The 522787-nt window shown below is 50.7% G+C and overlaps 82 protein-coding genes and 2 non-coding genes across 147 annotated transcripts in view; 42 read left to right on the top strand and 42 right to left on the bottom strand.

Moving 5' to 3' along the window:
* Positions 1–28633, top strand: part of LOC128751680 (meiosis inhibitor protein 1) — a 44433-nt gene extending 15800 nt beyond the window's left edge. For 5 of the 10 annotated variants that reach the window (XM_053852897.1, XM_053852896.1, XM_053852899.1 and 2 more), the window contains exons 9-31: positions 730–844; positions 1353–1472; positions 3249–3348; positions 5422–5556; positions 6033–6147; positions 7176–7243; positions 7509–7647; positions 7933–8044; positions 9192–9252; positions 9767–9864; positions 12184–12358; positions 14483–14633; positions 15936–16307; positions 16585–16765; positions 18815–18925; positions 19873–19983; positions 21415–21560; positions 21658–21742; positions 22948–23123; positions 25454–25535; positions 25607–25737; positions 25868–25999; positions 27958–28633. In XM_053852897.1, the coding sequence (XP_053708872.1) occupies positions 730–844; positions 1353–1472; positions 3249–3348; positions 5422–5556; positions 6033–6147; positions 7176–7243; positions 7509–7647; positions 7933–8044; positions 9192–9252; positions 9767–9864; positions 12184–12358; positions 14483–14633; positions 15936–16307; positions 16585–16765; positions 18815–18925; positions 19873–19983; positions 21415–21560; positions 21658–21742; positions 22948–23123; positions 25454–25535; positions 25607–25737; positions 25868–25999; positions 27958–28143 (3102 nt within the window). In that variant the 3' untranslated portion in view covers positions 28144–28633. The remainder of the gene's footprint in view (positions 1–729; positions 845–1352; positions 1473–3248; positions 3349–5421; positions 5557–6032; positions 6148–7175; positions 7244–7508; positions 7648–7932; positions 8045–9191; positions 9253–9766; positions 9865–12183; positions 12359–14482; positions 14634–15935; positions 16308–16584; positions 16766–18814; positions 18926–19872; positions 19984–21414; positions 21561–21657; positions 21743–22947; positions 23124–25453; positions 25536–25606; positions 25738–25867; positions 26000–27957) is intronic. The other 5 variants (XM_053852903.1, XM_053852900.1, XM_053852902.1 and 2 more) reach the window with 5 other exon arrangements.
* A 137-nt stretch (positions 28634–28770) lies between these two features.
* On the top strand, positions 28771–32547 carry LOC128751691 (coiled-coil domain-containing protein 134-like). The gene is made up of 7 exons (XM_053852926.1): positions 28771–29025; positions 31106–31225; positions 31333–31454; positions 31870–31954; positions 32013–32194; positions 32262–32333; positions 32399–32547. Exons 2-7 carry the CDS (start codon positions 31129–31131, stop codon positions 32522–32524), a joined length of 684 nt encoding a protein of 227 aa, XP_053708901.1. The 5' UTR covers positions 28771–29025; positions 31106–31128; the 3' UTR covers positions 32525–32547.
* A 466-nt stretch (positions 32548–33013) lies between these two features.
* On the top strand, positions 33014–37957 carry LOC128750514 (uncharacterized). The gene is made up of 4 exons (XM_053850694.1): positions 33014–33161; positions 33910–35019; positions 35342–35499; positions 36142–37957. Exons 2-4 carry the CDS (start codon positions 33921–33923, stop codon positions 37732–37734), a joined length of 2850 nt encoding a protein of 949 aa, XP_053706669.1. The 5' UTR covers positions 33014–33161; positions 33910–33920; the 3' UTR covers positions 37735–37957.
* A 518-nt stretch (positions 37958–38475) lies between these two features.
* On the top strand, positions 38476–47596 carry srebf2 (sterol regulatory element binding transcription factor 2). 2 transcript variants are annotated; one of them, XM_053852907.1, is made up of 20 exons: positions 38476–38793; positions 40482–40834; positions 40900–41086; positions 41146–41297; positions 41378–41530; positions 41595–41867; positions 42033–42147; positions 42211–42362; positions 42494–42698; positions 42770–42945; positions 43027–43276; positions 44000–44169; positions 44234–44405; positions 44479–44590; positions 44756–44865; positions 45164–45296; positions 45374–45545; positions 45770–45946; positions 46027–46138; positions 46207–47596. In XM_053852907.1, exons 1-20 carry the CDS (start codon positions 38703–38705, stop codon positions 46422–46424), a joined length of 3483 nt encoding a protein of 1160 aa, XP_053708882.1. In that variant the 5' UTR covers positions 38476–38702; the 3' UTR covers positions 46425–47596. The 2 variants fall into 2 exon arrangements, with proteins under 2 accessions (XP_053708882.1, XP_053708881.1); XM_053852906.1 differs by having other exon boundaries at positions 42033–42362.
* An 894-nt stretch (positions 47597–48490) lies between these two features.
* On the top strand, positions 48491–50076 carry nol12 (nucleolar protein 12). The gene is made up of 6 exons (XM_053852927.1): positions 48491–48660; positions 48827–48932; positions 49000–49048; positions 49118–49257; positions 49331–49425; positions 49772–50076. Exons 1-6 carry the CDS (start codon positions 48551–48553, stop codon positions 49947–49949), a joined length of 678 nt encoding a protein of 225 aa, XP_053708902.1. The 5' UTR covers positions 48491–48550; the 3' UTR covers positions 49950–50076.
* Positions 50077–51479: 1403 nt separating this feature from the next.
* On the top strand, positions 51480–56369 carry LOC128750513 (serine/arginine repetitive matrix protein 2). The gene is made up of 9 exons (XM_053850693.1): positions 51480–51508; positions 51553–51685; positions 51940–52170; positions 52799–52926; positions 53391–53575; positions 53849–55841; positions 55914–56031; positions 56214–56273; positions 56349–56369. The coding sequence occupies exons 1-9, from the start codon at positions 51480–51482 to the stop codon at positions 56367–56369; spliced, it is 2898 nt and encodes a 965-aa protein (XP_053706668.1).
* Positions 56370–57395: 1026 nt separating this feature from the next.
* Positions 57396–64232, top strand: triobpb (TRIO and F-actin binding protein b). The gene is made up of 13 exons (XM_053852917.1): positions 57396–57723; positions 59596–59652; positions 59981–60049; positions 60113–60202; positions 60301–60410; positions 60486–60864; positions 61712–61940; positions 62279–62390; positions 62605–62764; positions 62826–62927; positions 63046–63132; positions 63436–63613; positions 63680–64232. Exons 1-12 carry the CDS (start codon positions 57718–57720, stop codon positions 63595–63597), a joined length of 1563 nt encoding a protein of 520 aa, XP_053708892.1. The 5' UTR covers positions 57396–57717; the 3' UTR covers positions 63598–63613; positions 63680–64232.
* Positions 64233–64603: 371 nt separating this feature from the next.
* ndufa6 (NADH:ubiquinone oxidoreductase subunit A6) lies at positions 64604–65748 on the top strand. The gene is made up of 3 exons (XM_053852929.1): positions 64604–64791; positions 65281–65396; positions 65548–65748. The coding sequence occupies exons 1-3, from the start codon at positions 64653–64655 to the stop codon at positions 65677–65679; spliced, it is 387 nt and encodes a 128-aa protein (XP_053708904.1). The 5' UTR covers positions 64604–64652; the 3' UTR covers positions 65680–65748.
* A 771-nt stretch (positions 65749–66519) lies between these two features.
* LOC128751698 (U12 minor spliceosomal RNA) lies at positions 66520–66670 on the bottom strand. Its single transcript, XR_008413275.1, has one exon. It is a non-coding gene; the product is annotated as a U12 minor spliceosomal RNA (small nuclear RNA).
* Positions 66671–67004: 334 nt separating this feature from the next.
* On the top strand, positions 67005–70906 carry poldip3 (polymerase (DNA-directed), delta interacting protein 3). The gene is made up of 10 exons (XM_053852921.1): positions 67005–67211; positions 67773–67873; positions 68198–68622; positions 68699–68740; positions 68817–68891; positions 69190–69405; positions 69517–69594; positions 69671–69800; positions 69992–70058; positions 70293–70906. Exons 1-10 carry the CDS (start codon positions 67144–67146, stop codon positions 70507–70509), a joined length of 1419 nt encoding a protein of 472 aa, XP_053708896.1. The 5' UTR covers positions 67005–67143; the 3' UTR covers positions 70510–70906.
* A 615-nt stretch (positions 70907–71521) lies between these two features.
* On the top strand, positions 71522–77134 carry fam234b (family with sequence similarity 234 member B). The gene is made up of 13 exons (XM_053852083.1): positions 71522–71610; positions 72305–72793; positions 73966–74079; positions 74149–74316; positions 74408–74526; positions 74675–74825; positions 74899–75040; positions 75401–75595; positions 75661–75739; positions 75802–75969; positions 76030–76141; positions 76239–76462; positions 76623–77134. The coding sequence occupies exons 1-13, from the start codon at positions 71574–71576 to the stop codon at positions 76623–76625; spliced, it is 2001 nt and encodes a 666-aa protein (XP_053708058.1). The 5' UTR covers positions 71522–71573; the 3' UTR covers positions 76626–77134.
* Positions 77135–77202: 68 nt separating this feature from the next.
* LOC128751211 (essential MCU regulator, mitochondrial-like) lies at positions 77203–77599 on the top strand. The gene is made up of 2 exons (XM_053852088.1): positions 77203–77346; positions 77433–77599. Exons 1-2 carry the CDS (start codon positions 77203–77205, stop codon positions 77568–77570), a joined length of 282 nt encoding a protein of 93 aa, XP_053708063.1. The 3' UTR covers positions 77571–77599.
* Positions 77600–78078: 479 nt separating this feature from the next.
* Positions 78079–80244, top strand: rrp7a (ribosomal RNA processing 7 homolog A). Its single transcript, XM_053852086.1, has 8 exons — positions 78079–78194; positions 78378–78680; positions 78840–78982; positions 79066–79191; positions 79256–79379; positions 79539–79636; positions 79748–79955; positions 80091–80244. The coding sequence occupies exons 2-8, from the start codon at positions 78548–78550 to the stop codon at positions 80174–80176; spliced, it is 918 nt and encodes a 305-aa protein (XP_053708061.1). The 5' UTR covers positions 78079–78194; positions 78378–78547; the 3' UTR covers positions 80177–80244.
* Positions 80245–80465: 221 nt separating this feature from the next.
* Positions 80466–82683, bottom strand: LOC128750512 (zona pellucida sperm-binding protein 4-like). The gene is made up of 11 exons (XM_053850692.1): positions 82519–82683; positions 82268–82388; positions 82067–82201; positions 81833–82005; positions 81665–81744; positions 81461–81594; positions 81211–81394; positions 81006–81150; positions 80876–80945; positions 80681–80812; positions 80466–80611 (listed from the first exon to the last, which is right to left on the bottom strand). The coding sequence occupies exons 1-11, from the start codon at positions 82681–82683 to the stop codon at positions 80466–80468; spliced, it is 1485 nt and encodes a 494-aa protein (XP_053706667.1).
* A 989-nt stretch (positions 82684–83672) lies between these two features.
* Positions 83673–87664, top strand: wbp2nl (WBP2 N-terminal like). Its single transcript, XM_053852848.1, has 8 exons — positions 83673–83826; positions 84900–85008; positions 85079–85214; positions 85286–85378; positions 85688–85873; positions 86086–86199; positions 86523–86599; positions 87037–87664. The coding sequence occupies exons 1-8, from the start codon at positions 83768–83770 to the stop codon at positions 87091–87093; spliced, it is 831 nt and encodes a 276-aa protein (XP_053708823.1). The 5' UTR covers positions 83673–83767; the 3' UTR covers positions 87094–87664.
* A 609-nt stretch (positions 87665–88273) lies between these two features.
* Positions 88274–92575, bottom strand: LOC128751656 (heme-binding protein 1-like). Its single transcript, XM_053852849.1, has 4 exons — positions 92332–92575; positions 89961–90099; positions 89701–89881; positions 88274–89631 (listed from the first exon to the last, which is right to left on the bottom strand). The coding sequence occupies exons 1-4, from the start codon at positions 92407–92409 to the stop codon at positions 89454–89456; spliced, it is 576 nt and encodes a 191-aa protein (XP_053708824.1). The 5' UTR covers positions 92410–92575; the 3' UTR covers positions 88274–89453.
* Positions 92576–93098: 523 nt separating this feature from the next.
* On the bottom strand, positions 93099–95240 carry fmc1 (formation of mitochondrial complex V assembly factor 1 homolog). The gene is made up of 2 exons (XM_053852850.1): positions 95081–95240; positions 93099–93476 (listed from the first exon to the last, which is right to left on the bottom strand). The coding sequence occupies exons 1-2, from the start codon at positions 95207–95209 to the stop codon at positions 93273–93275; spliced, it is 333 nt and encodes a 110-aa protein (XP_053708825.1). The 5' UTR covers positions 95210–95240; the 3' UTR covers positions 93099–93272.
* Positions 95241–95502: 262 nt separating this feature from the next.
* On the top strand, positions 95503–157519 carry grin2ba (glutamate receptor, ionotropic, N-methyl D-aspartate 2B, genome duplicate a). The gene is made up of 19 exons (XM_053852847.1): positions 95503–95827; positions 97687–98377; positions 98891–99167; positions 103547–103685; positions 104062–104169; positions 118432–119031; positions 128718–128861; positions 128941–129211; positions 133253–133445; positions 137575–137689; positions 139010–139218; positions 139286–139457; positions 141409–141562; positions 141750–141875; positions 144052–144281; positions 144349–144509; positions 144663–144850; positions 146530–146768; positions 149796–157519. The coding sequence occupies exons 5-19, from the start codon at positions 104143–104145 to the stop codon at positions 152049–152051; spliced, it is 5085 nt and encodes a 1694-aa protein (XP_053708822.1). The 5' UTR covers positions 95503–95827; positions 97687–98377; positions 98891–99167; positions 103547–103685; positions 104062–104142; the 3' UTR covers positions 152052–157519.
* Positions 157520–162749: 5230 nt separating this feature from the next.
* tcf20 (transcription factor 20) lies at positions 162750–174966 on the top strand. 3 transcript variants are annotated; one of them, XM_053852068.1, is made up of 7 exons: positions 162750–163153; positions 163602–163731; positions 164988–172548; positions 172610–172703; positions 172786–172835; positions 172958–173040; positions 173948–174966. In XM_053852068.1, the coding sequence occupies exons 3-6, from the start codon at positions 165820–165822 to the stop codon at positions 173015–173017; spliced, it is 6933 nt and encodes a 2310-aa protein (XP_053708043.1). In that variant the 5' UTR covers positions 162750–163153; positions 163602–163731; positions 164988–165819; the 3' UTR covers positions 173018–173040; positions 173948–174966. The 3 variants fall into 3 exon arrangements, with proteins under 3 accessions (XP_053708043.1, XP_053708041.1, XP_053708042.1); XM_053852066.1 differs by having other exon boundaries at positions 172786–172849; positions 173948–174965; XM_053852067.1 differs by lacking the exon at positions 163602–163731 and having other exon boundaries at positions 172786–172849; positions 173948–174965.
* A 786-nt stretch (positions 174967–175752) lies between these two features.
* Positions 175753–180211, top strand: LOC128751572 (germ cell-specific gene 1-like protein). 2 transcript variants are annotated; one of them, XM_053852684.1, is made up of 7 exons: positions 175753–175859; positions 176046–176350; positions 177277–177324; positions 177647–177811; positions 178039–178150; positions 178235–178361; positions 178497–180211. In XM_053852684.1, the coding sequence occupies exons 2-7, from the start codon at positions 176056–176058 to the stop codon at positions 178653–178655; spliced, it is 906 nt and encodes a 301-aa protein (XP_053708659.1). In that variant the 5' UTR covers positions 175753–175859; positions 176046–176055; the 3' UTR covers positions 178656–180211. The 2 variants fall into 2 exon arrangements, with proteins under 2 accessions (XP_053708659.1, XP_053708658.1); XM_053852683.1 differs by having other exon boundaries at positions 178235–180211.
* On the bottom strand, positions 178799–183380 carry LOC128751574 (epithelial membrane protein 2-like). Its single transcript, XM_053852685.1, has 5 exons — positions 183300–183380; positions 181176–181262; positions 180303–180405; positions 179984–180124; positions 178799–179914 (listed from the first exon to the last, which is right to left on the bottom strand). Exons 2-5 carry the CDS (start codon positions 181251–181253, stop codon positions 179754–179756), a joined length of 483 nt encoding a protein of 160 aa, XP_053708660.1. The 5' UTR covers positions 181254–181262; positions 183300–183380; the 3' UTR covers positions 178799–179753.
* An 8964-nt stretch (positions 183381–192344) lies between these two features.
* Positions 192345–194973, bottom strand: zgc:65811 (uncharacterized protein LOC393524 homolog). Of its 2 annotated transcripts, none has more exons than XM_053852077.1 (8): positions 194717–194973; positions 194235–194340; positions 193981–194078; positions 193832–193906; positions 193666–193767; positions 193501–193593; positions 193211–193294; positions 192345–192989 (listed from the first exon to the last, which is right to left on the bottom strand). In XM_053852077.1, the coding sequence occupies exons 1-8, from the start codon at positions 194780–194782 to the stop codon at positions 192792–192794; spliced, it is 822 nt and encodes a 273-aa protein (XP_053708052.1). In that variant the 5' UTR covers positions 194783–194973; the 3' UTR covers positions 192345–192791. The 2 variants fall into 2 exon arrangements, with proteins under 2 accessions (XP_053708052.1, XP_053708053.1); XM_053852078.1 differs by having other exon boundaries at positions 192345–192575.
* A 1516-nt stretch (positions 194974–196489) lies between these two features.
* On the top strand, positions 196490–219426 carry LOC128750762 (RNA binding protein fox-1 homolog 2-like). Of its 4 annotated transcripts, XM_053851237.1 has the most exons (13): positions 196491–197324; positions 205327–205377; positions 210194–210385; positions 210458–210628; positions 210862–210915; positions 211020–211112; positions 214788–214875; positions 215044–215100; positions 215173–215326; positions 215916–215958; positions 217455–217558; positions 217630–217705; positions 217787–219417. In XM_053851237.1, exons 1-13 carry the CDS (start codon positions 197073–197075, stop codon positions 217829–217831), a joined length of 1380 nt encoding a protein of 459 aa, XP_053707212.1. In that variant the 5' UTR covers positions 196491–197072; the 3' UTR covers positions 217832–219417. The 4 variants fall into 4 exon arrangements, 3 of the variants coding, with proteins under 3 accessions (XP_053707211.1, XP_053707212.1, XP_053707213.1); XM_053851236.1 differs by having other exon boundaries at positions 196490–197324; positions 217630–219421; XR_008413198.1 differs by lacking the exon at positions 215916–215958 and having other exon boundaries at positions 217787–219421.
* Positions 219427–220419: 993 nt separating this feature from the next.
* On the bottom strand, positions 220420–223811 carry LOC128751537 (retinoic acid-induced protein 3). 4 transcript variants are annotated; one of them, XM_053852622.1, is made up of 5 exons: positions 223381–223804; positions 223209–223278; positions 221448–222580; positions 221336–221391; positions 220420–221252 (listed from the first exon to the last, which is right to left on the bottom strand). In XM_053852622.1, the coding sequence occupies exons 3-5, from the start codon at positions 222553–222555 to the stop codon at positions 221163–221165; spliced, it is 1254 nt and encodes a 417-aa protein (XP_053708597.1). In that variant the 5' UTR covers positions 222556–222580; positions 223209–223278; positions 223381–223804; the 3' UTR covers positions 220420–221162. The 4 variants fall into 4 exon arrangements, with proteins under 4 accessions (XP_053708597.1, XP_053708599.1, XP_053708596.1 ...); XM_053852624.1 differs by having other exon boundaries at positions 221332–221391; positions 223209–223811; XM_053852621.1 differs by having other exon boundaries at positions 223209–223804.
* Positions 223812–225404: 1593 nt separating this feature from the next.
* On the bottom strand, positions 225405–227066 carry LOC128751538 (retinal cone rhodopsin-sensitive cGMP 3',5'-cyclic phosphodiesterase subunit gamma-like). The gene is made up of 3 exons (XM_053852626.1): positions 226900–227066; positions 226151–226305; positions 225405–226093 (listed from the first exon to the last, which is right to left on the bottom strand). The coding sequence occupies exons 2-3, from the start codon at positions 226291–226293 to the stop codon at positions 225976–225978; spliced, it is 261 nt and encodes an 86-aa protein (XP_053708601.1). The 5' UTR covers positions 226294–226305; positions 226900–227066; the 3' UTR covers positions 225405–225975.
* Positions 227067–236653: 9587 nt separating this feature from the next.
* On the top strand, positions 236654–238578 carry mgp (matrix Gla protein). Its single transcript, XM_053851507.1, has 5 exons — positions 236654–236724; positions 237361–237436; positions 237522–237551; positions 238129–238234; positions 238295–238578. The coding sequence occupies exons 2-5, from the start codon at positions 237376–237378 to the stop codon at positions 238449–238451; spliced, it is 354 nt and encodes a 117-aa protein (XP_053707482.1). The 5' UTR covers positions 236654–236724; positions 237361–237375; the 3' UTR covers positions 238452–238578.
* Positions 238579–238930: 352 nt separating this feature from the next.
* Positions 238931–241384, top strand: LOC128750887 (pleckstrin homology domain-containing family F member 2-like). The gene is made up of 3 exons (XM_053851505.1): positions 238931–238990; positions 239180–240115; positions 240248–241384. Exons 2-3 carry the CDS (start codon positions 239872–239874, stop codon positions 240904–240906), a joined length of 903 nt encoding a protein of 300 aa, XP_053707480.1. The 5' UTR covers positions 238931–238990; positions 239180–239871; the 3' UTR covers positions 240907–241384.
* A 136-nt stretch (positions 241385–241520) lies between these two features.
* Positions 241521–245376, top strand: LOC128750885 (WW domain-binding protein 11). 2 transcript variants are annotated; one of them, XM_053851501.1, is made up of 12 exons: positions 241521–241683; positions 242143–242228; positions 242307–242338; positions 242428–242521; positions 242586–242782; positions 242848–242981; positions 243055–243215; positions 243281–243484; positions 243699–243824; positions 243895–244167; positions 244228–244416; positions 244489–245376. In XM_053851501.1, the coding sequence occupies exons 2-12, from the start codon at positions 242165–242167 to the stop codon at positions 245124–245126; spliced, it is 2112 nt and encodes a 703-aa protein (XP_053707476.1). In that variant the 5' UTR covers positions 241521–241683; positions 242143–242164; the 3' UTR covers positions 245127–245376. The 2 variants fall into 2 exon arrangements, with proteins under 2 accessions (XP_053707476.1, XP_053707477.1); XM_053851502.1 differs by having other exon boundaries at positions 243058–243215; positions 244489–245375.
* Positions 245377–245788: 412 nt separating this feature from the next.
* ddx47 (DEAD (Asp-Glu-Ala-Asp) box polypeptide 47) lies at positions 245789–249545 on the top strand. Its single transcript, XM_053851504.1, has 12 exons — positions 245789–245937; positions 246105–246198; positions 246309–246497; positions 246563–246634; positions 246699–246817; positions 246893–246964; positions 247176–247292; positions 247358–247504; positions 247579–247716; positions 247789–247859; positions 247961–248090; positions 248625–249545. Exons 1-12 carry the CDS (start codon positions 245809–245811, stop codon positions 248817–248819), a joined length of 1473 nt encoding a protein of 490 aa, XP_053707479.1. The 5' UTR covers positions 245789–245808; the 3' UTR covers positions 248820–249545.
* Positions 249546–249786: 241 nt separating this feature from the next.
* Positions 249787–265203, top strand: LOC128750884 (myosin-10-like). The gene is made up of 38 exons (XM_053851500.1): positions 249787–249942; positions 250911–251287; positions 252361–252517; positions 255131–255158; positions 255703–255805; positions 256593–256685; positions 256825–256888; positions 256960–257058; positions 257132–257275; positions 257335–257430; positions 257494–257612; positions 257682–257834; positions 257971–258144; positions 258211–258384; positions 259105–259219; positions 259287–259480; positions 259542–259663; positions 259951–260020; positions 260086–260246; positions 260308–260416; positions 260553–260684; positions 260749–260955; positions 261016–261277; positions 261343–261514; positions 261581–261793; positions 261865–262009; positions 262068–262379; positions 262446–262598; positions 262666–262914; positions 262988–263200; positions 263261–263635; positions 263700–263828; positions 263886–263974; positions 264057–264180; positions 264238–264446; positions 264520–264628; positions 264687–264859; positions 264931–265203. The coding sequence occupies exons 2-38, from the start codon at positions 250943–250945 to the stop codon at positions 265067–265069; spliced, it is 5925 nt and encodes a 1974-aa protein (XP_053707475.1). The 5' UTR covers positions 249787–249942; positions 250911–250942; the 3' UTR covers positions 265070–265203.
* A 34-nt stretch (positions 265204–265237) lies between these two features.
* On the top strand, positions 265238–275949 carry LOC128750888 (serotonin N-acetyltransferase-like). The gene is made up of 4 exons (XM_053851506.1): positions 265238–265381; positions 265493–265784; positions 265861–266015; positions 267939–275949. The coding sequence occupies exons 2-4, from the start codon at positions 265592–265594 to the stop codon at positions 268305–268307; spliced, it is 717 nt and encodes a 238-aa protein (XP_053707481.1). The 5' UTR covers positions 265238–265381; positions 265493–265591; the 3' UTR covers positions 268308–275949.
* evplb (envoplakin b) lies at positions 267193–281452 on the bottom strand. Of its 2 annotated transcripts, XM_053851499.1 has the most exons (24): positions 281276–281452; positions 280811–280990; positions 280449–280690; positions 278480–278579; positions 278230–278384; positions 278036–278159; positions 277805–277936; positions 277697–277738; positions 276979–277140; positions 276794–276901; positions 276540–276635; positions 276368–276475; positions 276163–276309; positions 275941–276095; positions 275365–275462; positions 275096–275268; positions 274850–275028; positions 274639–274777; positions 274372–274565; positions 274153–274303; positions 273937–274020; positions 272606–272731; positions 272451–272543; positions 267193–272368 (listed from the first exon to the last, which is right to left on the bottom strand). In XM_053851499.1, exons 3-24 carry the CDS (start codon positions 280481–280483, stop codon positions 268871–268873), a joined length of 6099 nt encoding a protein of 2032 aa, XP_053707474.1. In that variant the 5' UTR covers positions 280484–280690; positions 280811–280990; positions 281276–281452; the 3' UTR covers positions 267193–268870. The 2 variants fall into 2 exon arrangements, with proteins under 2 accessions (XP_053707474.1, XP_053707473.1); XM_053851498.1 differs by having other exon boundaries at positions 280811–281452.
* A 1675-nt stretch (positions 281453–283127) lies between these two features.
* On the bottom strand, positions 283128–288376 carry LOC128750604 (probable ATP-dependent RNA helicase DDX5). Of its 2 annotated transcripts, none has more exons than XM_053850893.1 (13): positions 288093–288367; positions 287382–287550; positions 287212–287308; positions 287008–287141; positions 286717–286782; positions 286350–286491; positions 286126–286286; positions 285870–286042; positions 285692–285802; positions 285566–285627; positions 285444–285503; positions 284098–284319; positions 283128–283831 (listed from the first exon to the last, which is right to left on the bottom strand). In XM_053850893.1, exons 1-13 carry the CDS (start codon positions 288143–288145, stop codon positions 283431–283433), a joined length of 1851 nt encoding a protein of 616 aa, XP_053706868.1. In that variant the 5' UTR covers positions 288146–288367; the 3' UTR covers positions 283128–283430. The 2 variants fall into 2 exon arrangements, with proteins under 2 accessions (XP_053706868.1, XP_053706869.1); XM_053850894.1 differs by having other exon boundaries at positions 283651–283831; positions 284085–284319; positions 288093–288376.
* Positions 288377–288750: 374 nt separating this feature from the next.
* Positions 288751–307254, bottom strand: LOC128750603 (E3 ubiquitin-protein ligase SMURF2). Of its 2 annotated transcripts, XM_053850892.1 has the most exons (19): positions 306855–307254; positions 296995–297033; positions 296807–296915; positions 296180–296313; positions 295647–295712; positions 295439–295523; positions 295293–295376; positions 295006–295220; positions 294834–294918; positions 294544–294702; positions 294418–294465; positions 293980–294181; positions 293811–293914; positions 293636–293750; positions 293063–293241; positions 291768–292026; positions 291474–291675; positions 291183–291258; positions 288755–291115 (listed from the first exon to the last, which is right to left on the bottom strand). In XM_053850892.1, the coding sequence occupies exons 1-19, from the start codon at positions 306904–306906 to the stop codon at positions 291016–291018; spliced, it is 2313 nt and encodes a 770-aa protein (XP_053706867.1). In that variant the 5' UTR covers positions 306907–307254; the 3' UTR covers positions 288755–291015. The 2 variants fall into 2 exon arrangements, with proteins under 2 accessions (XP_053706866.1, XP_053706867.1); XM_053850891.1 differs by having other exon boundaries at positions 288751–291115; positions 295006–295376.
* Positions 307255–307902: 648 nt separating this feature from the next.
* Positions 307903–310765, bottom strand: kpna2 (karyopherin alpha 2 (RAG cohort 1, importin alpha 1)). Of its 2 annotated transcripts, none has more exons than XM_053850721.1 (11): positions 310714–310765; positions 310457–310558; positions 310246–310386; positions 310035–310123; positions 309695–309963; positions 309527–309621; positions 309037–309300; positions 308742–308975; positions 308399–308581; positions 308158–308307; positions 307903–308088 (listed from the first exon to the last, which is right to left on the bottom strand). In XM_053850721.1, exons 2-11 carry the CDS (start codon positions 310511–310513, stop codon positions 307999–308001), a joined length of 1572 nt encoding a protein of 523 aa, XP_053706696.1. In that variant the 5' UTR covers positions 310514–310558; positions 310714–310765; the 3' UTR covers positions 307903–307998. The 2 variants fall into 2 exon arrangements, with proteins under 2 accessions (XP_053706696.1, XP_053706697.1); XM_053850722.1 differs by having other exon boundaries at positions 310718–310740.
* A 531-nt stretch (positions 310766–311296) lies between these two features.
* LOC128750528 (nucleosome-remodeling factor subunit BPTF-like) lies at positions 311297–326655 on the bottom strand. 3 transcript variants are annotated; one of them, XM_053850711.1, is made up of 31 exons: positions 325928–326655; positions 324279–325101; positions 323433–323653; positions 322911–323081; positions 322706–322840; positions 322483–322635; positions 322349–322419; positions 321682–322031; positions 321480–321611; positions 321284–321413; positions 321080–321215; positions 320806–321021; positions 319568–320741; positions 319344–319468; positions 319154–319282; positions 318940–319090; positions 318759–318879; positions 318455–318692; positions 318257–318387; positions 318108–318189; positions 317875–318035; positions 316857–317799; positions 315514–316703; positions 314703–314782; positions 314410–314635; positions 313865–314343; positions 313558–313731; positions 313306–313498; positions 313073–313157; positions 312809–312995; positions 311297–312425 (listed from the first exon to the last, which is right to left on the bottom strand). In XM_053850711.1, the coding sequence occupies exons 1-31, from the start codon at positions 326430–326432 to the stop codon at positions 312410–312412; spliced, it is 8928 nt and encodes a 2975-aa protein (XP_053706686.1). In that variant the 5' UTR covers positions 326433–326655; the 3' UTR covers positions 311297–312409. The 3 variants fall into 3 exon arrangements, with proteins under 3 accessions (XP_053706686.1, XP_053706684.1, XP_053706685.1); XM_053850709.1 differs by having other exon boundaries at positions 311297–311714; XM_053850710.1 differs by having other exon boundaries at positions 311297–311714; positions 322349–322416.
* A 452-nt stretch (positions 326656–327107) lies between these two features.
* Positions 327108–327189, top strand: trnas-aga (transfer RNA serine (anticodon AGA)). The gene has a single exon. It is a non-coding gene; the product is annotated as a tRNA-Ser (tRNA).
* A 600-nt stretch (positions 327190–327789) lies between these two features.
* hoatz (HOATZ cilia and flagella associated protein) lies at positions 327790–328365 on the top strand. The gene has a single exon (XM_053850738.1). The coding sequence runs from the start codon at positions 327909–327911 to the stop codon at positions 328335–328337; it is 429 nt and encodes a 142-aa protein (XP_053706713.1). The 5' UTR covers positions 327790–327908; the 3' UTR covers positions 328338–328365.
* Positions 328366–329449: 1084 nt separating this feature from the next.
* On the bottom strand, positions 329450–332422 carry gsg1l (gsg1-like). The gene is made up of 5 exons (XM_053850732.1): positions 332018–332422; positions 330746–330793; positions 330449–330601; positions 330025–330136; positions 329450–329952 (listed from the first exon to the last, which is right to left on the bottom strand). The coding sequence occupies exons 1-5, from the start codon at positions 332304–332306 to the stop codon at positions 329619–329621; spliced, it is 936 nt and encodes a 311-aa protein (XP_053706707.1). The 5' UTR covers positions 332307–332422; the 3' UTR covers positions 329450–329618.
* A 1805-nt stretch (positions 332423–334227) lies between these two features.
* si:ch211-76l23.4 (uncharacterized) lies at positions 334228–336978 on the bottom strand. 2 transcript variants are annotated; one of them, XM_053850737.1, is made up of 5 exons: positions 336643–336978; positions 335605–335731; positions 335241–335370; positions 334682–334916; positions 334228–334498 (listed from the first exon to the last, which is right to left on the bottom strand). In XM_053850737.1, the coding sequence occupies exons 2-4, from the start codon at positions 335720–335722 to the stop codon at positions 334700–334702; spliced, it is 465 nt and encodes a 154-aa protein (XP_053706712.1). In that variant the 5' UTR covers positions 335723–335731; positions 336643–336978; the 3' UTR covers positions 334228–334498; positions 334682–334699. The 2 variants fall into 2 exon arrangements, with proteins under 2 accessions (XP_053706712.1, XP_053706711.1); XM_053850736.1 differs by having other exon boundaries at positions 334228–334916.
* Positions 336979–337239: 261 nt separating this feature from the next.
* On the top strand, positions 337240–349589 carry flr (fleer). 2 transcript variants are annotated; one of them, XM_053850718.1, is made up of 19 exons: positions 337240–337417; positions 337746–337811; positions 338065–338274; positions 338370–338426; positions 338483–338618; positions 338713–338817; positions 338880–339008; positions 339098–339147; positions 339418–339570; positions 339637–339702; positions 339772–339825; positions 339891–339956; positions 340182–340258; positions 340319–340526; positions 340775–340846; positions 340906–341009; positions 341082–341160; positions 341240–341369; positions 349370–349589. In XM_053850718.1, the coding sequence occupies exons 1-19, from the start codon at positions 337370–337372 to the stop codon at positions 349504–349506; spliced, it is 1947 nt and encodes a 648-aa protein (XP_053706693.1). In that variant the 5' UTR covers positions 337240–337369; the 3' UTR covers positions 349507–349589. The 2 variants fall into 2 exon arrangements, with proteins under 2 accessions (XP_053706693.1, XP_053706694.1); XM_053850719.1 differs by lacking the exon at positions 341240–341369.
* LOC128750529 (trichohyalin-like) lies at positions 341715–349017 on the bottom strand. Its single transcript, XM_053850712.1, has one exon. The coding sequence runs from the start codon at positions 349005–349007 to the stop codon at positions 341715–341717; it is 7293 nt and encodes a 2430-aa protein (XP_053706687.1). The 5' UTR covers positions 349008–349017.
* Positions 349590–349686: 97 nt separating the features above from the next.
* Positions 349687–352108, bottom strand: c19h16orf89 (chromosome 19 C16orf89 homolog). Of its 3 annotated transcripts, none has more exons than XM_053850728.1 (9): positions 352071–352108; positions 351443–351710; positions 350965–351117; positions 350750–350900; positions 350456–350573; positions 350227–350389; positions 350053–350157; positions 349893–349982; positions 349687–349832 (listed from the first exon to the last, which is right to left on the bottom strand). In XM_053850728.1, exons 1-9 carry the CDS (start codon positions 352074–352076, stop codon positions 349729–349731), a joined length of 1158 nt encoding a protein of 385 aa, XP_053706703.1. In that variant the 5' UTR covers positions 352077–352108; the 3' UTR covers positions 349687–349728. The 3 variants fall into 3 exon arrangements, with proteins under 3 accessions (XP_053706703.1, XP_053706704.1, XP_053706705.1); XM_053850729.1 differs by having other exon boundaries at positions 350266–350389; XM_053850730.1 differs by having other exon boundaries at positions 351443–351743; positions 352071–352095.
* alg1 (ALG1 chitobiosyldiphosphodolichol beta-mannosyltransferase) lies at positions 349749–355642 on the top strand. Of its 2 annotated transcripts, XM_053850725.1 has the most exons (15): positions 349749–351341; positions 351420–351845; positions 352773–352960; positions 353030–353107; positions 353175–353278; positions 353347–353495; positions 353572–353661; positions 353747–353860; positions 353922–354040; positions 354115–354153; positions 354233–354292; positions 354353–354463; positions 354697–354811; positions 354873–354948; positions 355018–355642. In XM_053850725.1, exons 2-15 carry the CDS (start codon positions 351769–351771, stop codon positions 355147–355149), a joined length of 1452 nt encoding a protein of 483 aa, XP_053706700.1. In that variant the 5' UTR covers positions 349749–351341; positions 351420–351768; the 3' UTR covers positions 355150–355642. The 2 variants fall into 2 exon arrangements, with proteins under 2 accessions (XP_053706700.1, XP_053706698.1); XM_053850723.1 differs by having other exon boundaries at positions 351420–352960.
* eef2kmt (eukaryotic elongation factor 2 lysine methyltransferase) lies at positions 354047–357303 on the bottom strand. Its single transcript, XM_053850731.1, has 8 exons — positions 357168–357303; positions 356864–356926; positions 356719–356799; positions 356546–356656; positions 356353–356486; positions 356047–356291; positions 355802–355945; positions 354047–355621 (listed from the first exon to the last, which is right to left on the bottom strand). Exons 1-8 carry the CDS (start codon positions 357288–357290, stop codon positions 355470–355472), a joined length of 1053 nt encoding a protein of 350 aa, XP_053706706.1. The 5' UTR covers positions 357291–357303; the 3' UTR covers positions 354047–355469.
* A 614-nt stretch (positions 357304–357917) lies between these two features.
* Positions 357918–361951, top strand: pigq (phosphatidylinositol glycan anchor biosynthesis, class Q). The gene is made up of 13 exons (XM_053850720.1): positions 357918–358067; positions 358528–358694; positions 358849–359035; positions 359402–359547; positions 359616–359812; positions 359881–360012; positions 360087–360207; positions 360278–360404; positions 360541–360694; positions 360761–360953; positions 361023–361137; positions 361362–361423; positions 361482–361951. Exons 2-13 carry the CDS (start codon positions 358542–358544, stop codon positions 361632–361634), a joined length of 1740 nt encoding a protein of 579 aa, XP_053706695.1. The 5' UTR covers positions 357918–358067; positions 358528–358541; the 3' UTR covers positions 361635–361951.
* A 1665-nt stretch (positions 361952–363616) lies between these two features.
* rab40c (RAB40c, member RAS oncogene family) lies at positions 363617–365566 on the top strand. The gene is made up of 6 exons (XM_053850733.1): positions 363617–363770; positions 363856–363916; positions 363978–364038; positions 364109–364186; positions 364247–364469; positions 364541–365566. The coding sequence occupies exons 1-6, from the start codon at positions 363629–363631 to the stop codon at positions 364810–364812; spliced, it is 837 nt and encodes a 278-aa protein (XP_053706708.1). The 5' UTR covers positions 363617–363628; the 3' UTR covers positions 364813–365566.
* Positions 365567–366844: 1278 nt separating this feature from the next.
* On the top strand, positions 366845–374453 carry LOC128750531 (xylosyltransferase 1-like). Of its 2 annotated transcripts, none has more exons than XM_053850716.1 (11): positions 366845–367199; positions 369168–369672; positions 370245–370417; positions 370482–370684; positions 370878–370958; positions 371032–371248; positions 371523–371699; positions 372065–372330; positions 372865–373060; positions 373155–373491; positions 373635–374453. In XM_053850716.1, exons 1-11 carry the CDS (start codon positions 366927–366929, stop codon positions 373955–373957), a joined length of 2751 nt encoding a protein of 916 aa, XP_053706691.1. In that variant the 5' UTR covers positions 366845–366926; the 3' UTR covers positions 373958–374453. The 2 variants fall into 2 exon arrangements, with proteins under 2 accessions (XP_053706691.1, XP_053706689.1); XM_053850714.1 differs by having other exon boundaries at positions 372062–372330.
* A 14-nt stretch (positions 374454–374467) lies between these two features.
* kat8 (K(lysine) acetyltransferase 8) lies at positions 374468–377148 on the bottom strand. The gene is made up of 11 exons (XM_053850726.1): positions 376757–377148; positions 376328–376402; positions 376087–376265; positions 375970–376023; positions 375738–375902; positions 375580–375669; positions 375375–375515; positions 375194–375287; positions 374928–375078; positions 374716–374870; positions 374468–374651 (listed from the first exon to the last, which is right to left on the bottom strand). Exons 1-11 carry the CDS (start codon positions 377067–377069, stop codon positions 374587–374589), a joined length of 1482 nt encoding a protein of 493 aa, XP_053706701.1. The 5' UTR covers positions 377070–377148; the 3' UTR covers positions 374468–374586.
* A 344-nt stretch (positions 377149–377492) lies between these two features.
* rnf25 (ring finger protein 25) lies at positions 377493–380578 on the bottom strand. Its single transcript, XM_053850727.1, has 10 exons — positions 380342–380578; positions 379759–379830; positions 379599–379695; positions 379431–379498; positions 379290–379359; positions 379154–379225; positions 378785–378931; positions 378634–378723; positions 378437–378574; positions 377493–378240 (listed from the first exon to the last, which is right to left on the bottom strand). Exons 1-10 carry the CDS (start codon positions 380449–380451, stop codon positions 377644–377646), a joined length of 1461 nt encoding a protein of 486 aa, XP_053706702.1. The 5' UTR covers positions 380452–380578; the 3' UTR covers positions 377493–377643.
* Positions 380545–385469, bottom strand: anapc2 (anaphase promoting complex subunit 2). The gene is made up of 14 exons (XM_053850717.1): positions 385263–385469; positions 384931–385180; positions 384377–384698; positions 384182–384314; positions 383939–384119; positions 383273–383392; positions 383085–383202; positions 382830–383008; positions 382624–382765; positions 382482–382557; positions 381481–381684; positions 381279–381411; positions 380926–381203; positions 380545–380845 (listed from the first exon to the last, which is right to left on the bottom strand). Exons 1-14 carry the CDS (start codon positions 385407–385409, stop codon positions 380636–380638), a joined length of 2493 nt encoding a protein of 830 aa, XP_053706692.1. The 5' UTR covers positions 385410–385469; the 3' UTR covers positions 380545–380635.
* Positions 385470–385690: 221 nt separating this feature from the next.
* Positions 385691–388441, bottom strand: si:dkey-16l2.16 (ras-related protein Rab-35). The gene is made up of 7 exons (XM_053850734.1): positions 388266–388441; positions 386866–387174; positions 386685–386735; positions 386487–386610; positions 386275–386399; positions 386085–386209; positions 385691–385967 (listed from the first exon to the last, which is right to left on the bottom strand). Exons 2-7 carry the CDS (start codon positions 386918–386920, stop codon positions 385821–385823), a joined length of 627 nt encoding a protein of 208 aa, XP_053706709.1. The 5' UTR covers positions 386921–387174; positions 388266–388441; the 3' UTR covers positions 385691–385820.
* Positions 388442–388984: 543 nt separating this feature from the next.
* Positions 388985–396934, bottom strand: srrm2 (serine/arginine repetitive matrix 2). Its single transcript, XM_053850713.1, has 14 exons — positions 396590–396934; positions 395541–395792; positions 395253–395348; positions 395003–395188; positions 393704–393799; positions 393508–393573; positions 393411–393434; positions 393164–393262; positions 392681–392810; positions 390942–392608; positions 389778–390671; positions 389462–389518; positions 389300–389401; positions 388985–389224 (listed from the first exon to the last, which is right to left on the bottom strand). Exons 2-14 carry the CDS (start codon positions 395786–395788, stop codon positions 389176–389178), a joined length of 3714 nt encoding a protein of 1237 aa, XP_053706688.1. The 5' UTR covers positions 395789–395792; positions 396590–396934; the 3' UTR covers positions 388985–389175.
* Positions 396935–399359: 2425 nt separating this feature from the next.
* zgc:100868 (uncharacterized protein LOC554458 homolog) lies at positions 399360–402935 on the top strand. Its single transcript, XM_053852094.1, has 10 exons — positions 399360–399434; positions 400154–400174; positions 400255–400417; positions 400492–400760; positions 400868–401013; positions 401082–401352; positions 401414–401585; positions 401700–401953; positions 402015–402115; positions 402310–402935. Exons 1-10 carry the CDS (start codon positions 399389–399391, stop codon positions 402616–402618), a joined length of 1752 nt encoding a protein of 583 aa, XP_053708069.1. The 5' UTR covers positions 399360–399388; the 3' UTR covers positions 402619–402935.
* Positions 402936–402983: 48 nt separating this feature from the next.
* Positions 402984–406758, bottom strand: mfsd11 (major facilitator superfamily domain containing 11). Of its 2 annotated transcripts, none has more exons than XM_053852096.1 (15): positions 406529–406758; positions 405948–406095; positions 405830–405885; positions 405643–405750; positions 405488–405567; positions 405174–405270; positions 405042–405100; positions 404734–404887; positions 404580–404623; positions 404445–404510; positions 404228–404353; positions 403992–404166; positions 403750–403885; positions 403511–403684; positions 402984–403306 (listed from the first exon to the last, which is right to left on the bottom strand). In XM_053852096.1, the coding sequence occupies exons 2-14, from the start codon at positions 406041–406043 to the stop codon at positions 403523–403525; spliced, it is 1359 nt and encodes a 452-aa protein (XP_053708071.1). In that variant the 5' UTR covers positions 406044–406095; positions 406529–406758; the 3' UTR covers positions 402984–403306; positions 403511–403522. The 2 variants fall into 2 exon arrangements, with proteins under 2 accessions (XP_053708071.1, XP_053708070.1); XM_053852095.1 differs by having other exon boundaries at positions 402984–403438; positions 406529–406752.
* A 1359-nt stretch (positions 406759–408117) lies between these two features.
* LOC128751218 (eukaryotic translation initiation factor 1b) lies at positions 408118–409688 on the top strand. Its single transcript, XM_053852097.1, has 4 exons — positions 408118–408296; positions 408847–409010; positions 409072–409173; positions 409256–409688. The coding sequence occupies exons 1-4, from the start codon at positions 408266–408268 to the stop codon at positions 409298–409300; spliced, it is 342 nt and encodes a 113-aa protein (XP_053708072.1). The 5' UTR covers positions 408118–408265; the 3' UTR covers positions 409301–409688.
* Positions 409689–410274: 586 nt separating this feature from the next.
* On the top strand, positions 410275–411386 carry si:ch211-198p11.6 (uncharacterized). 2 transcript variants are annotated; one of them, XM_053852591.1, is made up of 6 exons: positions 410275–410376; positions 410438–410539; positions 410623–410658; positions 410827–410937; positions 410998–411129; positions 411203–411386. In XM_053852591.1, the coding sequence occupies exons 3-6, from the start codon at positions 410653–410655 to the stop codon at positions 411287–411289; spliced, it is 336 nt and encodes a 111-aa protein (XP_053708566.1). In that variant the 5' UTR covers positions 410275–410376; positions 410438–410539; positions 410623–410652; the 3' UTR covers positions 411290–411386. The 2 variants fall into 2 exon arrangements, with proteins under 2 accessions (XP_053708566.1, XP_053708567.1); XM_053852592.1 differs by lacking the exon at positions 410275–410376 and having other exon boundaries at positions 410394–410539.
* Positions 411387–411916: 530 nt separating this feature from the next.
* Positions 411917–416459, top strand: LOC128751662 (glutamine-rich protein 2). 7 transcript variants are annotated; one of them, XM_053852859.1, is made up of 14 exons: positions 411917–412339; positions 413360–413764; positions 413835–413885; positions 413961–414258; positions 414329–414408; positions 414545–414607; positions 414679–414843; positions 414894–415012; positions 415090–415155; positions 415235–415336; positions 415399–415528; positions 415586–415697; positions 415764–415835; positions 416130–416459. In XM_053852859.1, the coding sequence occupies exons 1-14, from the start codon at positions 412079–412081 to the stop codon at positions 416180–416182; spliced, it is 1977 nt and encodes a 658-aa protein (XP_053708834.1). In that variant the 5' UTR covers positions 411917–412078; the 3' UTR covers positions 416183–416459. The 7 variants fall into 7 exon arrangements, 6 of the variants coding, with proteins under 6 accessions (XP_053708834.1, XP_053708833.1, XP_053708832.1 ...); XM_053852858.1 differs by having other exon boundaries at positions 415923–416459; XM_053852857.1 differs by having other exon boundaries at positions 415887–416459.
* On the bottom strand, positions 415845–418060 carry ubald2 (UBA-like domain containing 2). 2 transcript variants are annotated; one of them, XM_053852861.1, is made up of 3 exons: positions 417828–418060; positions 416943–416996; positions 415845–416838 (listed from the first exon to the last, which is right to left on the bottom strand). In XM_053852861.1, exons 1-3 carry the CDS (start codon positions 417945–417947, stop codon positions 416500–416502), a joined length of 513 nt encoding a protein of 170 aa, XP_053708836.1. In that variant the 5' UTR covers positions 417948–418060; the 3' UTR covers positions 415845–416499. The 2 variants fall into 2 exon arrangements, with proteins under 2 accessions (XP_053708836.1, XP_053708837.1); XM_053852862.1 differs by having other exon boundaries at positions 416014–416835.
* A 3258-nt stretch (positions 418061–421318) lies between these two features.
* foxj1a (forkhead box J1a) lies at positions 421319–424218 on the bottom strand. Its single transcript, XM_053852316.1, has 4 exons — positions 424168–424218; positions 423946–424027; positions 423334–423869; positions 421319–422413 (listed from the first exon to the last, which is right to left on the bottom strand). Exons 3-4 carry the CDS (start codon positions 423862–423864, stop codon positions 421574–421576), a joined length of 1371 nt encoding a protein of 456 aa, XP_053708291.1. The 5' UTR covers positions 423865–423869; positions 423946–424027; positions 424168–424218; the 3' UTR covers positions 421319–421573.
* Positions 424219–424736: 518 nt separating this feature from the next.
* On the top strand, positions 424737–430548 carry amdhd2 (amidohydrolase domain containing 2). Its single transcript, XM_053851872.1, has 12 exons — positions 424737–424879; positions 425679–425772; positions 425839–425975; positions 426051–426190; positions 426250–426304; positions 426361–426573; positions 426645–426733; positions 426797–426941; positions 427003–427110; positions 427177–427245; positions 427308–427406; positions 428367–430548. Exons 2-12 carry the CDS (start codon positions 425696–425698, stop codon positions 428438–428440), a joined length of 1206 nt encoding a protein of 401 aa, XP_053707847.1. The 5' UTR covers positions 424737–424879; positions 425679–425695; the 3' UTR covers positions 428441–430548.
* tlcd3ba (TLC domain containing 3Ba) lies at positions 427992–430046 on the bottom strand. 2 transcript variants are annotated; one of them, XM_053851874.1, is made up of 6 exons: positions 429924–430046; positions 429664–429747; positions 429392–429602; positions 429233–429328; positions 429064–429173; positions 427992–429003 (listed from the first exon to the last, which is right to left on the bottom strand). In XM_053851874.1, exons 1-6 carry the CDS (start codon positions 430040–430042, stop codon positions 428802–428804), a joined length of 822 nt encoding a protein of 273 aa, XP_053707849.1. In that variant the 5' UTR covers positions 430043–430046; the 3' UTR covers positions 427992–428801. The 2 variants fall into 2 exon arrangements, with proteins under 2 accessions (XP_053707849.1, XP_053707848.1); XM_053851873.1 differs by having other exon boundaries at positions 429233–429602.
* Positions 430205–435020, bottom strand: nlk1 (nemo-like kinase, type 1). The gene is made up of 11 exons (XM_053851869.1): positions 433685–435020; positions 433451–433580; positions 433324–433379; positions 433122–433228; positions 432975–433060; positions 432702–432911; positions 432523–432624; positions 432331–432417; positions 432066–432264; positions 431910–432003; positions 430205–431828 (listed from the first exon to the last, which is right to left on the bottom strand). The coding sequence occupies exons 1-11, from the start codon at positions 433990–433992 to the stop codon at positions 431780–431782; spliced, it is 1428 nt and encodes a 475-aa protein (XP_053707844.1). The 5' UTR covers positions 433993–435020; the 3' UTR covers positions 430205–431779.
* Positions 435021–435165: 145 nt separating this feature from the next.
* LOC128751083 (myc-associated zinc finger protein) lies at positions 435166–438530 on the bottom strand. Of its 2 annotated transcripts, none has more exons than XM_053851871.1 (8): positions 437927–438530; positions 437384–437531; positions 436920–437284; positions 436589–436845; positions 436457–436520; positions 436213–436384; positions 435769–436141; positions 435166–435699 (listed from the first exon to the last, which is right to left on the bottom strand). In XM_053851871.1, exons 1-7 carry the CDS (start codon positions 437957–437959, stop codon positions 435828–435830), a joined length of 1353 nt encoding a protein of 450 aa, XP_053707846.1. In that variant the 5' UTR covers positions 437960–438530; the 3' UTR covers positions 435166–435699; positions 435769–435827. The 2 variants fall into 2 exon arrangements, with proteins under 2 accessions (XP_053707846.1, XP_053707845.1); XM_053851870.1 differs by having other exon boundaries at positions 435176–435699; positions 436589–436854; positions 437927–438525.
* A 680-nt stretch (positions 438531–439210) lies between these two features.
* Positions 439211–441090, bottom strand: cdipt (CDP-diacylglycerol--inositol 3-phosphatidyltransferase (phosphatidylinositol synthase)). Its single transcript, XM_053852167.1, has 6 exons — positions 440909–441090; positions 440469–440603; positions 440245–440398; positions 440098–440179; positions 439937–440018; positions 439211–439875 (listed from the first exon to the last, which is right to left on the bottom strand). The coding sequence occupies exons 1-6, from the start codon at positions 440946–440948 to the stop codon at positions 439733–439735; spliced, it is 636 nt and encodes a 211-aa protein (XP_053708142.1). The 5' UTR covers positions 440949–441090; the 3' UTR covers positions 439211–439732.
* A 276-nt stretch (positions 441091–441366) lies between these two features.
* On the bottom strand, positions 441367–449211 carry taok2a (TAO kinase 2a). 2 transcript variants are annotated; one of them, XM_053852423.1, is made up of 20 exons: positions 448785–449211; positions 447280–447420; positions 447139–447210; positions 446954–447055; positions 446828–446873; positions 446650–446746; positions 446469–446582; positions 446311–446402; positions 446133–446226; positions 445984–446065; positions 445740–445910; positions 445474–445680; positions 445280–445408; positions 444975–445211; positions 444769–444897; positions 444493–444696; positions 444183–444422; positions 443892–444113; positions 443614–443796; positions 441367–443541 (listed from the first exon to the last, which is right to left on the bottom strand). In XM_053852423.1, exons 2-20 carry the CDS (start codon positions 447409–447411, stop codon positions 442699–442701), a joined length of 3396 nt encoding a protein of 1131 aa, XP_053708398.1. In that variant the 5' UTR covers positions 447412–447420; positions 448785–449211; the 3' UTR covers positions 441367–442698. The 2 variants fall into 2 exon arrangements, with proteins under 2 accessions (XP_053708398.1, XP_053708399.1); XM_053852424.1 differs by having other exon boundaries at positions 443901–444113.
* A 339-nt stretch (positions 449212–449550) lies between these two features.
* jmjd8 (jumonji domain containing 8) lies at positions 449551–452564 on the bottom strand. The gene is made up of 10 exons (XM_053850691.1): positions 452534–452564; positions 451160–451319; positions 450999–451085; positions 450888–450936; positions 450726–450822; positions 450439–450507; positions 450242–450361; positions 450051–450118; positions 449845–449979; positions 449551–449736 (listed from the first exon to the last, which is right to left on the bottom strand). The coding sequence occupies exons 1-10, from the start codon at positions 452562–452564 to the stop codon at positions 449656–449658; spliced, it is 897 nt and encodes a 298-aa protein (XP_053706666.1). The 3' UTR covers positions 449551–449655.
* LOC128750956 (trypsin I-P1-like) lies at positions 452417–454931 on the bottom strand. Its single transcript, XM_053851633.1, has 6 exons — positions 454823–454931; positions 453736–453756; positions 453488–453665; positions 453139–453407; positions 452929–453068; positions 452417–452847 (listed from the first exon to the last, which is right to left on the bottom strand). The coding sequence occupies exons 1-6, from the start codon at positions 454914–454916 to the stop codon at positions 452578–452580; spliced, it is 972 nt and encodes a 323-aa protein (XP_053707608.1). The 5' UTR covers positions 454917–454931; the 3' UTR covers positions 452417–452577.
* A 1176-nt stretch (positions 454932–456107) lies between these two features.
* sh2b1 (SH2B adaptor protein 1) lies at positions 456108–461857 on the top strand. Of its 2 annotated transcripts, XM_053851569.1 has the most exons (10): positions 456109–456304; positions 456965–458869; positions 458943–459044; positions 459118–459209; positions 459291–459373; positions 459430–459585; positions 459665–459876; positions 459945–460119; positions 460204–460294; positions 460441–460609. In XM_053851569.1, the coding sequence occupies exons 2-10, from the start codon at positions 457217–457219 to the stop codon at positions 460460–460462; spliced, it is 2586 nt and encodes an 861-aa protein (XP_053707544.1). In that variant the 5' UTR covers positions 456109–456304; positions 456965–457216; the 3' UTR covers positions 460463–460609. The 2 variants fall into 2 exon arrangements, with proteins under 2 accessions (XP_053707543.1, XP_053707544.1); XM_053851568.1 differs by lacking the exon at positions 460204–460294 and having other exon boundaries at positions 456108–456304; positions 460441–461857.
* On the bottom strand, positions 461450–463803 carry lat (linker for activation of T cells). Its single transcript, XM_053851638.1, has 12 exons — positions 463377–463803; positions 463263–463299; positions 463161–463189; positions 463044–463083; positions 462903–462952; positions 462375–462398; positions 462247–462307; positions 462119–462183; positions 462026–462058; positions 461926–461958; positions 461706–461767; positions 461450–461644 (listed from the first exon to the last, which is right to left on the bottom strand). Exons 1-12 carry the CDS (start codon positions 463594–463596, stop codon positions 461624–461626), a joined length of 675 nt encoding a protein of 224 aa, XP_053707613.1. The 5' UTR covers positions 463597–463803; the 3' UTR covers positions 461450–461623.
* Positions 463804–464206: 403 nt separating this feature from the next.
* On the bottom strand, positions 464207–467748 carry spns1 (SPNS lysolipid transporter 1, lysophospholipid). Of its 2 annotated transcripts, none has more exons than XM_053851598.1 (13): positions 467535–467748; positions 466753–466968; positions 466572–466637; positions 466367–466503; positions 466146–466297; positions 466011–466077; positions 465797–465939; positions 465583–465735; positions 465328–465517; positions 465188–465253; positions 464927–465025; positions 464696–464864; positions 464207–464627 (listed from the first exon to the last, which is right to left on the bottom strand). In XM_053851598.1, exons 2-13 carry the CDS (start codon positions 466955–466957, stop codon positions 464560–464562), a joined length of 1515 nt encoding a protein of 504 aa, XP_053707573.1. In that variant the 5' UTR covers positions 466958–466968; positions 467535–467748; the 3' UTR covers positions 464207–464559. The 2 variants fall into 2 exon arrangements, with proteins under 2 accessions (XP_053707573.1, XP_053707574.1); XM_053851599.1 differs by lacking the exon at positions 467535–467748 and adding an exon at positions 467231–467376.
* An 879-nt stretch (positions 467749–468627) lies between these two features.
* On the bottom strand, positions 468628–471155 carry nfatc2ip (nuclear factor of activated T cells 2 interacting protein). 2 transcript variants are annotated; one of them, XM_053851631.1, is made up of 9 exons: positions 470995–471155; positions 470486–470575; positions 470360–470420; positions 470138–470249; positions 470001–470078; positions 469706–469931; positions 469494–469638; positions 469186–469313; positions 468628–469119 (listed from the first exon to the last, which is right to left on the bottom strand). In XM_053851631.1, the coding sequence occupies exons 1-9, from the start codon at positions 471004–471006 to the stop codon at positions 468958–468960; spliced, it is 1014 nt and encodes a 337-aa protein (XP_053707606.1). In that variant the 5' UTR covers positions 471007–471155; the 3' UTR covers positions 468628–468957. The 2 variants fall into 2 exon arrangements, with proteins under 2 accessions (XP_053707606.1, XP_053707607.1); XM_053851632.1 differs by lacking the exon at positions 470995–471155 and adding an exon at positions 470641–470988.
* Positions 471156–471457: 302 nt separating this feature from the next.
* sgf29 (SAGA complex associated factor 29) lies at positions 471458–474359 on the bottom strand. 4 transcript variants are annotated; one of them, XM_053851630.1, is made up of 11 exons: positions 473727–474025; positions 473290–473352; positions 473148–473215; positions 473004–473079; positions 472860–472932; positions 472725–472789; positions 472525–472654; positions 472240–472386; positions 472139–472174; positions 471867–472029; positions 471458–471791 (listed from the first exon to the last, which is right to left on the bottom strand). In XM_053851630.1, the coding sequence occupies exons 3-11, from the start codon at positions 473211–473213 to the stop codon at positions 471675–471677; spliced, it is 873 nt and encodes a 290-aa protein (XP_053707605.1). In that variant the 5' UTR covers positions 473214–473215; positions 473290–473352; positions 473727–474025; the 3' UTR covers positions 471458–471674. The 4 variants fall into 4 exon arrangements, with proteins under 4 accessions (XP_053707605.1, XP_053707602.1, XP_053707601.1 ...); XM_053851627.1 differs by lacking the exons at positions 473290–473352; positions 473727–474025 and adding an exon at positions 474160–474359; XM_053851626.1 differs by lacking the exons at positions 473290–473352; positions 473727–474025 and adding an exon at positions 474127–474356.
* nupr1b (nuclear protein 1b) lies at positions 473840–475277 on the top strand. Of its 2 annotated transcripts, XM_053851652.1 has the most exons (3): positions 473850–474585; positions 474647–474783; positions 475082–475277. In XM_053851652.1, the coding sequence occupies exons 1-2, from the start codon at positions 474489–474491 to the stop codon at positions 474772–474774; spliced, it is 225 nt and encodes a 74-aa protein (XP_053707627.1). In that variant the 5' UTR covers positions 473850–474488; the 3' UTR covers positions 474775–474783; positions 475082–475277. The 2 variants fall into 2 exon arrangements, with proteins under 2 accessions (XP_053707628.1, XP_053707627.1); XM_053851653.1 differs by having other exon boundaries at positions 473840–474585; positions 474647–475277.
* Positions 475063–480361, bottom strand: LOC128750950 (zinc finger protein 70-like). The gene is made up of 2 exons (XM_053851620.1): positions 477264–480361; positions 475063–476853 (listed from the first exon to the last, which is right to left on the bottom strand). The coding sequence occupies exons 1-2, from the start codon at positions 477448–477450 to the stop codon at positions 475850–475852; spliced, it is 1191 nt and encodes a 396-aa protein (XP_053707595.1). The 5' UTR covers positions 477451–480361; the 3' UTR covers positions 475063–475849.
* On the top strand, positions 477787–480481 carry LOC128750962 (proline-rich transmembrane protein 2). Its single transcript, XM_053851641.1, has 6 exons — positions 477787–478034; positions 478195–478286; positions 478634–478879; positions 478950–479221; positions 479293–479425; positions 479489–480481. Exons 3-6 carry the CDS (start codon positions 478729–478731, stop codon positions 479506–479508), a joined length of 576 nt encoding a protein of 191 aa, XP_053707616.1. The 5' UTR covers positions 477787–478034; positions 478195–478286; positions 478634–478728; the 3' UTR covers positions 479509–480481.
* A 30-nt stretch (positions 480482–480511) lies between these two features.
* Positions 480512–486319, bottom strand: mvp (major vault protein). Its single transcript, XM_053851572.1, has 17 exons — positions 486171–486319; positions 485171–485327; positions 484864–485059; positions 484674–484797; positions 484478–484609; positions 484319–484413; positions 484016–484252; positions 483832–483951; positions 483164–483373; positions 482867–483102; positions 482605–482802; positions 481759–481903; positions 481486–481697; positions 481306–481422; positions 481101–481227; positions 480838–481026; positions 480512–480757 (listed from the first exon to the last, which is right to left on the bottom strand). Exons 2-17 carry the CDS (start codon positions 485317–485319, stop codon positions 480638–480640), a joined length of 2607 nt encoding a protein of 868 aa, XP_053707547.1. The 5' UTR covers positions 485320–485327; positions 486171–486319; the 3' UTR covers positions 480512–480637.
* Positions 486320–486461: 142 nt separating this feature from the next.
* On the bottom strand, positions 486462–495899 carry LOC128750919 (caskin-2-like). 6 transcript variants are annotated; one of them, XM_053851560.1, is made up of 20 exons: positions 495625–495898; positions 494598–494754; positions 493092–493143; positions 492644–492741; positions 492436–492581; positions 492128–492354; positions 491846–492063; positions 491672–491766; positions 491487–491601; positions 491196–491360; positions 490900–490983; positions 490157–490281; positions 490052–490097; positions 489890–489987; positions 489691–489801; positions 489505–489606; positions 489304–489442; positions 487727–489235; positions 487396–487627; positions 486462–487338 (listed from the first exon to the last, which is right to left on the bottom strand). In XM_053851560.1, exons 2-20 carry the CDS (start codon positions 494689–494691, stop codon positions 487245–487247), a joined length of 3750 nt encoding a protein of 1249 aa, XP_053707535.1. In that variant the 5' UTR covers positions 494692–494754; positions 495625–495898; the 3' UTR covers positions 486462–487244. The 6 variants fall into 6 exon arrangements, with proteins under 6 accessions (XP_053707535.1, XP_053707532.1, XP_053707531.1 ...); XM_053851557.1 differs by having other exon boundaries at positions 487396–489235; positions 494598–494751; positions 495625–495899; XM_053851556.1 differs by having other exon boundaries at positions 487396–489235.
* Positions 495900–496207: 308 nt separating this feature from the next.
* Positions 496208–500776, bottom strand: si:ch73-366l1.5 (FILIA-N KH-like domain-containing protein). Of its 5 annotated transcripts, XM_053851593.1 has the most exons (5): positions 500548–500776; positions 498458–499655; positions 498113–498206; positions 497810–497875; positions 496208–496457 (listed from the first exon to the last, which is right to left on the bottom strand). In XM_053851593.1, exons 1-4 carry the CDS (start codon positions 500707–500709, stop codon positions 497842–497844), a joined length of 1488 nt encoding a protein of 495 aa, XP_053707568.1. In that variant the 5' UTR covers positions 500710–500776; the 3' UTR covers positions 496208–496457; positions 497810–497841. The 5 variants fall into 5 exon arrangements, with proteins under 5 accessions (XP_053707568.1, XP_053707566.1, XP_053707567.1 ...); XM_053851591.1 differs by having other exon boundaries at positions 496208–498078; positions 498111–498206; XM_053851592.1 differs by having other exon boundaries at positions 496208–497875.
* Positions 500777–501139: 363 nt separating this feature from the next.
* Positions 501140–506724, bottom strand: jmjd6 (jumonji domain containing 6, arginine demethylase and lysine hydroxylase). 3 transcript variants are annotated; one of them, XM_053851615.1, is made up of 6 exons: positions 506617–506724; positions 503060–503448; positions 502356–502642; positions 501822–501957; positions 501609–501747; positions 501140–501548 (listed from the first exon to the last, which is right to left on the bottom strand). In XM_053851615.1, the coding sequence occupies exons 2-6, from the start codon at positions 503416–503418 to the stop codon at positions 501417–501419; spliced, it is 1053 nt and encodes a 350-aa protein (XP_053707590.1). In that variant the 5' UTR covers positions 503419–503448; positions 506617–506724; the 3' UTR covers positions 501140–501416. The 3 variants fall into 3 exon arrangements, with proteins under 3 accessions (XP_053707590.1, XP_053707589.1, XP_053707588.1); XM_053851614.1 differs by lacking the exon at positions 506617–506724 and adding an exon at positions 504208–504306; XM_053851613.1 differs by lacking the exon at positions 506617–506724 and adding an exon at positions 503902–504293.
* Positions 504437–505804, top strand: mettl23 (methyltransferase like 23). Its single transcript, XM_053851639.1, has 5 exons — positions 504437–504629; positions 504746–504850; positions 504919–505156; positions 505232–505316; positions 505411–505804. The coding sequence occupies exons 1-5, from the start codon at positions 504549–504551 to the stop codon at positions 505568–505570; spliced, it is 669 nt and encodes a 222-aa protein (XP_053707614.1). The 5' UTR covers positions 504437–504548; the 3' UTR covers positions 505571–505804.
* On the top strand, positions 505980–510965 carry casc3 (casc3 exon junction complex subunit). The gene is made up of 12 exons (XM_053851578.1): positions 505980–506171; positions 506892–506916; positions 506992–507047; positions 507113–507373; positions 507903–508051; positions 508111–508284; positions 508344–509170; positions 509371–509544; positions 509674–509772; positions 509851–510020; positions 510100–510297; positions 510369–510965. Exons 1-11 carry the CDS (start codon positions 505986–505988, stop codon positions 510244–510246), a joined length of 2268 nt encoding a protein of 755 aa, XP_053707553.1. The 5' UTR covers positions 505980–505985; the 3' UTR covers positions 510247–510297; positions 510369–510965.
* A 363-nt stretch (positions 510966–511328) lies between these two features.
* Positions 511329–518277, top strand: rapgefl1 (Rap guanine nucleotide exchange factor (GEF)-like 1). Its single transcript, XM_053851583.1, has 15 exons — positions 511329–511945; positions 512362–512612; positions 513652–513730; positions 514102–514258; positions 514334–514431; positions 514600–514712; positions 514780–514947; positions 515016–515113; positions 515178–515300; positions 515379–515557; positions 515616–515757; positions 515842–515929; positions 516225–516289; positions 516627–516681; positions 516757–518277. The coding sequence occupies exons 1-15, from the start codon at positions 511740–511742 to the stop codon at positions 516882–516884; spliced, it is 1950 nt and encodes a 649-aa protein (XP_053707558.1). The 5' UTR covers positions 511329–511739; the 3' UTR covers positions 516885–518277.
* Positions 518278–519251: 974 nt separating this feature from the next.
* Positions 519252–520531, top strand: LOC128750966 (nucleoside diphosphate kinase A-like). The gene is made up of 5 exons (XM_053851647.1): positions 519252–519318; positions 519819–519943; positions 520009–520110; positions 520180–520292; positions 520355–520531. The coding sequence occupies exons 2-5, from the start codon at positions 519827–519829 to the stop codon at positions 520470–520472; spliced, it is 450 nt and encodes a 149-aa protein (XP_053707622.1). The 5' UTR covers positions 519252–519318; positions 519819–519826; the 3' UTR covers positions 520473–520531.
* The last annotated feature ends 2256 nt before the right edge of the window (positions 520532–522787 follow it).

Genomic DNA, 522787 nt, shown 5'->3' with positions numbered 1-522787 from the left:
AAGTTGCATGTGAAGTTGATTGCTTTTGGTGATGGTGATTAAATATTCAATATATTGAGCCAAACCTTAAACTCATAATGAGGGTGTACATGTATATTATCTTTTACCTAGTGGATATTTTTGTCTTGTAAACTTGGCAGAGACTTCAGTGGTTTTGCAGTTAATGATGTGTAGAAAGGCACATTCACTGCCTGCAGTGCTTTACGGTTTTTGGCTGTTTTTCCAACTTTTGTTAAATGTTAAATTCACATTCAACATGTGTGATTGCGCTTTCCGTTTCAGTACTCTGCAGCTCTTTGGAAAAAGGAGGGCGAGATAACCTTCCTTCATTTAAACTGTGCTGCACTGACTATATTGTTTTTCTTTTGTTAGCTGTTAATTGTTTTACTGCCAAAAATGCTTAATAGAAATCCCTCTGAAGGTTTTATGCTGTGGTGTAGCTTCTGCTGACAAAAGCCACAACACTTCACCTTCGTCCTTGCAGTGTCAGTATAATGCTTGCCGACTCTTACTGCTGACATACTGTGTCACGATGGTACACTTACTACTGCTATCGGGCATAAACTGCGCACTGCAGCCGAGTGACAGAAATATTGCTTTCTTCACAGCCACTTGGGCACAAGTGATCATCTAAGCCTTCAGTAAACACTCTGTAAACCACCATCATTGGTTCAATACTGCGACATCTGTCTTTTCAGTGGCAGGATTATCATAAAATATGGTTTTCAGGTGCTGCTGAGTACGGATGGTGCTCTGCAGCTGACCAGTGCTAAGAGCATTGCTTCCGTGTTGGCTCACTCTCCAAGTCAGTACAGCGCTGCCTTTATCAAGGCTGACATACCAGGTGAGGCCTTATATTTAGAATGTGTTTGTGCTTTAAACTGTATGACACTATATCATTCATAAAACACACTGTATCGCAGAGTAAAATTGTAATGAATAAGAGAAAAAAATATGTACAGAAGGCATAGCTTTATATTTTTTGCATCGCTTTATATTTTTTGTTTTACCATTTCCTGCCTTAGTAATGTTCTATATAATCTACTGAACATATATAATCTTGGGGGACAAAGTCCAAATGTTAACTTGGCTTCTAGAATGGCTAGAGGATAACATTATTCATTCATAGTAAAAAGGAAATCACGACTCTGTGTTTGTTTCAGTGGGCAATTTGGTGTGCTTTTGGATTGTGGGAGGAAATTTATCCATGCGCTAACTTCACTCTGAAAGAATCCAAAATCAAAGGTTGCCACATGCTAGACTCAAATTGAATGTTGCACTTTCATCCAGTCAACCTTTTCATGCAGTTGTTCTGTTTACATTGAACTCCTATTTTCTTTGCTCTATTTCAGAGTTATTGTTTGATCATCTTGTCTGTACAACGAACGAGGTGCTTTTATGGACCTTGTACAGCTGTTTGGTCCTGCTGATTGAGGAGCCTCTGTTCTTCTCCTCATGCATCTTGGTCTACGGTAAGCCAAAACAAAGAGAGTAACAATGCTAATATATGCGATACAGAAACTACACCTCAGAGTTTTTCTCGGTAATTATTCTGTGTTATGTTACGGGAACAGTCACTGTTTGAAAATTGTATTATTTCAAGATTGAATAGCAATGTCTTGCGTCCCCAGGGATAATAAAATGAAGACCCAAGTTGCTACAGTATATTTTGATTAGCATAATAATGTTTTAGAGTCAGACGTTTCAGTGTGAACCTTGTTAAGCTGAAGAGGCATGACAGCTTCCCTCTCAGACATGCTCTGTGGATTCAGGTCTCGTCTAATATTCATTCCAACTAACTTTTAACCAGCAAGTCTGATGTCTATGTTGTCAGTGAACCTGAAACATGAGATCTGTTCGTCCTTGTGACACCTTGTTTTCCTTCTTTAAATTTGATCGTCATTTACATGGTGATGTGTCAGGTTTGTTTCAGGTTTGTTTCAGTCACTGCCTGGTGGGAATAATGATCACGTGATATTTGTTTAACAGACTTCCTGTCCCTTGTGTGGGCAAACAGCTGGGCATCTCTAACACCACCTTGATTTAAGTCCCTCAGTGTGCCCAAAACTTTATACGTAGGTCTGAAAAGCAGTTTTGGCAATAAAATCCAAAACTGTAATCATTTTAGAAGGGTCTCTGAAATGTTACTTTAATGTAATTCCAAATTGCGATGCTGCATAAATTCTATGCGTGATCCCACAGGGCTGTGGAGGCTGTGGCTTTTCTTCTCTTTTATATCTCACTGCTGAATTTATTTCTATCTGGTGATCATATTTACATTAAGCAGATGAAGGGAGGCTCTCTCCTCCACACTCTTTTATCATCAAGATTAGCACCCTTACCCTGATGCAGCCTCTTGTAAGTCGAGCATCACCATGCCGATTTAGCATCATGAGTAAAGATATTGCTTCCAGCTCGTAAGTGCATTGAGATTTGTGTTTACTCACTGCTCTCATTATTCACCAGTTAAACCAGGTCATATTGGATTTCTGTGGTACAAATTTTCAAAGATTCTTGGACTATTTAAATGGATGAGACCATCTTTATATTGTGTGAAAGACCGTTAAGCTTTTAAAACTGTTAAAACCTTGAGTGTGTCATCAGTCATGAGTCATTTATCTCTGCATCTTAAGTGAGGAAAGAATGGAGAGTTATAAAGGTGTTGTTTCACTTAGATTAATTTCCCTCTTTTTGCAAATAGCTTTTCAGGTTTCAAGATACTTTATAGCTGGATAAAAAAAAAAATTATGAGGCTGCTGCCATGTTAATATTCAAGGTCAAGTCTGTCGCCTGGTGAAACTTCTCACACTCCCCTCTAGCACAGAGAAGGTGATTGTGGCATATTCACACTGTTTCTTGTTTCACTTTCTCACACTTCAAATTATTAACTGCTAGTTTTCCATTTCCGCAGACTAAAAATGGCCTTGTTGCTAACACAATAGCAGCATTGAGACATGAAATGTGGGGGTACCAGGAGGAGACTCATTCCCCTGATGTTGCCCTAAAAACTCAGTAAACGCACTTCTTTTAGACGCTGTGCATGTCTCTGCAGTTGGGATTACTCTCTTGCGTCAGTGTTCTGCTCCCTGTCAGACGGGAAGGTGCGCATGAAATGAATTCTGAGGTTGTGGATCTTTCACTGAGACAGGTCCATGTGTTTTCACTCTCTGTGAAGGTGAGAAACACACCAAAACCCAATTACTTTTCTTAAACCTTGGTGTGTGCTGTCCAATCTTTCTTAATCTCAGGTATGGAGAATATAGTCCGCAGTTTGAAAGAAGCGCTTCGCATGACCAATTTGGAGGCTGCAAAACAAGGTCTGCTGCTCCTTACGTTTATATTGGAAAGGTGAGATCCGAACGGTTAATATTTTCAACTTGTTTTAATGAAGTTAATACGAGATTAGAGAAGACTTTATTTATCTGGTCCACAGATATTCACACAGCCAGACCGTGAAAGTCAATGACGCGCTACATATACCTTCACTTTCCTGTGAAGGTTACATGCTGTCACAGACTCTTATTGCTGGTGACAAGGGATCATCACAAGTGTTCAGCACTGATCCTCTGAAGTTCCTCAGTTGCGAGGGGCGGTCCCAACACTCACTATCAAGGACTATAGCTGGAAACTCAGCTATAGCTAATTCCTTTTTGTGAACCTCATTTTCTTTGTAGTGTTGCGGGATAAATCTTTCAAACCTCCAGGGCTGAGCCGCTATCTGCACTTACCATGGCGTCGTCTTTAGTTTGTGAAGAAGTAAAGATCATATCACGCTATTATTATTTTTATGGTTTTCTAGGGACTTTCATCATAACTATTGCGTAATAATGTGCTTTGTGGAACAAAATTATTTCACAGACTCATCATTTTCTTCTTCTTCTCCTGCTTATCTGGGACCGGTCACAGTGGCAGCAGTCTGAGCAGGGATGCTCAGACTTCCCTGTCCCCACTCACCTCCTCCAGCTCTTCTGGGGGGACCACGAAATGTTACTAGGCCATCTGAGAGACATAGTGCCTCCAACATGTCCTGGGACTTACCCAGGGCCTCTTCCCAGTGGGGCATGTCTGAAACAGATGCCCGAGCCACCTCAGCTGACTCCTCTTGATATGGAGGAGCAGCGTCTCTACTTTGAGCTCCTCCCGTGTGACTGAGCTCCTCACCCTATCTCTGAGGGAGCATCCAGCCACCAGACTGGCAGACTCTCTGGGAGTCAGTGCTGTCGCTGTGCTGATCTGCTCCAGACTCATTCATTTAGGGATGTTTTATCATATAGCTCACCGCTTTCGTTAATGTGGCTAGTGAAGGACAGCTGTTCTGAACCAAAAGGACAAAAAAGAAAGTAGAAATTAGAGGACTAAAATGATAATTCTGAGAGCTGTAAAACACACCAAAAGAACTAAAGGTCAGACTGCCCTCAGAGCAGTTCATAGTTTGGAAAGGTTTAGCAACTTGGGAGATCTTTGTCCCACACCTCATTTGCTTGCGCACCTGCTCCTTTTCAAAATGAACATTCACCCTGACTTACACCTATTTTCAAGTATTTTGGGGAAGCAATTTCACATGTCAAATATGTGTTACTCATGAGTAACTGATGCACTCTATAAATCTTGGAGACTAAAAACATTTTTTATTTGAACACAACAAACAGCCAAGATTTAAACAAAATGAGCTTTGACAGAACTCCTCCGGCGAATTGCTACACGCAATTGTGATCCATTTAATATTTTGTGCAATTAAACAAATACAAAACATAGCCATGACGTGGATGCACAACAGGGTTATTCTCTAAATTGCTCTCTGCACAACCGCCTGCTGCTTGAGTTGCCAAAGTGACAACATAAAAGATGATCCTCATGAAAGCCTGATTGTAAATGTTGAACTGGGAGGTTTAATTGGCTCTGACTGAAATGTCTGTCTGGCATATATCATGCATCAGTAAAACCCTGGCACTTTCGCTTGGCTGGCATCATTTTAATGGAGCCCCTCACCTCAAAGAGCCCATTACACAAAGGGAATGGGAGATATGCCGTAACTCTTGAAGAATAAATGATGTCAGTAATTCTGTCTGGAACCATGAAAAAGATAACCGCAACACTGCTCTGTAAAAACACCAGAGTGTGTTTGGGATCAGTGTTTAAGATTTTGTGTGTTGCTCTGTGTGTTTAAATGTTATTTACCAAGTCAGACGAGGCTTCTGTTGTGGCAACACTGGACAGTCTGTCTGATGCTGCAGAGATGAGCGACAAACTCAGATGATATTTATATTACTCATAGGTCAACAAGATTTGCAACTCAGCAGGTCAACGCTGCTGGTACTGCCGCAGGAAGCTGACTGAGGGGGGCCAAATTCATCCTGTAGTCACGCACACTTTTGTTTTATTCCTCTCTTCTGAAGTTCGTGTGTGAATATGTTCATATAGGCAGCCAGCCAATGTGCGGCTATTCCCATACAGACCAGGGTTTGCTGCAGTCACAGAGGCTCTGGTCTGTGGAGTTTCCTCGTCCTGTCAGCTGGTTGCCACACAAGCTGCAAGTGCTGCTTCCGCCCTCTTCAGGTGAACTCATATAAGCATAGACAACAGTGAATTTACCTGATTGAAACATGAGTGCAGATATTTCGTGAGGATTTGCCAACATTTTGACTTTGTTGAAATCAAAATCTTTACTTGGTCAACAATCAAGGATCATGTGACCCTCTTCACTATATTTTTATCTTTGATTTGCGAGAATATACTGCAACAAATTGGTCTGTTTAGAGTACTTTTAAATCATTGGGGTTACTCCTTGGAGTTTTTTTTATCTTTTAAAGGTCCCTGAAAGTGTTCATTTGAGCCTTTTATGCAAGCAGAAAAGAATGTATTCGGATTGGTTGTAAAGAAATTGAAATGCACTTCATTAAAACCTGTTTTAAATCAATTAACCCAGCAATAACAGTGCACATTATTCTTCACAATAATTCAATACACTCTGCATTTAAACTAATCTTGTGGTAATGAGTTTCTCTCACGTGTTTCCTATTCAATCTTTTCAGACTGAACCACCAGTGCAGACCAGTGCAGTACAAAGAGATCCAAAGTCTGGTTGAAGCCATAACCAGCTGGTTCTCCTCCCTCCACCTGCCACTTTCCCCTGACGACCAACAATCTGTGAGTTAGTCCTGCTTTATAGTAAAATGTCTCGAGTTCAGAGAGCTCTTGTTTCTGTGCTCTTATCATCTTTGTTTTCTGAGCTCTCTCTGCTCTGATAGATATGTTCAGTCAAAGGGATTTTTTTATTCGTCTTGCTGTCAATCAGTGCTTGACGGTGATGCAATGCTTGGTTAATGTGAATGAAACAAGTGTGCAAGAGCGAAGCACCTTTAAACTCAACCCAACAGAGATAATCTAACATTAGCAGGGGGTTCTGCTGTGTTTGTCTCATCTTAATAGTATGTCTTAGCGGGTGCATGTTCCCCAGGGTCACCAAAGGCCTAAAAATAGATTTAAAACCGAGGCAATAGGCTATCAATTGTGTCTTGTTGGAGGAAGCTGGTTAAACCAGTTCCGCTCGTTGAACAACCGCTTATTTTCTCTCACATCGTATTTGCTGTCCTGCCATCCAAATGGTGGAATAAGCTTCCCATCATGTGGATGATTATGTCTACTTCAGAAGAAGAATGGAGCCTAGTGGGCATAAAACTGAGAGGAAGTGACTCTGACACGTGGCTCTTTCATTCCTTAATTAAGTTAAATGTTTCCTGACATGCTTATATTTCTCTTCTTATCAGCAGTGCCTCCTCTTGCTGCTTCTCACCGGTAAAGTACAATTTAGCATGAGTCAGTGGACACTTTCCTGCAGTGTGTGTGTGTAGGATAAGCACCGAAGATTTTTTAATTGATTTGTGAGACAAACCATCACTAGTGATGAAGGTGGAGAGAGGAGGAGGATTATGGCCTCATACCACCACTTTAAAATGTTTACCGTAACTTCTAAGAGAGCAAGGGGAATTGGAATCAAAATGTTCTACTTGCTTATCTTTGCGCTCCTGCTTCTTTGTTTTCTCTTTGACTCTTCAGAGATCCTCTTGGATCCTGAGCATTAGACGAGGTGATTGTTTCTTTTGATGTCGAATGACCAGAAAAAAACACCATCAGCTCAACTGACTCGCTTCATCACATTTCTATGTCACCCACAGATGAGTCTGAAGATGTTCCAGCCCAGCAGCCTGCTCCAGGCAATGGTCTGTTTTCAGGCGGCCTGCAGGTCAGCACATGTTGTCAGCGAATCTGAGATGAGGGGTGACATTTTCTAGCATTGCATGAGATTTTGTAGACATAGATGAGTAACGTAACAAAATTGTCATCTCACTAGAATGACAGTCTTGGAAGGCTTTGAAGATGCCATGGAATATCCTGGGATCGCTTGATAACCTGTGCAAGCAGGACCTGATGACATTGCTGATGGGGTCCTTTTTAGAATTCTAACTTTGGTTCAAGGTCAAATGATGGAGTGTTTGTGTGTCATCTAGGTTGGCTGAAGAGTGTGCATCAGAGCCTGTCCTGAGAGAAAACGTGTTCACACCCCCGTCTAAAAGCTGCAACACTCTGGAGTCTCTGTGTCAGAGTCTGCTGAACTGCTGTGACACCGTCTGGATACCCACTGTCCTTGTGAGTGCAGGTCACAGTCGTCTCCATGTCCTAACCTTTCCACTGACTCCCTCTATGCCCAGAAGTAGGACACATTGATTACGAGGCTCCATCAGCAGCTCCTTCAAATGACTCTTTTAATACCCAGCAACACAGCTGCTGTACAGACCTAATCATAATCGTTAATTTGTGGTCACACCAGTGTGACGCCTGTCAGTCACTGTCTTCTTATGCGATAGACGTAGCGTCAGAATCTTTAAGAGCCACTTCGGTCTTCTAATGTCCGTCTGGTGTTTGTTTGTGCAGAGGATTTGTGGACACCAACCACATCCTCAGGTTTTGGAGTATTTCTACGCCATCCTCTCCTCACAGTTCACACTGTTTCCATCTCAGATGCCAGCATTCGCAAATAAGATGGGTAAGTATTTTAGCACCAGACAGTTGCTTGTTTTTGGTCTCAAGTAATTTCTAAACATCCAAAATTTGGATAAAATGCATTTATTGATTCAGAAGAATAAAAACCTCTTTCTGAGCGACAGTTCTGCCAAAATAAACTCATAAATGAAATACAGGGAAAATGAACATCGCATTTTTGTGTCTTGTAATACAGTCATATAAATTAGTGAGAAGTATTTTTGTGATGAAGTTCTGTTTAACTGAATTGTGAAATGCATCAAAGAGGATGTATGGAGCTGCCTGTTATCTGGTTTCTATGTGAATAGTATTTAATTTGGTTAGTTTTTTTAATGCATGGCCAAACTGTGATTGAACACATTTGAAACATTAGTTTCAGTACTTCCATTTAGAGGTAGACCAGGTGTGGTGATTACAGTTCAACTCTGGCTCAGGAATATCTCTAGATTCTCTGAGAGAACTACTGAAGCAAAATGGGTGTTTGGAAATCAAACTGCTTCCAGCAAAACTCCTGAATATTTGAAAATGTCTGAACAAATCAGGCCTGGTTTTCCCGTACGAGCAGCCCCACACTGAATGCGTTTCTCTCGAGCCATTAATGTTTCAACAATGAAATAAGCAACCCTTTCATTTTTAATTATGAAGAAAATGTCTTTTTCAGATCCCTCAAGCCTTTCTCTCTCTGTGGCATTTTCATATTCACAAACCCAGCGTCCATGTTTGAAATCATGCCAGGAACAAAAACTATAGACGACACCTGTCATTGTAGCTACAGGAGAGAACTGAGTTCCGTTCCAGCATTCATCGCTAGTTCTGATGATGGTGGATTTACTCAGGAGAATCGTATCTGTACATTCAGCTCCATCACTTTGTGATTTAAGTCTGACCCTTTGAGGTATTCTAATAACAGTGACAGTATACATTCTATTTACACAATCCTGTTTCACGGCTTTATTTGTAAAACCTATGAACAGTTAATAATCTAATAGCTAAAAATTACTCTAGCGCTGCTTTTATCCATAAATTACGCTACATAGACTGTTCATTTGTGTTGCTGCATGTTTATGTCAACATACTGTATATGAATAATGTTGATGTGTCATTTCTGTTCACCTCCACACGTCCTTCTTTCTCTCTGCTCTGCTTGCCAGCGTCATCTGATTTCTACAGGATGGCTCTGGAACACAAAGCACTTCTGTGTGTGGGAAACGGGTACAGTGAAAGAGACACACTCACACACACACACATCTACCTTTAAAAACCATCCACTTTTGTCCTTGTTCCTAACATGCTGAATTATTTTCATAAATTTCATAAATTTCAGTGAGAGCCAAAATCTGTAATAAATCATTTTATGCTGCTTTTCAGTTGAATCTATGTAAAGAAAAACACATTTCTCTTAAATACTTATAAATTCTTCTTATTTGCAGTATTGAATTTCACTTCTCAGTAGATCAACATTTGTGTTACACTTTAAAGGTTGCATGTGGCTTGTGTTTTTTCTCATCACCACAGCCATTTCCAGCTGCACTGAAACAAACCTAATGTTGCATGTGTGGTCTGTTGTTGATGAAATTGTGTCACAAAATCCTCTCTGCATAATTTTGTTGTGTAAATATGCCCTTTGGTTGTGGTCTCCAGTTTCCCCTGCCTTCTATTTGTTGTCTTAATGGTCATCCTCCTCTGACTCATAGGCGTTATGTCTTCTTCTCTGCAATTCTTCCAGGAACTCAGATTTGAACACCGCCTGCTGTGGTTTTCTACAGAAGCTCAGCATGTGTCTACTCTTGCAGTCCGACTACGCTTCTGGCAGTTACCAGCACGGTTAGTCAGCTCGCCACACAGAGACACAGAAGATGTTCCAAAAGAAGAGCTGTCAGTCAGTCCACTGACTGTTTATTATGCGATCAGTGTCATTCTGTTTTCTGAATCCAACATCAAAGAAAATGTCATAGCAGTCATTGAATCAATAATTTAGTTGTAAAATAGTGAGATTTAGAGTTAGGTAGAAGTGCTAGCGCAACAACAAAAATATAGTTGAACACATTAAACTGCCACTTGCTGCCTCAGTTAATTACTCACTTCTTGTTCAGAGACCAGTAACAGACAAACGACAGCAGGATTAAAGTACAGGTATTTCCTCTGAAGTCTGGACGTAAGGCCATCCATTCTTTGCTCCCTCTATTTCAAAGTTGCGTTGTGTTGAGAACGGAATAGTGATTTGTTACTCTTACACATTAAGCATATGTGAGCTGAGGTCCTCGTCTTCTAAAGTTGAGGGAATCTGTGGGACATGTTGATATCTTCAGTGCTTGTGTCCCCACACTGAGTATCACATTTAAAACGGCATGCAGCACCACCGAACATGAGCTCCTTCTGCTACAGCTGGAGGTTCTTCGATGATAAACACGCTGACTGTTCCTGTGACCTTGTGTTGGAGATAAACACTGTTTTCTTTCTTTCGGGATGAAAGAGCTAAATCCATTCATCTTGCACATCAGAACAAACTGACAACAAAGACAGCATCACATTGGAATGTCAAATGAAGCAGAAAGCTTATTTAGCTTGAAATGAATATGTATAGCTGTTTGTCTGTATTTGGTTTATCGATGAATCAAGGCTCACTATGGTGCTTTCATGTGATGTTTTGGCGTGTGATTTTCCTTTAGGTCAGAATATAAACAAAGCCTCTGTTGCTGGCTTATGGAGCATTCCATAGGGTTCCAGAGATGAATTGGATATACTGCATATATGTGACTTAATTCGAAGATGAAATTAGGATTGCTTTCATTTCTGTTGTCTTGGAAAAGTACCTTGAATTCCCATGTGTAACAGATTTTGCAGCTCACGCATGAGGCACACTGCGGTCGTCCACCCCAGGCATCTGTAGCCGATTGTAGGGGAAATATAATGAGTGCATGACATGCAGCATTCCCTCCTTCCATGCTGTAGGGCTTATCCCTGCACCTCACCCTGGCTATGTCCAAGTAACTGACTAGTTGCTCCGGGCCTGACTTGTGCTTTCTCATGCTACATTTTGTGAACTGCTTGTTTCTTAGTTTAGTTTCTTTTTTTGAAGGCTGGAGCTGCCTCCAATCACCATGGAGATTTTGCTTTAAAGTTGCTACCCACCAAGCTCCACGTCTCCCAGCCCGGCGCTATGGACTGTTAAAATCTAAAATCATTTATTTTCATGTATCACTTTCCCCTCGTTGTCACTTCAACCTGTGCCATTTCCAACATCAACCATCATCTCCCAGCAAGTATTTTGTGAGCACTAAACGTATGCTAGTTAAATCGTATCACCATCTTCAGATCCCTTCGACATAAATCATGGGTTTGACATTCAGAATTTTCTTCTGATTCCATTGACCCAAAGGTGCAGGATCTCTTGCAAATGACATAAATAACATCACACATTCTGCATGTAAATGTTTTAAGCCCCATCTTATTCATAACCTTTTCATTCTCTGTTGGAGCTGTTCACATCTCGGATTGTTTCATGCAATCTATTTTTGCCCGACCTCCCTGTAGACCTTGGATTTGCAGCTCAGGCTGAGCCATGCATCAATGACCATTATCCCTGTCTGCCATCATTTTCTTTTTCAATACACAGCCTCAACTCCAAAAGGGTCCCCCTGATACACTGTGTATGTTTCTATGCTTGCTACACAATGTACGCCTATTTTTGTGCCGTCTCCCAGCCCAAGGACGCTTTAATTGCAAGACTTTCTTTTTCACCTGATGGATGTCTTCCAGCACTCGCCATGATTCTGTGTCAGCAATGATATGTTGTCATTTTTATAAGCTGCAGCTGTAATATATGTCCTCTCTATCTTGTTCATCTTAATTAAACAAGACATTTATTGATGTTTCAGGGCCCATGACTTGTAAACAAACAACCTACTGAGTTTTTTTTCCTGCTTGTCTACAGACCATTTCAATCAATGCAAGCCACATTGTTTCATTCTGTAACATATTTACCCCTGAACCTCACCATTTGATATGCAGTTCCGTTACAGATCACCGCTGTTGTTGGACGGGTAATGACTTATGTGGTTATTGATGAGTCCAGTATTTGATGATAAACACATGCTGGATGCGAAACAGATCTAATTTTGATTTTGTGTCTGACCTCCATAGAAGTAGAGGAGGTGGAATATATTCTCCAAAACAACCTTCCCTATCTGTGTTGCCACCTGTCAGACTGGCCCTCACTCATGTCTGAGGCTCCAGGACTGTTCGACAGCAGAGATCCCAGAGCCACTCAGTCCTGCCTGGTGCTGCTGCTCCATCTGGCTCTGCAGACCGGAAACAGGTGATGTAGCCTTAGATCCCCATTCCACCTTCCCTGATGCTGGGAATCAGCTGTGATTGTTCTGTCCCATATATTCACATTCCAAGATGCATTTTTTTATCTTACCATAGAGCGCAAAATGTTTTGATTTTGGACAGCAGCAGCCTTTTAGCATGTGTTTAGATTAGTTGGCGAAATTGCAGATGAGGAGAAGCAGAAGTGCAAAGACTGGTTTTTGATGACTCGCACTGTTTAGAGGTTTAAATGATAGATGAAGTGGCAGAAAAATGAATTGGCTGGAGAATGTTGCAGATAAATTATTAACTGAGAATTCAAAGTAAACTGAGGTTTCTGCCATCTTTTTTTTTGGAAATTACAATGGGATAATAATAAAGGATGAATGGGAACAGGATAATGCTGAGACCAGAGAAAAAGTCAGAAGTAAATGTACATAGTCCATCATCTTTGTCTGCCCCTACAGGGAGAAGCCAAAGAAAGTAATAGCCTGAACATTAGTTTGATCCACAAAGTGCTCCCTGTGTTTTCCCACAACACAGTTTACTTAAATGTCAAGGTGCAACACACACTGCGGCTTAGTGGACATTGGCAGCATTCATTTAAAATGTCAGCAAATTCTTTTGGAACACTATGATCCACTTTTGTTCTTGGTAGGAGGTTAGAGGACCAGGTAAAAATGTCATGACATCTAGTGTTTTTCATTACATTCAAGACTCAGGCTAAAGTACAAATCAATAGACAATTATTTCTTTTGACTGTCCCCAGATTGTTGGAACATAGAACAGATTAGCAATATGTCAGTGGTGTGTTTAATTTCCTGCTCTCAGGAATGGCAATTATACTCTTTAAATTGGTGTATGTTCAAGTATCAGCTTTGTCTTTCATTAACACACAGGTTTGCTTCCAGAGGTTTTATGGGAATTGGACCTGAGACACCATTTGTCGCAATGAGTGTAGACTCAAACTTGAGCCCATGATGAGAACCAAAGCCAAATAGCAAGCGCATCAGTCGCTGTTTTGGTCTGACATAGTTTGTGTGACCATGAGATAAGTTGGCTTCATTATTGAAGCCAATCGCATACAATTATATACTGTCATTGTACAATATATGTAATTGTCTGTTTTGTAACATACAATTAAATATTTAGATTTAATTGTATGTTACAATACATACAATTACAAACTGATTGAACAGCAGATGTTATCATTTCTGCCCCTCCCTCTTTTCCTTAGTTTGCAGAACAGTCGTGTGTAAGCTTGTGTCTGTGGGAGGTCCTTTATGTTGTGTGTTGTGGTCAGTCAATGACTTCTAATCTTTGAAGTCTCCTTTCTGGATCAAATACATCCTTTGTCACTGAGTTCCACATTTTCACTCCCACCATTGCACTGTGCATTTGTCTCAGTGAAGTTCCCTCTTCATCTCCACTCCTAAATCAAACATAATTAACCACAATTAAAATGCTGTCTTCTGCCAGATCAGGGATTCATTGTTATCTCCTGAAGTTGGTTTTGCAGTTCCCGAGAGTTCCCTTCTTTCCCTCTCAGCCGCTCTGATTCTTCCTCCGTGAATATTTTATCATCACAAAGATACATTGGCCTCTTCGCAAAGTTTAATCTGTTGCTGTGCGGAACATTGGCTGTGTCTGACCCCCAGGGGATGTGGATGAAAGGCTCTTCTCGCCACTGTGCGGTCTCATCAAGATAAATGGAAGCTGTGGCCAGATATTTACATAGTGGAAGAGGCTGCTGGGAAAAGAAAAGTGAAAGTCTGCGTGTGTCCGAGCGTCCAATATGTTTTTCTGTGTTTCTTTGAGAAATATAAGCAAGGTCCTATAAGGACCAGACCTCTTCAATTGCACCACGCTGCAGGAAACCTGACAACCAGCCTTTTTACTATGCTTACAAGAGCAATGAAGAAAAAACATCCAGGCTGAACACAATAAATTGAACAGAGAACAACGCAGGATTACAATACATAGTGTGTATATGCATTTGATGTGTGTCTTGTTATTAATTTTTTGTGAGAGTCTGGTTTTTATTTTGGTATCTTAATTATACCTTGCAGTTTTCCAGTATGTATTGAAGTCATTTTGTCATCTGATGATTGTGTTCTTGTGTGTTGACCAGGCTCCTCCCAGATCAGACCACATTTACGTGCGTGGTCTGTTTGCTGCAGTCTGTGCAGGGAGAGGGCGACTGTAGTCTAACAACCCCAGTGCTCCGCTCTGCCCTCTACCTGCTGGCTGTGACTCAGGAGAATAGCAGCGACCTGGATACAGTTAAGTAAAAAGTACTTGAGCATATTTTTCAAACAGATAACAGCGACTAGAATTAAATATTTTTAAGATTGTGATGTAAATGGCCCCTGCACCACCATATACACAGTTTGAAGTGTGGGAAAGGATTACGTTTGAAGAAGGCATGGCAATTAGCACCGCCTTTCCTAGTATAAGTGAGTGTCAGTCATGCATCGTTTTTTTTAAACTATTTATCAAGCTTAATAAAAGAAGAAGTATAAATATTACATTTTGAAAATATATCACAACTTTCATCCTTAAGAGAGACAGGTAAAATTGGTATATTTCCTCCATAACTTCGGTCTAACATCTTATATTCGGTGTGTCAACCTTCAACCAGTTCTTGGACATGGCATTTTTAGCTGCGAGTATCGAGATTTTAAACTAGTATTAATCACTTTTTTGCAGATTTGACGGCATGGAAAAACATCTTTGAGAACATGAGACCCAATTATCCTTTCTGTTGATGACATCGTCCCGGCATGACTTCACTTTAATATATGTCCAAAAATATATGAGAGTTGCTGTTGTGTGACCAACAATGCTGGGGAGAATCAGCTCAAATCTTTCTGGACCTGTTGTGCACATTGAAAACTGTTCTCTCTCAGCTATAGTGATTTTTAACTGCTGTTCCCATTTGGATTTAACAAACAATGCGTTAGCCAGGCAGCCTTCTTATAATTCACGATAAGTGCATGCAGCTTCATTGTTGCTTTTCACTTAAATAATTTGAAGTCATCTTTATCGCTTTGGGAAATTTGTTTGCTCTCAGTCCAGCTTTCATTACTGCATTAAAGTATTGCCTTTTCAGTTTCAGTCACACTTGAAAATTGCACATAAATTACCGTTGTGGCTGAAATTCAATTTGGCAGTTTAAATTCATATTTAACCTTACAAAGGTTACAATGAAACACACTTGGAAGAAAACTAAGTAGAGCATTAACATGCAGGCTGTAACATTCTCACTCCTGACTCAAATCCATAATGTGCAATAAATTATTCAGCAGCAAGGAATGTTAATTAAAACTTCCCTGCACACAGAACAAATAGTCTCCAGTGAAAGTCTCTGTAGTTGCAAGAACAGACAACTTTGCGCTGCAAGCTCTTTACAGTATTTTTATTCAGGGTGGTAAAAATAAGCAAGCCTGTCACGGAGGTGCCCCGCTGTGACTGAGTGTGCCTTCTCCATGGTGCTCATAATTTGTCTCTTGTTTGTGCCTTGAAGAAAGATTTTCTCCGAATTGGTAACATTTAAACATGTTTTCCTGTTCTCTCGTCTCCAGGCCGCTTTGAACTGCATCGACAAGATGCTGTCGTCCTGCCAATGTCTCTCCTCCCTCTACATTCACCATGCCGCACTCCTCCACTTCATCTGCCGCTACCCAAGCCTGGCGGAGAAATTCGGGCCTGTGGTGTTTGAACTGTGGTTGGCTAAGCAGGCGGATTACACTGATGCAGGGCCCGATGTGGTGAGAGGGCTATTGATCCTCCTTGGGATTCGAGTTTTCTCCGTGATATTTGCAAGCCTTACAAATCAAATATTTTTTAATATCTGTGCGCAGAGCGATAAAACTGACATTTCCGCAGAGAAGAGCCAGCATGTGGAGCTTCTGCTTCTGCTGGAGAAGTATCCAGTTGCCGTGTTAATTCTGCTGGTGAGAGGCACAATCCTTAGGTTTTCATGCTGAAAATAAAATGTGTGATATCATAGTTCATGGGTTTAGAAGATATTGAACGGCTGACAGGTATATCTAACAAAGTGCTTGTGGTGTGAGTCATAGGTGCATGTGAAAAAGACGATTGATTTTCCTTACACCTGTGTTCAAAAAAACTGCTTCACCTGAAACGTCACACCACGGCTGATCAATTTATTTCAGGCAGATTGCTTCATTTGTCTTCATCCATGTGACTGCTTGTTCTGTGCGACAACAGAACATGGTTTGCACGAGAGAGGAGCTCCTGGCGAAGAGAGCCCTGGAGATACTGGAGGCTTTCTTACACAGTGAAAGAGATTACGAGGAAAACATGTGTACCATTCTCAAACCTTTGCTGCTGCAGGCACTGCAGAGGCTCAGCATAGAGACTGTGAGCATCCAACAGGGGAAAACTAAGGGTGAGCAAATAGCATCCCGCTCGTTCGCACCCATGCTGTCCAATCGAACTAGTGAGAGTTGTTGTGGTCTGTAATTATTGTTCATCCACAATCCAGTTAGGGCCTAGCAATTGTTCTTGTGTCAGATGCTTCACAAGATGAGCCACGAAATAATGGTTGGAGTGAAATGCATAGGAACCTTCGTACCATTAAGTGTGATGCCATTTGAGTGGCTGTAGTCAGGACCATGTGGAGACCAGAGCACACAGAGACCAAGACCATGACCTCACTAGATATAGGACAAACTATTACTTTGTACCAATGATAGTGTTTCAATTCTTTATTAATTTTGTAAAAATAACTACAGTTTCTCTTGGCCTCTGTCTACTCTGGTTCACCACTAGCTGTGCATGCTCATTTCAAACTATTTCTTGATGAAAAACTGTCCCGCTAGAGCCAGGAGGGAGACGTGGCGCACAAGAAAGCCCACGAGTGAATACATGCTGAGGTGCACTGACAGACTGGGACTGTGCTGGAATGCGTCTATATCAATAGGTAGAGACAGAGTTTGAGGAGGTGGGATGAAAGAGACTCAGAACACTGGATCAGATCACTGGTGAGGGTGTGCGAGTCTCAGAACTTGGTTGGCTGGAAGAGACGACTTGAGTTTTCTTGTCTTTTTGGTGAGGCTAAGCAGTGGTGGGTGAAGGTTGAATAAAGTGGTCGCAGCAGTGTGATGCCTGGATTCCATTCAGCTTGAAGAGACGTTTGACCAGAATCTGAATAAATGTGCAGTAAATAGGCCATTACTAAAATACATAATTGTTTAATGCCCAGCGGAGAGCTGATGAACAGACAGAGAGAAGTCCCTACCACCCTCAGCATCTGTCCTCCACAGCAGCTGCTGACACTCTAAATCACTTTGCAACGTCTGAGAGGCTCCGCTACTGTTGCCAAGGAGCAATTAGTGGCTGCAGGTCTGCTGCTGTAGTGGTGAAGCGTCCCTGGAGTGTAATCATGGAAATCTCTGTTCTCGTCTGTACGTCAGGCTGGCTGCTATTGATTATTTATTCTCAAAGGTTCCGTCTGCGGTCTAACGAGTGTTTTGAGCCGAAGATAGTTTGCAGCGCAGTCCAGTCAAATTGGACATTCATTTGAAATCTCTCTCTCTCTTCAGAACCATGTTTGTCACACTACTATTACAGCTAGAGGCGGACACCACTGATCTCCGAAGACAGATGTGAATAAATATTCCTCTTTTGGGTCTCTTAGCAGCTGGTATCTGTGTTGAGCCTGTTTCCGTTTCCTCAATGTAATAATCTCAAACCCTCTTCTGGAAATGGGGAGTGCATTTAGAGTTTCTTTTTTGTAGTCTCAATCTTGGGTTTTCGTGTCTGTCTGTGATGGTCGAGGAATGTTCCTTATAGCTGGATGTTAAATACTGTTTCCGGGTTAAAGATTTTTGTAATTTCCAGACGGTGTAATTTATCTTTTTTTTTATCTCTCAATGCCAAGATCCACAATTCCCAGCAATTTGTCAGGCTCTAGTTCAAGGCGACGGGCTCTGTCACACATGTCTTCATTGAAACAGATGACGTCACGGCTCAGGAAACTCTGTCCCCTCTGATTAAAGCATTAATCCACATGGCAACATCTGTCGACTCAGCTGTCTGCATGTAACAACCAAAATCTTTCACTCAATCAAATATCCGGGGAGTGTTTCCTCAACATGTGTCTAGCTGGCTTCTCAAATGGCTGTAGTAAAATGTGTGGATTCCACACCATAATTCTGTTCAAGTTCAACTCGCAATAATTTAGATTCAAATGCTTGTGACTCCTGTGCAGCCGCTTCCCAGGTTAAAAATGGTTTAACCATTTTGCTCAGTGCAATATTGATAAACAAATGAAGATAGAAGTGAAAGGCGATTTAAGATGCGGCTAGCTTCTATATTTTTAAGTAAATCCACAACCAGGCATGATGTTTGCATCGCTGGGAGGTAAGCGTCACAAAGAGAAGCTGACAGACGTTTGTCTCCTTTGCCTTAATTCACACGTCTTCTCTCTTTGCAGTGAATTCTCTCCCTCTTCTCCTCCGGTTTCTTTGTGTGACACAAGCCTGCGACACAACTTCCTCCTGCTCTAGCAATATGGACGATGTGAATTTCAAACTGCTCTACCTCGGTGAGAAAACCTCTCCTTGATCAGATGTTATCTCACCTGCTGAACCATTCCTGGTATAATTTACTGCCCCACATCACGATCACACATTTCTGACAGGTGCACAGAAATGAGTACGAAGAAGCTCAGCAGAACCTTCACACTACTCAGCACTCATTACTGCTGAGTCATTAGTAATCGTGTTCAAGTCTACGGTGGCAACTCTTCTTGAATCCCAATGAGTTCTTTTTGCCTAGTCAAGGTTAACAAAGAATGTTGTCTTGAGTTCAGTATCATATCATTCACATGTGGATTCCAGATGCTGTATTTTCCCAGTTACTTTTTTGACTGACTTTTAAAATGTCAATCTGGCCTTGGTCAAGCTATTTCTTCAGCAGGGGTTCTGAATCTTTCTCCAGGAGGTGCATGGAGAAACCCCAAGTGGTGCGCCATCACCAGCCCTTTTTCCCTGCTTGAGTATAATGTCCCTTTTTGAGCCCACTTCTTCCTTCATTCTTAAACCATTGAGAAGAAAACCATACCCTCTCATGCAATTTATATTGAATTGCATTGTCCAAAATGTTATTTCTGATGATAAAGCCCAGCAAGTGGGCTTGTTATTAAGTTTGAGATTTGATATATGAGCATATTTTTGTTACAATGGACACATTAAAGTTGATTATTTCAGTGATGACTGCCCTTTTTTTTCTGGCTTGAGCACCAGCCCCCCGAAATGCCTGCATGCGTGCCTGCTTTCTGCTAATTCTCTCTAACGTCTTTTTGATCGGCCGGTTGGAGTCTTGCAGTGATAAGCAATAAATGGAATGGGCCTTTTATCTGTCACATTGTGTTCTAAAGTCGGCCATGAGTAATGAATTTTGTGATTTAATCTGTTTGTGAGCACTTTGATATTTAGATAGAGCAGAGTGCCATCCATCTTAATTGTGTGTGTGTGTGTCCGTGTGTGTCAGTGAGCAGTATAGTCGGGAGGTTGAAGCCCACCGACACAGAGAGTCTGCTGCCCGGCATCAACTTCCTCTACTGCTGCCTGACAGTGTCTCCTGCATATTCCACAGACAGAAGTGAGACAGACCATCATGCCTCTCCGGCTCCCTCAGGATGTCTCTATCTTTGTCTGCGGCCTTTTCATTCAGTGTGTTGCGGAGCGTGACTTAAGCTCTGGGATTCTCTGCGTTTCTTAATCAGGAGTTGTTTATTTCCACACCGGCGACAGATGTTGAACATTGCTCAGGGAAAAAGGTCACCAGGTATGTTGGAGCATGAGCCAACAGGCTGTTGGACGGGTCCCTGGATAGCTTAGATCTCGACCCGTCAGCAGCTGCAGTGTTAAGATAAAGGTGGGCAGAAGGCGGTTGACGTCAAAGGTTGTGATAGACACAAACTCCATCACCTCCAGAATGGCCACCCACAAGCCGTGGCGTCGCCAGTGATTATTTGTCGCGTCACAATGAAGATAAGCAGCCACATTGCGAGAGCTCTACAGCGAGATCTGCACGTGAGCAGCATATTGAGCATCATCTCTGGCCAGATGTGCATCAGGCGACATGCCAATGTGAACAGATGCTATCAGAAGCAGCCCCTGACCGGGTCGCGTCCCTTCACAGGGCTGAATAAATCATCTGGTTATTTTGATGAATTTTGCACTCACTCGTCATGTCCCGAGTGGAAACAAGCTCGGCACTCTCTCTCTCTCTGCGATAGAGAATGGATGTGTTGAAGGACGTCTGATTAAGGGTAGGAAAGGAAGCGTTGGGCTGCATGAATCAATCACTCGTCCTTCACTCATCCCTTCTCCATCACAGCCTTGGATTTGGCAAATGGGCTGACTCATACGTAAGCGCTGCTCTGGTAGAGTCGATGAAGTGTCAGGGTTTATAGAATCAGGCAAAGGCGGCCTTGCACCAAACCTTGCCCGAGGCAATGACCTCTGTGTTCCACTGTGAAAAAACCTCCACACAAATTCACCTTTATTGGCTTGTCTTTCGCTGCACTGCGAATCAGTAGAACCCACTTAAATGCACATTTATTATCACAGTACAGGTCGAGAATGATTTTGTTTGGCTTTAATACAAGCCTTCTGCAGGGAATACTGAGGGAAAGAAAACTAATTACGTACCTTGCATTCGTCTGCTCCAGTGCAACTTGTAGCTGGACCTCAGGCGACAGAGTCTTTTATTGGATTGTAAAAGAGACAAGAATGTTTAACATTCAGTCGTTTCAGTGAGATGAACAGGTGCAAGGTTGCAGAGGAGCCACGGGGGGTTTTCGGAAACAACCAACTGTACTGATCCATTTACTGTCTCGGAACTCAATATTGCAGCGGTCGCCTTTTCTTCACCGCCATGTCTTCCCTTCTGGTTTTCTCAGAATTTCTTCCATCCTCTGGATTTATACCGATTATTCTATACTCTACTGGGACGGTTCCAGTAGGCGGTCTGGTTCAGTTATGCAGGTGAACTCAGAATTCTAGTAATGACTCTTGTCCTCCTCAGCTGTCTCCACACTGCTGTCCAACAGTGCTCTGATTGACCTGCTGCAGTCAGTCCTCTCCTTCCCTGCTCCTCCTTCAGCCCTGCTGACCTGCACCCACCTCCTCTTGGCCTCCCTCATCCCTTTGCAGCACCTTCACTGCGTTCAGGTAAACATCAGGCCTCAAGACGCAGAAACTTCAACATGTAGAACAGAAAGATTATCCTGAATCATCTTGCTTTATCCTCCTTTTTTCATTGTTTAAGGTCCAGAAGTGCATCAGCTGGAGTCTGGACTCAACTGTGCAGCAGATTCTTCTTCAGAAGAGAAACACAGACAATCTTCTCTTGGGTAACACACGTTGTCTTTTTCATCAACCTAAAAACAAAATCTTTCGTACAAGTGATCAGAAATGCCAGACTCACGCTGTTTTTTGAGATTTTTTTGAAAGAGAACTTTGACTGAATTAAATTAGTGTAATAAACCCAGCATTTAAACCCCCCTCTCTGAGAGCTGTTCAGCTGCAGTGGACATGTGCAGCACAAAGCCTATCCTTCCCTCGGTCGACCGTTCAAGCGCTCACAAAAGAAACAATCTGCTATTCAGTTTAAGTTCCAGCCCAAGGACACATTCACAACAGTCTGTGAGAGGACATAAACCTCGTGTCCACATTGAAAACTTGAAAATCTTTTGAAATAAGTTATAGAGAACTGGAGAGCAGTTGCTCCGAGGTCCTGAAGACAAGGACTGTTGTGTAATAGAAGAACAATGATTTGGAATACTAAAACTGTCCTGCATGCCAGTCATCATACCAGGCTCAGAGATGATTTGTAAATAGAGATGGGCGACTGACGAATGACTTGAAATGTGTTGTTAACTGTATTTTTAGCATCGCCCACACCTGTAGCAAGTATTTGCTTACCTTGGCAGCCATGAGGTACTGTTGATCAATCCACCTGTGTTGCGTTAAGTGTATGCTAAAATTAGCTTTGACCCATTCTTGGGTCTTTCATTACGGTAAGTGGTCCACTTGCTGCTGCAGCACTGAGACGGATCTTCCCTGCTGCTCCCGAGTCCATCTGCTGGATAAGTGGCACGTCAGGGTGGCTGTGATGTATTGGCTCCCACCTTCTGCCTTTCTATCTCATTTGCTCCCTGCTCATTTAGCCCTGTCTCCGCTTCTCTTCGTCCTGCTCCCGCTTCCTGTTTGTCCTCCATCTTCTATCAGCGACTGTCTCCTACTGCTCCGTCTCCACTGTCACCGCTAATTGAGTCTTTCCTCCATCAGAGGGGACAGAGTCTGGCTTTCGTGCAAGTTAAACTGGCAGCAGCTCGTGGTTTAAAACCTGACTGTTTTTTCACTCCCTCTGACCGGCTCATTACCGCCATCACCTCTGAGGTCTTTCTGTCTTATTGAGGTTTCTTTTCTCTGTATCAGTGTCGCCTTTGATTACCATCAAATATTCACTTTCCTGCACCAATCTCTTCAGTCCCACCTCCTTCACACCTATGCTCCCATCCAATTAACAAGTTTCTTGCCTGCTTTTGATCTGCAGTCAGCTGCTTGAGACTGCTGCAAGCTATCTTGGACGTCGACATGGTATCAACTGTGCTGGATGTCAGAGCCGACCCCAAGTCCGGACCCATGGAAGCAAAGGACCGTGCTTTGAGCCCGCTCACCTTCAAGAGGGCTCAGATGCTGTCCATTGCTCTCAATGATCTTCTACTGCAGGTATTCAGAGATTGGAATCACACGTCCTTGAGACAAAAAGTGCGGTAAAGACAAGAAAGAAAACCTCATTAACTTGAAGACAGCAAAATTGTAACCCGAAACAATGCTGTATGTTTTGTCTTTCTCAAACAAGGTTGCGAAGCAAATGAGATTCCCATTGATTTAGCAGTCAGTGAGTTCTCACTGCACACTCTCCGTCACCTGCAGATTTTTTTATCGGCTCATTACAGATGAAGTCAACACGTCTCCGACAAACGTTACTGGTTGTTATTGCTCCTGCGTTGTTGCAAAAACACTGAGGTATGAAATGTAACAGTGCAGTCGACCGTGTTGTCATTACTTCCTACTGAAGATACAAAGCAGTTAATCATCAGAGCAGTTACTAGCTGTTCGAACACGGATCAATGTGCAGTACTCGCTGTCAGCTTTTTCAACTTCTGCTTCTCAGCATGAGTATTGAAACGGCAGCATATATAACTGCCACAATTATTGCAAATCTACTGTCAATCGATGGACAAGAAGTATGAAGTGGCTCTGTAATGTGCAGCTGAGTTTGAAAAATCTTTTTATACGGCATAAAAACACAGTCAGACCTGTAGAGAGATGAGCGACACTTCCCTTCTCAACACTTCTTGACATTTAAAGCCAATTTAGGATTCTAATAGAGGAGAGAATCGTGATGTAAAACCAATTTCTCTCAGTGTTAGATTAGTCTTTCACTGCAGTGGGTGCCGGCTGGAGCCACCGCTGAACTGATTTTCATTAAACTTGTAGATTCTTTTCAGCTGCAGGTGAAATAATGTCAAATTACATTCACAATTTTTAATTAGCGTTCGCCTTGAAGCACACTTGAAAACTGTTGACGAGTGAAAACCCCCTCAGTTCCAAGAGGAAGTGATCAATTGTTTATAAATATGTAAGTGAAGTTTCATCGGGGTGTTATCAAGTGAAAGGAAGTTGTTGACCTCTAACCTTTAATGGTTTGCATGTGACCTCTGAGGCCATGGTTTTGTGCTGTGTGAGGACAAATCATGAATGCGTCATAAGACTGAGCACAATTGAAAAGAAAGTTGCTGCTGTAGCATGATAAAGCATGGGCAGTTTAGCTGATATTAGTCATACTAGTGGTGAATGGTTCAATAATGTTCAACTCTAAAATGTGATAAAACTTGTTGAGCGTTCAGAAGAAGAGTTTGAAAATGATGGAGTTCCTCTGAAACCTCGCCATTTTTGTTCCTCACTCCTCTCAATCATGATCCAACTCAGACCATCACTCCAGCTCAAGACACCAGATACCAGCATTAATCCACTTGCATGTTCATCATGATTCATTAAAATGTCTTATTTCACTTTCACTCGACACAAAATTGTTGTGTGGCATCAACTGGAAGCGAATCCCACCATTCATCAGTAAACGTTTGAAGTTGCTGTGTGCAAAATCCGCCGACATCTAGCGGTGTGTTTCTAAATTAATGAGCTCCCTCTTGGCCACTCGGCTTCTTTCCTCCAGTCCAGACAGCACATCCTCAAAACGGTGCTCCACCATTGAATCACGTCACCTAAAACTCGGTGAAGAAACGCCCTCATTATTTTAGCACTCAGATGAGTGCAAAACAAATGGCTTCTCGTGTACATATCTTTCTTTAAATCATATTTCAGCTCATGTTTATTTTATGAATTTCATTCCCAGCTATGTATGAATGCTCTTTCTTCTCCTCTCAGTTATTTCAGTGCTAATGGATAACAGAAGTTCTGATGATTGAAGTGCAGCTCCAGCTGTTGTTATGAGGCCTGAGTCCACTTTAAAATGCTCAAAGAGTTAGCCAGGCCAGGTGGACGAGCAAAGTTCAACCCTCATACTCAGGTTGGAGAAGAATAAATGGATGGAGAGAAGAAATGAGAGCGTGGGAGGAGACGACGTGAGGAGGGGTTAGGGTGAGAGGAGAGCAGGGAAGGAATAATAAGATGAAATGGGAGGTTAAAGGCAGAGCAGCGAACACAAGCAGAGAGGAGCATCACAGGGTGAAGCAAAGTTTAGAGAGGAGAAGAGCAACTGGGAGAAGGCAGTTTGAGAGCACTGAACCGTGACAACTTCATTCAGGTTTGGTTCTAGCCAGTTGAAGATGCTGGCCCAGGTCAACAGGTCGTTGAGTTAGTGATAAATAGAAAATTCCAAAAGTAAAGATAACAAAAATCATGGGTCATTTAAACATCAATATACTTTGATTCTGGAATGCATTTCTGCTGAATGTGTTTGCAAAGTATCGCGACCCCAACACGTGACTTGTGTTTTCTCTGCTGCATCGTGTTTTCTGTCTCCTCTTCTGTAGAAGCACGAGCCTGTGCTCAGAGCTGCAGTCAACTGCTTCAGCTCCCTCCTCAGCTTTCTGCAGCACAGGAGTTCCAGCGCAGGTACCCGTAAATGAAACGTGAATATGAAGATACATCACCAGCAGAGTGAGAGAAATCATTAAATTCACCAGCTTCATTTCATCGCATGTGTGCAGCGAGGTCTATCGTGTGTCAGCCGTGGAATAGATTCCTCCTCTACTGTCTGTTCAGCTCAGGACCGAGCTGCCAGCTGCACCCTGCCATTCTGCGACTCATCACACTTGTAAGATCACAAACACACACATGCCAGGCGAGAAACCAGATAAATCTCATTCGTTTTTCAGCTCCTGAAAAGTTGCAGAGCCTTCAACACATTCAGCCTCTGTGCATACTCTGTGTTGTTTTCTCGCCAGCTCCTGCAGCACGGCGGCACATTCGTGGTGCAGCAGCCCGACCTGCTGCAGGTGATGAACACAGCCGAGAGCCGAGGGGTGCAGGACCTCAGCCTGGACGCAGCAGAAGCTCTGACTCGCCTCCTCACACAGGTGCACACAATCTAGGGCGACTTTAAAGTTGCTGTCTCAAACATTTCTTGAATTATTGAGGCCGGTGGTTCATGTGCAGTTCAGCTGCAGTTAAGGGAATTGACAGCAGTTTTCTATCTGCTGTGATGAGCAGCAGGATGTGGAGGGACGACAGAGGAAGCTGCACTGAGCATCAGAGTTAAGTCAGAAGCACATGGTGCACGGCACTTCAGTTTAAAACACAAACAAAAAGTCCGTTCACTGGTTATATCAATGCATCAAAAGCTTGTTGTTCAGAAGCTTCTCAGTTGGAAGTGTTAGAAGATCTGGACTCCAACAGAGCATTTGGAACTAGATGTTGGTCTGAGGAATTAACTCGGCTTACTGTGTGACACTTCCCTCACGGGTCCTTTTGATCCAGCTCACTGGTGCTGCTGCTGCTCTGCTGTCTCTGCAAAGACCCTCAAGACTTCTCCACAGCGGCTGGATGAGTGCTTGGCAGGAGAAGCAATGTCAACAGCGATGACAGTTGTGGTGAACCCGGGACAAACCCGGCCACCAGCAGAACTCAGACCTCACCTATATACTACAGCGGTTTCAAGGACTCTCCACCTCACTGAAACAATGAGTTTAGAAATGACTGAAAATAAAAATTACTCTCAGCAAAAAAGAGCTTCCTCAGAAAACAAAAACAAAGGGGAAAGAGTTTAAAATTGGTTCTCTTTGCCGTGGTTTGGCTGCGCAGACACCCTCAAATTCACTTTTGTATTCAGATCATGGTTGAGAGTCAGAGTGGCAGCAGGAGACGAGGAAATATCCGTGTGTGATTGTGGATGTGGCTCACATTTGTGGCAGACTTTCCTTGTCATCTTGCTGCTGCACATGCACTTGAGAGTCTTGAATCAACGTCATTGTCTTGTGTTTGCTGTGCCATTGGCAGCACAGGCACAAACATCTCATGAAGGTTATTTGTTTCAAAGCTATTCAACTTGACTGCCATCTTCATTCCCTCTCTTCTGTCTCTGCCAAGATGTATAATTCAGTCTCAATAATCCAGCTGTGACGCTGCGACTTTCTAGTCTTCAGATGAGGCACGTATGGCTTCTATGTCTCTCCCTATTCCGGAGTTCAAGCTCTGTCACAGGCATCTTTCCACCTCCGTGACCACCAGCTTTCTAATAGTTCATGCCGGTGACTTCCTGTGCGTCGGAGTAACACGGGACGCAGCAGGACTCCGGCTTAGAGCTCATCCTCACGTCCTTAAAACATGGTCGACATTATCCATTCTGTGTGAACCTGCCACATTCCTTATCCGTGCTAATCTCCACCTGAGCACTTCAGAAAAGCACACAAGTAGCTTTTCATCAGACGCTATTGAGTTGGTCTCCCGCAGCCTCTCTGAGAATACCAATGGGGAGTCTCCGTAACGTTACTTCTGGGAACTAGCCCTCGTACATTAAGCTTAACAGCTGCTGCTTCTGATTCCAGTAAATATGGAGTTTTGTGCACCATGTCTTAGTGCACTTCCTGCTGCCACCTGTGTGAAAGCAGCACTGATGGCTACAGTCTTAAAATAGTCCTGCCGCTGTATGGTTTCCAACTCACCTCCTTCACTTCATTGTTGTCTTAGATAAGACAACAATGATCACCGTAAACCTTCATCACGTAATGTTGCCGTTGCCGGCATTGAGTTGCGTCTAAGTGTGATCAACACCAGGCAAAGCGTGGGGAAGAATAGCAAGCTTCATTGTTACTTGGAGGACGGGGAGCACTGCTGTCGGACGTGCCGCAGCCATAGCAACATCTTTTGTTGAAGGTCTCATGTGAATGGCTGCTGATGAGTGGAAGGCCATGACTAGATTGAGGTGAAACCAGTGTGAAAATCAGTCACACAACTAATGAGACACAAAAAAATAACAAACGCTTGAGTGGCTGTGACTGCCCTCTACTGTTAACTCGTCTTTTTGTCCTCCCTCCAGATACAGAGCAGCATGGTGAACCTTCCACCCACAGAGGTGCTGCGAGTGAAGAGTCTGTTGGAGACCCTCAGTTCAGTGCCACCCACCCAGAGACCCAGCTCCGCTCCGCTCAGCAGCATCCTGTATCCTGCATGTGCTGCAACACGCTCCAGACTGCAGCGATTGTGTTGCACTCCTGCCTCTTAAGTCTTGTTAATCCCTCCAAAGTTGGCAGATACATTTGATGAATCAGTCCATTTTAAGATTCCCCTCTCCTTCAGCATCAAGACACGGCTGACTTCTCTGCTCAGAAACAAACATCCATTAATATTTCTCCTTGACTCTGTTCCGTCAGTCGTGTTGGTGACGTCTTCATATGTCTCTCCGACTTCTCCCAATTGCTGTGATGAATCTGTTTATGAAGCTGTAAAGCAAGTTTTGCGGTTCCTTTAAACTGTTCATTTACAGTTTGATTTTCACTTGTTGCAAATAATTGCGTTTGAGCATTTCCCTTACGTAGCAAATGAAAACAATATTAAAAACCAGTATGAAGTAAGTAATGTAGTAAGTAATTGATTTATTATATATATTACAGCCCGCAGTCCACTTGTGTTTGTAAGCGAATGATCAGATACATGTCTGAAATATTTTGTCACAGAATGAAATAAAATAACTTTTGTTTTGTTTTTGAGCATAAGATGAGCAACGTGTTCACAGTTTCACCGTGGTGTGGTATACGTCGTCTTAACGACAAGATTTTTTTCCCCAAGTCTTTACAGAAGTAGGTGGAGTGAGCGAAACGGAACGCAGCTCTCCTCGCAGTGTCGCTCTCTAATTCCTCCGGGCAGAAACAACAGCCTCCGCGGCCGCTCGCTGTCATTCGTCCAGCTGGTGCGGTCGTGGCAGCGGCGGAGTGGAGCAGCGAGGAGCCACATGTACCCGAAGCTCACCAGTGTGGCGGTCATCCGAGGATTACCGGGGACTTACTCAATTTTCGCCGGACATCTTTAGCCGCACAAAAGCGGATCGAACCGAGAGGAAGCGAGCGTCAGATTGAGATCTAGATCCGCCGTTTGTTGCTTCAACCCGGTGAGTGTTCCGACAGTTTTGTGAGTCGGTGATGAATCGTTGTTTTTGTGGTGGAATGAGAACCAAACGAAATGTGGCTGCATTCTGGGGAATCGCCGTTGAGTCTGCGGGAGCGATGACGGGGCTGTTTCTGGTTTGTGGGAGTAATTAAGAACGACGGTTCCGATGACAGTCGGCATCACGCATGTCCGCTTCTCTTCATGTCAGAGCCGCCGGGAGATGTCAGTCCTAATAGCCACTTTGATTCCGCTCCCGGCTGCTCATGTGTCAAGTGTCGGAGTCCTCTGGTGAGACGTGCGTCACCAGCTCCAGCTTCTGTCAATCTCAGCGCGAGGAACCAAAGTTAACTTTCCTGAGCCTCTTCCACTGCTGACTCAGAGATCTGGGACATTCCTGGGCCAGAGTGGAGGCTTGTTGAAACTGCCTCCGAAACATTTGAAAGATGCTGGCTTCATCTGCATTTCACATAAATGTAATGATCCTCTGTAAAGGTCCTCCGAAGTCTTGATCCACCTGTGGGCGTCATGGTCTTATCTAGGGGTTTTCTCTCTGGGAGTCGCATCAGATTTTCCTCCTCCTTCTGCTTCATGTTCTCCTTCATGGTGAACCTTGTTGGTTGTCTCCCTCTTCATCCTTGGTCCAACACTCTTTCTTCTCGTGTCTGGATCGTGACCTCAGACTCCTAAGACGCTTGACCAACCTCATGCTGCACTCTTGCTGCTACTCTGACTTCACAGTCCACCCTGATTGCACTTTCTTCTTCACATCCCTCATGTTGCTCTGTGACCTTGAATACTTTCACAGTAAATCTTGTTTCTGAAGCTTTTAGTGTGTTGGGCAGGCTGGGACGCCACCCAGGAATATTTGCTGCTGGGATCATTCAAAAACCTTCCTCGTCTGGACATAAAGCGCTTCATATGGAAGTACCAGGCACGCACACACACACACACACCACACACACACACACACACACACACACACACACACACACACACACACACACACACACACCTGCTGGCAGGCAGTTATTGTCTCGCACTAGGAAGACAGGCATTTCCAGTCCTGTAATTGAGCGCCTCCTGTCACGGTCCACCAGAGAGAGCTCGGTGTGGCAGTGCCACTGGGCGGCTGACGTGGTTTCAGAACTTCTCAGTGCTGCTAACACCAGGCCACCAGGTGTGAGAGTGAGAAGCACCTCACCGACTCGGACCAGGGGTAATTGATGTGGTCTTTTCCTCCCCTCTGATTTCCTCCTGAATGAGATGCTCGATGAATATTCACCAGCCGACACTTTACCTTTCTGAATCAAGACTCACTTGTGGTGAAGACTGATCTCCTGCAGCGCCTCTCATTTCACTCGTGTGTGGAAGCAGAGATGGACGGTAGATTCACTTGTTGTCGGTCCTCTGAGGTCCCGCCTCCTCCCGGCAACAGCCTGATACAACCACCTTTGATTTCTGTGTCCATTTACACGCATGTGATTGGCTGCTCCCGGACTTCACCTGAAACACCTGCTGTACTTGTTGAGTACAGGAGGGAAACACTGTCCTCTGAAACAAGGTTGAAACCCTGATGATGGGTGTCACAGACCTTTTTTACAGGCGTCATACAGAAGCTGGGGGAGTGGCTGTGGTCTCCTCCTGTTTGCATGCAGAACTTCCTGGACCTTCTTCTGCTGACTCTCATTTCGGTCTTACACGACCATTCTGATGGCATCCTCCGATGATCAGTGGCTATTTTTAGCCCCAGTATTTGTCTTGCGCTGCATCCGCCCCTCCCCTCGCCAGCGTGTCTTCTGGGATGCATGATGTGGCCTGCAATATGCACGAGAAGAACTTTTCATGATGAGAGGACGGGTCAGAGGGAGACGGAGACCAGTGCCCCTGGGATCCGAACACCTCCAGACACTGTAACAGGAGGAGGTTGCTCCACAAAGGCCACTTCACGTCATCCACGTGCTCTTGAATCACCGCAGTGTTTCTGGGGAGCGGAGTCTCAGTGGAAGACATTTGTGAGACGAGTTGGTCGCGTGGATTCAAGTGTCTTTAACGGCTTGTGTGTTTGTTTGTTTTTTAAATAGCCCTCTGCTGCCTCCTACTGACCATGTGGTGTGTGTGCGCGCTGCTGCTGGCCCTCGGAACCGCAGGAATCGGCTCGTCGGACCCGGACCGGCTCAGACATGATTCCAACCTGGAGATCTGTATCCTTAAAATAAAAAATTCCCCATTGACTTCTGAATTCAAACCAACATTGACTGACTGAAACGTCGTGGCTCATGAGTTGTGCGTGTCCTTGACCTCCTGCCAGACAAGCGGCTGTTTGAGACGAAGAGGAAGGACCAGCTGAACGCTCTGAAGAACCTGGTGGAGCTGAACGACATCAACCAGCAGTACAAGATCATTGACATCATGCTGAAAGGGCTGTTCAAGGTCAGCGAGTGTCTGTGGAGGATTCTGATGCTCACATGAAGAAGGAGGAGGAGGGGAAGACGCAGTCAGATTTTTAAAAATGGATTGAGATAAAGAGGGGAAAAAGAGGACATTCGGGGAGAAACTTGAGAGGAAAGTGTCTGCGGTTTCTGTACTTCACTGACCGTGACACTGAATGAAGCACAGAAGAGCTCTTGTGTGTTCAGTTGTGAAACTTGTGCTATCAGCGGGTCAAAGGTCGCATGGAGGTCACTACCAGTTGCTTGATGCTGCGTGATGTGCGAGCGCGCCGACTCAGCATGTCTGAGCTGGTCTCGGATATGCTCAAGCTCAAGTATCCGCGCGCGGCTCTGTGAAATAAGAACAAAGGTGTGATGACCCAGAGGTAACCTTGTCCCTCCGCCTGCTCCTGAAGGTCCTGGACGACTCACGGCAGGTGCTGGTGGCCGCCAACATGCAGCCCGACGACCCGTTTCCCGTGGACGACAAAGTCAAAGAAGGTCCGGCTTGTTTGGCCGCAGTCACTTCTGAAGGTCTCACCTGCTTCTCTTGCCGCAGCCTTCTCTCATGTGGTGGAGAACACAGCCTTCTTCGGCGACGTGGCTCTTCGCTTCCCTCGCATCGTCCACCACTACTTTGACCGCAACTCGGATTGGGGGGGGCTGCTGCGCTGGGGGCTCCACTTCTGCAACCAGACGGGCGTCTTCACCGGCGGAGCTCACCAGCACGTCCTGACACTGGTGAGTGTGTGTGGGGTGCGGGGGGGATGCTGAGGTGACGCTGATCTCCTCCTCCATCCCTCCTCAGATGTCCCAGGAGCTCGGAATCACAGAGAAGTCTCCAGACTTCACCAACCCGTACCGCACCGAGCGAGACGACGTGAGTTTCCCCAGCAGCCATGTGAAGAAGATGAGCTACGTTGAGATGCTTATGGTCTTGTCCAGGTGCTGCACACCGCCGAGGCCTTCCAGAAGATCCTGAGGGAGGAGGAGAAGAGGAGGAGAAAGGAGGAGAAGAGGAAAGAGATCAGGAAAGGCCCGCGAATCTCCCGCTCACGGACCGAGCTGTAGCAGCCCGGCGCCACCAACCGAGGCGCTCTCGACCCGTTACTGGAAGACGGCGTGGGAATCATCTGCCGTCGTGGCCGGAGCTGGCTGGAGAACAGAACCACCCGCGGCCCTGCTGGAGGCCCAGTCTGTCCCCACTTCTCCACCAGGGGAGGAGAAATTTAAGGGGACCATGACCTTGAAACATTCTGCGATTATTTATGATGAATCAGAACCACAGTCCATTCACACGCCGGCACCAGGTGACCTCCTGAACTCTGACCCGCTCGCCTCAAGACTGGAGGCTTCATGTTGTGCTGATCAGCGGCATCTTCTCGTGAGGTGTGGACTGTTCCACGCTGACTTCTGTTCTCACAGACCCCATGTGTCCGCCGCACTGCGCCGCAGAATAAAGAGCCATTTTGATACCAAAGTGGTTTCCTTTGAAGTGGAAATGCTTCCCCTGGGTCACGTCTTCAACGCAACAACATTCATTTCCAGGAACATCACCTGAGGCAGAGGTGTGGTTCGACGTCACACACAGATATAAGGCGCGTGGTGAGAGTGAAAGTAGAAACAACTTTGCTCTTCATCCTGGTGCTTGGACCTGGACACTCCTGGACCTAAGGAACAAGGTGACCTCCTGGAAGACTCTGATTTGGTAAACAAACCTCTTTACTTCAGCAACAGATCAATTCCAGATTACATCCAGGGGTGAGACTGAAGTCATGTGAGTTAGCAAGCAGCTTCTTTGATCCATGCAACATTTTAGGAAGATCTAAAAAATACGTTAATGTAAAAGAAAAGTTTTCTGTTGCCGGTTTGACAGTCATGATGGGAGCAGGTTGGACATGACTTTAGGATTGTCACGTCTCTCTTCATCATGGTCTTTAGATTAGATGATCTGGGATGTCCATTATTTGTCCGGCAGTGGGGGAATATATGAGAAAAAACATTTTCCAGAGCCACACTGCGGGACATTAAACATTGTTATGACGGAAGTCAAGCAAAAGAAATTGTCGGTGTAACTTGAAATGCAAGGGTTTTTCCAGCCAACACCCAGTGGGATTCCCGATATCGATGTGCTCTTTCACTTTCATTCTTGAAAAATAACAACAGTGGAATGCTGCTCACAGAAACCTGAATGCTTCTCTGGTTCTTCTCTGTTTGTGCACTTCCTGTCGGGTGGACCGCCACACGTCAGCCTCCTCCACTCTCACAGATCCTCTCACTCCTCACCGCTTCTCGTCCTCCAGTGTCTCATCCATGAACCTCAGTGGTTCTTTTCTTCTTTCGCCCGCTACTTCCACTTCCAATATCTGTCTTCCACACATGTTCCCTGTCTCTCCTCTCCGCACGTCTGTGTCCTGCCTCCCTAAGGTTTGATCCAAATGAGGTTCCTGTTGCAGGTTTCTTGACGATGGCGCAGAAATCTGCAGACGAAGAGGCAACAGGAGTCCTCCGCCTGGTTCTGATGGGTATGACTGGAGCTGGCAAGAGTTCCTGTGGAAACACCATCCTGGGCGAGAAGAAGTTCAAAGCCTGCTTCAGCGGCAGCTCTGTCACCAGATGTTGCCAGCTGGAACGAGCTGAGCTGATGTTGGAGGAGAGCAGCGGCCAGAGGAAACGCACCGTTTCTGTGGTGGACGGTCCTGGGTTTGGAGATACAGACCTCACTGCAGAGAAGGTCCTGATCGAAATCTCCAAATGTGTGAGTCTGTCCTCTCCTGGTCCGCACGCTTTCCTCCTGGTGGTGCCAGTGGGCCGCTACACCGAGCACCAGAACCAGGCCGTCACTCAGATGGCCCAGATATTTGGAGAAGAAGCGATCCGTGACCACACGGTGGTGCTGTTCACCAGAGGGGATGAGCTGGAGGATTCTGACATCGAATCCTTCCTCAGACTGATGGCGCCTAATGCCCTCAGAGAGCTGGTTAGCCGGTGTGGAATGAGGTTCCACGTGTTCAATAATAAGGACACCAGAAGTTCTGAACAGGTCAGGGTGCTCCTGGAGAAGGTGGACCACATGGTGGAGCAGAGAGGGTTTTACACTAGCGTCATGTACCAGGCGGCTGAGGCTGCCATCAGGGAGGAGGAAGAGCGGCTGAAGAGGGAGGAGGAGGAGGAACAGCAAGGTGGCGCGCAGGCCGGACAGCCAGCAGCAGATGACAAGCAACAGTCGACTGCTGCAGGTGGTGGTGAAGCGTCACAGGGGAGGACGCCTCCCCGGTTACTGTTAGAGATCAGGAGGGAGGCGGCGCGCTCCCCCTTGGTGCAAGGCATAATCAGGTCCCTGGTCCTCGCAATCACCAAAGGCATCGTGGACGTGAACGACCTGGGGATTTTCGACCGCAGCAGGCCGTCCAGAACACGGGCCCCTCGGGCCGGCTCTGACTCGGTGGTGCGAGCGGGAGATCCGACTCTCCTGGACCCTGCAGTATCAGTCGAAGACTTACTGGCTCAGATGGCTCACATCGGCGTTCGCGGCGTCAATACCCTGGTGCAACGTCTGAACCGCCGTTGATGTCTGTATAAATTCACTAGCGCACTCTTTTGAAGGTCAGGGGTTCGATTCCCGCATACACTTGAAAATAATGTTGTTTTGAAATCAGAGGAGTGAAGGTTACTGTGTGATTGGGAGGTTTGCTGGAGCAAACTGATGCTGCTTGGTGGAGGCCTGTGTTCTCTGTATGTCACTTTATTATTCATGAATAAATGTCAAATAGAAGCCTACATTCTCTTCATCCAGCTAGGTCTGATATGCTTTGCTCAGCATGTGTGGAGGTGAACTAGTGAACCTTATTGAAACCAAGAGCTGTTTCATTTGGTCGAGCTTGGCAGGTGCAGAGCCCAGAAACCAGCAGCTCCCTGATCCAGGACATGAGGTCCCTTCTCTGCTGCTGGTTCATCCAACATCCACCAGTCTTGCCGTCTCTGTCAGAACCGCACTTCAGCTTGAGAAAAAAGAATCCCCGCGGTTCTTCAAGGAAGTTCTGAAAGTGCGACACACACACGTGTTCGCGTCTCTTCCTGGTGACGTCACCGGGCAGCCAGATGTTTCAAACGAAACCAAAACAACTCTGGGATTCAGCGCTGCCGTCGGTCCTCAGCTTCTCCCGCGCCTTTGGAAGCAAATGGAATAAAAACGACTTGAAGACACGAGTCTCACTGGACACACTGGACTCGACGCTCTGATTCGGTAAACAAACGAACTTGGTCTCGGTGCTTCTGCGGCTAATATGCTAATGCAAGTTCAGTTCAGCGTCTGCCTGCTTCATATGACGTTAAAAACGATAAAAGAAAGGCCACATTCGCGCTCTACAGGTCTCACATTCTGGCAAAGTGAATTCATGCAACGTAGCATGAAAGTTAGCTGTTAACCCGTTGGTTCATGTAGCATTTCAGCAATTAAAAAACAGGCCGTTAATGTTGGAAAAAGGGATTCTACTGTGGCGCATACAACGATGTGATAAACATGACTTTTTGGAAGTTTGGAATGTTGCTTCTCTTATGCTGTAATAATCATGTTAACAGAGAAAAGTTAGTGACGTCTTTTACTATCTCATTTCGCAGAGACTGTAATTCAGACTATAATTCTGAATCTTCCTGATGAGACAAGATGCCTTGGTTTTTTTTTCCAGATTTTTAAAATGGATCCGGTCAACATTCTGGAGGAGGCAGCTGAAGACGGAGCGGCAGCAGAACTCCGCCTGGTTCTGATCGGAATGACTGGAGCTGGCAAGAGTTCATCTGGAAACACCATCCTGGGCGAGAAGAAGTTCAAAGCCTGCTTAAGCGCCAGCTCTGTCACCAGATGTTGCCAGCTGGCACGAGCTGAGCTGATGTTGGAGGAGAGCAGCGGCCAGAGGAAACGCACCGTTTCTGTGGTGGACGGTCCTGGGTTTGGAGATACAGACCTCACTGCAGAGAAGGTCCAGATCGAAATCTCCAAATGTGTGAGTCTGTCCTCTCCTGGTCCGCACGCTTTCCTTCTGGTGGTGCCAGTGGGCCGCTACACCGAGCACCAGAACCAGGCCGTCACTCAGATGGCCCAGATATTTGGAGAAGAAGCGATCCGTGACCACACGGTGGTGCTGTTCACCAGAGGGGATGAGCTGGAGGACACCAGCATCGAATCCTTCCTCAGGCAGACAGCGCCTGACGCCCTCAGAGATCTGGTGAACCGCTGTGGAGGGAGGTTCCACGTGTTCAATAATAAAGATACCAGAAGTTCTGAGCAGGTCAGGGTGCTCCTGGAGAAGGTGGACCACATGGTGGGGCAGAAAGGGTTTTACACTAGCGCCATGTACCAGGCGGCTGAGGCTGCCATCAGGGAGGAGGAAGAGCGGCTGAAGAGGCTTCGACTTAAGAAGGAGCAGAAAGCACTTCGCAGGAGGGCCAGGAAACGAACCGCCGATGTGATCTCCATTGGAGATTCACAGCCGCTGCTGGGGACAGGAGGTGAACACGGTTCTCACCAGGAACGGTCTCAGCTCCGTAGCCAGGCGGCGCACTCCCCGACTGTGCTGGACAAAATCAAGGCCTTTGTCTCTGCTATAGCCACGGGCCTTGTGGTCGGGGCAGCGCTGGGGGCCCTCACCCCTCTGGCGGCTGCTGGCGGGGCCTACCTTGCAGGCACCACTGCTGGATGGGTTGCAGGGGCCGCCGTTGAAGCAGCTGTGGGAAGTCTAGTGGCAGTAGCGTCAGGGGAAACTGCTGTTCTGTGTGGGGCAGCAGTAGGTGGAGTTGTGGGGGGTGTGGTGGGGGTTGTTGGCGCTGATGCTGACAATCCAGGGAGGGGCGCATTGGAGACTGCGAAAACGGTTGGTGTCATCGGAGCAGCTGCTGTCGGGGTGGGTGCTGGTGTGGGCTGCGTGATGGGACTGGGGGCTCAGGTTGGTGCTCGAGCTGCAGCTGGTGCCTGCGTGCCTGTTGTCGGGGGACCCATCACCGCTACAGGAGTTAGATGTGCAGCCACTCAGTCTCCTGCGGGATCAGCCCAAGGACCCATGGGCCCTACAGCTCCCCCTGCTGGCCCCACAGTGCCTCCTGACTCCCATACGCCTCCGGCTAAATCCTGCCTGCAAAAAGTGGCTGACATCACTAAGAGCTGCCTGGAGTCTCTGCCCCGGTCGGTCAATGTCAAGGTGCAGGTGAAGAAAGAGAAGCCGCCAGAAGCTCCTGCGTCAGAGACCACCACATACGAGTTCTCCATGAACACCAAAGAGCAGTAATCCTGGCAGGATCACGCCCCAAAATCTTCATATACGATGCACACTTGAGATTGGGAATATTGCACTTCCTCATGCATTTGTTTTTCATTCGTACTGAAATATCACTCATAGTTTGGTAAAATGTGAATTTACTCCATGTATACTGTTATGTTGATCAGAAAGAATAAATAATAATAATTTCTCTGCAGTGCATCAGATTTCGTTCTGCTTGTGTAAATATGGAACTGACTTTTTTAAGAGTAGACCACGGACTGTTGCTTTATTTTTGTCAAGCTACAGGCCACACAGTGAGAACCTGCATGAAAGATGTACAGTGGAGTGAAGTTCGAATGGAAAAAGTCATTTTATTACATGGAACCAGTAAGTAGATCAGAGGCCTGTTTATAACGTGTGTTCAGCTCAAAAAATAATATCGACTTTGAAAACAAAACTAGGAACGTAATGTCAATTGTTTAAACATCGCTAAATCAAATGAATATATATTTCAATGAATCTCATTTTCCATCGGTCGAAAGACAACGTAAATCAAGCAGGAAGTGAAGTATTTGACAGTCACTTCCCGTGAAGCAGCTAGGGGGCGCGGTTTATTCAAATGACACACGAAACTGATGCTTGACGCGCGATCAGACCACGACGTATCCTGCTTTCTGATAGGAGGAGGCTGACTGGTCTCATGACAACATCGGGGCAATTTGGACCAATCAGAACGCCGTGTGGCTCCTCCTGTCTGTTTGTGAATGACGTAACGAGCGTAGGACAAGATGGCGACACATCAAGTCTTAATTGTCGTGAATGAGTTTTCCGGGCCAAATATCCGCCTCCCGTGAGGCTGCGCTTTGCGTCGAGCACAATAATACTGGTCTGGAACTGTTGGCGGTGGGAGGCGTCCCTGTAGGCACCAAAACAAGCCGTGACTCGCCAAGAATTTCTCCCTTGACAACCGGGGAGGTGAGCGCTTGAGTGACGGGATGGACGGTGGCGAGTACGTCTCCACCATGGAGAACATGGACCCCAGTTTAGCGGAATTAGGAGACGAATTCACCCTGGGAGACATCGACGGTGAGCAATTTGTGTTTTTTCTCTTTGGGAAGGTGAAATGAAAGGTCGCTCTTGGTGTAAGTCGACACCATCTCAACACGCACCTCATGTTCTCTGCTGACGTCTCCTCGAATAACAAGTGATGCTGTCGACATCCGAACGCACGAACCAACCCGCACTCAACGTGTCATTATTCCCGATGACAAAATAAACATTTGCTAAGTTTGTTGTCGCTTCACCTGGTTTAAGATCATGTTTGCGGGTCAAAAGCGTCCAATGGCAAGTAATGTTTACAAACTTAGCCTGGTTCAGCGATTTATTTCTGCTGATAAATGAAGATAAAGTTGCCCAATACACACCATACCTCTTAAAAAGGAATTAAAGTCATGCCTGAATTACATTTCCCATGAGGGGCTGTCAAGCCAAAAGAAAGAAGGGATGAAGATAAACAGCCTAATGTGAGAAAAGTGTGTTTGTTTCACTTCATTACTCCAGTTTGAGCTTAACGAAGATTTTTTTTTTTTTTGTTGATTTTACTATCTTTTAAAAATATTGTTGGGGTGGTCCTGTCACTTCAAGTCTATTGACTTGAAGTAGGAGTGTTAGTTATTCTAGATGATAAATAAATACCTCAAAACCTGTGCAACCTGGGGGTGGATGAACGTCAGACCCAAACCCAACTCTGCAATTGGCATTTCCTTTCTGGCCTCCCTCCCTCCCTCCTTCCACTCTTTGTGAGGTGTCCTGGGTCTGTCCGCGCAGACTGTTGGTCTATGCTTCCAGCTGCCATTTTAATACATAGCTATGACGCTTTGGGAACTCCTTCACCTTCACATTCACCTTCTTCTGCCGCTTATCCGGGGTCGGGTCGCGGAGGCAGCATTCGGAGCAGGGAAGCCCAAACTTCCCGGTCCGCACAAACCTCCTCCAGCTCCTCCCGGGGGATCCCGAGGCGTTCCCAATCCTAAATTGTTCTTGGTCAGGAATGAGGCATCAGTCAAGATGAGAACAACCCACTTTAATGTTCAACTTGGTCTGGTCGTGTAGTTGTTTTGTCGACAGTCAGTGCACAGATGTGGTGTGACGGTGCCACGCAAGTGTTCCAGGCTCTTACATTCTTCCTATTGTGCCCTAAGCCTCTGCGACCCTGTTACATAACCCATTATCCATGACCCCCTGTTCACACATGCTCTCATACCTCGGCACATGGTCCCCTCCCTGTTCAGAAGTGTTTTCAGAATTGAACAAAAGTTAGTGATCTTTTATTTTAAAGGGCATCAAATGAATCCTTTCATTTTGATTTCTACTAACAAAGAAGCACACTCACGGAGCCAACATGTGGGCGTCATGATCCTTGGGACTGCCTTTTCCATGTTTTATCAACTGAGTTCTGGTGCATTTCAAGGCCATTTCGCTGTGTGCCGTTTGTCACCTTATCTGTGACACATCGCAACATTTATGGTTTTTAAAGGACAGGTTTTACCACCTAGTAGCAGATGATTGTGGAGAGAAGGGATCAAAGTTTTATCAGTGCAGGTGCTTGAGTTAACACACATTAATTCAGACGTGTTTTTTACATGCAGAACCACAGTGGGTCATTTAATTGAACTTTTTTCCCAAAACATCCCAACAGTCTTTAATATTAAAAACAAACCATGAACATAGGTGTGGTGGGAAACGGGTCACTCACTCCCCCTGTGTTTCCTCAGAGATGCTGCAATTTGTCAGCAACCAGGTTGGAGATCTGCCAGACTTGTTCGACGATCAGATGAACCAGTCGGGCATCAACGGCGGGCCACGAGCCGCCAACCCAAACCCTCAGCCTCCCCTCGCTCCACAGACGCCGACCTCTGGGACCTACCAGAACACTGGCTTTCCTGCCAGCCAGACCCTCTCCCCTCAGTCCATGCCCCTCACCCCCCCGCTCACGCCTGCCCAGACGCCTTCTCCTCCTGCAGGACAGCAGCAGGTGACCCGCATCCCCCCTCTGCTGCAGCCCCGACCTCAGGTGGTCCAGGCCATCCAGCCTCACCCCCAGCAGACGTCTCAGGCCACCATCCAGGTGAGAGGGACAGCAAGTCCCGTTGACCTCCATCAAAATGCGAACGTTTCTCTCTGTGGTTGCAGATGCACAATCAGATTCCCATGCAGACGCAAAGCTTTCCAGTTCACACGCTGGTCCAGACCCACAACCAGACCCTTCCCATTCAGACACAGGCCGCACAGACTGTGATGATCGCCTCCAACGGGGGGCAGCAGCGCTTCATCCACAACCCGGTCATATGCCACCAGAGTCCCGCGCCCAGTTTCCAAGGTAACCAACGTTCTGCTTGTGTCGTCTGGGTTTCAAGCCGGCAACTCTTCTGCCCGCAGTCCTGCAACCACAGATGCAGAGCATCGTGACGTCACCGCAGCTGCAACCTGTGACCATTCAGCACCAGCGTGTTCTGACCCAAACTGGCCAAACCATCCAGACCCTCTCCACAGCGCCGACTGCAGTCCACACTGTGCAACAGCAGATGCCTGTCAGTATCACAACCTTTTGTGTCACATGATGTCTTCTGTTTCGTCTAGTCTAACTCGGTGTGTTGATGTTGCCCCTCAGGTTCTGGTCCAGCAGCCACAAATACTGAAGACAGATTCTCTGGTTCTGACAACACTGAAGCCAGATGGAACTCAGGTGTTGTCCACTATGCCGAGCCCCGCCGGCATCACCACACTGACCACACCCATCCAGAACACGGCACTGCAGGTTCCCGTAAGTGCTGACCAGTGAAAAATAACCAAACCGACCTGAAAAGTGACAGGGTTTCCATCTCCAGACGTTGATGAGCAGCAACATTCTCACCACGGTGCCTGTCGTAATGGGGGGCGGTAGTGACAAGCTTCCCATCAAACAGCTACAGACTGGCTCCGCCCACCCGTCTAACACACCGCGACAATGTGTGGAGCAGAGTCCGGTGATGGGTCCGGGAGGGGTGGTGAAGGAAGGCGAGAGGAGGACCACCCACAACATCATAGAAAAGCGCTACCGCTCCTCCATCAACGACAAGATCGTGGAGCTGAGAGACCTGGTGATGGGGAACGATGCCAAGGTCTGTTTTCCATCAGAAAAATAGATTATTTTCCTCACCATCTCTTCCTCTGTAACTCAGGACTTTCATTCCCTCACCTCCCATCAGCTGTCAATCTCAATGTTCTGTTCTTCTGAAGAACTGACGTGTGTATTTGTGGTGAAAAGCTTTAATTTCTCCCTTTAGATGCACAAGTCGGGGGTCCTGAGAAAGGCAATCGACTACATCAAGTACCTGCAACAGGTGAACCACAAACTGCGACAGGAGAACTTGGCCCTCAAGATGGGGAACCAGAAGAACAGTGAGTGGAAAGTTGGTCTGAAGCTGAAGTGCAAAACCAGCGCTGAGTCTCCGTGTTCCGCAGAACAAGTGTCGCTCTCTGACGACGTGGAGCTGAAACAGGAGAACCTGATGATGTCACCTCCACCGTCAGAGTCGGGTTCAGGATCACCTCACCAGTTCTCCCCGTACTGTGTAGATTCCGAGCCTGGAAGTCCTCTGTTGGAGCACGACCAGGTAGGAACTGAGTCAGCATGTTCTGCTTAAACATCAGTGGGCTCACCAAGGTCTTAACTTAGCCACGTGTTGAATTGGTGATGGCCTTTAGCGTGAATATATGACTCTGATAGGACTCTGATCTCCACCAGATGAAGGATGAACCGGACTCGCCCTCCTCGGTCGGCGTGATGGACGGATCTCGGCTGCTCCTCTGTATGCTGACCTTCTTCTGTCTGTCCCTGAACCCTCTGCCGGCGCTCCTGGGGTCTGAGCCCTCTGGGACCTCCAGTCTGCCCTCAGGACATGGACCTTCCAGGTCCCTTTTCTGGACTCCTGGTCACTCGCAGGACTTTGGTGAGAAGCCTTTTTTTATGAGCTTGAATCCAACTTCCACAATGTTTCCTTCATGGCTCTTTGATCCTCAGCGTCTTGGCTGCGCTGCCTGCTGCCATGGGTGATGGTGTGGGTGCTCAGTGGGGTGGGGGCGGTGTGGGGCTGTGTCAGGGTCCTGTATTTGTGGGAGCCTGTCACACCGCTTCACTCCCCGAAATCCGTGTCCTTCTGGAGGCACCGCAAGCAAGCGGACCTGCATCTGAAGCGCGTGAGTGCCAACGAAGACGAGAAACCTTACTGTGACCTTTGAACTCGGACTGTTGGTGACGGACCTGCTCTTCTGCTGCAGGGTGACTACTCTGCAGCCATGGTCAGTCTGGAGACCTGCCTGTCTGTCCTGACCAGAGCGCTGCCCCTAACACGACTGGACCTGGTCTGCTCGGTGACCTGGAATGTGATCCGCTACTGTCTGCATCGTCCCACTCCTCTGGGCTGGCTGGTCCAGCAGGTCAGAGGGAGGCACGAGGGCGACGAGGCTCGGACCAGCGCCAGGGATGCGGCCCTGGTTTACCACCGGCTGAGTCAGCTGCAGCTCACAGGTCAGGACACCGGCTTTCTCTCTTTGAATCACAGAGAGGTATATATTAATTTAATTTAATTTAATTTAATTTAATTTAATTTAATTTAATTTAATTTAATTTAATTTAATTTAATTTAAACAGTTTGCTCTCCAGACAACAGGGGACCTTTGTAAGTGCAGAAGTTCCTGCTCCACTGATCACACTGATGCACAAGACACGTGGCAGCTAGGATGAGAACAACAACAACAAACATGGAGGAATCATCCCTGAACAAAAGCAAACGACAAGCATGCAAGCTGTTTGCTTTGATTCAGGGCTGTTTTTTGCTACACAATGTCCAGGGTTTCCACTACTCTGAATGGACTTGAAATTCTAAAATAAAATAAATAAATAAGTTTAATAATAAACTTATTTATTTCAGTTTAAATAAGGAGATATAAAAACTTGAATGTAGCCACCATCGTGGTTTATTGTGCTATTGTCAAACTGATGCAAAATAAACAATATCTTGTTGTTTAAATGTATGTATTGGTCCATCATTTGATTCAGTAATATGCCAAATTCAGATTCAGTAATATACCAAATTGATTCAAATTGAAAAATGTGGCTTCTTGTGGCAAATATTCTATTTCTATATGCTATTAGTTGAGATTAATTCATCACACATTCCCTAATGAACTACATTCATTTTTTTAATCGAATCCCACCCCTGCTAACAACACGTCTGCTCTGACCTCGCAGGCAAACTGCCGCAGCGCAGCGACTGGTGGGCGCTGTCTCTGTCCCTCAGTGCCGTCAACCTCAGCGAGAGTGCCAAAGGGAAGATGGACCCGGCGCAGCTGGCCAGGATCTACATCACCGCAGCCACCGCGCTGCGCTCTGTGCTGGGGCACCACCTCACCTGCCTGCCGGTACCTTTCCTAAAACTTCTGTGGTCAGCTGGTGGCCACGCGGCTCACACGTGTTGTCGCTCAGGGCTACCTACTCAGCTGCGCCGAGAGCGCCGCCCTGCCGTCAGAGAGCAAGCAAAACCCTGACGGCGCCGACTGGCTCTTCACACCTCTGGGGCGGCAGTTCTTCCTCAGCTGCGATTGGTCGGTCAAGTGTGAGAACGTGGAAGGCGTGTTCACGTCTCCGAGAGAGTCAGGTACAACCTCCGCTCAGAGAGCCGCTTCACTTTGAAACGGCGTCACTCACGACGGCTCCGCCTCTGTCCTCAGCCGACCCCATCGCTCAGCTGCATCGGTGCTTCTGCAGGAAGCTGCTGGAGCGAGCCGTGCACACGCTCATCCAGCCCCAGAACCACGCAGGAGGTCGAAGGACGGATTCCGGGTGAGACTCAAGTCCAGTTCCTGTGGTGTGAAGAGCATGGTGTGTGACTGAGTGGAGGTTCTTCTCCCGCACATCACGTGTTTCCCAAACACCACCTGAAGGCGCTAACAGTGTGAGAAACTCCTGAGCTTCCTGTGTGCGTCTGACGCCTCGTCTGTCCTGCAGGGAGTTTTCCAGCGCCTTGGAGTTTCTCCAGCTGTTGAACAGCTGCACGGAGGACTCTCCTCTTCCTCCTCCTTCTTTTTCGACTCCTCCCAGTCATACCATCACACCAGGTAGGGGAGCGAACCCAGCAGAGCTCAGCCACGTGACTGAACATGTGATCGATCTCATCTGTTCTGAAGAGACGAAACTCAAGTTACTGACGCAGCTGTCTGGAGCTGTGTGGAGCGATAACCGCAGGAAATGAGCGACTGAAAGTGAAAGTGAACCTGGAGTGTTTTAAATGAGACGGTTTCGGTGTCAATAGCGTCACCCATCGCTCAGACTTAGAGCGCCCCCTCGTGGCCCTCAAAGCAAACAAGCGCCTTCTCGTTTTTGAACCGCTCCGCTTCCTGTTTTCTGCCCCCTCAGTTGGAGACCCAGTGTGTCGCTGGTGGGCTCTGTTCCTGAAGGCTGCCGTCTATTGGCTGCAGGGTGATGACCTCACCGTGAGGTCACTGTTGGCTGAAGCCGATCGCATGCCAAGAGCCCTGCACGCTCTGGAGTGAGTGGCCCCTCTGTGTCTGAAGGAGCCCGGCCGGAACGGGACTCGAACTGATGACCGTGGTCACTGTGTTGCAGTCACTCGCTGCCCAAAGCCGTGCTGCTGCTCTGCAAGGCCGTGCAGATGAGTCTGTGTCCTCTGAAGGGAGAAGGAGCCACGTCCTGCCTGTCTCATTGTGACCGCGCCAGCAGCTTCCTGCGCGCCGGCATCTCCGTGCCCGTGGCTCAGTCGGGGAACTGGCTCAACAAGGTAGAGTGAGCCGTGCATGAGCGCGAGACTTGGCCTGTCTCTGTGTGGGGGGTGGTGGGAGGTGGCTGTGGTGCATTGTAGTTGCATTGCATGATCCTGCAGACGACTGCAATGTGTCTGCAGCGCAGCACAGAGGCCTCTCCAGTCCAACACCCGCCACACAGCCGCCACACTGATGCGCCCAAACCCCCGCCTTTCTAAAGTGCTCCCCTCCTTCCTTGCAGGGCATGGAGCTGCTGGTCTGCGACCTGCTGCTGACTCTAAGGACCAGTCTGTGGCAGCGAGGGGGCAGCAGTAACGGGGAGCCCAGTCCCACGCCTGGATCCCAGCTAGCTGGGTTCCAGAGGGACCTGAGCGCTCTGAGGAAGCTGACGCAGTGCTACCGACAGGCGCAGCACAAGGTTCGCCACTTCCACTTGCATCGGAGGAGACGTGAAACTGCTGTGTTTGTTTGTGTTTGCTGAGAGTTGTGTGTGCGCAGGTGTTTCTCCACGAGACTACCGTGAGGCTGATGGCCGGAGCCAGTCCCACCAGAACCCACCAGCTGCTGGAGCACAACCTGCGGCGCCGGACCAACAGCTCGCACCCGGCCGGTGAGACTCGCACAGACATGCGGAGGCCGCGTTCCGCTCCGCTCCGCTCAACCTCTCTCCATCTACAGAGGGCGAGTGCGTACTGGGGGAGAGGGAGCGTGCTCACGCCATCCTTCTGGCCTGCCGCCACCTGCCCATGCCCCTGCTGACCCCGCCCGGGCACCGCGCCCGCCTGCTGGCCGAAGCCAAGCGCACCCTGGAGCGGGTGGGAGACCGGCGCTCGCTGCAGGACTGTCAGCAGATCCTACTGCGCCTGAGCGGCGGCACCACCATGGCTGCCTCCTGAACACACGCACACGCACACATGCACACACACACAAACGCACACAGGTTTAGCTTGCTCTGCTCACTGCTGGCGTTTAGGATGACTCAGCATTTTTAACCACCGCTGTCACTGACAACAAAACTTTAGAAAATAATCATATTTTTATCATGTATTGCAAATAGTTTTATTGTCCCAGCTCGTAATTCTCAAGTTATTTCGTGCTGCGTTCAGGGACTTCCCGAAATTCCACCTGTAACTGACCGTCAGCTTCGATTTTTCACTCTGTACTCGCAGTTATAATACAATGGCGCCCCCGTGCGGCCATGTGGCGGTACTGTGCAGTACAGTCGGAACCGTGAACAATGTCTTTCTTCGGGGTCCCAGTTGTCATGGAAACAGAACGCGAAATTTAATAGTAGTCGTTCCAAACAATTTCTAAAGGCATAAGAACAACTCTGATGTTTGAAAATTTTAATTATTTTCCACGAAAATTAGTGCCGGAGTTTGAGATGTGTCTGAATTATCTTTCCTGTTTGCTGGTGTTTGTCGCTCTCACTCCTGCATCATCGCTTATCCTCGCCTGGCTAACCCAGTGAAGGGACCCAAATTTGGACGTGTGGAGGCAAAGCCCTCAGTCAGAACTGCAGGAGATTCAAACAGTCAAAAGGTTCCGGTCTCGAGGTCCACGCTTCAGATTCTGACGTGGCTTTTTTCTCTAATCTACCTCAAACCACAGAGCGGCGCCGGGTCTGGACGGGCCGAGTTCAGAGGTCGCAGCAGAGCAGAGCATCTTGCATTCATCGCAATATCATTGTACATAAGTGTAAATAGGCAGATTGAGCTGAAAGAGGAAGTGACACGGCAGAGGAAGTCACACTCTCATGGTCAAAACATCTGCAGGCCCAGTCTGAGAATAGAGGCCCAGAATTCGTAGGAAAAAAGTAGTGCAATAAAATCAATCAAGTTGAATGAGTTCCATGAAACTTTACTGACTAAAGGACACAGAATTCCATCCTCCATGTTCCGAAAAAAAATGTGGGGGAAAATGTAATGTTTTCTTTTGTTTGTCGGCGTTAAAATATTTGTGAGAAAAAATAATTTCTGCACTTAAATTAAATTACATATTTAAGAAAGAAAAAAGCAGAGTAGTGTAAAGAAAATGTAAAAGTTAAAAATACATTTAAACACAAAAATACACAAAATCAGTTACAGCTTATCACGATTATACTTTTCAAATATCATGTAAATAGGAAATAGTTTTTGCAATATTTAGGTCAGAGCAGTCAGTTTTCAACTTTAAATATGTAAGAAGCATTGTTTATAACCGAATGTGTTTTGTTAAAATATGAATTCAAAGGCGGATCGAATGTTGAACAGAAAAAAGTCCCCCAAAACAGTCAAAACAGTTCACATGTTTCAAACGCTGCAGTGTGGAGCGAGCTTCCTGCTATCAGAGCTCTTGTTTCCGGCAGTCATGGAAGTCCTTGAATGTGTCGTGACTTTTGTATGCAAGAGAAATGTGTTTGTGTTGCTGTTTATTTGTAGCGCTTTTATTTAATTGTTGATTTCCACTCTACACGTTTTGTATTGTTTAGAGAAGCGACCAAGAGGAGCAGTGACATGTTTCGGAAGGAGACGGTCACATGGGCGGGGCTTAGGGGCATCTGCCGTTATTGTAGTGATGTTACATTTTTTTTGTTCTTCTGCCATTTGTGTCTTCGACTCAGAATTTCTCTGTTCGTGTTGGAGTTTTGTAATAAAACTGCTGTGGACTCTTCGCCTGTTGTTTTTTGTTGAATTCCTCTCCAGTCTATGTCACGTGACCCGGGATCTCGTCGTATATAACATTTTATTTTACGCCACACGAGGACGCTGTTTTGCATTGTCGCTGTACCTGTACTCCCACAGAGAAACGTAACATACTTCAAAATAAACAACCTGTGCACAAAAAAATTAATGAATAAGACCTACGCGTTTAAGTGTAAACCCTTTTTTTACTTTAAGTATTCTCAATATTTAATTCACGATCGTGTGCTTTTGAGAGGCGGAACTATGGCGCACCACCTCACGTTGTTTCCAGTCGGAGTTAGATTTTGAAGGTTCCGCCGGTAAACACAGGCACGCCTGTGAACTCACGTGTGAGTGAGATGAAAAACAACAAAAAGCAAAATAATGCGTCTAAGAATGGAAAGTTTAAACCCGGATCAAAGAGGCGAGAAAACAAATGCATCGTCTCCTTTGACGATAAAGACAGACAGTGAGTTTGGGAGTCTTAATCATCGCTGTTAGCATGCGTCTGTTAGCATTAGCCTCTATTTCAAGACTGTCTTACTTCAACCACGAGCTGCGTTGCCGTTTGTAAAAATGTTTTCCGCGCCGTTAAGCCGCTCCTTACGATGCCGATCCAACTTGTGTTCCTCCAGGGAATATCTCACAGGCTTCCACAAGAGGAAGGTGGAACGAAGGAAAGCAGCTGTGGCCGAACTTCAGAAGAAAATAAAAGAGGAGCAGAAGCGAGTGAGAGAAGAGGTGAGTGTGTGAGTGGCCGTGAAGATGAAGGAGAAGAAGCGAAGTTGACTTGGCCTTGCCACTGCAGAGGCATAAAGAATACATGAAGATGCTGAAGGAACGGAGAGAAGCTCTCGGTGAGTGTCGGCTGTTTGCTCCTGGTTGTTGTTGTTGTTGTTAGTGCTAATGTTGTTCATATCTCGCAGATGAAGCCGAGGACGATCTGGAAGACATGATCACCAGCAAAACAGAGTCTGTGCAGTTCGACCATCCGAATCACACCGTCACCGTGACGACCATCAGTGACCTGGACCTGAGCGGCGGACACCTGCTCGGCCCTGCTCAGGTGAAGCCGTGGAGCTAGTTTGGCAGTCCGACGTGTCAGAAACAAGAAGTCAAGTGCCAGCTTTTCTGCGCAGGTCGACAACAGTGGGGAAGATGAAGAGGAGAAGGGCGAGGGAGAGGAGGAGAAGTCAATGCCGAGGAAAACTGGGAAGCCCATCCTCAACAAGAAGTACGATTTTCATCTGCTCCCTGCTGCTCAGCCAAGTTGACTCGGTGACGCCAGCACCAGATAGATCTTGGCTCGAACCGGGTTCAGTGTACAGGCTGCCCAAACCTTTTCTGCAGCCGCAACTGAGGTGCAGCGAACCTCCTTCATCCTGCCCCCGTTGACTTGGAACCTGACCTCCAGGGGGAGCTGTGCACTCCTGTGCTGGGAAATTTAATGTGTTGTAACTGAAAACCACATGTAGATCTGGAGTGCAGGCAGGAAGCCCTTTGACCGGGTCCGTGGCCCGGCGGTCTCCTCGGACTGAGCCGGACCTCGGGGTGTGACGCTGTGTCTGTGTTGTGTGCAGGATCCAGTCTCTGACGGCGGCGCTCAACAGCTTCACCTCCAAGAGGAAGAGGAAGGGGAAGCAGGAAGGTCGTGGGACGGACAGGAACCCCACCGTCACCGAGTTTAAAAAAAGACCTCTGAAGACCAGCAAGAGGAGGCGGCGCCGGCAGACGGGCCGGACGCACTTTAAGGACTGAGACCAGACAGTTTCGCCACAAGCCAATGGAGTTTGAAGACTGTGGAGTTTGGCATTTTAGCTGGAATCATCTTTTGTACAGTTTGTATCCAAACATGACGAATAAAGACGAGCGTCGGGGACCTTTATTTGGCTGAGTTTGTCAGTGTCGAACGCTCGAATCCTCACCTGTCAAACAGTTCCAGACCGAGTCACATGTTCTTTATTAACTTCCTCCGACTTGTTTGAAATGGACATTTTACAAGGAAGGATGAGCGCAGCTACAGATTTCTATGGTGAAGTGTGAAGAATGCTGACTCAGCAGTTTGGCCTCCTGCGGCGAGCTCGCTGCTCGCCTGTCACTAGCGTCCGCTCAGCTCATACTGCTCCACTGCCGCGACTGAGCAGCGTTTCCTCAGGATGATGAACAGCAGCGTCGCGACGACCAGTAGCAGCAGAAACACGCTGACTCGACAGATGAGGATGATGGTTTGTTATAGTTCCAACCTGCGACACAGCAGCAACATCTGACCTCAGTGTGTCCAGGTTGTGCAATGTGTATATATGTGTCAGCGTTGCTGATAGTGGAACGCGGTGCATTCACTGACCTGGGAGTGTGTAGTCTGCCTCGATCTTCACTTCCTGTCCCTCAAAGAAGCGACAGGTGAACTTCCTGTGGTCGTCCCGCTGCAGCGTCACATTCAGGTGCGACACGCAGCCGTGTTGACTCACGCTCCAGGAGTTCAGACTGACACCCGGCGGCTGCGACATGGACACTAGCAACCCTCCATTGTGGAACCAGCTGCAGCTGGACGAAGACGTGCAGCCGGGAAGCAGAACATCGGCTCCATCTCTGGCGAAGTGACGCTTCTCGCCGCCTCCTCGGGAGAAAGAGAAAGGTCTCAGAGAGAGCCACTTCCCAAAATCCAACAGAGAAGTTGGTGACAGTGGGTTCCTTCTTTCGGTGGCGCAGCTGATCCCGTCGCTTCCTTCCGTATTCTGCAGAGCTGCGTGAAGACACTGATGATGTCATAGCATGGACAGAACTTCTGCTCCTGGGGACAAAGCTCGTCTCGGCCTGACCAAGTGTCTCGGTACCAGTTCGCTCTCCCTGCTTCTTGTTTCAGACGAATGACTAATTCCAAACTCACACTGGTTAAAGCAGGTCATCACTGAGACTCTCCTCTACGGTCTCATGGCTTCATTCTGCTGTGTGCGTGAGCTTGGCAGTTTCTTCCAGGAAACAGGGTAAACCCTGCTGCGGCTGACAGAAGTAACCATCACCATCCAGACTATATCTGAGGGCAAACATGGCCGCCACCACGCCGGGCCTCTGAGGCCCTCAGTGTCCTCGCAGCCCCGCCCTCACCTTGTTACTTATTTAGGGTCAGCTGAACCAGCGCATGGCAGCTGCCACCACCTTCATTTCGCTTTCTAAAGACGCTGACATCTGATCCAAGCCGATCCACGCCGACTCCAGTTGGGCCCGGTTGCCACGGCGCCGCAGAGCCAGCAGCAGGAGTGGAGCTGGAGCGTTGGAGCTGGAGAGACGATGTGGATGGCTGCCACTCCTGATATCAGGTGAGGAGAACACTTTTATCAGTCACTTCCTCGGCTGCTCACAGACCTGGGATCAGTTCGACACCTCGCTGTGCAGTTCTGAGTGGAGAGCTGATCCAGTTTGTAGGGATTCTGTTTCACACTCACCGCGGGACGCTCACTCACCGGTGTCTCCAACTGTTTCTTTACAAGTGTCAGGTGAGTCCAGTGTTTACTGATCAGACGTTTACCTGGCAACTGTCAACATCAGACACCCAAGAGATGTGTGTCCTTAACATGGATAGATAGATGGATAGATACATGGATGGATGGATGGATGGATGGATAGATAGATGGATAGATAGATAGATAGATAGATAGATAGATAGACATAAATTCTTGAACTTCTCACTCCCTTCTCCTTCCCAGGTATTTCATCATGCTGTAAGACCCTTGTCCCGTGTGATGGGCAGCTGGACACCCCTCTGCCCCACACTCTCAAAATGCCCCCCACTGGAGAGGAGCCCGTCTGCCCCAAGTTCCAGCCCAACATCTTCGACCCCTCCCGCTGCCACGACTGCCTGCGGCAGCGGCATCTGCACTCTGGCGGGGAGGCCACGCAGAAGCCTGCCACCCGGCCAGAGAAGGGCGTCCTGCTGACCCCGATCTCGTCTCAGACCGAGGACAGAGAGGCCAGCAGCAAGGTGAGAGCACACCACACCCACACCAGTGACAGCACCACCACAGTGATGGAGCGAAGCAAATACACAAACCCCACAGACAGAAAAACAATTTCGAAACCCCACAAATAATCCAGAGAACTGAATCCCACAACAAGACTGACAATACACTCTGCACAAACACAACACTAAATAAATACACAAACCCGAATGAAAACCCTGGAGAAGGAAACACAACACTCATGCCGGTAAAAGACACAACAGAAGAAAACCAAAACAATCAGAGCGCAAACAGAAACTCCAAAGAAAAAGCCCACATGGTGACGATCACAACACTCAAAGAAAACACAACACCCACTGAAACAAACCCAACACACATCACACACACGGACTTCAGGATTTATTTTAGTTGTGTGTCAGAACTCAGTTGCCCGTCTGAAACCGAGTGACACTACAAGTCAATGAATGATTGATGAGCAAAAGCCACCGGCGGCTCCAGTTTCAGAGGTGGCCGAACGGGCTAGCGAGGACCCACTGGAGAGCAGGGTGCTTCAGGATCAAGCTCGGTGGTTGTGTCCTCTGTTGCTGTGTTCAAATATTTCTGCAACCGTCATGGCCGCGTTGTGATTGGCTCGCCTTACCGTCCAATCAGGAGGACTGGGACGAGGCGTCGCAGGTGAGCAGTTGCCTGGCGGATGGCGCCGACGAGGGCAGCCGCTTGTGCATCCTGAGCCCGGACTGCGAGCTCTACATCTACGACGACAGCCAGAGCACTGACAGGTGAGGCGGGCATCTTCATAAGAGCAGAGTTATGTATAAGGAGACAACAAAACTGCAGTAATATGTTATGATGCGTCTGATAATTTGACTCTTAAACATCAGCTTAGTCCTATAATGTCATTCTATCTTTATTCATTAAACAGTGGAACAAAATCAACAGAAATTCATCTCAGTAAAATATTTAAAACACTTTGGAAAAGAAGTTTTAATAATTGCTCAAAATTCTGTTTTTATTTGAACATTTTCAACTGTGTTTTTTTAATTTAATTTTGCACCTTATAGTTAGACATTAGCTCCGAACTCTGCCTTGGGTCATCAACAGTTGTTGTTGCTACAACTGACATGCTAACATGCTGCTAACAGCTAGCATTACAGAGAGACATTTTTTAGGTTTGGGTCTCCCAGTAGAGACACACTGGTGTCAGAGCCAGGAAACAGATATTGTTATCTTCCTGCCATGCTAGCGGCCGCGACAACAGTGACTTCCAGGATTACAGCGGCTCAGTCAGCACAGAGGACGACTACCTTCCTGTCCGTCGTGGCTGCAGCAAACTCAGCATGACTCGACTGGACCCGCCTCCACATCGTCCGAACCCTTGTGCCTGGATGGAGGAGGCTCGGAGCAGAGACGACTTCACGAGACGTCCAGGTACACAAAGTCACGACACCTCAAGTTGTGAAGGATCTGCGCTCCGCTAGCTTGACACTCCAGTTAACTTCCTGCACTTGACCATATCAGATCCAGTTACAGGTGTGCTTTACCTGGCAGTGCTGTTTGATGTCAGCAGCTGAGGTGTCACAGCTATTATCAGTAATACAATATACTGTGGGTCGTGTCAGGGAGATCTGGAGTTTAGTGGCGACACCAGTGATATTGCTCCTTGTTGCTATTTCTGTCTCAAAGTTATATCCATCCTCGCAGGGTTCAAGGAAGACCGAGGCCATCGGGAAAGTGGTTACTTCTCCTTGGGGAGGGCGGCAGGCGGCCGTTCAGCTCAAGTAAGCGCGGACTCCACTCCCTATCGTCACCTTGAAAGGGGTCACCCACTTTTCAGGACCACAAACGTGGAGCCAAAAGACACTATACCATTCAGGAACCCTAATCTCGGTGTAGCATCTGAAAGGCAGATTCCAGAAGTGGCGAATGAAGACATCCCCGTGGAGATACCGCCACCGGATCCTTACGAGGTTGCTGTGGAAGTTGAAGCGCAAGTAGGCCCTCGCTCTCCAAGTCCGACTCCTTTTAAAATAGCCGAGTCGCTGGCCTCAAATACTCGGAAAGGCAGTTCACGTGTGAGGAGCAACGCTCCCAGTCACACTGCCGTCACGCCATCCGGACGCTTCGATTCCCCAAGACAAGGGTCCACGCTTCTATCTCGCTCCTCATCTCCCACTCGAAGTACATCGACGTTCAGGCACAGTGAGTTCCCCTCGTCCCTCACCCGGACATGCTTTGAGGGTCCAAGAGCTGCTCAGATGAAAGAGTCAAGGGCCAGAGGATCCTCACCAGATCCCACAGGGCGACGTCTTGACTCAGGCACTTTGCCCAGAAACTTCAAAGCTTTCGCTGGTTCGGTAAAATCCCAAACCAGTGCTGTTTCAGATTTTAGAAGTGCTTTGAAGAAACCAGAAGGAAGGGAGTCCTTAAATGTCCGAGGTCGTGACGGCAGCAGCTCCACTCATAGGCTCAGAACTCAGAACTGCATGTCACGAGGACAGAACGGTCGAACGTTGTCTCCGACGAGACGGAACGCTGACACCCTGCGTGAGAGTCACACAACCTCCCCGCCAAGAAGAACACACACCTCTCAATCGCTCCTTCGCAAATCCGAGTCGGTAACCTCTTTGAATGGACGAGGTCATCACGGACGTTGCGGTTCACCGATCCGGGAAGGCTACGACATAGAAAATCAAGCTCTGTTGCGTAACGCTAGAAACAAACTCGGTGAGGAAACTGATGAACTCGTCGTTTCTCAAATGGGCCGAGGTGCCGAAACACAGAACCATTCCATCCTTCGTAAGACTCAGTCGAGCACCGTGGGTAGCCCCCAAGGTGGGCACTATCATTCCCCATCTTTGGGCAGGAGAAACTTTGAAGCCTCAAGAAAGGCGGACCTTGGCGGCTCTGTGAAAGGCTGGAGTCGGAATTCCTCTCCAGCACCAAGAAGCTATGAAGCTCCCACTCAGTCAATGTTGCGTAAGTCAGAAGGTAGCACCTCGGCCAGGAGTCGGAGCGAGTTCGGTTCCCTGCCCTCACGGAGAGGCTATAGTTCTCTCGACAGATCCACATCAGCGAAGAGAGAAAGCAGCTTCTCACCTGTGAGAAAAAACCCCACCAGCCGCCACACTTCTCCGTCGAGGACAGGTTCCACTGACCCACCAGGCTACTCTGTGCTCAGGAATGCCACCAACGGGGAACCCAGTCGTTCCTGTAAAGGACGAAACAACTTCAATGACTCAAAATCTGAGGAGAACAGGACAAGGTCGTGGCGCCATTCGACGTCCTCCGTCAGGAGCTCGTCATTATCGCGTGCTGCTTCGCCAGCCCGACAGACACACAGCAATAGAGCAGATCCTGCTGCGGCTGGAATGTTGCAAAGTTCCGCCAGGGGTGTCAGAACCGGACTGCAATCTGGCTCCCAATCCCTGAACGACAAGCGCTTCTCAAACGCAACACCAAGGCCTTCATCTCCACCACTGATCTACATCGGGAGGTTCACCTCCTCTCAGAGTTCCCTGGATTCGCTGGAGTCCGGACAGACGTCGGCAGTGTCCATTGGGCGGACCCGGGAGGAGTACGTTGTTCTCGCAGATGTGCCAAAAGTGAAACTCATCCAACAGAGAGGGGAACACCACCCTGGGCGAGCGCAACACCAACCCACCCCTCGGCGACAGGAACTCTTCAAACCTGCCAGGTGGAACCTAGAAATCGTTTCTGAAGTCTGGATCTGGAGCGTGAGCGTAATGTTGTGTTTGTGTTGCCGCAGCCATTCCCTCACCAAGCTTCCCTCCCGAGAGTGGGACGAGGCTGCTGACACAGAGAGAGACTGGACCTACGCAGGAAGTGGGTTTCTGTCCCGGGCCCAGTCCACAGCGTCATTACAGGTAGAGAGCTTCGTGAAAATCTAAAGGTCAAGACTTCCTCTTCGCTTCATGCTAAACTGTTCGCTCTGAGTCCAACCTTAATGTACCAGGCTCGTCCAGTTCCAAAGTAAAAACATGCGGTTAGCTTTCAGCAGAATTCCCGCCGTCTGCTTCTCATGGTCTCCCTGATGTGTTTCATCCAGAGGTCTGGCAGTCCCACAGCAGAGGAGGGCAGGAGAGGTCGCGCTCAAACATCACAGCAGGTATGTGACGAGGCCGGCTGTGTGTTTGTGTTTGTAAAACTCCTCTATCTTGAATCAATATTGTCGCCACTTCAGAACAAGTTCCTGTCTGTCTAGTTGCCTCCCACGCTCCTTATCGTTCCGTTACATATTCACCTGGCTGCCCGCCCTGCTCTGGCAGGTGATCTCCTGCCGGGGGTTTTTATATTTGCATCGTCTGTCTGCAGACTTCACCCACAGCCTGCAGCCATTTCGTAACGCTGAGTTGTCGGCTGCGGTCTGTTGGGGCATGCGTCGAAATTCTTCAACAGAAACCACTCAGAGAGCATTTTAGGAGGGAGTGGAGTCTGGAGGAGCTCCAGATAGAAAACGGCAGTGGTGCGTTTTATTTTGGAGGTTCCTCCAGAGGCTGTGATTTCTGCTTCTCTTTGATTTCTGTGGTGTTTCGGAGACCAACAGTCGACTCCAGCGACTCCGTGTGACGCTGGTCGGAGTCAGGCTCCAGCCAACACCATCCCTAGCACTTAGTCTTTCGACCTTAACCCACTGTGTTCGTCCGGTTCCAACTGACCCCTCTGAAGTGGCACCCAATTTTGGGGTCACATTTTATTATTTTTGATTATTATCTGATCAGCATCTTCCATGACTTAATCAGCAAAGCAATCGACAGATGAGTCTTGTGCGTAGACAGTTTGGGTCATGGATGTGAAGGTTTGGAGGCTCATGCTGTAAATAATGACCTCAGGCCAATTCTGGATGTACTGGGAAAACTGGCGACAAGATTAGCAATGAGCGATTAATTGTACTGAAAAAACAACAACAACTATATCGTCAAGTATGCTACAGCTGACAACTGCTGAAGTTATTACTCATATGAGTCTAGAAACAAAACAGACGAGCCGACACAGTATAACACGAACTCAGTTGATAAAAGTTAGCATGCATGCAAAAGTGACAGACCAACCAAAAGACATGAAGTTCAACGTTTGAGTCAAAAATGTGTCTTATTTTATGAACCAATGAAGATAAAGTCCACATTTCTGCGTGAAGTTTCCCAAATATTTCACCTGATAATGTGCTTTAATGGACGGGGGCTGCGGTGGCTCCGCCCCTGGCTCCGCCCCTGCAGGTCCCCGGATGTCACTTCAGTTGTCGAGTTTGCTTTCTCACACGGTTCCGCCCAGGAAGTGTCTGGCGAGCTGCTTGAGTCCAGAAGATCGGTCAAAGTTTCACCAGCCTTTCATTCTTGACGCTATAAAGCGGTGGTTGTCGAGCTGGAGCGTGACGGAACTTTGTTGCGTCTGCAAATGGCGGGGTGGTTTCCGAGCGTCGGGGTTCCGAGATCCACTTAACCGAAACAACCCCTTGTGTGCGAATAATCTGCTCTGAAAAAAAAAAAAGAAGGCTTCGCTCGTATGACTTAACGGTTCTTTTTCTTTCCCGACCCAAACCGGATCCTGTCGTCATGACGGTGAGTTGCGTGTTTCAGTCTCCAACTGTCACTTTTGCTTCTTTTCACCTCAACAGTCGAATTCACGCCAAGTTAGTCCGGACGTGTTCGCAGTTCTAAGAGTAAAATCTCATTATTTCCAATGAAGCCAGCGCTGAACTCGCATGATGAAGTTCAATATTTACCGTTCACTGCGGTCCGAGCGTGATGTATAGGAATCGTTTGTGGTTCACTTTACACCCTGAAATCCAGCGTAACCTCGCAGATTCACTCATATCTGACTCTTCACCTGTTGCTGCTTTGTGGCTTGAGCTTTGGACCTGGGTTTCCGAGTCATTCCTGCGCCAGAGTGCGGGTGCGAACTCATGTTGTTCAGGCGCAGCTTGTTTACATCAGAAGGTAGTTTCACATCCCTCACCTTGCATTGTCAGCTGAGGTGGTTCAGGTGTCGACCCAGAGAGGCCACGACCTTGAGGTGGCCCAGGATGCAGTGGGGGAGCGGTTCCAGAACCTTGTGGAGATGTCGATCTGGAGAGGGTTGAGACTGAGCTCTGTCTCAGAACCGAGACCGCTCCTTGGTCATCATGGTCCGGTTACCTGGCAAGTCACGCGTGCCCCTCCGAGGCGGCGTGTTTGCACATGTGTGATGTCGAAGGGTGCACACCATTTCTTGACTTGGTCTTATGAGGAAGGAAGAATTCGACCGTGCTGCTACTTCTCCATCAAAGCGGCTTCAGGCGGCGGTCGTGCTTCGTGGGTCACAGAAGGCGGTTGTTGCTTGGTGTCTAGTTTTGTGGAACAAGTCTCTTTGCTCTCAACTCTGGGACTGTTGTCTCTGGGGGTCAGAGGTCATCCATCTGCAGCTGCGTCTCCATTGGTGGATAACAAAAACTTTTCATTTTAAAGGTCATGATGACTTAAAAAAATGTAGTAGTCATTCTTCGCAATTTTTTTTTGGACATATAATTATTTCTTCAGTTTTGCCTTCTCATTTTTGTTACATTAATAATTGATGTTGTGTAATGTTCTATGGATGAGGGTCAAATAAATGATGAAATAAATGCTGTTATAAAAGAATAGATAAATGCATGCTAATATTTGTTGTTGTATACCATACTTATTGATGAGTTATGCATGCATTTAAAAAACTATATATGTTTATTTCTATCTTTATTATGACCTATGTTTCTTTGGATTTCCACATTTGTTTACGTCCACATTTCTCCACTTGGTCTGAGGAAAAGTGAATATGTAGACTAAGTGTTGCGGTCCTTAACTGGTTGGGCTTCAGGTCCCAATAGATCCCGTCGTCTGGGGCCCTCTGAGGACATGGATCTGTGGGGTCAAAGGTCGAGGTGTAACTCTAGTGACACAGCAGCATTATGTCACGTTATATGCAGCATAAATCTTGTTTAAGTGTTGCTGTCCAGCTGCTGCGGCTGATGTTGATCACGTGTGCCTTGATCTTGAGGGTGTCAAAGGCAACACAGTCTAGGTAAGAGGATCTCGGCCTTGTCCAGGAATATGGCTCAGTAGAGACGACGCCAGCGGAACCTCGGCTGCAGCCGCTCACCTCTCTGTGGAGCTGATGACAGAAGCTTCACTGTGGAATGTGCTTGCTGCTCAGATAAGGAGAGCGAGTGGTCTAATCTTAATCTGGGATCATCTGGAGATGCCTGCAGCCTGTGACACGCTGATGGCAGCGAAACTGAACTTTAGATTTACGGCGAACTGCTCAAGTCGATGCTGTTTTCCGACCAGTGTCGGGTCGACAGGACGATCAGCGACTATTATATTATTTCGTGGTGAATCATATTGAAATGACCAAAAGGTCCCACCAAAAACCGTTGTCTGTGTGGAGCAGTGTCTCACCTTCTGCTGCCTCCTCCACAGCCCGACCTCCTCAACTTCAAGAAGGGATGGATGTCCAAGCTGCACGAGAGCGGCGAGGTGAGTCGCAGCCTGATTCCTTCTTTTATTTATCATCGCATTTAAGGCGTCAGTTTTGTTTCTTCATCCATGTTTTTTCTTATTTAGCAATTTCAATTTATTAGCTTTTATTAGCTATTTATAATTCTCCATCTTTTAATTTTGATTTATTTCTAAAAATGATTCTTTTCTCTTCGTTTTAATTTTTGTTCTTTCAAAATCGGTATTTTTTTTCTCAGTGAAGTGGATTTATTTATTAGTATTGTTTTATTGTCTATCTTTTAATGTTGATTTATGGATGAGTATTTCCATGAAGTGAATGATCCTGACTGTCTCCTGTGTTGCTCAGTGGACGAAGCACTGGTTTGTTCTGACTGATGCTGGACTCAAGTACTACCGCGACTCCAGCGCTGAGGAGGTGAGCTTCAGGTGTGTGACGTGAGCAGACGCAGGAACTGTGCTGCTCTGTTCTGTGCTGCAGAAGGACGACATTGATGGGGAGATTGACCTCAAGTCCTGCGTGAAAGTGTCCGAGTTTGACGTGGAGAAGAACTACGGCTTCCAGATTCAGGTGCTCCAGCTCTTTGTCCCCTGGCGGGCCACGCCCCAGCTCAGTTTCCAGTCGTCCTCCTTCTCTCCGACCCGCCTGACTCGGCTTTTGTCCCGCAGACTCGCGAGGCCGTGTTCACGCTGTCCGCCATGACGGCCGGAATCAGGAGGAACTGGATTGAGGTTCTGAAGAAGAGCATCCGGCCCAGCAGCTCCCCGGACCTGACTCAGTAATGGGACAGGAAACCACCCGGACCGGGGGCCAGAGCCGGCCTCACAGTCTCCCCTCTCACGTTCCTCTGCAGGCTCCCCGACAGCAGCAGCGACAAGGAGAACTCCCACACCCGCTTCCCGCTCTCGTCCCGCCGTCCGTCCTCCCGCCACGGTGACGCCCCACCGGAGCTCCTGACCTCGGTGGCTCCAGCTCAGCGCAGGTTCGACTACGTGGAGCTGTCGCCCGTGTCGGCGAGGGAGGCGAGCGAAGGCCAGGGCCGCGCGGACTCCACCAGCAGCCAGTGGGAGGCGGTGTTGTCCAGGAAGACCACGGGCAACAACCAGAGGCACAACGTGGAGGCGGAGATCGAGCAGAAGTGGGCGGAGTTTGAGCGCCTGCCTCTGAAGGAGATGAGCTCCATCCCGTCCGCGGGGCTGCGACCTTCAGCCGACGAGGCGCTGCAGAGGGAGGTAGTGCGTGGATTGATTTTTCTAATTTGCAAACGAACCAAGATGCAAATTAACTTTTCATCGCTGCGATGAAGTTTCCTCTTTCTGCCAACTCACTCCTCTTCCTCGTCTGCATCAGCGCGTTTGCAAACGTCCCTGTCACGTGAGCACAGAAACACAAAAGGCTGGGCTCTGTGGCTCCGTGGCCCCGCCGCCTCTCAGCCTCACTCATTTGGCCCCGAGTTTTGAGCCGTTTCTGCTGGTTTTTACTTCCCAGGGAGTTTGAACGACGAAACGCTGATGTAGAAGCTGCTTCTCTGTGTGACTGCTGTGTCGTGTGCCGTGCCTGTTGAAACTTGAGCAACACTTTAAAATCCATTGAGCCATGACATTAACATTTATTCCTGTTATTATTATTATTATTACTCTACTGTGACAAATATTGATTCATTTTAATTTCATTTTTGCATGAAATATTTATATATTGATCCTCTCAGGATATTTATTTCATTTTTAATGTTTTCTAAACTTGGATTTCAATTTTTTTTATTTATTTAGAATTGCATGTGTATGTTTTATTTTCATCACATTAAAATCAAGTTACACTATTTTATTTCATACTTAGTTTATAATATTTTTTTTATTTTATTCGTGTTGTTTTTGTTGTTCAGTAATTCAGCCAATATTAAACATATGTATTTTTTTTAAATTGTTTTCCCAGCTATATTTAAAAAAATATATATTTTTTTAATGATATTTAAAAAGAAATATTTGATATTTTGTTGACTGTGTCTTCAGCTTTGATTCTTTCAATGGAAGCGCTGACCCGAGTGTGTGTGAGCTTTACCTCCGTCCTCTCTCCACTCAGGTGGCGTCACTGAGGCGGCAGCTGGAGCAGCTGCAACCGGGGGGGAGGGAGGGAGGGGATCGAGGGGGCTGTGGTGCAGGCGCCCCCTGCGGCCGCAGCCTGGCGGCCGTGGAGCGGGCACACCGGCAGGCGCTGGAGGAGATGCAGAGGCAGCACGAGCGGCAGGTGACGGAGCTGCAGACGGAGAAGGAGCGGCTGCTGCTGCAGGAGGAGCAGGACACGGCTCGAGGTCAGGGGTCACGGGAGGGCGCCTCCTCGTCGGGGGGAATGTTGGCTGTGGTTGTTGGTAGTGCTGGTCCAAAATTGAAATCTTCCTCTAGTTTAGTTTCCCTCCATCCTCAGACTTTGTTTTCCACGTCCTTTATGCTGCTCAGCATCAGCCTGTCCCAATTTTACTCCCCTTTTCTAAAAAGTTGGACGTTTCTGATGGTGGAGGAGAGCTAGAGGGCGCTGCTAGCGGCGGCCGATGAAGCATGTCAGGGTTGGGGGAGGCTCCCCCGAGCTCCTGCTAAATTGGGGATCTGAAACCATGAGACTCTAACTGCCGTGTGTGTGTGTGTGTGTTAGTGATGGAGGCTCTGAAGAGGAAGCACCAGGAGGAGCTGGAGCGGGAGGTGGAGCGGGTGAAGCGGCTTGGCAGCGGCCTGCTGGACACGCACACGCTGGCGTCACAGCAACAGTGAGTCTCGCTGCTCGCTCGGGTTTCTTTGGGCCTCCTCGGGTCCCTGAAGCTGCCGGGGCTCCGTCACCATGACGACTGCTGGCTCTGCTCAGGCACTCCAGGAATGTGGAATAACTTGGCTGAGTCCGACTGACTGGACCTGGAAACCCTCTGAAGCTTTGATGTTTTCTGGGGTTGAGACAGTTCATTGGTGCATGTGTCCGCCCTGCAGGACGGAGGCTCGGGCCCTGCAGAGGGAGCTCTCTGGGCTGTCGGAGCGCTACTCGCAGAAGTGTATGGACTTGAACCGGGCGGAGCAGGACAGCGCCAAGCGAGAGTGGGAGATCGTCCGGAAGGAGCGAGAGCTGGAGCAGCTGAGGAGTGAGAACCAGGTGGGAGGTGTGGCCCCCGAACTCGGTGAAGGTCGCGACTCAGCGTGGTGAATCTTCACAGGACTTGAAGACCCGATTGAAAGAAGAGATCGGGCGGAGGCGATCGGCCGCCTCTGAACTGAGTCCAGAGAGCGACAGGGAAGGGGACACCTGTGAGCTGGAGGTTCGTCTGATGCTTTAACCCATGAGTCGGAGAGGCGCTCTCCAGACCAGGATGCCTCCTGTGACGCTGAAACATCTGGGCAGGTGTGACCTCATGCATGTTGCCTCCTGCTCCCCAGGTTCTTCTGCGGATGAAGGAAAGTGAGATCGAGTACTTGCACCGGGAGATCAGCTGCCTGAGGAACGAGCTGCAGTTCCTCAACAAGGTGAGCAGCAGGCGGATTTCAGAGAATGTTGATCCTCCAACAGCTCTGGAGTTTAGTGTTTTTGAGCTCCTGGAAAACTCCAAATCCCAGACGGGTGAGGTGAAAGTAGGTCGATGGGTTCATGTTTCTCCGTCTGAAGCAAACTTGCAGACAAAAGGACGTGTGGTTGGAATAACAGTGAGAAAACAGTCTGTTTAAGAGCCTCGTGGCTGTTGTGGAGATCACAAGTTGAGGGAGAACAACTTTCAACTTGGGTTGAAACTGTTCACATGAGAAGAGTGAGGTGTGTGTGTGTGTCCGCAGGAAAAGCGTCTGGCCTGCGAGCGCTACGCTGAGGTCCGCGAGGAGCTGAGCGGGATGAAGGGCCGGAATGAGCGGGAGATCCAGAGTTTGAAGGAGCACTTGAGACTGACCATGGAGGCCCTGCAGGAGGGGCAGAAGCTGGGCAACAGTTTGGATCACTGACACCAGGACCAACCAGGTTGGGCTCATGCTGGAGCCGCGCAGACGCACCTGGTGACTAACGTAACTGCTGTTTGCTCCGCAGCTGACTGAACCACGAGCCAGCGGACGTTCGTGCCTTACATTTCATTCTTCCGACGACGACGATGACGGCGGCGAGCTGTTTTCTCTACACTGGACCCCACACACACACACACACACGTGACGACAAAAACTGCACTATTTTTTCGAGTCTTAAAACTGGATTTTTACTTTTCGGCGACGCTGAAGCCTCCCGACGTTTACAGAGGAGCCGCCGCCTTCTCGGGTGTCGTCGTCACGGTGACGCCACGTTTTGGGATCTTTGTTTTAAATGTCATCATTTGTGTTTTATATGTAAAGACGTTTTTGCGTTATTCACAACACACCTGCAGCTTCCGGATCAAACGAGTGTTGACGCGCTTTTACCAGCTTGTAGTCGCCTTTTTTTATTTTTGTACCTTTCCTCATCACCAACGTGTCGCTGAGATGAGCCAACTTTTCTATTGAGCATTTGTATTGTGACGGAAGTCTTGGTCAAAAGAGCATATTTAATGTACCATAGAACCAGAATCGTAAATTATACACATCCTGCAGTCAATAAACGGAAGTGTCTTCTCGCTCCTTGTTCGTCATTCATTCATTTAATGTTCAGTCAATGTTGACTCCATACTTAAATTCCAATTTGCTTTACATCAATCTTAAAATCAAACAAGAACAAATTCTTCCTGCTGAAGAAGAGGCGCCCCTTGGAATTACGACCAGTAGGTGGCGCAATGGCGGAAATGACAACTAAACTAAACTAGTCACTTGGCTCCTTTTAGCAGGTGTTTTCATGTGTTGTTTTAATGTCGCCGATTATAATGTGACAAAGATAGTGGGTATACAGTGTAATTGGTACTTGAAGATGTCTAAAATAAATATATATAATAAAATGATATAAATAAACATATAACAATATATTTGTGTCCACTAGGTGGCGGTGCTGTTCGCTACCGCAGAATAAGAAAGGAACCGGCAGTGACGACACCGCAGCTGTCATGGCGTCCACAGCAGCGACCCGAGCCGCAGCTGGTGCTGCGAAAGTCGTCAAACCGATTTTTAGTCGAGATCTGGATGAAGCCAAGCGGCGGGTCCGGGAGCTTTACCGGGCCTGGTACCGAGAGATTCCGAATGCAGGTATGCGGGGCTGATCTGGCCGTCAGATGACGGGAAAAATCCGCGAGCGTCAAGGTCGCGTCTGTGGGAGCCAACGAGCCTGAAAAATAAATGAGGCAAACAGGAGCGCCGTTTCGGTGACGGGCAGATTAAGTATTCAACTTGGCATTGGATTATACTTCCTCATGAAAATATTGTGGTCGAAAAAAAAACAGAAACGAGATCGATGTTGTTGCTTAGGTGCTGATGTATTTGTTCATAATGTTTTATGATTCAGGACCTGAAAGATATTTTTCAATGCATCTCTTTATGAAAACAGCTTTGCTTTTTGAAAATGACACAATTTTTTCTAGTTTTACTTGGGTTCTGAGTTTCTAAATGGGTGTTATTGAATGGTCCAGATGCTCAGACTGGTGATTTTTACAGTGCTGCTTTTTAAAAGAAGAACTTGAGGAGATGCATTTTGAGTGATTTCGACTCGTTCAGCTCAGTGTTGTTGTCCCTCCTCAGTGACCATGTACCAGCTGGACATCAGTGCACAACAGGGCCGAGCCAAGGTGAGGGAGATGTTCAACAAGAACAAGCAGGTGACCGACCCGCGAGTCATCGACATGTTGGTCATCAAGGTGAGTGAGACTTGTAAAGATGCCAAGCTGAAAGAGCAAGTCCAACGGCCAAAGAATGATTCTTGCAAATCTATAAATTCAAGATGAAGCTTTGACATGTTTTATGATTTATTTGCCACAAACCTGATGAGCCAAAGCGCCTCTGCTGCAGGGCAAGATGGACCTGGAGGAGACGATCCACGTGTGGAAGCAGAAGACTCACCTCATGCGATACTTCTCGGAGACGCAGGAGGCGCAGCCCGCCGACTTCATGTCCAAGTTCTACCATGGCCATGACCCTTGACCTTTTGTTTGTATGATCCGCTTTTGTCTTGTGAGCAGGCTGTCTGTAAATACACTTGTAACAACTCCACACCCGAGTCTCCTCATGTAGGTTGATAGACACCAACTACTCAAGTCAACCATAGACTGTAAGAAAGAGAATCAAAGTGTATTCTGGTTCATAAAGGACGACAAATGAATAACAGACACTAAAGTTATCGATCTGACTGACTTCAGGTTGTGCTGCTCTTGGGTACTGTACCAATTTTGTGGCTCAACAGACAGCAGGCACTTTCACTCAGGGTGACTCCCTCACGTTTTTTTGTTTACATTTTGACCTCAAATCTCGAGCTACTCAGTTAAAATATCTATTTAACAAGGTGATAGAAACTAAGTCTGATGTAGTTATTATTTATATTTTATCGTTTGTTATATATAATGAATTAGTGGAGGGGTTGTTGTAGTTCCTTCCTCCCACATTAGGGGATGATGGATTTCCCCGACTGTTAAACAGGAGAACAGGAAAAAACGTCGTTTAAATCGCTGATCAGTGTGATCAACGGTCAATGCCCTGCTAGTATGGGTTCCACTCGGAGTTTCCTGGTGCTCTACTGCCCCCAGCTGGTGAGGGTTTGGTTCTACACCAACAACGGGGTTGCAATCGGTGTCGAGGTGATTTTATTTAGCGTCAGAACATGGACCTGACTGGGTGTAAAAGGTCACGTGGGGACGGGATAGGCGTCGGGACAGGACGATCGAAGACAGCCAGTGAGGTTGGTGACGCCTGTGGACATGGACGTGCGTGACGCTGGTCACTAGTCGAAGCTTGCACTGCTGGTTATGTTGAACAGGCAGAGGGTTCAGGGAAGATCCAGTCCCGCAAGGCATCTCGCAAAGTAGGCGAGTCACCTCAGCAGGCGGACCTGTCCCCTTTCAAAAATTCCTCTCGTATTGCACGAGGACACGGGCGTCACCCCGCATCGTTATTTTCCTTACTCATCAGTTTAAGGCATAACCAGCCAAACGCCGAGTGCGAGGCTTAGTCAATAGCGCCGTAAGTTTCAGTAACGGTGCTGCTACAGCGTTCTATTACCTAGCTATTATGCAGTCACAAATAGCTGGTATTAATAGTCACATTACACGCAAATCAACAAAATTGATGTGAATAAACGCGTTAGTTAGATGTTCTAAGTGCAACAGTCTTGAACTGCGGTGCAAAGGCTCATGGGTAGGTAGGTCAAAAGCGAAGCAATCGATGACAGATACTGTAATTCAAACTCAACTAGCTACAAATTTTACGCAAATTAATTCTATTTCCAAAATACGTGATTTGTTTGTTAAGTATTTCTTAGTGATGTAATACCCTCTTTTGGAAATAACAAAATATACCGTCGTTCGTCGCGTATCTGTTTTGGGCTCAGTCGGACACCGTAGCTTGACTGAAATAGTTCCCCCATGCGCATGCTCGTCGACGCAGAGAGAGAAAATGGCAGACGTTTCTTTGGATGAAGTGATACGACAACGCGGTATAAACCAAAAAGCACCCATTAAAAGGTGAGAAAAGTTGATTCAGATTTGTCTGTTTTGTTGGGTTTTAATATTCTACACATTTGCTCGAATAATTGTCGACGTAAACAGTTGTTGTTTGCTGTGCGGCTAAGGCTTGCTAGCATGAGCTCGTTGCTTCGGCTGTGTGTAAACGTTAGCTTCGTCTGTGGCCTTAACTCAGGGTTGTGTCTTCTGATTTACTCATGAGTTCAGCCTTGTGTACTTTGTTCCCTACAATAACTAATGTCATTTCAATGACGTTTTTAGATAACTTAAGAAAACATTTCCCTAGCTTCGGTTCTTCGACACTTTGAAATAAACTGAGTTTCACAACGATTTAACATGGACACCAACTTTGGCCTTCTCGCTTTGTCTTCACACTTATGGAAGAGGTTTACATGTGACAGAAAAACATTCGTGCTCCTGGCGGATGGCGTCAGCTGCTATTTTAGGCTCTTTGAAGTGTCCGATGTTGTTTTATTGTGTGTATTTTCCTTTAAATGTGCAATTGAACCAGCTAGGAGTCTTGGTCTGGTAATGGATAAGACATCTGTGTTTCCTCCACAGAACAATGTTTGGCCGTGGTGCTGGAGGTGCTGGCATGGGGTTTGATGCTCGCCAGAAAATCGGGCCTAATGATGTCCGTCAGAGACTTGGAGGAGGACCAGGTGAGTGATCTGTAAATACCTCTCAGGAGAGGAAGCGGTGGCCTCTGTTGAAAGGCTGACGTTTATTTACTTTGGCGAAAACCCAGGTTCACAGTCACCGTAACTGTAAACAAATAGGACTCTACTTTGTGTCCGATCTGGATTTCAGAGTTGAGCTCTTCAGCCTTCACTGCAGTGATACACCTGATGTTGAATATAGTGTACACTATATTCAACATCAGGTGTTTCACTCAGCGCTGTATTCCGATTGATAGTAATGCACAACCGGGAGACACAAACTGGGAAGTTGTTGTCAAACTTGAGTCCTCTTTCGGTGCATTTCAGGGTTCCCGGTGAAAGACGCCAGAGAGAAACTGGCCCAGAAAGATGCCCGTTTCAAGATCCGGGGGCGAGGAGGAGGAGGAGGAGGAGCAGCTGGGGGGGTTCAGGACGCACGGCAGATGATCAACTCGCGCAAACAGGGACTGAATGCGTTCACCATTCAGGTCCAGACAGGAGCTGCGGGCGCACGTCCACTCCAGAGTCACATGCCGATGCCGCCGATTCAGATACAGACCAGCAACTTCACCGGATTGAAAGCAAGACAGTTCACTCCTGGTGCTCCAGGACTGAGCTCAGCTGGACAGTTTACGAGCAACGGGAGCAAGATGGTGGACGCACGTGACCGACTGAGCCTGAAGCGGAGCATCGGGGCGGCTTCCATACAGACAAACGCAGTGCCACCTCTGAAAATCACCAAAACTATCCAGGTGAGGAGGGAGACTTGGCTTCTGTCCGATACATTCGCCGGCTCACTGAAGTCATGGATTTGTGTTTGCTTCCTAGCAACGTCCGGTCGGCGCAGCGGGAGGGCTGCACACCTCACAGGTCAGAGGCGTTTTCTTACCATCCGTGTTCAGTAAAACAAAATGGCGTTCGCTCAAACTATTCTTTTCTCACACAGCCTCTGTTGCACCAGTCTGAAGGTGTTCTGTCCAAACGGCTCAAGATCACCACCGGCAACTCACTGCAGCAACGGGTGAGAGGACGTCATGATCTGCTCCTCCGTTTAAGGGTCACAGGACTCATTTCATAGTCAATCCTGGGACAAACCTTGCTGCCGCTTTCTTTTCTACTTGTTTGTATGCGAGGAATCACACCAAGCAATATTGGACATTTACAAGTCAATGGCCAACAAACGTGGCAGCTAGTATGTTGGTGAACGTGGTGCACAGGGCTGTGCATCAGGGGGCGCCATTCACCTCTAATTCACTTCCTGTTTATGTTCTCCTCCTGATTGTTTCTGAAGATGTGACGGTGAATGTATCTCTCCACAGTCTGGACTCGCTGGCTCCACATTCAACATGTCTGCCCCCATCACCAAGGTGGTGAAGAACGATGCCTACACAGCCCCTGCTCCGCCCGTCCCGGTGGCTCCCACGCGGCCCAGCCCGGCAGCCAGCCGGCCCGCTGCTGCAGCCGCGCAGCCGGTGTCCCGTACTCTCCAGCAGAAGCAGGCGGACACCGGCAGGACTCCCCCAACTCCCCTTCAGGTGCTGCTCCTCGTTGTTCTTTTCCTCTTGCTTTGGCTTATTACCTTCTTAAGGAGGACCATGATTCACTTTCACATCACTGGTTCTGAAGAGTTGTGCTCTCATCCTCAGCCGGCCTTCAGTCCCCTGGAAGGAACCAAAATCACGGTGAACAACCTCCACCCCAGAGTCACAGAGGAGGACATCGTGGTGAGTAGACCTTCTTGCCGTCTCTTCCTACTGCTGTCGCCACTCTCGTCGCTGACCGTTCTATCTGGGCTCTCAGGAGCTCTTCTGCGTGTGCGGCGCCCTTAAGCGAGCTCGGCTGGTGAAGGTGGGCGTGGCCGAGGTAGTGTTCGTCCGCAAGGATGACGCAGTGAGCGCCTACAGGAAGTACAACAACCGCTGCCTGGACGGTGAGAGCGTCGTGCTTTTGCTTTCTTACACACTTTAACGTTACGTAGAAGACTCTGACTGGGTGTGACGCTCAGCTTGCTTCCTCTCTGTCAGACTCTAGTTACCTTCTCAGTGTCTGTCATTGTTGCGTGTACTATGAAGTCCTCGGTTCACGATGTCATTGACCACAGCTGCTGTCTTGGCTCCACAGGTCAGCCGATGAAGTGTAACCTCCACATTCAGGGAAACGTCATCACTTCGGATCAGCCCATCCTCCTGTGAGTCGCCGATTTCCTGCTACTAATACCTGCCTGTCAAAGCTGAACATGACCTTACTTTTGGAAATGAATGTGATGGCTGTAGCAACAGATGACTGAGCAAAAATCTTCCTCACGTTTTGCCGTCTGTCCCGCTATTTTTCACGAGTGGGTGTTATGTGCGTTTGTTTCTTTTCATAATCAACTGTCGCTCCAGACGATTCTGCTAAAGAAAAGACTTTGGTTTCCCCGCAGGAGACTCAGCGACACCCCGGGCAGCAGTGGCTCGAAGAAAGACGGGCTGCCCCCCTCCCTGTCTCGACCGGCCAGCCAGCGAGCCTCCTCCCAGCCGACGCCGGAGGTGGACCCGCAGACCATCCTCAAAGCCTTGTTCAAGTCCACTGCACAGTCCACCACCACCACCACCGAGCCCCCCAGCTCGCAGTCCACCGCCTTCCGCATCAAGATCTAGTCGAGTCACCTCTACACCTTTGATAAAGAGCAGCACCGTGTTTCTCAGCTGATCCCAGGTCAGTTCAAAAGAGTGACCAGCTATCCAGTTTTTGTTTTTTTTGTTTTTTCTGTCACTCAACTCTGGATTAATTTCAACGGTCCACAGTGCCGGTGCTGCTCCAACATCACGATTCAGATATTTTACCGAGACTATAACCGATGTTTGGTGTTGCAGAGGGATCCGGAGTTAAATTCCAGTGAAAAGTGACGTGGCCCGGTTGTCTGTCTGTTGATTTGGGTCTTTCGTATTTGTTTGTAAACTGATTTCTGTCGTCCGATGACTAGAGAACACAAATCTGTTAGTCACATTTCTCTCATTAAATATCTAGCTTTGTAAACGCCTCAGACTCCTTCCTTGCATGATCGACTGGCAGCAATCCCGCCGCTTCATATCGGTCTGTCCAATTTGATCCTATGGGGAAACTGGAGCATAAACACAGTCTTCAGAACGGCTCCTTGTACGGTGTGTTAAAACAAGATGTAGAATTTTAAAATGAGGAAAACAGAGCCACTGAAGATATTCAATCTATTTCCAGATAAATAAAATAAAACTTGAGGTGGTTTAATTTCTCATCTGCAAAAGGATGATGTATATTGAACATAAAGTATTTTGTGTACATAACAGGATATTTATATTAAGGCATTAGCGGCTGTCATGTTTTGTGGAAGTAAAATGACTATAAATTAGATAAAAATTATTTAAACAAAAGAACAATGTAATGGAAAATAATCAAACTGTCCAATTAAATATGAATATTATGGGGATTAATAACGGGTGACTGATTGGCAAAGCGTGTAAAGTGCTGTCTGGTTTTAAAGTGTTGCTCACCCGGACCTCGCAGCGAATTAAATACACATTCGCGGCTCCTGTTAACACGGAGAACTGCAGGAGACCAGGTAGCGATGCGACTCACAGCGCCCGAAGGCTGACTCCAACTCCCACGATGCACCGCGCAGGCGCAGCAGCGGGCTGGAGGCTTTGCTGCTCATCACTCAGTCAGTGAGCAACAACGTTCGACTGAAATGGCTGCAGCTCTGTCCCGCGCCCTCAAACTGCCTGGTAAGATGCTCCACACTCGGTCCTGCTCCGCACTTCCACACACTCGCTTGTCCTGATGTGGGCTCCGCGAGCTTCGCCGCTCCTGACGGTGGTCTCTGCACCGCGGTGTGTCGCAATTTATTTTGCTTTTCCGCACCTTGGTGTCGGCAGTGTGTTGTTTGTTGGCATCCACGCAGTCTCCTCCGCACATGATGACATTTATTAAATATAATGTTCGTGACGGTGTTGGGAGACGGAGCTTGTTTGTGCCCGTGGATGGTGAACGTTAGCAAGCCGCGAGCTAGCGCTGACACGAGCATCGTGACGTCACAGCGCACGATGTTTTCTGTTCGATTTTTCTCCCTGATAGCTTCATATACAACACAAGTTATTCATATGTATTTAGTCTGTAGCGTTTTAATGCACTGACTGTTTTGTGTAACGGCTCTATTTAAATAGTGTTGTCATTCCTCCTTTCCTTAAAAACGAAAATTTGAATGCCTTTTGCATTATAGTCATCCGACTGTAAATTCAGTATGAGCCTAGTACAGTGTGCAGACGCAGGTAAATACAAGATTATTTGCTGACAAACTGCCAAAATAGGTTGTTTGTCCACGTAAACAAGGCAATGACGCTCTCAGCGTTGGCTTCCATCGAGGTTGGATGGAGCTGCTGGGGTTATTGGGTCACGGTGCTGATGTGTCCGTGTGTGCAGGGAAGAAGGGCTCAGAGCTGGGCGAGTACGACCCTCTGACCCAGGCCGACAGCGAGGACGACAGTGAAGAAGACGACCTGGTGCTGAACTACCCCAGGAACGGCCTGGGTCGGGACCACTGCCACGGCTCCTCCAAGCCGAGAGGTGGCAGGTCTGGGCGGCACATCACAGCGGGGGACGACGCGCCAGACGAGGAGGACGAGTGGCGGGAGCAGCCACTGAGCAAGAGCGGGCAGGACGGGGACCAGGCCAAGCCCTGGGGCCCAGCAGGCGATGACGGAAGAGGTCCCCCATCGTCAGGTGGACCTGGGAGTTGCGAGGCCGAGGAGAAGCGGCTGAGGATCAAGACCGCCGTCCGGACGCTGTGTTTCGTGGTGCCGCTGGTGTGCGCCGGGGCGTTGGTGCTGCTCTGCGCTTTCCTGATTCCCTGCCGCAACGGAGGTCTGGCCAAGAGGTCGCAGTGGGAGCGAGCACTGGGAGAGGCAGGAGGTACTCTTCCCTTCTCTGACCCTTTCTCTTACCTTACAAAACGGAGAGGCGCCCCCGCTGTTCAGAACCAGCAGCTGGAGTCAGGCTTTTAGTGAGGATTTTGGCGTCCAAAACCCCGCCCCCAACCCCACCCCCTCCCAACACACCATGTCAACGACTAACAACTAACAACTTGCTTTGTCAAAAAACAAAGCTGTAAACATCTATTTGTACCACAATAACTTGATAAACAACAAAAAAAGCATCTGAGTCAAAACATTAACTGACATGAACTCAGTAACTGTTGCCACGCTAACACTTGGAGATACAGGGGTCCCCCGCCAAATGTTCCTCCTATTAGAAAGCAATGAGTTAGTGTCATGACTTACCACAAGAAATAAATATGGCCACCGCGATGGCCAAAATACGGTTGCGAAAGGTTCGAGAGTCTGCAATTTGGATCATAGTCGGCGAAATTACCAGGCGGAAACACAATTGAATGTAAACCAGTGAGATGACACTCGGAGTTGGGCATTTATATTTAGGGCGTCCTGCTGAGGAAACAGGGTGTCCGGTTTGGAGTGCTGGAGGGCCTCCATTTTTTCATGTTTAGCAGTTGAGACGCCCTCTAGCTAAAAGTCTGGCTGGAGTCTTGAGTTATGTTCAGTTGAATGTGATAAGAGTGAGAAGGCTCTGAGCTCAGACCCGTAGTGTTTCCTCTTCTTCAAACCCCAGCGACGGCGAGCAAATATTCATCTTCTGGTTGTTTATCTTGAAACATGTATATGAGGTCAGAAGAAGACAACAAGCACAAATATTTGAGCCACAGACAGTGGTTTGGTGACGGCCGCTGACGTGGATCTCAAGATCTCAGTTGAGACTCTGGTGAGCTGTGCTCTGGTTTAATCGCTGGTGTGCCATGTGCTGTTTACACGGCACGAACCTTATGATGACATCAAGGCGGGAACGTCTCCGTCTGTGAGGTGAAGGTTTAGCAAACGTGTCATTTCCAGCCTGACGTTGGTCGTCCAACATGTCAGTGCGTCTCCAACTTGAGCTCTCGGCTCCTCCGAGTCTGATTCTTGTGAGTTCCCTCTCACGACTGACTCCTCATGGTGGGGTTCAATGTTCTTCCTGATCTTCAGTGGCACCACAGGATTTCACACCTGTGTTAACCTCGTTTCAACACCCAGGTGTCACGCCACCTGCCCTGACTTTATGGGACATCGACGGAGACTCGGTGGACGACATCATTCTGGGAGTTACGGACTGGACCAACGGCTCTCATCTGCTTCCGGCCAACAAAAGTACTTGAGAAAACACACGTCACAGGAGCTTTCCTGCCGCCCTCTGAGCTCACATGTGTCCTGCCCCAGTCTACAGTGCGGTGGCGCTATCTTCCGCCCGCGGTCACATGCTGTGGCGGAAGACCATGAAGGAGACGGTGATGTACATCCAGTGTGGTCTGCAGCCGCCCTCCTCACAGCTGCCGGCCTGCCTGCTCATCGGGAAGTCCATCATCGTGGCCGTCAACGTCACCACAGGTGTGAGCCCGAGATCCGGCGCTGGACCAGATCACCTGGGGCGGTGGGGCGCTCTGAGAACCTGTGTCTGTGTGTTTCTTTGCTCCACCAGGGAAGACTTTGTGGTCTAACAAAGCTCTGAAGAACATTGAGTCTCAGGCGGTCTTGCTTCCAGACCTCCAGGGAGACCTGGTCCCGGATCTGCTGCTGGCCACGCTGCCCGAAGATGAGGTACGCTGTCGCTGTTAACCACAGCAGACATTCAGTGGAGTTGCTTGGATACCGCTCTCTGCTGACACCTTCAGGACACTTGTGTTATTGCTCCTTTTTGTCAACATGTTAACAGACGTTGTGGTCTATTTCTCTGGAATGATTTCAGACTCTGGACCTGTCTCTGACCCTGATCTCCGGACTGACTGGGGAAAAACTTGGCCAGTCGGTGCCGTTCAACCTGACGGGCCAGGGGAAGCTGATCGGCCCTCTGATCCACGAGACCCAGCAGGGGTCCTACTACGTCCTCTTCGGCCTCGGTACACTAAGCATGGTGGTGGGGGGATGAGGGGGGTCGCTGTACCGCCTCGTCACCGCCCCGTCTGTCCGCAGGTAACGTGGAGGCCGTGTCCCTGCGGGACGTCTACGCCCGCGCCACCGGAAGGCCGCCCGTCACTCCGCTCCTCCGGAGGAGGGATCCTGTATGGGAGGGACTGAAGAAAGCCAACTCGTCCTCCTTCATCCACATCTACAGGTGAGCAAGCAAGTGCTGGATCAGGTGACGGCGAACACTGCCGTCTTTGTGGCGGTTGTGTAGCTCTGTTGTATTCAGAGCCGTGAAGTTCCTCCTCACGAGGGGACAAAGCGCTGGTTCACACACGTGTGTTGTGACTCAGTGATTCCATAAAGCTGTTTTGAAGGCTCAGATGCTTGATGCACCAGTGTGTGTGTTCCAGACACCCAGTCAACATGAGCCTTTGTGAAGGCTGTTTTGCTTGTCAACATGTTTGATGTAGTGGATTATTTGAGTGATGTTAGTGGCGTAAACATGACGTCACTGCCGCAAACAGTCTGTGTGTGTTGAGTGTGTAACTTCACGAACGGTTCTGAACAGAGGCTCAGAGCGAGTGGACTTCCTGCTCCCCCTGGTGGCGGGCTTCGGTAACAACCACAACTGCTTGGACCAGCTGTCCAACCGCAACTCCTCCAGGAGCGACTGGGTTCTGGTCTACGGCTCCAGCAAACTCTCCCTGCTCAGGCAGCGAGACGTTCACAAGCAGTGGACCTTCATCTCGCCACCGCTCCACAGGTACCTGGGGGACACGTCCGAGCGGCTCTCCGGGTCAAACGTGTTCTCACGTTGTCTCCTCTCAGCCAGCCGGTCCCGGGTCACTTCAACGACGACGGCGTTCTGGACCTGTTCGTTCAGCACTCGGCTAACGGCGTCATGAAGGTGAGTCAGAGAAGAGAGAGGCTCCCGGTCGGACGTGTCACACAGGGCCACGTGTGTCTCAGGCTCTGGTCATCGACGGCGCCAACAGTCGGGTCCTGTGGTCCGAAGAGTTTGTGTGTCCTCGTCTAGTGATGGAACCCTCAGCTGTCTTCACCTCAGGCAGCCAGTCCGCCTTCCTCTTCTGGGCCGGCGACCCCATCAGAGCGCAGAGAAATGTGTCCAGGCCCACGGTGAGTCCAGCAGTGCTTCTCAGGTGTGACTTCACTGACCTCCGCCGTCTGATGCTCCAGGTGTCTCCTGCTGCAGCGCCGCTCATCAGGAAGCTCTTCCTGCTCCATCCTGCGTTTCCCACAATCCTCCTGGAGCTCAACAGCACCACAGACACGTCCGTCACCTCTGCAGGTGAGTCATGTCGCGTCCCCGACCAGCAGGAGGCACTGATTCGCCTGAAGACGAGGGGAGCTTCTCTGCCATCAGTCAAACTCCACGCTTGTTTCAGTGAGCTACCAGCCGAGTCAGAGTGACGCCACCTACATCAGCGTGTCGTCGCGGCCCACCACCGACTCCGAGTCCGGGACCCGGGTCATCAGGAGCATCGGCCTCAGAGCCGCGATTAGCAGGGCCCATCTGGTCCGGCTCGGGAACCAGGATAAGACCGGGCCGGACAAACCCGGAACCCTCGAGGTCACCAAGTTCTTCAGACGTCTCGCCTTCACACACCCAGTAAGGAGATGAAATCCCTGATCCTCATGTGGAGCGAGAGCTGATCCTCAGATGTGGAAACCTGAACCTGACCCACAGCCCCATATGTGTCACTACCTGTCTGTGTTCACATTTGTGGATTGCAATGTCTCAGCTCCACTAACAGTTTCTCTCACTTCAGTGAGGACCCGCTGCTGCCACCTGTGGGAGGTCCGCGCCACTGCACCCAGGACGTCGTTTTCGTCATCAAGAATCAAAAGCTGTTTTCGTTTTAGCTGCAAGCACGTGTTTACTTTTGGTGCAGAATCTTCTCTGGTACTGATTCGAACTGAAGTCTCCAGTTTGCACTTTAATGTTGTCCGTTCACGAACGAAGCACAAGGACACACAGAGTAGTCGCCATGAGGACAACAAGCTTGTTGCCTGATGTTTCTGTAAATATGTGAGGATGTACAGTATTTAATGTAAAATGCGTTTTAAATATCCACTCTGCTGTTTTGTCTGAAATACTGCTGTTTTTTTATGTGGAAATACATTCAGACAGGAGCCAGAAGAACTCGTTTTTCATGTCTTCGTGTTCATCAATAATTTGTCAGTTTTACTTTGTTTACTGATTTAATTGTGATACTGAAATTGTTAGCAACTTCTCAGACTGTTTTTTTTTTCACTCGAGGAGGCGTCAACATGTTCTTGACGTATTTCCAAAAACCGTCCTCCCGCGCTCTTCCACACGGTGGCGCGCTTTCTCCGCACTGCGTGATCATGGCGTCCGCCCTCGGTCGTCTGGCGCGACTCTCGGCTCTGTCCGCGCCGCTGCCCCGGTGCAGTAGGCTTGGGACGGCCGTGGTTCCCTGCCGCTCCGCCGTCTTCACTTCCTCTGGTGCGGTTCTGCCCAAACCCAAGAAGGTGAGTGCGACACGGACCCGTGACCACCGAGCCTGGGCTGAACTAATCGAGGTGTTTCTGCTGGTGGGACACCGGTGCCGGAGCAGACCCCCTTCGGTGTGATCCGGATCGGTCTGGTCGTGGTTCCGTTCTTGTATGTGGGAACTCAGATCAGCAAGAACTTTGCAGCGCTGCTGGAGGAGCACGACATCTTTGTTCCGGAGGACGATGACGACGACGACTGACGCGCCTGGTACCTGCCGCACCAGGTGAACCTGTCTCACTGTCAGTAGCTGCCCAGGTGAACTCCCTGTCTGTAGTAACCTATTGCCCGAATGAACCTGTCTCACTGTCACTAGCTACCTGCCAGTCAGGGAAACCTGTCTCACTGTCACTAGTTTCCTGCCACTCAGCTAAACCCTGTCTCACAGATCTGGTGAACCTGTCTCCGTGTCTGTAGTAACATATCATCCGAGTGAACCTGTCTCACTGTCACTCGTTACCTGCCAGCCAGGTAAACCTGTTTCAACGCTCAGGTGAACCTGTTACCTGTCGCCCAGGTGAACCTGTCCCAACGACACTCACTGTTCAGGTGAACCTGTCTCACTGTCACTAGTTTCCTGCCACTCAGCTAAACCCTGTCTCGCAGATCAGATGAACCTGTCTCCGTGTCTGTAGTAACATATCATCCGAGTGAACCTTTCTCACTCTCACTCGTTACCTGCCACCCTGTTGAAGCCTGTCTCACCGATCAGGTGAACCTGTCTCCCTGCCACCAGTCACTTGGTGCTCAAGTCATCCCGTCTTGGTGTGCCTGTCTCATTCTCCACAGTTGCCTGTCACAGGTGTACCTGTCTCTCTCTCAATAGGTACATGTCTCGCCAGTGAATATTAATTTTAGAAAATCGAATTTTCGTTAGATCGATAAGAAATGCTTCAGTAAAACGTTGACTATATGTAAGTTGTGATCGGAACACGCCTGTAATTGAGGTTTAACATCTGAAAATAGAAATTCACGCTCAACGGCGACTGACCGAGACCTTCCTCCGCAGACCAGCTCCTCCTGGCGAACCGCACCGACCCACGCGATCGTCGTCAGAGCAACGTGTTGAGGCACAGCTGCTGTGTTTGTGATTCAGTCTGTCAATAAAGTTTGTTGATACTCGAGTCCTGGTTGTGTCTCACGTTTTCAATTTAAGTGGCGCTTCTCAAATTTGGTGCAATGCTGCTCCAGACCAGGAGGTGGCGACATTGGACCAGCCGCCTCAGAATTAACCGAGAAGAAGAGGCAACAATCATGGCGCCGTCTAGACGCAAACATGCGGATTCTTGTGTTATTCCTGGTGGATTTACAGGTAATGCGATCGTAATCAAGTTACGCTTGTCGGGCTGTATTTGAAACACGCAAGAGAATTATTTCATTACAAAATTATAAAGATGTTCACTCATCCATTCGTCGGCTGACGAGTCGATCCGTCATCTGTTGATGTCTTCATTTTGTTGTCGTTTTTCAGTTTTATCGCTCAAGTTCGACTGTGACAGCGTCGCTCAACATAAACTCTTCGTTAAAGAGCACAAAGTTCGTGCAGAGAAGACTTCGCAGAGACCGTTGGACCGAACTTTATTTGTCCTTAACATTCCTCCGTACTGCCCCAAGGTACGAACGTGGTGTTGCCTATTCAAACCCCTGGAATGGAAACTTTAAATCAATCCTAGATAACTGATTTGTTTGTACTGCAGCATGTCATCAACGAATTGTTCGCACAGTTCGGTTGCGTTCAGTCAGTGGAGCTAATGGATCACCCGGGGTCACGACCTCTGCTGGACGCTAAACTCAGCAAATTCTTCAAACCAGCCCAGAAACAGGTCAGTCTGCTCTGCCTCGCTGTGGCCGTCTGATGTCGCACCTCATCGCTGGTTTCTCGTCCAGGGTTTTAAAGTCGGATACATCGTGTTTGAAAAGCCATCGAGTGTCTCTGCAGCCAAGTCACACCCACACAGTGTTCCTCTGCTGGTCAGCACGGAGGAGCGGCCCATCAGAACCGGACTAGAGAGTGAGTATCTCCAGTCCGCAGAGAATTTGGTTCTGTCTTAATCACCTGTGAGACGTTCTGATAGCTGGAGCTCCATATCAGGTTGTGACTGTAGATTAGAATGATGTAACAAATGGAGTCATGTGACCTCAAGCGTGATGGTCGACCTCTCCTCACCAGAGTGGATCCATCAGTACAACAGTGGCTTTGTTCAGCCAGACAAGCTGCAGGAGGTGGTGGACTCCTACATGAGAGATTACGACCAGAAGAAAGAGGAGGTGGGGAACTGCTCTGCTCCGACACGCGCAGCACCACTCATGTGGTCCGGCCCAGTCTGGTGGTGGGGTCGGGTCTCCTGCTGTGGTTCCACTTTCTTTGATCTCCTTCAGGAGGAACAGCAGAAGAAGAAGGAGGAAGAGCAGCAACAGGAGGATGAGGATGGCTGGGTGAAGGTGACACGAGGTCCCCGGGGTGCAAAGGCCCGCCCCCACAGTGAGGCAGCCAATAAAAGAACTCTGCAGAAAGAGATCAGGAAGAAGAAAAGGAAGGAGCTGATGAACTTCTACAGCTGGCAGCACAAGAACACGCAGAAAGAACGTGAGTGCCAACCAAATTCTCACCATACAACCTTGCTCTCTGAAGTGTTTGACAAAACCTGGGGTGCACTCATGAAGTGTCTTTGTTTTAGCCCCAAAACAGATTCCAGTGTCTCACATCTGTTTTCTCTTCCAGACATCGCTGAGCTGAGGAAGAAGTTTGAGGAAGACAAACAGAGGATTGCTCTGCTGAGAGCTCAGAGGAAGTTTAAACCCTATTAAAAGTGTCACATTTTCCTGTCATCATGCTGCTCACCTGAACAATTAAAGAAAACGAGTCCAGTTCTTAACTTTCTGTGATGTTCTTCTTCCCCATGGGAACCTTTCTATTTTATCCTCCTGCATTTGGAAACGTTTCCATTTGTCCTGTTCCCAGGATTCCCTTCAGAGTCAAGTTGCAGTTCCACCTCTCACTGACAGATGGCGCTTTACACAAGCGTCAGCTTCCTGAAGACGTGATTGAAGTGACCCTTGCCAGAAAATCGCCACTTATTTTGCATCTGTGAAAACTTTATTTACAATCCCCCCCGCCCTCCAGAGGGTCCGGCTGTGACCCCACCTTGCACCATCTAATCCGGGTCCAGAACACCAAGAGCATCATGATCAGCACCAAGACAGTCCCAACTGCAGAGACGGCGTAGAGCATCACCTGGAACACTGACGCACACAAGAGAACATCAGCAGCTGAGTGGAGCCGGCGGCGACTTCAGTGGCTGGTGGATTTACCGGAGTTCTGAGCGTGTGAGCAGGACTCCTGCTCCTGATCGTCCTGGGTCGGCAGCAGAGGTCCGAAGGAGACCCACTGGGTCAGGTTGGACTGAGACAAGGTCGCTCTCCTCCGTCGCTCACCATCAGCAGCTGAAGGGAAAGACCAGAGTCAGAGACACCAACACCACCACATGCAGTGTGTGAAGGACCGACAGACGATGGAGCAGTCCTGGGAGCAGTCCATGTCCTGGCTGCAGATCTGGACCCAGCAGTAGAAGAACATCTGTGGCAGGAACACACAAGTCAACCACGACATCGGGATCTGGCTAGACTCTGATCTGACCGTCTCTGCACGCGGGTGACCTCCTTCCGGGTCCAGAAAGGCAAACGTTTTCACGTCAAACCTGCGGACTTGTGAGTGGGAGGAGGTCTGGCCCAGGTGGTCCACCGGCACAGAGCTCCTCATGTCGTCCAAAGGGTTGGGACATCTGTGGAGCACAGCCGGACTAAGCCTCAACCTTCCGACTGGACCTCCAGCGGATTCTCACCCATCATAGAGCAGTGTCCAGATGGAGTGTCGGGACACCGGGTAGGCGAAACAGTTCCGCACGTGCAAGGACAGAGAGGGGTCCAGGGACGGCTGGGCGATCGAGACCTCCACATACGCCGGCTCACGCAGCGGCAGAGCCAGGGGGAGCTGGTCTTCAGGGTGGAAGGACGTGAACGTGGAATCTGGGGAGACAGAAGCAGGAACAGTGTCCCCCTCCTGCAGATCTGGTTTGAACGTCTCCCTCTCACCCGTGGCCAGTCTCATCTGCACCCGGATGTTCCCCAGAGCGACTGCTGGTGGGGGGTTGGTCACTGTCTGAAAGGACCGCAGGTCTGCTGCTCGCATCAGCTCCGTGGTCTCGTACTCGCACTGGACACGCACACTAGGGAGACGGTCAAGAACTGATATTATATGTCAGTCAACGATCAGAGGTCACTCGCTGCCCAGTTCACCTAAACGGAGTGTCTTCATAGTCGTTGTCACCCAGCTGCTCCTCCACCTCCACGCTATAGCTCACTACGTCCCCGCTCACCTGAGAGACCAGACTTCAGGCGACGCTTCACCACCAACCAATCGCAGAGCTTAACTGAACCCATGTGGTCCTGGGCTTCAGCGTTCACCTTCATCTGGACTCCGCAGTCCATGACTTGAACCTTAAAAACCGCCGTGTCAGCGGCTATGATCGCAGGGATGCAGTCGGGTTCATTCTTCACGCTGAGACTCTTGAGGTCCACAGGGGGTTGAGTCTCATCCGAACGGAGGGAGAACACAATGTGTCCGTCTGGGGAGCAGGCTGGACACAACACCGCCTGGGTCAGCCAACTCTGAGGAGTGGAGACGGGACTCGGACCTACCGTTGAGCCTGTAGTAGCACGAGGAGGAGTCCGAGTCGAAACAGCAGCCCAGTTTATTGCAGGAAGTGCTGGAGATCTGGGGGTGACCACATTCTAGTCTCAGGGCCTTTTGGATGGTGCACTCCCCAGAGGTGCCTGCAGCAGAACCCCCCCCCCTCAGATTAGAGCTACATGACCACAAACCTTCTCCACTTGACTCACGTATGGGTAGTGGTCTGGATCTCATTGTAGACCTCCGGGTGCGGGGGCAGCTGATGTTCACCCTGAACCAGCGAGAGTTGTCCTGGAGCTGCACCTGCAGGGGAACCACCACTTGGGATCCCTGAGGATCCAGACAAAAACACTTCCAACAGCGAGTCGAGCTATGGGTCCAACTCCTGCCTGGTCCTCAGACAGATGGAAACCAGCCTTGATGGAGTCAACTGGACCCGGTTCTGAGGTCTAATACTGACCTCCAAGTGTGCGTAGCAGCTGTCATAGGTGCTGTACAGCACCAGACTCTGGTTCTTCTGCGGGTCCAGTTTGACCCCGCACGACCCATCGGTCTGAGCAACCGGGACAACAGCGCCGCTGGAGTCTGAGGAGAAACCACGAGACCGACCGTCAAACAGGTTCATGGTTCTGGTGACTAATTTCTTGGAGTGTACTCTACAGTATAGTAGTGCACTCTGTAGTGTACTGTACAGCACATGGATCCTCTTCTCACCCCTGACATGAATGTTGCTTCTGACCTCAGGTCCAAACACTGCTCTGATCCTGCGTGAGGAGCAGGTGACCTTTGGCCGGACCAGCTGGAGCCTCTGCTCAGGTGGACCCTTTGGCTGCTCACACCAACACAGGCCAACTAAAATGAGAGGAATCAAACTTGTTTTGACTAAACAAACCATGCTAGGATTATTAATCTCAGGTACAGAGATCCACAATTCTTTCCACGTTGCATTGAGGCGCAGCTGAGTCTGATTAACTTAACAACGGATGCGTCGCTTCTGGGCTCATTAGAGACGTGGCACCAGCACCTGTGTGACTTGAAGAACCTTCTGCTGTTGCCGGATCAAACGCCCCTGTAGGACAACCGTCTCTTGATGAACCACTGCTTCCACTTCAGCAAAATAAAAGTATCATTTTATTGTCTACATCAAGACAACAAACTTAAAAAAATAGCTGGCTGCAAACCACAAATGAACTTTTAAATTTTTTTAAATGCAGAAAATGAAGTTGCAGGGGGCGTGGTCTCAGTGGGTTTGTTCGAATTGATCCATTTGTTCTGACTCTGTTGTAAGTAAACCCAAGTTGTGTCGCTACTATCCTTATCTTTTTAAACATACTGTCTGCTTAACGCTGAGCAGCGATTCAAACCAACAGACCACTTTTCTTCTTTTGAATTCTTGGATTTTTTATTCATTGATGTTCCATTTCTGCATTTATTTGTTTATTTCAGCATGTTTGTGTTGTTATTTTTGACCAAGTTGCTTTACAACTCCACATGACCTACATAACCAAACCGGCCGCGTTATTGAAGTAGTATGTTAATCAGAAATGCGTGATCCACCAGCGTCAGTCAACATGCACTGAGTCATGAGACGATCATCGGTTTGGAAGTCCAGAGATTTCTGTGCGCGTCGTGACGCAACCCTTCTGACGTCAGCCCCCACCAGTCAGTCAGACTTCAGACGGCAAGAAGCTAAACGCGTCTTTCTCGTCATGGCGCTGAACAAAAACCACTCTCAGAACGGAGGAGTCATCGTAAACAACGGAGAAAGGTATGCGCTCGTCGTATCTATTGACGTGAAGTCGTGTTATGTCCTCGTTTGAGGTATGTTTTGTTTTCATCGCACTTTCCAGTGCGTAGTTGCTATGCTAAGCTAGCTGCTACAAGTGGCCCAGAAACACTCGTCTTGTTTTGTCCGACCTAGTTCAGTTGTTATTCCGTGACAGAGGAAGATGCCTTCAACAAACGAACGTGTCACTGGCACTGACGAGCTACGTTTTGTTCGTTCGTTCTGGGTTAATTCCAGATGCTAACATGTAGCCGACTGTCAAAACAGGAAGGAGCTTCTGCTGCTGGATGTTGACATTTTGGAAAACGGAAATGTCGGCAGGTGTTACCGAAACGTTGAGACACCCTGTTTTCCAGTGTTGCCAAACATATACTTTAAACATTTGTGTCAATTGTCATATGTTAATCCGGGTTAATCCGAGAAATTAATAGACCCGATTATGACTTTACGGCGTTCTCTCAAATGATAAAGACTGAAATATTTAACTGTGGTCTGGGTGTAGATTATGAGGATTTCCACCTTATTTGAATCACTAATTTTGTATTTATTTTGTATTTGTATGTATTTTTACTTTTTTATGTCTCAGGTTCTTGCATACCTTTTATATATTTATATGTAACACAGCATTATGTCACAACCTCTCACTGATATTTTTAACCTCAAGCATATTATTTTGTGTTAATCTTTGTAATTTACTAACACAGAGAAGACACACAAATAGACGTCACCCAAGTCTTCTTGCATAAATTAGGGAATGCCATGTCAACACAACAACCTCAGGAAAGTGGAACATGAAAAACATGAAACAGTGACTAATAGGAAATAACAACTGTAATATCTTGCAAATAAATGATGATGCATGAAATTACAAATTGCATTATTATTGTAGCAGGTTGAAATTGCTGTTATAAATCTATGTAGTTTGCAAGTAATGTTAATGTTGCGGCCTGAATGTGAATTTGAATTCACAAATACATATTGTGTTCAACTTTAATCGGTTATAATAGCCCTGGTTGTGATTCGAATCATTTATTATTCTGATTTCCCCTCACCAGTATTTTGCGTGAGTGCAAGAATGTGGAACTCACCTTCAGCGACTTTGGCGCCAAGTGCGACCTGCTTAAAGGAACAAAGAAAGGAACGATTTACCTGACGCCCTACAGGGTAAGTCCGGACCCTGACTGCTCACCTTCAAAACCCCAGACATAATTCATTCATGTCTTCCCTTCTCCAGCTGGTGTTTGTGTCCAAAGACAAGGATCGTTTGGGCTCGGCCATGTTCCCCTACTACCTGATGAAGGGTTGCAGCATCGAGCAGCCGGTGTTTGCTGCCAATTATATCAAAGGCACGGTGACGGCTGAACATGGAGGTGAGAGCACTGGCACCTGTTTTATGTTGAGTGCTCTGTGGTGTTTACCTCAACCTGGTGTCTGTGGACAGGTGGCTGGGAGGGCCATGCTCATTTCAAGCTGTCGTTCATGAGCGGAGGAGCCATCGAGGTTGGACAGCATCTTTTCAAACTGGCCACAAATGGTTTGTGGATCATTATTACCATGCACGTTTATGAGATGGCAAAATATGGTGCTGAGCTTGATTTCAATATAAGCTTGTGCCAGTAGAACTGAGGAACTTGAATGCAGAATAGCTATCGAAGAGTAGATAGCATAACAGCGTAAATAGCTTACTTTACTTTTGAATGAGTTTCAAATGTCTGGCTGTTGCTCATGCAGATAAAATATGTTTACATTCTCACCAGTTAATTTGATTCATTTTTTTGGAGCGATGCTGCCACCTGCTGGTTCTTCATTCAATCCAAAGTAATGACGGTCATCTCTTGTTCAGCTTCTCGCTCTCCGGCCCCGAATGGCGCTCCTTCATATGGATATCCCGCTCCAGGAATGATGAACGGCTACGGCCCGCCTCCCCCTGGCTACCCTTACGGACCCTACCCTCCTCAGCAGAACGGATTCTACCCACCTCCCCCGGCAGCGGGCAACATGGGCTACCCTTACCCCACCACTGCTGCAGGTGAAAGCGCTGAACGCGTCCTCCACTGAATAAACAGTGACAGCATGGCTAGATGTTGAACGTGTGTGTATGCGCCGAGTGCTCGCAGCTGAGCATTTCTCCGCTGCAGTTACATCATCGATTTTTCCTCATGACGTAACACAGGATTATAATCTGATGAGAATAAATGTGAGATGATTGTCGTGACCCAAAACGTCTCTGTGCTCCTCCAGCTTACCCTCCTGCCTTCGACTACATGGCCCCTCCCCCCCCATACCCAGGGCCGCCTCAAAACTGGGCTTCACCCCCTCAGAACTGGACAGCAGCTGCAGCAGCGCCCCCTGCAGGTGTGTTTGTACAGCCTCGTTTCACTGCACCCGTCAGATTCCATCCATCCCAGTGAATCATTCCCCCTCCCCCCCGCCCACACCCCCCAAAAAAGTGTAGCCGTGGCGTGGATGCCTCATCTGCTGCTACGTGATCAAACATCCTCTATTCTGTCTCACACTTTTTGAGGGAAAGCTAATGAAGGAGGAGTTTGCTCCGGGATGTTTCTCCTTCGTCTCCTCGTGTTGGTCCTGACTCATGTTGTTACCTCATCCTGTGAGCAACATCTGCTCCTGACGCAACTCGTCACTGTCAAGATGCTAATCGTTCCAAGTTGTTTCAGGTAACGCCAAAGCAGCCGAGGCGGCGAGCAGCGCCTACTACGACCCCAGCAACCCGCACAACGTCTACATGCCCATGGTGAGCCTCACTTCTTGTCCCGTGTGTGACTTCCTGCACAGCCAGGAAACTGTCGCAGCGACGCTTTAATTCTCTTGTTTTAGATATGTTTCGTGATGCGCTCTCATGTTGAGTGATTCACTCTTCTGTTTAGTGATTCACATGTTTAGTGACTCCTTGTTGCGGTATACATTTTGGATTGATCTTGTCTTGTGTTCGTGTGGGGCGCCGCATGCGTCATGTTTATTCTTGAGTCATTCTGTAGGGTCGGTGGCTCGGTGTCCCTGAGCTGTGGTTTTTGAGGCTCAGTGTTGAGAAATTGGGACTCATTTTCCAGGGTGAAGGTCCTGGAGCAGACCTCAGTCACCCTGGTCTGAGTTCTGTGTAGAGCAGGAAGTCTGCAGCTATCTCTCCTTCTCCTGAGTCCTGACTCGAACACTTGTTCCCTTCTCCTGTAGGAGCGGCCCCCTCCTTATGCCCCGCACCCCGACACCCCGGACAAGAAGACCAACTGAGGTGGAAACTCCTCCAGCCAGAAGAAGACGGTATTGATCCCCCGAGGGATTGAAGTGATATATTTTCCATATTAATCATGTGTTAACCTCTTCGGAGGAGAGGACCACAAACTCTGTGGCTTCTTCCCCTGCTGTTGTGTTAGTTTAAAGAGGATCAGAATGTATTTTTAACACAGATGAGCTTTTCTAGTTGGAGACACTCCTGGACTCTTGCTGTAGTTTATATAAAAAGAGACCAACTCAACATCAGATCAACATTTCCAACCATCTCCACTGCCGTGTGCGTGCGTGCGTGCGTGTGTGCAATAGTCAGTTGTGGGCCACTGACCTGGGCGACTGACTTCTATTGTATTGATGTATGCAAACCCGGGTGAAACCAGAACTGAGCTCGAGGTGAAACTGGACCCGTGTTGCTCTGCTCCCCTGAAATCTCCTTGCTGGTTCTTCCCAGTTCCTGGTTGCTAGGAGTCCTTTGCACATGTGTGAGGGTGAAGTGAACTTCTCTGGATTCTGCATTCATGAGCGTTTCCTCTCTTTATGCTGAATTTGTCAATTAAAAATTCTAACTGTTGTATTTATTAATTCTTCGTCGTAAAATCAAACCCTCAACACTTAACGTCTCTACATTCTCTGCCAGTTTATTCTTACGCAGTGACAAAAGCTCTGCTTTGAGTCTCTGGCAAACATCAGAGGTCTTGTTCATGTGACTCGATGTGTTTCATTCAGTGTTCAGATGGAAACTCTGGCGGTGAAAATGACCTTTGAGCCGATGATCATCTTGTCACTACAGTGATCGAGTCGTATGACCTGTGCCTCCTGTAATTAAAAATCTTGATCGCGTACAAAACGCTGCATCATAACACGACGGAATAACTATAGAGAAATCCTGTATTAAATCTTAAATTAATCCTAGTTTCATGAGCAATATGTACGTACGATAAATCTGGTGATTATTGCCAGTATATTTCAATATCAAATAAAGAAATCTGTGAGTTATTAGTAATTAAAAAGGAAAAAAACAAAAAATATAAAACTGTTCTGAAAATGCGAAAATAAGACACAAACCTACTCAAAAACAGAATTCTTTTTTTTTCCTCTCTGGTCGAGGGTCACATGACTGTGAGGGTCAACAGAAGCCAATCGGTTTTCACTCAGTATTTCCAAACCATTTATTCTCATGTCACATGGCAGGTCACATGATCACAGTTCCGGGAGTTAACGAAGGTTCCACATCATGCAACTAAAAAAAAAAAAAAAAAGAAAAACGACACACATTCTTAACAACAGACCTACGACACAACTATTGTCACCAGGGGGCCACACACTCTCTTTCATGTTAGCCGTCAACAGAGGTTGTCTTCCTGCTACACAGGTGTCGCCCCCTGGAGGTGTGGGGTTCAGACTAGACCTACTTTATGGCTCGGTTCCTATGAAGTCCTCATGCAGGACGTGTGCTTGTTCCTGCTAAATAATTCGGACGAGATCATCTGAGCAAAAGTCCACATCAGGATAGATTAATATTGCAATATAAATATGTTGAAATAGTCACATTAATAACACCTCACTAATATTTAATGTTTTTTTTATGAAAATAAGTGCTTATTTCAGACGAGATATGAAAAATAAAAGTCATATTTTGATTAAGACTGTTGTGTTCAAGTATTTTTGAGCGTATCGAAGGAGAAAGTGGATTTGTGTGCGACTGAATGAAACCTGCCGATGGAGGTGTGATGTTAAAGGTTGAGCCAAGGATGGCGCGACAGTTTATAATGATCTAAGTTGACACTGTTGGTTAGTCTCTGTGGAGGTTCAACTTGGCCACGGACACAATCCATTCAGAGATGTCGATACACATTGAACTATTTCCTGGTGACTATGAGTGATTTTCTTGCGCGGTCAAAATGATGTCACACCTGCGATGTTCAACTCCACACTTCAGTCGTGTGTTGTCTTCTGAGTCCAACTCACTAGTTACTGGTTACGATGAAGTCATGGTGACGGATGCTACGATCATCTTCACGTTTGTCTTCACGTTAGATGGAGGGCACTGTATCGTCCCTTAGTAAGACAAAAAAAAGCCGCCCCATTGCGGGTGAGCTGCGTCCCAACTTCCCCGGCACGACGTTTGAATCTGCCTGGTGATATTTTGATTTAGTCCTTTGTGATGATTCTGATTAGCACAGTTAGCTTAGTGGCAGAACCGAGATCTTGCAATATCTTGTGCGTAAAAATGATAACAGAAACGCCGGAATGAAAGCTTCTGAAAATGACCTGTCCAGGATTGTTATTTCAACTGTGACTAGAGTCCACAAGTCAAAATGTCACCAGACGGGTCAAGCACTGTTGGAAGAACGCAGCGCCTATGGCTCCTCCTGCAGGAACCAGACCTCATTGCGCCGCCCGTAAGGCTTGAACGGTGCGTCGTAGCTACAGCAGAAGTACTGCTTGCGCTGGAAGGGCGCTGTTTCTCCCAGTGTGCGTGTCAAGCGCAAGGCCTCCGCCCGATACTCGCTCTCACCGGCGAACCCTCCGAAGTTCCTGAGAGCAGAGGAGGAGCGTTAGAGGGCACCAAGCAGGAGGAGGGACCGTCGGGGCCGGGCCACCTACAGGGCGTATACAGTCATGCCGGGTCGCTCCTCGATCCTGATGGCACTGTCAGTGGGAGGCGGGGGGCTCTGCTGGTAGAAGCTGGGCACCCTGATGGCCACCACCAAACGGCGGGAGAGCACGCCGTCGTTGCGTGGGTAGACGGTGATGATGATGGGTGCTGCGGTGCCCATGGCCTCACCTGGCAGGAAGGGAGTTTGAGAAACAGGTGCAACTCGGAGACTGTACCCGTGAGTCACATGACTTCCTGTCGCAGCTACCTGGCTCATTGCTGCCGCCGATGTACATGAGCAGCTTCCTCATCAGCTCGCCGGTGGCCTGGTCGAAGGTGCGACCTTCAGATGACACCACCGCAAACTTGGCCGCATCGTAGCGCCGTACCTCGAAGCTCACGCCGTCCTGGAGAGAAGCCCGAGATCAGGGGTCATGACCCTCCCTTCTGAGTCATTGCTGTGTGTGTGTTTGTGTGGGCGAGTGAAAGCTGAGCGCTTCCAGATAATGAGACGCTGCGGAAATATATTTCACCCTGATTTAAGATTCACTCAGCCTGCAGAGAATAATGGGCTGTGATGATGTAACACACTCATGAACACACACTCTGACACGGAGCTGCACATGTTGCAACATCAACGTGTGACTGAACACAGTAGCAACAAGGAGATGACCACAACTGCAACATGAGAGCAGAAACACACAGCCGCACGCTGCAGCATCACAAGCCCAACCTCGACAACCACATCATGGAATGAGAACAATGCTTTTCAGCCGCAGCACAACAATAAAACCAGGCGATAAGTGTGTTGCCGCGATGTCACCTGTGTGCGGGCAGAATGTTCCAGACTGGCTGAATTCATTTGAATCTCATCATAAGTATCTGCTGGCAGCGCCGTGACCTTTTGTCTCCCACAGAAGTTACAGTCAAAAATACCAACATGAACAAATGTGGGGTTAATTTAAGTCAGAATGTGCCCCCTGGTGGAGGGTGGACCACTCTGCCACCGCAAAACAAGTGGTGGCTAACGGAAACAAAGTAGTCGGTCAGAAACTGACATTTAAAAAGTAAGAAGTACTTCAGTGTGAGCCCTAGTGTGACATGCAGGTCACTTGTGTATTGTGTGTCAGTTTTAATTAAGAGTGTAGGGTGTCGCCCCAGCTGGCCCAGTTCTCCGGTGTCTGGCTCTGATTTCAATACCTCAGTTTTAAACACAGATTTCATGACTGGATACTCTGAAGAGCCTCTTAACCAGACTGTTTGCCTCAGAGACCGGACTCTGCCTGGTCCCAAGGAGCCACCTGGAGTGCAGTGATGGGTCTCCCAACAACAGGGTCTGACCCTTGCAGCGGCTCAGACCCGCATCAAGGGGGTACAAGCTGATCTTGGCAAGGCAGAAAAGGGAAATCCATTATCAACTATTGGAGACAATAGAACAATGTGGCAAAAGAGAGAGAGAAGAAAGAGAAAATCTTTGATGGTGGATTGACAGAAGAGGAGGATGGGATGTTACTGAGGAGTCACTCCTTGGAACAGCAGCAGAGGTGAAGACACAATCTGACAAGGACAGGAAGGATAGCCTTGTGTTGAAATCACAGAAAAGTGAGAATACAAGAGAAGAAGGTCTGCAGAAGCCGGACCTCTGGTCTGGCCCTGGACCTCCGGCAGATGGAGCCTGACAGGGAACGTGTGATTTTAAATGAGGTGTCAGATCAGAGCTGTGTAATTCGCTCTGACGTTTGAGGCTGCGGGAGTGTCAACATCAGCGCGCAGCTCTTTTGAAAAAAAAAAAAAAAAAGCACTAGAGTCTGCCGAGGTCAGCGCTTATTTAAAACGTTAATTGTAACGCAGAGGGGGAGGACACGTGTGGGTCAGCGGTGACGGTCTCATTTCACCTCAGCTGGTCAGTGGATCCGAGCACGAACAAAATCTGAGCTCACGCACGGTTGACCAGCCTGCGTCTCCAGAACAGGGTCAGGTAGCCGGAGCCCCGAGGCTGGACACAAAAGCACAAAGAGCACCAGGCAGAGAGCAGGACAGGCGGCCTTAACCTGATTCTCTCCGTCCTCAGCGGTAACCACGTTACAGTTTCACCTCCGCTCTGAAAAACAAACTCACGGAGACGTTTAATCTCATTTGGAGGAGGAAACTCAATCAGGTGGACAGAGAGACGCGACCCCAGGCCCTACTGAGGGAGGCCGAGTCGCCCACAGGGGCTGAGACAAATGGGACGCAGAGTCATTTTCTGGCTCTCTGTCAGGGTCATGGGGGCCGATTGTCCATCCCAGCTACTGAGGGCGAGAGGCAGGGGACCGACGGAGAAAACATGGCATCAACCCCCCTTCCCTCAAAAGTCAACTGTAAATACACACCCGCTCTCACAAGACAAAGCAGTTATACAGTACTACACAGAGACACACGTGATGACATTGTACACACATGTACACAACACACGGTGTTGTACACTGACCTTTGTTAATATTCGGTCACACACCAGTGCACGCACAGCACATACATTAGATGCACACTCACACTTGTACCGTGACATGAAGTGATAATACACATAGACAACGCACACCTGGTTGGATTTTAGAGGCCTGAGACAGTGAGACAGGAGAGAGGAGGAAGACAGGTCTCACCTTGCTCTCAGTGCTCAAGAGTTTATATTCCGTCTCCTCTGTGTTCCCGAACAGAGAGTTCTTGATCATCCCAAACATGGCTGTCTCCTCTTGCTCTTATGTTGTGGATTCCGTGTAGACCAGCAGCTGGACCAGCTCAGCACCCGAGCCTCTTCACCCGACTCATACACCTGCAGACTCCCTCCAGATGTGTCCTCAGAGGCGAGCGGCTGCTGCTGTGCTCTGCTTCGCTCTGAGTCAAGACATCAGCTTTTGCTCCCTGACCGGTTGTCTCCTCCCCCCGCCTCCCCCTCACCTCCTCCCCTACTGCTCTCTTGTTTTGCCCTTTTCACCTCTGAACGTTGAATTCCCGCAGAAGTGGGACATCGAGTTGACAGCGAGCGCCTAGATCCTCACGGTCTGTTACCTCCTGGTCCACGTGAGACCAGCATCCAGGTTCCTGACTGCTCATACAGCCGGCGCCAAGTCCATCTGGCCCCAGAATCTGCGCGTCCTCTGGTCCCAGCAGCGTGTAGACCTGCAGATCTGGTCCACAAGTAGACCAGTTTATGGAATCATAGTCTAGCTCCGGAAGGTCTGGGGATGCTTCCCTCTGCGGTAGCTGAGGTGGTCATCGTAGGACTAGTTTCAATATAAGCTCGCTCTATAGCGCCCCTCTGTGGTTTTACTAAAGAGAAAAAACTCATGATCACACAGTGTGCCAGTCAGTAGAACCGGCGATGTACCTCATCCTTTTCAAATACAAGAATAATGATTGGACATCTGGAAATGAAACCAACAGCGGTGTCACGCCAGAAACACTTTATTGTCATCGCGGTGTCTCAAGTATTGAGGGAAACAAAAGTATCAAAAGCTAGTTCTGCAGTCACAAACGTCTTCCATCACACTTCCCGAACATCTTTCCTCCAGAAACAGTCCTCGCTCCCCTGTCCACCAGTCCTTCACTTCTCCCAGCCTTTACCCCCCGGCTGGGTCGGGAGGCGGAGCCCCACTAGAGCCGCCGCCTCCTCCTGGCTGCGCTCCCCTTTGCCGTGGTACAGGTCGTGCAGGAGCTGGTGGTTCCTGGTCGAGGCCAAGAGGCACAGGTATGTCTGTGAGGCGTGCAGCGCCTCCTGCTGGGCACGGCAGTACCTTTCACCCGTCACCTGTGAGAGACGTCCTTTTTAATGATGCATTTCTCTGCTTAATGATCACAACATTTTGAGTCTATTTTACTGCAACAAAGTTACACATTGTATACACTAGAACTCTCTTCCTTCATCTGTATCACCACCTCGAGAATGACTCACAAATGTCTCTCTTTTAAACTAAAATAAAATGAAAATTAAGCATTAACATTTACAATAAATATGTTTTCTCAGTTCACCACATTTATTAGTGTGATATTTTCCCACCTTTTTGTTCAATAAGTGACTGTATAGTTGAAGGCGTTTCTCTTGTGACATGTTAAAACTGTTTTCTCTGGACACATGAGGAAAACAACTGTTACATAAAACAGAGTTTCCCACCCAGATGCTCTCACGAGCAGCGAGATGGACAGTGGGCGTCGGGTCGAGTCCCTATAGCTGCTCACATATACGTTATCGGACCTCAGGCGGTTTCACCGGCCAAGACAAACGCGCAGTGACAAGTGAGCGTCGCTGCGAGGCGCGCTGCATCAGTGACTGCACATCATGTGACCAGAGCTGTGCACTCTGGAGCAGAAATAATGGAGCTCTGAGCCGATATGCTTAAAACGCTCACGCTTCACTGGTGCGGTAGCCTCCGTCGGGTTTGGGGGGGAAAGTGAAGAAAAATGAAGATGGAAGGTCTCGGAAGGTGACTCTGGGGAAGGTGAAATGTGGCGCACCTCAGGGAACTGATCTCCGTCCACTGAGTTTTTCATGAGCAGCTTTAAATTTCAACTGACTCATAAATAGCCTGAAGATTCAGTTTCTATAATGACAGTAAAACTCAAAATGGCTCTTGATTCTATAATATTTCAAGAGAAATCAAACATCCAGCTTCAGTTATTACAGGATGGAGCTGTCACATCCTAATTGTTGCCTAACATTCTTTAAACTAAAAGAGAAAGATTATCAACATTAATGCTTCATCTGACTTGATTTATTCAAACAGAAAATGACCATTGTGTGACTTGATTTTTATCACAAGTTTATCCACTCACATTTGAACTGAGGTCAGGTTCTCCATGTCGCGTTTCAGCTCAGGTTTGTGTCTGTACACGCAGCGACACCTACAGTCCGGAAACTACCAACACGTGTGGAAACCAAAACAAACTTTTCGACCTGGGAACCATTTTTGAGACACGCAGTTGGGGGTCGGTTATCCAAGGAGTTATTTAAGAATGGAAGGCCACACAACACGACAAACACGTCAACAAATCGCCAACCGAGCCACAGACTGTGACTCTGACTCGGTGATTAATCTGCAAAGCTATATTGTTGTTTACGTTTTAGCTGCAACAGTTGTCATGATTTCAGGGCAGCTATGTAAGATTACCTTAAGTGCGGATGCTAATGGAGCTAGCCACCCAGCACGGTGCCCTTGGCATCAGTCACCTTGCCGCCTATTAAAACACGACTGTCGTCTGACACTGTATCTTGTCGAACTACACATTTACATTGAATCTTGCTGAGCGGTTTAATTTCTGAATGAATGCTCACGATCGGAGTTAGCGCATGCCATGTGTCTGTTGTTAGCAACACCAGCTAATGTCAACAGAGAAGCTGTAGACCTGCAAACTCACCGCATTTTTCCGAAACTGGCTCATAACGTAACTGTAGGCCAGAGACTGTCTGTACTGCGGTCCATGGACGGCTCGCAATTCTTTGATAATTCCTCTGCAAACACGCAAAGCAGGCGACAACGTCGCCATCTCTGATCGATACCGTGGTTCACCTCAAGGTGGCGATGTGTCACATGTTTTATTGGACAACACTGATAACGTAAAGTTATTTTTCCATTTCAAAACATCGCATAATCATGGAAAAATAATGCTGATGTTCCAGAGAGGGATACGAAGCTGCGCTATGGCAGCAAACATGCTCATTTAAACAGATAAAAATAAGTAATAAAGCAACGTCAGGGTTGGTTGGAGACATCAAGTTTATTTAAAGTATTAAAATAATGTAATTAAAGTTAAATATAAATATAAATGTTCTATTTTTTGACTGAAAAAATTAAAGCTTTCGATGTCACCTGGCGGTCCTGCCGTGTGACGTCATCGGATTATCCGACGCTGCTTTTGATCCTTCAAACATTTTTGACTTCGAACTTAAGCTTGGTATAGACACCATATGCGGACGGGGGAGGTTGAACATAGTCAGAGTATTCTGAAAGTCCATTAGCAAAGAGTGTGAGATTGGTTAGCTGACGAAGTAGCAACTTTATGCTACAAACAGCGACACGCTGACTGGCGTTTGGTCCAGTCTCGTTTGGCCAAGACTTATCAGGTGGAAAACACCAGATGTGTGTTGCTGTTTCCAAGTCTCAGGTATGTGATTTTTTTCGTTTAAAGAGGAAAAATATGGTTTAATGTAGCGAATGTTGATTCATAGCTTGTAGGCAGAAGATGATTGACAGGCGACTTAATGTGTCGTGTTGGTTGAACAACACAAACAGTCTCTTTTCTGCCTGGAATATTCGTTCATGAAGCCCACCTGAACTGTGAACCAAGAAGTTCTGTGACATGGAAATGTTGCATTTGTGAACCCCATTGAGCGAAATATCCAAATGTGGATGGCAGGTGACAAGAGACTGATACTTTAATATGGCGGTGAACTAAAGACAATGTCAGGAAAGAATCCTGTTTTTAGTCGCACGGAAGAGAGAAAAAAAGCAAATAATCACATAGGTTTAAAGAAACACAAGTATGGGACCATATAAAAGAAAGAACTCCAGATTTTTTAAACATCATATTTACGTGTTAAAAATCGCAAAAGAAATCCTAGAGACTCCACACTGACATGCCATCACATGCCGCGCAATATTAGGCAATGGAATAAAACCAAACATTTATTTATTTTATTTTTTTTTGTAAACAACAGAGATGAGAATGATGTAAAGGCTTTAAAAATACAACACAAAAATACAAACTTCTGGACAATGAAAGGTTCATTTCAATGGGAAAAAAGCACAAAATTCCTTCAACAATAAAATACAATGTGAGAATACAATGACGTTTAAAAGAACTGAACATTAAAATGCATTTATAATTCCGTAAAATCTACAACACATCTGAATGACATTCAATTAAAATCTGTGGGTCGTTTGGTGTTGTCACCCTGATAAAGATAGGAATACAAAGTACGGGATGATTTGTCGATGCCAATTATTCTGTGAAAGAAGATTAAGTTGAATTTCACGTTTCATAGTCAAGAGCTCCAATGACCGACACAATAAACCTGTTTTATTCACCAGTTCAAAAGTGATTTCATGCTGGCTCAGTCAGCAGTCAAACACATCTGAGAGCTTAAAGAGTCAAGTCACAAAATAATCTTTATTCTAAGTGAGCGCAGTGCAGGGACTTTGGCTGACTGCTGTTATTTAATGAAACCTAAACGGTCTTTAATTAGAATCTGCTGTGAGTGAGTCGAGAAGCCAAGCGCTGCAGCGCCTGCACAGGCCGAGGCTAAGTGCCGAGCAGGAGCGACACTTAGTTGGAGTAGTTTCAGGTCAAACAATGTTTACAGAGACAACTGTCTAATGAGTGGTCCTGTAATTGATGGCTACATTGATCGGATCAGGACGCTGCATGTAGAGCCAAGACTTTTGAACATGATCCAACATCCAGTCGCAGCTTCCAGAAGAGACCACTGCAGGGTCCAGGTTGGCTGTTAATGTCTTTGCACCCATTCATGAGCAGAAGGCGCAAGTTGTATTCGACTGGTCAATCCTCATCATCATGGAAAACAGTACATCAATACAAATCTCAACATTAAGAACACAACAGAGTTTTTGAATAAAACAAAATATTCACTGAACAAACAAGTGCTTAATATTAAACATCAGTTAGTTAGTTAAAAATAACCGCAAAGCTTAATCAAAAGAAAACAACTTGCAGTTTAATAAATCTATAAATAAAAAATGTAATTTATTTCACATACACTACTCTGTAAACAACCCTCCTGTGATTGATGTGCGATATTGCTGTCCGTCCGGAATGATTGATGTGAGCGAGCCAAGGATGCTGGCCGCTGGGGGGCGCCACCCTCTCAGCAGCGCCGTGCCAGTGATGTTCCTGGACATGAGCGTTTCTCCTGACGCCCCCTCCTCTCCTGCTTCTCACACTCTGTCAATGAATACTAATGCAGCGAGTGGGCCCACCTCCTTTCCTCCCATCTTTGTGTGCAGGGGCGGGGGTGAGAGCGGGAGACGGTGACTGGGCTCAGTATCTCTCCTCATGAGGCAGCAGGAGCTGGACTGGCGTTGGCCCCCGGTGCCTCTCTCCATCCTCCCGCTGGGCAACGCTGCTGCAACAATGTCTCACCTGTGTGAGCGGCGGCAGACCTGAGAGGACGTCTGCGCTCCCTCTTCTGGATGGGAAGTGATTTTTGGGAGAAGAGACAGAAGACCGAAGGCAGGCGGGGAAGGGGACCCACTGGCGAGAGCCAAGCCCCCCTTCCACAGCGAGACCGGAGACGACGGAGGCCACTGGAGTATTTGCTTTTCTCTTTCGTTTTTTGTTCTTTTTTTTCCTCATCGCGCTGCTGGGGGGGGCGCTGCCGTGTCCCCTGCTGGCGCTGTCCCTCCTCTGTCTCCTCATCTACTTCGCCATCTACCTGCTCAACAATTTCTGCTGCTTGTGAGCCAGCCGACTCTCAGACTCCTGTTTTTGAACCCCTATTCATTCTCGTTTTTTATCCTGGCGCTGCCCACGCCGCCTCCTCCCTCCCCTCGCCGGTCCCCCCTCCACTCCGCTCACTGTCCACCAGCAACTTTGGCCACTTTTGAACCCCAAAATATTTGATTTGGTTTCCATCCCCCCCCCTCCCTTCTCCCTCTGCCATCCTATGCATCTCTGGGCGAGCCCTCGCTCTCATAGGTAGGTCTGTTGAGTGTTTGATGTTTGTCTGACGTCCCTTAAACACACCTTGAGTCAGACCCTCCTCTGGTCCCCGCCGCTTCATGACATCATCACCTCCATCCGATGACTTTTTGTCCCACCCCTCACCTCACCGTCGCCCCCGTTTGTTCCACAGTTTTCAGCTGTCAAGCGTCTGTCATGTGAGCTGATTGATGAAGAAGTGTTTAACTAACACTCCTGCGCCTGCCCTCCTTTCTCCTCTCTCTCACTCGTGTCGCTCGACTCCCACTCCTGCAAACACACTCACTACTCGCACAGAACTGTCACCTGCAGGATATTTCTCTCATCCTTTCCTTTTCTTGTCACTGTGAAGTTTGCTCAGAATCTCTTGATGTTTGGATGTGAGCTTAACAGATGTGTGTGTTTGTGTGCGCGCGTGTGTGTACAGATGCATAGAAAAGTGAAGCCACACAACTCATTTCCTGGTCCACCTCATGTTTCCTTCTATCTCCACTTTTGTTCCCCCTGAAGGAGATTAAACGCCTCTCCTGTTCAGAGGATGGAGCCCTTCGCCATCAGGACCTTCTGGATTTAGCTCTTTTCCTGTGGAATTACTCTTTCACTCCTGGAAGTTCGCTCCCATCGCTTTTTTCTTGCTTGTGATGGACGGAGCCGTCACTGAGGGTTTTCTGTCCCGCCGCTGAAGCTCAGCAGGATTTGGCTCTCACGTGGATTAAGGGCTCGTTCAGTCCATGTAACGCCGGCGATTCTGCCCAACTGGCTTGAGAAGGTTTTAACCGTCGAGCTGGTGAGTATGAGAACACACAGGCTCGCTGTTGTTGTGTCACTGCCTCAATCAATAATGTATGTTGTGTTCTTGCTGAAGGCAGAATGTGTTGTAGACTGAAGCGGTTTAGATCTCTGCGGGACATCTTTGGTTAGTTAGCTTCACCTGGAGACGCCTCAGCTGGCACTGGACCGGTGCTAGCAAAAGACCTGCTCTAATCTTCAAATGGGTTAGCAAAAATGTCACAAGATTTTTGAGTCAATTCAATATAGTCTTTTTACACACCAGATGAACTTGAGACACAGAATTGTGCTCCTGGGTCGCTGGCCGAGACAATGTTTCACACAAAGGGAAGAAGGAATAACAAAAAAAAAATCCAACAAAAACGAAGTTTCCTGAAACTGGAAAACATTAAATTTTCCACGTAAAAAATGCAATTACAAAACAATATCTTGCAAAGTAATAATAAAATAGAAAGAAAAGCGGTAACCTTAAAATTTCAATAAGTAAATGGAAAATAACGTCACAAACTATATCTCAAAATACTACTAAATACTCATAAAAATTTTAAAAGTGTGGATTTTAGAAACGGTAAAATAGCAAATAATGAAATGACATGAAAAATGCTTTCCTAATACTGCTCTTTCAAAATGGTAAAATAAAAAAAATGGGAAAAAGCTGATCATTCACTGAAAAAAAAAATGTAAATAGAACAAGTTGGGGGTGGTAATAAACTGGTTGGTCTCAAAGTAAAACCAACATGGAGTCAATCACGGAGCGGCGAGGGAGCTGCTGGCGTCAGTGAATGTATGCGCAGATCAATAAAGTAATCTACATGAGGAGACGCACTGCATTGCCCTTTTCTCAGTGCAATCATTTTAATCTGCTTTTATTCCAAAGAAACACTGCGAGCGGTGAGCGATTGATTAATATGGGATATAGTCTCACCCCTCACTCTCGCTCCTTCACATCAGGTGCGGTGGCCATTGACCCCTCTTCTCTCAGATGAGCTCGTATCAGCAGCACTTACAACGCTTGTCCATCACTGCTGTCCCTGACACGGCCTCCTTCTCACCCAAAAATTACCACTGAGGAATGAGCGGGGAGGAGGAGGGTGGGCTGAGCGGACTTGTCTGAATTTTTAATTTCATAATGCTTCTTAGGAAATGGTTTTGAATCAACAATGTAAATGAGGTTCTCAAGAAGGGACCAGGGGTGGAGAACATCAAGTGATTCAGGCTCCGGTTCAGGAGAAAATGAAAGCTTCCTCCTCCATGTGTATCGCTGCCAGTAAATTGTTTTACTGTGTTCTTCTATTTATCCATCTATCTGTTGGATATACTCTTGATATTACGCTGGTGTTATTTAGGCCCTTTATTTTCTAGCTGTTTGTGGATGCTTTAAAGCTCTCTAGGAGGTAGCTATGGTGGGAGATGCTGATGAAGCTGCTCTGCCTCTGACCAAAGTCAACTGGCTGAACTGGCCAACCTAAATTCAGGACCTTGGACAGCACCTCTGAAAGACCGCATTATTGAACGCAGAAAACAATTAAATTTAACAATTAAGATGCTTCATTTTTCAAAAAAAAAACCCAACCCTTTTTCATCAAAAATATGGTGAGATAGGTACTTATAGAACAGACACAGCACAAAACAAAACAGGTGGAATGAACACGTGAAAACAGATACTTGCCTGGCACCGGATTATCGCTTGAAATTCTGAGGTCATTGTTAATGAAGTGTGTAAGAGATGTTGACCACGTGATGCCGATGAATTGAGGATGAGCTGGTGCTAATGTGTGCTAATGTAATAATGACGTTCCCATGTTGAATTCACGCTCCGTCACCTGCTCTTCCCAAACCTCACACGCCAAAATCTTGTCTGCACTTGGGCTGAGTTGAAGCTGCCGCAGGAGCACGAGTCGATGCAGTCGCCCGCCGCATAATTGACTGTCATTAAGAGACGATGATCCTCTGCCTGACAGAGGCGACGGACGCTGGTTATGTAACGGAACAAAGACCAGACTCTGATCCTGCTGGACTGTTGGAATCAATGGCCACTTGGACAAGAACCGATGTTCTTTCAGCTCCAGAACAAACTGAACTTGTAAACACTTCACAGAGCATGAAGTTTTGGAACTCCAGATTCTTCTCCGCCTTGTTCCCGGACTTCCCTTCGTAATTCTGACGGTGACTTCTTTTATACGTGGGTGGACTCTGGACTAACGATGATGCTGCAGAAGCCTTGAGGACGTTTTATCTTCACATTCACTTTATTCTGTTCATTATGCCCCTCACGAAAGTGTTTTTGCCTCCAACTTCTCCATCCATTAACGCTGCGGTTTCATTCTTGCACTCCGCCATCCCTCCTCTCCATACGCCATCACAGTTAAAGCTGGCTCTCTGTGTTCACAAGAAAGGCCCACTCCATGTTTTTCCCTGAACCTCAACTGAATGGTTGCGGAGATCACCCGACCATCCTTCCCACCCACGCACACTGGACTTGCTTGGCCAATCCATAACTACCTTATGGCTCTTCCTGCCATGAAGAGGTTCCTACCTAAAAGCAGTACATGTTTTTCAATTCTGTCGTTGCAATTATTACTTTGCAAAAGAGGGGATGCTGGGCAGGCCACTACTCCCCTTCCTCACACCATCCCTGTCATCTTCGCCTGGTTTCTTTGCCACCACAGCAACCTTCTTGCTGATGTTTCCCCCTGCAGACTCCTCCTCTGTCTACCTTCAGCCATATGCTTTGTAGCAGTTCAAGTTGCCTCACCTTGCACCTTTCATTCTCAAACCACCAGTAGCTCCAGGGCAGCCTGCAGACTGATCCCCACTCTTATCATGACCTTACCCTTGTGCGATGTTCTGAACAAAGCGGGTTCAGCAGGAGAGCATCGAACCTGTCAACTCTCATTATGGGACACTTGCAACAGTCCCCGCCCATACACAGTTCTGCTTGACACAACACAGTCGAGGGAAGATCTCAAAGGCCTTTGTCTCCCGGACTCTCAAGAACGACAGCAGCTTGATGGTGAACAAAAGATCAAAAGGACAAGAGAAGTTAACTGGTAAAATGTAATTTACTTTGGCTCTTGGAGCAGACTTCCACGTAGGAGGAGCGCTCCTTAAGGAAATCTTCAAAGACTACATTCAAACTTGTCAGGAGACGATCCTGCAGCGTGAGCTGGAATCCTAAACAGCCATTAGTGCCTGAGCAGGAAGTCTATGTGGGACAAGGAGACAAGTTTAAAAAGTGCATCTCGATTTTATTGGCAGCATGCTCAGTCGAAGCGAGCGAAATATGGGTCATGATCTGATATAAAGAGGCTGCTCCATAATTTATCCGCGCTGATTAGGAGGACCGTATTGACGCAGGAGCGGCCGGGGAGAGAGGCTTCTCACCGAGTCGACAAAACTCCAGCATACTTGTCGGTGATTGGGCTGCGATGCCAAAGACATTTTAAGGAACACGTGGCAGGTGCGCGGGCCTGGAGCTGCTCCGAGTGTGTGAGGCTGTATTAAAAATGAAGACCGCAATCTGTTGCCCCGCAGACACTTGTTTATAATTCATCGACACATTTCAATTAATCATTTATCCTTCTGAAGCATGAGCCGCGCTCTCGACTTCAATTCTGGAGAGGCAAGTCTCCGAGAGTGTTCTTGGTGTAGGCATCATTGGGATTATTAGACACCATTTATTATTCTTCTGATCTAGTCTATAGAGTGGTTGGGCGTTGTTGGGGATAAAGACAGAGACAATTTAAACAGCACGTTTGAAGAGCTTGTATAATTTATGAGGCTGGCTATAGCTGCGCCTCAGTTCAGACAGTTTTATTGCAAAACTGACTGGAGCTTTATTAAAGGACTTGGTGCTGGTGAGAATGTGTTTTCATCCGGACCCAGATGTTGATCTGCAGCACACTTGAGGGTTTAATAACGTCACATAGAGCCGTGTTTTAGGTCAGTGTGCTAGCGCAACATCCTGACAGTTTGTTGTAAAGGAGTGGCATCCGGTCTGGGCATGAACAATGGTTTGCCTCTGTCAAAGACTAGAACACCAACTTCTGAATGTTTTCGTTTTTATTTCTTGTCCAAGTGTGCGCTCCATACTTGGACACAAGATTCTACTATTTTTTTCCCCCCATTAAAAAAAGTGGTCATAGGAAGTCACAGTTGGACTGCTGGGACCCCAAGAACCACTGAATCTCAGGCGCCATTATCATACCGTTCTCTGGTGTTCCTCCAAGCTGGAGAACTTTGACAGCCTTGAACCACCTCGTCTACTCTCCTCCTCCACAGAACTGTCACTTTCGTTGACGGAATTAATACTTCTTCTACTGTACTTGTACTGTGTTCAATCATGGTTGTTGTTCTGACCCTCCACCTCCTCTGCAGATCCAAACTGGAAGACGTCTGTCAAACAATCCAACTCTTCTCCAGAGGAGCGACGGGGGGCAGACCTGAAGACGAGCCAATCACCCAGACACCCCCGCCGCACCCCCTTGACCCGTGGAGGATTTCACTGAACGCTGCTGTGAGTATCCGACACCGCTCTTAATCGACACGAGAGGTTTCTCAGGCGGATCGGAGATAAGTGTTCTCCTCTTCCTCAATCAGGAACAAAACAAAACCCACGAAGCTAATGAGGTGACTCGCTCCAGAGGTGCAGTTCATCACTGGAGTACGTTGTTCAGATTGAGTCAGCGCTCAGCGGAAACAATGACGCTGAGATTCTCTCTCTTGTCCTTCGCTGACTTAATTAGGTGTTTTAATTAATTAGATAATGACTTTGTGACACTGCGATTCAACTCAAGACACTTTTGAATTAATAATAGTGAAGCAGTCATCTGTACCGGCGTGAACGTTCACATTTGACCCATCTCATCTGCCTCACTGCTTGTGTTGGACAGTTGGGCCGCCCTCAGTCTGAGGCTATGAGAGGGGGAGAGGAGTCCCACCCTGCACCATCATGCTACTACTGAGATGTGGGGATGAGACTTTGGCTGGCAGAACACAAGGTAAGCTCGCACTCGGCTCACGTGTGTGTGTGATCTGGGTGATGGATGGTGAGGAACCTTGCGAGCATCTCCTCCCGTTCCGTCTGCTGCCGGCTCGGCTCGCGGGTCAGGATTGCGGTTCAAGGTGGAGCCTGCAGACAAACGCTTTAATCCTACCTTTTTAGCTCCGTCTGCGCTCTGATCGATGACGCGCTGCAGTGGACGGACACCCAGCCCGACCCATCGGCTCACAGAGCATTGATGAAGCGCTTAAAGCTTTGTTGACAGAGTTGTTGTTGCTGTGTGAGAAGGTGGAGGATGAAACGCTCTTTGTTACACTTTCATGTTCTCATTCATCGTCTTCATTATCTACCATAATTTCTGGAGCACAGACCGCACCGCTGAACCTGTGGCTTATAGACAGCAGCGGCTTATGTATGAACAAGACCTATTTTCCTTCTTAAATTTAGTGGGTGCGACTAATACTCCAGTGTGCGCTATAGTCCGGAAATTACGGTAATTATGACTATATATTTTTCAGCCAGGACTTTTTTCCCTCATTGGCAATGAAGTTATTGGCAGAAAGAACCGGATCAGAAATGAATGTATCAGATCCTCAGACGTGTGGAGGGAGGCCAGATGGTTTGGACATGTGGAGAGGAGAGTGTGTTGGAGCAGGAATGTTGGAGATGAAGAAGAGGAAGACATCCAATGAGGTTCGTGATGAATGAGAACATGAAGATGTGACCAGAGCGTGATCAGTGGGTTCAGACTTGCTGTGACAACACTAATGCAGATTTGCATACAAGGTTTTCACTATTATGATCATATCCATTTGCTTCTATAAATCATCATTTTAAAACGTTTCCTGTCTGCGTACTGAATCCAGCGGTGCTTCTGTCACCATGGTGGCAGGAGAACTGGACTCAACGACCCTATTGTTCTACTCTTGACATCAGTCTGTTGACTTCAGTCCAGGAATGTGCATATATGACTCTACAGTTACTGTCCACCAAATCTATGTCCTCTCTACTGCATTGAACTGTGCTGAACCTTGGAGTGATGTCATCATCACGCGACATATTTTCCTGGCTTCACTCCACTTTCTGTGGATAGAAACATCGTCGTTAGAATTTCTGTTTGGGACTACATCTGCAGCCTGGACTCACACCGACGCTGCCTAGTTATTGGCCATTCGTTTAAAGAGCATAGTATAAAGCAGGGGTTCTTAACCTTTTTGATCTCGGGGCCCACCTTTCCCAGAACAAATGGATCCGGTCCCATTCAATAGAACTGATTCATCACTCTTGATTTCATTTGTGATCAACAACCTTATTGAATCAACAAACCAAAACCTTGTGAAATGACATGAGACCATGTGATTTGGAAAAGTGAATACATTCTCGATTAATAAATGTAATAAACCATGTCTAAATATCATAAAATAAAAATTATATATTTTATTTAAACTCCAAGGAAGATATAAGTAAAGTGTAAATGAAAGTATCTCCATTAAATGCCCAAATTAATTTTCAAAACTGCTACAATTGGTGCTTTCATGAACAGTTTTTACTGTTGGGGGACAGCAGCAACACTTTATCATTTTTTCTTTTCAAGACCTCCATACTTCTTAACTATCAAAGATTTGCAGCTGTCAAGTCAATTCAGTGACACACTACTGCCACCATACGTGACTAATATATTAAAACTGAGCGTGTCACGACCCGCACGGCCCAAAGGTGTAAAACAAAAAAACTTTTAGCGACCCTCGTGCTGTTTTGACGTGTGTGTTTTCCACATCAGGTCTCAGCTGCTGCGCGGAAAATGAACGTGAAGTACTTTGGTCCATAATCATGTACCATTACAGAGAACTGTAGCTAGGGTGATAAGGATATGATATAAATATGGTGCTGTAAATAGTTTGTTGGAGAGTTTGAAGAAGTGGGGTTGACCTCTGGAGGAAGGTCGCTGGTCAGGATCATCAGTCTTGAAATGCACTTGTCCGGTGGCGAGAGCGTTGACCCCTGCTCCTCCTGCTCCTCCCACTTTTGTCATGAAAGAGCGTGTCGTGAGCAGAGTCCTCATCCGCGAGTGAAGCCCGTCCCGTCGGCAGGTAACGCTGACTGTGCACTCTTCCCACTATCGCCGACGTCACGCAACATTTGCATGTAATTGAATTAACGAGCTGCACAGCGCACATAGGAAATTAGCATTTCTCTGCTTCCTCTTACTCCAGTCTGGCGAGCGTCCTGCTCTCGCTGAGCGGCGGTGAAAACGAGGACATATTACTTTAATAATGCATCGTCTCAGGGGAGTTGTGTTGTTTCATTTTCAACTGCTTGTTCTTCCTCTTCGCGGAACTGGAGAACTGTGATTCATTCTCTTATTTGTTGTTGAGTTCACTAGAACGTTCCACAGAATCAGCCTCCACAACAGGAACGTGCTTCTAAATGAAGGTGTTTCTTCCTCATGCAGTCTTTTTTTTCTTTTGTCCGTCCGTCTTCTAATCCCTTTGAAGTCATTTTTATGCCAAAAGGATTAAAACACAAATAAAATAGTGTGTGGAGGTCACATGACATGAGATTTGGCGGCTGCCTGTTTCATCCCTTTACTGTCAGACTGCTGGTGATGAATTTTAATCACGTGTTCAATCTCGGTGTCGCTGATGTTCAATTATTTGCTGATTGAATGGGGCGCGCTCGCAGGAGGCGCCGTCCGTTTGTTAAGGCTGAGTATTGCAATTTAGCTGAAGCTCAACAGAGAGATGAGGTTTGTCTTGACCTGGAAGCACGGCAGCCCGTGTGTGCGTTTGTGTGTCATTGATTTGGTTGCGAAGCAGCCGATCAATAGAACTTGACTCCTCCTGGTCTTGAGTGGACAAGCTTCACATCGCTCGACTAGAAAATGGGATCATTATCTCCCAAACGCTCCTCAGTGGGCCGCTGACGTTCGCTCATCCTCGTTCTGCTGTGGTGGTTCGGGCTCTGGAACTGGAGGATGAAATGAAGGTGAAACTCAGACGTTTTTGAGTCTGGAGCTGAATCACAAAACGTGGCTCACTGACGGTGAAATCAGCCATTTTGAGACTTCAGTTCCTTCGACGTACTTGTGAGTCAGACAGTCCGACTTGAAGTTGGCAGTGGAATTTCCCGTCTCTGAAGTGTGAAGAACCTCCAGTGCACTGGAGAGGACACACACGGTTAGAAGCGCACAAAAGTGAGAAGCAACACAGTCAGAACACACACACAAACGGACGGTAAAACAGGTCAAGTCAAAAAGAACACGCACACAGTCAGTTGTGCGAACAGTCACATGCTCACACTGACTGTTGGAGACACACACAGGTGGTCGATAACAAACACACACCAGCAGTTAAAGAAACCCAAACATATTGGTTAGGATGCACATACACACAAAATGCACACAGTTGGACAATACTGTTGTGATGTTTGAAAATTTTGCTTTCAGCAATGAACTTTAAAGTGAGGTGACTTTTATTGTGTTAAGTTTGTGAGCTGTGAAACACAGAAATTTGGGGGCGGTTCCGCCTCAGAGGGGGAAGAGCGAGTCGTCCCCTCAAACATGCTGATGGCTCAGGGAAGACGACATGGCCGCTGACCCTCGATGGCCCCCACAGAGAACCACGGCGTCTCACTGCTCAAGTGTCATCACCGATGCCCATCAGAGGCCCAGCGGTGGGAGCCCCGCTGCCTCGTGCCGCCCTGGCCGCTGCTCTGTTAGCCGGCAGATAGCATTAAGAGTTATTGATTGGGTTGTGTTAAGGGGAAGGAGCCCACCAGGGGCTTAGTAGAATCACTCCCAACAGGCGGCTAATACCTCCCTGAGGGACTTCATCCACTCACTGGAGCTGATTAGTGGGACTCTGCAGAGAGGGACCAAACATGGAGAGAGAGTTGTTGAAGTGAGCAGGCGACCCGTTCAAGGTTTCCACTCTGGCGGGCTCGTGTCAAGTCACTTTCAACACGTTTGTGTGGCTGAAATCGGCTAGTTTTTTTTTTAAACAGACAAGCAAACAAAACAAAAGAAAAGCAAGAAAGAAATAATCTGCAGCTTAAAAACAGCAGAAGTTGGAAAGGAAAAAAAGTCCTGTTTGGAGACGTGTGTTTGTGTTGAGATTGTGTAAATAATCTTGCACAGTTTAGAGGCCGAGCTTTAATTCAAGTTTGGCCCAAGAAACTGCCACCTGGAATGATGAGACAATTAGAACCTGCTCGCTCTGCCAGACCTCGACGACACCCTCATTAACTGTGTGTGTGTCTGTCTGTGTGTGTGTGTGTGTGATTTGTCACCAGCACAGCTCTGCTTTTTTGAATGGACGGCAAAATCTTGGCCCGTGGCTCAGCTCACTTTGCCAGCTGTTCCAGTCAACGTCCTTTTCTTCTGCAGACTGAAGAGCTGAAAAGAATTTCTACATGAACCTCAAAGAAAATTTGCAAGCAAATACAATTATGAGGTTTAGCAGATTAGATGTACTAAAAATGAAAACGATATGGTAAAATAAAGGAATAAATAAAATATATGAAAATGTTAATTTAGGGGGAAAAAATAAGAAGAGGAAAAAATGGAAAAATTAAGATAAAAAATATAATAAAATTTGAATTCTGTAAATAATGTAAAAAATTAACAAAATAAAAATGATAAAACATAAACTAGGTAAAAAAAACCCACAGAAAATCTAATCATGTTTTGTAAAAGCAACAAAAGCCAAATAGGACACTGGCAAACAAAGATAAATTCTAAACTAAAATCTTGGGGAAAAGGAAAAAATAGGGGATATACAAAGTAAAAAAAATAATGCAAATTCAATCTGGGAAATGATTCCAAAAGGTCCAACATGGAACAGGAATGTTAAGCGTGGGAAAGTGAAAAGAGTGCGGCAGAAGAACATTATTTTCCAGGCTGCGACATTAATGTTGGATGAGGAGCTCATCCAAAAACACCACCGCATTTTAGTGACATCAAAGTCTCAGCAGGATGCCCGCTCTGGTTGTGGAGGACGAACCTCCACCCCATCATCGACGGAACATATTCTCGGACCATCTCTGCAGAAGTCCATTACTGGTTCCAGTCAGGTCCGGCGATTGCACTCGACGATGCGTTGCTGTGACCTGAGATGTCGCAGAGAAATGTATGAAAAAGACACTTTGATAGAAAATCAGTGCGAAAGGAAGACAGATGGCGGCGGAGATAATGGCTCCGTGGTAAAAAGGCCTCCTGGAAAACAGCCAGCGCTGCAAATTTAACCAGAGCTGATGGAATTTGCTTCTGTCTGACAGCGAAGCTAAGTTTATGTCAGCTCCTTCGTTTTAAATCACCGCCAGAACCGAATCCCTTGATACAAAGCGATTTTAATTAAAAACCTGCGTGTGAGAGTGAAGGGAGATAAATGTGGAGCAGAAAAAAATGGATGGAGGGCGCCGAAAGATGATGCAGAGGAACAGGAGGAACGGAAGAGAGGGAAGTGTTCGTGTGCATGCCTGCCACAATTCCTTATTCATGGGTTAGGTTTTGTTTTCACTAGTGTGGAGGTGTGTTATCACGAGTGCCTTGGTGTGTGTTTTCATGAGTCTGTCACTGTGTTTTCTCTAGCGTGTAGGTGTGTTTTCATGAGTGTGTAGGACTGTGCTTTCATGAATGTGTCAATGTGTTTTCATGAATGTGTCGATGTGTTTTTCAGAAGTGTGTGATTCCAGCTGTTTGAGTGTGTTTTTACTTGTGTGTACACGTGTTTTTTGAATGGTCTGTCCGTGTTAGTGTGCTTTCATGTGTGTGCTTTTCTTAGTCTGTTTTGATGTGTGGGTAATTTGCGTGTTGCAATTGCTTTTTATTTTGTGTTATTTTGTCGCACCTTTTGGCTCATATTTTGTGTCAAGCTATTCTGGCTCATATGCAAACAAATGTGGGTCTGTGTACAAGAGTGTGTGTTTATTCCAAGGCGCCGAAGTGCCCGAACCACTGTAAAAGTGTAGCGGTTGTCATCATGAAGCAACACTCATTCTCATTCAGAATTCTGGCTTGTGAGTAAAACATTGTGTTGGTCCTGCACTGATCCTGGACTGGTCATCGATCCTGAACCAGATTCTAAGATGGCGTCGGACACGTCTGCAGGGTTCATCCTGTGCACTGCTATATACTATGCTATATACTGCTGTGTCCACAGTCAGCAGTGCATCTTACATGCTGTTGTCAGCGCTCAGTAATTGAATAAGTGTTCAGAGAATCCTCCCTCTCAGATCTGTGGTCTGTTTTCGAGTCGACTTCGCAGCTGAAACTGTTGTTGTTGGTGTGAAATTACAAAATGTTTCCGACGCCGCAGATTGTCACGTGTTACATAACCGCCGGCGAACATAGTACTGGTGTTTCTCAGCTCTGGTGAAGAGGCGGCGGGTTCGATGCCGCAGGAGAAACAATGGCGGGACACACGCACAGAGAAATCACAGGCGTTTGTTACAGGCTTTACTCTTCCAACAGAGTCAGCTTGCCCCGGTGTGCCGCACAGATATTCCTGTTGTGTTGGCAAAACATGTTTTGAATTGTGTGAGGCATTGTGCCTTCGTTGTTGTGTAACTCTTGAGTGGCGTGTGCAGCTGTTTATGTTAGTGGTACTGTCATTGTGCCTGTGTGCGCACCTTGTTTAGCTGTGCTTGTGAGGACCAATTCTTGGAAACAAACCTAGTTTTTGAAGTTAAAACTAATTGGGTTTGGTTCATAGTTCTGGTTATTATTAGCCATTTGTTTTGGATAGGTTTAGGGTGAGAGACAGGAGAAAGCATTATTGCAATGAGAAACTTCACAATCTCCTCACAAGGATAAAAATACAAAGTTGTACGCATGTTTGAGTTGTGTATTTATTTTGGTGTGATTTTCATCACTACACTGCTAAAATGAGTTAGAAAAGATGAGTTACGATGCGCTTGGTGGAAGATACCAGTGGTTTGTTCTCCTCTCTGGAGGAGTCTGGGTGAATCAGGACATCACCACAGGCGCTGCACTCCACTTTTCTTCATTAAAACTAATCAGTCGCTGCTGATTGTGAGCTGCGCTAGCTGAATTAAAGACTTCACACACTCGCGCACCGGACCAGAGCGTGCACAGAATTGGACCAGTGGCTGACCTACGTGAGGCGGCGCAGCAGCTTAGCAGGGGCATAAATAAAGTCTGACGCCACTGGGGTCAACAAATGATATCACAGGAAACAGCCGAGAGGACGTCTGTTTGCTGCAACGCTCTTTTAATTATCAGCACGTCTCAAGTGCAGCGCTGCCGGCCGGCCTAGCTTTGAGAAGATGGTTGCTGTTGTGATGGTAACAGAGGAGTGCGCTAAACTGCTGCTGCTTCTGTCGTCCTCACAGAGCAGCAGGGAGCCAGGGACGGTCCTCAGTAGTACACGAACGCATCTAGCTTCAGTCCCAGTCACACACAGTGCTCGCAACAGCTCTTCTGGAGTTATTTTAGGATCAATATTGATCTCATGGGTTCTTCATCATTTCTTCATTCATTGTTTTGAGGTCAAATATTCAGATTAATAGAAAAAAAAAAACGAGGCACCGCAGAGCAGAACCAGAAGTAGTGACGAGGCAGCTTTGACTTCCACTTCATGACCCCGCCCCAGCACCTGATGTCATGAATACATTCATACGAGGAGCGCTTCCAGCGCTGCGACCTAAAAGCTCAGCGGTATATATTTCTTATTCATGGCTTCAGCGTGTCATGCTAGAACAACTGACACGATCCCGGCGAGGACGGAGAGTGATCCGAGTCCCAGCGGAGCCGCCATCGCTGACGTGACGAGGCCCGCTTCTCTTTACATCCCGGTGTGGAAGGCGCAAACAAACTCATGAATGATAATGGTCCTCTAATTGAAGCGCTTCTTTCCGCTGACTGCTGTGCTGCAAATGGAGTCCTCCGGGTCGTCATGGCAACAGCAGACAGAGATGCTGTGGAGGGCCACAGACCCCGACTGGATCTCTCTGGTTGCTCCCCCCCGAAACACACTCATGGTTCTCGGAACCATCCAGAGGGGTTAGTGGGAGGTCACTGGAGGTCAGCACCATGCTGGTCTCCGGTTCTGACCCGACACTCGTGCAGTTCGTGTGTTACATGTCAGAGTACCACTGGTGTGTAGTTTTTCTTTTGATTAGCAATGTGTATTTATATAAGTGTTTGCTGCTTTCTTTGGTGTTTTGTTCTGTTTTCATTAGTGTATTGTTGTGTATATTCAGAAGTATGTAGTTATGTGTTGCACTGAAGTACAGTTGTGTTCTTATTTATTTTTTACTTGTGTGCCTAAGCGTTTTGCTCCCCTTGCTTTCTACTACTTTATGCTACTGTGTGTGTAACTGCACTAACTGTTCTCTGCTGCACGACGGCATCCGCCTGTCTCACTGCCCGTCCGTCTTTCTGCTGGGATTAAATGTGGAAGATACTCTTAGATGTCATTATCCCTGTCGGGGCCCTCAGCTCCATCGTCATCATCCTCATCATCGCCACCCTCCACGGCGAGGGGAGTCTGAGGTGACAGGCTGAAAATTGTGATGCTTATGAGGAGAAATGGCTGCTAGCGCCACATTGACGTGAGGGCTGCGGCGCGGTGATGCAACAGCCCACCTGCAGCGCCTCGTCATGAACTGGGAGCAGATTACCTGATCTGATGATGGATGTGTAAAATTGGCAACACAATTGATGGAGTGAAATTAAAGCTTGGGTGGTGGGTCGGTGCGACTGTGTGAATTCTCCATCCATTCACAAGTCGTGTCTAACTTTTCACCGAGGTTGCGCACCTATAAAAAAATCATGATACAGTTGTGTATTTTATGGTGTTGGTTTCCGGATCTTTTCACTTGTGTTGAAAGGGGTTTGCGTCCCTCTGCCTGGATGTGATTCTCAGTCTTGTGTATCAGTTGTAGGCAGGCAGTTTACGATCGCATGAGGAAACCAGCATCATGATCTTGATCATGAGAGTGGTGTTGTTCTCGTTGGACCTCAAAGCTTCTGCATGTGTTATGAGTTCTTCTGGGGTTGAGAGAGACATGTATTCATGTGTCATGTGTGATCCATGTCTTCAGGAACATCTTAACAATCTGCCTATCAAGGAACAGGGCTAATTGCGATCTGAATGAATTAAATTACGTGTGTGTTGATGAATCAAAAAAAAAAAAAAAAATCAATAATGAAAAAGAAAGTGTCACGGTAGATGTGTCGAGGAATGTATCATGTGACGTGCTTTGTCTGTGAAAAGTGTATGACCAATACTTGGAGGTGCACTTGGTGATAGCCGCATTGAGGCGGATTTATGCTTCAAAGTCAGCTCTATTGCTGAAGTCCGATTCTGGCTCAGCAACGTCCACTCTATCGAATTCAGGGACTTGAAATATTCATGACATTTTCCACTCTGGTGACTGAGAGGTTCAGAGAGCCCAAAAGTTCGGAACCAAAATGAACTCTGTCGAACGGCCGCGCTGCATCAGCTTGGGCGAATTGTTGAGTCACCGTGACTAGGCTGTTGTGGTCGTCATGGTGGTGAACCGGATCAGCACCTGCTCGGCTGTTGTGGTCGACATAGTCCCGAGCCGGTCCTGATTCACTGTTCAGGATTTAAATCCCGAGCTGTCGCCGTTGCAGAATCTCCCCTCAGGAAACGGCTCCCCCCATTTTCACTCCCCATGTCAGCTCCACAAACACGTCTCGGCGCACATGCAGAAAACACTCGCACACCTACTAATCCGTAAAGCAGAATCCTGAAGCCAAAAATAACGGATGAGATGGAGGTGGACAGATTATTGTGGCGCTAATCTGCGAAAGCTGAAACACAATTACACTGATTACAGAGCGGTTCTGGCACACCGGTCAGCCCAGAACCCTCCTGCTCCAGCACCATCCTGACCTGGACCAGTCCAGTTTTGAGGAACTACGGAAATGAAACTTACCTGAGCTTCATCAAAGGGATCTTCATGTTTCTGTTTTCAAACGTGATATCAATCACCAGTTCTGTTCAGACTGCGACTTTTAATTGAAGCGGGATAGTGGGGCGTGGGGTCACGTCCCACCAACCCTGATGTACAGATTGATTTGGGACTCAGGCCAGAGCCTTTAAATCAACCACCTTCTGTCGAGCTGCAGCCATTTCTGAGCAATTTACTTTGAAACTTTGGAGTCCTGCCGTCATTAGTGTGGTTCAGTTAAAGGCTGAGCCGTCACACAGAGGCTGAGGACACTTGACCTCCGACCTCCGGCTTCCTCCACATCATCAGATATGACGTCTTTGTTTTGAGATCTTTCTTAAAACCTCTTTGTACAATGACTTTCTAGTGATGTCTTCATCAATCTGTGATACCTAGCTGGACTCTGATGGAACACCTGTCAGAAATAGAACCATATTTGACAGGAAAGGAAAGCATATCAGAAGTATTGTTGGAGCATGATATTTCATAAATGTTCTTGTCCTTATATGTCTTCAAGTTATCTTCTTCTCAAACTTTTGAATGATAGGTGATCCTCAGCTGTTGGAACAAGTGTGTCTCTGCACGTCACCAAGGACACACACACACACATTCTCAGACAGTGTAATTAAAGTGTGATGTGCAAAGGCGTAATCATAGACCACAGGAAGTGCCCCCCTCCAGCTTTCCTCTGCTGTAATTATCTTTTGCCGTCTAATTGCGCCGACTCCAGGTGACCAGTCATCAGCTGAGAAGTCTGAATCATATCATCGATGTGTCTCAGAGTGCCCCCCAGTGGAGTCAAGTATGTCATATTCCTTTTAGTGGTGGGACTTCAACGAGTTAATTACGATTAATTAATTACAACAAAAAACGTGCAAAAATATTTAAGCATTTAATCGTTTTAATTTAATTTAACTGAACAGTTTGCTCTCCAGACAACAGGGGACCTTTGTAAGTGCAGGAGTTCCTGCTCCACTGATCCCACTGATGCACAAGACACAGGCAGCTAGGATGAGAACAACAACAACAAACATGGAGGAATCATCCCTGAACCAAAGCAAACAACAAGCATGCAAGCTGTTTGCTTTGGTTCAGGGATGTTTTTCGCTACACACTGGCCTGGGTTTCCCCTACTCTTAATGTATTTGAAATTCTTAGAAAATTGAAATTCTTGGACAAATATTTTCAAGACATAGAAAGAGCTTCAGTTTAAATAAGGAGATATAAAAACTTGAATTTAGCCACCATCGTGGTTTATTGGGCTATTCTCAAACTGATGCAAAATAATCAATATTTTGTTGTTCAAATGTATGTATGGGTCCCTCATTTGATTCAGCAATATACCAAATTCATTCAAACTGAAAAATGTGACTTCTTGTGGCAAATTCTTATACCATTAAACTGCAATTAATTGAAATTAATTCATCACAAATTCTGTAATTAGATTTTTTTTTTTTATCGAATCCCACCCCTGTTTTTTTTTTTATATCAAAAACAGTGATCCTTCTGATCCACTTCCTACAAGCTTTTTCCTTTCCCCTCTTGATATTGCGTTAGCCAGCACAGCACATGCCGTTTCAGTGTTGCTGCAGTCTCCGTGTCTCACTGCTTCCCGGTCGATGCGGTTGCCATGGTGACGTTTGTGTTTCATCAGCTGTCAGCTCTGGTTGTGGGTCAGAGCGCGATGCCACCCGAGAGTTTACCCTTTAAACATGGCGGTGTCAGACGTCCCTGCGCGGCAGATCTTTGGTGTGGAGGATGTGCGCAGCGGAATATAGATTTACACATCTGCTTCCACACAACCATTGTGTAAAAGTGTCATGTGAGCAGCCATCGTCTAATCTCTTTTACAACATTTTACGTCAACAGTTTTGGTTGAACACTTGTCTCTGAAAACGTTTTTATTGATCTATCACAAAAGAATTGTGATATTGTGACTGTTTTTTCCATTCATAATAGTCCAAGTGACTCATGAGGCTGCATGTGCGCCACTGAAACATTCTGATGATGAATCTTCCTAACAAGTGGCCTGACCGGCTTGATGAGGAAGAGCGAGATGGAGAGGAAGCCAGAGCGAATGATTAGCATCCCTCAGTGAGTGGCGACTGGTGATGTGGGGGCCGCAGCTCCAGAACATCGTGTACAGACGCAGGTCCAAACACATAATCGCACACCTTCCACCTCCGCAGCCGGCTGCGCAGACAGCCTCATGAATATTCAGCGCGGCGCTCCATAATCACATTAGACCTCCTCTCTTTCAACGCCGGTGTCCTGCAGGTCTTTTTCAGGCAGCGGCGCCGTCCAGCTGATTCGAAGTCTGATCAGTATGCAGCGCTGTGACCTGCTCCGGTCCGGTCACGTCCCGAGGGGGGAGGAGGCAGAGGGCGAGGGGCTCGCTGTGCAAATGTGACTGAGAAACCTGTGTAATCGTCGCGTGGATCTATTGAGTCACATGATCCAATTCCTTTAATTCAGTCCCTCTGACTGTCAATCTGTAGCTGGGTTACACTCGAGTTTCACTTCTTTGTTATTCTATTCCTCGTGTTGAGGTCAAAGTGGAGGTAAAAGTTTGGTTGGCTTTCTGATACCTAGCAGATGATTTCTCGTGGATCCACAGTCTCAAGGTCTAATCCGTCCGAGTATCACGGGTGCATTGAATACTGTAGAACAGGTCAGCTGAGGAGAGCGGGGTCAGGTGGTGTCAGACGAACCTTCACACAAGACACCCTGTTTTGTATGAGACCCACTGGTGATCTTTTGAACTGGACAGCAGTTCACATCGTCTTCCTGCAAGTGTGTGTAGTGTTCACTCGTGGGATTCTAATTTGTGTGTTTGGACGCTGCAGCGACAAGTGGACGCCACCACTGCATTTACATGATCAATGCTGAACCTACGTGTGTGCAAATGTGTGTCCGTCACTACGTGTGTGTAGGCCTATTTTAATTGTTGCCATGGAAACAGAGTGCTGCCTGAGAAGTCCAGATTCAAAGAGGGCATCTCGCTCTGGCTCTTCATCTGAGCTGCTTCTCTTCTTCTTCCTCTCTTCACTTTCTTTCATGTGTATTGTGTCTCAGCGAGTCCTTTACATCTCCCTGTAATTTCCTCCCACTCTCCCCCCTCCCCTCGGCCCTCCCACCTCTCTATCTTCCTGGAGAGCTCTGCCTCTGACTATTAACACGGGGACCTGTAATTAGCGCTGACGAGCCTCCAGCGATTATCTTTGCAAAAGTCGTCCTGTCATCTCTGCATTTATCCCTTTGTCCCCCCCGTCACTCTCTGTCTTCCTCGTCTGCGACTCGTTGACTGGCAGCATCTCTTGTTTGGCTTCCCGCTGAAGTTTACACTCAATGAAAGAGTCGGTCGGCAACAGTCCCAGTTGCTTCGGGATCCTGCCCACAGACGCGGTCTCGGATCTCGTCCCGCTGACTGTCCTCCTACGTTTGAAGACTTGGAGGATGTGGAGCCCACGCGGCCCATGTTAACAAGCAAGTGTTGCTGCTGATAAACATTTTGACTCGTGGTAATGAAAGAGACGAGTCCTTCAGTTTGAAGTCACTCAGTGGAGCCACTGGGTGTGTGGCAGGAGCAGGTACAGACTGTGAATTAACCCATGAGTCATGAATCTGATGCTGCAGTGGCTCCACTTCAATGCTGTTTCTGAGTTTTACATGTGTAGTGATGTCCCTCTGATGGCCATCTGTTGCCCTACTGTCCCGGTTGGTGCTCTGTTAGCGCCCTGTTGTCACTCAGTCAGCCCGTTGCTGACCTTCTCTTATTCTTCTGTCGTCCCTCCTTGTCGTCTCTCTGTTGGCCCCTGTCGTCTCTCTTACCCCCCTGCGTCGCCCCTCTGTTTCTGTGTTTCTTCTGTCGCACCTCAGTTTGCCCACTGTTGGCTCTCTCTGTTGCCCCACTGTTGCCCTGCCGTTGGCCCTCTGTTGTTCCTCTCTTACCGCTGTGTCTTCTCTTCAAGAAGACGAACGTGGGAGAGACTTGTGTCTCATAATCGAGGAGTGAAACTGGGCCAGCGGGTGAGAAAGTCAACATAAGGGGGAGTCAAATCTCCTCCTGTCAATCACTTGCTCTCTCTCTTCAGGCAATTGTCAGGCATCTTCTTCTCCACGTTTTTTCCCTGCTGTGCTAGTCTTTGTCTCCCTCGGAAGGCTTTTGTGTGTAACCTGTGGGCACGACGGGTCCCACAATGCTGGTCTGCCCTGAGGTCAACATGGATGGGACTAGAACCCTTCATGTTTCCTTCTTCAAGTGTTTTCTCCAAGAGTCTGTTTTCATACCTATTTATTGACCCTTCCTCCTTTCCTCCAGGTACTTCTCTCACACTCCATCATGCCTGCAAGCGGCCGTCGCAGCTCCTCTACTTGCTGCAGGGGAGTCTTGGGGTGCTCCTCCCCATGGTCAGTCTCTCAGGACCAGAAGGTGACAGGTCCAGCTCCGGGCCGGCTCCTCACCTGCCTCTCGCTGCTCCTATTTCTGCTCCTCTTGCCGCCCGCCTGTCAGTCCCGCAGAGAGAAAGGCGGCGGTGGTGGTGGCACTGGCTCTCACTACATCCCCATCCCTCAGCTGCCGCCGCACCACTTGGCGCTCCCCAACCTCCTGCGAGGGCTCAGCATTGCAGTGGTCCTGGTGGGCAACTCTAGCGAGGTGGCCTTGGCCGGCGCCCGGGAGAGAGAAGAGTTCCTGCACACAGCACCGAATGTGGAGGTGCTGACCATGAACGAGACTGACCCCAAGAGCATCATCAAGAGCATCTGCGACCTGATGACCGACCACTGGCTGCAGGGGGTCGTGTTCGGGGACGACACTGACCAGGAGGCCATCGCCCAGATTCTTGACTTCATCTCCGCCCAGACCCACATCCCCATCCTGGGAGTCCGTGGTGGCTCCTCCATGATCATGGCCGCCAAGGTAGGACCACTGTTTATCGAGCAAAGACATGACACACTTGGGGTCACACACCCCATCCTTCTTCCATCTGCTCTCTCTCACACACACACACACACACTCAGGTCCACCGGAGCAGCAGCTTCTGAAAAGCCGGAATTATTCAAGCAAAAGTTAATTGATGTCTTAGCACATTCACAAGTGTTTTTGTGTGTGTCTTAATGTGCGTGTATGTGCATGCAAGTGTGCGCAAGAAGCTGCCAGAACCTGCTATGACAGCAGTCCATGTCATTTCCCTGGTTTCTGGACAGCACCGGGCTCTCCTGGTTCCCCTGTGTCTTGTTGTTTTCCTGCTGACAAAGATGAGCTGGGTGAGGTGTCTCTCTCTCTCTGGAGATTTGTCTCCTGGTGGGATCCGCATTCAACTTCAATCTAACAAGCAAACAGGAGGTTGTCTTCCTGTGAGTCAGAAGTCATCATTTTGTAAATGATGAGAAGATTTGAAGGTCAGCAGTTCAGTCAGAGTTACAGCGTTGTTGCCGAAGTCAAGTCCTTTGAGGCCTGAAGAGCCTTCTGAAGCCATCCTTCTCCATCAGTTCACTAATGATTACTCACGACACCTGCAGCTGCCTCGGTACGCCAACCAGAGAGTAAGTTAATGTCCGAATTTTAAATAAAATTACGAAAATATAGACAAACTATAGAATTATAATTACATTTTTACATGCATAATAGTTGGAAGAAAATTTAAAAACAAGAAAATCTGCGATAATATGAATCACAAATAATTGGTCACCTGAAAATGTTCCAGGCAATACGCTGATCACGGCCTGCAGCAGGCGTGTGACTCGCCCACGCGCTTGTGGTGTTGACTGACAGCTTCATCAGGGGGCTCAAGTGGAATTGTAACTCCCAAGTGTGATGGACCTGTCAGCACGAGCCCCTCCGCCCTCCTCCCCCTGTCCTGCACCTCGTGTGTGTGCTCCACTTCTGAGCCCCAAATTCACGTCCCATTTTCCCGCTGCTCTGGATTTGCCAGCCTGTTTGTGTTGATCTTCAGTTCACTCTCTAACTTCCGGGGTTTGTCCATGATAATGGGTTAACTAAAGGTCATTGGCCTCTCAGGATCTCAGCAAGCAAATGAAATGAAGTAAAGGCCAACGTATGGAAGATGAATGACTGAGGGAAAGTGTGATGGACACACAGTTTTTCTAGGTGAAGCTCGAGCAGTTTGGGGGTCACAGGCTTGTTTCATAACTGACCCTTGTTATCACTCTCGTTTCACCTGCACCTGACAGCAGGTGTGGAAACAACCACCTTGTTTGTTTGAGCTGACGTCTGGTCGGGAAATACAGCTGTGTTTGCAGAGGGTGGAGGGTGAGGGTGGGGAGCGAGGGACGCTGGGGTAAGACAAAGGGTTGGTTAAAACATTTCACTGTCGTTTTCACAGTAGTTCTGCAGTTATGAATGTGAACGAGTGGAGCAGAAACCCAAGGAATTCATCAACAAAATAAGATGGCTTACGGAACAACAATATTATTTTTGAACACAGACAAACGGAGCTCCTGGCCGGAGGTAATGAACACAGCAGCAGTTGAAGAAACACAATGACAGATAACTGAACACAACACAGTTAAACACTGCAACAAATGATACCTGCAACAACAGGTCACTGTATAAAACTGCAGGTAACTAAACGCGACAACAGATGCTAAAAATAGCGAATAAAAGAGAGGACTGAACACCTTTGCACACACATAGACTGGATGTGAAGGTGAACTGCGTGTCATCCACTTGGTTGAAGAATGATCCAGAGTTCTCGCGGCTGCTTCACAAACAGGAGCAGGAAGTAGCGCTCTCACCTCCCGCTGGATCGGTGCCAGGCGATAGTAGCACCTTCCTACTCGAGCTGCTCGCTGATCAGCGGGAAGATTTCACAACTCGCTGAACTTTTATCTCAGCAACAAAGATAAACGCCCCGAAAAAGAGGCACCCAAATTAGTAAATCTGAGCGCGATGAGATCTGGAAGATTTATGGGCCCCATGAGGGAAGCACACTGGTCCAGATGTGGCAGCAGATGCTCTCTCGTCGTCGCGCCGCTACCTTCGTCTAAAGTTTCCTGTAGCCGGTCCGTGATCATTTGGGCTTTGGCGAGAACTTTTTTGTTTCCTAAACATTAATCCTATAAGTATTTTCTCTTCTCATATTTGTATATTTTTTGTTATTTTTATTAAACTTTTTTCAATTTCTTCTTCTTTTTCCTTGTATTGGTTTTCTATATATTTTTTAAAATCAATTTATTCACTACCTTTTAAAAGCTGTATATTTCTGTAACAAAAACATTGTGGATGAAAGTCGACATAAGTCGCATCACCTGTGATGGGACGAGACACTGAAGCTGAAGTAATGGAAGCTGAGCTCTCTGGGTTCAGACTCGCATCTCGTCATCTGGATGGTCCTAATGAAGTGACGCCCTAAATTTTAATTCTTGTTTTCCAAACCTCTGCCGACAATGCTTCACAACTGATTTATCTTTCATCGTCTTATTTACTTCTCACGCTTCTGTCGGCTCGGATTCACCTCACAACTGGATTATGGGTTCGGGTCATCAGCGGGACAGGTGGAGCTGCAAGGGGCGGTCTTCAGCACGCAGGCAGCCATTTGTGTTCTCGAAGCTTCTGTATCCGTTTCAGCCAGACGACTGATGTCGGCCGCACATCAGTGTGCTGACAGTTATGGCAACGTTACGCACGTCAATGTAAGTGCCGGCGCCGCTGATGGATGATGTCACAGAGCGGGCAGAAATGCGCTCTGAGTCTCCGGGAGCTGCCGACCCCTGCTGACATTCTCCTTTTGCCGCAGTCAGCACTTTCCAGAAATTAATGTGCTGAAAGCCAATGAAGCGCTCAACAGAACATTTGAGAGTCCGAGTCACGTCAAGGCGCTGATTCATCGCCGGATTGCTTTTGTCTTCTGACCGGATCTTAATGACTATCGTCTTAATGAGTGACGAGTAAGAAAGGATTCAGTTCCGGATAATTTGAGTCATTCGTTTGAGTTTTGGGTCGTTTGGGTCACACATCGGTCACACATCGGGTTTGTTATGAAGTTGTGATGATGTTTGTGTCCACTAGTGGCTAGGCTTTCTGTTGAATTCAAGAGAATTGGCTTGACAGGAAGTTAGCCTGACTTGAGGAAGTTAATGTATCTGTCCACCAAGTCATCTGAGAAGAAGTGACTCACGGACTTGTCACTTAAAAAGTGTTTGTTTCAATTGTTGTCTCACTCAAAATACTACTAGTCTCGGTGCACTCTTGATCCTGTTGTCAGTCATGTGACCACTGACCACCGTTGGACAGTAGCCTGACCAGGCCACATGCAGTGGAGCGAGAACCTAACTATCCAGTGATGCCACCTCAGTGTGGAGGCGTGGCTCCATGAGCTCTTAAGTCCTTCCAAATATGCATTCTAAAAGTCCAATATGAGCTGGACTAAGGCAATAATTTGGTTTTTGGGGCCGTCGTGTAACCGTGGTCAGCCTTCGTCACATCAGGATGAAGCCTTCATCAACTCACAAGATTCCTGTCTGTGGCTTCAAGCCACAGAAATGTGAAGCCAGCTTCAGCGGTGGTATATGTTCCTGCTTGTGTGGGCTCAGATGAGGATGTGTGAGGGGAAAAGAGCAGCGCGTGGGCGGAGTATGTGTGTGTGTGTGTGTGTGTGTGTGCGTGTGCGTGTGTGTGTGTGTGTGTAAGCACAGTTTAGTGTTCAAATGTAAAAATGCCAGCGCTGTAGGTGAATGTTTTGTGTGCGTCAGTGTGTCTGTGCGAGTGTGTGTTTGAGTGGCGTTCTCTTTTTGTTTCCCACTAATGGCATCCTTAGCAGAGCTGTTACGATGGAAACCAACGTTGCCACGGAAACGCAGCTCCATCTCCTCAAACCGTTTCTCAGCTCGCGCTCGCTTTCTGTGTCTCTGGAGCGCAACGTTTCCAACCGTCCTTCTCCTCCGCTTCTGTCTCCCGTCGCTCCTCGCCGGTCCCCCCCAAACATGACAGCCGACACCTCAACAGAGGTGTTGTGCAGTGGGACGGACCCGTCTCTTTCTCAAGGATGGCACCTGAGAGAATGGCGGAGGGTGAGAGCAGTACTCAAGCGCGCCGTGCTTTAATGAGTCTGGTCTCTGGGCAGGACATCCCAGACCCCAAAAGTGATCCTTAAAATGAGCTGTGTCATTAGTCAATCTCAAATCTACTGAATATCCCAAGGTGGTGTAGATGAGGTCTTATGAAAGTCAATGACCACCTCTGTTTCATGATAAATAGCTGGAACATTTGCATAAAGGTATTTTTAATTATTCCATATATTTTTGTTACATTTCTATTTTCTTTTATTCTTTATGATGATTACAATTTTGACATGTTTAATGATTTATTTCTTATTTTATATTTCAGAATTCTAAGTTTCTTAGTTTTATATATAAATCTAAAGTGATTTCATTAGAATAAAACATGTTCAACAGATGCAATAAACTCTAGGCAATTTTTTTTTATGATTTGTTGTGGCATGGACATGTGACCTTCCTAGTTTTTGTTATACATGGTTTCCCCAGTGATGTCACACCTAGGCTGATACTTTGAGAGCGTCGGAGCGTCGCCTTGACTCCTTGGAAAACGCAGCATTCTTGCAGGTCATGTTATATTTTCCAATGGTCCTGCGAATGAACCCGAGTCAGCGCTCCTCTGGGGCTTGAACCCACATCCTTCTGCATTTGACATGAACAATGGAGGGTCAAGGATTGGCTGCCGTGGTACACTCCAGTAATTTCATATGAGAAAAGAAGAAAGGAGGTCAGAGAAGGAGGACTTGCATAAGCCAGCGGACATTAATCCAAAATAACATATAATGTCGCGCAAAGATTAAAGAACGTCGATAAAATGTTTGAATAATTAGGGTCGACGAGGAGGGACGGACGCGATAAAGAGAATAAAAGCAGGCGAAAGAGTTTGTTCCACTTATGGGAGGAATGTAAAATAGGCTGGAGAGAAGGAGGACGACGGATCGGAGGGAGAGATTGATTATGTTCCTCTAAGTGCTTCGGGCCATATTGGAACTGTCCTGTCTTCTGAGCCGCAGTTAGAATTAACATCGCGGGAGTGATGGAGTGAGGGGACGAGGAGAAGCAGGGCAGGGGGAGGGACGGGGGAGGGGTTGGCAAGGAGACGGAGTGAAGGTCTGGAGGGAGGACAGGGAGTTCAGAAGTAGGACGGAGAGAGAGAAAGGAAGTTACAGAACACAATCGAAAAATTCCCGGAAGCGCGCCCCCTATTGCTTCTGAGAGGGTTCTCAGCGCACACACGTGAAGAAGGAAGGTGCACAAGGAAACATTCAATATCTTCCTGTCTCGACGACTCTTCGCTCACACTTGACCGAGAGCTGTAAAATGTGATCCGATCAGTAATCAATGAAGTTGAATGACTCAAACTGCGTGTAAGACAGCAGAGCGTCGAGATGAAGGAGAGCAGAGGCGGAGGTGTGGATGGAGAGTAGATGAGGAAGAGGGGCCAAGTTGGAAGGAAGAGAACGATTGAGGACACGAGGTGAGGACAAGCAAGCGTGGGAACAGAGTGTGGTTGAAACAGAAGGAAGCAGAGAAGCTACTTCCACTGCTACGAATACTGTTGCTGCAAGTGTTCCACTGTGGACCTCTGCTGCTAACACTGTATGACTGATGTGATATTGTGCTGACACTCACGGTTCTTCAGAATGGTGGACCTGCCCTCCGACACGTGAGTGGCATTAGTCCGGCCGATGGAGCTGCTTTGTTAGTCTGATGAGGATCAGCTGATGTGGTGACAGTCGTCACCGCTTTGTGTTCACGTGTGGTCAAAGGAAGCTTTTGGAGGGGTTTTGGTGGAGGGGGACTTGAGTCCAGCATCCTCCACTTGTGTGAACTGTGTTTTTGTGTGTGCATTCTTTAGCACCCCTACAGGACTAGTCCAGTACTGAAGGACTCATCTGGTGTCAGATTTGTAGTTTTGGCTTCTGCTGCTGAGTGACCCACGTGTGTGCCACACTTTGAAGCTCCAATTTTCTCTCTCTGCTTTGAAAGAAACATATGAGCCCAGATTTGGATGATCCAAATTAAGGTCTTGAACTGGTCATGTGACTGGACCTGCATACACTGAAATTTGAGAATATATGTGTGTATGTGTGTGTTGTTCCACCTTTGACCTGCAGCATCACTCACCTGGTGCTGGGTTGACTCGAAGTACCTCTGAAGGCCAGCACGCTCGCACTCTCAAACTTGCTCACACGTGTTCAGCGGTGAGCTTTTGTCAGCTTTCTCTTCACTGTGGTGCCGGTGTGCCCTCCATTATTTCATGGCGGCAGTCTTTGACGTGTGAGGTGATGTTTCCAGCCCGTTGGCTCTGAGTGCCGTTTGGGATTATACATTTAGGGAGTCTTGGTCTGGGAGCAGGGGCGTTCTGGGGACATTCCCAAGCCAGATGAGAGAAGTGGCTGCACAAAGAGCCCAACACTGTTTGCAGTGGGCGTCATGGGTCCTTGTGAAGCTTTGATTATTTGAGTTCCAGATGCCAGAGCGAGCTTCTGCTCGGTGTCAGTCAGGTGTTGGGGGGAGGGTGGGGGCAGAGGGGTGAGGCTGCCAAAGCCGGCATTAGTGCCACAGATGGTGAGTGTGCGTTTGCAGGAATGTACACAGGTGTGTGTCCTCAGCTTTGTGTGTTTCCACCAGACGCTGCCACAAATGTGAGCAGCAGAATACATCCGTCAGTGAGGTGGGGGGAGGGAGGGCAGGAATGAACTTGTAGAACCGTATCCATCACTAGTTTGAGTCTGTGGTCTTGGATTCACCTGGTTTCGGGTCATGGTGGCAGCGCCCGGAGTTAGGCGAGTTCTCAGGCAATATGGCAGCTCTGTCATGATGCCTCCAGCTGGAGTTGTCCAGCGCCTGGGTCAGGTGGCACTTGGAGAGGTGCTGAGCAGACCAGCGGGTGGGTCCGAATATGTGGTCCAGAAAGAAAGGTCTGTCTGCTCCACAAATGAGTGGTGATGTTAGGAGCTGATGAAGGAACCGGTTTTCAGTACTCCACACAAGCCCACGTCACCTTATACATTACTTCCTGTTTCCTGTCCAGCAAATCTGATAATCTGATGGTTGTGGAGTGAGAGAGGATTGTCGGGGGGTGTGTGCACGTGAGCCAGGAGTGCACGTGCACATGGGTATCGGGATGAGTGCGAGCATGTGACGGCGTGTGTTTTGTGAAGGGTTGCTAGTTACACGCTGTGATGACTCTAATGGGATGTTGTTGTGGTTAAAAAGCCGTGGCAGCAGCGGAGGACGGCATCACGCAAGAACCGGTGGCGAACAGAGAGGAGCTCAGCCATGGTTGGTAGGATCTGTGTTGAAACATTCTCCTTTCATGTAGAAGACTCGGGACGGTTGAAACTCACGAGAGTGATCAGAGTGCCACGCTCAGCACGGGCAGACAGGAAGTACCGTCACTCACTTCCTGTGTCCCTCCATGTTGAAGCTCCAGCACAACACAAAGACTCAAATGTTTGAATGAAGACTCCAGTCTTTTTAATTAAAGTTCAGAAGGTGCTCAAAAATAAGGTCACTGTTAATTAGGCGACGCTGACAAACGTGCCGCGCTAATTAAGACGTGTTTGATTGAAGATACGTTCCTCGATAAGGACGCAGAGATAAGGAGGGGACGGGGGGTGACGGGGGAGTTTAATTGAGGAGGAGATAATAAGTCCATGTGAAGAGATGCTCGTCATCAGTGCGACGTTATCAGCAGGAACTCAGCACTTTCTCTGTGTGTTTGCGTGCACGCGCAGCCACGTGTTAACGTACTGTAGAGACCCGCACATAAACTCCTACCACGCCAAGCTTAAGTAAACACACACACGCGTTTGCCATGGTCACACTCGCCTCACACACTTCGCTACCAGACCTGAGCGATTCAGAACTCTGAAGTGAGCGATCAATGACCCTGACAGAGCATCATCTGCTGGGTTTTGTGACAGCCGCTTCACATCTCTTCAGACCTGGAATCTGATTCTGTGGAGAAGTCCCAAGCACAGCTTTGAACCCAATCAGATGCTTTTCTGAGTCCAATTAGCTCACTTGTGGTTCTGAGTGCAGCAGCTGCTGCTGAATGAAGCTCTTGCGCTCTTTGTGCTCGTGTTCCGGGGCACCAGCGTGTGTGTGACAAATAAGTTATTGACTACTGAGTCAGAGCGCTGATCCATCAGCGCAGGTGGACTCGAGGTTCTGGATCAGGCAGCGGGAGACTTGTGCAGTTGACGGTTCTCATGGGGTTTCTGGGGCGGCAATCTCACCAAAAAGTCTAGACTTCCTCTTCAGAATGCTTCTCAGACTCCTGTTCTTCCCACAGCTGCACAGTCATCTGTTTAGAGGGTCTCTAAAAATGCATTCTGAAAAATCACTGCAGCCTGACCTGAACCGACACGGAGACCCAAAAAACGACTGACAAATTCATCTAACAAAGCTTTAATCATGTGGTCACGTCCCCCCCGACACAGACACACACACACACACGTCTCTTTGCTCTGACAGCAGTCATCGTCTTCTGTGCACGAATAAACTGGCTCTGCTGTGTAAACGCCTGGCTGCCTGCCTGACACACACACACACACACACACACACACACACGCGCGCACAGTGACTCCTGGCTACCTGCCTCGTCCATGCAGGATCACAGCCGTCTGCCAGACTTTTCCTCGCTTCATCCTTTTGTCTCTTTATTGTCTTTTGCCGCTGTCGCTCCGCCGGGCCAACTCGTCTCTGTGTCTCACTCTTTCCTCTGTCTTTCACTCTGTTCTGTCTCTCTCTCGAGCCTGGGTTTCACACCCGTTTCTCTGTCTCACTCTCGTCTCGGTGTTTGTTCCTCTGTCTAACTCCTCTGTTCAACACTTCTTCCTCTGGTCTCTGATCTGTTCCCTCGTCTGTGGTTTAATCTTTAAATCTCCGTCTCCAGAGTCTTTCATCGTCGTATTCTGTGTATGTGTGTGTACAGCCACCAACTCCATTTTCTGACATCAAACAATAACTGAGTGAACATTGTTGGAACAGCAGCACAGTCGCTGACAGGTCGGACTTCCTCCTGAGCTGCTGCACTCCTCCTCAGGTTTGATGGTCCTCACGATTGGGTTCAGGGTTAAACAGAAGTGTGGCCCTCCTGCTTCTGACTCGCCTCTTCCCCCTGGAGCATGCATTTCTGGAAGTCTAATGAAAATGTGTCTCATCACTGAACCAGAGCGCCGGACACTGTATTAATGCTCTTTTGAAGAGGGGGAAGGAGGGGGGGTAAGAGGAAATGGGGGCCGGTGGGGGGAGCATGAGTCTGAAAATTCAATTATACCCAAGCCTGGCAGTAATTCCTCTGATATAAACTGGCTGAGAGAAGGATGTGGAGAAGAGAGGAGGAGGCAGAGGGGACCAAAACTGTGGTTCTGTCTGAAGCTCCTCCTCCTCCAGTGAGTGCGGTTTGGGTCAAGGTGTTACAGTTCAGACGTCATCAAATGACACATGCCTTCATTCATGGATTCATAGATGTTTTCTGCGATCGTTTCATTTCTTCACAGTTGATGTTCACGCCGCTGGCAAACCCAATGGATCCGTTCACGCTAACTCATGCTCGCTCCCGTTTCTCTGTTCCAGGATGACAACTCCATGTTCTTCCAGTTCGGCCCATCCATCGAGCAGCAGGCGTCTGTCATGCTCAACATCATGGAGGAGTACGACTGGTACATCTTCTCCATCGTCACCACCTACTACCCCGGCTACCAGGACTTTGTCACCAAGGTAACGCAGCCACATTCCTCTTCATCAGAATCTAACACTGCCTGTGAGCAAAGTGAGGTCACGACTGTTGATGTTTCAGATCCGGAGCACCATCGAGAACAGCTTCGTGGGCTGGGAGCTGGAGGAAGTCCTACTGCTGGACATGTCGGTGGACGATGGAGACTCGAAGATTCAGAACCAGCTGAAGAAGCTCCAGAGTCCGGTCATCCTCCTCTACTGCACGAAAGAAGAAGCCAACACCATCTTCGAAGTGGCACACTCTGTCGGGATCACCGGCTACGGCTACACGTGGATCGTTCCATCGCTGATCGCGGGTGACACGGACGTGGTCCCGGCCGAGTTCCCGACAGGTAGGTGATCTCTACACGCCTGCGGTGCATTCATGAGGTTCTTCAAATCTTTCGTTATAGTGATGGTATAGTCTGGAATGGTCTGGTTCCGTCAGCCCTGTGCAGATTCTTAAAAAAACCCGATCGATGACTCACCGGGTGGCGACAAATTATCTGAACTCCAGGAAAGTCTACCATACAGGAAGAAAAAAACGTCTGTAGGTGTTTTGACATCCAAAAAATTGAAAACAAATTAAAACCTGAAGTTTACAGATTAATACATTTAGTTTTGTGAAGTTTGGGTCAGACTTCCTCTCCTCCTTCACCAACAGCTGTTGCACCTCCCACGTACCAAACTTTCAGAATGAGTTTTCTAGCAGTGAATTGTCGTCAATATCTTGTAAGCGGCAACAACAGAGCGGATAACGGCGGCGATCTTAGCTGTCGCCAAAAGTGCTGAGGTGGCAAAACGTCTTTGGGATAGCACGGCCTGTTATGGTGCTCGTCAGTTTATCTCAGCCACGGTTTTTATCTCCCAAAGATGTTCGCTCATCGCTCGTCCTGAAGAGTCGGCGCAGCTTCGCAAAAGTTAATTAGCAGAACTGGAGATTACTCCGGTAAATTGTTCCCAAGGTGACTCAGCTTCACTGGGGCGAGTTTCGGGGCTGGAGGAACGTTGTGATGGGAGGGTCCTCCCGCTTTAACATGGAGATTTGGGTTGTCTGCGTTAGTGAGAACGTTCATATTCAGTGCTGCTTTGGGAAGTGTTTCATCAGCGCTGGCAAGCCAGCAGCAGCGGTTTGTTCCGACTGAGTCTGGCGTTGATGTTGAAGGCTGCTGGCTGATTCAGAAACGGCTTCTTGTTCATTCACACCCATGGTGTTGTCTCTGTCGACCAAGTCTTGTTAGTGTCGACTCACTTCCTGAAGTCCTGCAGACCAGAACTTTGTTCACTTTTGTTCTTGTCATTGGAGGCAAGTTTTTCTCCAAGAGCCTGACCTTTGTTGACTCTCCCACACTCGCCGCCGTCACCACTGGAGGTCATTGTAACCTTTGAAGGTCATGTCGGAGTGGCCATGTTGGTGTTCCACTCAACTCGCTCACGCAACCTGTCAGACCGGGCCTGTGCTACTGTGTCGGACCTGAGGGTGTGGGGTGTTAGAGAAAGGGCGGCGCACTGCGGGAATCAAACCTGCTGAGGTTGAGCCAGCAAACTTTCTTGGACTTGCGGTCGTATTTCCCAGGTTTGTTGTTGGACTCTTTTGATTTACGCCGATGGAACCAGACTGTCTCAGCACTTTCTGTGAAATGTTCATCGGATCCTCGCAGCACCGTAACTCACAGGTCCACCTCGACTGTGGTGTTTGATTTACTTCAGATGACTTTCCATCCCGGCATGTCTGTGTGTGGCGCCGCCATGGTCATGTCAGTGCGACAGTTCTACTCTATAAACTCTGATTTATCACCGCTCGTTTATGTAAATCACCATGTTGATGAATGTTGCCGTGACGATGAGGTGACCTGCTCATGTCTCGTCTGGATGATGACAAAGTAGCTGCAGTGATGATGGACACTCGCTCGAGTGGTCTCACACAAGACGACCACACTGATGACATCACAGACGGAGGAGACTCAGGATTGTGACCTCACTTCCTGTTTCTGACAAGTCTACATCTGTCTGCTGATGTAACACACACTCACTCACACTTAACTGTAAACACACTGCAATCATCAAACCACACTTCTCTCAACACACTTCCAGACACTTTTATCTACACAGTGTATCACTCACAAGTTTGCACTTTAACTGCACACCTAATGCATACTTTACTACACATTTAAAAAACGCTTAACTACACTCTTAACAATACACTCACTTTACTCTCTTCAAACACACTTAGCTATGCATATTTGGGGGTTGAGAGGTTGCTCCTCCACAAGTGACCAGCTGTGTCTGGTTCTGATCCTGGTTCTGATCCAAGTCTGTGGCCTTCTGACTCCTGGAAATGGACGATAACTGAAGTTTCTGTTCCAGTCCCATCAGACACTGGAGAGGTTCAGGGTCACTCGGCTCTCTGCAACTTTCCCTTCACAAGCGGTCCTCTCCTCACCCCCTCTGCCCCCACCCTCTCTGCTGTCAGCATCCGCCTGACAGGACATGTCCTCATGTCAGCGGCTGCTCCACCATGACACCAGTCAGAACAGACACATGGTCGGACATGTCGACGCTCTCGCTCGCTCTTGACTTTTTCATGTCTTGTGGCGAGAATGTGCAGCATGGTTCATCCTCTGCTGCACTCCGGCGCTTCGTGTTCTGTAGCTAGTCTCTCCGGACATGTCGGATGTCAAAACACAGGCGCATTCACCGACAGCGAGGCAGAACCTCACACCTGCAGGAACCAGTCTCAAGGGTTTGTGGGCGAGTCGGATGAGTTTGAGAGAAAAGCTTCACATCTCTTTTGATTTAGCTTCTGCACAACTCAATAAATAAATTATCATTAACCCTCAGTTTTGTTCAGCGTGACACTCACTTTTTTTACGGCTATGTCTTTTTTTTTCAGAATGGTGCTGTGCTGCTCTTTTCACATTTTTTCTCACGTTAATATTTGTTTTTTTCTGATACCTCTGATTTCCTCTCACAGTCTTGATGCCCTGTATTTGGGTGTTATTGTGCTCAACATTTGTCTCTGCTTGGCCGATCCCCTTCAGCTGAGATGGGTGACTAACAAAGTGGCTAGTTAGGTTTTGCTAGCTTGACAGTAGAGTCCATAGTGCGGGTGAAAAACAAGTAAAACCTGCAGCACAGATTGACTCTGCAAAACCGTGGACGTGAGCTTACTGAACTCTGATATCATTTTGATGCCCAAGGGTTGCAGGTTTGATTGACATGTTTTAGATACAAATTTAGATAAATTATTTGTGCGTGCTGAGTCAGCGCAGTCAGTATTCTCTCTTGGTACTATAAGCTTTACTTCCAATAGAATCCACGTCCTCCGCTGAACTCGTCCCGACACGACCGCTTATCCACCATCAAGTCCGGCGACGTGGATTCCCATTTCCCGGCTGAATTCCCGCAATCGTGAAAGTGTGCGGCTCATCTCTCATTCAGTGCCATAAATAAATGAGGGTGGCAAAGACTGTTGCCGCAGACCGACACGTGTGCGACGACAGTGAGACAGAAGGTGAAGCCAGTGAGAAAAGTCACTTATTTATGAATGGAGTGGCAGCTGGTCGCGGGGACTTTGGGCTGGTGTGGAGAAGTGTCTGAGCACCTCTTAATTTAGTAATGTCAAATGGATGTTTAACATTCTCCAATGGTCTGCTGTGGCTCATGTTTTATGTGGTGACGCTTTTTATAGTGAGTTTAAATAAATAGCTTTAATATGATATTTCTGACCTGTGTTTCTTCATCTTCACTACTCCCTGTTCGTTTATCAGCTGCTCACTGTTAGCATCATCACATCGCCGCGGCTCCTGGGGTCACAGGTCGTTCACCAACGCGTGTGTAAAAGCACCAACAACAAGCATGCTAATTAAGCTAATCGCTGGCGCGATTATGATAGATAAGCTGAAGCTTGACGCTGGTGTCTTCGCTTAATGATGACAATCGATCACGCGTCAATGTGATATCAATAACAAGCGTTAAATAGCAGCCGTGCTTGTTATCAAAATGTCAGACGGTCGTTAACAGAAAGTTATTTTGGTGATCAATCAAAGGAGCATTGAGAATTTGAATGAGGATTGAAGTGAGGCTGGGAAGAGGAGCTGATCCTCATCACTGCTGCTGCTCACTGAGGCGTGAACGTGGTCATCAGCAGCAGACAGACCCATGTTTGATGGCTCTGTCCTCCGGTGTCCTCCTGGATTCACTGTCTGTCCTCGTATTTATGAGCTTCTGTCTCCTTGAGAGAAGCTCCGGTCACCTGAGGTGGTAAATTAGGACGGACCGCCAAGGTCTTCAGGTGAGACAGTGATTGACAGCAGGTGCAGCAGATGGACAAACATGGCGGATCATCAGGTTCTGTCTCTCCTTTCCTCACGTCTCTTGTTGTCTCCTTCCAGGTCTTCTTTCTGTTTCCTACGACGAGTGGGACTACGGCCTGGACGCGCGAGTCCGTGACGGTGTGGCCATCATCACCAGAGCCACTTCCACCATGATGATGGACCGCGGACCCCACACCTTGCTGAAGTCCGAGTGCCACGGCGCCCCGGACAAGAAGACCCCCATCTCAGGCAACCCCAACGAAGTGCTCAGGTCAGGCCACTTGAAACCGTGCTTGCGCTTTCCCTGACACAAATGTACACACAAACGCACCCTTTCATCTTCATCACTGCCGTTGGACCCCTCAAACATACCCCCCTCCCTCCACCCCCAAAGCTGTTGGTCGCAGCGGCAGCTTGTTTGATCCGGTTGTGCAGCGTTTCGGTGTCGCTTTGCTCCACGCGCTCCCTAATTGGTCCCAGCGGCGGTTGAGTCAGTGAACACAAGCCTGTCGTGTTGCGCTCCGGTCCAAGTCACAGTCGACTACCGCCATCGCACCTCCTGTGTGTGCACGCGCGCGTTTGTTTGTGAGACCCCAAGTGTGTCGAGGGGATCAACACAAACTCGCTCGTTGATATGACCCAGATATGTACAGTAGCCCGACTCTTCTAACTAACTTCACTAACTCACGCTTGCTGAAGAGCCCCACAGGTCTGTCTTACATGTGCTAATGTTGCTTTCCAGTCAAGGACTCCCTGGTGCTTTGACTCACGGTGTCTTTGAGTCATATTTCTCAGTGAATCAGCCAGCACATGTCCTACATGTCGGGTAACCACACTGAATAGGAAGTGAGTCAGACTCTTGAGTCCGAGTGAGTCTTTCTAACTTCAGTACCAAGTGAATACATACACTCAAGCTTGGAACAAAATTACTTCCCCATCACAAGGGCCGGATGGCTGAAGCCATAAGGCTGAATGTGGCCCACAAGCTGCATGTAGAAAGCTGCTGTGTTCCCCTAGTGAGATCGCTGTGCTCTCCCTTTGGCTCGGTGATCAAGTCTGTCTGGTGTTTCTGGAACATTCTGTTCAGACTTCCCTCAGTGATTTGGGTATAAATAGACGCTCGCACAACATCAACCAGAGTTTTCGGTGTCTGTTCGCGCTCTGACGGCAGCAGACTCAGCGCTCCAGCTTTTGTTGTCCGATCGTCCTGCGATGTTTCTGCTGCTGCTGCTGTTGACAGCTCGTGGAGGTCTGGTCCTCCTGCTGCCAGTCGTCTCGCTGCTCCATAATCAACTTAGACGTGTTGTTGATTAGATCAGTCGCCGGCGCCGCTCAGATCCTTTGCCCTCGCCGCGTAGCATTTGTTTGGTTACAACCTTTGTCGTCTCGCGCTCAATCACCAGATTAGCATTTGGCCTAAAGTCCTCGTTCCAGAGCCTGACGAGCGGTTCATTGAGTGGTGTCCATGTTTCGGTGACGCTTGATGACATCATCCTGCACTACTAAAGTGAGCAATTTAATTCAAGGACATGGAGAGTGAAGGAGACTCAGAGGAAACTGTAAGATAAATAAGTGTTACTTAAAGGTGAACTTGCAATGGTAAAGGTTAGCTGTATATAGCATCATTGTGACATTGTCTGCTTTTATATTTATACGCTTTATGTTGAGCTCACAAACGTGTTTCTGTGACGCAGGAATGTGACAGAAATATAAAACATCCGTAAGCCCGTTTAAACTTGAGTTCAGAGGACGAGCTCGGCACAGAATCAGTAATGATTCGCTCCTTAGAGATTCAGCAAACGTGTGGCGCGGCCAGACGGAGCTGCGCAAAGGACCCGAGTGTTGAGAGGGAAGGGGAGACTAAACGAGCAATTGAGCGACGAAAAGATGAAACATGAACGCATCAAAGAGAACAATTGGGATCGAATAGATGAGTCCTGTCAGCTTTAGATGTCAGACACGATTGGTCCGGATGGTCAACCATCACAGGAGAGTCAAACAGATGATCTGAGTCAGAGCGATGAGTTTATTGACTTCAACGTGACGCCCATTAGCTGCCAGCAGTCAACAAATAAAACCCATTTAGCAGTTGATTATTCGCCACCTAATTCTGTTTGGATATCGCCAAGTTGCTCTTTCTTCCATAGACTTCAATGCAACGCAGTCGCAGCTCGACCTGATCCAAGATTGTTGGCATGCCCTTGGACAGGCAGCGCAGCCTTACAGTATGCATGTCTACAGTCAACACTGTTTTAGATCGTGTGGAGAGCTGAGTATCAGAAGGTTTCAGAGGACAACAAAAAAAATCACAACAATTGCACTGAATATTGAGACACGTCATTAGCTTCCTTCACATAGTCCAGAAGCTTTTCAAGACAGAGATGTTCAGCAGCGTGGAGGAGAGCGAGTGATGTGGCAAAAGAATGCAAAAACTGCTGAAAGACTTTCCGTTCCTCCGTTGAGACATTTTGGCAACTGTCGAAGGCAAGCTTTAATTGTCAAGTCATCCCTGACGATGAAATGAGTTAAATTCTCTGAAGAGGCGAGGAGACGCTGGGATGTCAAGAGTGTCAGGGCGTAGTGGCCGACACCTTGACCTCATGGAAGGTGTCCAAATGGTCCTGCACTAATGGCTGGTGCTTCAAAGCTCAGCGAGTGTGTGCAGAGTGTGTTATGCTGCAGGTTCTTTTCTGACCCTTTTACTCTGAGAGCATTTTCTGTCACTTAACCCATTTCCTCTTTGATAATGTCTTAAATATGTTTTTATGCTTCTCCTTCAACAGACTTATTTTAAAATATTTATTTTAATGTTGTATTCATTATTTAAGGTCTACTTTAAATAATAGAGGTCCAGATTTAAAGAACCACCGTGGAGAATGGAGCACTCTGTTTTTCTATTGTCACTGTTGCTCTTCTCTGGTGGCATCGACACAGCCCACTACATTACACACACACACACTCACACGTACATACACTCTCTGATAACACAAGTGCAGGCTGCTCTATACATCCAGATGCACATGACACCCTCACACCTCCCCCACATTCGTGTGTGTGTGTGTGTGTTTTGTGGGGGGGGTCACACTCGACCATATGCGACGTGTTCCGGTTCTTCCCCTCACTGGGTCGGCATACTCGACTCTGATTGCTGTATCTCATAAATAATTTACGTCTGGTTAATTTATTAAAACTGGCTGATCAATATTTCATCGCCTCGTTCCTTATTCACAGCTGAACAGGCGCTCAAACATAGCTGTGTGTGCGCGTGTGTGTTTGCCCTTTGACTTAATTAAGTGGAAAGGAAAAGTAGATCTCGTTTTATTGGCTCACTTTTCTCTGCGAGCCGCGCGGCTGCTCCCATGGAATTTGTGAGGAAACTGAATTCTGAGTCGTCCTCCGGCCACAAGGGGGCGATGTGGGTTCTTGAGACAGAGAAGTCAGGGCTGAGGTGAAGATTGGTGAAGGTTGATGGAGGAGCAACAAGTGAGACAACAACGCGAGTCCTACAAGTCCTGAGGGTCTGGATTTTCGTTGTCCCCTTTTCTCGCTGAGTCCCACCTGTACCCATCCCACCCCCTCAACCTCCCACCATCAGAGAGATTACCGTTTCCATAGTAACTCAGCAGAAGTCACACTGGTAGTGGTTGCCATGGCAACACTCATGCTTGTGTCTCTCACTGTTATCACCCGCCGGTCAGTGTTGTAAACGCTCACACACACAGATTAAAGAGGTGCAGCGCCGAGTCATTTCCTAAATGGCAGTTGATTTATGCAGAGACTGAGTCGCTCTGGTCGGACACTCCAGGCCGACGCAATTTGCTCATCATCAACGCTCAACACCCAAATGCAGCGCGGACGTCGGCGCAATGGCGGCGATTATATAAGTCAGTTTTATGTTAACAAGAAAGATCACGGCTCCAGAGGAGAAGACGTGATTCTTCTTCGACTGCTTCACTCTGTGGTGAGAATCATGTTGCCATGGAAACAGAGGCAGCAGATAATAAAACACTCCATTAAAGGTTAAGGAGCGGAGAGGTGCAGAGATGTTTTAAGTCTCCACCTGTGCAGAGGTGTTTTTACAGTAGTGCTCTGACAAACATCTGTTGGAGTCACGGTTTTCTTATTTTCATTGTTATTGTGTAATCTTGTCATCAAAATGATTATTAAACTGATCAGTAATAAATATAAAAAAATATATATAGTTATATATACATTTTAGAATATTTAAAAGAAAAATGTAACTTTAAAATTACATTAATTTAAAGATCCAAGATTTTTTTTCAAGATTCATTTTATAAAATGAGCCCTACAACCCCATAGACGTACAGCATGTGTTCCTACTGTTGTTTTTGCTTGACCAGTTCCTGGTTTGACTCTTGTCTCCTGTGCTCCCCCCGCAGGTACCTGATGAACGTGACCTTTGAGGGCCGAAACCTGTCGTTCAGTGAGGACGGGTACCAGATGCACCCCAAGCTGGTCATCATCCTGCTCAACAAGGACCGGCAGTGGGACCGGGTGAGTGTCCAGGAGGGGCTGAATGGGGCTAATTTATCGCCCGTCTTTAACCCTTGAGTCACGACTCATTTGATTCAGTTTGAATTTGTTTGTTAAAAGTGAAATGCCTGTGGGTGGTGCTGCACCAACTCATGATGAAGACTGGTGGAAAAGTTATATGTCGTATATTGCGTCAAGTCTGGGTGATTAGCAGGAAGTTGTTCTTTCTCTCACCAAACTTGACAGGAAATGAGTCGAACTCAGACCTGAGTGATGCCAGGGACCCCTCCTACAGTAGCCTGAGATTGTTGATCAAGTTCAACCTCCTCGAAGCACACTGCAGCAGTCACTGTCCTTATGAGTCAGCAAACAGGAAGTGATGACACTATGAATGCCCCGCAATATTGGCGCTAAAAGACTAGTCACTTGAGTCGCTGACTCACCAGGACTCAACTCTGTTTTGGAAAGTGGAGGACTCAGACAGGAACGTCTCCCGAACAGATGGGACGGGAGGAAGTGACCTGAGGTGACCCCTGAAGACGTGGCCACCTGCCCGACTCTCTTCTGTGCGTCTGTCTTTCTTTCTTCTGCATCTCTAATCTCTCTGGTGTCCTCTGATCAGAGAGCAAGGTGAATCGCTCCCCCTCCCCTCCCCCACCGCCCCCTCCGGCCCTCGCTCATGTTTAATTCTCTGTCGGTCTGAACCTCCCAGATCTTAATGAGTCCAGGACTCTGATCCTTGTGTGTCTGTGTGTTTCACTGTCAGTGTGTATGTTTGTGTTTGCCTGCCTGTGTGCGTGATGTCACCTGTGTGAATTTAGAATGAAAACACATTCTCAGTCGAGAAACAGGATTGAGGTTTTCAATCCGATCCGCTCCCTGCCACATCAGAACCAAATGTTTAGCAGGTCCTGGCCACGGCCACAGGTCGAACTCGGACACGTGTCCACTGCTGAATTGCCCTTGAGCCTCCTGATGGTTTCGTCCTCGTCCTCGAGTTTTCATCTTCCTTTGTGAGGCACACAGCGTTCTCGAGCCAGAGCGAACATGTGACCTCTCCGTGCGGTCTTGGTCCACAAGGACCTCACCTGGACCTAATCAGGATACTTAAGTGGAGAGAAGAATGAATGAAATATGAGTGTAGAGCTGAATATTTATCAGACGTCTGCTCTCGCCTCAATGCTGTCTCTCATCCTTCTCTACCTTAATCATGTTTTCGTCCTCTTTGTCTTGAAACGCGCTATTTTTTCCACAATGATTTTGGTTGATAAAGAAGGTTTGACGAAGATCTCAACCATCCTCCTGTGGTCTCACCTGGGCGTCCCCTTGTCTCCTCTACAGGTAGGAAAATGGGAGAACGGCTCCTTGTCCATGAAGTACCACGTGTGGCCGCGGTACGAGCTGTACGGTGGCGCTGCCACGCGCGAGGACGACCACCTGTCCATCGTCACGTTGGAGGAAGCGCCATTTGTCATCGTAGAAGATGTCGACCCTCTGAGCGGAACCTGCATGAGGAACACCGTGCCCTGCCGGAAACAGATCAAGTCCTTGTGAGACTTTGTCCAGAACCTTGTTGAGGTCTTCCGACGTGGGTTTGAAGGTGTTTTCTCTGTGCAGGAATCAGACAAAGGAGCCGGGCATCTACATCAAGCGCTGCTGTAAAGGCTTCTGCATCGACATCCTGAAGAAGATTGCCAAGTCGGTCAAGTTCACGTACGACTTGTACCTGGTCACCAACGGCAAGCACGGAAAGAAGATCAACGGCACGTGGAACGGCATGGTGGGAGAGGTGAGGAGCTCAATCCTCCTCCACGGCTGTAACTAGATGCCGCAGCAGAATTGATTGGGCTCGGTCACGGGGCCCCTGTGCAGGTAAAGGTGATGGAAAGATGAAAGGCGTGCGGATCAGGATCAGTTTCTCAGCCTTCAGGTTGTGATTCCAACGTTAATAACCTCCTAGACTTTCTGGGTCTGTCATGTGACCAACCGTGTTACCGTATGTGTCACGTCTGATTCACAGCATGTGCCTGAAAGTATCTGGAGCCATCAGATTTCCCATCATTTGCCGGTGCTCCGCCAGGCCTCAATGGAGGCAGGTCACTGGAATAATCGCTAATAACCGCAGCTAAAAGCAACGCAATGAACCAATGAATGTCTTCTCCTGAGTGAGGTGCAAGCACTGGTCCAGAGGAATCCTTCACTCAGGCGCAAGCAGATCACATGACGCCGGTCACAGTTAAGTGGCCATCAGAAGCGTCCGCCTGCAGGATCAGCTCCCTCTCTGGTTTTGTCTCAGTCGTCTGAATCCCAGTGAATAATGAGAATCTCTGCGCCCAGTTCAGGCGGAGGTTTGCAGTTAGGTCCCGACCTTGCTAAGGTTTTGCCATCCAGTTCCTTTGGACCGAGCCAGCATCAGACCTGAAATCACCAGATTTTTTGACGTCAGAGTCCACTCCATCACAACACGCTCGCTCACACAGGAACGAGGATCCTCGCTCGCTTGGCGACGCCCACACGGGTCACTTTCATAACTGCATCGTGGGCGTGGGCGAGCGAGTAAGCGAGGAGAGGAAGTGAGTTCAAACTCGTCCTCCTGGAAACCTTTATCAGCTGCTCACAAATGAGTTAAAAGAAGAGGTCTAGGGATGACCTCCGACTGGCTCGCCCCGGGTCGCGCTCCAGATCTCATCCAAACTTGTTTTGATATGAATTCTCTTTGAATGTTTTTTCCCTCATTTTGTCTTTTTTATGGGCGTTTTTCTTGATAGGATCATTGTTTTCCTTTGTTGCATCACATTCTTGACAGTCCTTTGTAAAACTTCTAACATAAAATACAAAGTAAAAAAAATCAATTAATTTTTTTCACTTATTTTTAAAAATTAGATTTTCTTTTTTTAAACGACTTATTTTGTAGAACTTTTTGTTTTTTTCGGCTTCACAGGTGACAACTACACTGTTGCTCAAACACCCATGCAGCTTTGACTCACACCCTTGTGGTTAACTCGGGGAGACAGCAGCTCCGTCCCACTTTGTCACGTCGCTGCAGGCTTCTGAAATTTGGGACTAAATATAATACCTGTGCCAAGGTGTGGGCTGTTGGGGGAGGGGGCGAATCACGAGGCGTCTATTTAAAACAGCTGACCCACTGTGGCAACCTATTTCTCTGCCTTCCTCTGGCCCCGCCGAGCATCACTGATGTCCAGAGTGAGTTGGCCTCTCGTATGCTCCCATTTCTCACTCCAGTTTTGGTCCCAATTGTTGTAAATCCTGACAAGTGACAACTCAACATCAGGACTACTGGACCACTGTCATCCTTTATTATCATTTTAACACATAGCCTTCGAAAAAATGCTCAAAACTTTCGACAGCAAACTGAAAGATTTGAAATAATGAAAGAAACTGTCTCATATGAATTAAAAAGTTGAAATGGGAACATCATAGTTTGGATAAAAAAAACAACTTAAACTAAAAAAAAAAAAAAAAAAAAAATTTAAATAAAAATTTCAACATTTTCAATCAGAAAAAAAATCATGGTTGAATTTGTAGGGAAATTATGAGAATATTTAATAAAACCTTTTTTAATCATCCCAAAAATATGTTTATGGCTGGGAAAAAATATATATATATATAAAAAAACTTACATGAAGGGCTCAACAATGAAAGAGAATTTTATGTTGGGGAAAAAAAACACTCAAAGTTGTTTTTCAGTCTTAAGATTTGGGTTGTCTCCTGTGCTGCAGGTGGTTCTGAAGAACGCTCACATGGCAGTCGGATCACTCACCATCAACGAGGAGAGGTCGGAGGTCATCGACTTCTCTGTTCCCTTCATCGAGACGGGCATCAGCGTCATGGTCTCCCGCAGCAACGGAACCGTTTCCCCGTCTGCTTTTCTGGGTAACAGCATCTCCTCACGGCCACATCTCTCTTGCGCCTCACTCCCCAGTCTGTCTCCCCTCTCACCTCTTCACTCCTTCACCGCTCCTCTCTTTCCTCTTTATTCACTTGTTCCTCCGTGACTCTACTTTTCAAACTTCCCTCGCTCATCTGTGTTTCCACCCCTCCTCCCTCGCTCGCCCTGCAGAGCCCTTCAGCGCGGACGTGTGGGTGATGATGTTCGTGATGCTGCTGCTGGTGTCAGCAGTGGCCGTGTTCATCTTCGAGTACTTCAGCCCGGTGGGCTACAACCGCTGTCTGGCTGACGGCAAAGGTGAGAGTTCATGGCGGGAGGAAGGGGGTGGGGGTGAGGATGCAAATGGTTGCAGACACTTTCTGGTGAGGTGGAAGCGTTCTGATCTTCCCACGCTGACACCGCTGCTCGCTGTCGCTGCTGATTCCATCACTTGTCTTCCCGAGCTAAACAGCGACAAGGTGGAAAAGACTCTGCGTGACACTGAGGCCATTTTGATGCTGACCGTGTTGCTCTGACTCGCCAGAGCCACAAAGGATATTTTACAAGGAAGAAAAAGTACAGCTACGTTGCTCATCTCATGCTGGACACACAAAGATCAGGTCCATGTGGCCTCTAACAGAACTCGTGTTCAAACAGCTGACCCTGACTTTTTAAGTTTTTTTCACCTAAAGAGAGAAGTACTACGACTCATCGACAACTCTTATGTAGTACAGGCTGAGGCCGAGTTCCAGTTGGCTGTCAATACACAGGAGTGGGATCACGCTCATGTGTTCGTCGGCTGAACACACTTGACAGGGTTGTCGGTTTTACTCTCAGAACAAGTTGAGAACCTCCACTCGGGGGCGTTGGTGGGGTACAGCCAAACCTGAGTCTCAATATTTAAAGAGTGACACGAGAAAGCTTTCATCCCGCTGGCTTCACCAGAAGTGATGACTAACGTTTTCTCCGACCGGCCGGCGATCGTTGCGACGTGGAAGCTTCTGTATGTCACCGTGTTTTATCTTCCACCTCTGATTTCTTCTGCGAACAACACTTTGGTCCTCCCACACGAGCCGGCCTGCGTCCTCGCTGACTCTCCTCCCCCTCCGACATCTCCTCTCTGATGTTGGACTCACATAAATCTGTGCATCTGACAGACACTTTAGCGCTGGATCTCCTCGGACCAAACACTCCTCTGCTTTAGAGCGTGTTCATAAATGCTCCCCAAGTCCTCTCACTGACCTCTGTCTCCCGACAACACTCATGCTACAACTACACAAACATGTTAGCTGTCCAGTCTTGTTTTGTCAAACTGCTGTTAGGATGGTTGCGTTTTTTTGTTCTACATTTTTTATAGTATATTTATTGTTTTTCAGATTGTAATTATTTTTACTTTGAATTATTCATTTTTTCTTTAACCTGAAGATTCTTTTTGCGTAAATTATGTTATTCTCTAGTATTTTTTTTCTGTGTATAGTAATATTGCTGCATACAGTTTGCTTTTTAATATTGTTCATATTTGTCTCTGAAAAGATAATTTAAATCTAATAATTTTCCAACTAAGCATTCAGAATTTTTATAATGTAGTTTTTATTTGCCAAAAGGAAGCTATGCAATGAAAAAGTTTTATTTGCCAACTTGGCCCTGAAGACCGTAACCATAGCAACACTCCACAGGCTCACTTGACAGTGAACAAGTCAACATCCTGTCCTAGCAAGTGGTTAGCTCTCTCGCATGATATCATGCTGTTGCTAACCTCCAGATGAGTCTCTGACTAAGCGAGAACATCAGGTCCACTCGAAGATTCACTGCTTTGGTTCCAGACTGGTAAACTGGACCTGAGATAACTCCTGGACCGCTCCCTCTGAACGCTACCATGATTTCATCAACTTTGTCCAGAACATGGCTGCAAAAGTGAACCTGTGAAACACAGCACACAGCCACGCTACGGTCCTGTCCGCTCTCACTCCCGCCCACCACTCAGTCTGTCTGTGGAGCCGTTGGCGCTCACCAAACTCACGTTGATTGGAAACTGGGTCACTGTGCTGAGTTTGACTTCTATTTCCAGATTGTTTCCTCGGCAACCGTCAGTCTCCTGGTGACGGACTTAAGATTAAACAAATTGTGGACCCAGAAGAGAACCAGCCGCCGACATCGGCATCATTCTCTTTTTCAGTCTGCTGAACTCTGTTTGATGATTGAAGCATGAGCTGCCACACACACAACCCTGGTTCATCTACAGTTCATTTAATTCCTCCAAATAAAAGTATTTCTGTTTTATAAAAGCGAATAGGAAGTTAAACAAAAAAAATAAAAAACAACAAACATATGGATATAGGATATAGGAATATGGGCGGTGTTCTTTAAGAGACTTTGCTGCTGACTTGGGGTCACCTGTCGACCCTGGCGGTCACAAATGGTCCAGGTCTGGTTCTCTAAATCTGCTCCTTCAGAGAGCCTTTTAAATGTCTGATTGTCCTCTGGTCTTCCACAGAACCTCACGGCCCGTCCTTCACAATCGGGAAGGCCATCTGGCTGCTGTGGGGCCTGGTCTTCAACAACTCTGTGCCCGTGCAGAACCCCAAAGGTACCACCAGTAAGATTATGGTGTCGGTGTGGGCCTTCTTCGCCGTCATCTTCCTCGCCTCCTACACTGCCAACCTGGCCGCCTTCATGATCCAGGAGGAGTACGTGGACCAGGTGTCCGGTCTCTCAGACAAGAAGGTCGGTACCTGATGGAGGTCGGAAGCCTTTCTTCTGGAGCTGTTTGACACTTTTCTTTCACCTCCAGTTCCAGAGTCCAAATGACTTCTCTCCTCCGTTCCGGTTTGGGACCGTCCCCAACGGCAGCACCGAGAGGAACATCAGGAACAACTACCCGGAGATGCACTCCTACATGACCAAGTTCCACCAGAGGAACGTCAACGAGGCTCTACAGAGCCTGAAGGCCGGGTGAGGTTTCAGCTTTTGTCAGCTCAAATTTAGATCTTTGAGAGTCTTTGGAGGAGGGGGTCATGTGTGCGAGTGAGCTACCCAGGAAGCAAATTAAACATAATAAAAACGTAGGCTAACCCCTCCCCCCTACACCCTCGTCCTTGTCTCCAGGAAGCTGGACGCGTTCATCTACGACGCCGCCGTGCTGAACTACATGGCGGGTAGAGACGAGGGCTGCAAGCTGGTGACCATTGGCAGCGGCTACATCTTCGCCACCACCGGCTACGGCATCGCCATCCAGAAGGAGTCGCTGTGGAAGAGGCACGTGGACCTCGCCATCCTGCAGCTCTTTGGAGACGGTAAGGCCTGAAACCTCGTCAGGTTCTGAGCGCCTAAGCTCCCAAGCATCATAAACTGATTTCAATGACTCGAAATTGCTGCATCTGAAATAATCGTTTAACAGAGAATATATTAAAACGTATTGTTACAAGCTGTTGAGAAAAGAATGGTTGAAGGAAACACGCCACATGACCTTCAGAAAGCAAGCTCGGCTGTCGCAACACCTATTTTTAGCAGGGAGCGGAGGTGCGACCCGCTCGCTGCTCTCTGATGGCTCGGCTTGTCTGTCTTGATTCTGGAACATTTGTGAGTCAGAGACCGAAGTGTGGAAGAGTTTGTGCTGTTGACTCCAACAAAACTCTTGTGAGTCACTAATGAGTGGAAATGTCACCAAGCAGAGTGTCGACTCTGTGATTCACCTGAGTGTGTGTGTCGGCTGTTTGGGCTCCTGCCAGTGTTTTGTCAGCATCATGAACTCGGCCCTTCAGGGCTGCTGAAGTCTGTCCCAGTTGGAGGTGCCAGCATAGCTCCTGGTGCGTGTGAGAGAATCTGGGTCAGTCTGCCTGATACCACAGTGTAAAAGAGAGATAAAGTCAAGTTGACTCACCTGGGTGGAGCTCACAAGTCGCTTAATTCCTGACGTCTGGTTCTGTTTGTGGAGCAGATGAGGACTCTGATGTCCTGTGTGTTTGTGTGTGTGCGTGTGCGTGTGCGTGTGCGTGCGTGTGTGTGTGCGTGTGCGTGTGTCTGTGTGTGGGATGTGGGTCGCAGAATCAGAACCAGCTTGTTCTCTTTCAGGCTTTCAAAGTCACTTTCAAACACTAGTCGTCTCTTTGTGGCCCAGAAACGTTCAGAGTCTTTATGCTGAGCACCGGGTCGTCCTGAGGTCATTGAGTTCTGAATAACAATGGAACTAAATTTGACATCTTCCAAAAAGCCTGCGAGTCCTTTTGATCAATCCTGGAGTCAACGAGTCCCACAAATCTGAGTGAGTCCCTAGGAAGATGAATGGAAGTGAAGGGCACTTGACTGGACCCAGTGTGTGCGTCTGTGCTTCTTACCAAGGTAGAGGCCTCAGTGGGCACTCGTGTGCGTGTCTCTGTGTGAAGTGCCTGAGCGAACATTTGCGTGTCGCTTTCCATCTCATCTCAGTTCTGAATCAAAGCCGACTACTGCTGGATGCCAGTGTCACGGAAACAATCAAACAAAGTTGCTGCATGTCAGAGCCACTGAACTGCAGGAGGAAGGACATTCAGACCCAGAGGAGGACCTGGAACTGGAGGTCCAAAGATCTGCTCCAGGACGATGACAGCGTTGAACCATCGCTCTTTTGCACTGATTCTGGACCTCTGAAGTTAAACTTGGGATCAGTCAGCCCAATCTCTGTGTATAGAGGAAGTGGAACTGGAAGTACTAAAGAGCTCACAGTGCCACCTTTTGTCCCGGAGAGACATTACTCAATAGTTGCCGTACTCACTGACTCTTGAGACCTGAAAGGCGGATGGTTCCACATGAACGTTTAAAGACAGTGTTGCTGCTTGGTGTGTGTGCTTGAGAGCCCAGTGTGGCAGGTCAGAGGATTGATTCTATCTTCCATATCTTTTCCTCCTTCATTCCACTCGTCTAACATCCTCCTGTCTTCACACCATTTCAATGTTAAACCGTTGCCTGTCCACCGTCACTTCCTCACGACCCACAGGCGAGATGGAGGAGCTGGAGTCCCTATGGCTCACTGGCATCTGCCACCACGAGAAGAATGAGGTGATGTCCAGCCAGCTGGACGTGGACAACATGGCCGGGGTCTTCTACATGCTGGGCGCCGCCATGGCGCTCTCCCTCATCACCTTCATCTGCGAGCACTGGTTCTACTGGCAGCTGCGCTTCTGCTTCATGGGCGTGTGCTCGGGTCAACCCGGCTTCGTGTTCTCCATCAGCAGGGTGAGTCAGCTTCATCTACATTCTCCTCAGAAACAAAGTCATGACTTCTGTTCAATATGGAATCGAGTGACTCGCCAGACGACAGTTGGTATTCTCAGGTTGTCGCTCATCCACCGTCCGTGAGGTAAATATTTACCAAGTGCAGTTGAAATTGATCCGTCGCTCTGCAAAAATCAGGAGCGGTACCGGTAGATTAGCGGGTCCCGGGAGACAGAGCCCCCCTAGGTGTTTGATTTGCATTTGGCTGTGGTGACGCGGCTGCTCGGTAATTCAGCTCTGAAGGTGAAACGCCGCCGGCTACTGCGCCAGTAATTTACAGCAGAAGGCCACACACACTTCTCTCTGTCAGACACACACTTGTCTCCAACACACACACTCTACAGTTGTGTGATCCATCCTAAGTTTGTCAAAGGTCTGTTCTTGTCTGTCGGATGAGCACTCGAACCCGAAAAGTTGGCTAGTCGCTCAGGCGATGCGTCTCTGATAAAATGGTCAAAGACTCTCCTGGGTTATTTTGGGTTGCTACTCCCTCGTTGGCACTGATGGCTGCAGTGTAAACAAGTGTTTTGTTACGAATCTGTGAGCAATTCGGACAAATTAAACAAAAATTGTTTCATCATAATGCTTCATTTTCATGTGAGAACGAAAGGAATTGTTTACTAAAAGATGCACTCAAATTAGTAATTAACATGTAGTGTACCTTTAAAATGATGTAAATACTGTAAATATTTTTCAATGTTAATCATATCAGAAGAATATCACAGAATGAGACATTGAACAAAAGCAAAACAAACACTCTTTGCTGGCCTCAGCTCCTCACCGTCCTCGTGGCAGTTTGGCTGGAACTCTGCGTTTGGTCTCACATGACCTTGAACGTCCTTTGCCCCGGACATCAGCTGCTTCTTAATCCCGGTGTGTCTCCGCTCTCGCAGACTTCGCTACTAACCGCGAAGGCGCCGGCAGCCAATCCTCCGCGGCTCATTTGCATATGAAAACATCCTGCGACAGTAGAAATCACAGATTATGATCTTCCTCGTCGTTAACCTTCATCATCGCTGGTGTTGTCTTTCTCTTCTCTGCTGCCGCTTTTTTTTATTTCACGCTCTAATCCAATAAACTTTATTGTTATTGCAGCAATTAACATTTAAGCTCTGGAGTATAAAAAAATGAGACATTAGTCGCGGTTGGCAGGAGTCACCAGGCTTCACGCTCCGTTAGCTTAGCTGCAAGTGCGGCGCACGTCCCCCGGCTACCTGCTCCTCGGGGTCCCACCTGTAGCTCTGGAACCAATTAATTATATCGATTAAACTAATGACTTCATGTATGAGAGGATTAATCGCTTGTTTTTTGGCGTCATGGTTTCACCTCATTTACATTCTGCGCACCAACGCCGTCATTAAGTTTTGATCCACGGCGGCTCTGCCTGCAGTCCAGAGCAGCTGCTCCTTCTGAGAGCCGTGCCCCTCAAAACTGTTTAATCACTTCTGGATTATTCTCCTGTGAATCCGCCGGTGACTGGATCGCCGCGGGCCACTGCGGCGCTGAGGCGCTGGCAACCATGTGGTGAGGAAGAGACAGACCTAAAATACTTGAATCATTCACAGCCTCATCTGTTGTAAAGCAGCTCGGATTAATTAAAAGAATTGTTCAGTCATGTTCAATTTGTTGACGCTTGGATATTTGGTGGCTGGCACCATGCTACCCTTAAGTCTAATCCCACTTTGATGGTCTTCTTGTCATAAAAGAGGCATGTAGATACAGAACATACCGGCCGATCACTGTTTCATATTTTCATTCGGGAGTCACGATACTGACCTCTACAAATGTGACCGGAAATACCTTCTGGACCACAACTGACAGGTCACATTGCAGTCCGTGACACCAATAGCTCATTGACGACAGGGCAAATACTTCAGTTTCATGCATTACATGCTGGTACAATGCTAATCACAACACAAAGCCGACACTCAGGTCATGACCTGAAACGGGTTCATTACTCGACGCACCTTGACGCGTTGATTCTTTGCAGCTTTTAAAATATAGGCCAAGTGGAAACTTCCCTCTCAGGCAAGGTGTCCCAGTTGAGGGCGTGTGCCACTCACTGACACCCACAACTATCGGTTACTTTTTAATAGTTATTATCTATTAGTTAGATGACAGACAAGGACGGAGCGGAGAGGCCGAAGTATTCGACAGCCTGTGACCTGAGCAGTCATGGGGGGCAAATGTCGTGTCTTTTATCACCTCAGACGAGCAGAAAAACAGGCTGCGATCATTGTCACGATCGATCCGCCACCGTCCCATCGCGCACACTCGCACTCCTGATTCATTTGATCAGAATATTGTATCGCACATCACCGCGCTCAAATGGAGCCGTTCATCTTTACGTCCCTGCGATGCTGCGTCGCCGTGTCAGGCACTTCTCCCGGGAGCACGTTGTTTTGTAGCTGGCGGCGGAGGAGCTGAGGTATTTACCAACCGCCCGAGGATATTGTTCCTACAATTCTAATCACATTGATGAAGGGTATTGACCAGGAGGACCCTTGGGTTTTTATGGCCCGACGCCTGTATCAATCATGCTGCGTCCAGCTACACTATCACCTCCTGCACTCTATCGCGCTTCTGCTCAGCTAATAAACCAAGGTCCAGCGGCTACAGTACGTCAGTTTATGTTGGTGATATACTTTGATCATGAAAGTGATATTGACGGCAGCTGCAGTCGTCCTGAAGAGAGCGGCTGGAGGATAATCACACGAGGGGACTACTTTGTTTCTTTCACAGATTACATTTTGTTTTGGTTTTTTTTATTGTTTTGTCATCATTCTTGGTGAAAGATGATTGATTTTTCTTTCCTTTTATTTGACAGCGTTTTTTCCCCAATTCTTTTGTGATAGTCGCTCGGCTGTTTGAATGTCCTAGGAATTGTTGGCAGAACTAGCGCAGTTCTTTTTTTTTCCTGGTGAGGAACATGCAGATGGGAAGTCTGTTAGCTGTCTTTTAAAGGCTGCCATTGTCTCTGTCCCACAGGGCATCTTCAGCTGCATCCACGGTGTTCAGATAGAAGAGAAAAGCAGCTCGGCGTTGAACTCGCCGTCTGGCACCATGAACAACACACACTCTAACATCATGCGCCTACTACGCACAGCGAAGAACATGGCCTCCCTGTCTGGGGTGAACGGCTCGCCACACAGCGCCTTGGACTTCATCCGCAGAGAATCTTCTGTGTACGACATCTCAGAGCACAGACGCAGCCTGGCGGGACACTCGGACTGCAAGCCGCCCTACTTGCCTGAAGACAACATGTTTAGCGACTACATCAGCGAGGTGGAAAGGACGTTTGGAAACATGCATATGAAGGACAGCAACCTGTATCAGGATCACTACCTGCACCATCACGGGTCGCAACTGGGGCTCACTGGACCGCCTGCAAACAGGCCACACAGTTTAGGCAGCGCTAGCTCCCTGGAGGGTGGCATGTTTGACTGTGACAGCTTGGGTGGAGGTGTAGCCCCCATTTTCACCACGCAGCCATGCTCTGCATTGACCCACCGGAACATGAGCAAGTTTGACCTGCTCTCTGGGCAAACGCCTCCCTCAGGACAGAGCTTCAAGGGGGCTTTGCCTGATTTGTATGGGAAGTTTTCTTTTAAAGGAGGTGCTTCAAGTTCCACGTACATCCCGGGTCATATGTATTGCGCAGGGAGAGATGACGACGATGGAAATATACGTTCCGACGTGTCCGACATTTCGACGCACACGGTGACCTACGGGAACCTGGAGGGCAACGCTAAGAAACGTAAACAGTACCGAGATAGCCTGAAAAAGAGGCCGGCCTCTGCCAAGTCCAGACGGGAGCTGGACGAAATTGAGCTGGGCTACAGGAGGAAACCATACCACATCAGCCACCACCACTACCACAACCAACGCTCGGCCTCCCCTCCACTTCTGCCCTCCGAACGCAAGAGAGGAGGAGGTGGCGGAGGCAACAATGATGGAAACTCCTATCTCTATAGAGAAAAGGAGAGCGTAAGGGATTTTTATTTGGATCAGTTCCGGCCAAAAGAGGGCGTCCCACAGTGGGAACACGTGGACCTGACAGAAGGACCGGGGAGTAGAGATGGAGGAGTCCCAACCTGCACCTCTCTGGTTCCAGTAGATGATTTTCTGAAGAGTAAACCCAAAAAGTCTGACTCGAAGGGTGGAGTAGGATCTGGGCTGGCAGGGGGTGAGTGGGAGTGCAGGAACTGTCGGGCAAGTGGAGGAGGTGGCAAGCAGATGTCTATGCATGGAGGAGGGGGATACGGTGGCATGAGCTGCGGGTCGTCAGTCGGGGGAGGCAGCAGCCGCCCCAGCTCTGCAACCTGTATGCGCTGCGAAAGCTGTAAAAAGACAGGAAACCTCTATGATATCAGTGAGGACAACAACCACCTCTTGGAACAGATGGGGGGAGGAAACGCTGGAGGGATGGGCGCCATTCCTCAGTCTCAATCTCAGGCTCCGCAGAGGAGAAAGGGAGGATTTGGCAAACCACTCCGCCGCCAACATTCGTACGACGCATTTGTAGACCTCCAGAAAGAAGAGTCAGGCGGAATGGGCAGCTTGATGGGAGGACTGAGTGGACTCGGAGGGATGCCTGGCATGGGAGGAATGTTGCCCCCACCGAGGAGTGTCAGCTTGAAAGAGAAGGAACGCTACATGGAAGGCACCAGCCCCTTTGCACACATATTTGAGCGTCACGGAGGATCTGAGAGAGAACGCGAGAGAGACAGAGACCCACTGTTTTACGGAGGCGAGGGACGCAAGGGACCGGGCTCTCCTTTCGGCTTGTTCAGGGGAGGAGATGGCCTCCACCGCCGCTCCATCGGAGAGAGAGACATGAGGGACAGGTCTTTAATGGAAGGAGGGGGAGGGTCAGGCTTCTCGTTATCCAAATCGCTTTACCCAGACCGGGTAAACCAAAACCCCTTTATACCCACCTTTGGAGACGACCAGTGTCTGATGCACGGGGCGAAGGATTACTACATGAAAAAGCAACAGCAGCAGCAACAAGTTGCCAAAAACAGCCGAAGTGACTTTAGGGGCCAGATGAGTGTTACTTCTTATATGCCAGCATCTGCCTCACCGGGGGTCATGTCCAACGTGGCACCTCGGTTCCCAAAAGAGCTCAGCCTCGGTGGCATGAACCACCACGGCTCCATGCTTGCGGTCGGCCCGCCACGTCCTTTCAACGGAAGCAATGGCCATGTGTACGAGAAGCTGTCCAGCATCGAGTCGGACGTGTGAGACCCGGAGGGGTTTGGAGGCGTGTCGTGTCCTGAGATCAGGGATGACTTTTTAAGACGTTGTCCACACACACTGCGGCCCATCGAGAGGCACATACAAGGAGACTGGACAAAAATCAGTGATTGATATAAAAGTATTTTTTTTGCCAGAGCATTTTGTTACCTTCAGGACTCCCTGGAGAGGTGTTGGCGGCAGAGCCTCTCTCTGAAATGGCCAAAGCAACTTTTATGTCCAAAACAATTAACATCCCTCAGGCCACTTCACACTTGGTGAGGCGGAGGTCCATGAACGCTTCATCTCAGCGGGCCGTCGGAGGTCTGCTGGTATTGGAGAGCCGTCTGAGAGCTCCTGCGACACGATCATTCGGATGACTGTGACTTTAGCGGGAGGAGAGAGCTGTTCATCACAGAACAAGACTTGGTCAGGTTTGTCAGACCTCTCCTGGCTCTGGCATCTCATCAACCCTCCTCTTCAACCCTGACGCCAAAAGAGCTGTTTGCTGTAAGAAATACAATCATGAATGATAATAAGATATTCTTCTAGAACAACAGGGTATAAGAACAACAATAATACTAATAACGTTGTGAATAACAAAGATGCTCCTTTTGTTTTGTGTTCTGTTTGTGCCGTGTTTCACGAACTTTTCTGTGACCTTATCTTTTTCTGCCACTGGCAGCAGCGGGAACATCGTTCTCAATTTAACCGACGGGAGAGACTCATCTTTTATCTCATGTTCTTGTTTCCTTATGAGGATGACCCAATTTGTTTTAATCGGAAGGAGTTCCATCGAGATGTAACGCGTTACTCGAGTTTTGTTGATTTGAACTTACTGTGAACATGTTTGATCGGGAGATGAGAGCTTGGACGTACTGAGAGGAAGGACGTGCCTTAAAGGTCTCCAGTGGATGTGTCCTCTAGTATGTCCCCCCCCCTCCCCACGTCAGCACCAGGACGGACATTCAAGCTACTTGATGTTCTCTTCACGTTTATGAGCCAAAACTGCTGTAAGATTTACAACCATCCAGAGACACTTGTGCCGATGGTTTCAATACAAGGCGCCCGAGATGTTTTATAACTTGATAAATAATTTCATACCTTTGAGTATGAGCGGCGCAATGTGAACCAGGAGTATTCAGGACGTCCCACTGTCACAGAGTGACCGATGTGTCTCCCTCCACAGCACGGCAGCCTTTACTCTCGTATTCAGGTTACATAGAAACATTCACCAGGCACTTACTTTTTTTGGCCTCTCACTAGTTTCTCGTAGATGGCATCGTGATTCACCCCACTGAGGGCTGTTGCTGGTTTGTAGAGCTGGAACAAATGCGCAGTGGAAGACTTGCGGCGGACATTAGGAAGGCCGCTTTCTGCTTCTGAGGCATCAAAATGGCGGCTTTTTACTTTGACTGACTTACTTTTATTAGCGGGAGAAGCCTCATTATTTTGCACAGGACCTTAAACTCCATGTAGGTTCAGGCACTCAGTAGACATGCCTTATCATCCCATCACCCCTTCCCCGCCCCGGTATTAGTGTACAGTGTAAAGAAGCTTCTTGAAATCTTAGCTGGTGGCGTCGGAAGTTCAAGGGCTGAGGGAGGTTGTGCTTGAGTGTCAGCCGGAGATTGGGGCCGCTGGAGTGTGAAGAGCGAATCGCTGGTGACGGCAGACCTCTATCTGGAACCCCGATCTTAATGGGACGCTTTAAAACCAGCGCGCGTCAGTTAAGGTTGGGTTAGGCTAACATTGCGTGTCACTTTTGAATAATCACTTTTGGCTGCGTTCACATGACTGTGTGGCACTTGATTCTTGCTCTAAACATGTCGTCTTTCGACCACTTGTTACGAACCATTCATCCATGTTGTAGTTACCTCAAACAGAGTCTACATAACGTCACAATGCTCATATTTTCAGTCACATTTGTCAAGCATCTAGCAGCTGGTGTACAAGAAAAATGAGTGACAGTAGGTTGCTCTAGGGCACCCTCTGGTGGACATGTAAGTTACCACTGATGTGAATGTTAATCACAAACACAGTATTTGAATTGTGTCGTGCCAGACTGTGAAACAGCTCTGGATCCAACCAGAGTCCAAATTTGACCCAAATTCTGCTCATTTTTTTACCTGTCAAAAGTCAACAATCTCAGTGCAGTTTCTACACGTCGTCATTGAAGAAAATAAATGAGTTAGATCACTAAATACGTTTCCTGAGGGTAGCATTGGCATGACAATGTCATCTGTCTGCGAGTTTCTCCCTGTACAAAGGTGGCATTAAGTTGTGGGTTCAGTTGCTGTCAATCGTTGGTGAGTCGATCGTGTATCGTGTGCCAGGTTATGACTCTGTTTAGGATGAACCCCTAGTTGTCTGCCTCAGTCATGTGACCGCAGCCTCACTCCACTCACCTTTATCTTTACGACTCCAGCTGACACCACTGTCAGAGCGAGACTGACTGAGTTCGCCTTAAATCAAGCAGATCGAAACAAACACCCCCCCCCACGTGCACACGCTGAACGTTCAGGTCAACCACCATCAGGAGGCGGCGGCGGAGAGCGCGGAAGCCAGAGTCCGATCCGTGTCGGCGTTCGTAAGTGAAGCCTTGTAAATACAACCTTTTCACTTTGTACAGTTAACAGACAGACAGGATGTAACTTTGGATATGTTTTACAGCAATTTAAGAAATAAACAAAACAAAAAGAAAAAAGTCAAAAAACACAAAAACACCGAAAATATGCAAAATATAGTTACGACACTGATATTACTAATCATAGGTGACATAACTGAAACTCTTTACTTTCATGTTTACTTGATAGTTTACCAATCGGTATATTGATTATGTTAAGCCTTTCTTTTCTTCACGCGGAGGACTTCAGGATCATTTATGTAGATGTAGACGTTTGGTGAGTTTGATGGGGAAAGTTTAGTTCTTAGGAGTCTTTGCTCAGTTCCCTTGTGTTAGAGTCTTAAGATAAGCTAGTACTCATGCTTTTTTGAGATCAACTATCTACACATTTATGTCATACAGTATTCCATGTATACATAGATGATATTTGCATATAGAGGCAGTATATTGTGATTCTTCATTTGAACCCTCGTTGCGGATATATTTGTGTTTTTGTCGCCCGCTCTTTGACCCGGGCTCTCACAGTGATTGCACACAGAATTCAGAGCCATGGTCGGCCGGCCTTCCCTGCTCCCTCTCTGTATTTGGGAAACACTGTGGTAAAGGAAGTTATAGTCGTAACTCTGCGTGCGCGTCGACGTACCAGCGAACGCCGGCCTTTTCCGGCTCCTACCGCTGAGAGCGCTCAGCAGACATGAAGAGTTGTTGTGAGAAGTTTGAAGCAACCCCTTATGAGCAGGTAAACACTGTCAGGTCTCACGACTCCGCTGTTGCGAGACCATGCTCACACTCAACTGTGCTACTTGACAGCTTTGGACTCTCATTTATTTGAGCCACTTTGTTTCTCAGTGTGAAGATCACATTTGTAATTTGTTGTGTACATACGGCGGTTCCGTGCGGTCGGGAATCGTCCCCTCGCTCCGACTCCAATAATCTTCTCCTCCGTCATCTGTTTTTGTCCCTCCTCCTATACTGGTTCTGTCTAGTGGGTTGATTGAAAAGTGAAAAATGTGACCACGTGCACATAAATCCTGTTGCATCTGCGTCGTCCTCCGTCACGCCCCCACAGTCATCCCACTCATTTGCAATAAGCGGCGTCACCGAGCTAAAGAGCTCCGGCTGTACCAGCGTGTGGCGTGATGGGAACTGGCCGTTTCTCTTGGAGGTTCTCCTGGTGATGAACTTCCTCTCTCTGCATGCTGGTTACAAGACTTGTCTGTGTGCAGGGCTGCCCAATATCACCCAATCACCCGAGACCTGACCTGAAACCACCCCGAAACTTTAACCCAGAAGACACTTGACTCAAAAAACCTCAAAATCTAACCTTGATAACAGCTTCTGGGTTTGACTGAAGACCTAGTGTACCAGTACAGACCACAAAGGAACGACTCTCGAGCGCAAAGACTTGTGAGTGGACATGAAGCAGACCCTCGAGTCTTGATATGTGTACTGCATATTGCTACTACTGCAAAGCTGAAGACATGGATGGCTTGGTTTTGTTGCACTTTTTCCTATGATACTGTGTTACGAACAGCAGACTTGTGGTCTGAGAGAGTAGTTACTGTTAGTTGCAGTACTGCGCGGTATTAGACCCACTGAGCAATCCACTCTTGATTTAACAAACCAGTTGTTTCCAGTTCCGTCCACACAACACTGAAAAGTGAAGGAGGAGCGACTTAGGAACGGCTCCAAGACTGGGAGTCTACAGAGAGACATTAGATTTCCACCCCAGTACAGGCTGCATCGCACCAGGCTTGCTGAAGAATGGTTTCCACCCCACAACAGCATGGTGTGAGTCGTTCCTCCCCAGCACATGCCGAAGAGTGGTTTCTAGCCCGAGACACAGCATTTCAAATTCCAGGGTGATGGCAAGCCATAATCATGGAACGACCCTTGACCTTGACGGTGAACTTCCCCAGTCTCCACCGCGGCACATGGACGTCAGGACTGCGACTGAACTGAGGAAAGACTCACACATGACGTTGTTATTGAGATACTGTGCAGCCCTGCAGGCAGAGGAGGAACGCCGTCATGATCAAATGGGACCAAACCTTGATCCACAGCTGTCAATCATACAGAGCCGCCACGTGTGTTTTTGCAGATGAGAACTATACTGTGACATTCTGGTTAATTTGCCAATCTGCTGCTTCTTGTTTTTTTACTACTGATTTAAGAACTTTTGAGTGTTTGGTATGAATATGCTTACTTTCTATATGAGCGTGAATTTCTTTGCTGGCGATACTTTACTCCATCTTGTTGTGACGTGAGGGGTTGCTATGGCGTGTTTTCCCAGAGACGTTTCTACACACTCTGGAGGCGGAATCAAATTGACTGTGTTTGGACAACAATGTAACATACAGGCAGGACGAGTGAACACGTTCTGGTGACGGCCATCCTTTTCTCTTCTAGTGGCCCTTTTCTTTGAGATAATGCCAAAATTTTTACACCGTAGGAACAGAAAACTCCTTCAAATACGAATAATTGTACAGGTTGTGTAAATATTGATTATCGGGGAAAACATTTACCTTCTTTTTTTCTATGGAAACAATCAAAGTAATCTCAATAGCTAATAAATCACATGACAAAATGGCAAAAAAAAAGAAAAAAACTCCATCGTCAAAGTACTTCTAATAAGGATAATACTGATATTATAAGTGCTCAGATAAGATTCTTTCTCTTTGTACATGATGAACAAAAGTGTTGAGTATTAATAATAAAAATAAGTTTCACGCTGAGCCGTGTTTGGATTGGCTTTTTCCCCTCTCTCACTCAGGCCATATGTGGACTCAGTGGTGGTCCGGTGGAGTCTTCCCCGCCACCTCCCCGATGCTGCCGGGTGAAGTCCACAGTGACCGACGCCACAGTCCTCACCGACGCCTGTTGTCCACTGACTAGCATTTGGATCCCAGGTCAGCACTGACAGACGTCACCTGTTGCCGTGTCTAGGGTCCGCTGACCTGCAGTGACCTCTCTGCACCCCACATCCATTGTCGGTGAAGCGACTCCGCCTCCCTCCACGCGCGCATTAATTTTTCAGTCGCTGTGGCAAGCAGGTTATTAAATTATTGATGGAGGGAGTGAGGTGTCAGAGAGAAAGCGATGAGATATATTACAGAGGTATTGGGCCACGCATGAAAGATGTTCTGCTGGCCTCCATGTTGGGTTGGCTTGCTCTGCTGCACAAAGCTTCTGCTAAAGGTGGATTCATTATCCAGTATTTCTGACCCGCAGGTGGCGTCTTTTTCCTGCGAGCGCAAGTGAACCCACAAAGAAGAACAAAGGTCTTTTGACCCTTGAGTAAACAGCGTTGAGGAGTGAGTGGATGTGTACAGGTCCAAAAACTCTTGATGATCCTTGACTCGTAGACCATGGTTAGAATACTGCTTCTGCTGACCAACAATGCTACGACCCGACTTATTAAGCGTCTGGTTGTAGCATATCATCACAGAATGAACCATCATGATGACGTCATAGCCCCGCCTCTCCTAACTTATAACATGTTTAGTCTGTTGAGCCGACTGGAAATATTAAGACATAATCTTAGTTTTCAGTTTCCATCATATCGTTTTGTCCATCACTACTTAAACCCTTGATGTCTGAATTTGTTTGCAACTTTATGCTTATGAGTCTAAATGAGTGTCGCACATGAAGCTGAGAGGATGCTGGGTAAATTTGCAACGGACATGACGAACAGATGTTCTCCAAACGTGGAGGGTTTTCTCTCCCAGCAAGTGTCATGTTGTCATCACCTAGTCGTGCCCCCTGTCTTTCACCCAGCACAGGGGCGAATCTGCTTCAGCATCCGTCGCCTGGTGTGGGAGGAATAACACTCGGTATCTTACAACACGCCACAGGAGAAGCTAACGTAGATGAGGAGGTGAAAACCAAATGTTTCCAGAGCTGCAGCAGTTCATCAACTGAAGACACCAAACTTCTTTGGCCTGGAAGGTGGCGAGCGCCTGGTGGTTCACCTCTCCCTCTCTCTCTCTACAGCGTGCGTCAGCGTGAATGATGAGCACCGAGGAGGAGAGAGTGGATGGGAGGATGTAATAACGGAGAGAGGGAGCGCTGAGTTATGGAGCAGTGATTATATAGAATAAGAGGAGGAGCAGGTGGGTGAAGGAAGACGGATGTGCGGCAGCTGTAATGGCTCCGTCAGTCTCATGGACACACAACATAAATCTGGGATTCTTCAGTAGGATCTGCCTGATCTTCACATGCGGACGTCGTTGAGATCGATGTGTCGCGCGGCGAGCGGGATCAAGTGCAGGTCGCCTGTGTTTATACACCCAGTGACGCGTTGCCTCTGGACCTGAGTGAGACAAGAACAGCAGGTGTTTGTTGGTGTTCAGTCGTGGCCTTTAACCCTCAACAGCAGGGGTGGTAAACTTGCGGCCCGTGGACCACTTGTGGCCTTCAGGATGCAGTTTGGTGGTCTGCCCCCTAGGCCCAGTTTAAGCATGGGTGTGGTCCCCATACAGGGCGCCCTCTTTGTCTAAAGTGAGTGTCTAAAGTCAGTCTCGAGTCAACATGGCAGGTCAGTGTGGCAGAATGATAGTCTTCTATCTGCAGTGGGTCCAGTCAGTTTCCCTGGTCATACGTCGCCGCAAATCCTGGGCTCTGATTGGCTTTCACGTTGCAGCTTTTCACCTCATTAAACTCCAGGGTTCGATGCGAGAAAGTGTCACAGCCCCCAGTCTCTTACAGCCCAATCTTTTTTTTTTGCTGATGACTGAGTTCACTTATGAGTAATAGATCAAAGCCCTGGTTTCTCTGATTGGAGGCTTCATGAATGATGGTGCTGGGATGGAGCTAAACCGTGGACAGGGGCTGCGGAGTGAGAAGGGCTTCAGTGTGACTTCATGTGTTCAACGGCCGCCCCGGTGGTTGGCAAGCGTGCGACGTGAAGGAAGCGCCAGTGACTGATTGTGAAGCGGCTGTGCTGCCAGAGACACGTCAGTCTCCAGAGAAGATGTTCTCTGATGTACCAGCAGGAGATGAAGGGTTAAAGAGGAGAGCGCTGGTTGCCGTGGCAACAGCAGCCAGCGTTTCTTTTATCAAACCATCTCGCACACATTATCTCTCACTTGTGCCTCCTTCAGAGATAAAGTTTAGCGGCTTCCTCGCCGAGTGTTTTTCTCAGAAAGACGCTGCAGGTCAGAGCGTGTCAGCGTGAACCCGGCTCTCGATGGATTCGATCCATCTGCAGAGGCTTCGCAGATGAAGCTGTTGATCCGCTGTGATGCTGCGGTGCCACTTTGCAGCATCATCATGGTGGATCCTAGTGATGGGTCCTCTGTCCTGCTTCATTCTCCGGGCTGAAACGGCGTCATGCGTGCTGAACATGATGGCTGAGGGGGGCGCGGGTCTAAGGTCTCGCCAGCGTGACAATAGCGTGTGAGAGTTTGTTGAGATGCATCTGCTTGACATATTCAGGATGTTGCTCTGGTGATGTGAGAGTTGATGAGGTCGTCATGGTAACGCTGAGCGGTAAGACGACCTTTGCTTGGACATGTTTTATATCACGACCTGAGGTGGACCGCGGCGACGGCGCCAGTTTGTTTCACCGACCTGTGTGATCGAGGCGTGCCATTTTAGCAGGAAGGAGAAGTGGAGCTACGATTTGACGTTTGATGACTGAAGAACGTCATCAGTAAACAGATCATGTGACTGTCAGGTGACGGTGCAGTCCAGGGGTCACAATTGGGATTTAATTTAGGGGAAGAGGAGTGAGGTGAGGTGCCCTTTGGACCCCTCAGCCACCCTCGCCCCCTGCTGTTTGTTTTGGCAGCCGCCCACAGTTCCCCACCTCCTCCCTCCTGCATCCTTCCCGGTATCCGTAATGATTGGAGGCAGGGTTCTGCGGTTGCTAGGCGACCAGGAGCGTGTGGCGGCGGGTGTTGCTCACACGAGGACGTGATAGCTGGTGCGGGAAATTAGGCGAGAGCGCGCCCTGCTGGACAAGTGTGTCGCAGACTCACCGTGGGATGGAAGTGTGTGTGTGTGTGTGTGTGTGTGTGTGTGTGTGTGTGTGTGTGTGTGTGTGTGTGTGTGTGTGTGTGTGTGTGTGTGTGTGTGTGTGTGTGTTCTGAGTTAACGCAAGCGGGAGTGTGACGTCAGTGCGCGGCTCTGTGTTACCTGGCGAGGGCTCGTGCGTGAGAGACAGATGTTCCTCCTCAGCTGAGGTCACCGACCTGCTGACAAAAAAATCATCATCTTTCAAGATGCACGCCTCGTCTTTGATCTGCTCCAGCAGCAGACGGGACTCGCACCAGCGCCTCCCTCGCTTCAGTCTCCTCAGGTGACCCCGGACGGGATGCGCCCGGAACTCCGGCGACAGTTGGGGCCGTGTGAGATCAAAGGCGGGACATTTGGCCGGATCACAACTCGCATCAAAGACTGTGACGGGGACATGATGAGGAGACTCTGTGAGGACATGTCCCCGAGCGAATCGGTTTGTTGTCTCACTCTGACTCCGTGTGGTCGCCGCGGAAAGTGCATCTCGCTGCTGCCAGTCCAGTCCATGGAAGGAGACTGAGGTTGTTGGTTCAAAGCTGTCTCTTCCTGCTGGTGGCTTCCAGATCTAAGTTTTTGTTTTGGATCGTCTCATCTACAGCCCGGGTCCTTTTAATATATATGTCTTTTTATTTTATGAAAGGAACTTGTTTTGGTGTGCAAGTGTCCCAGGGAAGTAAATTAATTGTTGAAGAAAATAAATTATTCAATGTGGGAAGTCTAAATTGCAAGTTGAGTGACATCATGAAAATTAAAATAAAATAAAAATCTATATTTTAACTCTGAGAGCAAACCTCCACCAAGGAGCCTTGTCCATCCCAACACAATCTCCCTGAATATATTTTTTAGATTCCTTTGCATATTTCCTGAAAATTCCATCCAAATCCGTCCAGAACATTTCATGTGATTTTTGAGAAAAAATAAATAAACAAATGAACAGTTTCAAAAGCAGAAGAATCCCTTTAAAATTGATTGGCATGTGGGGGAATATTAATGTCTAAATAGAGTATAATATGAAGGATAAAACATCTTGAGCATGATTTAATTGATATTTTCATTATGTAATATTACAAATATTTCTACTTGTTTGTCATTTATATTTTGCTCTTGTTTTTCATCCTTTCACATACAGGTGTGGAAGAAACTGTCCAACTACTGGGCCGACAGTGAGAAACAGAACCAAGCAGAATGACTCTGTATTTTCCTTCATTTCTATATCAGAGGTGAATGGTCCAGTATAGTGCGCTTCTTTGTGAGCACAACATCTCTGCGTCAGTGACCTTGTCAGTGATGAACAGAACCTTCTCCCAGCAGGCCTTGCTGCTGATTGGCCGGTTCTAGTTGGTGCAGGTTCTGCCCATCAATGTTCTGGATCACGGGTTAAAACTCAGGCTGCCACACGGACGTCCACCTACAGGTGAATCTCAGGCGTCTGTGAGGAGCGACTGTACGTACGCAGCCTAAAAATTATCCACAGTAAAAGCTCTGTGATGCAGTTGCTATGGCAACTATGATGGAAATAGATCTGCAAGGGAATGAAATGTATGGAACCCTTGTTAAGAAGCACTTCTGTGATTGAGCGAATGTTTGTTCGGGCGTCCACCTGCGACTGGATGGAGACTTGCAGGCGCTCTCGGCAGGGTGCCGCCTCGGTAGGTGGGTGGAACTGATGACCCCGAGTGACCCCACACATCACTCTTCACCTGAGATCCTTTGTGTTGCTGTGTCTAGCACGTTGTCGCGGAAACTGTGTTCAGCTCTTCTGCTCCTTGGTTCTGGTACCGGTCCGTGGATAGATTCCACTGAGGCAAACACGACCCATTCAGTCCAATCAACCCGGCTGCTCTCTGCAGACTCCCAACCCCCCAATTTAATTTCCCCCTGTATCCCGAACAAAGAGAGCGCTGCAGTGAAACGCTTTGGATTTAAATAATACATCTATACGTTCATATTGGGTTTAACCTCATCAATTGTAAAATCAACGGGCACTGGCAAAGAGAGGGTGGGGGTGTGATGGAGAGGCGAGGGAGGGAGGGAGGGGGGCACGAGTGTGGATGCATTTTCAAGGCGGTCTTTCTGTTGCAAGAAGCAGCACTCAGTGGACCAACAGGGGAAACGAATCGATCTCGCCGCTGATGAAGGCAGGCAGCTGAGAGCGAGCGGCTCGCGCTGAGATGTTGCCGCGAGTTGCGGGAAGGTGAAAGAGCCGGAGAGGAGAAGAGAAGGGGGAGGGGGCGGGGGACCTCGCTGCTTATTGCGGGACCCCGATTGTGCCCTGCTCTCATCATATTTGGAGGTGAGGACAAAAGAAATAGAAAGGGGGGGATCGTTCAGAGAGGCCCTGGAATCCGAGTGTCGTGACGGCCCCCCCGACTGTCTGGACTGGAGGACGGCGGCGCGGCTCCACTCCAGCCCGGGGATTCCTGCCTCAGCAGCGGGCTTGGAACCAGCAGCCTCCGCGGGCCTTCAGGTACGTGCAGCTAGCGGCTCGGCTAACGTTAGCTCGCAGGGTTCTAATGCGGTACCAGCACGTCTCGCTGCTGGTTCCCTGAGCGGCATTCAACCCAAAGCGGGCAGCATCTGCACCCACTCGGAGCCCCCGGTTCTCCTCTCCTTCTAACGGACGCAAATTAGCTCCCCGGCTAGGACGCTAACCACCCGCCGCCCCGCTTTAATAGAAAAGAGCTCCTTTAGCTTAGCCTTCACTGAGCTAATTGTAATGCGTAGCTGGTGCGGCTAAGCTGCGAACGCTCACGGCAACATCGCCACATGAATAAAATGGTGGTGGAACATCGTTCATGTGCGTCAATGAGAGGCGAGTCGGTTTGTTTTTCCGCGGTTCGTTAGCGCCAGCGTCCAGACTTTCTCCTGATCAATAAGCAGCCTCCAACTTCACTGCTTCTTCTCCTTCTCCAAAGCGGCCACGTCGATCAGCTCCAGCCCCCCAAACCTGGCCGCGGAGAGGGAGAGTGGTCGGAGGGAACGTGCTTTCTAGAACATGTTGGAGTGATGGTTGGAGGACTGGCGTCCCCGCACTTCACCTGTCAGGTGAGATCAGTCCGCCCTCGCCACCGCTTGCTTTCTATGACGCTCTTCAGCAGTTACTCTGGCCAACCGTGCCGTGTTTTCGGAGCCAAACACCTGGACACCAGGGGTTTTAACAGCCGATCTGATATGGCTTGGGTTTATTTTGTCATTCTGTGTGTCAAAGATTGAGCATGATATGAAGTTGACAAGTCATTTTCCACCACCGGTTGGAGAGAAAATTACCCTTTAAAAAAAGAAGAAAAAAGAGTGTAAAACAGCGGAGACGATACATTCCAATCGTGATCATCATGACATCGTTGTCTTCTGCAGCTGAATGGACTTTTTGTGTTTTAGTTCTTTGAAATATAACAATGAGGATGAAAACCGAGTCCATGACTCACATGGACATGGTCGGTCAGGTGAACCTCGAGATGAAAGACCTCTTGTCACATGCTCCATTACCAGGAAGTAGATGAGCTTCAGTCGTCATGTGGAGAGTCTGAATTAAAGTTTGGGTCAAACCAAAATGAGGCAGGTCATGGCTTGTTGGACCTGATCACACTAGCAAATACGGGTTTTGGCGACCCAGATCTCAACCGCCGCGACAAGGCATCATCTCGGGAGAGGTCCTGAGGCAGACCCAGCAGGGGGAGGTGTGAGGAGTGAGGGGGGTCTGGGCCTCTTTATTCCGGCTGCTGCCACCACGACATGACAATAACTAATACCCGGCCCGTATGATGAGCCTTTATAAAGCTGACATGACTCAAAATTGAAAGCCATTAACCATGAAGAAACGGCCACTAACTGAGATGCTCAAATTCAGGTTGTGTGTTCTACCAAGGTGTCATGTTATTTTTGGGTTTACCTGCACTCAAGCTAGTTTGGTGTCAAGCTGTGACGGCTGCTCTCGAAAATTCCACAGCAGTAATTGGGTGTCTACTTTTCAAGACAAAGAGGCACTTCCTGTATTGTACTGACACGCTGAACCTTAAATACAAGTCAGATTCTTCAGTCTGGCTCCAAAGTTTATTAGTTTCTCTCAGAAAAAACATCACATTTCTTGACAAACAATAGCCAGTTTTGTGTCACAGTTTGAACAACAGCTTGAAGATCTTGTTCTGGTGGTGAAAGATTCCGGTGTCGTTGGTCTGTCAGCAGGTTCTCAATCACTCAGAAGAGTATTCAAATGCAGTTCTTGTGGCGTGGGGAGTTTTTTTTATGTGTTAACATGTAAAACAATGACTTTCTGACCTCCTCTTTCTGAATGTTGTCCACAGAGTTGTGAAGTCGCTGAGTCAGCTGCTCCTGAATAGGACTCAAACCTGATGCTGGATTTTCCTTCATGTGGACGAGGACTCATTTGGAAGTGTCAGATTCTTAGCGACAACGGAGAGGAGGGTAGCACAAGGAGGAATCGAGGAAACATTTCCGGAGTCGCCACCAAAAACTCTCGCAGTTGAAATGAACCAGTTAACTTCCTGGTGGACCGTTGAGTGACCAATACGTCGAGCGTCTGACGGGAGCATCGATGGAGAGTTGGCCTGCGAGAGTGAGGAGCCCAGATCTGCGTTCGGACGCTGGTGCCGCCTCCGTTTTCGTCCCACGCTGCTGTGAATCGGGTGCTGGCAGGAGAACGCTTCTGGAGGAACCCAGTAATTCTTCTGGCGGAATGTTGTTCCAGTGAGATTTTATTTTGCACATGGAGCGCCACACAGTATGATCTGACACGGCTCTGTTGGCTCGACCTGTCATCGTTCCGCTGAAAGACGCTTGAGGTCGGTTGCCTCATGTTGGAGTGCCAGTCTCCTGCCCAGTGCCAAACGTCCCGACTTCCCGGGAACAGATGCACCTTTTGAGCCAAGTTTTACTACTTTGCTACGTTTTTAAAGAGAAGATGGAGCGCATCCTTGAGTGCGCCTGATCGGTTATCGTTTGATCCGTCCCCCGAAGAGATCAGACTGCTCCCCCAGCGGCGGAACTCGTGTGTCCTGCTTCAGCTTCTACCTGCCTTCGGCTCTTTCATCGTCTTGTAATTAACCTGAAGCCTTTCACGTCATTTTCTGTGGAATATCAAGTCACATGTATTTTTTACGAACGTAAAACAAAAGAATGCAGAATTTTTCAAACAGTCCTGCGCCACACACACTACCAGGGTTCAGTGGGCGGGGTGGTGGAGGACCGCCGTATCCCCCCCAACCAGCAGACCCCCAGATATCGCCCAGGATGGCGGAGGACTTTGCTGGGATGCAGCAACCGAGCCTGCCCCGCAGCCATCACCACCCCAGCCAGTCCAGCCACATGCTGGCGTACGGCGCTCGCAGCAGAGCTGCTGTGGACCCCCAGGTGCCACAGGGTAACGTGCACAGCGGCAACAGTAGTAACCCGTACAGAAAGGAGACCATGGACTTTTACTTTTCTATGGGCGGGAAAGAGAGACACAGAAGAGGGACGATTGGTTACGGGGCTGGCCTTGGGTACCCCAGTATTGATGGACACTTGGCTCAATACCGACATGCCGGATCTGGCTCCGGACCACCATCCGGTATGATGTCCCCTTATCCCGTTGAGTATGGTACGAGCGCAGGCTCGGGGGCAGCGTCGGGAGCCTTCTCGCCTTCTCAGCAGTATAGTTTAAATCCTGCAATGCAGGCCGTGGCAGGTTCCCAGGTTCAGCCCCGGCAGCTGGGACAGACCTTTCTCTCAGCCCACCATGGTCAGCATCATAAGAACTATCCCCAGTCTGGGCACAGGATGACCCCTCACTACCCACAATACTCCCCACAAGGTGGGACTTCAACAGGGTCTTCTGGAATGTACAGCCCGCCTCCACAGAGATACGGAGATGGTGGGTTTGACTCCAAAGTCAACAGCTCTCCTTCGGTCAACCCAAGTGCAAATTCTGTCCCTGGACCAACAGCTGCAAACAACATGGGGCCGCTAGAGGGCGGCCAACAGAGCTACCACGCACCAAATTATCCCGGATTTCCACCACAGACGGCGTCAGTTAACAAGCAAGCCACGGCGCAGCAGCGCAACTCTCTGCACAATTCAGTGGTGGGTTATGACAACGCTAACAAGATGCAACACCAGGGTCCTTCTCCAGGCACCGCATATGCTAAACATCACCAGGCCTCAAATCACACTATACCTCAAGCAGTGTCTCATGAAATGACCAAATCCCCAATGCACCCCAACGCTCAACAAATGAATCAGAATTTCAGCCCCATATCCAACCCCTCTCCGGCGGCCTCTGCAGTCCATTCTCCCAGCTGTAGCTCCTCTCCTTCCCCTTTGATGGGCGTCTCAGACACACATGGAGCCTCCTCCGCTCATGCGCCCTCACACGCCCTCACGTCAAACCGTAGCACCCACAGTCATGGGCGAGCACTGCAGAACATGCCTCAGCTAAGCCCCACCCCCAACTCTAACAGCAGCGTCAGTAGTTGTGGTAGCAGTAGTAGTCATAGAATGCAGAACATCAGCGGAGCAAACAATCCTCTGACGTGTCGCGGCAAAGTTGCCGTTGGTTCTAGAGACGAGGGCTGCTCCGTTTACTCGGCTCCAATCGACAAGATGCCGGATTCTGGCTTGAACAGCCTGAACGCGCTCAGCTCCCAAGTAGCCAATTTACCCAACACAGTTCAACACATGGCACTGACTGACACAGTGCTTTCACAGAAAAGGGGGAAGGATGGCAGCCACATGCAACAGGTGACGCAGGGTCTGCCACATTCCCAACCACGGAGTCGGAATGCTAGCGCTGCCTCCAGCACTGGCACCGGCTTCAACCCCGGTGTGGGTGAAGATTCTCTATCAGTCGGAGGGTTGACGGGGCCAAAGCATGAAAGGGAAGATCATTTTGACGTTGAAAGTGTGAGGATGAGGCAAATTAGCGGCACCAGCGGTGGGTCTGAACCGGTTCATCCAGCGAGTCGTCAAACACATCAGCAGACAGGACAAGAAGTGAAGGTCAAAATATGCGACTCTCCGTCAAAAGATTCAAAAGCTAATGAAGTCAACATTCCTCCTGTGCCGTCGTCTTTCGCTGGCGATTCTCTTTCTTCGTCGCCTGCGTCTAACGCTGCCGGGCTTCCACCTCGACTCAACAACGTGCCAGAGCCAGAGCACGCGTCGAACCATAACCAGGGTGCTGAGAAAAAGACGACCAATGTGAAAAAGGAAACGATCAAAAGTGAAAACGAAGACGTGAAGAAAGAGAAAAGCACTTGTCAGATGCAGCAACATAAAGAAAACTGCTCTCGTGACGATGAGAAGGAGGAGAAACACACACCTGAGGACTCACAAAGTGCAGGCGGCGTCGGTGTGATCGTTTCAGCTCGCGGAGAGGGAAGTCGCAATGACAAGAGCAACAATGTTCAGGAAATCTCATCGGTGGAAAAACATTCACAAGCTTACTCAACACGAGATTCCAGCAGTCACAACGGGGACGAGGGTATGGACCTCAGTCTGTATTCCTCCCATCACCAAGCCCCGCAGAAGCCTTTTTTTGGTCGGCTTCAGAATTCTCCCCAGTCTGGATCCAATAAATACGCGTATCCAGAATCGACATATGGCTCAAATTTGTCGATGAAGAACAGGGGGAGGGAAGACTCGGGTGCTGCAATGGAATCCAATTCAAAATACTACCAACAGTCACATACTGGTTACGCTGCTACGCACCCAAAAGATATTGGTTCCGTCGCCGAGGCTTTGGCCAAAAGAGCCCAGGGGGCTGGGGCCAGAAGTCACGAGGAGAATTCTCAAATGCAGCAGTTTCCAAGTCTCCTGCAAGAAGTTCTGCAAGGTTATAACCTGGATAAACGCTATGGCCGACCAGAACAAGCCTTCCCCGCACATGCTCAGCAACTGTTCCAAACAAGACATTCTTACGGCATGAATGAGAGTATGAGACTGCACAGTGGGGTCCTGGAGGCTCCGGGGCAAATGAGCAACTCTGGAAAGCCCCCTCATGCAAACCAGAGACATCGAAGTGATCCAGCTTTTACCACAGATCTTCAGTGCTCCACTAAGTCAGAGCAGTCTGACACCAAGTGTTTTCAAAAGGCCGAAAAAGTGGGTGTGTCCCAGAGTCATTTACCACAGACTGCAGAGACTCAGCAGCCGCCGCCAAAACATATAAACTTGGCAGACTTTTCCCTACCACAGAGAAAAGCTTCATCGACTCAGTCCTCTGCTGTGCAAGAGCTGCTCCTGCAAGAGCCAGAGCCGCTGTCAGGCAGCGTGGGTGACGGCGAGTCTCAGAAATCGTTAGCCCCGTCAGAGCGTCGCTCCGTCATCTGTGATGTGTCCCCAAATCGACACAATACACCAGAGAAGGAAAGCGAAAGGGAGAGGGAGAAAAGTCAGAGCGGGGCCACCGTCATTCAGACGCCATTTTCCTCCAAATCGGAAGCCAATGATCTGAGCAAGAAAGAGAGACTGGAGAAGCAAATGGGTAAAACAGACACCGCGTCGAAGCAGCTGGACACAGGTTTCAATGCTGAGCATGAAGGAGGCGCAGCTCAGGATCAGGACTTCCATTCCAAGTCCTCTCATTCATCTGTGGTGATGAACGCCGAGCACTACAGACCAGCCCATTCCCACGGCACTAATCCTCTGTCCTCGCCGCCACGCCATCCGTCCTACCTCCATGGTGTGGATTTGTCTTCGAGTAACGCCAGCGGTTTCCCTGCCTATCGCTATGGAGACACCAGAGATGCGGGTGTGTTGCCACGGAGCGGCTCCCATTTTCCCTCTCACCAGTATCACATGTCCTCTCAGTTGCAATCTGCAAATAAGCTTCAGATGTACCCCCACGCTCGAGGGCCCCCGCACCCCCCACTCAACATGAACGACTGGGTGAAAGCAATGAACAGGCCGTCCAAGGAGATGATGCTGCTGCCAGGTTCTCCCCCGGGCCGACACAAGATCAGCCCTCTGGATCAGAGGCAGCAGCGTCTGATCTCTCCCCCGGATGCTGTTGCTGACCTCCACAGCAACAAGTTGCTCCAGCAACAAAGCTCCTACTTTGACATGAAAATGTGGGAGTCGAGTCACGCGGCACGAGAAGGTCCGAGGATGATGGAGGGAGAATCATACTTCAGAGCACAAGTGCCTGCTCCGCCGGCTGTGTCGGTGGCTTCCCACAAGGTTCCTGTCCCTCATCCAGCCGAACCTGATGTCTCTCGGGGCGCTGCCGAAGAAACCAAACCCCCCAGTGCTCTTCCCGCATCTGGCTCTATTAAGTCTCCTCCTGAGGTGAACTCGACTCAGCCCTCAGTTCAGCGACACTCCAAAACAGGCAGCAGCGGCGACACAAACCCCTTAATGTTGAGAAGAAGAGTTCGGTCTTTCATCTCTCCGATTCCTGCCAAAAGGCAACTGCAGGACCCATCTCTGCAGCGGGCTGCCACAAACTCCCATCACTCCCCTGCTGCTCACCCCGAGTCTGCCCGTAACAACGATGAGGACTACACTCATTCCGATGGTCCCCGCCTGTCCTCACCTTTACCCAGAGATTCCTTTTCACAGCCGCTGTCTCCGTCAGGTGGGAAGGCAGTGCCTCACAGGAAGGGCAGGGGCTTGAAGCTTGAGGCGATCGTGCAGAAGATCACGCCGAACGTGAAGAAGCCTGCAGGTCAGCTAGACGATGGAGCCGGCCATTACCTGAGCTTCTCCCACTCTGAGCCGTTCAGTGACTCTCAGGACCAAGACTTTTCCAAACTAGCAAGAGCTTCAGGAGGGGACGACGCCTACATGGATGAAAGCAACTCATTAAATGATTTGATTCCTTTCCGAGGCGTCGATGAAAGCGGGCCTCTGCCACTGTCTGCCTTCCCGTGTGACCCAAAAGCAACTCAGCCGAAAAAACAGGACTTTGACTTTGGACTGGGATCAGCTGTGGAATCCGTGACAGGGGACAAGGATGATTTCACTTTGCTGGGGCCGCTGCCCCCTCCGCCGCCACTGCCTCGCCCTGTCCAGTGCTCCCCTCCTCCGTCTTCATCCGCCCTCTCTGACATTCAGAATTTCACCAACACCTATCAGCAACTGGAGACCCGGCGAGGGGAACAGTCGGCTGCCAACCTCCTGCGACAAAAACTCCAAGAACCTGGCATGGGATTTAATGATTATCCAGGCAGCAACTACTTTGGCGCTGCCCCGGCCCACCAGGCCCAGGGACACATGCTGAATCGACAGCATCAGATGTCGTCTGCTCGGTCTGGTCTGTCCCCACAGGACTGCAAGCCACCAGAGAGCACGGTACCTAAAGGCTATTTCCCATCTGGCAAGAAGAAGGGCAGGCCTGTCGGGAGCGTGAATAAACAGAAAAAGGCACAAAACCAAGCCCAAATACCAGCGCAGACTCCGAGTCAAAACACAACTGTCAATGCTCCGCCAGCTCTGCCCACTCCTGCTACAGCTCCGACCCAATCTCAGCCGCCCGAGGAGCCTGCAGACATCACCGAAGCCTCTGCCGCGCCACCTATGACTGACCAAACCAGGGAGCTCCAGCTCGCTCCACCTGTTCTAACACAGGAAGTGAAAATGGATGTGGAGAGTGAAGATACACCGCCAGAGACCGACGCCAAACCTCCGCGCCAGAGACGGAGAGGTCTGAAGAACGACAAAGAGCAAGCAGAAGGAAAAGGCCGACAGAGGATGAGGAGGAGAGGGGGCGTGGCAGTGCCGCAACTCATGACCAAAAACGATCTTGACGCTCCAGTGGGTCCAAGAGGGACCCTGGCCACGAACAGAGCATTCCCAGACCCGGCTAGAAAGGGCCCATTCATTCCTCACATCCACGTGGAGAACAAAATACCAGAAATCGGAGCCGTGTGCACGATTGTGAACGCTCAAGAGGACAAGATGAAAGGAGAGCGCAGCGCAGTCGGTGGGAAATCAAGTGGCAGTGGAATAGATTCTCTCCTGACCTCAGCCTTGTCCTCGCAGTCATCCAGAAGAGAGCGAGAGCTGGAGACGGAGGAGGTGGAAACCTCACTGCAGTCGGGGAAAGCGGTCCCTTCGTCCGGTTACATCGTTCCTGGACCTGTGCTGACGGAGACCAACCACTCTGGCAGGCTGCTCTGTTGCCTCTGTCAGAAGTGGGCCAACTATAAGCACCTTGGGGATCTGTACGGGCCCTTCTATCCCGCCGAGTATGCCGCCAAGCTCCCAAAAAACCCACCCCAGGTTCGACAAAGTCACTCAGCCGCAGCCACGAACAAAGGGGGACCACATCCCGACATGAATCCCCTGAACATGGTCCCAGAATCGCTGGCTGACGGGCAGTTCAGCAGGCTTCTCGCCAGCAGCGACTTCCCCAACAGTTTGGTCTCCGGCTCGCTAGGTTTTCCCGCTCCGGTCAGACACGCCTCCTTCAAGGAAGAGCCGATGATGGGGCCGGGCCTCGCCAGCTCTCACACTAAACCATTTTGGGACATGCAGTCGGACCACAGACCAGCACCGGAACTGAAGCGAGAGCCGGAGCCAGAGTTCGACCAGCACCCGAGCTACACGCAGCAGTCAGAAGAGGCCCAGCGACCCCAGCACAGGAAGCTGACCTCCCACCCCCGCTTCAAACGGCGGCAAAAATCCAGCGAGAAATCCCCCAGGATGGTTCCGTCCAACAGTAAGGCGTCCCTGCCCTTCCAGCCTCCGCCTCCCGCCCTGGACTCCTTAGGACCGCTGGCCCAACTGGCCCAGCTGCCTCAGATGCCCATGGACCCCGAGGAGCTGTGGGTCCACGAAAGCTGCATCGTGTGGACCAGCGGAGTTTACCTTGTGAGTGGGCGACTCTACGGCCTGCAGGAGGCGCTAGATGGTGCCAGAGAAACGGTGAGTCCCGCCTCCTGGCCCCTTGACTGACAGCTGTGAACAAGGATGTTTTGTGTTGCAGAGCTGCTCGTACTGTGAGATGGTGGGCTCCACCCTGGGCTGCTACAGTAAGGGCTGCACGCTGCGCTACCACTACCTGTGCGCCATCGAGGCAGGTGAGTCTGGCGCCGCCGCTTGCCTCATCCTGGTCCTCCCCAGTGGTCCTGAAACCTTCTCTCTCTCTCTCTTTCTCTCCAGACTGCTCTCTGAACGAAGACAACTTCTCGCTGCGCTGCCCGAAGCACAAGGTAAAGAGAGAGAGGTTGGTCTCTGATTTCATCCAGTCAGAAACTTTCTTCTGCTCTTGCCGTTGGTGCAACCTTCCTTGTTGGCCGTCCGTCAGCAGTGACCTGCTCCCTTCTCTCTTTAGTTTTCCCAGAGCGTCCGGACCGCCAAGTCCCAGTACCTGGAGCAGTCGGAGAGAGGTTGAGGACGGCACGCCGAGCAGATACCGTCAGTTCAGACTCACTCTCCTCTCTCTGTCGTCCTCTGCTTGAACTAACTAGACCTGGTTTCACTGTGTGGTGATGCTGCGACTCGTGAGCTCAGACCAGCTGCAGCCAGCGCTTAGAACTAGACGCTGGCCTTCAGTTGAGCTGAAGGAGGTTCACTTCTGAACAGCCTTTATTTCCCTGGATACATGCAGCTGTATTGTCTTGTTGCCATGGGAACACAGCTTTGATTTCAGCAAATTGAGACTCCTAAAACATCAGGTCCAGCTGTGGCCGTCGATACGGCCACTTCCTGTCTCTGGTTTCCTCCCACAGTCCAACTCAAACTGGGCTGATGGTCTGTTATACATGTTGGGCTGAGCAGGAGGCCTGCCTCCCGGGTAGCTGGGACAGGCTCCGCCTCCTCCTCCCCCTCGATCCTGTGAAGGATGAATGAGTGCGAGACTCAATCACAGTGGCGGGAGGATTTTCTGGTAGCGAGTCGTTCAGATGAGTTTCTACTCTCCAGTATTTTAATTTTAATAATCTGTTTCCCAAAAAACTGGAGACCCTGCCTTCAGATCTAGATTAAAACAGCTGTTGACGGATCAGGGGTGGGGAAGGGGGGGTGGGTTGCGGCAGGAACTACACGTCAGCGAGCCCACTTCGCCGCCACACGTCTATTTCTTTCATTAACGCTCCGCTACTGTTGCTTAGATATGATGCGTTCAGGTGCTGCCGGAAATCCCAGCTGGCAAACTCGAGGCCAAGTGTGTGGTCTGGAAACTCCGGGATGAACCGGAGCGAACCTTCCTGAGCGAGTCAGACGTGGCACGAGCTTTCACCTGAAGGCAGCACCTGAATGCATCACCTGTGGTCTCTGGAGGTGTGAGGTGTGCTGACCCCCTCTCTGTCGCTGCTCCCCCCAGGTGAGTTGGGAAGGACCGAGAAGTGATGTTGGCCGTGAGGACGCCGGACCACCATCTGCTGACAAACTCCAGTGAATGTACAGTTTCTCCTCTGGATCGACAGACTTTTCGAGAGAAACGTTTCTTTTCCCCACCTCCACAGCAGGAAGGACTCTTGGACGGCCGCGAAGGAGAAGAAGGACCTGTTTGGGCCCCACAGTGTTACCGTTCTGGGACGGACCTGAGAGACGTCCAGTATTTTGTCATATCCGCCGGATCACTCTTATGTTAGTCGTCAATCTTGCGTATCCTCGTCAGTATTTACTCATCCAGGTGGAGCGGACGCTTCTCACCGCGCTCAGTTTGGGTCATTCCAAAGCCGGAGAGACTCCTGGACACTTGTTGCCTTGGAGGTCGGACATGCGTTGCCTTTCAGACGCCGTGCGTGTGCGCGTGTGCGACAAATGCTTTCTGAGTCCATTCTTCAAAAAGTGTTCTTATTTTTCATCAGCAAGTTTCTATGCTACAGGTCACGTTATCACCTTATTTTTCAAGAGACTGGTTCCAGACTGAAGTCATGTGACCTGCTCGGGTCGGCGGAGATTTAAAGGAAACAATGTCAGACACGTGTATCACCTACCTGTCGATGTGTACATGAATACGAATACACTCCAACATGCTTCAAACGCTCCTCCTTGTGACTCCGTGTGCGACCTAGTTTGACGCTTCTTTTTAAAGGTTTTTATCTCCAGACCTGTTCGACTGGGGGCTATTATGGGATGCTGTCAATCTCACATGAAGGGGATCTAGTTTGTGGAAGTTGTTGAGGTAAGTAGAGCAGGCGCAGTCCTGCCCGCTTCCTACAGGGGGCGCTGCCTCAGCCACAATACGTGTGTTTGCTCCCTCGTGAGAGGAGCTTCACCTGCAGTTCAGATTAGGTCCGTGGCTGGAACAGAGTGAAGCGAAAGTATTTTAACTGTAGAGAATACGTTTTTTGTTTGTTCTTAATATTAATGTATGTGGAGCCGAACTAGCCTAGCAACTGATCATAGTGGGCACTGAGCTGCCAAAAAAAATATTTTGAAGGGGAAAAAAAACAGAAAAAACGATCTTTTAATAATGAGTTAAACTGCCAGAAAATCAATTTTGTTTAAAAAAAATGAATGCTTATATCTATTTCAATAGAAGTTGGCCATGTATATATATATTATATATAATATATGTAGATTTTTTTGGATGTAAAATTAATTGTGTTTAAAAAATATACGTATTGAAGATATTTTTAAAACAGAGGAACAAAAGGAAAAAATCAAGCCACATGTTTGATAAAAGATTTCTTTAAAGGGTTTTTTAATTAATTAAATGTATGTTATAAAAAAATAAAACATTTTAGAACAAATATATATAATTCCCCCTTTTAAAAAAATTATGGTTAATTTTACATTTTAAAAAAATCTTCTACGTCCTCACTTGGCCCAGTGGGTGGTCTTAATGTTTTGGCAGGTCAGTGCAGCGTTGCTGGTGTTTCTGTGGTGGGATGGAGTGATGAAATGGTTCACGACCCCTCAGAGGTCATTGCGAGGCAATATAGTAAATCTGCTTCCAAGGTCGCCGCGGGATCAAATCAAGAGTCTGGACTGTGGCGGTGGTCCGTCGCCGGTGAGGGAGGGGCCACCGCTGCCGGGATCAAATTGGAGCCCAAATGAAAACAGATGGAACAGAGTGGCCTGTTTTGGATTTGTATGGATTAAAGATGCGTGTGTGTGTGTGTGTGTGTGTGTGTGTGTTCGCAGCTCTGTGTGACCGACGGATCGTCACAACGGTCAGTCGGCTCGCCGAGGTGGCCACGACCACAACTGTCCGCTCCTCTTCTGCTGCAAGCTCTCGTCACTGGAGGAGGAAGGACCTGATGCTGAGGAGAATCCTGAAGGAGGTGAGATGGGAGTGTGATCGCCTTCATCCACAATTGCAACTTCACCAGGAGGAGCCGCAGCAGGGGTTGTGACCGGACCTGCTGCGGCTCCTCCTGGTGACATCATGGAGGAGGTCTCGGGCTCGAGTCAGGAGAAGCTACCGGCGCTGAAGAAGGTCGGTGTGTGACGGAGTCTCCTCCCTCCAGCACCTTCACGATGGCCTTCCTGCAGCAGATCCGCTCGCCCCGGCTCTCCCTCATCCAGACGGTTGTGTCCCTGCTGCTGGGCACTCTGGCCCTCACCTCCCCCTACTGGTGCGTGGGGAAGCAGAAGGTCCCCAAGCCGCTGTGCTCGCCTGTCAAGCACAGCAACTGCATCCCGGTGCCCGGCGTGTCCAACTCCTCCAGCATCCAGTTCTCCTGGGAGACTGGCGACGACCGCTTCGTCTTCCCATCCTTCCACACGGGCCTCTTCCTCATCTGTGAGGAGAACATCTACATCGACGAGTGGGGTGAGACCTCATCTTCCCATTCTCTCAGTGTCATGTGACCCCGAACCAGCGGCCCCGTAGGACTCCCAGGTGTCACGGGTGATTGAGATAAGTGAAGTTAGAGCGTTGTGTGTGTGTGTGTGTGTGTGTGTGTGTGTGTGTGTGTGCTGAGATCCCAGAGTGATGCAGCGGCCAGGAGAGGCCATGAAGAAACGGGGACAGGTCATCTGATGCTACGAGGTCAAAGGTCGTGAGTCATTCAGGGCAAGTCACATGACGAGTGAGGGAATGTGAGGTTTGAATTCCACTTGTGCACTCTGGTTTCCTCCCACTGTCCTGTAAAAGCTTCACTTCTGTAGGGTGAGCTAGAGCGTGATGTCATGGTGATGAGGTGAGAAAAGTGGACATGAGGCGGTGTGTTGGAGGGAAACCAGGTCTGGTGTGTGTGTGTGTGTGTGTGTGTGTAAGAGGATTACAGCCTGTGTGTTCTGCACACAGAGATTTAGACCTCAACAGCTCCACTCAATTATGGATTAGAGATCCGGAAAGAAGGTTAATAGGATTCATGAACATTATTTTGGGATGAATTCTGCGCCACAGCGCTCGACCTCACCGACTAATTGTGACGTCACTTCGCCCACCGTGGCGTCTGTGGGATCAGGTCTCCTGCAAATCTAATGATCTTCTCTCATCATTTCATATGAACTTTAATCTGATTATTCCCATCCGAGTGAGACTTCGCTGTTCTTCCTGGAGTCACTCATTGGACAGGATGGTGCGGGATCACGTCAACAGATAGTGGGAGCAGATGAAGAGGTGGATTTGGGGGCGGAGTTAGGGAGACCGTGTTGCCGGTGAAAGAGGCGGAGTCGACCAGTGAGGGTCAGCGTGAAGGTGGAGAACTTGCTGAGCAACAGAAGAAGTGACTCCTGGATCGTCTCTTTCAGAGGAGAAGTGTCGTGACTTCTACTCTCTGACCCCCGAATCTGAAACAGGTGAGACTTCCTTCTTCTTCTCAAACCCTCTATCACAGGAGATTCTCACTTCTTTTTAATATTTTTAATTTTCTTTCATTTTAATTTTCTTTTTTCCTTCCGAATATTTTTACAACTTAAACACACTATATTTTTGAATCCCTTTCAAGAAAAAAAAGAACATGAAATATACTTTCCGTGTCATTTATTTTCTGCAGCAGCCTATTGTTTTATTTATTTTGTGTTTAACCGTGTTGTTGATGCGGTCGTCCCTGCTGAAATCCACTGTTTATTTCTCCCATCTCCCTGCTGACGCCGAGCTTCTCGTGTCTCCCTCCCGCAGCCATGATGTGGCTGTCTCTGTCACTGGAGCTGCTCTACGTGGGTCTGCTGGCCGTCAGCTGCGTCCTGCTGCTGCTGCAGCTCGCCATCCACGCCTGGCGCCCGTCCACGCAGCGCTGGGGTCAGCTGCTCAACGCCTTCGCCGCCGTCTTCACCGTCCTGGGAGGTACCGTCTGTGTGTGTGTGGAGGATGCTTTGTCCTGCTTTGCGGGGTCAGGTTAGCCATGTGTTTTGGATAGTTAGATTTAGGGGGAGAGGCTGGGGAAAGGGTGATGGCAGTGAGCGGTCCCCACAGGGACAAGTATATGTGTGTGTGTGTATTTCAAGTTCTTAACTATCAAAGCAAAAAAGTAGCATGGTGGTGTTTGGGTTGTGACGTGTGTCTGTGGGCAGGTCTGCTCGGGATGGTGGGTCACATGATGTACATGCAGGTCTTCCAGACCATCGCCTCCATGGGGCCGGAGGACTTCAAGCCGCACAGCTTCGGCTACTCCTGGGCCTTCTAGTGAGTCCTGACTCTCGTGTTCGGCTAAAGGCTTCAGGCTTCTGTGATGTCACCAGCTGACCCGGGTCTCTCCCGCTCCCCCAGCGTCGCCTGGTTGGCCTTCACCGTCTGCATGTCTGCAGGCGTCTCCACCCTCAACAACTACACCAAGAAGGTCTTGATGGTGGGGCCCAGACTGGGCTCGAGCCTGAACCCTTGGAACCTGAACTTGGTGGGCTTCCTGCCGCCGGCGCCGTACTACGCCTCCACCAACACCGCCTTCATCTTCTCCTTCCCCCGCTCCCCGCCCCGCATCTCACACCTCTCCCCCTACTACCGCCCCCCCTCCCTGCCCGCCCCTCTGCAGAAAGCCCCGCCCCCTCAGGCCGACTCCTTCCCCTCTCCTCCCTCGCCTCACCTGACCCCCTACTGCGTCCCCCTCCCGTCTCACCAGACCCCCCTAAACGGACTCCAGGAGGACCAAGTGCCACAGTTCCGGTCGGAGAACGACTACAGTCCCCTCTGACCCGCCCGGGACCCACAGACACCAGCTGCTGACCTTCAGAGACTTGTTTTTGACTCGGCCGTCTTTGCTGACTTGTTCAGGCTGAGGACCTGTTCCTCCTCTCACCGCCTTCGAGCAGCTCCATGACGAGGCGAGGCGAGGCGTCGCTTTAGAATCAAGTTTTATTGTTGCAAACTCACGGTCCAAAAACAAAATCTCAAAATAAACATCGGACAAACAAACAAAGCCAAAAACAGGAAACAGAATTATTTACACTTTCATCTCAGTTTCCTTCTGTGGCGACACAAACTGATGAGTCGGCAGTTTGTGACGTTTGTTACTGCCGGGATATTTATTTATTTATTTCACGCCCACGAACTGACTCTGGACACAAGGTCACATGATCTGTCACATGATCTCAGCAAATGATCAACTATAAAGAAAAAAAACACCCCTTTCATCCAAACACTCGTTTTATACGTAAATCTGCATCAAATAAAAAAGGTTTCGTCTTCACTCGGCTGGTTGCTGGTTCCAGACCTGATGGTGGCAGCTGCTGCCCCGATCTCAAGTCATTAGCTTAGCATGTTAGCACGCTGACTCATCAGGATTGTTTTGATAGGAGGGCATCACAGTCAGTTGCTGAATCACGAAGGTTGTGTGATGCTAGGTCGCGGCATCTCAACGTCATTAGGAGACGATGGTATCGGTATTGATCATTAGCCCCGATTAAGTTGAAGAGTGTGAGAAAGCAGACGCACATGCAAGGTCAAGGTCGGACGCTCGGAGTGAAAGATCAGGCTTCCATGTCGGTCCAATACCTAGCATGACCGCTAATGTAGCAAACAGAAATACATAGAATAGAATCAACTGTTTTGATGGCTGGAACTAGTGTCCTGAGGAAAGTGTTAGTGTGTCAGCTGGCTTGTGGCGAATTTGAGTTTTGCTAGCCGACAGGTTACGGTTGGCATGATTGGGGGTACGAGTGGAACATGGCACAAGGGAGTGACGGGAGGAGCCGTCGGCTGACGTGGAAGTCTCAGGAAGTGTGGTGGCAGGAAGTCCGAGTCAGGTGATCCAGCAGGTGTAGGGCTGGCGGGAGCCGCGGCGGCGTCCTTCTTAAGCCGTCTTCTTACGCAGCACGAAGTAGGTGATGGAGGAGATGAAGGTGATGGCGAAGGAGATCCAGGCCAGGATGTAGCAGTGACCGTACCAGCCGAACTTCTCGTCCAGGTGGAAGCGATCCGTGTAGATGGAGGCAGCGATCATGATGCAGAGACCTGCGGCCAGCGGGGTCAAGGGTCAAGAGCTGAAGCGTGCGCGTCACCCACCGTGTTTGATCGACTCACAGGCCAGCATCTGGAAGATTCCGGAGATGGTGAAGCGTTGACCTTTAGCCAGAGTGAAGAGCTGAGCCACGAAGACGAAGATTCCAATGATGGAGAAGATACAGGCCAGCACAGCGCTCGCCTGCACCGCCTGGAGGTAACCTGCGGGGGGCGGCAGAGGGTCAACACCAGTGCAACACTTGGGCAGAAGCATCATTTGGCAGGTGAAGTCGGCGTTTCTCAGCTGGCGGCTGGGAAGCGGACGTGCTGCTTCTTGTGAGCTCCCGCTGGAGCAGGCCCGTCCTCCGACACATTCCTCCGGTGAGTGTGCGGCTCTTACTTTCTGGGTAGTGATCCGGCAGGTCGGTGGTGTTCCACACGCCGTCGGTCTTCACCCATCGGAACCAGATGTCGGTGGAGATGGTGTCGGTGAACCACCAGGCCTGAGGAGCACATGACCGTCAGCAGTGTGTGGATACAGCGGCCTGTGTTCTGCGAGTGTGTGAACATGTTGTGTGTTTGTCTGCTTACCGACTGTGTACATTCACATTATATGAGACAATCCATGTGTGCGTTTGCTCGCGTGTGTGTTTAGCTGCACTTATGGGGAGCGGGAAGCACACCTACTTGGGAGGACTTTTTTGCCGGTCCCCTGGAGGTTCAGCCTCAGTTTGAGGGTTGAACCTTCAAAATAAGTTCTGGTTCAGGTGAGCCATGTGTTTTGTTGAGGTGAGAGGCTGGGGAAAGGGTTATGGCAATGACAGGTCCCCACAAGGATGTAATTTTTGCCAGCTCGAGTGGATGTTTTGGTGTGTCTCTCGTCTCATCTGTGTGTGTTGGAGCAGGTGAGAGTGCGAGTGTTGGGACATCTGGAGCTGCCGTCTGAAGAGTGTGTGTGTGTCTGTGTAACATTCCACAGATTGTGTTTCAACAGCTGCGCACTTCAACGTCTGACAAACTCTGGACTGTAAATGTTAGAAGTGTCAGGTGACGACACACAAACACGTCGATCCAGTGTTGACACTTCAGACAGGATGTAATGCGGCGGCACCTGGTGGGTGTGTGTGTGTGTGTGTGTGTGTGAGGGGAGGGGGGGTTGGTGCGTCCCTGCCCGACCCTGACCGTCGCCACTAACTACAAGCTTCTCATGTGATCCTGTCATGTGAGCGTGTTTGTCCCTGCGCCCTAGCTAGCTGGGACAGCTCGGTCTTACGTTGTCGATGGTGGCCACCAGCAGGAGGATGATGCCGATGATGTGCAGGACAATGATGGCGCCCAGAAGGATCAGCATGGTGTCGCTCTGCCGAGAGAGAAACTGGTCAGGCGGCTTCCAGACTCACCTACGAGGCCAAGTCATTAGCACTTGAGAAGAAGAAGCGCTGGAACACCTGAAGCTCAAGCGACGTGTACACACTCATCTTCATAAATACACTCGCCCCGAGCCAGAACCAGGAGCTGGCAGGCTGCTGGGGTGTGGCCCGGCTGCCTTTCTCACCGCCGCCGCAGCAGCAGCAGCAGCGGGAGCTGGTCGTAGTACTGCAGCAGGCATCTCGCACCCCGGGTGTGGTGTGACGCCACGGGAGCGCGGGTCATGAGGCGTTGCATAACATTTGATTTAGAGCTGGAAACTGAAGTTGGACTCAGGCACTAGTGAGCGACTGAATAGCTCGGGAGAAGGGTGCGGCTAGCGTTAGCAGAGCTAGCATTCTAGCTCGCAAGCAATGCTAACGTTAGCGGGTGGGTTTGAACCAGTAAGTTTAGTCAAAAATGAATACAAATCATCACTATAGCAACGTTAAAGATGGAAGCTCAACTGACTGAATTAGGATCTGCCTGAAACACTGTATTGTCAGGCCTGGGGGTCAGGTGGGGACACACTCCTGTGGCGTGGAAATGCTCAGGCTCTGGGAAGTGAGTCACACTTGTTCAGAGAGTCTCTGAGAAGTTTTCACTCGGGAATGTTGGGATGGATGAAAGAATTGAGAAGTCAGTTGAATGGATGGAAAAGGGCATCCGATTTTCTTGGGACAGGATGGATGAAGGTGGTGTCCTCAGGTCAATCATCCACCCTGGACTCGGGGCAGAGCTGCTGGGGCTGAGCTCAAGACTGCTGTGTTTAAATGATGATTTTAAAGACTGAAATGTAATCTGTAGTACCGAAGGCCATCAAGAGGGGGCGGTATACCGATGCATTCCCAAATTCAATTGAAATTTCTCTTGAGATTTGGAACAGCTTATGTGTCCATGCTGGAACTTGTTCCCAGGACTCAAATACGAGGTCGCGGTGTGAAACATTTCTCAAACACCCAACACAACAGATACAGGAAGAGTCCCGAGCCAGAGGAGTTTTACAAGTCGAGACTCTCAGCCTCTTCATGGGCGTGGCACTGCCATGTTGCTGGCTTAGATCAAGGAGAATGGATCGGCAAATGGAGGAACGAGTGGCTCACACCAACGGGATCACAGCTTAACACCAAACACTGAGCGGGCGTGGCCACTCTGAAGACTCAAACCTGAGGATGAGTTTAAATTCAAATACCCCAGATCAAACAGAGCATTTTAATGATACGTGTTTCATGTCAGTGAATTGAATTTAGAAGAAGCACAGAGGCTCAGATGCTCAGTATTTTTATCCTAAAAATATAAGTTCAGATTTATTAAATTAAATATTTGGTTGAAAAAGCAAATTTCATTTCATTTCGGAATGCAAAATGATGATGTTTGTTTTCATAAAGCTTCCGTAAAAATTTCTCCATTCATTCCCAAGTGGGTGGAGAAGGTTGGGTTCACGTGGAGCAGCTGTGAGCAGGTGAGCTCAGCACCTGTTCTTAGACTCAGATCGTGAGAACGGAGCGTCGGTTCTGCGTCGCTCGCCGGTCTGGACTTGTCTGAGCGCCAACGTGCACCCGGCCACTCCTTAAAATAACTGTGGGAAAGCTGCCAGCGCGCACCCCTCTGCTGCAGACACCGTTACTCAACCTGCGGGTGCGGCCTGAGGGCTCCTCGGCCCGGAGTCCGGTTCTGCTCCAGACCTCTGTGCCGCCTCTTTAAGGCTGGTTTCTGACCTCACACAGGCAGCCAAGGGCGTGAGCAGAGGAAGAGGCACATCTGGAATGTTGTGCTTCGCTGCCTCTCACACACCCGCACGGCTTCGTCCCTCACACAAACCTCTGCCAAAGTTCAGCTGCAGCAGGGAGGACGTTTTCAGAGGCACCAGCAACGCTCACTTGCACCGAACACATCTGCTGTTCAAACCCACGCTCCCCTCTTCCCCGCCGTCCCCAACAGAACCAGAACCGCAGCAGCATGTGTGAGAGAGAAGAGCAGTTGGACTTACTGTGTGAAGGTCTCTTCAGGTCGAACCTCTCCTGCTCTCATAGACGCAAAGTTTGGACTCACACTCTGAAGTCAAACATCACAAGAACTAAAACCCCCCCCCGCCCACTTTGGCCACGCCCCTTGATCAGTCCACACCTATTCCAGTCTGTATTGCTCTCCTCCTCCTCCTCTGCTGGGCCCCTCCCTCTTTACTATTCACAGCTCCAGGAGTTGGTGTGGCGTCACAGTTTTCCGTAGTGACTCACAGGAAGTCCCGCTGGCTGGACGCTGGTTACCATGGTGACAGACTGTGTCAGATCAGCGGACAGCGACTGTCCCTCATCTCTCTCTCAGCAGAGGAAGAGCAGCGGAGCCCAGGAATGTTGACGGTTGCCGTGGAGAAGAAGGCGGAGGCCCGTCATGGCAAGTCAGGGCATGAGGCAGAGGGGGAGCGGGAACTGGAGGTTCAACTGTCAGGCCCAGTTCAGACGAGGAGCGTGGGGTTCCTGCGTCAGAGACTCGACTAGATCAGATCACAAACAGCTCCCCGACTGGAGGCAGACACACAGATCTGTGTCCCTGGAATTCACCAGAACACCGAAACTAATGTTGTTAGATCTGAGGAGATGAATGAGCTGTTGTGCTCGCGACTTGGAGCCGCCGCAACTGTGACTTGGAAGGTTCCACTGAGTCGGTTTATTACAAGGTTGTACACGTTCGACCTGTCGCTGCTGTTGAGTTCTACATCCGTGAGGCTTTCGGTGCGGAGCTTGCATGATCTCTCCTCTGAGCACTCTGTTTTCCTCCCAGCAGCAGGTCTCAGGTGTGCCTGAGAGAGACACCTGTGATCTTCAGGTCCCGGACTTTCAGCTGAGACCAGGGTCAGGGGTCAAAGATCAAAGACTTGAAGCCCAAAGTGCTGTGTGTCCACATGTCTGTGGTCCTCCTTTCAGCGGAGCTTCAGGTTGGTCACCACCTGATGCTGTCGCCATGGAAACACAGTCCCAGAGGGAAGCTAGTGTGGGCGTGTCGCCGCCACAGACTCACACTGAGGAAGACTGAAGGCACAGATCTCCTCAGACCTGAGAGTCGCACACGTGATGAGACTCCAGATGAAATAAAGGCGCACATCTGCACAATACCAGTGAATCGCCGGGGCCACAGCGAGAATGTGGTCCAACTGGATTGTGGGGTGGGCGGGGCCGCAGGTGAGGCTCGTGTCCCAACCCCAATCAGGCCCTCGAACAAGTCTGCGGAGGAAACGCTAAATTAGCCTCTTTCACCAAGCGGAAACTCCTCTCCCAGTCAGACTTGGACTCGGGTGGGCGTCGACTAAACCGCCACCTGGTTAGTGGGCGGAGCTCAGCCACGTTTTGCAGGTGCATCACATGTCTGCCAGAAGCCAGAGTTGTCAAGCACCAGTGATGACTTTGTGGTTGAAGGATTAATGGAGGTTGTTGTGAAATCGCTGGGGTCGTCTGGCTCTGTCAGGACCGGCACTGATGCAGGCGGGGGTCTGGAGGTTTGGGAACAGTTGGGGGCCACTCCTGAGGTTCACCAAGTTTCCCCTCGATTACCCTTTTATCATCAGAGACAGCAGCAGGGATCCTTTCCGCTTATACAACACCAAGTCTTGAGGACATAACTACAGTGTTTTATCGTAGCTGTACTTGTTTTTCCTGCTAAATTTCTAAATGTCACATCACCACCAGTTCACAGCTGAGAGGACGGTGACTGTATCAGCAGGAAGTGAGGTTGTCATGGTACTGTGTTGTGACTCTTGTTGCTGTGGAGACCAACTTACATGCTGAACATAGAAGTGGCCTCCCTGGGAGGACCGGGTCGGTGTGCAATAGAGACTCACTGGTCTGTGGTCCCGGGCAGAGCTGGAGTCCGAAACCCACCGGCCACATTCCTGCACCTCGTGGATGAGTCACACAGCCCAATCTTCATTGTAGCATTTCCTCCCGCTAACGGACAGGAAACATAAAAGTTTAATCGCGGTCGACCCCGCGCGGGCAGGCGCGCGCTGACAAAGGAACAGCCCCACCCTCCTGGAGGGATCTTGGACCTCTGGACGCTGCTGTCTGGAGTGGTGCCTCAGCTTTTAATGCATTTGTTGGTGGCATTTGTTTTCCTCATGTTGTGTGAGAGCAGCTCTACTCTGAATCTGGAGGCGGTCAGTGGTCCAAGTCCCTTTACTGTCTGACAAGGAGCTTCACTTCCACTGAGAGCCTCAGTCCTGCTCCTCTGAGTCTGGAACAGGTCTGACGCGTTCACGCCTTTTTTTCATGCTGGTGACTGAACAGAGGCGATGAATCACAGGCGGAGTGTGGTGAGCCCTGGAGCCCCTCCAGCACACGGCTCGTGTCCCTGAAGCCGCGGCCCGGCAGGAGGGGACACAAGAGACGGCGTGACGCGGCGCTGACACCCAACACAAACCAAGCTTCTCAGCGGTGAAACCTGGCAACACACATGGTGTCTCCACGTGAGCGTGTTGTTGACATCGCCGTGATGACCACGACTATGACTCAGAGAAAGAACAGTTCTGATCAGAGTCTCAGGCCGGACGCTCACATGTTCCGTGACACACCGTTGAAAAATGCATCAGACGAAAAATCCACATTATGTTTGCGTTTCATCGCGCAACAGTTGAGTCTGTGGTCGACACACACACACACGTGCACACATACACACTCCGTCACACCCTGAGTTTCTTAATACCTGCACTCAAAACAGACTCAGGGGATTTACAGCCGACAACAGAGGAGGAGGGAACGGCAGTCTCACCCCCGGCGTCCGGCAGGTTCTGTCACACCTGAGACGTGTTTGTCGTCGGAACACGCGACAGCATTCTTCTCATTTCCTAAATAAGTTCAGCGTCTTTAATTCCCTCAAATGTTCCTGCAGCTTTCGGGTGAAGCGTGTGTGTTATGGTTCTTTCTTTGAGGCTCAGCTCCAGCTTTTGTGTGTGTTAGCTACGTAGCTTAGCTACATTAGCACATTTGTAGTCACTTTATTTTCTACTCTCATTACTTTCAAGTTTTTTTGGTTGCATTGAGGCAGTCAAAATGTCTTTTCCTGGTGACTCTTTTACTTCTGAGTTTCGGGGGTGTTTCTCGCTTTTAACCTCTGTTACGTCGCAAGCTCTGCTAACAGCATCTATCATTATACAGCTAAGCATTGTAAAAGCAACCGGCGAGATGGAGGCAAACAACCCTGCTCTCGTGAAAACAAACCGTTTTGACAGCGTCAGCGGATCAACGACAAACATCTGACTGCACAGTTAAACCAAGCCACAAACCACAGAAGCGAATCACCACTGTGCTGATGCCGTAATGAAGCGCCACTGTCGTCGCTAAGCCGAAAATCGCCAGACTTGTCGGCCTGGCCGCGAGTCAGCGCCTTCTGTAGTGATGCCTCTGATTTTAATAAATACCTCTCGCTAGTGTGGGAAGATCAATATTTGAGCTGCGCAAACCCTGGCTTTCTTTCTCAGCACCGGGGGCGAGCGAGGAGCAGGGGGCACGCCAGGTCAGCCACGAGTTCGGAGGCAATAAAGGAGAAATTAAGTGTTTTTGGCGTCGGCGTAAGTGTTCGCATGTGTGTGCCGCCGCAGGCCTGGAGGAGAAGAACCTCTTGTGTCTGGAGCTGCGTGAGGCCCTGACCGCCGTTTACATTCAATTTAAGAAGAATTGCTCCTATTTATATGAGCCCAGCTGTTTCCATGGCAACCCACCGGCGGGTTTCAGACTTCCTCTGACATGTCGACACCTTGGTCCACTTTCTCCTCACGTGGTCTCGAGTGGAAACGTTGCTTTCTTCTGGCTCCTCCCATTTCCTGCTGGCTCTGACCCGCCCGCCCGCCCTCTCTCTCCTGCTCGCTCAATGAAATCCAGACGTGCGCAAAGCGTCTCTCACTTTGAGTCAAAAGAAAACAACTCCGGTCGGTAGCTAGGCAACTCCAAATATGAGTCATCACACTGCCGCACCCATCGTCGACTGATTACTGCCCCCCACCCTCCACCACAACCAACACCCACAGCGGGGCCTCCAATTGTCCTGTTTTGCTCCGAACGCTGGTGTATCCAGGTTCATTCAAAGCTGGATCGGCGTGTTGGGACTTGAACCTTGCGCCGCGAGAGTCTCCGTTCCCCCGTCTCAGCTGAGCACCACAACTTCACAACACACTGAAGAACTCTGTTCTAAACGCTCATTTGAGACGTCGAGGAGCAATAAACCGTGTTTTCAGCCGCTAAAATAGAAGGAAGAAGAGGTCAGAGGTCAACTCAATCGTCCACGCTCAACCAGGCGATCCCGCTCTGGTTTCATAGCAAAGCAGCGTCCTCTAGTGGACACATAGAAAACTTACTCAAAAACGTTTCTTTTTTCCTTTAAATTCTGCTCGTTTACATTGATGCGCAATAGTTTCAATAGTTCTCCCGAACAAACGTATTTTATTCACTGCATAATTGCCATTATGAGCAGGCTCACTTTTCTGTGGCTCCAGTTTTTGTCAGTGAGAAGCAACTTTTAAGAAACTGAGCTGTGATTGGATGACTCAGGTCATGTGACCAATTAGCCGGCAGCTGCGCTCCTCTACTAAAACGACGTGAGCGCTTCGCGCAGTCTTCATGTTCTGATGCTCAAAGAAAGAACTGAAACAATGATTGAAAAACAAAGCCTGGCAGGCATCGCCCTCCTGATGTCCGCCATCGTGGCCCTGACCCCAGCAGGCCGCTGTCTCCCCACCTCAGGAGACAGAAGGCAGGATGCTGGCTGGTCTTCACCTCCACCAGGAGGGCAGATCCCTCACTCTGGACAGGGGAAAGCTACACACAGCGCGCCAAATCGGAGCTGCAGAGGGGGAGACCTGAGGTCCACCGTCCTGGGGAAGTTCTACGTCACGGGTCAGCTGGAGCTGAACCCCGGGTCTGCTCCCTCAGGTCAGTGTCTCTCCCTCCGCCCCTTGTTTCCCCTGTGCTGTCATGTGCCATTCAGACATTTCAAAATAAACCTGCTAAGTTGGAAAGTTAAATATGGAAAGAAATTAAAAACGTCTGTCACTAATAGAAATGTGTCTTTTCCTGATCTATCATTGTACTCTGGGTGTTGAAACTTGATAGAAAACCCCTCGTCTTTGCTTCCACATGATGACATCATCTGTCTTGATCATTTTCACTCACTACTTACTTGTACTGTGCACATTGGGATTTTCCAGAGACAAGGAGGCGGAGGGTCAAAGGTCATCCGCTCGGCAGCTGGGAGGAGACGTGGCAGCGGCTGCGGCCGGTGGTGGAGTGTGGAGATGCCGTCATGACTCTGAGGTTCCGGAAGAGACGAGTCGCGCAGCTGCAGTTGAACCGCGGTGACCCACAAACACCTGTTGTTGTACTTGTGTGTTCCCAATGGGTGGCGCTGCAGCCTTGAACCAGTTTGTGAAGAGCAGTTGTTTAGACGCTTGTGATGAATGGGTTAAACAGAAGATGTCGGGCGGGGATGGTTTCAGATGAAAGATTCTGACTTGTTTCAGCGAATGGATCTGTGGTTCCGCTGTCCCGCCTGCCCCCTCACTGCGGGTACTCGCTACATACCTCGCCCAGAGAACTCACTCTGGTGGTCCGGTACGACGCCTGCCACGTCACTCAAGAGGTACTGGTCGGTTTCCATCCTCCTCCTGGGGGAAGGGGAAGTCTAACACTGTGTTGCTCAGGACGGGAGCTACGTGTTGCCTCTGTGGTGGAAGGAGACCCCCGTCACAATGTCGTGCCCCACGACTCGACACTCAGACTCTCCCTCCCTCTGCTGCTCTCCACTAGGGATGAGGGTCTGGTTGTCAGGGCAGTGGTCGGCAGAGGAGACGAGGGTGAAAGGTAAAGCTGCGCCAGGTACTGTCTGCAAACAGAACCTGACTGTTTGTGTTGCAGTCCGGGGAGAGTGGACCCCCCTGCTGTCGCTGGCGCAGCTCTGCGGCTACACTCTGGAGCAGCTGGACGGCCGGGTTCTGGTCCGAGTGCCGTTCATGTCGTGTGGCATCACAGAAAAGGTGCTTGTTTCCCCACATGCCAGTGATGAAAGCTGACCTCGGTCCCCTTCCTGCAGGACGGCAGACACGGCCTCTCCCTTCAGATGCAGAATGAGGAGCTTGAGTTGTCGTGTCCAGTCGCTGCCTCAGACCAAGGGGCCCCGCCACCTCCAGCCCTGAGTCCGGAGAGCCGGCGGTCCCCTCTGTGGGCTCCTCCTTTCTACCTGGCTCCGCCTCATTATCCGCACCCGACCCTGCAGCACAAGTGGCCTGTCACCACGGCGCCCCCCCACCCTTCATCAGCCCCCCCGACTCCTGACCCCCTTCCCGGGAGACAGGACGATGAGCACTTTGATGGCTCTCCCCCGTCCGTGAGGAGGACCGCCGATCTGCTTCAGTCGTCCACTCCCCTCTACACCGAAGCCCCTCGTGTTCCGTCTCCAAGTCACACCTTCAACCCCTTCTACCATTACTACCATCACCCCAAAATACCCCAGACCCCGCCCGATATTGACCCCACCGAGCCCTCTTCTCCTGAGTCCGACAACCCTCATGTGCCACGGTCGCCTGCTGATGTTGAACTCCCGGGACCCACCGACCCTGAACGACATCCAAAGCTCCTGGTCCCTAACCCTGACCAGCAGGTCCCTCCTGATGCAGAAGGCCTGTCCAAAGCAAGATTCGATGACACTGACACCTCTCGTTCTCTCCCAGCTGCTCCTCAACATCTGCACTACAGTGAAGTCCAAGAGCTTCAAGCACAAAACCCTGAGCCTCGGCTGTTGGCTGACGCTTCAAAACAAGATCTCATGAGTGAAGACCAAGTTCATCGCGGTCATGGTGATGACGGTACTCCTCCTCTGGGCCCACCTCAGTTGTACTACCCTCAGCCAGACCCTAATGAGTTCTTCTATCTTCCCTCCAACTACGATCCATATGGCTCATGGAGTCCGGAGAGCAGCAGCCCAACAGTGACTCACATAGCTGAGCCACAGCCGAGAGCCGACGCTGCCGTGGGAAATCCACCCAGCTGGCCTGATCCAGGGTCAGAGACTGACATGCCCTGGTTCATTCCTCCGTATCCGGATTATAACCTGTGGCCCGCTGCGCCACCACCACCAGAGCAGGACTCGGCTCCAGAGCCAGGGAACTCTGACGCAAACATGGCGGCTCCGCTGGGCCTTCAGAGTCCTGCTGAGGAAGAGGGTGAAGGTGAGAGAAGTCAACTGCTCTCTGGAGGTCGAGTCTAAAAGTCTAAAAGTGGCTCCACTGTCAGAGTTGTTGGGACCGGACCCTGCGCCCCCCTCTGGTGACCATCACTTCATCGTGGCCTGGCCGCTGCACAGACTCTCCCTCGGACCTCAGGTCTTCATAGTGCCACCAGCCGGCTGCGGAGAAGTCCCACCGGTGAGAGACTTGGACCTCCGTGGTAGCCAGCGGCGACTTCCATGAGCCTCAGGTGTTCTTCTCGGTAGGTTCTCCAGTCTCCAGAGCTTCACCTGTTGGCAGCTCCTCGTTTGAATCTGCTGTCGCTGGATGGCGGCGGTGACATGATGTGAGTTCATGATGATGTCACACAAGGTCGCTCAACCTTCAGTAAGCTGTGATCCTCAGGTACATGGTGGCCTGCAACTCTCCTGCCCCTCCACTTACTGGAGTCACCAGTGAGCTGAGGGTCTCCAGAGGTGCGGCCGTCCTCTGCCGCCGGGCGAAACCAGCCTTCTGATTAAACCCTCTGTTTTTATTCCCAGACGAGTCTTTCACCAGCTTCCATCCTGAGGCTCACCTGCCTCTCAGTCTCATTGAAGGCCAACCCATTTACCTGGAGCTGCAGCTGCTGGGGCCTGAGGAGCCGGACGTGGTCCAGCATGTCCACTCCTGTGTGGCGCACACGCTCCCCCCCCTCCTCAGCTGGGTGCTCGTCCTGGACAGGTGAGTCCTGATCAAAGCGGAAACGCTTTGTCCTGTTAACGCACTTTGTTCAGTTGCAGTGATCTGCTGCAGCATCCCACCCCTCACACCCGCAGGATGGTCACTCCCAACTTCCCCACGGAAGGATCCTCTGTCCTGGGGGACCCTGAGGTACCTCACTCTGTCTGAGCTTCTGACGTGGCTTCATGAGTTGTTACACTGAGAGGCAAAATGTCTGCCAGCTTCCTCCTCTGCTTGTCGGGTCATGATGGTTCTCCTGAGTCGTTCTTGGGCGGAGGAAATGAGATACAGAGCTCAGCTCATGACCGCCATCTGTTGGTCTACCGCACTCTGCATCCAGAAATTTGAGTTAGAGAAGCACTGAAAAGTTCCATTTTATGAAAAGGCTGAATTTCATGTTGCGGTTTTATCATTTCTCTCTGCTCCTCTGATGTACTGAAGACATCATCCTCCATGACCACGCCACCTGTGCTGAGTTTGGTCGGAGGCGGCTTCAGGCCAGAGGCTTGTAGCCAACACTGGCATGAAAACATTTTTTTTTTTTTTTATCACCATGTTAAAACACATACAGCCTGGCTCCACCCACTGAATTCCAATGATTATGCAAATACTTTCCTTGAGGAGTCGGTAGCAGCGACTGAAGCTTTAGCAAAACAAATATTCAGTCGCACAATGAAGCCAACTCTCTCGGCCCCGCCTCCAACCTCTGCCGTCTGTGGAACAAAAATACATTTTTACAGGTGATAAACACCTGATGGGCAAAAACCAGACATGGATTTGCATGTTTTGACCTTCAAACCCCTAGAGGCTCCATGACCCCAGACTAGGAGCCGCTGTTTCTCCAGCTCCTGCAGTTGTGAACCTCTGGCTCTGTCTAGATCTACTTCCTGTGTGTGATCGTGGTCTGCAGTGAGGCGGACGCTGGCTGCTGCCCCGGCTGCACTGATGGTGAGTTGGCCGTGACCCAGAGTGGAGCAGGTCTCTGATGTCACACTGAGGCGTCGCCCCTCGAAATTCAGAGTGAGGTTCAAAGATAAAACACACATGAAGTTCTGATGACGCTGGTTTTCTCTCCCCAGGTGGCGCTAGTGAGTTCAAAACAGTCGGTACAGCTGAGCTTGTTTATTTCATGAAATAAAAAAAACACTGTTGAACAAACACGGTTGTTATGGTGACCAATATTACTTTTCACTTAAAAGGCCAAAAGCGAAGCTGCCAGACGCAGAGTTGGCCACTGCCCCCTGCAGGTGTCCAGAGGACTGGTCAGTAGACTGGGAACCGCTGCGTGTGCTTCTTGAGATTGACCAGCAGGACGATGGCGCTCAGCAGAGCGACGACCTGTCACACAAGGACGTGTAGGGGAGGGGCGGGGGTGAAGGTGAGAGGCTGCTTGTGGACACAGCAAGGACCATCAACCGAGGAAGAGAGAAACCCGTTCATTTAAAGCCGGATGACACCAGACTAGAGCTCAATAAAGGCCTGGATGGAGAAGATGACCCAGAAAAGCAGAGAAATGCAAGCAGTCCAGGCAGCAGGAGGAGAAAGCAAAGCAGACTAGGGCACAGGAAGTGGCACATTGGCGTCAGTGAGGGGGGTGAAGACCACCGGGTCGCGGTCAGGATTGGCGGTGTAGACCTGGCCCTGTGGAGAGGGCACTGTGCTGATGGTTGGAGTCAGGATGATGTACTGAGGAGCAGAGTAGGACCGCAGGATCTTGCTGCTGAGGACCATGCTGCAGATCACCGCAGTCACCTTTGGTCATGGGTGACGAGGGAGGAAAGGAGGGAGGGAGGGAGGGAGGGGGGCAGATGTGTGACATGAGCAGACAAAAGCACCATCACGCAAGCAGAGAAATGGCAATAACTCCCAGGCGGGGTGCCATCACCCGCTTGACTTTATTGTGCTCACTCTCTATTCTGCAAAGCAGTCTGTAGACCAGGGATCACATGATGAGGTGAAGACCATCGACTCACCAGAAGACCTCCAGTTACAACGAAGATGCCCATCACCAGCGATGCCTTCTGGTCGAACAAGTTGGCGATGACCCTGGGACAGCGCTGTGTGAGGAACGCCACAAGGTCACATCAGGTTTCTCACACCAGATTGACTCAGCACTGAGTCTCAGATGACTCAGCGATTCTGTCCAACTGACCAACTGTCCAACTGACCAACTGTCCAACTGACTTCCGGGTCGAGTCATTTCCTGCCCTCTGGTGGAAGTGACTGAAGAGCCTGAAGTTGCTGTTACAGTGAAAGTACTCACAGGCATGAAGTGGTCAAAGAAGCTGTCAGGTCGGGGACACGTCATTTTCACCAGTTCCACCAACGTGATCCCAGTCATTCCACAGCAGTGGACCTGCAAGCCAGATCCAGTGAAGAAGTGAGCAGAGGGTTTGGATGAGACAAGGTCAAGATGAGAGATTCTTACGATCTCCTGGATGAATGTCAGCACGACCCCAATCGCCGGGTCCGAAGTGGCGACGTACAGTGTGTAGAGTTCGCTGTAGAACTGGGACAGGTACTTCCCGACCTGCGGCAGACCACAGGGTGCTCAAGTGAGTCGTGTTTCTAAACCCTAAGCCGGCTCCTCTCACCTTGTCCCTCCTGGTGTAGCTGAGGAATCCCACCAACACTACAGTCGCCACCAGGATGGACAGAAGGACCGAGTACTGGAAGCAGGCAGATGCTTGGAATCAGGAACCGCTGAAACCTTCACGGCTGATTCTTTGAAAACCAAACCCACCACTATCAGCGAGCATCTCCTCTCATTGCAGGCGCCGTGATACCCGAAGGCGATCAGCAGCAGCATCACACTGCCGACGATGATGAGCAGCGTGACGGCTGGAGGGGCAGAAGCACAGGCGGGTCAGAGTCCTCGCTTCTCAAGAGGAACGCTGATTCAGACTGGATCTTGGAGTCGCGTTGGCTGGTGAGGGGAGGACCTGCCACTGTGAAGTGAGGAAGCTGTGGTTCCATTCCTGTCGCATCTGAACTCACCTGTGACGAAGACGCTGGAGTTGAGCTCCTCGATCTGGAAGATGGGTCTGGTGTTTTCACCGAACCTGAGCCACAGCCCGAAGCCCAGGAAGGCCAGGCCCAGGCCCTGCCCGTGTCACAGAGGGACACACTTGAGAGACAGCACAGCAGCAGCCTGGAGAGAACTGGAACTCTCCAAACTGGAATTCAACCCCCCCACCAAACTGACTGAGGCGGCGTCATCTCTTTCACCCTCCGCATTCAGTCCGAAGGTCACGTCGCTTTCCGAAGTCACTTCAAATGAAAGCCGATGATATTTGGATGGTTTGTTTTCCGATCAGAGAACTAGAGAACATTTGGGTGGAACAACCCCCTCGCTTCACACCCACGTTGTTCTCGGGAAAACGAAACTCACGCACTTCCGCTGAATCAAGAGCACGACGCGATCGGAAAAGGAAAAGGTAAAAAAGGTAGCTGCGGCTCGACGTGACCCTCGGACTCACCGCTAAGACGATGTTGAAGATGATGATGATGTACTTGCAGACCACGCCGCATCCGCCCACAGCCATCGTGAAGTTTGGAGACTTGATCAGATCCTAAAAGACAATTCTCAGGAGCGCGGGCGTCTGTTGCCCCGAGGCTTAATAATAACAAACAGTATAGTTGAAGATTCGGAGGCTGAAAATCGAAGGAGTCGGAACAAGAGCGGCGCGCAGGTCTGGTCCGCACTTCGCAGAATCGCCACAGAAATACAAACGCGGATGCGTTGAAGCCCCACCCGGCCACCGCCTTCATGGATAAGATTGGCTGAATAAGACGTGACTGACAGGAGCTGGATGAATCGGTTCCACGCGGCCGGGCAGTGAAAGTTTTGGAAACGGAACCGAAAGAGTTCGATTTTACGTCATCCCTGTGGAGTCATACAAGGATTACTGAAAGCATTTTAGGCGATTAAGTGAGCAAGTTCTCTTGAATAATGCATTGGTCTCTCATAATAATAAAAGGGATCTGCCTTTTATTATTATTAGATAATAATACATTCGTATTTATTATATTTTTAAATGAATTAATGTTCCAGATTTCCGTTAGAGATCCTATTGAGATGTCATCTACAACGACTGAATAACTTTGATTCTGATAACTTTCACTGAACACATTTTAACTAGGTTCGAACACTAATGATTGCTATGCTGCTTATTGTGTATAAACCATGACCTTTGATCCTCCCACAGAAATGGCAGGACAGTGTCAACAGCTTGATATCGATATTAATAACAATGACTCACCTGGAGTCGCTGGCTTGAATATGAAGTCTTCTCTTCGTCTCCGGCCACTGTGAGTGTTAATGGCCACGCGGGGGCGCCAACACACCAAGAACAAATCGTCAACATCAGCATGCGCTTCACAGACTTCTCTTGATTGACATTGCAATGTTTTTCCCCCCGGACATGTCTGATTCTTGTATTAATGAAAATAAAATAAATAATTTGTGAAATCAAGACACAAAATCAAAACAGCAAACTCCTGTCATGATTTTTACGCATACAGTATTTTATTCATTTACGACAAGCGCAACATTGTTTTTTAAGCATTTAACTTATCTGAATAAATATGAATATAGTATGAATGGGTAGTTATCAGTTCTGCAGGCCATAATCATAACTTAGGAACGCATGTGGTCTGAAAAAGTGAGGTGAATATATCTGTACATCAATGACGGACTTGAAATTTTGACGATGTCTAACAAATAACTAATTCACAGGTTATTCAAAGTTAAGGTATTTATTGTTTGTAGTTATTAGTTTAAATAATAAATTCGTACAATATAAAATGTTTTGTGTCGCAATTTACATGGCGTTAAAGAAAAAAACGAATAAAAAGAATTCAAATAAACAACATCATTTGTTCAACGAAAGCATGTAACGGGAGAGAAAAGAGATGAAAGCAGCTAAAATGTGAAAACAATGTTTAGTTGAAAAATAACCTTAAAATAAAGTTACAGTTGTCATGTCAAATAAATCTTGAACAAATTGATGGAAATGTTTTTTTGGGGGGTATTTACATTATTTATTGAAAATCTGAATGTGTCTCTATTTTAGTTTCATGAGAAATTTGATCGCGTCTTAACGCGTATTTGTAAACGTGAAACACGCAAAAGCGGCTCACATGAGTGTTTGTTGTGGTTTTCAGAGTCAACATCGTCGAGGATGGAACAAGGCGAAGAGGAGGGAGGGTTCAGGAGAACGGGGAGAAAGGGGAGAAGCGGAGGAGAGCAGACTTCAGATCAGCTGCATCAGCCCGCCGTCCAGTGTCTGCCTGCCCGGCGTCGGCGCACGAATCTGACCGCGGATCAGCCCTTCCTCTGCAACTGTCGGCTGCAGGTCGCCAAGTCACATCCACGGAGGAGCGAGCGAGGACGGACTGAGCCGGAGACGCTGCTGGAGCTGGAGCAGCGCTGTCTGAGAAGCGACGCAGAGTCACCGAAGAGCGGAGCCAGTTCGCCCGCAGAGGAGAGCCAGGTGTCCCCGTACGTCTTACGGGCTTCTGTCGCCTCGGCTCCGCGGAGCTTCCACGTTTGAACGGAGCTAGCGGAATGTAATGCTAACGGCTAGCTAACGTTAGCTGGCTAATTAGCCCGTCGGACTGTGACCGGATCAAATTAGCTCCGACTCCGCTCACTTTTCCGGGGAAAAGACTGCGTTCAATCCGCTTTGTTCGGCGGCTCCCCCGCGGCCGTTATGCGCAGCTCCGACTAGCGGACACCAAGTTGGCTTTGGATGAATCGCTAGAGTCGGTTCGGAATCGTCTTGCTGGAAAAGCCGAATCAACGGTTCCGTCGGGAGATTTGTGCGCAGCCCGATGTTAATGTCGACCGACGTCGCAGCGATCATGCTTCCCGTCAACCGGGGGATCTTGGACCGGGAGAGGGAGCTGGACTCTGCCGCGGGACCTCACTCCGGCGCGGCCGGCGGTCCAGCTGCTGTCCGGGGGATGAAGCGAGGGGACCCCGAGCCGGACGCTCAGACCGCCGCCGCCGCGCTGGCGGACCTGTCCGGGGCGGAGTGCAAGAGAGCGCGGATAGACGGCTCCGTGGTGGGAGACATCGGACAGGTAAGCGGACACCTTTGTGTTGATTTTGTCGCCATCCAGAACAAAGATCCAGGAGGGGGGTGATGTTTTGACAGGCCGCTGTCCTCTCATCCTCCTCCTCCTCCTCATCATCGCCCGTAGCTGGGATGAATTTTACGATGAAAGCTTTTGGTCGCCAAGTGTTGTCCTGCCAGACAAAGGTAACACGATCCCGCGGTTGTGAGGGAAGAGGCTCGGCAGCGTGATCAGAACCACGAATCATCGTTTTCAGAAGCTTAATTAGCAGAAGAGACTTGATGATGGGGACCCTCGTGTGCCCCCCCATTTACACTAGGTGCTAAAAGAGAGAGTCAGACAGATTGGGGGAGGGGGTCACCACTGTGAAAGACAAAGAACAGACCCTTTTTGGCATGGAAGGAGACAGAGGGGGCTCAAGTGTGTGGAAGGGAGGGGGAGGGAGGGGAGGGGGTCCTTCTGCTGCACAGAGACAGTTAAGCTTCTGCAGATCCTTTTCAAATATCATTAAAAGTCATGGACTCTGCTCGGGACCCCGTGCCATCGCAGCTGATGTGGGGACCAGGGGGTGGGCATCCACACAGTCCGCCTGCTGGAGCTCCAGAGGACGGACACTGATGGCAAGGTTAAAGCCCGTCCAGCAAATATGATGTGACAATGAGGCGATGCTCAGTGGTATCGATCGGTGGGCACAGCGGGGTCATCCAACAGGGACAGGCGAGGGAGGGAGGGAGCTGGGGGGGAGGTTCAGGACAAAGGCTTTGACCTGACAACTGTATTCCAGCGCGTTTGTGTGGCATCCTCTCCACTTTCCCACCTCCTGCCGACCCACAACTGTAGAAACAGGCCGTTGATCGTAGTCCTTAACCTCCAGTCAAATAAGGATGTTGGTTGTGGTGGGATAGAAACCTTCTCTGAGGACGATAGAAAGATGTTTAATCACCCGCTGACCGCTACAAAGGTTTGTGCTGTGCTGCCCAAGCACATTCAGTTTGGCTCACGTGTGGGAGCTAACTTCATGGCTAAAGTGAGAGAGTGGATCTGGGGTTATCAGGGTGGTGGGGAGGATGGGGAGCCAGATCAGCACAGATTTGCTGTGATTCCCCAACATCTCACCCTCAGTGATTCATGGAGGCAAGCGAGGGGGTGACAGTGGGGGAGATGAGAGAGGGGGGAATACATGGATCCACAAATAGCCCAAGTTTCCCCGCTGAGTGCTGTGCTGACCTTGCTGGCTTATCAGGACTGTAATAATGAATGAGAGTGAGCCCCCTCTTCTCCCACCCCGTCCCTCCTGCCCGAGCCTTTGTTGCTCCCCCCCCAATAAACCACAGACGCCTTCATATCCCCCCTCCAGCTATGCTCTGATGCCCCCAGGCATATTTCCAGATTGCTAATTGACTCTGGGTTCACAGGCTGTGTGGAGAACTGTGCAGTTCTCTCGATCAGTGATTCTCAACCATAGGGCTGGGGGCCATGGTTGGACGGCGAGCGCCTCACGGAGGGCCGCTAAAAGTTTTTTTATTTTACACATTTGGGTCGTGAGGGCGGTGAGATGGTGATGCTGGCACTAGTGAGTCACTGACAGCTGCGAATCTGTGATAGTCAAGAACTTCTTGAAAAGCAAAAAATGATAAAGAAAGAAAGAAAGTGCCACCCCCAACAGTATAAACTGTTGGAGCAGTTTTGAAAATTAATTGTGACATTTTATGGCGGTACTGTTATTTACACTTCACTTATATCTTCTTTGGAGTACAAATAAAATATACAATTTAATTGTATGGTTTTTATTATATTTATTATATTCAGACTTTTATTCAGTTTTTCATTCAATTGTCAATCAAGTGTATATTTTTCTTTTTTTATTTAGTAAATTTGATGAACATGACTTGCACCTGGTTCTGCTGCTGGTTGGACTTTTCCGTGATAAATATCTTTGTGATGATCACATGGTTTCATGTCATTTCACAAGGTTTTGGTTTGTTTACGTGTGAGTAGATTCAAGATGGTTATTGATCACTAATGAAATCAAGAATCATGAATCAGTTCTATTACTTGAATGGGCCCCGGGCCCATTTGTTCTGGGAAAGGTGGGCCCAGAGATCAAAAAGATTCAGAACCCCGACTCTAGATAGCCCTGTGGAAGCACTCTTGCTCTTGGGGTTCCTCAGCTCTTGCGCCCCGGAGCTGTGTGGATTACCCACTCAGCAAAGCTCCTGTCAAACATGGCCGCACCCAACAATGAAGAGAAGTCACCATCGCGCTGGTTGGTTAAATGGAGTCACTTCTTCATTCTGGCACAGGAACATCTCAGATCCTTGCTCCTGTCAGATCTGGTCCATTATTTGTGTGTCAGCAGGTTTCGACCAGACTGTGATCAAGAGACCATTGTTCATATATGTGCCACCGATCTGAGGAGCATCTCTGCTGGTCCCGGTCTTCATGTGCTCTCTGTGTCGGAGGTGCTGCCTCTCTCCTGCAGCCGCGCCACCGTTCCAATGCCAAGAGCCGATTTGTCCGATCGGTGGCAGTAAAGAGGCTTTGTGTCGCGCTAACAAGATCAGAGCTCATTTAGGAGGCGGCATTAAGCAGACGGATCACTTTAACCAGCCACAACACAGAGGGGGGCAGGGGGTGGGGTCATCATGAACTCGCAGCTTTGTTCCAGTGCTGGTCCGGAGGCAGAGTGTTTGGAAGTCAGCATCCACTCTGGGCTTGGCTGTGAGTGTTGGGATGCTTTAGGCACTTATCGGTCAGACCTTCCAGAGGACGTGTGATGCTGTTTGTCTTGTTCCATAAAGCTAAAAGCAAGCTGTGAAGACCCTCAGAGTGGATCAGGTTCTCCTCTGGGTCCTCACTGTTCTACTAGCTGCTGTTGTGCAACTCTAAACTTTGAGCCACGACACTCTTGACCTTCGACCTGGTAGCGATAAGCCACACACTCAAGTTGCTTCATTCGCACTGTCCCGGTTCCGACAGGCCTCCTTTCTCTTCTTTCGCTTGTACCATGAGATGCCCCCCCCCCCATGCTCTCTCTTTGCTGCTCCCAAACTGTCACATGTGCTCTTGACACAACTCGCTTCGGCTGGGAGACGCTGCCGCGAGCCGCTCATGGATCCTTCACCCAGTTCCATGAGATCACTTGCCTGCTTGCACTGTAGTCGGCCGGGCGCTGGAAAGAGCGACGGCCCGCGGGACTGAAGCCACTCCACAAACAGGAGTAATGGGACGTGACAGCAAACAAACAAGCCAGTGTGGCTAACAAAGTGATGCAGGGACTCACTATTGTCTCAAGAGATCAGAAGCCGCGCCACTGCTGCCGTCAGATTATCGCTTGTTAGTTTAACTATTAACTCGTAATCCCTGCCGAGTTATTTCATCTGTGAACGAGGAGATCATTTCAAAACGGGGAGATGATGCATTTCAATGACATCTTTGTGTTTGGTGCTTCGCCTCTGCCCAAATCTGTCGACACATCAGTACAGTAAACTGCTCCAGTGTTCCGTGACTTTGTGCTGATTTTTTTTCCTGATGATCAGCAACTTTTCTTCTGTCAGTCATCTTCATCCGGGCCCCTCTTGCAACAGTCAAGCTGCCTAAAAACAGACAGAGCTTCGGAGCAAGATGTAAGAGCAGTGGATGAGTAGTACTTGATCCTGTGGATGTTTCCTGCGTCTCACAACTGCTGCTGCGACTCTTTTGTATTAGCCTGTTATGCCAAGTCGAGGGAGAGACTCGATGTTCCGAGTCTGTAAAGTTGAGCTGCAAAAGTTCAGTCTCAGATGGAAGCTGTCTGATCTGATGCAGCTTTATTCTGCTCTGGTCTGTTGGTGTTTGGTGGAGGCTCGACGGCTCGACACTGCTGCTCTCTTTAGAAAGCTGTGGTCGAACTCTGTGAGAACATTCTGGTCTGCTTACTCTGAAAAACATTCTGCCTGCAGTCCGAGTGGAAAAGTGCACCCTCCCCTCTTTCTCTCCCGCGAGTTCTGGTGCCGAAAATAGTTTGGTTTGAAGACGGCCTTGGTGATTTGAAAGTCTCATGCTGCTACATCGCGATGGTGTCCAGGTCCATCTCTGAGTCACACTGCCGTTGAGGTGAACATCTGTGAGGAACTTCTGATGCTGTAACTGCTGACCTCAGTCTCCTTTCCAGAGAGGTGAAATTAAAGAATTTCCCGATGAGAGCGGCACTCCGAGTGTTTATGCTGCTCAAACCCTGTAAGGTGCTCCACCACCAAACTCTGAACTTAAGAGAAGTTACAGAAGTGCCCCTCTGATGCCTCAGCCCCGCTGTTTCCCTGGGACACTTCTCCTGATGTTCAACACAGTGGCTGTAATCTTCATATATTTGGTTTTGTTTGTTTGTCTTTTTGAAGATCTCATGAAACTAAAGGAAGAGCATCTCACTGTGCTGCTGTTAGACATGGCTGTAGCGCCTTGAACCCACAACTGTGTTTCAGTTGTGTCTGCGTTTGGTGGTGACTTCTGGGTCGGTCTGGTTTGTCACTCAGCATCTGGAAGGTAGCGTTTGTTTAGCTAGTTTACATGGTCGCTCTAATGGCTACACGACAATGAGGGAATATGAGCGAGTCCATCAGAAAATAGCAGAATGTTGGAGCACTGCAGTCCAGTCGACTGTTGGGCTGCAGATTCAGTGGTCATCGTGACTGCTTATTTTCGGTTCCAGTCTTGGTCTGATGAACCCGTTGACTCAGCGCTGGAAATAACCATGGGGGCTTCCTCACCTGCCAGACTGATGCCCTTCCCCCACCGTGACCTGGGGTCCGCATGAGACTGGTGTGGGGGCAGTTGGGAGCCCCCTGACTCAACTGGTTTAATGGGTGAAATTCAACACAGTAAATTATCGTTTGACAGCTGAGAGTCAAGCGAGGTTCTGACTCGTGTTGAGAAACTTGTTCAGAAAATATGGTGGAAACTTCAGAGCGATAGTTAAAGAGCAGATGTGCAATGAGCGTGGAAGCCGAACCATATGGCGGAGAGTGTGTCGGCCTGCTCCCCTTGTTGTGTGTAAAAGGCTGCTGCAAAGTAGGTATCAAATTCCCCCGCTACCCCCTCCCCCGCTCCCTAAGAAAATAAAAATCACATGGCATTCTTCACTTGTGACTCATTGTCTCCGTTTTTCAAGCCGCTCGATATTTCTTCCTCTGCTTTGGCCGCCGTTGTCCCAACATTCCTCCTCCTGCTCGCGTCTGCCCTGGTTCTGCTGCTGTTCTCTCTTTGGCCTGGGCTTTTTCCATCCCCCATCCATCGCTGCCGTCCCTCCCTGCTCTGGAGCAGACAGATTGATTCCAGATGTTGCGAAAAGCTACCCTCCTCCAATCCACAACCTCAACTCCTCCTCCTCTTTCTCTTCTGCACAACTAAAAGTGACTCTGTAATTTGATGTTTGGGGATAATTGTGGTTTAGATTTCGACGGCATCCACGCTCCTTTCCAGTGTCTCTTGTTTCTATGGCAAGGATTGCAACCCCCTCGTGTGCTGCGGCTTCTTCTTCACTCTTCAATTTTCCTTATCCTCACCGTTTTGCCAGGGGCGCCTGAGTTCTGCCTCTTACGCCCAATTTCCATCTGCGTTGCCGCGCTAGCTCCATCCGCTTTTACAAAGTCAGTACGCCTCACCCCCCACCTCCCACCCCATTCGCTCCAAATGCGGCTCACCAAGCACAGTGTTCCCCCTGGGGACGAGGCACGAGGGGGAAATTGGTTCCAGATAAAACAGGAAGTGGAGAGTGGAGACAAAGAAAGAGCTGTTTCATGTGTCGGAGGAGAGCCGCGGACGAGTGGAGTCGGATTTCTTACATTTAATTAAAAACGTAGATGAGCTATAAACACGCATGGTTCCTCACTCCTGATTGGCTCTTGCGATTGATCCGCTGCTCATTCGTCCCGATGGTGCCACCTAGTGTCAGATCTTGTGTTAGGGAGTGTGACTGTTGTCGACAGGACACGCTGGCACCAACTCATATTACAGCGTGATCACGCCGAACCGCAGGACTGTCCTTAAAACTTCATTCAAAGCAGTTTCTCCTCTGTGAAAGGTGGTGAGGCTATTGTTTCTATCCTGGCAGCTTCCTGAAACAATGCGCTCCTCACTCTCTCAAAACAAGAAGGCTTCCATATGTTCTACGCAACAGGGGTCACGACACAAAACCACCTGGAAACCTTGTTCTAGGTTCCGTGTTCATGGATCCAGACACAGCGACGGCTTGACAACTGACCATGAACCTTGCCAAAGGGCCCACACGGGTTACTTTACTCACTTCGTTCTCAGTACTACATAGTTAGGGATAGGCGATGACGTATCGTACACCATATCCTGCCAAACACAATATCCACAAAGACAATTCTGCATCTCACAATGAATTTGATAAACACACTCGCTGCATTGGACTTGCACACATGAACATTACGAGACCATGACGCTGCGCAGGGTTCACTGATCGCGGACACACTCTCACAGGCAGCGCTAATGCTACGAGCCGCCATCAGTTAGGGACCGTCAACAAATTCTAACGCCTCAAAGTATGAGTGATATCTTCAATAAGGCCATGGAAAACAAGCATTTTAGGTGAGAGAATTGTGAGAAGGTTTTTCATCACACAAGACAAAGGACTGACAGTTTGTATCATGATCTGGAGAATAGAATCTGACTCCATGATCATTTCTTCACCTGATGGTTTCTAATGTTTCTTCAGTAGCATCTAGGAACTGTGTCCAAACTGCTCCATAGTTCAAGTCAACTGTTCAGAGACATGAGATACAGCAGACAGACGGCTCCATTGAACCCCTAAATAAAGCTGGCAGAGCAGCCTGTCAGACACCAGCGGCTTCTACCAGAGACCTGAAACATTGAGTTTCTCATCTATACGCTTAGTCAACTATTATATTGAAACATAACCAAATAATGATGTTGGTGACAAACCCCACTTACAAGTTTCATCATAAAACAGTTTCAAGAGAGATTGTAGTGACCAACACATGGGATAGAATGAAAATGGATTTGTAATGACGATTAACATTATCCCCAAAATTACATTTATGGCGAAAACTGTGTCACAAAATGGTTCCAGTTTTGCTAGTTCTGAAGCTATCAATGCTAACAGAGCTTCGATTGATGGGTCCGCTGTGTTTAGTGACAGTTCGGCCTCAGTCTGCTGTCCAGCTGCTTTGTTCATTTGAGGGACCATATGATCACGGCTGCAGGTTGGATAGAGGTTTACGTCTCACGATGATAACTGGCCTCGTTGTCACCGCCAGACTCCAGCAGCGGCTCGGCCCAGTTTTTCCACTGTTACATCTGTTTTCCTGTCCTCCTGTCCGAGGAAGTCCCGCTCCAAAGCTGCCACCGTCTGGCCGCCGCGTCACCCTCCGGCTCACGCACTCCTCCTCCAACAGCTGAATGAGTTGCTTCAGGAAGTGAGGCCCAGCCCGGCCAGCTTTGGGTCAAACAGGAGGTGAAGTCTGTTGACTCTTCAGAAGTCTCTGCCGCAGTGCCAGCACACAAGCTGCGTGGAGCATCGCCCCCCACCCCCACCTCCTCCTCCTCCTCCGCTCTCTGTGCCCGAGTCTCATTAGGAGGTCCTGTTTTCTCTGCGAGGCATGCCAGCAGCCTGAACCGGGCCGGGGACTGTTTCATCGCTCCTGTCAGAAGATCATAGTTTTGCTTGCAGACAACAGTGACTCAGTGAATCAGCAGTGGCAGGGACCAAGATAATCTAATTAAGCCTCATTAACTTGCTTTCTAGGGGACAGTAGATGGAGGGGTCACGAACCCTGGGCTGCCAGAATGAATCACCCTTCTTGGGAGCGCCGTCGTCACAGACCAACACTTTTGATAGTAGTGGAATTGGATGAAGTCGGGAGGGAGAGCGAGGGGTCAGCGGAGTTTTGGTGGAGTTTCGCTGTGTTCGTAACTGAACTCAGGACCGCGGAGCAGGTTTGCTGATGTCATCACATGAGTGTTCAGGTCTGCCTCTTGTGTCTTGCAGAACAATGAGCCGCTGAACCCTGGTTTCCATGGTTACGCCGCTCACACGCAGGTAAGAGATCTACACACACACACCGCTGATGCAACACAACATCCTACTGCCGATCTATCACCTGAGACCAGCTGAGAACAAGAACAAATGTTTGTGTGTTTAAGAGAAGGTCAGGAATAGTTTCATCATGAAGAGGCGACTAGAGCGGCAACCAAGTCCCTCAGTCCCTGAGTGTGGCGCGGCTCTAACACTGTGTCCTTGTTACTGCTGGCTGTTGAAACGTTTTCATGTAAATACCTGGGAGCTTCTGAGGTTTCGCACACTCTTTCTTGCGGCCTATAAATGATTCGGTTGGAGCTGATGAAAGAACCCGGCTCTTCAAAGGCTCGACCTTGAGAGAGAGAGAGAGAGAGAAGTTACACAAACCTGCTTGACAACAGCCGCAATGTCTGCGTGCGTGTGTGTGCGCTCCCTCACCTTAAATAGCTCTGTTTGTTTAAAAGACGCTCCACTGTTTATGCCTTCAAGTGCGGAGCAGTTCTCCGCAGCGCCACAGGAGGGAGCTGGCAGGCTGTTTGTCCCCCTATCCCCCACATCACAACATTTTCAGAGGTTCTTTTCCTGCTGAGGGAGCTTGGAGCGTGTCGGCTCTGGAACAGAGAAGAGAATGAGACCATTGCGTTGGTTCCGGTGCTTCAGTCAGATTATTCCCCGCACGTCGCCATGGCAGCGGCGCTTCATGCATCCAGACCATGAACGCTTGCATGAGAGACAAGTGCTGCTGTCTTCAATATTCCACTCTCAGTTATTGTCTCGGTTATCGCTCCACTTTCAGACGAGAATATAGAAAATATCGGCCAAACACCCAACACGTTCCCGCTCACCCGCACTTGTGCTCATCTCTGCAGCTTCTTCAGGCAACCACTGTCATTTTCACCAAAGACTTGCCACAAACTCGTGCCTATTGTCGCCTAGCTTTTTTGTCATCTCAAACTTTGACGGGCCTCTGACTGTTTTGGACCTTGTCTTGGGCTGACAGGGATCGGACCTGTCGCAGTTCTGTCTTGGCCCTTCTGAGCCGGACGCGTGTTTGTTCGCTGCCAGCACGGGTGATTATGACCGCCGCGCTGTTGGTGTGATTTTATCACAGCGTCCAGTCTGTGCTGCCTAATCCTCAGATCATCCCCATTCATCCTCTCATCCTCCTCACTTACGGCCCTAATCCCGCCGTCCCTCGCTCTTTTTCACCCGCCCGGTGCTTTATCCACTTATCTCCTCATCCTGTTATCTCTCACTGCCATCCCCTGCCACGCCCCCCCTCCTCTCCCTCACCCATTCTAAAACCATCACTTTCCATTTGCCCCACTTTTCCTCAGCAGCCACTTATCTCGGCCTGCTCCTCCTTCCCTCTGGACCTGCTTCCAGCCCGACTCAGCAGAACTGAAAAGCTCGGCATCAGGGCTTTTTTTTCTGCAGAGTTCCGTCCTGCCCGCGTGAAACTGCGGCACGAGCCTTGGCGTCTGGGAAACAGTGCTTCTGCTGTGTCCGAGTCCAGGCTCGGACACCTCCGTGTCAGACCCACCTGCCGCTGCTTTTTAGCTGTCAGAGAGAAGGCGGCTTCTGCTCTGTGAGGCGGCAGATCCAGCCGGACAGAAGGTTAGATGTTTGAAAGTGAAGTTGAGAGGGAGGGAAAGTTTGAAAGAGGCGGGACAAGGAGGGAGCAGGGCAGCAAGAGGAGCCGGTGACTGACAGAAGCCGAGCGAAGAGGAGTGGAGAGGAGAGTCGGGCTGTCAGCGAGGAGAGAGACAGAAAGGCCCCAGGGAGATCAGAGTGCCTGAGCCACAGAGACGGAGGAAGAGTGACAGGCTGTGGAGACGGGGGAATGAGGAGAGAGAGCGGGGGCCAAAGGGGGGGGTCAAACACTTGAGATAGACGTGGACTGACGTCGGCTCATGGTCCGAGAGCAGAGGAGCGGAGCTGCTGGGGGAGAGACGCTTGAGGAGGTGGAGAGGCGACGGACTGGGCGAGCAGTGGACTGGTCAGTGTTCGTCCCACTGGATCAGAGAATGATGGGACTTTACTATCCAGCTCTGCTGCCGGTGAGTTCTGCTGCAACCGTCGCTGTTTCATCCTCAATTGGCGTCAAGTCTCCGGCGGGTACGTGTCCATGCAGCTCTGGTGGGTCATGCACCTGAGTGTGAAGCTAGTTTGTTCTGCGTGTTCATAATTCAGCTGCATGTCCTGATGCACACCCCGTCATTCAACTGAGGTGTTCCGGCATCTTCTAGAATCTCTCAGAATGACTCAGATGTTCATGAACGTGAGGGTGGTTTCACCTGGAGGATCTTCAGATCATGTCTCTGCTTAAGTGCTTGCTATCTACCTTGGTATGAAGATGTTATGTGTAGGGAGCCCTGCGTAGGGCGTCTGCGGTCAGGCTGCTGCCCCCGCACCACTGAACTCACCGACTTCCTCAAATGATGTTGAAGTCCCCCTCATGGACCGTCTTCATCATAGTCATGGGCACTGTGGACTGGTGTTGATGATGTCACAGGAAGACACAGCGTCTTCTGTTGACTGTCAACAAACACAAGCAGGCGTCTTGATGTTTGTGCGTCTGTGTGTGGTTCCTGTTTGCAGAAGGTGGAGGCTGAATGTTGTCACGTCCCTCAATGTTGTCACTGAATCTGCCAAGACCTGGCAGCCTCACACAAGCTCAAAAAAACCTTTCGCCTACTGACACGTTTCTAGCTCGACCGGGCTGTCCAACATTGCGACCTGCATTTGAGCCACCTGTTAGACACTTTGCACTTGCACGTCACCTGCACTGTGCGTCTTCCGCTGCTGAACTGCTTGTTGTGGAATTTGCGAGAGCTCCACACCCAAGTGTTTGTCCCCGGGGTTGAGTGCGTGTTGCTCTTCACAACACTCCTAGCTCTTGAGAGTGAACGCTTAACAGCTGAAGGTTCTCCCCATGCTAGCACTAGCTGCGCGCCATCCCTGGCGCTAGCACCCTGGCTACTTGAGCAGGTCAACACCTCCCTCAGGAGAGCTGTGGTGCTGCAGCCTGGTCCAGCATCTTGTCAGCAGATGACTTCTGTGTGGCCAGTAGAAATATTCCTGAGGGAGTCGACAGTTTTCTGCCTCTGATCCAGAGATGCAGTGGTGAAGCTGTGAGTTTATGTTGAGGCTGAGGAGCACAGCGTGAAGGTGGATGTGAGACATGGAGATCAGTTTCTCTTGTTGAAGTTAGGAAAATGACCAGACTTAATATAGAAATCTGATATGAGGAAATGATATTAATGGAATTATGTGGGTCATAAAATATTATGACTATAGAAAGGAATGGCCAGAAGAAAAATACAATTTTGAGTGAAATAAAATGATGGATGAAAGTAGCTTCATGGTCAGTGGTGATCACGTGACTAATATTAAAACTGAAGTCGTTTGCCTGGTGAAATAAGTGACGGAATGTTTGACACCAGCAAACCTTCTCCCACTGCTCAGATCTCTGGAGGATTCTGGACTCTTCTCTGGTGGATGACCATATAAAGAGCGGTGTGGATGATTGACATGTTGCTGCAGGTGGGGCGGGGTGGGACGCTCCGTTACTCACACGTCACAGCGGTTTCTGGAAAAACATGTGGTGCGGCAGGTAACATCTGTGTTCCTGTGAGACGGTTCTGGTCATGTGACGGTCTCTAATCTGGTCCGCGTGGAAAGTTTGTGTCGATGATTGTTAATAGAGCGTAACGGTTTTCCCATAATCCCTTTCTCCTTCTTCCCCTCCTCTTCTTTTTCCGTGATTGCTTTTTTCCTCACCCCCACCGCTCGCCCTCTCTCCTACTGACCAGATGAGCTGCCTTGTAGGGCAGTGTGTCTGCTGCTTCTGCTCTGGTCTGACTGTTCTGATCCAGAGGAGAGATGCTGTCGGCCTCTGCCTGCTGTGGCTTCCCCCCGTGCGGAACGATGGGTCTCTGTTGCTGTGGTGACGGGATGCCGAACACAATTGCAGTTCCTGTGTTGTCATCTCCTGCGAGCCACTGCCATCTGTACCGTAGCACCGTGAAAATGGAGCAGCAGCGTTCAAGCTGTCTCGGACCGACCCAAACTTGTTGGTTCACTGTCGTCTTCAGCTGTTTGCCAGCTGTCTCGGCCTGTTCTGCTGAGAGTGGTGGGTCACCCGGCTCACAGCCGTCGGTCAGTAATGCAGCTCATCTCTTGCAAGCTTGAGGCCACTCAGGAGTTTGTCTTCTCCCCATGTTTTCTCTGGCCACTCTGGTTTCCTGTAAGGGAAGTGAGATGACCAGGACTGTGTCGACATCGTTCAGTGCTCTGCAGTAGTCAAACTGAAGCTGCTCCATGTTGTCATGAGTTGCATCTACAAGCTCCTGCAGGTTCTCCGCTCACATGTCCTGACTAGCAGGTGTGAGCTTCTCTGTTGACAGTGTCATTTCAGCTCATGATTCCTCGTGTCCCCATCTGACCCCGCACCTGCTCCTCCTCAGGGAGCTCTGAGCTGCTGCCTCGTCCTGCTGGCTACTCAGAGCTGGGGGAGTGTCGTGGAGACTTGTCTTTCCGTGGCATTCTAGGGCTGCTAACCTGCAGGGTTTCCTTATATGGCCGTGTTCACGGCAGATCTGTTCCAGAACTCTTCAAGTCTTAACTGTTGGAATCAGAACTCCTCGGGTCAGGGCGGCTCTGCTCGGCTTCCCTGCGTCATGAAAGTCGTTTTATCTTTCCGACTCTCAGATTCTCAGTCATGAATGTGTTGGCTGTAAATATTTCACGGTCGGTCAGCGATGCTGCCAGTGAGGGTAGGAGGTGGGGAGGTCTCCTCTGATGTTAACCCCCGTCTTCCCCTGGTCTCCCTCAGGGTTCTCAGGATTCCTCTGGAGCACCCGATGGTCTGGTTGCCCCGCCCTTCTCAGCGTTTCCTCCTCCTCCCCCTCCCCAAAATGGTTTACCCGGGGCAGAGTTTGGAGCGGCGGCCATGTTTGGTGCAGGCCAAAGTGCGGCTGAGATGGGGCCCGCGAATGGCGTCGCTGCGGCCAACCCCAGCTCCGGCGTGAGTAGAGTCGCTGAGCCTGTGTGACCTCCAGCACGTGGCACGTTCTCACACCTTCTCTCTCGTCCGCAGGGGAAGTCAGAGGAGGGGTCCCAGGGTGAAGCTGGGGTGCAGTGCAGCACAGGGAGGACATCGGTGGGGTCCCCGGGCGACTCCTCAGAAGCAAAAGGGACACCCAAACGCCTCCATGTGTCCAACATCCCCTTCCGCTTCCGAGACCCCGACCTGAGGCAGATGTTTGGGGTGAGGAGCTGCAGCTGTGTGTGAACGTGTGACTGTTAAGCGCAACATGGGATTTTAAAATATGTTGTGTGTAAAATGGTGTTACAGTGACTCCGTGTGGCCAGAAGAAGTATTAAACTTCAGTTTAAAGGAAACTGAACTGACCAGTGAAGCAGTGAAATGTGATCACCGTTCTGCTCACGAGATGAATGAATGTTCCTTTTTCCCCTCATTTCTCGTTTCACTCTTTTCAGCAATTTGGGAAAATTCTGGACGTAGAGATCATTTTCAATGAGCGCGGCTCCAAGGTGAGTGGCCTTCAACATTCAAATGACTAGATTTTTCCTCCCATCTGTCTGTTGACATGATTCCTCTCAATCACTGACGGTGTGAACTCCGATTTGGGCCGCAGGGTTTCGGCTTCGTGACGTTCGAGAACAGCGCAGATGCTGAGAAAGCTCGGGAGAAGCTTCACGGCACGCTGGTGGAAGGTCGTAAGATCGAGGTAACTCCTGCAGACGCTCTCCTGCCTGAACACTGAGCTGTAGATCCTGTGGTGGAAACACTGCCTGGTCCTCTGCTGGGAGGCCTCACAGCGGGACCACCACGGTGCAACAACACCAGCATGTTCTCCCTGCTGCTGCGGCGTTTGGGTTTGGGCTGACAAACGTGTCACGTGACCTCTGCATGAGGTCACAGAAGCATGCTGGGAAACGCATGAAGGTTCCACACACTGGTGTTGCAGCATGTGAAGCGTCTGTGTGTCCGCTCAGCTCACTTCTCGTCCCAGGAAAACATCAAAAATATTTTCATTAAAAATAAACATGTCATCATCTTTGGTTCTGAGTGAGTCCAACCTGCCCGACTCATATCACGTTCCACTCCCTGCAGTGAGTGAGAGAATGTTCAGGATGACAGCAGACTTGGGAGCCTGAGTGAGCACTGAAGCAGAAGAGAGAATGGGCCTGGTGGGCTGGTGTGGAGCCGGCCGCACTGCATGGACTCCCCTGTGTGTGTGCGTGTTCTGTCACATGACTCATGAAGCCGCGTCACTCAGCCAATCAGCAAGCCGACGGTTCTTCAGTGCGATTCTGCATGAGATCATCACTGCAGTTGTTGGTGTCACCTGCATGTTCTGTGGTTCCGGTGTCGGCACCGCGCTGGGAGTCGTGGTGCATGAGAGAGGGCGGCGGATCGTGACTGACTCTGGTGTCGGAGGACCCGGTGTCATTTCAGAGTTTCATGACGCGGCGGCATCCCAAACTCTGAAATGTGTTGTGGTGTGACGGTCGCGAGGCCGGAGCGGTCCGGCTGCATGAGTAGCTGTAGAGAGCATGGCGAGTCCTGGAGGCTCGCGGCATTCGCATGTTCCGCTCCAGGTGTTGGTGACGGGTCCGTTTCCATGAGCCAGTTGGACCAGCAGGTTCTGTGGTCCAGCTCACTTCATCCAGTGTTCTGTCTGTAACCTCAGCTGGCCACGGAGCGTTCCATTTGTGTTTAGATGTTGACAGAATTCTGTTTTTGAGTTTGATGAATGAGCTGTTATCGGCTCAAGAGAAACACAGCTTTTTTATCTTGTAACTACGTCTTTTATTTGTAACTACGATTTCATCTTTTAAAAATCGTTTTTATGCCATGTCCATTTCATTTACAAATGAATACTTTGTATTTAAACCTTCTTATTTTTTTATTTCCTATTTCTTTACAGTGTTTCTTATAATGGCATACACCTCAGAATTTTACTCAAACTATATAGTGAGTAGTAGTGATAGTGATAGTGAGTACCGTTCACACCGGCCAGCAGGTGGCGCTCTCTCTTTAAGCCCCCTCCAAGCAGGAGACTTAAAATAGAGACAGATAAGAAGTTTCATCTGAGCTCAGCTGAATCAGATTCAGCAGATGAGCCAAGATTTCCCTGACAGAGGCTGCGTGACTTCAGCTGAGGTCAGGTGATACCAGTGTCACGCTGCACGACTGAAGTTGTGACTGAGTTTGGAGCGTTCTCCTCGCGTCCACATCCACAGATGAAGGCACCTTCGCTCATCCGTGTGGTCATGTGACCGAGGCTGCTTGTGCTCAATCGCCTGAGTTCAGATTTGACTCCCAGATAGAAGACAAAATCTTCCCGTCTGATCTCTGTGTGGTGAGATAAAGACCCGCAGAGCAGAAGCTGTTAGAGCAGACTAAAGGAAGGATTACGCCACTTTCAAATGGAATAAAAACCTTTGTGAAGCTGAAGGTCTGAGGAAGTCACTTTCTCAAATTCTGATGCTGTCACTCCGGTTGCCATCTGGAGGTTAGCAACAATTAGCATCTGGCTACATCACTGTGCTATTGACTACATTCAACAGGAAACTTATTGAAGCCAGATTTTCTTCTGGGGACCGTAGGAAGTCGGTGTGTGTTTGTGTTGCTCCTAAGCCCCTCCCTTCCCCAACACTCATGTGTAGGAACGAGGCTCAGACCTCCTGAGTCATCTCAGTCAGGATGAGGGGTGTGTGTGTCGGGTTGGGGGGTCTGAAGTCTTCATTTTTGTTTCTAGAATTGTCTTTTATTTATTATATTTTTTCTGTTTCCCTGACGACCTCTGTGTGTTGTCGTCAGTCTCCATGGTAACCGCTCGCTGTCCCACCTCCAATGGTAAGTTGTGTACATCTGACACCGCCCCCCCACTCACCCCCCACCCCCCGAAAAAAAAAAACACTAAAAAACAAAACTAACCCAGATTAGACAAGCACCACTTACCCTCCCACCATGTCATGGAAACCTCGCTGTGAATGAGTGAACCTTCTGCAGCTGGTCTCATTCGCTCATTCATTCAGTCCTGCTACACCTTGGCAATGAAAATGAGTCCTTGACTGAGACTCACTCTGAGCTGTGGGACTCAGGAGTTGGAGTCATGTGTATTCATGGATGGCTCAAGGGCGCCCCCTGCACTCACATTTGTTTATACCTCCCCTGTATCCATTTCATCATCATCACTGCTCCTCCCCTGATGTTTCGATTTTAGGGAGGGGGTTGAGAGGGTCGGGGTCTGGATGAGTCTGTTCCTCTGGTGTTCGTGTGTCTGCTGAGCAGCTCAGTAGTTGTAGTGTCGTGGTCACTCTCTTACTGCCTGACGTCTCTCATCAACATTTCAGTTTTTGGAATTAAGGACTGATTTCTCTCTCTCTTCTTCTTCTTCTTCTTCTTCTTCACTCCCTCCACCCCCCCTCCCCCTGCTCCCCACCTCCCTCCGTCTCTGAGATTGTGAGGAGTCACCAGATCTGACTGTGTCCCGGAATGATTCACCTCTTTTGAGTTTTGTGTGTGACTTGTTCCTGGCGTCTCCTCTCCTCCTGCATCCCTCCATCTTCCGTGTTGTCGGGGGTCTCGGCGGGTCTGAGCGGTCTGTGCGCTGCGCCGGAGGCTTGCTGATTGGCTGAATTATTCCTTGTTTTGGACGCACTTTTGATCATGTGATGCTCGTCTGTGGCTGCCTGTGAGTCGTGTCGGAGATGTGTTTGCACCCCGTTTTCCTCATTTGGGGCAGTTTGTTTCTGGGGGTTGTGAACTCCTGTCTGCCCGGGAACTCAGGCCGCCAGGCGCCGACAGCCAATATCTAACCGTCATGAACCAGTGCGATGTCTGTTGAGTTGCATGTGCTCGCCTGGACTGTGCATGCGACCGCCACACAAAGGTCAAAAGGTCAATTACGAAACAGCTGAGGTCTCTCCCCAAAACTCCCGACGTCATGGCAACTGACTCTGAGTCACTCTCTCCTGTTAATACTCTCGATCACGACACAGAGCTTCATAAGCTACTACAGTCATGTACTCAAAGTATATTTACTCTCACTTCCTACTGAAACAACTGCCCCTTCAACTCACTCCAACACTGCTATTGATACTACTTTAACATCATGACATCTTCTGCTACTTATACCACTCGTGCTTTTCATCTATTACCCCTACTCCTTCAAAGACATACTACTGAGACTACTTCATCACCGACTACTATTACTACAGGAACCTTAACTGCTGCTACTAATACAACCACGACTGCTAGTTCAGTCATTAGTACTACTACCATCCATGTTACAACAACTACTCCTGGTACTAGTACTGCTACTACCCCCCACACACACTCCCCCGGCAGGTGAAGACCAGCTCTCCATGTGACCGTGTGCCCCTCCCTCCAGGTGAACAACGCCACAGCCAGAGTGATGACCAACAAGAAGATGGTGAGCCCGTATCCAAACGGAGAGGCCCTCAGCGCGCTGCCCTACGGTAAGGACCCCTCCACCTGTCCCTCTCCAGTGCTGCGGCTGCTCCCTGCAGCAGGTCACAGGGTTCGTCAGCTCACCACATTAACACCAACCATCATTCGGATCCTTCCGTCCTCACTCTGGCATGTCAAGTGTGGGTTTTGAACGCATGAATCCTGTCTCTCCTCAGCGGGCTGGAAGCTGAGTCCAATGGTGGGGGCGGTGTACGGGCCTGAGATCTACGCCGGTGAGGAAGACACCTTCAGGGTCTGTGAGTCGCACTTCCTTCCTTCTCACGGCTCCCCTTCTTCTCCTGCAGTTCCAGGGTTCCCCTACCCCTCGGCGGCGGCCGCCGCCACCACAGCAGCAGCCGCCGCAGCCTTCCGTGGCGCCCACCTACGAGGCCGAGGTCGGCCAGTCTACAGCGCTGTACGGGCGGCGGTGCCTCAGGCCGCCATCCCTGCCTACCCTGGGTAAGAGACGGGTCCAACACCTCAGTCCTGATGCCACACATACACACGCATCACTCTTCAGTATTTTAATATTTTTGTGTAGATTTTAATTCATTTTTTATGTGCTCTGTAATGTTTGGGGGAAAATTTGGTTGGACTTTTAAATTCACTTTTCTTCATTTGTTGATTATTCTGACAAATCCATCATCACTCTCACACACACGCACACACACTCACATCACATCATCTCCGGACTGTGCACGTTGCTGTGACTGATGACAGGAAGTCCCACCTCCATGTCTGCTCTGCAGCTGCACCGACATCATTTCCTGTTCGCTCCTGGATTTTGACGTGTGCAGGGGGAAGGCCAGCCCTCTGCTGCCCGCCTCCGAGAGTGGAGTTGTGGGGGTCGGGTGGGGCAGCTGTGGAGCGCAGATGGAGTCTGGCTGCATGTGCATGGGTGTGAAATAACTACTGTCTCTCTCTCTGTCTCTCTCTCTCTCTCTCTCTCCTCCCGTCTGTCTCCCTCACCACTCTGGTTCTGGGACTGTGCACCGCTGTGATTGCACCCCCCACTACACCCCCCCATCCTCCTCCTCCTCTTTCTCAGTGTGGTGTATCAGGATGGGTTTTACGGAGCGGCCGACTTGTATGTAAGTAAACTCACCCACCCCCTCAGCCCCCCTCACCAGCACACACTCCCCCCTCCCTCTCCTCCCATCAAAGCTTCACCTTCTTCTCCCTCTGGTGTGATTCTGCATGAGTCCTCTCACCCTCCTCCCCACCTTCCTCAGTCAGCCTGTGTGCACGGAGACTCCTCAGGTGCTGTGAGCTTTAAGAACGTGCACGTGTGATTTCCTCTGGGGGACGCAGGAACCGGGTCAGTCAGTTAGCAAGCGGCGCTGTGCTAATGCTACATAGGAGACGCTCACGTTTGGTCATGTGATCTCTGAAGTGTCATCAGTTGTCGTCGACATTTTTCCCCCGGCGGAGACCCAGGAGACGCAGGTCCCACGCCCCGCCCCCGTCCTTTTCCGGGCCCCTACTTCCTGCCTGTTGGCATGTAAAGCTGGGAGAGGAAGGCAGAGATGTGTAGAGGAAGTCTCCGGCTCGGCACAGAGGCTGTGTGTGTGTCTGCGTGAGCGTGTCTTCAGCCTGACCTCCGCTGTCTCTGTTCTCTCTATAGACTAGTGTTTCAGGACTCAGTCAGTAGTGGCAGGTATCTGCAGGTAGGGTCACTTCCTCCTCCTCCTCACCACCACGTGTGCTTCTGCTCTCAACAATCACCTCGTCCAGACCAGATTCACGCTTGGTTTTTGGCTTCTTCCTACTAACCCACTAAACTGCTCTGCTGTCCGCGTCCGCCACTAAAACCCTCCTCCTGCTGATGTTCAGCTGGAGTGACAGGCAGAGCTTCAGGAGAACGTTTCTTCCATTTTAATCTGGAAATTTGTCAAATATTTGCTGCTAAAGCCACAAATCTCCACCCTTCTTCATGATATCAAGTGTAGAACAGTGAAATGTTTTTATCTTTATAAGAATGTTGTCTTTCTTAGAATGTTTTTCGAGGCAGTCACCCGTCGCAGAGGTGCAGCTCAAGGAAAAGACTTCCTGAGTTAACCCCCTCAGCTTCACTTCTCCACCACCAGGTGGAAGCTTCCAGCATGTTCTCATCAGCAGCTGCATGCAGACACACACACACACACACACACACACACACACACTCACCTCAGAAGCTCTTCTCCCAGTAACCACGTGTGCCAACCCCCACCCCTCACCTCTGTGTGGAGCCACTAAGCTCGCTCTGATCCAAGCCACAGTGGTGTTTCTAGAAGGTTGTAGCCTGGTGCATGCAGCTCAGGAGATGATCTAGTGTCGGCGCAGGCTGGTGTGTGTGTGTGTGTGTGTGTTCACCCCTTCTCTCTCCAGTCTCTGTGTTGTGCTCATCACATGTAGAGCAGCTCTGTTCTAATTCCGCTGAAGAGACCTCCTGAGCTGAAGCAGAAGCTCAGTATTCTGGTTTGTGTCATGCGAAGGTCTGCTCTCGAGCCGGACGCCGGACTCAGGCAGACACAGACCAGGATGTTCCTGCCTCCTGCGGCTGTCGTGTCTTTGACCGTGCCTTTCTCTCCCCGTGTGTGGCGTCTAGGGCGGGTACCCTGCTGCTGCCGCCGCCGCTGCCGCAGCCTACCGCTATACACAGCCAGCCGCCGTAACCGGAGCCACCGCGGCAGCTGCTGCCTACAGTGACAGGTGAGCAAGAGCGTCAGAGATCCAACTGCTCCTCACGCTAACGCTCCTCTCTCTGTGGCTCGGCCCCTCAGCTACGGTCGAGTCTACACCACGGACCCGTATCACGCTTTAACCCCAGCTGCTGCGGCGTACGGCGTCGGAGCCATGGTGAGAAGACAACACTCATATACACACGACACGCACACACACACACACCTCTCTGACTCTCTGACCTCTCTCCCTCCGCAGGCCAGTCTGTACCGGGCCGGCTACAGCCGCTTCGCTCCGTACTAGAGCCTCTAACCGAGGGACCCCAGGCTCTGGTCTGGCAGGAGAACCACCCCCACATCCTTCTGCTGGAGGACAGAAGTGACTCTCACATCTCCTTTTTTATTCACCCGGGTGAGGATCTCCGCCACGACACGGAGGCAACAAACTGCCAAGAGACTCACGTACGGTCCACGCCAGAGCGTCCGCGACTTCAGGGCACAGCTCTGACCCCCGTGTGGTCTGACCCTCCCCCCCGCTGCGACCCCTCCGTTCACGACTCAGCTGCATGTTCCAAACATCGCTTCACCCCTCAAACCGGCCAGAACCCAGCCAGACCTCCATCCCAGCTGACTTGGAGTCCAAACATTTCAGTCCAAAAATGACAAAGAAAATCACTTTCTGCAACGGCTGCTTCTGTCAGCCTCAGGCAGCCTCACCTGAGAGCTTGGACCAAGGATCTGCTGCTTCTTCCTCCAACATTTCTGCTCTGAAACACTCGGTCTGAGGCTGAAGACTCAGGTCTGGTGGACCAGGATGGCTGGCTCCTCCATCTTCTTAACACTAAAGCCAGACTTCTCCATCTTCTGCTGGGAGGGAGTCCCCTCTGCCCAACTTTGGTTCTGGGAGAACGATAATCTCACCTGTTTGTCGACAGGAAGAAGCTGTTTCATTTTTTTAACTTCGTTAAGCAGCTCCGGCACTTTTGGAATCCGTCACGTTTATATTGAGCGGGAAGAAAAAAGCCAAATTATCAAATGGGATGCTGAGTAAAGGGTGAAGCCGTTCGTCCCCCACTAGGGGGCGCCGCTGCTGCGACAGCTCCTCCGAGGGCCGACAAGTATTCCGACGAGCGTTACCTCTTGTTTTGTTATTATCCTTATGAGTATTATCAGAAGTGTTGCTATGCATGCGTTTGTGCGAGCGGTGGCTTGATGAGTTTCTTTTTTAAAATATGTGCATGTTTCAAATCGAAGTGCTGGAGGGGGAGAGAGAGAGAGAGAGGGAGGGAGGCAGGGGTGAGGTTTATATTGCGGCGGGGGAAACGGAAGCTGGAGTCGAGTGTCGGATGAAGCTCTCTAAAGAAGTCAGGTACACCACTTTCCCCTCCGCTGACGGTGGGTTTCTGCAGACCCTTTTGGACCTTTTCTACGGCGGGTCGGGCCGAAGGAGAACTCCGGCGCCGGGCTCCGCCGCGGCCCACTCGACTGCAGCTCTCAGCTTCGTCCTCGCGCGCTTTGCTCTGCATCCTCGCTGCTCTGCCCAGGTGGATCGTTGGTTCACGGAGGATGTCGCCCGTCCCGCGACCTCTGACCCCCCCGGCGTAGCTCCAGTCGGACCAGTTTTTGTACAGGGACTGAGTAAGTGCATGACGATTCTGGTGGGTCACATGCTCCATTTATCAATTGATATTATTTTCAGTACGTGTTTCCTCTCACCAAGTTTTTCTTTCACAACCTCGTGTCTGCTTCTGTTTACTCTCATTATTATTGAATGTATATAATAAACTTTTGGTTTTTATACTCGTCGATTAGTGACAATGTTTTTATTCTATCTGTGTTTCTGTGACTTTATGTAAATTAGGATCTAAAAGCAGAAGTATGGTCTGATAAAATGCAACAACAGAAGCTCGTTTTAAAACCAAATGTGGATCTGGAGTCATCACACACTGGTAATTGGTTGATTTGTTTATTACACACGAGTCTATTCTTCCGACACTTCATCAGTATTTCATTTTTGAGACAATCCCGATTCATCTCCAGGGTTTGTGAGAGTTCTCGTCACCTTATTTCTCGGTTTGTTGCGTCTTGGTGTCGAGAGGCGGAAGTCAAGTGCATCCTGGGAATGTTCCCGATTCTGTCCACCAGAGGTCGCTGCCGTGATCCTCAGCGTCTACTGAGAGAGATTCTGAGACCCGGTAAATGACCAGCCTGCTTTTTTTCCTTTTTTTTTTGTGGGGGGGGGTTGATGAGCCGTGTGGGTCCGTGCTGACCAGCGGGACGAGCTCGTGTGCCTGACTTCCCACGTCATCCGGTCGGCGCGATGAAGTCTCGCGTTGAAGTGGAGCAGCGCGAAGCTGCAGGAGGAATCTCTAATTGCATCTGGAGCTCATGGAAATCTCATCTCCCGGCTAAATGCTCACGAGAGGGTCATCGTGGATCTGACGACGCGCGGCCTCTCAGTAAGTGAAGCGGATAATTGGCTGGAGCGCGCCAGAGACCGCGGTGCTGGCTGGATCGAGAGCTGAAGAGAGGTGTGAGTAGTGGGCAGCAGCGCCACCTGTTGGCCTCTGCCTCATCCTGCAGTTGTGCGTTCAAGTTTGTTAAAACTCTCATCAAAATGTAGATTTTTCGATTTTGCTTCCTCTCACGTACTAACAACCCTGCTATTTCAAGTTAGAGCTTTTATGGTTTCCAATATTTGATTAGAACGGCCTCATTCTTGATTGATTCGCCACGTGTTTGTGTTGGAACTCACTCCGCACGTCGTGTCTGAGCAGGAAAGAAACGCTGCTTTCACTTCACCAGCGATATGTTTCTGGCTGTTGCCTCTCACTTTGGTTGATTAAAGATACTGTAAACAGATTACAGCGGAGGACCGAGTCTTCCCTCTGGATGAACCTCCACGCCTCTCCCAGGTCAGAGATGGTGACGCGTTATCTTCCTCCTGTCTCTGAGCCGCGTCTCCTCTCGGACTCGCCTCTGTCTCACCGACGGTTGTCGCGCCGCCTCTCACCTCAGGGCCCTCCGCTGGCCTCCGTCTTGTCAGGCTCAAGCTCCTCTGAACTGAGTTGCTGTGGTGTGTGGTTTACATTAAGAAAAAAAATTTAATATTCTCGCAATGCACATTTGAAGAACATTGGGGATTACAACAATTGGAAAACACATTGATTTGTGAATAGTTTGGACTGAAATTACTGTAATGTAAACAATAGTCTGGACAGTTGCTGCAGAAGTGCTGGTTCTCTGCTGTTAAATAGCGTAAACTAAAGCAGGAAAACAATGCATTTTCAAGTGCCATTATTGTGATGACGGGAGGCTCGGTGTCCCCCCTCAGGCACCCATATCTGCTTGCATCCTCTCAGATCTGAATCTGTTGCGAGTCTCGCGCTCTCCTTCTGTTGCCCTGCACATTCTCTCTCCGCTCTTTCGTTGATCTCATCCATCTCTCCCCCTTTCCTCAACCTTTCTTTGTAGCTTTCTCAAACCTTCACTCGCCCCCCAGGGCCCCCCCGGCGTCATCTTTCTCCAAGTGTTTAATAATTTAAGGTCGTGTCTGATGAAGAATGACCCGACAGTCCGGTTAAAGAGAAGCGATGGCATCCGTTCAGTGATAACGGATTGAAATCTTGAAGGTTCTACAGTGGTCCGTAGTAGTCGTCGTAAGGTTCTCTGTAGTTGGTGGTCTGCGGGCGAGGGATGGTGTAGTCCCTCTCCGGGTCAAGCTCCTGCAGCAGGGGACAGAGACTTAACTGTAGCTCCAGACGACTGAGAGCTGAGAGGCGGGGTCATGAAGGAGGTCCTTACTCACTGTCATGGAGAGTCCCGGCTCGTAGGGCGACCTCAGCGACTGCTCGGGTCTCCTGCCTGAGACAAGACAAGTCAGCGCACGGAGCTGGGGAAGAGGTCCCTGGGCATCTAACCTCTGAGGTTCTCAGCCTCGTTCTCGAAGCTTCCGTTCTCCTTCCCCTCCCTGGGGCTCTCCAGTCCAGAGACGTCAGCGCTGGGGCTGGTCCACCCGGCGAAGCTGAGGGGGGCGTCCTTGGCATTGGCCTCCCCCCGGCAGAGGAAGGCCACCTGGATCAGCCCGTGACCCAGCAGCAGCACCCAGCCGTTGGTCACCAGGGCCAGGCTGAGCACCGGGTCGTCCCACTGCGGCCGGCGGCCGACCTCCGGATTGCCCCAGGTGACCATGGTGATCCAGGCCACCCAGATGCAGACAGAGAGGAAGAGGGTGAGGCAGAGCAGGGCGGCCTGCTGCCGGCTCTGCAGGTGCGTGCTGCCGGTGTAGCTGTAGCTGTAGGTGCAGCAGGCGCGGCGGCAGTAGTGCAGGGCCAGGAGCAGAGCCACTGCCAGGAGGCACATCACATAGATCTGCAGCATGACAAACTCTTCCGGAGAGTAGGAGCAGGGCTTCTGGTCCCGGAGCAGCACCAGCATCAGCCACTCCACCGCGATGATCACCTGCACCACGAAGAGTCCCAGCGCCACCGCCGGCTCGCCCCACCCTCGGGTGGCGGCGAAGCCCAGCAGCGCCAGGCAGCGCGCCAGCAGGCAGGAGAAGGCCAGTGAGAAGAAGACCCCGAAGAGGAAGAGTCTGGTGGGGCAGGTCTGAGGCGTGAGGCGGATGATGAAGGCGAAGGTGATGGCGAAAATCCCGGCGGTGCCGAACAGGAACATGGACATGGAGGCCACCATCCCGCCGATGCCGCTGCGCTGGCGCTTGGAGGAGATGCAGCGCAGCGTGGACCAGACCAGCAGACCCAGGAGGAGGACCAGGCTGAAGAGGAACCCTGAGGAGGCCAGCGTCTCCAGGACGATCCCCCAGACGGCCCTGCGGTCACACAGGTACCGGTAGATGGGGTTCAGGTTTTTCCCGCATCCCGGGACTCGCAGCGAGGCGTTGGTGGACGGGTTTGTGGAGTTCTCCGTGGAAGCAGAGGAGCTGCCGTTGGTCAGTTGACCGGAGCCGCTCAGGGGGCCACAGAGGAGCAGGAGCAGGGGCAGCAGGCCGGGCACGCCGCCAGCCATGGTCGCAATCCACACGTTTAGAGTCCTGAAAACATCTGAAATTAGACTGGGAAGGAGAGCAGCAGGAACGTGCCGGGACACGAGCGAGAGGTTTGGGGATCACGTCAGAGCCGATGTCCGTCAGACTGAAGCAACACTCCTGAGACTCTGCGCGTGTGGACAGGCGCTAGTCTGAGTTCAGTCCTGATCTTGTCAAGACTGGTCTCCTGGCCTCCGAGTGCCGTTGTCTCACCACTCCATGGCAAAACACTCGAGCTGTCGAACACTCGCTGGAGGAACTCGCCTGCCTGTCGTCACGCGGCTGACAGCCAGTCGTATCTTGAAAATCCACTTTAGGCGTGTCCCTGACTTCAGCTTAAGCTCGGTGCACACCTCGCTCTGTAACCAACTCACAACCGTCCAACGTGACTTTCAGAGGGATGGCGACTGAGTGTCTCCTGAGTTAGGTCACATGACTCAGTTTGAGGAGCTGCTGAAAACCAGTGAGTGTCATTATAAAACTGCCCAGTCAGCTGTGACGGCGCCCTCTATGTTATTAGCACCCAGTGTTTTCCATCCTGGCCCTCAGGTCCTGCGTAGCTACTTCAGGTGGCATCACAAAGGGAACACGACGGAGCAAGTTTTGAAAAGCGTGTCCCAGATTCCTGACTCACCTGTCTTCAGGTCCGGGTCTTCAGGTGCAGCGCGGCGCCTCACCTCTGCTCCTCAGGACGGTCCATGTCGCTGCAGAGGAAGGCTGTGAACTGACGGGAAGGCGACACCTTCTCTCTCTCTCCTCCTGTGTGTGAGGGTGAGGCTCACACACACACACACACACACACACACCTGAGGGTGATGAGGCCTCCTTGCTCTCCTCCCTTTCCACTGGAATTTCACTTCCCAGATGACGTGTGCCTCACCTGGATCAACCAGTGTGTCGTGCTCCTGTCACAGGGAGAGATTCTGGAACAGACTCACCCTGTCATCAGTGGAGCAGGGCCTGCTGTTCCCATAGCGACGACTAAAGTCCAAACAGTTGTGGCGGTGGTGCCGTTCTTCTGGAGCAAGTCGGTGTGTGCCCAGGCACGCGCGGGCTTGGGGCGTGTCCTCCAAGGCTCCGCAACTGGAGGCACGCCACTGGATCTTAATCCTCTGCAGAGCGTTTCAGCGATCCAGGAGTGACGGACAAAGGTTCTGTGGGTTCGGATACTTGACGCCTGACAAACCTGACATGACTCGCAGGAGCTCGGCGTGTTTACCAGCCGGAGTCTGGGAAGTTTGATCAGGGTGGAGCTGACTTTGTCTCTGACTCACTCCTCATGATCAGTCTGTCAAGTGTTGTATTTGTTCATTGCCTCTTGATATTTTTCCCTCCAACTGTATCGAGCCAGTTCTTCTCCACTTCAGCCTTCCTCTTCAGATCCTCTCCACTGTTGATAAAACCGAGTGTCATCTGCAAACACCACATGCTCCATTTGTTCTGGCACCTCATGGATATCATTTATGGCAAGAACCATTTGGGTCCCAGATCTGAGCCTTGAGGCACTCCACGTTCTAGCTCTCTTTTAACCTACATGCCCTGCTGCCTCCTGCTCAGTCTGCTTTTCATCCGACCTTTTGCTGGGCTCATTCAGCAGTTTGTTTGTCTAAGAATGTATCTCACTGCTGCGAGTATTTTGGAGAGCTGAGGCGATTGACAGACGCTGGTCTGTAATTTCTCAGTTCACCGTGTCCCGGGAGATGACCTTTGCAACCTTCATCCCATCCGGAAATGTTGCAGTTTGTAGTGAGAGTCACGGTTTGTAGTAAACTTGCTCTTGAGTTTCACCCAGCAAGTGCAGACAAAATGTTCCTCCACAAAATCTTGTTTTCCATTGATCTTTTTATCTCCATACTTGTTGAAAAGTAATATTTGTGTCTCATCATAGTCTCGCAACACTGTATAACAAGCGACTGAACACGTGCACAGAAAAATATGACCTCCAGGTGGCGCCCTGTCAAACGAATCCATCATGAATGGCTTTTTTTGGTCCACGGCTCTTGACACCTGCTCCCCTTACCTCGACTTTTGACCTGTAGGGGGCAGTGTGAGCTCACAATTGTGACCGTAACTTTGTGACTTTCTGGTCATTCCTTGATTGACTCAACACCTGGTGGCTGGCATTTTATATGGTTTATGAAAGTCCAATGGAAGAGCTCAGCCTCTTCTGTTATGAAATGTCAGGCGGCCAGCACCTGCACGTGTGTAACATGTTGAACTGGTTGAGCTTGTTATTTTCAACGGCAACATTTGAATCGACACCTTTGTTGTTGTTTCTTGTTGATGAGATGAGATCGCATTCATATCTGACACTTCCTACTTCATTGTCAAGTATAAGTGTAAGTCATGGAATAGACAGAATACGCGCATATACATATATTCCAAATAAATTGGGAAAAAATGCAAATAATAAGAATACATTCATGGAAAAAAAATAAATTCAAAACATGAGAATGTAAGAAAAAAGCAATATTTTCGATGTATTTTTCAGTTTTCTTTTTAGCATCTTGGGTCATCTTGAGTGACTTGAAGTAGGTGACAGACAAAGACAATGATGTAGTATTTCCATTCCATTTACAGCAGTGGATGTGGTATTCACTTACAGTGTCAGATATCTCCCCACGAAGACTGGTTATGTAACAAATGACAGCTAAGTATGTGAGATACAGAAGGTTTTTAATGATATCCTGTCATGTATCTTCCAGTGTGGACAGCTAAAGAATAATTGTTTCTTCAGGGGAAGAACAAAAAGTGCAGTTTCCTACATCAAAACTGAATACTTTTTTTGAAAGTGTTTGGCGCTTCAGGTGGAGAAAAGACAGCAGAGCCATTAAAATAAAGACTTTTATTGCAGCTATTAGGGCGAAGGAGCCGTAAGTGCCGAGTGGCTCTTGCGCCACAGAACATTTCCTCTAGGAGCAGCGAGAACAGCGCTAGTGAGAGAACATTTAGGACCTTCCTCCTCCGCAGACACCTGAGTGTGGAGGCGCACACTCTCCTCTCCACAGGTGTTGACACGCGACCGGCCGACCAGAGCAGCAATGACAGAGCAGGGAAGTAAAAAAGTGACAAAGTATTTACACGACAGCTAGAAGCAAAGCTAGAGCTGCTGACATCCATCGCCGCGGGGCGAGAGATCGGGGGGGAGCGAGGTGAGAGAGGGGAAGGGGAGGAGCTACGTTAGCTGGAGGGAGGAGGGCGGTTTCTCGTCGTATCAAGTATAGATATACTGCACTCAGTATGATATGATAATAATATATAAATTAAGACATGATTCTTCCACGCAGTGGAGAGGTAGACAGACGAGAGGGCCTTAGGGGGCGTGGCCTGTCTTATCATGGCGTGCCACGGTGAGGAGCAGAAGGCAGGAGAGGGCGAAAGCGCGGACAGGTGCGGCACCTTTAGATGATGCCGTATTTGGCCAAGTCGCTGAGCTCCATGTCTCCGAATGCCTCCCATGGGCAGACCACTGTGATGTCGGTGCCCAGACCCTCCATGCCGGGGATGTCGTCACCAAACCTGGAAAGAGAGGAGGTATTAATGACCGCTAAGAAGGGGCGGGGTCGTCCGACGTACCCCTTCTGGCCTGGCTTGGGAGCCTTGCTCTTGAAGGTGCGGGTCTGCCTCTGCTTGAATTTGGGGGGGCCCTTCTTGGGGGTGGTGGGCCCGGTGACGCCGTTGTTGGCCAGTGCGCTTCCTGCAGGGGGGCTGGCGTTCATGTCTGCGAGGGTCTGTGGAAGAAGGGCGTCAAGAGTCAGGCTGGCCTAATCCCCTGGTCAGAGAGGATTATCCTGGCCAGGTAAACAGGCCAGATTAGCTGTAATCCCGCTCTGATCCAACGCCTGCATTCCACATGTGATGCGGACCATCAGTAGATCACAGATTAGCCATGAATAAAAACAACTGGGGTCAAAGCTAATCCCTCACAGCCACCTGATGATGTAACTGGCTGCAGGTCACCTGCTCTGGCAGTAGAGGTCACTGCGGTGCTCGGAGACTTAGCCATCTGTTGAGGAGTCAATCCGCTTTCCTCACACCTGCGCCCTCGTGCTTCACCCAAACTTCGCCATCCTGCCTGAGCGAGCCACATCTTTTGAAAAGCCTCATGACACTCAAGTTCATTGTCCGTCTCTTGAAGTCTCCTGCCAGCTGTTCCTCTGCTTCTCTGAGCTCACAGTCAAAGCCATTTTACAGCGATAAGCTTGACCATGTTGTCGAACTCTGGAAGGAAGCTAGACTCCCTGACTCCAGGTTTCACTGCCACGACTGAGATTCCCTTCCTGACCTGCTCCTGCCGCGGCGCCTCAGTCAGTGCCGGTCCTCACCTGTGGTCGCAGATGTCCCTGGTCTGCGGCTCTCGTCTGGGCTCTTGTCTCGGCTGCGGGCTCCGCGGTGCTTCTCCTGGAGGTTGTGCTGGCCGCAGTCGGGGCGAGGCCTTTATACCCCACGCCTCTAATCCCCTCAGCCTCCGATTTCCAGTCACATGATCAGTGAGAGAGGTCAGCCAAGCGCCCCCCCCCCGCTTCCCTCCTTGTTTCCATCCTCACCCGCCCTGGACGGTGGATAAGATGCTCTTCCCAGGTGGACCAAGTCAGAGATCATTCTGGAAAGACATGATCTGGATTATCCTGCTGAGGCAAATGATCTGTTCCCCGAGGACAACAACGTGCCTGCCGTGTTAGCGGCCCATGTGAGCCATTGTGTTTACCTTCTTTGTCCAACACTTCACGTGTCCCAGCCATCTGGCCTCTCTAACCTGGCCGTGCAGTCACTCACTACCTTCATCCTTTGGCTCTTCTGTCTGTCTGCACAGGTCCCACCCTGCCTGCACTCTGTTCTTTGCCTCCTTCATCTCGATCCTTTTGATTGATCACAAAAACCTCTCACCAACTCATCCTCCACCTTCTCTGAACTCATTACAGATTACATTTCTGTGTCTCAGTTCAACTCATGGTCATTCATGAGGACCTCTCAGGGTCTGCAGCAGGGCTGGACCGTTCTTTTGGCACAGTGATACGACTTGTGCTGCCAAAGTATTTGATCTTAGTTTTGCACTGCTCACTTGCTGTGTGTGTGTCATGTCCAGCTCAGTGTTTCGGGGTGTTTGAAATGACGCCAAGCCTTTGCAGGAGACGGAGCATGTAGATGCTCCTTCTCCACCATCTTTGTTTTGGTATTCCAGTCTTTTTTAAGTAGAAAAAAAAATTTGCAACATCTTAAATCGATTTTGAATCATAGCAACTGAGAACCATGATTCTCATGTGAATTCATTTTGGGACCCCCTACTCTTTAGCGCCCCCTACACAACAGTCAGTTCAGCTCAGGCTAGAAAACTCTGGTCGGTCCCTTCATCACGTTGCTCTCTACAAAACTTTTAATAAACTTGAACCCCGACTTGAGATGCACCAGATCCACTGAGGGAGACCCTGGAAAGCGACGGTGTTAAACTTGTGTCTGTGTGTTAAGTCTGCACACACACACACACACTTGTCCATGACCAGGAGCCTGACCCGAGTGAGGGCAGCGAGGGACTGGTCCAGGCAGGAAATGATGCTGCAGGATTGAGGTTGGTGGTCGCGACCCAGATTGTATGTCAGTGTGTCACTTCATGCTTCTGCCGTCTGCTGCCATTGACACTAATACGTGGCTGAGTAATGAGCTTATCGCAGCGTTGAGACTCGCACCTGAGCGGCTTGTTGAGGCGGCGTCCTGTGAACTGGCCTGACACTCGACGCAGCGCCCAGTTTTGAGGTGGCACGGCTATACAGGGCTGCCTGCACCAGTTCTCTGGCTATAAGCAGCAGAGCCCTCCAGCTGGGGACGGATGATTTGAAACCCTCACTGGTTCACCTCACACCCTGAGGTCTTCAATGACGCTCAGATAAGTGAGTCTCTGTGTGTGAGATCTGAAATCTCGTAGCTCCTGCTGCTGCAGGCAGGGATCAGGATGTGGTTTGCTCCACTCTGCTGTGTCTCCAGTGCAGCTCTGGCTCAGGTTCTCTCAGCCTGGAGACCAAACATTTGTCCATGAAGAGACGCCTCCTAAGCTGATAAGCCTGCGTTGAAGAAAACAGTTTCCAGTTAAGATCAACGTGGAGTTGTTTGTTAGAAAGACCCGAGCATCTATTTGGTCTGAGTGAGGTCGTCTGCAGCGCCATGGTCTCAGACGCTTCCTGATCCCACCCAGACGCACTCACAGTGACCCCTGGGAGAGGTCATGGTGTGCACCGCCTCATGACTTCAGTGCTGCTGAAGTGGGTTATGGTGGGTCCAACCAAGTGTAGTTTGGACTGAAGCCAACTGTGCAGCCTGTGTGGTACCTGGATGTCACACTCATCACCTCAGAGGACGGACTCCACATGTCTGGTGTCACCAAGAGCGAAGCTCTGGAACTGTTGGGCAGGTGTGCTTCACATGATGCTGACCAATGCTGCCAATCGAGAGTCTCCCGCTGTTTTTGAAGCGGCAGGTTCACATTTTTGGCTCAGAGTTTGGAGGTGGAACATTTTCATGAGTGTGTCTTACGTAAGAGTTTCAGGATCTTGGCCGGTGACGTTTCTCTGAAGGGCAGATTGACCCGAATCTTATCACATGAGCTTAAAGCCAATGCCGTCATGGAGCAAGTCCGAGTCCTCGCTGAAGCTGAGGAAGTGGCTGTTGGGCCACTTGAGGTCTTGATGTGTCACAGCCAGGAAATGATGATAAAAATAACATTGATCCAAACCTCCACCTGCCCACTGTTGCATGTTGACAAGCTGACACTTCTTTGAAAAAAAATCCTGATCTCTTAGTTTGGCCACTATTCAGTCCCCCCCGGTTGAGCTGAAGCCATATGTGACGCCAAACGCTCACATTTGCCCACAAATATTGCCACCAAGGGTCGTGACTCGGACATGAAGGATCCTGAATCCTAAACGTCCAAATTCCCATGATTGAAACGTAGAAAGTAAAAAGCGGAACTGACTAGTGCAGCGTCACCCGAACACTGTACGGGGTGGACATAAACAAACATGGCCGACCTCCAGATCCATCTCGCTCCAGGCTGTTTCTGACATCTCAACCCTGTGGAACAGATCAGAAGCTACTGCTTTAATTGTCTGTATTAATGAGACGTTGAACAACAAACATCAACCCGTTACCTGTCAGACTCCGCCCACCCAAACGTCTATCAGTCTCCGGAACAAAACAACCATCGTACAACTCCCCGGAAACTACTGACGGAACATCGTAATAAAAAGTATTCCCTTATTTCATCAGAATTTAGAATTGAAATATTCACTGCTTTTGTGCCAGTGGAGCATATTTGATGGAAATCATTGCAGCCTGGAGCCTTTTTTAGGTTAAAAAGGTTTTAGGTTTTAGGCCTTTTTTTCATCGTGTTGTTCCAGAACCATAAATGATCTTTGAACTTTCAATGCAAATTCAAACATGCCTCAAAATCAGGCATTTTCGGTCGCAACAGTCAATAAAAAAGTCAGACTATTTAAAGCCACTGCCGATCACAGAGCTACGGTTGGCGCTCCTACAGTCATGGCCGCCGTGCACGCCAGCTCTCTGCTCTCTGTCTCACGGCACCAGCCTTCCTGCAGGCGCTTCCTCCTTAACCATTTTTGGATTCACTTTTTTACCATGCTCACTATTTTCGGGTTTCACCGAACCCAAACAATGAGCAGAGAGTCTGGAATGTGGAGAATCAGCAGCCAAGTGCTCCTGAGGCTGCTGGGAGTTTTGTCAGCCGACGGACCACAAACCAAACTGCGGCCGTGTGAGAGTGTTTCAGATGGTCAATGTCTCTTACTTTTATGGTGCTTTCCAAGCTTTATTCAGCAGCCGGACCGTTGCCCCAAGTCACCGGTTCACACTGACGGCAGTAGGCTGCGATGCAGCGAGACATCAGGAGCAGTGTCTTGCTCAGGGACACAAACAAAGTGTCAGGAGCTTGAACCAGCAACCTGGTTCTATCTGAGCTTGGTCTTTATAGGTTCTCAGTGTGAGGCCGAACACAAACAAACCATGAGAACAAAGTTATACGGGCCAAATCCTTGTTGGTGCCAGAGGTCAGAGAAGGATGTCCATGCTGGATGTAGACTCATCTGACCACGAAGCTGTTGACCCTAAATGAGACCACAGCAGACCTGGACAACAGGGGACTCTGGTTATCGCTGGCAGGTTTCATGAGTCTGGATTTCTGTGGCACCCAAGAGCTGAGCACACTGTCACTGACTGAATGTTGATGAGCCACTTGACTCTTCTCCAGACCATGATGCTGTCTTTCAGTTTCTTGGTTCGGTTCAGTGGAGCTGCACACATTCAGAGAAGCTGATGCACTGAGAGAGTTCCAGAGGTGACCACAGGAGGCAGCAGAGAGCAGCTCTCATCTGAGCGTCAGCACTTCGGGCCGCTTTGGACGAAGACACTTATTGGATTGATGAGATCAGCCTGGTCTTCATGGAGGAAGAGACTAATGGGATCTTGCTAAAGTAGAAAGCCTGACGCAGTTGTGACTCACATGCTGGATTGATTCGTGGAAATGCTTTGAACTTGAGTTGCAACACGACTGCTTTTAGCTTTGGCCTTTTGACTTGTTGGGTTGGGTTGTCTGACATTGTCAGTTTCAACAGGTGAGAATCTGTTGTGGCTTTTAGCGTCCAAAAATCACGAGAGGGTCATTGAAACTTGAGCTTTGAAACCAAGTTTCCACTGAGGACTCCCCCTGCTGGCAGGAGGACCAAGCCTCACCATGACCTCCTGTTTCTTGGTTTGTAAGCCAAGTATCCCACACACTGCAGAGGCAGAAGTTCTCTTCTAGTCCGACTTCCTTCCAGCTGTGCGCAACATGAGAGCACGGTTGTTTAAACCTTCACTGCACGACCGTAAAACTGCTGCCTGAGTCTCATTAATGCACTTTTGTTTACGTCCTCCCTCTGCTGTGCGGCTGGATTAACGCCTTGTTTCCATCTCGCGGTGAAATCCTGGCTCCTGCTGAGTCTCTAACCAGTGACGCTGCGATCACTTCAGATCGCTGCTAAAAATACCAGATTAACTCGTCGCTCTCTATAAGGAGCGTGGCACGATCAGCACTTTCCTTTTCTGATCACCCGCTTCATTTCATCACATTAACATGGAGTGTGTCCTTGTTTCTTCTAAAGTCAAAGGCAGACGAAGGCAAAATTTATCATCGATATTGAGAATATTTGTATGAAATTAAATCTGTATAGCAATATTTGAAGAACATAACATCATAAAAAAATGGTCACAGGATAGTCACAAAACTGAAGTTAAATTTAACTTCAATTTAAATGTTTTTTTTTCATCTGTTCTTTAGTCTCAGTCGCTTCCCAAGACAAAAGGGCCACAGATTTCAGCTCTCTGTGATCAGCAGCAGGAACATGTCCCTCAGACGATCAGACCTGCTGAAGCGTGGCACCGCAGGGCCCAAGGAGGCGACGGCAGGAAGCAGCCGAGAGTGACGAACACTCCTGTGTTGTTGCAGTCGGACCCAGGTCAGGAAGTGTGCAGGAGAAGAGGCGCTGCAGTTGCTTTCTGAGGGTCCCTGAGGAAGCTTCTATGAGACTAATGGAGGGAACGTGGACATGTGACGGGCTCCATAATTAGAATGTTTCGCAGTGTAGTTGTCAGCTAATGTTCAAATCTCACTGCAGCTCCAGAGTGGAAACCAGGAGCTGTGCTCACCCCACCGTCCCCAGAACTATGTTGATGAAGCAGCAAATGTATTGGATTTTTAAGATGAACTGGAACATTCATACGCTTTATTGAGTTTGAGTTATGTAAAATAAATGATATGAAATTGTAATAATTGGAGACATTTTTCGTATTTTTTGATTTCATCAAAACGTATTTATTCAAAAGTTTAGACCAGTGATTCCCCTGTGGGGCCCACAAGCGCCTCCTAGAGGGCGGTTAAAAGTATTTTTGTTTGACACCTTTGGGCCGCGAGACCCTCAGTTCTAATACATGAGCCACAAATGCTGGCAGTAGTGTGTCTCTAAATTGACTTGCCAAGCTGCAGCTCTATCATCTACTACTATGTTCTAAGTTCTTGAAAAGAAAAAATGATCAAGAAAGTAATGTCGCCCCCAACAGTAAAAATTGTTCATGAAAGCAGTTTTAAAAATTAATGAGAGCGTTTTATTTACTTATATCATCTTTGGAATTTTAATAAAATACATGATTTTTTGTTATGATGTTTAGGTTTTATTGTATTTATTTTATTCAGGTTTTCCAATTTTTCTCAACACTTTGCATCAAGCATATATTTTTCTTTTTTCTTTAGTAAATTTGATGAACATGACTTGCACCTGGTTCTGCTGCTGGTTGGACTTTTCTATGACAAATATCTTTGCAATGATCATATTGTTTCACGTCATTTCACAAGGTTTCGGTTTGTTTACGTGTGAGTAGATTCAACATGGTTGTTGATCACAAATGAGTGATGAATCAGTTCTTTGACTTGAATGGGCCCCGGGGCCATTTCTTCTGGGAAAGGTGAGCCCCGAGATCAAAGAGGTTCAGAACCCCTGCTTTAGACTACTATCATGTACTTTGATGTTGTACCTGCTTTGTCCTGAGGGGGGCAGACGTGAGCTGCACTCAGCAGCCTGACAGGAGTGGCTCTGACCAGGGAAACAGCCGTTTGAAGTCCATGATGACACGGAATTGAAATTGACTGAGTGGAGCCCTCCCCCCTCAGAACCTGTCTCCAGGAGCTCTTCCAGGAAACCTCCAGCTCTGAAGCACCCGACCTTTCTTCATGTTCCCTCGAGGCCCACCGACTCTCTGCCAGGACCACGTTCCGCTCCACATTCCCACCGCGGAGTGTTTACTCAACACCTCGCTCGCAGTGGTGACTCTGGCCCGGGCCCGGCTGCACAGAGGAGCCTGTGGTCCAAGTTTTACTGCTTGTACACAATCCTCAGCACATTTACACCGTCACGCTCAGGCTGGAGTCGAGGCGATGAGTCGGTTCAAGAGAAGGAGAAGCTGTCCTCCAGGTCCACGGGCTTCTAGAGTCTGGCTCTGCCCCAGTCCAGGTCAGGTGACTCCATGAGTCCACATCCACCTGTGTCATAGGAGAACATTCTGGAGCGACTGTTGAGCCACCTGACCCCGGTCTGGACCTCTTGATCTCTGTATGTGTTTATATTGACACTAGCGTCAGGCAATATGGACAAGATGCTAGATGCTATTGAAGAAATATTAGAAATCATGTCAATAAATGGGTTTAGTCATATTCTGTTCTCCAGATCATGATACAAACTGTCAGTCCTTTGTCTTGTGTGATGAAAAACCTCACAATTCTCTCTCCTAAAATGCTTGTTTTCCATGGCCTTATTGAAGATGTCACTCATACTTTGAGGCTTTAGAATTTGTTGACGGTCCCTAACTGATGGCGGCTCGTAACATGAGCGCTGCCTGTGAGAGTGTGTCCGCGATCAGTGAACCCTAATGGGGACGCGGAAGAGGACGCCGCCGCCAATACCGGAGCAGAGCTCCGTCCAACATCCAACTATTTTCACCAGCACAGCGGAAGACCTGCATGTGTTGATGTGAACCTATGAGGATCACTCCATCTCATAAAATAAACAGGGATCCAGAGACTCAGGGTCGACCTGTGTCATGATCAAAGGTTCCCTGGAGTTAATCTGCTTCAAACTACAATGGTGAACCAAAGTCCACCACACTCTCCACAACTGTCACACGCCGGTGTCGGCTGTCAAACGCCGCGGAGCTGGAGAGCACGGCGCCGTCATGCTCTCGTCACGTGTGCAAGTCCAATTCAGCAAGTGAACCACGTGTTTATCACATTTATCGTGAGATGCAGAATTGTGTTTGGTGGTATATGGTGTACAATAAGTTATCGCCCGTCCCTAACAGACACCCCATCAGATGGCGCTGTCCTGGGTAGGCTGCGTTTTTTTCTGTGGGGCGCAGGCGATGAGGCACCTGTCAGTTTCTAGATGAGACCTAGATGGGGCCAAGTGTGGCCCCTGAGCCCTGCAGCGCTCCGCTCTCCCGACCAGTCAGCCGTTGGATCTGCAGTCACTGAATTATTGCTTAAATCTGCGACAGAAACGAGGCGGATTTTCTGTCTGGGGTGCGGTGCTGCGTCAGGAATGACGACCAGGAATGTGCCACAATCTGCCGCGCAGGTTGTTAAAGTTCCACCACAGAGCGGATTATTTCAGAATGACTTCAGCATGTTGATAATTGGGGTTAATCCAGGACGAATAAGAGGCGCACGCACGTGTCGCTGCGCCTGCTTCCTCGCCCACCTACTCGCTCAGGAATCTCTCACCCTCACGTATCAGCTGGAGCAGCAGACACAACAGACATGAAAGAGCCGATTCATGGACGTGTGCGGACTTGATGTCGCCGTGGAGACCAACTCTGCTGGTCACAGCCACTGCAGCAGCGTCTTGTGGAGTGCACCTCACAGTCGCGCCACTGAGGAGCTGGGGCTGTCAAACCAAGCTCACCATCCAAACTCTCCAAGACGTGAGTCAGGAGCCAGAGTGTGTGGGATGGAGCGGGTCCTGCCAGAGACGTGAGTCAAGACTCTCCGAGACTGTGATGTGAATTCTGTCGGGTGAGCGTCAACAAGACTTCACACGGAGTCAGGAGGATCAAACTGACTCCAGCAGACATGAGAGGTGTCTTTGGTGGAGAAGTGACGCTGGCGATCTCCATCAACCTGATCCAGTCTGTGACCTCGACAGACACGGGAGAGTTTCTGGTCACTCAGAGGAGTGACCCGGGCGCCGCCTGTCCAGATGAAGAAAACGGTTGAGCAGACACTTGACGGTTTCCTTCCACGTCTTCAGCTCCTTCTCATTCGTCTCTTGAGATGAAAGATGAAGCGGGTCAGTCCAGAATTCCCCCAATAAAAACACAAATCTTCCTTTAATCTGAGAGGAAAATCCCTCTTCATCCTCATCATCATCAGCCCCTCCCTGGTGTGGAAACAAACACTTCTCCGTCTCATCCTCCCTACTCCCAGAATCCTCCTGTGACACCCACTTCTCTCCGCTCTGACTCCAGTCGCGTCACAACACTGGCTTCCTTCCGCCTGTCATGGTCCTTCTCACCTGCAGGGTGAGCCAACCTGACCCCCGTCGCCCGGCCCCGCGCCTCCACTACCCGCCTCCGAGTGTTTATCTCCAGATCAGGTCTGGTTGGTGCTGACTCAGCTTGTTTTGGTCGCCCGACAGCGACTCAGTGTTCTGGTCTGCTGCAGAGTTACGTAACCCTCAGATAGGCAGCACAGAGGTGGTTCTGTGGACACGCCACTGGCTGATGCGGCGGAAATGTCGATCTGAGCCATGCAGCTGATGCAGAACTTGTTTGGAGTCTAAATAACTCGGCCAAGTTCTGAAGAGTGCGGCGGGACCTGCGGGTCACGGCTTGGCGGAACAGACTGCTTCTGTTCAGGCGCTGCAAGGGATTGTGGGAGGCAGCATTCCCCTCACAGCGCGGGTCACGGGGTCCAGGTGAGGAGCAGCCGCTCAGTGACTTCCCCCCAAATCTTCACTGTGAGCCTCATGGGTTTGATCTGCGATGACAGAAGTTCTGTGTCGGACTGCGGTCACACAAGTGAGCTGAGCCATGAGACACGGGTGGGACACAGGGGCAGCAACCACTGTAAAGAGGCCCAGACTTTCCTCTCCAGAATGACGCTTCTGCAGAAGCTCCGGGAAACCTCCTCCCTCTGGCTTGTCCCGGGTCTGGGCCCAGTTGGATCCCTCTCAATGTAGAGTCCCTCCCCGACGACCGAGGTGAGTTTAAGTCGCCATCAGTGTCATCTCCATGGATCATTAGATTGAGTTGAAGGTGATCACCTGGTTGGTTGCTCCCGTCCTCCGCGGCGCCTCCAGCTGGCAGACGGCTCTTGTGATCCCTTTCCTTCCACAAACTTAACTTGTTTTTCTCTCCTCGCCTTTTTGGCATGGTCTTTATTTTCGAGCGGCGGAGGAGAGAGTGAGCTCATGCTGCACTTCTGGAAAAGAGGGACGAGGGTGTGGGAGGGGAGAAGGGGGGGATGCCAGGGGTGAGGTGTATAAAAGCCGGCGTGTGTGAGGAACCAGAAGACCTGCATCACAGGACAATACTACTTTTCAAGACCAACTTCTCAGGTGAGTCCGAAGCTTCGTGTTTGTGACAGACTCACAGCATTTTGTCTGGCTGTAGTGTCACTGAGATTCTGCAGGAATGTTGAAGAGCCTCAGCCCTGGCCCCCAAGGAGATGGGACAGTTGCAGGGCCATAGATCCGGAACTTTTTTTAAATTTATTTTGGAAAAAACCTCACAAGAAATGTGTGGCTTCACAGGACCAGTCAGAGTCAGAGTCAGAGTGAGGGTGAGAGGTCAGAGGGACCTGGTCGGGTCTCAGCTGCTGCTCAGTCACATTCAGAAGTGCTAAACTTGTGCCTTGCTCATGAGCATGAGCTGAAACAAACCCTCCACAGAGGCCGTCTGTCAGCATTTAGCCTCGCTGAGAACATGAGTCAAAACATTGATAGAAATGAGGAATAAGTAACAAAAAGAACCACAGAAACACAGTAGTAAAATAAAAATAAATAATTTGGTTTAAAAATCAAAATAAAAATGAACTCTGATTTTATGTGGCATCGATGATGTAAAAATAAAATCGAGGGACCACACGAGTCAGCGCGTTTGAGTTATTGGTTTGAAAACCACTGTTGAGGGTCATCGAGTGCAGTAGCGACATCTGGCCACTGTGAGGCGCTAAAGTGTTCCGCCTCCGTCAGGTGAGGCGTTCCAAGATGATGAAGCTGCTCCAGCTGGTGGCGCTGTGTGCCCTGCTCTGCGTCTGCGCCTGCTACGGTGATGTGACTCACTCGCTCACTCACTCACGCACGCACGCACGCACGCACTTAGTTGTTCCTCACTGACTTGTTTCTGTCCTCAGATTCTCATGAGAGCTCAGAGTCGATGGAAGGTAACGTTCTTCATCCTGTTCCCGCCTCACTCTGTAAACAAGCCGCTTGGTCACGGGGCCACTTCCAAACCATTGTTCAGTCCATGCGTGTTTTCACCCGAGCAGTTCATCCAATGGCTTTCACAAATCAAATGGCAGAATGTTTCTGAAAATATTGAAACAGGTTTGTGTGTGATATTATAAGGCTAAGTTGGGGAAATGATCAGTAAAAAGTCGATTAAAACAAACATGTTGAGCTCAGAAACCAAGCGAATGAAGGGACACAATGATGACAAGTGAAGCAGTTGACGGACTGAAAACACTTCGGCACATACACCAAAGTGAGGAAGAAATTCTAAGTTGAAAAATGTCGTCCGAACTCGCTCGCTCGCCCTCGCGCGCCCTGGCTGGTGGCAAAGATCAGACCTGCGTCTCCAGACAGTCGTAACACTGTTTCCATGGCGTCGTGCGACTGAAGGGTCACGTGACGGCGGAGACCACAACCACAAGTTCGTTAGGAGCCGCGACTCTAATCCCTGCTGCCGTTTGATGGTTTCTTTAATGAGTCTTTTCCTGACGAGCGCTGTGCTGCTTCCAGACGTGTTCGTGACTCCAAACCGAGCCAACTCCTTCATCCGGCCGCGGCCTGCGACCCCCCTGACCCCCACCAGAGGCCACGCGTTCAACTACTACAACTTCGTGAGGTAAGGCAGCGAGCGCAGGCCTTTGAATCCCTGGCTGACACCTGACGCCACATCATCCAGGAAGATCAAGTCTCCGGCCGAGCGCCGCGCCGAGACCTGCGAGGACTTCTCGCCCTGCCGCTTCTACGCCTACCGCTTCGGGTACCAGCAGGCCTACCAGAGATTCTTCGCAGCCCGGAACCCTCCGCAGAGAGTGACCCTCGCCCGCCGGTACTGAGCCCTCGCCAGCGGCTCCGCCAACGCCTTACAACCCGTGTAACCTTCCTGCTTCCACCTTCCACTCCTGAACCATTTTCTACTGTTGTTTCACAGCTGTCTCTTAAATAAACCTTTGTTTTACTTAGTGTCGGGGAGTTTTCCATCACAAATACAGTCTGGATTTCAACTCAAAGCTTCATTCATCAGTGCTATCAAGTGTCAGTCTCTGATTCGCTCCAGTGTCACCTGAGCTCCTTCAACACCTCCGTCAAGTGAAGGCACAGAACATCTAGAACAACTGGATCCAGGCTTATGTAACTAGTTCTTGGCCCATATATTCTCAACATGTCTTCACCTGTGGAGCCGAAATTGTATCTCAAGAGATAAGGCAGAAACCTGTCGGGCCGCCAGTGCGGCGGCGTCCGGCCAGCGTCCTCTAACCAGGAAACTGCTTGAGGCTCTGACCGACATTTACTGACACTCTTTACTCTTTACTGACATTTCTCTTTTCCTGGGGTTTTTACGCGACCGCCGCGGTTCCTCGCTCGCAGCGGCCATGTGAGTTTCTGTTTTTCATTTTGTTTTTATGGGCCATTATTCTTAAGGGTTGTAAAACATGCGGCACACAAACATCAACAATTAAAGAGAAACACCAAATATTCATGTAAATAAATCACTGATACTAATGAGCTCTTTTATGAGCAGGAAGTCAAGTTGTTGTTTTCATTTCTACTTTTCATGATCAAGGTCGATTCCATCTTTGCGAGCAGAAGAACCTTCGCAGACAGGGGAAGCGTCTCCCCTGAGGTCGGAGGGGTCACAGTGAGGCATGTGGACCATGACCTGCAGTGAACTTTAGCGCCGCAGGCGACGTCACGCCAGCGAAACTCAACCACAAACTGGTTTGGAAAAGAAGCAGAACCAGTTGGTCCACAGAACTTTGCACCTAATAACAGTCTGATGAAGGACCCAGCCCCCTGAGGAACTCTTATTTCCTCCCTCAGACTGATCTGGTAAATCTGATTAATGATGTTTGTTCTGGAATCTGATGGTGGCGCTGATGGGAAGACTGGGTGGCGGCCGCGTTCCACTACTACTGCATCAGCATTTTTGGCACAAGTTTGGCTGAATTACTGGACTTCCCTGCCTTGTGTACCACTCTCCACCTCAACTTCAGAAACAAACTTTTAGGACAGGTATGGACCCTGAGCAACTGAGGGGTCACACGAGGGCCACATGTGGGCTGGGGCCTCGCTTTGACCTCCTCTGGGATTATGAGAACAGACAAACAGAAATCCCTCTGCCAATTCTGTATGACACGACTCACTGAGGCCACGCCCCCGGCCCCTCCCCTTGCTCACCTGGAAAGTCCAGCTGCCTCCCTTTAAGCAAGACAAACACCTGCAACGTTTCAGACAGACAGATTTGATTCTCCCAGCATGGATTGCCCGACCATCTACCCAAAGAACTGCTCCCGGATCCGGGCGGTGGAGAACGCGTTCGGCCCTTCAGGGAGGCCCCTGACTCACCCGGGTCGTGTCCTTCTGGGAGAGGGTCGACTCATCAAACAGGGGCGCAGGAAGCCGCAGACCAAAGCCTTCTTTCTCTTCAATGACCTGCTGGTCTACGGCAGCATGCTCCTGAACGGCCGCTGGCTCAAGAAGCAGAAGATCCTCCCTCTGGGTGAGAAGCTTCAGCTTGATCCGAGCTCTGGGATGGAACAGTTATGGGATTTGCTCAGATATTTTCGGGGGAACAGTAGAGTGGTGTTTTGAATTGAAATTGCACAGCGTGACTGAACGCCTGTTGTTTCAGAGGACATCCAGCTGGAGGACATAGAGGACGGCTTGACCCTGAAGAACCAGTGGCTGATCTACACACCACGCAAGTCCTTCTTCGTGTCGGCTTCCTCCCCGGAGGAGAAGCGGGAATGGATGGAGCATATCGAAAAGTGTCGGCGGAACCTGCTGCGCGACGGCGAGCGGCGGCCGGGTTCCATCTTCGCAGTGACCTGGATCCCGGACAACGTGGCCTTCAGATGCATGCGCTGCTTTGAGCGCTTCACGGTGACCAACCGCAGACATCACTGCAGGAAGTGCGGCTTCGTGGTGTGCAACGCCTGCTCCAAGAACAGAGTGGTGGTCCCCAACATTCACCCCACCAGGATGAAGAGGGTGTGCTCGCGCTGCTACCAGCAGCCTGGGGAGGGAAGCGAGGCCCCTGTTAGGATTGAAGAGGTCGTGGACCTGGAGGACAGCAGCAGGGCCGCATCCAGTGAGGACGAGGACGAGGAGCACATCTACTGTGTGCCCAGCAACTGGCTGGACGTCCAGGAGGAAAACATCTATGACTACCCCAGACTGCTGCTTGAGGGACCCCCGGAAATCTTCACCATCCCAACTGAGGCACTTGAGAATCCCCCATCGTCCCTTGGCCCTCTGGACCTGGAGACTCCTCCCCAAGAAGAGGATTGAACAGGCGCCACTTACTCCTTAACATTTAAATAATGCAGACCGTGTTTGAACTGGAACCAACTTTCTGACACGTGAGTCAATAACACGCTGACTGGAATCTGTTCAACCAGTTTGCCTCTGCTGGATGTCAATGAGCACTTAAGTCCCTCACCCAGTCACCTGTCAAGTGTTGGCAGCCTCTGCCAGCCTGGGTAAACAACACAGTCAAGCGAAGGCAGAATTTTAGCGTCCCCTAGCGTCAGTGTGGGATTCCTGCAACATGACGTTGAAATTAAATCAGAACTGTATACGAGTTTGTTTTTTTATATGAATGTAATTGTTGTTGTCAAACCAATGAAGGAACTTTAATGAATTTAAATTTTTAAATTTTTAATTTTTAATGAATTGTTTTGTGATGCTTTAATATATCGTTCTGTTTCAAATAAAGAAGTGAAAAGCTGATGATTGGTTCTTCGCTCGATGAAATATATACTGATACAATGATAAAATAAAACAAATGCGATGCTCTGTAGAGCATGTGTACTTCTCAAATATGATTTTATTGAAGTTTATGCCTGCAATTACATTTTATCTAAATTTGATGACATCACGTTCCGTTTCCGCTTCCGCTGGCGCTCAGCGCAGACAACATGGCGGCCGGCTAAGCGTCGTTGTGCTCGGACTACTCCACGGAGTTTGTTTCTTTTTATTACGCGATTCTATCGGATTAGTTATTAAACCACTGACGTTTGGACTTTCCAGCCTTTATCTTGGGATCCCCCTTTTTACGCCCAGAAGGTAATGCTTATATCCATATTTTAGTCATGAAAACTAACGCGCAGTAGGTACAAGTTAGCTTCACTTGCTAACCAAACGTCTCCCGTAAACGATGGCCCGAAAGAACTTTGACGCTTCTTGCTAGCTTTGCGAAGTAATTCCATGCTATATTTCATTTCCCTCCTGTGAAATCATCTGAAGTTTAAATATATATTGATTTGCTCGACTTGTGCATCCGCAGACAGCAGCAAATGAAACCTGAATACCAATTCGACGTTGGCTACAGTGTCGTGACTAAAACCGTCCATTGTTGTTGTTTTGGTTGGTTGCGTTTCATTATTCCGTTGAGCAGTACATTCTCCAAACACAACACTGTCAGTTCTCCCCTAATATTGTCCTCTGCAATGTAAGTTATGTGTTAAACCCTGTCACGCATGGGTTCGCTACAGTTGCTAACACTGGTTCCCATCATTGATCAAGGTGATCCAGTAAGACCGGCACGATGGGGCGACGGTCAACCTCCTCCACCAAGAGTGGGAAGTTCATGAATCCCACCGACCAGGCCAGTAAGTGCATCTGTTAGGGAGCAGCATTCTATGTCTGTTGTCATGTGAATGAGCTCACGAGTGGGTCTGTTCCTTCAGGAAAAGAGGCCAGGAAACGAGAGTTGAAGAAGGTACTTGTTCTGACGTTTTGTTGTCATCCTTTGCTGCACACAGGAGCCAGTACATTTTCACCTCTGAACCACCTGTTTCTCTGTTTTAGAACAAAAAGCAGAGGATGATGGTGAGGGCAGCAGTGCTGAAGATGAAGGACCCTCGGCAGATCATCAGAGACATGGAGAAGCTGGATGAGATGGGTAAGATGAAAATATTGACTCCATTATCATTGGTGGTGTGAGCAAACGTGTTCTGCTTTGTCAGAGTTCAACCCGGTCCAGCAGCCAATGCTCAATGAGAAAGTGCTGAGGGACAAGCGGAAGAAGCTGAAGGAGACCTTCGACCGAATTGTGCACTTGTACGAGCGAGAGAACCCCGACACATACAAAGATCTGCGCAAGCTGGAGTCAGACTATGAAAGCAAGCGAGGACAGCTGGCGCTGTATTTCGACTCTGTTAAGGTTGGTGGCTTCAGGGGCCGTGGTGCTTCTCTGTGTGGTCCTGGTTTGACTGCCGTGTCCCTCAGAATGCAGAGTCGGTGGAGGTTGACAGTATTCCTCTACCTGACATGCCACACGCACCGTCCAGCATCCACATCAAGGACATCCCGCTGCCCGGGGCTCAGCCCCCCTCCATCCTGAAGAAGACCTCCACCTTTGGGTGGGTTTAGCATCTGCGGTTCAACCCTTTATTTCTGAGTTAAGTGACGTTAACAAATGTCCCTCTCTTTCAGCAGAGGGCTCCTGCCGACTGGACCTGCTTTCATCGCGCTGCCACCTGTGCCTCGTTTACCTCCAGGGAAGAAGCCCCCAGGCCCCCCACCTGGCCCCCCTCCCCCGCAGGTCCTGGCAATGCATGGCATTCCGGCTCGACGCCTGTACGGAGTGGAGCCCCGTGAGTCCTCCTCTGTCCTGCCTTGGGGTGGATGTGCTTCTCCTGCTGACCTTGGTCGTCCACAGAGATGCCCATTCCGGGTTTCAGTGCCACCGCTGACGTTAGCAGAGACAGTGGCAGTGAAAGCGACCGTGACCGGGACGATGCCGAGGAGGAAGAGGAGAGCGAGTCGGAAGAGGACAGTGAAGAAGAACGAGAAGAAGGACGGGAGGGTGAATCACGGGCGAGCGCGGACAGACGTGAGGAACGTGACGACGACAAAGAAAGAGGTGACGAATTGCATTCATGAAGAACCTCAGTCACTGTGGACACTAAATCTGAGTGATGAACCGTCTCCGCTGCTGCTCAGGACTGAAGCTTGTCGTTGATGGAGTCACTTTAACCGTCATGCACTGCTGTTTTATTGGCCTTCACTTGCAGGGGCTTCAGGGTCTGTGGTGCATCTGTTGTGAATGTCCCCTGATGGTGTGAGTCCCTCCTCAGGTCGCAGCGTGCGCTTCGCTGACATGCCCTCTGATGCACCCGGCGATGGGAAGAAAAAGAAGAAGAGGGTGGTGAAGAAGAGCAACTCCATCACGCCACTGCAGGCCATGATGTTGAGGATGGCAGGTACCTGAGCCACTTCCTCGCCAGCCTTCCTGCCCTGTTTCTGTTCCTGCTGAGCCAAACTCTCCCCCAGGCCAGTCCATTCCTGAAGAGGAGGAGGAGGATGAGGTGGAGGAAGAATACACAGACGAGTCAGAGGGCTCGGACGTTGAGGACCACGGACCTCCAGGTGAAGCCCTGCCCCCGCACATGCCGGCTCCTCACCTGCCCCCCCCAGGAGGCCCTGTAGGACCTCCACACTTGCAGGGTCCTCCCATGACTGGTCCTCCACCCCTGGGCCCGCCTCCTGCCCCTCCCATAAGACCTCCAGGTCCTCCTTCAGGCCCACCTCCGGGCCCACCGCCAGGTAAGTTGCTTCAGTCAAGCCTGGACCCTGGTGACATCATTGACCCGCCTGTGTCTGCAGGTGCCCCACCATTCCTGCGCCCTCCTGGCATGCCTGGTGCTGGACTGAGAGGCCCTATACCTCGTCTTCTGCCACCCGGACCTCCCCCGGGTCGACCCCCTGGTCCCCCACCGGGTCCTCCTCCGGGCCTGCCGCCTGGCCCCCCTCCTCGTGGCCCTCCCCCCAGGCTCCCGCCCCCGGCTCCTCCTGGTAAGTTCCCTCACTGCCGTCTTCACTTCCAGCTGAAGGTCACTCAGTGTATCCGCATCTCTTCTCTGTCAGGCATGCCCCCTCCTCCCCCGAGAGTGGGTGGTCCCCCTCGTCCTATGGCCCCCCCCCTGTCCATGTTCCCCCCGCCGCTCGGCTCAAACATGCTGAGTGCACCCCCCAGTATCGTCCAGCGGCAGAAGGGCTCCGGGCAGGATAGCGCTCAGAGCAACATGCCGCCTCCTCCTATGTCGATGAGACCTGGCATGATGCAGATGCCCCCGCCTCCGGGCACCGCTCCAGCCGGCACCGTCAACAACCCGTCTCACCATCACGCCGCCACCATTGAGAAGCGGGCGAACATCACGTCTGTCTCTGGCGGCGGCTCCGGCGCCGGAGCCACCATCTCTGCCAAGCCTCAGATCATCAACCCGAAAGCTGAGGTGACCCGCTTTGTGCCCACCGCCCTGAGAGTCCGCAGGGACAAGAACACTCCGGCTCCCGGGGCGGCGCCTGGGCCCATGGACAGAGTTCATGGAGCGGTTGGAAGGAGGGGCGACGATGTCATGGGAGTTCCTCATCACAAACAAGTGTCCTCCGCGCAGATGGGCTTCTCCAACCCAGCCCAGATTGGTGCTGTGTCTCAGCCCAACATGAAGACCAAGGACCAGGTCTATGAAGCCTTTATGAGGGAGATGGAGGGGCTCCTCTGAGACTGGACTCCACCCTGTTTTGTTTCTCTGTGAATCTTCAGTTGGATCAGTGGCATGTTTGTGGGGCTCCTGAGCGCAGCTGCTCCATGTTAGAGTCAGTCAGCCTCACCTTTTATCTCTTCATTTTGTTTTTTTTTCTCAACATTTTTGTACTGCTGTAAAGGTTGTGTGACATCATCAGTTGGACCAGCTGTCAAATACAATAAAATAAACCCAGGAGCTCTCGAGACAAAGACGTGGTCTGGTTTGATTGAAAAAACGGTGTCTCTTCCAGCCGGAAATGGGCTCTGCATCTCCTCAGTTGTAGTAGAAGAGGTCCCTGGTGTCTTCTCCAGAGTCAGGTCAGATCCAGTTTTGTTCTGGATCCTCCATCTGGTGCTGCCCGTGTCTGTGTGGAGCGACTGAGATGAGATCGGCAGCTGTTCATTCTGTCGGAGGAAGGGGAAAAGTAGTGCTTATTCTGGAGTTCTGTTGTTTTGGTCTCATGATATTGTTTATTTTTTAAATATTTCACAAGGACCTCATGGTTTGCTGTGTGACACTCATTTAATATAAATGTTTGTTTTTCCTTCAGCTCCCGGAAACACCAACGGCATGTTCAAACTACATCTCCCATAATCCCTTTCCGTTTAGAGTTCCGCTTCTGCGCACTGGGGAGAAGACTCACGTTGAGACCAGCAGCATGGCGGACGACGCTGAAAAGTTGGATCCGAACATAGAGCAAAATACCGAAGCCTCCAACAGCGAGGAGGACAACGATGTCGTCACTGGAGCTGGCGACTGTGAAGGAGCTAAGACCTTCAAGGATTTGGTGGGTTTTGATTGTTAAAGGGGACCAATGACAAGCGTTGCCCACCAAAACAGTGTGTTTGCTAACATGCTAACATTGAAGCTACTATATCCTCTGTTGCTGATCTGATTTATTTCTCATAGTTGGGGTGGAAAGGCGTTGAATCGTGTGTTTGTTTCTGACACCAGGGTGTCACAGAGGTTCTGTGCGAAGCCTGTGATCAGCTGGGATGGAAGAGTCCAACGAAGATTCAGGTCGAAGCGATCCCAGTGGCTCTGCAAGGTGAGACCCCTCAAGTCGATGTTGTGATCTGTTCTTTATAAATAAATAAATAAAAAGAAAAAAAACACCTCGTGCTGTACATCCATAGCTGAGTACAACTCTGTCTGCAGGGAAGGATGTGATCGGCCTGGCAGAGACGGGCTCAGGTAAGACGGGAGCCTTCGCGCTGCCCATCCTGCAGTCGCTGCTGTCGACGCCGCAGAGGCTCCACACGCTGGTGCTCACGCCCACCCGCGAGCTCGCCTTCCAGATCGCCGAGCAGTTCGAGGCCCTGGGCTCCAGCATTGGAATCAAGTGCGGTAGGTGAGACGTCACTGGCGGAGCTGTTTGTCGAGTGTGACCCGGAGTCTCTTCTCCATCGCAGCCGTCGTGGTGGGAGGGATCGACATGATGTCACAGTCGCTGGTGCTCGCCAAGAAGCCACATGTCGTCATCGGTGAGATTCCGTCCGTCCGGTCTCGGCGCCTGAACTTCCTGAGGTGACCCGCTTGTGTCTGCAGCCACGCCCGGCCGCCTCATCGACCACCTGGAGAACACCAAGGGCTTTTCCCTGCGCGCCCTCAAGTTCCTGGTGATGGACGAAGCCGACAGGATCCTCAACATGGACTTTGAGACGGAGGTGAGTCTCCACAGAGACGCCACTCACCCTCCTTCAGTTCAGCGTCTCAAAGACGTGTTTGTGTTGTTGTTATAGGTGGATAAGATCCTGAAGGTGATTCCCAGAGACAGGCGCACTTTTCTGTTCTCTGCCACCATGACCAAGAAGGTAGGTGCTTTTGGGCCTTCTGGTTCTGTCAGATGGCTCCTGTAGTATGAACTGAAGACAAGGTCTGTACATTTGTCCAAAGATGCAGAAAGGCAGTGTAGTCGAGTGAAGCAGGTTTTTGTTGACATTAAAAACCACTGCAATTTGCTCCTTAAACGCTAGATGGCGCTGTGTAGTAGCAAACGTCATATAACGGACACGGGTGTTTCAGGTCCAGAAGCTCCAGCGGGCTGCGCTGAAGGACCCGGTCAAGTGTGCTGTGTCCACTAAGTACTCCACCGTGGAGAAGCTGCAGCAGTACTACATCTTCATCCCCTCCAAGTACAAGGTGGGTGGCCCTCCGTGCCTCGCCCCCGCTCTGTGGTCTGACCCGGTTGTGCCCCCGCCCGTCAGGACTGCTACCTGGTCTCCATCCTCAATGAACTGGCTGGCAACTCCTTCATCATCTTCTGCAGCACCTGCAACAGCGCCCAGCGGGTGGCGCTGCTGCTGAGGAACCTGGGCATCACTGCCATTCCTCTGCACGGCCAGATGAGCCAGGTACACACACACACACACACACACACACACTGGCTCCCTGACTCTGACTCACTCTCTCACTCTCCCGGCCTCAGAACAAACGACTTGGCGCTCTCAACAAGTTCAAGTCCAAGTCCCGGTCGGTGCTGCTGGCGACTGACGTGGCGTCCAGAGGCCTGGACATCCCCCACGTGGACTGTGTCATCAACTACGACATCCCCACTCACTCCAAGGTGACTCCCTCACTCCCTCACTCGGGTTCATGGTTTCATCCCTCCGTCTGGTGACGCTGCTCCTGTCTGCAGGACTACATCCACCGAGTCGGCCGGACTGCCAGAGCTGGGCGATCCGGCAAGTCCATCACCTTCGTCACGCAGTAAGATTCACAAATGTCTTTTTCAAACGTCTGGAACGGTGCTTGCCTGGAGGTCGTTGAGACTTCCAATGCGTGACCTCTGATGACCTTCACCCGCTCAGGTACGACGTGGAGCTCTTCCAGAGAATCGAGACTCTGATCGGGAAGAAGCTTCCGGCGTTTCCCACCCAAGAGGAGGAAGTGATGATGCTGGTGGAGCGAGTGAGTGAAGCACAGCGCTTCGCCCGACTGGTGCGTGAACTTTGACCCCCCAACCTTCAAATATTTCCCTCTAGTTCACTTTGTCTCGACGTTACTGTGACGTCCCTTCATGTGTCTGTCGGTGAGACTGACACATGAAACTGCTGCAGTGCATGCTGGGAGCTTCTAACGCTCCTTTTTTTTTCTTATTAAATTTTGCTTTATTGACATTGTTAATGCACGCATACAGGTTTTATGCTATCAATGATAACTTTTATGATATATATATATTTATTCATTTTTTATTTTTTGAACAGCAATAACAAAGATAAATATTATTAATAGGTATAATATTAAAGTAAAATAAAATAATGAAGCAAGGAGCATTATAAGTGTTTTCCATGTAGAAAACAGACTGTATTTTTTTTTCCCAACTCAATTCAAACAAGTCTGATTTTTAAAGAAACAGAAGCCATTTTCTCCATTTTGTAAATATCCCAACACAATATCGTCCAACGTTGGCGCTTCTCCTGGCAGCCATTTCTTCGTCATGGTCTTCTGACAAGTCTTGCTTCTGAACTGCAGGAGATGAAGGAACAGGGAGAGAAGAGGAAGAGGTCGCGAGGGAAGGATGGCGGTGGCGGCGACGACAATGACGACACAGAGCAGGCGAGCGGCGTGAGGAAGAAGGTGAAAGGAGGAGGAGGAAGAGAGGGAGGTGGAGGTGGACGAGGAGGGGGGAAGAAGAGGGGCGGAGGGGCCTGGAGGGGGGGCCGCTGACTTCATCAGGCTGGCCACAAACTTTGATCATGTGACTGTTTCTCTGGTCCTGCTGCTGGAGTCTGCCGGAACATTGGGTCACTCAGGAGACGGATGTTTCCAGTGGAGACTGACTGACCACAGACCACCGTTGATCTTCAGTGACAAGTGACACTCAGAACCTCTTTACTGTCTGTTTTTCTGTCGAACTGTGCGTCCGGTTGGAAGAGTTTCAATAAATACTTTTCAGGATATTCTGTGCTGCTGCTCCAGACCCGGTGTGGATCCCCTGTGGATGGTTATGGTTCCTCCTGGTTCAGCTGCTCGTCTTTCATCCAGAAAAAGCTTCTGTTGTTTGCGTTTCTCTCGGGCAAACTTCCCCTCGCCTGAACTGTCGCCGCTCATGTTTGATGTTCTCCTGACTGTTGACTGACTCCACACAGATCAATGTGTCAGTTTCTCGCTCAGGTTTCCTCCCACCGGTCAGAACAGGCACATTGGTGATGCTGCATTCTCAGCTGCTGTCTGTTGTGATGGACGTGTAAGCTTTCCAGGGTGTCCCGGCCTCTTGCCCTGAGGAGCTGGGACACCGTGCTCCGCCGGGGACCCACCGCGCTGATGAACGTCAATTCTCCCGCGGGCGCCATCTAGGGGTGAGCGGATGAACTCGGAGCCGAACGTTCAACCGTGTTTCCCTACTATCCATGTAGTTGGTCCATTAATCCAAGTGTGGAAGTAATCCGAGCGTTGTCGTGAAGAGTCTTCGACCAGAAGATGTCGGAGCCACAAATCATTTGAAAATAAACGCAAAACGCTACACTCGCGAGCCGCGCTGTGATTGGCTGAACGCCCGGTGGTCCACTCCGAGATAATTGGGACTCGAACCCTCCACTGGGACGTGGGTGTGTCCGCCACGTGTCCGGCGGATGACAAGCTGATGGGAATGTCGCGGGTTGATGTGAAGTGAGTTCCAGTTCCAGGTCGGGAGCGAGTGTTTGCTCGTGAGCGCATCGATCCGGGGCAGGAGGAGGGGCCCAGCGCAGCCGAGCTGAGCCCGGACTCTCTGCTGCGGGTCACTGAGCTGCAGCCTCAGACTTCACGACTGAAGTCCGCTGAAGACGGAGCGGATCGAACACAGAACCAGGTGAGTCCTGCGAAGCTCGCGGCCGTTCACGGCGCTTCGTCCCCGGGCGGCAGCTGCGGCCGAGTCCGGGGGTCGTGACGGAAGTCGGTCGGAACTTTTACTCGTCGAAGTTCAAACATCGCAACATCCAGACTTTGACGATCTGCTCGCCATGTGGACGGGTAGCGGAGCTTTATTTGTGGGCTAACGGTGGTCGTCCGCTTTGTTGAGGAATCGAACCCACTTTTGGGCGTTTTGGGTCGGGACGAGTTAAAAATTCGGACAAAAGCTGCGTCGACGTTTCACACGTCACCTCGAGCGCAGTGTCGCCATGGTAACCAGAGAGTACCCGATGGTTTTGGACACTTGATGATGATGATGATGATGGTGGCGAGCGAGACGATAACGGTCCCCAGTCCGCGGTCACACGGACGCGAAAGGTGCAGCTTCTCCTCGCTGCTGACACAGTACAGGACGGTTTGGTGATTCTTCGTCTGCTGAATACGTCCTGCAGATCATCCCGAGCCAGACACGAATCTAGATGAGGATGTGTTCAAGTTAAGAGTTGATTTCATCCGCTGACGTTTCATTTACATTTAGAAATCAGTCAATTAAAAAGTCGATACAATATTTCTCTGTAGTTTAAATGGTCAGAATGAAGTTTAGAATAATAAATGTGTTCCAGAAGTTTTCACTCTGAAAATATTGTTTTAAATATTAAAACAAGATATTTACATTTGAAAAGATGTAGACTTTAAAGAGATTTAAAAGTGAATTAGGAGCACAATCTGGCATCAGCCAGTCCTCCACCTTTCATCCTCCTGTAGTCACATGAGCCTCTTTTGTTGTCCTCCTCTTCTTCATCTCCAACCTTCCTGGTCCAGGTCTCTCCTCTCCATGTGGCCACACCATCAGGCCTCCCTGGTCTCATGTCTCATGTCTCATGTTCATAAACCCACACTGATCTGGTGGATCTTCTTGTCTCTCAGGAGGCCTCATCGCTCTGGCAGCCGTGAACACCATGTCTCACCGGAGCAGCCAAGAAGACCCGGAGCGCTACCTGTTCGTGGACCGCGCAGTGGTCTACAATCCTGCCACGCAGGCCGACTGGACGGCCAAGAAGCTAGTGTGGGTTCCGTCAGAGCGCCATGGCTTTGAGGCGGCCAGCATCCGCGAGGAGCGCTGCGAGGAGGTCCTGGTGGAGCTGGCCGAGAACGGCAAGAAGGTCTCCGTCAACAAGGACGACGTCCAGAAGATGAACCCGCCCAAGTTCAGCAAGGTGGAGGACATGGCCGAGCTGACGTGTCTGAACGAGGCCTCGGTGCTGCACAACCTGAAGGACCGCTACTACTCTGGACTCATCTACGTGAGTGTGGCTTCTTCTTCTGGTCTTCTGAACCCAGACTCACCAGCTTCGAGCTTGACCCGGTCACAGACCTCTGGGTCGCTCCAACACGGAGGCCCAGGTCGGCTGCAGAACTCGGTCTCGGTCGGCTGTTGTGTCTGCTGTGTTTCTCAGCTGTCGCCCCCCTAACTGCCCCCCTCCCTCCTCCTGGATCTGATTTCATAGTGGAAATATCTGCCACTCTGTCCTGGGTCTGAGCTGGTCATAATGTTATGGCCTCTGTAGCCAGGCTCGGCTCTAGCAGAACAGAATTGTCAGGATGAATATTTCATGTCGTGAGAGCGAGAGTTCAGTTTCAGCTGCTCTGGTGTCGCAGAACCTGAACTGCGTGCTGCTCTCCGACCTCGGGCCGGGCCGGGCCAGAACAGAACCTCCTGCCGGCCTCATTTCTATTTCGCTGACGACTCCTCCGCTACACGCCAGCCTCCGTTACCTAACAGGTCTGCCCTCAGGCCTGAGCTGCTGCTGCTGACTCACTCGGGACGTCCTGTCTGTCGCCAGACTTGCTTCCCAGGGTCCTGTCCAAACACTGCTGGAGTCCATGAGGAAGTGATGTCATAGCCCAGTCGGGTCCGCACATGGGCCGCTTCTGGTCCTGACTGTTCTCTTGTGAGCAGTTTCTCACACTTTCTTCTGAGGGAAGAAAGCCCAGAATGTTTGACTGTGGAGGTCATGTGGTCTGCACCACATCAGGCCGGGGCAGTTGGTCTGGTTCTGCCCGGGGTTCAGGAGCTGACATCATTGGCGCCGGCAGAAATAACTGTGATAATAGTGGGGGGCGGTGGGGGCCGCCGACACTGAACAGAGTCTGGAGGGAACTTCCGGAGAGAAGATAACGCCGCGCTGACATCACAGGTGTGGTGGGAAAGTTCTCAGGACCACATGATGTCATCCGTCCATCAGGAACCTCCACCAGAACTTCATGTGTGACTCGAACAAACTCCGAGACAAGAAGCATCTGCAGCCCTTCAGTTTTGGTGGAAACCACTTGTTGAGCTCAACACATCTAACCTGACCTGGCTCTCTCTCCTCAGACCTACTCCGGGCTCTTCTGCGTGGTCATCAACCCGTACAAGAACCTGCCCATCTACTCGGAGAACATCATCGAGATGTACCGCGGCAAGAAGCGGCACGAGATGCCTCCGCACATCTACGCCATCTCGGAGTCCGCGTACCGCTGCATGCTGCAAGGTAGGAGCTCCAGCCCGCCCCCTTCAGGAGGCCAGCTGAAGTGACACCAGCTTTGAGAAGCAGGTTAGAGGTTAGAGAGCGTCTGGTGTTGGCGAAGGCTGGAGAACAATGACGCAAACACATGACCTTGTCCAGAGCGCGGCTCAGCCAAGGTCACAGTCACCTTGTTGCTCATTTTTGAGCCCCCCCTCGGCTGTGGTCCAAACAGGACCATCATCTGTGCTCCACTTCCCTCAGCAGAGCCGAGAGGCGGGAGCGGGAGGAGGAGGGGGGCAGGAATGTGGAGGCCACGATATTAGATGAGCGAGTGAGGAAACGCAATGTTGGATTCCTGAGTTTGTTAAAGTGAGAAGTGGAAGTGAAGCAAATGTGGAGCAGAGAGAGGGAGGACAGAGTTGGGGGCGACTGGGTCTGGGGGGAGGGGGTGGCTTTGGGGGGAGGATTGTGCCACACAATAGAGGCTTTGTGCAAGGGGGGCCGAGCGAGCGGGTGTGTGGGTGCAGCGACACATCAGTGCCTGGAAACCAGGACTCTTGTTGGGACCAACAGAAGAGCTGCTGGACACGCCTGGTTCTGAGTGACGGGACAGGTGTGTGGGGGGGATGGGGGGGCATGACGTGAATCAGCCCACCGACACAGAGATGGATGATTCAGGAAGAATGTTGAGACCAACATTCCAGAACCACGTGAGTGGGTCAGGAACAAGGAGGAAGCAGATCCCAGCAGTTCTTTCAAAGAGGAAGTAGGGTGAATAACAGTGGACCCCAGAAGGAGCACAGGTCGACCAGATGCGGCCCACTGACCACCGCTTGATGAGAGTTCAGGTCGACAACTGTGCAGTGAGGAAGCGGGGACCGTGACTCACCCGTGGCTGGCGCCGCTGACATGCCAGCCAGAAGCCATGAGTCAGGGGTTTTTGGGGGGGGAGGAGGGTGGGGTGGTGGTGAGGGTGTGTGCGGGTCTGCGTTCACGCTGGTCCGCCATGGTTCTTAGAAAGCTTCGTCACCAGAGACGCTCAGGCAGATCTGGTTTCTGTGACTCGTCGCCAGGCTCCCGCTGACTGGAACTCACGAGTCAGCTGGGTGGTTAGGTTAACCCGTGAGTCGCTCCTCTGACTTGTCCAGTCTTGACCTTTGACCCCCCTCTGTCTCTGCTGGCCTGAAACCAAAACCTCCCTCTGCTCCGCACTGAGACCTGTTCCCCATGTGAGCCTGGGCTCCTGATATCGGAGGTGCCAGAACAGGCTGCTGGATCACAGCCGTCACAAAGAGCCTCTGTGGACCAGCCGGGCCAACCGGGCCTCCCCTGCAGCGCCATCCATGATCTGGCCACCATCCACCCTGTAGAGCCACTGACGTGTTCCAGCGTCGGAGTGCGCTCAGTGTCATTCGCCAGTCTGAGCAGGGAGTCCTGCTCAGACTGGCGAATGACCTGGGTTCGGGTTTCACGAGTGCCCGAGGATGTTTACCACACACTCATTATGAGGACCATGTGGAAGCTGCCTGCTCTCACCTCTGACAGACCTTTTAATTCTCCCCTGCTTCAGAGGTATTTCAGAAATGTTCTGCAGGAGGTGAGAGTCCAGGATCTCAGTGGACTCCTGAGTCACAGGAGTCCGGGGCGTGTGGTGGCTGAGTCTTGACCAGTGAGCCTTGTGTCTCCTGGCTTCTGGCTCAGCTCTTTGCTCCTCACTTCAGCTCCTGACCAAGCGACATGTGTTGAACTTGACTTGTCTCTCTCTCTCGCGCGCCGCACTCGTCTGACATTCCTCGCCGTACCCCAGAGGGTGGAGTCGTTCCTGACCCCTGAATCTATTCCTGAACGTGAGCTCAGCTGCCGACTGTCATCACTGTGTGGAAACTGAGTCACAGTTCGGAGACACGCCGGACGACTCTTCGCAGACGCCATTTATAGAACTGAAGTCTTTTGTTCCCGCCGCGCTTTAACTGACCGACCGCTTCCCATGACACTCGTCTTTCACACTCGGGACCTGTCAGTGGGACTCGAATGACTCAAACTCAAATGAGCTTGTGACTCAAATGAAGTCTTGTCTTGTTATTTCGAGTGACTCTGACTCTCTAGTCGTCCCCTCTGCTGATGACTGAGTCATAGCCAGTTGGACTGGCCACCATCAGAGCCCTGCAGCTCAGACTCCTGATGAAGGTGTCTAACAGCGAGAGTCACATTTAAGACGTGATGGAGAGACTCAACAGAACCAGACACACACACCTCTGTTCCGCTGGTCGTGATCAGCTCGGGCTCAAGTCTCTGCTCTGAGTCTTCACGAGTCACTGATGGTGTGTGAGAAGTTCTGGGTGAGAAGTTCTTCTGAGGAGAACACGTGAACTTCAGCAGTGGTGTGTGAAGCTGGTGGCGAGTCAGAGTCACCCCACTGTCACCTGGCCGCCGGGCGTGATGCGTTCAGGTGCGCACCAGCAGCAAGCATGACCATGCCTTTAGGTGGTCTTCAGTCCTGTGGGAGGTCAGGTTCTTGACAAGTCTCTTACCGAAAATGAAGACTCCATCTCAGTCATGTGGCCGATGCCGACCTTGTGCCATGACCCCTCAAGATGTCGACAGTGTGTGGCTGACAGTGGTCTTTTCTCTCCACAGATCGTGAAGACCAGTCCATCCTGTGCACGTGAGTCGCCCCCCCCCCTCACCGCAGCACCTCAGCACACGCATGTGCCTTCCATTTGTCCGACACCTGCCGCTTCAGTGCAAAGCCTCTCTGTTTATCATCAGCACGTTGTTGTTGTTGTGAACTTGGTTCTCCGACGCTGCAGTTCCCCTCACAACGCCCCAAAACCCTCAGAAGGAATGTGCTGTGCAGGAGGGGGGGTGTGTTTGTGACCAGACCGCGGGCGAGGACTCTCCCCGTCAGTGTGACTTGGCACTAATAACAGCTCGACTAAAACCACTGGTATGCAGCTTCATGTGTTGCTGGCCTGGACTCTGGTGTGGGCTGCGGGCTGCGGGGCCTCTGGGACCTGATGTGGGCTGGTCCTGCCTGAACACAGTCCTCATTAGACGCCACCAGAAGACCTTAACAAGCCTGGTCCTGATTGGTCTGGAACATTAGTCAGACTTGGAACTCTGATTTGGTCTCTTTTACTGACACAGCAGCAACATGGCCGTCTGGTGTGTCGCTGCTCTCAGAGTCTTCTTGTTCTTCTTGTGCGCAGAGGAGAGTCTGGGGCTGGTAAGACGGAGAACACCAAGAAGGTGATACAGTACTTGGCCCACGTCGCCTCGTCGCACAAGGGACGGAAGGACCACAACATTCCGGTGAGACCCACTGGTTCTTCCTAAATCTGATCTGGCTTTCTCCGCTGCAGCATGTGGTTTCTCCAGAATCACGTTCCTGATCTCAGTGTGGACGGAAGTGAAGGAACATGAGGAGAGAAGTGAGGGAACATGAGGAGAGAAGTTAGGGAACATAAAGGAAAGAAGTGAAGGAACCTAAAGGAGAGAAGTGAAGGAACATAATGGAGAAAAGTGAGTGAAAATAAAGGAGATAAGTGAGGGAACATGAAGGAGAAAAGTTGCATGTGAGCAAAGCAACATGTGGAGAGAAGTGAGAGAAGTCGGGCTCCTCTCTTTCCATCGGTGACCTCAGATAATTGAAAATCAGAATCAGAACTTTGGGAACCGGCACTGCCAGAACTTTCTCTGACACACAAAGAAGTGAAAAATGAGATCCCTGTTGTGGATGGCAACCCAAGTTAGATTCCCTCTGTGTGGTTCTGGTTCCCTCGTGACTGTGTCGAGCCAAGAGGCTCTGTCTGCCTCGAGTTCTCTTTGTGTTGGACGGCGGAGTACATGCGCCGCCAGCAACCCCTGATCACAGATGATGGAAGAGACTCTCCTGCCAGCAGTGACTCGTGTGTCTGGACCGGTTCTGCTCCAGATGGAAAAACGCTTCATCAGTTCAGGAGGTTTGAAACTGTTGAGTCAAGAAGGTCTTTCTCTCACCGTGTTTCCTCCTGAACTACAGTAACACTGACACACGTCTCCGTCACATCCAAGGGTCAGCTCCTGTCCCAGGTTCTGACCTCTGCGTCTGTGTCCACAGGGCGAGTTGGAACGCCAGCTGCTGCAAGCAAATCCCATCTTGGAGTCGTTCGGGAACGCCAAGACGGTGAAGAATGACAACTCATCACGCTTCGTGAGTCCTGATTCGCTACATGAACCCATGAGTTACGGAACTGCTTCACCACTGATTCAGTTGTTCTGGAGGCCTGCCGTCCTTGACTTGGATGACTTGACAGGAAGCGAGTCACAGTCCTGTCTCTGCTCTCCTGCAGGGCAAATTCATCAGGATCAACTTCGACGTGGCGGGCTACATTGTGGGCGCCAACATCGAGACCTGTATCCTTGAGGACGCCAGTCTGAGCGTTCCCTCTCCAGCTCCTCTCTCGTGTCCTTGACTGCCTCCTCAGACCTGTTGGAGAAGTCCCGGGCCATCCGACAGGCCAAGGACGAGAGGACCTTCCACATCTTCTACCGGCTGCTGGCGGGAGCAGGGGAGCACCTGCGTAGTGAGTCATGGTCGAGTCACCGTCTGTAGTCTCTGTAGTTGCAGTGAACAGACCCGCACCGTCCTCCCCACAGCCGACCTGCTCCTCGAGGGCTTCACCTCCTACCGCTTCCTGTCCAACGGCAACATTCCCATCCCTGGGCAGCAGGACAAGGAGAACTTCCAGGAGACCATGGAGGCCATGCACATCATGAGCTTTTCCCACGAAGAGATTGTCTGTGAGTGTGCAGGTCTCCCTGCCCTCCTCCTCCGGTGCTGAGCGCCTGTGTCCCGGCAGGTATGCTGAAGGTGGTGTCTGCCGTCCTGCAGTTCGGGAACGTCGTTTTCAAGAAGGAGAGGAACACGGACCAGGCCTCCATGCCCGAGAACACGGGTGAGGACGACCTCAAACGGGCCCAGACACCTCGAGCTAACATTCTGCTCATGTGCTCCTCAGCCGCGCAGAAACTCTGCCACCTGCTGGGCATGAATGTGATGGAGTTCACCCGAGCAATCCTGACGCCGAGGATCAAGGTGGGCCGAGACTACGTGCAGAAGGCTCAGACCAAAGAGCAGGTGAGGTCCCTGAGGAGCGACCTGGGCCCTAGAGGCTCGCAGCTTCTGACCCTGAAGCCTCACCCGCAGGCGGACTTCGCAGTGGAGGCGCTGGCGAAGGCGACGTATGAGCGTCTGTTCCGCTGGCTGGTCCACCGGATCAACAAAGCTCTGGACCGGACCAAACGGCAGGGCGCCTCCTTCATCGGGATCCTGGACATCGCTGGCTTCGAGATCTTTGAGGTACATGGATGAATGGTGAGATGAAGGAAGTGGCACATGGAAGACAAGACGGAGACAGAGAGTGGAGGGGGTCCCAACTTTCTGATGGTTGGTCGTGGTGAGGTCAAAGGTGACGTGTAACCTGCTCGTGTTCCAGCTGAACTCCTTCGAGCAGCTCTGCATCAACTACACCAACGAGAAGCTGCAGCAGCTCTTCAACCACACCATGTTCGTGCTGGAGCAGGAGGAGTACCAGCGCGAGGGCATCGAGTGGAGCTTCATCGACTTCGGTCTGGACCTGCAGCCCTGCATCGACCTCATCGAGAGGCCGGTCGGTGTTGGAGGGGTGGGCCTGTCTATGAAGCGCTGTAACGTCTCTCTCTGTCCCCCCCTATAGAACAACCCGCCCGGGATCCTGGCTCTCCTGGACGAGGAGTGCTGGTTCCCCAAGGCCACTGACAAGACCTTCGTGGACAAGGTGCTGCAGGAGCAGGGCAACCACAGCAAGTTCCAGAAGCCGCGTCAGCTGAAGGACAAAGCCGACTTCTGCATCATCCACTACGCCGGGAGGGTCCGTATGGCTTCTCAGCTCGACTCGTCGCTCACATCTCTCCTCCATGTTCTGCTTCGGGGGGGGGGGGGATAAGTGAGGAAGGAAACATGAGGAGAGAAGTGAAGGAACCTCAAGCAGAGAAGTGAGGGTACATAAAGGAGAGAAGTTAGGGAACATAAAGGAGAGAAGTTAGGGAACATAAAGGAGAGAAGTTAGGGAACATAATGGAGAGAAGTGAGGGAACATGTGGAGCACAATGGTCTGGTTGTAGCTGCCGGGGGGGACTCGATACGCACATCTGGTTCCGCTTAGTGTGTAATTACATAAGGAGCTGTTGGACTGGAGTAGGTTGGAGAGGCGATGGAACATTCCAGAGAGACAGAGGAGCTGAGGCTGGAAGACTTGGAGACCTCCGAGTTCCACTTCAGTGAAGAAGGGAATCGATTTCTGACATCCAATTCTGGCGTCTAACCAGAACTCTGACTCTGTCCTGGTCGAGTCAGTGAGGATGCAGGTCCCTCAAGCCCTAGTCCTAAACAAGTCTGCAAGTCAGATGATCATTATTCTGTCTAAAGTTACAACCAGAGCGACTGAGTCACTGTCACACAAGGCTCCAGTTTCATCAGCAGATGGAAGTGCACCAGTGACACAAGTCGAGTCACAAGTCAGGCCCGATGGGAGTGTCCCCGCTAGACTCTGACTGGCCTCCAGGTTCCTGAGCTGGCTGCTTCTCCTCAGGTGGACTACAAGGCGGACGAGTGGCTGATGAAGAACATGGATCCTCTGAATGACAACGTGGCCACACTGCTCCACCAGTCGACGGACAAGTTTGTGGCCGAGCTCTGGAAGGATGGTGGGTGATGAGTATGAGATGATGGATGGATGGATGGATGGATGACGGCGTCATGTTTCCACACCAGTGGACAGGATCGTGGGTCTGGACCAGGTGGCCGGCATGAATGAGACGGCGTTCGGCGCCGCATACAAGACGAAGAAGGGGATGTTCCGCACGGTGGGTCAGCTCTACAAGGAGCAGCTGTCCAAGCTGATGGCAACGCTCCGGAACACCAACCCCAACTTCGTCCGCTGCATCATCCCCAACCATGAGAAGAGGGTGAGTCAGTCCAGTCCAGTCCAGTCCGGTCCTGACTTACCAGCTGCTCCTTGAACTCCAGGCTGGGAAACTGGACCCTCACCTAGTTCTGGACCAGCTGCGCTGCAACGGCGTCCTGGAGGGGATCCGGATCTGCAGACAGGGATTCCCTAACCGTATCGTCTTCCAGGAGTTCAGACAGAGGCGAGTCCAGAACCGTCTTTTCACTCCGGGAGTCCAAAAGGACTTTGACTCATTTGGACCAGCGCTGCTCTTCCAACACATCACATTTCCTCCAAGACTCCTCTCTTGAGAGTCTTGAGATCTATCTCTCTGATGACCCAGATGCTTTTTTTAACTCAGGTTTGACTATTCAGTCAGTCTCTTGTTGTGGTTAGTGCCCCCCAGTGGCCAGAGCTGGAAAACCCCTCAAACTTGCAAATGAATTGTTAAAGAAGTGGAGCGTACTCTCTTGTGTGTGTCTGCCTCAGGTACGAGATCCTGACCCCCAACGCCATCCCCAAGGGCTTCATGGATGGGAAACAGGCCTGCGAGAGGATGGTAAGCTGCTCCTGAGTCTGGCTCAGCTTCAGATCCTTCACTGGTTCCTCTGCTTCCCTCTGAAGATCAGGGCTCTGGAGCTGGATGGGAACCTGTTCCGTATCGGGCAGAGCAAGATCTTCTTCCGGGCCGGGGTCCTGGCCCACCTGGAGGAGGAGCGTGACCTGAAGATCACCGACATCATCATCTACTTCCAAGCTGTCTGTCGGGGATATCTGGCTCGGAAGTGAGTGGGTTTTCGCTCAAGGCTTCGGTCTTCAAGCAGAGACTGAACTTCTGGTCTCCAGATCTTTTGCCAAGAAGCAGCAGCAGCTGAGCGCGCTGAAGGTTCTGCAGAGGAACTGCTTCGCCTACCTGAAGCTGCGGCACTGGCAGTGGTGGAGACTGTTCACCAAGGTAAGCTGACTGAGGTCACCTACCGCTTCCGGGAGTCTCCAGCAGACTCCCACGAATCTGCTCAGTTGAATCTGGTCTCCTGACTTTCAGCAGCAAACCGTTCTTCAAATGTCCTTTACGCTCATCTTCTGTCCAGGTGAAGCCGCTGCTGCAGGTGACACGGCAGGAGGAGGAGATGCAGGCCAAAGACGAGGAGCTGCTGAAGGTGAAGGAGAAGCAGATGAAGGTCGAAGGCGAGCTGATGGACATGGAGAGGAAACACCAACAGGTCAGTGGAGGGCTGGAGCGTCACTGGCTGAGACATCCATGACCTGGTTGATGTTCTGCTGCAGATGGCGGAGGAGAAGAACATCCTGGCCGAACAGCTGCAAGCGGAGACGGAGCTCTTCGCAGAGGCTGAGGAGATGAGAGCTCGACTGGCTTCTAAGAAACAAGAGCTGGAGGAGATTCTTCATGACCTGGAGTCCAGGCTGGAGGAGGAGGAGGAGCGCAACCAGAGCATGCAGGGCGAGAAGAAGAAGATGCAGACGCACATCCAGGTGGGGAAACGTCTGTGGTCTTCTGATGTGGTCTCTAACACCGGCCACTGACCGCTGCAGGACCTGGAGGAGCAGCTGGACGAGGAGGAGGCAGCACGGCAGAAGCTCCAGTTGGAGAAAGTGACGGCTGAGGCCAAGATGAAGAAGTACGAGGAGAGCATCCTGCTGCTGGAGGATCAGAACTCCAAGTTCATGAAGGAGAAGAAGCTGATGGAGGAGCGCATCAGCGAGGTGACGTCACTGCTTGCTGAGGAGGAGGAGAAGGCCAAGAACCTGAACAAGCTGAGGAACAAGCAAGAGATAATGATGGCCGACTTGGAAGGTGAGAAGCTCACCCTGGCAGACTGGGGCCACGCTGGAAGACCTCACTTGTCTGGTCTCCGGCAGAGCGCTTGAAGAAGGAGGAGAAGACGCGTCAAGAACTGGAGAAGGCCAAGAGGAAGCTGGATGGAGAAACCTCCGATTGCCAGGACCAGATCACCGAGCTGCAGGCGCAGATCGAGGAGGTGAAGTCTCAACTGATGAAGAGGGAGGAGGAGCAGCAGACACTGCAGGCCAGGTGAGACCACAGTATGACGGTGTCACCTGTCCTGAAGCTAACTGTGGAGGGTTGGCCTGTGTCCAGGGGCGAGGAGGAGATGTCCCACAAGAACAATGCTCTGAAGCAAGTGAGGGAGCTTCAGGCCCAGCTGGCTGAGCTGCAGGAGGACCTGGAGTCGGAGAAACAGGCGCGGAACAAGGCGGAGAAACTGAAGCGGGACCTGAGCGAGGAGCTGGAGGCTCTGAAGACGGAGCTGGAGGACACGCTGGACACCACAGCGGCGCAGCAGGAGCTCCGGTAGAGGTCTCTCCGACCCTTCACCCTTGATCAGGGAGCACCTGAGAACGCGGAGTCTGCTGTGTCTGCAGAACCAAGCGGGAGCAGGAGGTGACAGAGCTGAAGAAGGCCATAGAGGAGGAGACCAAGAACCACGAAGCTCAGATCCAGGAGATGCGTCAGCGGCACGGCGCCGCTCTGGAGGAGCTGTCGGAGCAGCTGGAGCAGGCCAAGAGGGTGAGGACGCTGGGTGGCACCTCGCCATCCTCCAGGGCTCATGTGTGACTCCTCTCAGTTCAAGGCCAACCTGGAGAAGACCAAGCAGAGCCAGGAGACCGTCAACAAGGAGTTGGCCGGGGAGGTCAAGTGTCTTCAGCAGGCCAAGAGTGACTCGGAGCACAAGAGGAAGAAGCTGGAGGGACAACTGCAGGAGTCAGCGGCCCGGGTCAGCGAGGGAGAGCGGAGCAGGACGGAGCTGGCCGAGCGCGTTCACAAGCTCCAGATGGAGCTGGACGGCGTGTCTGCTCAGCTGGAGGACGCAGAGAGGAAGAACATCAAGATGACCAAGGATGTGTCCGGACTGGAGAGCCAGCTGCAGGACTCCCAGGTGGGTCTGTCAGGGGCGGGGTCTCCGTGAGGACCTGCTGACTCATCGAGTGTGTGGCCCCCTCAGGAGCTGCTGCAGGAGGAGACCCGGCAGAAGCTGAACCTGAGCGGCAGGATCCGCCAGCTGGAGGAGGAGAAGAGCGGCCTACAGGAGCAGCAGGAGGAGGACGAGGAAGCACGCAAGAACCTGGAGAAGCAGCTGCTGACGCTGCAGGCCCACGTGAGTCACCTGTGGAGAGAAACGCTGCCTCATGGGGGCGCTCCTACAGTGACCGTCAAACTCTTAGCTGTCCGAGAGCAGGAAGAAGTTGGAGGAGGACTCGGGGACCGTGGAGGGTCTGGAGGAGACTAAGAAGAAGCTGCAGAAGGAGCTGGAGCTGTCGGCTCAGCGTCTGGAGGAGAAGACTGCGGCTTTTGAGAAGTTGGAGAAGACAAAGACACGTCTGCAGCAGGAGCTGGACGACCTAAGCGTGGACCTGGACCACCAGAGACAGACCGTGTCTAACCTGGAGAAGAAGCAGAAAAAGTTTGACCAGGTGACCTTCTCATTTCACAGTGTTGGACGTGGCGCCACCAGGTGTCAGGTGAGATTCATTGGTCTTCCTGCAGATGCTGGCAGAGGAGAAGAGCGTCTCGGCCCGCTTCGCTGAGGAGCGCGACCGGGCCGAGGCCGAGGCCAGAGAGAAGGAGACCAAAGCTCTGTCCATGACCCGGGCACTGGACGAGGCCTTGGAGGCCAAGGAGGAGCTGGAGAGGGTCAACAAGCAGCTGCGGGCCGAGATGGAGGATCTGATGAGCTCCAAGGACGACGTGGGCAAGAACGTGAGTCTGGGACCGGCTTGGTACTGGTTCACAAGTTCACACCATCTCTGGTGGGCCCAGGTCCACGAGCTGGAGAAGTCCAAGCGGACGATGGAGCAGCAGCTGGAGGAGATGAAGACGCAGCTGGAGGAGCTGGAGGACGAGCTGCAGGCCACCGAGGACGCCAAGCTGCGTCTGGAGGTCAACATGCAGGCCATGAAGGCCCAGTACGAGCGGGACCTTCAGGGCCGCGACGACCAGAACGACGAGAAGAAGCGGGCGCTGGTCAAGCAGGTGCGCGAGATGGAGGTGGAGCTTGAGGATGAGAGGAAGCAGCGAGCGTTCGCCGTCGCCGCCAAGAAGAAGCTGGAGGTCGACTTGAAGGACGCCGAGGCACTGACGGCGGCAGCTGCCAAAGCTCGCGATGAAGCCATCAAGCAGCTGCGCAAACTCCAGGTGAGAGAGAAGAGATGTTCCTCACATGATGAGACGGGCTCGACCTTCTGCTCCACTCCTCCAGGCCCAGATGAAGGACTATCAGAGGGAGCTGGAGGATGCTCGGGCGTCTAGGGACGACATCTTTGCTTTGTCCAAGGAGACTGAGAAGAAGCTGAAGAGTCTGGAGGCCGAGATCATGCAGCTGCACGAGGTAATGTCCACAGCTGGGCCTCCTCAGGGACCTCCTCAGTCACGCTTCTCTCTGCAGGACCTGGCAGCATCTGAGCGAGGCCGGCGCCACGCGGAGCAGGAGCGGGACGAGCTGCAGGACGAAATCTCCAACAGCACATCTGGAAAGTGAGTAGACGGCAGACATGGTGGCGCAGCTCCAGGAGGTTCTTCTTCTTCTTCTCCTCCTCCTTCTTCTTCTTCTTCTCAGATCTGCTCTGATGGAGGAGAAGCGGCGGCTGGAAGCTCGGATCGCTCAGCTGGAGGAGGAGCTGGAGGAGGAACAAGGCAACATGGAGCTGCTGAATGACCGCTTCAGGAAGTCCACCCTGCAGGTGAGACCTCCACTGGTCCACCAGGGCTCGGTGACAGCAGCTCCCGCCTCTCCGCAGGTGGACTCGCTGAGCACCGAGCTGAGCGCCGAGCGCAGCGGCGGTCAGAAGAGCGAGAACGCTCGGCAGCAGCTGGAGCGCCAGAACAAGGAGCTGAAGGCCAAACTGGGCGAGCTGGAGTCTTCAGTGAAGAGCCGCTTCAAGAACTCCATCACGGCGCTGGAGGCCAAGGTCTGTCAGCTGGAGGAGCAGCTGGAGCAGGAGGCCAGGTCAGAGGTGTCACGCCTGAACCTCACACAGGCACATGCTCAAACACACACCTTCTCCTCTGGTTCCTCTCAGGGAGCGCAGCGCAGCCAACAAGCTGGTGAGGAGAACCGAGAAGAAGCTGAAGGAGCTGTGCATGCAGGTGGAGGACGAGCGCAGACACGCCGACCAGTTCAAAGAGCAGGTGAGTGAGCGCGCAGCGTCCGCCCTCCTGCTGACACTCAGGCTGCTGCTGTCCGCAGCTGGAGAAGTCCTCCTCCCGGATGAAGCAGCTGAAGCGCCAGCTGGAAGAGGCGGAGGAGGAGGCCACTCGTGCCAACGCCTTCCGCAGGAAGCTGCAGAGGGAGCTGGACGACGCCACCGAGGCCAGCGAGGGTCTGAGCAGAGAAGTGCACTCGCTCAAGAACCGGCTCAGGTAACCTCCCTCCCTCCCGCCCGAGGACTCCTCCCCTTCCTCCTCACCGCCTCCTCGTCCCCTCCCGCCAGGCGCAGCGGTCCCCTCAGCTTCCCCTCCAGTCGGCCCGGCAGACGTCCGCTGCAGGTGGAGGGGACCTCTCTGGACCTGCAGTCGGACGACGAGCCGGAGAACAAGGTGGCGGAGGACGGCGAGCCGCAGCCGGAGTGACCCCGTCGCCCCCCTCGCCCTCCTCCTCCGGGCCCTTTTATAAACATGGTCCTCGCCTCGCGTTCGTCCCCATCATTGTTGAAATAAAAATGTTTCTGAGGGAGCTTCGTGACGTGTGTGAGGGGTGAGTCACAGCAGGGTTTCCATGACTCTTTCAGTCAGAGGAGAAACTTGGAGCTGGGAGGAGAACTTGCGAACCTGCGTGTGATCAGAGATAAGACGCGTCTAATGCTCGCGCTAATCCGCCTCATGTGACTCATCGTACTATCATAATGAGGACGGACGTGCGCGCGAGGGCCTCACTCCTGCCTGGTAAGTTGCTCACCAACTTCCTCCTTTCGTTCCTGCGCGATGGCGCGCGACACAAAGGCACATCTGGACTCACGCCGCTGCTGATCCACTATAATTAAGTTCTTTTGGCAGCGACAGCAAATGGACTCTTAATAACAGGTCCAGTTGGACGTGACGCACACGCGGACCACCATCATCTGCCGCCGCGCACTTGTTGCGGTGTCACTTCAGATGGAAGCGTCAGGGTCCTCGCAGGGCAGCGGGAGCAGGTTGGCGGCCGTGGAGAGAGGTCTCGGGGAGATGTCAGTTCGGAAGGCGGCGTCCGTGTCCCCCAACCCCCAGCGGAGACACACCCTCCCGGCGAGCGAGGTGCGGCCGCTCAACGAGCAGGACGCCGTCAGCGTGTTCGAGATCGAGCGGGAAGGTGAGCGCGGTTGTTGACCACAGTTCCGGCTCAGCTCTTCACACTGGCGTCTCTCTCCCCGGCGGGTGCGGGCCAGCCTTCATCTCGGTGTCCGGCGAGTGTCCCCTCCACCTGGACGAGGTGCGGCACTTCCTCACCCTGTGTCCCGAGTTCTCCATGGGCTGGTTCGAGGAGGGACGGCTGGTGGCCTTCATCATCGGCTCGCTGTGGGACAAGGAGCGACTCACAACGGTAGGTTTGCCGCGGGACCAAATCGGTGTTCACCCGTGTGGTGAGAGTTTTGAGGGCTGTGAGTGAATGGAGAAACTCGTGCGCGATTCTGAAGGCGCGTGATAGAAAAGAAGGGGCTCCGTTCACAACAACTGGATGATGAAATGAAAGTTGAACCTGCACACATCCCACCACATGCTGTATTTACACAGTAAATCTCACACATCCCATCAGACTGCAAGTTTCTGTCCATCAGCGCTGGCTTGTTTAGTGCCCATCATGGATGCAAAACAACCTCTCTCTGTTATGGGTTTGGGTTGGTTATGTTATGCTGTGCTATTCTCTATACAGTCTATTATATTATTCCATGCTGTGATTAGTGTCTTAATTCTCCATATATGCCGTTATGTTATGTTAGGCTATGTTATGCTATGTGTGTTCATTCTCCACATGTTATATTAGGTTACGAATGTTAATTCTCCATATGTTCTGTTCTGTTATGCGATGTTAATTCCCTATCTATTGTTATGTTATGCGATGTTAATTCTCTACACATTATGTTGTATTATGTTATGAATGTTAATTCTCCATATATTCTGTTATGCTATGTTAATTCTCTATGTATTATATTATATCAAATTCTGCTGTTATGCTATGCTATGTATGTTAATTCTCTACATATTGTTATATTATATTATGAAGTTAATTCTCTATATATTCTGTTATGTTATGCTATGTTAATTCCCTATGTGTTATGTTATGCTGTGTATATTAATTCTCTATATGTTATGTTATATTCTGTTATGCTATGTATATTAATTCTCTATATTTTATGTTATGGTAATTCTCCATATATTCTATTATGCTATGCTGTGACTGTTAATTGTCTATATATTTTATATATTATAGTTATGTTATGCTATGTTAATTATTATGTTATTATCTCTCTCTATATATTCTGTTACTTATGCTATGCTGTATAAGTTAATTCTCTATATGTTAATGTTAATTTTCTGTGTCATGTTGTTATGTTAATTCGCTATTTATTTATATGTTATGTTATATTATGCTTCATGTTATGTATGTTCATTCTTGTTACGGTATGTTATGTGATGTATGATTAATCTGTGTTGGAATTTGTGAGTTAATATTTTATTTTTTATTCTTTTAAAAAAAGTAAATGACATAACGCTTAACATGACATAACCCTACGCCCATAAAATAAACAAAAATGAATGAAAATAAACATACAAAATAAAACATGACATAACCCTGACCCATAAAATATATTAAAATGAACGAAAATAACATGACATATCATGCCATAACATAACCCTGACCCATAAATGATACTAAAAAGGAATGAAAATAACACGACATAACATGAGATAACATGACATAACATAACCCAGAGCCATAAGATACTCAAATGAACGAAAATAACATGACATAACATGGCATTACATGGCATAACATGGCATAACATAACCCTGACCCATAAAAGATACTGAAATTAACGAAAATAACATGACATAACATGGCATTACATGGCATAACATGCCATAACATAACCCTGACCCATAAAAGATACTGAAATGAATGAAAATAACATGACATAACATGACATAACATGGCATAACATGCCATAACATAACCCTGACCCATAAAAGATACTGAAATTAACGAAAATAACATGACATAACATGGCATAACATGCCATAACATAACCCTGACCCATAAAAGATACTGAAATTAACGAAAATAACATGACATAACATGGCATAACATGCCATAACATGCCATAACATAACCCTGACCCATAAAAGATACTCAAATGAACGAAAATAACATGACATAACATAACCCTAACCCATAAAATTAAATAACATAAGATATTTGTTTGTTATACAAGCCAGAGATCTGTAACTTTGTCGCCCCCTGCAGGAGGCGCTAACACTCCACAAGCCCCGTGGCTCCAGCCTCCACATCCACATCCTGGCGGTGCACCGCACCTTCCGTCAGCAGGGCAAAGGTCCAATCCTGATGTGGCGCTACCTGCAGTACCTGCGCTGTCTCCCCAACGTGCGGCGGGCCGTGCTCATGTGCGAGGACTTCCTGGTGCCGTTCTACCGGAAGTCTGGCTTCAAGGTCTTGGGCCGCTGCGCCATCACCGTGGGCGCCCTGACCTTCACGGAGATGTGGTACCCCATCAGCGGACACGCCTACATGCGGCGCAACAGCGAGGCCATCCGCTTCCCGGAGCAGCCGCTGACTCTGCCGCCCGCTGGGACCTCTGGTCACGGCGCTCACTAAAAATCTCTTCAGGGTTTCGGCGTCTTTGGTGTGACAAGTCACGCGACGACACCCGCTCTTGCTTTAGCTAGTTCTAATCGCTAGCATGCAGCAACTTTCAGCCGAAGCAGAAACTTCTGTCCAGTAGAAACGTGAGTGAACACTGCTGTGGTGTTTCTTGTGTTGATGTAGCATGAAATAGTGTTGACACAATCATGTTGTTAATCATCGCTGACGTCAGTCTGGATTATTTTTAATCCCAGGTCTGATTCAGACGCGGATTAAGACACAGATTCTGTCTCAGTGTCGAGTCAATTAAAGTCTTTTATACTGTTTTCCAACAGTCTTTTTTTGGGAACTGGTGAGTAATCAGATGATGGAAACAAACCTTTCACTATGACGGCAGCCTGAGTCGCGTGCGCTAATCCCACCGAGTCCTGCCGGTCCTCAGGTGATCACCCCACCCCCCACCACCACACAGACACTTGAGTTCCACCAGAGTCCAGTTTAATCACACACACATACCTGTCAGCACTTCAACACCAGAACCGTTGGCACCAGAGTCCATGAACCGAGCACGACTGTCAGTTGTAACTGGAACCGAAGCGAAAGCTGGAGTAGGACGGCCTGGTGGAGGCGTCGGTGGAAGCCGCGGGGAGGAGCAGGAGCCCGGTGCTGACGTCCCGCCGGCAGCGCTCCATGGCCTGCTTGTAGGAGATCTTCTCCTGGCTGATGGGGTCCAGCAGCTCTTTGGTGTGCGCTGACTCGTCCTCCAGGTTTTTAGCCGTCGCGCTGTCGATGAGGTTGGTGGCGAGCGCTTCCTGCGTGGAGAGGCGTCCCGCCTTGGTGGGGTCCACCAGCCCGCCGGTCAGGTACTGCGCCTCCATGTAGCGGATGGCGTTCTCTTTGGGGATGTAGCCCTTCTGCGCCGCCTGACCCACCGCCAGACGCTCTTTGGTGACCGGGTCCTCGACCCCCGTGAAGGCCTTCTGGGCGTTGAGGAGTTTGTACATGTGGCTGCTGTCGATGAGGCCGTGCTCCGCCGCCTTGTGGACGGAGAGTTTGTCCTTTTTGTTGAGATCCACAATCCCACCCGAGGCAGCCTGGGCTTCCAGCAGCTTCAGGGCCGTGTCGGTGTCGATCAGCTTTCGGGTCAGAGCGCTTCTCACCGACATCCGGCTCTCAGTGGTGGTGTCCCAGATCCCAGAGATGGGGAAGTTGTCTTCAGCCCCGGAGCCGTTCAGGTTGGTCAAACTGCCGCTGAGATGAGTGTTGAGGCTACTGTAGGAGGACCTGAGGGACGGAGACATGGCGTTCAGCGGCGAGGCAGGGGTGGTTCTGCTGGGGGTCCTGGGGCTGGGGGGAGGGATTGGCAGCGGCGGGACTGGAACCTTTTTGTTCTCACCCGCCACCAGAAGAGCAAACTCGGAAATGGATATTTTGCCATCCTTGTAGCGGTTCAGGTCGTACTGGGTCAGGCGGCCGCTGCGAAGGGCGTCTTTGACCGAGTACTGCTTCCCGCTTTTGCGATCCTGCAGGATCATCGAGTCGCCTTCTGGACTGGTTGAGGTGATCTCCTCCCAGTCACACTCCAGGGTGGACAAGTGGATGTACTGGTTCCGGTCGATGAGGCCTTGTAGGTAGGCGTCGTAAGGAGACATGTCCTTGCCGGTTTCCGGATCGAGGATGGTGATCTTGGTGGAGAGGTTGGTCTCTCGGGTGTGGGTCTCGGTCTGGTCCTCTTTCACGATCTGTCCCTGCAGCTCGCTGATGAGCTTCTCCAGCTGATGGATCTTGTCTTTCTCGTTGAGAATGTCCTTCTCCAGGCGCTGCACCTCGGATGAGGTCTTGAGGCTCCTCTGGCGGGCCAGCTGGTTCCGCTCACTCATCAGTTTGGACTGCTGCTGGAAGGTGATGTTGATGTTCTGTCTCTCAGACTCCACCATCTTCAGCTGCCGCAGGAGCTCATCCTTCTCCCGCAGCAGAGTGTCTCGGTTCATGACTAGAGCGGTTTCCTCCTGAGACGTCATGGACCTGGAGGTCGTGAGGTGGTTGATCTTGATGATGATGTTCTGTGTTTTGTCCTCCTGATCGCGCCTCAGGTTCCGCTCTTGACCTACCAGGTCTCTCAAACGTTCCCTCTCGGCCTCCACAGTTGGGTCCTTCTCCACCCGGACCACCTCCCTGTACACGACTCTCTCCAGGGACTTCTCCTTCTGCAGCTGCTCCAGCTTCAGCCTCAGGTTGCGGACCTCCCTCTCCAGCCGACTGATGTTGTTGCCCTCGTTCTCCAAGGTCACACGGAGGCCCTCGGTCAGCTTCTCCAACTTGGGGTCTCGTTCCACTTTAAGCACCTCCTCGATGACGATCTTTTCCTCCACCGGCGGCGGAGAGCTCTCCAGCTCCAGGATACGAGCTTTGATCTGCCTCAGCTCCGACTCCACTTGGATCTTCTTCTTACGATCATCCATCTGCGCCAGAGTGTTCTCCTTCTCTTGAACCAGTGCCCGAAGCTGCCGGACTTCCAGCTCCAGCTTTCTCCGGGTTTTCACTTCATCGTCCAGAGACTTGTTGAGCTTCTCGTGCTCCAGAATTTGGTTGGGGTCCTTCTGGAGTCGCACCACTTCCTGCATGACGATCTTCTCCTCGGGCTTCTGCCGTTCAAGCATGATGTATTGGTTCTGGAGGTCGAAGAGCACCTCTTCCACGGCGCGGCGGTTGTGGATCTCCTCCCTCACGGTCCTGCGAAGCCGGTCCACTTCCTTCTCCAGCAGTGGGTCGTTCTCGTACTTGATCAACTCCTTATTCACCAGCTTTATCTCCACTTTGGACTTCTCAGCTTTCAACTCGTCCCGTTCCTTCCTCAGGTGAGTCAGCAGCTCCAGGGTGGTGTCGTAGTTGACCTGCAGCCTGGACACTTGGTTGCTGAGCCTCTGCAGCTCCCTCAGAACCTCCGGGCTCTTCTCCTCTTTGATCACCTCCTGGGTCACCTCCTTGTACTCCACCTTGGGCTTCTGCGCACGCAGCGTGGTGAGCGTGGCCATGATGGTGCTGATGTCCTTCTCCATGTCGGAGCGGCTCCGGGCCGAGTCCTGCAGGGCCTTCCTCAGCCGCACCAGCTCCACGTCAGTCTCCGGATCCACCTGGTAGATCTCGTTGATGATCTCCTTGACCTCCACTTTGGGTCGAAGCTTCTCCACCTCGCCGTAGCGCAGCTGCAGGGTGGTCAGGTCCTTCATCAGTATGGCGTTCTCGTCCTTCTCCTCCTCCAGGACCACTCGAAGTTTCTTGGCCTCCTCGATGCTCTCGGGGTCCTGCTGCACCTGCTTCACCACCTTGGTGACGACCTTGGGCTGGATGGTGGGGATCACCCGCTCCAGCATGTTGATCTGGCCCCTCACACCGAAGATCTTTTCGGTGACTAGCTTGCACTGGGTCTCCTCCTCAGCAATTTCGTTTTGGAAGTTGAGAATGGCCTTCAGCATCTGGGGGTCCTTCTCCAGCCTCACCACTTCCTTCTTCACCACCTTCTCTCGGATCTTGGGCTTCTGCTGAGCCAGGAGGGTGAGCTCCGTCCTCATGCTCACCGTCTCAGAGTCCTTGGTCTGCATGTCCTTGCGGATCTGGCTCATCTCCTCCCTGATCTTCTCTGCTTCCTTCTCCAGCTGCGGGTCTCTCTCGTACTCCGTCAGAACTTTGGTCACCAGTTTGGGTTCCGTCTTGCTCAGCTGGGTTTCCAGTTTGATGATCTTCTCCTTGATTACGTCGATCTCCGAGTGGGTTCTTGACCTCTTCAGACCCTCTTCCTGGATCCGGCCCTTCAGGTTCTTCAGGTCCGTCTCTATTTTGGGGTCCCGGTAGTACTGAACCACCTCCTTCTCCTCCAGTCGCTCCACTCCCCTCCTGCTCTTCAGAGACACAAAGCGCTTCCTGTGGGCATCCAGGTTGTTCTCGGCGTGTTCCCGGCGGGCTTTCTCTTCGCTCAGTTCCTTTCTCAGGACCTCGCTCTCGGCCTGGTCCTTCTGCTGGCTCCGTAGCTGCAGCTGCTGCGAGACCGCCACCTGACTCACTCGCTCCTCATTCTGCCACGACAAGAACACATCAGAGACAGTGTGGAGGCTGCGCTCAACTCGACGAGTCACAGCAGCAGCGAGGGCCTCCTACCTGCACCTTGATGCTTCTGAGCAGTTCCAGCTGCTGCAGGAGCAGCTCTTGCTCCACTGCCACCTGCGAGTACAGGTTGACCAGGTCCCGCTCCTGAGGAGCAGCACATGAGTCAGCAGTCTGACCTCACCAGCCGCCCGCATCCACTCACACACCTTCTGCTGGATGGCCTTCACCAAGGTGGCCTCCTCACGTCTCTTCAGGGCTGGTTCATCCTCGTCGTCCTCCTCCTCCTCCTCCCTCAGAGCACTGCGGTACGTGGCGGCCCTCACCTCGTACACCTGAAAGAGCAAGTGGGTCACCAGCTGAAAAGACTCCTCACACATTCATCCAAAGACCTGGTCTAAACAGTGTTTATCAATCTTTTTCTAGCCACGGCAGCCTTGGTTCATTAAAAAAATCCCAGGCTCACCACCAAAGGAACCTGGGCCAAAGCACACTTGTACTTAAAGTCCCTATTCATTTGTGAAAAACTGTAGCTACTGACACTGGGTTGTTATTTTGCCAGACTATGTGCAGAAACAAATTGCAGAAAATGTGTTTGTTTCAAATGTGTCCAGAAAGGGGCGGCAATATGGAAAAATATATCATGATTTGTTGATGTATTTACTTACTTTAAATAACTGTTTGGATCTTATCACTTCTCTCTTGCATGACTTAATTGTAGTTTCCAGACAAATCCTTAGCATTCTTTGCCTGAACTTGCTTCATAAAAACAACGATTCTTTCTCTCTTCACATTTTGGAGCGCATTTATTTTGTTGTGCATTTAGTTTTTCGCCAACTTTTAAACCACAGAGCAAACTTTGACTGTGACACTTTCTTGAATTGAGACGTCACATTAGCCGTTAGCTCTGGGGTGCAGACAGTCTTTGGCATGGTGGCGGCTCCGACAAGGATCCCTCCCTCCCTGGTTCTGTGGTGAAAGTGTGTGGTCAAGTTAGAGGCGCACCAGCTTTAAAAACAGCTGGAAGTTGCGCATGTGAGCGGCTTCTTGGCTGTGAGTCAGATTCGTCAGATTATATTTGTTTCCCTGATAAATATTCCGATATTTCTGCCCTATATTTCTAGTCTGATTCATTAATTGGTGACATCATTCTCCCCATCAACGTCTTTCTACTTTTCTGGCTTCAGATTCTTTCACACCAATATTTTTCAGTCATGTGCACATACATTTTTGCAAATTGCATGATTCTTAAGTTCAAGTATGTTTGAGTGCTTCTCTCAGGTTAGAGTGTATTTCTCTCTCTCTGACAGCACTTTGCTTTTTCCTTTACTATCTATTTTTATTTTATTTTATCAAAATTGGATTCAAAGGTTTGTTCCCATTTTCTATGGTACTAAAACAGATTGTCCTTCTCAATTTTCCTGACTCTGTACCGCTGCCATGTTGTTGTGTTTCCCGCCGTGGCTTCTCCCTCTGGTTGTTTGCTGATGTTCCAGACTGGCTTCCAAACATGGACATGTTTTCTGAACCGTGAACTCACGTTCAAGGTCTCCTGCAGCTCTCTGGAAAGATCCTTGAGTCGCTCCAGGTCACCTGACTTCCTCCTGATGTCCTCCACCACCCTCTGAGTAAACACAGCAAAAGCAACACTCACACAGCAGTCGTGAGATCATCTGCAGCACGGATCAAGCAGGAGCAACTTTCAATGATCAATGTGAATAAACAAGGACAGATGTGCGTGTGTGTTCGGTCCCACCCTCTGAGAGCTTTGTCTGCCGATGATCTGCTGGACGTCGTCCTCCGGCCGGCTGGAGTTGTTGGGGACGTTGACCAGGAAGAAGTCCAGCGACTGAGAGGCGTTCTGGAAGTCCTGGTTCTTATTGGTGGCGTCTTGAAGGAGGACAGACCTGCAGACAGGGACGGGACGTGGTCAGCACAGCCACCTCTCTCTGACCTTCCACCAGATGCCGCTCACCTCTGCTCCAGCTGGATGCTGACATTGGTGTATCGGTTCTTCAGCTGCTTGACCTCGCTCTCCTGCCGCAGGAGGTCAGGGCAGAACTCGTTGAAGCTCAGCTGCAGGGAGCTGCAGGCCTGCTTGGTCACATCCAGGTCTTTGCCCAGGCGGGTCAGCTCGCCCTTCTTGGACGCCACGTCTGCTCTCATGTTCTGCTCCGAGGAGAACCATCATTAAACACCTCAGCTGCTCAGCTGGAGCTCAAGTCTGAGGGGGACCACGGACCTGCAGCCGCTGGTTCCGGGTGGTCAGGACGTTGGGCTGGTTCAGGATGACGCCGTCGTCCGCGAGCTGGCGCTCGGAGTCCGAGATGATCGTATACACGGTGAGCATCTGACGCTCCAGGAACATGGAGGCGGTCGCTCTGGTGAGTCAGGCGGGACCAGTGGGTGGAACACTCACACACAAACATGACATCCCCAACACACACACTCACTTCTTGTGGTAGAGGTCCAGGAGAGCGTCCAGATCATCAATCATGTTGTCGGCATCTCGGACTTTCAGCGGCAGGCTGGCGGTGGTCGGGCCCAGAGGGCTCTTGGCCAGAACCAGCTCCATGTCTTTCTGGATCATGATCTTCTCCGACTGCAGCTTACGCAGAGAGGCAGTGGACGCCTACGGAGAGACGAGGGTCACGGGCTGCCACTCGTGCAGACGGAGAGCAGGTCAGAAGGATCCTCACCTCGTGCTCCTGCAGCCTGCGCTCCAGGTCCTCGGTCGGGCTGCGATTGTCCAGCGGGGCTCGAAGTCGGCCCAGGATGTCCTGTTTGCATCGGTCCAGCATCGTGTTGATCTTGTCCAGGCGGGCGGCATGTTCCACAGCTTTGGGGTCCTCAGGGGGGGTGGAGACCATCGCTGAGGGGGACCACATGGCAGAGTCCAGGTTAGGCTAGGAGGACTGGCGCTCCTCACCGTCTCCAGGGATTTTTAAGACTTTACTCGGGGTCTCACCGGCCTTCTGAGGTCGGTCCACCTCCACCAAGGAGTTCTTCAGCGAGGATGCCAGATTAAACCTCTGGCTCTGCAGGTCCAAGAACCTCTGCTCCAGTCTGGACACACACACACAGGTCTGACCAATACCACTCAGACAAATGGTTGCTCGCCATCACATCCCGACAGCATCCTGGTTCTGCTCGATTCATCTTGTATCTTGAAAGTTTCAGAAACATTTCAAAAAGTAAATTCAAGACTTTAACTCATCTAGGCAGTGCACGCTTAAACCGCCAGGGGGCGCCAGAAGCCCCGACTCTTAAAAAGATGAGCAGTGAGGGTTTGATCATTTAAAAACAACAATGAAAATGAATTATCTGGGTCGGTTGGTCGCTGTGAGTTAGTTATAAAAAAGTGGTGACAAAGATTTACAAGCTGACCAGCGAGGTGTGACACGAATAAACTGTGAGGTCCATGAGTCATATTGAAACCCCACAGGACTTTCTTCAGTTTGAATTTGATGTTACCAATAAAATTTGGACAAAGGTTCTCTGCATTACTTTAGAGTCTCTGGCGCAGGAACACCAGACCACTGACCTGTTGACCTTGTCCAGAGCTTCGGCATCGGGAGGCGGGATCATGAAACAGGCTCCAGGTAGAGTCCGGATCCTCCCACTGCTGCTGCGAAGTTCCCAGTTCCTGTTGTCGGAGTTGGACTTGAGAATCAGCTCCTCGCCGCGGCGCACCAGTTCCTGGACCACAAGGACATGCCGGTGAACAGGCTTCACACCAAGCAGCGCAACAATTCCTGCAGCTTACGTCCTCGTCTGCCCAGTCGCACAGGGACAGCACTGTTGTGGGTTTGGTCGGTGGCATCCGCCGCAACTTCAGAGGAACCACGCTGCTGCTGAGCTCCCGGAGGGACGTCAGCCGGGCCTCGTTCCTCTTCAGCGCTGGCTCATCTGCCTGGGAAAAAAGCAGAAACAGTGAACATCATGGTTTCGAAAATGGAAACCTGTCTCACCTCCAGTTCCAGCAGAACCTCGCGGCTACTCTTCTGGTTCAGAGATTTCGGAAGGTTGGAACTGAGTCGATCCAGAGATTCGGACAAGGTCTCGGCCTCCAGTTGGAACTGCAGACCAAGCAAGGAGACAGGTCGGGTCGAGCCGGGTCTTGCGTGCTGCCGACGGCTCTACCTTCTTGTACTCCTCCAGGTTGTCCAGGTGAGTCTCCTGGGCCAGACACAGGTTGAGGAATGCCTGCCACTCGTTCTGGATGGCGTCTCGAAGAGCCTGAAGGGAGGGGCAGGTCAGAGGTCACAAAGATTCATTGTCCCTGATAGACTCATACACGTGTGATTCAGAAACTGGTTGGATCATTGCGTGAAGATCAACAGCGGTCACATGGCGCTGCTGTGATAACAGCGTGTGTTTGAGATGTGGGAGTGGACCTGGATGGTGGCGGCGCCCGGGTGGTTCCTCTGCAGCAGCCGATCTCCCTCTGCCTGCAGCTGGTTGACCTCGCTCTCGTGAGCCAGCAGGCCGTTGGTCTTGAACTTCTGCAGGGGAAACACGGAGCACGTGGTCACGCCAGCCCCGGTAGACCCTCTCCTCGACAGCACCTCAGCTGCCTCACCTCGTACTCGGTGCGGATCCCCGGAGCGTCCGGCGAGCGGTCGCTCCAGTCCCTCTGTAGGATCCGATCCTTCTGGCTGGACAGGTAGGCCAGCTCCTTATTGCAGCTCTGCATGTACTCGTACAGGGACGTCAAGTTGCTGCGCCTCTGTCGAGACGCTTCCTGTCACACACACACACTTTATTATCAACAGCTCACAGAGTCAGAAGCAAAACAGTCAACACAAACACAACATACACACTTTACTTTTCAGGATACCGATACATGTGTGTATTGGCATCCCTCGGGGGACGCAGTGATGTTTCTCATGGCCATAACCCTTTTCCCAGCCTCTCACCTTAAACTTGACCATCTAAAACAAATGGCTAACCTGAACCAGGACCAAACTGAAACCCAATCGTGGCGAGTTATTCTTCATTCTTCATCCTCAAACTGAGGTTTGAACCTGGAAGGACCAGATAAGGTCCCCACAAATATAGTGTTTAGTCTGACCCCGGAGGAGTGACGCACACCTACAATTGGTCCCCACAAGGTTGGATATACAGAGTCGATACAAACAAAAACACACTTGCTAATATAATTAAACAAATGGCAGACACATGGTCTCTCACACACACACACTTCCACAGAGAAACACTCACACACCGATGCAAGTGACACACTCAAGTCTGTGAGGAGATGCACAACACAAAGGGCGTACACAAACAAACACACTCACCAGAAGTTCAGCGTATTTCTCCTTGAGAGAAGCAAACTGTTCCTGTTAGGAAGCAAGACAGACATCATTGTCATGTGACCCCCTCAGAAGTGTGAGTGTGTGTGTTACCGGGGAGCTGGCGCTGCTGGGCTGCAGCTGGCTGCTGTAACCTTCAATTTCCTGGTGCAGGATGTTCTGGGCTGCGATCTGCTTCTCCACGTCCGCCAGGTTCGGACCGAACAGCTCTGACCTCAGCTGCTTCTGCTCAAACACACACACACACACACACACACACACACAGGTGAGAAGGTCACATGGTCCGTCTCACTGAGAGCACCATCTGGCAGGCAGCAGACTCACCAGTTTGTCCTCCAGCACAGAGGACCAGCTAATCTTGGGGGCAGGCTCGCGTTCGCGCACCTGGTCGTAGAGGTCTCTGTAGCCGGCGCAGTCTTTGGCCCAGCGGTCATGGAGGTTCTTCACACTGAGAACAAGTCGGTGAGTTAGAGCTGCCGTCCCGGCGCGGTGCGAGTTGCAGCGCGTGCGGCACTCACTCCCGTTCAATCTCCACGGCCTGCGGGTGCTGCAGCCGCCGGGTCTTGTCCACATCCATGAACAGGTCCTTCAGCAGACCCTCGGCCTCCGTCAGGTTGTCGGCGCACTCCTTCTGGTGCAGCCAGCGCTGGTTCTTCTTCTCCTGTTCCGTGTCCTAGAGAGACAGCAGAGAACCTCGTCCTCACACTTACCATGAGGCATCTTCAGTGTGTGTGTGTGTGTGTGTGTGTGTGTGCGTGCGGGACCCACCACAGCCAGGACCTCCTCCGCCCGCAGGACGTTCCTCTCCACCTGGTCGGCATTGGCCTGCATGCGAGCGACCAGCACGGCCAGGTCGTTGGCCTGGCTCCTGCAGGGGAGAAGAAAGATGCCGAGTCAGCTGCAATTTTCCGGGAGCACCTGAAAGCACCGCTGTGAAGACCTTGACAAGCGTTCTAAAAAGCTGACAAACCCGTGAGAAACAGAACTGATTTTCTGTAAACATAACCTCAGAAACCACTCTGAAGAGCTCAAACAACAATGCAACCAAAATAAAAGTCCAGTCACGACTGAAATGCGCAACCTCTGACCTTGCCTGGGTTTCTGTTGGACTGAGAGGCCAGAGCAGAACCTTCCTCTCAACACTCAGAAACAGATCTTTGATCTTGTTTTGATGCTCAAACTAAATAAATAAACAACAATGGACAATGGTTTGTTCGTCGGACGATCGATAAAGACCACTGTTCAGCTTCAGTGACACGGACGGACAGATGGACGGGCAGATAGGCAGTCAATGAAAGAAAGAAATTTAAAAGTAAATAAATAAAATAGAATGAAAAAGAAGAAAATGTCAAAAGAAAGGAAGAAAGAGAAAGAGAAAGAAAGACCTGATCTGCGGAGTCTGAGCTCCCACGTTAGTGTTTATCACTCCTCATCCGTCTGCCCGTCACTCCAGAGTGTTTGTGACTCGGTCTGAGCGATGACTTCAACAAACAAGTGAGACAAACAACTCTCAGGGGATCAGACATACAGTAAGGGGGGAGGTCAGACTCAGACCTGAAGTTGAGCCGGACCAGAACCATCACCGCAGACCAAGCTCGGAGATACATGAGAGGTGAGCGACGGAGTGACACGGAGTGTTGAGCCATTTCTCCTCACAGGAATGCGATGACTAATCTGGACTTTTCGACCAGAACCAGCGCTGCAGGACCAACAGAACCCAGTCGCCTGCAGAAACCCAAAACCTGATTCTGACGCACTGAGTGAAAATCCTCCACACCTCAGCTGCACCTACCAACTCTGTAAACATCATGACCAGAGGCTGTCATCCAAACACTTCATCAGATCTACTTCTGTCTGCCAATTAAAGCACTACAGGTCTGGATCCAGAGTCCCGGGCCTGGCGGGTCCAGAGGGACGCCCACAGGAGGCGCCGCTAACGCTCTGCCGACCTGTTTGTGCTGTCGTTCCTCCTTCACTGAGATATGAAAGCCAAGTATTTATTCTGACACACCCTGATCAGGACAGGGGACTTGTTCCAGAACACCCCCCCCTCCACACACACACACACACACACTCAGGAATGCTGCCTGACGGCTGTCACTCACTACTAATGTTCCGTATCATATAGTAAAACTTTATTGCCGGCGGTCACATGACTCCTCTTATCTAAGTCCAGAGAGGACAATCGCGAGCTCAGGCTGAGCCCAGCAGAGTGTTCCCAGCTCGGATCAGGAGGCACCGACTGTTGTGTGCACGCGTGTGTGTGTGTGTATAAGCATTTAGACTCAGCTGATAGACACACACTGATCAAGCAGCATTGAGAACCGGCCCTGCCACTCCTTCACTGATCCTGTCGGGTCACACACTGAAATTAATGCACTTCAGAAATGTTTGTGTGAGTGTGTGTGTGTGTGTTTATGTGGACCACCGCTGCCCCCAAGGAAACCGCTGACTCAGCTGCAGAGGTTTGTGCAACTCAAACGCTCGCCCTTATCTCTGTGTGGAAGTTTGTGACAGATGGATATTGCGCGTTGGTAAACGCACTCACACACTCTCTCACACACACATACACACACACACCCTTTGGGCAAAGTCAGCTATGACAGGTGAGGCAGCATCATCAAGGTAAATAGAAGATCAACGTTCCCACTGTGAAGTTCAACAGGAGCGCGAGCGGAGGAAACGAAGCTGGGACCCCACACACACACACACACACAACCACCCACTGCTCACTCACCTGCTGAGCTTCACCGGTTCCTTTTTCTTCATCATCCTTCAGGAGGTTCCAGCACTGCGAGCTCGTCTGTCTCCTCGTCGCTGTGGCGTCTCCACTCTCTTGAGGAGCCTCCACCTGTTTGTCTGGCTCCGCCCCCTTCGCCCAGCAGGTGTGTCTTCAATAAAAGCAGCAGACCGGGCCAACCAGTTCCTCTCTTCCTCCCTGCTTCCTTATGTTTCAACTCCTCCCTTCCTCAAATGGCTCTGTGCACGGGGTCAGACCTCAGTGTCAGTCTGACTCACCTCTCACCAGGGAGGAACTTCTGTGAGCTTGCTGAGTCTCTGCCCACTGACCACAGACATGGTCAGCATCCCGCCACTCACCTGCCTCAGAGCGCCCCTCACATGAGCTCTAATACGGACACAACCGTTAAAGCTGACAACTGTCTGCAGATGGAGAGATCAAACAGCAGCCAGTGATCTGTTAGCGTCGCTGCTAGTTTGACAACAGCTCTCTCACGACTTCACTCTCTGACAGGTGAATCCGACAGGTCACTCTCCTATCTTTCCACGAAGGACGTGCAAGTCAAGAACACGTTACAAGATGGAAGAAAAGCAACAAGCAAGTTACACTTCAGCAAAACACAAAAATGATTTGATTCACTAAGAGGACAAAATGTCGGCCCGGAGGCTAAAGCTACTTCAGAATGTCACTTAGGAGTTTTGTTTATCCTTACATTCTTGACTAACATTGATATTCATTTTTCATTAAAGTTAGTTAGTTTTCATTAGTTTCATTTCAGAGTTCATTTTTTAACGACAGACGTTCGGCGCGTTCGCTGCACTTACTGATGACGTCACAATAAGTCGTCCGCACTCGAAACAAACACGTATTGCAATGGGTATCGCATAAACGTGGAGTAAAGAAATCCAAGATAAATGTGAAAGCCAGGCTTGAACTAGTTCCATTTGCCTATCATGGCTTTATTGGGTAAAAAACAGGCGCAGCTAGTTCAGGCCAGGTAAGATTAGCACGTAAATTCCAGACCGTGAAATCGATCACAGAGTCACCGATGGAAACAAGCATCAAGTCCCCTTCTCTATACTTTCTCTTCAACCGAGTTAAACCTATTATGAGAATATATAGATAGATAGATAGAGAGAGAGAGAGAGAGAGAGAGAGAGAGAGAAGAAAATAAAGAAAACCCAGCAGACATTCGCGAATCGTTCCACTGCAATTGAATACAATTAAAGAACAGATAAACATGTAGTTGATTTAAAATTCGACGTAGAAGTGCACATTACTCATGGAATACATAAAAGAAAAATCAAATAACATACGTTAATTTCTGAATGGAAAATAACTGAACGAGGCACCATATCGACAAAGACCTTTAAAATGCTGTCAAACAAATTTTTCACAGGATTGAGGGACAAAAACGAATGGGTACCTCACGAGGTTTCATTTTAAAGACAGCTTGTTCAGTCTGATTCCAACATGTAGCATCACTCACTGAATCACATTCGCATTCATTGAGACGACTTCTGTAGCTCGGGGCTGAAATCTGAGATATGTTTGGTACAGAAGGTAAATCATGAACAGGGGTGAAACATCCCAATGGAACCATCAGGAACAACTGCTTTGTTACCGACCGCACAAGCCACAATAACACTGTCAAATAAAAAACCCATTAAGGTAATTAAAGAGATAAAACAAGGAGTCTAGATGGACGGCCATGTACACGCAGGGAGGGTCGGATGTTTATCAGCGAATGTCACCGGCCTCTGGAGCTAACAAGGTCCCTTATCAGACGCTCCCTTAGGAGTCACTCTCAAGGTCGAGATAAAAGGAGGTGGGGGCTGAGGTACCGGTGAACAATGGGACTTTACACCTGAGTGGAGAGGAAGTGGTTCAGCATGCTGCTCCGTCTCATGCTTGCTGCGGGTGTGTCGCCTCACACCCTCGGATGGAACCAACTCCCTCATACCAGCAGGGAGACCGTGACTGCGTTGATCCAGAACCTGCCACCGGTTGTGACCTTTGACCCCTTCAGAAGCATCCAATGTACACGTCGACATGACAGTGGTTTCTTGTGCAGATCCCATCCAAGGCTGGGGATGCAGCAGTGAGGGATAACTGGGGTTGGGTTGCAGAGTGAATGGAAGTCAACATGCTGCCTTTCTCAGCGCTGCAGCCTGTTGTGATGGGCACATTAGACCCTCAGTCACCTCTGCACTCTGACATGATTCAGCTGGTGGGTGTGGCAGCAGCTTATCAGAGGAAAGTCATTTGGACGCCACAGGTGGATTAACATTTACTCAGCCAGCGTTCCTCACATACTTGGCCTTCGGTAAATATGTAGCCAATCCTCTTTTGGCAGGCCACACCCGCTCCACTGTTTTATCACCTACAATCTGGGCACATGGGCGACCTGTGAGCATGATTCCTGCCATACCAGCCGGCGATTCCTGGAGCGCCTCAAAAGTGTTGCGCAGCTAAATACATTGACGCCGGTTTACTAGCCACAATCCAGACACTCAAGCTTCTTCTCCCAGCATCCAGAATATTTAGCATTTTTTTTAAAACTGGTTATTAACCCAGGTGTGAGGCTAAGCGCGACACCTGCTGGAGACCTACGGAGATACAGGTGCTTCACAAAAAAATAAATAAAAATTGGGACCCAAGTTTTTTTTCTCCACATTTTATTTGAAAGATCATGCAGCGCACGTCCAGAGCAGAACACGTTAAAGGATACATTTGGAAAACAGTACATCTGTAATTAACTAGTACAAAACAACTCAACATTACTGAGGAATGTAACAAATTAAATAGTAATGAGGGAGTGGTGGGGTTGGGGGGGGTGTCTATCGCTGCACTGCAGATCTGATGAGGTTTGACTCCAGCTGAAATTCTCAGCTCGGGTGTGAATACAAAAAAACAATCTAGAATAACTTGACTCAAACTTGAAACGTCAAAAAAGCAATAAATTACTTCTTCAAGTGTTTACTGAGAGAACTGAGGCTGCATGGGGTACGGCACCAGCGGTGGGGCGGCGTGTTGTGCCACCTGTGTCTGGGGGAAGGGGAACTGGGGATGAGCAGCACCGTTCTGTGCGGGGGGATTCGCCGGGGCGAACGGCTGAGCTGGGTAGTTCTGACCTGTGAAAGCAGCAGCGGCGACGGCAGCGGCGACAGGGTTGGCGGCGTACGACTGTCCGTTGCCATTGTAGCTGGCGCCGTTGTTGCCGTTGTAGGTGCCGTTCTGGGCGGTGGCGAAGGGTTTGCTTGGTCCGTTGTCGTATCCTCTGTTGTTGTCCCGGTCCCTGAAGTTGCCGTAATCGCGCCTTCCTGAGGAGTAGCGGTCCCTGCGGTCATAGTCACCACCGCGACCGCCCCTTGAACGCCCTGTGAGGAGAAGCACACGTGTTGGCAGCCGTAACAGATAAGAAACTTTGACCTTTATAAGATCTAGCTTCTAGCTGAGGCATTTACTCAAGTTTGAGCATGGGATTTCTGCTGCATGTTCTTAAGAGTTAGCGTAAAGCTAAATGTTCAGAGCTATGAGGCCAAAGCGCTGCGAGCGCTGACCTGTGGCTTCAGCCACGTCTCCTGGAATCAAAACAAAGCAGCAGATCACAGCACAGTTTCTGTATCTCACCAATTGGATTTACCTCCTCTGACTTCAGCCATTTGGAGGAGCTTGGGGTTGATGGCCTGGTTGGCTTCTCGCAGCACCGAGATGAGGTCGCCTGCCTGCCGCATGTTGTTGGGCGTGAAGAACGTATAGGCTGTGCCAGTCTTCTGGCTACGAGCCGTTCGGCCAATGCGGTGGATATAGTCCTCAGAGTTGTTGGGGTAGTCAAAGTTGATGACAAATTTCACATCTTCAACATCTGTAAGAGTGTTGCGGTGTGGCATGAGGGAGGGAGGGGCGCACAGATGTGCCGAAGCCAACACGACAACCAGATCAAAAACAAACAGGATGTTAGTGCTGGGAAAGACAAAGACTTAAAGCAGAGGTCAGGGAAACACGATTGACCGCGACACCAGGGACCCTCTCGACAGCACGGAGCCGAGGCCTTGCCCTGCGGCAGCGCCGCCCCATAAACAGTCACTGACTTCAGGCGTGCTAACTCGCGACCACACGTGACATGAGACTGGGCCAGAGCTAATGTGCGCTTGATGGCTGCAAAGTTCACACTTCAGAGTCTCTTGCCGCCCCCCCAAAAAACAAAAAAAAAAAAAAAAAAAAGCACAGGAGCGCTGAACCAATTTGCCGGATGCCCACAAAGGTGCACCCGGACTCGTGATGGCAAGATCTTTCCAGACCAGTGTTCACTTGACCACAACGTCTCTCGCAGGCAGGTCTCGACATGACTTGGAACGCAGGCCAGGGAGGAGTGTAGCTTGGATTTTGTCCGACTAGCATGCCTCACTGTCACCGAATGCGGCACCAGTAGCCATGACAACAGAGGTGAAGGAGTGACCGATCTGACCAGCTGCTCATCCGACAAAGTTTAACTGCGACAGAGCCTCCACCCATGCTGTAGCACCAGTCTACGCAACAGAAAGCTCCTTCCAAGTGACTCGAATGACTCGCTCAGAGTGAAGCAAGACAATAGAGGCAGCAGAGCCGGGCTTTGCGCTGGGATGTTACAGAGCCTGGGTGTGCGTGTGTGAAGCAGTCCAAACCAGTGCCAGAGAACACGTGGGGGAGGGACTGGCCGTCCTTCAAATCGCCCCCGTTTTAGGCAGGCCAGCGCCTTATGCAGCACTCTGGCCTGGTCACCTCTGTTTATTCTGCACAACTGGGAGACCCGTGCCTCGCCAGTCAGGACACCTCCAAGAATCCTCCTGCCCCCTCCGGAGACCTGGGCCCGTCATGCCAAGGCCCTGCCACACGCAGCGCTCCTTTGGGTAAAGGGAGAGACTCGGAAAGAAGCAAAAGAGTTAAAGAAAGCAGACACTTTCTTCAGTTGGATTCAAGTCTTAGGGGGACGTCAGGGGGGATACTGACCTAAACCTCTGGAGGCAACGTCTGTCGCGATCAGGATGGGAGCTTTGCCGAATTTGAACTCTGAACAAAAAACAAAGATGATCAACTCCAGTCCCTCCGAGAGGCGTGTCGCGCCAGCTCACCGTGGAGGACCCAGTCTCGCTCCTGCTGGCTCTTGTCTCCGTGGATTCCCATCGCCGGCCAGCTGCAGAGGAGTCATGTCATCAACCGCGGTTGTCAGCGTTTCAATCATCCGTGCTCCAACTCACCCATCCCGGCGCATTCTTCTGGTGAGGTCGTCACATCGTCTCTTGGTCTCCACGAAGATAATTGTCTTGTTCTCCTTCTCGCTCATAATCTCCTCCAGCAAACGGATCAACCTGTGGGACGCAGCCAGTCAGAACCTTGTCTGAACGGAGCCTCTGCCCATGCCAGACTTGCACTCACTTGTTTTCCTTCTCTGCATCGTTGCAGACATCCACAATCTGCAGGATGTTGTGGTTGGCGCTGAGCTGCAGCGCACCCACGTTGATTTGAACATACTCTTTCAGGAAGTCTTCAGCCAGCTGCTGAACTTCCTTGGGCCATGTGGCGCTCCACATCAGGGTCTGACGGTCCGGCTGGAGGGGAGAGACAATTTTAACCGAGGGGCCTCCAGTGAGGGGCTTAAAGTCACGGATGCTGCAGCGAGGTGGAAACTCACTCTGATCTGGTCCACAATCTTCCGGATCTGAGGCTCGAAGCCCATGTCCAACATTCTGTCGGCCTCATCCAGCACCAGGTAGGTGCAACGGCGGAGATTGGTCTTCCCGGCCTCCAGGAAGTCAATAAGCCGACCCGGAGTGGCGATGCAAATCTCCACACCTAAAGAGTTAGTGGATGTTAGGACCAGACGCACCAAACTCCGAAGCCAGAAATCTTGGTTACCTCGTTCCAGGTCGCGGATTTGGGGTCCTTTGGGTGCTCCTCCGTAGATGCAGGTGGACTTGAGGCGAGAAGCTCTGCCGTACTCTGCAGCAACTTGTTGCACCTGCTGGGCCAACTCACGGGTCGGCGCCAGAACCAAGCACTGTTAAAACAAAAGCATCCTTGTTCAAACTTCAATAAACATCATCAGTGAAACATTTGAGTCCACTTCTGAGAGCAGGGTTGAAGTCTAAAACAAGAACCTGACACTAACAAACTCAATTCACATGCATCAAACGGATTACTGAAGTAATGTGCATGGCTCCCATAGTGTTGTGCTGCGGTGACAACCAGAACAGATCTTTCACACATCAGTGCCACTACTTACAATGGGTCCATCTCCACGCTCCAAAAACGGCTGGTGGTTGATGTGAACGATGGCTGGCAGGAGATACTGTGAAGAACCAACATGAACCAATTTAAATTCAGAGCAATAAAAAGTTTAACTTTATTCAACATGCTAATCTGAGGTATATTATAATGCATTTGTTTATACGCGTTTTCTGCCTTGGGAGCAACTCAGAACTGCCTCCTTATTAAGAGACTCCTGGTTAGTTTGATTAATCCAATCATCATGTCACTGATTGGATTAATCATGTGTTCTCACAACATTACTCACCGAAAGGGTTTTGCCAGATCCGGTCTGGGCGATACCGACCATATCCAACCCACTCAGTGCCAGAGGCCATCCCTGAGCCTGGATGGGTGTCGGATCAGTCCAGTTTTGTTTGTTGATCACATCCATGACGTAAGCTGTGGTGACACAATGGTTAGCTGAGACTTGACAAAACAACCCACATCTCAAAGACAGTGAGACGCTCACAGGGGAAGCTAGCTTCATGGAACTTGGTGATGGGGTTCGGACAGTCTCGCCCCTTCACTGTGATGACCTTGGTTCTTCTGTACTGGTCAACTTCTTGCTGTAACGTGAACCCATTAGCACGGATTACGCAACAGTCGCCACGTGTTGTTGCATAACACGCCAATACCCACCGGTGTCCTGCGGCTAACATCTGGATGCTGCTGGTAGAAGTTCTTCTCGAACTTGGGCAACTCGTCCAAGTTCCAGTGTTTTTTCCGGAGACGATCGCCGGGGTTTCCAAACTTTCCTCCGCCACCACCGCCTCGACTACCACCAAAACGAGGTGGGCCACCTCCATAACTGAAGCAAAGGCATAAAACACGTGAGTAAAACAGCTCCACCCAACCATCCCTCGCAGACAATAAGCAGCTGCCGACTTAAACGGAGCTCAGGAACAATGAAGCAGAGCCGGCATTTTGTCTCAGCGCCGCATGGCGAGGCTAACTCCAAACACCACCACAGCCGATTCAAAACACTCACAGGCCGTCAGTGCAACCTCGAATAGAACATTAACGACGATATAGATGTGATGTGCGATGTGAGTGGAGAATAAAGCCGCCATTTGAGGATTAATAGAGCGGAAGCGGCTTTTCCGGGGCACGAGGCCAAGACTAGGCCCAAAGCCAGACAACAGGCTCGAGCCGCCGGCTAAGGCCTAGCAGCCGCACACGGCCTCCCCCACTACTACGACTTATTATCACCTACAACACGATATTAAGTTGAAAAAGGCAATAACTATACGGCTACATCACATCTGCTAAGCTCGGTTCGACTCCGCACCGTCGTCAGTTGTCGACTCGCTCGTCAACCGGCGAGGAGGAAGATGAAAAGCGTCGACTCACCCACGGTCTCTGTCTCGGTCCCTGCCGCGATCTCTATCGGCGTACCCGGGCATCTTGAAGAGGAAAATGTGCTAAAATAAAAAATGTAAAGGGGTAAACTCGGTCGTTGAGCCGCCGGTGTTTGAGAGCAGCGGTTCGGTGAGTGCCGGCGAGAAGGAAGTGAGGTCCGGCTTTTAAGGCAAGAAGTGTGACTTCCGATATATTCATCCGCCGCGCCGCCTCAGACTTCAGCCACGCTCGTCCTTATCAAAAAGTAGTGCCGAGAAACATCCGCCCAGATCATGAATGTACGCTCATGAAAACATCAAATATGAATTCTTAGCAATACTAAGTGTGTGTCTGAGAACAATTTCACTCAAGTTGAATATTCAGATCGGTTACTTGACCGTTTTGAAATAAATCACCGATCTCACGAGACAGGAGCATTTGTTTATGACTTTATCATCTGACCATCAATGATCACACATGAAAGACAACAAAGAACTTAAGTTTCGACGATGCTTTGTTTTATCATTACAGTGGAATGTTGGTGCAAGGATAAATGGAAAGCAAGTCAGTGATGCGGCTATGGCGCTTCTGTGGAATTTCTGGAAGTGACGTCACCGAGGAGTCAAACGCCAGTTTCAATACATTTCAAATCTGATGTGACACTGTTTTCACAAAACTATCGATTGAAATTAATCAAATCAACAACACCTTAAGATTTCGGCTCCTTAAAAACTTTAAACACAAACATTTGTTTTCAACCAGGTGACGTCAGAGTCACGTTTGGGGAAGGCCTCTTGTTTCACTTTTATTGCTTATGAAAGTTTACAGCCAACAACATGGTGGAAGCCTCCAGTTCAGAGGACATGAACAACACTTGACAATCACTCTGGATTTTATTGCAAATATTATCAGCCTTTAGCGTATGATAGAAGATGGTTAAGAAATGCGATAAATAAATATATTTATTCAGCAATATGAACAATGTACTTCATGAAATAGGGGAAACAAAGACTGAGAAAGTCCGCCGATTCAATCAAAGCTAATGTCCATGTGAGCAGAAAAAATTGTAAATAAATGCAGTTAGAGAAATCAAAGTTTCAATTTCCATATTGACTCTTGAGCTGTTTCCAACAAAACCCTTTATCAACTCCCTATACACATGCTAAACAACAATCCCCCGCTCAGCCTCCGACCCCCAACCGTGACCCCAAAGAGCCATTGGAATGTAAACGTCTTGACCATCACACCTCCCGAAGTCCTGAAACGTGTGAAGAAGAAGAGTCTGCTGTGCTCCAGCGTTAGACAAAGGCAGTTTAATTCGAACTAATTACACACAAAAATAAAATACTCTTACAAAATGAGTGTTATCATAGGACAAATTGCATAAGTCAGGGACGTGAGAGAGACGATCCCGCTCTGCGGCTCGGAGCCAGTCGTGTGGGGTGTGCGATTCTCTTTCTTCTTTTAAGTTAAGATAAATTACAGTTTCTGTGATCCACAAAAAGAACCCAAACCCCCACACAGAGGCGCGGAAAGACCCGTCAGTGCCGGAACAATCCGCTGGTCCAGGTTGTTGCTCATCAGGCAGCATTTGTTCCAAACATTCAAGAACCCCTCAAACAAAAGATGAGAGACGGGAAACACAGTCGACGGCTGACGGAGATGACAATGGAGTATAATGACAACAAGGCTCGGACAGAACCAGGGGTCTCCTCTGCAACTGAACACTTTTTTTCCTGACATCATTTTTGCATTACTCTCGCGGGCCTCTAACTTGTCATTTTATAGGTGAAAACATTGACATTTCAATGTCAAAATGAAGACTTTTATCTTAGAATTTATGTTATTTATCTCAGAAGTTGAACTTGCAAATGACTTCGAACAACAAAATGTCAACTTCCAAACGATCAAGTTTGAATCCAACAACGTTCACTTTTTATTTTCTTATAAATAAACCTCCTTTGATTAGGGTACACGAGTCCAGATGAGAGGAGAAGAACATCCCACTTGTGGAAGTCAAACACTGACTGGATGACTGGACTGAAGTGACTCGTGTGGTCCACAGGTCGAACCTGCTCTTAGGATGGACAAGTCTGTGAGCAGAGGAACAGCCAGCGGGCCACGTGACTGGTCAGACGTTTAAAGGGTCGACTCGACTTCAGAAAGGTGAAAAGCTGTTTTGGCACGACGACAGCTTCATCAGTCCACGGGTCCGAACCCGGACAGATCCGTGATTGTGTTCAGCAGCGCCAGTCGTCAGGATGCAGCTAAATAAATTATATATTATAAAGATCTGACGTCTTGGTCGTATAAAAATAACTTCTCAAGTCTTTTTAGTCTTTGCAGACACGAACCATCAGAGGCAGAGTCATGTGACCAAAACGTTCTCCTCCAGCGACGACGACAGTAATTCAGCCGAAGGTTTCTGTTGCTGACCAGAGGCTGGTGGTGCTACATGCATGCAGCTCACAACCTCACACGGGGGTCTGAGTCTTCATGGCTACATTGACGAAAACTACATTTTTCAATTGTTCAAAAATCTCAAGTTAAAAAAAGAAAAGCTTGGGGTCAGAAAAAGTTTTAAAAAGTGAAATAAATAAAAATAATAAAAACTCCACACTTGAGAAAACATGTTTTGGTCACATGACTCGATGTCTGAACAGGGTTGGGGGTTCAGAGGTCACAGCGTGACCAGTGGTCTCCTCAGGGGTCCAGATTGACAGCCAGTCCCAGAGGAAGATCTGGTCCAAAATTCAGGCCCAGAGTTGGGACCAGTTCAGAAAAAGTCTTTAGCAGCTGATTTCTGATACAAAAGACAAGGTAAAAAAAAATGACCCTCAGAATTTGGGTTTAGTTCTCTGGTCCTACTCCCTCGACATGAAGGTTCTGGGTGCCTCTGGCCTAGGTGGTGAGCTGATGGGAGGAAACCTGGTGGTCACTCCACGGCGAAGCCACACGTCTCCTCGATGGCGGTCAGCAGCTTGTCGTAGAGCTTGTCGTAGAGCTCGTACGGAGGAATGTCGATCCGGTTGAAGCTGTCGGGACAAAGAGTTTGAGACTCAGCACATCGGAACAGAACCTTCTTCAGCAGCGCTTCCTCACCAGGTGTGAGCTTTGGGCAGGTTGTTGGTATTGGCGTCGATCTGGTGAATAGTGAAGAGCCGTGGGCCCGCAGCTCCTGGAACCAGAACACAGTCCACATCATGAGTTCTGAACTGAGAGGGATGATGATGGTGCTCGCTGAGAGGGGCTCCATTGCATGTTTATCAACTTCAATTTCCTCTGAACATTTTCATTTGGATGCAAAACTACTCAACGTTTGCAGAAAAAAAAACAGTGCCCCTTCAAAACACAAGACCCTGGAGGAGCGGCAGCCGGGGTCTCGGGCAGGACCTTGTAAAGCCTTGAAGCCCTGCAGAGGAACTCTGGAGGAGCCGGTGACGAACTGCAGCAGCCTTGCCCGGCGCTCCTCGTCGAAGGACTCCACAGCCTTCCAGAACCACTTGACGATGTTGCTGTCCGGCGTGCAGTGCTTGAGTCGCGTGTTGGACTTCCAGTCGTTGATGTCGATCTTACCCAGCCCACACACGATCAGCTGGCGGGAGAACACCAGAGGGCAACATGAAGCACAATCGCCAGCATGAACGCACACACACACAGACACAGACCCAACCCAACTGGACTGACCTCCAGCTCCTTCTCGTCGAAGGCCTTGAGCAGGTGTTGGGGGATGACCTCGTTGAAGCCCTTCTGCAGGGCCAGGAACTGGGCCTCGATCCCGCGCAGGAACCTCCAGTTGACATAGAGGCGCACATATTCCTTCTTGGTGTCCTGGGTCACAGGAAGGCTCTTGCCACTTGGCTTCAGCTCGTGCTGGATGATTTCTCCGTAGGCGTTGTGCTCCACACAGAAGGTGTGATCCAGAACGCCGGTGATGTCGTTGTCCCTGCACACAAGAGCCATAGGGGCTTTTTACACTGCGGGTTCTGTCTCGGGTGGGTCCGAGTCCGATTCGCCTCCCGCTGTGCAGCCTCTGATCCACGACGAAGCATGACTCAAGGAAATCGTCATGAACCGCACGACAACCTATCCACCACCATCGGCTGGACCACCTTATTTCTGTCAATTCTTAGTACTACGAGTCGTCCTCACCTCAGATATGAAGTGATGACGGAGCTCCGCCACGGCTGGAACAGAATGTGGCATTTCACAGCGTAAACTAGTGCGAGTGTTGTCATCTTTATTTTACAAGGAAATAGCAGAAACAAGCTGCGGAATATGGAGCGTCTTGATTGATCCACGCTGCTCTCACAACACGTTGAACACAGTGAGCGAGATTACTGACGATCAAGAAGATTTTAATTTAAGAACAGATCCAGAAATCAAAATGATCAATGAATACCAGACCAGATGGGGGTCTTCAGTAAGTTGGGAAAAATCAAGCTGCGTCTTTCCTCCTCGCAGTCCTCCTGATGCAGACTGCTGCTCTGCAGCCACATGACAGTAGTGAAAACAGTTACTGTCGTGCGCAGCATTTATTCATTTAAGCAAATCTGTCTGTCAATAAAATCAGAAGTTTATCAGCCTAATAAAGGCGAAAACACTCCCATTCCCGAGTCCAATTTTCCTGCAGCTATACCAGCTGTACACCTTAGTGTTCTGGGAGTTTGATCAGACCCTATACTGCCCGGGATTTATCATGTCTGTGTGGCGTCGCGCAGTACACATAGTTGTAGTCGCCTGAGGTGAGAAGTTCACCACCCGCTGAGACTTTCCAGAGACAAAGTGCAGCAGGGATCAAGTCCGCGGCCAAAACCCGACTCGCTTGTGTTCACATCTCTGACTTCTAAACCGAAAGAGCTTTGTCTCGAGACAGAACCCGTAGTGTGAAAGCGCTGAGTCCATGGCTCTCAACCTCAGTCATTTGAGAGCAATAGAGGGCCAAACCCTCGCCCCTGAAGACCATATGCGGCCATACTTACAGGATCCAGACCAGGCTGTTGTGCAGGTCCGGGTCCACAGACTCCATGTCATCCAGGGTGATGGGCTTCCCCAGCAGCTGCTTGTAGAAGGGCAGCGTGAAGCCTCCGTCGATGTAGTGCCCGTGGAACACGGCCATGCCCATGATCCGACCCACAAAGTGGAAGTAGGACAAGTGCTCCTGCGAGGACACAGCAGGGCACAAACATGCTGGAGTCCATCAAACGGCTTGACGTCATGATCACGTCGGAGGAAATGTATCACTGAACATGGTTCCTTCACACTTTAGCTTCAGTTCCCTGAGATGACAGTTCTGCATTCATTAAATTAATACCCACAGCGACAACCGTTTGACTACTTCAGCAGCCCCTGCAAGAATATTACAACTGTCTGATTTAATTTCTTTACACAGTAAAATCCACTAGGGGGCGCTGGTGATAAAAAATTGCAAAAACACAGTGTCAATATGAGAAGTCTCCTGCAGGTGTCAGTGGGGAGCAGGATAGTGCCACATGACATCACACTCCCTGCATGTACATGGTGTCCACTGAACTCTTCTGGGTTGAACGACTCACTGGGTTGACAGCAGAGTCCGGGTTGATCTGCAGCGTGTAGATGTCATCGCGGGAGTACTGGAACAGTCCGTAGTACGGGTTCAGCATCTCGTGTGAGAGCAGGTAGAGCCACTCCCTGTGGACAGGTACGTCAGCACGGCACCAGCCGGCAGCAGACTGCGTGTGTGTGTCTCACCTGGCCACGCCTCCATAGTCCAGCCCCTCCTCTCCTCTAAACTTCACCATCAACCTCTTCCACAAGTCCTTGGGTCTCATCTTCATCACCTGCCGGTACGATTCCTGCGCAAATTCCCATCCAGATGAATAAGAATGCGACCCAACAAAGGGACAAGTATGTTGCCCACCTCGAAGATCTCCTCCCGCGACACTTCGATGCGGCAGTGGCCGGCCTGAGGCTGCTGCTGGGACAGCTCCTGTCGCAGGATCTTCAGCTTCTGCACCAGGTCTCTCTTGTACTTGGGCACTGTGAGGCATTCGGCGTCTTCAGGCAGCTGACCCGGTGACACCAGAGTCTGCTGGACCTGCTCCTTCAGCTGGTTTTGACGGCTGGAGGACACACATGGAGCTCAGACCACAGACAGACATCAGATCTTCCACACATCTGGACACCATCACATCCAACACAGCATATTTGGAGAAACACAGAAAACAGATAAATTCCTGACGTCTCTTTGATCCTTGCGCGCACAAGAAGAGGCTGGATGGAGAGCTCCACGTCACAGGCCAGGAGAGCACACCAGAGTCCTCACTTGTATTAGGGTCCATTGCGACAAAAGACTCACCCCACATTCTGGCTCTCGTTGGCTCCCCGGGACTCATTGGGACTTGGACTGTAAAACCAGATTAAAAGCATCACCAAAGGAAACGAACAACATTCTCCAGATCTTCAGACATCTCTCAGAACTCACTTCAGAACAAGGTGCAGGTTTGCCGACAGACGCGGGTCAGTGAACTGCGTGGTCCGGTTGTTGTGGTCCACAAAGTAAACTCTCCCGGTGGCAGTGTTCCGGATCTCCCATCCCGGAGGAAGAGGTCCGAGTTCTTCACAGTTCACATTACTAAGATCTCTGAAATCAGAGGAGGAGAAATCAGAACCAGAACAGAAAGAGTCAGACCCAGAGGAGATTGTGGAGCAGGTTGTTGTCATAGGACACGGAGCGACCATCATCATCAGGTACTCTGCTGCAACCATGCATACCTGGGTACCCGGGGGTCGTGCCACGTGCTGACACCCGTCTGTGTGTGGAGGAAGTAGACCTGTCCCTGCTGTGTGGTCCTCTGTTCTGTGGAAACATCAGCACACAGATGTTAGACATCCACAGGTCTGTGACTTCAGTCTTCAAAAGCCAACTAACTGAGCTCCCACTGACCATATCCTTCAGGCAGGTCCGGCGGTGTGTGTAGGTGGGTTCTGCTCATATAGTTGCGGTGCCTCTGAGAACGGACTCGCCGCTCCTGGGCACGCTGGTCGCCGTCGCTTGGGGGTAACGCCGTGGTAGGAGTGGCGCCATTGGTGCTGACGGGGGTGTTCTCGTCGACGATGCAGCTAGGAGGCCGGCCTGGGCTTGAGAACTCCGACGCGGGTCTGTTACAGCCAAGACTTGAGATCACGACCGCGTCATGACTCTGGGAAAGAACCGCCGGTGTCCGGACGCACCTGGTGGGTCTCTCCCACTGAGTAGTGCGGGTGATGTGGTTCAGGTACTGGATGCGCCCAGATGTGGTCCTCCTCTCCTCCCACCTGCAGGAACACAACAGACTTCAGTCTCACCTCCTGCTAACCTCAGGTACACCCGTACTCACCCGTCCGGAAGGTCATTGTCAAACAGGCGGCTGCAGTCTACCACCGGGCCACCAGTGCCAATCCGGTCTCTGGACTGAAGGCTCACTGAGAGCAGATGAAATCCAAAATCAGTGATGAGGTCACTTCCTGCTGTCACTGGAGCGTGTCCTGTGCGAACACTCACGGATACAGCTCGCCCCTCGGATACGCCCCCTACAGCATACTTACCAACGATCTGGCCTCTGACGGTGTCGCTGTCGTTTGGACTCAGCTTGTTCAGGTCCAGTCTCTGGTCTGCGGTGCGAACACACACACACAGATTATAAAGAGTCACCAGGAAGTGAGAGCACAGAGAGGAAACAGGAGTAACAGTCCTGGGGGTTGGAGGGTGTTTGCTTTTCTCTCTGCTGTCTGACCCGTGCGCTTGAGGGTCACTCGAGAGCATCAGCTGAGCATTAGGCTTAAAGAGCTCCCTCACAAGTCTGGAAACTGAAGCACGATGACCATTCAAGCAGGTGACCCAAACGCAGGTCTCCTCTCCAGCAACTCTGATGGCTTCCCATTTAAACTTGACTCCTCAGGACACAAGTCCATAGTCCTCCTCAGTGGTGGTGTTCAGTTCGACCAGTGACAAATCAGAGCTTGCCTGGACCCACTGAGACCAGCTACTGACCACTGCTCCCCAGAAACCATCGTGCAAGAGGAGTCATGATGACAAGAGGAGGTCATAATGTTATGGCAGGCGGATGGTGGGAACTTACAGCCGGTGTCCTTAAGGCGGTTGATAGTGTTGGACAGCAGACGCACGCAGCCCAGGAAGCCAGCGCCCTGCTTCTTGTGGATCTTCTTGTGGTTCCAAACGCTGATGGTGATCGAGTCAGACTTCCCGATGTAGCTGTGGCATGGAGAAAAGGCTGAGTCAGCAGACACCTAAACATGACTGGAGCAGAGGAAGAACCGAGTATCGAGTCTCAGACACACATGTCTTGAGTGTCACTGGAGAAGAGCAGGTGTTTAAACAAACAAGCAGCAGTCTAGTGTCTGCAGAGTCTGACTGGAGGTCAGCAGGTCATTGGACATCAGAGGATAAACACCTTCACAGGCGCCACTCGGTGATGGAACAGCAGATGGAGTGTGTCGCCACGGCGACCAAACAAACCAGTGTGGAGCTCCAATGGCTGCACAAACAGACTCACTGGAAACTCACATGTTCCAGCTCACACACCGCCAGGCTTGGAAATCCCACCAAACCTGGGAACGTTCTGGTGACAACTGACTTCCATGTGTTCATTTTTTATCTATGACCACGTGTGTGTGTTCAGGTGCGCTCCAGTGTGCAGGGACCTGACTGTGGGCGCATCAGAAGATCTGGACTTTGCAGCACTCACAGGTCGTAGTGTTGGTTCCACTTCGGGTCAAGCGTGTTCCTCACGGTGTCTGTGGAGTGGCACTGACCAGAACCGTCCACCACCACTTTGGCAAATGGATCGGGAAGTCCTGCGCAACACAAGGACAGGCCAGCGATCGAGAAGAAACTCTGCATCAGAGGTCAAAGTTATACAGAGGAAATACTCACGGAAGAAGTCTTTCTTCACCAGGTTCTTGGCACAGAGGACTGCAGAGAGACAAAAGTCTGGATCAGCTGAATATCAAACATGCATGAACTATTGATGGACAGAGTAAGTTTAAATATAAGCCAAGGTCATCAAAAACAATGCAGGGAGCGAAGGAGGAAAGAAACAAGCGTCCATCTACTAAGACAATATCTATAGTTCATATTGCTACAAAGGTTCATTCATTTACTTCACCGAGTTCCCTAATAAATCAACAATCTTGAAGTAGTGTTCTTCTGCTCTTTCAAGCCCTGAATGATTTGTACCCACTCTGAAGCATCGTCCTTCAACTGCAGCTCACGTAACTTCACACGTTTACAATCAAGTTTTAGGAATTCCACTCGTCAGGAGCGCTAGACGAGGCGGGCGCTCGCACCAGAACACGCTCCACAGATGAGGAAGAATTTCTTTCCGCAAACATGCCTGGGAATGTGAAGCGCTCCAGCGAAACCCACCTCATTTCTAAAACATCTGGTATTCATCGCTCCCAGTCTCCCTGAGAACCCCTCCTCCTCTGCCCCCATCTGAGTGTCAATGATTAACATGGAGAGAGTGTGTGTGTGTGTGTGTGTGTGTGTCAGTCCACCTGTGTGAGCTACAGCTGCACAGGTATCAAGTTGGCGGCAGCAGGCTGTCCCAGGAAGAGAGACCAAACCGGACCGGACCGGACCGGACCAGAGTGCCAGCGACGGTCAAACTGAGCAGGAGCTAAAAACAGCGTGCGACCCTCCAGTGCGCGCCGGAGGAGCTACACTGCAATTACAGCGATACAAGCTGCTTATGAAAACATACAGGCCAACAATTACAGCCGGAGCTCCGAAACCGCTGGAATGACCCGACTCAGGCGGCTGCTGGGACACAATAGCATCACCGACACCCAACAGGAGAACAAATCAGAGAAGCTTCACCGTGAAGAAGAGTGGAAGTTTGTTAAGCAGGGTGGTCTCCAGGAAGTGATGTCATCGATGATGACTTACAGTTGCTGTGTCACACACACAAGGGTTTATTCAGTTTCCTAGACCAAAATAGTTTCTAAATACGCCTCCTTTTGGTCCAAGAACAAAACGCATTGTACGAAACAAGGGTCTCACAAAAGAGTTGTAATGGGTGAGAGCCCTGGTTTATAAGATTAACTTTAATCATAAGGACAGACAAGATACTCCCAGTGAGGAAGTTACATGACTTTATATGGAAATTTTGTGTCCACATCGACAAAAAAATATACGGGTCCGACTCTTTCTCGTGTGGCTGCTCGGTTGACTAGTTGCTGCCATGAAAGACAAATGTGTCGCAAAAGTCAGATGACGCCTGGAACAGAAGTCTAGACCATAAATTCTCACAACAAGCGGTGCCTCTGTCCCGCCACTCGAGCGATATCAAGTCGATTGCAGACAAAGTCTTGAAGCAACGGCAGTATCTGTGAGATTTTCCTGTCGTCATGGCGACGCCAGAGAGAAGGGATTCTCTGTGCCGGATGTGTTTTTCATTCTGCTCGTGCCGCTTCACTCAGTCGGGAACTGCGGCGCTGAGGGTGAGGGGGGCGGTGAGGGGAGCCAGACAGACAAGAGGAGCACGACAGACATTTTTACCACAAAAGAAAATAAACAGAGTAAAGTCAGTTACAGGCGACTCCACTGACTGCCGGCCACTGACTTGGTGTAAGCTGGACCTCACAGCTTCACAGAGCAGTGAGGGTCTATCTATGTATGTATATAACATCTGACCCACTCAATTTTCTGGTCCATGTTTCTGATGCCCCACACTCAGACACAACACGCTGAAGATGACCCCAGCAGCTTCTGCACCATGTTGTGGCAGAGGCTGGACTCATCAGGTCCTCCACTGTATGATCCAGTCACAGCTTCAGAAGTGCTGAACTACGATGGACCAGAAATCTCCTTGTTCTGGTCTCTTGTTAGGATCTCTTCCTCTGGTAATAACAGCAGCTTTGTGTGGCAGAAACTGAGGGACAGGGTTCATGTCCCACCTGTGGGGGCAGGACGGCCCTCTTTCTCCCAGGCCGGCGCACAAAGGGCCCCAGTGTGCAGGCGCATCAATGCACTTGGCCTGTCACTGGGAGGACACCTGCAGGAGTCACGTGACCTGATGGGACACCAGGCGGCGTCCCCCAGTGATTCGAGAAGACCTCAGTGTGGAAGTTGTGACTCACATGGAGGAAGACAAGACTGTGGGGGAAATAAGGGTGGGAATATTCAAGGTTCCATCGTTGACGAACATCGGAGAGTCAGGAGGAGCGGCTGACCCAGAGGAAGTGGGGAGAAGAAGTCCTCCAAATGGACCCTGCCAGAAGAACCTGAAGAGATCTCTATTTCCGTAACCCCGCACTGAACACTAGGTTCCTCCTGTCCAGCATTGGCACGACCAATACGCCCGACATCTTCAGACTGCCCTTGCTCCCCCCTGCTCCCCGCCCACCTGACCTTGAACCATAACAGATGAGGAAGAAGCTCCGCCTGGTGCTGCTGGTCAAACAGTTCTCCAACCATTGGGTCCTCTCGGACTTGAGATCCACATCATTCAAATTCCTGACAGAGCACCACCAGAGCGCTCACACAGGTCTCACCTTCAACCTAACTTTCAGTACTAATCCATAATGATCAATTGAATGATATTACTGACAACCAATAAGTGCTGATTCATCATTTTAAGTCTGCCAGCACTGACAACAGGACTGCATCAGTCAGTTGATCGGGGCATTGAACCAGACACCTAAGCAGTAAGATTGATGCCTGAGGTCTGCAGTGGTCAGTATCAGAACAGAACCAGGAACTGCTGCCGCCAGAAACATCCACAGGAGACACCACTCAGAAATATTAAAGATATGAGCAGCGCTGTCATGGAAATGCAGACAGCCAGGAAACTTTGGGAAAGACTTTCCAGGATCAGAGGCTGGAGGAGGAAAAAGCCTCGTCACACACGTTGTTGCGTCATTTTACACCAGTGGACGCCTCACACGTGCCTCAGCCGCGAGAACACTTGAAGGAACATCAGGAACATGTCGTTTTCCTGGACTCTGACTCTGGAGCGATGGACATCTCCATCATCCTCATCATTAATGCCACAGTTTATAGTGATGTCACCATTGACAGAGGCTTTATAAACTCTGGCGTTTCGGTGACACAGGCGAGGAAATGTCCCGCACACTTGTGGCCCGCAAACAAAATAAAACAAGACTTGTACGTGAGGAAGCCGACAACCAAGCTGAGGATTCAAAAACAGCTGAACTGAAACTGACACATATTCTCCACCCTGGTTTCCCACATGACCCAAGATGTATTCTCAGTGTGTGTGCTTTATAACAGATATCTTGAAACTGAACATCAACTATTTGCACAGTTTAAACTCCAACTCTTGCTTTAAGATTTGCACAAACAAACCGACCATACAAGTTTTACAATCCTTCTGTGACACCTGTGTCAAGGTATGCAGCATCTATTGTGTTATGACTGATGCACCATGTGTTCAACCGGTCGAGGCTCAAGAGACTTCCATCATTACTCATTATCGCGGTACGTGAGCTATCACAGGCCGAGGGTGCTAAAGGTGTACAAAGGCTGGATGAGTGAAGTGATTTTGGAATGAGTCAGAGGAAGACACTCGCGACGATCTTCCAGCAGAAACCAGTTAGACAACGTCGGGAGAGTCACATGTGAGCGAGTGGCAACATTCTAGATGTGAGAACATTTCCTCCACCTCACGTCACCTTTTCCCTGCATGTCCAGTGTAATTGCATAACAACTATTTTGGGCTGCAGATGGTGGGAAAACCGAGGCGCACCACGCCAGCTTTTTGCGGCATTCCTGTCATCCCTGCATCGGCTGCTCTTTCCACTCCGTGTAGGACCGCGTGCCGAGCAGAAAGTCATCCAGGAGAGTAAAGTCTTCCACGATATCGTCACCGCCGCCAGAGTGAAGTCAAAACAATGCATCTTCTGCGAGCTTGCAGCGCTGCGGGCCAGCTGTTTGGAGTCGCTCGCCGGTCTGATGTAACAAAGGTGCGTGAAGGAAAGTGACTTGTTTAACAGAAGCCCAGGACCACCACAGTGGCGCCCCCTCCCTCACCACCACCACCTTCCCAAGTGCAGGGAAGTTTAAGTTTCTGGGAATTCTGATGTTACATCACCACCAACACAGACGTGCTTTTCCTATTACATCACTGCGACGTTCGAGCAAATATAAATAGTTTTATCACGACGGAGCCAGAGACAGACACACCAAACAAAATTCTCCATCGCAACACAGCTTCAGATGAACAGTCAAACTTGATCAGCACTGGTTGTCTCGGATACAAGACCAATGAATCCATAATCTCTGACAACAAACCAGACACTAACATTGTAACACAACAGATTCTGGGCACCTTCACACTGCGGGTTCTGTCTCGACATAAAGCGCGTTTGGATCAGAGGTCCAAGATGTGAACACAAGCGAGTTGGCCTCGGACTTGATCCTGACTGGAGAGCTGCACCTTGTCTCGGAAAACTCTCAAGGACAACTTGAAGTGTTAAGACGGGACTGAGAAATAAGGAGGTCAAGCCAACGGTCATACGCTCGGTTGTTGCGCGACTCATGACGATTTCCTTGAGTCATGCTTCGTCGTGGGTCACAAACCAGCTATTTCGCGCAGAGCGCTGCCAGCTGAGGAGAAAAAAAAAGAGACATGCCCGAGGCGCAGAGGTGAGAGGCCGCACAGCAGGGGGCAATCAAACTCAGGCCACCCGAGACAGAACCCGCAGTGTGAAACTGTCCTCAGGCTTTTTAAAAAGCTCCATGGTACGGTCATGACCTGGGATTGTTTATCAAGATGCAACAGTTACTGGTAAAATTCTAATCACAGACAGTTAGTATTACAGTTTCCCTTTTTAATAAATGTTGACTGTGTTTATTAAAATTATTATTCAGATTGCCTCAATAAGCCAGAACCAATGTTCTGTGATAACACATTGTAAACACTAAATTGAAATTCATTTTTGGTTCCAATTCAGTGATGGTTTCAGAGTTCACAGTGCTCAAGTTCAGAGCAGAGCGGTCTCTCCTGCAGGGGTCCCGCAGCAGTCGTCATTACATCGGTCAAATACACGATGTTGAAACATTCCACCTTGGTTCTTAATACTTGAACAAACCAGCAAGTGAGGGCTCTTGTTGTTTGTGGGCACTAGAAAGATGTTTCTTCATCCTGAAAATGGCCGAACGAACCCTGAATCATAAGCAGGGATCGCTTGCTAGAGAGCAACAATCCTGAAGGGGGAACATCTCGACTACATATGGCCCAACCCCAGACTCTTCACATGAGAGGGGAATCTCAAACAGAAACATGGCTGCCCAAGAGCGTGCGGAGGAACTTCACAAAGAATGTGAAAACGTGATCCTGAGTGAAGACAAACTTCTTCTGATCCGTGTCCTCCGAGGACCATCAGGTCCAGATGCAGACAGACGTCCGGAGTCATCTGTGCCATCTTAAGTGTTTACGCTTCACTTCCAGTGAATAGCAGGTCACTCTTGCGACCAGTGAGGCCTTCATCTGCCCGAGGCTTCACCGTCAGTCACATCCAGTCAGCTCATCCAGACTGTGCTGGGATCATTTAGGAAGCATCTCCAGTTTCCCTTTCATGTGCTGGAGCTGACAAGCATGAGTGGACCTGCTGAGCGGGCCCACCTGCACACACTGCCGAGAAAAGTGGATGAACGCGCACATCCCGACAAACAAATGCCGCTTTTATCATGTGACTCGGGAGCAGCAAGAGCAGAGAAGTCTTCACACTCCACTGTTCACAGTTTACAGCTTTCAGACGCTAACCAGGGATTTACATTCTCATTTGTGACGCAAATGTTTCAGTAGCAGTCAAATGATCCTGCGTGATACTAACGGCAGTTTAATCATCCCTCTGTTCTCAAAGAAAAGACCTTTCATGACTTTGAGACAAATGTTTAGGGCTCATGGATCTCTTGTCATATTACCCCAAGACAACAAATTTGAGTCCAGGTCTTCAAATATTGCTTCATCTTCTGGCAAGGTCCTCCATGCAACAGGTCGTCACAGCAGCGGCCAAACCACACAGCACTAAGTTGTCGTGTCTCACCAGTGAGTCGGGGCGGCTTCCAGTTTCCACCATTCTGTTTTAGTGCCCAGCGCAGCGTCCTGCTGAAACAACTGAGATCTGTTGTCTTTTATTTTCATTGATGCCAATGCTAGACGACGGGTCAGCGCAGCGGCTCAACCACATGTTGCGAGTCAGTGAGCTACTTCCTGTCTCAACTACCAGAAGAAGCCAAATCAGTCCCATCCAGCTGCTGAGCACAGACTCCCCCTGCGACCACATGAATGCGACCAGCGTCACAGCAGACCACATGAAACTCCAAGGCCCCTCTCTCAGACCGGCTGTGGGGGCTTCTCTGTCAATTACCCAGAGACCCCATCTGCAGCCGACGGGACACGCCAACAGCCGGTTGGTGGTCTGGTGTAGAACCCAGGGACCTCTGTTCTGTGTACCATCAATGAACTGGACACTTCCTTGATTAAAACAATTCAGCAAATAGATTCTTAGATGTGTCGCAATTCAGATGTGAACGTGCACACTGTCACCCGTACTGTACTCAGGGCATGTAAACAAACATGGCTGAAGATTCAGACTTTTAGCTGTAGGGTGTCTAGGGTGTCCGCCGGACACCCTAAACTGCAGAACATGAAAAAAGGGACGCCCTCCAGCACTCTGAACCTCAGAAGGATGCCCTAAATGTATTATTAGCGCCTTGTATAATGCCCAACTCATAGTGTCATCTCACTGGTTTACATTCAATTCTGTTTCTGCCCAGGAATTTGGATTATTTAGATTATCGAACCTTTCGCAAGTGTATTTTGGCCATCTCTGCAGTCAAAGCGTTTACCACTGTAATCTCACGGTGAGCCACATCTATCAAACTTTAAACAATTATTTTATTATTTCTTAAAAAATAATCAGGGTCAGCCAAGTAAAACAATTGCCCAAGGCCCTGCATCAATTGTTACCGTGGCAACAGTTACTGAGTTCATGTCTCTTAACGTTTGCTATTTAACTCAGACGCTCGTTTATCTGTTGTTTATCAAGTTATTTCGGTACATATAGATGTTTACAGCTTTGTTTCTTACAAAGCAAGTTGTTAGTTGTAAGTCGTTGACATGGTGTGTTGGGAGGGGGTTTCAAAATCCTAGCTAAAACCCTGACAAGGTTTGAGGCTCAAAATTAAATAACACAAAATATATTTCAGAAATTTACCGTACAAAACAACGATCATTGTTTTTCGTGGCCAACACACATGCTCTCCTATCTGATTGGGTCTATGGGGACCCTCCATAATTCTGCACTCAGGCGCCACAAACATTTCAGCAGATGATAATGAAAGACAAAATGTTTTCCTGTTTCGCTAGGAGCACAAGGAAGGCAGCAGCTCAGAGGTCATTCATAACTGGGAGGAGAGGGGGGGTGAAAGGTTGTTTCAGGGAGACGCTTCCACTCGGAAAGAACAGCGGTGAGTCAGAGAGGAAGAGGTGGGAATGTGAGTGGAGACTACGAGGGAATCCCACAGAGAGAGGGCTGGTGCCAAAGAATTCAGACGAGCGAACCATCTGCTGGACGAGTCACACTTCGACTCCAAACTGCCGTAAACAACGAGCGGCAGAACTTCTAAAGTACCAGGACAGAAGCCGAGTGTCTCTCGCTGACAGTTTTATAGAGCGACTCTGGGAATTAAAGATGAGAGGAGGCACTGTCTGCAGAAGATGGCCTGAAAACATGTCTGGAGAAAACAAGCAGCTGTGATTTGATGATGGAACGATGACTCAGCATCAGCCACAGGGTTCGTGTTCACATCAGTTTGGGAGCGATCAGCTGTGCAGGACAGTCAGCCGCAGGTTCTCACCCTGAGTGTGAGTTTTAACGTCTCGATTGTCCTCTCCAGACATCAGGAACATCTGGTTAGGAGGCCGATGTCAGCCAAGACACCTTCAGCCCAAATAGTTCCAGGCCTGTTTCAAACTGGCAACTGCTCATTCACTGTCTGCCAGTGAGCAATCTGATCACCTTCAGATGACATGTTTAGTGCACATCTGCCCTACAGCACCAACATACCCCGAGGGCTGACTCGCAATATTCTTGTGCACTTCCTGAGGTCATTTATTATGAATCAATGAAGCCATTTTTAAATTCAAGGTCTGCCAAGATAAGAGCAGCAACATGTCTGATTTCACCAACAACAGTAAGGTCTGAGCTGAAGATACCGAGCAGAAATAGGACCTGAGAACATCAGCTGATTCAGCCACTGAGCTTCAGCATGGAAGCTCAACAACCATCTTTGAGCATCGTTGTACCTGAGAGGTCGCGCACCTTTTAGTTTGACAAACTAAACAAAGTTTCTTGTGGCTGCACAAATCAAAACTACTTCAGACTCTCACAGGGGTCCGGTTGGACCACGCCATTGTGATATGCACGAGAACATTCCACTTCCTCTCTGTTCCGGATTATTTACAGGAAACCATCCGCTGTCTTCTGGCTGTTATGGAAAAGTCCTAAGTGTTTGTCCGCTGCATCAGGTCTGAACCACCACAGCAGGAAACGTTCAACTCTCACCGAGCAGAGCGGGTTCATATTTTGTCTGGAGCATCACGGAACATGGAGGGGCGTGACTGTCTGCAAGGTCCTGCACTCCCCATTATCCAGAGAGGACTCACATTCTTAGCATTCCAAACGGAGACCACTGCAGTCCATCTCAGCTGCGCGGAGAAGCTGATCTGGATTCACAGAACAGAAGATTCGGCATCAGTCTTTGAAAAAGGACTCCACTTTCTCCAACTGGAATTGTGTCCGCAATGTTCACATAATAAATATATGCAGTTGACGTTCACCAGGTCTGTCTGCCGGTGTCATTTAGTCGGATGTCACTTCCACAAACCGGGAAATGGAGCAACACCAGAACTTTTCCTCTGATCCTTCAGGAGACCAATGTTCTGCTCTGTGACTTCACCCTTCACCATCCTCTACTGTAGTTCTCTACTGTAGCTGGTCCTGTCAGCATCATCTCGCAACAAAAAAAAAGAAAAGTTCCTTCAGTCTGAACGTGTCATGGGTGACTGTGTCCAATAACTCACGAGTTGTACTTTAAGAGAACTCGGTCTTGACAGGACTGGATCTAGCATCTGTCCACTCGGACGTTTCGAATGCTCAGACACATGATGGGTGTTTGCATCAGGTGAGGGCAGGTGAACTGTTTTCACTGTTGACTCGAGTAAACACGACTTCTGCTTTTGTAGAAACAAATCACACAGCTGAGGCAGGACATACATCCACAGGGAATACAACTACAGACTCGAGGCTGAAGCTTTCAGTCAAGTAACAGCAAATAATCGTTACGATCTGAACCCTGTGATGTTTGTTTATCGCTAACTGGCTTGCTAACTGGCTAAGCTACATGCTAGCCAACTTTATTACACTCGAGCACCTTGAAATTCGCTTGCTTTGACAAGTAAATATTCGAGATGTAAGAAGAGTGAAGTGTTCTGTTAGTGGAGGACATAACCTTCAGCTGCTACCGGGACCGGACTTGGATTGACTGGGCTCAGGCTACCTCCAACAAGAACCAGTTAGCCGCTTAGCCCCTCGCTCTGCTCCACACCAGACACAAATCTATAAGTTTGTCCACCACAGAAGCAGAACTTTGACTCACACTTGAAGCATCGGAACCGACAGCCACCAGCTCAACAAGCGCCTCTGGGTCAGCCTCAGACATACGGAACCGTCCCGGCGCGTGTGCGGATTTTAAAAGCTCGGTACCTGTTAGTCGCAGCTTTACCGGGCCGTTCCGCCGAACCCCTTGGTTGGACATGTCCTCTCGGTTCTGTCCTTCACTGCAGGAGCTGAGAATGTGAGATTATCGGAGGCAGGCAGCAGGTTCGTGGATCCTCCAGCCTCAGACAATAATGGAGTCTGGGCATTGTGGCCCGGATGTGTACCGAGTCGCCATTTCTCACAAAATAAAGCAAAAAAACTGAGGCTACAAAGTGCATACACGTCCGGGACCGGACCGAGAGACGGGAGCGAACTAGCCGAGCCTCACATCTTCAGAGGGGGTGGGCTCTCCACGGACCAGGTCCTCCTCTGAGCTGGGCGAGAGTTGGACTGACGAGGTTCGGCGCATCCGCTGGGGCTGAGTGACCGGTGACGACACCAGAGGGAGTCCAGCGCGTGAGACCCCTTCTCCCCCACACGCACTCCCCAGCCCCTCAAAGAGTTGAGACTCCTGTCGCCGGATCACTTCAGTTGACAGCTGCAGGGATGAGGATCAGCACCTCCGAGTTAGGGTCCACGGTTCTCAGCGCGTCTGCTGATACGGACTGGACAGAAAGCGGCAGGTGTCGATGATGTCATACACATTACAATCACAAACCTATTGGAAAGTAGATTACTGGTTAGTGTCAGTGACGTCAGACAATCGATAAAGATGAAGTGAGTAGGTGTCCCCGAGATATCTGCTGTTGTCCCGGCAACAGATGAAACTTCAATACGATTTGAAAAGAAAAGTATTTCAGGGTGAATATAACGTCACAAACCTGTCTGGCTCATCAGTGACCCCTAGTGGGGAGCACGGTAACTCTCCACAACTGTTTCTGAAAACCTATTTTAAATTAAATTTTATATTTTTGGAAAATCAACAGGTAATTTCCTTGGTCTGAGCTTAACACATCATTTGAGTCTTGACGATTTTCATTCCAAAATACATGTTCGGTGGATTTAGTTTTCGATTGCATTTCCTCCCACCAGCCTTGGACAACTCAAGTCTCGTGAACAGAAAACCTTCCACCGTGTTTCAGTGATATGATAGAAACTTTATTCACAGTATTACAGAAACATTAAAAACCAGTGGGACACAGACGACAGCAGAAGAGGAACAGAACAAACACAGACAGCAGAGGGGGCTCTAGAAGTTGTAAGTGCTGGGGTTGTCACTGATCTGGAATTGGTAGCATTCAGAGGTGGACTCAGGGGCCAGTTCCTGCTGCTCACCGTCCTGTAGTGAGAGGAGAGAGGGTTAACAGGCGGCGGGGAGAGCGGCAAGGACTGGCGACAGCAGACGTACATCTCCAGAGAAGTACTTCTCAATGATGTTCAGCGCCGCTTTGTAGACCAGCTCGTTCTCGTGAGACTGGAGCGCCTCAATCCTGTCCAGACCACCGCACTCCTCGATCATCAGGCTCAGCTTATCCGACTCTCCGATCTTATCTCCGGCCTGAAGAGGAGAACACGTAAAACCCCACCCGGCTGCAGAGTCAGGGTCTCACAGTGGAGACCACCTACGTAGGGGTGTAGAAAAGACATACCAGGAAGATGTTGGTGATGGCATCCAGGATGACGAGGATGGTCTTGCTGTCTTTGGAGGACAGCAGGTTCAGGAGAGGGTCCAGAACATTGGACTGGACCAGACAGACCACCTGCTCCACAGTGCCGCCACTGGTGAAGTTGGTAACTGCCCAAACAGCCTCTTTCTGAGTCTTGTAGTCACCCTGCAGGAGGAAAGTCAGAGACGGGTTTAACAGGAGACACCAGTGCCGACCCATAAACACCACAGCACCAGAACCATCAACATTTCCTATCAAAGTCTAACCTGCCTTCAATACTAATCACTCATCACCTGCTGAAAATAAAGAGTGAATACAGCCGTACCCGAGCCAGAACATGGATGAGGTGTGGGACAAGACCAGCGTTGATGACCTCCTGGATCTGGGTCTCCCGCCCAGCTGTGATGTTGGACAGAGTCCAGGCCGCCTCCTTCTGAATGTTAGCCTTGTTGTGACCCAACAAGGCTGGGAACATGGCAAGGGCGCCGGCATCCAGGACCGCCTGCGTCTGCTCATCTGTGCCGGTCACAATGTTGCCGATGGCACGTAAGGACGGGGTCTGGGGAGAGGGACCGTTAGAAACCTGGGGCGGGCCGAGGACTGGATCAGGGTGTACTCACAATGACGGAGAGTTCGCCGGAACCAAGGAGCTTGACCAGGCGAGGCACCAGACCAGTCTTCACCACCACCTCGATGCGGTCGTTGGAGCCGTCAGTCAGGTAGGACACAGCCCAACAGGCGTCAGCCAGAACCTCCCGGTCATCGTGGTGGAGCAGCCGGACCAGAACAGGCAGAATCTGCTGTATTGCTGCCATAGGAGGTGACGGGTTTTTGTTGCGGCAGAGATTCGACACGGTCCAGGTGATGTTTCTGAGGTAGCCAGGCTGCAGGGGAGCAGAGGTCATAAAAGGTCAAGCAAACTGACAAATTTGTTCTTGTAATGCATAAATTCAGTAAAAAAAAATAAAATAAATGTCAGTTGTTTCCCAACCAAAGCCCCACTTCATGACAGGGTCATGTGCTCCCTGTACACGGACCTAAAAGCAACACCTGGCGGCCAGATGAGGGTGTGCAGGCGGGTCTCACTACTACAGTTCTGGGAGTACTCACACTGAGCATGGAGAGGTCCGGGACGGCCAACAGGGTGAGCAGCGGAGCCACGGCGCCATGCTTGATGACCAGGTCCCTGAGCGCAGAGCCGTCACCTGGCGAACAAATCAAAGGGTCAGAAAAACCAGAACCAAGTCAAATCTGAGCAGCACTTGGTGGAGGCAGTACCAGCGATGTTGCCCAGAGCCCAGACGGCCTGCTCGCTGATGTGCTGGTGGGGGGAGGAGACGAGGCCGATGAAGGCCGGCACAGCGCCGCCCTGCACCACAGATGCCGTCTGGTCACAGGTGCCGGACGCGATGTTGGTCAGAGCCCACGAGGCCTCGAACTGGATGGGCGGGCACTGAGACAGCTCAAGAAAGGCCACAAATTTGGGGATGAGCCCTGCGCTGATGATCTGGTCAATGGGAGGATGTCTCTCACGGGAGAGTAGCTTCCTGCAGGAGACAGGGACTTGAGTAGGGATTCCTCAGGTCAAGGAGAGCCGGGCAGTGAGGGGACACATTACCGAGCGGCTTGTGTCGCCTGCAGCTGAGTCTCTGTGTTCCCACTGTTGACTCCAGCAAGGATCTCCTCCACAGTCCACTGCCGGGTAACCTGCGGAGCCACAAATGACAACTTGATGTTATTATTTTATTTCATTTCACTTCATTTTTTAAGGCAAATCCGCCAGGGAAAAATTGAGGAAGTGACATCAGGGATTGCCCAAGCAGTCTGACCTGAGAGTTCTGGCTTTTTTCCTGGAGAGGAGACGTCGCCTCGTCAGGAAACGCAGTAACATTCCTCCTCTTGAACATCTGGTCATCTTTCTTGGCCTTGCGCAGCTCCACGTTCACCTCCACCCTGCGGCGCCGCAGCTCCTGCGAGTCAGGCCACAGTCAGAACCCGCCGTCGACCACGCGATAAAGATGAAAAGTCGTCTCAACTCACGCCGGCATCCTTGCCCTTGTTCTTGAACTGGTTCAGGCGAGCGCTGTTCTCGGACATTTTCTCGGGAGGAAGTTTCGAGAAGTGAGGAGAAAAAAAACGGTCCTGGAAGACAAAGTGCCATGTCGTTAGCTCACCGCAGGCAGCCGATTAGACCCTTACACACCACAAACATTCAGCCACAAAATCAAAAGAGAAGCCAACAACGTATCACTGATGAGCCATAAGCATATCTGAAGACAGACAAGTGACACTCTTACCTACTTGTCAGTCAGGAGTTGTGTGCCGAAAGTGCCGCAAAGACCTTTAAATTCCTGCAATGATGCATCCTGATTGGTCCGTTTGAGCGAGAGCATCCAATTCTTCTCGCTGATTGGTCCTTTTGAAAAATCATAGCGCGGACAGAAGTGACGCCACCTCTCGCGAGATGTGCGATTTCCTTCAAAAAACATGCGGAGGAAACGTTGAACAACGTGGTGTTAAAATGTGGTCGAACTGCAGAAAGCAAAGGTTTTATTCAACCAAAAGTCGAAGTGAATCAAAACGTTTATAAAAGTTCAATCAAAAAAGCAGAAAAAACACACGGAGTGGTCAACTGAGGTACATGAACCACGGCCCCGCCCCCAGCTGGAGGCTGCACAAACATGACTTTTGACCTCGAGCCATGATCTCACATTTTTAAGGGCTTTTAAACCCAAAGAGACTGGTTTGGATTTCAATAGGACAATAATTTGCCATCATTTGGAAGCATTTCAGACGTACTGCAGAACATAAGATGCTAGTTTAAAATAATTGTTCTCAGTTTAGTCTAGTCTAGTCTAGTTATACACAGTCACACACATATCAGTCTTTCATATTTTATTAAGTTCCATAAACATCAATAATTCTTCAGTTGTGATACAAAAAAATTAAAGAAATCAAGTCGACAGTTTTTTGTACAAACACACTGAATCCTTACGGCCGGCGTCGCCACAGCGAAGCCCACGTAGCTTATTACTGCACTCAGGTAGACGGTCTCTGCTCCGGAACCGGGCGTCCTACCTCCTCGGACTATATAACAGCGAGCGGAAAACCCAAGAAACACTTTTGAAGACGACAAAAAAAGGCAGATGGAAGTTTGAGTCTTTTCTTCGAGGTAAACTGTTCTGATCGGCCCGCCAGGAACTCCGGTCCGGTCCGTAACAAAGGTCCCTATGAGAGTTGGACAGACCGGTGGCTACGAGTCTAAGAGGCCGGAGACTGAAGTTTGTTGTTATGAGACCTGGACGGGAGAGAGGGACAGTTGAGAACCCTCAACACCAAAGTCTATAGGACGACCGGGCACGCGGCAGCCATGTTGATCTGAGCCATTGCTTTTACTCTGCTCCAGACCGAGTCACGTTTGTGGAAACTTGTGAGTCAGAAGCTTCTTTTTGGGAGTGCTGCTGTGTTCATTTGCTTGTGACCAGGTCAGGAGGACATCCTCACTCAAGCCATGACACAGACTCACATTCATCTCAATTCAAGATGAATTTCTTCTTTCAATGTAATTGTGTCTGAACAGTTTCTTCCACAGTCGCTTGTTGAAATCTGCTTGAAAGTGTTATCGGACAACAGCTTGCTTGCTCATCATTTTTACCACACGTCTGTCACTCTGTTTAAACAACGTTTCACTTTGAAACGGCTGAAGAGAACTTGGGTTTATGAGTTGACTTGAATGCAACATGAACTGAACAAAAACATCTGGAGAATAAAATCTGATTAAAAGTTTGAACTTCCAGACGAGATTAAAACAACTTTCTTAAAACCTAAACAAGAACATGACTATGCGTTATTTCGGATGCTCGGTCATGATGCGCCAACATGGCTGCCGCAGTGGCGTCAGTTCTGATGGACCTATTTTTAAGTGCTCGTGTGTGTGTAGGAGTTAGTACGAGAGATCCCAGCCGCCGGTCCGCCCCGGCTAGCCAGGCCCCTCTAAGAGCCAGACAATCTGCAAGACAAGAAGATGGATGGAGCTGATCAGATCTCATGCAGCAGCACAGACAGATGAAATGCACCTACACAGGGCGACGTAATGTCACAACAACAACAAACATTTCTGGAGGTGAAGTTTCCAAACCGACTGAGGACAAACATTGAAATAAATCAGGACGTTTACAGAAAAGCTGGACAGAAAACTGTTATTTTTCAAACCAGTAAAAACCAGTAAACTTCACTCAGAAAACATGCCAGACGGGTGTCACATGATCCACCATGTCAGCCATGTGACACGCAGACAGACGGCGCTCATGTCTGGATCGTGATCAAGCAGCAGGGCAGAACATGAATATCGGAAGCGGCCTTGCCGGCCTCTGAGCAGCCCACCGGACTCACCTGCTGCCTTTGAAGCTCTTGAGCTTCTGGACGAAGAAGGCCTCGAGGACCTCGGCACACTGGAAGAACGGCGTGTCGTTGGGGTTGTAGTATCGACAGTTGTCGAAGACTTTGGTGACGTCGGCGACAAACTCGGTCAACTTGTTGTAGTGCCGCTTCTGTAGACGGAGGTCCATCGTGGAGAAGTCTGGCAGGGGAGGATGATGAGGGGGGATGTGAGGAGGAGGAGAAAAGATGACATGAGGAGGGAGGGGCAAGTCTCACCCATAGGCTCCTTGATGACCCGGTAGTAGTCAGGCGCGTCGTGCGGGTCCACAGGTTCCAAGAAGGGCCAGGCCATTTTGTGAGACTGAAGAAAGACCAGATCCACAATAAGCAACAGATGACTCACAGCCAGATCATTACGACCATCTGCTTTCGCACAGTAGCTGTCTGAGAGGCTCTGAAGCAGGTGGAAAAAGCATGTGGTCATAATGTTATTCCTGCACCAGACAGACCTGTAAGGAGCGCAGTATTCTCTTCAGACCCTCGTAGTCCTTGTCTGTGAGCGGTGTGAGGACCGTCATGGCGTCCTCGGTGGACTGGCACTGTGGGCAAACGTAGACGTCGATGTGCGTGGCCTCGCTCTGCAGGATGCCCACACAGCGCCCGTGGTACCAGTTCTGGCAGCGGTCGCAGCCGATGTAGAACCTGCAGAGTCAGGCAAAGGTCAGACTTGAGGGGAGAAGTTCTGGGGGAGCTAGACGTACTGGGACTCGTCGTAGGGCGTCCTGCAGATGCAGTAAAGCTCCTCGCCGGAGCCCTCTTGGGCTCGTCTGCAGTCGTTGCACACAAAGTCTTCCAGCTTCTTGGCTTCCTTCTCTGTGATGCCCACGCAGGCTCCGTGGAACCAGTTGGAGCAGAGATCACAGCCGATGTAGAACCTGAGGGGACACATGAGTCAGTGTGGGATGGTTTTGCACATCTTCCTTTGCGTTTGACAATATCATTTTCCACACTACCAACAGCAAAAGCAGGAGCGCCACGTTATGGGCAGCACGCCTCGGTTGGACTCACTTGGACTCGTCGTAGGGGGTCTTGCAGACGCAGTAGAGCTTGTTGTCCTTGTGGTCTTTTGAGGTCGACGCCGGTTTCTTCTTCTTCTTATGTTTAGACGAGCTGGCGTCTCTCTCCTGGTCTCTGTCCCGGTGCCGCTCCTGGTCCTTCTCCCGGTCTCTGTGCCGTTCCCTCTCCTTCTCCCGGTCTTTGTCTTTGTCCCGATATCTGTCCCGGTCTTTGTCTCTGTCCCGCTTCTTGTCCCTGTCGTGATGTCTCTCGCGGTCTCTGTGCCGCTCTCTGTCCCGGTCCTCATCCCTCTTCCGTTTGTGTGTCGAGGAGGAAGACGTAGGGTGGACACTGTGCGTTGACGGATGTGCGGAGTGGGATGAGTGCGAGGACTTGGGTGCCACCTTCAAAGTCGCTGCCGCCTGAGCGATGGCCGTGCGAGCCTTCTCCTTCTCCTTCTGCAGCCGAGCGATGTCCCGCCTCAGTTCATCCTGAGACAGACGGGCACAGTGAGGAACCAACCTGAGGTGAGCAGCGAGGACTGGGGCCACGCCTACCTGGACCTGCAGCTGCAGCTCTTTGTCCAGCAGGGCGCGTTTCTTGAGGATCTCAGACTTCAGCTGCTCCTTGTGCTTGTAGAGCAGCGCGGTGAGCTTGGTGGCGTTTTGCCGTGAGCGCTTCTGCTCCACCACCTCTTCTTTCCGGCGCCGCCTCGCTGCCTGCTTCTCGTCCTTCTCGATCTTGTCCAGCAGGAACTTCATCACCTGGTTGCACACTATCATCCTGGAGCACAGACATGGTCAGAGAGCAGTTGGACCAGGACATGCTATGTTAAGAGTCAGAACCTGACCTGTGGTTCTCCTCGCGCTCGGCAGCGGCCTGACTCTTTTTCTGCCTCAGAAGCTCGGCTGCTGGACTCTTTGGTGACACCTACACAAGGGGACAGGAAGTGTGAGCGACAGACTTTGGAAACCCTGAGTGCTAAGGCCTTTAAAATCAACAAGCAGATAGTGACAAAGGAAACAATTCACAGAAATTTCTAAAATATATAAGAATCTGAGACAGGGGTCTCAGTATTCGACAATATACATTAAGGAAAAATGGGGAAATGAAATGAAAATCCAGATTACAAATGAGGAGCGGATGGCATACCATGGGAAAGTAAGGTTAAATATTTGCGAAATACTGGAGAATATGTGAACAAAAAAGATGTGTACTTATTGAGCATATTGTTGATTGGATACAACAAAGTAGAGGCACCAACTGTGAATGACTGGATAAATATTGTGAAGGAAATATATGACATGGAAAGGATGACCTTTAAACTCCAACTGAAAGAAGAGATGCTCATGGACACTTGGAGAAAATGGAAGATTTTTGAAACTTCAGTTGAGACAGGAGTAAATTGGTAACACATGAGACTGAAGGACTCGGCATATAACCATAATTAACATAACAATCTCAACCTTTTTTGTAATTTTCTTTTCTTTTCCATTATTATCTTATATTGTGTGGTTTTATATATACAGGAAAGTATACTGTCTTTGAATTGGCAATTGCCACTTGTATTTTGAAAACTTAATAAAAATGTCAGTATTAAATAAAAAAAAAAACAAAAAACAACCACATATTGTCCAAGAGGTGCATGAAACCTGACACACCTGTTTCTGGGGCCCCTCACTAGAACAGGCTTTCTGCAGACTCCGGTCCTTCTGGTCCCTTTTTGTATCGAGCTGCTTCTTCTTCTTTGGTGGCTGTTGTTGTTGTTGTTGTTGTTGTTGTTGCTGCTGCTGCATCCTCTGGATCTGCTCCTGCACGCCCACTGGCGCCTGTATCGTCACCATGTTTTGGATCTGGTGTGTCTGGATGGGACCGCTCGTCTGCTGGATCTGGATGGGCAGCTGCAGTTTGATCTGCTGTGGCATGGAACCCCCCTGCTGCTGGGCCTGGAGCTGGGCCTGGATCTGTGCGGCTACGTGAGCCGGCAGAGCCGACAGCAGCTGGACCGGCTGCTGAATGCTCGGTACCGTGATGAGCTGGTGTCTGATCGGTGACTGGACCTGAATCTGGGGTTGTGCCTGAACTGGACTTGGAGCCTGAGGCTGGAACTGGACCTGGAGCTTGGCCTGGACTTGAGGTTGTGTTTGGACCTGCAGCTGCTGCTGCACTTGGGGGGTTGGGGGAGAGTGGACTTGAAAATGAGGCTGACTCTGGACTTGGCCCTGCTGCGGAGTGTGAGGAGGGTTCTGTTGCTGAAACTGGACTTGAACCTGGGCTAACGGAGTCTGTATCTGAGGCTGAATTGGAACCGGATGCTGGCTCTGGGTTTGTGCTTGCAGTGCACCGGGAACTTGAGGGTGGACGTGTCCTGAGGTCTGGACCTGGGGCTGCGTCTGGAACCGTATGTGAGGTTGGATGTGAGCGAGGGGCTGGACCTGTGTCGTGGGCTGAGCTTGGAACTGGACTCGGATCTGGGGGTGGACCTGTGACTGGGGCTGGATCTGCGCGTGTGGCATCTGCTGCAACTGACCAAAGTTTTGGACCTGAATTTGGGCTCTCATCGGTGTCTGAGGCTGGGGCTGCAGTGGGGCTGCTGGGGGTCTGACCGGCGTGACCACAGTGGACACGGGCAGTCCGGTCATGTGAACCTGCACCGCTGAGACGGGAAGGTGAGACAACTGTGGGATGGAACCAGAACCTGGGCTCTGGAACTGTGCCTGAGACTGAGGGGAGAGAGGAGTCTGGGAGGCGGGGTCTTTTGAGGTGGGTGTGGGTCCAGGTGACTGGATCAGTGGTGCCACCTTCTGGGGTGACAAGGAGGGATTCCGGGCCCCTGACTGGTCCAGGAGAGCTGCAAGAGGACAAGAACATGTCAGAACCAAACACTGTCATAAATCTTTGGGCGACCACTTCACTTGGTCACGTTCCATTTGTGCGTTCATCATCAGCGTCTCAGTTTTTTGAAGGTTTTCTGTGTTCATGTGTCAAAGGTGGCAGTGGGTACCTGGCACTGACGGTGTGGTGGAGGTGGCTGTGACGGGGGTCACCACGGCTGCAGCCACGGCAGCATGAAGAGGAGCAGGAGTGGTGTCCTGGACTGGTGCCAGAGGTTTGGCTGAGGGTGGAATGAGCACGTGGGATGAAGCGACCGCCAGGACCGGGGTGGAGACGGGTGCGAGGGCCGGGGTCGGCGCAGGGACTTGGGAGGGCAAAGAGTGTGTTATTTGTGTCGGAGTGTTGACAGACACCACTGCAGAGCTGACTTGAATCTGGGCCGGGTGTCGGGCAAAGGTCGTCGTGTGGACATGGGATGGTGTCGGAGCCAGACTGGAGAGGGGTGTGGAGCTCTGTGCTGGGAATGAGGCCGGGGCTTGGACATGAGTGGTGACCAGGGCAGCGTTAGACAGGACAGGTTGTGCTGGAGCCAGAGCGGGTGTGGGGGAGGAGACCCCGGGTTGTGGGCCCACCAAAGCTGCTGGCGCATGGGTGAAAAAGTGGTTCTGAGTGGTCACTGCGGACTGGTGTGTTTGTACAAGGGTCTGTGCAGAACCTGGGTCCTGTGGCACCACTGCAGGCGCAATGTGGGTCTGAACTGAAATCGGTGGAGGATTCTGCTGCAGAGGTGCTGGGACAGGCGCGGCCATCTGGGTCTGGGTGATACCCGAGGGCGTGGTCTGGACCTGAGCCCTGGGCTGGATGGGGGTAGGTGCAGTGTGGATGGCGGTGGGCTGGGGTGGGGGAATGGTGGCGGGGACAGCGGTGGACACCGGGGACGTTTGCAGAATGGGGGTGAAGAGGAAGCGCTGGACTTGACCGTTGGGCATCGCCGCTTGCATGAGCTGCTGCCCTGGACCAGGGACAACCGAAACTCCCTGTGGGATGATCTGTAGCTGGCCCTGGGTCTGGCCCTGACCCTGGATCACTACCGTTAAACCTGGGTTACCCCCCTAAAGAACAAGAGCAGACAGTGTTGATCCAGCAGCAGACTTGAATAGAACAGATCAGGACAGAACCGGCCTGACCTGGGCACTCTGGGTCAGCTGCATGAGCTGAGCCATCGTCAGCTTGACTTGACCCTGCTGTGGCCGGGCCGGCTGAGGGGAGGCCCCCACAGGTTGGGCGGGTCCAGTTTTCTGAGCAGTAGTGGCTGGGACAGAGGAGCCACAGACCACCTGCTGAGGGCCTGGAACAGACGGAGACCAACTTTGAGAAGGAGCTATGGGACAATGACTCTGGGACAGTGTTTGGCAGATACCTTGTTGAGCAGGACCTATAGCAGGAGACACAGACACCTGGGGGGCCGTGCTGCCCTGGGTCAGTCCTCCAACTCGGGCGGGCTACAAAGAAAGAACCCACATCAGCTACAACCTCATGAAAGTCCTCTTACCAAGCGTAGGTGGAAACCTGGTTCTGGGGCGATGAGGCAGAACTGGAGGCTCTGAGGTTCAGGTTGCCAGTGGTGGGGTGCAGCGTGCTGTAGGTTCGCAGGTTGGCCGGAGGTCCGGATGGAAAAATACTTTGGACCTTCTGCTCACCTGCAGTGCAGATCCAGTTGACACAACAGTTCTGACAAAAGCACCCGGGTCTTGTCTGGACCCTCACCTGTGCTGCTGCTGCTGGACTGTCCTTGTTTGACCCAGGATGCAAAGGACTGGTGAAAGTTTTTGTCCTGCTGCAGTGGGACAGAAGAGCTCAGCTTGGAGGCCAGGACCATTTTTGTCCCAGGTGTGACAGTGCTGGGCCTCTGTTGGGATGGAGGAGTGCAGAGCAGAGTGGAGACGGCGCTTGTGGGGGTGGAGAGAGGCGACGGCGTGATGGGTTTCGGCAGCTCCAGGCGTTTCTGACAACAAGCGACAAAACATGAGGACCCGGCGCAAATCCAGGTCCGGTCTTTGTCCAGACTTGCCTGCTGGGCAGCCAGGCGAGCCTGCTTCAGCTGGTTCTCCAGGTGGGCCTTAACCTCCTCTGCAGTCTTCAGACTATTGGACTTGGATGAGTCGATGCCTTGAGCCTTCTCCTTCTCCAGCCTGCACAGAGAGCCCGAATCAGTCCTTGACTCCTCAACAAGTCAACCTGAGATCCTGCACCTTTCAGCAAAAGCCCTGATCTCCCACAGCTCCAGATCCTCCTCAGGAACCCAGGTCTCCACCGCGACAGGACCAAGCTGCTTGACCGGCTCCTGCTTCTTGGGCCTCAACGCGCTAGAGCGCAAACCCTTCCTCTGCGGGGTTGGGGTCTCTGATGGGACACGGTCAGACTGGTCAGATGAGAACCTAAACTAATGCTAACTCTAACTGGTACCTTTGGGGGTGTCCCGGTTTCCCAGAGGACAGATGATCTTCCTGATGCAGTATTCTGATCGGATGCCGTGCGGCTCCACGTCTCTTCTCCTGATGATCTCGGTGGTGATGATGTCGGTTTCCGTCGTTTCTGTAGACCAACAGGACAAGTAAAAAGCAGGTTCCGAGGAAAGTGATCCAAAGCATCTTACTCTTGCGAGTGGTCCCGACACCAATGGGGGCCTTGACCGCCATGTCGTCCCAGCGCAGGCAGGCCCACAGCAGCCGCAGCATCAGACCTACTCCCGCCAGAGACCTCATGGTCTGCAGACGGTACCTGGACACAGAGTCATTCGTCACTGACCCAAGTAGTCCACCACCACACCACAAGGCTAGCATGGAAGTGCAAGCTAGTGCAGACGGTGATCTGACTGACCTCCAGGTGATGCCGAAGGTGGGTCTTGGTGAGGGGTAAGGCCAGATATCAGGAGCAGGTTTAGCGTTGTAGTTGAAGATGGGAACCTCCCTAATGCCCGCCCGCCTGGCGAGACGCTTCAGGTCATCGTTGGGGAGAATGAAGATGCTCCTCTTGCTGCTCTTCGTGACAAACTTGCGGTAGGAAGGCAGCGCCGTCCCGGACCGAGATTTTTTCGACTTGGAGAACTTAAGAAGGCTGACTCTGTCTTTGGTGGTGTACTCCTTGCTGATGGTGGTGGTAGTGCAGCTGGTGGTTCTGGTCTTCTGGGTCACAGTGGTACCTGGGGTCATGCTTGAATTAGAAGCACTAACAGAGGCAACACTTTCGGTTTTGTTTGTGTGGATCGGGGCAGAATCTGGAGACTGGGTCTTGCAGCTCAGAGTACCGTCATGGTTTACGTTGGAACTGAAAGAACATCTGCTCTCCACCACATGGTTCTCCAACTTTGGAAGCTTGAGCGGAGGAGGATGATCTCCATCGGACACGTCGTTCTGATCCATGTTCCCGTTCACCAGCGACTTTAGAGGATCCTTCAACTGATCTGCCGGTTTGGAGTCTGCAGTGTCCCCGTTCACCTGCACGCCAGTCTTGTCTGGATGCTCTTCGACGTGCGTCATCTCCATCTCCTCATGGCTGCGTTTCTTGGTACTCTCAGTCACTTGGCCCACGCTGGGTTTGGGCTCAGGTACACAGTCATTGACGAGTCCATCGCTGATCAAGGAGCCACCATTAAGTTCTTTGTGGTCCTCTGAAGGGTTCCCCGTCTGTTCCGGACCAAAGTCTAGCTTTTTAACCACCGGGTCGCTCTCCTCCTTCTTGACAGTCCCAGGCTGCACCTCTGAAGGCGCTTCAGTCTTCACTCTGCCCGGAGTCGTGGCCGCAGACATTCTGGACAGCAGCGCTGCCTGTCTCAGCCGCTCCAGTCTCTGCTTCTCTTCCAAGGTGAACTGTTTGACCCGCCGCTCCAGCAGTCCGTCCAGCTTGCAGGGCTTCACCTTCTTCTTGTAGGCAGTGCGCAGCTGGAAGCCTTCGCTGACGTTGACCACGTCATAGAAGATCTTGGAGGAGGCCGGCTCCTCCTGCTGATTCAGCGGGACAGACTCTTGTTTGGTCGGCTGCACGGCTGACGAGTCTACACAAGAAGAAAACGCAACGTCAGGAAGGTAATATGGCAGTAGATTACACCGACGTCACACCTTCTCCTGGCACAGCTGTAACAGAGTCATGGTCAGTTTCCATCTTCTCCTCTTCATCATTGGTTTTCTCCTTCTCTGCATGTCCATTCTCAGCAGGACTCTCAATCGTCACATCCTCCCCATTAACTCCAGCCGTTTCCTCTTCCAGCATGATCCCAGGATCGTTTTCTTTCTTCTCAAGTTGAACTTTAGACGCTTCCTGCCTGGTTTTAGATGCTAAAAACAAATGGAAATGAGCTTCAGAGAGCAGCAGTGCGGACTGTGAGACACAAACCGTCCAGGTCCCTGCGGTAGTTGACGTTGGTATTTCCTGGCAGCCGAGGAACGAAGCGTGGGACGTGGGTCTTGCTGACCCAGCTCCAGCCACCATACCCGGTCACCCGGTACTCCTCCCCCTTCTGCTTCCAGACCTGTGCATGGACTGTGCTTTAGGCAAGATTCTTGCCTCAGAAACACACACCCCTCCCGGCTGGTTTACCTGGTGCTTGATGGGAATAGTGTACTTCACCCAGGTGGCCTGCTGGAGCGTCTCTTCATCCTCCAGCTTCTTCTCCCGCTTCTTCACCTTCTCCTTCTCCTCACGCTCCATGGAGGTCATGCGGTGAAGCCTGCAGCCGAAAATGGAATCACAACCCACCACAGTGCAGGACGTGAGGAGTCGTGGAGGACACTACCTGGTGTGCCCTAGAGACTCCTTCCAGACAGGCAGCGTGACCACAGGTTTAATGGCACACTCAAGGATGGCTAGTGCCAATGCAAACTCTCGGGCCTTGCTGCACATCTGCACCGCTTTGTTCCAGTTGGTTCTGGTGGGAACAAGAAGATGAAGCACCAGCAGAGTTCCACCAGAGAAAGTTCTCTGGACGGGCCCAGTACCTGTGTGAGGCCCAGTTGGGGTGCATGAAGGGGGGTGGGACGTTGGTCTCCAGCTGGATGATGGTGAGACGCAGGGTGCTGACTGTGACGCCCCGCGACCCATAGACGACGCCGTTCCACTTGAACTCTGAGGCGGTGGTCAGGCTGAACTTGTGGGACAGGTGCCGTCTCTTGTCGTGGTCCTCGCGGTGCTGGTGCTTGTTGAGTGCCAGTACGTTGGTGCTGTACTGGTTATGGTAGACCCGGTACTTTCCCTCCTGACCCAGTTTGAACAAGCCCTGAGCCGCGGGGGGTTCTCGCCTGAACAAGCTGAGAAACGATGCTTCAGAGTCTGAACGTGAAGGTGACGACTGAAACACAGAGAAACAACCAAGTCAATCCTTGCTGTATAGTTTTATTAAAGAGAAAATGAATAAGAGGATGAAAAGGAGTTGAAAACAAAACTTCATATAAATGACAAAAAGACAAAAAAGACAAAAAATTCTTTAAATGAAACTTCTTTAAATGATGATTGGAAAATAAAGAAAAACGGTTAGTTGTTGCCAAATAAGTATTGTATATATTGGGTGCAATTGGACAGCAGGTGGCAGTAGCATCACCAAGCTCCAAAAACACAGGAGGCCCAGAAGCTGTTGGTAGCAATACCACAGAGAATCTGAGCGCTCACCTCTTTGCTGCCTATGGTGGGCGGTTGGTTCGAGTCCTGGCCAGCCTTGCTCATCTTCAGGTTGTACTCTTCTGTCAATCGCAGCACACTTCACGTTAGACAACTGTCATGAGAATCACAGCCACGGTTGCTACCTGTCCCGTCCTGGCTGGTGAAGGACGAGTGTGAGGACGGGTCGTGCAGGTCCGGCGGCTCCGCACTCCTGGAGCGGGACTCTGGGTTCAGTTGGGTTTGTTCAGCTTTAGCTGCGAGGTGTTCCTTGTCACCACTGGACTTTTGGTCCTCAACTTCGAGGACAAGAGCAGAACAGTAAATTCTGTTAACAGTGCAACATGATGGAGCAGGATCTGCCAGTACCTCTCTGCTGCAGTGGCTCTGCAGGGGAATCCCCACCTTCCTGAGACTCTCCTTGTGACTCAGCCAGAACTGCTTCTGGGGCAGCTGAGCTGATGTTTGAGTCCCTTTCCTGCTCAGCAGGGGGCGCTGTGGGCTCTGTGGGATCGAGACCATTAACTCAACAGCTGGCACAGCGGGAGACAGTCAAGCTGATGAACAAGTCTACCTTCTGACACCTCCTCAGGCTGCGAGTCTTCGTGTCCTCCAGCCTGGAGCTCTGATCTCTCCTCAGCCGTGATGATGGTTCCAGCTTCAGCTTCCGACTTCAAAGCTGCTTCCTGCTGCTTCTTCTCTTCCTCCGACGCTCGACAGCTCTTCAGTCGCTCCATGATTTCTTCTACAAACAGGAGGGAGAAACGTTAACGGAGACACCGTGGTCATGCTGAACACAGAACACAGACGTTGGAATATGAGGTCAGAGAGCGAAGAGTGGTGCTGTGGAACCCCTCAGTCCCTGACACCTGACTCCACGCAGCTGTGTTCTCATTGTGGGTGCAGGAGTATGTTTAGGTCACATAAGCTGATCTCCATCAGATCAGAGAAGCAGGTGAGAAACCAGAGCACTGCCACAAAGATGGCAGCATCTCACAGCAGGTGCACACAAGCTGATACCGCTTATGTGTTGACGCTCCTCACTCGTCACCTATTTAGTTCCATCATCTGTACTGAAGTTCAGAAACACACTGACCATTAGAAGCAGTGAGGTAGGCTTTTGTGCTTCCACGTGCTTTGCTGGTCAGCTCCTCCGTGATGTCCATGTGAGCGTGAACTTCCTCCTTCATCTCCTCTAGAGTGGCGCAGAGGTCCATCTCCCAGTACTCCTTATCCAGAAAGAACATCAGCTCTTCCAGCTGACTTCTAGTGCTATAGTACCAGATCTTCTTCTTCTCGTGCTCGCCATCTTCCTCGCTGCAGGTGAGACAGAGGGAAGAAATAGACACGCGCTGATGAACACATGTATGAGGAGATTTAGATTCACTTTCAAAAACCTTTGTGTGACACAGGCAATATCACAGCAGCGGGTTTAATGCAGCAGTCACAGACAGTAATGGTGAGGAAGTCAAACCCTGAGATGAACATGCTGGAGACAAATGTATCTCTTTGAGGAACAAAGAAAGGAAAATTAAAGCATTGGTGAAAAGCTGTAACAAGCTGTAGCCATGATTCATGAAGCAGCTGGTGTGGAAAGTGTTTGAACATGACAGGACTGTGCTTCATCATACCAGCGTGACGCTTCATTATAGTACACAATGGGCAAGTATCAGTGAACAAAACCCTCTGCTTTTTAAGCTTCAATCGCTCAAGCGTGTTCAACAGCAGCCGAACATCAGTAAACACCTTCTGGCTTCCTTTCAAAATGGTCTTTTGAGTCTCACACTCTGTGAGATTATCTTCAACTTCATCGTTCACAAGCAATTCACAAGCAATCTACTGGTGTTCTGTCACACTGCCCAGCGAAAACTTCAGGTCCTACAGCAGGTGGTGTATATGCCATGAAAGTCAACAACAAGCCAATGACTAGGTCCAAACTTACACTATAATCCTTCTGTTTAGGAACCAGTACTTCCTCTGGTGCCGATCGTATCCAATGGGCTCCTGACGGATATAGGGCTTGTTCTTTTGCACCTCGGCCACGCAGTCCGTGACTCCAGGCACCTTGTGCGCCACGCAGATCTCACACTGCCACTCGTCCTCCGGGACCTCAGTGAGCGGAGGCTTCACACACTCCAGGTGGTAAACGGCCGAGCAGGTCTCACAGCAGAGCAGGTCGCCGAGCCGGTGGCACACGCGGCAGTGGTCGTCGTACTGCATGGCGCCATCTGACATCAGTTCCTCCCGAGCAATGTTGGTCGCAAGGAACTGATCCACCAGGAACTGAAGGACCCTGATCTTTGTTTCAAGCGGCCCATACGGATACTCATCCACCACCAGGTGACGCAAGACGTGGTGGTACTCTTTGTCACTTTCACAATAGGCCCGCAGCACCTCCGGCCACGTCATGCCATCGATGAAGTACAGAGTGGAATTGACACTGTCCTTGAGGTCGGCAGGTCCAAAGGTCGTGTTGGAGGTGTCCTCCTCACGCAGGATGGCCTTCAGCAGAGAGATGTGTGTCTCTGCTATTAAAGTGCACTGCTCCTGTCCTGTCAGGGCGGCGCAGAAATCCTCAAAGCGGAAGGGGGACAGCCGGAGCACAGTGCTGAAATTCCGCAGCACCTCATAGACAGAGATCGCATTCAGCAGTTCTTCATTAGGCACCAGGAGATCCTCGGAAGTCTTGGGAAGCTCGAGAGAGGGAACGTTTTTCTCCTCCAGAATAGGGGTTCGTGGCCGTGGAGCACGGCCTCTTTTCCTCCCTGAAAATGATATAAAGAAACGTGTCACTGTTCCATCCACAGCAGAGCGTTAATGTTCCAATGAGGCAGTCTGTTCTATGAGACCATAATTACAAACATTTGGCAACTTCAGGTCCCACTATTTCATCAGTTACCACTTGAATGTGCATCAATATGTCATGAGACACCTCAACAGACACGTTCATGAAAAAGAAAAAGAGGTGAGTTGCGACATCCTTGCAATCCCAGTTAGACAAGATTAATTGTGGTCCTAATGTTTATGCAGTGTCCTGCGAAATTCAGAAGTAATGGGACACAAGAATGTGAACATATCCCGCAGGTAAATGAAGACAGCGGCTCCCGTGATAGCTCAGATAGTTAGCGGTAACGAGGCTAAAAACAAACTCCAGCAATGTTAGTGAGACATTCCTCAGCCACACCATTAACATGAATTGTTGCGTTAAAATTTCAAAGATTACTAATTGACGTGTTCCGGTCTACTGTTTGAGCACTGAATGATTTTGGAAAACATCTGCATTGAGTCCTGTTTAGAGGTGTATTACAGGAGCTAATTGAATTGCTAATGTTAGCTAGTTAGCAGCTAACATTTTCCATTCCGAGTTTCCGAACGACCTGTCATCCGAAGCTGATGTGGGGGGTGTTTGAGAAGGAGGGGTGAGCTGTCAGGACTCGGGGGCACCAGGTCTGCAGGTGTCGGAGCACCGTCTCACCTGCAGGGCGCTCCGCGGCCTGCCTTCATTCACTCCACATTCTCCATTTTGAGCAATAATGTGAGCGCTTCCTGAGCGAGTGTGTTGTGCTCGCTCTCGGATGGAGTGTCGCCTACCCGGTGTGCTGGCGTGGCTCCTGAAGCTACTCTCGGTACAGTAGCTGGCATCATCCTCCACCTCCTCCTCTTCCTCCTCTTCTGCTCCAAGCACATCATCATCTTCCAGACAATCCGAATCCTCTTTCAGGGCCTCGTCCTCCTCAGACTGGGGCTCCTCTACGAACTCCTCAGACCTCAGGCTCACAGCATCGTCCTCCTCTTCGCTCTCATGGTCGTCGTACACCACCGCTTTGTAGGGAGCCGAGCGCCTTCCACCGCGACCCCCTCTACCTCTACCTCTGCCGCCTCTGCCTCGTCCCCTGCCCCGTGTTGACGGGATGGACCCCGCTTTCTTCTTTCTGTTCGGCTTGCTCGTCTCCCTCACGGGGCTGTCGGGCTCCTCATCCCCGCTGTCTCTCGCCCTGGGCTTGATATTCCTCCTGGGTCGCAGTCCGCGGGTGGTAGCAGGCGAGGGCTCCTCGGACGGCTGCGGTGCGGGCGGCCTGCCTCTCTTCCCTCTCATGATCGGCGATCGCTATTCTCTTACAATGCGAACTTCTGTGCGCGCGAGTGGCTGTCGCGGAGGCGAGCGAATGCGGCGCCCCCACGCAGCCGAAGCAGTGGGGGCCAAGACGGTGGGGGAAATCCAGTGATGCTCGCGGGTCTTGTCGGCGCGAGGTCTGGAAACGTTAGCCCGGTGTCTGCGCTGGCTGCTCACGGAGTCGCCATTTTTCTTCTGTGGCTGAACAAACAGCAGGCCCAGCAGCGCGGTCACGTGACTCCGCCGCCTGCAGCTCCGTGGCAACAAGAGTGAAGTTTCGTTTTCAAATCGATTTTTAAAAAAAGAATAAAGCAGAATGGCTTGTATATATTTATATATATGATATAGCATATATTTATATATAAAGCAAACGTCACATAATATACATCTACTAAAACGTTAAGCTATGATATACTGACAATATCAGAATCAGAAATACTGATATTTTACTCTATACATATATATATTGACATTATATTTTGCTCAATGTACCTCTTGTGTTACAATGAATCGACATTCATCGGTTATTTCAGTCCCCTTTTTGTCTGGACATGCTCAGACCCACTGGACGTTCACTTCGTACGTAAAGTTTTGATGAGCGTGTTCATCTTCCGACTGTATCCTATGAATAAACATACATGTGCGTATAGAGTGCATGTTGTCGTGGCCGAGTGGTTAAGGCGATGGACTAGAAATCCATTGGGGTCTCCCCGCGCAGGTTCGAATCCTGCCGACAACGACTTTTTCATTTCATCAGGCAATTTTGCCACTAATCTGGAAACTAAAAAAATCACCTGCTTATTAATTTTTCTTTCGGGTCTTCGCAAACAGTTTAGACTTCCATGGATAATAACTGTTCAGATTTATAATTTATCCTATGGCGCCCCCTGCTGTACGTATTTATATTGCAGCTAGATTTATTAAATTATTAAATTAAAATTAAAAGTACTTATCGATGCAAAATGAAAACACCTGGGTACATTGCGTGACATTTACAAATAGTATATTTGTTTACAAACTGAGTTATAAAATTGATTTATATAAACTAAGTTGTAATTTAAGCGTAAAATACTAAAATTTCGGACAAAGAATGTTTTCATGTGATGGCAGTAAAACGACAAATGAAAAAAGTAGGTGCATTCACATAAAAAGTCCATTTGAGTTTATGTTTGAGTTATACAGTTTAACCAGTTGTGTACTTTTTCCTTTTGTGAATTTTTTTTTCCTTTGTTTTTACGCAAATTAAAATAAGAAGGCATTAACGGCTGATGAAAGCCATTTTGACTGTATAAAGGAAACACAGCTGTTGCACTCGTTACAGAGCTCCAATGACTCTTACACTAAAGCACATTCACCAAAAAAATGCATCGTTTCTTCCGGTTTAACGTGACTTGGTTACCATGGTGACAATGTAAACATACACAACTTTTTGTCAGTGCGAAGCCAAAGTTCCCAGTCATGACCTCGGACCTGGAGAGTCAGTACACCGTGTTCGATGGTTCTTCCCCGGACGACGTGTCTCACGCTCGGCGGCTCTGGAGCTCCGTGTGGCTGCTTCCGCCCCAGGAGTCGCGCCAGGTCTCGGCCGCTGAAGTCCGCCAAAGACTGCCGGTGTGTCGGCCGCCGCGCGTCGGTGCCACCCGAACTGAACCGCCGCCGCTGAACGTAAAGGAGCTGCAGCAGCGTCAGGAGGAGCGGAAGCGCTTCCTCGCTATGGCCGACCAGAGGAAGGAGATCCTGGCGCTACTGAAGCGCCAGAGGGAGAAGAGGATCCAAAAAGAGCTGCTCTCTCTGAATTTTCGATACAAAACTAAAGGGTCTGGCGGGAAAACCGAGAAGACTGACAGTTCTGCGGAAGATGTGGAGCTGGTGAGGACGCTGGACTGAATCCAGCGAATAAAACGCTTGTTCAGAACCCGTGTGAGTGGTTTCCTCCAGGTGCAGCCACGGTCAGTCTACCCCACAAGATTTTACCAGAAGTGAGTGAGAGCGACGGTCTCTGGCTCTCAGGAGAATTGTGGGTTGCTTGAACAGGTGTGCGAGACTGAGAAAGGAAGGTCGAAGTCACAAATCACAGTGACATGTTCAATTCAGTGCAGGAACCGGAGGAGCTTCACACCCCATGAACCATCTTTCTCTGATGGCTCAGCACCCTGGATTGACCTCAGTGTGACCTCGCAGCCGGCAGAAGCTCTTACATGGCTGCAGCTCGTCTCACTCACGAGTTTGGCTTCCTGCTCTTAGCCCACATTTGGACGGTTTAAGGGCACTTCACGTCCATTCAAGTCCCGTCTCTTCAAGGCACACATCAGAGACGAGTCCCCATCATGTGATGAGTCCCACATCAGGTGTAGGGTTTCAAATCAGGTAAAGAGTCTCACATTTCAGACAGAGTCCTACATCTTGTGAGGAATCGTGCATCAAGTGAAGAGCCCCACATTAGGTGTCTCAGTGTCCGATCACTTCCAGAGTGAGGCATAGACTTGGCACTTGACTCCCAGCTGTTGAGGTGCTGTTGAGCAGCGTGCGGTCTCTCCCGATTGCTCTTAAACTCCTGCTGTGACCTCTGACCCCACATGAACCTGCTGGGGCAGCAAGATTTCAACTGGTTTTGGGATTAACTGGGCTGAATCTGCCGGGCAGCAGGACTTAATCCCGCCGGGTCACCGTCCAGAAGAGTTACGTAACATCGGCATGACCAGTGAAGGAGCTCCGGTGTGATGGTTCTATTACAAGCTACTGAGCTGATGTCCACGTGCCTGATATGTCTTCGTGTTTGTGCACGTGTGCGCCAATGCGTTATGATGCATACGGTTCATGAATATGTGCGTCGACAAAGGTCGTATTTCACTGGGGTCAGAGGTCAATGTCCATTTCGAGATGAAAGCATCGACATTGCTGTCAACCAGGGGATGATGTCACCACTCCTCTGATGTCCCGTCCTTCACCTACTTATCACAAGTAAAACAAAATACGTGTTGATATTTCATGTTGTTTTATTCGTCCTTTTACGCCACTGTCCAGCAGGGGTCCCCGCTCTCTGCTGCGGACATCTCATCCCTTCCCTGAGGTGTCTCCCCCGGGTGAACCACTGTTTCCCCAGGAGCCACGAGTGACTTAATATTGTCACTTGTATTTCGGAAGTCTTCAGTCCTCTGAGCCGGGCCCTTAGCACTGCTCCTCCCCTAGACGGTCTCTGGTCTGCCGAGGGTCCCCCGAGGTCAACACAGGTCTCATTTTGCCCGGTCCTGGACCTGGTATAAACAGTGTGGCTCTGGCCCGGTCCCCCTGGCTGGAGTGGACCTCCACTGTGCCGGACACGGACTGCAGCGTGCGGTCCTGCAGGTAGCGGAGGGCCTCCTGGTCCAGGAAGTCCCGGTCCTCCCGCAGGCCCGCCTCGAACATCTTCCTCTTGTGACGGAACTCGATGACAATCTTAGTGTAGGAGTTCAGGGTCGTGACCGAGGCCGCCATGCAGCAGGTGAAGGAGCCCCAGGCCAGGCTGGAGGACAAGGCACGCGGAGTCAGTGGGTTTTGGTGTGTTCATGCACGCGTGTGTTTGCGTTCGACTGACCAGAAGGACCAGCTGTAGTCCCAGTCATGAGGTCTCCAGTCTTCTGGGCCTAAGCTGACGGTGATCTGAAACACCTGAGTGTACATCATGTGTGCGACCATCCCCAGTAGACCTGACACAGACAAACACACACACACACACACACACGGCCCAGGCCATTAACAGGCTTGGACCGGCACCAGTGTCCTCAGTGTCCGTCACCTCTGAAGCACAGCGCTGTCAGTAATCACACACACAGCGGGGTCAGTGGGCGGAGCCTCAGTTGGGTCGAGAATCTTGTGTAAGAGGTTTAAGAATCTCTGCCAGGAGTTGACTACACCATCCGCAAACCCCCAACATCAGAACCAGAACCTGAGCGGCTTCGGTCGCATTTGAAAAGTGAAGAAGCTCAGTGTGTGTGCGTAAATGAGTGTCTGTGTGTCACCTGACAGGACGGTGAAGATTGCAGCGAAGGCGTTGAGCTTCAGTCCGTCGATCACGTTACTGGAGTGGAAGAGATCCAAACACATGAGGCTGAAGCCGACGACCAGCAGCACGATGAAGAGGATCTCTGAGACCACCGAGAGCCACAGGACCCCTAAACGCACCACAAGATAATGGTTCCGTTACACTGCTTATTGACAAGAAAATCCCCAGCGCCACCAAGAGGTGGAGAGTAGTGGAGCAGCGGGTGGAATTGTTGGTGGTGGGGGGTCTCTCACTAATGATGGTCATTACTCACCTCGCTCGGATGCCGGCGCCAGGTCAATGAAGCTCCGACACTTCTCACCTGAGAGAGGGATGGAGAGAAGTAAGGAGGGAAAGATGAGAGGAAGGTGAGTGGAAAGGAGGAGCAGATGGGAGGGAGGGGAGAGATTGATGTAGGAGAGGAGGCAGAGGCAGTAGGGGAAATGAAGAGTGGGTGATGTGGGAGGAGGACGACAAGGGGGGTCAAAGAGGAAGAGTTTAAGAGGTGAGTGTGGGTGAGTGATAATGGAGAGGTGGCGAAGAAGTGAGCCGTGAAGAGAAAAGTGAGAGAATCATTGACAGAATATCAGAATGTTGGGGGTGAGGTGAGTGAGTTCGGAGGTGAACACGACAAAGACACCACAGCTGATGGTTTCACAAGTCAATAGCAGGAGTGTTCCACGACTCTGGAGCAAACAATCTGGATGCAAAGGCGAGGTGTCAACAAGTCACGCGAGTCTGGGAGGCAGAGATGAGCAGAATGTGAAATGTAATTAAAGTCTGCGACCTGACGGGCTAGCGGCATCGTTAGCAACACCCGCGTGCACACACGCACAAACACACACGCTCATGCTGTCAATTAACCTGAAGCTCCGGCGAGCCCTGGGATCCCGTTTAATCAGCTGATGAAGTTTTCCAGCTTTTTCCTGACTGACGACTTTGAGCTGCTACTGAGCAGGTTCCCAACAAGAGTCTCCAGACAGAAACAGACTTCAACGCTGCTTTGAAACTTCAGATTTGAATTTGAAATGCACTACACGACATAATGGGTCGCAATGGTGGCGTAGCCTCAGCCATTTCTCTTCTTTGGATTGTCACGACTCCATGGAACTAGGCGGCAACTCATTTAATAGTCCATTATAGTCGACTTGTCACTGCAGACCTGGTCTGAAACCAAAGACAATCTTAATTTGTCTTCAACTAAACATACCTTTCGCGCCCAAAAACAACATCCTTACACTACAAGTAAACAAATAAGTCAATACAAGAGGACCTATCTTGACGCAGGCCAGGTGCCGGAGAGGAATACGAAAGCCTTTGTCAGAACACAACAAAATAATTTCAGGAACATTCACCTCAAGCTACCACTGAGGACAGATTTTGAATTAAATAAAAAAAAAAAGTGTAAGAGACTTCGTCGGACTAAATGGTTCTTCACACTTAGTTGCGCTTCAGAACAGAACTGGCCAAACTAAGAACCAGATTCTTTTCGTCTTCTCTTTCAACTGCTTGGGTCAAGGTGACTGACCGCATCAGGAGTACCGACCTGGTCCGTGGATGTTCTCTTCACACGAGTACCAGATGCCGGTGTGAAAGCGGCGGAAGAGGAAGCGGTCGTCCCCTGTCTCCCAACTGTAGTGGACCTTGTTCTGGTCCGTCTCGTTGACCCCATAGTCGATGCAGTTGTGGCGGCGCAGCTTGCTGCAGGTGGGTTTGGGGACCCTCTGGGTGCCGGCGCACCAGTAGGTGGTGAAGAAGGCGGTGGTGGCGCACAACAGCGCCACGAAGTTCAGCGACACCGACAGCAGAGCACGGCATTTGCGTGTCGTCTTCATCGTCGCAACTCCGTCCAGTGACGCGGCGCCGACGCACGGAGGAAGGACGTCTCTGACCGGCTCTGCTCCGGCCAGCTGGTCCGTCCGGGGGACCGGGACTCTGATGTGACCCAGCTGAGGACCAGCAGCGGAGTGATGCGGGATCCGGGAGGGAGGCAGGTCGACTCCCCCATCACCTCCCCCCTCCCCTACCCCCAGCTCATGCGTCACATTCACTGTTCTCCCAAAACGTCTTTACTTTCTGGAGAAGTAAAATTAGATGGTGATTTTCTGACGTGTAACTAAGCCAAAAATGAAGGATATATTTCAGGAGGTGAGTGTTTTTATCCTGCCACTGGGACATTTCTTCCTATTGCACATTGATTTCCTCCCCCTTATTGACTGTGAGATTTATGACTTTTGAGCGACAGTTTTAATGACATTTTCTAACACTGTTGTAAATAAAGCATCACAGGTTTCGATGCGAACATTCAGCCTGCCTCATTTACTCACAGGCTGACATGAAAACTTCAGATGGGAAGGCAACGACAGACGAGTGTTGACCCTGCCTCGGTCCTCCAGGTGCACCTCTCCATCACCACTTTGTCCAGGAGGTGACCTGCTGATCGATCTGGACAAGAGGGTCAGCACTACAAGGCCGGCACACGCACGCATTCACACGCACAATGATCTGGAACCGTGGACTGTCCATTCATGAGTGATTGATGTGTGTGTGTGTGTGTGTGTGTCCGCGCCTCTTGTCAGTGTTCGCCGTGCTGTCCAGTGCCTGTTGACAGTGAGTGAGCTCTCACAGAGGTGTCCACTGCTTGTTGTGCTGTTTACAAAATGTCTAGCACGAGACGTGTGTTGGGTCACCATTTCTGGATCATGCTTGGGTTCTGTGAGTCCACTGAGACCGCCCCAGCTGGGACCCGGGTCACTCAGTCTCTGTGGGTTCGAGAGGTGCGGCTCAGGACCTGAGCACAGCTGAGGGCTCTGATCATGACAAGCACCTGGGGCACCTGGAAGCAGGTTTGGGTCCAGTCCAAGGACCAGGACCAGCTGGAGTGACCAGCAGATTGCACAGGATGCGATAATCCACATTAATGAAACACCTGAACCTGTCCTACACACACACTCATGCGAGTGTTTCCACGGCGACTGATGAACCTGCATCTCACCTGAGGAGCCGCTGCGACGCCGTCTGTCGTCTGAGTCACGGCCACATGTGAGACAGCTGTAACACACACACACACACACACACACGTTCACACAAGCAGCACAGTTGGCTGAGGCCTCGGACAGCTGGCCCTGGATTAGGACTGGGACATGGATTACCGTCTCCGTGTGTTTGCACTCATCAAGGAATTGAACCAGCAACTGACTAGCTCCAGTCTTCAAGTCCTCCTGGACCAAGGACAAGATGAAAATGTTCAGCGGAGCAGAAAGCTCCTGAAGGTCCCTCATCAGCTCTCAGTCACATCTTGCTCTTCAATAACGCCAGAACCTGCAGGCAGCCTGGGAGCGGAACCTCTTCCAGTCCTCCTCCGTGTCTCACATCACAACGTCCTCCGCCCACCATCTCATTCCTTCAGGTGCTGATCATCACTCCAGCAGTGAAGTTGTCTGCAGGTGATTGACGCGTCAGGGAAATGTCCATCAATCTCACATTGGCCTTGGATGGGTGGGGGGGAGCAGGGACAGTGGAGACCTTGAGTCCGTGGAGATCAATATTCTCTTGTGAATTCTGGAGGTCAGAGGTCGACACGTGTTTGCCACCGGCTGCCACGTGACGTGAGGCAAGATTTCAGGCCCACAGTCAGCTGTCTTATTGAAGTAGAAGAAGTCCAGTCCCTGTCACGGCGCACAGATCCATCCCGTCTGCACTGGTGACCCCCTCATGTCAAACATAATGATGACATCATCAGGCTCGTCAGTTCATGCTTTTAATGTCAGCTCAAATGACCAGGGAGACAGGTGATGACAGACGACAGGTGAGACATGCCTGGCCAGTGGTAGACATCAGATGGGAGGACAGACAGGTGACAGGCAAGCCACAGGTGGAGGACTGACACCTGAAGACAGGTTAGAGACAGACAGACAGGTGGGGCGCAGCAGACAGGCAGAGCCAGATGAAGGGGAAGTTGGGACACACTTCAGGCTGCATGAGATCACAAAGCTGAAAGTGCGCCCTCTCCTGGGCAGAAGATAAACTGTGAAAGAAACATATAAAAGGTTTTAGTTCGTTAAAACAAACTCACGTTTTCAGAGACTCCATTTTGTTTTGTTCTGACTAATTATTTTATGATTATTTTTGGACGAGTCGACATTTAGTTTTTGTGTCTCAGCTAGTTTCACAAGCGACAATGTTTCGTGTGAGTTTGATTCTGACAAACCAAGCCAGAGCAGTTGGTTTATGAGGTGGTGGGCTTCTTCTTCACGACCCTCCGGCCGGTCTGCCTGGGGGCCGGAGCTGGGTCTCGAGCTGGAGAGTTCGGGACTCGGTTCGCCTTCAGCTCGTCAATGAAGGTCTCGATGGCGGCGAACTTCTCGGTCAGGTCACCAAGGTGAGACTTGAGAGCGTTGAACTCTTTGTAGAGGTCGTCCAGTGCCTCGGATAGAGGCTGGATCCTGAGACATGGAGCACGGAGAGGGCACACATGAAGCAAGCAGTCAATCCTCATTTCAGTTCTCTCACGGTTCTGACACGACATCTGTTTTTGACCTTCGGCTCTGGCCTCAGGTCCAAAAGTCATGGACAGTCCAGAGTTAGTCCAGACCAGTTCCAGCTGGCCCAGTCACTATGGACCAGGAGAGCATCCGACCCCAAACTTCCTCCGGTGGTTTCACACGGGTCTATTTCTGTTTCCAAATTACAGCTTTGACCAGAAACACCCAAGGATCCTGCGCCAGACCTCACGGCCGCAGAAGACAACACCTTCAGCCGGTTCTGACCTGGCGTAGTCTGGCAGCAGGGCCTGGTGGTCGTTCTGCAGAAGTCCCTTCATCTGGTTCAGGATATCGAACCTCCAGTCGTCCAGGACCTGGGTCAGGTTGGCCACCGATTTCATGTTGACCCGCTCAGCTGGAGGCCAGACAGAAGAATGTTTCCAAATATGCTTCTATTTTGACACAATTTCTGCGATTTCCTTTTACTTCTCCGGGCTATGAATTCTAACTTTTCTGTTTTCATCTGCACAACATTGTCAACTGACTCGTCTTTGTCCGTGACTCTGATCTCAGGTGGTCAGCCGGTGACCATCATGCTGCCTGAACTTGACCTTTGACCCGGGTAAAGAGAGAGAGAAACGAGGCTCACAGCCGTCCCGGTAGTTCCACTCGTCCCGACTGGGGGAGGACACACGGCGCCGCTGGGCCTCGACGGTCACCGCAGTCACCAAGGTGACCACCAAAAACAGCAGCCACTTAAGGGTCATGATCGGAACCTGGAGGAGGATGACAGACCCTCAGACACAGGGAGCACAGGAGGTTTGGAACCGGATGATGTCACCTGTTTCCAGTGATAGCAGTCATGATCATGAAGTTGGATGCACTAATAACATCCACTCTCACATTGAAAAACCATTGAGACACGCATTGAAGACACAATGTGATTATACACAGTTAAAAAAGCACTAGTGACAAAACACAAGCAGAACCGACGCAAAATAAGATAAAAACATCTCAAAACCATCATGCATGAAAACCTGTACTGGTCCTCTCACGCGTGACCCAGTCCAGGGTTGTGGAGGTGGATGGTCAACCAAAGAACTCTGGCTAAGCTCTGTTGATCTCAGACGTCTTCAGATTCGGACCGACGACCCAGGAAGGACGTCTTCACTTGTCAGGTTTGAAGAGCTCGCTAGCGTGTGTGAGGTGGAGCAGCAGCAACGTGATCTGATCCCAGGCAGGACCAGAGTGCGTGAGCAGAACCCTGCAAGGACCTGCCCGCCGATCAGATCCACCTGACATAGCAGATGCTTTACGAGTTCCTGCGTGTCACTCTGGACCTCCTTCAGGTTTGTGTGTTTGTTGGTGTGTGGAGGGATGGGACTGCCTCAGGCTGAAGGCTCCACCCAAGTGAGTTTTGTTGTGTCCTCATTCATGAAAGCAAACAGCAAGTGAGGCTGAGAAACACGAAGAACTTTACCAATCGCGTCCCAGTTCCCTACTCTGCAGGACCTTGTAGCAAGGAGGTCCCTTTATGAAAGGATTTCTCATCTCCACCAGCATCATGCATGAAACACACACCTGATCAAAGAGACTCACTCAGAAATACACACTCATTTGTTCATTTAAGACTCATTCAGACTCGATGACAGTGATGGTGATGATGAAGATGATGAAGGTGACTCACCTGTGAGGTCAAGTCTCCTGGTTTGTCGCTCGTCAGAACTTGACTCCAACACCCCTCAGCTTCCAAGTGCAGACTGAGAGAGCAGACAACCCAGCTGCACTCAAGCACAAGCGTGTACACGACGCGCGCGCACACGCACACGTCATTATTCCGTTATTGAACTCTGCTGGTCAGAAAGTGTGGTTACGGTCTGAGGAGAAACTCCAACATCAGGGTGTGTGTGTGTGTCCAGAAATAGATGAGTGGTGTGTTCTATTCGAAGATGAATGAAGACGAAAAATAAAATAAAAAAGTAAAATCAGAAGTTAACTCTTTCACACGTCTCTCACCTGCTGCTCGTAACTTCACGTGGCGGTGACACAAACACCAGCTGATGGGTCCCTTATCTGCTCCAGCTATCCGCAGACGATGGTCCAGACGGGACCACGGACCAAGGACTCCCAATGATTTCCAAGCTGACTGCTTCATGTAATGCTCTTTTTTTTATCTTTCCAGAGACCATAAGAATACTGCTATTTTTCATCTGACTATTTGAGGGGAGTAGGTGGTGTTGTTTACAAATCCTAAACGCTGATTGGCCCCGACAACGGTCTGTCAACACGTTACTTCCGCTCCGACCTGTTGCCAAGTAACGCTTTAGTTGCGCCTCTTATGGCGCTCGCTGGATGGTTTTGCCATAGATCATCGCAGTTATTCTTCGCATGTGCACGAGAGTGCACTCGTAAGAATGACGTCGATTAAAGATGGAGAATACACGGCGACGATCTACAAACTGGTGAGAAAGACGTTGTTGACGTTAGCTTAGCCGCCTAGCAGCTAGCGTCGATACTTTTCTACCCCGTTATGATGCGTTCGAACTTTTGTTTGCGGCAGTCTTTCAGTGAAACAACCAGATTTTAGTTTTGAACCTACATAAGTACGTGGTCAGTCATTTTCTTTTTTAAAGAGCTCGTAATGATGGTGCGTTTATGAACCAACCAGTCCATATATCTATATAGTCCGTTCAATGACATGAAAAAGGGGCAGACGATCTGGTCCAGGCTTTAAACCGCGGTAATAATCGGATGTTGTGATGAGTTTGTGATGAGTTTATTTTCCTTCAGATAAAAGAAGGTCAGTACGTGGAGGCCATTCACATCCTCAACGCTCAACTGCAGAGACACGCAAAGGTGAGGTCCACTTCACCTGGATGTCAGTATTTGAACCGTCTCTGCCTTTAAAGTCGCATATGTAATTTAAAATGTAATTGATAATTCACTAAACTTTCATCCTTACAAGTCTTTATCCTTTAAAAATATTTTAATTCACATCTCTTCAGAACGTGTTTTTGCCAGTTAATCCTTTTACTCTGCATGCAGCTGTTATTGTTGCTATAGCTTCATCCTGTCTTCTCTCCCTCGACTGCCTCCTGCCATCCGTCAGTCGAGGGCGGCTCTGTCTCTGCTGGGGTTCTGCTACTATCACATCCAGGACTTCAGTGCTGCCGCAGAGAGTTATGAACAGCTCACGCAGCTGCACCCGGAGGTGGAGGAGTACAAGGTGTACCATGCTCAGTCTCTGTACAAGGCCGGGGCCTATGCCGACGCCACCAAGGCCAGTTTTCTCCTGGACAACAGCCGCAACCGCAGCAAGGTGAGGAAGTAATCAGTCTGAGAAGAAAGATTTACTGGGTCATCTGACGTCACCACTGTCGCCCACTTCATCACCTCCGTCTCCCACCTTCATAGATGTTGAAGCTCCAAGCCTCCATTAAATACTGTGAGGAGCAGTACTCCGCTGCCAAGGTAACACATCAAACAGTTTGATTTGCCATCGTAGCAACCAGTGTATTTGTCTGCAGTCGCTCCTGGAGCAGCTTCCTCACGATGATCCAGACCTTCTCTACAACTCGGGTTGTCTACTCTACCAGGAGGGGAAGTTTGAAGAGGCATGCAGGAAGTTCACATCAGCCATGCAGATGCTGGGATACGTGCCAGGTGATCACACTTATATATACCTGGACAAGCATGACTACACCTGGTGACAACAAGCCCCAACACGTTCTCACATCTACCATCTGGTGCTCCTCAGCGCTGTCCTACAACGTGGCTCTGTGTCACTACAGCCTGAAGAACTTTGTCCAGGCCCACAAGCACATCGACGAGATCATCGAGCGCGGGATCAGGGAGCACCCGGGTGAGTCTTGTCCTGGCCTGCCAAGCAATCTCTGCAGTGGCGTGACAACATGTCCTCCACAGAACTGAGCGTTGGCATGACGACGGAGGGCGTGGAGGTCCACAGTGTGGGGAACACGCTGGTGCTGCACCAGAGCGCTCTGATCGAGGCCTTCAACCTCAAGGCTGCCATAGAGTACCAGCTCAAGAACTGTGTGTGACACCTGATCTCAGTGAATCACAAGAAGGTGGTGCTCTAATTTCCTCTCAAAATCATTCAGTAGTTTGTTTTTTTTCTGCAGTGAGAGGCGCTCAGGAGGCACTGACGGACATGCCGCCCAGGGCTGATCAGGTGTGTGTGTATGAGAGAAAGACACGCCCCTCACACAAAGCATGTAACTAGAATTGGGCTGTTGGTGTGAAGGCACAAGTGGAGGCTCACGTGGCCGAAAACAGGCCATCATCTTGAACTGTACTTTAAGTGAAGATGTGCTGCCCCCTAGTGGTGTACTTCACACCAAATCATTTTGCCAACAAGAGGTGCTCACTGTGGTGTGTTCACTGACACATCTTAAAACAAGCGTCAGTTTTCAGAGATGAGAAATGGATTGTGTCTCTTCAGGAACTTGACCCGGTCACCCTCCACAACCAGGCACTACTGAACATGGACACCAAACCCTCCGAGGGTTTTGAGAAACTGGCCTTCCTGCTGCAGCAGCCGTCCTTCCCACCGGTCACCTTTGGGAACTTGCTGCTGCTCTACTGTAAACATGAGGTACCTTGCTGCTCACCCGTCTCCTTCCAGCCGGAAGCTCATGAACATCTGTGGATCGTTCCTCAGTACTATGACCTCGCCGCAGACGTCCTGGCTGAAAATGCTCACCTTACCTACAAGTTCCTGTCGCCCGTGAGTCCCTACTTCCACGCGCTGATGTCACTTCCTGTTTCATGTTCTCCAGCTATTTTTGTCTTTCAGTACCTATATGAGTTCCTGGACTCGCTGCTCACCTGCCAAACCGCTCCTAAAGAGGTACGTCTCGGTTCTGACCCAAAGGGGTGACGACATCCCTGAACTCCACGGTCTTTCTGCTTCAGGCCTTCAGGAAGTTTGATGACATGAACGCCAAACTGACGGAGCAGCTGCGCAAGATCGCCAAGCAGGTGCTTTGTCCACTTCGCTTTCTTCCTTCCTTATGTTACCATTCCCGACTCCTTGTGGCCATGAGTTCTTTTTTCACCCTTTTCTTTTTTTCCGATTTCCTTCCACCTTTCTCACATGACTCTTTCCTCAGTCCTGTCCCCTCTCCCCACATCCTCTCTTCTTCCATCCTTCCCTTCACATCCCTTCCTGTCATGCATCCCCACTCAACACCTTTCATCCCTCAGTTGCAGGAAGCTCGGGTCAATCGCGACGATGAAGGGCAGAAGAAAACCCTGCAGGAGTACGACCTGATGCAGGAGAAGTGAGGACACAGGCAAACACACACTCACATTCCCATGCTGAAACCCGGCCCTTTTCTCAGGTACGTGGCGGTTCTGATGGCCCAGGCCAGGATCTACTGGAACATGGAGAACTTCCAGATGGTGGAGAAGATTTTCCGGAAGTCTGTGGAGGTGTGCAACGAGGACGACACGTGGAAGCTGAACGTCGCACACACGCTTTTCATGCAGAACAAGTACAAGGAGGCGGCCGGGTTCTACGAGCCCATCGTCAAGAAGCACTACGACAGCGTGAGGACACACACCATACACACTCACACACACTCCGGACTGATGCAGGCGTGTGTGCAGGTGGAGCAGTGTAGCATTCAGGAGTGTCCGTGCAAGTGCAAACCTTCGGTAACAGCGTGACCTTTCACTCTCGTGTGCCGTGCCACTGCTGACTCCACTCTTGTACTGCCTTTCCCTGAAGTGTGTGTGTGCGTGACGGTCCATGTTTCTGAGGTTCTGAGTCCATGCGCTCGCATGCTGTGCTGCAGATCCTGAACGTCAGCGCGGTGGTCCTGGCCAACTTGTGCGTGTCTTACATCATGAACAACCAGAACGAGGAGGTGAGACTCGCCTGAAACAGGAAGTGACACCAGAGTGTGACCGGCTGTCTGTGCCTCAGGCCGAGGAGCTGATGAGGAAGATCGAGAAGGAGGAAGAGCAGATCTCGTACGACGACCCAGATAAGAAGGTCTTCCACCTCTGCATCGTCAACCTGGTGATAGGGTAGGTTCCTCTCATGGCTAGACTATACCCTGGTGACATGCCAGCATCACTCTTCTCTGATTTGCCTGTCAGGACTTTGTACTGTGCAAAGGGGAACTACGACTTTGGGATCTCTCGGGTCATCAAGAGCCTGGAACCTTATAACAAGAAGGTGAGCTCTGCTGCCGGGTGACGTCCTGGACTCATCTTCTCCTCTGGCTCCCACCTGACACCTGTGTGTGTGAATGCAGCTCGGGACAGATACCTGGTTCTATGCTAAACGCTGCTTCCTGTCTCTGCTGGAGAACATGTCCAAACACATGATCATGCTGAGGGACGCTGTGGTCCAAGAGTGTATCCAGTTCTTGGAGCACTGTGAGGGTATGACACACACACACACACACTGCACTCCTGTGATCAGAGGAGGATCATCGTCCCCTTTAGGAGACCTGGGCTCAAAGCTGTGGTCAGGATCCTAATGCCGCAGTGAACATTGTACACAAAACTGAAGTCTGGACCTTCTGAGAGGAAAAATGTGGGCCACCTTTCATACGAGACTCGAAATTGTGTCTTCAAATCTACAATTTCAGATGAGTGTGGTGTTCAATGGACAAACAATTTTATTTGAAATTTACAATAAAACCTTTTGTTTCAACCTCGACTCAATAACCGAGGCGCCAAAATCAGTGAAATCTGAGGTGGTTTCCAAAACTCTTCTGTCAGAGCTCAGTCCAATGGGATGTCAACCAGCCAGGAGTCGCCAGAGAGACCGCAAGGTTGCTCTTTTCCCTCTGAATATGTGCCCACAGACTTGAGCTCCTTAGACTTCTGCTCATCAGACTCCAGCTCCTCGGACTTGATCTTCTCAGAGTAGAGATCCTCAGGCTTCTGATCATCAGATTTCATCATCTGAGACGTCATCTTCTCAGATATCTGCTCCTCATACTTGAGCTCCTCAGTCATCTGCTCCTCATACTTGAGCTCTTCAAACCTCTGCTCCTCATACCTGAGCTCCTCAGACCTCTGCTCCTCAGACCTCTGCTCCTCAGACATCTGCTCCTCAGACATCTGCTCCTCAGACATCTGCTCCTCAGACATCTGCTCCTCAGACATCTGCTCCTCAGACTTCTCCTCGGACTTGAGCTCCTCAGACTTCAGCTCCTCGGACTTGAGCTCCTCAGACTTCTGCTCCTCCTCAGGCTTGAGCTCCTCATATTTGTGCTCCTCAGACTTCCGCTGCTCCTCAGACTTGAGCTCCTCATACATCTGCTCCTCAAACTGCTGCTCGTCATACTTTTGATCATCAGACTTCAGCTCCTCAGTCTGCTGCTCTTCAGTCTTCTGATCATCAGACTGCTGCTCCGCAGACTTCAGGTCCTCAGACCTTTGATCATCAAACAATTGCTCCTCAGACTGCTGCTGCTCCTGAGACCTCTGGTCGTCAGAATTCAGCTCCTGAGACTTGTGATCATCAGACTTCAGCTCATCAGACTGCTGCTCTTCAGTCTTCTGATGATCAGACTGCAGCTCCGCAGACTCCAGGTCCTCAGACTTTTGATCATCAAACAATTGCTCCTCAGACTGCTGCTGCTCCTGAGACCTCTGGTCATCAGACTTCAGCTCCTGAGACTTGTGATCATCAGACTTCAGCTCATCAGACTGCTGCTCCGCAGACTCCAGCTCCTCAGACTTCTGCTGCTCCCCAGACTTCTGCTTCTCCTCAGACTTGTGATCATTAGACTCCAGCTCCTCAGACTTCTGCTGCTCCCCAGACTTCTGCTTCTCCCCAGACTTGTGATCATTAGACTCCAGCTCCTCAGACTTCTGCTGCTCCCCAGACTTCTGCTGCTCCCCAGACTTGTGATCATCAGACTCCAGCTCCTCAGACTTCTGCTGCTCCCCAGACTTGTGATCATCAGACTCCAGCTCCTCAGACTTCTGCTGCTCCCCAGACTTCTGCTGCTCCCCAGACTTCTGCTGCTCCCCAGACTTCTGCTGCTCCCCAGACTTGTGATCATTAGACTCCAGCTCCTCAGACGTCTGCTGCTCCCCAGACTTGTGATCATTAGACTCCAGCTCCTCAGACTTCTGCTGCTCCCCAGACTTGTGATCATTAGACTCCAGCTCCTCAGACTTCTGCTGCTCCCCAGACTTCTGCTGCTCCCCAGACTTGTGATCATCAAACTCCAGCTCCTCAGACTTCTGCTGCTCCCCAGACTTGTGATCATTAGACTCCAGCTCCTCAGACTTCTGCTGCTCCCCAGACTTCTGCTGCTCCCCAGACTTGTGATCATCAAACTCCAGCTCCTCAGACTTCTGCTGCTCCCCAGACTTGTGATCATTAGACTCCAGCTCCTCAGACTTCTGCTGCTCCCCAGACTTGTGATCATCAGACTCCAGCTCCTCAGACTTCTGCTGCTCCCCAGACTTCTGCTGCTCCCCAGACTTGTGATCATCAGACTCCAGCTCCTCAGACTTCTGCTGCTCCCCAGACTTGTGATCATTAGACTCCAGCTCCTCAGACTTCTGCTGCTCCCCAGACTTGTGATCATTAGACTCCAGCTCCTCAGACCTCTGCTGCTCCCCAGACTTGTGATCATTAGACTCCAGCTCCTCAGACTTCTGCTGCTCTGCAGACTTCTGCTTCTCCCCAGACTTGGGATCATCAGACTCCAGCTCCTCAGACTTTTGATCATCAAACTTCTGCTCCTCAGACTGCTGCTTGTCAGACTTGAGCTCCTCAGACTGCTGCTGTTCCTGAGACTGGTCATCAGACACCAGCGCCTCAGACTTGTGATCATCACACTTAGGCCCCTCTGACTTCAGCTCCTCGATCTCTGCTGCCTCTGACACGTCCTCTGTTGTTTCTTGATTGCTCCGTGTTTCAGAGATCACTACTGCTCTAGGCATCAGTTCCTCTCCGGCTGTCAGGTCATCATCTTCTGTTGCTTTTCTCTGACATTTCTCTGCATTGAGAACTTCCCTCTCCTCCATTTCCAGCTTTGGATTGTGGACGTGTGGCTTGCCCCAATTACTGTTCAGCTCGAGGCCGAGCTGCTCCAAGTCCAGCTGTTGGCTGCTGGAGTCAGACCTCTGCAGCACCTCTGTGATCTCCTCTGGACTCTTCTCCATCTCAGATGGACCACCACAAGACTGTTCCCCGTCCTCCCCTCCACACAGCTGTAGTTGGTTGACATCCTCCTCACTCTTCTCACCCTGTAGCTTGTCCAAGTGGAACTCATCTGAGGCCAATGTTTGCCCTGCATGTGATGTCTTGATGTCTTCAGGCTCCTCACTCAGCTGCTCAGGACTCCTTTCCTCCAGCTTCTCTTGCTGCACTGGTCGGTCTGGAGTGACTTCTCTGTCTTGTAGCTCAAACCAAAGCTCTGCACTTTGTGTAGCTTCACAATGGCACTCTTGCTCAATGAGCTCTGTCTCCTCTGAGGTCTTGTTGTTCTCTGCCTCTGACTCCCATCGCTCTGTCTCTTCACCAGGCTGATATGGATGAGGTTGTGTTAGCTGACCAGTGTCCATCTCTGACAGGTCACAGCTGCAAGCTTCACCTGCGTCCTCTGTCTGCGTCTGCAGCTCCTCACACTCTAGCCGCCTGAACGTCTCTGGCTTCTCTTCCTCAGTCTGCTGCTCTCCATGTATCTGTTCTTCAGTCACCTCTGCATTTGGCCCAAACTGCTGTTGGTCATTCTCTGACTCTGTCACATGGTTTGGATTGTTCACCTCGACGTCTTCAGTCTCGGTCTCATGCTCTTCACTCTGCAGCTCTGGGTTGAGCTGGTCCATGTCCATCTCCAACATCTCACCTCCCAACGTGTCAGTCTGCTGCTCCACAATAAAACCTTCTTGTCCCGTCTGTTTCACTGGCTTGATCTTCTCTTCATCTGGATGTTGGACAGCGCTCTCTAACTCCTCACTCCTCATCCCTTCAGTGAGCTCCAGTTCCATGTGTTCCTCTGATCTCTTTGCCTCAGCTCGCGCCTCCTCTGTCTCTTGCTTTAGCTGACACTTGTCTTGTTCCCTCTGGATCCCTTCAGTGAGAAGCTGTGTCTGGGTTCTCTCTGAGTCTGGTCTGTTCTCCTCCTCAGTCCTGAACCCCTGGCTCTCCCAATCTTTGCCATGCAGCTCTGCAGTGGGCTCCTCTGGACCTATACTCGGGGACTGTGGGATCTCAGCGTCCCTCTCTGCCAGGAGCCTTGTGGACTGCTGTTCTTCATTGATCTCCGTCAGATCGTGCGCGTCTGTCTCTGACACCTCCGCCTGACGGTCGGTGCTCAGCTGGCACACACTGGTGTTCTCCATCCAGAGTGTTTCCTCTGCTTTTAGGGTCTCAATCTGACACAGCTGGGACTGGCACACCGCCTGCAGTTGCCACGGAATGAAGTCCTTCGTTCCGAATAATCCATCCCCTTCTTGGAAGCTTGGGGAGTCTGGATTGGACATCTCAACGTTGAACTCCTGCAGTAGCTCCTCTATGATCATTGCATGTTCAGGCTCTGAAACAGGGGCGCTGTCCTTTGACTCCTCAAAGTTCTGCTCTTGAAGAGGTTCAGGTCTGATCTGGTTTTGGCCATCTTGGCTCTGGATGCCTGTGTCCGAAATCTCTCCCCAGTTCTCGTCAGACTTCTGCACTGATCTGCTCCACACTGCCTGTCCCATCCTCTCTGCTCCAGACACTTGGGTCTCCTCTCTCTGCAACTCTGGACTGACCTTCTTGGCCTGCCCACTCTGGACCTCGTCCACCTGACCACTACCTACTCCATCTTGCTTCTCTGTTTCTGTATTTGACTCCTGGCACTGCTGCTCCAGAGTCATCTGCTCTATTTCCTCATCAGGCCAGGCCTCCTCCATCAGTGACTCCTTGCTCAGCTGCTCTGGATTCTTCAGGTCCAGGTCTTCTCCCTTCAACTCTGAAGTGCTTCCCACTTGTTCTGACTGTTGGGGACAAGACTCTTCATCCTGGCACTCGAGCGTTTCCTTCTGCAGCTCAGGAGTGACTGAGTTCCTGCTCAGCCTGTGCTGCTGGCCGTCTTCTCCTGACTCCTGTCTCCACAAGCCACCAGTCGCCTCGAGGACGACCCACTCTGTCTCCAGCTGGCTCGAGTCTTTCGGGGAATGGGGGTGAATGATTTGCTCTGGTTGCATCTCCAGAATCAACTCCTCTAAACTCCTGTCTTTTTCTGTCGACACCTCTGACTGGAGCCTCAGGGTTTCTCCCTCTTTGTCTGACCCCTGACGCCATGAGGACCAGTTCTCTTCCTCTGCTTCTGTCTCCGGCTCTGGAACACTCCTCTCCTCCTCCTCCTCCTGCTCGGACCCATGTTCACTGGACCCCTCTCTCAGCAACTCGTCTCTCAGATGTCCTGGATCCACTTCTATCTCTCCTTCTGTCAGACTCTCTTGCTCTGGATCTGTGTCCTCCAACCCTTCGCTCAGCTGCAGAGGACCGGTCGGCTCTTGCTCCTCTTTCTCTGGAGGTTGGACATCTCTCTCTCCATCAAACTCTCCCGGCTTCTCTAGAATGACCCACTCTGTTTCTGAGCCAAAGGGGTGTCGGTCCGACCCCTCGCTCAGAGTCTTTGCAGTCATCTCGACCTCATCCGACTTGTCTCTCTGCAGCTCTTCGCTCAGCAGCTCTGGATTGATTCCCTCTGTCTCAGACTTTGGGATGTCACTTGGCAAGATTTCTTCCTGTGACTCATTTTCCCTCTGAGCACTGGCAAATCCTTGTAACTGTGACATCACTTCCTCCTGGATCAGCAGCTCTGGATCCATCACCTCTGTCCCACTCTTCTGTCCCGTTAGCTCTCTGGTGTCCAGCTCTGTTTTTAATCCTCCTCTCTCTGACACCTGAGCGTCTTCCTGAAGCTCCTCACAGGCCTCACCTGGATTCTCTAGCTTCAGCAGCTGCTGTGGGTCTAACTCTTGCTGTTCTGCAGCCAATATCTTCTCGGCCTCTGAACGTTGAGCTGTCTTGAAGTCTTCTTCTCTCTGGTCCTCTGTCTCCGTCTGAACCTTGGTGTCTGTCTTTCCCCACTCAACATGTTGGCCGTCCGTCTCACATGTCTTGCAGTGGATGTTGATGTCCACCTGAAGACAGCTTTGCTCTGTGGTGGCTCTTTCCCCTGCGTTCAACTCCATGACCTGCAACTCCGTCACCCTTTCGCCTTGCTCAAATTCTTTCTCCATTTCAGCCTGAGGTCCAACTGGAGTTGACTCCTCCCCCTGTGAGTGGCTCTCGACAGGCTCCGAAGTCCCTCCAGTGTCAAGCATCTTCAGTTCATCTGGGTCTGGTTTGTCCTCCAGCGATGCTTCACTGAGCTGATCTGGGTCCATGTCCTGCAGCGCCACTGGCTCTGACTGTTGGGTTACTAACACAGCGGTCACATGATCTGAGTCGGGCCCGGAAGTCTCCTGCATTCTGGCTGGTCGGGTGTTCAACTCTGAGCTGGGCAACTCTTCGATCAGCAGCTCCAGATCAACCAGCTCTACATCAACCTCCTGGAACTCGGTCTTTGTCGCCGGCTCTTCTCTCTGCTGCCCTACGTTCACTTCCTTCTCGTCAGATCTGGTGTTCAACTGCTGCAGATACATGTTCTCTATGAGCTTGGACTCCTCGGGCTCAGGCTCTTCTCGAGTGAGTCCCTCTGTATCAGACTGTGTGACCCCAGCAGTCTCCTGGGTTGGCTCAGCACTGAACCTCTCAGGCTTCACTGGGCAGTCCTCAGCCTCCTTTATCCCAGAGTTTTGTTCCTGGTTCTCTGGTCTCTCCACTTGAGCCTCACCACACAGCTCACCTGGATGGATTGGCTCTAACATTTGGTCGCTGGATGTCTGACCCAAGTCCTCTGTCTGGCTCTGCACTTGCTCCATCTGTTGGATCGCCGATGTCTGACTCTCCTGCTCCAGATTTGTGCCTTCAACCTGGACGTCTGTCTGGATCTCGTCTCCTTGCACCATCGTCTGTTCTGGATTTAGGCCTTGAATCGGCGACTCTTTTTGGATTGTCTTGCTGCCAGAGTGATCCTCAGGCGCCTGGGTTGTCGCTCGATCTTCTAAGAGCTGGTCGTAGGCTTCCACGGTGTTCTGCACCACCTCATGGATGTTCTCCGCTGCTTCATCTGGTGCTCTCTCCAGCTCTGCTGGTCGACCGCCCAGTCTCTCCCGAGCTCTCTGCCGAATCATGGCCATGGCATCCAGACTCTCCTGGAGCTTCTTGTGCTCGCGAGACTGCCACGCCGCATGCTCTTTGCGCTCTCCTTCCACGCCGTCCTTCGCCCAGGCTTCAGCGCAGGCCCGGTCTTTGGGGAACACGGGGCGGTCGTCCAGGAAGGTGAGCTGCCTGAGGCGCACGATCAAAGTCTTCCTGTAGTTTGGGATTTTCCTTACAACGTCATTTCCCATCAGATACAGTACTCTGAGTTCAGGCATGGCCTCCAGGACCACCAGTATCTGTGGGTCATTGAGCTGGTTGTGAGACAAGTCCAACACGTTGATGGACAAGCACTCGCTCAGGTGCTTTATGTCGTCGGCGGTCTGCAGCTTGTTGTGGGATATCTGCAGAGTGCTGAGCTGAGGAAGTCCAGAGATCCCCTCAATGATGTGAATTAAGTTATTGGAGACGTTCAGGGTGCAGAGGTCCAGCATGTGGTCCAGGTTCTCCAGTTTGCGAATAAGATTTTGGTGAAGGAACAAGCATCGCATGCTGGTCTGAGCGTCCAGGTTCTCGATGCGCTGCAGGCCATTGTTCTCCAGCCAAAGACACTTGAGTCCAGTGTACTCGTCCAGGTTCTCGATGGTGGAGAAACCCTTGAAGTGCAGGTACAGGGTCTCGTTGAGGTGCGGGGTGGAGTAGAGTTTCTGTTGCTTGCAGTGCTCTTTCAGGAACTGCTTGGTCATTCGGGGCCACGAGTCTCTCTGGAATGGCTTGCCGCTCTGCGCACCCACAGGACGCCGCCTCTCACCGTCTCCAGCTGCCGCATGCTTCAACCCACTCGCCGAGTCCATCGTACCAGTTTCAATGTCCTGCTTCTGAAATACGGCCTTCTGTGATCTGTGATCAGGGGCCGTTTGAAGTCGCCTTTATACAGTCCAGGTCCAGCAAAGTCACAAAGGTGGCTTTGACCCGGGTGTCAGGTCCATGTGGCCTTGATGAGGAGCTCTGATGCAGCTTTGAAGGCCAAACTGTCCCGCGGGTTTGGGAGATCAAAGTGGGTGCATGACAGGACCCAAAAAAACATTGACGGTGGTTTGTGTGAAACATATTACGTAACCACAAATTCCACCAAAATGAAGTGAAAAAAATAGACCATGTTTGAACAATGTGATGAAATCCAAAGGGTTTTAACTGGCGGTGCTTGTGTGTGCAGTCTACGGGAGGGAGGTGCCAGCGGTGCTGGAGCAACCTCTGGAGGAGCGACTGGCACACGTCGGAAAGAACACGGTCACCTACGAGGCCCGACTGCTCAAGGCGCTTTTCTACGAGGTCATCGGCTGGAACAAGTGATGTCATCGCCTGATGCCCCACTGACGGAGTCACAACATAAATAGCTCTATTTATTAAAACATGGCGTTAGATGTGTTGTTTTATTTCTATGTGGTTTTCTAACATCAATCATTCTGTCTTCTCAAGCTCTGCCTTTAAACATATGGGTGTCAGCTGGGGTGCAGCTGTTAGCGTAGCACTAGCCTCAGCAAGGAGTGAGCAGGACGGTGGAGCAGTGGAAGGTCAGGAGAGCGGCCGCTTGGTGATGTCCTGCTCTGTCAGGTAGTAGTTGAGGTACCCGCCCAGAGCGCCGACCGCCACCGCCGTCATGTGACTGGAGCAGCCATCTGAGGAGAGCAAGAGTTGCTGCCTTTCCTGCGTGGACGCGCTTTAACACCAGCACTCACCGGGCAGCACTTTCTCCCGCCGCTTCACTCTGGTGTGCGGCTGCAGCTGCTCCAGAAGTTCGTCTCCGATCCGCTCCGACTCCACACTTCCTGTTGGGTCACCAGAACACCCAGTCATCTTCTCGTCCCCCTCCCTCCGTCCGACCATCGTGGGACTCACTGTCTCTGCCGAAGCAGCCGACCTCGCTGTCCTGCAGTCGCATCACATGCTGCAGCCAGTCGGCTTTGTAGAAGTCTGAGAAGCCTGAGAGTCCACAGATGAGGACTGTTGAAAGCCAGAGAACAATGGCGTGAATGACAGAACCCCCACCCCTGACTATACAATCCACTATACTGTTCTCGATGAAGATGTCGACCATCTGCTCTGTCAGACCATCTCGGATGACGTCTTGGTTGGCCTTCATCATGTTGGAGCAGAAGATCTTCTGGTAGTTCTGCTCGGTCATGTTGGCTCGGGACGCCCGGGTGTCTCCCTTCAGCAGGTTTGAGCAGCCGTTCTGGACCGGAACAAACTTGGGTTAGAATGAAACCTTGTGGGGTCTGAGGAGACACTGAGAGCTCACCATCTTCCCGATCATGAAGTAGAGCAGCTGGTGAGACAGGGAGTAATGAGGACAACCGAAGCGGGTCATGATGTCACGACATGGTTTCGTCACAATGCAGGGGGTCCCCTTGACCTTCCTGCGCACACACACACACAAGTCAATGCAGCATCCGAAGATATCAGCGAGAATCACCGTCTTCAGTTCTGCTGTCGTCATCATCATCCTCACTGACTCCAACTTCATCATTCCACTCTCTACATCCTCATCATCATCATCATCACTGAGGTCACCCCGTGTTGTGTGTTCAGTCACCAGGTTCCCAGCAGCAGCGTCAGGCACTTGTCACTGAGCTGCTCGTCGTAGCACTCGCTCGCCTGAGTGGAGAGGAAGACCAGGGTCGGGTCTGTGGAGGTCCACTGCTGAGGGATGGACCAGAACGTCCAGGACAGAAGAGGCTCAAACTCTGCCACACAAGAGCAACAGACATCATCACTCCCCCTGAGGGATGGTGCCCGCGCGCTGCTCACCTTGGTAGTACTTGGGGTCATTCTGTTGCAGGGCAGCGATGGCCTTGTCAATGCTGTCGTCCAGGCGCTTGACCAGAGCCACGGCCGACGTCCTCTGCGACCAGCTGACCGGGTCCGAGTGAGGCCAGGTCCGGATCGCCTCCTTCAGCTCAGCTGCACCCCAGAGAGGGGCGAGAGTCAGTGTGCCTGCCGTCTGAGCTGCTTCAGAACCACAGCCGTGTTTAAAAACAGCTGCTAGTTATTGTGATTCGGTCTGTTTACATAGATGAACCGGGACCAGGCAGATCTTCAACGGCCGTTGGGGGCCCATGGACCGGACATTGACAAACCACTGCAGCGTGATCATAATAAACACGGGTGTCAGATCACTCTGACTGGTGAGTCTTAAGTTTCTTTACTTTTGAATCAAATGAACGAATGGACACGTGACGTCATCGGCAGCGTCTCGAACACAGGTGTGACCTCCAGGACCACTTACCCAGCAGCATGGAGAAGCCCACCACTCCGTCCAGGTTGATTTGTTCGTGCTGCCGCGCCAGAAACGCGGCACCGCGATCCAGACTGCCGAGGATGTCGTCGATAACGTCCGCCTGAGCGCCGCGGGCGGCGGCGAGAAAAGCGAGCAGTAGCAGCTTCATCCAGCCCGAGAGCGAGAGCGAGAGCGAGAGGTCGAGGTGCCGCAGGACGGAGGGAGACTCAGCCAGGCCGGACTCACGCAGCGCAGATGCCCGGAGGGAGGACGGGGGCTGGTGACGTCATGAGAGAGCGGTTCTGTCAAACTAACACAGGTTTCCTGAATCTGACATGAACATGTGCGGGAGAATTAATCTTAAACTGAACAGCTGGGATCAATTCCGGTCACTCGCCACCACTGAACTCGAGTAAGTCGCAGAAACAGAACGAATGTACTTGCCAACACATTTGTTTCACTAGTTTTTCTATACATTCCTACTTCCAGCATTCACGCTTCTCATTTCTTCTCAAGTATGTACCTTCAAGGTACTTAGTGTGCTACTTGATATAAACTGCAGGTTCTATTTGACAGCTGAAAACATGCCGAGGCGAATGGCTTCTTCATTACAACAGAATAAAATAAACGACTGTACCGTCATCCATCTGCTCAATCACCTTTGTCGAACATACAATTTCAATGTTGTTCCGTTTTCTATCTTCAAAGTCGATAAAACAGAGAGGCCACTTATGCAATAGTACAGAAGGGAAGTTGTTGGAAACAATAACACAGTTTTATTCTATATTTTGTCATCACAATAATTTGTTTATTTACTATTACTACTAAAGGTTATTCAACTTTAAGTGGATAACACAAATTTAGATGCTTATTCGGAACAGTGAAAATAAAAGACAAATGAAGAGTTATAATAATAATACGTTTTATTTAAAAGCGCCTTTCTGAACACTCAAGGACACTGTACAGGAAGTAAGAACAATACCAATAAAAGAGCAATAAAATCAATAAAAACACACAAAAAGACAGAAAATGGCATGTAGGTGGAAGGGTGATAAATTACTCGTCAGTCATCACCAATATTTGTTGTATCGGAGCAAATACATTTTGGTGAGCGCAGAACAGCAGCTAGCCACAGGAATTAGCATGATACTTTATTTGCAGTAAAACATTAGATTTATTTTTTGTTCTTTCCGGGGTCACGCGGGCACTGGGCCCGCCCACTGCGTATGACACGTCATCCCAGGATACAAACAAGCATGGCGGCGGACGCCAGCAGCGTTGCTCTGCTGGCGGGTTCGGCGCTCGTTGTTGTCGTACTCTCCTGGTTCTGTGCTTCTAGTTTACACTTGGTGGTACCGGCGGGGGCTTTCGCCCTTCTGGTGGCCACTCTGCGGTGGCGAGATGGGGAGACGCACCGGCGAGCCTGTGTCCTGGTGCTTGGAGACCTCGGCCGTAGCCCCCGGATGCAGTATCACGCAAGTTCTCTCAGCAAACATGGCTATGACGTCACGTTTGTGGGGTTTCTTGGTAAGATACGTTGTGCTTATCACAATGCGTGAATGTCATAAGTGACTTTGTTTCTGTCACCGCTTTTAGACTCGAAGCCTCATGATGACATTGTGACCAACAAGAAGATCCGCATCGCACCCATCTCAGAAGTGAGAGGAGTGTCAGGTCAGTCCTGGAGATCTTCTCCCTCTCCAGTCTCGCGCCAGCATCACGTTTCTTCTCACCTCCTCAGTGGGACCGAGGCTTCTCAAGTACGCCTCTAAAGTCCTGCTCCAGGTTCTGCAGCTTCTCCTGGTCCTGTTGACGATGAAGCGCCAGGCTCTCATTCTGCTGCAGGTGTGTGACCTTTGCTGCTGTGATGTCATGGAACTGATTGGTCACCTGACCTCACCACTGTGTGCCAGAACCCTCCAGGGCTCCCTGCCATGGCGGTGGTGTGGTTGGTCAGCATTCTCCGGGGAAGCAGCTTCGTCATGGACTGGCACAACTACGGCTTCACCATCATGGCACTGAGTCTGGGAGCCAAACACCCGCTGGTCCGCCTGGCTGAGCGGTCAGTACCGGTCATCTCTCCCGTTTCTTCTTCTGCCCATGACACCGTCTCTCTGTCTCTCTCTCTCTCTCTGCAGGTACGAGCGTTTCTTCGGCCCACTGGCCACTCAGAACCTGTGCGTGACCGAGGCCATGAAGGATGACCTGAAGAATAACTGGAAAGTCAAGTACGCTCTCTTTTCTCTGACAGCAGAGGGCTCCACATTATTGGGTGGCAGCTATGTTATGGTAAGGCCAGTGTGACTTTCGCAGGGCGACGACACTGTACGATCGACCGGCCGCCGTCTTCTGGGAAACACAGCTGCCCGAGCAGCATGAGCTGTTCCGAAGTCTGGGCGCCGCCCACCCCGTCTTCCTGTCCAGCAGGTGATCCTCTATCATCCTGGGTCCTCTTAAACATGAAGCGGGACTCTGATGTTTGCAACAGGAGCGAAGAGGATGGTGGGAAGGAGACGACAGCCTTCACGGTGAAAAACCTTGCAAACCAATCGGTCACTTTGAGACCGGACCGACCGGCTCTGTTGGTCAGCAGCACCAGCTGGACGGGTCAGTGAGTCCTACAGATCCATTTACAAGTGGCTTCCCTTCAGACTGACCTGATCATGTGACTCTGTCTCCAGAGGACGAGGACTTCTCCGTGCTGCTCGGCGCCCTGGAAGGTAACCAAGAGTCCGGCACCTGCCCGGCACTGCTTCTTCTTGATCTCTAACCCGCTGTCATCGTCGTCTGTCCTCACAGAGTACGACGAGTTAGTGATGGGCGGAGCCCCGTTACCTCACCTGCTGTGTGTCATCACAGGTAATGCACCTGTCAATCCAAGATGATAGTCCTCACTGAGCAGTGTGTGTGCACGTGCAGGGAAAGGACCTCTGAAGACTCACTACTGTCGGCAGATTGACTCCCTGCAGCTGCAGCACGTCCACATCTGCACGCCATGGCTGGAGGCTGAGGATTATCCTCGACTTCTGGGTGAGATTAGAGACTTCCACCTGCTCAGGTGTCTGACTCTGGATCAGCTGTTCTTCTCAAGTTCTTCTAACTGGACTCGGCTGTGGTTGAACCTTCCTCAGCACAAACAAAATTCATCTTAAGGTGGTCGTATTCATCTAATCCTGGCGTAGCTCCCAGATCAATGTCAGTGTGGAATCATGAGCACCTCTGTTGTTCTGGAAAACCTCCTCTGTAATCCCTCCTCTCTTCAGGATCTGCTGACCTCGGCGTTTGTCTGCACAAGTCGTCCAGCGGTTTAGACCTGCCCATGAAGGTGGTCGACATGTTCGGCTGCTGCCTGCCTGTGTGCGCCGTCCACTACCACTGGTCAGTCTCCAGCCTCTTCCTGTTTTGAATCTGGACTCAGAAAGTTCTGGTTCTGGTTTAGTCTGCAGGAGCTGGTGCAGCCGGGCGTCAATGGTCTGGTCTTCAGGGACCAGCAGCAGCTGGCTGCACAGCTGAAGGTGAGTCTGATGGCTGGTTCTCATCCTAGAAACAAGCCTCATTAACAGCCTCCCTTCTATCCTTCAAAGTCTCTGCTGGAAGGTTTTCCCGGGTCCTGCACCAGACTGGACCAATTCAGAAGAAACCTCCGAGCCAGCAGGGGGCAGCGCTGGGATGACAACTGGGACCAAAACGTTCTTCCTCTGATCTCAGCTCATTGACCTCAGGAGAAGGTCAGACAGAAGTCATCAACGTTTTGACCTGGTCTCAGTTTGGACCAGAACCGGAGCTGGAGGTGGAAGCGGACTCTGATCTGGCTACAAACCAGAATCTCATTGGTTCTGATAGAACCTCCCACTGGACCTGCTGGTGGTCTCACCAGACTTTATGTGGTGCTCTTCGATTCAAACACGTTTGGACGAGTCAGAACCTGGTTGCTAATGATCTAACGTTTGACCCGCGAGCAAAGTCTTTTGAGTACAGTTAAGACTCCAGGAACATTCCAGGACTGAGGTTTGTCAAGTGGTTTAATGGTCCACAGTCACGTGACGTTCCTAGCATTCTGTCCATCACTCCACTTTTCAAACATAGGCGATGTGACCAGCTGAATCAGTTGAATTGGTGAGTTTCTGTTGTAGTGGAAAACCTGATTGACAGGTCCATCGATCACATGATGATGTATCCCAGCAGATTCTGTCAAATAAAGATTTGGGTTGTGAGAAACGTCACTCAACTGATGCACACCTCCTTTAGTGAGCACGGTGGCTAAAGTCAAGTAAAAAAAGGCTACAATTGAAAAAGAGGGAGATCTCTGCAGATATCCTCTCATTAAAAGGAATATTGAAGGGTCCAGTCGGGTCAGAACACACTCACCCAGCTGCCGTGTGAAGTGACCGTACGTGTCCGGGTTTCGGACGGTGCAGCAAATGAAAACCTGAGGTGGGACACTGGAGCACCTGAGGATCATTGACAGCAGTCGGACCAGATGTTCGACCACATCCGGGTCGTAGACCACATCTGCGGAGACCAGAGCGGACCACCCCGTTACAAGGTGTCTGAAATCATGTGACTGGCTCTCCGGTGTCATGTGACCTGCACATCACGGGTTCGCCTCTGACCTGCAGCGATGACCATGTCCGCGCCAACCTCTCGCAGCTGCTCTTCCGTGACCTCAATCCAGTCCAGACGCTGAACCCGGACATCCAGGTCGGTCTGGACCATAAGCCCGTTGAGAGTCACGTTCTCTTCCAGGCGTGTGAGGACACCAGGGTGACAGTCGCTGAAGATGAAGCGAGACGGTCTGCAGGAGCGGCATACCACGATCCCAGTGAGTCCAGCACCGCTGCCCAGCTCCAGAAGCGCCCTGCAGACTCAGTGTTAGGTGTGTGGAGGGTGGCAAACCTGCAGCAAGGGGGCGGAGCTACCTGCCAGAGAAGCGCTCGGGATGCTCCATGGCCCATTCAGCCAAGTACAGCGCCGCCTCCCAGGTCACCAGGCCCGTCGTCCCATCTGAGATCATCGCCTCATTTTCCAGCAGACTGACAGCGCCGCCGTCTGGCTGTGGGGGAAACCAGAATGCTAAAACCACCTCCGTGATTTCAGCATGTCTTTATTTACCAGGAAGTAGCTCTTGTATCCACCAGCCCTCTCCTCCAGGCCGATCACCTGCGCCAGCACGTCATACAGCTGGTCCAGAGGCTCCGCCCCCCCTGACACCGCCACCTCCTCCTGCAGCAAACGGTTGTGATGAGAACGTTACTGAGCTCAAGTTCTGAGCTGAAAACACTGACCCGTTTGATGAGCTCCACCACGAACTTCCTCCTGAACTTCACCGACGGAGGAAACTGCCGAGCCAGAGAGTGACCGAGCGTCTGTACAACAATACGGCGTGTGAATGTACCCATATGATATTGATGTCCGAGTGTGTGTTTCCACCTCTTTGAGGATGTCAGAGATGACCTCTGGTGACCTGCTGCGTTCAAGTTCATTCTCCAGAAACTGTGAAATAGAAATGACCTTCATCGTGCTGAATAACAAGCGCGGTTCGACCTCAAATTTATTAACGCGGAAAGTCTCATAGATCAGGCAATCAAAGATGATAACAACAACTCACAAAAAGAGCATTCAAATCGTAGCAGCTCGGAATAAACTACAAACATTTATTGTCAGATCAAACCCAAGTCAACACCCTGAGGAGCACGAAGAACAAAAGGTTCCAGTAACGTGATGGACCTCTCACCGTCCACGGGAAAGAATCGAGGCGACCGGAAGCGAAGAAGAGGTTCCGGAATAATTTCAAGTTTTCTTCTTTACTTTTCGACTCTGCAACCCGTGTCTGCACACAAGGGTCCATCCTCCACATGGTACTGTTTACATTAGGTTCCGCTTCGATCATCGTTGTCGTCGCCCTGCAGACTTCTGGGTAATGAAGTCTTCCCACTCCTACGCTACATGATGAGACGCGAGGCTTTTCGGAAAACCCAGTGATCTTGTTCAAACGAACTCATGAGACTCAAATAAATATATTTAACAAAAAAACGGAAATTACTATGATAAAATTGCTCCTGGTATTTGTTGACAGTTTCGTCCCGCTCTTTTCTGGCTGAGTCACTGAAAGAGCAGATAAGCGATCACAGTTGGACAACCTTGTTTTAACGGTGAGTGAAAGTTTACCCTCTTGTCCATGTATTTTTGCATGTTTCATATTGCAGGCTGTTTAAATAGATGCAACTTCCCTCCCAGATCCGTAGGTCTGTAATTAGTTTTACGTAAAAACTCAATAGATTGTCTCGCAATTAAGGGACGAATATTATGAACACTATATATACCTGACAACGGTACGTATAGGATGTCTACAAGACATCGACAAAACAATTAAAAAATGACAATCTTATAACTGCTTGCTACATTTTACATTTTGAAGTGGAGCATTTCCCCCGTCAAAATAAGGTTCCGGTTTGTTTCTGACCGGACACTTTTCCTGGCCGGACTATAAACAATGAACATGGCGGCAGCTCGGTCAGCGGCGCACTGCAGATGAAGTTGTAACTTCGACGCTTCGACATTAACATGGGATCGTATTAGAGCGAATGGTTCCATTCAGTGACGTGCAGAGTGTGTGCTTCAGTTCGAGTCCCAGGTGAGTAGCGCTTCAACGTTTTCGAACATCAGATCGGCATTAACATGTTATTATTTATCATTATTTGCAACGTGCGCTCATCCATTCTGCCCAGTTTCTGTCAGCCTGGTTCACATGGCATCGTCGCGTTCGCTGTCAGTCGGGTCGATTATTGAGCCGCCGCCGGCGACCAAACGCATCAACGCGTGAAGGGCAGGGACGCGACTGTTGCTGTCGCTCTGTATTTTGCACCGAACTCTGCTCCTCCAACTCGCTGCTGCTGATTTAACCATGACAAAGTGGATCAGGCTGCGCTTCTATTCGTTATTTTAATACACGGAGGGTTCAGAATTGGTTAACCTCCGTCAAGCATGAGAGTTCTGTAGTTTCATTTCCAGCATACCAAGTGAAGTCAGTTCTTGATAACTGGTTTGTAGACGCTGCCGATGCCCAACGACGTCACCTCTTCTTTTCCTTTCAGAACCTCTGGTCATCATGGTGCTGAAGGTGTTCTTCCCGCAATGCTGTAACCTGGCGGACAGCGGGCTGCTGGTGGGTCGCTGGCTCCCGGGTCAGGGGTCGGCGGTGGTCCTGGCGGTCATCCACTACCCCTTCATACCTGGCCAGGTGAAGCAGTACATCCAGCAGGCAAGTCCAGCTCACAACCTTCTGTCCGGTCAGAAAAAAAGACAGACTACTTTTCAAATAATTTGGCTGAGAAGCCAGTTCGAACTCGTGAATCAGTCGATTCACGGTTTGTCCACATGAGGGCGACACGTCACCATCTGTCTTTTTATCGCAGATGCAGGTCCAAACCGGTCTGAGCCTATCGGTTCTGGGCTCCTGGAGTTTACCTAAAGAGGGTCAGCAGGACATGGAGGCTTTCCTCAAGGACCTGAGCACCATCTTTCCTCGGGAGCCTTGGCTCCAGATCAGCCGTCAGACCGGAAAGACTGGGTTCAGCTGCAGGGTTCTGGACCCGAACCAGAGTAAGATTCACTCAGTAACTCACTGGCAAGGTTCCAATTCCTAATGTCAGAACATAATTTCGAACCGGTCAGCATGTTCAGACAGGCAAAACTCTTATTTCAGAACCTGAAAAGTTGCTTTGTGGCTGGCGCCAACAAGAGTTGGGCCAAGCTCAGGAACTGTGACATTACTGGTTGGGTGTGTTGTATTCTCTCTTTACGAAATGAGAATGAAGTTGAGAATGAAATTAAATAGATGCCTTGTTTGCTCTCTCACTCTCTGGCACCCTCCCACATGTGGTCCGCTTGAACCAGTAACAAACATGAACTGGGTCGCACTATGGTTCTGAGAATCCACCGGTTCTAAAGGTTGTGTGTTTGGTTCAGGTGGAGGGGATCGGACTGAGGATCAGGATGAAGCGAGAACCATCTTCGTGCATTATGACCAGCGAAAGGTCATGCTGTCGCAGCTTCATCCCGTCCAGGACCAAGCCGCTGAACCGGAGGACAACCCCCCCTCCGAGCTCAGAGAGGTCGGTCAACAGTACTGAGCCGCTCAGCTTGGGCAGGATTTGACCTCCAGACTCATCCTGTCCTCCAGGTGTTCCGCACGGTTGCCAGAAGTGGACCTCTCTTTGTGCTGGACCGCTACGACGAGGGTCCTCTGAAGTCCACCCACTGGCAGTCGGAGGGTCGGGAGGCCAGCATAATCATGGAGCTGCTGAAGGCTGCGACAGTTCCGCTCTGTGCTCTCCTGCGCTCGCTGCTTGCCGTCTGGACCTGGATCTTCTCACTCCGGTGAAGCTGCCAGTGGACCACAACCTCTCACAAGGTCCTGAACTCATCCGGTCCCACTCTCTCCACAGTCTCTTCCGTCTCCCTCCACTCAGCTTCCTGTCCTCCAAACTGTCGACGTGTGTCCAGATCAGCTGCAGAACCGAACACATGACCTCACTGAGCGCGGCCCAACCCGCTGCCCGCCAAACGGACCTGATCAGGTCAGTACGCGTGCAGGTAGTATGCAGCACTGTGAGCAGATGTAGCAGAGTCACGGTTCTTCTGTGTTCTTCAGGAAGGGGAACATGCTGGTGTCGCTGCTGCTGGACATTGCCCTGGGACTGTCGTTGGTCCACTGGCTCTACAGGGACGACCATATTGCCATGCTAGCAGACTGCGTGATGCCTGCTGCCGATGTGAGTGCCGACACTGACGAGTGTTCTGTCACGCCAGTTCAGTCGTGAGGTTGAACTCGGATGTTTGCAGCGTGTTGCTAAAGAGCTGGAGCAGCTGCTGCAGTGGCTGATGGGAGCTCCTGCTGGGCTCAAGATGAACCGGGCCCTGGACCTGGTTCTGGGACGATTCTTTCTTTACCACATCCACCTCTGGATCAGTGAGCATCTCTCACACACACACACACACACACACACACACACACACACACACACACACACACACACGTCTCTATCTCTCTCATCTTTGATCTCACACACGCCGTCTGGCATAAGAACACACCCCTTTATGTCCAGGTTACATCACCATGATGACCCCCTTCATGGAGTCCCTGCTCTGGTATGGGGGTCTCTCCGCCTGCCTGGGTCTGACCTTTGCCCTCTCTCTGCTTTCCGACCTGGTGACGCTCTTCACCCTCCACATTTACTGCTTTTACGTCTATGGAGCCAGGTGAGGCCCAGGACCTCCTCATCTGGACCAAGACCCCTGTTAAAACACTCTTTGTATATGTGTCAGGTTGTACTGCCTGAAGGTCTACAGCCTCTCGTCCCTCTGGAGGCTCTTCAGAGGGAAGAAGTGGAACGTTCTGAGACAGAGAGTCGACTCGTGCTCGTACGACCTGGACCAGTTGTTCATCGGCACTCTGCTCTTCACCGTGCTCCTCTTCCTCCTCCCCACCACGGCCCTCTACTACCTGGTCTTCACACTGGTGAGTCCTGAGCGACGGCCTCCTGCCTTAGTGTGTGACTCTGTTAAAGGTGTGTGTGTGTGTGTGTAGCTGCGTCTGCTGGTGGTCCTGTTCCAGGCTCTTCTCCACGTCACCATCGAATTTGTCAACTCCTTCCCTCTGTTCGCCCTCGGCCTCCGGCTGTGTCGCCCGTACAGACTGGCAGGTGAGTCTCCTAAGTTCGGTCCATGGTGCGGTCGATCAGACCCGGTGATGAGCTCCGTCGTCCACCCGGGACTCTGAGTAGACCTGCAGCAACGCATAGAGGAGCCTGGCAATGGTCCTGACCTGGGTCAGGATTCATCACAGATTTCAGATCAGCGCTCATGGGAGCGCTGATCTGAAATCCTGGACCCAGGAAACCCTGAGCTGGTGCTCTCCTGTCTGCAGAGGGAGTCAAGTTCCGGGTCCTGAGTGACGAGGCGGGCACAGCGCTCCACCTGCTGATGGAGGTCAGTTTCTTTCTCACTCCACCCTCCACCCTGAGCTGACCGTCCCTCCCGTCTCCAGATCAACCCCCTGCCGCTCGCCAAGGTGGTCCAGACCTACCGGACGCCCTCCTACAGCTGCTACCCGAGACACTCGTGGACGGCGCTGCTCCACAAGCTGGTGGTGGGCCAGCTGGTCTACCCCTGGACCAACAAGTCCACCAAGACCGAGTGACCCCTTCGGTCACATGACTGGTGCAGCGATGAGCCTCACAGAGAAGCAGGACCAGACCAGAACTGAATCACACCAGCCTTTAGATACTTGAAGTATGAAAAACTGAATTATGAGTGAGAAAGTGACCACTAACAGATGAAGTCTTGTTTGAGCAAAAGTGTTTCAGTTGATTAAAGTGTAGTTGTTGATTTGAGCGATCGGTCTTGTCTGTAATTCAGTTTCTCTCTGGCGTTGCATTGGTCATTTGAGATGTTCCAGCATGAGTCAGCCAGTCAGCCAGTCCTCGTTTGGAACGGCGTCAGTGTCAGATAAAACATTAGTTCCCTATCTGCACCAACAATTCTGCATTTCATCTGTTTGCACAACTCAAAGTTGGAGCCAGAAAAGGAGAAGTCTCACTACTTTTGTTGTCATGCCTCATTAGCATTAGCTTCTGCAGGTCAATATTCAAACATTCTCAACATCTCTCGATGAGGAATTTGATGAGTCATTTTCCAAAATAAGTGGTTACCATGGCAACCGAGGGTGAGACCTTATCCCTCCGGTGTGTCTGGGGTCCCCTCCAAGACTCCTTTGGGCGACAGTGCTCCAGATTCTCAGGGTCCGTAAGGTTTTTTTTCGGTCACCCCAACAGATCCTGACCCTGTTGACCGTGTGCCTTTTGGCTCAGCTCTGTCTACACCTGCTAACATGATGGAAACCTATGATGGAGACCATGTCTTGAACTCCACCTGCGGTGGTCTTCATTCACTCTGGACCGGACATTCCCGATCCAGCTTGCACTCGATCCTAAAGACGGTCCTGAAGAAGAGGTAGACCAGCGTCCCTCCCTATTGGATCTCACCTGGGGGGTGACAGTTGTGAAATGTCATTTAGTAATAATAATAATAACGATATTATTACTAATATTATTAAAATGTCATCCAGGTCATACATATATAATGTTTTAAATGTCCACCGCCTTTGTGACATGTCCATGTCTCTGTCTCTCGTCGTTGTCCGGTGCTGTTCAGGGTTCTTTGTTGGTGTCAGAAAACCATGGAACATCGAGAGAGGTGCTGCTGAGATTTGAGCCAAACTGAAGAAAATATGTTTGCCAACTGTTTCATAGTTCATGCTCGGTGTTTTGGTTACGTGGCCTGTTTTGTTCCGGTGTGTTTAAACGTAAACGCAGCAACAGTCGACGATAAAAGAGAATTCTCTTTTGTTCTGTGGCAAGTGAATCATCTTTGTTGTTCTCTGCACCATCTGCGCGTTGTTGACGGTACATTTAGACGGACAGCTCGGTCGGCCAACGGCAGCAGAGCAGCGGCTCCGAGCCTGCCGTGACGTCACTATAGGGGGCGGGGCACAGGCCAGGAGGGCGGGAACGAGCTGATCTGTCAGCCTGCTGGATCTGTCGGTCATGAACCGAGAACGCTCGCGCTGACTCACCGGACTGGATCCTGCTGCGACCCGCTCTGCAACGTACAGTCACCTGCGCCGTTTTTTGGATGTACGGCTGGGAAATCCCGGGACTCTCCCCGGAGGAGAGCGGCAGAAGGACGGCCTGAAGTTGAGCTAACCAGGTTAGCATGTAGCTCTCACTCAAATGTCATTTCTGTGCTGTGACGTCACGTATCGCCGTTTCAACCTCGAGTGTTGATCGTTTAACCGTGTATTTGTTGGCGGCAGTTGGTCGCTGCTCACTCGTACCTGTCTGTATTGAGTCAACAACAACCGAAATTCCCCTTTCCCCGGCCACCTCAGATTTGACTGGGATCCTTTTGTGGGGGTCTGATCCGGGACCTGGGCTTCATTGATGGTTGAACCTTGTTCCATCGCAACTGTAAATGAAAGTGCTGACGCTACACAATCTGAGCAAGAGAACCATGGCCTCCGACCTTCTCCAGGCTTTGTGTTGTCTCTTCTGTCCCCCAGTGGGGAGGGAGTCCTGTATGGAGCCAGCGACTCCTGGTGCCGACCGCCGGTCCTGAGCTCAGATGTGAGGTGTCATGGGGAGCCAGGGGAGTCCGGTCAAGAGCTACGACTACCTGCTCAAGTTCCTGCTGGTGGGAGACAGCGACGTGGGCAAAGGGGAGATCCTGGACAGCCTTCAGGACGGATCGGCCGAGTCGCCGTACGCTTACAGCAGCGGTGAGTCGGGTCACGCCGTCGAACTTCAAGAGCCTGAGGAGCATCCTGGTGGAAGCTCGTGGTTGTAATGACGTGCTCTCTGTAGGTATCGACTATAAAACCACCACCATCCTGTTGGACGGCCGGAGGGTGAAGCTGGAGCTCTGGTGAGAAGCTGCTGCTCTGGCGTGGTGTTCTCCAGGCTGATGGCCGTCTTTGTCTCCGCAGGGACACATCGGGTCAGGGACGCTTCTGCACCATCTTCCGCTCGTACTCCAGAGGAGCTCAGGTACATCTGCTGGCGGCGCCGAGCCTTGGCTGATGGTTTGGCCCGTGACATGTTCTCCTTGCTTCTCCAGGGAATCCTGCTGGTCTATGACATCACCAACCGCTGGTCCTTTGACGGGATCGACCGGTGGATCCGAGAGATCGACGAGGTCAGCTCCTGGCTCTTGTACGACCTTTGCTCTCGCGGCTAACAGCGCTGTCCTTCCCAGCACGCGCCCGGCGTTCCTCGCATATTGGTGGGGAACCGGCTGCACTTGGCCTTCAAGCGGCAGGTGCCCACGGAGCAGGCGCGAGCGTACGCCGAGAAAAACGCCATGACCTTCTTCGAGGTCAGTCCCCTGTGCAACTTCAACGTCATCGAGTCGTTCACAGAGCTGTCGCGCATCGTGCTGATGAGACACGGCATGGAGAAGTTCTGGAGGCCCAACCGAGGTGAGTGACATCTCCAGCTCTGAAGGCTGAACTGAGACTTGAGCTTGTGTTCCCTGTCTGTCCTGGGCCAGTGTTCAGCCTGCAGGACCTGTGCTGCCGGGCCATCGTCTCCTGCACACCGGTCCACCTCATCGACAAGCTGCCGCTGCCGGTGGCCATCAAGTCGCACCTCAAGTCCTTCTCCATGGCCAACGGCATGAACGCCGTCATGATGCATGGACGCTCGTACTCGCTGGCCCAGCCGGGGGGGTCCAAGGGGAACAGTCTGAAGCGCTCCAAGTCCAGCCGCCCCCCGCAGAGTCCCCCGCAGAACTGCACTCGCAACAACTGCAAGATCTCCTAACCCCCCTCCCACAGCTAGGATCAAGAGGGACGTAGAGGCCCCCCAGGGGTCAGGTCCAGGTTAAAGGTGGACCCCAACACTTGACACTGCTGTCGCTTCACGCCTCACTTGTGCGATCAGAACACTTCTTGTCTTGTGCTGTGGGCGTCAGCTCTGACGCGCCTCTGACTGGTTTGAACAGAACCTCACAACCTAAGTGGAGTACACACACGCACCCGTGTCCTGGATCTGGAGCTTAATCTGGGTCCAACTGAACTTTATTGATGCAGGGTTTTCACGTGTAAATAAACGTGTCACCATGACAGCGTGACCCAGCAGCTGCATGAGTGTGTGTGTTCGTCATCACTCAAAACCCCTCATTCAGTGAGGAACCGATGTCCCAGTCATGAAAAGGTTTCTTGTGAGGCTCCAGGTGACGCGTGCTGAGTCAGGGCACCCTCTGCTGGATAGCTACTCAACTGCAGGAGCAGTGAACACCACTTCCCCCTTTTCCTGTTGACGCTTAACAGTTTCCTGTTGCCACAGTCACAACTGTCTGGGGTCCCGGTGTGTGTGTGTGTATCCGCCATCTTTATTTTCGTTGTTTCCTTGATGATCGGTGATGTCACAGGTTAGAAAAACAATGTCTTGATTGTTTTGACAGGAAACAACAGGCGAGAGAATGTGATTAAATTATTGATCTTTTCAAAATAAAAGTCCTGAATGTTTCACAATCCCAGTCTGTGATGCGAACCCAAGGGTCTGTCTGGTGATCAGTTTCGGAAATCTTTATAAAATATAAAGCAGATGTCTAACAGTGTCTAACAGAGTGTTTTCAGCTGTTTGTTGTGTTTAAGTTGGATGGAATGAGACCTGATAACAGGTTAACCTTGAATGGAAAGTTACTCAGCAGAACAGAACTCAAAATAGTTTCACTGAAAGGAAAGTGAAAGGGAAAGGTTTGCGGGGAAACTCCCGCAGACCTGTAGAACGCAGACCTTGCGCTCAGACCGGCAGCCGACGAGGACCAAGACGGACGTCTAATTCAGGACCAGAAGCCACTGGATCAGAACCAGGTCAGAACTTTTGTAGAAAGATGCTAGTTAATGTGATCTGCGTCCTGTTCTGGGGTTCTGTCGCTGAACTCTTGTGTCCCGTGACTTATTTGGGTGTTTGGGTCTGGTGCAGGGACCAACCATGAGTTACAAGTGGATGGAAGACGACTTTGTCTTGCCGCAAGGCGTCACTCGTCTCATAGCTCCGCAGCCTGAAGAGGGCAGGACCTACCTGATGTACCATGGAACCAGCCAGGCCAGCGCCGCGTCCATCCTTCGCTGTGGCTTCCGCCAGTCTAAGGATGGGATGCTGGGCCCAGGTGTCTACCTGAGCCGGGACCTGGAAAAGGCCAGTCGCTACCCGATCGATCACCCGGAAAGTGACAAGGTGGTGATCCGGGTGATTGTCAATGTGGGCAAGGTCATCGCCATCAACTATCAGGGTCACCCGCGCAGAACCACCTGGCACGACCCGAGATTCGGACCGGTGTTCGATACTGCCTGGGTGCCCCCAAACTGTGGTATGGTGAAGAGCGGCCTGGAGGAAAACTGCGTCTGGGACCCCCAGCGCATCGCCATCGTGGACACCATCGAGCCCTGTCTAGTGTACTACTTCTGTCCCTATCAGTGATTGTTGTTTATGAATAAAAACAGTCGATTCTCAAACCAGCAACCTGTGAACAAGAGTGTCTGCGCGGTGAGGTGCGTCCAGGTATGTGCGACTGAGCAGAGGACCGCAGGAGTAGATGGGTGTGGTTTCGGAGCCAAGCAGCCGGGCCTCTTTGCTTCAGCTGCTGCTCCCGCGACCCGCCCTCAGATAACTGCCTGGACTCATTTCAGTCAGGAGGGCGGCGGCGTTTCACTTGTCACGCTCCACTCCCCTCGATCCGCTGGGGTTCCCCCTGCCGCCACACGGGGGCGCCACAGATCGACCCGCTCAAACTCACCTCTTTTCCAGCTGCTGCCAAATTCTCTCTCACACCACGCACGCACACACCCTTCCCTCACAGCAGCGCCTCCCCCCGGCTCCCGCAGCTCTCACTCCCGCTGACGGAGCTCGGAGTCAGAGGGAGGTGGAGGATGGCCGGTCACCCGTGTGCCCGCAGGCTGGCCCGGCGCTCCACGCCCGCCCTGGTTCTGACCGCGATGGCCGTCCTGCTGGTCCAGACTCTGATCGTGTGGAACTTCAGCAGTCTGGACGGAGACGGCGGCGCCCGGAGCCGCGGCAAGCGCGAGGACCGAGCCGCGGTCCTCGACAAAGCCGACAGGCAGCACGCGAGGAGCGGGCAGCAGAGGAAGGGCGACCCGCTGCGGCCGCTCGGAAAAGCCGCTGCTCGACTGAAGCTGCGGGCGGTAGGTTCTTATGCCTTCATTTCACGTCGTTCGAGTCTCCCCTCCTGGACCGTTCGGGTCTCTGTGAGGGATGCTTCGCAGCTGCACACTGATTTGGACCTGCACGCCGAACCTCGCTGGGGGGAAAAATCGTCTTTTTAACGCGCTCATTTACGTCACCGGGTCCAGGCGCTCAACTTGCCTGTTAAGATTTTCAAACTCATTGCTTTAAAAACACACAGCACGTGCGCCGTTCACAACCCATCTGACGTGTTGCTTCTGTCCCTGGGACTCCCCCCACAGTCCAGGTGAGTCTGACGCGCGACCTGTTGCCGGGTGGTCCGCGTCCGGGGTCCCTCAGACCCGGGAGTGCTGAGACTGATGAAGGTGCTGAGTCGTGAATGACCCGGTTGTGACGAACATCTGACTGGACTGGCAAATGAGGATCCGGGATCGGAACCCGCACCTGGTTCTGGTTGTGAGAGAGAGTGTGTGTTTGGCTGCACCCAGGTGTTTTGTGCTGCAATAAAGTGCTGAACATACTGTACACACACACACACACAGGGAAGATCACAGGGCATCCGGTTCACTGTAATGAAAGGACACTGAGGGAGATGCAGCGTGTGAGAGAGCGAGGCGGAGAGAGAGTTGGTTTACGCTCTTAAGAATGAAGCCACAGTAAAACCCTCCTGTCACCTCGGATGGGAAATTCAAGCGTGTACGTGTGAGGCACAGTGTCCTCTCTCATCCAGTTTTGTTCTAGTCCAAAACCTTGGAGGCATCACTGAGGCGCTGAGGGGCGGCGACGACTCCACCGTTAAAAAAAAACCTTGTTTTCTCAAACCTGCTTCAATATTTGCTTTCTGACTGCAAAATAAATTCGAGATGGTCCCAACACTCCACTGTGTGTGTGTGTGGAAGAATCACACCTCTGTAGGTGACGGCTGGCATTTCCGTCTCCATGAAAGCTCGGACCTCTGGGCAAACCTCAACACACACACAGATTAACATTCATGGGCATAAACTGCTCACACACACACACACACATGCTTGTGCTTCTCATGGGTCAAAGGTCAAATTATTTGTTTCTGAGTGGAACCACCAGCAGAAAATTTGAGAACGTTCAGTCAGTGTGTTCAACCTCAGGTTCGCTTATAATAATGACAAAGGAAATGTTTTCATGTGTTGTGTTTGTGTGTTCATGTGACGTGTTTGTGTGTTCATGTTTTCATGTGTTGTGTTTGTGTGTTCATGTGATGTGTTTGTGTGTTCATGTGTTGTGTTTGTGTGTTCATGTGTTGTGTGTTCATGTGATGTGTTTGTGTGTTCAGGTGTTGTGTTTGTGTGTTCAGGTGTTGTGTTTGTATGTTCAGGTGTTGTGTTCGTGTGTTCAGGTGTTGTGTTTGTGTGTTCAGGTGTTGTGTTTGTGTGTTCATGTGATGTGTTTGTGTTTTCATGTATTGTATTTGTGTGTTCATGCGATGTGTTTGTGTGTTCTGGTGTTGCATTCATCTGATGTGTTTGTGTGTTCATCTGACGTGTTTGTGTTCATGTGATGTGTTTGTGCGTTCATGTGATGTGTTTGTGTGTTCAGGTGTTGTGTTTGTGTGTTCAGGTGTTGTGTTTGTGTGTTCAGGTGTTGTGTTTGTATGTTCAGGTGTTGTGTTCGTGTGTTCAGGTGTTGTGTTTGTGTGTTCAGGTGTTGTGTTTGTGTGTTCATGTGATGTGTTTGTGTTTTCATGTATTGTATTTGTGTGTTCATGCGATGTGTTTGTGTGTTCTGGTGTTGCATTCATCTGACGTGTTTGTGTGTTCATCTGACGTGTTTGTGTTCATGTGATATGTTTGTGTGTTCATGAGCTGTGTTTGTGTGACATGTCTATGTGTTCAAGTGCTATGATTGTGTTTTCAGCTTACATGTTTGTGTGTTTATGTGACCTGTTTGTGTGTTGGTGGAACAGAGAGACTGAAGCTGTTGTTCTTCCGCAGGATGTCCATCGTTCTCACCGTCCGAAGGAAAAGCTTCACTCTGACAGCAACAACAACGAGAACTCTGTTCCCAGAGACTTTGCTAGTGTGGACAGCAACGGGAACCTCGCAGCTCACCAACGTCAGCGCCTGCCGCTCGCTAACGCCAAGCGGAAGCTGGAGCAGGTCCAAGTGCAGAGCATGCTGGGAAAGTCTGCCCAAGCGGCCCTCAAGTTCCCTCCAGTCCAGCCCAGAGCGACGGCTCACAACCACACGCGCCTCTGGAGACCCCGTCCTGTCGGCCCCACCTCCCCGGCCCTCCCTCCTGGCTCGCACCCGCGGAACCGGACGGCCTCGCCACGGCCTCCTGCGGTGGCGCAGTGCGAGATCAACGGCAAGGAAGTCATCTCTGCTCTGTCCCGCGCCAAGAGCAGCGAGTGTCGGCAGAAGATCGTGGACACCTACTGCAAGCACAAGGAGAGGAAGCTGATGCCCGAGAAGGTGCCGCGCTACTGCCCCGCTCAAGGTGAGCAACAGACCGGGGTCAGACCACCCAGGGTGTTCGCTACGTTTCCATGACTGGAGGGCTTGTGACTGACAGATGAATATGAGGTTGCTGGTTCTGAGTGACTTCAGTGGCGGACAGCACGTGTTCAGGTCTATTCTGGGAGACGCGTGAGTGGAGCCACCATCCGCTGCCGCTCCTTGGTCTGTGGTCTCTTTGATACCAGGCGGGCGGGTCGGTCCGACGGGAGGTTCCAGATCAGAGCATTCAGCTCCGGACTAATTACAGTGAGCTGGACTGGACCCACCGGGTCGAGCGTCCGGAGGCCCACAGAGGGTCCTGCTGCTGCCGCTCTATATTTAAGCCCACTCACACACGCGTCTATAAATACACCTCAGCAGAACATGTTCTGGTGAAGGTCACGACTGGGTCCAGATGCTGCGGCGTCCACCTTCCATAACCATCTGATTAGAAATACAGAAATTATGTGATACAGAGAGAAACTAAATTTGTTTAAAAAAATCTGCTGAACCACCTCTGACATGGAGGTCAAAGGTCAGAGCCTGCCTGAGCTGACCATCCTCTGTGTCCAGGTAAGGCCAGCGTGACCCTCCACTGGGACGAGGCTCTGGTGGGCGGAGCCTCGCTGGCACCTGTGCGGCTGGCCTTCGTCCTGGTGGTCCACGGCCGCGCCTCCCGCCAGCTCCAGCGCCTCTTCCGAGCCATCTACCACACGTCGCACTTCTACCTCATCCACGTGGACCAGGTGAGTCACGCGACCCCAGGCGTGTCAAGCAAGCAGCTGAGCCGACCTGTCTTCTGGACCACAGAGGTCCAACTACCTCCACCGAGAGGTGGAGCACCTGGCCGCGCGCTACCCAAACGTGCGTGTCACGGCGTGGAGGAAGGCCACCATCTGGGGCGGGGCCAGTCTGCTGGGGATGTACCTGCGCAGCATGGAGGACCTGCTCAACATGGCCGACTGGTCCTGGGACTTCTTCATCAACCTGAGTGCTGCAGACTACCCAGTCAGGTGGGGGCGCTCTCAGTAGAGTCTCACGCATGGGCCTGACACAGCGCCCCCTGCAGGGCCACAGTGAAACTCACTTGTCAGGCCAATGAAGGTCCACAGTCGCTGGAAGCTAAAATCTATCAGGTGGTCGATAAGTCCGTCACTGTGACACACTCTATTGACACGTGTGTGTGTGCGTGTGTGTCTCCTGCAGGACCAACGAGCAGCTGGTTAACTTTCTGTCCAAACACAGAAACCTGAACTTCATCAAGTCCCACGGCCGAGACAACGCTCGGTACGACCGCCGCCTGGTTCACCCGCCTCACTCCGTCACCTATCAACCGCCTGTCTGTGTGTGTGTGTCGCAGGTTCATCCGAAAGCAGGGTCTGGACCGGCTCTTCCTGGAGTGCGACACCCACATGTGGCGTCTGGGCGACCGTAAGATCCCTGAAGGCATCACGGTGGACGGAGGTTCTGATTGGTTCCTGCTGAGTCGAGAGTTTGTCCACTACGTGGTGACGTCACAGGACGACCTGGTGACGCAGATGAAGAGATTCTACGCACACACTCTGCTGCCAGCTGAGGTATACACACACACATTGCTGTTTTTGTGAGGACCTCTCATTGATATAACCCTTTCCCCTGGCTCTCCCCCTAAACCTAACCATCCAAAACACCTGAACCTGGACTCTGAACCCAACTGAAATCCAGTTAGAATGACCCAGTGTGGACCAGCCAAAATGTCCTCACAAAGCAAAAAAGTCCTCATAAGATCAGTGTCAAAGATTGGTCCACACAACAATATTAAAACATGTACACACACACACGGATCCCATGTGACTTGGGCTTGTTGGCCAGTCCTTCTTCCACACAGTGCTGGAGAACAGCGCCCTCTGTCAGACGATGGTAGACAACAACCTGCGTCTCACCAATTGGAACCGGAAACTGGGCTGCAAGTGTCAGTACAAGCACATTGTGGACTGGTGCGGCTGCTCGCCCAACGACTTCAAACCTGCAGACCTGCCGCGCTTCCAGGTGATATCCACACACACACACACACACACACACACAGTCACCCCGCCCCTCCCCCTTCAGGAGCAGCCTTGTGGTCAGTTGGTCCCTTCAAGTTTCTGAACGTTTGATATTTTTAGTTTCCGCTGCCGAGGTTGTTATTATTATAATGTCGGGCTTTGACCACAGGGAGGCGGCGAGGAGCCACACTCACTCACACACACAAAGCATAGAATGATCTGTTCCAAAAAAAGGGCTGCTGTTACCATGGTGACGCTCCGCCGTCCGTAACTTGAGAGAGTCATTATTAAAAGCCGTTTCCATATCGAGCGGGGGAGAGCTCAGAACCGGGCCGTCACAGAACCGGACCTCTGCTCCGTCTCCAGCAGGCAAACAGACCTACCTTCTTCGCCCGCAAGTTCGAGGCCAGTGTCAGTCAGGTGGTGATCAACCAGCTGGACTGGTACCTGTACGGGCCTCCCTCCCCCGCCACGCCGGGTCTGAGCGCCTACTGGGAGAACGTCTACCAGCGCGACACCGACGGCACCCTCGGACTCGCTGACTCGGCTCTCGCGCACTTTCACGCCTTCACCCGGATGGGCCTCAAACGAGCTGCCGGGTCCCTGCAGGGACGTGCCGGGGACCACCGCTGCAGGTACACACACACACACACACACACACACAAAGGAGGAGTGTTTCACCTCTACTAGAGGTTGTGTTGCACACAAATTGGACTCACACAATCCCCCCACTGTGTGTGTGTGTTGTTTACCGCCTTCACTCCTCTACACGATGAACAAGTAGGTTCTTGTCAGCTGGATATGTGTGTGTGTGACATCATCATTGAGGGAGGGGTCGTGAGGGGGGTCAGTGCTCACTGTCCTGAGCCCCCCGACACCAGCTGGACACCTCTTCATCTGTGTGTGTGTGTGTGTACATGTGTTAATATTCTTGTCTCTGGCAAGACACTGACCTTATGAGGACCTTTTACTGAGTCAAGACATTTTGGCAGGTCCACATCGAGTTTTGAGGGTGAAAACATCAAAATATCGGGGTTTCTGGTTCAGGTTAGCCATGTGTTGTGGAAGGTTAGGTTTAGGGTGAGAGGCTGGGGAAAGGGTTATGGCACTGAGCAGTCCCCACAAGGATGTGGATGCCAACATTTGTGTGTGTGTGTGTCTCACTTCAGGTTCGTGCCAAACGGTCACCCAGACTCGGTTCATATCTACTTCCTTTCGGACCAGTTCCAGGGCTACCTCGTGCGTCATGTGACCACAAACAAAGAGTCCAACCAGCTGGAGACTCTGGAGACCCTGGTGACCCCCCAAGACCACTTCAAACTTGCGAGCCCCCCCCACCCCAACAATCGACTTCTTCATGTGCAGGTTGGTCTCACAAGCCAGTACCGTGTGGCCACTGATCGTTGACCTTTGACCGTGTGGCCACTGATCCTTGACCTTTGACCTTTCATGTCCGCAGGTGGGATCTGACTGGGACCCTAAAGAGCGACTGTTCAGGAACTGGGGAGGTCTACTGGGCCCGAGGGAGGAGCCGGTGGCGGTGCAGCGCTGGAGCCGAGGCCAGAGCAACCTGACGGCCACGGTGGTTTGGATCGACCCGACCAACGTCATCGCGGCCACCTACGACATCCTGGTGGACGCGGCGGCCGAGGTGACCCACTACCGGCCCCCACTTAACCCCCCGCTGCGGCCGGGCGTGTGGACGCTGAGGGTCCTGCAGCACTGGAGCCTCCTGGGACAGACCAGCTTCGTGGTGGCGCCGCTGGAGTTTCACCAGTGGCAGCCGCTGCAGCGAGGTAAGATGCGCCTCTCAACAGAAAAGTGCTGACTCAGTTGGACAAATGCAGACACAGTGACACCTAATGGCTGTATTTTTTCAGTGTAAAGTTTCATTCAGTTTAGGTGGAGGTTGTTATGTTGACTGCTGTTGTGTGTCCAGAGGAGGCGCTGCGGCTGAACGGAGGTCCTCCCAGGAACTCGTACATGGACCAGAGCTTTCATGGACTCAACCCGGTCCTGCGTCTGCCGGTCAGCCTGAGCGCCGTGGAGGAAGCGGAAGCCAACGCCGGCCTGACTGGGGCGCCGCTGCGACTCTGGCTGGACAGGCTGCTGGACGGCGCCTGGTCGGCTGCGGACGTCTGTTCGCTGGGTGCCAGCCTCTGTCCTGCACTGCAGCGCTGCCGCAGGACCCCCTGGAGCTCCGCCAGTCCCGACCCCAAGTCTGAACTGAGTGCGCCCAGAGCGAACGGACGCATCAGGTAGCGGACGGACGTCAGAGGACGACGGACAGATGAAGGAAACGAGTATTTATTTATTTATTTTAGTTTCTGTCGACAAAGACGCACCTGGACCTTCAGGCTTTTATTTTGAAAGAACTGGATTTTCTATTGAAGCTGACAGTTGACACATGAACTGCTCGTCATTTTGCACAGTCAAGAGCAACTCACCTGCAGGTGATCGCTTCAAAGAACTGAAGGTAATTTAACTTATTGAAAGTTTTTTGTCAAAACAAACTTGAATGTTCTGAAAACAGATTGTCGTCCTCAGCTTGATCACATGATAGTTGGACGGGAATTCTGGGAAAACGTGCCTTTGTTGTTCAGAATTCACGTGTGATGTTTAATATTTAAAATATTAGAATAAAATATCCAACTTTTTTCAAAGTGATATTAAAATTGAATGAATTCCCTGTTCAGATAAGGGTCAACCAAGTATGGACAAAGCTAGCATGCTAATAGTCAGACTGAGCTCTTCAGAAACAAACAGCTTGAGTGTTGTAAGAAAATAATGATTTATTTACACTAGAACACAACGATGAGGTCAAAAAACAGGCCCCGGCGTGATCCTCCCTGGCTCCGCCTCCGGTTCACAACAGGTGATGCGTCAGCAGCTCACTTCTTGTTCAACTTGACTTGTTTATTTTTGGGAGGCGCCCACTTCAGACAGAGGGTGTCGACTGTGAACCAGAGCAGAGTCAGGAGACAGGTAGTTGGACGGTGGTGAGGGGAGCTCCGCCCCACCTGTGATGGGAGGTCTCTTGTACTGGGCACTCTTCAGATGCTCCTCCACCAGTTTGGGGGTGACGCAGATGACATGCTGACCCTTCCAATACTTGACCATGTTGAGCGACTGCAGCGTGCTGATGATGTCACTCTGAGTGATGCTGGTCATTTGACTGTGGAGCCGTGAGCAGGTGAGTCGACTCAAATCCTGAGCGCGTGTGTGAGCCTACCTGAGGTCTTTGATGGACAGCGTCCCCCTGAAGTCTCTTAGGATCTCCAGTAGAACCCAGGACCAGTAGCTTCTGTAGCTGAGCTTGCCCAGGTCCGACAGTGGCTTCTCTGGAGACCCCACCGCACTCTCCAGCTTGGACAGCTCATAACCTGAACCAACACGTACCATCACAGTCACTCACGGTCCGGACCGGACCCACTGCCCCACATGGGTCCTCACAGAGGAGCAGCTGTGACCACCCCTGAACACAGAGAAGCGACTCACTGAAGGCGATGAGGAACTTCCCGTAGCCTCGTCGCTGGTACGGCGGAAGCGTGAGAATACACGCCACGTTGTTGCCATCTGGCGACTCTTTCTCCTGTGGGAGACGGACAATACTGAACTCTGATCATGCATCACCAGCAGGTGGCGCCAAAGACAAAGAAAGGTGCAGAACAAAACCCACTTTAGAGAAGTAGCCTACGATGTGCGCCCCCTGCCGGTTGACCTCTGTGAGGATGTAGAAGATGAAGGGTTCCACGTCGAAGTAGAGGGTCTTGTGGTCCAGGAATAGCTTGGCTAGCAGACACAGGTTCTGACAGTAGATCTGCCAACACAAACGTCCCGGGTCAGGGGTCGTCTCTGAGGCCAGACCCTCAAAGCGGACTCACCTTGTGGTCCCGGCCGTCCACCTCATACACTGAGATGTTGCTCCTCCTGTAGATCTCTTTGCCCGGCGGCTGCTTCCACTGACAGTAGGACTGCACACAGAGGTCAGAGGTCACACTGGGGATTCCACGAAGGATCTGGGCCATGTCTCAGTCCTGACCAGGTGGTGTCGGAAGGTCTTCTCGAACTTCATGTATTTGAGACAGTATTCGCAGATCCACAGCTTGGGCTGCTTGCCATAGTCCTCCGGGAACGGAGAGAAGTACCAGGCGTCGATCTCAAAGTTCCCGATCTGGATCTTGTCCACGTACTTGACTTTGGTGATCTGGGGATGAGACCACAGTGAAGAAACACGGCGCTCACACTGTGGCCCGGAGGCGTCGTCTGCATACCGCCTCGTGTTCCTTCTCCAGCGCCGCGGTGGTCGGGTCCATCTCAGCGTAGGTCTGCGGACAGAAACGACGTCAGGCTGCTGATGACATCACGCACACTCATGACCTCACACACACCTTCTGCACGTGGTTGATCTCATCGTGTTTGCGCTTCTGGTTTCGGGTGATCTTCCTCTCCGGCTGGTCCACCAGGTCGCCCAGGCCACCGATCTCCACGCTCTTCCGAACGGCGTCCTTCACCATCTTGGTCAGCGCCAGACGGGACTTCCCCACCCACTCGTCCAGACGCCTGTTGACTGGAGGAACACCTTCATTCCAGTCCATTCCACACAACCACACGGACCCTCTCCTAACTTACATCCGACATAGTGAACGTAGAACTCCTGCCGTCCCTCCTGCTCGTTCAGCCGAGACTGAATCACCTCTGCAGTGTCTGGAAACAGAAGACACAAACTGTCAGAGCAACGGTCACGTGATCGGAGCGATTCAGCCAGGGGGCGCATGCAACACAACAAACCAGTCAAGACCAGGGAGACTAGGACGAAGAGTCGAGGTCAACACTGATGGATACGTGCATCTGGAACAACCTGAATCTATAACTAAAGCGTTTAACATTTCGGTTTTCCCGCACCAAACTTCATTGAAGCTTCATTGGCAAGTCTGAAAAACCGTCAAATCTAGCCACGCTTGAAAGAGCCCGGGTTTAGACTTCCACACTGCATCGTTTGTTAAAACCAACAAACGACACAAACCAAACAATGAGGCGCGTCAACACGTGAAAACTCACGCCAAGTCTTGTCGGCACGCTGACACAAATACGTCTCTCCGATCTGGACCGACACCTCCTGCTCCATGGCCAGAACCGCGTCGCGGTCCAGAATGTGGCGGGTGCCAGAGCCCCGGGCTTCGCTGACAGGACAGCCGGCCTCGGTCTCCTCCTCTTCCCCGCCACTGCCGTTGGAGGAGCAGGGAGCCGCGATGCTTGCTTCCAACTCCCCGCGCTCGCTGCCCATGTGGCTGGAGTCCATGTCCACGTCCGTGCCTGGTTCCGAGTCCTTCCCGGTGCCGTACGTCTTGTGGTACTCACCTCCGCCGGTCATGACTCCGAAATAGAGGAAACATTCGAACCACAACTATGCGTAGGCTCGACGACAAACGTTCAAGATGGCGTCAGACCAGATGCCCCGCCCCGTTGAAGGCGGTCATCTTGCGCAGGCGCAGTGTAATTGGTACGCCGTTTCTCTTTACTTTCGTAAAAAATCGCTTCATTTGATCGACCGTACTGAATATTTTACATAAATCAAATCATAAAATCATTATATAATTGTTTTCAGAGGAAATTCTAACGCAGGTGACAGTTTGGTTCGGATTGGTGGGTGACATGAGTAATAATCTTTAGTTCACGGCACATGTGACGATCTATTCTATTGTTTTCTTTGTGCAATAGCTAACAAGCTTAAGTCCGCCAGTACCTCCTCACATCAGGCTGTCATCGTCCAAAAAGAAAGGGGAAACATTCACTTCAAGACACGTTTTAATTTTTGTCAGATCACACAGTGGGTAACTGGAGTCGCCATCTGAGGTCAAAGTGCAAACCAGAGAAGGGGGGCTGGTGTCCAGGCAGTGGGTATCGCGGTGGACCCGACTCTCCATTGGATCTCCACCAGCTCTCTGTCAGAGCAGCTCCTCTCTCACTCTGTCGCACTCTGCTGCCCTCTGGTGGAAGACTCCACCGCGTTGAGAACCACCCCCTCTTCCTCTCCCTCCTCTTCCTCTGTGGAAATAACCGGCACCTCCCCGGTGTTTGCCGGCCCGTCCGTCCCAGTGGGCGGACCCTGGGATGCCGGGCCGTGGGGCAGGGTGGTGGGGGCCTCTTCTGCGCCCACGGTCTTCAGGCTCTCGGAGCCGTTCTGAGTCCAACCCCGAAGGCTGGAAGCCACTCGAGCTGCGCTCAGGTGCCTCATCCGGGATCATGTGACGCGAGTTCCCTGGGGTCACATGCCTGGTTTTCATTGTCCCATCTGAAGCCGGGTCCAGCTTCTCACAGCGTTCTCTGGCGGCGTGGGTCCTGCCACGGTGTGGTCTGGCGCGACCCTCCCTCCGGGCGCCCCTGGACTGGCTGTGTTCCTGCCGAGGTTCTCTGCAGTGTGAAAGTTGAGAAACAAAAAGTTCTGCTAGTCGCTCCGTCTGTACCGGCAAATCGTTGGCTGTGGTCGGTGCTGACGGAATCCGGGTCAAGTATCCGTCTCGGTCCTCAGTCGGTGCTGGGGCCTGTGGGCGGATGAGAATCAATATTTCCACAGTGACATGTTCCGACCCACATGGACTTCAGATTCAATTGGCTGTGAATACAAGGTTGTTTGTTCAGGGGGCAGAGGAACAGGAAGTGCAGCCCTTCAGTGACACACAGATTTTTTGAAAGCCTCAGAACCACTTCTCTCACAGGTGTGTGTGGTCCGGTCGTTACCTCGTTGATGTGGATGAGGAAACGGTTGGACTCCTCCTCCGGGTCGATGATCCCACCTTTCGCACGTTGTCGATCCAGAACCTTCTGCAGCTCCACCCACTTCTGCTGGAAGGCTGACTGCATTGCAGGCACGTCAGCCTGAAACCTCAGCTGTTACACACCTGGTCCTGAGAGTGTGTGTGTGTGACTTGGGTCACCTCTTGCTGCTGTGGGGGCGGCGAAGACAGCAGCTGGTCCACGTCATAGACCAGAGTCTCCCGACAGACGGGACACACCACGCTCAGATCCTATGAGGATGAGAGTGGCGTCAGACCCCTCTGCAGCTGAAGACACTGACCAAGTCGGCACCTGCAGCTGGCTCGTCTCTCGGGTCTTGTCCTCCTGCAGTTCCTTCTCTCTGCGCCGCATCTCCGACTCTGAGAACCTGGCATAGCGCCCCAGACAGTGTGAGTGGAAGTGGTGGTAGCAGCTGGTCTTGGTGAAGGACTCCCCCTGCTGGAGGTGGGCAATACGGTCAGGCTCAGCAGCTGGAATCTGACACGTGAGCAACTGGGTGGGGATTTTCATCTCAAAAGAACTCTGACTGCTGCTATAGGGAGTCAGATTCCTTTAAGGGTGTCAAACTGACCAAGACTCCACCACTGGACTGACTGACTGACTGACAACACTAAAAGTCTTTGTGTGTCCCAGACAGGACCAGTTTCACTGGGTCAGTACCTTAAATCCATAGAGACAGATGACGCAATTCCCGTGAGGAATGTTGCTCTCCGTCAGGAACTCTTTGGCTTTCTAGAGAGACAGGAGGTTTCATCAGAACTCGTCCCGACCGCACAGTGATTCTTCGGTGACTGACCTCAATTAGCTGGTAAAGAACTGGCGAGCCCAGACTGGACTCGGCTTCTTGCTGGAGAACAGTCTGCACACTGGAACACATACACCAGTCCAACTCCAGAACCTCACACAGAGACCATCAGCACCTGGCGCCGCCACCTACCTGCTGAGCATGTCATCGGAAAGACCTCGAGGGTTCTGGATGGAGATCCGAGGAGGAGACCAGGGGTACTGAGGAACATCAAACCAACCTGTCAGTCTTCACCAGCCAGTCTACGGTCGGGCCGTTAGAGCTAGTACAAAGGTCCTGCTGGACTGCAGAAGATGATACCTGCTGACTCAGGTCCAGGTTCAGGGTCAGCCGGACAAACTGAGACACCGAGTCCTCAGCTGTCGAGGGATACAGATCCAGGCGGACTCCCCAGCTCCTGACAGGTGACAGACAGAACATGAGGACCAGGCCTCCCGGTGAGAAAACAAAGCTGCCTCACCCGTCTGCTCCTCTGACCACCACCAGCTCGTCCAGGTAGATGGACTGCAGGACCTCAATCTCGGACACAATGCTGGAACAAACAAAAGTGGTCATGGGACAAACACAAGCACCGGTCTTGATACTGTAGAGCAACTCGAGACAGAAGAACCCGATCCGACAACGCGCCCGGGTTTGGAGTCTCCTCCAAACGGGTGAACATCTTCAGGTTCAGAAGACGGCGGACGTCGGTTCCGACCAAATTCGCTTTAAACGAATCACTCAGTTCTGCAAGAGCAACCTTAAATTCTCCACCGATACAAACCATCCAAATCCCGCATCCCTCAGCTCTGAACATTGACCAGGCGTCACTCATGCAAAAAGGTTTCAAATGACGTCACTGCCGAACCATCAAACGCTTATTTATAACTTGTCAGAGAGGCTAACGCTAGCGCAGTCCCGATGGCGCGCCAGCGCCAGGTAGCTCAAAACGCTCCATGTTTGGAATGAAAACGTCCACCGACATGTTTGTCACAAACAAAACACACGCGGTAAAGGAGAAAACCCTTTGAAAAATATCAAGATGCAAGTGTTGTGAAACTCACTCGCTCTCCGCCGCCATGTTGGCTTCTACTTCTTTGGCATTGCCGGCGGACAGCGCCGCCTGCTGTCGAGCAGCAGTGATAACAGCTTTCAGAGTTTTCATAGTCGCCATTACTTTCGGTCGTCAAACCATTATCAGATCACATCTATGAAGCTGAGGTGCAGGACCTGCTCAAACTGCAGATGAGGACGACATGATCTTTTTTGGAAAGAAGGAGCCAACAGGCAGCTTCAACGACAGCTTTAATAACTCAACATATGAACACAGTCAGAGAGAACGTGCACCGTCCCGCAGGTCAGTTGGTCTTGGGGAGTCTGTAGACCCCGCTGGAGACCAGCAGTTGGTGCTCCCGGACCTTCTTCTGCAGGAAAGCCTCCAGCTCGCTAATGTCCATCTCCGTGACAACAGGTCCGGTTGCCACAAAGATCCGGAGCATGGAGTGAATCCGGTCCAGGGTCATGCTGTCTAGGTTTGTCAACATGGCTTGAATGTAGGCCCAGAAGAGCTGCGAGAACACACCCACAGCAGGCATGATTGTGTGTTCGCCCTTGGTCGCCCTGTGTGTGTGTGTGTGTGTGTGCATACCTGCAGCTTCTCCTCTCTCTGCTCCGACTGGGTCGTGGTGTTGGAGTCCCTCTCTTCGTCACTATCGATCAGCATCACTTCTCTCTCCATCTTCTCACACGAGGAGATGGTCTCCACGACGCTGTATCGGCTGCCAGTACCGGCGGTACCGGACTCCTCCCCCGGCCCGAGGGGCTCCTCCCTCAGGACGCCGTGCTGCAGCCATAGGGACAGCTTCCTGTGGACCAGCTCTTTAGGGGCACAGAGCTTCGCGCTGAGCTCATCAAGAGTCCACGAACCTTGGGAGGGGTGAGGGGGGAAAGACCCGGTCACCAAAGTGGTCACTAGGAAGAGTCACAGCGTGAGGAGCTCACTCTTGTCCTGGAAGTGCAGGATGATGGCGGCGTGGAACGGGGACACGGTGAGGTCGGTCAGAGTCCGGTCCTGCAGCTCCAGGTCCAGCGTCACAGAACCCAGATGAGGCTTCCAGCTCAGAGTCCTCATGGCCTGGACACACACGCATGATCAACGGAAGCGCCACTTTAAATAAATAAACAATCAGTGAGACAGCACCACCTTGAGTTTCTCGTAGCGATGCGTGTACGCATCCATGGACTGGCGCACCAGAGGCGGCAGCTCCAGCTTCTCGTCCTTCAACTGCGGCCAGAACTCAGACGACAGGATGATGGCGGACAGCGGAAGTGGTGATCGCTCGTCCTCGCCGAGGCGGGACTCCTCCTCGCTGATGTTGCCATTGATCCTGCGAGAGTCAGCCATGTCCTGCGCAGACACTTGTTTACCACACCATTGCTGTTGTCTAGCACAGTGATTCATAACCATAGGGCCGGGCCCTTAGTTGGGCCAGGAGCGCCTCCTCGAGGGCCACTAGAAGATTTTGTTTTACACCTTGGGCCATGAGAGCCACGAGAGACTCAGTTTTAATAGATGAGCCACATATGGTAGCAGTAGTGTCTCACTGAATTGACTTGACAAGCTGCGAATCTGAGATATTTAACAACTATAGAGAAGTTCATGAAAAGAAAAAATAGAAAAGAAAGTGATGTTGTCCCCTCCACCCCAACAGCAAACACTGTTGAAGCAGTTTCGAAGATTAATTAGAACATTGGCGATACTTTCATTGACACTTGACTTATATATTCTTTGGACTTAAAATATATTATGTTAATTTTATGATATTTAGACATGGTTTTATTGTATTTATTTTATTCAGAATTTTATTCAGTTTTTCAAATTTTCTCAACAATTTGCATCAAGCGTTTTTTTTTCTTTAGTAAATTTGATGAATATGACTTGCACCTGCTTCTGCTTCTGGTTCTGGTTGGACTTTGACAAGTTGAGTTGATATCTTTGCGATGATCACATGGTTTCATGTCATTTCACAAGGTTTTGGTTTGTTTACGTGAAGTAGATTAAATAAGGTTGTTGATCACAAATGAAATCAAGCGCGATGAATCAGTTCTATTGAATGGGTCCCAGACCCATTTTTCTGGGAAGGGTGGGCCACAGATCAAAAAGGTTCAGAGCCCCTGGTCTAGCAGGCTGCAGCCCTTGTTTACCTTCAGCATCACCTCACAATAGTGCATGTGTGACTCGCCGAATCGAAGCTTCAGCAGCTCGACGTTCCGAATCTCCCTGAAACACGAACACACACCTGAAGGAGCAGTTTGGTTGTGTGCCAGTATGTGTGTGTGTGTGTACCTGGCAGTGTTGTAGTTGACCTGGTGCAGCAGTCGGTCGGCCAGCACAGCTCTATACTCGTCTATGAAAATGTCTTTGCTGCCGTAGATGCTGACAAGCAGGCTGATGATGTCAGAGGAGCGACGCTTGGAGCCGGACTTGTCTGAGGCACATGCACTCGAGCGAGTCAGGAGCGGACAGCAGCAGAAGGACAAACATGGACAGACCTGGGACGGCGTCGGTCGGGTCCGGGGTCCAGTCCTCAAAGTCTCCGCTATCGTCGTCGCTGTCCTGCATCTCCAGCGTGACCGGGTCCCCTCTTGAGAGCTCGGAGGCCAGGTCAGTGCAGCCCTCCGCGTCACCCGTGAGTCCAGCAACTATCTGTCTCACCGTGTCCTCGCGTGTCCTGAGACCAGAAGCAGGTTCAGCTCTTGCGCGGTTCTGGACACATTGGTGAGTGTGGGGGGGTCTCGGGAACTCACCGCAGGTACCTCCTGATGGGCTGGCAGGCCACCTGCAGGACCACCATGGACGGGTCCAGCTCCCTGAGAGCCTTGATGGCCGAGATGTAGACGGTCAGGATGTCGGACGTGTGGACTCCTGCAAACCAGCCACACTATGAATACGGGAAGGGGGGGGGGGGATCGGGAGAGGAGGGGCTGGCACTGACCTGGGTGCAGCAGGCGGCTCTCGAAGGCAGACTTGAGCGAGTTAAGGAGCTGCTGCCTCTGGTTGGTTCTCTCCAAACAGAACTTCAGGTCCTCAATCGCAGCTTTGGACTCTGGGAAGTCTGAGGGCACATGTGATGTCACATCGCCCGTTCATTTGGCTTTGTGTCTTGTAATAAATACACTACTAAATAAGTTGCACTTTCAACACCTGAGAGTTAATAAACATTACTAAAGTTTTTTTGGAATATTTAAATGAAAAGGGACATAAAACACAACTGGCTTTTTCATCTTTAGATGATGGATTTAGACTTGAGATAATTCTACACATGACAAACCTTCTATCGTTTACTTTCTCAGCAGTTGTTGACGGCTTCTGTGGTAGGAGGGAGCAGCCTGGTGGTCTCACTCTCACTCTGAGGTTTGTGTAATAAATGTGACACAAGACTCTCAAACAAGCCTTCAAACTAAAATAAATCATTTCCAACTGACTTTCTCACATAAAAAACACAACACATCGTACTGCAACACCTCTCTTTCTCTAACTTGCGCTCTCTCCAAGAACTTGTTGCTGTGTGCATTTTTTCACTGTCAATAGCCTCAAAACGCCATGAGATAATGAGATGGGATGCCGAGCAAACATGGACAGGAATTTCAGCAGGTCTCACCTCTGATGATGGAGAAAAGTTCTTCAATCCGCATGTTGACGTAGATCCTGCAGAAGAACTGGTGCAGGTGGCATCTCCACGGTTTCAGGACGCCGCTCTCGGACTCACCCCCAGAACCGAGCACTGCCTCACTCTTGGAGGCGAAGACTTTGCCGAGCCAGCCCAGAACCAGCTCCAGCCACTGGACACGGAGAGCCAGGGCAGTCAGAACCAGAGGTTGGCGCTGCAAAGCCGGGACCTCACCTTCCGGAAGTCGAGCAGGAAAGAGCGCTCGTACTCGCCACGGCAGTGCCGCTCCATCCGCTGCTCGATCAGACGATGCAGGATGCAGGTGACAGTGTCTGTGCTGACCCACTCAAGCAGCTGCAGCCTCCACCTGCCGGAACCCGCAGTGACAGTCATCACGCACGTCTGACTGGAACCTGGAGCTGCACTCACAGAATGTTGCTCAGCTCCTGCAGCGTGGCCAGAGACTCCTGACACCAGCAGTGATGAGTTGTGATCAGGCAGCCGGGGCACAGCTGTCCTTCAGGAGCGTGGGGCACCTCAGGGGGGTCCTCTGCAGCAGCCTCCTTGTCCATGTAGACAGAGAAGGTCCTGCTGTAGAACTCCTGGACCCGCTCCTGCAGAACTGGTGCTGGAGAGAAGAGGAGCTGACCCCGGATGATGGTGAAGACCTGGTTCCTCAGACCCCGGAGACCTGGGTCACAGATGCCCGCATGGCTTTGGTCTGGCCATGACCCAAGTCTGTCCAGAACAACTGAAATCACAAACACGTGAGTAAAGATGACCACTTCCTGCCGAGTCGTCGCTTTCTAAATCCTCCAGCAATAACATGCTGAGCGGCGGAGTTATGCCCAACGCTGTGGCTCTCAGCAGCTCACTGCCTCTGCCAGATACTGACCACTGCAGACTGAGCTCAACATAAAACCGCACTCCGTTTTCCCTGCAAACCCAGGACCATCACAACACGGACGTCAGTCCCCTCTCACCGAGAAACGGGTCCAAACGGTCCAACAAAGTCCTGAAGGCGGTGAGAAGAACTCGTGCTCGGTCCCGCTCCTCTAGCTCATTCTCTCGCTGCTCCAGTCCGGACCAGAACTCGGGCACCACTAACGACGACAAACGGACTTGAAGGGACTCCAGCAGCAAACTTGCAACCGAGCGACCCAGACCCTGACCACACAAAACTGCCAGCGAGTCTGAGAGTCTGCTGTCCGGCACCAGGCAGCCTGGCGACACCTAGAAGAGAGAGGCGAGACCAACTGACCCCCGGCGTGACGGAGCCCGGTCCACGACAGTGTGTCATCCATGCACAACTCACCAGAGCCGCAGTGACAGTGTCCCAGGACTCCGCCAATCCGAGCCCAGAACCTGCACCGGACTCCATCATCCCCCCTGATATTTCCTCCTCAAAAGGCGCCACACACTGGGAAACCTGCGATGGAAGAGGAGAAACGCTGCAGCTCATCCTCCGAAAGACAAGCTGTGTGTATAAACACACTCGTTCGGCGCCACGCTCCGTTTTCTTCTTCGCTGGTTTCTGAAGCGTCATCAACTCGCAGCTGCCGCCGCTGGAGAGTCCAGAGTAGCGCAAGGAGTGAGACAGTACCCGCCCACAGCTGTTCTCCGCTGACAAGGCAAAACAATGAACGAGTTCTTTCAGACGAAAATGACGTGGGATTATGAAAAATAGCGTTTTAGCTCTTCGATAATAAAACTTTCTCCAAAAAAAGCAGGCAGACAACAAAACACACGAGGGAGTTGATTTATTGATTATCATAGACATTGAATCAATACTTCTGTTAAAAGAATATAGACATAAAAAAGCAACAACATAAACAAGTCCAGTGGGATCCAGACCAGGTCATGACCCGGGTGCCTAGCAGCACTTCTTACTCCTCTTCCGCCGGTCGCGGTCTCGCTGGGCGTTGATGTTGACGGTGTCGTCACGCTCGCGCTCCCTCTCAGCCCGGTTCTGACTCTGCTTCTTGGCCCGCAGAACCATGTGAGTGAACGACATAAACATCTGAAAGCAGCAAACACGAGTCAGAGTCGAGTCACCATGACCTTGCGGAAGTTGTCGTCCCTTCCTGCCGACAACATAAGTAAAAGGAGTGGGGTTAACAGGAAGTGATGTCATCACCTCTTCCACGTTGATGTTTTCTTTGGCACTGGTTTCAAAAACCCGAACACCGACCGACTCGCCAAAGCGCTGAGCGTCCTGACTGTCTACTCGCTTCCTCGACGGGTCGTCGTTCTTGTTTCCCACTGAAACATGAAGGATGGTTAGTAACATGAAGGAGGCATCATCTGCAGCACCATCATCTTCTCACCGAGAATCTTGCAAACGCTATCACAGTTCTGTGAGATCTCGTTCAGCCACCGCTTCACATTGACGAACGACTCGGGGTTGGTGACGTCGTAAACTATGATGACGCCGTGAGTGTTTCTGTAGTATCTGTGGGAGGAAACGCAGAGGACGAGTCACAGCCGAGTCAAGGGCATCACTCCAAATGGAGTCGGTTCACGTTAGAGAGTTGTTTACGTGGATGTGATGGTTCTGAACCGCTCCTGGCCCGCTGTGTCCCAGATCTGCAGCTTGACCCGCTCGCCATCGATGTCCACGGTTCTGATCTTGAAATCCACACCGATGGTGGTGATGTAGCTTCCTTATGAGGGCAGACACACGAGCACAGAGGTCAGCTGACCGAGGAGTCCGCTTGGGCAGCTTCAGCAGACTCACCAGAGAAAGAGTTGTCAGCAAAGCGAAGGAGGAGACTGCTCTTTCCCACATCTGAGAGAGGAAGAGAGGATCAGCGTCATGATCAACTGAGAGCAAGTGAAGCACAAATGAGGACAAGTGAAGCACAGAGTCCAAGTCAGAGTCACAGTGGAGTCATAAGCTTAAGTGTGAATGAACTGACTGGAGTCTCCGATGATGAGCAGCTTGAAGAGGTGGTTGTAGTCCTTCGCCGCCATGACTAGCTCACTTCTGATCCAGATCAAGTGTCTGGGGCCGTCGCATCCTCAGAGTCCACTTCAGTTCCTCGAGTCCATGTCAGTGGTGAGGAAATCCAGCGGCACATGCAGAAAGCCAAGTCGTCACAGCGCCATGGCAGCTGCAGGTCATGTGACTTCGCTCTTCAAAAATAAAGCAGTTCCTGTTCCAGGCTTCTTTCTTCTCTCGCTTCTGCCCAAAATCCACTTCCTGCTCCAGTCACATGGGCTCCCAGCTGTGGTGAGGTGAAAGGTCGGTAGTGAACGACACACTTCCACATTTGAGACTAAAAAACATTAATTCCTTAATAAACTGATTTGTCTATCAATGCATCGATTTTTTTTCCTCTTTGAGGATCCAAACTACTAATTTGGGGGGGGAATGTTAGATATTTCTGGCCTCTTGTTTTCCCAGCACCTGCAAATAAATGGTCTATTTATTTAAACTCCTCGAAGTTCCCACAGTCCGTAAAGGCAACATTGCTGGAATCCAGTTGAATTGCTCCCCTTCTGACCAGTATCAGTTCAAAACTCAAGTTTATCATCGTAAAATCTAGCAGTGATCGATGGAGAAAAGCTGTCCAACTAGTTCCGCGGAAGAATAAGACCGAGGCAGATAAGATATTCATGAAGATAATGCCTGACGCGAGACCAGCTCCACATTAAAACTACGTGCTTAAAAATATTGTGCATTTGAATAAAAAAGAATCTCAGCGAGTGCGAGAATCACGCTGCATGACGTCAGCGTGTGTGCTGACGTAATTAAAAACAGACAGAACAAATAGGTTTGGAAAAAAAAACACAACGAAAATGACTGAAGTTGTGAATCTCAGCAAGGCAAATCTTGATGTTCCAATTGAACTGCTTTATTTAGCACCCAGGGCAACACGCGAGTCACTCTCAGAACCTCACTAAACTACTTCCTGTAAAGCTAAAAAAAAACGCGATCGAGTTAAAATCACAGCTCAGCGCGAGGCCAGGGTTCTACTTCAGTAAACACGCTCATTCATTCATTCTAAATGAGTTTCATGACCACTATCGCGTTACACACCAAACCTGGAGTTATTCAGTGAATTACGGCAACAGTACAACTTCGTCAACACCAGGCACTGGACATGCAGTAGGAGTACAGTGTTGTGACATGTCTAGCGCCGTTAATACTTTCCAACGCAGAGTTGTTTAAACGCTGTCAGATGTGGCCGGATCCGAAACGGAGTTCGGAGCGCCGCGCAGGGCCTGTCTCGCGTCCCGAGCCTGCCGCTGACTCATGGGCACCGGGAACTTCCAGTCTCGCCCTCGAACTTCGACCGACACCGGAGACACTCACTGCGGTCACGGAGCTGCGCTAGACCGGCCCGGTCATGATCACAGAAGCGCGGCGGGAGACGAAGAGTGACGAGAGGGGGAAGGTCGCAGGAAGTCCGGGCGGAATGTTCGCTCGCTGACCACACCTGAACCCACCTCAACTCATGGCTGCTGGGAAAGAGCAGTACTGTAGTGGGAAGTAAGCGCAGCCGCAGTGGCCATGCAGGAACCCCGCCCATGGACCGGTCACGAAATAGGCGTCATTCGAGAAACGCTATTGACAAAAACAATATCAACGTTATATGATCACTGTTCAAATGGGAAAATATCTCTTAATAAACTAAAATCATAAAAAGAATTTAAGAAACATTCTTGCAGCTTCAAGAGCCGAGTAAGAATAAAAATAAATTAAATATGAACTGAATTAAAACGTTCATTCATTCCACCAAGAAAATATTACATAAAACAATATGTGTCTTGGGACCAATACATTTTCAAATCAACTGTTGAGTGTTTATTATAAATACTGAGGTTGACTACTTCATCGCAAATATTTTTCATGATGGACCCCTGAGGTGTTGTGAATGAAACTGGTCCAACAATGGTGTCGAGACATAGACCAGTGAGGACATGATGTACAGACGGTGGGTGTGAGAGAAGCATGTGGAGGTCACTCGAGCATGAGTGTGTTGAAGTCTGGTTTAGAACAGATCAGGTTTAAAAAAAAAAAAACAACAGAAATAAAATGTACAATTAACTTTATTAATTCAACAACAACATAAGGGATTGAACGAAGTTAGCAGTCACACTCTTCCTAGTTCTTCTCATCATTCACAGAAACTCCAAGTAGATCCTCTGGCCCACACGGCCGGTACGCTGGGGTTGTGACCCAGGCCCACTACGACATTTACACTCCTGCAGGGGTAGTGGCTTCACTTTTTTCTCTGAGACCGACCACTTGGAGAGGACTTCCTGTCGCTCCTGCTGGCACAGAAGATAGAGGTCAAATCAGAACGTGTGTGTGTGTGACAGAGAAAGAATGCGAGAGGTTTGGACCTGTGGTTGGACCTTGCCGTCCTCATGGATGACGGAGGGGAATAGCTCAGCGAACGGGAATCTCTGAGAGAGTCGGCGGGATTCCTGGCAGGACGAGCCGGACTGTCGCCGGACACAGAGTGAGGGTTATTGTGATGATTGACAGGTGACTGAGTGTGTTACCTGGCTCTCTTCGTCTGGTGGTCACTCTCAGATGAGGAGTCCTGAGTTTTGCCCGCACTGCAGCAGAGGCCACAGATGAGAACCAGTGACCAGATCAATCACATTTATGAATCGTAACTCAATACATGATTAGAAGTTTATATGAGTGACCAGGACTCAATCCAGAGACCGGAAGGTTTGTTAATGTACAGGGTCGTCGGAGGTTCAGGTTCAACTTGTCAGGGAGCCACCGGACTTGACCATAGACCAACAGACGAATGGAAGCAGATGAGGCTTCAGGCGAACAAGGACATCCTTAGATTTGAAAGTGACTCACCGTTTTTCCTTCTCAGACTCAGAGTCTGAGCTCTCTGAAGAGGAAGAGGACGAGGAGGAGGAGGATGATGAGCCGGAGCTGCTGCTCTCCTGCTTCTTCTTGTTCGGCTCTTTTCCGTTAACGCTGCGCTGGGGTGAAGGGGAAGACGGCTTCTTGCTGGAACGTTGGGATGACGGTCTGGCCTCTGATTGGCTGTCACCTGGGGACTTTCTGGACGTGATGAGAACGTGTCTCGCGTCTTGCTCAGATTGTTGTATGAGTGACGAGTCTCTGGAAGGAGCCTGTTGGTGACTCCTCTTTTCATTCTCCTGCTCGGTGGTGCTCTTCTTGTCTCGCTGCGGTGAAGGTGAGGAGGACGACAAGGAGCTTGACGAGGAGGAGGAAGAGGAGGAGGAGGAGGAGGAGGATGAAGAACGGGGTGGCTGAGCTGTCGCCTGTGCCTTTATCTGTTCTCTCGGCTGGTTCCTCTGAAGCGCTTCCTTTTTTCCTCTGGATGAGGAGCGACTGGATCTCCCTCTCTGGTGGGCCGGTGACTGACTGGCTCTCTTTCGCTGAGGAACTGGTGACCGGCTGGTTCTCTTTCGCAGAGGAACTGGCGACTGACTGGCTCTCTTTCGCTGAGGAACTGGTGACCGGCTGGTTCTCCTTCTCTGAGAAACTGGTGACTGACTGGCTCGCTTTCGCTGAGGAACTGGTGACCGGCTGCTTCTCCTTCTCTGAGAAACTGGTGACCGACTGGTTCTTCTTCTCTGAGCAACTGGTGACCGGCTGGTTCTTCTTCTCTGAGGAACCGGTGACCGACTGGTTCTCCTTCGTTGAGGAACCGGTGACCGACTGGTTCTCCTTCGCTGAGGAGACAAGTTCCTCCTCTGAGGAGATGCAGAGCGACCAAACCTGGCAGGAGAAATTATTTTACCAAAAAAAGACTTCTGTATCTTCTCAGCAAAGTTAAGAAGGCAGGAATTCTAACAGACACAATGTCACTTCATGGTCCCAGAAGAGGCTTCCTAGTCAACCCTTAGGTGAACCTCAGCAGATATTTGTCAGGGGAAGTCCAGGGGGACATGGACTGAGGTTAAGACAGAACTTTTTGATGTAATTGAATGATAGACAGCAAAGAACATCTGGCACAGTTGGCTAAAGAACTGCTCAACTTCCACTCACCTGCCTGGGGAGCTCCTCCTCCTGGGGCTTCTGGACCTACTGCGTCTCCTCGGGCTTCTGGGTCTGGATCTCTCATGTCTACTGGGGCTGTAAGACCTGGATCGACTCCGCCTCGCGGGGCGCGTCCACTGCCAGTCGCTATTCCTGTCCCGGTCCCTGTCGGACCAGGCGCGAGGAGACCCTCGGCTTGGACGAGGTGGCGGGTCTCTGTACTGCCTCGGTGGCGTGCTTCGGGCTGGATTTCTGGGACTCTCCTGACCCTTCTGGTTCCTCCGAGTGTCAGCTGAATGGTCGTGCTGGGAGGTGGAGTTTCCTCGTCCTGGTGGGGGACTTGGGCTCCTGCCCCGGCTATACTGATGAGGGACTTTAGCAGGTGACAAGGAACTCTTTGGCGGTTCCTTCTCCAATGGCCGTCCACGGTCTGCAGGTGGACTTTGGTTTCTTCCGTTAGCTATGAACCTCTGAACAGCAGCTCCAACCGACCTCTTGGCCTGGTTCCCTTTCTCAGTTTGCTCTTCATCAGATGAAGATGATGACGAAGAAGAGGAGGAGGAGGAGGAGGAGGACGACGAAGAAGAAGAAGAATCACTATCGCTATCACTACTGCTGCTGCTGCTGCTCGCGGGCTTTTTCTGGGACTGCTTGACTTTCTCATCTGCTCCCTTCTTTCTCCCCAGACTTCCAGCCTCCCTCTGGTCCAGCTCCCTACTGTGCACCTTTGATCCTGAACCCTCTAGGTGGCCTTCAGCTGACGGGCGTGCACTGCGTTCCGGGCTATCCTCCCTGGCTTTCGCCCTCTGTGGAACTCTCTCCCGGTCCGATCTCTTCTCTTCAACAGCAACAGAGCGAGCGTCAGGTGAAGAAGAGTTCCTGGAGGTGCGTTCTTCTCTTCTACGGTCAGTTTTTGGCAGAGGGGGAGACATGCGATCTTCCCTCCTTTTCCCATTGTCTTTCTTCCTGTCTCCCTCATGCGGTAAAAGGTCAGAGCTTGTCGCCCTCCTCCCTCTGGACCTGTCAGGAGGAGGTGATGAAGAGGAGGACTGACATTTCTCCTCAGGTCCACCTCTGGGTTTGTCCTCCCCAGCCCTTTTCCTGCTGATGGGTGGAGATGGAGAGGACGAGTCATGTCGATGTTGCCGGAGATCTTTCGGTTTCCCACCGTTCTTTTCCCTTTTGTCCCTGCTCCTGGACCTCCTTGACTTCTCTACTTCTCTGCTCCTGGACCTCCTTGATTTTTCTACTTCTCTGCTCCTGGACCTCCTTGGTTTTTCCACGTCTCTGCTCCTGGACCTCCTTGGTTTTTCCATCTCTCTGCTCCTGGACCTCCTTGGTTTTGTCAATTCTCTGCTTCTGGACCTCCTTTGTTTTGTCACTCCTCTGCTCCTGGACCTCCTTGACTTCTCCACCCCCCTGCTCCTGGACCTCTTTGTTTTTTCCACCTCCCTGCTCCTGGACCTCCTTGACTTCTGCGCCTCCCTGCTCCTGGACCTTCGTCCCGTTTGCTTTTCTTTGCTCTGTGAGCGCCTCCCCCTGTCCTTCTCATTTTCCTGACTCCTGGGGCGTCTCCTATCCTCTTCTCTGTTCCTCTTGGGGGGAGGTGGTGAAGGTGAGGAGGAGTCGTGTCTCTTTTTGGTCTTGTCTGCAGTTCTCATCCACTCGTCTCTCTTCTGCTCAAGGAACCAAACGCCTGAGTTTCACGTCACAGAACGTTCACTGTCATTTGTCCGTGTCAGACTCACCCCTTCATCTGCAGGACGTCTGGAGCTTGGCTCGTCGACCCTCCGCCTGGAGCGATCAGGTGATCTGGACTCATTTGCATGGTGGTTCTGCTTCGGTGCCTGGACCTCCTTGACCAGCACCGGTGAGTCGCTAACAGAACAGAGAAGGAATGTGTGATGGAACACATGTTACCGCTTAACTCTTTAGTATAGCTTACTTTATAATATATCTTTTTAATTTATTGTGATATGTTGTGTACATAGCATGTTACGAACACAATTTCCCTTGGGATTTATAAAGTTTTACTGATTCTGATAATGAACTACGAACTCAGAAGTGCCACCTCCGATCAAACTTCATGGGCACACAAATCAACTAAAATACTATTTGAGAAACGTAAAAAAAAAGACTTTGTATCTTAACAAGTGATCCTGTGAATTCTTTTCTACCCATTACAACTCTTTCTTTCTTGGCTCCCTGTGCAGGAGAGAAGTGAAACCAACCTGTGGGCAGAACTGCTGGAGTTGCGTCTGCGACGAGATGCTTTGGAACTCTTTTTCTTGTTCTTAGATCGCTTGCGTTTCTCCTCTGACGAACTTTGGCTGAAGACAGAGGTTTATTAAATTCAGCAGAAGAATTATCTGTAGCTCAGCTTTCCTGCCGTTTCAGAAGAATCCTGTGACTCATACTGGTCTTCCAGGTTAGAAAGCACAGCTAGATTGTTCGGAGCAGCTTGAAAGACCAACTCACCTGTCATCCTCCACCACTGCCTCACTGAAACAGAAGATTGACAGTTGATGACAGTCACCAAAACAACCTGACGTCTGAGGGTGGAAGAGACAAGTACCGTTTCTTCTTCTTCTTTTTGGCTTTCTTTTTCTCTGGGCGTGGAGATGGGGACGGACTTTCTGAGCTGCAGATAGAAGGAACGATGAATCAATGCTCAGGAGTTCACATAGAGAAACTTCAAAACATCCATCAACTCTAAAGACACGCACACCAAGACCTAGCCCTACTTTGAGTCTGCAGGTTTCTGTTCCCACCTTTCTCTGCTCTTGTTTTTGTTCTTCTTCTTCTTCCGACTGCGCTTCTTTGGAGGAGAATCAGAATCATCAGAACCATCTGAATCTTCCACCAACCTGAGAGACAGACAATTTTTCAATGGCACTCCGTCACTTGAGAAACACAGTGGTTCAAAAAACACATTTACTGTTTGAATAACAAGAAGCCAAGATAGCACCCAATGAGGAAGATGCACATTAGGGATGGCCGATAACTTTCTAACTATCTTACACAATATACCGCCAAAAACACAATCTCCACGGTGACAATTCTGCATCTCGCAATAAATTTGATAAAAAAAACTGCTCACTCACTGCATTGGACCTGCATACATGAACATGACGAGAGCGCAACGGCTTGTTTTTAATCCAGGGAACCTTTGATCGTGACACTGGTCGAGTCTGAGTCTCTGGTCTGAGTCTCTGGATCCCTGTTTATTTTATCAAATGGAGTGGTCCTCATAGGTTCTCTGACACGGTCATCTGCCTTGGTTCATATCAACACATGCAAGTCTCGCGCTGCGCTGGTGCAAGTAGATATTGGACGGAGCTCTGCTCCGATATTGGCGGCGGCGTCCTCTTCTGCATCCCCATGAGGGTTCACTGATCGCGGACACACTCTCACAGGCAGCGCTAATGCTACGAGCCGCCATCTTTTAGGGACCATCAACAAATTCTTAAGTGGTCAAAGTATGAGTGAAATCTTCAATAAGGCCATGGAAAACAACCATTTCAGGAGAGAGAATTGTGAGAAGGTTTTTCATCACACAAGACATAGGACTGACAGTTTGTATCGTGATCTGGAGAATAGAATATGACTAAATGATAATTTCTTCACTTAACTTGTTGGATTCTTGGTAGTCATTCTCACGTGTAAACAGATGCGCGGAGATACATGGGAGCTGTATTTCCGACAGATACTGCAGCTAAATTTCACCCTGGTAGCTGGCAGCGCTGTCTGTCAGACATGAGCAGGTTCTACAAGTGACGTGAAACATTGAATTTCTCAACTCTACACTTAGGGTAGGGTAGGGTAGAACTATAATATTTAAACAAACAAATAATGATGTTGGATACAAACTCCACACATAAGTTTCATCATAAAACAGTTTCATGAGAGACTGCAGTGTCCAACACATGGAATAGAATGATAATTTACTTCTCATCATAATTATAGTTATCGCTGAAATTACAACATTTATCATGAGAACTTTTTTGTCCATATTGCCCATCCCTAATGCACATGCAACGTTGGAGTGTTCTTGATCCAACCCAACTCACGTGTATTTCTGCTGCTCCTGACGTTCCCTCTCCAGTCGCTCCTGCTCGCGCTTCTCCTTCTCTTTCTCCTTGCGGTCGGCGTGGAACGACGATCCGTCCACATAATCACTGGCGATCCCAAACGCAGCGCGAAGACGATCGTTCTTCTGCTGGTTTGCTGCAGCTAGTGCATGAGTCTCTGTAGCTCTGTGGGAACACAAACCCTTTAAAGAAACTGTGCGTGTGGGACTGTGAGTGTGCGGGCACCTACGTAGGTCTCTCTGAGGGTTTGGAAGTGGGCTCCTGCTGCTCCTGGAGCATCATGCGGAAGCTGTTGACTTTCTCCTCAATCTCTTCAGCTGAATATCTGTTGGAGATCAAAACCATAATTAGGTAAACAGTAAAGGAATCTATATTGTCATCTCCGAACTATCGTCGGCAAAGTAACCATAATTATAAGAGACACAACAAGCTTGACAGCGACCACAACACCCAGTGACATGAGCGTCGCTAACATAGTGACATTTAGCGACATGATCTCCATGGTGACATCACTCACCCCTGCTCCTCCATCATGTCCTGGAGCTCGGCGCACTTGACCTCCAGCTGTCTCTTCCGCTGGTGCTCCAAGATGTCAGCGTTGGGTTGCCGGTTCAGCTGACTCTCCAGTCGCTCTCGGTCTTTCTCATCTCGCTCACCGCCACGCTCGTCCCGTGGCCGCTTAACTCGTATGCTGGACAGGTTCCGCTGGACATAACCATTGGTGCCACTGCCACGGGGAGTCGTGAGGCCAATCCCATTGTACATGTTTCTGCACAAGAGGTTCAAAACCTTGTTGGAAAATCTGACGAAGTCAATGTTTGACAATATTCGTGATGCAATGCAAAAATATCTAACTGAGGCTTCTTGAGTTCATGTTTCTTCAAATGGTCTGGACCAGGAAATGGTTTGTTGGTTAACAGTGTTTTTAATCAAACACGCCAACAGTTTGAGGATTCACGTCAGTAGACAAGAAACGGTTTTTAATATTAGTTTAGAAAACCTGGCGTCGTTTAGGATTCAGCCTGTTTCGATTTCCCCTCAAGCCAAGTGTGTGAGTGTATTGAGCAATACAGAGCGCCCTTCGGCCATAGCGACACAACGCAGGACGTAAAAAGATTCAGGCTTAAGCTTTAAAACTCGTACAACCGTTATATCAAATATACTGTTGTTTAATGAAACAGAGCCGCCGAAAACAACACGGCTACAGTTCGATGACGAGCCAAGAGATCACCAACCGAGTTAGGGCAGATCGAATCGATGTTCCATCGTCTTTATCGATTAGGAATTGCACTTAAAACCACATCTGTCGAGTGATTTATTCACAATTAGTGGCGGTACGCACGTGCGCACAGCGGGCCTGCTGTTGGGCACCTTAGCTAGTTTAGCAGTCAAATGCTAATGAGCCACAACATGAATTTAACTGACAACCCTTGTGTTTATCGGTCGGAATCGCCTATGGGATCCACTCTTTGGCCAAGTGTTGAGCTCCGAGAGAGTAACGCCACTGGAACGTAAGCGCTGGATCCGCAGGATGTGAGCTAACAAGCTAACGGACTTGATACTCACCCGTTTCAACCACAAGAGCGCACACCCACTGAACCGGGACCTTTCAGCGAAAAAAACAGTCTGGGGAACCAACCGAATATGAAAATTTATATCGCGAATTAGTCGGTAAAAAAGCGCCGGTTAGCCGTCGGCTAACAATCACGAACGCAGGAGGGAAGAAGATGACAACGGAGTGACGTCACTAGCCAAGGCGTACCACCGTGTTGAATTCGGACTCATGAATTACGCGCTAAACTCATCCAAACTAAAACCATGGTTAAATTTTACGACAGCTGATCACGAGTGGTCAGTCAAACCGATATTTCTTGGTGTTCGATGGACCTCCAACAAAAATAATGAGGGCTGATCTGAAAAGAGCCAGTAGGGGGAGACAGTTCCTCAGTATCGTTAGCGTGCATCAGGTCCTGACCGTGATGACGTCACGACTCATTGGAACCACTGGCATGTATACAGGAAGCTATTAAAAAAAAAGGTCAACAGTCAGTACAGCTGAGTCATGAATTAATCACACTGCTTGAATTTCAAGTCAATCGCCATTTATTTATTTGTTATTCACATTTAGGTGCTCTGTGTACGTCTGTTCATGCCAGAAGAAAGATTGATGGATAGATATCCCTTATTTGTACGGAAGGGATGAATGTCCACAAGCCTCCATCAGAGACTGGGATTCATTGTAGGGTTCACCTGACTCACTTGCAGTTCATGATGGCAGTATTTCAATCCCATGAAGATGATATGGGTTCAGACAGTTCGCTGTGTTCCTCTTGACAGTCTGGGTGAGGAGTTTGGTCGTCCATTACCAAGTGTGGCGCTTCCCTGTTGGGCAAGTTGCCTGTTGGTGTGGCTCAGAAATAACTTCACTGCTGGTCCACTTGCAAACCCTTGTGTACAGACGAAGGAGAACCTCAGAAGGTCATACACATATTCTGTTTTGACGTCATGGCAAAACTAAGAAAACATGTTTCAGTCTTGGCAACAATCCCCAGATGGTGTACTGAAGGTCAGCAACTAGGTGGATTAGGGAAGATGTGGGTTGGACCTGCCTCACTGCAAGCAGCAATACATTAGTAGGACTGGGTATAGTGTTGTGTAATTGTGTGTGTGTGTGTGTGTGTGCCAGTCAACAGTAAAGCCTGAAGTTCGAGGCTTCAGTTCAATCCCGCAGCATTATCAAATGTCATGAAAGCACCATGATCCCTCGTAAAATCACATTGTTTTTGTATTGTTTCCGTAACAAGCAGCAATGCCATTTCCCAGAATCACAAGGCAACACCCAATAACAATACTTTCCAAAGAAGTCTTGAAACTAGAGACTCAGATGAGAGCCGCCTCACAAATGAGATTCAGACCTCTTGTTGTCCCCAGATGGATGAGTTCCCCTCAAGAAACTGGTGGGACCTCTCTGATGATGGTCATGTCGAGGGACGGTGGTCAGCAATCCATCACACCAGTCCACCAATGGAAGGACAATCGCACCTGGACTTTCTGGTTCTGAAATGACTCAGCGACTCAAACATGTCGATCTGGTTTGGTCGTTCAAGAATCTGACTTTTCTACATCTCAGCAGCCCATTAGTTCACTGGCCATTGTTTGGAAGGCAGTGATGAAACCGCAAATCCCAACTCAATGGCAGTTGACGCACACAAGGCTATGATCACCGGAGCATTGTGTAATTCACAGGAAGTCGAAAAATAACTGGTTTTACCTGGTTGTCTTGGAAACCCCGAGGTTAGGGACATTCTCGAAACTGGATGTTTCCTGGTCCACCAGTTGTTATGAACAATGACTCTGCACACGCTGATGAGATCTGTCTCACTGTCAATCACTTCATTTGGCGGGCACTACGCCGCCCTGCTGGCAGCTGCTCGCCTGCATTCCTGCTGCCACTCAAAATTCAGATCAGAGTTCTGCAAGTCTGGCCTGAGCCAGGTCTTGATGCTGGTACTTTTTAAACAAATTCCTTTTGGCACAGTCAGCCGTGCACAATGCACCAGAACTTGTTCAACACAAACACCTGTTTACCTGTTGAAGTGCAGTCACTAAACTAAAAAGATGGCATCTGTTTCCAGGCGTGACCCGTCTTCTGACCTCTGACAGAACAAACGTGCTGGGAAAGTCCGGGCAGAACTAGTTCCAGCGCTCTGATCAGATCTGATACGTCATCTACAGAGAAGGTCTCTTGTCCACTCAGGGACTCCAGCCACGCTGGTACACTGGCCGTGTTCACCGGTTATGTCGCTACCGGGCGGGATGCGGGACCGAGAGGTTAGATTTCACCTAAGTGCAATTCAGGGCCTGTAAAAAACATCCCTATGACCATTTCTGGTAATAAACTGAGTCCAACGTCATCATCAGGTCCTTCCTGCTCCAGACAGTTTTGTTTGATCCAGAGTCATGAGACCGGTGAGCTCCAGCATGAACATAGAGCTGACAACCATCTGAGTATGTGTGTGTGTACCTTCTATAGCCATACTTGTGGGGACCAATTCTTGGAAGCACACCTCCTCCTTTGCTATTTGTGGGGACCACTTGCCAGTCCACACAAGTTTAAGCCTCAAGTTGAGGATTTAAGCTTGGCTTAAGTCCTGGTGAGGGTTAGAGTGACAGGTCAACGAGTGGTCGCCCCAAAACATGACGCGTGAGGCTGTGTGAAATAGCGTCATTGTTTTGCAACAGGCATGTAGGTGAAACAGTGCGGTGGGGCGTGGTGTGTCGGCAGGCGGAGGTGTGTGTGTGTGTGTGTGTGTGTTTGTGACTATGTTAAGGGCAGTTTACTGGTGCTCATCAGAGACGCAGGTCATGGATGCTCGCGTGGTCACCACTCTGCTGCTGCTGCTGATCGAAGGTGAGACTCTCGATACTCCCAAACGTTCTGATACAAAGAACAAGATTCTGGTCGGGTTGTATGGACCACCACTGGGCTCAGATGCTCTGGAGCCGATGGGTCACAACCTGCCTTAACTGCAACTGAAGACTGTCTTTCATCTTCAGGAGAACTGGTCTAAGTTCTGTCCTTCTTCTGTGGTTCTACCTTTGACTCTGACTCTATCACCTTTGATCCCCTGGCTGCGACCCAAAGCAGAGAGGGCACCATCACCCTCTAGTTTGATGGTGTCGCAGGCAGTCAACTTTGGTACCATTCACTGCCTGCGACACCCTCTAGTTTGATGGCCTTTTCTTTAATAACCTTGATGATGACCTTTCAAATGTCTCCTTATCTGAACCTTTTCTTCTATGGGGGCCTGGACCCCACAAGTTTAAGCCTCAATATGAGGATTAAAACTGAGTTTAAGTTGGGTTCAGGTTAGCCATTTGTTTTGCATGCCTTAGGTTCAGGGTGAGAGGCTGAGGAATGCCTCATGTCAATGAGTCGTCCCCACAAAGACAGGTAGACAAACATGTGCGTGTGTTGAACTTTCCGACTTGGTTGAACCTGTCTGGTCTGTTTGGGTGCCTGTCAGCAGCAACTAATCATTTTTTTGATTGATGGCAGCTTCCGTGTCAAAGTGTCCTGTCCTGTGACACGTCATGTGACCACTCACACGCATCTGCTTTTTCTTACAGGATGTCGCGGACAGCTGGATGGTGAGTTTCTGTCTCATGATCGACCAAGTCCAACTTTCATTCAGAGTGTGAACAGTGTGTGTGTGTGTGTGTGTGTGTAGTATGCGGCAAGGCGACTTTAAACTCCCGGATCGTTGGCGGGGAGGATGCCCCTGAAGGGAGTTGGCCCTGGCAGGCCAGTCTTCACCGCAGCGACAGTCATTTCTGTGGAGGGTCACTGGTCAACAACAAGTGGGTGCTGACCGCCGCCCACTGTGTACCCAGGTACGCAGGCACGCACGCACACACACGCACACACTGTTAAACCAACCCGGCGTGTCTCTGGTTCTGATGAGCAGTGCCAGCACAGTGGATCTGGAAGTGTATCTGGGTCGGCAAAGTCAGCAAGGGTCCAATCCAAACGAAGTCGTTCGGACAGTCGTCCGAATCGTCAACCACCCGGATTACAACTCAATCACCAATGACAATGACATCAGCCTGCTGGAGCTCTCGGACATTGTCACCTTCACCAACTACATCGTACCTATCTGTCTTGCCGCGTCAGACAGCACTGTTTTCGCCGGAGAAGACACCTGGGTCACCGGCTGGGGGAACATTGGGTCTGGAGGTCAGTTCTGACTCTTTCTCTCACACTTGACTCAGTACTGTCAGACTTGGAGACCTTCTCTGAGCCAGTCTGGACATCACTGACCAGCTGAGGTTTTGTGCCCACAGAGCCACTGCCCCCACCGCAGAACCTGATGGAAGTAGAGGTTCCGATTGTTGGGAACCGCCAGTGCAACTGTGACTATGGTGTTGGAACAATCACCGACAACATGATCTGTGCTGGACTCAGGGAGGGAGGGAAGGACTCGTGTCAGGTGAAAATGCAGCTTCATGTCTTTGAGCTCCACCGAGGGTCCTTGTAACACCGGGGTCTGTTCTGCAGGGAGACTCCGGTGGACCGCTGGTGATCAAGCAGAACAACGTGTGGAACCAGCTGGGTGTGGTCAGTTTTGGAAGAGGGTGTGCCCTACCTGAGTTCCCCGGAGTCTACGCCCGGGTGTCCCGGTACGAGTCCTGGATAAAGTCCACCATCATCACCAACCTGCCGGGCTTCGTGACCTTCAAGTCCTCCGGTTCCAACAGCGACAACGATGTTACATGTGCCGGCCTCCCGCCGCTTCCCACCACCGTCCCGCCAATGACCACGGTCAAACGTAAGTCAACATGCTGACCTCTCAAAAGAGGACAGATCCTTCACAGTCTCTCTGTCTCCAGCGATCGTCTGCGGTCAAGCCCCGAAGAACTCTCGGTTCATTGGGGGAAGCTCCGTGGCAAGCACTGGCATCTGGCCATGGATGGCGAGTCTCCAAAAGAACGGAACTCACGTGTGTGGAGGCTCGCTGGTGGCAGTGGACGCTGTTCTGAGCGAGGCCAATTGTTTCTCCAGGTAAGACTGAAAGACACAAGTAAGGGAGAATGGTGCTCGGGCCGGGGCTCATCCTCTGCTGTGGTAGTTGCAGTAGTAGTAATCTTGGTCCCTCACATCGGTTTTGGTCCTCAGCCCGGCTCAGCCATCAGAGTGGACGGTGGTTCTCGGGCGTCTGAAGCAAAACGGTTCTAACCCGTTCGAAGTGTCTATGAACGTGACCAACATCACGCTGAGCAACCAAACCGGCTCCAACGTGGCAGTGCTGCACCTCTCCTCCTCACTCACGCTCTCCGACTACATACAGCCCATCTGCATGAGCAGCAGTCAGACCTTCTCCGTGGGCACCAGCTGCTGGGTGGCAGGCTGGAGCGTCGGACAAGGTGGAGGTGAGTCCAGAACTCTTGCTCTCTACAGGTGCTCGTTGCTCAAGCATTCCTCTCTTGGCAGAAGAAGGAGTCCTGCAGGAAAATCAGACGGTCATCGTCGACTGTGGGAACACCTCATCCTCGGCAGACGCCATCTGCACAGGCGCCCTGACCCTGCAGCAGGTCAGGACCACCCCAAAACACCTGTCACCCACAATGTAATTGGTCAGCATTTCGATAGCAGGTGTTCGGGTTCAACTTCCAAATCCTTCGCTGCTGCCTTGTGGTTGAGAGTACAAATCCGGGCCAGAGTTGTGTCATTGTAGCGGAAATTATTGGATCGAGTCGATCCCATGACCCAATGTCTCTGTCTGCAGGGGGACTACGGAGGACCTGTCATGTGTAAAATTGGAGACTCCTGGTACCAGGCAGCCGTTTTGGCGGGAAACAGCACCCAAGTCACAAGCACAAGAGCAGGCGACAAATTGGTCTTCACCAAACTCAGCTCCTACTCATCTTTTTTAACCAGCGCTCTGGGGTCCTTCTTAACACCGGCCTCCAGCTCCACCACCACAACCAGCACCCCGGGAAACAGCACGGGCACTACCACCAACAGCGGCGTGTCTGCCAGCCTTCTGCTCCCCCTGCTGGCCGTCTGCCTGCTCCTGCAGCTGCTCTGCTCCTGAGCAGAAAGTCACTTCATCTCCTCCTTGCCCTTCACTGAAAGACTTGTTTGCTGCTTGTTTTTTGCGGACTGAGAAATGCTTTCTAAATGTTTGTTACAAGTTTCGATTGTATGTTTCCAGACAAAATGATGAATTTTTCTTGACTACTTACTAATGATTAACTGATCATCTCAACAAAACAGCTGGTTTCAATGGTCATAAATGAAGGAGGGGTAAGAGGGATGTCCAGCAGTCCAATAATGTGACAGTTGAGATGCAGGCATGTTTCCTTTTGGGAAACGTTTTTAGAAATCATGAAATAAACATTTATTCCTGTGTGTCTGTGTGTGTGTCGTAACAAGAGAAAACATTGAAAAAAACAAACAAACAGAAGAAAACATTTTATTCAGAATAAAAATTACAAATGCCATCATTCAAGTATAAAATCAAAATTTCCCTTCAAAATTTGATTCACAAGCAGATTCCAAAAACACATCCCTTTTGGTAAAACCTCCAGACCAGAACCTTTGAGAATCCAGGACAGAGCAGAGGCTCCACAGAGACCCACCCCAAACACCTGCACCGATGATGGAGGGCAACTTTTTCCACGAGAACCAGCCTCAGAAGGTGACGACAGGAAAACATGACACAGACAAGCTTGTGACTCCGCCCACTTGAGTTTCCCTCCAGAAGTTTGAGTGAGATATTCCTAACCAAGACGAAATGTGAGTGAGTATGATTGAGTGAGCGTGTCAGTAAAACACGCTGAACCTCAGGTGAACTTCACGTGAGTCAGCAGTTCAGTCAACAGGCAAAACTGACTTGACTCGGTGGCCGACTCCTGCAACACATGCCCATGTCACACTGGGGAAGTGAGTAAGTGTGCAACTTTGTGTGAGAGTCCCCCACTCACCTCGACTTCAGGTCAGATGGTGTCGTATTCAAACGCCCTCCGGCCGGCCACAGCCACCCACTCGGCCATGAAGAAAGTGACGGTTCCAGCGAAGCCAAACAAAACCAGAACCAGCAGCTGCCAGTGCAGGAGCAGGAAGTTGCTGTAGAAGAAGGCCACTGCCGCCATGATGGACTGAGGGCCGGACAGGAGGTTATTCTGAGGTCCACGCAGGTTTCCAGTTCTTGTCAGAGGGTCACCTGGATGAACTTGAAGATAGCGAAAGCCGGGGCGCTCTCCTCTCGGAACATGAAGCCGATGATGCTGAGCAGCTGAGTGTTGAAGCAGCTGTCACCAAAGCCGAGTAGGAAGCTGCAGATCAGCGCCACTGCCACACTGAGGCACACGAGCGCATGTTTGCACAGTAAAAAAAACAACACACTGATGCACAGACGTGAGCTGACGGAGACCAGGATCTGGTTCCTGCTCTGAGGTCAGCTACCTGGGCTCCATGTAGGCCTCCAGCTGGGTCCCCTCCTCTGGGGCGATGGGAGCGTCGCTCGCGATGTTCAGAAAAATCAGGTAGAAAGCGAGGTAGTGTGTGATGAGGCCCAGCAGAACCACAGGATTCCTGCCGAAGCGGTTACACCTGTTCAGCATCCCAAAGATGCCCCCTCCTGACCAGAGAGGAGAAGCGGATCAGGTGAGGAAGGCCAAAACAACTCAGCCAAGACTCACCTAAGATCTCTCCCAGACCGATGAAAATGCCTGAGATGCCGATCAGACTTTTCGCATCTTGGCCAAAACGGGTCATGGCACCGATGCACGTCCCGTACACGCCACTGTAGAAGGTAAGCTCCAGCCCTGTCAGGTCAGAACCAGACGCCCAGTTCATCAGATGATTGTCTCCTCAATAGCCAGCAGGGGGCGCTAACACACATGATGGGCCACTCACCCGTGTAGGCACTGGCCAGACTAAGCAGCAGCATTTCTTTAGTGACCAGAACTTTTCCCGCCTTCACTGCAAACGACAGGCAGCAGTTTCAACAACAAGCGATTTGCAGGGTCAAAGTCTCAGAGTGACTCGTACCAAAGGCGTCCAGAGCCTGTGAGCAGAGGCCAGGGAGAGGCACACTGCAGGAAGTCAGAGGACAAGGTTACTTCCTGTTAATATCTAACATGATGATATTCAACACTGTGATGTCACTTCCTGAGAGTGACAGCCACACTCCTGGGACACTGACCTGGACGTGCTACTGTCCTCAGATGAGTCAGGGGCAGCATCGCCATCGTCCAACGCCCCAGACTCTGAGACGGTTTTACGAATGAGGAAGAAGAGGAAGCAGCCAACAAGGCTGATGACAGTCAGAGTGACAAAGACGCTCTGGCGATCTTTATCTGCCGACACACACAGTGGAAAGCTCACTCCAGCGAACCTTAGAGACTGAGCGGTTTCCTGGCCCCAGTAGGACCTCAGGAATTACACGCTGCATTTTGAAATATATACACCTCCAAAAGAAAAAGAAAAAACGATGAGTTCAAAAGCTCTCACCTGTGATGTGAACGTGGCCATGCCACGAGCAGTAGATGTAGAGATTTCCAAAGAACAGGCTGCAACAGGAAGAGGAGGAAGATGAGCAGGAGGAAGAGATGGAGACGGCTAGAGGAAGAGGGGCTAGGTCACCTGAACTGAAGAAGAGCCCAGAATATTCCGCTGTTGCGTCCGATTGTGGTGTCCGAGGAGTTGATGGCGAGAACGTTTCCCTGCGCCGTCCACAAGACTGCAACCCAGGTTACCTCGGCTCATTAGTGACATGATGGAATGATGAAAAGAAATTCTGATTCTGAGCAACTGAGCACTCGGACCCATCACATTGCCAATCCAAATGTGTGTGTCTGAGATTATATTGCAACACTTTCAAGTGCCTTATTCTTGCTGGCTCTCATGAGGAGTCTCAGTCACGCTTGTCTTTGGTGGAAAAGCATGACTAACTTCACCTGCCGCTGCAATCCCGACCAGAACTGAAGCTGTGTAGAAGGTCCAAGTGAGTGGGTAGATGAACACGGCAATGTAGGCACTGAGGAAGAGACCAGGCACAGCAGAAATGTCAGTTGCAGCAGAAAGGCCACTCGAGGTGAGCCAGAACATCTACCTGTAGAGAAGCCCACTGAAGAACATAGAGAGCTGAGGGCCCACGACGGCGACCACCGACGGAGCAATGAGGTTCGATGCCGAGAAGACACCGTAGATGATTGCCATGCTGCGAGGGCGACAGAATGTGAACCTCTGATCGACAACAACCAAAGCCGGCACTGGTGGAGTCTGAGAGAGTGAGTCACCTGGTGTAGCCGCTTCCATGGAACTCGGTAGTGTTGAGGCTCTTGATAACCGTTTGCTAAACAAAAACACAGCAGAGATCAGCTCCCTGTGCGTCCCAGCTTCAGTCAGGGAGCCCACCTCTATGTTCCCGCACGTCTGAAATGCTGTGAACATGAACATGAAGCCGACGCCGAGGACAACGATGTTCAGGAGCTTCTTCTTCTCTGGATCCATGGCACCGGCTTCGTCGGTCACAGAGGCAGTGCGTGGTTGAAGAGTGACTGGCCTGATAGGAGGGCAAGATGGTCACTGGTGACATCATCATGCAACCTCTGAGACCATCAACAAGAAGAAACAAGCCGATACATTGTCATCCAACAGAATAAATCGAAGTTTATTGCTCCAGACACCTCCTGGAACAGGCAGGCGGCCTGTCCAGGGTGTCCCCCACCTCGTGCCCAGGAAGCTGGACAGGCTCCCACCACTCCAGACGGGAATAAGCGGAAGAGCACGAGACAAAGTAAGAGGACCAAGTAAGAGGAACAAGAGGCACGAACCAACTTTAAACCAAGTTTGTACCGGACGGAACTCTGCAGCAGACAGGACACGTGATCCAACTGAACATTTTAGCGTCTATTATCAGACAGGAGTTCTGTTTAATTGATAGAATACACGGCATGCAGCTGTGTTGAACTTCGAGCTGTAGGCTTCGAGCTTACCGCTAAAGTTGAACTACTGACGTCACTGCGCAGTTTTGGGTTCTACAAGCCGCATACTTTCTTCGGTTCGGTCCAGTCAAGCGACCTGACGGTGGCAGCTGCTGGTCTCTCGACAGAACCCGCTGAAGACAACAGGAACGCGTCAGTGAGTCATGTGAGGAAGTCAGCTGACTCTGACGTCACTAGTTAGCTTAGCTTTTAGCTCCATTACTCCCGTGGTGAATTTGCGCTGGTTTGTTTTTGTATTCATTCTGAATGACAGATTAATTTTCGATTACAAAATGTGGGGCGTTAGAGAAAATGTAAACGTAAGGTCGCAAAAATTTAAGAAATATTTTAATTGAATTAAATAGGAAAATCCATAAAATTCTCGACGTTAACCACATAAGTGAAATAATAATAATAATAATAATAATAATAATAATAATAATAATAATAATAATAATAAATAAATAAATAATAGCCTAACAAATAAGTCTATAAAATAATAGTCCAACATATGTTTTATTTTATTCCTTATTGCTCAACAAAATGCAGTCCTAAATCTATTGTACAGTGATGATGATGGAAAAATAATGACAGGACTGTTATTTCCTGTTAAATAATGGTGGGTTGTTTCTCTGTTGTACATATATGGTATATATGGAAAACTCCTGGTGGATTGTCTATTTCAGCGTTAGCGTTCCATGTTTTAACTTCAGACTATAGAATATCCCAGAGATGCAGTTATATGACTTCAGCTGTCATAGAAAAAAGGAGTTTATGTTGGTCTTTTGTTGTAATCTATGTAAATGGACAATTCTGCTCTGACAGTACAGGAAGCTGAGTTTGTGGAGACTGGTGCCAGGGAAACCGCCAAATCAACCTGGTTGGTAGACCCCTGTAGGCACGACACCTGAGCCCCCAGGTACGGGCAGTAAGAGAGTGTCATCATACTAGTACCTGGGTGTTACCCTGAACAATAAACTCAACTGGACAAAAATACAAACGCAAGAAATGGCAGAGCTCTCTGTGGTAGGATCAGCTGTTTCTATGGCGTCGTCTCTTGGGACAGAGACAAGTTAAGAGGGCCGTCTCTGTCCCGGGCTGCTCTCTGTAGGAGGAGGAGGAGAGAGACAGGAGGACTGGACCCAAGCTGTCGTCCATGATGACCAACCTGTCCCTCACCTTCAGACTGGAGGTTTCTGATCCAGTCTTGTTGCATGAAGGAGCAACTCTGTCATACCTTTCTACCCACTTATGTAAATTTTACAGTGTTAACTTATGCTGATGTTAATTGTGCATTTGTGGCTACTTAATGTATTGTTAATTTAAATGTACATGTGTTTTTTGTTTGTCTTTAATGTCCTTCATGTTTTAATGCTCACTCAGCGGCTATAACAAGTCAAATTTCCCCATTGTGTGATCAATAAAAGAGTATATTATTCTATCCCACAACCACGAGCTCAGATTTGTAGGTTTTGCGACTTTGATACTGTTCTTACTCTCAACATCCGAGCACTGGGTCGCAGCGCTGGTCAGCAGATGACGTCAGCGTATGTGAGCAGTGACGTGTTTCGGGGCGTGTCTATAAAGCCTTGTTTTCTTCTGCTCCAGAGAGCGACCGTCTCCATTTTGTGAGAGCAGCCGAGCTTCGTCACCGTGCCGAGACCCCCGCGAGCGACTAACACTTCCCAACCATCCAACGAGCCACTTGCTGACGAAGTTATTATCCGAGAGGAAAGCCAATCTTGTCGTATGTCCGCTATCCAGAACCTCAACACTTTTGGTAAGCGGGGCTTTTCTCAGGCAGGCCCACGGCCTTGGTGGGGGAAGGGCGGGGGAGAAAGAAGAGACGTTTTTACACCATCTTTCGACAGTTAATGACCTTAAATCATTTCTCAAAGAGTTGGTAAAATCGACCGAGATGTAGTTGTACTGTATGTCTGGGCATTCGATGTTCGAGCCGTCTGCCTCGAACTTACCGGCCGCCATTAGGCCTCCACCTTGGCTCCCTTTTCGTTCGCGTCTATCGGAGACACTCTGCTGTAATTTCCGGTAGGTGGGCGCTCGCACTTTGTTCTTGGTGTCGGTTTACGACGTCCGTGTCGATTACGAAATATCTCCGCTGACATCGTTTGACAAAGCACCGGTTAGCATCGATTAGCTTACCCTTGCTAGCTAACTACGCTGTGCGGCTGCGCAGTTGAGCTGAAATTTGACCCTTCGACCGCCCGGTGCCACATAACGACACTACAAAGGGATTTGCGCCCGCTATTTAAAGTCGAGGATAACCGTAGTCTGGCAATTGTGATTGACCCTGATATTTGTGTCTGCAGACCCCTTTGCTGATGCAACTAAGGGTGATGACCGCCTCCCAGCCGGGACTGAGGACTACATCCACATAAGAATCCAACAGCGGAACGGGAGGAAGACCCTCACCACTGTCCAGGGCATTGCTGCCGACTATGATAAACGTAGGCTGCTCAAAGCCTTGAAGAAGGTACGATAAGCTTCTGTCTGGGTATTTCCTCCTTTTTCTGACACTGTCTTGCCCCCAACAGAAGTTTGCCTGCAATGGTACAGTGATTGAGCACCCAGAGTATGGTGAAGTGATTCAGCTTCAAGGTGACCAGAGAAGGAATATCTGCCAGTTCCTGACTGAGGTGAGTGTGTTGTCTTGGTGTCCTCAGTTGCTCACTTGTTCTCGCTGGATTGTTAACGTTTGTACCTCTCCCACCCCCGTAGATTGACATGGTCAAGGAGGAGCAGCTGAAAGTCCACGGCTTCTAGAAGCTGCAGCCAGCCTCCCCCACCTCTCCTGGACAGCCATTGAAAAGACGCCCCCTTCCCCCTCCCATGTGCTGCTGTTGCTCTTCCTCTCCCCGACCCCCTCCGAAGCTCCTGATTGCAAACACGTGAATTACCTCCAACAAACATGGGACTCTCTAACACCGCCTCCCTACACCACCAGGGGGCAGGCTTGCTCCAGCCAATACACGCCACTCCACACAACATCAGGGATGAGTGGTGACCCCTTAGACCTCTCCCGCCGTTCCCTCTGTTTATTACCTTTTTAAATTTTCTTTTTAGGTCTTGTGCCGCAACGAGGAGGAACCGTTTCGTGTAACTTTTTTGTTTTGTACTTCAAAGTGTTTCAATAAAACGATGAGTCTCCATATTTGTTGGGAGTGTCGTCATGACCAAGTGGAGTGTAGGACATTGCATGAGTTTCTAGAAGCAGCTGGATGATGGACACAAGCAGAGTTCTTAGCGTTTGGGTTCCGCTGCTCTTAATCTAATCAGGTTTACTGCGGGTGTCCTCGGAGGACTTGTAGTCGAGTGTGTCTGAACTGCAGCGGTCGTCTTGTTCCCATGAGCCGGCATAATCCCTGCAGTGTTGCGCTCAGCTCCTTCAGTTCCTGAAATGCAATAAGTCTACAAGCATCTACAGTGAAGTACCAGTGGAAAATTCGACTGGCGAGCAAGTCTGTTATGCAACAATTAACTTTTGGTTCAATAAAGATTCCGCAGTTACACTTTGTTCCTGTGTGTTTGATTGCTGCTCTGCAAGCCTGAAATACTTAGAGAATAGAGAAGCTTCCTCAGTTTAAAATGTGCTATTACTTGTGGCTTGATCAGAATTATTCCTCAACATCTGTCACTGCAACATTCTAAACAGTTTCGTCTGTTAAATCGGAAACGAAGACGCAGTTCGCGTTTTTCCTGTCACATTTTGTCCCTGATGACGCCCCGTCCGTTTCCGTGGCGACGCCACTGTAGCCCAAGCTAAGCTAACGTTTTCAGGAGCGCGGCGGGAACATCGGCGCTGCTTTGTTCAAAGACGCAGAAGCTTCCCGCCGTCTCAGGTGAGACTCCGCCCACAGGTGAGCCTCTTTGTGCCGCAATTAACTCATCCGTAATCGATAGAGCTGGGACAGCACGGTCGTTGCACGACAACAAAACTGGTGAGTCCTCGCGGCTCCTCTCTGGGTTGATTCCTGCGGATGCACAGGCGCCTGCAAGCAACAGGTTGGTCCCGCAGCTCTGTAACCAGAAGAACTGAATGCTTCCATTTGAGTAAAAACCTTCCATATGTGCGTGTGTGTTCTCAGAGATGTGACGTCGGGAGGATTGAGGAAAAAATGCCGGTAAGGTGTTTGGACCCAAGTATGTAGACTTATGCGCGTTGCTCTGTATTCAGAACAGATCCACTGGTGACAGGACTCATCATCAAGACTCCCATGACCTTCCAGGGCGAACGCTCACATGTGTCAGGACTCTCATGTGTCAGTGCTCACCTAGCCTTTGGTCCTCAGGTTCTTCCGGTGTGGGAACTCGCCGTCCCCCTTCCGGCTGTGATGATGATCACAGTCGCCCTTTACATCGTCATGGTTGGTCTTGGACTTTGGATCCGGTTCTGTCTGAAGGTGAGCTTGATCGGCTCTGTCACCTTTCCATCTAAACAGGAAACCCGATTCTTTCCTCAGGACCGGTGTTCCTGCCAGGACTGCTGCCCGGGCTTCTCCATATGTGACCAATGTTTTCAACTGGCAGAAATGTGTGACTTCCGCACGCCCTCCCTGCGCTCGTGCCTGCCGGGCTCCTGTCCCAGGCCCAACGTGAGCGCAGTTTGCACCTGCTGCTGATGATTTGACATTCAGACTTTGATGTGATGAATGTTTGTTGTTTCAGTTCGGACGCTGGGACTGCGCTTGCACCTGTCAGCCACCAGAGTGCGACTCCTGCAACTGTCTCTGTTTCGAGATTCGGATCAAGTAGAAGTGCCAGGAGTAAACCGAGAGAAAAGTTGGCTTTCAGCGCCATCCCCAGGCTAATCTTTGATACTTGTTTATATGAGGCTTTTTGTGTGGTTTTTTTAAAAATACAGTTTTAAATAAATTAATGGCTGATGTCGTTCTGATTTCTTGCACAGCCTGGTGTTGAAGTCCAGAATTCAATGTATGGAAGTTAGACATGGTCTGAGTTAACATGACTTGTACAAACGGTCGGTAGAAATCAATGAAATGGTTCAGACTCCGTGACAACAATCCCTTGTGCTTGTTTGCCAACAAAAGAGTCCATGAACACACCGCTGAGGTCTGTTGCCTAGCGACCGACAACGCTCTTGTTTGTTGCGCCCAGCGTGGTAATCACCGGAAGTAACACCAGTAAGCTAGACGCTGTTACAAGCACAACATCCGATATGTTCCGTATTTGGGTTTCCGCTGCCGGAGCTCAAGAGTCCGGCCGAAGGAGGTCTGATGAACCCAACAGAACCACAGTAGCAGCTCACTCGCAAGTCAAAAAGTGTTTGAAAACTCGTCACAGGCTTTTTGTGCTGATCGCTGGACTGTGTTTTATTTTGGAAGCATGCTCGTTGGTTTCCGGTCAGCACGTGCAATTGACACCCCTTTTTCCACTGGGTCAGTGCAGAGCGATGTTTGGGAACATTGGACTTGGAAACGCCAGTCCTAGGAGATAGTTTCCTGCTGGGCTCTGGTTTTCATGCTCCGATCCAAGTAGTTCCGAAATACAGAGGTGGAGGAAGCTTCGGTGTCAGTCAGTATCATGTCGGGTCTCAGCTTCTTGGACCTTTTAGACTCCTCAATCAGAGACTCGAACAAAGCGGCGGTGGATTTCAGTTCTCTGTACCGGTTTCTCCACGCGCTGCTGACCCACCTCGGGATCCAGGACCTGGTCCTCCGCTCCGGGCTTCTACAGGATGAAGCCGGCAGGGCAGTGACCACAGCGGAGCCGGGGGAGGAACCGCCGCTCGCCCAGCAGAGTCTCCTCAACCGCGTCCAGCGCTGTGAGGACGAACTGACCCGGGTGAGACACGCGTGGTACCTCGAGAGCCATCTAGACATGAACACTCTTCAATGCTATGTCATATTGTGACGTCAACAGTATAACTACAACTGTAAATGACTGTAATTGAGTCCCAGCGAGTGACATCATCATCACGTGACAGTTTCTTGGCAACTTCGGGATTTGAACAACTCTGTGCAAGACTTGGATCAAACTCAGATCGGACTCACACCAGATTCCTGTCTGGTTCCGGTCCGACTTGGTCCGCCCGCCTCCTCTCAGATTCGGGTCAAGCTCGGGTCAGACTCACACTGCTCGTGCTGAAGCAGCATCCCTTCTGGTGATGGCAGCTGAGACAAAAGCGGGGCGGAGCTTGGCGCCATCTCAGGTGACCCCGAGCGAGTCCCCCCCGCTGTGCAGCTCACGAACCGCTGCCTGAATCATTCATGTCGACCCCTCCGCAGAGGTCAGTGCGCCAGACCTACACACGCACGACGCTGCGCCGGATCCAGCAGGTGGCGCTCACACTCACCCACCTGCTTGATGACCCGACCGCTTCACGCGCATCCAATCAGAGCCCTCCGCCTCTCTGCGCGAGCAACAAACCTGTCGCCATGACGACGCGCTGATGTCGGGTTTCTTCAGTAAAACATAATTTGATGAATTATTGACGAGTTAGTTTTCCTCCGTCCGCAAGACACACTCATACATCTTTCATGCCTCGGCTGGTTAATTAACGAGCTGCAGGTTAGAGCTGTGGGGGGCAGTGAGGCGTTCATGTGACACCAGTTACACACCAACGCACACTCTCTGGAGGAATGTCACACACTCACATGTACACAGGCTGTTGCGCACACACACTCTGTTTGTCAGGAAATGAAAAAGTCATCAGGTGACGGACAAGTGGGATCGACAGGTCACAGGCCTAAGAGGTCAGAGGATCAACTCAATCTGAAACCAACGTGTGCAGGTCCCGCACCAATGTTCTCACACGTTCTCACCTGAAGAGCGTCTGGACTTCCTGCTTCTGTCTTTCGGCAGGTGACAGCTCTGTTCAGGGATCTGCAGCAGCACAGAAACCAGGAGCAGACGATGGAGGTGAAGGAGACCCAGGAGCAGATGAAGCAGATGAAGGAGATCCAGGAGCAAATGAAGGAGGTGAAGGAGATCCAGGAGCAGATGAAGGAGGTGAAGGAGATCCAGGAGCAGATGAAGGAGGTGAAGGAGACCCAGGAGCAGACGGCGGTGAAGGAGCTTCAGGAACAGATGAAGGAAGTGAGGGAACTTCAGGAACAGATAAAGGAAGTGAATGGCCTCCACGAACAGATAAAGGCAGTGAATGACCTCCATGAAAAGATAAAGGAAGTGAAGGAGCACCAGGAGCAAACGAAGGAGCTCCAAGAACCAATGACGGCAGTGATGGTCCTCCAGAAGCAGATGAAGGAGGTTGAAGGCACATTGTAGTACACACAAACACAGAGAATCTACGACATCACTTCCTGTTTTTCTGTGACAGACGTGTGTCACGTGGGACGTCCTGCATGCGAGTCTTCTTGCGGGTCAGCAGGTGAAGCCTCACTGATGATGTCAGAGTTGGAGGCAGGACATGTGTCACTCAAATGAATTGATCTGGTGCCAGCAGGTGTCACCAGATACCCGGGATGCCGATGCTTCACTGAGACACTTTTCTCCAGAACCTTCAGGCTCCTGCGAGTCCATGAGGGTCAAAGAAGACACGACAGGTCCTCGGGAGTCTGCTTCCTGTTTGGTGGGAGAACCATACGGGTCCAGCCTCTCTGAACAACACCAGCAGACTCTGGAGGCTCTTCGAGACATTGGTGGTCTTCGGAACCAGAGACTGGACCAGCGAGTGGCGCTGCTTGAGGAGGGGAAGATGGACCAGGCTCAGCTGACTCCTCTGCACCAGCTCATCAACAGAGGTGATGTCACTTCCTGTTGAAAGCTGCCACTTCCTGTTGGCACCAGACCATTGGTTTCCTATGTCTACAGGTTCTCTGGAGGTAAAGCAGCTGATGAAAGACGTGGAGCAGCAGAGGACTTTAATGGACGATCTGAGGAAGCAGCAGAAGGTGAGTCTTCAAATGTCCCTTCATGATTGAAAGTAGCTGAAACATCTAAGGTCTGTGACTGAGGACGTCCAGGTGTCCACAACTGCCAAGTCTTGTCCGGGTTCGTGTCCTAGCATCGTGTGTTTTGTCTCTTCAGGTTCTGAATCAGTCTCTGCAGGATCTGGAGGCCACCAGCAAGTGTGTGATGGAGCCCGACATTGTAAGTGGAACCAGCTCGTGACTTCGGAGGTTGTAACGGTTGAAGATGACCATGGGAATTACTCGGCACAGAAAGTGGATCAGATGGTTCTGGACAGCAAAGTGAGTCGGAGAGACTTCGACTCGGTGACGGAGCAGTTGAATGCCATGTTCAATGAGCTGTTGAATCGGGTGTCGGGTCAGGAGCAGAACTGGCAGCAGCTGATGGAGCGACTCTCTAGCGAGATGGACTGCAAGGTGAGGACCAGGAGTGGCTCAACATTTGGGAGTTCTGACTGTGTTCTCAGCTGAACAGACTGGAGTTGGACTCTGTCAAGAAACAGCTGGAGGACCGGTGGAAGAAGATCCAATCCAAGCTTCAGACTCAGGAGGAGCCTGAGAACCAGGACGCCGCTGGACTCAGGAAGTAGGTGAAGTTGGGACGTATAGTCTGGCTGCAGCAGGACATCGGGCCATGACATTAACCTTGATATTCATTTCCAGACAACTCATTGACAGATTCCACTGCCTGTCATGCGACCGACCCATCACCAAACTTGGCCCTGGACCGTGAGTCAGCTGACCCCTGGCGGTGGTGACACAGTGATCTCAACTCGACAGGAGTCACAGTACGGGTGCGTGTCTGCAGGCGGCTGGTGACCCTTCCATCGTCGCCCGGTCTCCCGTCCCACAGATCCATCCGGCCGTTCACGGTCTACGCCCTGGAGCAGTTCCGACATCACTACAGGAGGTGAGCGTCACCTCACCGACTCACACACGTGGACTCGGAATTAACTGCGTCTTCTACTGAAGCAGTGACGGTGTTTCTGCAGCGACTGACCACCAGCTGACATCACGTAGAGGTGGGCGGAGCCAGACAGCCGTGGCAGGACTTCAACGGAGGACAAAGCAGGCGAAGCAGCAGGCAGACATGGACCTCCAGGTACCAATGGTAAATCAGCTGAGGAATTCTTCACCTACTGACCTATCCCTGCACCAGTCAGAAGAGGTGGACATCGTGGGTCTCGATGGACAAGTTTACAGAGGGCGCCTGAATGCACCGCCCTTTGGTAATCAGGACAGGAAGCTCCCAAATATCTCAGGCAAAGATGGTAAGTGGCCTGATGATATCAGGACGATGATGTGCTTGTGTTGCCTCACACGACTGTCTTCTGCAGTGTCCAGTAAATCTGAAGACAAAAGCAGGAACTCAACTCACAGAAGTCCACCTTCACCTGAGAGCAGAGGAGGTGAGGTCACACCCACAGATGTACCCGCAGACTCTCATCTGAGTCTTACAGGCTCCTGTGGTTCTGGTCGGGCCCGCTCGGTTCTAGGCTGCCCATCCCAGAGCTCCATCCTGGAGACACCTGCTGCTGACCTGCTTGACCCCATGGCATTCCAGATGTAGACCACTACTCAGCCGATCTCCATCCCTTCCTTCACCTTGAGCAGAGTTCTGGTCCTCCCGTTAGAGGTCGCGCTTGCCCTGCCCTTGTTTAACGTCATACCCTTATCTCACCTGGTGACGCCCCTCCACTCAGACACAAGAGGAGTCGACTCTGGCGCCCTCTTGAGGTCAGAGCTGAGCTGCTGAAACGGACACCAAACCACATTTCTCTGGACACACACAGTAACAACAAAAGGTTGCAACTTTATTTGTCCAAACTAGAAACTAAATAAATCTTTTATAAACCAGATTTGAACATTTCTCCTTAAAAAAACGTAAATATCCAGCAGCCAGTCCTGACTTTTCTCTGAGAGACGTTGCTGTCCTGTGGCAAAGAATCATCAGCTGGTCACTTCCTGTACCACAACTCAGGTCACTGGGTCAGTGCATTGTGGTCTCGCTGGTTTCACAAAGTTATTGTCTTTCCTGCGCCCTCCCCGCCCTGCCTTGAGCCCAGTAGGGTCTCATCTCTGTCCATGGAACGCAGAGACAACGGTGGGCTGCTGGGAGCTGCTGGGTGGGGCAGCAGGGGGCCACATGGGGGCGCTCTGCATGTGAAAGTGATGGGTACAGTGTGCAGTGGGTGAGGATGGTGGTAGCCAGGCCGGCTGGTGGCTGGGGGGCGATGACGCCCAGAATGACCCGAAACCAGATGTGGAAGATGGTGCCGGGGGTGAGCATGCCACATTTGAGGGGGCGGGGCCGGCAGAGGCACATTCCGACGCTCGCAGCTTTGAAAACATTGTAATGGCGTCTGGAAAGTTGGGCGGTGTAGCCGGAGTGTTCCTGGGAGTGCACATCTGCTGAACACATGGGAAGTGAACTCATCAATCTGATACAGGTCATGCTACGAGCCAGCCTCTAACACTGAGTCATGTCTGCCGGTAGAAGAGCAGCAGGTCCTTACCATCTGGTGGTGACTTGGTATGTTTGTCTCCTGAAAGAAGGAACTCAGCGCCGTCTGCAAACAGACACACCACATGTTCATGAACATGTTCTAGCCAATTCCAAACAACTGTGTTCAGTCCCTGTGAGGACCAAACAAGCCAGAAACAAGTTGACACACGTTGGAATGACTCCAGTCATTTTCTACCAAAACAAACACAACAACACCCGTGCTTCCTGTTGCTATTTACACACATACACACGCAGACTTCATCAAGGATCAATTATTGGCTATTGCCTTCCATGCTCCCCCACCCCCCGCCAAAAAAACAAAACAAAAACTAAACGTCAAATCAGGAAATCAACATTGTTTGTGTTTCAGAGAAGCCTGTTCGTTCCCACGAATCCCGGGAATATAGTCTGTAGTGAACAAAAAGATCAAGTGTTTTACTCCGTCTTTCAAGGGCGAAGCTTCAAGACTGTCGATGGAAACAGCTCAGAGGAAACGTCATCGGTCGCTTGATTCCTGTGTCGTGATCTTTCACCCACTTTTCCCACGTCGGCGAGCTCGACGACAACACGGCCGAGTAAATACTTTTAATTTGTAAAAACATAAAACCGATCATGGACTGGATCATGGATTATTTGACTTAAGGGGGGAGTTTCGACATATTTTGATGAGAGTTACTCCATTAAACACGGGCGCAGGCTATGCTAACAACAACTAGCCTGCCAGTTAGCATTGACACGATGTAAACAAACCCCCGTTGTTGTTAGCCGCTTAGCTCGGAAGCGCCGGAGCTCCAACTATCAATAACCGTCCCGGGCAAACTTGATCAGACCACACCATGAGGATAGACAGGTGGGCGAGGAAGGACCCAGTGGTGGACTTTAGAGCCCCCCTCACCTCGAACTGCCAGTGGGCCGCCTGGAGGAGCTGCTTCGCCTGGTCCGCGGCACATCCGGCCGTCAAGACAAACTGGTTGATCATGACCTGGTGCCGGAGCTCGTCCATATTCACCGACATATCAGCCGTCGGCAGGAACCCGAGAGAAAAAAAAGACAAAAACAAAAGAGTTGTTGACAGTCTGCGGAGCTCCACACCCGCCGTCCGTCCGTCCGTCTGCAGCAACAACAAAGTCTGGTGACGTCAGCAACAACAACTGCAGGTCGCGTCTGATTGGACGCTCTTGTGGAACGTTGTGCCAGCTCATTTATGATTGGCTATTCAAGGACAGTGTTTGAACCGAGTTGGCGTTTGATTTAAAGATCACATTGCACGAGTTGGCGGTGTCACGCTAAAAGCAAGAACTACTACGCCCGCCTGGACTCAACGCAGTAATAAATGGAAGCATTACATTTGTGTCCGTGTAAGGTATTTAATTTATATTATAAAGTTTCAGTTTCATCTCTTCTGTCCACAACGCTTTTGAGAAAACGTCACGTGTTTTGGTGAAAAACTAATTAGCGCCTCTATGATAAATACAAGGAGAAATGCGACAATAAAAAAGTTTAGTTCAATTAAAACTTGATCACTTATGAATATGTCACGTTTAGAATACGATGAAAAGGACAGTTTTTTTCAGCATGCATTTTATTTGTGAGTTCATGTTATGGAATAACTCATCTCCATTTAATGACAGAGGTGAAACCACCAGGTAGAACAACTTGTCTTCATGAGACAAATGTTTTAAAAAATTAAATATTCCATAGGACCAGCCGACTGGCAATTGAAATGGCAGTGTTAGGAGGGACGTGAATTTATGAATTGAGTTTGGTGGAAATGCATCACGAATGGGAGCAGTGGAGCGAGTTCCGTCCATTAAGACCTCAGTTCAGGGTTTGTCTCACTGATGGAGGTAAAGAGGGTTTGACCTCTGACCTCTCCTTGACATTCAGCCACAGGTGAACCTGAGCTTGTGGCGTCTGTCCCCCCTATGATCCCTCCACTTTGGTTACCCCGGATTACAGCCGTGACCTTTGGGTTCCCAGTCGCCCCAATGTCCGCCGAGTTAATCCTTTTCTGTGAGACCTTTGTATCTGATCTGTTGTGCGCATCTTCTGATCCGACCGTCAGTCAAGTCCAGAAGCGTCCTCCCCCAGTGTGCTCCACTGCTGACCTCTGACCTGAGAGGGAAATGATTTGACACAGTGGAACATCTAGACAAACAAATGAACACAAGCATCAGAAGGTAATGAGACTCTGGGCATGAGAGCAGATCAAACTGATGTTCCGCACCTTGTTGACATCACAGTCCTAACTGAGCATGTTAGCACACACACGCCAGTGTTGATTGACACGTGATCACCACCGCCATGTTTACCCCCCCACCCGCTTCCTGAAAGTGGACAATAAAGCAAACTTCCAGTAAGCCAGATACCTCCGTGAGTCCTGCCCGTCGCCGTGGTGACCACTAACAAACTGAGATCTCCCAACCCCCCCAGCTGACGTAAATGTAGCCAGTGAGGCTTCTGAAATGCCTGTAGAGTTCACCAGCCCCCCTTTGTTCAGACCCCCCCAGCTCCGGTTCTTCTCCATAACTTGGTGGTCATTAATCGCACCCGGGCCGACGGTTCTGTAAAGTTCTGGACCAATGCCCCCACCCTCCCCGCCACCCCCCTGCTGCAACACAGTTTACATTCCTTGCAGTTAATAAGTGTTCGATTCGTGGTGGGGGGTGAAGTGGACGCTCATCCGCGCGTGGACACCAGGGATTAGAAAATGATACAAGCAACATGATAGCTGCTTCGATTCAAACTTGTTAGCTTGCTAGCATGACTCACTCCTGAAGGTCTTTCAACAAGAAGCACATAACTCTTCAGTTTAGCATCACTGAAGGAGGAAGGAAGTGCACCTGCCTGGTGGACAGGTGACAGGTCCACGAACAATGTTTGACAGCAGCCTAGTGCAGCAGGTGATGTTTCATGTTGTTGTGAAGAGAATATTACGCCGGAGCCACACTCTCTGGTTCTGATTCTGCGTAGCTCTTATGATGGCGGATCTTAAAAACCACCTGTGTGTGTGTCGCGTGTACTTAGCAACCACGGCGCGACAGTCCAGCGTCAAGAATGCAACGCTGTCGCTGTGGTGAAGTGTGAGCTTGTCACTGAGGCTGATGGATGTCAGATTATCTTCTCTTTGTTGTCCTGACAAAACACACACCCATACACGCTCTTGCATACAATGACCTTTGTTCCGGCGTCGGCACGGCGGCGAACGGTCTGGTGAAGAAAGTTGCAGGGCCCGAGTCACACAGAGCCTGAGCGCTCCGGTCCACATCGCTCCGCTTCTGTGATGGCTTGACTTGGTGCTGGTTTTGAGGCTCGGAATTGGATTGAAGACACTTGTACCTACTGCATTTCACTTGAACTGACCTCTGAAATGTTTTGACCTTTGACCCCTGGACGCCCTCATCAGTTGAGCAGCTGCTGGGGAAGCCCCGCCCTCTCCACCTTCTCCAGGTGAGGCAGCACATCACTGAGTGGGACGCTTGTTTTCACCTGTTGCCATGGAGAGCAGCCCAGTAACTCGGGTCATGCCCTCTCTGGTTTTCAGACAGACATGATTCAAGAATAACCGTGTCCTTCTGAAAACCCGATCACCCCCCATTTTTCCCCCACTCACTAGCAATGTCATAATGTTGTCTTCTTTTTATTTTGTGTTTGGACCTGGACATGTCGTGCCATCAGGTCTCAGGTGTGACGTGGAGCTCTGCGGGGTAGCAGCGGGTTTATGTTTCACCTGCTGGATCTTCTTACTGGAGTCCAGATCACCTGGATCAGGTTGCTCTCATCTGAGCCTCCACCATGACAATCATCACCAGCAGGAGCCTGACTGGGATGTGGGACCTCTGTGGGGGTGGTAGAAGGGGATGTCATTTCCAGGAAAAGCTTCCCGAATGTCCGTCATGGGGGTGATGCGGCAGACAGACCGTTGGGGGTCGTGGGCCGTTTTAAATTCCCCATATTAGCATGTGAGTGGCCAGGCTTTTCAGCGCTAACGTGAGCCACCTAGCTAATCTGCCACAGGGTCACTGGTGACCGCAGTGGTCTATGACGGGATGATATACGGGCTGGGAGACACTCGTCCTGTGGGACCCTAGAAAGACCTCGCCGAGACCCAGTGAAGACCAGGACCTGACTCCTGCTGAGCCCAGACAAAGACCTGAAAGAAAGACCGGTGACGACGACAGAGACCAGCAGGGAAACACAAACATAAATCTTAAGCAGACTGGGTGGTTTTCTGGAAGGATCTGACTAGGGGAGGGGGTTCCTGAGGGGTTGGGCTCAGAACAAGCACATGCAATAAAACTCAACTTTATTGTCCAAGAGAGTGAAAACAGCAGAGGAGGAGCGACGACACGGCGGAACAAAAGTGTGTATGTGTGTGTTCTTACAGTCCCCTGTGTGTAGACGGGTGGACATTTAGAACAAAGACCACATCCAGTTCTTGGCACTTGGAAAGTCAGCTGTGATTGACCCAAAGTTCTCACCGAGTCAGAACTGGACTAGGTGTCATGGAATCCCAACGTTCCTCACAACTGATACAAAGAGCATTTTGGCAAAAGAGGCAGTTCTGGTTCTGGTGTGTGAGGTCCACTGAATACAAAGTTCTGGAGATGAGGTTTCTCAGTTCGTAGGTCTGACCGTTCGTCAGAGCAACGGGTCGATCCGGATCCCGGAGCCTCCACCTAGCGGGTCTCCGAGGTCAAACAGCTGCTCCAGGTTGACGTTGGAGGCGCACAGGAAGTTGCTGCGACTCTGGTCCTCTTCCTCTTCGGGCCACTGGTGGTCCAGAAACGCTGTGGCCAGGAACGTCTCCTCCTCTAAGATGTCCCCTCGGGTCTCCACCAGGACATCATGGGGCGCTTCCTCGAGAGAGATATGGGTCCCCTGTACAGTCAGGTCCTGCTCAGTCATGATTGGGCTCAGCGCATCCTCCCCCTCAAGACTGAGCTCCCCGTTCAGGGCCGAGTCCAGAATAGCGTCCCAGTCAAAGTCGCCTTTCAGAGGTTCGATTTCCTTCTGGTCCTCCACTGACAGCAGGGGCGAGCTGGATCGGCGGGGGGCTTTGGAGGTCCCTTTTCTGGAGCCTAACTTCCTCTTGTATCCTCTGACTCCCCTCGCCGCCGGCCAGGACCCGAGCATGGTCCCTTCTGCCAGGTGTGGGTCATAATTCTGGTCGGCACCGGTTGCCTGCTCGAACACCTGGAGGAGACGCTGGGATTCTGAATCAATGCAAAGGCCACCCAGAGCCCCTGGCGGGCTGCGGGGTCTGGGTGGCTGCGGGGGGAGCAACTTGATGCCGAGTCTGCTTTGGAGAGCAGGGTTGATCTGGACCGGCGGCAACCGCCTCTTCTTGTAGGCGCCGGTCAGCAGGCGTTCAGCATAAACCGGGTCGATTCTCCAGAACCCGCCCTTCCCGGGCTCGTCCTTCTGCCGTGGGACCTTGATGAAGCACTTGTTGAGTGACAGGTTGTGTCTGATGGAATTCTGAAGGGAAGACAGGAAAGTGTAAGATGCTACAGCTAGTTAGCTTAGCGCCTGTTTATCTGATGAGTCACTGGGTAATGCAGAACTAGCTAGCTTAGCCAATGACACAGTCGAAGTTCACCAAGTTTGTTGCACTGAAACGTGCGTATTTGTTTGTTTTGGGAGAAAGTGTGGTCACCTGCCAGTGTGTCAGTTTGTTTTATGAAATGGGGACAATGATTAGTAAAGGTTTTAGTTTATATTTTTTAACTTGTATAAGTATTCATCTTTTAGCACAACCCTGCTTGAGTGAGACACTTTTTGTCCACTTCGGGCCGCCATAGACAAAGGTACTTGTGCGATCTGCTGATCTGGAAAAAGGAGGAATGTGTTTCTTTTAGACGTAACACCCTAATCTTTGCCTCGGTTTTACACCGGGACACGTCGTAGCTCCGGTGTGCTTCTTATACTTCATTGCTCACTCGGGTGATGCGCTGACCTTCGTTACCAGGACGCCTGCGGATGGTGCGTTCATGAGCATCGGAATTTTCTATACTAGAGAAAATAACCGGGGTTACGATGGCTTGCAGAATTTGTGTGTGTTGGGTGAGAAAATGACACGATGACGTCAGACCAGAGACTCCCGAAGAGTACAAAGTGTTGCTTTTAACTTGCAGTCAAGCGAGAAGAAGATTCAGCTTTAACTTATTAAATTGAGCGCTGGAGCCCCCCCCCCCCCCCCCCACCCCACCCCCCCCCCCCCCACCCTTCTCCCCCCCCTGCCCCCGCGGCCCTATGTGACCTTTGTTAAATATTTTCAGGTTCAGTCAAATTAAAAGAAACTTGACGTCCAGAACAGTGTCCATTTTAAAATATGCAAAGGAATGAACATAAAAAAGTTGGCGCCAGAAGAGTGAGCGTTATGTTAGGGCTCCACTCACCTGCCAAGTGGGGTCCGCGTGTCTGTAGTAGCAGAAGTTGTCAGTGATCCACTGGTAGATGCGGGACAGCGTGATCTTGCTCTCCTTGCTGGCCTGCATGGCCATGCAGATGAGGGTCGCGTAAGAGAAGGGAGGCTTGATGTGCGGCTCGCTCTTGTAGTCCACCTCGTCCGGACAGTGTCCGCGGGCAACGATGGCCGCCAGAGGCTGCAGGCGGCTGAAAGCGGCGGCCGTGGGTTTCCCGGGAGTCAGCGGTGACCCGAAGCAGGCGGGGTCCGCGGCCAGCGGGGACGCCGGGGCCTCGGAGCAGCGCTGATGATGGCGGCTCAGGATCCGCTGCGGGACGTCCCCGCCGAGGATGGAGAACTCCTGCAGCCACTGCAGGCTGGTCAGGCTGTCGTCCAGAGTGACGGAGCCGCAGCTCAGCGAGGCGCTGTCGCGCTCCTCCACCTGCGCAGCGGCGGTCACCACCTCCTCTTCGAGACCCACCGAACCCTCGGGCCAGGGGTCGGAACCGCTCAAGGTCAGCATATCTCCTGTCCGGACACAAAAACGGTTCAGTCTCGGGACGATTCTATTCAAATGGCCGCGGTCAAGTGGCGCGTCTCTCACCTGCGAGGCGACAGACAGGACCGAAACCGAGAACTTTCCTGAAACTCTGACGCACTTGGAGCGCACCTTTGAATCAGCCACCCTGAAACATCAATTAAAAATCATAAACTAAATTAAGACGTAAAATGGAACTTTATCCTACATCTCTGACGTCATGAGGAAGTTGCGGAAACTCGACCTTGAGTGATGTTAAGGTGATTAGATGTTGGAAACAAAACTCACCTGCAGTTGTTGGACCGGACTGGATTCCGCTGCAGCTGGGCTGAAGTTCGGACGGATCTGTGAGGGGGAGGCGGGGCGGGGGGGTACTTTAATACCTGCAGCAGGAGGTTTGTCCGGTCACCCGGGAGACGGAACTGCCCTGTAAACAGTCCTCCGGCCTCTCATTGGCCCGCTGGTTTCTATGGTGATCCCGTGTACTCGCGTTCCAGTACACATCCGCGCGCCCACATATCGAGTCCAAAACATTTGTCTGCGACCTCACACGATTGGGATCCGGATCGATGACAACAGCAGTTCGTGTTTGTCGTTCATTTAAAACTCCCAAAATAAGAACGGGAATTGATGTGATCACATGATGCGGCTTGATGTTACGCCCTCTAGCGGTACGATTAAGGAGTGAACCAACACGATCAACACGATATTATTATTATCATTAATTTTCCATTAAATTACACTTGGCTTTGCATACCTTCATGTGTCGTCAATTGTTTAAATTTTTTTTAATGTTTCTGCGGCTCAAATCAACAACTACCGTGTGTGTGTGTTTTTGCTGATCAGCTGACTGTATCCGGTCACATGACTGCAGTCACACTTCAGCGCTGGAACACCGCGACAGTCGCCGCTGGACGAGACTCAGGTGACGAACGTTTGCGTCCCTTATGTCGTGTGGACCGGTGACGTCCGAGGACGCTCGAAGGAACTTGGAAAAACTGTGAGTGAAGAGCGTTGCGCTGCTGGTGTTTGATGTAATGCTCTTTTGACCCAGAAAGTTGTCTCGACTCTTCCAGCACTGTTGTTGCGACCGTTATTCTACTAAAGCGGTTTGGTTTCACCGCATCAGCTCGAGGTGAAGACGTTGTTTGTCAACAACATCGTCGTAAAACAAATCGTCGTTGCCTGTTTGTTTCCTTTAAAAACAACAGACGGTTGTTGGCAAACTGGGCGTCTTCACCTCGAGCTGATGAAAACAAAGATCTCTATTTACATTGTTCAAGGCATCTGAGGTATTTCCAAAAGTGTTTCGGTCAAGTTTTTGTTCCAGAATGATGGTCAGTTTACGATCAGCTGGCTGAGCCACGTCTTGTGACGTCACACTGCGGACTTGAACCGATGGACCCAAGTCCAACGTGGACTTTGAACCTGCAGTTTCCCAGTGGGATATTGGTCAGAACACTTCCCCTGAGGCTTCGTTCCTCAGGGGAAGTGTTCTGACCAACATTCCACTGGAACGAAGGGCTGCAGGCTCGCTTCCTCTGTTAATCTTTTGATGCATTTCCGTGTGAGCTGTTTCGAAATCTCGAACCAAATAACAAGAGAAAATGGGCTCCAGAAGGAGCACTTTTCTTGTGCAGGGAAAAGGGTGCAGATAGTCTAACCGTGCACGTCCCTGTTGGTGACTAGAGTGAAAGTTATTCTGTCAAATGGCTGAAGACCTCACAGTGCAGTGTGATCTGATTTGAATTTGGAGGCATTATATTTTCACTTCTGCTTTTTACATTGTGTTGTTGCAGTGAAACTTCAGACCAAGATGCCGTCTACAAAATCCGACTCTCCGATCACACAGTTCGTCAACTGTAAGATCCTGCGAGATCACAAGCTACTGAGGTACCAGTGTGCGGCACCAGAAACCAGTTAGTGCGGCAGCTGAAGTGTGTGTGTGTGTGTGTGTAGGGAGGACTTGTGGGTGCGAGATGGGAAAATTCTGGACCCCCAGAAACTCTTCTTTGATGAGCACGGGTACGCCGACCAGCGGGTGGACTGCAAGAACCAGATCATCGCTCCCGGTTTTATAGACGTCCAGATTAACGGTACACACGCACCCATCCCAGTTCAGTGGTGAGGACATGATCACATGACCCATGAACCTGTGCCGTCTGCTGCAGGGGGTTTTGGGTGGGACTTCTCTCAGGCCTCAGGGGACATCAGAACTGGAGTTTCTGAGGTGTCCAAAAAGATACTGGAGCACGGAGTCACGTCCTTCTGCCCGACACTGGTCACGTCTGCAGCCGAGGTCTACCATCAGGTGAGGGCCAGCACCAGCCCACACGAGGCCCCCTGTCTCACCTGGTGTCACTGTTACAGGTTCTCCCTCAAGTCAAAGTCCGGAACGGAGGCAAGCATGGAGCTGGAGTTCTGGGTGAGGCATCATCTTCCAAGTCTCGGTGTTGGTTCTGACTCCTTAGGTCCTGGCAGGACTTCACCTGGAGGGTCCATTCATCAACAAGAACAAGAAGGGGGCTCACGTGAAAGAGCACATCCGAACCTTCCAGTCCAGAGGCCTGGAGGACCTGCTGGAGGTCTACGGCAGCCTGGACAACGTCACCATGGTGACACTGGCGCCGGAGCTGGACCATGGGCAGGCGGCAGTGAAGGCACTCAGCCAGAGGGGCGTGACCGTGTCCCTGGGTCAGCAAGTACAGTTGAGGGTCAGTCGGTGCTGCGGCCGCTGATCCTTGCATCTCTGGCTCCCTCTGCAGGTCACTCAGAGGCCGACTTGGCGCAGGCTGAGGAAGCCGTCCAAGGCGGCGCCTCCTTCATCACGCACCTCTTCAACGCCATGTCTCCGGTGAGTGTCCGACCCGCCCAGCTGCCCGTCGTGCTGCTGGTTGACCTGGCTTGTGCTGTCCAGTTCCGCCACAGGGACCCGAGCATTGTGGGTTTGTTGGCGAGCGACCAGGTTCCGAAGGAACGGACAGTCTACTACGGAATGATTGCTGACGGGATTCACACTCACCCAGCTGCACTGAAAATCGCTCACCGCACTCACCCTGACGGTCAGACCGCTAGCTCCCAGCGACTGTTGAACGGCAGGCACGGGCTAACCTGTGTTTACAGGTCTGGTGTTGGTGACCGACGCCATCGCGGCCATGGGTCTCTCAGAGGGGCGGCACCGGCTGGGTGAGCAGGACATAGAGATCAAGGGACTCCAAGCATGTGTGGCTGGTGAGACCGCTGCTGGTGAAGACCAAGCGCAGCTCCACAGGAAGTGACATCACACTTGCGTTTCAGGAGAAGACACTCTGTGCGGGAGCATCACCACCATGGACATGTGTGTGCGACACTTCCAAAAGGCCACAGGTGGGTTTTGGTGTCGGGAAGCTCAGGTCCTGGTCTCACTTGTTCTGGGCCTTGTGTGTCAGGTTGCTCCGAAGAGGTCGCCCTGGAAGCCGCTTCGCTGCACCCAGCCAGGCTCCTCAACCTCGCGAACAAAGGAACTCTGGACTTCGGTGCTGATGCAGGTCAGGGCGCCACCTAGTGTTGGCTGTAATTCACCAGTCCTCTATAGCAGTGTTTTTCAACCGGGTTGCTGTCCGGAGATAGAGGTGGGCGATATGATGACGTGAAATCATGACAATGAGAAGGTGTTGAGGAGCAACCAAGTTGAGGAGATCACATATGGATTGGCTGCCATTCTTTCTCTCCACTCAGCTGTAGAGCTCCAGTGTGGTGATGCGCTGATCCGTCCCTCAGTCAAAGCAGCGCTGCTGTGGTGCGCCGCGCTCCTCTTCCCACACACTCACAGCCAAGAAGCCGCTCACATGCGCAACTTGCTGCTGTTTTGAAAGCTGGTGCGCCTCTAACTTGACCACACACTTTCACCACAGAACCAGGGAGGGAGGGATCCTTGTCGGAGCCACCACCACGCCAAAGACTGTCTGCACCGCAGAGCTAATGTGATGTCTCACTTCAAAACTTTATTGATACTAATGGACTGTCAAAGTTTGCTTTGTGGTTTAAAAGTTGGCAAAAAACTAAATGCACCACAAAATAAATGCGCTCCAAAATGTGAAGAGAGAAAGAATCATTGTTTTTATGAAGCAAGTTCAGGCAAAGAAGCGAAGGATTTGTCTGGAAACTCCAAACTACAATTAAGTCATGCAAAAGAGACAGTTATTTTAAGTAAGTAAATAAATAACTCATGATATATTTTGCCACATTGCCACACATTTATTTCTGGCAAAATAACAACCGAGTGTCAGTAGCTACAGTTTTTCACCAATGAATGGGGATTTTCTATCGGACTTTAAGCACAAGTGCGCTTTGGCCCAGGTTCCTTTGGTGGTGAGCCCCGGGATTTTTTCAATGAACCAAGGCTGCCGTGGCTAGAAATGGGTTGGAAAACACTGCCCTGGAGGAGGCCTGTCAGGCTCCATTGCACTGGTTCAACTGTCTTGGTGATACAATGTTTTCTTCTGCAGACCTGGTTCTGTTGGATGAGAAGCTCCACGTGAAAGCCACCTACATTTCTGGAGAGGAGGTCTGGAAGAAGTGAGGACCAGTGTGTCGCCCCGCCGATTTACAGGAACCTGTTCCACTTCTGAATACAATTCACTCTTGAATGTTTGATATGAAAACATATCTGTGTGACTGTAGGGGGCGCCCTGCCCCCAGATCAAACTTCAAATCTCGCCTGGGGTTCACTTGGACTGGACCTGAGCAGCTCAGCTCTGAGTCTCTGCTGGACGCCCTCCACTGACCCTAGATCGTGGGTCGGCGACGATCAGTACTGACAAGTCACGGCAGGTTGTTGGTTGGATTCCAGAAGTTCTCATCTTTGATTTCAAATAAAAACTGGGATTTGTTTCTAACGACTGCTCCATCATCCTGTTGTTTATTCACCATCATCACTGGGCTCAGTGACCGGAGTGTCGGGGTCTCAAGGTGCCAGGAGGACCCTCGCTCACCTGTCCTGGTGGGGGGCGGGTCAACAGACGGACGGCCCCCCTGCAGATGAGTAGGAACCAGTAGAGCTGCAGCGGCCACAGCAGCGCTGCACCCAGGTTGCACTGCCAGGGCGCCATCGCTGCCACCTGGTGGACGGGGATCCCGACGAACCTGCACCAAGGTGGCTCCATCAGAGTGAGGTATGATACACGAGGGTCAGACACGGCTCACCTGCTGTAGGCCACGTAGAGAAAAGGGAAGAGCAGGACGCGGCAGAAGAAGAAGGTCAGCATCATCATCACGCCGTTGACCTTGTGCAGGAGCGTGTGCTGTAGCTTGAACTGGAAGCCCACAGTGATGAGGACACCTGCCAAGCCCCGCCCCCTCCACCACTGCTCACCTGGATGAGGACTTTGCCCAGACTGACAAACGGCGTGCTGAGCTCGGCCATAAACAAGAGCCCCTGGAAGTAGTCGCCCTTCCCACCACGCCACACCTGATGATGGACGCACACCGCTGGGTCGCATGACCAAACAACAAGAGCGACAGCCGTGGTTACCAGAGAGACGGGGCAGCAGAAGGCCACCATGAAGATGTGGTGCAGAACCATCAGCGCGTCTCTCCTCAGGAAGCGGGTCACTGGTGCGCGCCAGCTGCCCGGCGGGTGACCTTTGACCTGGTGCTTGTGACAGTCGCACACGAACATGGCGAAGACATCGTAGACAAAATAGGGTGTAGCAAACAGGATGTAGCTGTCCGTCAGCCAGTGCCTGCGCGAGCATCATCGGTCGTCAAACCTGCACCGGCCGCGGCACATGTCCATCACCTCACCTGTCGTTGATGATGTCAGCGCAGGCTGCGACGATGATGCCGCCGATGCATGTTGCCATGACAGCCTGCAGCGACGACACCAAACTGAGGAAACATATCAAAATGTGTGCATGAGACCAAGGATGTCACATGACCTGAGGGATGCAAATGCTCAGGTGCGGGTGTGTGCGCTCAGGTCTGCCTGACAATGTGGGGACACGATGGCAGTGGTTTGACATGACAGTTGAGGGGTTTGTGTGTGTGTGTGTGTGTGTTCTCACCGGGTGGACACAGTCGCGGCATCCCCCTCGCTCCAGCCCCACAGGTGCATCAGAGCCTGTTTGAACAGCAGGTAGAGTCCCGGGAAGAAGACTGAGCCGGCGAGCAGCAGACACGCCATTCCTAAGGTGTGTGTGTGTGTGTATGTGTGTGAGGTGACCAGCTTTGAGAGGATCATGTAGGCGGCGCCTCCTGCAGCCACCTGTCGGTGGGGAGTGAAGAGGATCATCCTGCTGGACATCCAGACTCCGAGTCACAGAAAAGGAAGTAGAGCGAGTCAAGATGTCGTCCAGTGTTTGTTTATTTACTCGTGGTTCACTACTTTGTCTCTAAACATGTTTAAGAAATTCAAGTATTTTGTGGGAAACAAGTCAAAATAAAAACAAGAAAAGACTAAAACAAGACGAAAACATTGTTCCATATTTTAAACTCTAAAACGCAGCAGGATTCCTCGACAGTCACTTTCAATGCATTCCTTAAAAACATCGCAACTTTTTTTGGTCGCAAGTTTGACACCTGATCATCTTCAGTTTCAGTCAAGCACAAAGAGTCACACCCAACCAGGCCAGACGGTTCTGGATTCAAACACAAAATAAAAGGTCTCTAAAGAAACAAAAGTGGAAACTTCAACTTTTGACCCCCAGTTAAACACAAACATTTACAACTCTGGTCCTGACCGCTAGTTCCAGGTCAGGGACACCAGAGTGGCGCCACATGCTGGAGCTTCGGGTGAACTACAACTAAAACGACTTCACAACTTAGATACAGGAAGTGAGAACCAAACATTTTCAAACTCAGTCGTGTGACCGGCCAAACCTAATGCCAACCCACCAATCCCTGTGACACAAGGCCCCCCTCCCAACAGGACTCCCATGGACCAGTACGAGAGGGTGGATAGTCTGGTCAGTCCAGAACCTCAGGATGGGACTCGGAAGCTGAGGGTTCAGATGTTGCCACACTGGGAACCTCCAGTGCTGCAGATTCTATTGAAGGAACCAACTGAGGTTCTGATACAGCGTGAGCCATTTTGTTTCCAATGTGGGTCTGCAATGCCTGAACCGACTGGCCCACACCGGCGGATCCATGAGGCTAAATCCCTGCAAGTGGTTTATTTCCAAACGTAATACTTGGCTCACACTGGTTCTTTTGTTTGTTGTCTGCACATGGAGACGACAGACGCTGAGGACCAAGGATCATGAACTGATGATGAGACCAGCAGGCATGTGGGGAGCAGGAAGTTCACGTGTGACCACAGGTAGCAGCCTGGTGAACCCTCATATGACCAGAACCACATCAGTGTCTGTGATTTGGGGTCATGGAGGGGTCGTCATAACAATGGATGTTTGCCTCAGGTGGGACCCACGGGAACCTTCACTGAACTTTAAAACAAGACAGCAGCATCTCTGCAAGCGTCACGAGGTAAAAACGTATGTGGAGGGCCGTCGCCAGCGTTTCCTGCGTCTCCCAGGAAACATGGCCACCACCATCCGACGCACGTGAGAAGTTAAAAACAAAGCCGCGCACTGGGCGCGGCATTGCGTTTGGAGTATCCAGAGGACAGCAGCTTGTGGAGAGGCGTGACGCGGCGCCCCCAGCTGGCTGCTACATGTGCTGCGTCGCGCGGTCGGTCAGAACCAGGTTTGAGCGGGGAACTATTGCACTGGACTGGAATGGTCGGAACACAAGGTTTCTACTCTGGTCTCCTCCGTAGCAGCAGCGTCAGCACCGGGTACTCCAGCAGGGGGGGAACTCACATTGAGGTAAAACAGTTTCTGGGTTTGTCGGAACTAGTTTGGCCGGGTCCACTGCAACAAATCTCGCTGGATCCGAACAATATCCCGACTCCAACGCCGCCGCTTCATCTCTCCTCCTTCCTCGACACTTTAGACGAGTGCCACGCCGTCGACCTGCGAGGTCCGAGGGAAAGACAAACTCAGGGCTGAGGTTCTACCTAATGAGTCATGTGACCAGATTGGCAGTTGGCTCACCTGATGAAGGTCTTGAAAGCAGCACTCTGGGGGTTGATGCACAGCGGGACGCGCTTCCCCTGCTGGTGCTCTGTGATGAAGCGGTGGATCAACTCTGCAGGAACAGAGGGGTCAGGTAGGGAAGCAGACGAATGAAGAGAAAGCCACCAGCCTCACCTTTGCCTTGCCAGACAGAGAGCAGACTGTTCTCGTAGCTGTGACTGAACGGACGCTCGGCCACCGGCTCGAAATCACGGGTGTAGACCCGCCCACTGGGGACAGAGTAGCAGCACTGGCACATGCAGGTGTGGTAGCGCAGCCGCCCTTCATCCAGGTAGGGGTGCGAGAGCGCATCGCTGCCTGAGATCCTTTTGGCCTGCAGGAGGAGGAGCGGTCACACTCTGGAGCTGCTTGCCTCACGCGCCACAGCAAATGAACTTACCGGGTCAAAGACAAGCATGCGACACAGCAGGTGGACCGCCTCGTGAGTTGCGCCGTCCGAGAGCATGTACAGCACCGACAGCGACGGCTGGGAATCAAACACGCACACGCCATTAGTAACATGACTTTGAGGAGTGACGACTTGGTGTTCTGTTTCAGCGCCTGTATGGGTCAGGTCTTGGTGGATACGCACCGGCTTGTGTGGTCCTCTCAGGATGTGAGCTCTAGCGCCCTCACAGGCCAGTGACAGTGCCGACAGAGGAGGTGTCCCGAGCAGGTCCGTGATCAGATCCAACTGTAAACAGCCCGATGTCATTCAGGTTGGATGAGGAGAACCACAGCAACCATGAGAGCCAAGACGGCACAACTCACCTGCTGGATGGGACTCTGCGCCTGGAACAGGATCCGTCGCCCCAGCAACTCAGCGAAGATGCAGCCCACAGACCAGACGTCGATGGCCGAGCCGTAGTGACGACAGCCCATCAGAACCTCTGGAGCTCGGTAGTACTGGGTCACCACTTCCTGCGTCATGTGACGCGATGGGTCTGGCTCCTCCACACGGGCCAAGCCGAAGTCACAGATCTGAGCAGAGGCATGAGGATGAGACTCGCAGGCCCAGAGAGAAGAAGCAAGAGTGATGTCTACCTTGAGTAAGCAGTTGCTGTTCACCAGCAGGTTTCCTGGTTTGATGTCTCGGTGCAGAATCCCAGCAGAGTGCAGATACTTTAACCCTGAGGAGACAAGAGACGTTCAGTGGACTGGAAGCCGGGACAGAGCCTGCTGGGTCGGCACCTCTCAGAATCTGGTACAGGAAGACCTTGATGTGGTCAGTGGTCAGCGGCTGAGGAGACACGATGACTTTGTGGAGGTCGCTCTGCATCAGCTCTGTGATCACATATCTGCAGGGGGCGCTGTCAAGGAAAAGAAAGAAACTACATCCTGGGAGGTGTGGTCCACTACAAGGACCAGGTGGAGAAGAATATATGAAGGATACATTTCCTCAAAACAGTCGATCTGTGGTGGCTGCAGGATGTCCAGCGCTGACAAGACCTGCCAGAGAGAAGAGACCCGTCAGAACCTGCGCAGAGCTGGAGATCCAGATGAGGTGAGCCATGTCTTACGTTGTCATGCTTGAAGAAGCAGAGCATCCTCAGCTCTCGGAACACTCTCTTGCAGGACACCAGGTTCTGGAAGACGTTGGGCATTTTCTTCAGAGCGACTTTACGGCCGTCGCGTGGATCAGTAACGGACCTGTGACATGATCACATGACATGTTTCCTTCCATCGCTCTTGCGCAGACAATATCAGACAACACAGTGCAACAGTGGATCCTCAGGAATAGAAAGATGACTCACCACACGACTCCAAAGGCTCCATAGCCGATGGGCCGATCCGGTTCCATCTCAGCTGGACTGGGCACCTCGCTGGCCGGGTTGCTGTAGGGCTGAGGCACCGCTGCTCCCCCTCCTGCGCTTCCACCGAGAGCGGTGGGGTGTCTCGGGGTCCCTGCAGGGGCGGGGGGTCCAGTGAGGCAGGGTGTCGCACTGAGGCCAGTCGAGGGGGCTCCACAGGAGTTGTTGACGCAAAAATACTTGTGACCCAGCTCAGCACCGGGAAACAAGTCGCCACAGACAGCCGGTCTGCCAGTACCGTGAAACGCCATTCTGGTGTCCTGCAGCCGGAGAGGGGGAGCGGTGCGTGCGAGGGCTTGTTGCCGGCTAAGATCGCAGGAAAAGCGGCTGTGGTCTGACCATGACACGCTGATTCCAATCAAAACTCAAAGGACGGCCCAGTCCAGTCCCGATCTGAACGATAAATGTCGTCTTCGTCACCGCTAAACGCTGAAAATGGAAGCACTTCGGGTTGTTTTCATTACTTTCATCAGCTCATGGAGCTTTGTTTGTAGCTCAGCTGTTAGCAAGGCTGCACCGTTCACCACCAAAACAGAAGAGAATCCCAAACAGAGCCTGGATCACTAACATTCGACCCCCAACAAGCCCCGAACCGAACCTCCCCGGTACTGTCCCTCGTCGATTTGAAGCTAAAATCCAGCCAGACGAGCAGCGAGCATCGGCGCTAACCAGCTGTTGATGATGCTAATGTGCTAAAGGAACGACGAGACCCCCAGAAGCATCAGTGACCTATATAGCTAAGAATAGCACACATTTGACGCAAAATCCCATCGAACAACAGAAATAACGATCCCAGTGGAGAGGATGTGACTCACAGAGGAAAATGGGCCGCAGGAAATGAAAAAAAAAAACTCGCGTTAAAAACTCGTTGACCAAGTCAGGGGATTAGCATGTTAGCATCCGTGAGCACTCGGCTCCCCGTCGGCGGCTTACGGCTTCGGCATCAAAGACGTCGGCGTCTGGTATTGTTCTTGAAGAAAGATGGTCCTGTCGGTTCCGGATTTGACTGTTCTGATGATAAACGTCGGTTTGTTATCGTCCACTCAGCGATGGAGGCTGATAGCGGGCTAAGCCGTGTAGCTGCCGGGGAGGAGGAGTTGGTGGGGGAGGGGAGGACCGTAAACATGCTAATGGTATTTAGCTTCTGACGTTTCGCATCAACTTCTTCATCCGCAGTTGAGTCGGAACGACTCGGAATGTCATTGTTGCTAGCGCCTGAAGAGTTGTTGACATGAAAGTCATCCACACCTGGTAAATAATGGCCAACAGAATGAGGTTGAATGAGAGAACAAACATGTATTTCTGGTGTTGTGGCCGAGACGCGCTGACATCAGTGTGGCTTCTTCCTTGACCATTCGAGGAACTCGAATACTGTGTCCATCTTCTCTGTCGTTGGTTGTGGCAACCAGAGTCCGTGTGAATCTGCTTCCTTCACCTGGCGCACACTTTCAAACTCTACCTAAAATGGACTTCCATCCATCTTCTCAGTCTAGTCCGTCACACAGAATCACACATTGGACTGGACTTGGGTGTTTGACTCTTTATTAAACATCTATGGCCACAGACGCGCTTCACCATGGAAACTACAAATGATATGGATCTGGAGCATTGGACCAGAACCAGAAACAAGAGCAACAGAAGAAGAGTCCTTCACATTCATCTTTCAGCAGGAGAGTTCATCAGGCTGCTAGTAGAAGTCCAGACCTGAAACAGCCAGTCAAACTTGTACCGACGTCTGCAGCCCTGAAGTGCTTGTGTGTCGTGTGTGTGTGTGCGGATGTTAGGAATCAAAATGGCGAAACTGATAAAAAAAGGCTGATCAGAACTGCATTGATTGAATTGGGTCGATATACTTTCACGCCAGAGCAGACCTGTTGTGCAGAAGAACCAGGTTCTGAGGTGCGGCTGAGTCCAGTTTCCTCCATGTCTTCAGGTGTGGGTGGTTTGTGTGTAGAAGTCTGCGAGACAGACATTTCAGAACAAAAGCCAGACCCAAACCAACCCTGTGTGTGAGAGCTCTCACGCACCTTGTCCGGCTGCTGTTAGTCGCCATGTGTCACTGATAACCTTTGACCTCTTGAGCTTGCTAGCTGTGTGGTGGGGCTGCGATGCTGGAGCAGTCTGTGACCAGTAGTTCTACGGTGGTGGCACTGGTCACACTCACCACCTCGCTGGGTCGCGCCACCGTACCCGCCATGCTTGTGTCGACATCCCCCTGGTTGGCATGTGTGCCCATGTGACCCTGGAGCTGAGTGGCGGTTTTACACTGGACCCCACACAGCTGGCAGAGCAGCACCCCGCCGGCCCCCCCAAAAGCTCCCCGTGCCCCCCCACTCTCCTTCCACTCCTGACCGTGGTGTTTCTGAGCGTGGACCCGCAGGTAGGTGAGCGTGGTGAAGCCTGCGACACACACACATCGGGTTACCTCAATGAAATGTGTCCGAGTGTGTGTGTGTGCGTGTGAGACTTACTGCGGTTGCACAGGTGGCAGGCGTGATGCTGTGATTGGTTGTGGACTCTCATGTGATCAGTGATGTAAGCAGCCGACAGCAGCTTCCCACAGATGTGACACGGAACCTTCTCCTCATGACGGATCAGGTGTGCGCGAAGGCGGTCCCGCGTGGCGAACGCTGACGTGCACGTCTAACAGGAAGTGGGAACAAGTCGTCAGAATTCACACTGCAGCCGCCAGAGCGGGTTCAGGAGCAGAGTTACCGTGCACTTGAAGGGCCGCTCTGTGGAGTGGACCTGCCGGACGTGGCTGTTGAGATGATCCGGGCTGAAACCCAGAACAACAACGTCTTTGGCCTTTGCCCTGCTTTGCTTCACTATACGTGTGTGTGTTACCGTGAGAAGGCTTTGGCGCAGTGCGGACACACATACGGCTTCTCCACACCTCCCTGGTGTGAGCGCACATGATAGCTCATGCGGTCTTTCCTCTTGAAGCGCTGCTGGCAGACGGGACACGAGTACGGCTTCTCGTCCGAGTGGGACAGTCGGTGCCGGTTCAGGTGGTAAACGTCTCGGAAGGCTTTCCCGCAGGCCTCGCACGCGTGGTTCTTCCGTACCGGAGGGGCCGCCGGGTTGGCAGCCGGGGCCGGGGTCTGCAGAGGCTGAGTCAGAGATGATCATGGGCCCGTGAAAACGGAGAAGACTGGTCCATCAGAAGGAGACGTACCTGCTCCAGCGAGCCCACCACCACCACTGCCGCCTGCAGGGGCTGAGCTGGTGCAGCCATGGTGACTGTCGCTGGGGTGATGGACACGGATATGACTTGGTCATGACCTGTCAGCTGACCAGACTGGGGGAGGCCATCCTGTCCATTGGGTGGAGGCGCCGTTTGCGGGGGGAGGGTGAGCTGAAGGAGGGACAGGGGTACCATCTGCTTCTCCACCTTGATACCCTCTTCCTTCTCCCGAGAAACGCGGTCCTTCATCCTGATGCCGGTGTGGACTGACTGGTGGCGCCGCAGGTTGTAGCTGTTCTTGAACTCCTTGTTGCAGGTGGCACATATGTGGGTGGGACGTGCAGGCTTTGGTTTGTCTGGAGGACAGAGCAGAGGGAGGAGCAACACTTGGAATCTTTTGGAATCTTCTTTGCTTCAGCTGATCATGTGACCAGCAAAGTGACACAAAAGCTCACCAGGTAGTGGCTCCTCGCTCAGAGCAGCGGTGTCCACAGTTGAGGGCGGCGTCACCAGCTGTTCTGCCTCCGTGTTTTGGGTTGTGTCGCTGAGTTCTGGGAGCAGCACCGCCTGCAGTGGCGCCTCCTGCTGGCCCGGAGTTGTAGTCTGTAACATTTTGTTGACAATCATTTTGCCTGAAACTCTCCCCCATGCTGAGGCGCCATCCTCCAGCTCAGTCCACACTAATGTGGCATTTACTGAGTTTTGTGACCAACAGTTGACTCTGTTGACTTGAAAAAGTATTTGTCACAAGCTAGACTCGATGTGGTTGAATAGTAAGAGAACCACCCTTAGAATTTAAAAGCGTATTTCCAGCAACACACAACCTGCATCTCTTTTGTTTACTAATTGATGACGTCACTATGGTATGTTCGCCCCAAACGTGCCCCTCTGCAGGCATGAAAATATTTAGCCAGTGACCAAAAAGGAGGCCAGACGGATGAACTCCCGTGGTCTTTGACCTTTGACCTTCCCCGACATCAACAGAACCCAGGTCTCACCTGGAAGAGGAAGTTGCTCCAGGACGTGTCCATGCTGGACTTCGGATGGTTCTCAGGCGTCCAGCTCGGTTCCGGATCGGCGGTTGAAACCAGAGAAAGACGCTGTCAATTTGAATCCAACGTCTCTCTGCACCTCACTGGTTCTGTGAATGAAGCAATGAGTGAATAAAATATGATCGGTTCCCGTGAAGCTGACGTTCTGGTTGTGGAAGTGCGACGCGGGTTCCATTCTGTAGCTTTCATGTGAACTTGAAATACTGTTGCTTATGTCTACAGGAGTATCTGGAGCATGCAAACTAAAGGCAGTGCAGAAAGGAATTTTGCGGCGCTGATCACCATCTGCAGCTCAGCAGGTCCACTGAGGCCGCGGCGTCGCTGCAAAGCCTCGGTGTTTCGTAGATCTCGTCCCCGCTCTAACACGCTCCGTTTCGGCTGCAGTCCGTGGCTCCGCCTCGGAGGGGGGATGTCATCTTTCTCTTTTTTTCAGATTTTCCCTCCCCCTCTTTTCTTTCTTCTCCTCTTTTTTTTATCTTCTGGCCCCCACTGTCCCTCTGATTTAAAGGGAACGTATTTAGTGTTCGCACCCTCCTCACCGACCCCCGCCCGTCCCCCGACAAACAATCGAATCCGTCGTTCTCGGGATCCGTTAGATCCGGTCGCGTTTCCGTCCAGAGACAAACCTCCCGTCGTTTTCAGTCGCACGCCGACGTCCGTTCGGTTCCGACGGTCGATGTGTTGCTGAAAATGGTGTCGAGTTTCGCTAAAATCGCTTCATCGCTTCTCCACTTAAAGGTACCGATGCGCGCAACCGCTGGATCAGCCGACACATGACGTCCCGCCAGGGCAGGACCGCAGACGAACTCCGTCCACAAACCCTCCAATTTTAGCTTGATTCGCGTGTCAACGGACGCTCAGACCAGATTTCAGCTCCGAACTCTGTCCGCGCGTCACGTGTCCAAGCGAGAGGAATTCGGCATTGATTTCAAAGAGCCAGGTGACTCGTGAGAGGTACATTCTGCCTATCTCTTCCAAAATATATAATGATGATCGAGCTCAGAAGTCCAGAGGGCAAAGGTTCCATTTCTGTTGTACTCCGGTTCTTAATGAACACACAAGTTAAGAATATTAACACAAAATATAATTGATAACTATAAAGAATATCATCTCATCCACTTAATTGTGGCTTAAAAAACATCTATTTGATCAGCAGACTTTAATCTGTCTTTCTAGAGATTATTGAAAGTGATTCTTGCGTTTTAAAGTCAAAACAAGAGAGAAAAAAACTCTTGTCAATCTCCATTTTATTCTGAAAATCAGAATGTGAACCAACAGCCAACAATTAAAATTGCAACATCAAGCATTACTCGCATACCTTCGACATGTTCGGCATGCAATTACATGCCGTGACCACCCTGTTCCCCCACCAGTAGAAAAACCACACTTCTAAAAAGCACAGACTGATTACATCATCTTCACACGTGAGTGGCAGCACCACACCACTGGACAGAAGCAACAAAAACAAGCCTATTGCTAACAGTGCGCAGCTAAACACAAGGTCTCGTACGTGACGGAATATATCGGGAAATCTGAGCGAGCCAGAGCCTTCCTGTGTGGAGCTTGCAGTAACTGGGTTCTGAACGGATCAGGGTGGAGGTAGCTTGTTCCAAACCTGGTGCTGCTTTGCGCCTAGCTTCTTCCTGGTGGTTCCTACTGGTTGCCATGGTTTCAACATAATAAAGCTCAGAAAAAAAACATTTAAAATATTTGGTCGACACGGCAAAAAGACAAACATTCCACGGCAGTGTCTCAGTGGGACTTGGCGGCGCTCTCTCGCTCGGCCGCGTCCATGGCGGCCATGTTCTGCGAGGCGGTCACCAGGTGGACCAGACTGATGAGGGACTTGACCACACAGATGATGCCGCACAACACCTGCAGGTAGAAGAACCACGCTGCGCACAAACACACGTGGATCAGACTCCTGGTTACCAAGCCATGGATGACAAGTCTCACCAGCAGGTTGCTCCAGGTGATGGGCCACGTACAGCAGGCAGAAGAAGAGCTCATTTCCCATGCACATGACGAAGAGCACGGGCTGCAGCGGCACACAGTTACTGTCCGACTTTTCCAGGTACAGAATCATTGTGGACCCAGCACCTGAAGGTGTCTCTTACCTTGGAGGTGTAGTACAGTCTCAGGACCGGGTTGCCAGAGAGGTCGATGGTCTTGTGGCTGCTGAAGCCTTTCACGGTGGAGCTGTGCATCGGACATTACAGGTGTCACTCACCATTGGCACTCGAGGCAGAACAGGTGCTTCATACCTGTGCAGGTGCAGCCAGTGGCTGGCGATGTCCAGACACATGCTGAGCTGGAACAGGAAGGTGTAAGACGGGTAGAGCAGCGACAGGTTGACCAGCAGACACATGGTGGCGCAGCGGTCGGTCAGCATGTCTAACATGGCGCCAAACTTGGTGGCTGCAAGACATCACAAGGCAAGTCACGACTGGGGACAGAGGTGAGGCAACGACTCGGCACGGACACCCACACTGGTTCAGTGCGCGGGCAGCGTGTCCGTCAAAGGAGTCCAGGAGGCTGCTCAGCAGGTAGCAGAAGGTGGCGTTCCAGGGACTGAAGGGCATGAGGTAGAAGGACAGCAGTGCCAGGACGATCCGGGCGTAACCTAGGAGACAAGGTCAAGTGGCATCTGAGCTGTCATGGAGGTCCACTCATGTGGGACCCAGAAACAAAACCTTAACAGAGGAGCAAGTGTCGACCCTGGAAAATGACGTAAGCGTGACGACACGACCGTTTACATCCGGAGACCTTCAGATATGAAGAGTATTTTTGTTAAATAGGTCGACACGGTCCTGTTGCTTCCAGAGGGGACATGTGATGCCGCAGCCGCTTAAAATCCGTCAACTACAATCTTCACAATGGGAGTCCGGCCGGAGGTAAAGCTAACAAGCAAGCTAACACTAAACTCACCAATCAGGTTCGGCACGAACAGGAAGATGTTCTCGGTCATTTTTGACGTCGTCGTTGGTCCAGCGGTGTTTCAGACGGACACCTGACAGAATCTGTCCGTAGGAAGATGTAGATCGGCGAGCAACTCTCGGACGCTCCTTGCCGCTCTCGAGTCCACTCGCGCTCCACAGGAAGAGCTTCAGCCGAATCCTTTCAAAGTAAAAGCCTCCGCAGTGAGATTGAGTTATTTATGTCTCCAAAAATAAGACGTACATGTCAGATGTCAGATACGAGTCTTTGGACAAAAGTAGATGTTCTTTGATGCTTCTCATCATCATTCTGGATTCTCTTGCCATTTAAACGCCCTAATCACCAAAGTTGTGTCAGTTGAGATGTTTCTCCCGGGTGTTTTCAGCCGTTGACGCTAGTCAAGGGAATGAAAAGGGTTTCCACAACAATGAACAGACTCAGCAACCAGTTTTTCTTCTTTAATTTCTCCAAAATTATTTCTGTACATTTTTTTCATCTTGCTTTGAACCTGAACGTCTGGGTTGCACCCGACTCGACTCAACTGCGCCCTCCTCTGACATCATCCACTGCTGATGCCACAAGTTTATCTCTCAGAAACTGAATGACCCAAAAAGATCAGGACAACTTTCTGATGTTGACTCCACAACAAAAGTGGCCGGTGGGTGTCAGTTCGGCTCCCGTCGTGCCTCAATGCTCCGAGTCCTTGCCGTGCGGACCATATCCAAAAGTTTGTGCAACATTATATCCTGCGACTGTCTGAGGAATGTGACGCACTCAAACACAAAACTCAAATTGGCAACAGAAATGCAACCAGGCGGGAACATGAGCGCCCCCTACAGATGGGAAACCCACATGACTTCCTCCCACACGCAGGAAAACCACATGGAAAAAAAAAACAAAATTATAAAAGTGATTTCACTCGTTCACCAGAACATTCTTTCACTTTTAGTGCAAATGAGGTAGCCATGACGACAGAGGAAAGAGGTCACGACCCGCTGTGCGGATGTTTCGACTCATTCAGACTTTAGAAAATAAAATTAAAAGGGGAGGGATGGGGGATGTTATTGGCACGGGAAGTGGAAATAATACTGGCTGCAATATAAACATCAACCCCAGCCACAAACTCTGGGAAATAAAATTCTTAAAATACTTTATAGCTTTATCACAGTAACGTTGCCTTCCTTATCGCCACCTAGTGGTAAAAAATTGGCGTCAACAATAAAAACCATAAATATTGCAGCTGCAGTAGTCTTCAGAATAACATGTCTAAAACAGCTAATTAGCGTTAGCGCTTCTATGTACATTTTCGGCGTCCCCACAGCAGTTGCTGTGGCAACAACAACCACTAACTTTTGTTGTTTCTTTTGTACACATCGCAAACATGAGCTTTTTTACTAAAAGTTTTTGGAATTCCATTTTTGGAAACAGCTCCTTTCACAAATCTCCATTTCACTGGACATGTGACCAGACCAGAACAAAAAGCTAAAGTTAAGGAACATGAGAGTCATGAGCTTGGAAGATTCCCAGAGGTCAGAGGTCATGATGGCGGTAGTTGAGCCCTGATCCAAAAACCACAATTCTTTGTATGTACATCATTAAGGTCATGGTTCAGGTGCCGTTAAAAACATAGCCGTGCAGGCGCCCACCCGGGTGGCTTGAAATGAAAAAACGATTCTGAGAAACCTCCTCATGTGGCTCTTAAAGGTTGAAAATAAACTGATAAATTTGATAAAAGAACAAAAACAGGAAATCAAAAATCCAGGGCGGCAACACAGCAGTGTTCAGGAGTACGACAGGTGGGAGCCGTTGGAAATGTGGGAGGTCACAGACGTGCTGCGACTCAGCCCACCGTCACTCCCGGGGCCCCCCGGACCTCCCGAAGCCGTCCTGCGCAGCGGCTGCGGGCTGTTCCTGAGCGCCATCATGCCACCGCCTCTGACCCCTAGTGGCACGCCCCCGTAGCCGCCCTGAGAGGACGAGGAAGATGAGGCGGAGGACGGGGGGGACGAGGTGCGTGAGAGGGGAGGCGGCGGCGGTGGAGGGGGCAGCATGGCCAGAGACTGCGAGGAGCCGTGAGACGATAGGTGGTGGTGGCCCTGCGAGTGGTGTGAGTAATGGCCGACGCCGCCTGCCCACTCCCGGGTGTGGTCGCGGGTCTCGCGCTCCTCGCGGTAGAGGTGAGGCGTGCTCTGATGGTGCTGGTAATGCTGGGGGAGGTAGTGCTGCTGGTGGGAGGGGGGCAGGTGACTTCGGCCACTTTTACCAGAATCTCCATCTCGTCCGAAGCCGTGCGATGAGGTGACGGACTCGGCTCGGCTGAAGCTCCCTCCGTGGTTCTGACTGCGCCAGGACGGCGTGGCCACAGAGTTCTGGACGCTGTGGCTCCAGTGGCCCCCTGAGCGCGGGACGGGTCGTGATGGCCAGCCGCTGGAGCCGGAGGAGGGGCTGGGCGTGGGGTAGCCTTGGTTGTAGGCCTCGGCGGGGATCCCGCTCAGCGCCATGTTACTGAAACCTAGGCGCATGCTTTCCGAGTCAAAGGCCTCGATCTCGTGCGCCTGGCGCTCCAGCAGAGTCCGGATCCGATCCGACCGCTCGTTCTGCAGGGACAGCATCTCCTCCTCGATCTGAGGGGACAGCAAGAGAGTCAGGTCAAACAGCCGGTGGTGAGTCAGAGCAGAGAGCGTCAGGGATGGTACCCGTTGCTCCAGCAGGGCTCGGCGGATGGACACGCGCTGCTCCAGCTCCTTGACCTCGCGCTCGTGCTGACCATCCGTGTGGATCTTGATCTTGCTCTGGTAGGCGTTGAGCAGCTCCAGCTCCTGCTGCAGCTGCATGTGCAGCACCTGGTACTCTGCCTCCTGGGTCTCATCCAGACGCAGCTGTGGGCAGATCAGGAGGAGCAGGTTAAACTGGATATGTGGCCAGGGCTGAGCAGGACCGATGCATAAGTGTTCGGTGGGCGGAGTCTCCTTGCCTTACTCACAGCCTGCGTGGACAGCATGTCGTTGACAGAGTGGTCATACTGCTCGGCCAGGATGGCCAGCTTACGCGTCTGCTCTTCCTTCAGCCGCTTCAGCACCACCTTGTGGTCACACTTGGGCGTGTTCTCCAGGAGATGGTTCCTCAGGGCCTTGTACTGCCGGGTCTGGATCTTGCAGGTCTCCTGGAACTGACGCTTGATCTGCAGCTCTTTGGTCTGAAGACAGGCCAGCCAGCGTTAGAGGCTCCAACGGTGAAGCAGTGTGCCAGAGTGAATGAGTGTCACCTTCAGGCTCTTGGGCTGCTGCCGGACCTCCACGGTGTGCTTCTGCCGCAGCTCCTGCTCGCGCCGCTTGTTATACTCCATCTGGTTAGTGAGCTCGGTCTGGTGCTGGGTCCGTATCAGCTCAGCCCGGGTCCTCTGCACCGAGCCCAGCTGACGGAACTCCAGCTCCTGGGTGGACTCGTGGTGTCGCAGCAGCATGGCACACTCCAGGTCCTTCTGAGTCTGCTTCTTGTTCAGGTCCTGTCGACAACACCACAGGTCAGTGAGCCAGTGAGGCGTGCGTGTGTGGGCTCGTGGGTTCCGCTGTCACCTCTCGCAGCAGGTCCTGCTCCAGGTTATGTCGCGCCAGCAGCATCTTCCTCTTGTACTGGCGACACTGCAGCTCGTAATACTGCCTCTGGCGCCGCAGCAGCCCCGCCTCCTCCTCCGCCTGCATCTGCTGCAGGCACTCCTTCTGCCGCACCAGCCACTCCTGCTTCTCCCTCTTCGGGGTGGACTGGTTCTCATTCAGCTCCTGCTCCATCAGAACCAATTAGAGTGAGCCGCTGCTGGTCATCACAGTATAGAGAGTGAGACAGACACACACCTCTTTCAGCTGCTCCTTGCGCTGCCGGTACTGTCTCTTTTGGGAGTCCAGCAAGCTGGTGAGCTCCTTCTTCTGCTGACCGAGGATGTGCTGCTGGAACTTCTTCTCCTCAGCCAGAGCAGCTTTCGTCTGCAGGGACAGGCTCGTGGTCAGCAGCCAACCTGGACTGCAGCGCGAGAACGAGGGGGTCAATAGGGGGGACTCACCTCCTTGTCCAGTATGGCTTGGTGCTTCTTCACCAGCTTGTCAGACTCAGTGGAGAAGCTGGTCCTCTGGTTCTCCAGCTCCTTGTCCAGTTTCAGCTGGTGCTCGTCCATCTCGGCCTTCAGCTTGTTCTCCAAACCCATAAGCTGCTTCTGGTGCTGCCGTCGCATCCGCTTGTAGCCCGACATCTGCTCCCGCAGGGCAGAGCCCTGCTCGTGCTCCTGGATCTGCCGGGTCACCTGAGGAGCAGAGAGAGATGGGCCCAGTCAGCGTCTTGGTGGGCTTGGACCTCAGCTTCCACACCCACCAGTGAGGCTGTCCGAATGGTTGCAAAGTGGTCTCTGTTGCGGTAGTACGCTCGACGGCGCCCGGCCGATGGCGCCTGAGGTGGTTCCATCTCCGGCTGGTAGGGGTCATCGTAGATGTTGTCTGGACCCTAAGAAGCAGAACCACAGGACGTTAGCTGGTTGTCGCAACATGCTGAATGTGTGTGTTTGCTACCGAGGGTCTGTGTATGATGGAGCTGTTGGAGGTGACCGTGGTCTCTCCCTCCTGCAGCATCATCATCTCGCTGCTGTCATCTGAGGCGTCAGCCAGACTGTTGACTGAGCTGCTCTGGGAGCTGGCGGATATGGACATGGAGGGGACGGACTGGGACGACTCCAGACTGTTGACCGTGCCGCTGCGCAGCAGGTAAGCCTCCACCTCCTGGGCAACACAAAAAGGTGAGCGTCCTCCACACGCCATCCCCTACACGCCCTTCTCACCTCTTCCTCCTCCCCCCCCTCAGACACAGGGCCGTTCTGCTGTGTCTCCTGGAACAGAATCTTCTTCATCTTGCGATACTGCAGGTTGTCCAGTTCACGGACAGCATCTTTAGTTCTGGCGATCAGGTCCATGACGGCGGTCAGGGGACGCTCTCGGCACAGGAAGCGATGCTGTGGAAGGAAGAGCGGGACCGGGTCAGCTTGGGCTCTTAAGGGACCAGGGCACCAGTGAAAGTTTGCTGACATTGAGCAGCACGTCTGAGGTGGGCCGGTCCTGAGGGATCTTCTGGAGACACGAGTCCACGAAGTTACGGAAAGAATCGGACCTGAAGACAACCGCAGGTGTTAGAGAGAGAAACTACGGCTGAATCGCGGCTGTCGGCAAGACCTCACCAGTGGTTGGACTGCAAAACCGGACTCTCGTTCTGTGCGATGTGATATAAGGCACTCATCGCGTTCATGTTGAAGAGCGGGGGTTTCCTCTCAGCTGAACACACACAGGCACATGTTAGTGATGGCAGAGAGGTGGGTGCGGGGAGGGGGGCTGGAAGGCACAGACTGACAGACTTACCAAGTTCTATTGTGGTGATCCCCAGTGACCAGACGTCCACTTTCCCATCGTACTGACCCTCGTCCATGGCCAGAATCACCTCCGGTGCCATCCTGAACAAGAGGTCAGAGTTGAGGATCCACACATGCATCACAGCCCAGGACCAACGCGGCGCTCACCAGTACGGCGTCCCGACAAACGAGTTGGCTGGGGCCACAATGGAGGCGGAACCAAAGTCGCCCAGTTTGACCTGACCTGGTTCTGTCAGCAGGATGTTCCCAGCCTTCACGTCCCTGCAGAGAGCCAATCAACTGTCAGCCCACATGCTCACACTGGCACGCGCTCACCCCTGTGACACACCTGTGGATCATGTTGTGGGAGTGCAGGTAGGCCAGCCCCTGCAGCGCTCCATGGGTTATAGCAGCAATCTCCACTTCCTGTAGTGGCTTCTTGTGAACTACGGAGTGACACAGACTAATGTGAGACGGAGAAAAACACACACACAGAAGGAGGCAGCAAGACAGAGGAAGGAACTGACCCTCCAGCAGGTCAGAGGCTGAGCCCAGGCAGTACTCCATCACCAGCTGAGAGAAGGAGAGAGCGGGAGAACAAGAGCAGGTAAGCCAACAGGCCCACACCAACGCCATCATCACGCCACACTCACCCATGCTGTGTGCTCCCTCAGGTAGCAGCCACGGTACTCGATGGTGTTTGGGTGACGCAGCTTCTGCAGGAACTTCACCTCCTTGATAATGTCCTGCCATTTCTGACCACCAGGAGGAGACAGGGCAGTGAGACGAGGCCACTGCGTTTCAACTGTAACACACTGCAGTGATGGGTGGCGGTTACCTCATTGGTCTGTTTGCCGCTGTACGACATCTTCTTAATGGCCACCACCTCGTTGTTGCGGACGTCCCGGGCCTGAAACACAGAAACACAGTCAGTCAGGAACACACATGTACCTGAGAGCACACGTGCGCGCACACTCACAAAGTACACGGCGCCAAAGCTGCCATGTCCAATTTCCCGGAGGTCAGCGAACAGCTTCTCTGGATCATCCTTGCAGAAGAGATCTGCCAGATCCGGGTCCTTGAGATTGCCCGCACGAGCACTCGCCGGCATGGCCAGGGCCTGGAGGGGGGAGCCGGCAACACAGACACAATCAGCGAGGACCAAGTGCCATCTTAAGTGTCACTTGAGTGGCAGTAGCACAGGAGGTCTGGTTCGGGAGCGGCCCCGGGTCCGAATGTTGAGCAATCGGCACAGTTACAGAAGCTTGGACACGTTTATATTTGGACAATGTGACCTGGTTCTGACTGTGAAACTGCCACTGCTTCCTTCCCTGAGAATAGATGCCATCAGGGTTTAAGTTAACTATCACATTGCAACGGCATTGGAGGGGTGATGCGTTTTTCTCGCAAACCATCACTGCGTTTTGGAGGTTCTGAATCTCCCAGCAGAATGTCCAGGATCTGCATGGTCACATGCCAAATTGCAAAGTTGAAGCCCAAAGCGAACCAACTATCAACAGTTGAATTTTTCACTTGTCTCTCAGGACCAGAACAATGTTTAATCTGAAGCATAGAATGTATCAGAGGTCACTGATAGTCCCAGCAAATGATGCCAATGAGAAACGGTCACATGACCTAGTTAAAGTGCTGAAAGAAAAAGATGTTTCAAGACGCCAGCATTATACAGCCCTGCATGACTTGAATGACATCAGTACAAAAGCCATTCAGCCTGACAACCCGTCGCGAAGACACCCAGACCAAATCGAACCCGTAACTAATACAGCAGCATCAGTGATCCGCAGTCAGGTCAGCTGATGGCTGTGCATCATCACAGGAATTTCCCAAATGACAATAAACCTTCTGGATCAGCTGAAGGTTACAGAACAAACCTCCTTAAGTATATGTATTCTTTTGTATTATGTATAATATTTCAGAAACATCTTCAAAGGGCAGTCAGACAAGACAGAGAGAGTTTCCATGCAGTTATCTATCAAGAAGTGCGTTATCGGTCTCTGGTGCGAGGTCATCCGAGAGAGAACAGGAGCAGAGCAGCGCAACACGATCAGAACAGAGTAGGGAAGTCTACACTCTGACACACTAAAATCCTGTGGGAAGTCATCGAATGGCCCAGCCAAGGCGGAAACAAATCTCAGCAATAAAGAGGCTGTTGACTGAAGCTGACAATAAAAGATTACAGTACTTCGTTCATTATTGTCCTTGATCACAATAACATCTACAACGGAGCCACTCGTTGTTTTTCCCTTTGCATTCCAAACAGTCTACATGTTCATTGTTCTCGGTCTACGGTACCAAACAGACTCCAGTCTCTCTGACCCAGATAACGCCGTGGCGATAATTCTCAGCTCCCGCCACTGGATGTGAAAATAACCATACGAGTCGATCATGAACCGAGACAAAATACATCGAATCCGCAACCATTATCGGGTTCAGACCATACACGACACGCACAGGGACGGGACTCACCGCGGCTGGTTGTGGTTCCGCTATGGAACAGAACAGGAGGGTTAACTGGCGACCTAGCGGGCTTCACTCCACATTTCGCAGCGGATACTCAATACGACGCCCGCTCCATTTTGTCGAACGATTGTTTGAGTAGACACCAGAGTTTAGGCGGTTGCGTTGCACAGGACGGGATCCTTGAGACCCGCCGGCTGGTTCCGATACACGGCCACTAGCATCGGCTATCCCTTCGGCTTAGCTCTGTTAGCCTGGAGGCTAACGGTTCCTCGGGGTGTGGCCGACGGGTCTACAGTGGGCTTCGCCGCCGAACACTGACGTAGGAACCCTCCAAGATATCTGCATTGAGTCGGAGAAGACTATGTCCCGTCCCGGTTCGGCCTGGCTCCGCCGCCGTTTTTGTTCTAAACACAAGATGGCACAGAGGGGCGGGGCTCCGAGGCGGAAACTGACACATTCTAGTTCCGCTCAGTCTTCCGCCGGAGAAATAAAGTTGCAATGGAAAGTTCATTATTTTTAAATGAACCGTTTAAATCGGTTCTGCTGACAACATTCAACAACATAGTTTTAGTCACACACTAGTGAAGCAATGTAACGAGTATGTAAAAACGCAGATCAATTCAATGCATGGATTTTGCTCGCCATCTGCATTTTGGGTCACCTTTTTACCAGCATGGAGTTGTCGCTCGTCCACCTGCTGAGACTACAGAGTGAGGGTTGAGGAGATGAATCTGACCACTATTTCAACAAAAGAAAAAAGAAATGAAGTCACTTCCTGTCAGATTCCATGAAAACACAATTTATTCAGCCATTTGGAATTTAACAATCTCTAAAAGAAGGGCAGTTTGACAAAGCCTGACAGGCTCAAGTCCCTGTTTTAGCCCAAGAAGGTGGAGATGAAGACGCTGGTGTCAAGGTTGAGGGTGGCGTGCCACCAGCGGTCAGGGAAGTACAGAACCTGAGACACAAACACAGGAAAAGTATCGGACATTAGATGGAACTCAGAAATACAGAATCACTGTCTTCACTTTATAAAGAACTGGTTTGACTTCACAGGCTCACGCACCTCTCCCGGTCGGATGGTACACTCAAGTGGAGCGTGCTCTACTGGTAGCTGGGGGTAGGTGTGCATCAACCAGGACAGTGTCGTGCTGTTGGGATGGAAGTCGGGCTGGCGATCGGGTGGGTAGAGGAACCAACGCTGCACAAACAAATCTTTCCGTAAATTACGTCAAACAAGACCAGTGACTCAGAGGAGTCAGAGCACTCCACCTTGCGACCGTAGACCACCTCCGAGTACCCAGGCCCATGCCAGTGGAACGGGACTCCGGTGCCGGAACCTGAAGAGGAACAGACTCTTAACAGAAGGTTTCCCTGCTATTCCACTCTCCCCCTCAACAACAGACATCAAACCACCTTCACCCCTCCACCAACACTCAACCTTGACTTGCGATGGTGCTCACCAGCGATACCAAAGCTGAGTGCGGCACTTGTGTTAGGCAGCACATATGGAGGTTTTCGGTACAGCTGGAACAGACTGTTCCACTCTGTGTAGTTGTTGTCCCCGAAAAAGTACAAGGTGTCTGCAAGGCAATGGAAAACTGTTTAGCTCTTTATCTGTCCAGAAACTGACGAAAAAGAAGAAGAAAACGGAAGTGACCGCTGCCCAGTGCGTCGGGAGTCTGTGGCTTCAGCAGCTCTGACACATATTCTCGGAATGGAACATCAACTGGAATACAGAAGTCAAACAATCAGAATAGGAATCATGTGCGACCGGAATCCACACAGATTTGGTCCCACTTGGATTACTGTTGTGACGGTGCTTATACATCATCAAAACGTAGGTCATGAATGGACTAGCTCAATGTTTTTTTAGATGGCAGAGAGTAAACATGGGGCGCGGAATGTTGCTGCAGTGAACAAAGGAATGGCGGTGAATGCTTCTACCTTTCCTGTAGGAGAAGGTGTTGGCGGTGCTGAGACGCACTCGCAGGTCCCCGAAGTCCTTGAGCAACCGATTACGGGAACTCCATTGACGGAACTCCTGAAACAGGGGACACACGTGAGACTCAGAGCACACAGCAGCAGCACCAACACCAGCTGGCGTACCGAGTTATCAGTGAGTCCCCTGATGATGACCGGTCCACTGTACGCATACCTGCATGCACACCCAATTAAGAGTCTCCAACGTGAGAATAACAGGTGAGCTCCTGACCTCACCTGTGCATGAACTGGCTATACGAGATGGCTGAAGATTCCAAGACATCAATGTTGCAGGGTCCTTCGTCCAGACTCGGATCTACTGACCTGCGCACACAAGGGTTTCATTGAGTTTAATGCGACTCCTGGAGGTGCGTGAGTGCGCGTGTTCTTCGACTGACCAGCCGCCGTCCTCCGTCTGTAGCTTCGACCCGACAATATGTGGATGGCATGCTAGACACACTTGCAGAAAACTGCTCACTAGAAAGTTGAACTTCATGGAGCTCTCGGGAACAGAAACTGGAGCAGAGCGGACGTCAAACGGATGCAGCACAACGCTTCCTGGACGCAAGCCAATCAGAAGCGAGAAAGCGTGCTGCGTTCAGGGTCGGATCGGAATACAGAGAGCGCACGGTCTTGATCGTAAATTACCGCAGCTTGACTCAAAATTAGCGTTTTTTTTTTGCCAACTGCACTATTTTAATATTAGCATTTTTATGTAATTGTTTCGTTCATGCTATTTTTTTAATTTGGGGATTATTTAAGAAGCGCCTTAATAGAGGAATTAAACTCGTCTGACACATGATTTTATCTTCCTTTCTTTGCAAAGGAATGAAACAAGAAAACAAATGGAGCGGCTTTACAGAAATGCACGTCAAGAGTCAGATGTCTACAACAGGCAACACCTGTATTCCAAAGTCACCTGCTCCTGTATGATTCTGTGAATCTAACAAATCACTCCCAGCACAAGGCACCAAAGCAGTGTCCTGTTCTACTGAAGCACCAATGAGTAAACAAAACATGAAGCAAGAATAAACTCACCTGGCTTGTAACATGAAACCGCGGAACACATTGTTTGCATCGACAAGCCGCAAACATGAGTTCAAATAATGGTCATAATAAGGTGCTGCAGCACCCTTCCGTTTGGCTGCAAGTCTCTGCATCTCCAAGAATCCCACCACAGATTCTTCATGGTGGGCAACTCTTCAAACTGGGGAGCAGGCAATGTATTAATTACCTGAATACATATAACACAATATCTTGCACAGTGAGGATCAAAACGCTCTAAATTTAATACAATTATAATTGAAATCATGATTGTAGTGAATAATATTGAGTGAAATTAAAGTTCAAATCATAAATGTGGTAAATAATCGAACACATTTCATTATTGTAGTAGAAAACATAATAGAATGATACTCTGAATCATAATTATTATGAAAGCAGTTCATAAAATTATAAACAATCATCAAACGCTCAATACTACCACACCCAACTGATACTGCAGCTTTCCCGAATCCTGTACTGACAGTACAGTCAGGTCAGTCACCGGTGGCCACGCCTTGCACTTGTGACCACACCCCCGTGAAGTCAGCAGAAACCTGGAAAATCCAAAAATAATGGAAGACATTGAAGCAGAGAGCCAGTCCCTCTGCTCCTGAAGAAGGAGTCCACTTCACATTCAGAATCATTTATTTTCATTTAAAAAATAATCAGAGCATAGGACTCGTTAATTATTTCAGCTTCATTTGTGCGGCGAGGGAGTAGGAAGTGACCGTCGTCAAGTTCTCTGATGTCATGGGTCATGGCGCATTGGCCCTCAGGAGAGCAGCAGGGCTGACAGAATGTGCACGACTGACATCAGCAACAGGGCGAGCTGGCGGTGGACATAGGCGTGGCCCGTGACGGATGCCTGGATGAAGCCTGTCTGGTTGTCACCAATCTTACTTTTGATCCAGGACTCGTATATGGACACTCGAGCGTAGACGCCAGGGGTGTCTGGTCGAGCACAGCCCTCTCCGAAACTAACCACCCCAGCCTGGAACCATTTGGTGTCGTTTTTAGCAACCAAGGGCCCGCCTGAGTCTCCCTGAGACCAGAGACACAGATTCAGTGGCGCAGCACAAGACAGGACACACGCTTGTGAGTGAGAGTGGTGATTCCAACTGACCTGGCAGGAGTCCTTCCCACCCTCAGTCAGTCCGGCACAGATCATGTTGCTTGTCAGAGAAGGGTAGGAGTTCTGACACCTGCTGTTGGACACGACAGGGACGTCAACTTCCTGCAGTCTTCCCGGAAACGGAAGGCTTTCTGAAGACAGAGGTGGCAGTTGATTTCGATTGACTGTTGATGCAGTGGCCAGCCACGTCCTGGGACTCACCAGACTCTCCGATTGCACCCCATCCAGTGACCCAGCAGGTGACGCCATCTTGGATATCACTGCCCACAGTGGGCAGACACACAGGCCTGATGAAGTCAGTGAAGGTGACGGTGGAGGAGAGCTGCAGCAGGCTGATGTCGTTGTCGAAGGTGACCGAGTTGTAGCTTTCATGATTGATCACCTGACTCACAGAGAACGGAAGCTCATTGTCATTCACGCCACTCTGCACCTCCCGACCCAGATACACCGTCAATCCTACAGTGCTGGTGCTGGAACAACAAGATGGACAGTCAAGACGCACCATCATGATGACAAGTGGCATCACCTGCAGCAAGTGTCTGGGACTCACCTGGGGAAGCAGTGTGCAGCTGTCAGGATCCACTGGTTGTTGATCAGCGACCCCCCACAGAAATGGAACGACGTACCGCCACTACTGAGTTTATGAAGACTGGCCTGCCAGGGCCACGCGCCCGCCGCTGCATTGCTGCCGCCCACGATCTTGCCGTTTAAGGGAGCAATGCCACATTCTGCAGTGAGAGTGACAGTTAGACCTGCAGGAGCCTGACCACCCGGCACAAGTGATAACTCCAGACTCACCGTCCAGCTGTCCCGTGACATCTGCAGAAGACACAGGAGTTATGAGTGACGCCATAGCAACAATGGTTCATGGACAATCTGATCATGAACTCACTCACTGATAACAGCTCAGAATGTTGAGTTGCTTGATGCTGGTTCGATAGAAGCTGGCCATGCATCCGTTTTTGATAAAAATCAATTGTGACCAACAGCAAATGAGAGTTTCCGGTACTGCTGCATTTTAAATAATTGTTATCCTGCGTCATCGCTCATCCAGTCGGACTGGTTCCATTGTAACTCATCAGATTTCTCTAATCTCATGAGCCTTTGTCTTCGACTGTCATCACAGTTTTCCGATGCACACTAGACTTTGTGTTATTGACAGATGGGTCTAACCTCAGCTCATTGGTGATCCCGGTTCTGTTCCGGCTCGCAAGCCTCCGCACATGATTCCAAAACAAAACCACCGTCATTGGTGCTGAAACCCACATCTACTGCTGACATTTGACTCAACAGGGCAACAGAGGCAGTTGTGGCGAGACTGTTATCACTGTTATCTCTGTTATGCACTGTTTATATGGGCCTTTTTTTAAATTCTCTCTGAGACTATTAATATGTATTATTTATTTTTTTCCTTTGACAGTTATCTCATATCAATCTTGCATCAGCATAAAAAAAGTCACTTCAATCAAGTTATTTTTTCTCTACAGTGTTTGTTTTCACTTCTACCCACAAGCTCCTTTGCGTGACGGAGAGGAGAGCTGGTCCTCCTCAGCTTAGTTCTGGGGTACCCAGCAATAAATTAACCAAAATATATATTTAAACTTCATTGACCCAACTTGAGCATCATTACATCATGAATCACAGGGAGTGGACGGAGGCATTCTTGGTATTTCTGGCCCTTGTTCTCGCTTTTCCTGATTTTTACCAGTCAGAAGTCATGTTCTACTTTACAGGTTAAACATTTGATCATTTGCATTGCGTGACCGAAACAATAAAAGCAAGCAGCAAGCAGCAAGCAGCGACGAAACTCAAACGCGGATGAGCGGCTCGGTCCAGGTCATGGACCAGAGTAGCCACAACAAACAGAACCAAAACAAAAGCTCACCTGAGACCAGCAGACCGAGCAGCATCAGCAGAAGAACCATCGTGCACATGAGGTGTGTGTGAAGTCTGAGGCTGTACAGGTGAGTGAAGAACATAGACGCCTAGCTAGGTCACACCCCTAAATTCCAAATATAGACTCCAGTTTGACTAACACCTGAGGAAGCTCGCACACCGGTGACGTAATTTCCAGAACCAGAGATTACTGTTGACAGGCTGGTGAGTCGATGAATAAATGGATTGTCATAACAGTTGAGTCAACACTGACATGAATGGTGCTGCCACCTTGACATACAAACCTGAGAAGCCATCCCTTCAACGTGGTGTGTGTGCCTCTGATGCATATCACACACAGCGTGTTGGACGAGTCCAGCATCCTGTTGACCTCTGACACCAGAATCAAGAAACATCCTGCACTTGTTTTGGAAGGATTCAGGGCCTGGGTTTCAGTGGTCCAGATGGGTGACTATGAACATATGAATAGCAACGTTTTCTGAAGAGTGAAGAGGAAGATAAAATGCAGAGATTTCAGGATGTACAAGGTTTGTTTTTTAACAAGGAGCCATGGCTTCAGGCTGGTTCAACAGAGGGAAATGTTACATCCAGCTGGTGACATCATGAAGACACACAAGAGCAACATGCTGGATCAAGAGGTTCCATAGACAGGAAATAGAATGGTACATATAAAAGAACCGGGAGCAGGAGTGGACAATCAAATTATGGAAGTTGCTACATTATATATTCTGAGTCCTAAATTCAACTGAGATCAGGTTTCTATAACATTATAAAACAGGGAGTAAATAGAGAAAATGTAATGACAAAATAATGCAATAATGGTTTTATATTGTTTAATTTTATTACTGAGATTTGGGTGAATATCATCGTTTCTATGTAAAAAGTTTGGAAGGTAAAAACATTACAAGGGCTTTATCACAAATGCTTGTTTTATGTAACATTTTGGCTAGTAGGAAAACAGACACCGACAAAGGAGACCTTAAAATAACAATTGATCTATTATTATAATGAAAAATGCAATGAATAATGGAAAAAAGCTCCAATATATTTTGTGTTTTGCTCTGCCCTCTTGAGGTCTGCATCGATGCAGGCAAAGGCCCGCACTTCGCCCAGTTCCTGGAGGAACGCTGTGTGCCTGCAGGGGAATGTGCCTTGTGACAAAAAACTGGGCCTGACAATAAAACTGCCTGCAAGCGGTTGACTTCTGCGACGATGCGCAGTGCGAAACACGTTTGTATTTAACTACTTTGCCGCGACAGTCCCGGCACGTTCCGCGTGCTCTCGTTGTTCAACCAGCTCTCGCGAGAACCTCGCGTTACGGGCAGGACGGTCCATTGCTACATTATTATTAAGCAACAACAACACGAACCTTTAACCATCATGTTCGGCCCGGATTGCAATCCACACGGACCACCAGTGTGATTCTCTGACCCCCTAGGAGGTTGCAGGAGCGCCAGCCGGAGACATGCAGGTGGAGAACCCTCCGAATCTTCTGGTGTTTCAAGATGACTGGTTTATTAATAGCTCGTTATTTAGCTGGCCTGGCTAGGCTAGCTGTTAGCTTGGCCATCAGTCAGCACTTACTGGTGACTGTGCTACTAAACTGCCGATGTTTTGTTGATGCGAATGTGGGAAAACACTCAAGCACCGGTAACGTCTGCAGGGCTACAGGCTAAGACGCCCCGAGAATGAGTTAGTCACGTAAGATATTGTTAGCCTGCTATAGAAGTTGCTAGCTGAAGTTAGCATCGCTGCAATTGAACCGTTTTACTTGCTCATGAGCGACTCTTGTGTTGGTCGTGTGTGTGGGCGTGAAAGTAGCGATGATAACCAGCCCGTCACGTGATGATGCAATAATAAGCGCGGATAAAACTGACGTCAAAGACAGAATAACAAACCGTTGTTTCTCGACTCACCGAGTCAAAAGACTTACCAGGTGTATTCGTTCCTCAATCACCAACCCACTGACAAACCCTCCCGTCGGGAGGACGCAGTGAACCTTGATAGTAATGACACAGTTGTTATAACGTTCAATACAGGCGAGTCTAACACAGTCAAGGTTGCATGTGTAAAATGAAATCCCAAACATGAATCTTATAGTTGTGATGATGAGCTGAACTGTGTTTTCCAGGTTGGTTTATGTTGGCATGGACGTGTGACGGATGCTGACGTCTGGATGTGGTCGGACTGAACTGTTTCCTGTCCTGGCATCAGAAGAATGTAGCGGGAAGCATCAGGTCTGACCTCCACCTCATCATGGGCGGCAGCAGTTAACCCGGGAGGGGGCGTCGCATCACTGTGAGGTGTCGCGCCTCTGACCCATATGTGCCATTTGTTTTGGGTCAGCTGATCACTCGCCGTCGCTTTGATATCTTCAGACATAATGAACGGCTCTCTGCTGACCCCCCCAAGCCCACGGGCTGCGAACTCCTCCCCCTTACCTCCTTCTCCCTCCCCGTCCCCGTCTCCTTCTCCGCCCTCACCGTCATTGCTGCCGCTTTCCCCTCGTCCGCCCCCTCTCCCACCGCTGGTGAGCCCCCCGCCGCAGACTCATGCCTCCTCCTTGTCTGACACACCTACGCCATCCCCTTCGCCCTGCTTGAGCTGGACAGAGTTTTGTGAGCTCCATGCCCGTGTTGCAGCTGGCGAATTTGCACGGCACTTCCGTGCTTTCCTTCTTGAGAACCCCCACTACTCGCCTGACTCGGCTGCTGCCTTCTGTCGCCGCTTCACGGACCGCTTTGTCCGCCACTTCCAAAATGAACTGGAGGGGGCGCTCCCATTGAGCTGTGCCTCTGGTAGGGAGGACATGGCGAGCTGGGCTCCCCAGTCAGATGCTACATCCCTGGAAGAAGAGGCTGTGTCTCCCCTGTCAGCCGCCGCCGGTCTCACCATACCTCCCACAAGTACGACATGCGCTACAACCAAAACGGTACAAAGTCGACTTGTGATGGAGAGCCGTGTCGGCAGTGACTCGTATGCGCATGGGCAAGTCCTTCCTCCATCCTCATCATCGTCCTGCTGCTCCTCAGTCGGAGGGAATAACGGCAGACGGGAGGAGAGGAGTGCGATCATGGCGCCTGGGAATGGGGAGGCGGCAGCTGAGGAAGAGGACAGCTGGCTCAGGGGAGCCTCGGTGGGGGAGGACCTGGAAGCAGAGGAGGAAGCGGGCGAAGTGTCCGTGGACACGGATGTTGCAGAAACCTCCATCCCACCTCTGGCAGTGACCCCTGGTGCAAAAGGAGCCAGCACCCCAAACTCCAAGATCAAACTGAAGAAACGTTTCTCGCTGCGTAGCGTGGGCCGGAGCGTACGTGGCAGCATGCGTGGCATTCTCCATTGGCGCAGCTCGTCTAGCGATTCGACGCAGAGCCCGCTGCCGTCTAGTTACAGCTATACCATGGGCGTTCAGGACGCAGGTGTCCCCAAGAGAATCTCTGGGACTCAGTCCCCCATGCCCACCTCCTCCATGCCCATGTCTCTGTCCATGCCTCTTTCCCTCCCGCATTCATCCTCCTCCTCTCTGCCCCCCTCCTCCTCCAGCAGCGCCACCTCGCTGTCTGTATCTGAAGCTGCTCGGGACCGGAGGCGGAGCAATGGGGAGGGGGGCGAAAAGGAGAAGTGGAGCCAACGTCTGGAGAAACTGAGACTCACACGGTCGCCTCCGCCTAACCTCGTGTCGGCAAACTCAGCCGCTTCTGTGCTGCCGCCGAGCTCCGCTGCTGCCGTGGGACCAGTTCGGAAAGTTGGCCGGCTGGTGCGCGAGGGAGGGGTCACGGTCAGCTCCTCTAGTGACGAGCTGAGCAGCGGCCATGCTTTTGCTGGCTTCTCCTTTGGGCTTTTGCACCACGGTACGGACAACAACGCTGCCTCACCTGCCGCTGCGGCTGGTCCTGCCCCACCTCTGACCAGCGGTGGAAACATTCCCTGGAGAGGTGGACGCTGGCACAAGTGCCGACTGGTTCTGCGAGAGTGGGACAGAGACGGAAGTGAGAGGGGGGAGGAGTTCTACCTGGAATTCTTCATCCCTCCAAAAGTGAGTTTCAAACAGCGACATGGGTTTGTGATGTGTCAGACACCCACTGAATTTTTGTTCTTGTGCCCTGAAGGCGTCAAAACCCAGACTCACTGTCCCGTGTTGTTCCATCCTGGATGTTAGGAGCACCACAGCTCTGGAGGTCCCAGACAAGGAGAACACTTTCTTACTACAGGTAGCTGGTGGTGGTGGGGATAATGTTAGTGATGATGATGATGAGGCTGAAGCTTGTCTCCCCTGCTGTGCAGCTGGAGGGCTCAGCCCAGTATGTGATCGAAACACGAGATGCTGTTCAGATGCGGGCGTGGCTGAGTGACATCAGAAATGGCATCTGTCTGAGGTTTGTGAACAAGTCCCGAACCCCTCAGTCCCTCTTCTTCCTCTTTTGTGTCTGTGTGTGACCTCTCACTCCATCTCACAGTGAACAGGACGAGTCAGGTGGGGTGTGTGTGGGTCCGTTAGACCTCAGTGGGACGCCGGAGACGGTGGACCGTTTGTCACAAGGTAAGTGGTGGTGTGTACAGTCCCCTGCGTGATGTCACAGTTCTGCTCTCTGTCAGTGTGTTACGGGGGAATCGCAGGCTCCTCCCCCCTCATGGACTCCCTCCCTCCAGAGCTGCCCCCGCGTGCTCCTTTAGATGAGCCGGACGGCAGGATGGTCGGAAGTGGTGGGGCCAGTCTGGGCACGCCATTTGCAGAGACGCCAGAAGCCACTGGTCAGTTGGCCTCCAGAATGTCTAGCTCAGGAAGACTGATGTGATCAGAGGGGTCCTAAAGGTGTGTGTGTTTGTGTAGGATCCTTCCTGTTTTCAGACATGGCGGTGGCAGAGGCTGTTGAGCACCCTCTCAGTGAGTGCCAGTGGTTCCACGGGACCCTGTCCCGGCTGAAGGCGGCCCAGCTGGTGCTGGCCGGAGGTCCGGCCAGTCATGGTGTCTTCCTGGTACGACAGAGCGAGACGCGGCGTGGAGAGTACGTGCTGACGTTCAACTTTCAGGGAAAAGCCAAGGTGGGTCTGCCCGTGCTGTTGTCACCAGTGAGTGGAGTTGTGACGGCGCCCTCTTGCTCCCCTCGCAGCACCTACGTCTGTCCCTGAACGAGGACGGCCAGTGTCGGGTCCAGCACCTCTGGTTCCAGTCCATCTTCGACATGCTGGAACACTTCCGAGTCCATCCCATCCCGCTGGAGTCCGGAGGAGCGTCGGACGTCACGCTCATCAGCTTCGTGGGTGCCACCGCTGTCCGCCAGCCAGGTGTGTTTGTGTGCGCGCGTGCATGTGCGCCTGCGTGTGTTCTGACGCTGCTGTTCTTGTCTGTTGTGTTGGTCGCTCACGCAGGCCGGGAGAGGGCAGGCAGTCGGCCCACCGTCTGTGATGTCATCACCACGCGCCATCCTGACTCTCCATCAACCCCCATCTCTGACTGTGTGTAAGTGAGACCGGACGCTGCGGAGTGTGTGTGTGTGTGTGTGTGTGTGTCCATGGACTCCATGACACTCCATCTCCTTCTACTTGTTTTTCTTCTTACCTTCCTCTCGCCCGATTGTTCACTGGTGTGCCATCTTTTGTGTCCAGACTTGACCAGCAGACCCCGTAGCCCCCCTCTACCCCCCCCACTGCCCCCGGGCCGGCCACCCCCTCCAACCCCACCACAGGAGCGAGGCGTTGAGACAGAGCCAGCCGGCGGTGCACCAGCCATGACGGGAGGCGGAGCAGCGGCGGTGGCATCGACTGGGGGAGGAGGAGGAGGAGGCTCGGCAGGAGTGAGCGGAGGATCCGGTAGCGGGGCAAGCGGAGGTGGGACGGACGAGTGGGAAGAGAGAGACACTCCGCTCAGACAACTGGACACTGCGGATGGAGAAGAGCGAGATGGAGCGAGGGCCCTGCGGGCCGTCGACAACCAGTACTCCTTCTTCTGACTGTTCCTCTCCACCTCAGCGAGACTCTGACACGCAGGTGAAGCGTGGGGAGAACAGTCGCACCTCAGCGGACACACACGATGTCACCACTCTTCATGTATATATACATATATAGACCAGATGTGACTGAAAGTGGGCGGGGCTTCAGCAGCCTCCTCTATATTCCACTCCCCTCACTCTTCAGTGTTAGCTGCCAACAGCAGAACCCGGACTGAGCGACTGAACACAACTGGAAACCTCAGACAGCCCTGATCCCTCCAGAAAAACTGTGACACTAGTATTAATTCTGTTCCTGTGACTTCGTCTTTGTGCCTTTGTTTGATTTGTTTTTTTTAGGGGGGGGTCATCATGTTTATCTCTCAAAGAAAATAGGACTTTTTCTACTCGTGCCTTCTGTGTCACCTCCTCCTTTTTGTTTCTGACCGGCACTTTCAGCACAGCGACTATGTCTGGGACTTACTGTGCCTTCTCACCTGTCTCCCTCTCTCAAGCCTGTCCCCCATCTGTCTCTGGATTCTGTGTAGACAGGCAGACGTCTGTCGCCACCAGGTGGTTAGTTTCAGGTACTACATGAATGATATAAATGTAGTGAAACATGTGTCTTTTAAATGTGTGGCTCCTCGATTTCCTGCCGTTTCCGAGGGTCATTACGAGGTCCTCTGGAGACCAGGCCAACTGTCTGCAGCAAACGGACCAGACGCTGAGGTGAAGGGTTCGAACACAGCTTTAGTTTCCCCAGACAAAAGTATCACAGATTCTCAGGATTTGTCAGTTTTCTTCCTTAAATGAAGCTGGAAGCTGCTACCCATCATGCTCCTGGGCAGCTGGTCCACCTCCCATCATGCACTGGGCTGCATCATCTGGGCACACAAGGAGGAGGTCGGTGACAGAAGTCGCAACACAGACATCGTCTCACAGTACTGGCTGGTTGACGTAGTTCCCCTCGCTGTCGTCGTCATCTTCAGATTCTTCTTTGCCTTGATCTGCAGGAAACATCATATAAAACGTAAACAATAGTCATGTGACATCTCTGCATGATGTGAGCCTGAGGAGAATCGTTCTCAACTATTTGGTACATATTAGTTTTCATCCGTCGGTTCACCAGGGTTCTGACCAGATGAGTTGCGATCATGTGACCCACCGTCTGGCTTCACCTCCACGTAATCATGGTTTCCTGCCGGGAGAGAGAAACGTCCTCAGTGATCACGTCCTGACAGCAGGTGGCATCTCTGCCGACTCACCTGGAGGCACGTTGACGTATGTGGAACCGTCACCTGCAGAAACACCAGTGTCAAGCTCCAGGAGAAGAGTGAGGGCGATGGGCAGCGGCGTACCTGAGCTGGACATGGAGGCTTGGCTCGGGTTCCTGCTGAGCGGCTCTTCGTCCGGACACACCAGTCTGAGAGAAGAAGAGGAGGGTGAGGCGCAGCCATGGACAGGAGACGGGCACCGAGACACTTGCATGTAGTCGGGGGTGTGGCAGCCCAGGTCATCCAGTCTCGTGGAGACCGAACCTGGGTCCACTGCAAGTCGGGCACAGATTTAGGACCAGAAGACGCTCCACTCAGGATTCAGGTCACATGATCTCACCGTTCACGTAGCTGGGGTTGCTGTCTGCAGAGAAGACAATGATGACTTTTTCTTTATTAAGAACTTAAGATACAGTCATGAACACGCCCACTGTGTTGATGATGTGGAACTCGGGTGAGATTTGAATGAAATTAATAATAAAATAAGCTGGGCATAAGTGCTCTTCATAGAAATAAAAAACGACATTCTTCCAAAATAATTCAAAATTACTTATTATATTGTTATGAATGAAGTCACAGACCTCCTGCCAGAACACAACGGGGCACAGCCAAAAGAGATGTAAAGCAGATTCAGTGGAGGATTTACAAATGGTGTCAATGTCTTTCTGAAATCTTTTCTGAATTAATTCTCTGCTCGGACAGATTCTTTGAAGAATTTTAATTGAGATTTTCTCTCTCAAATCCGACCGGCAAGTGTATTTACTGGGGACAACAAACAGTGATGACTTTTCCTCAAAGGAAAATGAGGTTCTATAACATCATCAACCTGCGTCCCCGTCAGCAGGCGCGGACCAGAGTGAGCGCTCACCTGTCTCCGTCGCACCCAGCGAGCCTCTTCTGGGCAGAGTCTCCACTAACCTGAGCACAACAGCAGGGGGCGTGAAAGCCTCAAAATACGAGCGTTTTATTTTGAACATCATGGAGGAGCGGCTTATTTAGATGGACTCACAGAGATGAAAAACGAGAAGGAAGAGTGTGGCTGAGGTCAGCTGCAGGAGACAGGGTTATCATCATCATCATCATCATCATCATCACCTTCAATATCGATTGTTAATCTTCATCTCACCTGGGCTGATGAAGGGAAATTCTGTTGACCTGAAGAAAAACAGAGTCAGATGTCATGAGAGGGAAGGCAACGTTGTTACCATGGAGCGTGTGAGTCACTCACATGATGTCATCAGGCTGCTCGACTTGAGCGATGGATTCTAGACAAGAGAAGAGACGGGCGATCGGTTTAACATTTCAACTTATCATCTTCTGTTCTTCAATACTGAGGTTCCACCTGGAGGTCGTCCCTTTCTACAGTTCAGACAGACCGTCGTTGTGACAACCAGGGACACCAGGAAGGCGGTTGCCATGATGATGAGGCTCCAGGAGACATCCATCCCACCTGAAGACAGAGAAGCTGGCACTGGGCGGGAGGAAACCAGAGCTCCAATGCATGGGTCAGGCCAATGGAAAGAAGCTGAGCCAGAGGGCCCAAATTTGTGTTTAGCGGTCATGTGACAGCCCCACTGTGGCTTGAGAGCGTCACATGACCACTGGCTGTAGTGCGACGGCAGACAGACGAAGAGTTTCGGACCCGTGACCCAACGTGCATGAACACCGCCGCCCCTCACTGATCTTCCGGTGAACGGCACGAGAGCCGTGGGATCAACAGGGGCCACACAGGACAACCTGACTCCCGCAGGGGCCTGCTGGGAGCAGAGCCTGGCAGGACACTCACCTGAAGGCTGGCAGTGGCGAGGACGAGGCGACAGGTCCGCCTGGACTGCAACCGTTGGTTTCCGCTCGACGACGACAGCAGCAGTGACGCACCAGAGTCTTCCACTCAGCTTCTGAGAGCCGAGCGCACGTCACGGCCAATCATCAGATCTACAACCTGCAGAAGCATCTAGCGAAACTCGACAGTTGGCTCCCACTGACTGGTCCACCAATCAGACGTCGAGCCACTCTCTTCTTCACATCCTCTCACCTACAGACAGGAAACCACACGACAGGAAGCAGGCGGGTGGTAGGGTGAGAGGAGGAGTGTGATCTGGGGTCAAAGGTTATCCATCTTGAAGCAATCGGGAGTGAACCTCTGACTGTCGCCTCCTCAGGTACACGCTGGTATTACAGCGGGAGAACCTCAGATTCAAGGGGATGACTCCGCCCTCAGTGTCGTGTTGTCATGCTCGCAGACACAATGAAAGCCAGGCCTCTCCTCCAAATGAGCCTTGCTCTATTAGAAACGTTTATTTTGTCCACTCCAGTAAAAAGACATTACAAGTCATTTTAAAAAATAATTTCTCTCCCACAAGTCAGGATAGTCAAGGTTGCTCCTCTCCACAAGGGGGCAGACGTGACGCCAAAGGTTAAAAACAAAAAAAAGAATCAGTTCCAGTTTATAAAATCTGTCCTCAGAGTGGCGCCACAGAGTCAACTGTTAATCCAGATGGCGGCAGGTCTGGACTCAGTCAGCGTCAGATCAGAACGCTTGAGACGGCGACTCGAGTGGACCGGCCGCTCTTTGGGACCACAATGGGCTCGTCTGTCGGAGCGGAAACAAATGTTAGACTTCGGCAGGGAGACACCCGGCAGGGGGCGAGTCGGCTCCACCTGCGGGGGCCCGGTTCTCTGCTCTCTGACGGTCGGCCTCGATGAAGAGGGCGGTGGCCAGGAAGAAGGCTCCGCCCACCACGGCCACGAAGGAACAGAGCAGCAGAGCATGCTGCAGGGAGCGGTACTGCCACAGGAACGAGTCCTGCTGCCGCAGGGAGTCCGACACCTGGGACACGCACAAGATGTGACGGCTGCAAGCAACGGCGCGACTGCCGACGCATGACTCACCACGCCGATCAGGTACGGACTTCCTGCGTCACCTAAAAGGTGGGAGACGACGATCTGAAGTGCCTCGGCAGTGGAGCGGCGGGTGGGAACCACCACGTACTGAGGAAGAGAGTGAGAAGATGAAGATGAGGATGAGGTTGACGATAGTGGTGATGATGATGATGATAGTGATGGTGATGATGACGATAATGATGATGATGATGATGAAGATAATGATGAAGATGATGGTGATGATGATGGTGAGACGCAGCGTGAGCTCACCAAGAGAATGTCGGCAACGATGGCCCAGTTCATGGAGAGGAAGGTTTCACCGAGGAAGATAAACACCTGCAGACACAGAAGACATCAGCGCTGCGGTCAGGTGGTCACCGTCTCAGCGAGGACCGCCCGCCCTGACTCACGTAGGTGGCAACCGTGCTGGACTCTGCAAACACGATGGCCAGGTACAGGAACGGAGCAGACAGAAGCAGGCCGGCGGCGCACACCAGAGGATCGGCCTGTGGCGTCTTTGTCCTCAGACGCCGGCTCACCTGGACGCCGGTGGCCACGCCCAGAACGCCGGTCACACAGGTGATGATGCCAAATATCAGACTGTCGAAAACAAAGCTGGATGAAGCAGCCATTCCAGGAACAGATCAGGGTCTTGTGGGCAGAACCTGTCCGGGGAGTCGCAGTGGCTCTCTCTACACGGCGCTCTCACTCCGGTGAACACAGCCGCTCTGAACAGGAACGTTGGGGCCCACAGAGCGAGGGACCCTGTGACAAAGGCCACCGCCGTAAAGCCGAAGGTCGACAGCATGAAGCTGCGACTGCAAGAGACAGGTTAGAGGAGATTATGATTCAGATTAGGTTGACCGCTGGTGGACCTACTTCTGGGTCAGGGCCTTCAGGTCCGTCACCCAGCTGGTGTGGTGCAGCTGGTGCTCGGGTCGGGCCTCTACAGCGCCACGCTTGGGCTCCTGGACTACGAAGAGCAGCAGGAGCACGGCGATGAGTCCGAGCGCTGGAGTCACCTGCGTGGCGGGAGCGACGGGTCACTTCAAGCCAACACCAACAGCAAGGTTCTGACAACGTGAGGAGTTACCCGCAGAGCCCAGTGCCAGTTCCCTGTCAGGTTCCCCACCTGCGAGCCCACGATGTAGCCGAGACCACTGAGGAGAGGGCACAAGCAAAACGTCACCAGAGTGAGCTGACACAGGGGGCGCCAAGTGCCTCTCACCTGCCGACGGGGATGGCAAAGTAGAAGATGGAGAGCATGTTGGTCCTCTTCTCCTTCACGTAGAGGTCGGCGATGACGGTGGGGGCGATGGTGGAGTAGCTGGCCTCACCAACTCCCACCAGACCTCGGGTCAGCAGCAGGGCCCAGAAATGCTGCAGACAGTGACAGACAGTGAGACGGTGAGCAGAGAAAGCCCCGGGCTGCTGATGTGGCGAGGGCACCTTTCTCGGGGTGAAGGAGCTGGCGAGCGTGACCAGGGACCAGAAGGAGATTCCCAGACTCATGATGTACTTCCTGTTGTAGCGGTCGCCTAGGTAACCGAAGACCGGTGCCAGAAACATGTAGCTGCAGATGAAGACTGAAAACATGGGAGCGGTCAGAGGTGATCATGTGACTCATCATGTGATTTGGTGTGAAGAAAAGCACCTGTCTGGAGCAGACCAGACTTTCCGTCGTCGATACCGAAGTACTGCTCGATGTCAGGAAGGACCCCTGCAGGGGGAACAGTTCGGGTCACAACACACTTCCATTCTCCAGTGATCACATGACTCCCGTCCCTCCAATGGCCCGCAGGACCGCCAGCCAGCTGGCGGCCATGTTGCCGTACCTGCCACAGTGAAGCGGTCCATGTAGTTGAGCAGGTTGATGTAACACAGGATGAGGACTGTCAGGAAGCCTCGCGCTGCTGTCACGCCGCCGCCCGCCATCGCTTCATCTTGAGGACTTTCATCGGTGGCGTCCTGCTCCTCCGGACCCTCGCTGTCCTCAGAGAAGAAAGGCGCCGTGTCTGACACAGTTTCGTGCAGAGACATGGTCGCCTCCTCTAAGTGGCCAGAGGGGAAATGTGACAAAATGAGTGACTCTCCCACCCAGACTTGACAACATGCAGGTTGGACCTGCATTGGTGCAGTTTCATTTTCACTCTGTTCTGTTTCGCAAACAAACGAACACAACAAGAAGCAAAGCTCCGCCCCAATAGAGACTCGCCGAGTGACAGACAAACGTTGATTCAGCTCGGAGACGAGCGAAGCTCCGTTCTCACTTCTCATTCTCACTTCTGTCAGCTGCTCCGCGACAGACCTCACCAGTTTCATCCAAACGTCCACGTCGATACCGAGGAGTTGAACTTTGACATTACTGATCAAAACGCATTGATCCCAGCGTTATCAGTGATATTGGGGTCCGATCGCATGATCAAAGGCGATCCGGCAGTAAACATGATGACGTCAATCGGAACCCACGAAATGTGTCTAGACATCAAAGCCAACGTTATTTTTAAAAACCCTAATGCTGCATTGCGCTTGTTCTATGAAGTGAAATCACAATAAACAAAACCGGGACCTTGCTGTAGTGCAAAGTTTAGCAGCTAACGGCTGTTAGCTTATTTACCTGTAGGGATGAGTCAGGACTCCCGGCTTGTGTCAGTCCACACTCGCTGTATCCGCTCTGTAAGTTAATACCGGCGTGCACCGGACATTATCGGCGTCGTCCCTCGGTGTCAGTTCGGACCCTGCTTCTGGTTTTCAGTGACAGACTCAGTCTTGACTCAGTTCATTTCCAGCCGCCATCCTCAGTCTGAACTTCCGCTCAGCTGCTCACATGACTACGATGCCAGGTCACATGGGACGCTTCAGCCAATAAGGAAATCACTTGGAGAAGCACAGGCTGTGACGCTTCCTCGTAAACAAACCTGAGGATTATCTGCCGAAGACGAATCACTGCAACGGATTTCTCCAGGAGGTGCAAACAGAAAGTCTCGAAATTATTTAAGTAATATGTATTTGTAAATAAATTAAAAAAAGGTTAAAAAGGTGGAGGATTTGAAGGGATCCCCCAGTCGGAGCTGGTGGATGTCGCTCGGGAGAAGGGCGTTTGGCGTGACCTCCTGAAGCTGCTGCCCCCGCGACCCGGTAACAGATTAGCGGACGACGATGGATGGATGGATTTGAAGTACTGAGGCTCAACTGTCCAGGGCCATGGAATATGTGAGAAAGAGGTGAAGAAGTGGGTGCAGGCAGGATGGAATCATTGGAGAAAAGTGTCAGGTGTGATGTGTGACAAAAGGGTGTCGGCAAGGATGAAAGGGAAAGTGTCCAAAAGGGTGGTGAGGCCAGCAATGTTGTGTGGTTTGGAAACAGTGGCACTGAGGAAAAGACAGGAGGCAGAGCTGGAGGTAGCAGAGATGAAGATGCTGAGCTTCTCTCTGGGAGTGAGAGCAGGATGATGATAGGATCAGAGGGAAGGCACATGTGCTCAGGTGTTTAGGAGACCAAGTCAGAGAGGCTAGATGGAGATGGTTTGGACATGTACAGGGGAGAGAAAGCCAGTACATTGGTAGGAAGATGTTGAGGTTGGAACTGCCGGGCAGAAGGTGGAGAGGAAGGCCAAAGAGGAGATTTATGGAGGTGGTGAAGGAGGACGTGAGGTTTGTAGGTTTGAGAAGTATTTGACGCGCTTTTACGTCAACAAAAGTGAGTGGCTGTGGACAAGAGAAAACCAAAGTGACACAGCTGAAATGGCACAGAAGCCATGTTTGACTTGAAAACTTTTTTATGAACATTATGCATTTTATTTCTGAAAAACATGTACAGCTGTACAACATCTTCATAGAACTTAGAACCGTCTCATAGAGTGGCTGTGGACAAGTGAAAGCCAAAGAGACACAGCTGAAATGGCACAGAAGCCATGTTTGACTTGAAAACTTTATGAACATTATGCATTTTGTTTCTGAAAAACATGTACAGATGTACAACATCTTCATCAAACTTAGAACCGATCTTCATAGAACTTAGAACCGTCTCATAGAACTGTCTCATGTCCACACCTCGATGATGTCGCCGTCCTCCAGGTCCAGCGCCGCTGCTGTAGCGCTGCCTTTCACTCTGGAACCATCCAAGTGGAAACGCACCTTCTTGCGAAGTTTAGCAGGTAGAGACGACACATACTGGGAGAAGACAGAGTCCAGAGGAGCATCCTGATGTGAAACAGGTACAGAGATCAGAAGACAATTCCTGAGCCAGATGGATACGTGAGGACTAACTCTATGCACGGTGAAGTCCTGTAAGGAGTTGCGGTCATTCCCCTGCAGGCGGATGGTGATGCTATCGCTGCTGTTGATGCTGCTGCAGCTGCTGCTTTTCCCTTTCTCTGTTGCCATGATGACACAATCTGAGTAGAACAGCCGCAGAAGTATTTTTGTTTAAACTTCACCTTCTTAGTTCAGGTGAAGATACAGTCAAAAGTATCTCAGAGTGCCACATGTAATCAAGACAATTTATCTAATATTAAAAAGTGTGAGCACTGCATGAAGGACACAATAGGTCATATACACACACTTGACAGACCCACCAATGATGTCAGCAATGCTGAGCCCCAGATCTGCCACAGTGGCGTCGGCTGGAAGCTCCACCTCCTTCCTGAGCAGCAGCAGACGAACAGCAGGAACTTGCAGAAGGATGGACAGTTGCTGGATGACATCACGGAGGGGTGTGGTCTGCAGGAGACCAAGCAACAACAGTGTTAAGAAGAGAGAAAGTCCCAAGTTCTCGGGTCAGACGTACTGGCAGCACCGGGACTTTATGCACGTTGGTGCGGCTGCGGATCTTCAGCGGGATCTCACGTGGCAAGGGTACATCCGTGCTCGGAGGCGTCCCGGAGCCCACCACGATGATGTCATCATCCTCCTCCTCTGTTGGGGACCGCGGTTGTCTTTGTTGTCTACGAGTCCTGGTCCTGACCTCAGGAGGCGGAGAAGACGTGAAAGCCTCCAACTTCCTGTTGATCTCACTGTCAAACACACATGAATATATCAACACACAGGGTGACCCAGCCGGCAGACCCAGACTCCAAACTCACATGAGCTTCTTCTTAACCTTGGTGGATTGTTTCTGGACTGGACTCTCAGAAGGCGGGGACGGGCAGTGCACCGCCGCTCTGGAACACAGAGGTCGTAGTCAGAGAGGGTGGATGGTGCTGACGGACTGGAGTCTCACGGCTCGTGGCTCTTTGTCTGGAGGCTTCTCAGCTGCAGATCCTCCTCATCCGAATCGATCACCACAGCAACGTCTTTGGTTGATGGATGCAACAAGGGACCCTGGTCTGCATCTGAGGAGATACCCAACACCTTTAGCAGACTGTCTAACCGGGAACAAAAATGAGGCTCAGGAGGGTCAAAGCAGCGATATTAAGTGGAAGGAGCAGAAGCCAGGCATTACCTATCGGCGCAATGTGGCTGAAGACAGGTGCCGGCAGCTTCAGCTGCAGTCGCCTGCCAACCTGGGACACAGTCTCAGTCAAGTGACCCCACTCACAAACCCCAAAACAAGCAACAGTAGGCTGACCTTGTTGGAGTAGATCTGCACCGGGACCACGGTAGACGGATCCAGGATGCGTCTGCGTTTGGGCGGAGGGACATTGCTGCTGGTCGACATCTGCACACACGTCGGAGATCAGAGGATCTTCATCAACAACAGACAGGTGGGGTCGAAAGTTTCACCGGAGGAATCGCCGCAGCTGTAACTAAACTGTGGACACCTTGAGCCAACACTGCAGACACTTTCGTCACCCGCAACAACTGCAAAAGAAATCGTCATCAAAGCTGAAGTTGCTCGTCTTTACAGTCCCTGACGTCATTCTTAGGCGTGAGTTGTTTCAATTAAACCTAGGGATCTTTTCACTTCGTTCGCAGTTTTCCATCTGAATGCCGACTTTCACATTTGATAATACAAAACAACTCCTCTTTGGTTACAAAAACATATTTTTCGATCTCAACTAATCAACTTTTTTTACATAATCGTGAGGATTTGAATGAGCGCTAAAATGCTTCTTATCTTCGGCTCCACATACTCACCGCTTCCGCCATTTTTGTTTTCGTCCAGTTGCCTTCAGGGAACGCGGGAAAATATTATATCCGTGTTTTTTTTTTAAAGCCAACATTCGGGTCTCTTCCAAACACCACGGTCTTGCTCAATAAATTAATATTAATGAGAGTCGAAAGCACATAGAGATTTGTGGTTGAGCGATGTGACATTTACCGACAGCAATACATTAACTTCCGGCAACGGCGACCTGTGTTGTGTTTTGTGACTCTCAACATAGCGTTGACCGAGCGAAATATATATATATATATATATATATATATATATATATATATATATATATCGCTTCCGCGAATAAAATATATTTTAGAAATGCGAACAGAGTACGATTATTTAAACAGAGGTCTGCTATAATTTTGGGTATGCAATTTTAATTATGTTTGTTGTTTTTTAGAAAATACTATTCAATTATGACACATATTCTCTCATGTATTCGAACATTTTATTCAAGATGGTGGTCTCCAGCTGAAAACACACTTTTCTTTCACGTAACAATATAAATATGAAAATGGCCAACGCTCCAGAGCCTGTCGTTCTTCAGGTGGTGAACTTTGAGACTCCAGTTTTACTAATTCACTTGTTGACACTTCATCTGAATACTTTTATTTCACACCACACAGCAGTTCCGGTCGACATGTCTCCTCTTCCACCTTCACTTCTTCTTGTTCTCTTTGCAGGCAACGACATAGCGCTGCGCCACGTTGAGAGGCGGAGAGTAACCGTCAGCGTACGAAGTGTCCTCGAACAACACCGAGTAGTCGTCCTGTGGCTGCGGGGACACACATGCACAACTGCAGTAAATACCATTGTTTTTCCTACTGCATGCACTTGAGTGTGTTCTGACCCGATTGGGGGGAGTGTGTATGAGCGCTCGGTAGAAGCAGGTCGTCTGGGGGTACAGAGCCAGAACCAGCTGGTCTTTACTGAACAGAGATTCTGGGTCGGTCTCTGGGTTTGCCTTCCACTGGGGAAGAGGGATAATCCTGCGTCTGCTCAGTGTGTGTCTCCTGAAAAACACACGCACGCACGCACGCACACACACACACGTGAGCTGATACTCGGTGCCTCCCTCCAGATTTGAAAAAAGGCAACACAGCGGAGGAGCTACACACTCACTCTTTGCCTTCCTCGTCGATGTCATCCACCTCATACCTGTGCCAAGACAGGCAGTGGTCAGTACATGGCTTCCGGTCAGTGAAATGTAAAACTGTACCCACTTGTTGGTGGCATGGCTGTAGCTGACCACCTCGGCCAGGATCCACTGCTCATCGCCGTCCACCGCCTTCACCCGTGCCGCCACCTTGTCACCCTGCTTGGCCACGTAGTCGCCGCTTGCAGGCGTCGCTCCGCACAGAGGAGGAGGGCTGGAACCAGGTTGACAGTGACATCAAGAGGTCAACAAAGCCCTTTCCATCCATCCGGCGCCACAATGTGACATGACTTTGGCTGAGGATTTGACTCTGAAAATGACTAGGAATTAACTGGTTGAAGGAGTGACCCACCTCTCTCCAGGTTTGCCGATCCACAGAGGAAGAGTCATAGCCGACTGTTGCAACAGCGTCATCAGAACACCACGTCTCATGGTCTTCCGAGGGGGGTCGCTGTCGCTGTAGACGCCCGCCATCTTCGCAGCTACACACAAGTGTACATTCAGGTTGAGTGACATTCATGGCTCAGCAGGCCAGCAGGAGCAGACACGTACCGATGCGGCGCTCCTCCAGCAGAGACTTGATCTCAGCGATCTTGTCCAGGGAGTGTCGCAGGATCCTGCCGGAGAGAAGACTTGAGTCATCCCAGTGGGTCTGAATTGAACATGATATTGTGGCCGTGGCCTCACCCGCACTCGGCCTCTGCGTCTGCTTTGGCGGTGGTGTACAGTCCCCTCAGCTTGGTGCGGTAGTACGGAGAAGCTGGGAGACAAAGTGTTGGAAGTTAGACTCCGACACATGAAGTCAGGCTCAGCGCTGGTGCAGCGACTGACTTTTGTTCTCTGTCTGCATCCTCTCGTGTGTCTTCTGAACATTTAGCAGGTTGTGTTCACTGCGGGAGCGTTCCTCCTGGAAAAAACAAAACAAAAACAATGTCAGCACCACAGACACAACAACGGGTCTCAGCCGACTCTCACCTGAGTCTGCTTGATGAGCTGGTGCAGTTCGGTGAGCAGCTCTGCGATCTTTGTGTCCGCTGACATCTCTACACAATAACAGCCGAACATGCAGTCATCTGCACAAACCTCAGCTCAACTATTTCTTTAGATGTTCTTTTACTTGCATCTCTTTCCTATAAGCCCATCACCTTCTGAAAATACCCAACGCTGAGACTTGCGGATGCTGATCCATCCAGACATGCACAGATCATAAGTTGCACAGATAAATCTCCACCATATTCAGAGCAGTTCGCAGGATCAGAACCAGAGGCAAACCTTCGTGTTTAACTCTGACTAGGGTGCACTAAACTCGAATCAAGGTTATGAGATGCATTACTTATTGAAACAAACTATTAAGAAAACTGTTTAAATCCAGATGCAGTTAAATGGGGATAATTTCGGACGACAACAAATGTTAGCCGATTGAGAAACATAGCGCGTTAGCCGCGAGACTAGGTTAATTTCCGAAAATAACTTAACCTAAACAAATGAATCGGACCACGGAGTGCAGTCGTAACCTCGTGCATGTTTATAATTCAACGTATATCACATACATACCGTCTGACTTTCACTGTTTATTTGGTAAAGTTGCAAACAAAGCTAATAGCGACAATCTGCTTCTTCGTCTGTTTCCGTGCCGCTGTGGCACAACTGCACCACCTGGTGGATGAGAGGCTGTAGTGTTCCTGTTTGCAGTCACTGTTTCGTCAGATTGTTTTCTTTATTTTAGGATTTTCCCCCAACGGCTTTACAGGAACACGTCGTGCACAGGTTGTGTCGAAGGTTCGAGTCATCCGGTCTCCAGACTTGTGAGCAGGATGGGACACACACGCCTAAACTCAGTGACCGTGACCCGAACGGTCCTTATCGCTGCTGTACCTCAGACCCGACAGGTGGGCGGAACCCCGTCCCTTATCGCCTTTGATAAACACCGAGTGACCCAGATCCGCGGACTGACCCAGATCTTGTGAGCCCATCAGCGGAGTTGCACCTGGAGCCAAACTCGTGCGATCCAACACCAACGGGCGACTGTTGTCTCCCTGATGGTCATGATGACGATGATAACTACTGTCATCATCCTCGACCAACACGATCAGCCAGACCTGCATCATCATCATCATCATCATCATCATCATCATCATCCTCAACCTGCATGATCACCTCCACCATCATCTTCAGCGGATGATGCAACACTGGCTGAGGAGTAACGGGATCACTTGGGCGGAGTTTGTTCCCGCGCTATAAAAGTTGGGAGAAGTTGTTGTCGCGCACATCAGACGTTTCATCTGACTTTCCGAAACCCAGATTACCAGAAGTACCATGAGTCACGTCGACGTGAAGAACATCAAGCCGAGCAGCTTCGAGGACGAGTACTATGATGAGTACGAGTACTACAACCTGAGCGATAAGTACACAGGTGAGACCCCGCCGGACCCGCCAGGCTCTCTGGAGCCAAGCTGACCTGTGGTTCCGTCCAGAGGGATCGGCCCGGAAAGGCCGAAGCAAGAAGGAGGCGAGCGACAACACGAACCGACCGAATCCCGGAGGACACGAGCGCAAGATCGTGGAGAAGCTCCAGAACAGCGAGAAGAAAGCGAAGGAGTGAGCAGACGAGGTGACGTCAAGTGCTGACACGTTGTCATAAACCGAGGTCCGAACTGTTTTGTCGAGCTGCTTGTAATCGATTTTAAAAGTTCTCCGCCGTCATGCATATCACGGATGCAGTTCCGTACCGCCAGTCCACGTTGGCAGTTTGTAGATGTCGCTGCTGCTCTGCCACGTGACGTGAGTTTTCAAAACATCACGTCGGAGGGCGCTGACCACTCTGGCTGAGGCATCTGTCGGCACTCCAGAAACATTGCTTGTATAACAACCCCCACCAGATGAGCTGATGTTTGTCTGACCTCATCCAGGAGACCCTCGGACGGCACTCCCGGACACTGACCCTGGTCTCCACGGTGATGGACAGAGACGAGCTACAGGACCAGCGAGCTGGAAGCTGGGGGGCCCGGCCCTGAGGCCACCGTCCTCCTGCAGGCACGTCTGTGGTGGCGACCACGCGACCTCATGCTCGTTGTTACTTGTTGATTAAAGTTTTTTTTTACTGGTCATGTGATGCTTCATATTTGGTGAGGAGAGAGGGGGGAAGAGTGGAGGGACTTTCACTTCATTTTCACATCGGTACCAACTCATTTATGGAGCGAGTCAGCAAGTCACCCACAGGAACGTTGACTTGATGAGAGACGGTCTGATGGAGGAGGAGAAGGGGGTAAGGACGACCAGAGGTGCAAATAAAAAAAAGATCAACAATTCTTTTCCCGTTGTACTGAAGTGATTTACCCGTTTCTGTGGCAATAAAACGGACTCACTGGTGCCCCCTGCTGAAACGTGACTGCTTTATTGACGATCTAAAATCTATAGGTGTCGATTTACAGACAAATATCAAAAATAATATCAATTCAGAATTAAGTTAGCAAATAAATATTAGATTCAAAAGACCAGCAATGTCGTGTCCTCTCCCCTAGAGGGCGCAGCTTCACATCAGGATTCTCATGGTCTACTGTATCAGGAAGAGACAACAGCTTCCCAGTTGAAGAAAAAAGTGACATCACAGGTCTACGAGAGAGATGACCTCATTGGACTGACTGAAGTTCTGCAGTGATGACAGCGGGTTGTGTGCGTCAGGCGTCGATGCGGCAGCTTAGGTCTCGCCGCAGGTGGACCTGCAGGCCGCTGGCACTGGTGAAGTGGCGGGCGCAGCGGCCGCAGCGGTACGGTCTTTCTCCGGAGTGCGTGCGCTTGTGCTTCTTCATGGTGTCGCTGTCGCTGAAGCTGCGGCAGCAGTGTGGGCAGCTGTACGGACGCTCGCCCGTGTGGATCCGCAGATGGCGCCGCAGGTTCCCACGCTGGCTGAAGCGTTTGGAGCAGATGTTGCAGCGGTGCGGCCGCTCGCCGGTGTGCGTCCGGAGGTGCCGCCGCAGGTCGGCCGACTGAGCAAAGGACTTGCAGCACCAGTCGCAGGCGTACAACTTGCGCTTCTGCTCCAGGTGGAGGCGCAGCGCAGCGGTGTGGCTGAACACCTCAGCACAGCGGGGGCAGCGTGGGACAGCGGCCACTGAGGCCTCCTCTTCAGATTCTGGAGTGTTTCTGCCCACATTCCTGACCGGACCGGACCACTGAGAACTGTCTTGATCTAGCTGGCCAGGAGGGGGCGCACTTCCAACTTGGCCTGTTCCTGGTTTCAGGGGCTGATGTGGCGGCGTGATGACTGGCACCTGAGGAGAGGACGACCCGTTGACACACCCCTGGTGGACAGCAGACTCTTCTGTCTTCGGTCGGTCTCCGTGGAGAAACAAAACCGATGTCCGGACGCTCACGTCCTGACCAGCAGGGGGCGTTAGTTTGTGTTCCTCAGGTTCCGTTTTGACTATGCACACTGTTGAATCTCGCCTGTCAACATGAGGTGAAGTCAAGGCCACCTGAGGAAACGGGGATGTTCTCACGAACGCCTCCTGGTGGCCGTCTGGCGTCACCTGACCAGGTGCATCTCGAGACGCTGTGAGGAACTGGGTTGTAGCTTCGGCCAAGTTGGGGGTTCTGATAAGGTGAAGAGTTGAATCGGGTTCCTCCAGACGATGGCTCCACTGCTCCGGGGCGGACGCTGCAGAAGTGGACCGGCCGGACTCTGGACAAGGACCACACACACTGAATGACTGGGTCGGCACAGTAAAAGTAAAACACTTTCAGAAAACAAAGTCGTTTTTACTAATACAAATCTCACGCTAACTCAACAATTATAATAATTCGGGTTTAAAATAAAAGCGCAACGACGTGAGTTTCACGTAGACAGCAATATACGCTGGCTCGTCACGTGATCTCATGTAATTGACGAGTGAAAGTGGAAGTCAAACGGCAGCACCTTTATCTTGCTATTTGGACATTGTGTTTCGTTTTCAACCCCCCGGAATAAGACCGAACATAATTTCCTCAAACATCACGCGGGTTGATGATCCTTATATCGGTGGTTGCTGCGAACACATGTGTGGAGCGTTAAACGACCCGCAAAGTCTATGAAGTTCCGAGCGGCTCACTCACTCAGCCAGCGGGTCTCGGCCTCCACAACTTCCCGCAGCTGTCGCCGCAGACTCTCGCTCTCCTGCCGGGCCCGCTCCGTCTCCTCTCGATACTCGGTGACCGTGTCCTCCACCACGGCCAGCACCTCTTTGACCACCGCGGCTAGCCGCTCGGTCAGAAACGAGCTGAGCAGCTGCAGTCGGGTCATGATGGCGACGGAAGTGACGACAGCTCAAATATGACAGTGGTTGGCGCTTTCTGAATAAAAGCATGAGCGTCACTGTTATATGTTTGTTCTCAGGAGTATAAATGTGTTGAATTGTTGCGTGAACAGTCATTGATCATGTGTCTGTGGTTAAAAGACTTTATGTTACTGTTCATGGCCATAGTTTAAAATTAAACAATTATTATCGTCTATATTTCAATTCTGAATGAAAACGTTCGTTCAGTAGCGGTTAAAATTTAACGTCAATTTAACGATGAAAACTTCGGAAGTGCAGTGGAGGAACGCAATTGTACGCGTTGCCATAGTTACCGACGTCTCTAGTCATGTGAGAGGAAACGATTTTAAAATCGCCAAGTCAGGGCAACAAATATCGCGAATGGGATTAAAACGATGGACTTTAGCCCAGCTATGATGGTAAAGCATCAGAAACGAGTTCAGAATGGTGAGTGAAAGAAGTCACGTGGTTGCGGACCAGGTCTGGGACGATACCATCGCCACACGAACCGGATTTCTGCCCGGAATCGTGACATACCGACGAGCCAGGACACGGTGAAAGGCCGACACTGGTGAGCACACGCGCATGCACATCCATGCTCGCGCTCGCTCTCCATCTATCTCTCTCACTCTCACACACACACACACACACAAACACACACACCTCCATCTCTGGTGCAGTGGGCTGCAGCAGACTCGCTGCGTTACCACTCTGGTTCTTGTGGTTTTCAGAATCTGAGGCTTCAGGCTTTGGCAGATCGAACCTGCTGCTGCACCAGAACATTCCATCTCTGCTGAGACGACAGGATTTACCGAACGCCCCGGTGAGTGGGACGCTGCGGAGGGTGTGTCTGTCTGTGTGTGTGTGTGTCTGTCTGCATGAGGCACCGTCTAATGTCATGTGACCAGTAGTAAAGGAACTGCAGACACCATTTGTGACCATCGGTGTGTTTGGGCTTCATTTGTATGTTTGTTTGTGCTGCTGATGCTGGAGAAACGTTTCCATGACAACAGTCTTCCCATCGATCACTCTCATTATCGTCGGAATCATCGCACTCACTCGGCTTCCTCCTCCAGATGAGGCTACTGTGAGGTCAGGTGGTCCTCTCGGTGATCACCCGGTGACCAGCAGCCTTGGTGAGGCCCTCAGTGTTTGCTGTTTCTCTGGCAGGGTCTTGGCCAGTGTGTGTCGGGTGATGATGGACGAGGCTGACTTTTCCTAAAAGCTCATCTTCTACGCTCACCGGTCCCTTACTCCCGCACTTGATGGAAGCCCAACCAAAACCAGAGATGCCGGACCAGGCGCCAGAAGGAGGCGACCTGGAAGTCGTCACCAGTCAACCGTCCAGCAGCGAGCATCAAGCCCAGCCGCCGGAGAAGGACCACCTGACCATGGTCAGCGAGGACTCCCCTACAAGTGAGTCTTGTTTCACAGTTGAATGAAGCACGTTTTGTTGCGGCTCCGCTGGTCTTTAACTGTGTTGCAGCCAATGGCATCGCCCCGCTCACCGTGGACTCCAAACTGTCACCAAAAGAACCACACGCCAAAGCCGGTACGAATGGGCGGGCTCGCCCCGCCAGTCGCTCCAGTTCGGTGGCAGCCGGCTCTCCTCGTCCGTCGCTGACTCGGCAGCCCAGCACCCTCAACGAGCCCGCAGCCGACGGCTCCAAACCCAGAGACTACCTTCTCCTTGCCATCCTGTCCTGCTTCTGCCCCCTCTGGCCGATCAACATTGTTGCGCTAACGTTCTCCGTCATGGTGCGAGTGTGACCTCTCATGACCTCAGTGATCCCCAGGAACTGTGATCCAAACTGAGTTCTGTGTTGCAGTCCCGGAACAGCCTGCAGCAGGGGAACATCGACGGCGCCCGCCGTCTGGGCCGGAACGCCATGGTTCTGTCCATCGTGTCCATCCTGGGGGGCGTCGCCATCATTGCTGCCGCAATCGCCTTCAACTGGGGACGTGAGTGTGACGTCACTGAGTTCACGTTCGAGAGTTTAGTCCGACATGCCTCTCACTCTGCAGTTATCCTGAAGTCCGGATGAACATCTGTGTCATCACTTCCTGTGACCTGACCATCAGCCCTCGCTACACCACCGACATCCTGCTGCTCTCACACCCTGTTGCTGAACTCTGACCTCTGTCACGTGACTGAACATCTGGATGGTACTTGCTGTGTTTCTGCTGTTGAACCAGACGCATGCAGCTCAGCACCGCCCTCTGGAGGTCGCCACCTTAACACCCTCGCCAAACTGTACAAAAAAACGAATTCTGTTCAGTTGACAGTATAGTTTGGCTTGTGCTATTCAGAAACCATTAGCATGCTAAATTCTACACACCAGTGCCACAAAAGTACTCTTCTTAAAAGTTTACAAATAGCTAGCATGACTGAAACGCTGCTGCAGCAACCCTCACGTTCACTCGATCATTTAAATCTAGCTCGAATGTGTCGTCGCATTTTCATGAAAATGGTTCGTGGTGCTCGTCTGGATGTTGCTGCCAACAATTATTTACAGGAAACTAAACCTCCTGCATGTTTACATCATTTATATCACGTAGCTTTGTTGACAGCGATGCTAACATTTGTTAAAAAAAAAAAAAAAAAAAAAAAAACAGTCTAAAGAAGGGAAATCCTCCATCTTTGTTTACCAGTCTCAGGCGGGGAACCTGACTGCGCCCCCTGCAGGCTGTACGTAGCATGTTTACTAATTCATTATGCAAATGACAGAGCATGCCTTGACCCCAGCTCTTAAGACTGCTGCACCTCCTTGAATGCTCTTCCTGCCCACGGTTGCCTGCTGCCTTTTTGTTAGTATCCTTCTCTTAAGCACTTTTTTCCTTTGCTCAAAATCCAGTTTTTTATATGAGAAAACTTTGTACTTTTACAATCTCTTCCTCTTGTATGCACAACGCTCGCTGTCAGCTGCTTCCTGTGACTCGGGCGGGTTGTTGCATGTAACATTTATCCACAAAGACTTGATGAAATAAAAGTTATCTGCAAAACCCTCAATGTTTTTGTTCCAACACACTTGGAAGCCGATACTTGCGTGAAGCTCTATATGCTTTTATTTCAGCTGGACAGGCACAGGTGAGAACACCTGCTGACACCACAGCAATGACCAGTTAGTTAGCAGATACGGTTTAGCATTTAACTTCTTTCACAAAGACTTCACTTCACTGGCCGGTGCCGGGCAGCGCCCCCAGGAGGCCGTTGGCGGTGGTAAACAGGTTGATGGGTGCCGATCCGTCTGTGATGAGGGTGGACTTGAGTCCCAGAGATTGGAGCATCTTCACCTGCAGGGGGCAACCACACATTAGACTAGTTGTTTTCGGACCCTCGCCCCCCTCCTTCCGCCCCTGGCCAGGACACACACCTGCATTTCGGGTCCGGCCCGGGCCATCTCCTTCAGTGTGTCACTGCCCAGACTCTCCACGAGCTCCCGGAACTTCTTGGCCTCGATCTGCGCCAGACGCTGCTGTTTCTCCACCTCAAGACAGTCCAGGTCCTTCTTGTAGCTGAGCTCCTGCTCCCGGGCCTGAGCCAGGCGCTGCAGTTCTGCCTCCTGCTCCACAGACAACCCCCCTGTCAGGGACATGCACCAGAGCCCTGCTGGAGCCAACCTTGGCCGGAACTCACCGCCTCGATCCGCTGAGCTTCCGCTTTCAGCTTGGCCTCATTCACCGCAGCTTCGCCCTGAATCTTCGCTGCCTCCGCCCGAGACTGAGCCTCGGCCTTGGCTGCACCGGTGCTCTCCACCGCCGCGCTTGAGGTCACATGACAACCAGGCATGAGGAAGCTTACCATGTAGTCATTTAAGGTTGACTTTGACACCATCAGTCACCTGAGTGCCTCCAACTCAAGCAGCTGCTTCCTGGCGCGCTCAGCCTCCGCCTGATCTGTGATCCTCTGGCGCTCCAGCTTTCCGCGAGCTTCCTGTTCCAGACGCTCCGCCTCATGACTGCACAGACACACAGTCATCGACAAACACACAGACTCATGCAGTTCAGCCGTGTGTGCTTACCGGGCCGCGGCCTCCTGGGAGTTGGTGGTGATCTCGATGGCCAGCTGTACGCTCTTCTGCAGGGCGTCCCGGGTCCTCTGGTCGACCGGCTCCACCGACTGAATGTCGACGCTGCTGATGACCAGATTGTTCTGGGGGAAGTGGAGCCGAGGACGTACGGACATCTTCTCATCGAAGCCGAACACGGCCGAGCAGATGATGCGGTTGGAGTTCTGGGGCAGGAGCGTGTTAGCGATAGTGACCATGCCGGTGGGCGGGTGTCTTGGGCCGTACCTTATGAAAGTCGTCAAACTGCACAGAGGCCACTGCGCCTCGGACCCGGGAGGCGATGGCTTTGCAAGCGTCACCAACAAAGTCTGGCACAGAGAAGAGTGTTGCAGCTTCGGCAGCTTCCGAGCGCTGAGGAACGTCAAAGTGCCTGTGGAGGCAGAAACACCAACACACGCCAAGATCAGCGCAGTGCGGCCATATTGGGCATGTTTTCTTATAGTTTAGAGGACCAAGTCTTCACAAGCCACCTTCTTCTGAAGGCATTTTGACCTGTCCTCACAAGATTTAAATGGTTAAAACACCAGTAAAAGTAGTTACTTTAATTACCGGAGTATAGAGCGCATCGGAATATTAGCCCCACCCACTAAATTTCAGAAGGAAAATGGATCTAGTTCATACATATGCTGCAGGGGTGTGCAAGCTGTAGGTTCAGTGGTGCTGTCTGCACCGAAGAAAGGTCAGTGGTGGACCTGGCTTAAAAACACTTCTCAAAACTAGTTTTGAAAACACGCTCCGGCATCAAGACTGGCTCAAGAAACTGCAATGTTCTAAACTTGAATCATGAACTCCTCACATCTTTTACACAATAAAGCCCTCAAAATGTACAATTTTTGCCAGCATGCCCCAAGTTCCGACACCACTGCCGGCCTCAGCAGCTTCTTCTCGATTCCAGACCTCAAGGAGATCGACTCTGTTGACGGAGATGCGGACACGCGGGCAAAAACACCGCATTTTGAGCACTTCATGGTTAAATAAAAAGCGTTGTATTCATCGGTTTCATCGCCTCCGATTTCATCTGATTTCAGCCTATAAAAATCAGCACGTGCGCGTGCATGCATGCGTGTGTACCAGTTGTAGCTGAGCTGCAGCTGCAGCCGGGCGTGGTCGGCCGTCTCAATGGTGATGATGTCCGTGCAGAAGTCCGGTCCCAGCAGCAGGCAGATGGCTTTAATCACGTTGGGTCGCTTGGGTTTATCTCCAGACAGGGACAGAACAGTGAACTGCTCGTCTGGGCCGAGCATCACCATCTCAGGTCCAAACACCACCCTGAGGAGCGGGGCAGACCCGGGTCAACGACCCAGCTCAGTCACCCTGGAAGGCCAGGACTCACCTCGCTTTCTTCTCGCGATAGTCATAGACCTGCACAGCAGCGTTGTGCGGGACCCTGTAGGAGACCACCCGGGTCCGGTCTCGCTCTACCACCTGGGGGGCCCGGTTGCGGTTCGAGCGGTCAGCCAGGGGATCTTTCTGGGACGACAGCAGCTCCTCCACATTGTCAGGGAGGATCTTCTGCCAGAGCTCCTCGTCCTGTGTCAGCATGTAGGTGTGACCGATGACCGCGCGCACCTGAGCACAGGAATTTATGTCACTAGTGTTCAACAGCAGCTGCCAACCATCGCCGCCGCACCTTGCCAGTCTTCATATCTCTGACGTAGATTCCTTCATTCTCGTCAAGCGGGATGGCCGTGCGCCGCAGTACCACCTCCACACAGGCAGGGGGCACATACTCGATGGGCCCCCGCAGCATCCAGCGATCTCCTGGGCGCCGCAGGATGCCACGCCGGGAGCGTTTGCTCCTGGCCTCCTCTTCCTCCTCTTCCTCCTCCTCTCCATCATACTGACAGAGAGAACGGGGGAGAGACGGGAGGAGGGGGGAGAGAAGGTTCAACATGGTGATGCATTGAAGTGAGGGAGGCGGGGAAGACGGAAGAGGAGGTGAAGGAGAAAGAGGAGATGAAGGAGGAGGAAGAGATGAATGGGGGTAGAAGCCGATCTGGGACAGGGGTGAGGAGAGGAAGAGGAAGAGGAAAGGTGGAGGAGAAGCAGGGGTCAGGGATGCTTTCATGTCAGTGAGATTTGTCCTCAGGAGAGCTCCAGTTCCCCTCTCCTCGTGACCTGAGATCCTTCTCGCTCAGTCCAGGAGATGTAGCATACTCAGAAAACGTGAAAAGGTTCAATGGTGGGGACTTAGTTCTGGATGCTTCGAGTTTAGGGTTAGAAAAGGACAAGTGGACCCCGCCATTACCCTGGCGGAGATGAGGTGGCACCCAGAGGACGGCCCACACCACGACTCACCTGGTCAGTGAAGGCCTGGATGGCCCGCAGCACCAGCCCCTCTTCCTCCGACAGCACGTAGACATCCTGAATCCCGGACTCCAGCGTCTCCCCGGGCTGCAGGAAGAAGGAGCGCTCGCCCTGCGCACAGCGATGACATCACCGCTCAGTGTCCGGGCCTCTTTGGGTCAGCAGGCTGGCTCACCTTCACCACCCTCTTCTGGCCCAGCTGGGGCTTCCCATCTGGGCCGACCGGGTCCAGGATCACACAGTACTGACGGCTGCTCAGCGTGGTCACGTTCACCACGTCCACCACTTCCTCTGACACCGACGGGATGTGGGCCTCGCTGTCGGCCATGGTGACCAGCCACTCCTCGCCGGTGCGTCGCTGCCGCCCACCGCTATCTTTGAAGGGACGCAGGGCGCGAACGTGGAGCGCTTTCTAGAGACCGGCGCCCGTGTCAGTCCACACCATCGGCACATCGACCGACACAAGTGCGACACCGACCTTGTCTGTCAAGATGAAGGCGTTGACGATGTCGATGACCTCCTCGTGGGCTCCCGGCAGGTACGCCCCCACCTTCCGGACCAGCCACTCCTCACCTGACACACCGTGAGCTAGTTAGCTCTGAGTCACATGACCCGCCGCTGCCGGCGCTGAGCTCACCGGTCACTCTGGACACGCCACTGCGGTCCACCCCCTCTTTGCGTGCACGAAGTCTGATGGCCTGATGCTCCCGGATGACGGTGGCCTTCACAGTCTCCAGAACCGCCACCTCCTTTCTGGGGATGTATGTCCCTGCAGCACCAGAATCACAGTCACATGGGGCACCAGAAAACCAGGGTCAGGTCACGGCACACACCTGGTCCCTCGAACAGCCACTCGTCACCAGCCACTCTGGCCTCGCCGCCGCTGTCCACAAAGTCCAGCAGCGCCTGCAGGCGCAGCGCCGTGTCCGGGAAGACAATCTGGAGCGCTGTCACCGCCTGTTGCACACACGGAGACGCTCAGACAGACTGGACCACCACGCCAACGGAATGCAGCTCTGGTACCTGCTGGATCTCCTCTCCCGGGTAAAGGGGGAACGGGTCTTGGGTCAGGCGGATCTCCAAGTCTGCATGACGAAGCTTGGCCTGACCGGCCTCGTCGAAGAGAATCTGGCCGTCGGCGTTGCGAGCAACTGGGTTGAGGACCACGCAGTAGTGCCGCGGCGGGACCATGACCATCCGCACCGGGGGGAACAGAACCCTGGGGAACCAGACGCCTCGCTTAGCTCATCCCGCTAAAGCAAGCTTGTCAGGTCGTGGGGTGAAAGCTCGGCCATGTTTGATGACCTCATCGTGAGAATTAACCTCTGACCTCTCATTGTCCTGGCGGATGTAGGTGAGCGGGCCGATCTGCACCCGGGCAATGTTGGTGTTCTGGTCCAGGACATGGATGTAGTGGTGGGGGGGTATGCGGATGATGGACTCCCCCTCGTAGCCGGGTCTTCCCGTGCTCTTTGACATTGTTGACACTGGGGGTTGAACAAAGACGAGGATCAGACCGGGCCACCTGACCTCGGCAAACACAAAGTGGAGAGATTCATCAGTTGCACTCACACCAGAGTGATCGACTGAATCGCTGAGTGGCAGCTGACCTCTGCTCTCCTCCTGACACACCTGAGCTGATCACCTCACCTGTCTGTTCAAACAGTCCACGCCTCTGCTGCAACACTGTGCGTCACCACCACCGCTGTCACTCAACAGAGTGAGAGACTCCGGCGAGAAATGGAACATTCAAGGGCTCGGTTGTCATTTAAATGTAGACGCTTCGCACTGTCAGACGCAGTTTAACTTAATAAAATCTGCTCGTTGATATCAAACGGTTTTTTTTTTTTTTTTTTTTAGCGTGATGTGCTGCGCAGAAACGTCAGGCGAAGCGCCAATAAATGTAATTTAATCATCGATCCTCTTGGTTTGGCTTCGCAGCGTTCGGAACCACTTCCTGATGTTCCGGGCCAGGTTTTTGACGGCATCACTTCCTGGTATAAACTGCGAACTTCGATCCGGACGATAAACCTGCACAGAAACTCTTCCCAGCGGCTTTTATTTGATTTGAAGCAACAAGAGCTGAGTTTATTCTTCTGTTCCTAAAATGTCTGCAGACAGAAACATCTTGAAACTGCAGAGTCCCGTGCGTTTCTTTCGATTCTCCCGATGACGCACATGAAATGCGGACACTCATTAATTACAGTTTGATTCTAAACTCTAAACGTCCGGCTGAGAAAAGTTCCATGTTGCGCCTGGAAACATTTCAACCCAAGTCCAACACTGAAGACAAGAATCGCATTTCTCCATGAAGCACGCCTTAAACTCACAGGTTTTCCAGCGGAGTTCAGCGAAGGTGAAGTGTCAGTTGTTCCCCGGGAGGCAGGCGATTCACACCGACTTGAAGTTGCGCAGCTCGGGGTAAAGAAGACGGGCTGGTGGGCGTGGTCGGGGCGTGACGTCTTCCCGGAAAAATCATGACAGGTCACGTGGTCTGCAGAATGCGGTTCTGCTGCGTCACGCACGCACCACTTGTTTGAATCAAAACCCAACCCAGAACAACGCAAAAACACAAGAATATGAAATTACCATTTTAGACCATAAAAAGGCACGTGATACTTGTACATATTTGTTCATTTCCCACGTCACCGTGGAAACAGTGGACACAGCTGCTACCAGCGGGCGGCGCCAAAGTAACAAAACAGCTGTCGTGAAATCTTTTCTCTTTATTCATGAGGACGTAAATAGAGTTATATATTAAAATGTGTAATTATGACGTAAATATTATCTTACACGAGTGGACAGCAAGGGTCACGTGACTCAGGAATTGTATGAAAACACGCAGACAAAATGTCATACAAACAACTTTGGTTGATTCTCTGCTTGGTTATCACATGAGCTGTTTTGTATAAAATTCTTTAAAAACTTCCCTTTAAAAACTGGATTTTCACAAAACTCACTCACACGATCGATAAACATCTGAAGTTAAATAAAGTGGAGTTGGTCGTTAGTAATTTCAGTCAGACATCACGTTAAAAAGCAAATAAGATGATTGAAAACAGAATATACATGAGGAAACTCACCAGTTCAGCTGAAGAAGCATTTCTATAAATCAAGCTCTATGAATCAGATGTCAGTCGCACTGTAGGGTTAATCAAGTGGATCAGTTCTCGGGCATCTATTTTGACTTGAGCACCAGTTGGTCGTCGGGACAGGAAGTGACATCATGCAGCAATATGAAGACAACGCTTGTCTATAAAATAAATATTTGCATCCTTGTATAAAAGAACGGAGCTTGTTCTGGATTAATGTGCTGACAACACACTGGCGCCACAGGGATCTGTCCACGCGCATTTTCGGCATCAACTTCCTGAGTTCGATAAGTCGGTTTCTCCGGAGGACGTTCACTCCAACATGGCGTCCAGCTGGTCAGCGAGGTCGTCAAACATGTTCCCGATGTCGTCCAGGATGTTTCCCGCCGACTTGACCACGTTTGCCCTGCAGGTGACAACAAATGTTAGAGCTGCACTCGAAGGTGGTGAGGTTGGTGCTCACCCTCCCGAGTCGTCCAGGGTCCTCTCCACCGCCTTCAGGGCCTCGGCCAGCGAACTACTGGTTTGCTCCAGTCGCTGCCGCACCACTGTGTCCCCTGGATCCAGCTGAGGAAGAGGGGATGGGCTGGGAGACGGGGGGACGGGAGAGGCAGGTCCGCGGCAGGGAGACGGTGGAGAACTGAAGGCCAGACTCTGCACCAGGCTGACTGTCACTGGCGGGGCAGTGACGCCTCCTGCAGGGCCGAAGTTCAGGTTCAACAAACAGATGTCGCTGCTGTGGCTCAGGTCAAGGGTCATCTCAGAGTAACCTGAGTCAACAACCAGGTGGTTACCTTGAGCTGCCGGCAGACTGTGTCTCGCTGGTTTGGGAGCGATGACAGGAGGTTTCGGGGACAGCGGAGGTCTGACGCTGGACTCTGTTGCGGCACTGTTCGGACCCTCACCAGGTCTTGGGCTGACCCTGTCCTGAGACTCTTCCCCTTCCCAGCAGGGGGAGTCGTCCTTGTCTTTGGTTCGGTGACGCCGCTTCACCGTGTCCGACTCCGTCAGATTAAACTCTGGGTTCCGGGTGGCGAGCTTCTCCAGTGGCTCAAGCACGTCCTCTGCCCGCGGCGGCGCCGGTGCTTTGGGCCGCTGTTTGATGGTCAGGTTCCCCTCCTCAGCGAAGGGAATGCACTCACTGGAGCTATGCTGTGGCGAAGAGGATCCTTCGATGCAGACTTGCTTGGGTTCCTCCTCCTCAGAGTCAGACTTGACCCCGCGGTCCAAGCGGGACGCGTCGTTCTGGACACAATCACTGTTGATCCGCCTCCTGGGCCCGCCCACCTCGGACAAGGACGGTTCCTGCTGCTGAGGGTCCGTTTTTCCCTCTGTGTCGAAGCTGCTCTCCAGAGACGCTGCACTGTTCTGGCCACTTCCAGGGCCTTCCGTCACAACACCTCCGGTGGAGGCGGAGCTGGCGTCACTCAGGTCGACGCTTGTGCCGCTACTCACGGAGCTCAGCCTCTTGGGTGGAGGCGGAGGAGGGCCTTTCTTGCGAGCGCGCACGGCGAAGGACTGGCTCCGACCCACCCCGCCGCCGGACTTCTCCGGACTGGACTGTAACCGAGCACCGTGACTCCGGTTGGGTCTCCGAGTCAGCGTGGCATAGGACGGCAGGTTGGCCGGAGGAAGGGCCTGCTCCTCGTCATCGTCGTCTGGCTCTCCGTCCGACAGAGCGTAACGGCTCGCACTCTGACTGCGCTTCTTGGCCGGTGCAAGCGCGCCGGCATGGTGAGACTGCAGGTAGTTAAAACCCTTTGGTGCTGGAGATGCGAGGGGGGAGGAGCCACAGGAGCCGGCGAGTCTGGGTTTGGCGGGCAGGGCCGGGTACTTGAAGACCGTTGCTGTCCCCAGAGGAACCTGCTTTGCCCTCTGGTCCCAGCCCTCAGGGAGGCTCCGCTCCTTGGCAGGACTTGAGTCCAGACTCTCCTGGGACCAGCTGTGGGGGCTGACAGAGGCAGTGGGAGGGTCCTGGGAGCGGCTGGATCCTCTGGAGCGGGAGTCAATGCTGTCCTGGCTCTGAGAGAGCCCTACCGCCTTCTTCATGTCCTCGCAGCCGGCATAGCGGCTGCACATGGCGGCCTGCAGCTCAGAGCTCAGCTCGCTGTCCTGAAAGGTCAGCATCTGCGGGGTGCGAGGGGACGGCGCATCAGTGCCCCCTTCTGAAGACTCAATGGCCACCAGGTGAAGTGAGCCGGGGCCTTTGCGCCGCACAGTGCCGTGACCCAACTCCGCCTGCCCAGCTGCCCGATGGATGTCGCAGAGCTTCTTCACTGCCAGCATCATCTTCTTCTGGTGACCTGCAGGGGGCAGACTTTCACTACATGGCAACCAGTCGAAAATTCAATCTCCGGCAACAGATCCTGACCCAGTTTGGTGACTCCGATCTCCTGCAGGTCCTCCCAAGTCAGGTCCTTGACTATACCAATGGTGTCATAGCCATTCTCCACCAGATGCTGCTGGTACTGCGGCAGCCCAATAGAGCAGAGCCACTCGCCCAGGTCTGACTGCGGAGGAAGCAGAACCTGGTCAGGTGCGACGTCGCTGCTTCAGGCCGAGTGGGTCTCACCGGGATAAAGTCTGGCAACCACTCTGGAATGTTCAAGTTGTTGATCTCGATGGAAATCTTCTTGCGGTGACCGGGTTTGGTGACACCAATGGCGGTCAGGTCCTGAAGCACAGCGAGACAAGGTCACACAGGGCTGTGAGGACATGTGTGTGTGTGTGTGTGTGTATTCGTCAGGTGGGAGATCACCTCAGGCGTCATGCGACTGATGGTTGGGACGTCGTATCCAGCATTCAGGAAGTTCCTCGTGTACTGATCCAATTGGAAGTCGCTCAGCCACTGATAAATGGCCTCGGCATCCTGACACACACACACACACACACACACACACACACACACACACACACTCTTTTCACACGCAGTTCTGGCAGGGTGCCGCATCTCTTACCTTGCCCTCCAGCAGATCCCCAGGTCGCACACTCTGCTGACAGAAACTAGGATCCGCTGCTCGCTGCACCGTCACCGTGGCCCTGCGGGCAGCACCACCTGCAGGGCAGGAGGAGGGTCAGCTGCTGGAGCCCGGAGTTCTGGGTCCAAAAACCTTACATACCAGTGGGAGGGTCCTTGTCTTCAGGGCCCAGAAGCGGGGACGCCGACTGCAATCGAGACCGAAGGAGTAGTTTGTGTTGGACAAGTCTGAGTCCAGGGTTCTTACCTTGCTGATGTGACCCGGGGTGTGCGGGAGTCCATTGGTGGGGTTGTTGCTCTCGCTGCTCTGTCCACTGCCAGCGCTGCGAGTGCTGCCGACACTGCCAGTGCTAGCCACACTGCTCCGGTCACCTGCTGACCCACACAAGAGTGAGGAAAGATCCAGAGGGAGAGGGGTGGCCTCTAGGTGGCAGCAGACCAGGAGGGAGCAGGGGGGTTAGTTGCTGTGCTAGCAAAGATGCGGTCCTGGCATCAGCAGAACCACAAACGTCTGAGGAGAGGTGCCACGTCTACGTGTCTGGTGAACCAGGAGCGACGCGCTTCGAGCAAGCTTGTCAGCGCCATCTAGAGGTAAAGCCACTCTGTTGCGCCACCTGTTGATGTCGGTCAACAAGTAACTGTGATGTCATGTCTTGCCATCCGCTAAAGCACCACTGCCGGAAAAGCTTTGGTTCTGACCCATTATACTGTCGGACCTTTCAACAGTAAGATATTTCTTGAGAAACTTCTGCTTCTTTCAATGAGGCCCACTGGTGGCAGAAGCCAGTATCTCGGGTGCAGGTTCAGCCCGAAGCGGTGGGATCTCACGCGGTTCTGACCCGACTCATCGAGACGACTCAAAGTCACCAAACCCACAAAGCCAATCAGACGGGTCTTCAGCGGTGATACACAGAGGGTCCGGTTGAGTCGGGTCGAGATTTGCAGGGAGTTCAGCTTCAGCCCAGCGGGTGGAGGGGCGTCGGGTCTTACCCTGACACGAGTCCCTGAGCACCCAGATGTCCTGGTACAGACACCTGGACCGGGACATGCGGCTCCACGTCGGACCTGACGGACCTGACGAACACACAAACATGAGTTCTGGCTGCAGGTCCAGAGGCCGGACTCCCGTGGCTGAGGGCTTAAGGACCGCTGGGCCCAAGAGGAGCGCTGACCTCTCACTCACACACGTGCTCACTAAGCGTGTGTGTTAGTCATCAGTGTGTGTGTGTGTGTGTGTGTGTGTGTGTGTGTGTTAAAAGCCTGTGTGAGAGAATGTCGGTGGGTACCTGCATTAGTGGCGAGGCCATTGGGGAGGGGCACAACCACGTTGGTGGGGGGGACATGGAGGGAGTGGTCAGAGAGGGGGGCGGAGCTCAGGCTGGCAGTCAGGGGGGATCTGGTCAGCTGACGCTGGGGGGGCAGAGAGGCGTGCCGTGATAAAGTCCCGCCCCCTACAGGGTGAAGGGAGGGGATGGTTAATGGACTGATTAGGAATGAGGTCAAAGGTTAAGTTCTGATGAGGTGGTGCATGGCAGGGCTTCGTGCATGAGGACATGGCGCACCCCGGTGAGACTGACCATTACGCCTGCTGATGACCTCCACGATGGACGGCGGGAAGAAGCCCACCCTGTCAGTTCCTCGCTGGTCGTGGATGTGGCCCTTCCAGCGTCCATCTGCGTGCTGCTCCAGCACCTGGGGAGTCACGAGAATGGAGCCTGGGGTCTTCCATATCGCAGAGCCAGGGCAGGGTCAGAGGTCTCACCGTGATGACATCACCAGCACGGACGTTCAGCGCCGTCGGATCGTGAAGGTTCCAGAAGTCCTTGAGTGCGCGGACCTGCAGCACTCCGGTTGCTTCTGCACCACATACACAGAGGGAGGGGTCATGAGCGGCGGGGTCACGTCAGGGATCAGGACGGTGCCGTCACCACCCCACCTCGCAGCAGCTGCTTGATGTCCCTGCTGGCGTGTGAGGTGGTGAACTGGTTGACAATGTCCAACGCCGTCTGGTTGTAGGCGTTCCTGATGTTGACGTCCACGCCGGCCTCGAGGAGAAGTCGCACCACCTCCGTCTTGCCGTACAGCGCCGCCTCGTGCAGAGCGGTGCCGGACTTGGTGGTGGAGTTGATATCGATCCCAGCCTTTAGCAGCAGCCTGCACACACAGGCAGGTCAGCGTGGAGGGGGACAACCAAACACGTCAGCCGGACAGTTCTCACAGGATGACGTCTTTGTGGCCGTTGCGAGCGGCGAGGTGAAGCGGCGTGGTGAAGGCCGAGTCGGTGGGCTCCTTCCTCTCGCCCTCCAGCAGCGCCACCACCATGTTGCTGCTGAGCAACAGCTGCGCCACCTTCAGCCTTCCGAACTCGCACGCCAGGTCCAGCGGCGTCTTCTTGGACTTGTTCACTAGGCAGGGGTTGGACTGGTGCTGTAGCAGCATCTCCGACTGTCTCAAACACACACACACACTGTTCTGAACCCCGGAGTGCATGGACGTGACTTTGCCGGGTCAAGGTTGAGGACTTACCACCTCATAGTGACCGTACTGCGCGGCGAGGTGCAGCGGGATGTGGCCATCCAGGGAGACCGCGTTGACCGCCGCACCTGAACGCAGCAGCATCAGCACCGACTCGGCCTTGCCCTGCCAGGCAGCGTAGTGCAGCGGACGCATGCCTGCACACATACAGGTGACGGTGAGAGAGTCGTGCGCACTTGTGGAGACTCCGCCCACTTACCATTACTGTCCCTCACGTCCACCGACGCCTGGGCGTCCAGCAGCGCCGCCAGCAGCTCCGACGTCCCGGTGAGAGCAGCGTGATGTAGAACGGAGAACCTGGCGGGAGGAATCAAAGGTCACGTGACCAATCGAGAGAAGAAAAGGTGCAGTTCTCACGTGACCCAGCAGGGGAACCATTGTGCGACTGCGGCCATGGCAACCGACGCCGCAGCTATTCCATCGCTGGAGTTGTGTTTGTGTGTCCATAAGTTCTTGCCTGTGTGTGAATGCTAGCACCGCTTTGTGTATGTGTGTTTAAGAAAGCTGTGTGTGCTCTCCAGCTCTGAGTGTGTGTGTTTAGTCAAGAGACACCAAGTTACACAATGGCCCGCAGAGAAACTGGGACTGACAAGGCAGCACACACCTCACACACAGCCCCAGATACACGCAGACCCAGCGACACTCACCCGTCTGAGTCCTGGTAGTTAATGTTGAGCCTCTTGCTGGAGCCGAGCAGCTCTGGAAGAAAAGCAGGTCACATTGTGAAGCAGAGGAACCAGCTGAACCATCACTGAAGTCCATCTATAATAATAATAATAATAATCTATCTAATAATATAATCGAATGTAAGGAGCCCACAAGCTAGCAGCTACAGGTCAGGATGCTGGAGCTTATGTTGCATAGGTGCTATTAAGGAAGTTATTCCGGAGCTGACATTGTAAGCGGCGACCTGTGCCGGCTGTTACCAGCCAGTGTTGACATTCTGAGGTCAAAGGTCAGAGAGCTGTTTGCTGGGGAGACTGAACAGCTCGACATGAATGTGATGCCATCGTCCTGATGGCTGAACTCCGTGTGAGTATGTGTGGGTCTTTAAGGCCTCAATGCTTTTCTCTCTCTCTCCTTGTGCTCAGGGCAAGCAAGCGGTAGAACTCTGCATTCCATTCTTCTGACATCATCACCCCCGCCCCCTTCCTTCCTCCCCCGGCTTCCTTCACAGACGGCTGGGAATCGAACTAGAGAGTCAGAGGAGGACGAGTCGTTCTGCTGATCTGATGTGGGCGAAGCAGCAGCAGGGGATTGTGGGTATTGAGTCTGGCCTCCTTGAAGTTTATCGCATATCGACTCATGTACAAACATTTCTGCACACACACTTGTGCACTGAGACACATACACTTGTTGACTCACACAACTCGCATACACACACTGACCCCAGTCTCGCACATAGACACACATGTATCTCGATCCTTGTGGGGACCTCTCATTTTCCCCAGCCTCTCACCCTAAACCTAACCATCCAAAACACATGACTAACCTGAACCAAGACTCGGAACTAAAGTGGAATGCAGTTAAAATCACACAGTTGCTATGAAGTCTTCCTCCTCAAATTGAGGCTTAATCTGGTAGGGTCCAGCCAAATGTCCCCACAAAGTCATACGGTCCTCACAAGGATAGTCTTGCGTGTGTTGTCAAGGATTAAAGTAGGATAAACAAGTCCCCCCACACACATATATAGAGTGAAAGCAAAGTGAAAGTGGAGTCATCACTCAGTCACATGACCCGAGGTCACGTCACGTGACTTCATATTTGTAAAGAAAAGTGACAAAAGAGAAAAGATGGAACATCGTTACGTAAGGAGGCACCGGGGGGCAGGCGGGGGAAGTGGGGAGGGGGAGGAGAGTGGATGAAAGTCGAGGAAGAGTAGAAAGAGGACAAGGAAAAAGTAGCATGGAGGAATAGGAGGAGGAGGAGGAGGAGGAAGGGGAAGAGGTGGAGGAGGAAGGAGACATGGAAACTGGCCTTCCTACTTTCACAATCATATTTCATAGACCAGTTCAAACACATGACCTCTGACCCCAGATCCGTACAAGATCCATGCACAGACATCAGAATCTGGACCATCATCTCAGTCATCTCCAGTGAGCCATCACTGGCAGGTGAGCCATTTAAGATGAGTCACCCGCCGAGTCACTTACTGGTTCTGCCGGACTTGAGTTTGGTCAGAAGCCTCTGGGCGGTCGGCAGGTCTCCGTTCTTCACTGCCTGCAGTAGCTCTTGCTCCTTCCCCATGACTCCTGCCGCTCACAGGCGCTCCTCACGATAACATGCCGGTGGGCAGGACAGCGCCGCCTGCTGGTGAGGCACGGAAACCAGAGAAAGGTGAGTGGACGGGAGGAGCAGGTGGGAGTCAGTCATGTGACAATAAATGTCAGTTTCATCATCTGTCCAATCAAATGCTGTATGGCGGCTGCAGAATCTTCACTCCGGATAAGTTGTTTCCATTTTATAACCCCTATAGGTTAAGACAACGCCCCCCTCTTCACTCAGTACACTTATCAAACTCTTCCGGGCCGCTGCTCTTCAGAACCTTTCTGCTTGACAGAACTTTGTTGCTCCACAAACACCGCGTCCCGGTCCGATCCACGGTGTCCTGGTTACTGGAGAGGCGCGGAGCTGTCAGCACCAGTTACTCCATCATGTCTCCTCAGGCCATTTTCACTCTCAGCGTGGACCGGACCAGGCTCAACTCTGGATGTTGACAGCCAGGCGAGCAGCTGAATCCTTGTTATCCGGAACCAGTGAAGACCTTGTAAGAAAAGTTTGACGTGGACTGGCCACCGGTCCGTAAAGGTCTCATTTTAACGTGCGCAACCCGAATGATTGCGGTCAAAGACACAGTTCGGAATAGTTTCTGTTTTGGCCCCAAATCAAAGTTCGGCTTAGATTATACAATATCGAAGCCCAACTCCACTATCTCGCTCAAAAGTCGTGCGCTGGTGTTTGAGACGACCTCACGTCACGTCCTCAACTTTATAGAGCTCATATTGGACCCGAGTCCAGCGGCGCGAGCTCGGAGATCCGCGGGGGGAACGGACAGCCTCGGTCCGGAGTCTGGTGCGACAACGGTGGCCAGAGCTTCACCCTTCACCCGCCGCCTTTTGCGAACCAGAACCGGACACTTTCCCCGCGTCTTCAACTCAACCAAACAAACACTGGATTTACCTTTAACTGCGGAAACTGGACTGTTTCCCAACTCGCAGTTATGGAGTCTCCAGGAAACTATTCCCGATCTTGTGATTCCGCCCAGAACTTTCCTTTTCCCACCGCGCTCCCGTCCACAGGCGTCGCCCCGCCACCGTGTCCAGCGCCGCTGTCGTTCAGAGTCCACATCAAAGACTCTGATTCGGGATTTTGGGGGACTTTTCCTCTCGTTCGGACGTCCCTTGCGCCACTTTTCCCTCCGCCGTCCCGAGCCCTCAAGGTGTCAAGTTACACGCGACAATAACAGTACATCCGCAAGGCGCTTTCAGAATAATAGCCAACTACCGGACGTTCCTAATCACAGTGAGAACCTGGTCCCTATTGAAAGGGTTCAACTAGTGGCAGGTAAAATCGAAGTTATCGCTCATAAAATAACCCCAACATAGACCAGAGATCTAGAAAAAAAAAAGAAGATCATTGAGGGCGGGTGAAATACTGTCACCTGCTGAGGAAGACAGGGAACTGCAGTTCACATGTCGCTATAAATAATAAACAACACGTGGAAGCTCTAAATGTATATTTATTTTTAGTAAAAACCAGCCACTCATGAGTACAGACTACATTAGTTAACACACGTCAAACGAGAGTTAAACTACCAAGTTCCAAGTTTGAATGAAAAGGCTAGTTTTCTCATATCAATAGCCAATAACATTGTGGTCAATCAGTCCAGGGAAGCTGTTCAGAGGGAGTAGAGCTTGAGCTGCTCCTCCACCTCCCCCTCCGTCACGCCCCCCAGCGCCTCCTGGTTCTCCCGCAGCAGCAGAAAGATGGCGGCCAGCTGCTCCTGCTGGACCCTGAGGACCACAACACTTAAGTTAGTTCAACCTGAGAAGCTCCCGCTCCATGTTCTCCTCAGGAAATCCACCGGTCAGGTGGCCTGGTTCTGTCAGCTCAGTCGACCCATGACTGGACCAGCTAGCGTCCGAGGACGGAGCTAGGAAGAGGATCCGCACCTCTGAATGAGGCACCTACGAGTGAAGCGGCTGCGGTGCTTCAGTCAGCCGTAGGAGGGCGCCGTGAACAAGGCCGTGAATGTGACCAGCAGGTGTCGCTGTCCGGCGGACGTGAACACACGAGACAAATCACTTCAGCTGTTTATTGGCTGCGATTGAACCACAAATAAACACCTTCATTCATCTTCTCTTTTGTGGTTATTTTCCCTTGAATTTCTTCCTTCACAAATTCAGCATTTACATTTTAAGATCAATTTAATTTACTTAAATGAATGGCATCTCCTTTACTTCATAACCTAAGACAAAATGCTTTATTGATACTGAATATTTTGAATGAAAATGATTCTTCTTGTTTTCAGATAATGAAATAAAACCGGTAAATACATTTGCTTGTCTTCACAACGCTTCAAACATCATCAGATCTGAAAGAGAAAAAAAAAACATAAATATTTGTTATTCACCAAACATCAAACAAAACCATGTATAAAACATGACCCAGCAGTAAAAACTCACCATGAGGAGGCTGTTAGCAGGCAGCATGCTTGTCATCATTAGTTAGCATGTTAGCAGCAATGCATCCTTCCTTGTGCGACAGGAATCGTCGGTGAGTCTCACGGCGATCGAGATGGATGCTAACGTTAGCGCCGACTAGCAACAGGCCGAGTGTAAAACCACCAACTCAGCAGTGAGCGTGAAAATATTTACCGGACGAAACAGCATAAAAGTAATCCTGATTCATCATCAGCACCGGAGGAAATGCTGAGTCATAGAAAGTTATTTTCCCCAAAATCCAAATGTGAACTCGCTGACTAATCACTTACTTTTTAAGATATGAAAACCATAAATAATAAAGTAGCTAAAACTGCTGACGGATTAAAAAGAACTGCAGTCATTGTTCACTCTAAAAAATATACAAAGCGCTGACTCATCCTTCACATTGAATCGGGTGGACAGCGTCACGGGACATCAAAGGAGTTGTCTGATGTTTGACCTGATGAGCTGCGGCCAGATTGACAGGAGAATTAGGAGATTAACCAGGATTAAGCAGCTGCCGGTGGAACAGCTGGCCGTCATGTCAGTGGCCAACCTGAGCAGCAGGTAAGGGATGACTCGGGTCAGTGGGTGAGGATGACTCACTGGAGACTACACACTGAACAGGGGTCAGGGGTCACAGACTACACTGGGCACCTTACCAGCGCAGTGTCGCGCTCGGACGATGAGGCGGTTACAGAGACGTAAGGTCGGAGGTGAACTCGACCCTGCAGAGATAAAGCTTCATGTGGAGCACTGCGACTGTGAGGCGTGAGAGCAAGGCTAGAACTCGGGGTGTCACACAGGAAGTTAAGTCAGTTGGGTCGCACCAGGTCATGAGGTTCAGGCTGACCACCACATTCTTGTTAGCAGCACCAGCAGTAGGAGCAGAACCCATTCAAGCACTGTGTGTGTGTGTGTGTGTGTGTGTGTGTGTGTGTGTGTGTGTGTGTGTGTGTGTGTACCTCTGTTCCTCCATCATCTCCTCCTTCGTCATCATCGTCTGCAGTTTATTCTGCTTCTTCCCTGGAGTGAACGTCACTTTGTCTTCAGCCTCACCTGCCAAAGACACAACATCTCGTCTGAGACACACTTGATGACATTTATGGGACACTATTGGGTGCAGCGTTTCTCTGCTGGTCGTTACTGAACAGAGCAGTGTGTTGGTGTTTGTGTCTCTCGTGTGTGATGTCATCGGGTGAATCGAGTTGATCAAATGGACACCAGCTGCGGACCAGATTAACGGTCCAACAGATGGCGACACACACACACACACACACACACACGCACACACACACACACACTCACACCTTTGAATTCATCTGTTTCTGGTCCCGGTGAGGTGGCAGGAACTTCTTCTGCTGTAGAAAACACGCTTGGTTCTGGTACTGGCTCTGATCCTAACTGGATCTTTGGTTCAGATTCTGGGAGGGTAATGGGTGCTGCTTCTGGTTCCGGAGCATGAATAGGTTCTGTATCCGGGCCTTGTTCCGGCGTTGTTAGTGGTGCAGATATAGGTCCAGATTTCAGTTCTGATGGCAGCTCAACAGACATGGGCTCTGCTAAAGAGGTGGATTCTGGTACTGGGACAGATTCTGTCACTGGATCTGATGCTGTGAAAGATGCTGGTTCTGGTGCTGGGACAGGTTCTGGTTCCGGTTCTGAAATGGGGACCGATCCAGTCAGTGGTTCTGAAACAAGGACCGGTTCAGTCACTGGTTCTATTGCTGGAAATGGTTCTGGCACTGGGACAGATCCAGGTTCTGGTGCAGGTACTGTTTTCAGAACTGGTTCTGATACTGGTTCTGGAACAAGGATCGATTCAGCCTCTGGCCCAGGTGATGGGACAGAAAATGGTTCTGGGAGAGATGTTAGTCCTGGCACAGGGACAGACACTGGTTCCAGTAATGCCTCTGAAACTGGGGCTGATTCAGTCACTGGTTCTGGTGCTGGCACAGACACTGGTTCCGGTATTGGGACAGATGCTAGTTCTGCTGCTGGTACAACTATTGGTTCTAGTACTGGAACAGATTCTGGTTCTGGAGCAAATGCTGGTTCCGGTGCTGGGACAACTATCTGTTCTGGTACTGGAACAGATGATGGTTCTGGTTCTGGAGCAGATGCTGGTTCTGATGCCAGGACAACTATCGGTTCTGGTACTGGAACAGATTCTGGTGCTGGGGCAGAAACGGGTTCCGGTGGTGGGAAAGATATAGGTTCTGGAGCAGATGCTGGTTCTGGCACCAATGCTGGTTCTGGCACTGGGATAGATCGTGGCTCACATACTGGCTCTGGTGCTACAGCAGAAACAGGTTCAGGCGCTGGGACAGATAGTGGTTCTGGTTCTGGAGCAGATGCTGGTTCTGGAGCAGATGCTGGTTCTGGCTCTGGGATAGATTGTGGCTCACATACTGGCTCTGGTGCTACAGCAGAAACAGGTTCAGGTGCTGATGCTGCGGCCGGTTCTACTGTGGGTTCAGGTGCAGAGCACGGAGCTGGTTTTGGCTCCTGCCGAAAGACAGAATAATTTCTCGTCACAACTAAAAACCATGAGGAAAACAAACCACAAATGGTGCTTGGTTCTGGTCCAAATTTAGAGCTTCAGCTGACTCGCCTGTCGCAGTCGACCTATGACCTGAACTGTCACCCACAGACCTCGTTAAAGCAGCCGGTGCTGACAGAAATATTCTGGTCCACTTGACAGTCTGGTCAAGTGTTCCTGTCAGTCCGTTTTCATGGGACCTCATATGGACGTGTTTGGTCCTGGTGCTTCAGTGACCACTGTAATGGATCTCTGGACACCAGATGTCACTGAGACCTGCTTCCCTTATGTTGGTCATGTGACAGTGCGTGTGTAAATATAGGAAGCATGTTGGGCCCAATATAGATGCTTGTAACCCGGGGGGCGGAGTTAGTGATCGTCACGCCCACCTTCTACTAAACCTGGCTGATCATTACTCAGCAGATTTACAGCTAATTAGCATTTTAGCTTAATTTCTGATCGCAGTCATGGGCAGATTTCATCACAGTGCAGTTGGAGAATTCCTGGGCCGCTAACGTCCACATTCACATGATGCAATTGGAAAGGAGTTTTTATTTTTTTTGTTTATATTTTGCGAAGAACAGACCAAACTTTCCATATTAATAATAGCAGAACTAATAAAAGTGTCCACAGCGTTCATCACATGACTCGCAATGTTTCATTCAGCCTGAAGTAAGCGCGTTAATTCAGTTTAAATAACATCGAGTTCTGGGTTTGATAAGTCCGTCTAAGCTTTAACCGCACAAAAAAAAAACATTAAATTAAAAGTTACTTTCTGAAACACATATGGGAAAAAACGGCAGTTAAAGACTTCACAAGTCTCATAGACTAGTACTTAAAATGTGTCGGGTGTCTGACCTGGACCAGAGGCGCTCGGGTCTCCACAGGTGGTCTGCTGTCACTAGTGCGTCCGCTTTTGGGTTTGTCATCGGTACCGGTTCTTCTGCCGAACCAGGACGAAGCCACCACGACTGCGACAACGGTGAAGAGGAGCGCGGGAAGCAGCAGTTCAAGCTCCATGACGCCGCGTGAGTCCGATGGGAGTCAGGAGTGAAGAGCAGCAGGAGCGGCGACGGAGATCGGTTCCTCTCACAGGAAACGGACTGGTGGCGCCTTTCAAAATAAAGGCATTTTTATAACCCATCTGTCAGCTCCAGAGAGAATTCACCTGCTGGCGTGACGTCATAGTCGCACGTCACCTGACTCGTCCTCAACTAAAAAGTAATTTGAGTTGGACGTGTGTCTGATTTTTTAAAATCTATTTTTAACGCAAGTCTTCAAGCATCTCAGAAGCCACTTCCTGTCCTGAAGATGACCTCTCCAGCCTCATCGCATCTGCCCCAACGCCTCCACCTAATGGGATACACTGGACAGCTTTCAGAGGACAGACAGTTGATTCTTCTTGACCAAGACAGGCCAGACCACGAAAATAGAAAATATTTTATTAGCAAAAAGATCAGTGGGATTTGGCCGTGGATGCGCACACGTCGGAGGCACTTAGATTTACAGAACCACAAACTGAAGCAACAACTTCTGCAGGATCATCAGCAACACGCTCTGATTAAACACACTGGAGAAACCTCAGGAGCCCGAAGACACGATAAAAGGTTGGGGTTACGAAAGCTGTAATTTTCTTCCGCGGTGCATACACGCAGGTACGCACACACACAAAGCACAGTGGTGAAAGGCCTGCGTGTGTTCCTGGAGCTGCTCATCGGGGCGCGAGGTCACCGCGAAGAGCTGCGCTCCTTGCTGACGCAGTCGTCCGGCCCGCGGGTGTCTCCGTTAGCCGACATGCTGCAGGTACGTCTCTTCTTCCTTCTGTGGCTCATGGTGTCGGCCTCCGAGCTGGACTCCTCCTGCAGGTCACAGGTGTTAGATTGAAAGAGAGCGGTGGCCGTCTGTGTGAGTGCACCTACATCCGAGTCAGAGTCAGATGAGCTGGAGGAAGACGATGATGAAGAGTCACTTGAACTGTCAGACGCAATCCCGGTTGACTCCTGCAGGTCCACTTTGTCAGCCAGGGCTGCCAGGTCCGGACGTTCCTGCTTCAGGACCCTGCAACACAAAACGCCAGACTCACAACTAAAAATATTCTGACCCAACTTGCTCATGCTGAGTCAGGTCCTTACCGGTACCACTTCCGAGACAGTTTGGGTCGACCGCGGACAGTCTTGTGCCACACGATGGGAAAGTTGGTGGTGCTGGCAAAGTTTTGCGTGACGGCGATGGTTGTGTCCAGGTTCAGCACTACGTGCCACCATCCACCTGCACAAGGAAACAGTGAGAGGCGCCCCCTGCTGGAGCCCATCATTATGACTGAGGTGCTGATGATGATGATGAAGATGACAGATAAAACCAGTGTCCAGAGCCCAAGTAGAGCATTCAAGTACCGTAGGTTCTGGAGTCTAAGGTTCTAAAAACAGAATCTGAAACTTTAATCCAGATTAATCAGCCCAGCCGGCGTAATCAGGGACAGCCCTCCTTTTCTTAGAGACACAGGTGAGGTCAGTGCCGCCATGGCAACATGTCACCATAAACAACCCCTGGTTTCGGCCATTTCTGACCTATCTGGCCTCATGGTGTTCAAAATGAGAGCTGCTTTTCCCTGCCAAGGTTTGTGCCTCGTGGGTTGCCATGGCTACCGGGATACTGCAGCGACTGACCTGGAACAAACACGGTCTCTCCAGGCTTCTGCAGGATCTCAAGTGGTCTGAACTCAGGGGGCCAGCCAGTTTGCTGGGTCCGAGGATAGACCACGTTGAACCAGGTGATGGCCTCGTCTTGCTGGTTCCCTCCGTCCTCACGGGTGACTTTGATCAGCTCTCGCGGGGTGTTGGTGGGGAACAGGCACCACCTCTTGTGACCCTGGACCAGAGCGTTCCAAGCACTGGTGCCAAGTGGGTCGATGTGAATGCCAGTTCCTGACCGAGGAGGACCCATAACAAACCACCTGAGAAGAAGAACGATCCGTCAACAAAGAGGTCGCTCAAACGCTCCCAAAACTGAATCATTTGTTTCCATTGATCCCATTTCAATATCTCATCTATAGCTTTTCAAGTTACTGTAATTTCGATGCTACTTTTCTCACGGTCTGAGCCCTGTGGCTTGTAGACCGGTGCGGCTTATGTATGAACAAGATCTATTTTCTTTCTTAAATTTAGTGGGTGAGGCTAATATTCTGGTGCACTTTATAGTCCAGAAATTATGGTCATTTGAACACAAGCATACACAAACGCTGTTGTAAACATAACCTACCCTGCGGAGATAACTACAGCAGAAACACCAGAAAGCATAAGACTATGTCCACAAGCTTGCTGTCGTAAGTAGCGGTCATGACTGGGCTATCATCAAGGGTCAAAGGTCACACCTGTAAGGAGGTCGTCGCTTCTCTCCGGCAAACTGAAACAGGTCGTCCGTAAAGAATACTGGCACTTGGTAGTCCTCCAGCAACTTGCGGCGCTTGGCGTGCTCACCATAGCTGCTGTCAAAGATGTAGAGCGGGCTGTCGTCGCGGGTGGTCTCCAGGTACTCCACGTAGTACTTCATCTTCATTTTCACAGAGTAACCGTCATTGTCTTCGCCGCACTTGAACTTCTGGTTGCGGTACTTTCGCTTGAGACGTTCCAGAGTCCACTTGTCACGGGCAGGCCACGACTCCTGGCAGCCAAGCAGAACCACAGGCTTGTAGGGCCGCTCAAAGCGCCGAATGAACTCGTCTGGACTCATCTTGAGGGCGTCGACTCGCTCCACATTGTCCTGGAAAACACATTCAGCATTATGTCCAGAAGAAAACACATCCACGACCACATTCAAGACCAACCATCATACTAGAGTGAATTTGACTTTCAGTGTTCAACTGATACTCGGAACACAAGTTGGTGCGTTCTCACGTTGATTTCATAATATTAAGAAAATATTTCGCTTGTCAAATCTCTGGAACTCTTTTGTCCAGCAGACGTGTTTTTGAATGGATGCTATGACAATGAAGGTGTCTTGGTTCACTTTTATACATGCAATTATATCCGTGACACCTCTCGGTACATGCACGCTAGAATGAAGCGTTTATCTTCAAAACAGCACAAAAGAGAATGATAATAACAGCCACCGTGGAATAAACAGGAAGCCATTGGTGGACTGTCTACGTGACGAACCGCACTCACAGCAGGTCGCAGCTAATAGTTAGCTTCAGGAAGCTACATGGCCCGGTACCTTGACGGTGTGGTGCGACAGGTCGAATGCCTCATGGTATCCGTGTTTCGTCCAGTCTAATGTGTCCTTTAACTCGGGTCTGGCGCTCCGTTTAGCTTCTTTGATTCTCTTCTTGCTCTTGTGGTTCATCCCTCGCTCAGGCCGTCAGTGCTGTGAGCGTTCCCCGCTGCTGATTCGAGCTAACACCGGCGCTGCTAGCCGGCTAGCTGCGCTGCTCAGAGAAGCTCGGTGGTGCGGGACCAGCGAGAAACACTCGAAGACACAGTCCGGTTATGTAAAGACACGACGGTGACGGTTCATACGCACGTTTAATTTGACAGCGTTTGTTCATGAGCCGACCAGGACCGACGCACACTGTGACACAAGAAGCACACAATTATTTTGCAACTGGTGACGTCACCAACCTCCAGTTGAACTGAAGTGTGATTGGTCCGAAGCCGTTTGTCTATTGGCTGAGAAGCTGCACGGGGGTTCCCGCCTGTACTTTTAAGTGATTTCATTGGCTGTTTGTATTCCGCTTTTGATTTGAAGCGGAAGTAGCACGGAGGAGATCGGTGTTGTTGAACCCATTCACATTGCTGACATTTGGTCCAGTTTTATGTAAATGCGAACGATGACCTGCAACTGCTGGGCAACTCAGGAGCACCATGGACAGAAACGTCGCCTACAAAGTGTTTACGTTTGAGGAATACGGGAGTCAGGAGAGGCTCTCTGTCACCATCCCAGAGGTGTCTGTGTGCTGAATGATATTTCAGTGATACTATCAACCATGGACGTCTTTAAATGATGTAGAGGGTGCTACTTCTATCCCAAACCTTAATTACAGTTTACATTTTCATTTCAGGTTCTAGATCCAAGGTTTGGGATGTATGTGTGGCCGTGTGCTGTGGTTCTAGCTCAGTACATCTGGACCCACAGGCAAGATCTCATGGACTGTACAGTTCTGGAGGTATTTGGTGCTGCTGTGATCATTCATGATACACAGCCTTGGTGTATTGACCATGTGATTTTGTTCAGCTTGGTGCTGGTGTTGCGCTCCCAGGTTTGGTGGCTGCCCGCTGTGGCTCTCGTGTGATTCTGTCAGACAACTCCAACTCCCCAGATTGTCTGAAGAACTGCCTTAACAGTTGTGTTGCCAATGGTTTAGAGGAAGTGGTCACAGTAGGTCTCACATGGGGCGAAGTGTCACCTGATCTGCTTCAGCTGCCTCCTGTGGACCTAGTCTTGGGATCCGATGTGTTCTATGAGCCAGAAGGTAACACGTATTTAAATGTCAACAGAAACATCCCCTTAAGTTAAAATGCGTCACACACTCTCTCATATGTAACAGACTTCGAGGATGTCCTGCTGACAGTGGCCTTCCTTCTGAGGAAGAACCCCTCAGCCCAGTTCTGGACCACCTTCCAGGAAAGAAGGTACATTCAAAATACCCACTGTCCTTGTTGTTTTGTGGGAGGGATTTGCAAATCTGAAGATTGATTTACTGATTGATCTGTTTCTGTTTCTCAGTGCTGACTGGAGTCTGGAGACGCTGCTTCACCGCTGGAACCTCCAGTGTTTTAATGTCCCACTTGAGACTTTCCATGCAGACTCCAGTGAATTGGCAGGCAGCCAACTCCCAGGACGGCACAATATACAGATGATGATTATCAAACCTATGACCTCATGATCCGCGTGCACACGATTCATACTGAGTATCCGAAACAATATTTTTAATGACAAAAAATTCGAATAATTCAATAATATTCCTGTGTGATATGACAACCAGACTACAGCAGTCACAAGTCATCATTGATCAAAGAGATTAATAACAGCTGATTCTACCTTTCAAAGCCTTGTTTGTTTTCCTGTTAAGACGAGCTATGTAAATATTGTTGGTATTATATTAAGCGGCTAATAAAACAACGTGGAATTCACCGGTTTTGTCTTGACTGAATGCTCACATTCTTCATCAATATTAACTCAAAATACCGGCGGGTCTGAAGCCAGTCAACAGAGGGCGGTGTCGAGATCTAGATCAGAGAAGAAGAACTCTTCTACCCACAATCCCCCGCTCGCTTCCGCTCGCTCATACCAGCCCTAAGATGGCGGACCGGCGGCGAAGGAGGAGGCGCGCGTCTCAGGACAGCGAGGACGATGATGAATCCGGCTCCGGGTCGGACGTAGTAAGGTCTGGATCTCCGACTAACAAGAACCGCGTCAAGGAGCCCGAACCTGCGGAGGTCGCGGTGGGCCGACTGGAGGAGAAGAACGACGTGGAGTCGGAGTGTGTGAGTAGCTAGTCGCGGAAGCTAACAGCCCCGAGCTGCTGCTCGAACCCTGTGTCCGATTAACGAAGCACTTTAATGACACACCAGCCCCGATGCGTTCGTGACCGAACTGTTCCGTTTCATCTAGCTTTGGTATCACAACAGCTCGGAGCACGGACACGTTGTCGAACTCCATCATCACAGTGATGTGGAGTGATCCAGTGATGGCAACTCTCTTTGGCAGACGCTAGTCTGACCTATAAACCCATTAAAGCCCGGTTCTGAGGGACTAACGGCGGGTTGCCTTTAAGAAATCCATCCTTGTCGCCGCTGATGGCATGTCAAATGTTTTATTTGCCAACCCAACATTCCATCTGATCACATGCTGATTCATCAACTGTCTGACTCTAGCAGACTGAACGAACCGAGCTGTCGGGAGAACCAGTTCCACACTCGGCACTGTTACCTTGCTGCGCGCTGCTTATGATGGGCCAGAGCCACAGACTCCATCCCACTTGTCTCCCCATCTTTAGCCTGCGTTTTCTTCCCACACCTGTGGGGGCGCTCAACCTATTATATCACGTTTGATTCACTGCTGCGTGCAGAATCAAGGTGTATACTGTGTATATATACATTAGATATCTAATTAGTGTCTTTAATCTCAAAACAAAAGCCTAGTCTGCCCAGGGGATTTAGTCTTTGAGTCCAAAAAAGTTGAAATGTCTGCTCTCTGTTGTGCAGGAGAGCGAAGATGGAGCAGGTGAAGGTGAGCATCCGAGCATCAGCACCTCCTGGTCGTCTGGTCGGTGGTGAAGTCATGTTTCTGTCTCTTTGTCTTCAGCTGTCCTCACGGACTACGACAGCGCAGACCAGGAAGAGGCCGGCTCCCACTCTGAGGTAACCATGAGGTCGAGCGAGGCTGAGCCCCGAATGTTTGGTTTACTGTTTTCTTGTCTCCACAGGGATTAGAGGAGGAGGAAGAAGAGCAGTTCAGTGACGAAGACCCAGCAGCTGCCTGTGACACCAAGCACACAGCTGATGAAAACGATGAGGAGGAGGAGGAGGAAGAAGAAGAGGAAGAGGAGGAGGAGCAGCAGCAGCAGCAGCAGCAGGAGGAGGAGGAGGAGGAGGCGGCGGATGAGGAGGGAGGAAGGAACAAGGAGGAGAGGAAAGCAACAGAGAAAGCCAACTTGGCTGGAGAGAGACAGAGTGGGGATGGACAGGTGTGTGATGGATGAAGTAGGATTTTAGCTTGCAATAACACAATTAGCTACTTTAGAATATGATTGAATAATTTTTATTTTCGGTATTCGTGACAACGCGACGTTCTTTTTTTGTCTGAGGACGTCGCTACAGTAGCCGGTGACATGTCGCCACCGCGTGGTGTGCTGGTGCACTACATCTCCTGAGAGGGAGCTTAGATCAGGTCGCCTTTATTCTTCCCACTTGTCTCAGCAGCAAGTATGAAAGAGATCAAAGACAAACACGACCTTAAAGTTGTAGCTTAAGAAAGTGTTTACATAAAGCAGCCACGTATTACTCAAATAAATTAGTAAATAACCACATTTTCTATTGAAAATAGTGGAAAAATAATAGTAAAAGAAAAAAGTGCAGGGACAATCAACAGTGAGTCCGGTCCAAGATAGAAATGTTGAAATTTGTGAGCGATGCATTAAATATAAAACATAACAGCAGGGGGCGCTGTTGTAATGGTGTCAGCCTAATAAAGAAGTTTGACGGTTGCTTCCACAGGAATCCACCGATGACCCCGAGACGAAGAGTGGAGGGAAGCAGGGACAGAAGCTGGATGACGACGAGGATCGCAAGAACCCAGCCTACATACCCAGGAAAGGCCTGTTCTTTGAGCACGACGTCCGAGGCCACGCCCACGAGGAGGAGAGGTACCAGCCCGGGTCTTTAACTCGGCTATTTGTACAAAACTGAATTTGTGTCTTTTCAGACCGAAGGGCCGGAACCGTAAGTTGTGGAAGGATGAGGGTCGGTGGGAACACGACAAGTTCAGAGAGGAGGAGCAGGCGCCCAAGAGCCGAGAGGAACTCATCGCCATATACGGTTACGACATCCGCAACGGCGGGGGGTCTGGGGAGCGAGCCATCCGGCAGCGGCGGTCGCGGTGAGATCCCTGGTTCAGACTTGTGAGAGAGCGCGGTAATGACGCTGGTGTCCCCGCAGGCAGCCATCGTCTCCTGGCAGAGAGAAGCGCTGGAGGGACGGGGCAGAGCGTCCGGCTCGCTCGTGGCAGAGCAGCCGCACCGGCTTCCCGCCTTCTCTCTCGCTCTCATCTGCTCAGCGGAGCAACCCCAGGCAGGCCCCCCCCCGCGGCAGACCAGCCCATCACAGCCAGTTTCGGAACACTGAGTCGAACCCGCAGGCGGTCCAGCCCCATGATCAGACGGGGCCCAAAGTGTCCCCAGAGCGGGCTGGAGAGCGACCCAGCAGAGGTGGGCGTGGAAGAGCCACGACTTCCGTGCCATTGGAGGCGGTTGCGGTCGGCCGGAGCAAGGCTGAGCGAGACGTTCTGGTCCCTGCTGCGGCCCCTGTGTCCCCTCCGCCTGGATTCCAGTCTCAGGAGCCGCGAGGGCTGAGAGACCGCTCTCAGGTATTAGCTGCCCCCCTCACCTGCATGGAGCCTCAGCCCTCATCCGCCGCCAGCCGGGACGATTCGCCCCCCACTGAGCGGCCAGTGGAGCGGAAGTCGTACTCCTTGGCCCGTAGAACTCGTTCCCGGCCCGCGGACCTGGGCAGCAAGCAGGCATCTGTGGACGAGACGGCCGCGGCTGGGACTCCCCCCGGGGAAGGAGGAGGAGGAGGTGGAGGAGGGAAGGGCTGGTCTGGGGGTGTGGACGGGCCCAGCCCGACTGCCGCTGCAGCGCCTGGTGGACTAGACGGACTGGACCAGGATGTGGCTCAGCTTAGTCTTGTGGGACGACAGAACTGGAGCCAGAGTCCAACTTCCTACGTCCAGAATCCCATCTCCTACATCCGCTCTGAGGTGAAAGGTGAGCCTGACCATGGTCTAGACCTGGACTGGAGTCCTCAGTTAGAGTTGTACCTGAGACGGGACTCGTGGTCTCACGGGTACCAGGGCAGAAGGAGGGGGACTGACTTGTAGACGATGAGCGAGAGTTCCAGGGGTGATTCTCTCATGTGGGGACACGTCTCCATCTCTTGAAGACACTGACCACCTGTCTGTCATCAGGTCTCTCTAACACCCTGCACCTGCCCACCTCACCACCTCAGTTCTCCAACATGGAGGAGATGAGCGTGAGCTCCAACCGAGCCAAGCGCTACTCGTCACAGCGGCAGCGCCCGGTTCCTGACGCGGCGCCGCCCATGCACCTGGGCGTTATGGAAGGTCACTACTATGAACCCAGTAAGACGCATTTGTTTTGTGTTACATGTTTGTTGCTTGTGTATTTGCCATGACTCCTCCACCAACAGAGGGCAGTCTGAGTTGAGGTCTGTGTAGTTGGTTTTTTTGACTCCTGTGGTTCTGTCTCAGTGTCGTACCAGGGGCCAATCTACACGCACGGTGAAGGCCCCGCCCCACTGCCTCCCCAGGGCATGCTGGTCCAGCCGGAGATGCACATCGCTCACCCGGGTCAGTCTCTACTTCCATTGTTTACCGTTTACTTTGCTGCTAACACCTGTCTGACTGAAGCCACACCCCATGTTTCAGGTCTCCACCCCCACCAATCAGGAGGCCCCATCGCTAACCCCGCCCTCTATGGCGGCCCCCCAGTGTCTCTGTCTCCTGGACAGCCTCAGCAGCTGTTGCCACCGCCTCCGTTCTATCCTCCACCCGGAGTCATGACGTTCCCATATCCGGCAATGTACCCAAGTCCACAGGTTCGATGCCTCACGTTGCTGCTCTGCACAGCTCTCTATTGTTGCCAGCATGTCTAACCTGCCCTCCACCCCTCACTAGGGTCAGGCCCAGGTGACGTATGGTGGCGTGACCTACTACGACACGGCGCAGCAGCAGGCCCAGCCCAAACCCTCACCACCCCGACGCACATCACAGCCTGTCTCCATCAAGCCCCCCCCTCCAGAAGTTCCCTTTGCCTCAGAGTGACGCCCCTCTACGACCACCTGACTCAGCTGCTCGCTCTGACTCTCACTACAGGTAAGAATAAGGTGGGTTAGCTGGTGCAGCATGTTGTGATGGAGTCTACATGGCGGTGTCTCGGTTTGCAGGGGCAGAGGTGGATCGGCCGGAACAAACCACCTGCAGAGGGTGACTGACAGGTGTGCAGGCGGGGCGAGGTGACAGCCCCTCCCTCAACACTGAACTCTGGAGATTTTGTTTGTTTGTTTTTTTTTATACAAGTGACTTGGTTATATCATTTGGATGTTTATGATGTTGTTTTTGTTTGCTGCTGTCGTCAGAAAGTGGGAGAAATGACAAGTCGAAGTGAGAGTCAGCCTCCCACTAGCGCCGCCCTGCTGGACGAACGGTCCATGTCTGTTTTGTGTATCCATGGCGATTGCAGTTAAAATGGTTGGTTGTGATGTTTCCAGATGACAGGTCCGCTCCAGAGATTCCAGTAACCCAGTTGTCTGTTGTTGCCACCAGGGGGCGCTGTAGAGTTTTCCTTTATCATTCATAATTTAGGCTGCAGGTGAACCACCGCAGGTTAACAATGTACATAACACAGGTGTAAATAAAGTGACGACAAACGTTTTAGTTGATTTTCTGTACACATTTAATACGACTTTTTGTCGTCGTAACAAATGACTATTACTTTTGTTTGGTTGGGAAGAATAAAGTCAGCTGCTCGTGCTGAAACGTCACCTGCCTGATGTCTCATGCATTTCCACCATGACACCGACTGGGTGCTTCTCAGGTGACCTGAAGCTCTGGTGTTTTCCCTGCTCCACTCTGGTTCAGGAACCTCTCATTCTATGTCATGACGCTGGGGGAAGGGAGTTCCAGAACATGGAAGCATTACTAAACCATCGGAAACGCGACGTGACGTCATCATATCTGCGGTCACAGCGACCAAGATGGCGTCGTCTGTCGTCAGGGATTTTTGCTCTCGCATCAATTTTACAGCAAAGGGCGCGAGTGAGCATGCGCGCCGCCGGTCTATTCGGGAGCGCGCAACTGCAGCAGCTCGGAGGCGCTAAGGCGAGTGAGGAGGAGGAGGAGGGGGCGTGCTCTTCTACAGTCCAACAATTTAGCAGCGAGGGGGGGAGACTCTGCGGTATCTGCCTGGAAAACAGTGGACGGGGGAAAAAGACCACGACATGCGAACGCACCGTGCGCGGTGATCCTCCTCCAGGTGAGCGGCCGAGCAGGAGCCTCCTGTCCCGGACACGGAGCGTTGAACCGCCGCAGAGGACCGCAGACGGGAGGAGCAGCCGAACATCAGCTGCGGGCCGGAACCGAACCGGTGAGCGAGAGAGAGAGAGCGCCTCCTCACAGATGGGTTAAACCCGCTCTGCTGTCGCCGCGAACCGAGCCTCTGCCGAACCACACCACGGGGACTGTGATGTAGGAACCTGCTGACCCGGTTCTGATCCACCTCCGCATCATCATCGCCCCCGCACCCCCCACCACCCACCATGCCGGCGGGGATGAAGCCGCTGGAGAAGTTCCTGAAGAAGCAGACCACCGCGCTGACCCGGGCCGGGGGCTTCGTCGGCGGCGGGGTGGCGGACAAGACAAGCAGTGGAACCGGATCGTCCCGGAGGAGGGCCAGTCTGTCCCGGGTCGTCCCGTTCTTCAGGGAGACGTCGCCAGAAACCGGCCTCGCTCGAGAGGTATTCAGGTGAGGAGAGGGCCGCCGTCAACCTGCTCCGGCCCGGAGAATGTTCCGGACCTTTTCTTCCCAGCGGGAGGAAGAATTCGTGCAAACACTGCTGCCAAAATCTCTGCCGAGCAAAGTTCCCTCACGTGACAGTGAGGACCCGAAAATGTCTGAGGATTTATTTCATTTATTTATTCGTTGATTTGTTTTGCATAAGGACGTCTGAGTTTAGGAATGAGGCACTACGTAGTGCGTGGTGCTGCCCCCTGGCGGTGCACTCCAATCTTGGCCCTTGCTCTTGACCTGTGGTGTGACCCCCTAATGCACCCTCCTGATGACCCGTGCTGCCCCCTGGTGGCAGACATTGTTTCCTAACTGCTGCTTGGCACCATCTTTCTTTGAGTTATGTTGTGCTCACTCTGACTTCCCGCTCGTAGCCCCGACACTGAGGACCCCCCTTCCTGGCCCACGGCCACCGCTCTGGTCCCAGCAGTTCCCTGTGGCGGTTCCGGATCCGGAGATGTTCGTTCTCCGTCTCTGTCCAGCGACGAGCAGAGCTCCGAGGCCAGTCTGGTGATGGAGACGGGAGGGGGCGGGGGAGGGACGCAGATCCACGCCGACACCCCGGACAACTTGACCCTCCTCATGCTGGACAGCGTTGCTGGAAAACGTAACACCCAGTGCACAGGTGAGCCGGTCACATGACCAGAGAGAGGTTTGTCCTCGAGCTCTCCTCGCCCCCTCACTGCTCCTCTTCCTCCATGAAATCTCATCCTCCAGACTGTAATATTCTCAGTGTGTGTGTGTGTGTGTCACTGTAGTTACATAATCACGACGGTCGTTGTAAAATGCAGCCTGTGAATGTTGCGGCGCCTGTGTGTGTGTGTCAGAGCAGGTAAATCCTGACTGGTTACAATCCTGTGTAAAATCATCTTCCACTCAGATCAACTCCCAGACAACAAGGGCTCTGTCCATGACGTTACCATGGCGACGCCTCTGACCCAGACCATAATGACACCTCCCCAGTCCACACACACTTCTGCTATATATTATCAAGACAACAGCAAGTGTGTGACACACCTCAACGTGTGTGTGTGTTATTTGGTCCGTGACAACGTGTCCGGACTGGCTCGTCTGTCGTGGTTCTGGTTCTTCCGGGTTCTTGATGGAGGCCTGTGATTGGCGGGAGCAGCTGGTTCTGTCCAGACTCGCATTGTGAAGCAGAAACTGCCAACAGAACCGAGCGTGTGTGCGTGAGCGGAATTATTTTTTCAGACATGAGATGCAAAAGAAACACTGCCCACTCTTTTGCATCTCAGCCATTACTTATTCAAGTGTGTGTGTGTGTGTGTGTGTGTGTGTGGAGAGGCTCTCCAGCAGCTGTTCACATAGCAACCATCTCTCAACAGACATTAGAGACGGAGAGTGGGAGGAAGAGGAGAACGCTCTTCCTGTTTAGACCTGAACTCTCCTCTTACTTGCCACTGCTAGCTTAGCACCTGCACTGACACCATTATGGCTGCTGTGCCCATCTCCAGGATCTTTGTTTACACAGTGCTTTACGTTAACACCAGTTTGGATTCTTCCAGAGAGGTTCTCCGTCTCAGCACGGACGGCAATATTATGTCATTGGTACTGTGCAGCAAGCGGCGCAGACACATGCTCACCATGTTGCCATGGCGATGTGGTGGGATGACACGTGTCTCTTTTTCACATTGTTTTCACAGAAACTCTCTTGGACGACTTCATGTTGACTCACCCAATCTTCCTGACGGCCGAGAAGTTCCAGCAATTCCTCCTGCAACAGTATCCTCCTCCTGTCTCCTCCTGTCTTCTTGTGTTTCTTCCCGTCCTCCACTGTCTCCTCCTGTCTCCTTGTGTCCTCAACTGTCTCCTTATGTCTCCTAGTATCTGTCTCCCATTGTCTCTTAGTGTCCTCAAATGTCTCCTAGTATCTCCTCCTGTCCCCTTATGTCTCCTAGTGTCCTCAACTGTCTCCTCCGGTCCCCTTATGTCTCCTAGTGTCCTCAACTGTCTCCTCCTGTCTCCTAGTGTCCTCAACTGTCTCCTCCTGTCCCCTTATGTCTCCTCCTGTCTCCTCTCATCTCCTCCTGTCTCCTAGTATCTCCTCCCCCATGTCTCCTCTCAAAAGGCTTTTCTCCTTGACCGAGTATCAGGTTCTCTCTTCAGACAGGTGGGGAGGGCAGGGGGGGTGAGGGCGCTCTGGACGGCGTGGACAGGAAGAAGGCCGTTCTCAGCGTGACCTTCAAATACCTGGACACCTTCAGAGAGCTCCTGCAGGAGGAGCGAGAACGCAGCAACCACTTCCCCCAGGTGAGACACACACATGTGCAGGTCCTCAGCGTCTCAAATCTGAACCAGCGTCCTCACTGCACACCTGTGTGTCAGGAACTGTACCTGTGTGCGGTCCAGGACTTGAGTCGTTACCCTGAGCTGGTGGAGGACGTTCTCAAACTGCAGCGGTGGACTGAGATCTTACACTGCCCGTGAGACCAACACACACACACACACACACACACACACACACACACAGCTTCACAAGTTAGAACCTGGGTGGGCAGAACTTGTTGAGTGTGTACAGTCCGGAGTGTAGTGTTAAGCTCGAGGGTCAGTGGAGGTCAAGGGTCTCTGATCAGCCCGTGTGTGTGTTCCAGTTCTGAGGAGGAGAAGGAGAGCAGGAAGAAGCAGGTCCGTCCGCTCTTCAGACACTTCAGGCGCATCGACGCGTGTCTGCAGCCACGAGAGGCCTTCAGAGGCTCAGATGAGAGTACGGCACGGGACACACACAAGCACACGCACGTGGACACACACGCTGACTGTGCTCTGCTGTCCAGTCTTCTGCCGCGTCTACACCCCGGACCACTCCTACGTCACCATCCGGAGTCGTCTGTCGTGCCGGGTGGCTGAGATACTGGCCCTGGTCCGGGAGAAACTCCAGTACAGCGAAGACCAGCCTGTTCTGCCGGGTCACCTGGTCCTGGTGGCGGTCACGTCTGCTGGAGGTCAGTCTGGCCACTCAGGTCGCCCTCTGCTGGCCATGCTTGGTGTTGACTCTGTGTGTGCCCGTCAGACAAGTCGGTGTTCCGGCCCAGCGACGAGGCGGTCTTCACCACGCTGGGCGTCAACACGCACCTCTTTGCCTGCGAGCCATCCGAGCTGGATTCTCTGGTCAGCGTCGCGGTCTGTCTCCTTGTGAAGGAGGAGAGGGTGATGTCACTTCCTGTCTCTGCAGCTTCCTCTTCCCGAGGAGATCCACTGGTCCCCTGGAGACAGTAAACTGCATGACATGTCTGCAGAGGAAGTGTCCAACCAGTTGGTGGCGTTCGACTGGGAGCTGTTCAGCTGCGTGCACGAGGTGCAGTAACCTCCCTCTAGGTGTTGCCGTGGTGCATGTTTCTGTTGCTGGGTCTTGTTCATCACTATTCTTCCACAGGTGGAGTTCATCTGCTACGTGTTCCATGGGGAGCAGTCTCGCTGGCGCCCCCTGAACCTGGAGCTGGTACTGCAGCGCTGCAGCGAGGTCCAGCACTGGGTCGCCACGGAGATCCTGCAGTGCCACTCGCTGCCCAAGAGGATCCAGCTGCTCCGCAAGTTCATCAAGATCGCCGCTCTGTGAGTGGACGGCGCTGACGCTTCCTGAGAGCCGGGTCAACATGCATTTGGGTTTCAGGTGCAAGCAGCAGCAGGACCTGCTGTCCTTCCTGGCCGTGGTTCTGGGTCTGGACAACCCTGCGGTCAACCGCCTGCGACTCACCTGGGAGGGTCTGCCTGGGAAGTTCAGGAAGCAGTTCCAGCAGTTTGAGAGCATCGCGGTGAGTTCTGGTTTGGTTCTGCTGCGGCATACTACGGCATACTACAATACTGACTGTTGACGCTTGGTTGTTGGCAAAAATCAGGATCCATCCAGGAACCATAAGTCCTACAGAGACCTGGTATCCAGCCTCAGACCCCCGCTGATCCCCTTCACCCCTCTGCTGCTCAAAGGTAACAGAACCAGAAGCTGACCTGGAACCCACCAGGTGGTGATGACAGTGATGATGGTAGTGACAAAGACGATTATGGGGATCAAAAGATGATGATGAAGATGATGGTGTTGGTGTGTCAGAAGATGAGGGCACTGATGATGTTGATGATGAAGATGATGGTGTTGGTGTGTCAGAAGATGAGGGCACTGATGATGTTGATGATGAAGATGATGGTGTTGGTGTGTCAGAAGATGAGGGCACTGATGATGATGATGTGGGGAGGTTGATGAAGATGATCTTGCTCGTCTTCACAGACTTGACGTTTCTCCATGAGAGCTGTAAATCCTTTCACGGTGACCTTGTGAACTTTGAGAAGATGGTGAGTTCACTCACGCACGCACACACTTGCATTTCTATCCTTGTGGGGACATTGTGACGTTTGTCATTGCCATAGCCCTTTCCCCAGCTCCGCCCCCGAAACCAAACCATCTAAAACACATGGCTAACCTTCACCAGGACTCTGAACCAAACAGGAACCCAGTTAAAATGACCCATTTCATATTCTGAAATTTCCATCCTTAAATTTATGCTCAACCTCGTGGGGTCCAGTCAAACATGCCCACCAAGTCACACAGTCCCCACAAGGATATTGTTTTGTACCCAGAAAGTAGGATAAACCACCCCCATACACACACTCATACACTATTCCTCTTCAGCACAAAGTGGCAGAGATGGTCAGAACCGTCCGGCGGTACCGCAGTGGCCAGTTAGGTGAGTCAGCTGGCCTGAAGCAAGGCGTTGATTTGTCGTCCTCTGGTGGTCACATGTGACCCCATCTGCCCTCAGCCCTGGACCAGGACCAGGCCCCTTCTCCGGCCCTGCAGACCAAAGCCTACGTCCGGCAGCTGCAGGTCATTGACAACCAGAACCTGCTCTTCGACCTGTCCGTGAAACTGGAGCCCCGAGACACGTAGACCTCAGGACCAGAACCAGAACCTGCTCTTTCCTCCTCCATCCTCCTCTTCTCTATCCTCTCCTTCGTCCTCAACACCTTCCTCTTTCTTTTCAACTACAATATTTGTGATTGTTTTGTTTTGACGTGACAAACGCAGACAACTTTTCTTGACAAATATTAAGTTCTTTGACGTTGTGTTCTATTTCAGCTATCGTATAATTGCCGAACTTCTATGGCAACAATTGTCTGAATGCTAACCTTGCTATAGTAACGATGACGACGTGTGTGTGTTCAGACACTGATCTTCTTTATTTTTTTTTAATGGCCGACGTTTGTCTCGCGCGATGTTGCATTGTCGCTGTTGGACCTTAGCGCTCACAGTGCAGACAGGGACTCTGAACAGCCGGATGACTGACATCCATCCAGTTTCTGTATCGCAGAATCGTGGCTCACAAACATTCCACCGAGTTTGACGCTGTAGGACTCTCACCTGAAACTGTGGTAAACAGGAAATGACACGGCACTTTGGAGAACCTCAGGGCTCGAAGATGTTTACTTTCCTCTTCCTGTTTCACTTCAGCATTAGAACTGAGTCGCGTTTCACGCACAGAATGGCAAGCGTCGGCCTGAAACCTTTTCTTCTGGCTTTCCATTGTGTTTTTCCGAAGCTGCGGCATGTGATGTCGCAGCTTCCCCCTCAAGCAGCCACATCTGGTTTACTTTCATCTGCTGTGAAAACTCTGTTCACTTTTCTACACGAATACTTGGTTTGTTTTAAAAACTCAGGACAGTGAACTCGCAACGATCGACCGTTTTAAACGTAGGATTCTGGCTGCAGGCTGAAATTGTGTGTTTGGGGAAGCCATCGCAGAAAAGCATCGCTGAATAAATATATAATTTCATGACGGAGGCGAGAAAGATGTGAATTTTGCAAGTTTGTAAATAAAATACTATTTTATGTAAACGTGAATCAAACTGACGAAATATTCGTAATGAATTCATAAACGAAGACTTTAGTTTGTTCCTTCACTTTACACGTCGATGTTCTAAAAATATATTTAATTTTCGGTATTTCTTTTTGTAAAGAAGTGGATGTTTACATGTTTGCACTTCATCTCATGGTCGGAGTCGAGTGTTAGGAGGAGGCGGGCCTCGAAGTCGAGTGGGTGTGGCTGAGGAGGTGGAGCCTCTGACGTCTGTCACTTTGAAGCAATGTTTCAATTAGGTAGGAAAATAAATGTTTATAATTAAAATATCTAATTTTACAAAGAAGCTTTTTTAATTTTATGTGCAATTTTACAGGAAGTGTCGCACCTAACGATCACGCTACTGTGTGAACAAACAAAGTTGTAATTTTTGGAATAAAGCAATCAGTGTAAATGTTAAATTTAAGAAAATAAAGTTATTTTGCAAAAGGGGTGGATTTCTCATGCGCTGTTATTTGCTTAATTTGCACATGCTACGTTAGCATGTAGCATTCACACTTGAGTGTTTACTGTTGTCACATTAGCACCTAGCATTCATGCTGTTGCGTTAACTGCCACCACATTAGCACCTAGCATTCACACTCATGTGTTTACGTTCACCAGGTTAGCCCCTAGCTTCCACCTTGCTAGCATCTAGCTGAATTTACACGGCTATGTTGACTGTCACCACATTAGCATCTAGCTTTCACGCTGCTGTGTTGACCTGACGTCCTGCTGCGTTAGCATCCAGCATTCTGGTTGCTGGGTCAACTTCCACTACGTTAGCACCTAGCATATGCGCTGTCTTGCCTCCACATGTTTTGCATCTTTTGTCCCAGAACCAGAACCTCTTGGGAACGACAGGTTTCCAGACCTGATTTGGAGAAAGTTTATATATAGAGGCAACAAGATAATGTGTGCTCCTAAGTGCGTGTGTTGGTGTGTGTCCTTGAGGGGTCACTTTACACTTCACCTTGTGGCCACATGATTAACTGTGAATTTATATTCTATATTTAGAAAATAATCTTGAAACTTGCCATTCATCAAAATACAGTTTTACCTCTGTCAACTTCTGAAGCGTTAATCACATGACAAGCTTCTTCTTTCTGGAATAACATGACTTTTGTGTTCAAATAATTCATTTTCCAAAACAAAATTCAACATCAGAGTCACAGGTTTTAATAGTCTGAAAGACCTGTTTACAAAATAAAAGCATAATGAAGCTCGATTTCAAAATAATATTCACCAAAGGTTCAATGAGGTCAGAAGAAAAATTGCAACGAGTTGGAAAGGAAAAACACACACTCACTTGCACACACAGCAGCTGTCACCCACACTCTGCTGTCCAGCCCCCGCCCCTCACACCGCAGCTGTCACCCCCCGCCCAGACCCGCTGACTGTATAAAAACAGGACCCTCCTCTGGTTCGGCCCGGTTTCGCTCCATCCTTCCCTTGTCGTCCTCCACCTCTTGAACTCTCAAACTTCAGGTACTTTCTTCTTCTTCCTTTTTATTTCGACTTACTCTTTTTTTGGACTTTTCTCTTCTGAACAGAACAAAAGTACAGCAGAGATACTGCTGTATTACTACAGAAGTAACTGGAGTACCAGCAGCAGTACTGTAGATACCGAAATAGTTCTGCCGTAGTTTAGATTTATTACTAGCTGACATACTGTAGCACTTCAGCACCATTAATGCAGTAACCGCACCTTCAGGTTGCCATGTATGACAGTGACACAGATGAGCCAATCAGACGACAGCTGCAGGTCACGTGCTGCAGACGCTCCTGTCTCTCAAGAGAGTTTCAGGCTTAAAACTTCACGCAAAGAGCGAAGCTTATAACCTTTTATTTGACGAGGTTGTGTCGCCCTCTGCTGCCTTATTTCTGTCACCGTCTTTTCTCACTTTTGTGTTGCTCCCTAATTTTACAGTTGTGTCGGCCTCTAATGTCGCGATTTTGGCGCCCCCTAACGACTGTTTCGTTCACAGCCGCAGACATGGAGAGAACTTTCATCGCAGTGAAGCCCGACGGCGTGCAGCGCGGCCTCTGTGGCGAGATCATCAAGCGCTTCGAGCAGAGAGGCTTCCGACTGGTGGCCGCCAAGTTCATGCAGGTAACCACAGCAACACGGTCAGCTGACCCGCAGGTTTCACTCAACCAGATCTGGTTCTGGTCCAGGCCTCTGAGGACCACATGAAGAACCACTACCTGGACCTGAAAGACATGCCTTTCTACGCCGGACTCTGCAAGTACATGTCTGCAGGGCCCATCCTCGCCATGGTGAGGAAACCTCCGGACCGCAGGTCGAGTCAGGTGACTTCGGGCTGACAGCTGTGTGTGATGTCACAGGTGTGGGAGGGGCAGAGTATCGTCAAGCTGGCCAGGATGATGCTGGGGGAGACGAACCCGGCCGACTCCAAACCTGGAAGCATCCGTGGTGACCTGTGCATCAACATCGGCAGGTGAGGCCGGGACGTGCCTCCTCACCCAGGACCCCGCCAACCGTCTGTCTGCTTCCCTGCAGGAACATCATCCACGGCAGCGACACCCTGGAGAACGCCAAGAGAGAGATCGACCTGTGGTTCAAGGCTGAGGAGTTTGTGTCCTACACGTCCTGCGCCCAGGCCTGGCTCTACGAGTGAGAGGCCCAACTGGACCCACCCGCCACATCTCTCCCTGAAAATAAACCACTGAACTCAAAGTGTCGTAGCGTGTCAAACTGACAGCATGTGTTCGGCCAAGTGTGGTGAAATATGTAAACCAGACACCGCCTTCGCCACAGTTGAGAAGTTGGCGAGGTGACAGGGAGAGGAGGTGTGTCGGGCGGTTCCAGCACCATGTTGGACCCAAGAGTGCATCAGAGTCAGCGATGGATGGAAGGAAGGAACTGCTTTCAGCTGCTGGACACAAATTCAGGTCGGAGGTCAGATCATGGGGTGCTGAGCCTCAGCAGCGTCGGAGGAACAGCGCCCCCTTGCGGAGGAAAAGGCCAACCCAAATTTAGAAGGTTGAAAATGAGGTGCAACACAATGTTCACTGCTGCAGCACAAGCTCCAGACCCCTCCATAAGTTCCTTATAAACATGCAGACCTCCGGTGACCTTTGCATGGAAGGACTTTGAGATGAATCCAAGAAACCTTTCTCCATCAAAGCCGCAGTTTCTCCTATGTTAAATAAGATTTTCAGGGGCGTGGCCACACCCACTCCACCTCGCTGTTCTCATTTCCAACAACATGTGTTCGTGGTTTGGCAGAGACAGGAGCAACTGTTTTTCTACAGTCTGTGAAGTTTTTATAGTTTCAGATGAATTATGACTTCCACCGTACTCACACAGGGTAGGTCAGGACACACCTGGGTTAGGCTCCGCCTCCTCCAGCCTGATGTAACTCTCTGGACAGATTCATGAGGTGGGAGCGGCGGAGCCCTCGGGCAGCTGCCGATCACAAGGAATGCCTAGCGTGACACAAACACAAACAATTCCTTACACACACACAAACTTTTCCCACCGAGTTGGGGTCAACACATCCATGCCTCTTGGGACACATCCCTGTGGTTTTTGCTGGACCATGTGGGTTCTGAGTCTGGTCTCAGCACCACAGAACCGGAGCCTGTCACCAGAGCACCACTGAAATCAAAGCCTATCTCATCTCTGAAAGTGTTGAGAGACCTTTACAAATGGATAGAAGGAGACGCAGAATACATCTACCGCAGATCCGACCGTTCAAGATTAAGCCGCCGAGCCCCATTGCGTCATCATCTCCCGGTTTACATACATAGTAGCAGTTCACCTCCGTGACGATGGGTGGCACCCAAAGCTCTTCACTCCGTCCAGTTCTGCTGTCAGTAGAAGAAGAGCAGGCACAGTCGACAGGTAGAGCAGAGCAGCGTCAGACTGTTATGTTGTTCACAGCGATCGTGCTGACTGATCAACTAGTTTAACCTAAGCGCCAGAATCAGCGCTTCAGAGCCATGGTTGGCCGCCGCGCCCGCCATCATTTCAACAGGCTTCCTCTGGCACATTAAACTCGCATGTTTCTGAATAAAATTAAATACTCTAGAGACTCTGTTGTCTTTGTATAGGAAGGATGATAAATGTCAGGTAACTGAAGTACAGAGTCACGCTTTTACCGGAGTGAGCCTGTACTCACTTAGCAACAATGCTAACAGTTGCTAAAAGTGTGGTAATGTCTCTCAAAACCAAAAAAACATGTCTTTTTTTATCTTGTGGGAACGATCGAAACAACGAAATTTGCACATCTACAGATCATTGTCGATTATCGATCATCTGTTCCAAAACACGGCTGATATCAGGTGAGTCATGTGTTTAGACATTGGCTAAGACCGAGTTTGTTTACTTCCTCTGTGGAGCTGAAGCTTGCACACCCACACAGCACCCAGTCCGTCATCGTCCAGCTACTCGGCTCCATACTGTATTAGCTTAGTCCAGGTCATGTAGAGACATTCCAGTTTGCTCTCCAGTGGTCGGACTAAGCCGTTTACGTGCATTTTAAAACTTGGAGCTTAGACAGCAATAATTCGGTTCAAGTGCAAAGTGACGTCACATTGCGTTGGATTTACTCCAGAAGTGAGGGAGACACAGACCTGAGCCAACGTTCATGGTCGATCTTTGACGTTTTCACTGACACCAAGAACAACGGCTGCCGTCATGCATCCTCCTGTTCAATCAGCAGTGCCTGTGGGCGGGCACAGATGAGGCGTACCAAAACAACGGTCCAGGTGGGTTATTTCAGACCCGTCCTGGACTGGATCCCAGACCAAGCTCCGCGGATCATCACTGGCCCTCATCTACCCTGGGCTGCTCTTTCATTTCACCTGAATTCAACTAACCTAGTTCAGAGACTCACCTAGATCTTGGCAAGGGAGACCTGCTGACCTAGGACTTGGCTGTGACGCAGCAGCAGGTGCCGGCCCCGCCCTGCTGGAGCATGAATAACGG

This window comes from Synchiropus splendidus, chromosome 19 (genome assembly GCF_027744825.2).
Source record: "Synchiropus splendidus isolate RoL2022-P1 chromosome 19, RoL_Sspl_1.0, whole genome shotgun sequence".
Taxonomy (NCBI): Eukaryota; Metazoa; Chordata; class Actinopteri; order Syngnathiformes; family Callionymidae; genus Synchiropus; species Synchiropus splendidus.
Note: the sequence above shows the minus strand (reverse complement) of the source record. Positions and strands in the feature narration are given on the sequence as shown.

Coding starts and splice junctions, on each gene's coding strand:
- LOC128751691 (XM_053852926.1), top strand. CDS start 31,129: ATGTGGTGTGTGTGCGCGCTGCTGCTGGCCCTCGGAACCGCAGGAATC. Junction 31,226..31,332: donor TGATTCCAACCTGGAGATCT/GTATCCTTAAAA, acceptor ACCTCCTGCCAG/ACAAGCGGCTGTTTGAGACG. Junction 32,195..32,261: donor ACCAGCACGTCCTGACACTG/GTGAGTGTGTGT, acceptor ATCCCTCCTCAG/ATGTCCCAGGAGCTCGGAAT.
- LOC128750514 (XM_053850694.1), top strand. CDS start 33,921: ATGGCGCAGAAATCTGCAGACGAAGAGGCAACAGGAGTCCTCCGCCTG. Junction 35,020..35,341: donor GGTGCAACGTCTGAACCGCC/GTTGATGTCTGT, acceptor CGAGCTTGGCAG/GTGCAGAGCCCAGAAACCAG. Junction 35,500..36,141: donor TCTTCAAGGAAGTTCTGAAA/GTGCGACACACA, acceptor TTTTTTTTCCAG/ATTTTTAAAATGGATCCGGT.
- srebf2 (XM_053852906.1), top strand. CDS start 38,703: ATGGACGGTGGCGAGTACGTCTCCACCATGGAGAACATGGACCCCAGT. Junction 44,406..44,478: donor CACGTCTCCGAGAGAGTCAG/GTACAACCTCCG, acceptor CTCTGTCCTCAG/CCGACCCCATCGCTCAGCTG. Junction 44,591..44,755: donor GGTCGAAGGACGGATTCCGG/GTGAGACTCAAG, acceptor TCTGTCCTGCAG/GGAGTTTTCCAGCGCCTTGG.
- nol12 (XM_053852927.1), top strand. CDS start 48,551: ATGAAAAACAACAAAAAGCAAAATAATGCGTCTAAGAATGGAAAGTTT. Junction 48,661..48,826: donor TTTGACGATAAAGACAGACA/GTGAGTTTGGGA, acceptor GTGTTCCTCCAG/GGAATATCTCACAGGCTTCC. Junction 49,049..49,117: donor GGAACGGAGAGAAGCTCTCG/GTGAGTGTCGGC, acceptor CATATCTCGCAG/ATGAAGCCGAGGACGATCTG.
- LOC128750513 (XM_053850693.1), top strand. CDS start 51,480: ATGTGGATGGCTGCCACTCCTGATATCAG. Junction 51,686..51,939: donor TGTTTCTTTACAAGTGTCAG/GTGAGTCCAGTG, acceptor TGTGATGGGCAG/CTGGACACCCCTCTGCCCCA. Junction 53,576..53,848: donor CGACTTCACGAGACGTCCAG/GTACACAAAGTC, acceptor CCATCCTCGCAG/GGTTCAAGGAAGACCGAGGC.
- triobpb (XM_053852917.1), top strand. Junction 59,653..59,980: donor AGCTGCACGAGAGCGGCGAG/GTGAGTCGCAGC, acceptor TGTGTTGCTCAG/TGGACGAAGCACTGGTTTGT. Junction 61,941..62,278: donor GGAGCAGGACACGGCTCGAG/GTCAGGGGTCAC, acceptor TGTGTGTGTTAG/TGATGGAGGCTCTGAAGAGG.
- ndufa6 (XM_053852929.1), top strand. CDS start 64,653: ATGGCGTCCACAGCAGCGACCCGAGCCGCAGCTGGTGCTGCGAAAGTC. Junction 64,792..65,280: donor CCGAGAGATTCCGAATGCAG/GTATGCGGGGCT, acceptor GTCCCTCCTCAG/TGACCATGTACCAGCTGGAC. Junction 65,397..65,547: donor TCGACATGTTGGTCATCAAG/GTGAGTGAGACT, acceptor CCTCTGCTGCAG/GGCAAGATGGACCTGGAGGA.
- poldip3 (XM_053852921.1), top strand. CDS start 67,144: ATGGCAGACGTTTCTTTGGATGAAGTGATACGACAACGCGGTATAAAC. Junction 69,406..69,516: donor CTCCCCCAACTCCCCTTCAG/GTGCTGCTCCTC, acceptor TCTCATCCTCAG/CCGGCCTTCAGTCCCCTGGA. Junction 69,595..69,670: donor TCACAGAGGAGGACATCGTG/GTGAGTAGACCT, acceptor CTGGGCTCTCAG/GAGCTCTTCTGCGTGTGCGG.
- fam234b (XM_053852083.1), top strand. CDS start 71,574: ATGGCTGCAGCTCTGTCCCGCGCCCTCAAACTGCCTG. Junction 75,596..75,660: donor ATCTCGCCACCGCTCCACAG/GTACCTGGGGGA, acceptor GTCTCCTCTCAG/CCAGCCGGTCCCGGGTCACT. Junction 76,142..76,238: donor CACGTCCGTCACCTCTGCAG/GTGAGTCATGTC, acceptor CGCTTGTTTCAG/TGAGCTACCAGCCGAGTCAG.
- LOC128751211 (XM_053852088.1), top strand. CDS start 77,203: ATGGCGTCCGCCCTCGGTCGTCTGGCGCGACTCTCGGCTCTGTCCGCG. Junction 77,347..77,432: donor TTCTGCCCAAACCCAAGAAG/GTGAGTGCGACA, acceptor GTGCCGGAGCAG/ACCCCCTTCGGTGTGATCCG.
- rrp7a (XM_053852086.1), top strand. CDS start 78,548: ATGCTGCTCCAGACCAGGAGGTGGCGACATTGGACCAGCCGCCTCAGA. Junction 78,983..79,065: donor TTCCTCCGTACTGCCCCAAG/GTACGAACGTGG, acceptor TTTGTACTGCAG/CATGTCATCAACGAATTGTT. Junction 79,192..79,255: donor TCAAACCAGCCCAGAAACAG/GTCAGTCTGCTC, acceptor TTTCTCGTCCAG/GGTTTTAAAGTCGGATACAT.
- LOC128750512 (XM_053850692.1), bottom strand. CDS start 82,683: ATGAACCTGTTTGACGGTCGGTCTCGTGGTTTCTCCTCAGACTCCAGC. Junction 81,745..81,832: donor ACTGCGGAGTCCAGATGAAG/GTGAACGCTGAA, acceptor CTGGTCTCTCAG/GTGAGCGGGGACGTAGTGAG. Junction 80,612..80,680: donor CTCACACGCTCAGAACTCCG/GTAAATCCACCA, acceptor TGTGTGCGTCAG/TGTTCCAGGTGATGCTCTAC.
- wbp2nl (XM_053852848.1), top strand. CDS start 83,768: ATGGCGCTGAACAAAAACCACTCTCAGAACGGAGGAGTCATCGTAAAC. Junction 83,827..84,899: donor ATCGTAAACAACGGAGAAAG/GTATGCGCTCGT, acceptor TCCCCTCACCAG/TATTTTGCGTGAGTGCAAGA. Junction 86,600..87,036: donor ACAACGTCTACATGCCCATG/GTGAGCCTCACT, acceptor CTTCTCCTGTAG/GAGCGGCCCCCTCCTTATGC.
- LOC128751656 (XM_053852849.1), bottom strand. CDS start 92,409: ATGTTTGGGATGATCAAGAACTCTCTGTTCGGGAACACAGAGGAGACG. Junction 89,882..89,960: donor CGGCGGCAGCAATGAGCCAG/GTAGCTGCGACA, acceptor CCTTCCTGCCAG/GTGAGGCCATGGGCACCGCA. Junction 89,632..89,700: donor GGCATGACTGTATACGCCCT/GTAGGTGGCCCG, acceptor CTCTGCTCTCAG/GAACTTCGGAGGGTTCGCCG.
- fmc1 (XM_053852850.1), bottom strand. CDS start 95,209: ATGGCGACGTTGTCGCCTGCTTTGCGTGTTTGCAGAGGAATTATCAAA. Junction 93,477..95,080: donor GCCAGTTTCGGAAAAATGCG/GTGAGTTTGCAG, acceptor CGTCTCTCACAG/GTGACGGGTGAAAGGTACTG.
- grin2ba (XM_053852847.1), top strand. CDS start 104,143: ATGAGACTTTGGCTGGCAGAACACAAG. Junction 128,862..128,940: donor ACCAGGACTTTGTCACCAAG/GTAACGCAGCCA, acceptor TTGATGTTTCAG/ATCCGGAGCACCATCGAGAA. Junction 144,282..144,348: donor CCGGTCTCTCAGACAAGAAG/GTCGGTACCTGA, acceptor TTTCACCTCCAG/TTCCAGAGTCCAAATGACTT.
- tcf20 (XM_053852067.1), top strand. CDS start 165,820: ATGCAGAATTTTTCAAACAGTCCTGCGCCACACACACTACCAGGGTTC. Junction 172,704..172,785: donor CCTGTGCGCCATCGAGGCAG/GTGAGTCTGGCG, acceptor CTTTCTCTCCAG/ACTGCTCTCTGAACGAAGAC. Junction 173,041..173,947: donor CGGCACGCCGAGCAGATACC/GTCAGTTCAGAC, acceptor TGCTCCCCCCAG/GTGAGTTGGGAAGGACCGAG.
- LOC128751572 (XM_053852683.1), top strand. CDS start 176,056: ATGGCCTTCCTGCAGCAGATCCGCTCGCCCCGGCTCTCCCTCATCCAG. Junction 176,351..177,276: donor CATCTACATCGACGAGTGGG/GTGAGACCTCAT, acceptor CGTCTCTTTCAG/AGGAGAAGTGTCGTGACTTC. Junction 178,151..178,234: donor GGCTACTCCTGGGCCTTCTA/GTGAGTCCTGAC, acceptor CCGCTCCCCCAG/CGTCGCCTGGTTGGCCTTCA.
- LOC128751574 (XM_053852685.1), bottom strand. CDS start 181,253: ATGCTGATCCTTCTGGGCGCCATCATTGTCCTGCACATCATCGGCATC. Junction 180,125..180,302: donor GCCGGATCACTACCCAGAAA/GTAAGAGCCGCA, acceptor CGCCCCCCGCAG/GTTACCTCCAGGCGGTGCAG. Junction 179,915..179,983: donor AATCTTCCAGATGCTGGCCT/GTGAGTCGATCA, acceptor CGCTGGCCGCAG/GTCTCTGCATCATGATCGCT.
- zgc:65811 (XM_053852077.1), bottom strand. CDS start 194,782: ATGGCTGTGGGCGGATGCGGCGTGGTCTGCAAGTACATCATCATCATC. Junction 194,079..194,234: donor CTCCAGCGTCTTCGTCACAG/GTGAGTTCAGAT, acceptor CTGCCCCTCCAG/CCGTCACGCTGCTCATCATC. Junction 193,768..193,831: donor GCTACACCAGGAGGGACAAG/GTGAGAGGAGCC, acceptor GGTCTGCCGCAG/GTCGGGAAGTACCTGTCCCA.
- LOC128750762 (XM_053851236.1), top strand. CDS start 197,073: ATGTTAATGTCGACCGACGTCGCAGCGATCATGCTTCCCGTCAACCGG. Junction 205,378..210,193: donor GTTACGCCGCTCACACGCAG/GTAAGAGATCTA, acceptor GGTCTCCCTCAG/GGTTCTCAGGATTCCTCTGG. Junction 210,386..210,457: donor CGGCCAACCCCAGCTCCGGC/GTGAGTAGAGTC, acceptor TCTCGTCCGCAG/GGGAAGTCAGAGGAGGGGTC.
- LOC128751537 (XM_053852621.1), bottom strand. CDS start 222,555: ATGGCTGGCGGCGTGCCCGGCCTGCTGCCCCTGCTCCTGCTCCTCTGT. Junction 221,392..221,447: donor CGAGGCTGAGAACCTCAGAG/GTTAGATGCCCA, acceptor GTCTTGTCTCAG/GCAGGAGACCCGAGCAGTCG. Junction 221,253..221,335: donor AGCCGGGACTCTCCATGACA/GTGAGTAAGGAC, acceptor CCCCTGCTGCAG/GAGCTTGACCCGGAGAGGGA.
- LOC128751538 (XM_053852626.1), bottom strand. CDS start 226,293: ATGAACGCCAGCCCCCCTGCAGGAAGCGCACTGGCCAACAACGGCGTC. Junction 226,094..226,150: donor CCCAAGCCAGGCCAGAAGGG/GTACGTCGGACG, acceptor CTCTCTTTCCAG/GTTTGGTGACGACATCCCCG.
- mgp (XM_053851507.1), top strand. CDS start 237,376: ATGATGAAGCTGCTCCAGCTGGTGGCGCTGTGTGCCCTGCTCTGCGTC. Junction 237,437..237,521: donor CTGCGTCTGCGCCTGCTACG/GTGATGTGACTC, acceptor TTCTGTCCTCAG/ATTCTCATGAGAGCTCAGAG. Junction 238,235..238,294: donor AACTACTACAACTTCGTGAG/GTAAGGCAGCGA, acceptor CACATCATCCAG/GAAGATCAAGTCTCCGGCCG.
- LOC128750887 (XM_053851505.1), top strand. CDS start 239,872: ATGGATTGCCCGACCATCTACCCAAAGAACTGCTCCCGGATCCGGGCG. Junction 240,116..240,247: donor GCAGAAGATCCTCCCTCTGG/GTGAGAAGCTTC, acceptor CTGTTGTTTCAG/AGGACATCCAGCTGGAGGAC.
- LOC128750885 (XM_053851501.1), top strand. CDS start 242,165: ATGGGGCGACGGTCAACCTCCTCCACCAAGAGTGGGAAGTTCATGAAT. Junction 242,783..242,847: donor TGTATTTCGACTCTGTTAAG/GTTGGTGGCTTC, acceptor CGTGTCCCTCAG/AATGCAGAGTCGGTGGAGGT. Junction 242,982..243,054: donor AAGAAGACCTCCACCTTTGG/GTGGGTTTAGCA, acceptor CCTCTCTTTCAG/CAGAGGGCTCCTGCCGACTG.
- ddx47 (XM_053851504.1), top strand. CDS start 245,809: ATGGCGGACGACGCTGAAAAGTTGGATCCGAACATAGAGCAAAATACC. Junction 246,498..246,562: donor CAGCATTGGAATCAAGTGCG/GTAGGTGAGACG, acceptor TCTCCATCGCAG/CCGTCGTGGTGGGAGGGATC. Junction 247,717..247,788: donor ACATCCCCACTCACTCCAAG/GTGACTCCCTCA, acceptor TCCTGTCTGCAG/GACTACATCCACCGAGTCGG.
- LOC128750884 (XM_053851500.1), top strand. CDS start 250,943: ATGTCTCACCGGAGCAGCCAAGAAGACCCGGAGCGCTACCTGTTCGTG. Junction 257,059..257,131: donor AGCAGGGGAGCACCTGCGTA/GTGAGTCATGGT, acceptor TCCTCCCCACAG/CCGACCTGCTCCTCGAGGGC. Junction 264,629..264,686: donor CCGACCAGTTCAAAGAGCAG/GTGAGTGAGCGC, acceptor TGCTGTCCGCAG/CTGGAGAAGTCCTCCTCCCG.
- LOC128750888 (XM_053851506.1), top strand. CDS start 265,592: ATGGAAGCGTCAGGGTCCTCGCAGGGCAGCGGGAGCAGGTTGGCGGCC. Junction 265,785..265,860: donor GTTCGAGATCGAGCGGGAAG/GTGAGCGCGGTT, acceptor GGTGCGGGCCAG/CCTTCATCTCGGTGTCCGGC. Junction 266,016..267,938: donor ACAAGGAGCGACTCACAACG/GTAGGTTTGCCG, acceptor CGCCCCCTGCAG/GAGGCGCTAACACTCCACAA.
- evplb (XM_053851498.1), bottom strand. CDS start 280,483: ATGATGAAGAAAAAGGAACCGGTGAAGCTCAGCAG. Junction 277,937..278,035: donor CTGTGCTGGAGGACAAACTG/GTGAGTCTGCTG, acceptor GTGTTTGAGCAG/AAGCAGCTGAGGTCAGAGCT. Junction 275,463..275,940: donor GCTCTGGACAAGGTCAACAG/GTCAGTGGTCTG, acceptor GTGTGTGTCCAG/ACTGGAGCAGAGGTTCTTGG.
- LOC128750604 (XM_053850893.1), bottom strand. CDS start 288,145: ATGCCCGGGTACGCCGATAGAGATCGCGGCAGGGACCGAGACAGAGAC. Junction 287,142..287,211: donor CCATGAAGCTAGCTTCCCCT/GTGAGCGTCTCA, acceptor GTGTCACCACAG/CTTACGTCATGGATGTGATC. Junction 283,832..284,097: donor AATGGCTGAAGTCAGAGGAG/GTAAATCCAATT, acceptor TTCTCCTCACAG/GGCGTTCAAGGGGCGGTCGC.
- LOC128750603 (XM_053850891.1), bottom strand. CDS start 306,906: ATGTCCAACCAAGGGGTTCGGCGGAACGGCCCGGTAAAGCTGCGACTA. Junction 296,916..296,994: donor GGTGAAGAAAGACTTCTTCC/GTGAGTATTTCC, acceptor TGTGTTGCGCAG/GACTTCCCGATCCATTTGCC. Junction 294,466..294,543: donor AACCTGCACCTTGTTCTGAA/GTGAGTTCTGAG, acceptor CTGGTTTTACAG/TCCAAGTCCCAATGAGTCCC.
- kpna2 (XM_053850721.1), bottom strand. CDS start 310,513: ATGTCCGAGAACAGCGCTCGCCTGAACCAGTTCAAGAACAAGGGCAAG. Junction 309,964..310,034: donor CAGGCGACACAAGCCGCTCG/GTAATGTGTCCC, acceptor TGTCTCCTGCAG/GAAGCTACTCTCCCGTGAGA. Junction 308,308..308,398: donor CCATCACCAACATCTTCCTG/GTATGTCTTTTC, acceptor TCTCCTCTTCAG/GCCGGAGATAAGATCGGAGA.
- LOC128750528 (XM_053850709.1), bottom strand. CDS start 326,432: ATGAGAGGGAAGAGAGGCAGGCCGCCCGCACCGCAGCCGTCCGAGGAG. Junction 322,420..322,482: donor CACCAGCCAGGACGGGACAG/GTAGCAACCGTG, acceptor TGCGATTGACAG/AAGAGTACAACCTGAAGATG. Junction 314,636..314,702: donor GAGCGCGAGGAGAACCACAG/GTCAGGTTCTGA, acceptor TCTGTGCTCCAG/GATGATAGTGTGCAACCAGG.
- hoatz (XM_053850738.1), top strand. CDS start 327,909: ATGACCTCGGACCTGGAGAGTCAGTACACCGTGTTCGATGGTTCTTCC.
- gsg1l (XM_053850732.1), bottom strand. CDS start 332,306: ATGAAGACGACACGCAAATGCCGTGCTCTGCTGTCGGTGTCGCTGAAC. Junction 330,137..330,448: donor AATCTTCACCGTCCTGTCAG/GTGACACACAGA, acceptor TGTCTGTGTCAG/GTCTACTGGGGATGGTCGCA. Junction 329,953..330,024: donor GACTACAGCTGGTCCTTCTG/GTCAGTCGAACG, acceptor CTTGTCCTCCAG/CCTGGCCTGGGGCTCCTTCA.
- si:ch211-76l23.4 (XM_053850736.1), bottom strand. CDS start 335,722: ATGACCCTTAAGTGGCTGCTGTTTTTGGTGGTCACCTTGGTGACTGCG. Junction 335,371..335,604: donor GTGGAACTACCGGGACGGCT/GTGAGCCTCGTT, acceptor TCTGGCCTCCAG/CTGAGCGGGTCAACATGAAA. Junction 334,917..335,240: donor CTGCTGCCAGACTACGCCAG/GTCAGAACCGGC, acceptor TCCATGTCTCAG/GATCCAGCCTCTATCCGAGG.
- flr (XM_053850718.1), top strand. CDS start 337,370: ATGACGTCGATTAAAGATGGAGAATACACGGCGACGATCTACAAACTG. Junction 338,619..338,712: donor GATGCTGGGATACGTGCCAG/GTGATCACACTT, acceptor GGTGCTCCTCAG/CGCTGTCCTACAACGTGGCT. Junction 340,259..340,318: donor TACGACCTGATGCAGGAGAA/GTGAGGACACAG, acceptor CCCTTTTCTCAG/GTACGTGGCGGTTCTGATGG.
- LOC128750529 (XM_053850712.1), bottom strand. CDS start 349,007: ATGGACTCGGCGAGTGGGTTGAAGCATGCGGCAGCTGGAGACGGTGAG.
- c19h16orf89 (XM_053850728.1), bottom strand. Junction 351,118..351,442: donor GGGCTTCTCCATGCTGCTGG/GTAAGTGGTCCT, acceptor TCTGGGGTGCAG/CTGAGCTGAAGGAGGCGATC. Junction 350,901..350,964: donor TGACCCCAAGTACTACCAAG/GTGAGCAGCGCG, acceptor CTTGTGTGGCAG/AGTTTGAGCCTCTTCTGTCC.
- alg1 (XM_053850723.1), top strand. CDS start 352,660: ATGACACGTCATCCCAGGATACAAACAAGCATGGCGGCGGACGCCAGC. Junction 353,108..353,174: donor AGAAGTGAGAGGAGTGTCAG/GTCAGTCCTGGA, acceptor TCACCTCCTCAG/TGGGACCGAGGCTTCTCAAG. Junction 353,496..353,571: donor CTGGTCCGCCTGGCTGAGCG/GTCAGTACCGGT, acceptor CTCTCTCTGCAG/GTACGAGCGTTTCTTCGGCC.
- eef2kmt (XM_053850731.1), bottom strand. CDS start 357,290: ATGTGGAGGATGGACCCTTGTGTGCAGACACGGGTTGCAGAGTCGAAA. Junction 356,800..356,863: donor TCTCTGACATCCTCAAAGAG/GTGGAAACACAC, acceptor ATTGTTGTACAG/ACGCTCGGTCACTCTCTGGC. Junction 356,657..356,718: donor TGGTGGAGCTCATCAAACGG/GTCAGTGTTTTC, acceptor CGTTTGCTGCAG/GAGGAGGTGGCGGTGTCAGG.
- pigq (XM_053850720.1), top strand. CDS start 358,542: ATGGTGCTGAAGGTGTTCTTCCCGCAATGCTGTAACCTGGCGGACAGC. Junction 360,013..360,086: donor CGCCAAACGGACCTGATCAG/GTCAGTACGCGT, acceptor TGTGTTCTTCAG/GAAGGGGAACATGCTGGTGT. Junction 361,424..361,481: donor CGCTCCACCTGCTGATGGAG/GTCAGTTTCTTT, acceptor TCCCGTCTCCAG/ATCAACCCCCTGCCGCTCGC.
- rab40c (XM_053850733.1), top strand. CDS start 363,629: ATGGGGAGCCAGGGGAGTCCGGTCAAGAGCTACGACTACCTGCTCAAG. Junction 363,771..363,855: donor GCCGTACGCTTACAGCAGCG/GTGAGTCGGGTC, acceptor TGCTCTCTGTAG/GTATCGACTATAAAACCACC. Junction 364,470..364,540: donor GTTCTGGAGGCCCAACCGAG/GTGAGTGACATC, acceptor GTCCTGGGCCAG/TGTTCAGCCTGCAGGACCTG.
- LOC128750531 (XM_053850714.1), top strand. CDS start 366,927: ATGGCCGGTCACCCGTGTGCCCGCAGGCTGGCCCGGCGCTCCACGCCC. Junction 373,061..373,154: donor ATCGACTTCTTCATGTGCAG/GTTGGTCTCACA, acceptor TCATGTCCGCAG/GTGGGATCTGACTGGGACCC. Junction 373,492..373,634: donor GTGGCAGCCGCTGCAGCGAG/GTAAGATGCGCC, acceptor TTGTGTGTCCAG/AGGAGGCGCTGCGGCTGAAC.
- kat8 (XM_053850726.1), bottom strand. CDS start 377,069: ATGACCGGCGGAGGTGAGTACCACAAGACGTACGGCACCGGGAAGGAC. Junction 375,288..375,374: donor TCGTAGGCTACTTCTCTAAA/GTGGGTTTTGTT, acceptor CGTCTCCCACAG/GAGAAAGAGTCGCCAGATGG. Junction 374,871..374,927: donor CTGTCCATCAAAGACCTCAG/GTAGGCTCACAC, acceptor ACGGCTCCACAG/TCAAATGACCAGCATCACTC.
- rnf25 (XM_053850727.1), bottom strand. CDS start 380,451: ATGGCGACTATGAAAACTCTGAAAGCTGTTATCACTGCTGCTCGACAG. Junction 379,499..379,598: donor ACCTGGACCTGAGTCAGCAG/GTATCATCTTCT, acceptor GATGTTCCTCAG/TACCCCTGGTCTCCTCCTCG. Junction 379,226..379,289: donor TTCTTTACCAGCTAATTGAG/GTCAGTCACCGA, acceptor CTGTCTCTCTAG/AAAGCCAAAGAGTTCCTGAC.
- anapc2 (XM_053850717.1), bottom strand. CDS start 385,409: ATGAGCTGCAGCGTTTCTCCTCTTCCATCGCAGGTTTCCCAGTGTGTG. Junction 382,766..382,829: donor CCCGACCGACGCCGTCCCAG/GTCTGTCCATGT, acceptor CATGTGCCTCAG/ACAAGTCCGGCTCCAAGCGT. Junction 381,412..381,480: donor ATCGCTACGAGAAACTCAAG/GTGGTGCTGTCT, acceptor GTGTGTGTCCAG/GCCATGAGGACTCTGAGCTG.
- si:dkey-16l2.16 (XM_053850734.1), bottom strand. CDS start 386,920: ATGGCGGCGAAGGACTACAACCACCTCTTCAAGCTGCTCATCATCGGA. Junction 386,736..386,865: donor GCTCATCATCGGAGACTCCA/GTCAGTTCATTC, acceptor TTCCTCTCTCAG/ATGTGGGAAAGAGCAGTCTC. Junction 385,968..386,084: donor AAAACATCAACGTGGAAGAG/GTGATGACATCA, acceptor TGCTGCTTTCAG/ATGTTTATGTCGTTCACTCA.
- srrm2 (XM_053850713.1), bottom strand. CDS start 395,788: ATGTACAATGGGATTGGCCTCACGACTCCCCGTGGCAGTGGCACCAAT. Junction 395,189..395,252: donor AAACCCTCAGAGAGACCTAC/GTAGGTGCCCGC, acceptor GTGTTCCCACAG/AGCTACAGAGACTCATGCAC. Junction 392,609..392,680: donor GACGTCCTGCAGATGAAGGG/GTGAGTCTGACA, acceptor TTCCTTGAGCAG/AAGAGAGACGAGTGGATGAG.
- zgc:100868 (XM_053852094.1), top strand. CDS start 399,389: ATGGATGCTCGCGTGGTCACCACTCTGCTGCTGCTGCTGATCGAAG. Junction 401,014..401,081: donor GAGGGAAGGACTCGTGTCAG/GTGAAAATGCAG, acceptor TCTGTTCTGCAG/GGAGACTCCGGTGGACCGCT. Junction 401,954..402,014: donor GAGCGTCGGACAAGGTGGAG/GTGAGTCCAGAA, acceptor CTCTCTTGGCAG/AAGAAGGAGTCCTGCAGGAA.
- mfsd11 (XM_053852096.1), bottom strand. CDS start 406,043: ATGGATCCAGAGAAGAAGAAGCTCCTGAACATCGTTGTCCTCGGCGTC. Junction 405,751..405,829: donor CATGGAAGCGGCTACACCAG/GTGACTCACTCT, acceptor TCGCCCTCGCAG/CATGGCAATCATCTACGGTG. Junction 404,167..404,227: donor CGGTCTGGGAGAGATCTTAG/GTGAGTCTTGGC, acceptor CTCTCTGGTCAG/GAGGGGGCATCTTTGGGATG.
- LOC128751218 (XM_053852097.1), top strand. CDS start 408,266: ATGTCCGCTATCCAGAACCTCAACACTTTTG. Junction 409,011..409,071: donor TGCTCAAAGCCTTGAAGAAG/GTACGATAAGCT, acceptor TGCCCCCAACAG/AAGTTTGCCTGCAATGGTAC. Junction 409,174..409,255: donor TCTGCCAGTTCCTGACTGAG/GTGAGTGTGTTG, acceptor CCACCCCCGTAG/ATTGACATGGTCAAGGAGGA.
- si:ch211-198p11.6 (XM_053852591.1), top strand. Junction 410,938..410,997: donor GGATCCGGTTCTGTCTGAAG/GTGAGCTTGATC, acceptor TTCTTTCCTCAG/GACCGGTGTTCCTGCCAGGA. Junction 411,130..411,202: donor GCTCCTGTCCCAGGCCCAAC/GTGAGCGCAGTT, acceptor TTGTTGTTTCAG/TTCGGACGCTGGGACTGCGC.
- LOC128751662 (XM_053852855.1), top strand. CDS start 412,079: ATGTCGGGTCTCAGCTTCTTGGACCTTTTAGACTCCTCAATCAGAGAC. Junction 414,259..414,328: donor GCACCAGCTCATCAACAGAG/GTGATGTCACTT, acceptor CTATGTCTACAG/GTTCTCTGGAGGTAAAGCAG. Junction 415,698..415,763: donor AAATATCTCAGGCAAAGATG/GTAAGTGGCCTG, acceptor TGTCTTCTGCAG/TGTCCAGTAAATCTGAAGAC.
- ubald2 (XM_053852861.1), bottom strand. CDS start 417,947: ATGTCGGTGAATATGGACGAGCTCCGGCACCAGGTCATGATCAACCAG. Junction 416,997..417,827: donor CGGCCCACTGGCAGTTCGAG/GTGAGGGGGGCT, acceptor GTCTGTTTGCAG/ACGGCGCTGAGTTCCTTCTT. Junction 416,839..416,942: donor TACCAAGTCACCACCAGATG/GTAAGGACCTGC, acceptor CCATGTGTTCAG/CAGATGTGCACTCCCAGGAA.
- foxj1a (XM_053852316.1), bottom strand. CDS start 423,864: ATGCTGACCTTGAGCGGTTCCGACCCCTGGCCCGAGGGTTCGGTGGGT. Junction 422,414..423,333: donor ACGCGGACCCCACTTGGCAG/GTGAGTGGAGCC, acceptor TCTTCCCTTCAG/AATTCCATCAGACACAACCT.
- amdhd2 (XM_053851872.1), top strand. CDS start 425,696: ATGCCGTCTACAAAATCCGACTCTCCGATCACACAGTTCGTCAACTGT. Junction 425,773..425,838: donor CGAGATCACAAGCTACTGAG/GTACCAGTGTGC, acceptor GTGTGTGTGTAG/GGAGGACTTGTGGGTGCGAG. Junction 426,305..426,360: donor GCATGGAGCTGGAGTTCTGG/GTGAGGCATCAT, acceptor AGGTCCTGGCAG/GACTTCACCTGGAGGGTCCA.
- tlcd3ba (XM_053851873.1), bottom strand. CDS start 430,042: ATGGCGTGTCTGCTGCTCGCCGGCTCAGTCTTCTTCCCGGGACTCTAC. Junction 429,174..429,232: donor TGGGCAAAGTCCTCATCCAG/GTGAGCAGTGGT, acceptor GTGGGCTTCCAG/TTCAAGCTACAGCACACGCT. Junction 429,004..429,063: donor CTCTACGTGGCCTACAGCAG/GTGAGCCGTGTC, acceptor ACCTTGGTGCAG/GTTCGTCGGGATCCCCGTCC.
- nlk1 (XM_053851869.1), bottom strand. CDS start 433,992: ATGGCGTTTCACGGTACTGGCAGACCGGCTGTCTGTGGCGACTTGTTT. Junction 433,380..433,450: donor GCTTCTTCAAGCATGACAAC/GTAAGACATGGC, acceptor TCTCTCTGGCAG/GTCTTGTCAGCGCTGGACAT. Junction 431,829..431,909: donor GCTTTCAAGACCTTCATCAG/GTGAGCCAACTG, acceptor CGGACCTCGCAG/GTCGACGGCGTGGCACTCGT.
- LOC128751083 (XM_053851870.1), bottom strand. CDS start 437,959: ATGGACACGTCCTGGAGCAACTTCCTCTTCCAG. Junction 437,532..437,926: donor GGAGCAACTTCCTCTTCCAG/GTGAGACCTGGG, acceptor AAAATGTTACAG/ACTACAACTCCGGGCCAGCA. Junction 436,142..436,212: donor CTGCCACCTGTGCAACCGCA/GTAAGTCTCACA, acceptor TGTGTGTCGCAG/GCTTCACCACGCTCACCTAC.
- cdipt (XM_053852167.1), bottom strand. CDS start 440,948: ATGACCGAGAACATCTTCCTGTTCGTGCCGAACCTGATTG. Junction 440,604..440,908: donor GTTCGTGCCGAACCTGATTG/GTGAGTTTAGTG, acceptor CTTGTCTCCTAG/GTTACGCCCGGATCGTCCTG. Junction 440,180..440,244: donor CACTGGCTGCACCTGCACAG/GTATGAAGCACC, acceptor TCCGATGCACAG/CTCCACCGTGAAAGGCTTCA.
- taok2a (XM_053852423.1), bottom strand. CDS start 447,411: ATGCCGGCGAGTGCTCGTGCGGGCAATCTCAAGGACCCGGATCTGGCA. Junction 446,583..446,649: donor TCCCACAACATGATCCACAG/GTGTGTCACAGG, acceptor GGCTCTCTGCAG/GGACGTGAAGGCTGGGAACA. Junction 446,403..446,468: donor TTTGTCGGGACGCCGTACTG/GTGAGCGCCGCG, acceptor CCTCTTGTTCAG/GATGGCACCGGAGGTGATTC.
- jmjd8 (XM_053850691.1), bottom strand. CDS start 452,564: ATGACCCATGACATCAGAGAACTTGACGACG. Junction 450,823..450,887: donor GGGGACTCACTGATAACTCG/GTACGCCAGCTG, acceptor CCCCTGTTTCAG/GAGTTCCGTCAATGGAGTTC. Junction 450,119..450,241: donor ACTCAGCTTTGGTATCGCTG/GTGAGCACCATC, acceptor GTTCCTCTTCAG/GTTCCGGCACCGGAGTCCCG.
- LOC128750956 (XM_053851633.1), bottom strand. CDS start 454,916: ATGTTCTTCACTCACCTGTACAGCCTCAGACTTCACACACACCTCATG. Junction 453,757..454,822: donor GCTCGGTCTGCTGGTCTCAG/GTGAGCTTTTGT, acceptor TGTCTTCTGCAG/ATGTCACGGGACAGCTGGAC. Junction 453,069..453,138: donor GGGTGCAATCGGAGAGTCTG/GTGAGTCCCAGG, acceptor CTCTGTCTTCAG/AAAGCCTTCCGTTTCCGGGA.
- sh2b1 (XM_053851568.1), top strand. CDS start 457,217: ATGAACGGCTCTCTGCTGACCCCCCCAAGCCCACGGGCTGCGAACTCC. Junction 459,586..459,664: donor AGAGACGCCAGAAGCCACTG/GTCAGTTGGCCT, acceptor GTGTTTGTGTAG/GATCCTTCCTGTTTTCAGAC. Junction 460,120..460,440: donor CACCGCTGTCCGCCAGCCAG/GTGTGTTTGTGT, acceptor TTTTGTGTCCAG/ACTTGACCAGCAGACCCCGT.
- lat (XM_053851638.1), bottom strand. CDS start 463,596: ATGACCGCTAAACACAAATTTGGGCCCTCTGGCTCAGCTTCTTTCCAT. Junction 461,959..462,025: donor ATACGTCAACGTGCCTCCAG/GTGAGTCGGCAG, acceptor CTCTCCCGGCAG/GAAACCATGATTACGTGGAG. Junction 461,645..461,705: donor GGAACTACGTCAACCAGCCA/GTACTGTGAGAC, acceptor TTGTGTGCCCAG/ATGATGCAGCCCAGTGCATG.
- spns1 (XM_053851598.1), bottom strand. CDS start 466,957: ATGTCTCTGCACGAAACTGTGTCAGACACGGCGCCTTTCTTCTCTGAG. Junction 466,638..466,752: donor GGACCGCTTCACTGTGGCAG/GTACGGCAACAT, acceptor TTCCCCCTGCAG/GGGTCCTTCCTGACATCGAG. Junction 466,504..466,571: donor GTCTGGTCTGCTCCAGACAG/GTGCTTTTCTTC, acceptor CCATGTTTTCAG/TCTTCATCTGCAGCTACATG.
- nfatc2ip (XM_053851631.1), bottom strand. Junction 470,250..470,359: donor CAGCCACATTGCGCCGATAG/GTAATGCCTGGC, acceptor GTATCTCCTCAG/ATGCAGACCAGGGTCCCTTG. Junction 470,079..470,137: donor CAGACAAAGAGCCACGAGCC/GTGAGACTCCAG, acceptor TCTGTGTTCCAG/AGCGGCGGTGCACTGCCCGT.
- sgf29 (XM_053851626.1), bottom strand. CDS start 474,310: ATGATGATGATGATGATGATGATGATGATGATGATGCAGGTCTGGCTG. Junction 473,080..473,147: donor AGCTCATCAAGCAGACTCAG/GTGAGAGTCGGC, acceptor TGTTTTTTCCAG/GAGGAACGCTCCCGCAGTGA. Junction 472,387..472,524: donor ATCGGCAAACCTGGAGAGAG/GTGGGTCACTCC, acceptor ACCTGGTTCCAG/CCCTCCTCCTCTGTGCGGAG.
- nupr1b (XM_053851653.1), top strand. CDS start 474,489: ATGAGTCACGTCGACGTGAAGAACATCAAGCCGAGCAGCTTCGAGGAC. Junction 474,586..474,646: donor CCTGAGCGATAAGTACACAG/GTGAGACCCCGC, acceptor GGTTCCGTCCAG/AGGGATCGGCCCGGAAAGGC.
- LOC128750950 (XM_053851620.1), bottom strand. CDS start 477,450: ATGACCCGACTGCAGCTGCTCAGCTCGTTTCTGACCGAGCGGCTAGCC. Junction 476,854..477,263: donor GGCCGAGACCCGCTGGCTGA/GTGAGTGAGCCG, acceptor GTCCTTGTCCAG/AGTCCGGCCGGTCCACTTCT.
- LOC128750962 (XM_053851641.1), top strand. CDS start 478,729: ATGGAAGCCCAACCAAAACCAGAGATGCCGGACCAGGCGCCAGAAGGA. Junction 478,880..478,949: donor CAGCGAGGACTCCCCTACAA/GTGAGTCTTGTT, acceptor ACTGTGTTGCAG/CCAATGGCATCGCCCCGCTC. Junction 479,426..479,488: donor AATCGCCTTCAACTGGGGAC/GTGAGTGTGACG, acceptor CTCACTCTGCAG/TTATCCTGAAGTCCGGATGA.
- mvp (XM_053851572.1), bottom strand. CDS start 485,319: ATGTCAAAGAGCACGGGAAGACCCGGCTACGAGGGGGAGTCCATCATC. Junction 483,374..483,831: donor TCCAGGCCTTCACTGACCAG/GTGAGTCGTGGT, acceptor TCTCTCTGTCAG/TATGATGGAGAGGAGGAGGA. Junction 481,027..481,100: donor AAGCTCAGCGGATCGAGGCG/GTGAGTTCCGGC, acceptor TCTGTGGAGCAG/GAGGCAGAACTGCAGCGCCT.
- LOC128750919 (XM_053851557.1), bottom strand. CDS start 494,691: ATGGGGAAGGAGCAAGAGCTACTGCAGGCAGTGAAGAACGGAGACCTG. Junction 493,144..494,597: donor ACTCAAGTCCGGCAGAACCA/GTAAGTGACTCG, acceptor CTTTTCTTCCAG/AGCTGCTCGGCTCCAGCAAG. Junction 491,767..491,845: donor CATCAAGCAGCTGCTGCGAG/GTGGGGTGGTGA, acceptor TATGTGGTGCAG/AAGCAACCGGAGTGCTGCAG.
- si:ch73-366l1.5 (XM_053851590.1), bottom strand. CDS start 500,709: ATGGAGCTTGAACTGCTGCTTCCCGCGCTCCTCTTCACCGTTGTCGCA. Junction 498,207..498,457: donor AGAAACAGATGAATTCAAAG/GTGTGAGTGTGT, acceptor TGTCTTTGGCAG/GTGAGGCTGAAGACAAAGTG. Junction 496,458..498,112: donor GAGATGATGGAGGAACAGAG/GTACACACACAC, acceptor TGTGGTCCTCAG/GGTCCAGCAGGAGCAGCTGG.
- jmjd6 (XM_053851613.1), bottom strand. CDS start 504,030: ATGAACCACAAGAGCAAGAAGAGAATCAAAGAAGCTAAACGGAGCGCC. Junction 503,449..503,901: donor TGTCGCACCACACCGTCAAG/GTACCGGGCCAT, acceptor TGTGTTTTCCAG/GACAATGTGGAGCGAGTCGA. Junction 501,958..502,355: donor AGAGACCGTGTTTGTTCCAG/GTCAGTCGCTGC, acceptor TTCCTTGTGCAG/GTGGATGGTGGCACGTAGTG.
- mettl23 (XM_053851639.1), top strand. CDS start 504,549: ATGGACAGAAACGTCGCCTACAAAGTGTTTACGTTTGAGGAATACGGG. Junction 505,157..505,231: donor TGTGTTCTATGAGCCAGAAG/GTAACACGTATT, acceptor CATATGTAACAG/ACTTCGAGGATGTCCTGCTG. Junction 505,317..505,410: donor ACCACCTTCCAGGAAAGAAG/GTACATTCAAAA, acceptor TCTGTTTCTCAG/TGCTGACTGGAGTCTGGAGA.
- casc3 (XM_053851578.1), top strand. CDS start 505,986: ATGGCGGACCGGCGGCGAAGGAGGAGGCGCGCGTCTCAGGACAGCGAG. Junction 507,048..507,112: donor AGGCCGGCTCCCACTCTGAG/GTAACCATGAGG, acceptor TTGTCTCCACAG/GGATTAGAGGAGGAGGAAGA. Junction 508,285..508,343: donor ATCCGGCAGCGGCGGTCGCG/GTGAGATCCCTG, acceptor GTGTCCCCGCAG/GCAGCCATCGTCTCCTGGCA.
- rapgefl1 (XM_053851583.1), top strand. CDS start 511,740: ATGCCGGCGGGGATGAAGCCGCTGGAGAAGTTCCTGAAGAAGCAGACC. Junction 511,946..512,361: donor CTCGCTCGAGAGGTATTCAG/GTGAGGAGAGGG, acceptor TCCCGCTCGTAG/CCCCGACACTGAGGACCCCC. Junction 514,713..514,779: donor CTTCAGAGGCTCAGATGAGA/GTACGGCACGGG, acceptor TCTGCTGTCCAG/TCTTCTGCCGCGTCTACACC.
- LOC128750966 (XM_053851647.1), top strand. CDS start 519,827: ATGGAGAGAACTTTCATCGCAGTGAAGCCCGACGGCGTGCAGCGCGGC. Junction 519,944..520,008: donor TGGCCGCCAAGTTCATGCAG/GTAACCACAGCA, acceptor GTTCTGGTCCAG/GCCTCTGAGGACCACATGAA. Junction 520,111..520,179: donor CAGGGCCCATCCTCGCCATG/GTGAGGAAACCT, acceptor GTGATGTCACAG/GTGTGGGAGGGGCAGAGTAT.